We start from the raw sequence: 524,644 nt of genomic DNA on the forward strand, positions 1-524,644 counted from the left end.
GAAAACTAAAAATAGAGTTTAGCTTTCAATAGAATTTAATTGTATCTGAGTTGATTCAATTAAGTATGGCTGAAATCAATTTTTCCCAGAAAAAAATGCAGCCAGAGTTGTTTAAAAAATGACATTTGTGATGTGTTTATTATCTACAATTCAAGTTCAAATCACCTGATACAATAGTGCTCATAAAAAGATTAGCTGAAAACCTAAGACACAATTAGGAAGATTCCGTCCAATTTCCTGAAATCCAGTTTTTCCCCTAACCTGTGTGAAGCTGGCACAGTACTGCACCTGCTGAAAGTTTTCAGCTGAGTGCTATTTTTAAAAAAAAATCAATAACTGAACTGCTGATTATGAGAAAAACGTGGTCTCCTCTAATCTTTGAGCAGCCTATTTTCCTTCCAGCGCACATGCCATTATCTCAGTAGTGCTAATGGGATTTGGAACCATGTGTCTAGAGACCATGTCTGTCTCTGGGACCTCTCTGAGAGATATTGAGCATTTGCAATTCTCATTGACCTTAAACGGGGCAAGTTTGGGGTTTTAAACACAGCAATTTTTTTTAGGTTACATATAGCAGTGTGTTGTGGCAGAAAATCTGGACTGTGAAAAAGAAAGTGGAAACTTTTTTTAAAAGATATCTGAGTTAGATCTTTTGAACCTTTATGCAAGCATGGTCTGTACGTATACAAGTAAGTCACACTGACATAAAGATTGCACTATCAGGCAGTGTTAGAGAGAAAAAAACCAAAAATAAATTACAGTAAAGAAGAAATAATCACAACCCTCTGAAAAATCATCAGTAACATGTTTAATGATTTTTTAAAAAATATTTATTTCTTCACATTTTTGTTTGATCCATCTTTATTTGCATCCCATCCAGTAAGGTCTCCCTCCCACTCCCCACCGCCTGGAATATGAATCTAATTCTTTATGTACTTTCTCTTCAACTTACTTTTCAACTCTGTCCCCAAAGCTCCTGAGATTTCAGTGATTAATTGAACAGAAACTGGAATACTTCCAAGCCTACCTTGCCCTCATTGGTTTGACGATGTTCCTGTGCTCTGGTCATTAGTACAGCTTGACCCTGCAGAACTAACTCAGCCATGAAGCAAGTTAATCAGTAAAAGAATAGAGTTCTTGAACAGAGAAGTTTTATCCTGAGTTCACCAAAGCAATTACGTGTTCATTAATTCTCTGCCAGACACAAAGTAAGACAAATATAGGAAGTATGATCTTCGGAGAAATCATTTTCTGGAGAGAAGGTCAAAACCTAAACTGATGTAAATTGTCAGAGCTTACTTTACTTACATTGAGCTGTTGTGATTTATAGCTTCTGAGGATCTGGCCCTATTATAAGAGGATTCACTATTTTAATTTTACTCTTAATCCTAATAACCAATAGCAAATCCATGCCAGCTGAGCCTTTCTTCAGATCATTAATGAGTTTCCTCTGAAAAAGTGCTTCATAGGACTTAAATTATAAATAACAAATCTGGTGTATCTCAGTTTTCTAGATATATATAGATGCATCTCGTATTAGACAACATGTAAATACATGTCTAGATCCTGAGGTTTTTATGTTGAGTTCCTTACAAATGTATACATTAACTTACTAAAAAGAGATAGCATTAAAATCCCTAGTAATATGCAGACTAAGATTTGAAAGAAAGCTTTGGACTGTATATTTTCTTATATTTGAAAAATAGCTCCTATGAGCATAACTCAACTATGTTGTTCCTGTTTCTGTAAGATATTTATCATTGATTTAAATGGGAACCAAAGCAGGTTTTAAGCCATGTGACCTCTTCATTATTTAGAACGCATTTTTTAAAAAATGGACACTGACTGGGGTTTCCCAGTTTTCAGATGCCCCTTTTGTAACCCTTTGAAGGGGTTTAACATTCAGCAGACTACAAAGTTCAGCCAATAAAAATCTCAAGGCACTATTATCTCCTGTCACTTTGGAAAGAAGAGACCATCTAATCTACCAGCAGAACGCTGACTGTACACATCTTATTAATCCTATGGCTAAGAGTCTAAATAGGAATTGATCTTTATCAGATATTTTTTTGAAATTAAAGCATTTCATATGCTGACCACACCAAAGGTGCTGCTCAGTGTGGTTGTCCAGGCATTGCACTTTCTCAAGAAGAAAAATGTCAAGTCTTTGTGCTCTGTTTCCATCAACGCCCCATTTCACTGTCCTCAGTTGTGCTTTCAGTTCTATAAACATACTTATGTGAGAGAGAGATGAGAAAAGCATTTCACGCTGGACTCAGCTGAAATGCACAGGTGTAGCTGAAAGCATACTGCTTCATGCCGAACCTTCATATCAGATGTGCTCAAGGGTTTACTGTTAATATGAGCTTCTCAGAAGTGTAACACTGAAATGTCTTCACTGAAAAATTGATTATAATTCCTCTAAGCTAAGCCAAGTCAGACACTATATATCTCATCTATAATCATCCTATAAAATATCTTATTATCTTTCAATATTTTTTGCATTCCAGATAGTCAAACGTGAACAAAATAGTGGTGATAGATGTGTCTTCTCAGAAGCTGTTATTATTTCCAAGCTCACCAAAGTGCCCACAAAGAGGTACTTCTCAGATTCTTATCTCTTCAGGACAACGGCATTCATATTGTTTGCAGACACAACAGAGTGAACAGCTGAAGGTGACACAGAAGGGTGTAATATATGCCTGTAGGCAATCACAATTAACTATTACTAACAGTCCTAACAATATGCCTGTTGCAATTCCTTGGATTGCATGTGACCAGCTGGGTTATCTGGTTATCTCCCGGTGATATTCAACATGTAATATTTATCAGTTACTATGCTTCATCCTTCATTTGTGATTAACCTCTTGCAACAGTGTTTGTTAAGGAAAACAGTGTGTTCTGAATTTTAAAGAATGTTTTTAAAAAATCAAGTGCCCAGATGCCCTAGTGCTTATCTAGGTACCACAGTTCTTTGTGCAGACATGAAACTGCATCTCCCAGACAGGTGCATGACTGATCTACAAATCCACGTTACACGCTGAAACAAAGTGCCAGCAGAGAGGAAGTTCACCAGTAGACACAAGCAGTTCTACATATGGCTTTTTGTAGAAGTGTGGGTCTGGATCATCTAATAAAGGGTTCTGCAGACTCTCCTCTATCCATCATACTACATATTTTCACAAAACTTGTAATAATTTTTTCTCTCTCTTCCTCTCTCTCACACAAACAAAATACGACGGCGTGTTTCCTTCATAAAGAAGGATAAAAAGAAAAGTTGGGATTCAATTTTTTAAAGGAACATAAGAGTAAAAGGCGTGAGGAAGTACCCAAAGAGGGTTTGGGAAGAAAGACATTGTAGAATAAAATAATGAAATTATAATAATAGTTTACATATAACCCAAACAAAATCCAAAACTAAAGTTGCACGCTGAATTAATATTTCTACATACATACTGCATCTCTTCTCCCTGCCTTTTCTGTCACTGTCCCTAAAGAAAACAGAGTAAGATCTTCAGGGAGGAAAAGCATTTTTCTATTTATCCTTGCAGAATTTAGCACAATGTGGGCCTAATCCCTTTATGGCTTTTGAGAGTTAAAATAACACATAACTCCTAGCTGTCACAGTAGTAAAGTGAACTGAAGCCAAAGAAAAGCCAAGAATATCTACAGGGACCACTGCAAATAGGAATCAACAAGTTTCTTGGAGTTCTACCTGCTAATACGTGCCAAAAGTTCATGTTCCTGCTTGTTTATAGTTTGCTTAATGCAAAATTACTTCCATTGGGTTTTTCCCCCATAATATTCTAAAATGACATATCCCTTTCATGCACAGACTAGCCTGCTTTTGTGATAACAAACTGCCATGGTAAAGAAATGAAAGGCCAGGAAGACTGTCTTCCAACTGCAATGTTTGTCTAAGGAAAGGTAGTAGATTACTGAAATTCATTGTTACTCCTCTATAACCCTGTTACATTATCAAAACAACTATTTTAGCTACTTGCCTATAAAGAGTAGGTTAAAATATTTTTTATGTTCCTTTTGCCCCTTGACCATGCCATAAGCAGTCTTTCACAATATTTTTTCAGAAGAAAATATGCATGTTTCTTCCAAAAAATATGTCAAGTTTTTCCCTTTAACAGATGGTGAAAGTAGTTCTTACCATATTTCCTCATCCTCTTAGATTTCTAGCAAAACATTTTGGCAAATCAAGAGGTATAAATAAAGATTCAGATGTTTATTGAACAGCACATAATTTAAATAAATCATATTTATGAATGTCTGGTGGAGCAGAATTGATTGCCAACTTATACCCTTTGGGCTTCAGTTTGTTAACTGACGTTTATCTCGGACTGGAAAACAGAGTGTGTGAATCATTTATCCATTTCTGTACTCTCTCCTTATTTTTTTAAATGTTCCAAATCACTATTTAAAGTAAAAAGCTCCATTACTTTGTAATGTCCTAGCATGTCCAATAAGTTTGGCATCTGGGAATCCAAAATAATTACAGAATAGTAATTCACAAATAAATTAACCAAGTAAACCCTAACTATTCACCCCATTCCCTCTCCAAATAATCAGATACAAAGAAATTCTTACATTGCAACATTGGACTTTCAAAAATTTGGCATCCCACCCTGTCAGAAGCAGGCTGCAGAAGTACAGACCCTCTACTGAACAAGCTCTGAATTCTTGAGGGGTGCAACACTGGCAACATGCTGGACCACCAAACCAAACAGGCATGATTGCTGTGAAAGAACACAAGATGAGCAGTGAGTGATCTTTCAGATGGCCAGACCCGGGGCAATTCAAACTCTGCAAACCATGCTGGCAAATCCAGTAGCTGTTTTCATGTTGTCACCATCACTGCTATTTTTTTCAGACTGACCCTGATGACTTTACTCCCATCCGTACTGTCAGCAACCGATGTAATACAGCATTTGGAGTGTCTGGAAGAAACAGAGAAAAAAACATTTTCAACACATCGGGACTGCCACTGACGTGGCACTTATCCTTGTAGGATAAGCAATCTATAGACCTGAGAAGGAACTGCAAATACACCTCAGTTTTCTCATGTTCTCTCAAAGAGCAGAAAAAGAATCCAAGACTGTATAACTATCCCCACAAGATATCAGAAATAAATCTTAAAACCACATAGTGAATGGATTTTTATACCTTATTTTTATAACTGCGTTTGTAATGGAACTTAGTAGGAAAACCTAGCAGTCTTCTAAGATGCCTATGCAAATAAGGTACAGCTAGGTATTTTAGCATTGAATGATATGTTCATAGATGGCAAACTCATACCTCCTGATGTACAGGTGTTAGTATCCATAGCAAGACTTGATTTCCTTCTCATTTACATTTTGATATACGTACTGAAGTGGATGGAGTACACATGCAGCAATGTCTCAGCCTATTTAAAAATTTATGTGCTGTTTCTGCCTCTGGTATGTGCCAAGTCTGAAGTCCTTCTCTCTTACAAAGCTTTCATAACAGCAGTTAGGTATGTCTCCTTTCTCACCTCCTCCTAACATTCTCCTTCATCAACTCCTGCAATCTCTTATTACATTATCATTTTTATATGAACACTGTTACTAAAGGCTTCACTCTTCCCACAACAGAATTTCATCTTTTTTCACCTGCTTTGTTTCTGGAATACTTTTTAAAAAATATCTTAGATAAGACCATTTAAAAGAAGATCCACCTCAAAATTAATGTATTGCCATTGGTTGAAGTTGTTTTAAAACTAGATGAGAAGCAATTTTCTCCAATATTTGAATCTCCAACCAGCAAAATTAAATCACATTGTTCGCAGCTTCGCATTGCCAAGCTAAATAGGAGCTGAAAAATAAAATGGTGACTATGCCCTGGGTAGTAACAAATAGAAGCAACTACTAAAAGACATCTTTTTGAAAGTATTTTTAAAGAGTTTAGAACATCATGAGAATCTGATTACCTTGGTTAGCAAACTAGTCCTAGAGTGACCATCTGCACAGATGAAGAGGTCAACACTGATCTTTGTCAAAGAGATCGGAGGAGCACAAGCGCCTGGTGCTTATGGTAAATACTTCATCTAGCAAAGATGCTATTGACGCCCCTTCTCAACAGATTTGAGTTACATGATGAATTGTAATAACATAATCTCAGGTACTGGTTTTGGCTGGGATGAAGTTAATTTTCTTCATAGCAGCCCATAGGATGCTCTTCAGATTTGTGGCCAAAACAGTGTTAACACAGGGATGCTTTAGCAATCACTGAGCAGTGTTTACACAGCAGCACAGCCTTCTCTGCTCCTCATGCTGCCCCACCAGCAAGGAGGCTGGGGGTGCACAAGGAGCTGGGAGGGGTCACAGCCAGGACAGCTGACCCCACCTGATCAAAGGGATATCCCACACCATACGGCATCGTGCTCAGCAATGACAGCTGGGAGAGGAAGGAGGAAAGGGGACACTTGGAGTTATGGCATTTGTCATCCCAAGTCCCTGTTACATGTGACGGAGCCCGGCTTTCCTGGAGATGGCTGAACATCTGCCTGACAATGGGAAGTGGTGAATGAATTTCTTACTTTGCTTTATTTGAGTGTGCAACTTTGGCTTTACCTATTAAGTCATCTTTATCTTAACCCACGAGTTTTCTCACTTTCACTCACCTGATTCTCCCCTCCTTTCCAGTGGGGTAGTGAGCAAGGGAGCGGCTGTGTGGGGCTGAGCTGCCTGATGGTGTTAACCCACAACATCTCAAAATGACAAAATCACTCATTATGATAGAAAAGCATGCCGCCATTCACAGACAGTATAATCAGGTCAGCTTTCTATTTTCAGTGCCTCATCAGTACATAGCATACAGTTCTTTCAAATGAAGACCTGGCTATAGCTATTCATACTTAGGAGCTGGCCCACGAGAATGATACCTTAGACAGTGCACACTAGAAGCACCAGTGCTTTAAGGCCCATAGCTATGGCAGTGAGCTTGAGCTGCCCTTTTTCTCTAAGATGCTCCTTCTTATTTTGCTGTTAGCTGTTCTTGTTTGAAAGTCTCGTGATCTTCCCATCAAACTCAAGCAAAGGGGTTAAGAGAATCATATTTCTGTGCAATGAAGTAGAAAGCGATGGTTTGAAAGCAATCACCAGTTTACTGTGGCAGTACGTACTCTACATTTGCCTGCCAGGCATCTATTTTACATTTTGCACAAATATACAGGGCTGAGTGTTTTGTGCAAAGGCTTAACACCGCCCCCCCCAACCCCCCCCCCAAAAAAACCAAACCAAAAACAAAAAACAAAACCACAAACTGATAGCTTACAAAATATTTTGAAGGAAATATCTTAGAAAATAGAATACTGACCCAGGTGCACACATATGTTTCTAGTATTGGAAATTATAGATTCAGTCAAGGCCACACCAGCATAATGCTGATCCCCTCCTGAGCAATGCACACTCAGATGTAAAGGTTTGTGCCTCCACTGCCTGCCTTCCTCCTTTGAAGTTCACGTAAGTTAAGTCCTTCTCTGCGATGGAAGATTCAATCAGTGAAGTTAAGGGAGCAATATGAAAAGCAGTAAGGAAAAGAGATAAAATGAGAAAAAAATAAGCAAGACAACAAGGTTGGTGAAAAAAAAATTACTCTCCCGTCCTCTCTTTTCTCTGGTGCGTCTCTGTTGACTCTGCAGTTGCTGACCTCTCCAGCGGAGCAGGGTCTCAGGTGCTTCCTCGCTTTCCGGACTGTCACCAATGCTACTCCATGACAGACAGAAAATGAATATGACTATCCCCAAGTACATGGGCATATGCTTGTTTCTGCTTTAAGAATCAGTCTCCTGTCAGGTACAGCATGAGTTGTGTAAGTGATGTGTAAGTGTGATCTGTTACCTCTTCCCTGTTGTGTAAGGCAGAGGACTCTCTCCACACAGTTTCACTGGAATCCAGATTAGGCTGTTACTGTATCATAGAGTTTTATTTCTTCTCACATTCATTTAAGCATTTACAAAAACTTCCCATGGTAAGAAGCAGGCCCTGGCTCATCTACAACTCAGAACTTCAGCAGGCTTTGAAACTCAGTGGAACATGACAGATTTATTGAGTTTACTAGAAAGACAGAATGGAGTTTCCTCTTCTGCCTGGCTAAATCACTGTTGTAAAGTATCAAAAGTGGGCTCCTATTTCTCTTTTGTATGCATGCCTGTAAAAACAACCTCAAAAACTATGAGATTACTTTGCTAGATTTCAATGTAAACAGAAGAACTGGACAACACTAAAGGCCTCACTCAAGCTAAATGTTCTTGACTTCTAAGGGGCTTTAAATTCCCTCTGAACTCGGAGGTGTAGAGTGTGGTTTAACAGAGGGTCCAACAGCACAGATGCAATGGAAATATGAAAGCATAAGGAATCATTCCTGATCATGTTTTTTTGGCTCTCAGAGTTACACTTACAAATTTTGGCATTGCAGGGACTCTTACTATATTTTACAAAGAACATTCAAAAGTCTAAGTATTTACAAATGGTTCTCAGCGGGTAACAGAAAGTATTTTAAAATGGCATCATAACTGGAATTTTCTCAGTGTCTCTTTGCCTGTGTATCATGTTTAAAGATTTAACATTTTTTTGTGGCCAAAAAAAAATGCTATGTGATTTTTTTAAATGTATACTGTTATACCTCTGATCAGATACCTAACTACTACACTCTTCATGGCCTTAATAAATGAGAGTTGGATGCACTATTACTTGATCTGTTCAGAACAAGGTGCTGGGGATCAGAACACTTTTCTTCCCATTTCCCCTTCCCTGAATTCCAGTGATGTTAACTTACAACTTGTTGTGCCTTCTAAATAGTAGCACAAGGAATACGTAGACTGTCTGAAAATAAGCATTATTTACCAATAATAAACTGCAGAATAGGAAGAGATCAGCAATAACTCTGTGTAACAGAAATAATCAGTATGATGTGTCTTCTGCTGTTGAATTAGAAGATTCACACATATGCTCCTGTAAACCACAGGCATACTGAGCAAGTCTTTTGGAGTTCAGACAGCTTCTATGGTTCTAGTAAGACAAACAGCAGTGGAGTTCCACTATCCCCTCTCTACTTCATAGTACCACAGGAGGAATATTATTTAATAATGCCAAGATTTTTCATTATAAGCCTCAATTTAAAAAATAAGTAATTTGTTGGATGAAATCTGTCATAGCTGCTTCCTTTCCAGGGCAGGTCTAAGGAAAAGTTTAATCAATTCTGTTTAGCCATTTCAATATCCAAGAGAGACAAAAATGAATATGTGACAGCTGTTGCTATTACTACAGGCCCTACTTTTTCAGCTTCTAACTTTTATTGTTTTCTTGTGAAAACTAGGACATAAGAAGCTTAAGGTTGTCTTAACTTTTCTGACTTACAAAACTGATTTTTATACATTTATGTTCAACATTTCTAATGTTGTTAGTTATGATAGCATGTACATGTATGTTTAAATAAATTATTCAGTTATTATTGTGCTTGCTAACTCAAACATGTCTTGACAAGTTGAAAAAGCTGTTTAAGAAGTTCCTAAATGCTTGAAAATCATGGGCCTTCAATACACAGCACCTATGTGTTTCTATTTTTTGAATATATGTTGAGAACTAAATAGTAAACAATCAAATTAATGTCTTTCACATACAAATAGGCACTAGACATAATGTACCTAAATCTAGTAATTGTAAACTGTATTTCCATAAATGCACATTCAAATCCATCTCTCATTGCTTGCTAGGCTTGTTGCTTTGCAAACAGTTTGCTCACGTTAATAGTAACAAAATTATTTGTCTAGGGCAACGGTTATGGGAATTTTGTTTTGATTTCAGGGTTGTCTGAAGATGATTTTTTTTTAAGCATACTGGATTCACATATTTTTCTATAAATTGCAGTATGCAGGTAGTATAAATGAAGAAGTGATGTCTGTATGATAAAATAAGCAGTTCTATGGCCTAAGCATAGGCACTGGCACTAGGTCACCAATTTTGTTAAATGGTTGACATCGTTTCTGGAGAAGAAAAAAAAAAAGGTTAAGCACGACTTAAGGGGCAGTACAAGCCACACACTATTCCCAATAGGCTGTTAAATGAGAACATTGTATTTCAGAGGTAACAGAATTAAGCCACCTGAATGTAAGCCATGTTGTACAGGCTAGTGTCAGGGCTAGACAACAGGCAGGAACATGTTTTATTTACTAATCAGTGTTGCTGCTTATGATCAAAATAGTAATCCAAGCTTCTATTGAAAAATTTTACAGAGGGCATTTTATTCTGGCATTTTATTCTTTACTACCTCTTTTTGAAGCCTCAGCTATGACAAATTCATTTAACTTCTCAATGGTGTTCACATACATGATTTTAATCTTAAGTCATTGGCATAACAACTTTCCTGTAGACTTCCTGGTGTAGAAATAGAGCAAAGGCTTTTTATTTTTAATTTGGTCTTCAACTCTTTATTCCTCCTCTAATCCATTCTACTTTACCTTACTTATTGCAACAATATCCTCCTTTCATTAACTACACAAGTTCAGGTTCAACTAATTACCTGGCATGACCATCAGCTCCTTTCAGAGTTACTAAACTACCGAGTCATGTCATATGTTCTCTAGCCTTATACCACTGGTCTATATTCTTCATTTCTGGAAGGAAGAATGATTTTTATTCTGTTTAAGAGAAGGGCTCACCTTTGAGAATGGTTGGAAACATCTCTTTGTAACACTTTTGGCAGCTCATGAGCTTCCCAATTTTTAAAGTCTTCTTTTATATATTTTTCAGTATCATATTTGATCGGGTATTCCCATAAAGATACTGTAATTAAATTGCTGTCACATATAATGAGTTCAGATTTGACTTTTACACTTCCAGGAACAGTAAGCTAGAACTCAAGTGCAGATTTTTGTAGGTCTGTATTGTGCCATGTAAACTTAGTAACTGAGACAAAAAACATCGAGACTCCAATACTCCAAAGGTATGTCTCCTTATCACACTTTGTTCTCATGAAGGCATTCAAACGAACTGCCGCCATTACTTTGTGGCAAGTTAATTGCTTACAAAATAGCTCATACTTGCCCACGTTCCCTGAGCCTGGGAGTTCTGCAGGACTGAGTGAAAATTCTTGCAAATAGCACAATTTAACAATTCAATTAATGTTCCACAAGGGGGTTGTAGATTATATTTTTTTCCTTATGGACATCATGTTATAAAACACTGTGCATAAATCTGTTTTGGTTTATCTTTTTTACCATCAGGGGGACTTGAGTTCATTTACTGTGGTAATGAAAAGGTAAGAGAAGTACACTGCTAGCATTATTGTCACCTGTCATCTAGGTGGCCATACTAACCAGTAAAACACAAATGTGGATACAAATTTGGGACACTTGACTCCAGAAGTCACATACGTTAAGGTGGAGAGAAGCCAATCTGCTACCACAAATATACTTTGAGTTTATTCTCCAGTCACTAAATTCCTGGGGGAGGAAAGATTTTACTTTTATAATCCTTGCTTCAACATGATATTCTTACTCATTGGACAGTACTTCCAACCTGACAGAAAGGGTTAATTTGTCTCTTCATGTATGCTTACATGTATATAAAATATTTTGAAACGGTTCAGTCTGTCTTCTGGCTGTTCGCAACAAAAAAATATTTTTGTCTTGGTCTTAAAGGGGTTTGGGGTTGGGGTTTTTTGCCTCTTCTAATTTTTTGAACATCTGTTGGAATAATCTTGAGTCCTATGATTTCCAGAAGACACATACTATCTTTTTTATTGCTCATATGTACAGTGTGCACTACCACCTTATATGCTCACAGTTCAGTACTAGGAGGCAAATACAACTTCATAAGTAAATTCTCATGTTCTCAGGAAACTAATTGATACAATGTTTTGTATAAAACCTCTGCAAAGTTTTCTTATGGACAAAATGAGTCCAGGAAAATAATTCAACCACAGGTTTTTCTGTGAGTCAATTTTTCCTGTTTTCATATAATCAAGTTAAGAGTTTGATTCTGAAATGAAGCATATTAAATAAGAGAATTGGAAGGAACTCTGCCCCCTTTTCAAATCAAGAATCCATTTGGCAATTCATATCACTTTTCCAATAATAATATAATAAATGATTACAATGCTTTGCTGCTTGATGTTTATTACAGGATCCCCTTTGAAAATTTTTGTAAACTTCTTGCAATTTCCTGAGTTTTTATTGGCAGAACTGTGTTACTGTGTTGGTCTCTACCAGGTGTACACCTACCATTTTGCAACTTTTCTGAATAGCATTGGAAAAATAGTGTTAAATGTAAGCGTAGTGTGATTGTATAACATCAGTTCTATTGATTCATTTTCTAAATACAATTCTTTCTATTTCTGATATTTTGCAATTTTTCTACTTACTTCACCCACAGATTTCAGAATTAACACTCTGCTTTATTTTTGTTTAAAAAGTCACACAGAAACTGCTTAGACTTTAAAAAGGTACCAACACTTCATGTTTACCTTGATCTTACATAATGCAGAATACTTCTACTAGTCCAAAACCAGCGTCGCTGCATCTTTTTGAGGAGTTGAGCTAAAGCATAAAATGTCTTAAGTCCTGTGCAACTGCATCTCACAGAATGGAGACAGGAAGGAATCAGAAGAATAAATATTTGGCATTCCAATGATTTGGAAATCCTGCTTGGTCCAGAATAAAGAAAGTTACCTATGTTCTGAACCCAGGGTTACCAAAGTCAATGGGAATCTTTCCAGAGACTTCAGTGACCTTCATAGGCTCTGCCCAGCCTCTGCTCCTCTATTTGCAGTTTTGCATACAACAGGCTTCAGAGCTCAAATAAAGGAAACAGGAGCATTTTATTCACATGAAGCTTAATAGTTTTAACAACAGTTTTTACACTGCAAGCATGAAAGAGTGCTTGCAGTATTGTTGGCTGCATCCTACTCCCTTCAAATGTCTGTATTTGCTGAGGGACATACTAAATGGCTGACATGGTCCAAGGAAACTTAAATATATGGACCTGCTTTTGAGTCACAAACAGTCTTTAGAGAAGAAATTTGCATAATCCCCAACTAAAGGCAGTGCTTTTTTTTTTAAAAAAAAAAAAAAAAGAGAGAGAGAGAGAGAAAAGAAACACAACATTTATTTAACTGGCACTTGAGCAGGACTCCCTAGATCTCTAGAGACTTATGGGAGAGTTAAAATGTGACTCACTCTGTCCCAACACTTTGGTGCTGTGTTAAACCATTCAAAGGCAACACTATTTCCAAAGTGAATGCAATAAAGTTGTCATCTAAAAGGGAAAATGTTCACATAAATAACTGAGATGAAAAGTAGCATGACCTACAGATAAGAACTGAAATATGGGTATGATAAATCTTCCTTTCTATGTTAACAAATGAACAAAATTAGCACCAGTTCAGCATGAAGAAGAGGCTATAAACCATGCAAATACTAGAAATAAAATATGTGGATTTATTTCTCAGTGTAAAAAATTTAGTAAGTGCAGGTATCAAACACAAAACATATTATCAAGATTGCCCTAAGTGATGCGTGGATACAGTTCAGCATGTTATAATGTGATTTTTTTCTTTTTGTGTTCAGGACTGAGGAAATTCGGTGGAACTTTTTCAGTTCAGCAGTTTGGGATGTTCAAAGTTACTGTTTCAATGGTAACCGTATTTTAGTTATTCTGCTAATAGCTATCCATGACTTTTGAATAGTATGCCTGCTAAATTTAGGAAATATGTCAAAACCCCAAATTATTCTTATTAAAGTTAATAGGGTGTTTATAATTTTTTTTTAATGAGAAATCTTTTAAGTGATTGCATTGCCATCCACTGAACATAATGCAGCTATTAGATAAGATAAATAGACATATAAATAATATCTATTGCTTGTGAATTATACATAATACATATCCTACATGACATATACATGACAATATACAATCTATTTGTCCCAGCACTCTTTTCAAATCCCATCATTTCAAATAGTGCCAGTGCATAAGTTCCACTTTGCTTAGCTTCTCATGGCATTCTCTTCCAATGTTGTCAGTGTAAGAAGGTTGTTAGTGGTAGGACAATTACACTTGAATATTACAATTAGTTTTGAGCAGATGATTCCTTACAGAATGCAACGAAAATTAAATTGGTGATGCTGGATCAAAACTAATTTATCTTACCCAACATGTTATCTTCAGCTCTGGATAATAGAAGATGCTTTAAATAAGGGGTCAGAACCACAGAATGGCAGATGTGGGGTTTATTTTTTTCCTAGATTAGCTTTCATCTTGGCCATAATAGTTCAAAACTGACACAAATGTTGCTGTTGTTTACACCTATCCTGTACAGCCAATTGGTGACATCTCTAGGAGGTTTATTCAAGCTGCAGATGACATCAGAAGACAACAAAGCTGCAAGCACATCAAAATGGCTTCATGCCAGCCCAGCTTCAGTCTGGTGGGGATTCATAGCTCTGGCAATGTGTTAGATTTGAGAGCAACTCTGTTCCAGAAACAATTTTGTGTAACATCACAACTGGCATAATAATCTGTGTAAGACTGGATCTAATGCCATGCAAAACACTGTGTTCCTGGAAACTGGAGCCTGGGAAAAAGCTGTGCAGAGCCACAGCTGGGTAGCTCTGCATATAACCAACTCAGGTCCACCAAGGCTTAGTAGCTTCAGGTAAGTACTAGGGATAACGCATTAACTCTTTCAGAAACATTTGGATGTCTCTGCTCTACACATGACAGAAGTCTGTTTACTGGAAAGACTTGTTAATCCCAGACAAGTGCCACATGAATGCACGGAACAAGCCTGGGTCCAGCATTACATCAGAGCTAACGAGCAAACTTTGACCACAGGAGGCTTTGAAGCACAGGGCAGAGACAGAGTATTTCTGCAATAATTAGCTCAGAGCCAGTGCTGGACCAAAGCTGGTCAAGCCTGGCTTGTCACGAACCGACTCAGAGCAAAAGCACTTGGACATCTCTGCATGCTCCTAGTGCATGCTGTGATACCTCCGTTACCCATATATTTCCACTGTCCTGGGATGATGGGCTCCACTTACTTTAAATATAGGGGTTTTTTTCTTATTATTGGCTATATGGCGTTTAATATGATGTACTATTTAATTAGTATTTCCCTGCAATTATGACATTCATAATGTCTCTGTAGAAGGATGAAGCTGGGTTAATTAGCATTGATAATATACAACTGTGGGCTGGCTTCAGGGGTGTCAGGTTGGCCAATGTAGATAAGGTGCCGGTGTGGCTGGTTCTGTTAAGTGGTTGAGAGCCAATGAAGAGAGAGCAGCTGAGGAAGAAAGAGCATGAGCAAGAAGCAAGAGAAGAAAGAGCATGCCCTGGATGAGGTGAGACGAGGAGAAGACAGCAGAGGGACTGACATGAAGAGTGTGCTGGTACGTGATAGTAAAAGACCTTGTTGCAGCTTATTAGTTTGGAGAGTGCTGCGACAATGTCTCCTTAAGTAAAAACTCTAGTTTTATAATTATTTTAATAACAAAAAGGTACTACTTGTTTTCTCATAATCCTGGTAAACTATGTATCTCCAGTCACTGCATCGTCATAAAATAACAACAGATCCTATGTCAGTCTAAATGCAAATTTAAGGTTTGTGGATTTATTGTGCATAGATTTAAATTATTTTAGGTATTACATCAAGACTGGACAAACCTGCGTGCGGCAAATTCGGTGTATACTTGAAAGCAGATGTTAAAACTTTTTTTCATGTTACAGCATCTCCTCTTGTATTGAAAATATAGTAGCCAATGACACAACACAAAGTCTGAAACCGGTACAAGCTCATTCTGTTGTTTTGAATTAGATAAAAAAATATGGAGCTCAGTTTCCTTTGACAGACTCTGTGCTGAATCAGGCATACAGTTTTCATGAAGCATAATGCTGGCGTAAACACATGTCATATGTCACAAACATATGTCAGTTTACTCACAGGTAAACTTTTTAGGATAAACCTCTATTCCCAGTTGTGCATGAAAATGTAAAGAGAGAACACAGTGAGAAAAAGATGTGTTTTGTATCTTAGCCTACATTTATATTTGACAGGCTTTTCTGGTTTCATTACTGCCAGTTATTACACCCACATGTGAGTACTGGCCATAGAGGGTCAGACCAAAGACCCACCTCCTCACGATGTACTGTTTTCAAGGAACATCTTTAGAAATTCTGCCTGTACTTTTCCTTCTACCTTTTTATTTACACCCTTACTTTCTCAAGCCCCACCACGTCACAGAACTCCTCATCAAGCTCCTCAGAGCATCAGAGCATTGTGGCTAACCAGCACTGGACGGCCAGTCTGCATGGCCAGGGCCATAGTGGGAAGGAAGCAAACCTGACTGCTGCAGGGTCTGCTTCAGTCCTCATCAGATCAAGCCTGCAAGGACAGCACCTCTGGGTGGCATGAACTTGTTCCTTAGCTTCATAGAGCAGCAAACATTACTGGGAGTTCTCTGCTCTGTGTCCCCCTCTTAAGTTTGGTATTTTCTGTTCAGTGCCTGAGGGGGGAAAAAAGGAACGGCATAAGTTTCTCCCTAAGACTCTCCCCTCCTCCAACTGTTTTCAGCTCCGTGGATTTCCTGAGCCTGTTGCTATTAAGGCTTTGTTCCCTTCCCCCCAGCTTCCTAAATTAAATGCATTGCTGAGATTTTTACTGCAAAGAAAACTATGTTGATAAAATTTGCTTCTGATGAAAAATTTACACTAATTTTCTGCATTAATACTTCTATGATCACAACACAGCAGACCTGCCTCTCAGGAAACGCATCCAAATTATTTTTGTTTCAGTGAGGCTGGGAGCAGAGCACACAGTAAAGTGGGTTGGCACTAACAACAAGAGACAGCTATGTTACAAAGCCAGATAAAGACTTGAGCACTTAGTGGGTGGGTTTGGTTCAGCCAGGAAGACGGTAGAAAGTCCTGGAGAAGAAGGCTGGGCTGTGCATTCATTAGCCTAACACAAGTCCCACCATGGAGAGGACACAATGCTCCTAGCTCTGCTAAGGGCAGCATTCAACTGATACTTTCACAGTCCTGAGTCTGGTCCCTACAACCTGCCAGCAATGATGTACTTCTTCATCTGCACGTTTGACGGTTGTACCACTGAACCAAGAGAATGAAAAGATCATGGCAAGAATAGAAGGGCATATCCGCACAGGACTGTGCTATTCAGCATTGGAATTAAAATTATCTTTTGTAAAGGAGGAGGGGAAGAGTATCATTTAAATGTGAAATGGAGGTGTATTTACCAGCCTGCATGTTAACAGGCAGGCAGTCTTCTCACACACACAAAAAAAAAAAAGTATAGTGGACATAGTACTCTCCATACCTTGGGAAACGCGGTAACAGTGAGGCACTTGGGGTATTTGTGTCCCAGCCTCCGACTGCTTTCAGCTCAGGGATTCCCTGAGTCATGGTTTGTGTGTCTCCAACCTGCAAGGGGATTTCCTTCCTGTGAACCCACCTGATAGCCCCTTTAATTCATGGCAGTAGATTATGTTCTTAGTTTGGATGCCACTTATTCTGGCAGAACTGTGCTTCTGCTTGTGCAGCTTCTTCTCCTGCCCTCCCAGCCCCTTTCCCAGGCAATCAAACGGCACCGACAAACCTACTGCTTACACGCCCGTGCAGCAACGCTGGCAAAAGCATATAGCACACACGCAGCCTGATGTATTCCTAGGGCAAGTACTTTCTGCTCCAAAGGAAGTAACTTTATCACGTTTTCTTACTAATGCTGCATTAGTGGTGCGGTTTCTTTCCCCACAACCACGTAAGGAAGCAGATGGCCGGACCCCTCGCCATTACCCCCACCCCCCGAGCTACCGGCTGCAGCTCTACAGGCGTCTTTGCCAAGCAAACTCGTTGTTCCCCCCTCCCGGCAGCGCTACTCCAGGCCGAGGTGCCCGTCCTACGCCAGGCACCCGGCTCCCCGCCCGACCTTCCCGGGACCTTCCCGGCCGGGCAGGGGAGGAATGCCGGAGTGCACCCCCCGCACCGCCCCCAGCCCTCGCCCGGGGAAGGGACGGCCCTGAGCCCGCTTTTTGTTTTAACAAACATTTCCCCCTGCCTATAAGGAAACCCGCGGCTGCCCAGGGCCGGGGGAGGGTGGGATTTCCTTCCCATTGTCTGCCGGGCTCGGCCCTCCCGGTTAACTGTTTAGCGCTCCCAGCGCCAGCTCCATGAGGAAGTTAATGGCCAAAAGGGATCCGCGAAGGGCCCCCGTTCGGTGTCAAACTGAACAGACAAATGCAGGGATCGGGGCTCCCCAAGACCTGCTAGCAGGGCTGCAAACCTGTATATTGACGAGCGTTCAAAAGTCTTTCCAATGCAGATAAAAATAAGTCAAAACGACAAAAAAAATATGCATCTTTTTTATTCTTAAATGTGTACCCTGAAGGCTACATAATGCGAACTGTTACCCAGGGGCCCTAATGAGGGTAACAAAATGTATTCCAACAAAGCCCACAAACACCCATATATAAACTATATGCCTGTCTTTCTACACTTAACTTGATTTACTGCCCACCAGCTCAGACAAGGTAACGTGGCAGACACTCCCTACATGTTTGCTTTAGGATACCTTGTTCTTGCCAAAATCAAATATTTGTATCCTGAAACAAATATTTGGAGATGGTGCAGACTAGCCTTTACAAATATGTTAAGTACAGCAAATTGTCGGCAAGCAGTAGACACCAGGTAAAAACCTGTAAGGTAGGCAAACCATAAAGCTTCAACCCTGAATATGCTTCCGCATTGGTGAAACTGTGGCCTAAATATTTATTTGACAGCTCTCTACGAGACCTAAAGAGATAAAGAGCTAAAACCTTTTTATACTGAAGATAGCTGAACTTCTGCCTTAAATAAATATTTACAAAGGTAAGGAGAAGGCACTGTGGCAGAGCAGTAAATCTTTGTGCTAAAGAACTTGGGACTGGAATTGGAGCTTTGTTTTGGAGTTATGGCAAATTCCCCCAGCTGACCTATTTGTAGGGGGTACCTGGCTGTTCCAGCTGAAGAATTAAAGATGGTTATGTGTGCTGCCAGCTATGCTTCTCCTCCGTTTGCTTCTGGATGCAAAAAGCGGCGTGCCTTCACCACGCCAGCCTGAGCAGAATTGATAGCTTGACTTCATGGCAGAAACAGTAGAAACCATAGGGACTTTTTTTTCTTACATAAATATAGCTCAGATGCAATTTGTACAGAGAAGGTTTCAAAGAAACCTAAGACAGCCAAGCCAGTAATATCCCATGGAAACTTGGCATATATTTCTATCAAACTTCTTTTGAAAATTACATGCCTTAACGAAACCAGAGCCAAACATCACAACTAAATGCTCAACATAAGGTAGCCTTTCTGTAATTATACTGATGGTAAATCCCTTCTTCCTTAAGGAATTGCTTGTAAATTACATTTGCTTTTTATTAATACAAGAAATATAATGCAGTTAATAAATGATAGTACCACTGCTTGGTATCTGCCCAACTCCTCAAGCACCTTTTGAAAGCAGATTACCAGCACTTTCTTTCCTATCTATTTATTTTAGATCATGTAAGATGTTCTTTCATGCAACTATGTTACTTGCATTTTATTTGTTAAAAGAGGACATAAAGTCCTCATGCAGCAGTCTCAAACAAAATGTGGTTTTAGACACTACTAGAAATCTTATTTACTGAAGACACTGGAGAAACTTTCGCTGTTCAGTGCACAAACTCTGTTAAATCTTTCACTGACCGGGCACAATGGATGCATCTTTTTCAGCATTAGCAGTCCAAAACTATTTTAGCAATACTAACGATTCCTCACATGACTAAAACTATTTGCATGCATAAATGTTTATAGAACTAAGCTTACAGTGTATTTTAATAAAGTATGTCACATTTCTATTCAAGATTAATTAATTGTGAAGTATGTTACTTTTTTATTAAATAATTCCTGAAGAACTTCAGAAACTTCAGAATGTATTTGCCTAGACATTTATTAGTAATAATATTTATCTCACATTCCATATAAAAACAGGATAAAATGTACATGTTTTCTTGCTGCTTACATATATATGTGCCTGTAAAGTTATGTATTTCACATTACCGTGTATTTCCCAATCCTGCAGTGAAAGGATGGTTAATGGTTGGACTTGATGATCTTAAAGGTCTTTTCCAACCTAAATGATTCTATGTTTCTGTGATCTACAGGTTGCAACACATAGCCAACTCTGAAACAGATCACTGATTCTGTATGTTTCAGTTTGTTGCTCAGTGTGACTATCTACTTTCAAAGACGTTAACCAGAATGTCTCCAAGTTGACTTCATGGTAGGAGGAATTTGCATGTATGAGGGCCAAAGCAGCAGCACGTTTTTCCTCTGCAATAAGATAGGGTCCAGACCTAAAAGTATGATAAAATACCTATATAAGAAATAGTTAAAGATCCGTTTCAAATGTATTATTAAGAAAAAAAAAAAGAAAGAAAAAAAAAAAAGAAACAAACAGCAACTCCAGCAGACACCACTAGAGTTCTCCTTCTCCCAAATATCCCTAGCACCATCCTAAACCCTGTTTACCCCAGAAACCTGAACTGTGGACAGACAGAAGAGGAGAGAGAGAGAGAAAATTCAGACACAATAAAACTCTGAGGGGAAAAATATGTGGAAGGAGGAGGCAGCAGCGGCCTGGGGAAGGGATTGAAAAGTTTCCCCTGGCTTAACTTCTCCCCCCCTGCAGCAGCAGAAGCAGCGCCTGCAGCACAAGGTGAGAGAGACTTTTAAGTCTGGGGAGGAGGGGTGTGTGTGCGGGAGGGGGGTGGGGTGGGGGTGAATTTACAGCCCTGTGGATATTTCTGTGTCTGCCTCCGTGGCTTTGGGGTGCGAGAGACGCCGTGTCTCATGCTGGGTGGATTTTTTTTTAATATGATGGAGGATTATAAACATGGCGCCTTAAAAAAACTACAAAATCATGTACACACTGTTCCAAGGAGATGGGGGAGAGGGGACAGGGGAAGGGCTGGGCACCAGAGGAGGGGGCAATCCTGCCCCGCGGGGTGCCATATGGGGAGGGGGGAGCAATTATACTTGATAATAAAATGTGTGGGGCTGCGGGGAAGGGGGGGGATGGAAGGCGGGATTTTATTATTATTATTATTATTATTATTATTTCATTTTTCGGAGTGGGCAGGATTATCTGGCAGCCCGCTTGGAAACCGAGGAGGAGAAGGGGACGGCGGCAGAGCGCGTGTGATTATTAACGGCGATTATTTTTGTCCCCACATCTTCCCCGGTCGGATTTCGGCTGGGAGGCGGCGGCGGGCCCCCCGCGCCGAGTTGCAGCCAGCCCCGGGGCCGGGGCGGGGGGCGGTGGGGTGGGCAGAGGGGCGCACAAGGGAATCGCTGCCTCCAGCGCTCCGCGCGGGCCTGCAGGGAGCGGGGGAGCCGGGGACTCGCGTGAGAGGCGAGGCCGCGCGGGGTGTGGCGCAGCCTGGCTTCGGCCCCGTCGCCCCCCCGCCCGGCCCCGCTCTTTCCCCACACGCGGGGCGACCGCTTTGCTCCCCACTCCCCCCCTCCCCTCCTTTCTGTCACGCACACCCCCGCCGCCCCCGCATTTCCTCGCAGGGCTGGGGGATGTCTGCTTGGAGGACGGGTCTTGGCCCGAGTAATGGCAGCTGCTCGACAGCGCCGAGTCTCCACAGGAGAGAGACGTCGGGCCCCCGCAGGCCGGCCGCGGCGGGAGAGGGGCCATGGCCCCGCTTCCCCGCGGGGGGGCAGAGGAGGGGACGGGGAAAGGGGTAAACTTAGAGCCCCATCCCTCCTCCCCCCGGGCGGCTGCAGGCGGGCTGCGCCACCCCCGCGGCGGGGACGGCCTTACCGCCCGGCGCTGCCGAGAGGGCCGGCGGGGGACGGGGCCCCCTGGCTTCCCGGATCGCCCTGCTGGCGGAGCGCCTCGGCCCCCGGCACAGCCCCGGGGGCTTCCTCGCCTTCCCTATCTGCACCGGGGTAGGGCGCGGGGCGGGGGCGGGTTGGGGAGGGAAGGGGCCAATTTCTCCGCCGTCCTTCCCCGCTCCCCCACCCCGCTGCGGGTGCGGGGAGCCCCGCGGGCCGGGGCCCTCCCGGCACTGCTCACCCGACGTCCGCGGCCCCGCAGGGCCTGCCCGCAGCCCCGCCGCACTCGCGGTCGGGTGTGAATGTGAACTGTGGAGGGGCTTGCTTGTGGTGTTCCGGGAGGGGTGTGTGTGTGTGTGTGTGTGTGCGCCCGTCCCCCAAACCGCGTCTCCAGATAACTCCCCCGGCTCACTTCGTGAGGTGTTTTCCTTGCCTCCGCCTCAGGGGTTGTCCAGAGGCCTGTCTGCCTCCTCTCCTCTCCATCACGGGCAGGGATGCACGCGTGGGTGTGGGGTTTCCTATGGCGAGGATGGTAGGGAGCTGCTGCGCGCTGTCCTGGCCTGCCGTGCGTTTCAGAAACCATCCCCCCTGTAAAATCCTGATGTTAAGGACTTGGGAAACTTTGTGTGTCCTTTGGGGCTCATCCTGAATATGGCAGACTTCGGGAGTTATTTGTCTTCTGCGAATATGGCAAACAACTTTACATAAGCTAGAGCTGGGGTGGCTTGAGAAGAGGAAAAGGGATGAAAAACTGTTTTAATTTGGTGTTGGTTGGTCTTATAATTGTATAATTTGACATTTTAACACCCTGGAATCATCTGCCATGGTCACTGTATTGTAGGAGTAATAATATTTGTTGTAGTTTTGAGAAGATCCTATTCAGTGGAAAGGATGAAAAGCAGAGAATGCTTTCTTCTCCTAGAAATGCTGAATATTTTTTTTTATTTTATTTTATTTCCACTTCTGTTGCTATCCTTTGTAGGAAATTGTTTATTTCTTTAGGGGTTATCACTGAGACAGGTGTCGGGAGGTGGGAAGAGTGGGAGTGGAAATGCCAGTTTGTGGTTCAGGTTGCAGTCCCTTGGGTTTTTCTAGTCCCTCATCCTTCAGCGTGAAGGACCTGGCATCTCTCCACATTTTTTTTACTTTTTTTTATTATTATTTTATTATCAACCCTTCTTAGTGCACTACGGAAAGTCTTTAGGGAAGTAGACCATTTGTTGACTGCTGTTTTGTATGAAACTGGAAGTACTCACAAAATAGTTACAAGTACAGATTTATGTTTAATGCCAGCTTTTCCATGCCTAAACAAACCCTCTTTGCTTTTGACCAGATATTTGTATTAGGAAGGGAATGGTTCATGGGCTAGGTAGTGTAACAAAGTACTTTATCTTTCTGATAGTGAGTTTGGTTTTAACGAGTGGGGGAAAAAAAGTTATTGTGTTGGTGACTCTTTGATAGTGCTATGGATGGTGGTCTCTGCCCTCAAGAAGTGGCATCTGCAACCGATCCTTGGTATCGGGTTCAGCACCAAAGGACTGAGTGAGAAAAATCACTCCTCATGAGCTGGGCACTGTGATGGAAGTTACTAGTGATGAAGTCAGCTATGTAAGGGGAGTTGTGAGTGCGCGGATGTTGGGTAGGGGTCTTAAAACTTTGACGATTTGCTAGAAGATACTCTTCTTCCACAGTTTGGAGCTTTATAGCACTTAATTTAACATGGAAGTGCCCTCCATACCAGTTAAACTAGTGTATTTTTTTTTTTTTAATCTAAGCAAGCACCTGCAGCTATTATTTTTAAACGCAAACATAAAACCAAATTGAGTTTGTTCACCATGAACTAAAATTCTTAGTAGTTTGTCTTAATCCATATGCATTGTGAGCCAGAGCAGTACTTCTTAACTTTTCAGGAAAGATTGAACACTGCAGAAGCAACAAGAATTTCATGACTGTAATTGCTGTGCATGCAGTATGTGCCTGCTAGGTTGTTTGCTGTGATTTGATGCTGTGTGTCCGTACTATTTGTAGGTAATAGGCCGTCTGTATGCAGCTAGTGTTCAGATTGCCTGGGAGTCCTGCCTGCCCTCGTAGCACAGAGTAGAAGGGATTATTTAGGAAAGACATGAGGCTTCTGCTGGGGAAGAGCCTGCATCACCTTTTCAGCCTAATATCATCTCAAGAACAAATGAGATGGTGAAAGGCTAGGAAGTGTGCTCAGCATTTCCACGTCACAGGTGAATATAACCCACTGGGTGCTCATAGTGATGTGGTGCTCCTGGAGAAGACAACTATGTGGATGGGCAATAAATTTCGCCTGAAGCTGACCTTGAAGTGGCTTAGGCTACATCTAGACTGTTGTGCATTTCTACCAGTGAACCACAGCTTGGGGACTGCTGAATTGTGCTATCTGCAATCTCTGAATTAGGATGAAATACTTCAAAAAGAAATAAAGCAACATTTGAAGATGTTTTCTTAATTTTAGACATCTAAAACTCTCCATAAATGTCTGCATTGTCTAATCTGTTAGAAAGTTGTCTCATTGCACGCAAATTGAGAGTCAGGGCAAATTTTGGAATTAAGAGACTTGTTTTGGGATTGAGTACCCAACTTCAGTCGACTAAAGTTCACAAATTTTGGACATACCTGTAACAAGCTTTCATAGTTACTGCCTTCCACAGCCTTTCAGAGCATTTAAGTATAGAAGTGTGTAAGGACTGCAGGCAGTGAATCTGTCCAGTATAAAAGTTATGAAAGAGGGAAGGGTGATGATGATGTCTTCAGTAAACTTCTGAATTTTCTTCTTAAATGGCTTTTTAGCTAGCTCCAGTGTGGCATAAGTGTTGGTAAAATAAGTCTTTTACCCATAGTGTAGGTTGTTAAAAATGCTAAGTAAGACTATAATTTATGCAAGGTATAGGTGTCTCACACCAGTGATGAACTTGGTTCATAAAAGGCTTAGTTGTTCAAAATTACTGGCCAGAGGCATACAAGAGTTTGCCTTCCTTAATAAGGTAAAGTTTTGGTTTTTTGCAAGAGTTACGTCAGAATTGTTGGAGCAATTTTTTTCCCCTGTCTATCCAGTAAATACATGTATATTTCTTTCAAATCCTGACCCGTGATTTTATTAATTGGGATGGGTTTCCTTCCATGTAGTAGGGCTTTCTTTAGCCATTCTTCTTGTACTGATTGTTTAGGAGTTAATCTCAGATCATGTTCTTTATCTGTATGTTTTTTTGTGTGTTGGGTTTTTTTGGGTGTTTTTAGTCTCAGGATGTGAACACTCCCATAGTACTTGCGTTGTACTTGGAGCATGGTGCCCTTGGTAGCTGGGCAGTGCAACGTATGTCATCTTTTACATAGCTCATACATTTTAGTCTGTCAGTGTTGCTTGCGCTAAATGTTGTGAACAAAGATTGTTCTTGTCAGGTTCTGGATGATTTTTGATCAGTTGCATGTAAATTTAGCTCATAATTGGGTTATTGTTCTAGGGTTTAATCTGCCAGTCGGGAGAATATAGCTGCAAAATAGGTAGTTTATAAGATGAGGTAATGATTCAGTTTTGCAGGAATTTCTTAATAAGTTAACTCTTAAATTCCTAAAAAAGTTTTCAGTGATTTTCAGTGCAGTGTAAAGTTGCAAGTTCAGTAGTGGTGAAGGAGTACCTCGTCATCTATACAAAATGCAAAACAAGTGTGGAAAACTTTTTCTTGACATAAAGCTCAAATTTGCCATTAAATGGTGGAAAATAACATTTCTGCAAAAAAATCTTCATTCCTGAGTGTAGTGGAGGTGGCTGGAAGTAGATTGATAGACACCAGAGTGGCTGTGTACAGTATAATAAAAACTGTGGCCTCTAACCTGAATGGGTGAACTCCTGTGGCACACAGAGCTGTCTGATTTCAGAGGCCTCTCTACATCATCTCCCTGCGACACCAGGGCTGAGTCAAGCTGATATTTTTTCCCATATTTTAAATTTTAGTCTTTAAACATAGTTTTATCATCTGTTTAAACCAATGTCTGCCATCAAGTTAATTGAGGAAGCCTGAACTCTTGTCTTACTCTTTATTTTTAACTACGCTGTGAATATTGAATTATATGAAGAATTTATTTTAAGGGGTAAAACTAGACAAATAACTATATAATGGATTTTTAACATAATTTTTATTTCAAAAGGAGTAAATAAGCTGCTTGTTCCAACTATACTGTTTCACTGATTGTCTGAAGTCATGCTAATGCTCACAGTTGGCTTGAGATGCTTTTTGATGTAAGATGGCTGCAATCAATTTCTTTAAATACACGTTATTAAAGGGTGAACTAACTTGAATCATAAGCTGTGCTAGAGGCTTATTTTTTCCTTATGTTTCACTAAGATTTCATTCATATTTTTTATGTCTCCTTTTTTTTTTCTCCCTGAGACAAACAGTCTTTTAGTCTTGTGGGCAGGCAACAGCAGGCACAGTGGTGATACTCTGTGACATGTCCATGAACCCAAGGTAAAGCTCATGGTGTCTAATTTTAGGTCAGCCAGCTTTGGTAATATCCTGTCAGAGCCTGATCCTATAGCTGTACCATGTAGATAAATCCAAAGTGTAGTTACTGAGAGTTTTGTGTATGAAGAGACTGGTTTTGATTTTCTTCCAGTCTCTCGTTTTTGCACTTCACTGAAGTGCCCAAGTTTCTGCCATGAAAGTATAGAGATATGTAATTTGAGTTTAAAGTATGTTGTTATTGGTTAAAACAGCAGGATCCTAATATTTGTAATTTCAAAATTACAAAAAATATTTTAAAAATGTAAATAAAATACTGTTACCGGTGTACCAACAGTCAGAGTATCTTTGCATATACCTGTACATTGTATTCAGTGTTGAATTCCAAGATTAAATAATTGCAAAATAAAACATTGTGAATTAATGATTATGATTTTTTGTACAACTCTCCATTGCAATATTTGTTAAGAATTAGTTTCATATCATAATTCTAGCACCAGAGACAGTGAAATCTGAAGTGCTAAAATCCACTTACTGGTTAGAAAATGAAGTTGAACGTACCTACAGAACCACCAGTAACATCCCATTCACCCTTTCTGTGGAAATAGCATTTTTTACATGCAAAGAACTGGTCACGCTGTGTTAATTCATTTTTGTCCATAATAGGATACTATGGATTTGAGATCTAGTGATTTTAAAAAAGAAGTTAAACATTTTGCTGTTTACCTCTCATTTCTCCTATGCTTCATTTTCTTTCACTTTGTTAGTAAGTTAAACATGAAACCAGCTTGCCTTATATTCAAAAATATGATTTTAATGCGGCTAACTAAACTATAATGTTTTGGTTACAGACCGTAGGAGTCTGCTAGTAGGTGTAGTACTCAAAAGCCGCATTTTGGAAAGTGGATATTTGTGCTTTGATCTCACGCACTTACAGCATGGCATTATTATCTGGTCTTTTAAAGATAGGTGGATGGGAGTCGCATGCAGTGACTCACGGGATATGGTACTTAGTTCACTAATTTTAGCAGAGCGATTCTTATCTTTCAGCATTAGATTTTATTGGATCCTTTTGGAAAAGCGATGAAGTGAAACAAAATGGAGTTGAGAGATGATTAGCAGAATCCCAAAGTAGATAGAAATATTATACAGCAAAAAATAAATTAAAAGGATGTGAGGTATGTTTATTGCTCAACAAATCTTTGACAAGATCTGAGAAAGAAGAGAGCTTTATCTTTCTTAGCACGCTATCATCCTTTTCTATTAAGTCTCGCACAACATTTATGCATTCAGTAAGACGGGATCTCACACTACAGATACCTGCTTACAATTACAGATGCCTCTCAGGTCAGAAACCAAGTAACAGGTCAGAAACCAGTCTGCACTGGCTGTGTGTGCCTTCTTACTATTTTCTTGGTGTCTTTGCCAGTAAAAGAAAACTTCCAAAGAGGAGATAGTCTGTGTCTTGCATAACATTGCAGTGCATGTGATCACACACACAAATTAAAGAAGTTTTACCCCAAAATAGTGGGGGTTTCGTTTCTTCAGTTTTCCTTTTGGTCAGTAGTTAATTTTGTTATCAGTATCATCTGAGCTGTCATTGACTTCAGAGACAAGTTTAACCCAGTGTTTATGCATAATCCCCTCTCCCCAGCCAATTACTTAAGATTCAGGTTCAAAATTCTAGAAAATCAAAACAAAAGAATTGCTATTTCATAAATGTAATCACAGGCCACTGATTGTTCACTGATGAAAATTGATGATGTTCACTGCAGAAAATCCATTGTTACCAATAGATTAATATTAATATAATGATAGAGACCTTGATCATATAAGCACTTGTTTCCCATAGGCACAAAAATGCATAGGCCTTGGAGCATACTGATGAATCAAGTTTATTTAGAAAAAGTATTTTTTAAAACTAGAACTTTACATTCAACTCTAACACTCAAGAACACAGTTACAATTTGTTTTGTCTGTATAATTTTATGTAATGTTCTATTTTTGATTCTTCTACTGGAGTATGCAGTGTTACATAGGCATTTTCCATGCCTTTTGAATATCAACAGTATGACTTGTTATTTTTGCACATACTAAATTTTATGTTGAGGATTGTTCCCATTGAAGTGAAGGCACTTTTCCTACATGTACATTCATTTTTAAAGGAATTTACAGTGTATATGAAAAGAACAGAGGAAACACAGATAACATTTTTCTATTTGTGACTTTTAACATTTTTTATGTATCTTAAGTCCTTTATGTTATAGAAAGCCTCAATTATAAATAAAGGGAACTGGTAAAAGAAGAAATACAAAGAATCTTATGGGAAAAGCCAATACCATTATGAGAAGAAAGGTTTATTTTTACATTAGGAAACCTAGGAGACAGATACATCAGAAAACTGAGGATTTTTAACGTAACTTCAAAATTACAGAAATGATGTATGTGAAAGCAAGTTTAACAATCACAGGATTTTAGTTTAGTTTTTTTAATCACTGAATATAAATTGAAAATCTGTGAATTCTGAAAATGACCTTGACTCACCCTCATCCTTGACTCTAGCATTTACCTGCAAAACCCAGGCAATCTTTTTTTGCTCCATGCAACAAAGAGTTTAGAAAAAGTAATGTTCTCCTCACCTTGTGCTTCTGTTCTTTCTTTGTTTTGCAGTTCAGAAATCTCAGAAAACTTTTTTCCTTTCTATATTAAATAAAAGCAAAGCATTAAGCATTGTTGTTAGTTGTTTTCATAGGCACCATGCTGGCACCGGTTTTAGCTTCATATAACTATATTTGAGACTTTAGGATCTTCCCAAGAACCTACTACGTGAACCTTTTCTCAGGAAGCTGGGTGTTTCAGTGTCAGTCATCACATGCATGCTGACATGTGAAGACAGTATGGCACACAGTATTGGCATTGACACTAACATTTTCTTAATAAAAAAGGAGAATTTACAATTTTTTTCACCAATCAAAATAGCTTGCTAAAAACTTTTCTTTGTCTTGGTAAAATGTGAGGAAGAGAGAGAAGGCATGTACAATTTGCTCATCAGTAACTCATGGTGTCTGATCTCTTTATCAGTCTGACTAGAATGTGTTGTCAGGTTTAAAAGTTGCTATATTAAAATCTCGTTTGTTTGCTTGCTTGTTAAAAAAAAAAAAAAAAAAAGATTGTTTTATTTCACTGACATATCTTTTTGAAACAAGAGTGCTGATGCATACCTGGAAGCATTTCAGACTGACAGTGTTGGAAGGCAAGAAGCATGGACCCTCTCAATCTGTAATGGCATCTTTCAGTTGTGTAGCTTTGTCATCTTCTTCCACTGACCTGAAGTAAACAGACTTATAGGAAATACTTGTTGTAATGAGGAGATTCTTCCTTTTCCTGCACACTTCCCACTTACTGGCTCCCAGAAGGCTTCTTTATAAAAACCTCATTGGCATACTCCTAACTTCTCGCTGATTCCAGACATGAGATCTCTTGTTATTCACCTTGTTCCTTTTAGGAAATAGGGATTATCAGTGTCTCTTGGTGCCAGTTTTATTAGGTTTTCTAATCCATGCTGACATTTCTTTTTCTCAATAGTTTTTAAAAGTTTTATAAAAATTACCCATTTACAGGTTATCCAAGCGTAAGCTTAATTGGTAGCACTAATTTCTGAAGGCGTGTAGCTTTTGATAAAATTGAATGATTTTTTTTCTCCTATAGTGGTACAGGAAATATTGATAAATATCAGTGAAAGCTGATTGATGGCTCAGATGCTTTGAGTACAGGTGTGCCAAGGAGCCTAGAAGGAGAAAGTGGTTTGCTCTGCCAAGTTATTGGGTAAGCAGTTACAGTGTTTCCTGGGCCAGTGGGAAGGAATGGTATCCAAATTGCTGCTTGGCTCTTCTTTCACGAGAATTGCCTTTCTTGGTAAAACTAGCATGTCACGTAATCCAGAGTCTTGTCGCCAGCCACTGCTAATCTCAAATGTCTCCTAAAAAGGTGTCAAAAATCAGCCAATAGTATGGCTGTTTGTAGAAAGCTATAGAATACTGATGTAGAAAGTATTCTGATGTAGAAAGCTATAGAACACATTTCCCCATACTAGTGCCCTAACTAATAATTTACATTATGGTTTCAGCTTTTACATATACAGAATTTTTATTTGCTCGATTTTGGAATGTTTTAAATTCCATTTACTGTAATAACTGAACATTTTAGCGAATAATGTTAAAACCTACTCCTTTTTAGGTCAAGCCTGTTCTGTCCTCTCTGAATGCCTTGCAGCCTCCCACTGCAGTACGCTTCTGGCATTTACCGAGAGCGCCTTCCTCAGCTGCAGAAAAGAACCATGTATACCTGCCTGTCTGCACAGTATTTGATGGAGATAAGAGACCTTGAGGGGAGAGTTAATGAAAGGCCATAGCAGTTGTCGGTTGAGTACAAATAAGAGCCGGGAAACACACATATGAAAAGAAGAAAGGGAGAGTTTGGCATGAAATGCGCATTAAGAGAAAGTCAAGGTACACATGTCACAGTGTATGTGCGAGAGGATCAGTGTCTTTGCTAACCAAATTTGGTGCAGCACTGTTGACTTTAGTGGAGCAATATTAGTTTACACCTGCGGAAGATTTTTTTCCTCAATATCTGGGAGTGAGAATATATAATGAAGTGTTTATGGATGAGTGACAGGGAGAGAGAGTGTGCGAGAGTGAGAGCGCATGCACACATTTTCAGGCCTGATTGATTATATGAAAAAAAAAACCCTGGAGTTGAAAGAACATTATTTTAAATTAACATTCATTATCTTCACGCGTGAGATAACAGTTCGCTTTGGACCAGATCCTAACACCATTATGTTTCTTGAGCAGAGAGTGCTTTTTCCTTGAATGAGGGTAGTCAGTATGAGAATGGCAAAATGTAGTCAGATCTTTGACATTAAAAATATATGGTTTAGTCACCATATATTAGAATAATACTGTATTATTTCTGTCAGGGAAACATGGATTTTTTACTTTTTTTAATAAATGGTTACATTTTCTTTGAAATGTAAAATAAAAAGTAAGAGAAACCTTTTTTTGGATCTCTAATCTTATGCTTGGAGAAGCTTGCAGCCATTTTAATTCATGCTGCATTCGTTGATCTAGCAGTTAGATTATTTAATCACACTGCAGCTAGGTCATCTACCTATCGGACACTGTTAAGGAGTTCAGTAATATACTTTGGGTTATTGGCTTCTAAATGTCACTTTTGAAAAACAAACAAACAAACAACAAAGCCAAACAAGCTACACACATCCCAGTTAACTTATAAACAGTATAAAGAAAAACAATGTGAATTCACGGTCTTATCATTCAACTCTTGGTTTTTGGTTTTTTTTTTTCTGTACATAATATAAGTAGAAAAAAATGCACATCATAGCAAACAAAGGAAAAAAATCTGCTTTTGATCTTCTTTGGCAGTTGTTTTGCTTTTAAATTCAGAATTTTGCAACATGAAGTCATCTAATTAGGCAGCAGCTTGCTATTAAATATTTTCATATAAGAGACGTAGTTTGTGAGCATAAAAAAGAAAGCCACATTTTAAAATTATAACCCCAAATAACTTTCTGAAATTAAAAAATACTCTAAAAAATTGCTTATTCTTTAAGTATAATCATGTAAAAATGTGGGAAAAGTGTGTATTTTAGGTATCCAGCAGTAGTGGGAAGCTAATTTCCTAGGCTGTAAGTGCTGCAATAGTAGAAGCCCAGTGATCTAGATATATAAAAAGGGAAATAAATGTGGTAGCAGCTAATGTGTGGCAGTGAAAAGCAGAGGAAAAGATTGCTGTGATGCTCTTAAATGTCCTGTATTTTTGGAGAGGGAGCTACTCACAGTGAAATAAACCACTTATTGGTATGCAATTAGGATAGTATTTTGTAAATTATTTGGTGATGATGCAGTTGGCAGCAGAGTTTTTTAAAGGGTCACCCACGTGCTTTTCAGTTATATTCCCTATAGAGATGAAAAGGAACGTTTATGCTCTTCTGAGATATTATTTTAGTCTGTCTGAATGCAGGTAGAACGAGAAAGTCATGTTTCATACAAGATGGGAATTGTATTACCCTCTTGTTAAATGAAAACTAAGAATCCAGAGATTCCTTCTGTCTGCGCCTGGATCCCTTGGCTTATTTCCTTGTGCTTTCCTGATGTACATGAAAGCTTTGTCAAATGAGCGGTTATGATCGTTTTAAGTATCTCTCAGTTTACCTTCAGCAGAGAGACTAAACAGGGGAAGGGGCCAGTTGTTCATCTTAATTGCAGTGTTTTCTTAATAAGCAAATTATTCAATGGTTTCACACTCAGACTATTGAATAGCCCCTTTGCTTTATTGTATTAGTCTGTGACAATTTTTGTACAACTTCTTGTTATACTTTAATCTGGGCACTGTAGGATGTGATTACTTTCCTCAGGTAACACTCATATATATATATATATGAGGAGTCCGACTGTAGAGGAGGGACTTGACTAAAGGTTTTATGACTGCCATCCCATTGCTGAGTAAACCTCAGGGCAGCAAGGCAGGTTAAATAGGGATCTGATACTTTTGCTCTCTTTCTTTTGGAAGAGTGTTGAAACTAGACCACCGTGCTGTGTCCACAGTGTGTATTTCTTTACTGGTAAATAGGGTTATGGAAGGCAGCTCAGCAAGGTTAAAAAAAGATGGTGCTGAAACCCAGTTGCAGGGCAAAGGTGAATGAGAATTGAGCGATAATAAAAGGAAAAAGTCAGTGTTAACGCAACATACATGCAGGTTTTTTTCAGGAGCTGAAGATGCATATTGAAAAAGGTTTTGGGTGGCTGAATTACTGTTTTAGGAGTTGTCAAGGGGAAGGGTGTTTAGCTACATGGGTGAAGCAGGCTGAAGCCCTCCTGCACAGGGGAGTTAACAGCTGCCCATTGAGTTCAGTCCATTCTGGCGGGTATGGTGGGCAGATGATTATCAAACAAATAAGTGAAGTACGGTATTACAATTCATTGCAGACCTTTTCATGTCTATATTATGAAGCTTAAGAAACAACCAAGCTCTTGACAGGTTTGAAATTACAACCCTGTTTTTGAGCATTTCTTCCAAGTTCCACTGAATTAATGAAATTAACTGAACTGCCAAACTTGATGGAGAGCTGCCGATTAGCCATTGTTGCAAGAACCCCACATCTCAGGCAGAATGTGCTGCTTTACAATCACTTTGTCAGGAATTTAAATGATGACCTTTACTTCCTGCATCTCAGGCTACAGCAAGTTGCAATGGGAGGTAGCCTTGAGAAGGTGTTTGCTAATGAGGCCCTATCACCCTTGACAGGTATGCTAGATAATTAAAAAGCGATAGATGATGGTGTAGTACTGCATGTGTAAATTTCATTTAAAGTATGTATTTATGTAGTGATTTTGACTCATCCAAGCCATTTGTATGACACGTTGGCACTTTCCATAAGAGTAAGGATGCTTGACCTCTTGTCCTGGCCAAGTTGCAGTTTGGGTTATTACATTCTGACTACCTACATTTCTGTAAAGTTTCATCTGGATTTTGTTACTGTTGTTTATTTACATAGTAATGCATATGTACTTGGCAGTTTACAAAGTAACAGCACAGGATAAGAAAGTTAGAAAAATCCCTGCTCCAAATTACATTTAGTATTTGTGCAAGAATAAATATTGCGTGGCATGATACAGTACACAAAAAATACAAAGTGGCACATTCGGTAATAGCATTCGTAGCAGAGGTAGGTTTCCAGAGTTTATTAAATAGAAGACAAAGTGCAATCCATGACGTGCAAGTGTAAAAGAAGACAGCAAAGGGGTGATGTAGACAAAGCAGAGAGGGGAGAAAACTAGGTAGATCTAAGAAGGATGAGAAAAGGGAGGAGGTGTAATTCAAGAATGCTTTGTAGAAGATACTCCTGCAAAAGCTGGTACACCATGGGTTAAGTTACTGAGTAGTGTGCACTGTTAAACATATGATATATTGTGCAGCAGGAATGTATATAATTCACTGGTAGGAGGAATAATACCTGTTTGTATTGTAGTTAAAACTATATATATATAGTTTTACAGGGTTATTTGGCATGGATTTTACATGTGTATCAACAAGGGAGGGGGAGTCAGTTTATGTGGTGGTGTGTATACATGTCAGCAGGACTTAGGCAATCACAAATCTGCATGTGGCCGTCACGTGGCAATCATCTGCTGGTGTAGAAATGTTCCTCTTCAACATACAAAGGCACATTTTATCCTTTACCACTCAGTCACTCAGGATCCTGCTTAATTTATGGTAGGAAGAGTTTGCTGTGTGTTACTGTAGAGTAACAGGTAGGTGAAAAAAAGAACCCAAGCCACATCCTGTTGTGGAGAGGTGTTCTGTAGAAATATGAACTTCAAAGCTGCAGGCTTACTCTTAAAACTGATTGATATTAATAATCAATGTTAACCTTGAATAGATTTCCAAACGAGTTCAAAATAATCCAGTATTAGACTATATTGCATAACCATAGCGGTCTAATATTTACAAGAACTGTCCCATTGTTCTTCCAAAAATACATAAGCCTGCTTAGGGACACTTCTTCCACAGCCCAGATGTACCCATTTCACACAGATTTTAGAAGTACATGGGAAAAAGTTCTAAACAGTTTTCATTTTCAAAATGCTTTCAAGAAAAATGTTTTTGAATAGTACTTGTGAGTGAAATCATACTTGTCTCAAATAGATTGTTCACAAAAAGAGAATTTGGTGGGGGTTTGTTTGTTTTATTTTTCTAGAAATGGAAAAAAATGGTTTTGAAAATATCTTGGAGTTTGCCTATTAACATTGATGTTTCTTATTGTTAGTTGTTTTTACATGACTTCATTTGCTAATGAAAGTAGTACATAATGTACTATGTACTTACGCAAAAGATCTAGGACAATGCATGTTCTTTTGAAAGTTGTGGTTCTTTCTAATTTTATTTTGGTCTATTTAACTTTTTTTGGAATATCTGTCTTGGCATTGTTTTTGGAAAGAATTTAAACAAAAATATTTTTCACTTTAGGTCACAGATATGTTAAGCTCTTCTCTAGCAGAACTACACCGATCACTTATTCTGACCTCTTCCAGCTCCCGTGTAACCCAGCTTAAATAAGGTTACCTTTCTCCTGGATCATGCCCACTGAAAATGCCATATCAAGTCTTTGTGGTAGCAGTCAGCCTGTCGTGTGTGAGTGAAAGCACTGAAAATACATCCTTCAGCGCCGTGGGGCCGAAGGGCATCTTACCCATTTAGTGGTGTCTGTCTAGTTGGCTCTGTTTTTTTGTCATCTGTCGGCTTTTTTTATGGAAAGAAGCAGGAATACTTCAACGAGGAAAACCATCCAGCACCCACGTGCTGCGCATTCTGGGAACGAGATCCATGTGGCTTCTTACCATTGGTTTTTTGGGTTTTTTTCTTCTGTATCATTTATTAAAGCTGTTATGGAATATCTGCTTAAGGCTAAACGAGTTTGAACTCTCACTTAGCCTCATTAAGGTCTTGGGCTTTGTGTTTACTACTTCTGCTTTCATCAAAGCCACTTCCTCAGAGGCTTTTGCAGGAGATGCATATGTTCTTCTTCATTTTCTGCCTCACATCATGGTAGAATTATACTTTTTAATCAGCAGGTTTTATTTAATCTCCAAATTTTATTTCTGGTGTTCTGCCTTTAAAGCAGAAATTGTTTTTTATACTTTTATGCTGGGGGTTGTCTACTTCTATATTCACACATTTAAACGCTTCAGGCTATTCATGTGTGTTTTCTGAAGGGTTTAACAGTGCAGCCATTCCCACACAGCCTGTCAAAGTCAATTGGAGACTGTGTCAAAATTTGCTATCAGACTGCTACGATGAATCTCCTGCTGTTACTACAGAATACTCCAGTGCACACAACATTGTTAAGAAATAGTGGAGATGCTGGGGATGATGCTACCTGGAGCTCCATCCCTACCTTCACCATGTGCTGTAACATTACTCAAACATATATATTGGTAAAGAAGTGTTAGAGTGGTTTGTACAAAAGACTCCAGAACCTCTGGTACTTAGTGACCAGGTGTAGTTGTTTAAGTTGCTGTGATAAACTGTACTTGTGCACTGTCACTTCAAAAGAGACAAAGGTGATTTACCAATAGGATATATATTTTTTTTTTTACTTTTATGTAAAGTAAAGTTCACATTTATGTTTTCTTTTTGATTACTTTGTTCCCTCTCAGAATTTTTGGAAGTTCCCTGAGTTTTATTTGTATGATTTGGGGGAAACTGAAGTGGCACAGTCTGTATCTCATGTACTTACTCACTGCAAAGATATAAGACTAGTCTTAAGTGAAGGGACATGTAGATAGCTCATTAGTTTGAATATACATGAAGAACTCATGTCTGAAAGAATTCCGGTTACTGGTAAGCGACCTCTCTTTCTATTTGAACTATAAATTTAAACTTTGAACAATGAATGTGCTTAGACTAGTGATGTACTTATTAAGTTAAAAAAAGAACAAGCTTTTAATAGGAAAAAATTATCACAGGGCAGACAGCATGGGATTTCATTAGCATTTATGAATTGCTAAACTGCAATTTAAAAGTCACATTTCTGTCTAAAAAAATTTTCCACAATTGTCATACAAGTAACATTAAACAATGTCTTAGTTTGTTTACTTGGGGTCAGATTTTCAATGGTTAAGGTGATTAAAGTTGCAGGGACTGTCTGCAAAGGCTGCAGTACTTAGCTGCCATTGATCTTAGTGGGACTTTGAATAAACATTAGTTCTGAAAATCCCACCACGTATGGACCTCATCTCTTGTCTTCAGACATCTTTGAAAATCTGGCCCTTAGAACAGTTAACAGCATTCCCTGTGTTGTTTCAGTGGTTTTCCCTTAGCATTTCCCCATTTTACTCTGTGCAGGAAGGTCCATCAATTATAAACAGCATTTTGTAGTAATTTCTGAACTTGGCATTCATACTTGTCAGGAGGGATAGACTAACAGAAGAGACGTGGCCCTGGCTTTCCACATAGTATTGTGGTGCTGTGCTGTAGTAACATAAATAGTTCTTAGGATAATTATTTTCATCCATAGATGTTTAAGTGCTACACAAAGGGGATTAGTGTAATTAGTTTTGCATTTGGAAATGGTAATACAGAGATATGCAGTGACTTGCCTGAAGTTAACCAGCACAGGAGGAGGCTGTACCAAGTTTGGAGCCCTGGCGCTCAGTCTACTTTCTTCAGCAAATGTAGTTTCAGAGTGCTTGATCTATCCATACAAAATCTCCAGACGAGAATCTTCTAAGTGTAATGATTTGGTACTTAAGCAGTGTGAGTCATGTTCTGGGATGCTGGCGGTGTTTTTTTGTGATATTTCCGTTTCACATTCAGCTTAGGGGGCTCAGCGGGGGCTTTTGGTCTGGTTGCCATATGAAGTTCATCAGGGGTGACAAGCGAAAGCAGCTTAATGTGCTCATGCTATTTTTGCCTGTAGTAGAAATTTGTGATGGGGACTATTTCTGTTTTGCATGAAGTCACCAAAATAATGCATTGAGCTGTAAGCTAACTGGAGATGCCCAGGACTATTCACAGCAGAATAGCCTGGATATTGTTAGTTGTTGGATGTAATTATTTTGATTTCACTGGGGGCAGAGGCTAAAACCCACTTGTCAGACTTCTGAAATTGCACACCCTGGCAATTGTGGTGCTGAAGTTGGGTACCTCCGCTGGGCCTTCCAAACACAGCTTTTTGTGTATTGGTTCCCCAGCTATAAAATGAAAACATTTCAAAAATGAATCTTACAGAGTGCTGTGAGCATAAAAGCATTCAAGGCCGCAGGATCTTTAGTCAAGATGCTTTGCAGAAAAAACACTAGTAGCCTTATCCAGCTGCTACTCACCACAGAGACACCACTTTTCTCTCCTTGCTTTTTCAAAAATGTTGAGGAGGGACACTGGACCATGTTGGATGTGTGTGCTGTAGGTACGAGAGGAGCTCTTGGCCCAGCTTGTTGGCTTTTCTCTGCCCCATCACTTAGAGTGGATTACAGTAAATTTTTCAGGCAGGAGAACAGTCATGTGGTCTGTTTCCTTTAAATTAATTCCTGTAACTTCCTCAGTTGAAGTTTGTTCCTGATCCCACAGGCTAGAGACCATTCCCTCCAAGGATTCAATTAGCTGACACCAACCTTGAGAGCCTCCAAGCTTAGGACACATTTCTCCTTAGGATTCCTTCTCTTAGGCACAACAAAAAGGCTCCCCAGGGAAGACCCAGGATACTTCATGTTGTCTTCAAAGTAAAAGATTCTCAAGTTTCCTCTTAATGTACCCGATCCTAGTCAGAGTTTGATTTAGAGAAAGAACCTGCTTGAAACATGGAGGTCTGTTTGCTGAGTCAGTAAAAATGTCTAATCTTTATAACTTATTTACAGTCTGCTTATATTAATAAGATACAATTGAGATTTGTTGTGAATTAGATGTTGACATTTCTCTAGCATTCTAGGCTGAAACTATGCTGTTACCTCTTGTTGCTTTCTCCATTTTTAGCCTACGAATATCCCATGTATTTGAGTAGCTTCATGTGATACTCAAAGAATCAGTGGATGTGTCTTTGATCAGTCCCTATGGTTCTTATGATCTCTATAAATGTGTCTAGAAGGAGATGGCTATGGAAGAGAGTAAAAAGCCACTTAAGGCACAGACCAATATTGGTGTATACAGCCAGGCTGAGTAAATGCAGATCGGAAGCTACGCTGTAGTTTCTAATCATTAGCATTTGCAGGTGGAAGAACCTGTCATGATGTCTATATTAGATGCGTGTCATGTCATGGCTGCTTTTCAGTGTTTACTGTATAGGGCAAGTATGACCAAACTTGCTCACCCTATGGATTACAGACTAAAATTCCTATATGAATAAAAGCTAACCCCCCCCATATCGTATGCTTGGGAGAGTTGAGGGTTCCCGAAAGTGGGTCAGGACTTGTCTCAGTGTTGAGTGCTAGGGTGATGTTTGCTTCAGCAACCCTTGTTAACTTGTTTCTTCCAAATCCAATAATTTGAATTTATTCAGCCACGGCTGCATCAGCATGGCCTTGTTGCCAGATAAATGACTGGCAGCCTCATGGGAACCACAGGTGAAATATTTTGAGCCAGGAGTGGTTCAGGAGCTGTGCACTGGCCACCACTGGCTTCAGCAGCTCTGTATGGAGCAGGTGAGAATAACTCATCAGGTTTCTGAAATGATTTACCAGTCATGCTGTCTCACTTTCGTGCTTGTAACAGATTTTGAATATACTTCTCTATGGCATGATTTCCTCCCTGTAAAACAGCAGTATCAGCACTTTGCTATATTAGGCATTTGGAGTATAAATTAGCGGGGAACAGTTGCTAAGGCAAATACTTCCATTTTACTCTGAGGACAGGTCTGCTAAGACCAGAAGCAGATGGAGGTAATATGCCAATACTTCTAGCACTAGAAGAATAAAAAATTAGAAGTAAGAAATTGTGCATATTATTTTTGTGGGAGCAACAGACGGAGAGAAAGTGGTTTTGATAAAAATGAAGGTAAGTGCAAAACTGAAAGGCAAGCAGATTTAATGCACTAAATTGTTTGATGGCTCTGTAAAAATGGCTGGAATTTCAAGTTGATGATACCTCTTTACTAGCAGGAAATGAAACTGTGCCTAAGCCATATAAATCATGAAAACCACTATGATTTCAAATTAGTTTTAAAGAAAGTACTACATTAAAGGTAGCAAATGTTGTACTTGATAACTAAATTAGTGTGATTGTGAAATTGAGGAACTGCTAATAAGTTGTGAAAGAATGTCACGATAAATAGTATTGTCTTCCTCAATGAAATAATCTTCCTTAAAATCTACACCAAGAGACAACAAATCTTGCTAGCAATTCTCTTACTAGTATTCTACTACTATTGCTTTGTTCAAAGGGAATGTCTCCTCTCTGGGAAGACTGGAATGTATTTCAATTTAAATTTCCTCATAGCCCAGTCTTTACTTTTCGCCGTGGCATCAGTAGTTCTGTTGTCATCACTGACTGAGGCATCCGCTGCGACAAAACCTGGACCTCCCCTCATAGTTTTTTAGAGAACTGAATATTGTTGTTCTTACAGACACTGTCAGGTTTCAGACTTCAGCGCAGAGGGTGCTTGTGCTACAGAACATGAGCCCTACACTTGGAAACACCCTCTTGGATTTCTTTCTTGAGTGTAATTAAACAGGAGTGGCTTCTTCAGTGTTCTCTCATTGAATCTGAATACCCATCTTTCAAGAATCCCTGGAGAGTACTATAATCAAAATATACATGTTGAGGTTTTTTCCATTTTACAAAGGTGAAGGCAATTTATGAACTGCTAAAGAATACAGCTATGATACCTTTTTTTAACTGAGGTTAAGAAACTTCTCCTGGTGTCACAGCACGTCTGTACACTGCCAGGAATTTACCTTGGACATACCTGCAGGAGAGACCTTCTTAAACAAATTTATTTGCTATACCGTTGAAGCTGGCTGTCAGCAGCTGGCCGTGCATTGTCATTTCTGCTTAAAACAGATAGGGGTGGCACATGAGACAGGAGACTTGTTACCAAAATAGTGCAGTCTTCCCGCAGCTCAGCTTTTCTATTTCTTAGACTTTTAGTGGATTCTTCTAGAGTGCTTATCAGGCCAGGCAGTCTTTTTTCTTTCTCAAAAAAAAGTTGCACAGATTTTACGCAAGATTTTCCTTTTCTGAAGAAAAACAACAAGAAAAAGACTGAGAAGAAAACTTTGTATAAGATTTTAAATTATTAAAAATAGTATTTTTATAAATTAATAAATGGAGACATACAATTATTCTTCATATTTTCTCATGAAGCATCTTGAAATGGCAGCTAAAACATTCCCAGTAAAAAGTAAAAAAAATATTTTAAAATATTCAAATTTGCTTTCCAATATGTACTTCTCTTGCTTGCTTTCTTCTAGCTGTTGCCAATTAAAAACAGAAGTGAGTTTATTTTTTATTCCTCATATTTAGCATTTTCATGTTCCCTATACGCACTAAACTTTCAAAGCGATTTTGGGGTGATTTGTAATTTATTCATTGGTACTGCTTTTTAGAAATTCTTTGGGCATTTTGAGATGCTGGAAAATGGGAAATAAAAGGAAGTAAGGACCACCAAGAAAATCAGGCAGAGACAGATGAAATGTCCTGTATCCCTTTCCCACGACTGCAGGAAACAAGATATAACAAGCAATAGGGAGGATGTCAGGGAGGTGGCCTATAATCCATGAAAATTTATAGCAAATCAGCTGGACAACTGAAGAGTCTCTTGTTGTGGGAAAATCACTAAAATAACTGAAGTCAACAGAGAAGTACTCAGACACTGTGGCGAAGTAGAACAGCAGCAAGCAGGTCATGAATGTTGGAGTCGTCATAGAATTAAGGGTACAAAAATTGTATCAGTGTGGTAGATTACTTGAAGGAAATTAATTGCCCCTGATGTTTCCCTTGTTCTTTTTTTGAAAAGAAAGATTTGCAGAAAAATACCTAATTGAGAAGAAGAGAAATCTGACTTTTTTTTTTAATTACAAGTGAAAAAAATTATGTAGTCCACTACTCCTTCTGGATGAGATCCAGGAAGGACAAAGCTGAATTTCGTTGGCAAATTTTTGTAGTGATAATGTGCCTGTTGTGTAGGATTCTGAGTATCTTTACCCTATTTACAATTAAAGCAGATCTGCACCTTCTAACATTCCAAAATTGAAAAGGCATTTCATAGTATGAGATACATTTTAGCTGTTACTGTCTACTTCGGTCCCTTTTGTGATTACTAAAAAATCCATGTGTCTTCCAGCTAGTTACCCTATATCAACAGATTTTTTCCCTTCAAGAGAAAAAATCAAGTATCTCAATTTTTTTTGTACACTTGTCTGTTTATCGTATAAATGATAAGTCCAATACAAAATGCATATAATTCTTCATGCCATTATGTTATTTCTTGTTTCACCGTCTGCTACCTCCTTTGCTATAAAAGTGCAGTCTCTTTGTAATACACTTTGGATTTTATTTGGAGATTTTTTTTTCAGATTGAGTGATTCAAAGATACTACGTGAGGGAGATGCAATTTATGTGATGTAGCTATATTATTAAGCTGTAACAATGATAAAGTAGGAACATTGCTTTAGGAGTTTGCAGTCATTTTGCTTTTGATATGATTTGAAGAACTGCATTGCTTAAACTTGTTTTGTTCTTCACATACCATAGAAATTTAATAGTATGGTTCTATACAGATTCTTGACTGAATTATGACTAGATTTGTTTCTTAGTCTGCTTTACTGGAATACATTAATGTATAGATATCAAATATAATTTAATTCCTTGGCAGTGCTGTACATTTGTATTTGATTTATATTTACAAAGACAAAATCTTATAAAAAATAATAGACCCAAACTGCTTGCATACTTTGGTTTTTGATCTTTCTTCTTATCTGCAGAAACATTACTGCAAGCTCCTAGGCTGATACCTGTGGTAAATAGCTGTTGGATGTTTTGTATTTCTCTTTTGTATTTCTCTACCATGTTATCTGCCTGTTTATCCAGCCACGTAGTCCAGCATCTCTTCCAGAACATGCTTATTCATAAAAACTATTGACTGTTGTCAGGATTGAGACTGGAGGGCTGTAGACAGTGATGAGATGTTAAACTTTGAACAGGTATCTTTGAGACAGCCATCTACCTGATTCGCTGCTCTACTGGAGAGAGTGTTTATTCATCATGGTTATTTTGAAATTAGTTTCTTGATTTTTAGGAGAGAGAATATAACTGGAGCTGAGAATTTAAATGAAACCCTATTTTTCTTAAAACCAAATTATTTGGATGTCATGCCAGAACTTTTGATTTATGTATGTTTCCCATATGCAGTCTTTTACAATAATTTCTGTAATTCCTGAAGTAAAGCTTTGGGGCAGGATTGTATCTGATTCATGACAGTGGAGTAAGGGAAGAACAGGAGGAGAGATGTAGCTTGGGGGTTTGTCTTTGCTATTTACAGATCCTGGGCAAGCTGTGTAACCTCGCAAAGACACAACCACCCCCACTTTAGATTGGGGGCAGGTTTTTGAAGTGCTTCAGAAGAATTAATAGAAGAAGTCCCAACTTCTTTAGGGCACTTAGAACTACACCATAGAAAATGAGTTATCCAGTCAGTATCTTTTCTTGAAAGGTTATCGATGAGCTTTGGAAATTAAATATTTTCCTGGGTTTTGGGTAAAGCTTAGTAACTTAGAGCTAGCTCTGTACCATATGGCAGGTCCAGTACTGAACGTATTGGCCAAATACATCCATTTATGGTTTGAACTGTGGGATTTTGCAGTGGAACCGGCTTGTGGCCATGGGCTGCCTGGTGCAGCAGTGGAGGATAACATTTTCTTTTGGGATTAGCCTCAGTCATCCCACGGAATATTTATTCTGCCAGTTTCTACCTGTGCGCAGCTCCTTTTACCATCCCTATCATCATGCTGCTTTTTGAGGACAGTGGTGCCCTGTTGTCTCCTGTTAAAGCATTTGGCACTCCCCTGCTTGTGGGGACCTGCCCAAGGAGTGCTCTTCATCTTCTTTGGCCCTGTCCTTGTGAGGCCCCTTCTTCGCCAGGCCTGTCCTTGCATGTTTGCCTTTATGCTCTTGAGTGGTGGTGGTGGGCATCTCAAAACCTCCTCCTTCCCTCTCAGACTGCTTTGGACATGCCAGCTTCTGTCCTGGTGTAATTCAAAACCACCATATGCAATTTCCACTGCTTTCTTAACAGTGCCACCGTGAGAATTGTCACCTTTTGCATTTAAAATGTTGTGAGTACCTAAAGTCTTGAAGAGTTGATAAGCTCTTTAACTAATCCAGAGCTTTGTGTTAGTAATTAAAAATATGAGTTGTGCCATTTTTCCTCAGAGCTGAAGGTCACAGTAGGCATAATGTATTAAGAAAATGTAGTTCATGATTTCCCTTTTCAGGATTCTTTTGCAAAAATTGAAATGTGTATGTTTGTTATTAATATTTGTTTTTATAAGAGTTTCACTTTCTTTACTCAATAAAAATAAAATGTAAAAACCACAGTAATTTTAATTTTTCCTTACTTAGAAGTGAGGAAAAATGAAATTCCAGGTGGAAACCAATGGACAGTATCACAGTGATGAATGTATTTTCACTGGAGGTTTTTATAATTTATGGGAGAGTTAGTTTCTCTTGTCTGGTATGATCTTCAGCTTTTGCATTTAGTGGATAAGCAAGGCATGCAGACACCAGATTTCTAACCTTAGGGAGTGTGCAGCTATCTGGGATGTGAAGGTTTGAACCATGTTGGAATAAATACTTAATTATTTATGCAAGTGGCAGCACTCCAGCAGAGCAGCTGAGCCCTCCTTAGCCTGGGCTCCATCAGCTGCTCCGCTGTTGGTGGGGAACACCTCCTTGCCATGAAGGGTGCTGCTGAGGGTTCTGCGAATCCCAGGTAAACCATGTAGTCGAGTGCTTTGGTGAATCACACCTTTATTAGCCAATTTTAACTCAGGTAAATGATTGCAAATAATAACCCAGAGGCTTTACAAATATTTGTTTTGAGTTGTACATCTGTTGGTTATCCTACAGCGATCCATAATGCTTGTACAGAACCCAGGTGCACACTCACAATTGTTAATCGCTTTGCGTTGGGTATTTGGCAATAGGGTAATTCAGTTACTAAAATTAAAATTACTTGAGTTTTTTTTAAAAAGACATGATCTCAGCCTGTTTAGCAGAATTGGTACATACTTACATACCCCTGAAATGCAGCCCCAGCTCCCACTGTACGAGGATCCACCTCAAGTAGTGGGCAACTATCAAAACTCCACCTACCTTTCCGTCATTTTAGTGAGTCTTCAAAATACGCTTTGTCCTCACTGAAGACAAACCTTGATTATAAAGCATTCCCTTGTTAAGTGACTTCTGCCATTCTGTCATATTTTTTTTAATGTAGGGTCAATAATGTTGGTCCAAATTCACCACCTGTAAAGAAAATCTGTCCTGGTGGTATGTTTAGCTTAGCATTGCTTATACAGAATACTTGTGTGCAAACACAGCAGATATGTTTTTTAATTTTTTGTTAGTGTGCAGTACTTCAGAGAGTTCCCTTGTATCGTTTCAGGTATCACTTAGTCATAAAAAACCTCTTTGAATATACATTGTGGGAGCCTTAGGAGAGTGTTAATTGTGTTCTGCTGCAGTGGTAGCCAGAAGGTCAGGATCTAAAATTAATATATTTCTGAATAATTCCAATTTTGTTGCAAGGTTGATTTTTCATGGTTACTACTCCAAGTATCATGCTAATTTATGGCTAATATATTACATATTTTTCCTGTAAAAAGAAGGATGGCCGTTCCCTTCTCCTCACAGATACAGGCATGCTATCAAAACATTTCTACATTAGAAATAATTAAATGCATTGGTAGAATCTTGGACTTACCTCAGATGTGTGCAGAAACGCCATAAAATTAAGAAAAACTTTCTTTTGAAAGGAATCTATGAGGGATTTTTAGGTAAGATTCATTAATTTTTATTGATAATATATGCATCTGAAATCATTCTGAAAGAATGTTTTCTAAATAATATATTTATTTAAGGAAGATGTGTATTAGCTGAGTTCCAGTCCATTTTTATTCCTTTTTGGAGAACAGTTGAGTATAATTATCTTTAGATTAATCAGTTTTTGAAGTCTTTTCCAGTGACAAGTATAGAGAGGATTAAGAGAGAGATTACCAAAGCATTAAGATTTTTTTTCTGGTTGTTTTTAAGAAGGAATCCTTGCCTTAAGTCATTTACAAAATGATTTCCTTGTAAGAAACTGTTGAACAAACAAAAAAAAATTAAATCACCTGTAGCAGGGGTTTTGTGTCCTAGGGCTTGGGAGAGATGTACAAGTAGTGAGGATCTATTTTGGTCACGCATCTTCTTTTCTAACTCTTTCATTCCTTGTTACATGGTAAGGCAGAGTTGTCTTTTTCTTTTCCAATTACAAATGTTGAAATTCTTTTCCTCTGGCTTTTCTTCTGTGAGATGAGCAGCAATAAAGGAGAGGAATAACATCCCTTCTCACATCCTCTGCTACCATTTTTTACTGGGGAATAGTTTTGGGTTTGTTGTGCTCATTTTTCATGGGTATTAACTTGCTCCATACTGTTTTCTAGTTTGACCTTTATTTTATGTTTTGCTTTGGGTTTCATCAGAGTGATGATACAATCTAAATGCAGTTCTGTAAGGTAATTTTAATTGAATGTTTGAGTAACTCTATGTGCCTCTGTAATGAATGAAATTAACTTGATCTGGAGCTTGGAAAGGCTGTCCCATGTATGATTTCATAATTAAAAAAAATAAATGAATGTAATGTTTTATTGAATAGATCTCAGATCGTTTGCTTTTGGCTTTAGGGAACCTAAGTGCAGCCACAGCCTGATTCCTGCTCCTGGAGGGTTTCTTCCAAGCATCCTGTTATGTCAAAAAATTATATGTGACATAGTTCCAGCTCTGGGAGTTACAAGCTAACCTTCTATAGGAATATGCTTTTGAGTAATGATTACTTCTTTTTGTTGCCTGCCTACAGTAGTCCTGGTTTAGTGCTGGACTGTATCGCATCAGACAAGTTTATGTGGGTATCGTTAAGTAGCTCTGTAATAGTATCTCCATTACTTTCATGCCTTCAGGGTTTCTTGTCTGGGTTGTTGGGTTTTTTCCTTTTTTCAAATTTTTTGGAGAGGCCGAAGAATGAAAGAGTTGAGAATGGCTTAGACCATGCTCTAGGTTGAGAAGAGTTACACTAACTTAATAACACAGTGTACAGGTGTGATCTGTTCACTGCTGTTCTCCTTGTTCTTCTGGTACCTCTGTATTGGTACATGTTCCAGTATGGAGGCTGTTCAGTGGGACTGGTTTTAATTTGTCTTTATTTCCTTAACAGAAGTAAGTTCTGCTTATCTAAGCCAATTCTGCTGGCATGCTTGCATCCATAGTTGCATGTGTATAAGAAGGCACAAGCTTGCCATTTTCATTCTACTTCCAAAGTGGCAAAAGTTTCTATTACAGACCAGTTTTTATTATAGCTATCCAACAGTCATACCCTTCTTATATCAGCAAAATACCACCCACTAAATGAAACGGCATATTCAAGCATACCTATGTACATGTGCTTCCTAAAACCCATAAAGGCAGAAACAAAGAGCAATCAGTCATTTGAGACATCAGCCAAAGCTGATTTTTTTCAAACGTCCACTGGACTTTGTTTTGGGACGTAGCTGATCGTAAGTGCGAGCCTTAGCTCTTGTCTATAACTCATTGCTCGTGACAAGTGGAAGAGGAAGGGAACGGCTTTAGGTGAGGTTTGCCCATGGGTCTGGCCAAAACCTAGATAGAGCCAGCCGAGATGGTTAGTGAAAGGCTATATTTGAGCAGGATCATAAACCTTGAAAAGGCAGTCATAAATCATAATTAAGGTTTTTTGTTTCCTCAGAGATGGAGACTGAAGCTGTTTACCAAAGGCCATTTTTTTGTCTTTGGAAAGATGTTTAGGAAACTTGAACCGGGGTTTATTAAGCATATCTGTGGGAGACAAAAGAGGGAATTGTTGGTCTCCAGGCAGCAAGTGGCATTGACGAGCTGACTGGTGTGGTCAGAAAGGATATTTAATTTCAAAGGATAAACTACAGGATTCATTTTTTCTTTTTTATCTGAAGTCAAGCTTATCTGGTTTATGCCTTATCTAATTTAACTTGTGAGAACTGTAAATTCAGCTATGTTAAGCAAACTATTTTGTTTAAATTCCATTTTCTCTTTGTTTTAATAAATCTTGGTTTCATTAGGATTACTGTTGTGTGGGTAATCCAATACAGATGTCTTGAAAGAGTAAAGAAAAACCTGTAACTCTTAAGGAGAGTCGCTGAAGGGGGAAGAAAACAACTCTGGAACTCTCCTTTTCATTCCTCTGTGGTCCTACCGGAGGGGTTTGGATTAAAGTGTTGTATCAGAAAGTCATCTTGCTGCAGTTGAAAACCATAAGAGAGAGCCCAAAACCTGAAGAAGAGCTAAAGAGTCAGTGGTTTCAGCCTATGAAATTTAAATTTTAAATATTTCTAAGTCCTGTAGAGTGTTGGACTACTAAATACTGTAGAGAGGACTAACAGGTCCTGTCTGTGAGATTGCAGGGAGTAGGCTGGGGGTGTATTCTGTATTGGAAATGACATAGAAAAAAAAATAGTTTTGAGATATATAGTATATGTACTATATATGTTTGAGATATACAATAATATGATCAGGTTGTGTTGTTTTGCTCAGCTTTTCCAGCTTCATAAAAAAAGATCAAGAAATCAGATGTTTAAGAGGAGCTTGTAGTTTTGTAAGGTATAAATAGTGTTTTCAGATAGCGAGGATTTAACCTGTAGAATTCACCATGCAGGTCATATAGTTTAATATAGTGGTCCAATTTTCAAACAGGGCTTGATGATATAAAAGCTAATAACAGTGACAGCAAAGCATGCTTAGAGAGGGGTAATCAAATCTTATGATTTAAGACATAAGCGCATTACATGTGAGCATCTAGAAACATCTCATTCCTCCCTGTCACCTGCAAAGCCTTCTGCAATTAGCAAGGTTCATTGTAACTATTTCTAGCATCTAATTTTTTTGAAGTGTTGCTATTAGCAATCGTTAGGGATAGGATACAGTCTTCTGTATGTTGTCGTATCGCATCAGACCTTGCACGGAATGTTGCCCTGCTTTTTTGTGCTGCTGTGTTGAATGACACTAGCATGGTCTGAAACAAAAGAACCTGGTGATGTGGTGGTGCTGCTAGCTGCAAAAGCACAAAATTGCCTGATCCACCATCAAATAGAAGTGAACTTGAATGGGTTTTACATGTTACTTTGGGATTTAATTCAATTCTTTTTTAAATCAGGTGTTACAGTTCATGCAAAAAAACCCACAAAACCCTGCATGCATAAGCAGTAGTAAGGTACAAACTGAATATATGGGAATAGGTGATTTCCTCTGAAATAAAAATAAATGGAAATGTATTTTATATCTGATTTTTACTTTTTTTTAAAAAAATTTCTGAAGTCTGTTCTAAATAACAACTGCTGAAGTTAAAATATTTTATTTAAAATGCAAAATGAGGGGTATTTACAGAGTTGAATTGTGAGTTCCCCCTTTCTAAATAAAACCTATAGGAAGTGACTTTGGTACTGTTTATTTAGCAAATTAGGGAAGAGTAACATATTTTAACAGGTAGAAGAACATGCTATTAATCCTTAATAAATCACAGAAAGAGATAAAGATGGCTTCCGAGGCTGATGGTTTGAATTCTAGTGTCAGATGAATCCTAAATGTTTTGAACTGCTTTTCCAGCACCCTCTGTAGAGAGGAATCCTTGAAGGGACTGGGGTATCGCCTGTGAGCAGGGTGGCTCCTCGGTGGGCTGCTTACTGGCCCATGGGATGTAGCTGCACATACAGCTTTTCCGGGAAGGGAAGTTGTACCTGTGGTTCCAACATTTTTCTTATTCTACATTCTATTTTATAACTTTGTGTGAAGTTCATAAAAGTCAAGGTCCAATTGAAGGAACCCTCGTGAATAAAGGGAAGTGTTTATTTTAAATTGTTGTAGACAGAGACATCAGGATTGAGAATTTCCACTACTTAGATGTTTGCAGCTTCTTTTTACAGCTGTTTGGAGGTAGTTGCAGGCAGCACATATAGAAATCAAACTCAGACGAACAAAATACATTTGCTTAGCTGCATCCTGATAATATCAGGAGGGTGAGATAATGGTTCCGGTAGGGATATCATATAGAGGACAAAGGCCACAAAGTTATAAAAAGGGATGAGAAATTTGTACTTTACCTTAAATGAAGGTACTACTGATTTGAAATAAACAGCCTTGTGACCTAGGAGTCAAAGTTAGTGAAAGTTAGCCTCCTGAAATTACTAAGGATATTAATTTTCTTAGCTCAGTTTCTACTTGATCAAGGTGTTGTTGTGAAACACAAGAAAATTCTATGGTTACGCTTTTGCAATTTCATTTTGTCTGGCTAGATAGCCACATTTATAAAAATTACACTTCTTGTAAGAAAAATGAAAAAACGTCTTACACTGCAATTTTTTCCTTAATTAAAAACTCAATCTGTCAAGAAAAAAATAATTGAAAATATACATTATTCACATTGAAAATTAGAATGTATATAAGGCAGTTCCATTAATCAGCCAATTTTTAGAATTGCAATGATGTAACTAGGGTTATAATTGAAATTTATCTGATTATTTTTTATTTTTGAGGGAAAAATGCAGTTATTTAAGCCTTTCTCAATGAAAAACACAACTACATTTATTTTTTTTTACTTTAAACAGATGGGATAAATAAGATATCTTCAGTTATTCAAAGAGGTCCATATGGAAACTGAAAACATATTGATGACATTTTTCATCCAAAAAAGGCAAAGTAGCAGAAAAAGTCAATAATATGGTGGCTAGAGCCCTCAGCTGAGATCTAAGAAAGTCATTTTCAAGCAGGACTTTAGACTGGGTAAGTGTAGGCGTTAGTTAAAAAAGACGGCCTGAGTAGGGGGGTGTGATTTAAGTCCAGCCACATGAACCAGTCATCCTGTTCTCACTTTATCTTCCGTGGAGAGAAATGGTTAATTTTAGGCCTTAATTCATCTGACCTATTTGCGATGTCTGCGTCACAACAAGATGAATTGTTGCACTGAGTAGATCATGTCAAGTGTGAAGGGAGCGTAGAGTGATTAGCTCAGAAATAGATGTCTGCATTTAATCCGTTTTTTCCAATCTCTCTGTGATGTTGGAGGTTACATTAACAAAATAACACTCACTGTAGGACACTGGCTATATGGCTGGAACTTCTACAGGGTTCACCTATGGTGCCAGATACTCCAGATGAGGTGAAGGGATCTAAGATGCATTCCCACACACATCACTTAGAACTGGTGTGTTTCCACAAACCATCTTGGTACCAATAGAACAACATTTTTTGAAGTAGAGAGCTTTTATTAAAAAGATTTTCAGCTCTATATTCATTTTTACTCTAGTGTGACTACTTCACTAAAAGGATCATAAAACAGTTGGACTAGGAGGAGAGTAACCAAGCATGCAGCAGCCTTGCCAAAAGTAGAATAAACATTTCTTGATTTGGGGAGATGAAGTTTCATATGTCCTCCTCTGAGCAACCATGCTATGGAAAGAATATCAGTTTGTTTGTCAGCGTTATTTCCTGTTCTCGAGTTGCTTAATATGCTCTCATTTTTGCAACACAGCACATAGGGAAAAGAGTTCTTGGTCTAGTGGGTCTACTCTTTCTTTACACCAGAAATCCACTCTTTTGAGAAAAGTAAAACCCCAACAAACACGCAGTTACAGGTTGAAAACGCCTAGCTAAACGTTGCAGCAGGTTGAGGTAAAAAATGGTTTCTGTCTGTGAAGGAGGTTTGCGTGTTTCCTTGTTTCCTGCTCTAGCAGGAGACATTGCTCTGCAAAAGGGGGTTTTAATGAAGCTTGTGCTTTTTCCTTTGAAAACCAGATTTTCAGCCTTCCCAGCACATTTTGGGGGTAAATAGCTGCTTTCTTCTCCGAACAGGTTAGGTAACTTTTGTCAGCCACATTTTTTTTCCCAAGTAATTATACTTTAGGGGCCCTGTGTTACAACTTCTGCCTTGAATTGTTTTTATAGAGCAATGGGCAGCGCTGCTGAATGTGGTTTCTTGGTGCTTTCCATTCTCCGTTCTCTTCTCAAGTGCTTATGCTTTTGTTAAATGCTGCCTGTTTGGCAGTTACCTACTGTAAACAAATGTTATACGTTGTCATGTGTTGGACTTTTTTTGCCTAATATTGAATATATTTTCCTGTGTGAAACTGCTAGGAAGAAAATACTGCGGTTGTTTAACCTGTATGAAATAGTTGAAAGACTATTTGTAACGTGATCATTAAGTATATTCAAACCAGGCAGCACAAAGAAGAGGAAGAGAAATGGAAGTGCAAATGTAACTGCCTTTTTTTTTTTTTTCCCCCTTTTCATTCTCTCATGGTATTATGTAGATCCCCAGCCAGATGGCTACTGGCTATAAGCTTTGTGTGGACTCACAGGATTTTAACTCCTCTGTTGGTTTCCCATCTGTCATAAACCTTGAAGCTGCAATCCAGAGACTGACATGAATGTCAGTGTCTTCTTTAGCACACTGAAACAGTTGTGCTTGAAGGCTGGGGAAGGAGCACAAATCCTAACCAAGGCAGGACAGTGTCTGGTTTAACAGCCATGCTGCTAGACTGAGGAGTAAAATTTCTTGTGGTCACTTTAAATTAGAGCTTTGAACCATGGGTGACCACTGTGGTGGCAGCAGCAGCAGACAAACACTGCCTGGAAGACTCCCCAAAAGGAGGTTTTTTTTTCTGTTTTTGGAGCTCAGCGGAGACTGTAAACCTAAAATTGGGTTTGGTAGGAAATCTCACATCTAAAAATAAAATAGCAGACTATCTTCAACAGAAAGAAGGTGGTAAAAGTCAGAATCTCTCAACACTGGAAGAATAGATGTGAAAGCTAAAAACAATACTGTGGTCTTTCATCACTTTAAAAATGACCAATTCGGGATTCCCGGCGTTTTTTGTTCAGCATATGTCATCACTTGGACAGACACATTCTATTTCTGGTAATGGAGGTGAAAACAGTGAAAAACATCTCGGATTTCATGGTATAGGGTAGAACAAAGAGATGATCACTTCAACTGTGGGCACCCACCGAGGCCTCAGCATCACTGAAACAAAGAAACCTAGGTCCTCAAAGTGAAAGAAGCTCTTACAGTCTTGCTTTATGTCATGTCATATGCAAGAAAGCAAAAAGAAAAATGAAATTAAACCTTTATGAAACAGGCATGAACAAGTAAAATAGAAATAGAGGCTGAGCACATTCTAAACAGTTTTAGAATTAATTTTAGCATGTAAGTGTATCAAAAACTTCTGTGTGTAAGCCTTTAAGGAAGTCACTACTATGATGATCAAGTCTTCCCAAATTTAGACATAGTTTTCTTTACTAATGGATTTGACTATGTGAGAATAAAAGTACACCTCTGTGAGAAAATAACCACTTTCCTAAGAAGCAGCTGTCTGAAATCAAGCAGTCTGGTAATCCAGCTTCAAAAACTCTGTCATGAACAAATTAACCTCTCCGTTCCCACTTTGGGTTTGGTTCTGTAGGACAGGGAGCAGCTTAAGAGGATGATGAAGTGTCAGGTTGTGTTTCAGATGTTTTCTATAGTGCTTGGTGAAGTAGCCTGGAGTTAAAATGCCCCATTTAGCATCAGGCGTCACAACTGGAGTTGTTGCAGGCAGGTGCTTCAGCAGCACAGTCGACTGCAGGTCTTCTGCCTTCAGCCACATGACAAAATAAAATACTGATTGGAAAGACTGCCAGAACTCTAGCATTTCATTTTGTCTATTTCCTGCAGAATATTATATTTTAAATCCAAGCTTCAAGTCACATGCCCTTTCTTGTAACACCATAATGTTATGATACTCTTGCAGTTCATTTTCTTTGGGTTAGGCAGAAAGTTTTTCGCAGAAATCACAACAGGAGGCTATATTTTGTGAATGACATTTTCTGAAATTTATGTTAGATTCATGGTAGGATTAGTTAATTTTCCTGGGCTTTAACTTCTGTTGGTAGCCACAGCGATGGCATACTATTCACTTATGTCCTGCATTTTCGTGAATTTCCTTCACCCTGTAGGGCTAAGTCTCTGTGTCAGAGCTTTGGCTTATTCATCCGCACTCAGGTTGAAGGAGTAAAACAAAAACCCCGCCAAACATTGGCAGTAGAAAACTGAAATAATCTGTAAAACGAAGTCCTACTTCTGCTGACAGAATTATTAATCCTGTGTTTCTGTGTCTGAAGGAAATGTCTGAGAAGAGAACAGTATGGTCCTGTTGCCTTTAATAAACCTCAGCCCTAGATAATGATACAGCAGGAAGAGCTCTTGAGTGTTCAGGAAGTAATTTCCTCCCTAAAGGGCCTTTGCATTCTTCTCCATGTCATCACCATCATCATCAGTGCTTGAAGAAATAGGTTTCAGATGCACCTGCGAGAGGAGAAGCAGAACATCATTTTGCAAGTGAGAAGTATCATAGTCTCGCAGAGCAGCAGAGGGCCCTTTTGTCTCTCTGACCTGTAGTTCTAGCATATGCCATGGACATGCATATAACAGCAAACTGTTGGTTGAAGAGCAGATATAAAATGCAAGTACCATCCTGATGTCAGGTGGATTTCGGTATCAAAAAGGTGTGTAATTCAGTTGACCCACAACTGGTCCTGGAAAAGCCTTGAGAAGAATTCTCTACGTTAAAAAGTAAGACATGTTGTAAGTTGGCTTCAGGTAAGAGATGAGAAGTAAGAGTTGGAAGCACCTGAAAGTAGTAGAAAGTGTATCAAAAGAGATCACGCTAGAGTTCCCACCAAGATACCGGAAAGAAACAGCTCAACAAATTTGAGACTGCAGTCTGAGGTAGCATGCATGGTATTGGGAAAAATTCTATGTCAGAAAAGCTCATTTGCCAACCTTCTCCACACCATTAGCCACACCAAAAGCTGGTTAGAAAAATAAGTGGTATATTCCTCCTGTTCTTGCTCCCATCTATTTTAAACAACTTCTAGGAAGGAAATGCTACTCTGCAATGATAAGGCAAAAGTTTTCTTGATGTCAGTTGTTACGGGGTTTGCTGCAAAACAGGTGTTATCTGAAGTAATGGCAACATATTGTCATTACCCGACCAGTTTCTTTGGAAGATCTTTATTTCTTTGAATATTTTTTTTTTTTGCTTTTAAAGTTTCTCTTTATAAAGTTTGTCATTTTGAAACTTAGTTTTTATCATTTTTCCACATTTCATTTATCAATTTTTGCAGCAAAGATAAAAAGAAAAGGATCATGATTATACACAGCTGTTTTCCACGTAAGGATTTGTTTAGTTATGAATGCAGTTGTTTATCACTGTGCATTGGTTTTCATGAAAAATGCTGTTCTCACATGTCTCTAAATTGTCCTGTAGGCAAGCTTTGTCCTTGTCCAGGCATGAACATTCTGGGGGGAGATCTGAGGGCACTCTGAAGTAAGAAAGTGCAAACAAAATAAACTACCTGCTTTTTCACATAAAAAAAATGTGAAATGTCAATGCAAAAAAAAAAAATAATCAGAATTGACTTTTGAAGTGGATAGAGATTAAAGCTTCACTAAGGAGTGATGATAGACTTGGTTTGGGGCAGGAGGAGAGGAAAGCTTTATTGGAATGTGTATAATTGGTGAGTTTGGGTACTGCCGATGAAGAGAGAGAGCATATGCTCCAAATACACTTCAGAGTGTACTTTTAAGCCAGATGTGTGTGCCCAACCTAGGAAATACATTCTCTAAGAAAAAGAGAGCAGAAAACCAAGCAAGGTGAGGACCTGGGGAAAGGCTTCCAGTTCTACAGTATAGTATTTTTTTTGTTGCTCTTGTTTTGATGAACTGTCTCAGTTCTGAGATGAACAGCTGGGGGATGTTGCATGAAACTTTCAGGTCCATTATTTCTGATATTAGCCTTGAATTTCAGAAGCAGCATCTAAAGCTCAGATTTTACAATTTGATCCTCTCCCTGCCTTAATGTTTCTTTTGATTTAATGCTGTAAAAGCCTGTAAGCTTTGGCAGTGTTTATCTTTGGCTCGTCTTACCTGCATTACAGATCAATGCATTTTAACTTGTAAATTCTGAGCATACTTCAGGAGGTTTCCAAGGGTAAGCCCAGACATTTTGGACTTGAAGGAGCTTCAGTTTGGAAACTTTAGTTGGTTCAGAATCGCACTTGCTTTCTGTATATAGTATCAGCTTTCCCCGAGATAACTGTTGACAAGGGAAAGTCTCCTCTGGGCTAACACTGATCATGGCCTGACTTCTGGAGAAAAGTGGTCGTGCCTGCATAACACACTGACTGTCAAATAATTCAGTATCTGAGCTGTTTCCGAAGTTGTGTAGTTGTACTTTTATTATAGAGAGGGAGAGGCCGACAAATGGCTTTGAAAGAAACAAGTTCAGGCAGCCTTTGTTTTTGTTAAGGAGCAACAAAAATTGATTCAGCTGCCTTTTGTCAATAAAAATGCAGCCTGGTGGAGGAATATTTTTTACCAACATGTAAGGTTTAAGTCCTGTGGCTCACAGCAGAATCACAGTTTGCACTTTAAAGATACTGTCAATTGTGTGCAGTTCAGAGAAAGAGAAGAACCAGCAACTTGGAATCTCACGTTACACTGCAAAAAGTCAACATCAACTTATTTTACCATATAGCTTACATAATCTCCAGTGAATTTACATTTTTTCATGATTTAGTGCTTTTCCATACATTCCTAATTCTTTGACCTGGAAAATATCTCTCTCTCTCTCATTGTTTAGTGTGAAACTGACTTTATGCGGAATTACATTCCCTGCTAATATACCATGAAAAATCATTTATTTATGTCATCATACCTTATTTATTATACCTTACTTACAGATGAGGAAATGTGTTGCATCAGTTCAGTTGGAGCTTACAGAATAACCAAGCTCCTTCAATTTCAGAAAGGAAGATGATCAAAAGCTTGCTTTTGTAGAAAAAGCTACTCTTCTCATTGACATTTCTTAGTGTTTTCTAAGATGTCTTCTACCTCTCACTTTTATTAGAGAGAGCTGCAGAATCGAAGTGGCATCTATTTATCATACAAACCGAATTTCCAGCCCTTACCGTCAGCCTTTTTTGGCCATGATTTTTACCCTTTTACGACTGAGTGAGCATTGGAGCCTGTCAGGATGCATAGCTGCATTAATCATCTCTGCTCCCTACAGCCAAGCAAGTGGACAGGAAGCATCTATTTACTAAGGGCTTGTCTACATGGGAAATAGCTCAGACTGCTCATTAGGCATTAACTCCTTCCATGAATTCTCCTCGAGCATCTTCCTGAGGTTTAGGTTTAGACTGCTTTGGAAAATACAGAATTTGGTAGTGGGATGTAGTTAAACCACAGAAAGCCTGTATAAGTGTTCAGCATGGGTTCAGAACATGATCCTGTCTCCACGTGTCACTTGATCTTCTGTAACTGACCCTCTTCATGCTCTTGGTGTATGGCAAATAGAAGGTAAAATGTGTTAGTTCAAGCCTCTTACATCAAAGCATGTGTGTGTAACTTTCTTGTGTGTCTGTGTATCTGTGCATTCATACAGGGGAGCCAGAGCATCGCTGATGGCAATTTGGGTGCTAGTATTATTTGTGCTAACTCCTCAAGTAAACAAATCTGGTGAGAACTTACTATTTTTCAGTGATGACAGGGGACAAGAAGTGTGTAGGATGATCTTTTACACCTCATATGAGCCATCTATTATTTAGTGATGTTGAAATTAGTTATGTTGGACTGTCTTTTGTATAGAAGATTTTTTGAACAAAGATGAGTAGTCTTCTAGAGATGAACTTAAAGGCTGTTTAATACTAGTGTATCATCATCCTGGAAATAAGGGGCTTTGTTACTATGGCAGCTAAAGCTTATCTTCATGAGAAACTTGCATCACTCTACAAGAACTGTATTTGTTAAAGCAGTTCATACTAGTGCAAGCTCCATTGTGGAAACCTCTTCAGTGTAGCTTAATTTCATTAACTAAGCCTTAGCCAAACCACACTAAATTGTTTTTTAATTGAAATTCCATTCATTTAGAAGTCTGCTAAATACATTAATGGTTTATGCATTTTCAGTGGTGCTATAGAATAGAATAGAATTAGAAATGTAATAGAATACAATATTTTAGTTGGAAGGACCTACAACAATGATCTAGTCCAACTGCCTGACCAATGCAGGCCTAACCAAAAGTTAATGTGTGTTCTTAAGGGCATTGTCCAAATATCTCTTAAACACTGACAGGCTCAGGGCATCAACCACCCCTTTAGGAAGCCTGTTCCAGTGTTTGACCACCCCCTCGGTAAAGAAATGCTTCCTAATGTCCAGCCTAAACCTCCCCGGTGCAGCTTTGAACCATTTTTTTCGTCTGTAAACAAAAACTTGTGTGGGTGTTTATGTTCCTATGTAACTTAATTTTGTTACTAGCTATAAAAATATATATATTCTCCATGTATTTAATAGCTATTAAAGGCTGAAATATTAAGGAACATACTGCTTATTTTAAAAGATTAACGTGGAACCTGTACACATGAAAAACTGTATTGAGACAAATCTTTAGCAGAAAATACATTACGTGGTTCAGCTTATCTAGGCCTATTACCTGAAGTAAAACATGATGGCCATTACCAAAAAAATACAGTCAACTGAAAGAAGGTGGTGTAGCTACATTGCTACATAACAGATTTGGCTCTTTGCTTTCAGCCCTTTCACCTATATTACATTCTTTGGCAGCTGTGTTCTCTTCTCCAAACTTACTTTGCTAGATACAGTTCTATTCAGGGATTTCTGCCAGATGGGAAGAGAGGATAGTTTCCTTCCAATTTTTAGGATGGCACTTGCTATTGTCTGTGAAGTTTCAGGCTGGGGTTGGCTGAAGGGGCAGCAGAATATAGGATTACATTGTAGCCGTGTACATATGTCTGTATCAGATAGCAAACAAAACCACTTTGAACGGCCTTGTTTGTGGTGTATGGCGATTATTCTGTCTTTCTCAGCATCTGTTGTTGGTGCTTCATCTTAGGTTTTGTTATATTCCATTTACACTGACTTATGCTTCCTTAGAAATTCTCATTTGGGGTGATGCCTCAACATTTGTGTCAACTTCTTTCTAGCAGGGTGAGTTAATTAAACAAGAAAGTCCAGGTTTGGTTCCAAAAGAAAAAGAGTTTGTTCTACTATTTGTGTACTGATGGTTCAGAATGTCTGCACTTAAAATTCAAGTATCATATGCCTTAGCCTCAGTGAAGGACACTTACTTAATCATTTTGAATGAAATACAATACAAATGAAGTAAATGCAATATAAGGGATTAAAATAGAACTTACACATATGTGTAGTAAAAGTATTCTTGGGGCCTTTAGTTCTGTACTGTCCTTGGCTCTGGTTTCAACAGTGGCTCACTGCCATCTTGGAATGGCACAAGGTAATAGCAAGAGCTTTCTTGTATTCTGTGTACTGAAGTTGGAAAAAAATTAAATTGCAGAGTGAAAGAAGCAGAACACTACAGTTTTGTATTCACATAGTCCTGTTTTCTGTCTGTACTGCACTTTATGGAGCTATGCAAAACCTCACCAAAAAGTTGTATGACATGAAGGTTGTAAACCTAGCAATCAGGAAATGCAAAAGGTGGCGTTGTGAGTAACAGCACGATTATGTCAGTTGCACATGTGAAATATTTAGGATAATTATGCTAATAAACATCTCTTTTGAATAGACTGTGTACACCTTAATCTAACAGTGAAATGAAAAGATTTTCATTAGGAATGACACACATTCAACATCCAGAAGTCTCCTGTAGCTTAATAACTTCCAAAATGACAGCATTACAGCATGAACTAATCTCTTCATACAAAGAGGCACACTGAAGAATTTGGTGACTTTTATTAATTTATAGTCTAATTTTCTGAGTTTAGTTTAATTAGCAAAGAAGTTTTTCTTTTTTCATCCACAAGCCTTCGTTATATTTTTCAGCTTCACGAACATCATTGGACACCTCCCTAAGATTTTCCTTGTGAGGATGTGGAAGAGCAGTCAGCAGTTGAAAGTTTACTGCAAAACCCTGGAAAGTCAGCAGAAAGGCATTTGTTGATTTTAATGGATTTGGATTAAGTCCAGAATAAATATCTAATGATACCAAAACCACTTGCTTTTTCTTAAACATTTGAAAATGACTTTGTATGCAAAATCTTTATTTCTAATAACCTATGCTCTTGCAAAAGAGGGTCTCCTGCTACCAGGTGCCCAGCTAATCCTGAATTATGCTCTTAGTATTGCACACTCAGGAAGACAAGTGAATGGTGAGCAAAATGTGGAATTACTCTTGCCAAAAGCTTTGTCCTCATCCTGGCAGCTACTCCCCACACTTTTGGATCACTAGATCTAGAAAGCAGATCTGAAGTTAAACTTTCTCTTGTTTTTCTCCCCACACATGACCTCCGCTGCTGCTCAGTCAAAACATGTTAATGTGCACCTTCCATGTGTAAAAATAGGATAGTTACCACTTCTGCTCTCAGTTGTCCTAGAAGGAAATAGTTTACCTTTCCACTAAACTGGTGATGAAAGATATGTTTTAACAGCAGTTTAAATTGTAAACTATAAACTTGCAGAATTTCAGAGTACAACAAAGACTGTGTATAAAGTCCAGGGACCCAAACTCTACGTTAACTTGCAAACCTGTAATCTGGATTTTAATAGGAGACTCCTATTTAATACAAGAACAAAGCATTAAACATTTGGAACTACTTGTACTTCTGATACATACAGTTTTTATGCTTACTATAAAAAGTTACACTTTTAAGAAGTACTAGACCCCATATTATAATGTGCATATAAATATGAAGTTCAGTCTGTGTCCAGGCTTCCTAGCTGCCCAAACTCAGCCAGTCCCACAGCATGAAAGCCACAAAAACTAGGACTGAGCCTGGCTTCTTCCTCCTGTTGAGCCTGAATTCTCTTCACTGTGTGGTGTGGAAGAAATAACAGCAAGCCCCCATACTGCTGAAAGTCAGAAAGTAGCTGCTGAGCAGTGGCAAGGATCAACTCCTTAAACTGTCTTTCTATTGCAATTAACTGCATACCAAATCTCAGCCAAATGGTGGCTAATAGCAGGGATGAAGTTTAACCTGTTTGACTTTGCACTGAAAGGGACGAGCGCCACAGGTAACTTCACTTACAGCAAAGTACAAACAGAAGATTTAACAAGCTACTACTTGTCAGCTCTTAATTAGCAGCTCCCATCAGAGCAGCAGCACCCAACTGTAATACCGTCTGCTGCAGTGCAAAGTCCAATTCATTAGTTAAATTTTCAGAAGCATCATATTTTGCTTGGACGATGGTATTCAACAGCTAAAGTATGGCAAGATTTGACTACCTTTCAGTTGTTTCTGTCTGTAGGGAGAGTTTCTAGCTAAACTTGGTACCTGACAGTATCTGCTAGATTGGATGCAAGCAGGAGGTCAGGAGGTTCATTGGGCTAAATCCCTAGACATGCTTCAAGGTGATTTTTGTTTATTTTGACTTGCAGGGCAAATTTCCACTTCCATTTCAACTACTGTTGCAACAGACAGCTGTACAGCATTTGATTTGGCCAAGCCCATGTCTAACAACTACTAGCCTTGCTGTTTTGACAGTGAGTCTGGTTTGCCACTGCTGTAACGTCGCCACCGCATGGCAATGCACACTTTGCTGTGGGCTTTGAGAAGATAAGCCATGCTGTGTGTATTCACAAGATAAAGCACAGTTTGTTGAGCTTGGTTGTAAGAAATGTGGGTGACATTTAGCTCTTAAGGAAAGTTGTGTACAAGAGAGTGGTATACTTCTCAGAATGTTGTACGTAGGACAGTCGAGAGGGATTTAAAATACGAAATCTTGTAAAACCTCACTCAGATTGCACTGAGGAACAGTTAGAGTTGAAAATTGAGAAGGTAAATTATTTGCTTTGGCCCCTGCACGAGTGAGCGTGTGATGGAAGTGTGTGAGCTGGCATGTCAGCCACACAAAACTTCCTTTGTTAGGAGAATCCTTGTAAACTCTAGGTCCCGTGGATGTCTACAAAACCTAAGACATATCCTGATGATATAAATTCTTAGATTTTTAGCCATCTTTTGTTTGCCAGCCTTTCTCCAAGAAGCTGTATCCTGCCATAAACTTGCTAGCAGTGACAGAAATGGCATGAAGCAAATAATTTTGAATGGACAGGGGATACCATAGTTAAACAAGCATGATGGCCAGCACATCATGTGCAGGAAATTAATGTTTACTTCAGTTTTCAGTTTTTCTTTCCAGGATATTGAAATGAATGCTATAATGGAAGAGGGGAGTGAAAAACATCTTCAAGTGCTTATATGTAAATGTACATTTCAGTGTTGTGGTTTTAAAGAGTCTCTGGAGTTCAAACTTCTTTAAAATGCTGCATGGATGAATCAGCCTCTTTTGGTATTTAACCTCTCAGCCATAGATTCTTACACATGCTGACTCGCACTGGATGTTTATGCTTGTTCTCTTGTGTGCGCACGCACCCACACATAAGCAAATAATCAGGAGTGATAAATACAGATAAATATGTCTCCCATTAAATTTTGAACTGTTACTTTCATTAAAAAGTTGTGCATGTTGAAGCACTGGGAACATTTCCTGTTGCTTGGAAGTAGCACTCCAAAGCATTTTATGAACGATTAACAGTCTGATACAAGTTATCTTTAAGATTTCGTAATAATACAGAAAAATGCTTATATTTTTGCAGGAATGCAGGGAGTAGACGTTTGTGGTTAGTTTTATCATGGAGGAAGAGTGACTGCAATGAACAGCAAGAAATATGCCACAACCTTTTAATCTTTTTTTTTTAATGTGAAAAGGCTCTATATTTCATTTACAGTACACAATTAAAAGGTGAAAATAATGCTAAAGTGGTCCAGGCTTTGGGTGGAGTGGGGGGAGTATTTTTATATTTTTGGATGTGTGGTATATAAGAACTGCTGTTTCAGTAGTGGAGTGCCAACTCTGTAGTTTAACAAAAGTGCCCTTAAATAGTAAACAAGCAATGAAAATGTATATTCTTTGAAGGCAGAACACCTAATAAAACTGTTTTATCTGACAAAAAAAAAAAAAAGAACAGAACATGTATGATTGGCATGTCCCACGTGTGCGAATTCTCCCTGTTTTTATTTCCAGACAAACGAGGAGGAGGCTCAGGCCAGCCTGGTCCCCCAGAGTGACCTCGCAATAGCGGAAGGGCACCTGGGAGGCATGTGCCTGTACTGTGGGTTGGAGTTAGGCCTGGCACAGGGCATAGCAGTGCTGCTGTGCTCCAAGCCCACAAAGTGCCATAAAGATGGGGCAAAGTGGTGGTGGGGAGGTTTGTTCCAAAAGCACACTCCAAAGGAAAGGGGGAGCCCACAAGGTCTTTGCAGGGAGAGGCCTTCTTCTGTCCGCTGGCAGCCATCTTGGGTGCAGCTCTGCAACCACAGGGCTTCAGGAACTCCTAACTACAGTGATCTTTCACTCTCCCGCTCCTTGTCTCAGACGTGGGCTTTTTCTCGCGCCCTTGAGACAGAAGAGGGAATTCCTTAGACCCAGAGGTCCGCCTTTCCTCAGCTGCGCTGCGGGGCCAAGCTGAGGTGGCAGATGGGTTCCCAGGGGCCCTGCCCTGTGCTGGCCCTGGCACCCAGGCGTCGCAGGGGTGTGAGAGAAAACCACCTCCTCCCCCCTCCGCCAGGCGCCCTGAGCGCGGCTCTCACATGAGCAGCCATTTTCCAGGCTGCCAAAAAGACCAGTTATTTTTAAAGTAGTTGGGATAACAGGACCTGCTTCATTTATTACAAAATAAACTGGTCTGTTGTTTCACACTGATATCAGGGTCGAGAAGGATGAGTGTTTGTTTCCTCCTTGATCCTCACATGTGGATGTGATACTGCATAAGAGGCTCCATGTCCAGCCTGTCGACTGTCACATCAGCTAACAATTTTAAAGCAGATAGTGTGTAGAAAGCTATAATAAAAAGAATAATTTCCCTTTTAGTCAGTTCTGTGTTGGGAAAGGAATTTTATGCTGAGGTAGCAGTGCTGTAAAGATTGTCCTTTCTCATGTTAGTGTCTAACCTTTGTGTTTTACAGGTCTATTTTTCTTAACTAAATTCTACAAATAATCATATGTTTGTCTTACAATCAGCAATCAGGAGGTTGGTTTTTTTTGGGTTTGGTTTTTTTTTTTTTTTTTTCTAACTTGTAAAGGCTTCATGGTCTGTGAAACGAATGCAGAGGGGCTCACAGGGATGCAGTGTCTTTTTTCCCACTAATCCCAACAGAGACTTTCTCTGAATCATTCTTGGGTGATGCTATCTACTGGCTGCCACTCTTAGCTGTATGTCTGTCATAGTCCCTCTTATCCTTTCCTCAAAAATGCATTCTTGGCCTTTCTTTTCTGTGAGATCCATCCAGTTGTCCTTGCTTCAAAATCCAGTGGTAAGAGATTTCTGAAGCAGAAACGTGGGGTCAATGTGTGACCACACCATGTCTCTGCGAGCACTGCTCTGTTCTGCCCTTCCCTGCTATCTCCAGCAGCCAGAGGTGCCTCATGTGCCTGGATGTGCACATATCACTTCACATAATCTCTTTTATTCTCCCTCCTTTTTTAAAAAAGACGGGCTACATAGTGTTAAGTATAATGCTGTTAAATTGTTTCTTCTCCTTAATAACAGAACATTGCACTTCATTTCATTACACCTGTAGAGTGAGAGAAATACTGGATCTGAAACATGACAGTCCTCCTTGACAAGTACCTGTACATCCCATGGACTTGAAAATTACATTGCTGCAACTGCTACTTGAATCTGGTTTAATTTTTCTGAATTTGAGAGGAGGAACACTTTTAATACTTAAATTTCCATCTTTAACATGGCACAGATGGTGTAATGTTTTTGCATTTTTTATATTATTTTGGGTTACTGAAGTTAATATTCTGCTAGCTACAAATATCTGCGTGCATACCACAGAGTTCATTTTGAGGACAGAGCTCTAAAATAAATTATAGACCTTGGTAGCAGTCATAAATCAGTCATTTTTTTTTTCATTGAGAAAGTGGTGGCACTGGAAGAAAGTTATTTAGTGATCAAAATGCATCGTTAAGCTTTTAAAAAGAGATTCTGTGCCTGTAGTAGAGCTGTAGGCGATTTATGGCTTATCTGTACTCATTGCCTCGAGCTTTTGGAAAATTTGTAAACAAAGCCAGATGCTCATTATGTTCCCGTTCAGGGTTGGTTAGATGGGTAAATGCCATCAGAATCACTTTGGTCCTGTTGGGTTTTAGCATGTTACAGGAAATGGAGTTGCTCCAAAATATTTATTTAAATATTTATTGTCCATGAAAATCTACTTATAGTTTCTTCTCATAGAGTGAATTTGGTTTTAATAGTTGTAAATTATAAAAATAGGAAAGTTACACTCTGAGGACTGTGTTGTATACTAAATGGTGGGTCCATCTTTTCCTCTGTGTTGGAGTTCATGCTTACACCATGTGATGCAGTAAAGCATCACTCGCTGTTTTTAAAGGGTTTTGGGCAATGCAGGAGCCTGTGGAAACATCAGGCTTGGGTAGCTTTTGCTTTTACCAAGTTTTAGGGAACTGAGATGTGAACTATTTGACTTTTCATAACCAGTTTGATAAGTTCAGTCATTTGGTATTGATTTGATAATTTTTACTGGTAGCCTTTTGTCTTCTGTATAGATAATGTGATGTGAAAGGTGTTCTCGTAAACTAGTTTTTGCTTTTTACTGCTCTTTAAGCACAAGAGAACATGCTGCGTACAAATTTAATTGCTGTAGGTTAACAGAATATTCCTTGTAATCATATTTATTGCAACATGACCATCATGCAATCCATTTCATAATTCATTATTAACTTTTTTGGTGTGTTTTTTCTTTTTTTTATCGACTGCAGCTGACCAAGTAAACAGGTCATGGCACGCTTAACGAAGAGGCGACAGGCAGATACAAAGGCTATCCAGCATCTTTGGGCAGCTATAGAAATAATCCGGAACCAGAAGCAAATTGCTAACATTGACCGTATTACAAAGTAAGTGATCCATTCCAAAAAAAGTCTTGATGAGGGGGGAAGGTTGATGTTGTTAAAAGCCGTGGGAAACAGAGACAGTAAACATTGTGAGAGACTGTTAAACAGTTACATGCACTTCTGTGTTACTAATTATCTAATTATAAAAGAAAACCAACTTCGAAACTGGGCACCTAAAGATCCTCTAGTGAGGTTTAATCCATTGAGTCTGAGATCTTACTGACCCTGTATTTGTTTTGTATAAGCAGCTTTAGGAAATATGCAATATTTATAGTACTTGAACTAAGTTAAGCATGCAAGAGTTGTACTCCATAGCTTGGTCAAAATACAAGTAGATTAACGTTTAAGGAGAAGAGGGCAATAAAATCTGTACATAATCTATTTCTTTAGGAAAATGTGATAGGCCAATGGAGAACTCTTTTCTAGAAGGAAAAAATAAACCTGAAATTGGGTTGTTCAAACAAATAAGAAGCCATATTTGCTAAGATTAGCATAGGACACTATTAAAGAAAACATGAGATGTGGAGTTTGCAATGTGTAAAGTTCTATCTTGAAATACCTTCTAAGATAACTTGGAGTAGCCATTGTAATAACAATTGAGGGAGGTTTTGTGCCTCTCTCTGCTTTGTTTGCATTTCTAGGCCAACATGTAGGTCGCATTTGTCAAAGTAATCAATATGAATAATTTAAAAGAGCAAAAGTAACCACTTGGCATCTCTTCAGTTGCCAGAACCAATGTGAACTGATAATGAGGCCAGAGACCACTAAAAGGAGAGTTATAAACAGTGCAGGTAACTAAAAGAAAATCATTATAACTTGGTCCACTGGCAGAGTTTGGAAGCTCTGAGGTGGAAGTGACAGGCAAAACTGGCTTCGTAAGTGGAAGAAGTAACAGTTCAGGTTCTCCAAACACAGTGAACAGTAAACAGGAGAAAGAAAAAAGATGATGTCCCAAATGAATTAGTGTGTACCTGGCTCCTACAACAAATAAAGATACACCATTAAACTGAAAAGTACCTTCCCAGAGATAAGAGTTCCAAGTGGGCTTGAGAGGGAGATTGTATTTTAGGGAATTTAGGTTGCACTTGAGTTTCAGAATGCTTTAAAGCATACGTATTTGCATCATGTCTCCAAGGAGACAAGTGCATAAACTAATGCTATACACTTTCCATTTTAACATTTCAAATTACTTGCTCCAGGCCATATATTAGCTGCGTTTTTTTAGCTGTTTATGCTCGTTTTATACGTAATAAAGGGAGACAGGCCCATCTAGCTGGGGATTCATCCCACTCTTGTGAGAGATGCCTATTTTAAGGAAGTTTGAATAACATTTAGCTAGGTAAAGTTAGGTAAGACAAATACTATTGTTACAAACAAGGTTGAGAAAACGAGTAATTAGATGGTAGAAAAAGAAGTACTGCTCTTGGTAACTGAAGGGTAGTTTGATTTTTTTAAAAATAGGCTAGATCCAGATTCTATGACTCATCACTAATCAGAAGAAAAATAAGTGACTAAACAGAGATGCAAGCAGCCCCAGTACTCTGAGAAAGATGTGCAAGGTGTTAGCAGTGAAGAGCAATCTAAAAAGTGCCTGGACATTGTAAATGTTCTACATGCACATCAGTGATGAATGATGAGCAGTGATCTAGTTTCTATTATATGATATTTTTAAGAAGATAACTTTTGACAAGGAAAACATAAAGACATTTGAGTTGCTTTACGGTACTAGTCATTGATGAAGAAACACAGATGACAGTAAATGGGTATGCATGTTACATAACATTCAAAATAAAGCTCTGAAATCATTAGGGCATCAGAATATCTCTTCTTACGAAAACTGAGCAGCTCAGAGATCATTTGGCCAAGTACAAAGATCAATCAGTTTCTGGGCACATGGGCAAATGTATGAATAATAAGAAAGACCAAAACGAAACAGTGGTTCAAAAGTGAAAATTATGAGCCTATGTACATAGTTGGAGCTGTAGGGAGAATTCTCATACTTGGATTAGTAACATTTTTTTAGAACTGTTTATACCTCTTGGGATTGACTGAAAGAATGGCTTTGCATGTTACAAGTGTTCACAAGTAATGATGACAATGAAATGTATGGAAGCATGTCTTACTCCTGAGTAAGGATACAGAAAAACAGAAAGATAATCTTTTTTTATAAATACATGTTTAAGGTAAGTGACAGTCATGTAGTGGATGACAAATGTGTACTTTCAGAAAACCTCACAAGTTGAAAAGATGATTCATGATTTGATTTTTTATTTTGTTTTCTCTTTGATGTAGTTTGAGGATTCATTTGTTGCTAGAGACAAGATGTCCTTTATATTTTGTGACCTGTTAATCCAAACACCTTCATAGCAGAATCTCTGTTGCTGCGTTCTTTGTCAGGTGGTTTGGTACTTTTAGGCAAATCTATTTAGTTGGCTTTTCTTGTAACTGACAGCTCGTCATGGTTGTCTCCCTCTTCCTAACGTATTTTATTTCATTTACTTCTTGCTTTGCTTAGTCTTCTGGTGCCCAGTAGAAGCCATTATACATATCAAGGAGCATTTACTTCCTATGACTAGGGAGGAAATGTTTGTAATATAAAAAGAAGATTCGTTGCTTATAGAATATGCAGTGTTTCAGCTCGGTACGTTAAAAAGACAGATATATATAACACATTAAAATATGTAAAATGTAACCTGTGCATTTTATGTGTAATTGTTAAAAAATATCTGGGGTAAAGAAAGACTTCCAGAAGATGCTGGCAATGGAAAGTATGCAAGAAAAATCTATAGAACTAGCCACGCATTTTCTGTAGAGAACATAAGAGTAGGAGGATAGTGTAGAAGGAGCCAAGAGCACTAGAAGGTACTTCTAATATTATCAGGAAAAACCTATAAGGAAATAGGCTCTTTAATTAAAAGTATGCTTTGCTTTTTAAATTGATGAAGAGGAAAATCAAGAATAGAAAAATGAGTGATTAGAAGTGATTGAAAACTGTCTTACATTGAGGAGAGAGTTGAATACGCAAGTTGGAGCCTTTAAGAACATAGTAAGCTTACTGAACTTCTGGCAAATATTTTAGAAAAGTCATTGCATGCAGAGAAGTATTAAGAAACACAAGAAAGTTATCTATTTTTGAAGGAATTAAAAATGTGTGTGTGGAAAAACAGCAAGTATATGACACTGTTAATTGGAGTATTATATAAATACTTAGATAAAAGCATTGGTAGGGAAGAGACCACACTGCACAGACTTAATGTCTCAAAAAATAGTAATCAACAAATCGTTATATGAAAGGGATTCTGCAATTTTAGTGATATATGTTGGGGGTACATTACAGTTGGAAAGGTATTTTCCATTGGTTGGAGATAAGCATGTTTCAGTAGCTTGAAAACTAAACAAAGGACTGAAAACCAATGCTAACAGGAAGTAACAGTGTAGTGAATTTTAAGGAATCAGTACTAAAAGTGCAAACTGCCTTTTCAAGAGAACTTTAAAATATATATGTAACTTCCTATATTTGTACATAGGCTTAAGCGTATTCAGTGCATTTTTATTTTATGGTAAAGCTCATTTGAAGGCAGTGGTAACATTTCTGTAAAAGTATGCAAAATAAATATTCTCACCTGGCTTATATTGTCATAGTGTATCTCAAGTCAATGAATTATAATAATCTAAAATCCAGCTACTAGAAGTATCTAACATTTTTAAACTACCAAGTTACTTCATAACAAAATGATATTTCTAAGAGTTATTTATAAAGAAATATGACTTATTTTTCTGTCCAGATGATATTGGGATAATTTGACCCTAATATGTCAATTATTTAGATGAGTATTATTGGCATTAGTTATGCTATAAACACTAGCAGAGAAATGGCTTCCCGTATCTTGTGAATTCTCTGTCAAGAGTGCAGCTTGACAAATTGTTCATCCCTAAAAGTGTGTTAAAAATTATAATTATGCTTTGACTTTCTGTTTTTTCCTCATTATTTTCCATCTGTTTTAGATTTCGGGTAACCTCAAAAATTGATTCTATGGAATGAAATGCCTGAAAAAACACTGGAAAAAAGGCATGCATATTTAAATGAGTAGGATAAATTATTGACACTCACTTACGTAGCAGATTGATAAGTATTTCTGTACAGCCTGTTTTTAAAGTTCTTTCTTTGGCTACTCCAGTCTTTCAGTTTCTTTTATAGTGTTTTCTTTATAATTCCCTACAGGTAATTGGATTCCTAAGATTTAATTAACTATTAATTAAATATTTACCCTTTTTATCACAAAGTATTGGGTTTTCTCAGTAGCAATTTATGAACATTTCATGATCTTTATGAATAGCTCAGAGTTCATTATCTATTAAGTTAATGTTATTAAAATACCCAATTGGCAAATACGGTTCTAGAACAATTATTGGCCACTTTCAGGATTTTGTCATTGTAAACAGGTATTCTGATTTCTAAACTATTTCATGAAGACTAATGTGAAGAACCAAAATATAGTTATTTTCTTCCGTACTTCCTTCCTCATATTTTTTTCTCTCTCCCTTTGATGTTTTTCATGATTTATTTAGTTGATTAGCTTCTCTCCCTGTTCCTTATAAAGGCAGTGTCTATACTGTCTTTGTGTACTGTGACAGGAAGAGCCCTGGCACTGTCTGGAGCAGATCTGCTGTGACCACATCACATTGCCTTTGGCTCATGGAATTGTTTCTTTGGCCTTGACATATTTTTTGTTTGTTTTGTATGTGTGTGTGGTTCTTCAGTTCTAAGTGCCAAAAATAATACAGCCCACAGCAATGCTGTTCTTGAACATGAAGCTAAAGGCATGATCGTTTGCCATAGGGCATGATGTGAAGGCATCTGAGGACACACAGCATGCTGGAGCAGTGTTGGAGTGCCTTTGGCAGAAGAGGCCAGTCTTGGCATGGTTTACATCTATGTTCTCTATCAGGAGCAAACTAACCTCTTGGCCATGCTTTGCCTTTTTCACAGGAGGAGCAATTTGGCTTTCTCTAGAATGGAGCCTGAGAATGAGTTAGTTTGGGAATGAAACCAAAAGTGACTCTAGTCCACAGGATAAAGGTATCCCAACTTTGGGGGGAATGAAGCTGATGGAAAGACTGTTAGCTAGGATAAAACTGTCATGCTGTAATTGGAGAATTTGTGTTAGTTTCAAATTGAGCGAAACTGAAACTATCAGTTTCATCACTCAGCTGGTTTACAACATTGGTGATACAAGAAAATGCCTTGTTTTCATGAATAGGTACAAAGACTCATCTTTTTTAATTGGCTTTCAAATGGGATGGTCTAGCACTTGGATCCTAAATGGTCATAACCATTTTTTGTGTATTTGTTCTGTCGACTCATTTTTGTTATATTCTAATATAGTGTAAGTGCAGCTAAGTCAGAACATCTAAAAGAAATGAACAGATCCCAAGCCTATACAGAGCAGACTCTGTCAGTCCCTTGTTAGCTTTGTGTGGACTGACATTAATCAGCATTGATGGGATAGCATGCCAGAAAAGAATTCCTCAGTATGAAAGATTACTGTAAAATGATGAAATTTTCTGGCCCCACATTTGAGATGAAGTCACTAGCAGTTGTACATTGAGTATGTGACCCTCTCAGTTTGACATTTAGTACTAGGAGGAGGATTTCTTCTTCGTATACCACTCTGTGAAATTTCTCCAGCCAGTCTCTGAGAACAGTTAAAGTAAGGGCCTTTCAAATCCATAAATCGTTGTTTTTTTGTTTTGGTTTTTTTTTTGCCTTAGTTCTTCTGCTGTTCTTTTTCTAGGCTGTCTAACAGAAAACAATTTCTAGAAGCAATGATTAAAGCAAAGATGAGAATGAGCAATTTGAACAGGTAGAGAATCATCACAAGAGAGTATAAATAAGAAAATCCTCAATTTGAACAGATAGGAAATAATCACATAAGTCTATAAATAAGAATATGCAATGCAGTAGCAAGAAAAAATAATGAAAGAATAAGATTCTTACGGTATTGCGTATTCAAAGCTCAGAAACTTGTTAGAAAAAATCTGTCACTATTTATAGTACCTTTGATGAAAATTTAAATCTTCCTACTATTTTGCATGTTGCAACTAAATAGCTGTGCATAAACAAAAATAGTAAGCTGTAAGAATGATTAGGAGAGCAGATGACTGTGGATTTATAACTAGATAATCCTGTTGTTTAACTTTACATGAGCAGACATCTTGTAGCACCTGATATATCTTTGACTGAAATGAAAGCTTAGAAATGTTTTTCTGCTCTGTTGGTTTCTTACCCTTTGTCAAGCCATTCCCCTAAAATATCTGTCCTTTTTAACTGGAGAGTAGGTTTATCTGAAAACAATTTTCTGAAGTAAAATATCCTTCTGTTACACAGACAAATGCATTGGTTGCTTGAGTTCACTTTTAACCAGTGGTGCTGACTCCTTTTTCACATCTTTACATCATCCTCATGTATGTTTTAAATGTGACCATGTGAAGCAAATGGTATTATTCAAACCAGCCCTTCAGAATCTGGTACATATTAATCAAACCCTGGTCAGTTGTACTGTGGTGGAACAGGTCAGTATTGAAGGAGGTGCTCAGGAAAGCTCACATTTAGCAATTAGGAAAGGATGAGGAAGAACAGTACTGTGAAATTTTTGTCCATGCCATGCGTAATTATGCAAGGGTAAGCAAAGCAAAAGTGTGGAGTATAAGGTCCTACAATGAGATGCATGATACTACTTCCTCTGCAGGCCACATAGCTGCTTTTAGTGGCAGCCTGTTATTGAGTGTTCACCCTTGAGAAAACTGAATTCAGTTTGTATTGGGTTGGCTTAATTATAGATATATGCGCTACATTAAACAAAACATAGAAACATCTAACTAGGTATGACAGGCTAGAAAAATCTTAAATACCTCTTCACTTGTTTTCTGTTACTAGTCAAGGACAAGACATTTCTTTCTGACTCCCCTAAATCAATCTCCTGCTCCAGTTCTTTTACTTTCCTTCTCTCTTTTCCATGATAAGTTTCAGTTGCTTCTTTTAGCCCCAAACCAATGTGGGTTTTTTTCTGTTTTCATAACACTATTTATGTTAAACCAAGAGAATGAACTAAGTCTAGACTTCTAAGGCATGGAAACCCTTAGGCATAGATAGATCATCTGGGGTGTGTGGGGTGTGTGTGTGGGGGGGAAGTCCTCTGTGCATTTTCAGCAACTTATCAATTGATTTGTTTAAAAATCATTGTATTAATAAAACAAAAGCAGTATAAAACTGATCATTTGACTCCCTAATAGAAAAAAATTTAGTAAAAGTGCTATTTTGGTCATACATAAAACCTCTGCATTATGTGTGCATGACTATCAGTTACAAGCATAGTGATACATTGCATAGAAATAGGATGGACACCAAAACATTTAATTTGTTTGATATGTTAATTTTTTATACTGATGGCTTTGCACTGAGGTTAAGTGATGCATTCAGATTGAAATTTTCAGACATTTTCAAAGGTTTAGATATATGCTATAAAGTAATAAAAAGGACACTGAAAACTGCATGTATGCAGGAAAGTACAGGGAATCTCACCAGCTTTTGCATCATAACTGATACACAATTTTGGTTCTAAATTTGTACAGAGACTGACCAGTGAGAAAATACTGAGCGAGCTAATAAGGATTTTTAACATCCAGATTCACAAAAATCTTGAAAAGAAATTAATTAAGCTAAACACTGATAGTTTATAAGGTCCTTCAGAAGAAATGACAGATTGTCATTGCACAAGGAATTTTCGTAATGGTGTACGTTCATTAAATATCACCTGTGTTAACTCTAGGTAGCTACGCTTGTCATAAAGGATTTATCTATTTTTAATATGGTGTTTAATCTTAATTTTGTTTGTGAGTTCATGATTTTCTGTTTTGTATATTATGTAACTTTAATATTGCTGGTATTTATTAATGGTCCATTTTAAGAGCTGCTTTTAGATATTCTTGACTAAGGAGGATGGAAGCAGGGATGACAGGAAAATATGTAAACTTTTCTTGTAAAAAGACTATAAAGAACCTGGCTGCATTTGCTCTGAGAAGTAGAATTAAAATTTCTGAATTAGTAGATTTGGTGAAGGTGTGTCATCTTGAGTATTAATAATTACTTTTTTCCCATCGAGCTGTTTTGTTTAATATAGGTAATGTCTTCAATTTGTGTAATGATTCTGTTTAATCAAATTAATTAAACCAGTTAAAGGAATACATAAAAAGAAGTCCTGATATATTAAGCAGTGTTGTTTGTCATTTGTTAGGGATAACTGTTCCTCCAACTTGGTACTGAGCCACTGTCCCACCATGTGATAAATTTTAGATACTTTGCTACCTTTTTTTTGCTACTTTGCTAGCCAAAACATTGCTACCTGACTTGCTGGGTTTGCTTCTCAGTGATGGCTGTTGTAAGGCTGATTCAGTGCCTGGTGTAGAAAACTCTTCACCATGGGACTGACAGAGAGATTCCTCCAGCCTTGCCACCTGCTTTACACTAACTACATGGAATGGAGTGGATGCTGTAGCTGGCTGTGCAACCGTTAACACCTGTAGGGGTTTAGGATAAATGGCTATTTTATTGAGGACTAGATCTTGAGGTGAGGCTAAACTTTTTGTGGATTTGCTTAGATCAGAAATATTAATGCATGCAAGTCTAGTTCCTACAGTTCATCCTGCAAAATTAAATAAATAGGTGCTCAGGTGTTCTAAAGAATGTTGCTCGTTCAGTTTTCCTTATCTAATAATTTTTCTCTTAATAATGCTCTTACTTGGTATTGCTACTAAGGCAGTTTTCTTTTTTCATCTCAAAGCTCAAATGTTCTTCATTGATTTAGTAGGTGAATGCTCTGGGCTGAGCGTGAGTATGAGTAGTAAATAAAGTGATTCACACAAACAGCACAAACACATGGTTATTAATAACAGCCATACTCCTTGTTTGGTGTTTGCTAATGAGTGCAAACTCATTTGAACTGTCCTTACTGTGTGTTACTATAAAAACTGTAATGTTCAATGTTTAATACTTTTCTTAGAGAATACATGCAAAATATGAACTCCAGTATAAATACTTAGAAGGAAAGTGGTGGAAGTATAACTGACTTGACAATCACTATCCCCCTTTTTGTTTTAATGAACAGTCTCATGTATTCCATATTTGTGTGGAAGCTGTGTAAGTTTACATGGAAAAAAATACATAACAGGTTACCTTTATTTCTGATTACTAAAAGCAAACCAGTTTACTTTTTATGTCACAAGCAGTAATGATTTTTGCTTCAATCATAGCATCTTTATAATGTTTGAAAGTAACACTTCTAGCTTATGTTTAATTTCTTTGCTGTAAATAAATGAGACTTCCTATTAGAAGTAAAAGATAAAAATGAGTGTGACATGGCCATTTAACAGGTTGTTACCTAGCCTGAAGTGCTCATCAAGGCTTTTCTGTAATCAGTAGAGAGAGAATGATCTCCAAAGCACTACTCATACTGTCTATTTTAGGCTGCGGTTTCATATTCCCATTCATTTAAACAGTATCATCACCAAAAGCAGCAGCCCTGCCCTGATGGCTTTTCCAATTGGTAATTAGGTGAACATTTGTGTGACAGTGTGATGATTTTGAAACTCAGCCAAGGTAAAACTAATCTGACCGAAAAAAACCCAAAAAGTTTTTGTTACTTTTAACCCAGGTAAGAATGGAAAAATTGGATGGAAGACTAAAAACCTGAATCATGAAAGCACTGGAATGTGTGTTTTTTAAGCATGTTTTGAACTGAGACTCTCGATGTGAGCTGACTGAATATTTCATTTGCAAGGTATTATTTAGGATGTTACATTCTGAGTCATGTGTTACGTGTTTGTCTCCAGTACATCCACAGAAAAGTGCTGGATGGAACAGTGGCTCTGCATATACATAGGCAATTGTACATATGTGTGCAGTGCCCCTAAATGGTTAGTGCTCCTGTTTGCCAATAGTCCTCAGTGCACATAGGTGTACATTACCAGCAGCATCCCATACAACTTTTTAGGTTGGAAAAATGGGAGTATCTAAAAAAGCCCTTTTTTAGATAAGTTCCTCCTTAAGAAGATGGTAGTAGTTCTGAAAGAGATTTTATGGATAAGGACTGCATTGCTTGGTGCCTTGATTACCTGCTTTTCATGATCTTATTGGTGGGTTACACAATCTTAAGGGCACAGTGAAGTTGTGAGTGAGAATTTACATTACTGAAATAAGAAATTACTTGAGTTAAAACTACCATGGTTTTGACATAAATGACCCAGGTGATTAAAGTTATAAAAAAACTGTGTAGTGCCTGGGGTATCTAAAGGACACACAGACAAGATTACTCTTTAGCTTTGTTTTAGCAGCAGCAGAAGGAACATTAGGAAGACCTGAGTTCCATTGAACTGCTGGATCTCACTGTTTCACTATCAAGTGTGTGCGTCCTTCTTGTTTTATAAAAATACTGCACAAAATCAGATTCAGTATTCATGCAAAAGCTGGATTTCTACACTATGAAGGAGAAACAAATTTTAGAAATATTTCCTACTTAGATAGTGTGTGTGTCTTCAAAATGAATGTTGCAGATGTCAGAGAAAAAAGAAAATTCATCATTTCTCTGTAATTCAGTTTCTCTGTGTCCCACACTTGGAATTTCGGACTGCACAAAATACAGAGTGTATAATCAGTGTTACATAGCATAAACAGCAGCTCTGTCAATGCTTGCATGGTCTGTGCTGATGGTATGTGGATTGCTGTGGAGATCAACTGCAGCCTGTTCATATACATGCATCTCTGTTTGTGAAGTATAAGGACAGAGGGAGAACGTTACGCTTTGGTTGCATATCAAAAAGTATCCTAGAAAACAAGTGTGCTAGTACGTCCCCACTGTAAAAAGTTCTACTTAGTCTCTGTGTGTCTACATTGTTTTCAGCTCTCAGACCAGCTCTCAGTTTCTGGCAAGTAGGGAATATATATTTCAAATATATTGCTTTGAAATACAAATACACATAATGTTTAGCCCATATTTTGTGAAAGTTGATTTGTACCACAGTGCTGTATCTGGTGAGAACAGGCAACCTGCGCTTTGGAATTGAGACCTTGAGATACGACTGTGACTACAAATCTTCACCTGGCTCTCCACAAGGATAATTATTGGATTCCCAAGATTTGAGCCTGTGTATTTTAAGTTCTTACGCTATGTAGCTGTATTTGTTAAAAAAAAAATAAAATATATATATATATATAAAAAAAAAAATTCATAGCCATCTCTTCCATTTATACTTTCAGTATGACCAAGTGACCTATTCCTTGCAAATTAGAAAGTCTTAAAAGTGTGTCGGCCTTCTATAAAACTGCTGTCATACCCTGAATCTAAAGCAAAAGGCATTCCTCACCAGAGGTAGGAACACAATATAAAACTCAGAATAGATTTTTGGCTGCTTTCCTTCCATTTTATGTATTATTCCTTAAGGTCTGTCCCTGAATCTAGGACATTTTTATATACCTGTAGGTAACATTTAAAATTAATGGCAGCCTTTCAGTTGAGTTAAATGGGATGTGCTATATTTTATCAGATCTCAACTGTGAGATGGGCTCTGCATATAAGGAAATCTTAAGACCTCTGTTTCTCCCTGGACGAGCTGCTGTTGCCAGCAGATTGCTACTTCCCTTCATATCGTGGAGGGCGGAGACATCCAGCATAGACAGAGATAATTGATCAGACCATGACTGCAGTGTTTGTCACTAAAATTAGCATCTACCTACAGTTGTCACACTATGTGAGGCAGGTATTTCCTATATGTATTTTACTTTAGTCTTTTACAGAGATGCTTGCTGTGTATTTTTTTCAGTATTTTCCTTCTGATGAGTTCAGGTAGCTGAAAATGCCATTCCTTATAAGTCCAGAAAAACTGAGATTTTATTTTTGTTTTTGTAAATACCTGTGTCAGCTTTCCACCTTAAGTAATCTTATTCACTTCCTTCCTCGGCCAGCTTTGTTTTTTGGGCCACAACACAGCTGCGCCCATGTAAACCACTTGCTGCATCTCAGTAGACCACAGTTGACTTTGAGGACTCTCTAGGAGCAGAGTTAGTTATTTATGTACATTATTTTGTGGCCATATATACTAAGAGCTTTGGGACAGGGTTTGGCTTTGTGTTGTCTTGGTACAGCACCAAGCAGGAGTTGTCAGCTGTGTGACAGCTGTAGGCGAAAAGTTCATCATCTGATCCCTGCAAGTGCCAGCTACTTTTGTATCTGTTTTGCTCCCATGGTGATCGCAGCTTTAGAGTCTGCTTCCTTCACACCCCTTAGATCAAAACAAACCCTTTTCTTGAGTTTCAAGGTATGTTGTGAAGCACATTTATTAGATGTAGGTTTTAAATAGAAAGATATGCTGAACACTGGCTAGTTTGAGAAAATGTTTTTGAAGTTTTAGGTGTAAACAGACTGACTATGTGAACTGACAGACTATAGTGCTTCTATAATGTCTCCTGTATATAGGGCAGGCAAATGGTTTAGATGTGGATTCTGGTACTCCTGTGGTCCAGTTTTGTTTAGCAAAGGGAGGTGGCAAGATCCAGTTGTCACTTGGTGCTGACATAAGTTACAGGAGCTTCTGCACTTTGTTGCTGTGAAGGAGAGAGACTCTGGAAGGCCATGTACCAGGTTTCCCTGCATATCATTCCTCCCCTGTCATTGCAACATGACTCAGGTGGGGTGTGCAGCAGGTGGCTGTGTGGCTCCTGGATGCCATGAGGCCTGTGAAAACTGCTCAAGTCCTCACCTCCAGCAGTGCTGACCCGTTGGGCTGTCCCCATGGTGTCTGAAAGGTGGTCAGGGTTTTAGGATATGTAACAAGAGTAAGGTATATAAACAGAAGAATATAGAGGTATTTTATCACTGCTAAATTTGAAAAGATCTGACTACTTCTCATCTGAAGTGCCAAATAAGTTTAACATTGTTGTTTTGCATTTTTCTGGTTGGTATTTTGTGTACTAAATACAGATGAGTATGCACACACATACACAATCTACAGATCTATTCATGGTTATCCTCTATTGTTCTCATTTAAATTTTTTCTTTTGTTTTCAGACAGGTGTGCACATATATTAGCTATATGCACATTTGTATTTATTTACCTGATTCTATTGGCAGGATCTTGTTTCTGAAGGTCAGAACATTTACATATACTTTGGTGGTGTGACAATCCTGAGATTTGTTTTAAGGGTAGGAACGAGCAACCTAGATGCTAAAGATTCTTATCCTTTGCTTTCAAAGTGGTGTGGCAATAATTGAAAACATGCTTTAGTAGGCTCTTAGAAGTTGATTACAAAAAGTGTAATTTTGCTAGATTTGCTAGATTCTTCTATGCTAATGTCAAGGAGGTTTGCGCTGCCAGTTTCTAAATGGAGAAAATACTGACCTATAAATGCTCTAATACTGAGAAGCAGTTCAGTTGCTTCTGTATCCTGCAGACAGGCAGCCTCATTTGGTGAGATTTGGAATTTAACGTGCAGATTATCAAGCCAAACCTCCTCTTTTCATCAGACAGACACTTATTTTATGTAGAAGGGATTAGCACAGTTAAATTGTATTTTGAAATGGTTGTTTCAACCCCCTATCTGATACAGACGGGTTTGCTGATTTAGGGGATTTTACTTTGTCTCCATGTCTTATTCTCACCATCTGAGTGTATTTGCTTTACTGCTCGTGGCTGGCTACATAATAGCAGTATAGGGATTGTATTACACTTCCCAGTCTGTCGATAGGAAGGACTGGGCAAAGGTATAACAAACCCATATTGCTTCAGCTCCTTGTCTCCAAGGTAAGGCTAATCAGCTTTTGTTGAAAACAGCAATCAGGGATTGCTTTAGCTCTCTTACTTGTTTTTTAACTTCTTGGTGCCAGATGCTTCAGTCCATGCAGTGCCAGGAAAAGGCTTGCACTCCCTGGATTACTCGCGTCACGTCTGCACAAAGACATTTCAATATTGTTTTTCCCCAGTCCAGTAATGAGTCTGATGAGGTAGTTAAGAATCCAAACATCATGCTTTCTGTCTGTAGGGTGGAGTTTAACTTATTTTGTGCTTCTGACATCTTTTGCATGTTGTGACAGTTTTTCATATTTCATTATTAAAGAACTTTAACTATCTTTTCTGGTTCTAATCCTGTGCCTTAATTGCTTCTTAGTTTAGCTGCCATCCTTCTGGCTGAAAAGAAACAAGATCGGATTTCATCCAGACCCTGCCAGTGTTGTTCTATAGTCTTTGCGAATATCTAGCCACCTACACTTTACAGGTTTTAATATAATTAAAAATTTTGGGGGAGGGGGCACTTTTCTAGAGCAATTCTACTCTTTGAAGTAAAAACATTCTCTCTACATTTGTGTGCTTTCCTATGAAAGCTGATAGCATCTTATTTTAAAAATGGAAAACATAGCCCTTGTGCATCTCCAGACTGCACAGTCTGAACATTAACTAAAGTATTTTTCAAAAAGCCACTGGGGAGTTATTACTCCCAGTTTACAGCTGGAGGAAATGAGGAGATAGTTTAGATGGTAGCAGTACTTTCACTCTGGTTGAGAACACAGATTGGATTTGAGAAATGGGCGATTCTGAGCTGTGTGCTCCTTTTCACTAGTGCACACCCTGCCACAGTTGAAATAGGCAGGTTAAATCTCTTAGCTGATTAGAGTTGGTTTAAGGCTTTTTGGTTTGTATTATATATCTGTTCTGTTCAGAGATGTGAGTGAGAAATAATCACAAAATGTGTAGCTTACAGTCAGGACTTGGATTGTAACTATGGGTGATGCAATGCAAAATACATGGTTTCTTCAGCAGGGTGTACTGAAGATTATGGCACTGGGTTAATACTTGGTTCTTAGACCTACAGCAGTTTAGTGTATAACTGCAGGGAAATCACTTCCTTGCTCAGTGCCTGATTTGTTCCATCAGTAGAATGGGAAGGATGATAGTACCTGTGCTGTGTGTTTTGAGACCTATTAAAGACTGGAAGAAACTGCAGAAGACATGAGTGCTGTGGCTCTTGATAGGGAGGTTGTTAGTACAGAGTTAAAATGGAAATCTGCTGAAACACCAGTAAAGTTAGGATGTGTTGACAAAGATAATGTACTTTAAAAAGCTAGTTTTGTTTGCATGAATATATACATATGTGCACACACACATGAAATACACGTAACAAGAGTATATAAACATATAAGTTGTTTTCTCTATTTCAGGCAGTTTAAAAGCTTCAGCACTTTATGCCTCAGCAAACTAATGGTGTTCATTTGCACTCTGTTTGAAAGTGAAGTAATAGATCTGAGTCTCTGCCTGTTCAAGACCACCTTGGAATTTGGAGAACTCAGAAAACTCAATTAAGTGTTTAATGCCACTTGAACATGCCCGCACGTTGGATTTTGGTTCTGCAGAAGCCAGAAAGGATCAGGTTGGGAACATGAGCATCCACCCAGTGTGGCAGAGAACTGAAGTAATGTGCTTGGCCTTCAATCCTTTTTTCTAGCCAGTATAAGATTCATATGAGCTTGGATCACAGAATTCCACATAATTTTGTTCTTTCTCTATTAATTCAATTATCACTTACTTTTTGTGCAGTGGTAGCATGCAGAAATCAACCAGACTTGGACTGTGTTGTGGTAGACATTGTAAAACATAGTGAATGGCAGCATCTGTCTCTAGGAGATTTTACCCTAACCTCCACCCCCCAGCCCCCAAGGATCCTGCAAACATGCTGCATTTATGTAAACGCCTCTGATACCAGGCAGAAATTTATAAATGTCCTGTGTTGCTCTCATTATTGTATAATTTTCTACACAAATACATACTTCTACTCAATCAGAAATTTGCTGTATGATTATATGCATTTAGTTTCCTTTAGAGCAAAACAAAAAGATTAGATTAGCACGAACCAGTTCCAGCAAAAGCTTGAGAGTAGACACAATTGGGAAAGACCTTTATGCATCCAAAACAATAAGTTTGAAAGGCGTATGCCTTCAAAGAGGAGGGTTGATTGGAGGGTTGGCCACTAGAGTGGTCTTCATCCCTTATTGCAAGTTTATAACTTCTAAGGCATTAAAATTTCCTGTCAGCCATGTTACCAAAAAAACCCCAAAACCCAGAAAATACGAACTGATATAGCTTTTTTCTTTCATGTAATGCTACTGCTTTAAAAAAACTTTCCCTCAAGTTTGCTCCTGATAATAATTATAATTTTTGTGAAGACACTTTTGATGACAGTCACAAAAGAATCATGGTTGCTGGAATTCATTATGAAGCATGAAAAAGAGGATACTATAGCTGACAGCTTTGTCTTAAAGCAGGTAAAATACATATTTCTCTCCTAGGAGACAGGTAGAACAGAGTACCTTGAGAAACCAAAAGGGAGAGAAATTCTGCTAGCCTTCTAACTGTAAGAGAGCTGTAACTAGAAAAATATGTCCACAAAAAAATTGGTTCCAGGTCAGTTCACTTATCTGATGATTGCATGTGATTGCAGCTCTCGTCACTTCTCCATGTGCAGTGGCTCATAGATACGTTCTTGGAATTCTGCTAAAAAAGATCTGAAGTGTAATGATCTTAAAACAGGGAGGTCATCTTTATTTGAGGGAAGATCATTTTATATTGTTTACTGCAAGTTAATATGTGATGTTGGTCTAGAAGTAAATTATACTGGGTAAAAGTCAATATTACACAACTGATTCTCATGTATATACACAGTGTAGATTGTATATGTTTTGTTCACACCAGTGCACTTCATCATAGTGGGGTCATTGTGGTTATCTCAAGAAAAGGAGAAAAAACACTTAGTCTATAACTAGCTGTTGAGTTTTCGTATGTGATGCATAAACTTCTGTTTTTTATACATGTGTTGTACTCCAGAGCATCACATAGATGCATTGGTACATCTCCAGAATCATTCTATAGTATATATGCTATACGAGATACTACGGAAATGCAAGTTTTAATTAAATTAAAGAAGTCTCTTTAGGGGCACAAACGGATGTGGAAGTTTAGCAGAGACAAGCCCAGCGTGTCTGTTAGTTTTGGAGTGTAATAATTTTTTCTGGTAGAAAATTACTGTGCTACTGCTTGTCTAGGTATGTACATGATAACTTCAAGGGGAAGAAAAGATGATTTGTAGCAAAGGAGTAAATTGTATAAATTTTGAGGGTTTAAAAACAACCTAAAATATAGGCTGCGTATTATTTTAAATCATTTGAAAAAGAGTATTTTTTTTTTGCTGTCACTTTTTATAGTTTAACACTAACACTTAAAGACTTCTGTGCTTTGTGTGCAGGTATATGTCTCGAGTCCATGGTATGCATCCAAAAGAAACCACACGTCAGCTGAGTTTAGCAGTCAAGGATGGTCTTATTGTTGAAACCCTGACGGTGGGGTGTAAAGGGTCAAAAGCTGGTATTGAACAAGAAGGATATTGGTTGCCAGGAGATGAGATTGTGAGTATAAAGTCCTTGAGAAAATAAATCGCAATTTCTGGTATCTTAGCATGAAACTTGTTTTAATTTCTATTTGAACTTATTTATAGATGCTGTGTTGGTGCTTATGAACAGGGAAGTAATGCACTCTTAAACTTTTTTAACCTTTTCCATTCCATAAAGGTTCTCTCTCCTTGAATTCTGTGTTTTCTGCTATGAAACACTGTCAAAGTCCTTTGCTCACTCATCCCTCACTTGTATGTAGTATTCTCTTTTACAGCTGTACAGGAAGACAGTAAATATTGGTATTACTTGAAATCCTCAGATGTCCTCAAATCCCAAAGACGGTATCTTTAAAAAAAAAAAAAAAAAAAAAAAAGACAACAAGAATTGTTGATTGATCTTGCTTTAATCTGAATCTGAGGAGCAAAGAACTCCTCCCTTTCAAAAGTGCAACAAGAAGTTGTACAAACAGACATGAAAAGATGTGTTTTACAGCTACTTGTGAACACCAGGGCATTCAGTTGGGGATGATTTTCCTAGTAAATTAGTTAGAGGCATCCAGACATTGTTCCACTGGACTTATAAAATAAATATTTAAATTGAGTTAAACAGGTTGAAAGTTATGTAAAGGGAAGAAAAGTATGTTTTCTCTGTCTCTCCATAGCTGAGATGGAATGCACTCATGAAGTTAACTGAGAATAGTCCCATAGACAGGAAAAAGCTTGCACAATTCCTTTGCCTTGCTCAGAAGCCTGGTCTCTATATTTACAAGACCACGTTCTTGCAATTAAAAAAAAAAAAAAAAAAAAAAAAAAAGAGGTTAGCAAAGCTTTAAAATACTTGAACTAGGAACTGTTGCTTTGGTATATAAATTACGTTAAATACTGGTAAAAAGGACAGCATTGTCATAGGCATAGGTAATAATTGAAATTTTGAGGAAACCCAGAAAATACAGGAAAATAAATTCTAAGACCTACCAGGATAATCATTGCATTGTTTCAGCCATCAATAAGATCCTGAAAGTGAAGCAACAAATAATTTTTTTATTTGAAGTGAGAGAAATAGGAAGTGGAAACAAGCAGTATCCATAACAGAAAACATTACGGTTAAAATTATCCCAGTTACACTCATTTAAAGTATTGAAACATGTATTTAATGTACATTGTTTCACTATTAAGATTCTCATTATAATTTCATTAGAAACCCTCAAGGGAGCCTTTTAAGGGTATTTAGCTTTGTTTTTACTATTCTACCTGAGAGTAAACATTTCAAAATTACAGCTTAGCTCTTTTGGGTATTTCTTGTGTCAGTTCTGTCTGTTTAGAGGTCATGTTAACTGTGTAGACTCCGTATGACATAAAGTCTGAGATCTGTAGTTACCTAAGTATTCAGTATGTTTGTTTCCTCTACTGAGAAAGGGCCGGGGGGGTGGGGGGGAGGTAAGATTAAAAATGCCTCATAATAGCCATTTCTTAAGTGGTCATTCAAAAACTGTTCCTGCTACTTATTAGCAACATTTGTCTATAAGATAACCAGCATGTACATTCCCAGTGAGTCATTGGAATTACATTAATTATTTTATCTCTGAATGAAAAGAGTTGCCTTTGACTTGATGGAAAATGCTGCTTAAGTCACATTGTGAATAGCCCTTTGGTTGGAAGTATTGACTGTATTTTCAGCATGACTGCTAATCACTGATGCATTGTGCTGTGACCATACGGCTGATGGCTATCTTAGTTGTTCAGAACACCAGTGTGCACTTGACTGAACAGTTTTATGCAAAAATAGGAATCAGCTTCTGATCCAGGCCATGTTTCAACATTCCCCAGCCTCCAACTTCTTGATCCTTGAATCAAAATGCTGCAGACAGATGAAGGAAAACACACTGACTTGCTATAAAGTCATTCTCTTTGTTCTTTTATTCAAAATTTTTTAATGAGTAACAAAGTGTCATTGTCATCACTCCACATCAGATCGAGTATTCTCCATTCTTCCACAATTGGTGCAAAACCATGAAGTTTGGCATGTTCTCTACATTGGACACACTGGGTAGTTCTACAGATGCTTTGTCTGCACTTGATTGAGATGCAATTTGTAGTTCTTTGTAATTCAGTACTGCTGAGATCTAGTACTAATGACTGTTGAACCATCAGCTCGAGTTACACTTGAGTAAGGACAAACACACAGCCGTCTTTTTGGAGATCCACTTGTAGGAGATAGAACTCTCTGAAACAGGGCTGTTGATGTTGGAACAGGGATTTCAGGCTTATCAAACTTTAGCCCTTACAGACAGACCCTTGATCCAATTGCCAAACTCTCTTTGGCTGGTACTACAGGAACTTGGAAAGCTCATAATGTGAAGCAGAAAGACCTGAGAACTGATCCACCACCTATTGACAGCAGATCAAGAATGCCCTTGGATTTGGCTTGTTTACTGGCACCACAGTGGAAGTCAGTAAGGACCAGCTGTTTCAAAGAGTTAGGAAAGGGACACATTCTTGTCATCCCTCCCTCCATTATTTGAGTATTTGCTTGATGTTTCTTACATTTTCGAAGTTTTAGATCTAAATCTTAGCATTTTAAATCCATATTCAAGTAAATAAATTACTGGCCTGGGCCACGGAACTGCTGAGCACCTGTATCTGTTACTTACATAGATGCCTGACTAGACACTGCCACAAGTCCTGGAAGTACTGGTTTGAACGATGACTGTGGACTGATTGATAAATAGTAACAATAATTGAAAGTATACAGATTATGAAAACACAGCTCTATTTGGAAAAGATTCATTAGATAATCTATGGTGCTTGCTTACGTGTTTCCAAACATTTCCCCTATCCAATAGATTGACATGATGATAGATCTATGCAGTAAGGACACCATCTCTGATAGGGTTACTCTTAGCCTTCAGAGGAATGTGTTAAAAAAATTATGCTACTTAGCTGTCATTGTTCTACCAGGATGTTGAAGCTGTGGTAAAAAAATGAAGCAAAATCTCATATTTAGAGATATACAAAAGAACAATCTGAGGTGCAAAGACAAAACAGTTTGAGGGTATCAGGAGGTCCTTCCAAAATGAATATGAAAGTTAATATTCTGAAAAACTGGGGAAAAGAATGATCAGATTTAAAAAGTATGAAATTGTTCACTTTTTCTCTCAGATATATGTGGGAGAAATATTTTTATATAAGTTACTAAGTTTAAAAATTTGGAGTCTGTTGCCAAATATACTGTGTTCCAAGTGATATGTAAGGGTTGTTACCGATACAAGAACTTCACTGCAGATATTATACCTCTGGTTCTTGTGCAGGTATTCACTTTGTTTGCTTATTTGCCGTCTGTACAGATGTATTGCACATTTTCAGAATGTGTTCTCATCTTACAGACTTCCTTATCATGAGAGAAGAAATTATTTTCAATTGGTATCTAGGATTTTAGTTAGGAATTTTGCATTTTCACAGTTTGTCGATGCCATTATTATGCAATTCAACAAATTCTCTGCAGCTTCTTCCCTTGCAAGGGAAATATCAGTCCTGAAATCTGGTAATGGAAGTTTACTTTCTCTTTCTAAAAGCCTTATTTCTATTTCTCACAGAACTTGCGGAATTTGGAGGCGTTATTTATTATCAACATGAAAGAAAATATCTCCTTGCTTTTCAGGTTTAGGAAAAAAATTGCAAATCAGTGTTGTTAACTATGTTTTCAATGCATTTGATAAAGTAGAAGGGAAATGTATTTCTTGAGGAAAAGAATCATGACTCTCCTTACCTATTTGTTTCTATTTTCAGTTATGTCATGATTTTTACGTATTTTTATCTGTGTAAAATAGTGCTCAGTCTAATCCCAGTGAAAGAAATCAAATTAAAGCACCAATGTAATGTAGTTTTATGGGGGGGTAAGGTACAGTTCTTAGAGTTAGTCTTACTCATTTACATATTTTGTGATTTTTCTACAGTGTGCATGGAGCTATTTTGAGCATTTAACATACTAATTCTTCTCCTCATGATTAAAATCATGAAACTGCACTGACCCAGAGAGAGGCATTATGAATGTATAATTTCAATGTGCATGTATTCATAAAGCCAAACAATATTGTGCTCTTCTGAGATGGAGATGTGTTAGTAACACGGGTTCATTGTTTGCATCTGAATCCAACATATCTCATAATACTGCTGTGGTTTAAAGTTGGTTCACAGTGGCCAAATTCTCTAATGAGGTACAAAGAGTGAGGCTTCATACTTAAGGCACTTTGAACTATTTCTTCACTAACAAAATACATACAAAGTTATGATGCTTTCAAGAAGTTACTCTTTTACAGATTTCTATTTTCTGATCATTTAATTGATTATGTAAAGAGCCAGTAACTCTCCTGGCTAGTTAAGTTTGACTTTGAGGTTTAATTAGTCATTTTCCTGTGCATTTGGTCCTCTCCATGTCTAAATGAATTCTTTCCAATTCTTTCCAATTTCCAATCCTCTCCAATTCTTTCCTCTAATTCTTTAGTTTAGTGGAGCAGGTGCTATTTGGAAGGGTAGTTTGCTTGCTTTCCTGTTTTCAGAAAACATTCAAAATAGAATCTGCTTTTTCCCAACACACCCATGTATTCATAACTTGCGAACTGATTACTGGGGATTTTCTGATATTTTATATCTAGAAAGTACTGGTGCATGCTCAAAGTGATTCCGGATACTTTCAAGTTGCAAGGCTGCCTGAATAATCCATCTCTTCACTCTGTCTGCTTTCCCATCATTTTAACCTTTGTTATAACCCACTGCCAGCACTGTGAGTTTTGAAGGTGATTTTGTTAACCCTAGTGACCTTAGGCTCACACCCAGTAATTATTGTGATTTGATGTATTGCAGGTTCAATTTTGCTAGGATCAATCTATGAGAAGGGAGTATTTTGGCTGTTACATTTCTGTTAATCTAAATTGCTTTAGATTGAACAAAGGCTGGGTTCCTTACTTGCCATGCTTTATTGCTTTTGTAATTATATTGATTTTTCCATGCTAGGTCAGTGTTGGTAGCCAGGAGCTGTTTTTTGAACTGGCTATGTCATCTTGAGTCTCCATAAATATGAAGATAATGGTAAAAAGCTTAAGAATGGTCATTGTGAGGGTTTGTATCTTTTCTGAACATAAAACACACTTTAAATAAAAAAAAACAAAACCAAACCACAAACCAAAAACAATCTGCATAGCTACCAGTTACTGCTAGCAAGCTAGCGGCTTCTAACTAACTAGGTTGAGGAATGGTTTTAATGTGCATCCCATTCATTTCTGTTAGGAGCAGAAGGATAATATGAAACAGTAATAGTGACAGCCAGTGCCTTCATCTTGAAAGCTCACACAACTAGAGTGCACAAAGAGGAAGAACATGTCACACCAAATGAAGAAAAATCTCCTTCAGTGTTTAAAAAATTCTCCATTTGTCTTACCCATCCGTATTGCCTTTAATCTGAAGTCCTGTGTGAATTCACTGATCCAAAGCCAAGCATAGCCCAAACCATGCTATTTACTATTTCTAACGTATTGTAACAAATCGAGGATTTTCCAGCTGCAGCATTCCAGGTAGATTCCTAATTACTGTGAAAGTACCAGTGTTCTTTACATTTGGTGATTCACTGATGCAAAGAGTTAATGAATGGTCCTGTGGGAGAGAAAAGTTCAGACTGATTCCATCTCTTATTCCACACCTCAGGGAGAGTATGAGGAGGCTCTGAGGGTCAGGCCACGTAACAGTCTGGTCATGTGCGAGCACTCAAGGGAAATGAGCTTCTGGAACTCTTTGAATCTTTCTTTTCTACCTTTCCATCCTCTAAAGTCCCATCATTCAGAGCTTGTTTTGCCAAGAGGCTGCCACCACGTTAACCCACAGTGTGCTAATAGCAATGATTTTTCTTGCAAGTTACTATCACAACAGTGCACTAGTGTAAAATTATTGTAATTAATATTTAAATATTTAAATACAATTATTTGAATAAATGCTTATATAAACAAAAAATTAGCGTGCACTGGTGTAATATCCTGCTGTGGATTTGTGAAAGTTCAGAAAGCAAATATTTTCAAATTGCCAAATCAAAGCATAGGCTATTTTGTCCTTGAGAAACAAATCAGAATTCTGAACTCCTACCTTGTGGATGAGAAATTCTTGCTGTATTGAAGCCAAGACCCTCCTTTGTCTTTGCATTAAGGCAATTAGCATGCAGCTTATGAGAATGGCTTCACTGCTGTTTCAGTGGATTTTCCTGTCTCCAGATGGGTTGAGAGTCATGAACAATTCTCTGCATTCCTTTTCTCATCTTGTTTTTTCTCTTTGGGAGTATTTCTTCCCTCTCCTCTGCTCATCCTTATTTTTCATCCCCTAAAAAAAGGAGCTCACACTGTTTGGAGGATCTTCATATTGCTGAGGATGACACTAGTAAAATGCATCTTATTGCATACATCTAAGTGATGATGCTTCTTTTAAACTGGTAAAACAACCTCATCAGCATCTTCATTTGGCTCTTTCAGATTTGCCAACTTGACTTTTAAAAATTCAGTCAAGGTAATGCTGTATTCTTGTTTGAGGCTTTCAGTCACTGTTCTGGAGTTGAGATACTGATGATGTTCACAGATTTTACAAAATTTTTCTTCTGATTGAAAGCATGTTTTGAGGAATGATAATTTACTTACAGGTTTGAAGTAAAATAGTCAATAAAGCTTCCATCTTGGGACTTAAGTTATGCTAATAGACTAGATGACATATTTCAGTCCATCTTGAGTTTGTTCCAAAAACATGCATCTTGGGTTTTTTCCACCTCTTTTGTGCCAACCCTGACCTAGTAGTGTAGTTTTTATTAACTTTTTGGGTTCAAAATGCTCTGCAACTCTGGCAACTGTTTTGAATCTTCCATTATTATGTCATGCTGGTCACTGAATGAGACTTCACTGATGATGATAGGCTTATTGATATTCATGTTCTATTCACAATAAATGTAGCCCTCATGCCACTGACAGCTGAAACAATACCAGCCACACATGCAGCACAGGGAACATGGACAAGAAGTTGAAAATTTAAAGTGTGTAGGAGGTTCAACTGTTGGTTCAGATAAAATGTTTCTGTGTGGAGAAGCATTAACCTAGAAAAATACTACAAAATCCCATGAAGAAAATAAGGCCAGAGAAGCAATATAAACATTTTAAGAAAGAAAAGGGGAGGGAGACCCCCTTTGGGCACAAGTCTTGGAAGGACATTTGGAACTACAAGCAAAGACATGGTTTCTTTCTGGTGTGGATTCATCCTCTTTCTAGGGGAACGAAACCTTCATGCATGTAATGTGGAAATAAAAGGCATTGCACTGAATAAATACTTCACTGCGTCACTGATTTATCTCCCTCATCAAAATAGCCTACAAACCTCCACTTGGCTCAATCTATGTAAAAAATGGTGATGTTGACAGCAGAAGCGAATCCAGTTTCTGAGGAGATCAAGTTGAAAGTTCCTATTAAGCTTGAACTCACTTGGAATGCGAAGAAACAAAAAAGAATATGTTCATTGGAAACTATTTGCTATTTCTGATATCCTGGAGGAGAATACTTGTATTGTCTCACCTCAAATAGTGTAAACTACTGCTACCCAAACGTGATCTTCTTGGGAGGGAAACTGAGATTTATTCATTACTTCACGAACACAGCTTGTAGGCTGAGGAGATAAGCATGACAGGGGGTTTAGCAGTCATTTTGGCTGCTGGCATGCTACTACACTTATTGAAAAATTTTACTTCTCCTTTAGCTCTGGGAGCTAGAGACTGGCTCTGTATTTTGGGTTCTATCACCCTGAATTGTCCAGAACACAACTGCAGGGTAGGAGAGGGAATAAAAGTCTACCTGTCTTGGCAGGGATCCAGAGAAAACTTTGGTGGTTTCTGCCAGAAACAGACAACTTCTAAGATAAACTGGCAATAAATTAATTAGACAACCTTAGGCTTGCAGACTAAACTCAATGAAAGAAGGACAAAAGTGTGCTGAGAGGCTGTGGAATTCACTGCAGAACCTGAGTCTTCTTGCATCAGTGCATCAGAAGAGGAAGCTTTTATCAGTGAAGAAAATTGAAATGGATTATCATGAGCCTATAAATAGGTCTGTTTGATATGCACTACAGAGAAGGTGAATTTGGTCTGTCTCCTGACTGATGATCTTGTGTTGGTTCTTTATAGAATAAAACTGATTTCTGAGATGAGAGAAATCAGAAACAATGTAAAAAACCAATTGTGAAAATCTTGGCAATAATAAATAAACAAACCTGAAATTAAGCAGATGTCTAGGTAGTTGTAAGGACATATGAACTCCTAATTGCTTTGGATTTCTTTGTGATAAAATATGAGTAATGAATACCTGCTAAGTGTCCTACAGTCAGTTTATGGAAATCCATTTTTTTCAGGTCATCAAAGGAAAGGATCTATAAAGGCAACTGATTTACAATGGATAGATTTTCCTGTCTGTAAGAGCACACATCGTTGTAGCTACCTGCTGTGGTAGTTTTCTAGAAAAGGAAGGAAAAAATGAAGTGAAACAATTTTCATAAAGGATTTCTAGCTGCTGAAATCTTTTTGGCTTTGAAGGAGAGATGGATGCTTGTTTATTTGCTGAGCACTTTTGATGAGCAAAAGCAGTAGGAAAAAAATAAATGCAAAACAGGAGGCAGTGTATCTAGTAAATACATACATGCAAGGAAACTACAGGGGAGAAAATAAGCTTCTTTTGATGCTGGATTTACTCTAATGCATTGCTCTAACATTAAATGTAAAACATGGGCTGATCTAAGAAACTTTTATCATTGTAAAGCAATCATCCTGATCAAGTATGGATCCTGTACAGCAATGACAAAAGGGAAAGAAACAGCTAGTTCACATTTACGTGCTTCAAAGATGGAGTAAGTTCTCTGAGCCATCAAGGAATTAATTACGCCTTCCTCAGTTCGGAGCCTAACCTGTCATTCTGATGAAAAGATAAAAGCGGATTCAGTGGGCTACTGAGAGCAAGTTTACAAGAGGATTCATGCTTGCTAAGGAACAGGTGGAGCCAGGGATGTTGTGGCATGAAGAGAAGGCTGACCCAAAGGGCAGGAGGAGGACTGCCCTCACAGCAGGCACAGAACTCTGGCAAAAAAACATACACAGTATCCCCACTGTGTTTGAAAAAATACTGGGAATGGTGTTCCGTGACACATTATGTTTGTTTGACCCAGGTAGTATTTGATGCATGCTAGTGTCTGAGTGAAAACCAATACTTCTGCCAGAGATCCATGATAAGCTGAAGATTTCTTATTAGCTACTGTACCCGACAAGACATAGTCTGTTTAAAAAAGGCCAGTGTGCACGTACAAGGTGCACGCTAGTCTTCCTCTGAAAAAGCCGTACTCCAATCTGTCCAGCTCTACAGATAAACAGCCACAGTTTGTAAATCTCTTATTACAGAGTAGTTACTTGGAAGTTCAGCAGGATTGCAAAAGCAGTGGATAGGTGGGCAAGGAGAGACTTTTCAAAGCTGAGCACAGTTTAGCATTTCCGTGGTTCTTAAGGACTCTTACAACTGCTCTTGTCTGAGCCTGTTTAAGACTGTGTTTTGGATGGGGCACAGATTCTGGTATTTACACTTTGAGAGAAGTGTTGGTGAACAGACAAGTAATTTCAGTGTGCAGTAGCTATTTACAGCAAACGTGTAAGTAAGAAGCATTTCCTTCAGGTTTTGTGCTGGAGAACGGGAGTGCACATAGGTAGTGCATACCCACAGCAGTTCGTTATATTCGGGAGTCATAAAGACTGCAAAATGCACTGCAAAGTTTTAACAGTTAGCAATAGTAAAGCTTGTGTCTCATCCAGAAAGCTTTGATAGGAACATGCTGCCTGAAAAAGACAGAAAGGAACTGATTGATTAGGAATGGAGAATGTGTTTAGAAAGAAATAGATGCTGCTTTGTTTAATGCGAATGGGGGCATAGGTTCCTGTGACATATTCTGAGACCTCTTAAGGAGACGGCTCGGATATGGGACAAAAGTGATAGTATGGTTGATACACCCATGCTAGAATGCACTGCCACCACTTGTTGTTACAATAAAGGCTTCTCATTTAAAGCAGAAAGTTTGAAATACGGAAGATTAAGTACAGAAGATAGCAATTACTTCCCAACAGCAGGTGATGATAGATGCAGGTTGGAAAACCCAAAGCAAAATTAAAGATGTGAAAAAAGTAATGTGTAATTTTTGTGGGAGGCATTTCTTTCAATGTATCTGTCTACTTGATATGGACCAGTAGTCAACTTTGTTGGGTTTCAGTGAAGAGTTACTGAAAGCCAGCAAAGAAACCTTAACAGCAGGATCCAAGATTTTAAAAGTTTCCCTCTTAGGTGAAGGTGGGAAAATTGGAAGAACTCTGATATTAAAACTGATGAAGGTGGGGAGAGGAGGAAGAAGTGCTCCTTATGGCTGTTCCCAAATCCTAAAATACAGAATCCAGAACATTTGCCTCAGAAATGGTATCTTCAAATTGGGCATGGCCTATCTTATGAGATGTCAAAGAAATGAGAATCTGAGAAATGGCAGGAACTCATTCTTTCAGATCCTTTTCAGTTTCCTAAGAGGTTATGAAATAGTCAGGAAAGGATTACACTCAAATTTTGGGTTGGTGATCTGAAAATGTCTTGAAATAAATGTGGCATGCAAATACTACTATAAATACTACTATTAATACTACTATTAAATAGTTTATATTTAGTAAATGTATTTTTCTGCCAGCATGGACCTTGCTGCCATTCTGGATTCCACCACTGTGTCAGACCAAAAGTGTTGTTATGATACAAAGTAGGTGAAATACACTCTGTATCTGCTAATACTCTTCCCTTTAGACTAAATGTGAAAAACTGTTCTTTATCTGCTAGACAGCTAGAGCTCTAGGATCTGTTAAAGCATAGACACTACACAGGGCTGACCATGAGTTGCGCACAGGTGTGTCTGAATGAAAAGCCGGTGATCTGGAAGGAGCCGTGTGTGGGTGAGTGTGGATGAGAGATACAGAGAAACACCACAGCAGCATGTATGTAAGAAGCAAAGAAACTCTGCAGAAGGACTTGAAACAGAACACCTGGGGGAAAAAAAAAAAAAAAAAAGTCTAAAGAGTGCTATGGAACAAGTGCCACACAGGAAATGCTGGGAACCATGAGCTCCATGGAACATGCTTTCCTTCATTTGCGTCATGTTGAATTTAGGACAACAGAACTGTATGTATACTGTTCATAAATAAACATGATTGTGCCAAAGAGATAACTGACTTACAATTGTTTTTCCCATCTATGTGATCCTTTTCTTTTTTTTAGCTTACTGGTTGGGTCCAAAGGATATCCATAATTTGGATGGTTTGGGAAATCTAATTCAACAGTATGAAACCAGCAAATCCCCGTAAAGGGGAGTTTCATGAATAGAGTTTTGCCTTTTTCCCCCCCTCCCTTTTCCTCTCTCCGCCTGATAGTAGAGTGACTTAATACCGAGTATCTGGGCTACCATTAAGGGACTTGGAGAAAACAGATTAACAGGTAAGAAATGAGCTATGTTAATGGAATGTGCATTATGAAAAGGCAAAGTGGTCCTTCTAGACAGAGTCTGAGAAGGGAGGTTATAATGTTTTCATGTGCAATGCCTACATGTAATTTATAGGTAAACAAAAATTTACTAATTGTTTTTACATCTTTTTTTTTTTTTTTTAATAATGATTATGGACTTCTGAGGTATGGAAGTGACTTAATACTTAAAATTGTGACCTCTAAGTTATTGTTAATTTTACTCCTAGTATGTACTTCACATCTCCTACTTAATGGTATGCTAATTGTACAGCAGGATGTCACATTCTCCAACATACAGATTCCCTATTTCAATTACAGCTAAGTAAATCTCCATTACTAATGAGTAAGCATTTCTTTTCCATGTACATTTGCATTATAATGGACATTTTCTTTATGCAGTAAAATTATTCTTTCCTTGACAACAACTATATATTTTATTCTACAGTAAAGGCTACGACATGATGATTCATTCCTTTCTGTTGGGTTTATCTGTATTTAAATTGTCAAATGTTCTTTCTGGATAGCCTGACGTTTTCTGTCCCATATTATTTTTCTGTACTTTCAGAATAAATTTAGGTATTTGCTTTAAGACAACCTACTTAAGCCAAATCACAAAAAAGTAAGCTTATGTGTTGGTCATAAATTAAGCTGTATTTTTGAAATTATTGCATTGTTTCATTCATGTTGCTGAAAAATGTCAACTATTTATGTCAGTGCAAAGTGACCTTTGTGATAAAATGTTTGACTGATTTGAATATAAAGAGCAAGTGACCACAAGTGACCCATATCACTGCAAGATCCCACTCTGCTTAACAGAGCATAGCTCTTTGGCTATTAAATCCAATCCCCCAAACAGGCATTTGCTGCCCTGCTGATGCATCTATCTACGAATGCAACGGGCAGCTGAGTAAAACGAAGGGGAAGGCCTCCTGTTACATCTGAGCTGTGCAGCTTTGCTGCCAAATCCACTCCCTCCTGGGGCTTGTGGCCAGTCGCTGGGTGCCGCTGAACTGCTGAACTTGGGCCACCGGGTGCTGCTGGCGGAGGATTCCCTGTCACCTGCCAGCACGGTGATCCAAGAGGCTTTCCCTGCCCAGCATCAGGAAATAAGGATATTGACAAATCGAGGCGCTGTGGGGGAGATCTTTCCTTCATTCCACATGGCCCCAGGAAAATACATCACCTGTTATACACAATTAAGGAGCGTGAGTTTTATTGATAAAGTGATAGCTTAATCTTTGATAATATGCAGCGAAGTGTACCTTTGCTTTTGGTGGGGCCACTCCCTAAGCAGTAAATTATGTTACAGGGATCTTTTTTAGATGCCCAAAGAAGGTTTATGTATCGAAAAGAGTGCATTAATTAACAATCATTAATATTCTTGACAGTTTTTAAGGTGGCCTGGTGGTGGGTGTGTGTATGGGGAAGAAGATGGGTGTTGGGTTCTTGTAATGATACAAGTACATGGGATACTTTAAAGAAACAAAATGTGGTTGAAAGTGTTAGGTAGCATTCCAGAAACGCAGGAGGAAATGTATGCAACCAGATGTTAGAAGTAACAGATTTCCTGGTCACTGTGCATGAATTCTTTCTAGCCTTGTGTATATCCTGATAATCGGATGGCTTACAGTATAGATACAAAGTTTGTTTTGTTTTTATTTTGAAAGGCCTACGGTATGCAGCCTTTTTCCCAGACAGCAGCAAAAAACAAGGTGAACAATTTTTGCACTATGTGGTTTTGAATTCTGTCATATTTTCTATTCCGTTTCTGTCTTCCATTAGGATAGCTTAGTTTACTATATTAACCACCACCATCATCCATATCACTTCCAGTTCTGAGTTTAGTCTACATTATGTATGTATGTAGTTGGATGATTTTTTCTCTCTCCCGGGGGCTGGAAGTGGTTACTCACATGTTACAGTTCAAGCTGTTACAATGGTCGCCCTTTAATCAGTCCTTTTCGGAGTGGCTGGTGACACCTGGTGGTGTGTTCTGTAATTGCAGACTTAACCGTGTTTGCAGCTGGCGGAGAATTTTGACCTGTCCAACCCCGAGCACTGACAGGCAGTTTGAGCTATTTAAATGAATCTGATCTCCTGCATGAAAGAAATGTGTCGGGAGCACGTTATGCTCCCATCCAAACTTATGTAAATCAAGAGAAGCAATAACATTTCATTGCTGTTGGAGCAAAATTAATGCTTCTGACCTTGCTATTGAAGTCAATAGGGTAGTTGTTCACAAGGGCTATGTACCTTTTTTATTGTCTTTATTAACTTTTCAAATATATTGCACAAATGAATGTTTTGTATATACGTATGCACTAAATATACTGCATTCAACTAAAAATCTTTTCTGTGAAAAACCCGGGTGATTACATTTAGAAATAATGATGTTTTCAAAACTTTACAGTGTGAATACTGAAGGAAGCTTCTTCTGGTGTTTTATTTAATGTCATGGTTTCTGGCTTGAGTGTATGATTTTTCTTGCCAGCAAGTATATTTCTGTATGTTTATGAAATTCCACATATCTTTGCCAGCATATTTCCTAACAATGGAATATCTGGGATATACCAATAAGTAACCAGTATGAGTAAAAATTAAGAATCCTGGAATCCTGATTCTGTGGTGAAATTCCTCCATAGCCAGGACCTATTGGGGTCTTCTTTGATTTTTATCTGGATAGATCTTTAATCAAAACTGATTCTTTTTCTTGCTTAATTGGCCCTTAACTGCCATCCGATCTTTTTTTGTTGTTTGTTTGTTTCATAAAGAAGATAACTATTACAGTTAATATGAAAGAAATATAAAGCAATACTTTATTCTGATTTTTCTCAGTCTACAGGAAAATCAAGTACATTGACAATGCAGTATCTTTAGTTGTTTCTAAAATATCATAAAGAAAGGGGTCCCAAAGTGTACTGCCACTGGACTTTGTGGAAGGGGAGAGATTTTGGTGAAATGAGGATGTGTTCTTTATAGCCGGATTTGGTGGTATTATTATGCTATTCTGACATATACAGAATTGGCAAGTAAAATTAAATGAGGAGACATGATAGAAGAGTCAAGCTACACTACTAATCTGAACAACAAAGGAGGGCAGAGTTCTGTGTTCAAAAATCATTGCTTAAGGGTTGTTTGTTTTTGGTTTTTTTTTTCCCTAAACTTACTGCTCCTGCGGTCCAGCATTCATGGTATATAAAAGCGTAGGCGATCTGGATTGAGGCTGTCCCTAAATCTCTTATATTCATGGGAGCTCTGGTCAGTTGAATTATGTACACAACACAGCTGCTCTTCAGCGTAAGGGGCTAGAAGTGCCACTTCTGTGTAGCACTTCTTACACTGCTCTGTTGGAGGAGACCTCTCACACAAGGACTTGAATGACCCCAGTTCCCAGGCACGGGAAAATGAGAATCAGATAAATGCCAGTTCTGGCAGTTGGTAGGAATTACTAAGGCCACCTTTACAACATGATGTTAAAAGTAGCTTGATCAGATTTTTATCAAGATAATTTATTGAAGAATAGGAGTAATTTTTTTCAGAGATCTGAACCCATTGAAAATTAACATGTGACATGAAAAGGCATTGGGAGTTTTATCTGAGATATGACAGCTGGTTTGTCTTCTAAGTGTAGGGAAAAGTGTGGCATTTCAGGCAACAAACATGTATTGGTGGCCACTGGCAATTCTGCTTGGATTTAGTACTATAGATTCCTAGAGCAAAATTCTGCCTCCAAATTATATGCATGCTGCTCTCATTTACTTCAGCAAAGCTTGTGCACATGTTTCAAAGGTCAGAATTCGGCCGTTGGGGCTGAATTTTCAAGGAAGAGTGTATTAAAGACATCTGTGCATCAGCAGAACCATATCCTTTGTCTTCTGTAGAACATTTCAGAAATAAGCCTAGTGCTGTTGGGCACTGCAAGTGAAACATTTTCTAATTTTTTTGAATTGCATTGGGATTGCTTCACAGAAACATTTCTTGCAGTAATAGGTTCACTATTTCATTTATTTCTTGTAACTCAACACTTTGATGCTGAAAAGTTGTCAGTTTTAAAAGAGTAAAGATTGGAAGGGACCGCCCTTCAGAAAATTACAGTTGAAAATATACTGTAACAATCAAAACAAGGGGATAGTCCTAGGAAATAGGTATGGTCTGTTGAGGTGCACAAACTTCTGTTTGTAGTCTAATACAGAGAAGTCAGAAGTATTTTCACAAAGCTAGAAAGCAAACCCACTTTTCATTGTGGACAGAGCTCATATTTGAAATTGTTACAAATCAGACACTTGAAAAAACTAAAACTTGGCATTCACTTCTATTGGAGTTAGTATGTATTAAATTGATAAAGAACTTGAAGCATGTAGGTTTTCCCCTGTTTTTTAAACATTATACACTCTTAAAATGTTTATAATGTCTAATTGCTGCTGGATTTCAAGACGTATCAATTTTGTTCTTAGTTCCTGCAGATTTTGACAGAATGTCATACCAAAATATTTTGTATTTTTTGTAGGACTGGGAAACAGAAAATCATGACTGGTATTGTTTTGAATGCCATTTGCCTGGAGAGGTGTTGATATGTGACCTGTGTTTTCGTGTGTATCATTCCAAGTGTTTGTCTGATGAGTTCAGGCTTAGAGACAGCAGTAGTCACTGGCAGTGCCCAGTTTGCAGGGTGAGTACCTATGAGATTTCATGTGCTGATTAGAGGATTGATATTCATTAATAGATTCATTAAGGTGTCCAGATGGTCTGGCCAGGTTAATGGATAAAGAACTGAATATTGAAACCATGGTACATACTTAGAGCATCTATACAGAGATACCAAAATACGGTGCATGTAGCAGATGGTCATTTTTGAAGACTTCAGCAAAGTTTACTTATGCATTTGAACACACACAGCATACTGTGTGGGAAATGTGTGTACGTATGTATGCTACGTGTGAATGCAGTATATTGTGAATATCTTCAACATGAGTAAACAAATTGCTGTATAAGATGCTACTGGTTTTACTTAACATCATTTTAATGAATCATAATGTAACTTTTTTGTATTTTGATGACTGCATTCTTAATATTTTGTTGGAATAATAATTTACATTATAGAGCCACAGTCATGTTACTGATGAGGGCAGTATCAAAAAATACAGGGTGAAATCCTGCTTCCCATTTACTTCTGTGGATTCTATTGCTGCAGAAAGGCTAATCTGGATTTCACCCATAGCATCCATATCTGTATTGTTTTTTCTTTAAAACTGCTATTTTTATGAGTATGGTAGGGAGACAGCAAAGAATATTTTTTCTATACTTCCCAAGAATCAGCAGGTATGTTGTCTACATGTTATTAGAAGACTTAAACATTCTAGCCAAAATGGTGTTTACTGGTACCTGGCCTGGAATCAGCCAGATACTTCTCCTTACTGTTGTCATCTCCACGTCACCTCCCCCTGTGCAGCACATTCTTAGGCTTCTTTAAATGGAGGGAGTAAGGCATATGAATGTTTAAGAGAAAATTATTGCTATAGAGTGGCATAAAACTGCCAGTTGGATTGCTGAAGGGAGAAGAAATCCCATGCTAAAAGCTCAGATCTAGCTTTAGAGCTGCAGACTGACCTTCAGATGATCTGTGCTGCCAGGAGTGTAAGGGTTCAGGTGCTTCATTAGTGTGGAGAAGTGGTTTTTGAAAACTTGTGGATTGTTTTGTTTCAAAGCAGTGCTTTCTGACTGCTGTTACCTTAGAACCGGTTGTAAAAAACCTGTTGCCTGTTGCCTCAGACTGGGAGCTCTCAGGGTTTAGGGAAGTAGCAAGGAAATAGAGCCTGCCTCAAGGAAGTGGAAAGGAATGGGGAAAAAAAAAAAAGCAGTGGCAGGGAAAAAGCAGTTAAGGACATGTACTGTATGTCTCCGTATTGAGTTACTAGTATTTAATTTAGCTACTCAATATCGCCTCTGTTAAAAACAAAAAATGACCATATATAGGTGAATTGCTTTCAGATTTTTAAATAAATCTCTTTAATAGTTGCTGGTTCTTGTAATAAGTTTTGATAGTTCTTAGAAATATTTAAATTTGGGTAAACTGGATCCAGTCTTTTGTTTACCAATAATTTTAGATGACACCTGGTGAAAGTAGGGAATGTAAATGGTTTAAGCCACCTTGAATATGAGGTGGCTTATAACATCTAGCTTGTAACATGGAAGTAGTCAGAGAAATGCTGAGTAATCGCATGAAATACGCAAAGGTATGTAGGGTGGTCAGCTTTGAGAACAGTTTGACTTCCATCCTAGAGCCCTGAAATTCTTTATGGCAATGATATTAAACAAATACTTACTTCGGAAAAAAATTCCGTGAAACTCAGACCATGTGCACTGTGTCTGTCTTTCTGCCTATTTGTTCCCTTTTTGTTTTACAAAGGCTAAGGAGAGGTTTTGGGGGGCTCTTAAATGCCTCCTGCCCCAGAGATCTTTGGCTTGCTCAGTGCCTCAGGTGATGATCAGCCTATTTTGGTGAATATTGCCATTTTAAATGCCATGGCATCCTTTTTCCCCCTGTGCTGGCAGCTCCTATTTTCCTTGTAATTAATCCAAATCAGTTCAACCCCTAATTCTGCAAACTTGGACTAAGGAGGCTTGCACAGTCTCTGTAAGCAAAGGAGGACTAGTTTGGCCTGGGAGTTAGTATCCTTTCTTCCGTTACTTTCACCCCACCTTCCTAGGAAATGACTTCTCTAATTTAATTTTAAAAGAAAGAGAGGGGCCTATATTAAAAAAACTATGGTAATTTGGAGAGCCTTGGCTGATGTCCAGAGGACATAACAGAGCTTAACTATCTTGCATAAGGGCAATGGGATTTACTTTGCATTATCAGCAGTAAATATGTACGTGCAAGGAAAGTAATGGTTGGGACAGAAAGATGCATATATTTTCATACTTCATTCTTGTAACTGGACATAGCACTTTTTACCTGGGGATTTCAAAGCTCTTTACAAAGGTTAAGTAAAAGTATGTTTGAAACCTAATATACTGGGAGAAATAATCTAAGAACACTTCATTCTTACGTAAAGATTGCTTCTGTAACGCTGCCAAGGTCAGCAAGCCTTTGGATTACTCATTTCACAATTGCTGCTTGTACTAGTTCAATCAACCTGTGCAGCTTTATCTTGCACACTTGACTACTCAGAAACATTTCATAAAGGACATTGCCAAGGATTTGTTCATAACTTTAAAATATTTTTCCTCCCTAATATTTATAACAGTCCCTTGCAAACCCCTGCAAACCTGAACTCTTGTTTCCCTGCTGGTGTTTTTCTGCCCTGCATCCATAAGCGAGAATGTTCAGTTCCTGGCTATTTTTTTTTAATTTGATGGTACCAATCTGAGTATTTTTTACATGGCATAATTCACAGCAGGAGTCAAACAAAGTTCAATTCAAACCACATTGCAGTGACTGAAAATTTTCCCTGATGACTGATGGACTAATCATTGTCCTAAGTGAAATAAATTGGTATTATCAGCAAAATTCCTGGTAGACAGGTCACAAGAGAAAGACTCGAATGAACTTAGAGATTACATTCCCAACTACTGGAATGGTCCATTCAAGACAGGGTTAATCAACTCGATCTCTGAAGGATGCAGGAGACTTGGACATTTATGGCTGCTTTTTGGTTAGATACAAGGAGAATATTTTCTCCAGCTGTTAATTTAGCACCTAAAGACTACAGAAAGTACAGCAAAAATACTAGTGGGTTTTTTGGGGGGGGAAATAGTTATATACAAAATTCTGAATAGGAGAATGTTGATCACGTGTCAAGGTAACTGACTATTATTATTTCTTTTTTAAAAGAATTTTAGAGAAAGGCAGAATTATGTAGTATATATATATAGTATATAGTTTATATAGTTTGAATATAGTTTGTCCCAGAGGAACAGGTTTTGATTTGTGACAAAAAAAAAAAAAAAAAGAATTATTCATATGGTTTCACTTGACTCCTTAATTTTTTACAGTCATTTGATCAGAGATCGATCTTTCATGCATGTGTTCTGCAAGGAGTTATGTCCAATTTACCTATCATAGTGGGTGTTTCTGTATTTCTGGGTTTTATATATATGAAAGTGAAGTAAACTGTAGAGCTCAAGATATTTAATGCTGTGCTGATAAATATTCTACAAATAGGCCATTTCTGAGTTCTGGTACTGTACTAAGCATTTCATGGAGTACATAAAAATACACCGTCATGCAGTTCACAATCATCTTTAGACATAATTTGACAAGTGAGAGTGATAAAAAGTAGACAGAAGCACAGAAAGATGAAGGTTACTTAAGTAACTCAGGTACTTAGATAAGGAGGTTTTAGGTACTAGCTGTCAGTCAAGATAGTAATGTAAAATGCAAGGAAGGAAGGAAGAGTATGGCTCTATTGACTTACTTTATGGGGTGTTACGGTAGGAGTTTGTTAGACAACTGTATGATGGAACATGTTCTATAAACAGAATTTGGCATAATCACACAAATAATAGCCATGGATTTGTGGGTGAAGGGAAGTCATGGTATGGGACTGATATTAGCACCACATGGTTCAGTGTGCAAAGCCCACACCTGGGGAAGTGTTAGTCCTCTGCAGGTCCCTGCCATTCACCTTGCAGCCACACGCACCCCTGAGTAAATCAGGAAGCTGGCAGAACTGGGCACTGCATAGGGTCTATTTAGTAAAGTATAAAGGAATGTGTCAACAGCAGTGAGAAAACTGGGAAACCTCCACTTAGAGCCTCCTTCCACCTTCTTTGTGCATGTAAAAGCATATTTAATTCATGTGATGCTTCATATTCAGAAGGTGCTTAATGCACCATACAAGTACAAACCAATTTGTGGTTTCAGCTGTAACATTTTCAAAAGCGCCTAATGTTTTGAAAAGTCTCATTGAACTGCATGTGGTTTTGAAAGAGGCAGGCCTTATGCCATATTCTGCTCATGCAGGTGCTTTTCTGTATGCTGCTTTGCACATACAGCGCACTAGTTGCTCTGAGAGCCGTCCTGTGTGCCTGCGTACCTTTCTTAATGGTGCAGAAAACCTGAGGACTGGAGGGTTTGAAGAGGGCATCAGAACAGTCCAGCTTTCGATATGCAGCACCAAATTCCTCTGGAAGTTTTAAGACCTTCAAAAATCCGAGAGCCAGTGGGTAAAGTAAGGAGTTTCTAAACAGCAGCGGTGAACGTATGTTAGACTCACGCACATAGTTCCCCTCTGCAGATATACCCCTGGAAACCTGTATTGCCTCTGAAAATGGAACTGGTGCCTTAGAAGCATGTATCTGTCATTGAGCAGCCTTCACCTAATCCGTCACTGAACTGAAATGCTGAAATGAAGCTCTTTGATGTACGTATACACATGGCAGTTGAGAGAGGAAGGAGGGGGGGGAAATACTAGTTAATGGGAGATTGTAGGGAAATGGAAACCTCTTTACATGGAGAACTTGTAATTTAAATGCTTATAGACAGAATGCTGGCACTAACACCTTGCATTTCTTAGAGTTTCACTATTTTTTTTCTCTTCAAATGAAAGATTGCAGCAACTGCAGCACAGTATCGCTGTCCCCCTGGGAGCCGAGAACTGCATGCCAACTTGGGGTGCAGAGGATAGTCACTTCCATCATAAATGGTGCTCCTGCAGGATGGAGTGTTTCTTGGCAGTACCCCTAGCTGCTGCTAACCTCGTGTGGTTCATAAAGTCTTGTAGTGAATTTCTGTGCAGTAAGCGTGTCAGAATTGCTAAATAAGTCACACTTGCACAGTGCGATATTTTGCTACCCTCTTTAGCAGCTAGGCGGTATTATTAATCTGGAATATTGAATATAAACAGCAATGTAAATCCAACCTTCAGGTACCAGCCTCTGAGAAATAGATGTGCTGCAGAGAGTAAGGCATTATGTATAAAGTATTTCCTGCACCCATAAGCGAAGAGTTAGGTTGCAGCCTTGGCCTTCCACCTACCAGATCTCATTAATCTTCTACATGAGGATCACTGTTGTGAAGGTTATTACTTCACTCCTACATCCTCTGTGTAAGCACATATGGCTGACCAAGCCTTTGAGTTTACTTTGATTCAAAGTAGAAGGTTTGCAGGTTCTCTAAAAAATAGTGTGACTCTAGGAATTGTTCTTGTTGTGGGTTAACACCAGTAGGCAGCTAAGCACCACGGGGCTGCTCTCTTACTTCTCCCCAACTGCCAGTGAGACAGAGGAAGAGAAAAGCAAAAGCCGGAAAACTTTTAGATAGAGATAAAAATTGTTTAATAAGTGAAGAACTGGAAGAAGAGAGAAAGAAAACATAACAAAAGAAGTGACGCAAAGGCCATCACTCAACACCCATCATGGATAGACTGATGCCCAGCCTATTCTGGAGCAAAAGATGGCTAACGCCCTTAAGCCTCCTCCTCTCCCTTTCTATTGCTGAGAGTGATGGTATAAGGCATGGAATATCTTTTTAGTTAGTTCAGGTCATCTGGCTAATTGTGTCTCCTCTCAATCTCTTGCATACCCCCCAATCTATTCACTGTGGGGGCAGAGCGAGAAACAGCAAAAGTCTTGGCACTGTTCAGCAAGAGCTAAAACATTATTGTGTTATCAACACTGTTTTGGTCACAGATCTGAACCACAAAACCATATGAGCTGCTATGAAGACAATTAACGTCCCAGTACAATCCTATGTAAAGTTAATTTATCCTACAAATGGGATATCTGCATATATAAAGATCCTGATAACCTTTTGGGGCTGGATTGAATCTTAGCAGTCTCTTTGAAAGAAACTTGCACTTTAGCAAGTTTTGCAGTAGCGTATCTTAGTAGATCTGACTGTGGGAAAAGATGCACAGTGGATCTTGCCACTTTTACAGATTAACAAGCCACCATCATTGTTTTCATTTCCTAAAAGTAGGAAATTAAAACACCTAATTTTCATTTATGCTTGCTTCTATATCACTCTGGCTATAAAGGGACCTGAAAGTGGGAATATTTTCTTGTGTCAGAGCAATATAAATAGATTTTATGCAAATCATATCCCCTACCTAGTATCTTATTTTCTTGCTTTAAGTGGCTCTAGGTTGACTTCTCTGAGAACACTATAAGTCTTCAAAATACAAACTAGAGTGTTTTTTTATTTAAAAAATTACACATTTTCCATTATAGCTTCCAAAGAACATGTGAGTGGTACCTCCTAAAGCACTAATCTTGTTGAAAAGTGAATGAAGCAGTTGGATTATAACTTGCTTTCTACAAAGGGTGAGCAACTTTGCCATAAAAAGACATTTTGCTGGCTCATAGGCTCCAATTCCCTAAATTTATTACCTTTCAACATTTAGTAGAGGAACCTAGAGATCAAATTTTTCTTAAAATAAATCAGGGTAGGGAATTGAAGGAAAAGTGGAGAAATTCAAGTTTGCCTGAATTGGCAAGTTAATTATATAATTTTCATTGATGCTTAAGATGATATTAATTGCTGACATCAATAACGATACAAAGCCAGCTATCTATCTTTTCTTATGATCTGAAGGATGACTGTAAACCATCTATCTCAACACAGTCTCTTACAAACTGTCTTGCCCAGCAGGGCATGAAAAATGGTTTGCGTGAATTCTGAAATACTTTCAAAGGATGATAAATTCAGAACCATGTCAGAAAAAGACATATAGAAGGACTAGTAAGTGCAAGTGAGTTTTATTGTGTCCTAGGAAGTTTCAGGCTTTTAAAATGCTGTGTCATTAGCAAGCATACAGCACTCCAGTGCCTAAAATGACAGCAGCGTTTCATAATGCAGATAATTTAATGCACATACGGGTTTGCATCTGCAGTAGCAATGTTGGTTTATGCAAAACTGAATGGGTGAATTGAATTCCAGCAGAATGCACGTTCTCACGGCAGACAAAGTAAAACATGAATATACAGAAGGTGATTCACACATACAGCGCAGGGTCAAATTCTGTGTCATTCCAGAGTTCGGAAAGAAGGTCAAGGAGCCATTAATATTATGAAAATAATGCTTAAATGCACTGTAAGTGTTAGAAATGTTAGAAAGACTTGGTGCTGGCCCTTTCCACAATCGTGAGTCTTAGGTACCTAACAGTGGTAGTGTCCTGTCAGTTATGCATACGGTGGCATCTATAAAGGTTTGTGACTGAGCTGGTATTTCAGCACAGTTTGTAATGATTCTGTGCATACTGTTCAGCAGTCAAATGAACAGCTTCATTGGTTGTGCTGTGTACAATTCTGATTTAAGAAGGAGGTAGCAAGTACAATCCTGAGATGTATAGGTTGCACACTTGCTGTAGCGCGAGGTCCAACCTGTGATTTTCAGGGTCTTCAGGGTCTTGCAGGAGGAACATAAGCAGAGGAGACACAGTCAAATCCTATCAATTTTTTTTGCGCTAATGTGTCATTTTTTCTCTTGCCAAGTAAATATGTAAAAGTATTTGCTCTGTACTCAATGTGTCTGCTCCCTCTATATGTTCAGAGTCATATATAAGTAATTCAGTAGAAACCAGCACACTTCTGGTGATTAATAATTCATAAGCCTCATACCTCTTTAATCTACCAGTTATGATATGGATTCTGTTTTTTCTTGCGTTTGCTGAGCAACAGTCATCTGCACAACTATGTGGATCTTGCTAAAGACCATCAAAACTTGAGGGTGCAGGTGTAACTTAGTCCATACAGTTTGCATACAGGTGGTGATGTGAGGCATGAGAAGGGCAGAACTCACCTTGGCACTTGGTGCATTTGGAGGTATGAAGAGTAAACATTTTTGCAAGAGACGTGAGCAGTTAGTGATCACTTTGGGATAATAAACTTGGAACCCATGCTGTTGTTTCACTGTGCTTCTGTTTTGGGGAACTACTGTAGGCCAGAGCAAGGAAGAGATAGCACTTTGCAGCCAGCTGTCGTAAGGCCATGTGGAACTGTGCACAGCTGCTGTGACCTGGAATTGGAAAGGCTGGTTTGTAAGAGCACACCAGGCATTGGCAAAGAACCGCCTTCTCCTTAGCAGCGTGTTTTCTGTATGCAGTGCTTCCCACTAGCCTGGATTGACTTTGAAGCATGGGGATAAGTCTCTGGACTAGGCTAAGATGAAGGGAAAAGCTCTGGATACTGAACTGCTAAAAAGAAGCAGTCTGTGTTCTAGAATCTAGGTTAGATTTTGTGAAGGAAGAACCACAAAAATCAACAACTTCTATGTTTCTTGAGCAGTAAAAATTGCTCTGCGTTTTTACTGGCTAGAGCCTATTTGACTTCCTCCTAGACAGTATCATTTTGCCTAGTAAGCACATAATATGTAGATAGTACAGGATATTCTTTTAAAATAATTTCTTATTTTACTGGAAATATTAATGGCTTGCTATAAAGAAGAACATCAAATAAATTTTAAACTGCTCCCTAAAATGCCTTTCTTCATTACTTTATTCTAATTAGATACTTTTTTACATGAGAGGTTTTGACAAAGTATTATGGATACAAGTGGAAATAAAACCTGTAGCTGAAGTCCTTAGCCCAGACATAATTCAAAGCAACATATATAGTTGTTGTGATGTGTTAGTGTTGCTAATTTCCCAGAAAAGATTATAGGTAAAAAATTGTGTGGTATATGATTCAAAGTTACCTTTCTTAAATAATGTCATGATGCAGAGAAAATTTGTATTGGATGACCTTTGAAGTCAAGTTTAAAATAATAATATGATCCTGTTTTTCTTTTGACAGAGTATCAAGAAGAAAAACACGAGTAAACAAGAGATGAGCACATACCTGCGATTCATAGTCTCTCGTATGAAGGAGCGGGTGAGTCTGAAACAGGGCAGTTGATCGAAGTGTTGGGTTGCACTATAGAGGATGCATTACTAGTGGCCATGTGTGACTGTGCAGGGAGGAGGGCTACAAGAGGGTGTCATTTTATTTACGCTGTCATATTTCAACGTACACTTATCAGGTCTTATTGCTCGAATTAGTATCATTCTGGCAGGAGTGGTTTATGTCATGGGCCTGTGACTCCTCTGAAATGGATATTTTTGAGGTTTGAGACACATGTAGCCTGTCAGACCGGATCCAGTTTTGCCCTGTGTATTCCCCACCTGAAATATTCCAAACTATTGTATTTTTTAAATCTTTTATTTATGTTTTAAGCAGATTCTAAATACAATAACTTATGCTGTCTCGTGGTCCTTTCAGGCTATAGATCTAAACAAGAAAGGGAAGGACAACAAACACCCAATGTATAGAAGGCTGGTGCACTCAGCTGTTGATGTTCCTACTATACAGGAGGTAGAGTGACTTGCTTTCTAACTTCCACACTGTTTATGGTGTCTTTTAACAATGAAGATAAAGCTTAAGGACTAAAGCACTAATCCTGTTTAATTCTTCTTGTGATCGGTATTTCAGAATTGTATCCAGCATTGGATAGGGGAGCTTCCTCATAAATAGATAACCGAGTAAAACCATTTTGAGTGGTGCCTAGTTTTTAAACACAGAGTATCCTCAATTTGTTTTGTACTGGGGTTTTACTAGGAGCTGTAGGTAGCTGAAATCTTTAGAGAAGGTACTCTTTATCTAAGTCACTGAATATGGACTTGAGTGCCTATGTTGGTATATCTGGCCCAATGGTTTTGACCGTATTCCAGTTTTAGTCATTATGCCCTTGCGTAGGTGTCAACTTTATAAACATCTAAATGATTCATAAAGAACCAATCATTTTGTTGATCATGAAAAAACAAGACTCACTCAAAACATGTTTTGCATTAATTGTTCCAAAAATTAAGTATTAGTAAATACGTTGTCCTTTTTTTCTGAACCAAAAGTCTGCCCATGACTCACGTAAACCAACTGCACATGATCAAAATGAACAGCATATTCATCCTTATTCGTTGCTGCAACTGGATTACTATGCAGTGCCATAGTATATCTTGCCCTTTACAACCCAGAAGTGAAAAGCCTTTGCTTTATTATTGCTATTGAAACACGTGGATAAACGATAGCTTCGCTGACAGTTCTGGAGACCAACACTGCTGGCTGGCTTGAAGTACTGATGACACTGTTTGAGCCTGAAAAGAGGTCAAGAAGCTTTCCTTTCACTGTCACCTTCACCTGCTTCCACAGAAGGTCTTTTGACCCTGATGACATCCTAGAAACTGATGATGTTTTGTTAGATGATCGGAATTCTCATAGGTGTTCTTCACAGGGCACAACTGAAAATGCTGCATCCCTTAGCAGACAAAAGACCATACTAGGAAAACGAACTGCAAGTCAAGTTTGTTACGAGTTTGGAAGACTAAGACAATCAACCTCCATCAGAAAACACTGACTGTCAAGTGAAGATCCTGGAAGTATAAAGGCAGTCAACACTGATTTGAAACTAGCTGGTATTTTAAGGCACAAAATCTTCACCTCAGGGAATATATTTTAATTTGAACAAGTGTTCTGAGCCATACCTTTATGACAAAGCTACTCCAGATTCACCCTGTTATAACCAAGAGAATATTTTTTTGTAACTTGGTCACATATCTAAGCACCTGTTTTACTTCTGGGCGTTGCATAGAGGGACCAGTGCAACCAATGTTCAGGTACTAGCAAACCATGTCAAAGAGTTGTAAGTATTCCTTCTGTGTGCAGGAAAGGCAGTGTCTGATCTGTGTTGCATAATGCAGATTTCTGTGAAAGCTTCTCTGCATTAAACAGGTGCAGCACTTTCAAAGTTTTTTTCACAGTCCTGTGTTTTCTTTTGTGTAGAAAGTAAATGAAGGGAAGTACAGGAGTTACGAGGAGTTCAAAGCAGATGCTCAGCTGCTTCTACACAACACAGTGATTTTCTATGGAGGTAAGATACTACGCTTATCACTTGCTTTCTTTGATTTATCTTTATCTGTAGGAAACTCACAAGTTCAGGATTGAATTTGGTATCAGGTAATCTTAAATGTGGGTGAGGTCATTTGAGAGCCCTTAAAAATCAAAGTAAGCTGCAAGAGGACTTTGTAGGGTCTTTTTTGCCCCACCTACTACACAACTATTTCCATCCTCTCTGACTAAACCTGTCAGTAGAAATTTACTCCTTTGCCATGTCTGCTTCTGCAGCCTAAGTCATAAGTCAGTCTATACTGCAGATTTCTGCCAGTATATATATGTTGTTTTACAGTGGAAAGAGATCTGATCTCTGATGGGCTGTGTCAGCAGAAACATGTACTATAGACACGTATTTTTCACTTGTGGGCAATATCTGCTATATTACGACAGCAAATATAGCTACATCCAGACTAGAAATGTCCTGGTGGTGCAGTGTGTGGAGGCACAGCCATCAGAGAAGCTGCCAGCCACTGGGAAGGTAATAGGTGACTGATACGGTGGGATAGTCTGATGGCAAGTGGAGAAATACCACCACTGTGTCCAGAAGCTATAGCCAGGTCCTGTAACAAGGTTCTCCAGAGCCATCACTTCAGGAAGGATGTGAATCTCCCCTGCAAACACAGCCCACATCAGGGAAACTGGGAGGAGGGTGGGATCAGTCTATTTGCAGCAACAGGAGATCCACACTGTCCTTGGTAGGAAGAGAAGAGAATGTGCTAATAGAGAAATGCACGGGTGTAAAGGGAAGCACATAGTGATAAATAGTCTGTGAAGCATTGCTCTGAGAAGAAATACTTCTGTGATTGTACCTGTGTTCCTGTCAAGTGGTGATAGCAGAGAGCCGTGTTTTAGGACAATCAGGGTGTGTCATTAAGACAGTAGCGAAGAAAGAAACTGGATCCATGCTAAGAGCAATTCTGTCTCTCTGCTGCTGCTCCTCAGATGCGTACTTGTAGTGTTCAGTTTAAAAGCTCCCAACGGTATTTTTGCATATAAATATGAAACAGAAAACAAATATAGAACTGATCATTAGAAAATTTTAAGTGGAAGGGTTACCCAAGTGACTAAATTATGTTTTGTGTTCTCAAGAAAGACAAATATAGCATGAAAGTCATAGCATTGACAGCTGCAAATCTTTGTGAGCACTGTGATCATACTGTGATTGTTCATACCATTTATTTTTAATTTATAGCGGACAGTGAACAAGCTGATATAGCAAGGATGCTTTACAAAGACACGTGTCATGAAGTAAGTAGTACCAAGTAACCAAGTTACGGATATTTGATTTTCATTTCAGAATCTAAGAAAATTTATTCTTCATATTACAACAATAGCAGGGGTGTGAAGTTTGTTACATTTTTTCCCCTAACTTTCTAACAGCAGCTTCAGAATTCCTTTTTTTTTTTTTTTCTTTTTGCAACTAGACTATCATTTCAAAAATACCAGTATTCGAATTTTAGTTTTGAAAATACTCTAATAATACATAGTTGGCCTAGAAATAATTGTACTTACTAGTAAATATATTGAACCTGAGGTGAGATTCCTACCAAATTCTGTAATTGGCATTGAAACATTTCTAAACATTCAGAGGAGACCAAAAAATAAAACTAGGGGAGCTGTCACGCTTTGTCCATTTGTATAGTTGAATTACTTCTTTCAGAATGTAAATATCATTAAATATTTGATGAATTTAAAGAGCTATTCTTTGCACTTTAGCTATAATAAATCATTAAGGTGTATATTAGTCTCTTCCCACTGCCTGTTTTTTTTAGAATATGAATTATATTTCTGCAGCTTGTCTTTCATCCACTCTCAGCTCACCTCAGTTTCACACCTAGTTTTTACAGACGGAAGTAACTCCACCAAATTAGCAAGCAGGGCTGAAAAATTTTACTATTTAAGAGATAGGGATACTACTGAAGTCACACAAATAGGATTTTTTGGGCTTATTTACCTTTTTTTGTTTTTCAGCTGGATGAACTGCAGCTTTGCAAGAACTGTTTCTATTTGTCAAATGCGCGACCTGACAATTGGTTCTGCTATCCTTGTGTATGTTGCTGACACAGACTTTTATTTGTTTGCTTTTCTGTATGAAAGCCTGCAGTTTTGGTGTCATTAATGCATTGAATATTCCATTTCAGAAGGCTTGTTTCAAAAGCTTGGTTAAGACTCTGTAAGCCTAGATATTTTACACAAGTGAAATGTTGATTGAAGTTCAAAGCTGTAACAATATAGGTTGTAAAACTTGGTTATCAGCCAGTTACAATGGTTTCACAAGAAAATAAGGAGCTTACAGAACTAAAACTTTGCTCCTGGATGAAGCTATAAAGACAAGTTTAATTTTTGGGCTGCTTAAGATCTGTTTTCAATAGACAGTTACACCCTTTGCAGACTTCGTATTTTTTCTACTTTGATCCAAGCAATACGTCTAACAGGGAAATGCATATTGTAGGAAGATAAAAATGAAAATAGCACTACATAAACAGCAACCATGTTCTTAAGATACTAGTGTAGTATTACAGCAAAATATTTGTGGGAGATATCAGTATAATACTTCATATCCAATAATAAATGCAACATTTTTTCCAGATACCTAATCATGAGTTGGTTTGGGCCAAAATGAAAGGCTTTGGGTTTTGGCCAGCTAAAGTCATGCAGAAAGAGGACAATCAAGTTGATGTTCGCTTTTTTGGCCATCATCACCAAAGGTAATTTATTAATTCCATGTGCTGCTTTTTACAAGTGATACTTAAAAGAATTTATCTCATCTATCATGTTGTAAATCCTGGCTCAGCTAGTTGCCAACATTAGAAAGACTGAGTACTTTGCCATAATTGTTTCAGAAAATGTAAAGCGCAGTCTAACACATCCAAAGTTGCCAAATGGCTCAGAGATTCCCTTTCCACAGTTGCCATAGGGATGTTACTTAATGCCATTTTAATTAAAGAAAGGAAGTGAACTTCCAACTGTTTCTTCAAATCAGTAGCAGCCTGCTAATCCAGGCCAAGGTAAAAATTGGACAAAAATGTACTCTTACTACCAGTAGTATTGACTTTGTGCAATTTTCTCTTCTGAGCAGGCACATTGCAATTTTGTGTTTTGGTAACATAATATACATCACAAATGTTTCTGTCTTACTGCTAGAACACAGAGAGCTCCTGCTGTGAGCCAGTTGGCAATTTCAGAGAATAACTCTTTACTTTGGAAACTTCACTTTTAGAGATCAGCTTTTACTTCTGTCTCCAGTTGTTTGTTCAGCGTTTGGGGAGGCACATGGTTGTTACTACAGTGGATTTTTTTCTCTGTTGGACTTATATGCCTATAATGTGAGCAGAGGAGACATTTGCAAAGTAATTCATGATTGTTGGGAAGGGGGTCTATTTTGGTGCATCCCAAAAGGGCCTAGACAGTTCAGTAACAGTGTTGTATAAGGCTGTTTATTTAAGTTGCTTTTAGTGTAACTGGTGCAGTATATAACATGGTTTTATTTGTTATATGAACTACCAAGATTTTCTAATAGGCATAAAGTGGGTGAAGGATTTTTATTTGTGTCTCAATCACAGAATCTATTTGCAAATACAGTTTGTCTTATGAGTAGTTTTGACATTAAGTTCGCACAGCTTCATACTGTTTAATAAAGTAACATGGCACTTGCGGGATAAGGTGCTTGCAACTTCTTAAACATGCTGATCGAAAAGGCAAAGTACATTTTACTGGAGTGCCATTGCTTAGTTACTGTGCTGGATTTGGACAAAAGGCCAAATTCCTGGTTGATGTAAATTAGCGTTGTTTCTTTGACTTCACTGAAATGCAATTTGTATTGCAAGATCTGAGAATCTGTCCACAGACATTTAATTTGTTAGTATTTAATCTGCTATGTAGATGTGCATGGCAGTGACTCTTTTTCTTTAATGTCCGATGTTGCTTGGTATAACCTTTTAAAATGTCAAGCGCTGCCCATGGAAGTCTATGAGGATTCTGAAAATATTTAAGAGGACAAAGTACCTCTGGAACCAAGTCACTGGCATGAATTCGGTCCAAAAGAGCATGACAGTCCCCATGTGAGTTCAGTCCTGATAGAGGTCCAAACTACAAAATGTCGCTCTTCAAGGTCGTCATTTGGTACGTTCCTTGACAGCTTTAGCAAAGAGGTCGAAGGCTAAATTGGATTAGCATATGAGCCTTCAGTACAGATGTGTCTGACGCGGAGCGTTTAGCGAGGAAGCAGGCGGAAGGTGTGACTGCTGGTGGTGCTGGGGGGAGGTTTGTGGCTCACCAAAAATGAAACAGACTTGCAGCTGTAGCATCCACAGCTAACAAGTGCTTATAGTAACACAAATGTCTAGTGGTTTGCAGTCTTATTTTATTAAAAATGTGTTGAATATACAAAAATTCTGAGTAAAAAGGAATTGTCAGTGATTGGCCACTGTGAGAAACTGCTTCTGAAGTCAGTTTCTCACATCACGATCCTTCATCTGTATTTAATGTTTCCGAACCTGTCTGTGCTGTGTATTCAAAAGGGCCTGGATCCCCTCTGAAAACATTCAAGATATCACAGTTAACATCCATCGGCTGCACGTGAAACGCAGTATGGGGTGGAAGAAGGCCTGTGACGAGCTGGAGCTGCACCAGCGTTTTCTTCGTGAGGGGAGATTCTGGAAATCAAAGAATGAGGATAAAGGGGAAGAGGAGGCAGAGTCGAGTATCTCTTCCACCAGCAATGAGCAGGTGAGTGCTGCCACAATGTTAGCAATCAGAGCAATTTATAAACGTTAGAAAGATTACATATTTTTGATTGGTCTGCTATTAAATTAGCCTTGTGCTCTGTCTACAGTTTTGTGGTGACAAGAAGAGGGTTCAAAGACTTGTTTTCCCTATGTTTTGTAGCTCAGTAAAAGCAAGAATATAGGGGTTTCCTCTTTCCTCGGTTTATGGGATGACCTCTGGGAAGTTTCAAAATGTTTGTCACCTATAGCACCTTGATGAGACAGACCAAGATTTCTAAAGTTAAATAGGAATGTTCAAGTTAAATGTCATGGATATCAGATAGACTGCAACACTGCCTTCTTGGACTCCCATCAAGGGACAGCCCTGTAGCTGTTCAGCCTTGTCACAGCTGGAGTATGTTCGCTTTGGACAGTATTCTACATTACAGATCCCTGAGTGACACCAACCATGACATTTTCAGCAAGTCCAACTGAAGTTAGGTTGAAATGTTGCGCTTGAGAATCATGTGACCAGCAACTGATTAAAGTAATGAAAAATAATTGTGCGAAACAAGAAAAATTATATTGCTTTAACAAAAGTGAAAAGCACAAAGGGCCAAGATAAAAAACTTTGCATTGCCATATGGAAATTCCCTTATCACAACTGAACCTTGCTAGTCATTCATTGTCCAAGAGGGTGTTATATATTCACTGTTACTGACTTGGCCATAAGATTTTCATAGGTTGCAGGATGCTTCTCTGTAGTTTTGGCAGCCTTTTCCCTGACAACATCTTTCTTCATTTAAAACCACTGTGCTCTTTCTAAGCCTGTGTTTTTAAAAACCAGTGTGTTTTGACCCTCTTCCTTTGCCCTTCTGTCAAACAGGTCTGCCATCTAATTTGTAGCTAAGAATTCAAGCTTATAAAACTGGATGTTGCATTAAGGAGATGCTGCTTATTAAAGTGGTGTTAGGTGTTTTTAGCCTGGTTTGCTCAGCTAACCCCTTGTAGTCCTTTATTTAATGTTGTGTGTGCAGTCTTGCAACAGTGTATGCTGAAGCAGGAAAACAGTCACACATAGCGTTTATGAAAGATAACAGTGGTATTTTCCCAGTTTTTCAGAAGTATCAGTCATAGGGTTTGAAGTGTTCATTTGCAGATTTTCTGTTCCACCCCAATTGCTCATCCTTCACCTGGTTAGTGCTTATACCTGCTTCACTGGTTTCCCAGATGCAGGAACCTAAGAGCAGCTGTCAAACTTCATGCTCTGCAGTAATCTGCAAAACCCTGTCACTAACACAAGCTAGTGCTGGATGCTTCAAAGACAGGAGTAAGAACTTTTCAGTAAGCCATATACCATCCACTTTGATCTCACCCTTGTTTCTGTTGGTGGAGATTGACTTTTAGTCTAAAGCATGAAGTTTTGTACCCCTCCAAGCATACAGTTATAATGAATTATAGCAAGTCTATAATGTTACCATCTATATATATATGTACATTTTCTTTATAATTATTGCTGTTTTCTGGCTTCCAGCAAGATCTGTTGCCTTTTTATGGCTCACTGATATCTGAATATTCCAGAATACAAGTGTTTGAACTTGTTTGTGAAATGAAGAAAAGAATGGTTAAGAGTATTTTAGCAAATACATATTGAACGTTAGAACTTGTTTGTGAATTTTATTTCTTCATGCAATCATAGTTACCAGTAATATGGAAAGTTTATTGTATGCACTCTTCATTTAAGACAGTATTTAACTTTATATTTGCTAAATTAAATAATTGCAGATAATCGTAAATAAAAGGTACATCAGAGATGTTACAATTAATGCTACTTATATGACATGGGGTTTGGACTGATTCAATACACTTTTCTTAATGTTCACAGCTGAAGGTTACTCAGGAACCAAGAGCAAAGAAAGGACGACGTAACCAGAGTATGGAACTGAAGAAAGAAGTAAGTTACCTCAATTACCATGTTTGTAGAGATAGCAGAGTACAAGAAGGCTGAAATTTTAATAGACACCCCTTCAATGTCTTGTCACCTTTCACTGATTTTACAGTATTAATTAGGGCAGTTCCAGCCCCATAGCTTGGTCTTCCTTGCTAACAAACATAGTTATACCTCCCACATGCAAGGCACTGGTGTCATCATGGTAATATTCTGTATCATGAATAAGTCAACAGTCAGCTTACAACTTTTGCTTTGGCAGGAACGAGAAAGTATTTTGCACCATCAAGAAAATTCAGTTTATGAAGTGTCATATCCACCTTTTTCCATGGAATTTCCTTGTTTATCCAGCTTGCACACTGAATGATCATGTAACCGAAGGACTGTATTATGATGCTTGTACACAAGGGGGCAGTTACTAAGACAGCCATAAATCTCCTAACTTTTGAGTACTTCTTCCTGGCTTTGTTTCAGCTGCATCTTGAACACTAGGAAAAGTTGCATGTATGCAGTCCTCTGAAGAGGACTTGTGACTCCATTATGGAGGAGGGTTCAGGTGTGTGGGATGGCCTTGGTGCCTGAAATACAGGCAATTGCCAGTCCACATATCTGGACACCTGCCTGCCCATTGTATCTGATGCTGCAGGAGGCACCTTCATCGACGGAGACATTGACACGCAGTTTGTGCTCCCTGAGGCACAAACTGTATTTGAGTGCAGGATAGGGAGACTGCAGTTGAGAATGTCTCATCATTTTTACCATGTTTTCTGTCAAGCAAATGCTTTAATTTGCTTCATACGTATGTCTTAATGTTTGCCATCTTAGGTCTGCTTATATTTGATCCAGAAGTCAATCACAGTGACCTATTAGAGAGTAACTGCAAAAGGGAATACACGGTCAGACTTTCGGTTGCTGTGAGCAGTGCCCCATCACACAGACAGGCACAAAGTCCACTCCTGAGCAAGTCTGGTGTTACAAGGACACTGTACGCTGTCAAATGGGCTTTAAAAAATTTAAGTTAAAAAACCCCAAATAATGTCCATCTGTGTCTTCAGACACTTCAGATGTCAGTAAGAGCTTGCAGGGATATTATTTCTCTGTTCTAAAGAGCAGGAGCAATTGGTGTTACAGTGTAATAACATAGGCAGCTAAATTCAGAACAGTACACTGCAGCACCTATGATTTCTTTCTTGATAATTATGTAATTACGGAAAGCTTCTGTGGTCATCCAAGACTAGTTCCATATTAGTGGAAACAAAACTTAGATGCTCATTAGCCTTTCATCTTCAAAGCACCTTTGAAGTACTAATCAATCTTTGCAGCAGTTCTATGAAATCAGTGGAGTAGTACAGATTCCAGTGGAGTCTTTTGGGCCAGAGTAAGCCCAGAGTTTGCCAAAAAAATTCAGGCACCTTGGCCACACAGCTACAGTCTCTTCAGGGAGAATGGTAGGGGGGAAACTCTACAGCAGACTTCAGTAATTCCAAGGGATCTGCAGTAATTCTGCACAGCCTCTTCTATGTAGTACTTTTTGGGAAGCGAGGCTGGTGAGTGTGGCATATGTGCGTATTGATGCCATGTGTGTGCTTCCTTCTGGAGAGCTCCTAGCTGAAGTCAGAAAATCTCGACCAAAGACCCTACCCACTGTCATGCTCGTTCTCCTCAGGGATCCCACATCCCATCGTCACTGAAGGTCTTCAACAGACACCTTTTACATTAATTGCACTGGCATTAGTCATGTAACACTTCCTCCAGGGGGAACTGAGAGTTCACTTGTTCTATTTTGATATCTGGGTTTACGAGTTTGTTCTTCTCTGTAGGAGCCAGAACCTGAAACTGAAGCAGTAAGTTCAAGCCAGGAAATTCCCACAATGCCTCAGCCCATTGAAAAAGTTTCAGTCTCAACTCAGACCAAGAAGTTAAGTGCCTCTTCTCCAAAAATGCTGCATCGGAGCACCCAGACAAGTAATGATGGAGTGTGTCAGAACATGTGCCATGACAAATACACCAAAATCTTTAATGATTTCAAGGACAGGATGAAAGCTGATCACAAAAGAGAAACTGAGAGAGTTGTGCGAGAGGCAGTAGAAAAGGTAACACTTGTCAAACACCACCTACACTCTGGTTTGAGGAGAGGAGGAGTGTGGATTTTTTTTTCAAATTCATTTCTATTTTTGTAACATCCATCCTTAAGAAAATGAATAAAAAGCATTTTCTAAAGAGACCACCTAAAAAATAGTCTTTATTATTGCTTTTTAGACCATTTATATACTGACAGACCTTAATTTAAACAGAAGGCTCCTGCTTTTGTGATTCTTGTCCAGTGAAATTGGTTTGTGATCCAAAAACGAAAGTAATTGTTCATTCATGAGTATCCCTTTCCAAAGCCTTTTTCTCCATTGTCAGTGTGATTGTAAACAATGGCATTGTTTAAATGCTATTCATAAAGAATTCTTCTTTTGTCAGTCTTCTGACCTAAACATTGAATAGATTCACTGACATTTGTCTGATATCTAATTAAAATTCACTATCGAAGCCTGACCTGGTCACCTTTCACTGGAGAGGGCAGGACAATTTAGAGGGTGATTTCTCTGACCTCTTTTAAATACTTGTCTTAAAATGAGTTCCCTTCTGAATGAAGGACTATGGAATGAGCCTAGAGAGTTTAAATGTTAATTCTGTAGGATTAGGATACCAAACTTTCAGATACCTGAGCAAGGACAAAGGAATCCCACTGACAATGAATACTAAAAGGTATCTCTCACTGAACTGAGGGATGTCCTCTCTTGTATTTTCCATCGTGCCCTTGCAGTAGATTTATATGCAGTTGTAGATTCAGAAAAGAAAAACTTTGTCTAAGATGAATTCATAAATTTGTAAACTGATCGTTGACATAATATACATGGAAGCTTTTCAGCTGGTTTTGTAGATGCCTAGCAGAATAGAAATACAGTGACATTTTTATTTTGAACATTTCTTATGAGATGGAAGTTTTGTTATAACTCTAAAGGAGATAACTTCTTGTTTTCTAAACTGGAGAAATTTCTATGTGACCTCCACCCACATCAGTAATAGAGGTTTAAAGAGTGGAGGTCTAAAGAAGACACTTTTATTCCAATAGCTGTCCGTTGACTTGTTTTGCTGACTTTCTTATGGCAGCTGCGTACAGAGATGGAAGAAGAGAAAAGGCAGGCTGTAAATAAAGCTGTGGCCAACGCACAAGGAGAGATGGACAGAAAATGTAAGCAGGTAAAGGAGAAGTGCAAAGAAGAATTTTTAGAAGAAATTAAGAAGCTAGCAGGCCAGCACAAGCAGCTGATTTCCCAGACCAAGAAGAAGCAGTGGGTAAGTGTCAAAAATGTATTACTAAGCAGAAACGTATAGTGCATTCTGTGGGCCAATTGAAGGTTCGTTCTTCCTTACTTCTAACTGCACTGCTCTTTCACTGGTCTTTCAGCTTTAAGGTTTCCCCCTTCATATTATTGCTTTCAAATTTTCTGAACCGCCAAATTTCAATTGGACGTTCTGATTACTTTCCCTCTTAATTATGTAGTGTTAACATCGTCGTCTTCTTGAGTCCAATCAGATGTTAGCATCGACATATTTTTTTTCTAAATGCAGTTTTACCCCATATAAGACATGTTTTGCATTGTGTTCATAGCCCTTTGATCTCAAGGCCCCAGAGGGTACTACACCTGGCTGCATCAATTTGGATTCCCCTGCTAATAATGCTGGTAGTGATACCCTTTTGGCCTTTTCCTCTCCTAGCTTTTTCTGCAGCTCTTTCATGTTCTTTTGTATGTTAAGACGTGACTTTTTGAAATACATTTCTCTCCCTTGTTCAGTCCTTAAGCCCAAATCTGCAGCATTGCCTACAGAAAACACGTTTGCATGCCCTTTAGAAAAGTGAAAACAGACCTCTAATTTGCCATCCTATTACAGGCTGCAAACTTTTCCCTGGTTTTGTTTGTGTCTTGCGTTTTCTTCTCAAGTCAGAAGCGTGTGCTTCCACATGGCTGTACAGCATCTGCTCAGACATTGCAAGGACTGTAGTACTGTGCTGCTAGCCTGTAACACAGTACAGGTGGAAACCGTTAGGCTGAGGGGCAGTGCGCCTGGCACACACACACGCTTTGCTATTTCTTTGCTAATTTTCATAGAACATGGAAATTAAAGCCGTCGTTCAGGAAATCACACTGCACTGTAGTAGTAGCTGTCTATGACATGCAGGAGGGTGGCTACGAGATTTGCTGCTCTCCTGAGCTCTGACATTGCCAGATGTGGCTGAGAAGCCTGCGGTGCCTTGCCACAAGATGGCACGCTGGCCTGAGCCACGGGGGACCTGTCCCACGGCCACGATGCCGCCTGCCTGGGGAAGGCCAGCCCTGGCTCCCTGCCGCAGCTCCTGTTCGTCTTCCAGGCCAAAGGGCTGTTTGTTTATGTTCAGCCTCATTAGTCCTTGTTCTTACAGATGAAACGGTGGTCCCTGCAGAGAAAACTGCTCTGTGGGAGAGTGCAATAAATACGAAGGCGAGACAATCGGTTGCTGACTACCACAGTTAGGAGTTTGGGTATGCTTAAAGAGAAGAATGATCTCAAATGCTAGAGCTCCTGTATAGTCTTAATTTCTGTTCCGGGTAGAGATTTTAGTGTGGGTGTTACGATACTGCAGTGCTTGGGTCTCTGTCAAGTAGAAAATTCCTCCCTGTCTACCTGTCTCTGCAGACCAGAGAAGTTATTTAGGTCTCCGACTTGATCAGGTTACTGTGTTTAATGCATCACCACCTGCTGGTGCCTGCATGCGTGCTTTTGCCTGTGGCACTTGAGAGGGAAATTGAATCGCCTTTGCCCGCTATAGGACAGCACCAAATGAGCTCTCTTCTGTCAAAACTTAAGAGTGGCGCATGTCAGCTGTTGCCACCATTCAGCTGATAGGCAGTAATCAATCACTGTAACTTGATTGTGAGTCAGGACTCTTAGCCATAGCTACTTTTTGGTGTTTTTGAAGGCAGAATTTATGAAAGAGGCTCCTGAGACTTACTTTCATCTGCCTCAATGTGCCTTTGCCACATCCTTTAGCCTGATCAGAGAGCGCCCCGGTACCACATCACTGCATCTTAAGATCATGTGCATAAAGCCTCTTTTCAAGCAAAACAGTTACAAATATAAAGAGTATTTGACAGTCTTGCCTCTTTCTGTGGCCCTAGAACTATCTGTCAATCACCACCTTAAATGAAGGCATCATACAGGCAGCTGATTTGCGTGTGGTAAGGGAGGGAGGGTAAGGATAAACACCTTTGCATTCGAGCTGATGGATCTACCTGCCAACACACAGCCTCAGGCAGCTAGAGTTGGTCCAATTACAGAGCTCCCCAGTGATTTTTCCTTGGGTGGTACTAATGACAGTCCCTGGTGTGTAGTACCGCTCTTGCATGCTGCTATTATGATGATACCTCTTTACCAAAATCTCATGTAATTAACAAACATACTAAATGAGTTTTGGTGGCTTTGCTTTTTAATTAGAAGCAGAGACCTCTGGTTTTGCATAATGCAGATGTCTAGGCTTGGAGAATACAGCTGCTGTTATTCACACTGTATTTGTCGTCTTCTCCAACCTAAAAAAGAAAAATAATCCAGTGAGGGTGAAGAGATTGTTTTACTGGTGGTGTACAGGCATACGCGAAGATGCGCTCCCAGCCCTTCAGGAGCCTAAGACATAGTTAAAGAATGTTTTCATTTGCTCTAACCGGTCACAGTCCCCTTGGCTTAATCAAGTTTTACTTTTATACCCCCCAAGAAACTGGATTTAATACAGATACCTCAAGTGAATAGCAAACAAAAGGAAGAAATGGGAAGGCAGGGATAACAATCATGAGATTATGCAGTTTGATGGCCTCCAGAATACAGGCTGGAGTGCTAGTCTTGACAATGTTTCTTTTTTTAATTTCTCCCAGTTCTTTTATTTGCATATAAGCCTCATTTAAATTGGTGCATAGTTCACTTTAACAGATAATTTTAATTTCTGTCTCTTTCAATTATATTTACAAGTATATTTATTCTAACTTGCAGCAGCTTGATTTTAAGTGAATGACCGTTGTTGGTGATGCGTAGTGTCTGAAGCAGAAACCCAAGTGATTGATAATGTTTAGAAAGAGGAAAACACAAAGAAGAGACGAGGCCTGAGGCCAGCTGGCATTTTGCCTTCTCTGCCACATGTGCTGGTACCAGCTTAGATGACACTATTTTCCTTTTGTAAGTGGAGATTTGCATCCCACACTTATGGCCAGCGTATGCAAAGGGAAGTGCAGCACCCACAGATCAGTTATTCCTGTCTTAGCTTTTTTTGAGCTCTCCAAGCAAGCAGATGTGAAGCTGGTCTCTGGGCTGAGGCCCATGCTGTATGTAATGGAGAGACACAGCTGTTCCCTGCACCTTTCCAGCGGATGATCCTAATGGTTCCCACAGGCTTACGGGCAGCCAGCAACATGAAAAACCAGGAAAACAGCTCTCGAGAGGACACTTGTTTGCAGACATTTCTACAAATAAACTTCCCTGGAGCTAAGTTATAAAAGTAAAATGGAGAGGTTCCCTTCCCATGCAGCTAAGGCAGTCTCTTTATCGCTGATGAAAATAAAGGTACCAGTTTAGCCAATGTAAATGTGGGCTTTCTTGGATCTGTCTTTTAGTAGTGTGTAGGGTTGTTGTTTTTTTTGTTTTGTTTTAAGGCAGTTTGTTTTGTTTTCTCTGTAATTCTCTGTTTTATTAACAATGCTGTAGCTAGGCAGGAACATAAAAACTAAATTGTGTGTTATTCTGTGGTTTGATAGCAGCCTGCACAGACTGTGTCATATCCCTCCCTCTGTTCCCCATCATGCAATAAGCATTTCAGACTGGATTTGTAAAGATATTCTCTGATTTTGAGCAGTCCAAGTTCAGAAAGACAAATCTGAGATCATTAGAACCTGGCTCTCAAGGGCACTGAGTGTTAAGTGGTTCCTTTAGCAGCAATGCTACCTTACTTCACAGGATTTTGTCGGAATGATAGTTAATGCTTTTGCAGCAGTCTCTTAAGGGGTATAAAACCACCTGGAGAGAAGGCACATTGCCCATCTGGGTGCCGTACCTCCTTGTTGACCACGTGTGGTGTTGACCAGCATGTAGATTCCTTTTTTTTAGTTCCTTGGAAGCCATGGGGTTATTGTTGAGGTAGCTCTTCCAGCTACCAGGGAACTGGGGGCATTGTGTGTGTTCCAGGATAGAAATCCTTTTTGCTGCAGCATTCCCCAGAACCAAGTTTTTCTGCAGAAATCACAGTCTGTACAACATCTCTTCCTTCCAGGAGTTTTGTGCTGTCCTGGCAGGCATGACAAGGGGCAAAAGCCTGTGTAGCCATCCTGTGTACGACAGGTCTTCTCTGATTTCTGGAAGACTTGAAGGAAAAGGCACTTTCTTGATCTTCTCAGTAGCAGTGATGTAGCACGAGGTTTTCTTTTCGTGAGATTGCAGTGCTGTCTGGCAGCAGACCCCAATGACTGGAGTCTCCTTGCTGATCTACCCTAAATGAGCTATAACAAACCACTTGGTAACAAATTATTCGTTTCTCCAGTGATGTTCTTGTTGTGACTTTTGAGATCTTCCTAGCCCAAAAGGACCTTCCCCAGCAACCTCTGGACAGGTCAGGCTTGTAAAGAAACCTCAGTAACACCAGTTTTCAAGCTTGCACAGAACCTGTTCACACCAAAAGCGCCTGTTGATTTATCGTGTCTTCTAAGAGATAGATCAAGGTGCTATTATACAAATGCAGGGTAAAAGATGGTTCCAGCAATGTGTAGCTGAAAAATGTCATTCCGCTGCCCTGAGAGATGAGTTTTCTTAAACGAGCGATGATTTTTTCAAAAGCAATAATCCAGACTCCTGAAAATAGGAAAGCATTGTGCAGATCTGCTAAAGATTGCGGCTTTACTCAGCATGTGTGAAAAATGCCCTCCTGCCTCGGGATGCCCCAAGCATAAATAAGAGAGAAGTATTGCTCTGCGTGTGCTGGTGCATCCGTGAGCAGGTGAGAACACTTGCGCGTTGGTAAGGAGGGATCCTGCGGGGGTGGTAATCTCGTCTCGTTTGTTCTCTCCAGTGCTACAACTGTGAAGAGGAGGCCATGTACCACTGCTGCTGGAACACTTCCTACTGCTCCATCAAGTGTCAGCAGGAGCACTGGCATGCTGAACACAAACGTACCTGCCGCAGAAAAAGATGAAAGAGTTATTCCTCCCCTAGAAAACCACCCCGATGATTGCTATTCTCAGACACAGCGGTTTTTGTTTCCAAGAAGCCAAAATTGTTTAGAATTTGCTTCCCATTTTGCACCAGCCTTTAAACACTTTTCGTAAAAGAAATTTTGCACAGTAATTTCAATCTTCTGTTTAATGCTCCTCCAAAATTTTGTCAGCAAAATGAATTTAACATCTGTGGGAGCAGGTTACTTTAAGTAATTTTAAACTAGAGGATTTGTTGCATTTTCAGCAAATTTTAAAACATTTTTAGGTTTTACAGAGATTTTAATCTTTAAAAACAGCAGATCTAAAAATAAAAAATCATGCAAGTTTAACAAAAGGAACATTTAAAAACTAGATCTGAATGTAAGAAGTATAGAACTGTTTCAGAAAAACAAAGCATACTACCTTGATGTAACATTTATTTCTTAACCTTGTTGAGCTGGTTTTGTTCAGCTTAATTTTACTGTTTAAAGGCATTATCTATTGGTTATACCAGTGGGTACATGATTGAATTTAGGGAACAGGGTTGACACAGCAGGTGCTTGTCCTGCGTATTTTTTCTTAAATATTTCCCAACTGTGTTTTATTTTCATTATTTCTTTTCAATATATAACTTTTATAACAAAATATTAGCTTTGATCTTGTAGTTAAAAATCACAGGGAACTGGGGTAATCTTTTACTGAGCTGGATCTTAGAGAAAAATGAATATTTAAATTTTGAAGTTTGCACATTTAATCTTTGTCCTAACATGAGTGCTTGTAACAAGAATAAGAAAAGCCAAAAACCAAGAAGAAGCAACTACCTTTATACATACACGGAATTATGAGGCATACAAATTTCTTTATTGTGCCCCTCTTCAGCCTCCCCAATCCAACGTCATTTGACTGCGATCTGGTGTCACCTGGTCCATTGTAACTTGATAATGAAAGGAGAAAAAGCACTTAAGTTTCACAGAAGCCGTTATGTTTGTAGTAATGGGTCATTGCCTAATAATGAGCTCCATCACTGTACTCAGAATGAAGAATAATGCATGTTAATTTTCTTGTATTAAAGATGCCGTGATTTGTAAAAAGTCTGTATTTTGCGGAATGTCTGGATTAAGAAGCATTACCAATAGGAATGGATCGATAGTTGAAAAATTATTTTCTTTTTGTTTGTTTTATATATAGATATATGAATTGCATCCATGTTCAGAGACAATTTTTTAAATAGATGTAAAGCTTACTTAAATAGCTTTTCTTTTAAAGTGTCTCCGCATTTTAGTTTCTTTCAAAGATTGGTCTTAGACTGAGTCACATGCCCATTAATCATCCAGCTATTTTTTGAGAAGTTAGAGGAATAATTTGTAAATATTTATTTAGATCTTTGATATTTATTGAAAGCAATTACATGATGGAACGATGGAAGCTGAAGAATCAGGAGGAAAGCCTTTAAAAAAGTTTTCTCTAGGATTTGTCAGGGTCATTGTAAAGATGAAAATATAACTAAGACTTCTGTGAACTACCACTGAAATCCTGATCTTTTTTACTTACAGTGGTGATATAAGTTAATTGACTAGATACTGCCAAATAATGCCCAATATGTTGCAGAAATTAAGCGGTAAGTTGATTGGAAAAAATAGTAAGTAGATGGTAACTTGTATTACCACAGCTGCATTATTGCCTGATAAATGTGTAATTAACTTTTGTCGCCTCTGTGTTGTGACTGTAAAAGACTTCACAACTAAAAATCAATCTTGTTCGATTACTTTTACAAGTTCCAAAACTTCGATCCACCCCTATGAAAGCAAGTTATTGTGGAAATATTTTTGGTGTAAAATCATTCCAGAATATGTAATATTTAACTGATAGCTGCATGAAAGTAAGATTCGTGTTACTTTGGCTTTTTTGTCTCTGTTGACACGGTTGCACATTTCCAAGTTACTACAGCGTGAAAACTGTGTGTTTTAAAGAAAAAAACAAAACAAACAAAAAAAAAAAGATTGTGGCCTGGTTTTGTATAAGTTTTAGGTAAAATTACAATTGATTGTTTTAGGATTCATGATTTAAAATTAATTTTTCTGCAAATCATAAAGCTATATTAAAGTGTTGAGCTTAGCCACTATGCACATTGTAATTATTCATTGTGGCTGTCCAGTTTATGATGCATTCTGGCATTTTGTAAGCTGCTCTGACTAGCAATATATAGAGTCATTTAATGTGTTAACATTGGTTAATAAATGTATTTAAAAAAAAAAACAAAACACCTTACTGAAAGTGTCTGTGTTGATCATGGCCAGTCGTCCTCACGTCCTTGGGCGGGCACGAGGCTGCTCTTGTACTTGTTGTCACCTTGGAGGAGCGGGGCTGTGGATGGGGAGCTGCGCCTGAGCTCGCGGGGACCTTGCCTCTGACTCGAGGTGAGCCGGTGTGTCCATGCAAGGGCTTGAGCATTTAACGCAGCTCTCGGCACCAGAAGTGAAGCTTTCCAGCCCGCTCAGGGCCAGCAGCCTCCCAGGGTCACATCCCTCCAGTTCTGGTTTCAACGGCAGGTCCTGCGCGGCCGGCAGCCTGCCTGGGGCTCGCAGACCCCTTCCCCTGTGCTCCTCTGGCCTGAGGCCCTGCTCTGCCTCCTCGCTAGCCCAGGCGCCAACCCTCGCCTGCACCCGTTACATGCTTTATTGATAAAATAATTTTATCTGGAGGGGCTGAGAGGACTACAAATCCAGCTCCAGCCTGAACTGCGGCAGTGTTTCTCTTCGGAACACAGCCCTGGGAAGCAGTCTCCCACACTTAAGTTAAAAGTCAGGACTTGCCGCCAGCAAGGTGCCCGAGGGAGCAGAGGGCCCATGCTGGTGCTGCTGCCCACGGGGCATGTCCCACAGCTGCCTCCAAGAGAAAGGCACATTTGGGGACGAGTAGCAGGCAGGGCGGGTTGTCCTGGAGCCCCACCGTGACTTCAGGGCTGCAAGAAGGACACTCTAGGAATTGCTTTTCTCTGTGGCAGTTAATAATTTCCCTGTGGGAATTAAGACCTGGCAAGACCTGCTGGTCCCAGGGGGAAAAAAAAAAAGTTAGAACCCCATATTGTAAATATTTAGAGATCCCTCAAAAGTATCTAATATATTACTTTGCTATCCAAACTTTTCCGTTCTTACACGAGTCATAGCATTTTATGCAAAAGTGCAAATTTTATTCATTCACCTCAATGAAACTCGGTTAAATACAAATAACCAGCATAGCACATGTATTTTAAATGAATCGTTTACGCTGAATCAAGCCAGCAAGGCAGGATCAGGAGGCAGCGGCGGCCCCTCGAGCTCCCCTTCCCAGGCTTCCTCCCCTTGCGATGAGTGCGGTCAGCGCCGCGCACAGCACTGCTCACCAGCACCCCGCTGGCAGCGATCCCGGCTGGAAGCACTCCCCCCACTCCCCTCCCTACCTGCATTTGCCAGTTCAGGTGTCACCAGTGGGGCCAGTATTAGGACCAAACCAGTTAAAAGCTTTAGAAGTGCCACGGCAGCTTCCCACCCCCACTGCTCAACACAGACCCTCCGTGACCTGCCGTATCCCATCACGTGTCCCACGCTGGACCCTGTCACTTCCACCCCTGCAAAGCCAAGGAATTGTCCTTGCAGTGCCCCAAATCTGCAAATTTCCTTCCACCAGCAGCCTTGGGATGAGCAGGGGTTTCTCTGAGCTGCTTCATCTTCACCGCTGCAGGCAGGGGATGTATCTTGGTGCTTTTAGAGCATCGGTCTTGAAGGCATTATTCGGCTTTTTATTGTTGGCTTTCCCTGGCTGTTATTATTATTGTTGTTGTTATTGTTAACGTTGTTGTTGTTATTATTACTTAATCGTTTTAACTCTGGCTTAACTGGAGGAGCAGTGGTTTCTGCCTCCTGCTTCCTTTAGGTGGAGTGAGCTGCCCAGCTCAGGGCTTGTTTGCCTTCCCAGATCTTAAGTGACGAGTATGTGAAATATGTTTGGGATTTGTTACCGGTAGTTAGGGGCTACCCTGCCAATTGTAGCCTCACTGAGCGAGAGCACATACGCAGCCGGTGCACATGCTTTCCGAATGCTTTCTGAATGCTTTCATAAATCAAATTGGCGTGGGGTATCTAAGGCAGAGAGGCCCTTCTTGCATTGTTTTACGTTAAGGAAATTCAAATGCAAGAGGAAAGGTCTATCCGTTTATGAGAATAATAGGTATTTTTGATTTTAAGTGGAAGATGTTTATACCTAATGTAAAAGGAAAAAAGCATCTGTCTTGGACCTTCCAAAACCCAGAAAAAACTGTTATATTTTATCTTAATAAAACCCATTTCCAGATGTCAAAAGGCTCCAAGGTACGTTTAGACTCAGAGTAATGGTCTTTAAAAAAAGAAATGCTGGGTTGCTAAAGGTTCAAAATTATAAAATCAGAAAGAGAACCCAGAGAAAATTAACTTTAAATTGCCCTTCCTGCTCCCCCTGGCCATGCCTGCCCTGGGACCTCTCCAGCCCCACAGCCCTGGAGCTGGTGGTGAAGTGCAGAAAGATGCCCACCGGCATGGCAAACAGCAACGGAGGGGCTGAGATTAAATACAGCATCTGCTTTGCAGATAATTTTTACGTAGAAGGGGGCTGATAATTTTTACATAGAAGGGGACTAATAATTGAAGATAACACAGCAGAAAGGGCGAGAGGGTGAGAACGGGCCATGCTAAAAGGCAGAGGGATGTGTTTGTTTATGAAGCCATGGGCTGGTTTCTGTTTAACTCCCTGGAAGTGAAAACTAAGCTGGTGTAAAGCTTCAACAGAAGCAGGGTTTGCCCCAGAGGTGTACCTAAAAATAAACTGGAGTTCTGCATAGATAAGACACTGTGAAGCTGGTTATACAAAATGCTTTACTAGTGTTTGGAAAACGGCTTCTGCAGCAGAAAACAATGTTTATTTATAAAGCCAGAGTACTATTTTATTTTTAATCACTTTGTTAACATGCAAAGAATCTTTTGCAGGTGGCTGAGGACCCGGCTTGCTGCCACGTGAGGTCTCTGCCTCTCCTCGGCCCGTGCTCCCGAGGGATGAGCGTGTGGGAGCCAGCTCTGCGCCGGGGTGGTGCTGAGCACGATCCCACCGCGCTCGGCCACAGCAATGCGCTTTTGTCCCCTGTAACAGGGCCTTCAGGGTGAAAAATGGCTTCATTAAAAGGAAAACGGGAATCGGTGCCTTGCAGACAAAGCTGCTGTCATCAGGAAAGAGGGGTTTACATGGTGTGGGCCACCCACGCACGCCTGGGCTGATCAGGGCACCCCGTTACCTGCCCTCATGAGGGGCTGCAAGAGCTGTTCCCATGGGAGAGCGGCGCGGCTCTGCCGTGCTCTCCGGAGGGAGCGCAGCCAGTGCCCAAATGCCAGCAGCACGGGCAGCACGGCCTGGGCAGGGAGCTCTGCTGCTGCCAGCCCCCGGCTCAGCCCCACCAGGAGCTGTGCTGGCTCTTTCGCCAGAAACTCTGCCATGCGTGGCGTATGCGCGAGAAAGAGAATTTCTTTGGCTCTCACAACACTTGACTAAGCAAAATAGCCTTTCCCTGTCTTTTCACAAGTTTGTAAAGACCGTGAGTGCTGGAAAGGCTTTTCTTTTCCCCCTGAAGATACAAAAGATGTGCAGCTCAGTAATGCAATCGCTTGTTATTTTTTTCCTGAGGATGCTGGAGCCAGCAGCATTTTAACTCTGGGCTCCCTAATGTCGGTGGCGGCCGCGGCAGCAAGCAAGCTGCTCCATGCTAAGCCAGCTGGCGGGGAGTCGGTGCTGGATGTGGAGCTGGAGCCCAGGACCACTCGCCCCTTCCCACAGCAGCGTGGCCGCTGCGTCTCTGTGCAGTATTCGATGGGTGCGATGCTGTGCTTGCAAAAAAAGACTCCAAGCCTTGGAATTGGTATTTCACTGCAGTCGGTGGGGTTTTGGTGCCCAAAGAGGGAGCACGAGCCAGCTCACACAGCGGGTCTCTGCCACCGGGTGCTGGATCTGTCCTGCAGTGCCACACCAATGCGACAGCACTGCCACCAGCTCCAGCTGAGAAAGCTCTGAGCCACCTCACGCTTGGCCTGGTGCAGGAGCCTCCACTCCAAACCTATTGACAATAATAAGCATCAACTGCTGCAGGAAAAACCCACGCAGGGAAAAAGCAGCCAGGAATTCAAGCTTAAAAGCTCCAGGCCTCCCCTGCACCTCTCTGCACAGGGGTGAGCTGCACCTCGCGGCAGGGCTTGCTCCCAGGCAGGACCCCCAACCCCAAAGCCTTCCTTTTTAGCAGGAGTCTCCCAGGGACTCTAGCCTCTGTACAGAATTAGCTGCAGAGATGTAACCTATTTACAGGCTTTCCTGGTAACAGCTTTTTCAGAATTTGCTGATTCTTCATCTAATCTTCATCTCTGGTCAGGACCTCCCTGGGCAGGGGGAACGTTTCCATCTCTCCCGCCTGCTGCAATCACCCCTTGGTGCAGCAAAGTGGTGTCCAAAGCCCCCTGTCCCACAACAACCCTTGGTTTTTTTTATTAAAAAAAAAGAGGTTGAATTTTGATTTAGGTAGAGGAATTATAGAGGAATGAAGGCAGGTTAATTAACAGCTGGGGGCTGGCTTCAGGGGCGGTGGGTTGGCTGACGTGGACAATGTGCAGCTGTGGCTGGTTCCTGCTGAGTAGTTAAACAGCTCTAAGGGGGGTGGAAGAGGAGCCCTGGAGGAAGAGAGACCCAGAAGAAGGAGAGGGAGGAGAGACAAGAAGAGGCCCCAGGAGAAGCAGGGTGGACTGGCCTGAAAAGGATGGAGAAACTGTGCAGATGGTAGGTGAACTTTTGAAACCTTGTGGGGCATTGGTGGCTGTGCTGGGACAAGGTGCAGGAGCTACTTATTGAAGTTAACCTGGTATGGGTGGTAAAAGCCTTGTTGCAGCCAGCTAGTTTGGATAGTGCTGTGACAGATTTAGAAAGCTGTTTCTGTACATTAGCATTCGGTGCTTGGAAGCAGAAATTGTTGTGACATTTTTATGGTGGTTTGAGCTCCTCCAGCTTGTTGAATGATTGAGTCACCAAGCCTTGAGGGCTCCTGGAGCTTGGAGGGTCTTTGCTAAATGGTGACTGCTATGGCTGGAATTCAAAGCAATGTGTCAGTAGCATTTGGAAGACAAGGCAGCAGAGGAGGAGGAAGAAGAGGAAAGCCATTCTCACTTGCCCATCCGGAAGCTGCAGTAGGAAAATGGGGTGGCAGTTTGGTATATGGGTAAAATGTGTCCTTTTGCATGTTGGTACCATAGGGCTTTTTAAAAAAGTCACTTTACGACATGGTGGCAGTCACTGGGGACTCAGTGTGTGCAGGACATGTAGCTCAGCTGTAGGATTAGAGACACCCCTTGGGACACTCCTGAGCATCCTTTATGTGGGCCGCTCTATATTCCTATGAACATGGCTTCACAAGGGCTGACTGGATAAAAGACATGCAGAACTGTTTCCAAAGGAGTAACCATGGTGTCACACGGAAGGGCAGGGAGAGATTTGCTCAGTCCTGGGTGACTGATCTGTCTGGCAGCACCCCAGGAGAGCAGAGAACCTTGTGCCCAACCAGTTCATCAGCATCCCATTACAGGGACCCCTCACTGAATGGCCCTGCTGGATCGGAGGGCAATGTGGCTGCCTTGTCCAGGGAAACACACCAACAGCATCAGGGGGAGCCCTTGGCGGGTCCTCACACTTTATTCCAACGTGTTACCCGCTGTCAGCAGCTGCTAACGTCCACGAAGGACTAACACTAACAGTCCACAGGATAACACTCTTTATTAATATAAAATCGTGACGGAGTAAGGTTCAGAGATTGCTGGTGATGATACGGTGACTGCAAAGCAAGCATAAAACAATATATGTAATAGCAGCGAGCATAAGTTAGTCACAGGAAAAATTCCTACCCAATAGGCATCCCTAGGGAGGGGAAGACGGGTTGAGCCTGCTGACTGATCCCAGAAGTTACCATGGGGTCTTCCCTGCCTTCTCCCCTCATTTGGCTGCTTTTTATACCTCCCAGTACATGGCATATTCATTCCTCACACCCCGGACTGGTCACCAGCCCCTCGTGTCTCACGTGGAGCACACGCACCCTCAGACAGCGCTGCTGCCAGTCCCCGCTGACTATGCGTGTCCCCCCAGTGGGGTTTTTCTTATTTGAGGGGGGGGAATTATCTCTGTCTTATTTTTTGACTAATTTGCTGATGATGTCAGTGGACTGCAGCACCTTCCCAGCCTGTCTCCTCTTACAGCCAGAACTTTCCTCACTTGAAGGCTTCTTTCTGCGTAAGGTAGATAACGATGTTCTTCTCACTATCTGTTCGTGGTGTCTCGCCCTTCCCAGGGCTGACTGCCTTGATTAGAAGTCCCTTCATTCATAGCAACTTAGAGAGTCTGTCAGGTTGTCCTAAATTAGTGAGCACTGCATCAGAGATGGGATTGGGGCAGGGGATTTTTTTTTTTTTTTGGCTTGGATTTTCTTTTATCCTCTACTTTTTTTTTAGCAACCTTTTAATCCATGGTTCAGTTGGCTTGGCTCTGTGTTCAGAGCAGAAATGCTCCTGTAACAAAGGACAGAGGAAGTTTTCCAAAGGCTTTTTGTGGAGTGAACTGTGCCCTGAAGGCAATTCTAGACAGCTTTCTTACCATTTACTGAACTAAACTTCACTGCATGGTCACATTCCTCCAGCCTCGGATGCCGTGTGTGAGCTCACTGGTGCGGCAAAGGGGGCTCCTTGCCTCGCCCATCCCCCATGGGGCACCCTGGGATCAGGGTGCTCCTCCAGCCCAGCATTCCCCCATGGAGCGGGGCGCAGGGTACCAGCTCTGCGTCAGCGAGCAGAACTGATCATGCCGAACTTCAGAAGAGCCCTCCAAGATGCTCGTGTACTTCCTAATGGGAACCATTTGAGCACTGCGAGGAAGCCGTGTAATTCCTGCTGCTCTTTAAGGACCCTAATGAAAAGGCTCTCCCTTGGGGGTAAAGTCAATTCATATTCAAACCCGAAGTCAGATGTGGTCTCGGGGATTTTTGTTTTGTTTTAAAGGGTGTGACTGGAAGTGCAGGTCTGCACCGAGGAAGTGCTCTCGATGTCCCCTAAATGCTATCCTTCCTGTGGCTCAGCATTTCCAAATCAAAACTGGGTAAATAGAGCAAATATATTTTACTTTAAAATTGAGTCAAACTGCCAATAAGTCCAAGTGTAACCTGCACTCCTGGTTGCTTTCTCTGGCACTTACGCTTTGTCCCTTGCACTGACACATTGCATCCTGACTTCATTTTTCTCCTGCAGGTGCTCTGGCTTCGTCGTTCTGGAGATATAAATATTGCTGTTAGTTGTAAGCAAAGTGCAATGAAAGTGCACGTGTCTGCCTGCATGCACAGCAAAAATGCAGTCGCGCTGTTTTCTCAGGGAGGCTACGGGCCTATTATGTGAGCCCCTGGAAAAGGGGGCATTTTAACAAAAGCTTTCATTTAAGCAAATCTGGGTTTTCTTGGAAAATTTTCAAAACCGAGTGATCTCTAATAGGCATTTTATTATGACTTAAACCAGCAGTTTAAAGCCTCTTGTTCTGTCAAAAGGCTTTGCCCCAAGATGGAAAAATACTTCCATCCTTTTGCATGAAAAAAAGTTACAGCTGAGACTACACTTCATTTGCTTTTCTCTTTCTCTTTGCTAACCAAAGAGCTGTAGGCAGAGGGAAGGGAAGAGATTAAACATCACCCACTCAGTTTTTGCTGGCTCCACACCCTGGACTGGCAGTGTGGGCTGTGGGTTTGTCAGTGCCCCACTGCGGGCAGCCGCCCCCTGCACGGCCAGGCAGGATGGGCGCCCGGCTGTGGGACCCTGCAGGTGCACAGGGGTGTGTGTCCTCACCCCATTGTGTGGTATGGAGAGAAGGGAGCATGAAAAAAAAAAAATCCTTCTGTGGACTTCAGGACAGTATCTGAAACCAAATGTTTGTGAAAGGCATCCTGGAAATGTTAAGGCGCATGTGTGTCTGCAATGGAAAATTTAATTCCTTTGTATCTCCTTGGCCACTGACTTCCTTTGGGCAGTTGTCAGCTCAAATTCTCATCTTCCTCTGCTCTGTGAATACTGGCCGTGCCATACTCCCTCCCAACCTTGCTTCATGGAAACGTTATGTTCTCCTTGCATGCAGCTGCTTTTCTTGCCCCAGCCTTCTCTCAGCACTCCCTGCCTTTCCCCCGATACAGACCTGGGGTTTCTTTTAGTTTCCCGAACCTTTTGGGTTGGGAGAACCTCTGTCCTCATCTTGCACCACATCTGTCCTCCTATCTCCATCCATTTCCTCTCTTGGGTCTTACCCTAAAGCCCCTTGGCTGAATTCAGCAGGTGGTGCTTCATCTGAGCCTCCAGACTGAGCTGTGTCCCAGCACCTGCAGCTGCCTGATCTGAAACGGGCTCACCTGGGTGAGAAAACTAGTGTGCAGGTGCCCGATACCACGGGGTTAGGCAGTCTCAATTGCTTCACCCTTACCTCCACATGCACAACATGCTCTTTTCTGGCCCTTCTACACCAAATGCTCTTTCCAGACCTGCCCTTGGTTCATGGCTTCCTCCACTGGTGTCCTTCCTCTTCAGCCGGGATGCTCAGCACAGCCCTCTTAGCGCCTCTCCCAGCATCTCCAAACCTTTCCCATGTGCTGCCACTCATACCTGGGACCCTGTCGTGGTGCTTCCACTGGCTTTGTCCCCTCCTTCAGACCGCTCCACCAGATGCTCCCTCGTGTGAAGCCTGCCAACGTCAATCCACCAAAGAACAAAATTAAACAAAACGCCCTTGTGCCTTTAGGAACAGCCATTAACTGGCTATAGCTGCACAATATTTTGCGATTTTTTTTTTTATTAGATATGTTGTGGGATCCCTGCGGCAAAGATTTTGGTGTGTGGTGTTTTTGTTCCCCCCCCCCATGTGGAACATACAGAATGCAGTAGTGCCTTGGCTTTGAAGAAATCTTGTCCACGCAGAGCAGAATGACAAGCACTCACGGTGCAGATCTGGAGTGGCACGATGCAGCAGGGTGTGCTTAGGGATCTTATGGCTGGTCTTAAATGCCATGTGGTCTCTAGCATCAGGGTGCATGCTAAAAATGTATAGAAATGGGCTGGTGCTGGTTTGCTGGGTAAAAAAGGGAGAGCTGCTGTTCCGGAGGTGGTGACATCGATGAAGCAGAGCACAGAGTCTTGGGAGTATTTTTGGAGTGGTTTTAAGGTGATACTCCCCAAAGGAGAGCAGACACACCCCCCCCCCCCCCCCCCCCGCCCCCCCAGAAAGGAAAGCCTGTTTATCTAATTTCTGGTAAGCTGCGTGAGAGCTTTTGGGAAGGTGGGCTGCCAAATGAAGCACTCCAGATACCAAAAAATAGCTCCGGTTGAACTTTTACATTTTAACCCCAAATTAAATGATTCATGACTACTTTCAGAATGTAGATCCAGGTTACGGTGTTCTTCCTCTTCAAACCTCATCCAGCTTTAAGCAAAAGGCTCTTCTACTAAAACAAAAAATTCAAAGCTGGGGCTGGCTCATACCCTGGGGCCAGAGGGGTCCGCCCTCTGTGGGATGATCTTTCTGGGCTTTACTTCTCGCTGTGCTGCCCACGCCAGCGTCTAGCCCGGACCCCCAGACCCACCTGTGTGCCCAGTGTGGGAGCCGTGCTGGGATCTGTATCCCCAGGGCTGCAGGGGGCAGCTGGTGACGGCTCAGGCTGGCTGCAAAAAGCTGTGCTGGAGAAAGTTAGAAGTTCCCCCAAACGCAGCTCTCCTGTGAGTTTGTTCATCAGGTGACTGGTGAGAATTTGTTGTCCATCTCTGTGCATGTGTCCCATTCCCCCCTGGCTTAGATGATAATGGCACATAAAGCAAATTTTTCTGTTGAAAAGCACACGAAAAAGGCTGCATGGCCTTTTATCAAGCTTTTTTCCTGTTCTTACCTTGTTAGTATCAACCTGATAATGAACGATACTGTTCCTATGTGCATGAAATCATGCTTCTAACCCCCCTGCAATTTTTTTGGTTGAGATTCCCCACTAGCTTGTCAGTGTTATAGCCACTGTTTGCCAAAATGATTTTTAAAATGTGTACTTGAAATATTTTGACCGTTTAAAAATCCCTACCACATTAGTATAAAACACCAAACCCCTTTCTTTTTTAGTAAGACTATTTGTTAAAATTGAATGGGGAACCAATCACTGTTCTGCCATTGTCTTGGTTCTGCAACCCCTGACTTGCCCTCTCCCTTCCACTATTTTTGGGTTGCACTCTAAATTGTGGGTCTGCTACCCTGCACCCACCTCTTGTGATCAGCAACCTGAAAGTGGACATGGGATTTTATACCCTGAACTTCTCAGACAGGCTACCAAAGACACGAAGACTGAGAGGTTCACCCTTTGAAATCACATTTGGAAAATCAGAGCTAGGGCCGAACCTCTCCTCTGGGGATGCTGCTACTCTGCAGCTGGCAGCCAGGTCTGAACTCAAGGAACTTTTGGAAAAGGCCAGTGGAAGAAGGCACACAACATTTCCTAGAGGTTTTACCTGGTCGTCCAAGGCTTCTGAATCGATACGGAGGTTCTAGCCCCATGTGTGTGACCAAGCAGTTACTCATGGATTTCCACTGGCAGAAAGCTCCAGCAGAGATGTAACACCTGGATCAGTAACTTGCTTAAGCGACTGATTAGCAATATGTTGGCAGCAAGACCTTGCAACAAAAGTGATAAGTGACAAATTTAAGGAGTTTTACAGTACTAATGCTTGTTATTGCTTCTCACAAAATGTTACCAAGCTTACAATAATCTTTACACTTTCAGCAAAAATGTGAACAGTATATTTGAATATATTAAAAAGAATTAAAAAAACATTTCACAAAAAACATTTGTTGCCATATGAAAGTCTTTCAGCAATAAATGCCCACACCAGTATTTAAACATTGTTAAAAGTATAATGATTTGTACTAATAAATTATGCAACAAGAGAGGTAAACAAAATAAAATTACAGTATAGCTCTCCATGTTCCTCCACTGAGCATCCGCAGCTCTCGGAAGATCCATTTTAGATGACTAATTAAGAAACCGATATTTTCAGAGCAACAAAAATAAAAGCTTTTATTTGTTCATTTGAATATAAAACAGGCGTTATCACAGATGTACAAAGCGTACTGGTGGTTTAACATACAAGGTTGCTGTCCTTTGCACATAAAAATTTTTGTTTGAAACTGTGATTGGCTGAGTTACATGAATTTCTCTAACCAGTCACCACACTCTATGAAATAACGCTGCTAACATTCAACTGATAAAAGGGACAGTCTTCCCTTGGGTAAAGTGTCAAGCAGGATTAAATATATATAATAAACAAGCACCATGAGGAATCTGCTCCTGTTTGATTAGTTTTGTGTTTAAATGTTCATTGTGTACCCTCTTTTTTTTGTGCATGTGCATCAAGTTGATTACATGGTTTTGTCTGACTCCAAAAGCACAAGGTCACAAGACAAACATTTTATACATTCTCATGAATGGTTTATCTACAGTACAGTTTCTAATACAGAACAATCCTTCTTTATTGCTCAGTCTGATGGTGCTTAAATGTTTCCTTCCTTTTGCTTGCACAACAAAACCAGAAACTCAGTTTATCATTTCTCTTAACTCAGAATTTAACAACCATGGATGACAGGTTGCAGAAGAGAGCTGTTATTAACTGCGTTTCACAACTGCATTGCAGTTCTTTTATTCTCTACAAATGCAAAGTTGACTTCGTGAAGGTTAAAGTGATGCTTTGAACGACGAGGTTTGTTTTGCAGTACTGAGATCAGCGATAGCAGGAATTCACAAGTTAGTTCACACACTGCAATTATGTTTGTAATCAATCAACATCTTGTCTGAAACCTTACAACAACTTGCCATAAAGAACAGATTTTATTCTTTTCAGGGAGCAGAAAATGAATTTGACAAAATATAGGATCGGTCTGCAGAGCATGAATAGGGCTATTCACAGGACAGTGAAGGCGGAAAGGATGGGCTGAAAGAAAACGCGTCTGACATGGCAAGATGCTCTGTACTGTACATGCAGACTAAAACGTCCCTACCCTTTAAAAAGATTTTAAACACCCAGCATTGAGACTTCCTTATACGTGATATAAACATGATTACATTTGCCCTGCAACAATCTTAGTCATGCATATCCGGTAATGAGAGCCAGCACATGAACGTCATTTGGGACAATAAGAAAAGCATTCTTGGACTGCGGCTGGTAAATCCCACTCTGGATCACGAACAGGTCAATTCAGTTACAACCACATGGAGGAAGGGGAAGGTTTTAAAAAAAGGGGCATGGGCTGCAGGGAAGACAACAGAATGGGGGAATCAAACCTCTCTTTTATCCAAAGGTAGTAAAATGAAGGCAGCTGTGATGCATGTTCTCGGACTCTTCTCCCGCGATGGCCTCGTATCGGAGACCGCGGGACTCCTCCGTTCTTTCAACAGGCAGATCGGTTCCTCTGATGTTTTAATGCGTTTAGGGACTAGTTAGCAGGTGCACGATTCGTGCCAAATCCGTTGTAGTGACTGTATGCTCCTCTCTGTTAAGGAATAAATTAAAGACCATCGAAACAATCGTTTCCTGTAAATGTAAACTGGATGCATTGGCCACCGAGCTATATGTCCTAGCTGAGAGGCAAATTGATAACTCTGTGCAAATAACCCCAAAACTTTTCCTTATAGCAATAAAAACACCAACTAAAACAATGAAAAGAATTGTGCAACAAAGTTTTGCAGCTAGACAACAGTGCTATTCCTCAACCTGCCTTTTCTAAGTCTAACAAGTGTATGCACATGCCAGCACGAATATTTATTGTTGCCTCCATGGCAAAGAAAAGAAAATCATTGTAGTGCATTTTTAGTCTTAAATTCATTCACTGCCTTAAAGGCAGCAATAATTCCACTTGCTGGTATCTAGAGGATTCTTTTTGACAGGGATACTTAGCAATCCAGGATTGCTTTTTTTTTTTTTTTCCAAAAAATTTGTGAGTAACATTTGATTATCTACAGTGGGAGACACCATGCAAGTGACAAGTACTGCATTTTAAACTTTAAAATCTTTTGTCATTAGTGAATTTATATTTCATATATATATATTTGATGTGATACTATCCACTCAAGATAATACAACACTTTGTTTTTATATTAGCAAACATTTCAAGAGTTTAATATTCTTGAATGTTTTTTCTCTTTTATACTTCTAAAGAGATCAAAATAAATTAAACGTTTTGTACATAATTACAGAAGAAGTAGTTAACTTATTTTATCTTTTTAGTTTAGTACAAAGATATTTGCAAGTTCATTGCCGAAATACACCTTATTTATAAATTTCTTCCATTCTAATGCTAACAGCAAAGGCTCTCTGGCCTTTGGGCTTTCAGCATCTCTGACAGAAAGCTGCAAGATTTCTAATTGAAAGGTGCTACTTTGGGTATTCTCCTCGTACCACTACATAGTTTCCTAAGGTGTGGGATCTAAAATGGCTTAAGTTAGTAACGGATCTGTATTCGTCAGCTTTTTATGACATATCAAAACAAATGAAGAAAACAATTATTTGTATTAGTTGTTTTAAAAGAATCCATTTGGAGGGCAGAATAATAATAAAAAAAACCATCTACTTCAGCTTACTTAATGTAAAATACAAAGCCACATTTACTCAAAAAGCAGTATTGTCCAATAAGCAAAAAAAAAAAAAAAAAAAAAGTTTAAAATGGGCTTTTCCAACACACTGAAGGGCCTTACCCCATAGTCCTTCTTTTCTAAAATTTAGTGGTAAAAGAAAACATTTCACATTTTATTTCCCGCCAATCGTGACTGCTTTTAAAAGTTGTAATAGAAACAGTTCCATTCTGATGAGTGTCAGCATCTTATCTGCACACTTTTTTAGTGGACACCAAAAAATTTTATACATCTATAGTAAAGTCCATGGAAGCTTTAAGGTACAAGACTACATGTTGTAGGCCACATAGATAGGATCTAGCTGGTCTGCCAAAAATCCATCTCGTAGGTGCATACGTTGTTTCTCTCCACGGGAGTTGATAGGAATTACACCAATGTCCACAACCACCACCACCCCTACAATCAGATAGTGTTCCTCCAGGACCACATTGGTGACCAGAGGAACCAGGTCCAAAGCTTCTTGCTCCGATCCATCCAGCTCAACTACAACGACCAATAAATTTGTCCAGGTAAACACCGCACTGGAAGGAAAGAAAAAATAATATTAGCGGTGGGGTTTTTTCGGGGTTTTTTTTCCCATTTCCTTTTTTATCCTTTTCATTTCACCTTGGTTACTTTTTGTTTCAACTCCTAGGGCTCCTTCTGTATGTTCACCGTAAAGCATAAGTAGCAAGAGAGAACATGTCTGCAGGCAGGGGCAGGAAAACAGCCGCCGCTAACTCTCACTTGTAATATTGCTGCAATAGTAAGTAGTGGGCTAATCGTCACAGAAACTCAAATCTAATCCTCGCCTGTCACGTACGGAGGTAGTAAGCCAACGTGTGCTTGCCTCTGCAGCCAGAGAACTGTCACAGCACCGCTGTGTTCACAAAGGCATGCGTGAGCAATGTGTGGGTGGAGGTGTCTTCTCGGGGGTTTTTTGAAGAGCAGCCAAGAAGAGCAATGGAGGTTAAGAGGAGGCACCAAAAGCAACAGCAGGCACACAATCTGAGCTGAAAGCTCTTTGGGATAAACTCTGCCTACCGAAGGGGTGCGGAGCCCTGGGAACATTTATATGGCACACTGCAGGCTGCACAGAGGTCCCCGGCTGCCCGGGGAGGGGGCTTCCTTGCTTGGATGGTGCTAGGTGAGCATGGCTATGTGCCCTCTGGACTGGGCTGGCTGCTGTCCAGGCAGGTTAGAGCTCAGCACAAAAGAGCTGCAATTCTTCTGGACCAATTGGTTTACACAGAAATAAGCAATGTCTCCATCTGTTTTATCTCAGCTGTGTTTTATTTCTGTTGAATTTAAGGAGACAGGAGTTTTTACATTCCTTAGTAACAGGTGAGATGGTCAAGGGAACATCATTATTACCAGTATCTCCTCTTTACTAAAATAACTTTGTAAGACCCCAGATTTTTGGTTAAGCCTTTGAGCTGAAGCAGACAAATTTTGGTTTTTGCTACTGGGCATCTTTTCTGGCTAAGGATAATGTATTTATCCTTCCAAATGTGGAGGCTGGGAGGGTATGAACGTCTGGTGTATGCTTCCCTCCATCCTCTTCTCCACGTCTCAAATGTCTCCAAAGCCTGTGAAATCTCACAGGAGGTCAGCAGGGCTGAGCCTCCACAAAGAGCAATCTCATTCTGCCTTGCAGGTGCTTAAGACACAGACCATGGTTAATTCTCCCTCTAACTTATTCCATAGCATAAATAATAATATTCTACACATGCAGCTCTTATATCAAGCCCTCTATTTTATCTTCTGTTACCTTAATAAAGAGAGGGCTAATTTCTCAGAACTGTCTTGAGCATAAGCATCTGAAAGTTAGAATATATTAAGTATACAAGCCAACTTCAAAAAGAGGTACCTACTCTAAAGTTAACACTTGATTGAGACAGAAGGGCACTGTTTTAGTCTACTAAGACATGCTGAAGTCCCTGTACTTTGGAAACATATCTTACTTTGCCCAAAAGTTAGCTATGAAAATGTGATCTATGTTGATGCTTAACAGAATGGATTTTAGGAGAAAAGTACTTACTATTTAAAAAAAAAATGCATTTTCAGATCCTGCCAAATCACTATTTGATGGAACTTTTATGTGCTTATTGATCTGGAAAACTAATGGGCAGCCAAAGCAAGGCTGTGCAGGCTCATTTTGACTTTGCACTGCTAGGAAATGAATTTTAATTCGTAATTATGTTTTCACAGACCTTTTAGTAAGTTTTGATTGATGCTGGATATTAAAAAAGTTAAGTATCAGTCTGCACAGGGACCATCTCCAGAGAAGTCCTAGAATTTTGATGGATTACTGTACAAACATCTAAATTAGTATTATATATATTTTAACAAAAAATCCTGGGGAGGTTTTATTAAAATATAAGTTAGCACTTGAAACCATGCCTTAAACCTGCTGTTAGCTTGTTACTTGGGAAAGCAATTAATGGCAAGATTCAGGAGCAGGTCCCGAGAACATGGCTTAGCAGTAGTTAGTTTGAGTTCAGAAGACTGATTCCCAGAACTTTCCTGAAGCTTCTATATTATGTCCTAGAGCGACTGACATGCCTAAGAGAGTTTCCATTTAATTTAAAACTCACTTCATATGTCATGATTCTAACTCAACAATGACCACTGTAAGTAAAAGGAAATATTGCCCTTTATGTTCTCACCGGTTGAGATGAAGATGTATTAGCCAGCATGTATCACTTATGAATACAGTAGCTTTACAGTCCTGATGAAAAAAAAAACCTTAAAACCAAAACCCCAAACCAAAAAACTAGGGATGCAGGAAGGCTGCACTTTCTCAAGAAATTCACACCCAACAGGAGGCACAGGAGGTCCAGAGTCAGAGGTTGTTGATTTTGCGCTAAATTTTTTCAAAGACAAAAATACTTCTAAATAACTTTTTAGAGCTGATCCTCAAAGACAGAAGTTGTACAGCAGGATCACATGTCAGTCAACAAGTCACCGCTATCCTCAGTAGTGTTAAAGGTTACAAAAATGAGCATGTGTGCCTTGGACACAGAGGCTATTTCTATAATCTAGCAACTGCACGTACCCACTGTCTTTTGTTTGCAACAGGTACTGATGCAGTTAAATCCTTAATGGGTTATTGTAACTGAAACAGCAGCAGCCTCCAACAACAGAGGCTCATGGCCCCGTCCAAAGAAAGGCATATACAAAGTATATATAAAAAGTAAGATTTAACTGGCTATTATTTTGTGTTTCACAAAGAGAAGAGGAGCACCTCTAAGAGAAGCTGAAAGAGAAGTTGAGATAAATCAAGGACAGTCAGGACTAGGACTAAGAATGAAAACTCCACGCTGGTGGCTTGAGAGAGCTCTTAGGCAGAGCACTGGTTAGGAAGAGGCTGGGAACTGTGAACAAACCAGATGTTGTTGCTCTGAACTACTGTGTGTCCATTTTCTGCAGGGACCACATCAGAGCAACGTCTAACTCATCGGCATTCTCTCTTCTTTGAGAAAAAAAACAACCCTGAAGACTTTCAATTTTGGCCTTTGGGCAAAGGGTAGTAATAGTATAGTGTGTCTTCTGAAATCTTGCTCACGTGCCTTGCACATTATCACCCAACTGCTGGGAAGAGTTAAGGCACCAAGAATTACTCTCATGTACTTCTACCTCCTTGCAGAAATACACTGGCCTTTTTCTTCAGTCTTCCCAGCTTACCCCAACGCTTTTTTAGTTGCCACTATCCCACTCAGGATTTCAATGATAATGGAAGGAAAAGGATCCTCAAAGTGCTCTCAGTGGTCTTGGAAAAAGGAATATAATTTAAGCATTTTTGGCCAAAGAAACTCACGATGACCATTTCTGCAGGGTGAGAGGGCTACTTCATTTACTGCCCATGAGTTCACACCTTGAGGACACACACATCTCTGACAAACAGGTACTGCTGAACACATCGATTTATGAATCTGTGGCCATCTTCTAACAGAGCTAAATACCTTAATCTGAAAACTCTCCATCCACTGCTGATACTGATCTGACACATTTAGGAGAATTTCACAGCATCCTTAAAGCGTTCACACTGGTCTATATCAGGACACAGAATCCACCGCCCTGTGTAACGGCTAGCTGGCACAAGACCATACAGCAGGGATAACACTCTATGGAAGAGGGAGTAAGGCAAACCCTCAGTTATATAGTCAGCCAAGCAATTAACTGCCTTAATTTTAACAGATATTAAAGAAAAAAGCAAGGTGTTTTGACTAAAGAAACCAGTCCAGTCGCTGTGCTTCATTATTAAGTTCACTGCTCCAGGTTACACCTTTGCAGGCAGTATTGAAAAGAAAAATGGAGAGTCACGTCTTATCCCCACTAAATTGCTCTGGCTGTTGCGACAAGTTCACTGTGGATGAAAGGAGAACAGCCGAGCTGAGGTTATATCAAAACAAACTACCTAACTCAATCTTCTGATGCAAGAATAATGAAAAGCAATTTGTTCTCATGTCGGCCTCAAGAAATGATTACCTGCTGTATTCATTTGATGATGTGATACATCGATTAAGACAACATCATTATTAAGTCATTGATTTACTGCTTCAATTTCCATTGTAACCTGGATTTGATCACTGTTTGATTTATTAATAACCAATTCAAAACTAACAGTGTGTTCACTAATAAAATTTATTAGTGTGTTCATTTATTTGAAATGTTTGCTTGCTTACTCCTTCTAATAACAACTCCTAAAGCTTGAACTCATGCCACTTTGCTTTTCCTGGTTAGAATATAAATCTCTAACTCCAAGAAACAGCTACTGACCTACCTGAGAGCTGCTTGGGTCTGTCAAATTACAAGTTTAATCCTTCACTTGTGAATGACCTTACCAGAAAACAGTTCCTCCTTATTAGACCTGTTTGTAGAAAAGTTTCATCCTAAGGACATATTTACAGCTGAGTTATAAATCCTGTGACCATCCTGACAGGCCAGTTCCTGGATCAATTGCAATATCCAAGAAAAAACTCCAGACGTTATAGATATTTCAGCTTTATATAAGGGCCATGGTGTTATATAATCCTTACCATTCTGTGATGCTCTTGTGTGCTCTGATTACAGAGGTTTCAATATCGATCGGATGGTACCTCATCCCTCGTAACTCCATGGCTTCATCTAATGCACCCACAACATAAAGTGCATCATGGCGTTCTGGTTGTGAGGAAAAAAAAAAAATATATTCTGTTCTCCAGTACATTAAAATAAAAAAATGTTCACATTAATAATTAAGTAAAATAAGTATAGCATTTACAAGTTATCCTTGAATTTCTGAAACCCCAAATTCCAGACTGGTAAGATTTTTCCATTACTAAAGTGGGATGCAGAGCAGAACGCAGAAGGAAGGCAGAAGCACTATTCCCATTTGAAGAAGAGAAAGGTGGAAATCTTTATCCAAAGACAGTGGCAGAAATTCCTGTTTTTCTCCCAGGTGGATGCAAAACAGACTCTTTTTATTTTATTTTTTTTTAAGGTGCCCTAAATAGACAATAGGCTCCTTTTTTCTCTCTTGTTTCTTTTGAAAGAAAAAGGATGGATTTGACCCTAACAGTATAGATGATGTTTTTTCAGTAGTTTAGAGATGGTCAGTACTGATGCTTAAAGTGTCTTACAAAGGTGTTTATCAATAAATTAGAAATATGAGCTATATGCCAGATAGCAAATTGCTCATTCAGGCAAATGGCAAGCTCTTTACATTAATGTAGATAGTTGCATGGTGGCAATGCAATGGCAATATAACCTCTACTGGTAATTAAGCGCAGAGACCTTTCTGCACTGGGAGCTAAAAGTGGGAGGAGAACAGGGACTCGGCAAATCTTTGCCAGAAGATTTAAGCCATTTAGATGCTTAAGTTGCAATATCCTCAGAGAATCCCAAATTTTCTCAAGGCTGGGCTATCATGAAATGAAAAAAGCCTGTGCAACAGAAAGTAAATCTCTTCTGGAAGATGCTAACATAAGGACACCGGCAGCAGTCATAATCCACAGTGATTACTAGGATGCTTTCAAATTTGATGAATTGACTGGTTGGCCGAATAGCAGCTATTCTAACCGCCCTGCCACCGGGGCCCTGGGATCACTCCTGGAGGCACTTGCAGCATTGCTGGAAACCATCCTGTGCCAAGAGCCTCGCCTGCCGCCTCAGCCAGCCGGCGGCGGCGCACTGTGCTCCGCATAAGCCGCAGGAACGCAACGTCTGCCCAAGCAGAGCCACTGTGTGCCTGGCAGGGCTGGCTGGCTTACGGGTGTACACGAGACAAGGGATGTCATAAAAACAATTAACAAAATCCTGTACCTTCCCGACAGAAACCCAGACACCCTGTAGCTTCTGCTGCAGGCTACTGCTTGTATTACATTTCTGTAACTATCCCCGCAGGTTTAAAGACAGGGACATTGGAGAAATGGACAGCTTCTGTAAATAAGTTTATAACACAATAATTATCAAAGAAGGTGGCTGTCATCGGAGGGATGGCGATCACACTCACAACAAGGCTTTTCCTATTTCCACAGATGTGTTTCTTCAGGTACAATTGCGAGAGCAAATGATGGCATTTTAAGCTGCATTTCCTATTTTTCAAGCTGAAGCACTTGGAACATTAACAGTGCCAAAATGTCACTGGTGGAGGGCATTTGTGGCACCTGAGGTACAGCAAAGGAAAAGCAACTGTCTCAGCAGGGAAATCTTGCCCTCTGTTTTACTTTCCAACTATTTTAACTAAGACTTTTTTGCAGTTCTACAGATTTCATACACGGCAGGCAGCGCAGACCAAGAGACACAGTGTCAGTCTCAAAATATATGCACAGACCCAGATGACGAGAAACCTCTTACCTCCGTTTGCATCTGTGAGTTCCGTTCTTCTCAGGAACCCCAGATAGCCAGTTCGAGCCCAGATAGTCTGTGTGTCTCCGAAGCTGAGTCGTGAATTAAAATGATCTGATTGCAAAGATTCATCTCCGTAGATGGTAAAATACCCACTGGCATTGTGAGTGCTGTGAACCCATATCTAAGTTAAAAGCAATTATACTGGTATTAATTAAAGCAGCTTTCCAGAACGAAGCATTGTTGAAAATTTTTGATGTGAATGTTTTTAGTCATAGCTAGATAATACTATAACGCTTTTTAACACTTGCTGAATTTGTAGCTGACCCAGGTTTAGGCACGGAGACCCCAGTGTGACCTTGCTGCTGTCGGAGTGCAGAGTGGAGCCGTGCCTCAGGAGAGACATGCCGGACTCATGTCTGCGGGGACACCTGCCTCGCAGCCCTCTGGCTCCTGGAATCGCTCAGCTAGTTTGGAGGTCCGCTTGGTTATGGCAATTTTCAGAAAAGCCCAGAGACCACAGTGCTCTTTCCATAGCCTCCCCGCCCCGTTTCAGTGTATTTACACCAGCAGCGCATCCTCCGTAAACACCAGACAGATTATTTTAAAGGGTGCAGCCAGGGCCCTTCACTTCTGGAGGATTCATCTCTTCTAACTCAAGGCATCATGGAAAATTTTACAGTTTCACGGTAATGAAATCTTACAGATGAATCTCACATATTAGATTGTCGTTTTAATTATGACTAAGCAAATTCTTCACGTTGTTAATTAGATCCTTAATTTCTCATTGAAAATAATATTTTTTTTCTCTCCCTAGAAACATAAAATAAATTGGAGAAACATACAGCCTTGCTCAACTCAGCTAATGGGAGTACATCTTTGTGTTTAAGCACAATGATTATAAAGAGAATAGCACTAGAAAACCATCTAGGTGAAATTGGACTAATCAATAAACTGATTTTTTCATGTAAGATTCCAATAGAATTAGTGAAGCACCAAGTAGAAAATAATTAGGAAAAGCAGATTTTTTTTTTTAATTTTTTTAACAAACTTCAGCTATTATTAGCATTTATCAGGTTATATTATTAACAATTTTAACAATTATACAAATACCATGCTGCACAGCTTATATACTATAAAGATCTGTAGAATTCACAACTTTCTTAACTGGGCTTTTGATAAGACATACTATAGGAAGAAACCATTGGCCCATTGGCATACACAACAATAGCTTTATCTCTGCAATTTAGTTCAGAGCATATAAAGGTTAAGTTTTCATGACTCACCTCACCAAGATGAGAATCTCCTAAGGGTCCCTTTGTTTCTGGATTAGCAATAATGATACGTACTCCTGGGAGGATCTATTGAAAGAAAACATGAGGCAGTAAGAAAGCAGATACCAGTTTATGCAATCATATGCTGGCTCTTCGTCCCCCAAAAGACTTCATTAGAAATAAGAAGAAATCCTTAAAAAGTTAAAGTAGACTTATAACATGAAAAATTAAAATATTCTGTAGATGTAATAAATTCTGAGATATCTGGGAAATGCTACAAACCCTCTTCTCTTTGTGAAAGCTGTTCCATCATGAAAAACTCTTCAGAAATCAAATGTTCACCTACAATATAAAGATCCTACCAAGTGGCCCTGTCTTTCTGAGAGTATATACTAGAAGAGAGAAAAAAAAATGCTAGTCACATGGCACTTTGTCCTGAAACAAAAAGAAAGCCAGCGGCATCATGCAACCTCCCCAGAACAACGGCCTGCAAATGACTTCATGGAAGGGACACTCAACTACTACAGAGGTGGGCAGGTGTTGAACTCCAAAACAGAAAAGGGAACATCTTATGACCATGAGTCTCTGCAAAATGATGGTTACTGAGAGCTTTGGATGAGCACCCACAGCACCGAGGGTGGTCAGTGAGCAGGCAGTGCCCTGGTGGCTCGGTGCAGCGGGGATGGTACCCCTCCTTTTGCCTGGAGGCAGAGCGCACTTAGACCTCGGCCACGGGCAATCGGCCAGACAGCGCAGCCAGGGACAGAGCTGAGAGCAGCATCCCCATCCCTGTGAGCCAGTCCTGTGTCCTCACCCTGCCCCAACCGCGATGCCGTGATCAGTAGATAGCATCAGTAATCTCAGACCAGTTCTCAGTGGAGGTGGGTCTCCATCGATAAAAAGTGCCTTCACGAGTGGCACATTGGGTGGCTGTTTCAAGAGTGAGACGCGGAGGATGAAATACCTTCTTTTTGCAGGAAAGTAGGAAATGCCTCTTGTGTACAAGAGGGAGGCACAGCCCCTGAGGGAGCAGTAACACACCAGTTACTGCCATCGTGCTGTAAACTCAACAGCAAAGAAAGGTCTTCAGCCTACACAGTTGATAAAGCCCTTCTCGACACTACATGTCAAAATAAACCGAAATGGAAATTTACTGAAAAGATGTTCCACAGAAGGTATCTTTAAATCTTCTTTCAGTACTTACTTTTCCTGACTCCATGAGGGGCAAACTATGTGGAGATCCTCTCTCAACTAAACGAACTCTGTAAAATACACGTAAAAATAATATGCATAATACACAGTTGCATTTATTTGGTTTTCATTAATGTTTATTTCTAAAAGGAAAGGTTAATGGTCACAGAGATTAATGTTATTTTTGGAACGGATGAAGCTTATATCTTGTAGGTCATAATCAGGCCCAATATTTAATCTTAATCAAGACTTAGGGCTGGGAAAATAATGAAAAAATGCTGTGTATGAACATTTCCTTAAATATTAAATTCTTCAGATGTAGTTGGTGCCTTTTATTTGTTTTTGATAGACTTTTGTAAATGGAATTCCATGCACAAATTTATTCACAGGAAGAAGGATCTAAAATAATTGATTTCCCACAAGACCATTATAAATGCCAGGGCACAGACAGAAAAGCATGTGAGCTGAGTGAGCAACCACATTCCACGAGTAGTTAACAGTTAAAATCAAAGTCATATCGAAATAACTAATAACCTGGCCTCGGCTTTGAATCCGCATTTGCAATCTTTTAATTATTTTCAATGGACAGTGGTTGATTAACATTTTAATATAAAAAAATAGTTTTAACGAAAAACATTATTACTGCTGAGGTCAGGCCCTTTCTCTGAGTGTGGCTCTCTGGTCCTTTCTCTTCCTTTCCTAGATAATTTATTTTCCCACTAAAGGAACATGAATGGCAGCTATCCTTCAGTGGTATGGTGGTCTGGAAGGAAATTCCTCATTTAACCTTAGAAAATGCAGCAGGTTAGAACGAAAGAGTCTTTAAAGTCCTAAAATAGCTGACGATCTCAGCCAGTAGATGAAGAAAATTTTGGTAACGCCTAGACATTCCTGTATCCTAAGTGAGATAACTTAAAAGTTCTAACAGGCCATGAAACCCTCAAACTTCCCACTCCTGAACATTTTTCATAATCCACTTCACCAAGCTAAATCTGGACTTCTGTCAAAAGAGCTGCTCTTACCTCTTTCCTCCCCTCAGCTGTGATCAGAAAGAAAAAAAGCGAGACAAGATGCCCTGTAAAAGGTAAAGATGAAACATTGCAAGAGAGGAAGACATAGCTAGGAGCAGGTGGGTGGAGAACTAGATCTGGTTAAACTGATCATAAACCTGCAGCCTGTTAGAGGCAGTCACAATAGATCTTGTTCAGCCTGTTTTGAGGTCTTTTATAGGCAGAGTACTACAGTGCTCAGTTTGGGGAAGGAGCGATGAGACACAGACACCTCAGCTAGAGATCCCTTTGGAGAAGAACAAAGCCTTGGGAAGTTCAGCCCCTAACCATAAAGGAGACAGAAAAAGATTATTTTTTTTTTCCTATTTCTTTGCTCCAAAAGTCTTCTATATAAAAGCTGGGACTGTCGAGGTCAAGGCAGGAATAATGAAGTGTTTTATCTGCAGTTCTGGGAAGTTTCTCAACCTTGATGGATGGGGCAGGGCTAAGCCCTGAGGCACTGCACATCACTGTGAACAGCTCCTTACGCTAACAGAAAGAGATACCCAAATACCCAGCAATTTCAGACTGCTTTTCCAAGTTATTTTGAGAAGGAAAGTATGTAAAGTGCCTGCAAGGGGCACTGCCTGGAGCAGGCATGGTTAGGCAGCTGCAGCCTGACCTGCTCTCTTGCAAGGTGTGAACAGCAACCACCTTCCAATGTTTGTTCAACTGCCACAGAACTCCCAGACAGAGCCCGAAGCACTAATTACCACTTCTGTGTGTAACCTGTAACGGTATACTGTCCTTTTTCTACACCGTACTGATCTCTCAAACCTCTGTTTTGTTACAGGAGTGCACACACACCTGTGTGTTCTACAACGTTCTCTGCTGAAAAGCAGTAGGGCCACCACTGGATTCAACTAGAGACACAGAAACGGGGCAGCAGAAACCCAGGCAACAGAGGCTTCACTATAAGGTGTATGCGCAAGGTTAAATGATTGCTACTTTATAAAGGGTATGTCGATATAAGCCATGTTTGCCTTGCTGTTCAAATGGCAAGCTAAATCATAGGTACTTAGGAATATGCAGCAAAGGCTTTAAAAATAATCCTGTGCATATGGAAACAAAAAAATATTGCAAACCCCAGTTGTAATAATGCCTGTATATCTGGCTTTATATATGTATCTTTGTTCTGTAAAATCCATATTAGTGTAGAAATAGAAAATGCCTTAAACTGAGTTCTTCCAAACAGCTGACATCTCCAATCTTTAGATCTGTATTTGCAGACAGGTAGCTGCTCTTAGAAGAACCAGTCATCATCTCCACCACTTGGTATCTCCTTTAACAGACACAGTTATCTTGTTTATTACTTACCAACATTTGTCAAATACAGAAAATCTTAAAAAGGAGACAATTTAAAAAACCTCAGCCATAAGCACTGCTAAGAGTGATGGTGTAACAAAGGTCAGGAAGTACTTTATTTAAATTTAAGACTGGTTTAAAAAGAATCCGATTTGCGTAACAGTAGCAAAAAACCTCTGGGGCAGGAGAAGTGTTTGTCAGTGTTGTCCAGCTGCCCAGGGTCACTGCTGGCCTTTGCTCCCTTCCCATTGTTAAGACATGCCTTGGTGAAGTGTTGCTGAACTCCAGGCCTAGCAGAAATCACATATAATAAAGCCATACTACTGGAAATGAATCAACATTCATAAATCTGACAATCTCTTTCTTCTTTGCTTTCAGCATCTGTGCTTCCCACCTTGTTCTTATTATCACTAGCATATTCTTCTGGTTCCCTTCACCTGTTTCCTCCAACCTTGTCTGGTTTTTTAGCACATGACGATCCAGAAGGCGTAATTTCTCAGCTTCCAGTTCTGTTAAACCTCTCCCACTCAGTGCTTTCTGCCTCAATCCCTACAGATTTATCCCAGCAGCGCACTAAACACAGAAATGGCATTTCCTGGAGGCTTTCTGCGAGGGCCCCGTTAGCACTCAAAAACTTCGACTCCTTTTTAAAAAGTTTCTGCTAAGCTCACAATGCAGTTGGGAACACGCTGTTAAATCTCTTAACAACTCTGAAATAATAAAAGATATTTTGCCCCAAAGAGATTTCAAAAAAATAGAAGTAAACCATTACACTCTGATGTTACCAACTCCTATGTGTATACTTAATTTTAAGTGTGTAATAGTCTTATTAATTCGACTGGGACTAGTACTGTGAATAAATTATGGACATCAGGCAATAATTTTTAAAATTAGTTTTACTGTGCCTCAGCATAAAATAATTCAATTGTTCCCACTCTTCCCTAAGAGATATCCATCCTTCCACTGACAAACACAGACAGCAGACACAACTGAAAACTTCTTTGCTTCCCTCTCGGGTGAGCAGCATCACTCTCGAGGCTGGTCTGGCAGGCAAGGTAAAAAGGCAGAGCACAGGGTCCCCCAGACCCCAGAACACCTCTGAATTACCCAGGTGCTGCTGGCAAAGAAACCCAGGGCTCCTCATAGCCTTCTCAGGACAATGTTAGTGAGCCTTCTCCAACTTCACAGCTATAATGTGCTCCCAGACAGCAGGGGTCCGGCATGGGCAAGTCCTGTTTCTCTGCAGTGCTCCAGCCACTCCTTGTTGGGAGCAAACCCGATCTCTTCCGAAGTGAGTACAGAGCCTTCCCGCTGCCTTCTGCTGCCTTCCAGCCTTGCTGGGAAGGGCAGAGGCGAACGTGGCTGTAGAGCCAGCCTGGGCAAAGAGCCTGAAAATCAAGTGGATGGGATAAAAATGCTGCCCTTGGGCGTGAAAACTACTTTTGCACCTTCTGGTGGTTTGCAGCCAAGCTGAGAGGGAAAACATAAAATGAGTGACCCACTGTAGAGCAGACACAGGGTTTCTCTCACACCAAAATGTCACACTGGAGCAGAAAACATTCAAGAATCGTTGCACTGTTACAAAGCTCTAAGCAGTGATGATACACGGTGAATCTGTAGCATTTATATAGTATAGTATAGGCAAGTACGATTTTTATATTTTTTCCCACTGGTTCCTAAAAATTAGTCTTTTTTCTTAAAAAAAAATCTCTAACTGGAGTTGTACAGTTGAGAAAGCTGCCTGTGCTTCCAAATCTGGCTGCTGGGATTTCACAGGGAATGAAGCTACAACACCAGTATGTGCTGAACTTTTTTTTTTTTTTGGTTACGATTTAATACATTGGACAGATTTCATCTCCTTTAAATCAAACATTTACTATAGAAAAGCAGGATTGAAATGACTTCAGAATGAAAACTGGCAAGCTGTAACTAACTGGGCACTGTAATCGCTGTGCAGCAAAGGGGATATCGAAATACTGTAACAATGTCTTTCTGCCTAACTATCTCACATGAAACTGCAAGTTTTGTTTATGCTTCTTTTCAGATCTGGTCCATTTGGTGATGAAAACTCTCCAAAATACGTTCTGCAGCCTGCTAGTATTTTGCACTAATCAGAGAGTTTGTCAGCTGAGCTATTAACTATTGCTTTGGGAATCCGCAGGGGCTGAAGCGTGCAGAGTGGTACTAACTGGTGTTACAATGCCAAAACTGGGCAAACCTTCAAAGCTGGCTGTGCTGTGGCTCTGAGAAAGACTTTGGATTCTGTGATTCTAATAGAGATGGAAAGAAGCTGTGAGGTTATCCAAGTCTCGCTCCCTGCCAAAAAAAGACTTCCCTGCAGTGCACTTTCGAGTGCTTTGTCTACTCCTGTTACAGTATCTCAGATGATGGGGCTTCTTCCACTTCCCTTCAGAGTTTATTTCTCAGCTGAATGTATTTTATATTCAGGAATCTTTTTTCCTCTGTGGTGCTTGGCACAAACCGTTCTTAGCTTTCCATTGTTATTTCTAACTAGCTGTCCACGTCCAATTCAAAGGAGTTATTCCGACTGTCCCCTTTCTTTTAAAATATAACTCAGCTAAAGAGTTTATCTTTTCCCCTAACACTTGGTCAAACCCCATATCTTGAACTTTTTCCTTTCCTTTATAGCCATTTACAGAAGCTGAGCCATGGTAACTGCCCTCCTCCTCCTTGCCAGTGTGCCAGCATCTTCTGCTGTTAGCCAGGTTTGGGCACTGAAGCGTGGCACCGTCCATCATCTCAAGCTCCTATTTGTCTGTTTACCCTCCTGTCCCTTCCTCCTGCCCTAAGCGGTCTGTTCTTACACCATGTCACTTTGCAGCCATGCCAGCTTGGAAGTCCAGCTTTTTGGTTTCTTTAATACTAGCTATTTTGCACACTGATTTCTTTCGGTAGCTATTTTGAGATGCTGCCACTCTTGAAAACCTTCAGCAACAAAACCTAGAGGAAACCAGATAGGATGTGATGCACACACAACCTAATATATATTGAAAATTCACTGTATGTAAGTCCCCTCCTTGCCTATAGCCTTTCCATGGCAGAAAGAAACAGCTGATGCTCTTTTTGGTTTCATTCCAGTTCTATTTCTTAAATTTTCCTGCTGATTGTCATCTTATGTTAGCAGTTGAGCTTTCGGGGAAGAAGGTGGGTGTTTTCTTATCCTGCAAAGAACTGATGCTTTGAAAATTTTTGCATATTACACTGGAATAAAAAAGTGTAATATAGAAAGAAGCTGTAAACAGAATCTGAAAAAAATAATATCACAGGTCAGAAAGAGATTATTTATGTTTACTGTTTCAGTTTTTTGGTTTTGTTTTGAAATGTAAGTTAATTAATTCTCCAAACTGAAAATGCTTTTACTACCACCACCATAAACAAAAATTAAAAGTTCAAGTAGGGTGTTTTGACCACTTTGAGAATTCCATCTTTTTCATTAAGCTGAAAAAGATCTGTCAAAACTGACTTCTGATCTCAATACAATGGTGTTTTCTGGTGAAAAAAGACAACCACCTAACTAGGAATTTTAACTAACATCTATTTGTAAGGCATTTAATGCCAGAGAGCACATATGCTTTCGTGTTGCTATATCCAGAGCGCAGTGACTTCCCAGTTCCAACTCAAATGGCCAGGAACTATTGTCATGACCTATTGCCATCATCAACACCTTTCAGATATATATATATATATATATATATATATATATATATTGCTGTCTAATGTTGAGATGGTGCCTGGGTAAGACTGATGGTGGGAAAGGGCTGATGCAGCCTGTTCTGATTTTCTATAGCAAGAGGAAAGATGGGCACTGTAGGTAACAGTGGGAGCCTGGACTAGTGTCAGGGCTCTTTGACACTCAAGACTTGCAGTGCATCGTCTCTTTACTCAAATACTAAAATATTTATACATAAACTATTCCAGAATTTACAAGTCAATGAGCTAATTCTACCAAAAATGGAAAAACAGAAAACATAAGCTCTGCCTTCCAAAATGACATACACAGATCAAATAGCCAGATCTGAAAAGGAGGAAAATGGCATTGCTGAACACTTAGGCTGAAGGGAAAATCTAGCTAATGAAGAAGAGTTTCCCTGCATCATCCTGGTTTCCTCAGAGCAATTTTCCACCCATCACATGACCAATTCAGATAATGGATAAATTCACTGAGACTGAAAAGGGGAGTTTTGGATTGAGGCAAACTTTATAGCCAACAAAATGAACAACCATTAAATGTTCTATATGTCTTGGACGTATTTCAGTCCTGTTAATTCGATAATCAACAAGTTCAGTTAAAGAATCAGCACTAAATCACTTCCTTTAATGTAAAGACTTTTCTTCACTATAAACCTAAATTACACTTCATGTGGCAAATTCCCTGAGGTCAAAAGCAAACAGCTTCCAATCCTTCAGACAGCTGAACAAAGCAGCAGAAAAGGTTACACAAGGATTTAAGATGCTTTGGAAAAACTGGAAAGGGATTGAAATGGGGCAGAAACTCTGGTTCAGGAAAGGGATATTCAAAACTTCATAGAATAAAAAAGTAACAGCAATTTTATCATATAAGACTATGGGAATATGTAAAAAAACTAAGCTATGTTTATGTCTGTTTTCAACCTTGGAGTACTTTAAAATATTCAGCTCTCATCATATGTGAACCACATTGAACTTGCTTGAATTAACTTTTGCACATTGTGTATAGCACAATACGCAACCATGTCAAGTGAACGCTGTGGACTGGGACTCTGGAGAATTTGCTGTCCCTCCTGGCCCCACCTGACACCTACTGTGCCCCATCAGGCACAGCATCACCCTGCTCTGTGCCTCAGGTTCGTATTTGCAAGAACAGGCATAATGCTGCTCTCAGCTGGTATCTTTTTATTTACATGACAAACCTCCCAGGACATGGTGTTTATCACTAATTGTCTTAACAGCACTTTTCATAATCACAGTTGTGATCTGATGATTCTGTTTAATTCAACATGCTTTTTCTACTTCATAATCATCTTTATCTTCCCAGTTCTAATCGAGAAAAAAAGAGACTCCACACACAGGGAAAACTTTCATGACAACAGACTTGGGATCTGAAAACATCTGCATCTAATTGAATTAGTTTATATGGTGTTAAAAAATGATGGAAACAATTTTATCTTCCTTGACACAATATTCATATTCTACATTCACACAATGTAATCAAAGGTGGAATTTCTGAAATCAACTCATCCTCTTTCACTTGCCCTCCTGTCTTGCTGCAACCTTCAGAATTCACCCTGCATTTCTTGGGAAGAACTGGCAGAAAGTTTCCTCTCCTTAACAAGCACCAGAGACACTTCCTTTGCATGGCAAACTTCAACACACAGAGCTGTTTTTTTAGTTGAAATAAAACTGCAGATTACCACTCTGAAGAAAAGGTCAGTGGTGCCAGGAGCAGCAGTGCCTGGTACACCTGAAGGGACTGAAAAGGAACTGTCCTTTTCCCAGGGGACTTACTGGGAACCCTGGCTGAGCTTCAGACTCTTCACATAGGTAAGCTCATCTTCTGCAAACAGACACTTAGTATATGCAATATTAAGGATATGTGAAGCTTGAAGCAACATATTAAGAGCTACTGAAGAGAGCTATTTAAGAGCGTATTACACCTCTAACCAATTTAGTGTTGGATCCTTATATAAATATAGGATGCTTTTACTGTTTTTCAGGGCCCTCCTTCCCAGCCATAACCATTTAGTATTCCTACAGCCAGAGACTCCACTGCCAACAGGAGCCAAACAAGTGCCTGAGGCTAGCAAAGCTGGAGTGGGTCTCCAAGGTGGCAGAGCCCTTTTCCCAGGGGTAACCGCCAGCACAGCACCCTCTGCTGAATTATTTGTTGCAAGAAACTGTCAGCGTGTGGGACAGCAAAGGTCCTGTCCTTCTGCAGAGGCTGGCAAGAGAAAAGGGGAAAGGAAAGAGGGATGGAAAGCACTTAGGAAGCTCCATCTCCTACACCACACCACAGCCTGCGGCTGGGTCTGGCAGAAGCTACAAAAGCTCACTCCAAATTTTACATGTATTCGTTCAACATTTTCCTTCCAGAGCAGATGTCTCCATTGTGAAATGCACTCTAAGGTAGCAATATGGGAAAGCAGCACTGTTTCCTCCACTACTGAAACAGTAAACGTACTCTATGTTGATCACTGTCCGCATTTTAAAGAATCACTGTTTAGTGCTCCATTAGTGGTATCTACCAAAATGAGGGAAACAAAGCAAATTATGCTTCAGCATACACTACCTGCAAAAATCAATTACATAAGACATTTTAACTGTAAAGAAAATGAAATAATGAAAATTCCGTTTTTTTAAGACATTCCTGTATGGTTAGACTCATGGCAGACTCTGGGAAGAGAAAGAAAGAAGAATGGGAATAACTTTTATATATATATATATATATGGGGAAAAAAAAGGAAGATTTTCTAATACATCTTCTCAGAAATGTAAGCAGCCAGCTTGCTTTATCAATTCCCAGCTTCTGTAAGGAGCATGACTGAAAGAGAAGAAACTATAACACCAAAGAAACACAGTATATTCTGATATGGGAAATCCCTTTTTTAAGAAACAGCATCAGACGTTCTTCAGGAATAAAAATGTTGGTGTATTTTAATAAGCTGAAATATTACTGGGAAATTTCAAACTGGTTTGTCAAAACAAACAAAAATTGAATGATCTTCCATTTAGTTCTTCTACTCATGGCTGAAGAGTAACATGCACATGAATGACAATTGCAAACAATCAAACAAATGTCCAACTGCAGTCCGCTGTCTTTCCTGGAAAGCTAGGGCTTTTTATTTTGCCTTTGTTTTTGTCTTACTTGGTACACATGACAGTATCCTCTTTCCCCTAAGCCCTCCAGGGAAATATAACTGGAATTTCTTGATTTGTAGTTAAAAGTATGCTAAACCACATCCTCTCTCAAAACCTGCACTCAGAGCCAACTCTCATTGTCCTGTTCCACTGAAATCATAATATTGTAATCCCTTGAAGATGACTTTATCAAGGAAGAAACAGACTTGTTTCAAGGGAGGAAATATTTCAGGAGCTAGTAGTCTTGCCTTAGCAAGCACAGAAATTTGCTTTGTAGGGCTCCCACCCCCCTAGTTTAATTTCACAGCTCAGACTGACTGGGACAAGAGGGGGTGACTTACTGTCTGAAAGTCATTGGATGTTCATCCCTTTCTCCTGCCCTGGAATAAAAGTTGCTTTATGCCTGGAAACATGAAGCATCCTCACAAGCTCTTAAAACAGGTATATTTACAAATTTTGCTGTAACTCCGGATCCTCATACGTAAACAGTGCAATCCCTTAGATGTTATTTGCTCCTCTTCGGTTTCCCAGGTCATCAGCTTTGTCCCTAACCACTGACTATCCAGCGCACAGAGGTTCAACAAGTCTCTTGGTTTGTCCCCTGACACAGGCAGGAACAGCAAGAGGGAATCTTTCCTCTAGACAGACTGGGACTTCTCCTCTAAGCCAGAACTGGAAGTGCTGACATGATGCTTATCAGCCCAAATTAACATTTTTTTCCTGGGAGATTTGTTTCCCATAGATCAGGAACAGCACCAAGGGGATTTCTGAGACAGCAGGATCTGCATGGCAGAAACAAAACAACGTTGCTACAAGGCCAAGGCTGTATCTCCTCCTGAGCAAAACCATGAAGAACGAGGAGGATTTTGCCAGTACCATGACAGCTTAAACTCACTAATGAGATTCTGCAAGTTAACGGGCAAAATGCCTGAAAGCCAGACGTTTCTACAGAGACACCTCAACATGAAGCTGCATCGTTACGTATCATACTTAAAACTCTGACGGATTTCGGTTTTATTTTAAAGACCTCAACCCTTCCTCCTCCCAACTGAGCTACCTCTTCTACTGACTTCACAGCAGTGAAAGTCTTCTCATTTTTCCATGGGAAACCTGTTTCTGTGATAAAAGAAAAAAAACCCCAAACCGCTAAAGCAACAGATAGTCTAAAAAAGAAAAAAAAGCATGGGTGATGTCTGAAACTTGGAATTGGAGGCACCCAGATGAGAAGATCCTCAAAGCTGGGGATGACCAGAATGGCACTGCTGGAGGTAGCACTTGACAATTCAATTTGTAAACAAGCTTACTACATATAAAGCACTCACCGGTGGCTTTCTGAGGCCAGTGACTTGTGAGGTTTATGTTTTGACCAGTTTCCCAGGCGTATAGCACTTCAAACCTCAAAATACTCTACACACTTTGCCTACTGAATCTTACCACAAGGGAGAAGATGGCTGGTTGTCAAAGGGGGCAACAGTAGATTTAAACTACCCTTCTGGATCCCACACAGAGTGAATAATTGAGGCCTGGTATTTTCTTTAACCTGCAGCTGGGCTCTGTATGCTGTAACTCATTACAAGAGCTGGAAAAAGCACTGCTCCCCAGAGCATCAGGGAGCACTCTTCGAAGCTCCTCTTTTGCTACCGTTGGAAAACGGCTTTCAAGTATGATTAAGCAAATGAAGTTTCACAAAAGGTAACTATTTCACTGTCACTTGCCGTTAGCATGTCTCCTTCAGACGTATCTCCCCCCAGTTTCTTTTCCCTACTACGTGACTATAAAATGGTTATCCTCCATGCTGTGACTGTACTACAGAGCACTGCTACGGCTATAGCTTAGATAATAATTTACCTAAATAGCTTTTCTTTGCCTAGTAACCCAGTAATAAGAGTATTTTTCAAACTAGATGGAGTAGAAGTGTTTGACAATTAGGAAAAAACCTCCCACGGCTTTGTTGCTTGGTATTACCCAAAACAAAAAAATATATACAACATCAACGTTTCAGTAAAATATGGAGAAGGATAAACATTTGACAGCCAGAATAAAAGGCTATTTTTCTTTTCCTGCATGAAGTCTGAAATGCTGAAATATATTAAAATGAAGCCAAAGCCTTAACTCATTCCTTTTGATAGAGTCTGCATTTGAGACTGGGCTCAGAGTATAAGCAATCTATATAAATAAATCCGAAGTAACTGTTTTCACATATGTTTGAAATGCTGCAAGTGTGCCCTTCTTTTCTTGGGGAATGTGATTCAGAATTTCCAACCTCTGAAATCACCTTTGTCAAGGAGACAATGTCTCAGCAAGTCTGATGAAGTTCAAAGATCTCTGAATACCCCCGAAGATCAAAACAAAAAAGAAGATTTAGCACAACATACAAGTGACTGCCTAAGAAATCAAGTCTGCTAATGACATAAATATATACAAGGGGTACATTTTTGTAAGAGAGACACTAATCTGCATCACTCCAAGAAGATGCCAGTGATCGCATAAGAAGAGAAGACACCTATTTGTACAGCTCCACAAACTGTTTCTTTAATAAATACAGGAGGTAATCAGGTTAAAATAACTGTTCTAATGATGGAGTGGGAGTATTTCAATGAGAGACTATGGATACCACAAGCCACCCACTGAATGACAGCCAGACTAAAAAAATTAGTAACTTAAACCCAAATACATCTTGGTGCTTCTAGTCTCTTTGGCAATATCCCACACCTGGATCTGGCTCCCTGTCTGGTGCCAGCTGCCTCACCATGCCTGTGACCAAGAACCATCCAAGCAGCTCACCATTACATGTGGCTCAAAAGGAAATCTAGTAAACCACAGCAGGGTTTAATAAATTAAACTCTCAAGTTTTCTAACCCTATGGAAAAAACACAGGCTCAACTAGATGAAATTGAATAATTTAAATGACCATTTAATGCACCAATTATTTCACCAAAAGGAATACTGGAATTTAAAGACAGGATAGGAAGGATATGAGAGGTAAGGGTGCCTGCATATATGAAACTACAGATGGCATCAAATAAAATTGAGAACATTGTTTACTAGCACAGGTTGAAAGTCTTCATCCTTCCCTAGTTTGGTACAGAATGTGGGTGTAGTTCAACAATCAGCTTAATCACAATTTGTAATCAAAATAAGGGGAAACTTTCTACTACAAATGCATGCAAAATGCTATCAAAATCTCCATCAATACATACCTGACTTGATTAGTAGCTCTCTCCCCCTGGAAGTCTAAGCCTCCACTCCACCAGAGCTCCCAAGCTGTCACTCCCTGCTACTGAACAAGAGGACTGGTGCCATTCTTCCCTGCTTTTGGGGGTGGATATAGATTGACTTTGTTCCTTTTTACTTCTTTGTAATTTTAAAATAAATTCCAATATCAAAGCAGATCTTTCCTTACCCAACTTAGGGCAGGACAATGATTTTCGTAATTATTTTTTTTCTTTATGGATAAGATTTTGTAATAGAAGAGAATATTAGAATGCAGGAGGATGTTTATCTTTACAAGATTTGCAGGAACTTTCAACTTTAGGGGATCAATGATCTTTCTCAGCCATCACCAGATGGATCCTTCAGCTCACTAATTAAAACTTCTGAGGAAATCCTCTATACAACATCTTAAATGTGAAAGATACAGAAATGCAGAAAAAAATGCCTATGTTAAAATTTTGAGCAAAAATTCAAAGTCAAAATATTGTAACATTTTAAATGACATTTTATTTCTTATTCATACCAGCTTAGTTTCAAATTTAAGGTAATTGCAGAATTTAAACTAGCAGGTTAAAACAGTAACATTTTGAAAAAAAAATTGAATTATTCTTAAAAAATATGTTTTAGAGTATTTGCAAATATATTGAGACATTTGAAATTCAAGCCTGACCTGCTGAAGAACACTTAAAAAATATTTTTGCCTGTCTATGTGAAAGGAAGATTTATTTTGGAATACATGAGGTCTATTCTCAGTTTGATGAAGTGGTTTGTTTTGCCAATAAATAATTTTTCTACCGAGAACTAACCTGCTGTTAAGAATGAGGAGGCTGTGGCATTTGTATGCTATTATCAGATGTATTTTTTGTTGGGACATTTTTAATTTTATAAGCACATGTGCATATTGTTTTATAACACCCTGGATAAATGGGATGCTTGGGTTTTAGATTTACATCTTTACTGCTACAAAAGCATGTAAGTGTTATAAAAGCCAACATCTTTCAAGTATATGGTGTTTTGGTATGATGAGAAAAGAGGCTCACTCTCTCTCCTTTTTATCTTCCAAGCACTTCTCAGCTTTTAGCATATTTAGGTGCCTTGTGTTTAACCACCTGAAAAGCTCTCTGAGGAGAACATCACTGATCTAAAATGATGATGGATCTGAAAACCAGCAGTTTAGGCAGCAGGACAAGAATATGAATATATTCATTCTATTTCTTTTTCCTTTTTAGGGGGAGGAGATAAAGTTCTTTTCCCAAAGGCAGCAGCAGAGAAATGCAGCCAACAACCTGACAGGGTGCTCATGCCTGGAGTTTTGTTGCATTTGTTCTCCCTGCAGATGCACCCAGGCACATCTACATGACCTGAGTTGCACGGTGAGTCAGCAACTGGGACCAGCCATGCTGTGCCAGCACAGCCTGCTGTGCGCCAGCTCACGTGTGGTGAAGCATTAATCCACCTGTTTTGCCTTTTGGGTCTGAGCTAAACTCTCTAAACAGCATGTCAGCCACTTGGTGCCAACTCAGGAGTCTCCTGTTTTTTTTATTCAACAGCCCAGGTGAGACTTGAGTGTCTTTGCTCACTCTTTCTCGGCCATCCTGGGGATACTCTTGATTTTTTAGAATATCAATGAGATGCCGAGTACAATACTGATGTACTGTCACCAAGAGCAAGCCAGAGTTGTATACTCCTGCTATTAGGATGTTACTCAGTTTCCAAAAAGAGGTGTCTAACACCCCATGAGATAGCACAGGGTGCCTGGACATCTCATTAGTGCTAGCAAACACAACACGAGCTCTATGGGAGACCCTGCTGCAGTAGGTATAGCATCTAAAACGGCACTGATGCTTGCGGTTAGGCAATCACATCTCTTCCTGGTATCGTAACTGATGCCAGCCACTGATGGAGTGGTTGCATCCCTGGCACAAGTTTCCTAAATCTCCAGGTGAGCCCGGCCCCAGCCATTTCCCTCAGCTGACAACTACAGCCAGAGCTGCAGAGTCCCAGCGGCTAAACCAGTGGGCTGGTGGCTCAAAACCACACAGAGGCACACAAAAAAGGTGTTTGAGAACCTTCAACCTGACCTAAGAAGCAAACCATCCAAATAATGTGAAAGCTGGGAGGACATGTCTAGTTTGGTTGATGGACCACCCCTAGATCTCTACCCAAATCATACATCACACAGGCATTTTGATCTAAACTCCTACCAAGCAACATTTCTGTAAGCTGTGAATTGTGCACACATAATGTCCAGATGAGCTTGAAATAGTTGTATTCAAACTAATTATTAATTTTTACAGATGTGAACAGGATTTGAATAATCTCAGAAAGATGAACTACAGCTGCTTTTGCAGCAACTAGAAAGTCTTATCATGGCAACTAAAAAAAAAAAAAATAATGTTCAGTCTTTTCCAAATTCTGTAAAATATCTTCTAAAATACAAAATCTGAAAAAAAAATTTCTCACACTTTTTATGTTGTTGGGGGACTGGCTGACCTGCAAAGACTCGGTGGGTTGTTACTATACAGTCTCACAGCTATGTACAGCAGTCTTTCAGTTACTGTTAAGCAATAGTGACATTCAGTTCCATAAAAATGGTTAGAAACAGCAAGTGTGATGACACTATGTCAAATAAAATTGTTTTCTCACCTAATTTATGACCCATGAATCTAATACCAAATTCCACAGGACTGAGTAAATGAGGCATGGCTTTAATCCATAAAACTAAAATCTACATTACCACAATCTGAGAAACCAACTCTAAAGATCATCTTCCGTGCTCTGTAGAATTAGTCAGTAAATATAACTAATATACTACCAAGTCTGATCCTGATAACAATGTCTACTTCTTAATGACATGACAAAGGCAGAGAAATAGTATGCCCATGATTTATGCAGCTTTTATTAACAGTAAATATTATTTCCTCTATATAAATATAAATGATTTTATTGTTTATAATTTTTATTAACTGTGAATGTTATGTTCTCTTTCTATATATGTTTCTAAATACTTACCTTCCAATGAATAGTCTATAAGTGTCTTTCTCCTCTCAGAAAAAATAATTTCAAATAAGGAATTAATCTACATTTGCTTTTTTCTTTCCTCTCTATAGCTACAGCTTTATTTTTAATAATTCATTAGCTCTTTCTCCTGCACTTGAATGATGCTTACATCTATCTATGTACATCGTGCTCAACTTAAACTATTTCAGAGCTCTTAGATTAGAGCAAACACTATGGGTAAATATGTCTTACCTTACTGTGTCCATTAAAAAATAAACATTTGATTTCTAAAGTTAGAAATAAACATTTGATTTCCAAAGTTAGTCATGTAAGCTTCCTTCCTCACCAATAAAGAAATAAAACTACCTTAAAGGTCAATTCCTCCCATGCTGGTGCATGTCTGAGATAGCTGCAATACACTGGTGGGGTGTGTGCCTCTCCCGTGACTGCCGAAGGAGCCTGGCAGACCACTTCAGGCTGGATGAGATCTGTTCTGGTCACAGGGTTTGCTCCGCTCTTAGGTAATGATATGTTCCATTTCTCATTTCTTTTTTACAACATAAATCTTTCAACTTCTCAAGTAAATCTCCTTTTGAAAGTGCAATGCAGAGATGGTAGGCTTACATAACGATAACACCTTTTTACAAAAAAAAGGCCTTTATTTTGCTTGGTTGAGTATGAGCATGGACTGTGCTGTACACAGCAGCCCTTGCAGTTGCTTGGCCAGGAAGACCAAGTTTTCTATGGCTGGGTTATGCAGACAGTAGCATCCCAAAGGATGGATCAGACATAAGCATTATTGTTGGTAACATTGTGTGCAAAGGAATAAAGAAATGGTGAAAGTCAAGTATCTTGCAGTTCCTTTCCTCCATCTGCCAAACTCCACGTGCTAGAAGAAAATAACTGTATGTGAAAACTATCCAGAGGATAATTTGGGCCTGCAGTGCCCTGAGGTCTGCACCCTGCAAGCTGAGCCGGTCACTTTGATATAGCTAAAGTTCGTATTCACCTAAGGGGGACAAATTCTCTGTTAAGCTTTTAAGAAGGATGAAAGAAAAAGAACAAAAAAAAAAAAGAAAAAGAAAAAAAAAAGGAAAAAAACACCCCTATCTGAATAATGTTTTTTTAAAAGAACCAGGACTGTTGAACACTGTCAATTAATGTTCATCTTTCCCAGAGTTAATAGAAAATGTTTTGTTTTGTTAAAATTTTGTAAAGAGACTACTTGCTGGCCTTTTGACCAGAGTACTGGAAAACTGAACTGTATGTGAATGGGTATTTTCTAAAATAACACCTAAAATCAGAAGTTTCCCTCCAACTTTAAGATTTCAGACATCTCCTTAATGTTCTCGCTTCTTGTATATTTATCTAACATTAAAGACAGAACTCGAAAATACCCACAGTTACAGAATGTGGTTGCTCACAACGGCTGAAGCTGACAGTCTATTCCCTCATAGTCTTGCAGCATTAAGAATTGCAGCAAAATTCCCCCATGGTATCCCCACTGGCTAACAACCGCTAGCCCAGGGGAAACACCTCTGTGCAGCTAAAAGGCCCAACGGGACTCCATTTCTTAGGGACCAGCTGGGCTGCACCCCCAGAATACCAGCATCATGAAATCCTGAAGGCAAGAAAAGCAAGGCATCTTCTTAGTCACTGCAGCGCTGATGTCAGATGCTTCAGTTTTATCAATGGTAAAATTAATTAAGCAACTAATAAAAATGTCTACGTCTGCTGGCTGGTAGGAGTTAGCACAAATTATTAATGAGGATTACAAAGGTTTTCAGGGACCGCGAAGTGTGCTGAAGTAGCTTTCTTGCTAGTAACTCTGATAATTGTGTGTATTAGAGAAAAAGAAAAAGGTGGTTCCGACCTGTCATGCCTCAGTGCCCTCATATCAACATACACTGTGGTGGGATCTGGTCCAGATGTTCCCTGTAAACAACAACATCAGCTAATGAGAACCTGAAGTCTGGGAAGAGGAAAGAATTTTACCCCCCCAAATAACTGAATGTTCATTTCACTGCTAATTATGCTAATCAAATGACAAGTTATATTTAAGCTCTTCATCAAACAAAGCTCAGCTTTTACAGAATCGGAAAGAGCACTGGAAAACATACCTACCGTCAGGTACTTGTTACCTCGGGGATCGGAAAAACATCAAGCGGTCATACTACTTAATCAAACACATGTCAACATAGGTTTCATTTGCTACAGAAGGCCAAGTAATCAGGACGTGGATACATACAAAAAATGTTAAACACGTTTTGCCATATAAAGGAATGCTGAAATTGCTGAGGAGACACAGTTTAATGGCAGAAGCACATGGACAGGAATGTGAAGCATGGTTTACTGAGAGTCTTCCATACATGCAACAGAGAATATACTCGAAGCTAAAGATAGTAAAGGTAGCACGCATGACACGAATCAATGTGGACTGAAAGTCTGTAAGCAATTATTCTGATCCTTTCCAGTCTTCCACTGCATAACTTACATCCTTGCTTTATGTCACAATATTTAGTTACTTGAGAAGCAGTAGACTAATTTTAGTTTCCTTTCATGCAGAGATGATAAGAGTCTTCTAGGCCTTTCCACCCACAGCTTTGCTGCAGTTTTGTAACCTGCTATGATCTTCCCTTATCCAAAACCTCAAATTCATCACCACTGAACATCATGTGAATTCCCAATGCTCTAGTCTAGGGCTCTTCTCTCGGCTGCGTACCTCACGTCACTGCTAAGCAGAAAGCTAGAAGAAAAGCATAGCTTCATTTTCAAACACTGGAACTTTGGAAATTTTATTTTCAGCAGATAAATTCACCTAACCTTTGTAACCTACAGGTGCAGGAACTCCTTTATCAGTTATTTAGATGTTTACTACTTGAAACAGCAGGCAACATCAACTCCCAATGAGTTCTGTCCCATTTGCCATATATTATAGAGTATAATTCTTCATATTAGGAAGGTCTAGGGCTAAACTTTGCATTTCTGCAACGCTGGCTCCTAGTTCCACTGTTTTTTGGAGCACTAAAAATTGTGATGGAGTTCCACAAATGGATAATTTTTGTATCTAAAGGGGAAAAGAATTAGCATTACCAATTGATACTTACTGTACAGATACTGATAGTGACCCACCACCAGAGGAGAAAAAGAGTAATAGAGCTGCACATGCATGTTAGCCTCTTTAGCTTGTTATACACAATACAAGATACAATATCCTCTCTAACTATTAACGACACAATTTTCAGTCTACTAGTAAACTCAGCAGTGTAACAGACTAGTGCTGAGTGGAGAACTTATTTGAAATATATGCAACATTAAAAAAAACCACCAAAATCAAGAAAAGATTGGTTATCTTCAAAAATAAAACTAAACCTGAATTGATTAATAAAATAATGAAAACAGTCACGTTTGAAAATCAAAGACAATCACTATAGCATTTGTTATTTTCAGTGTGAATGAAATAGTTACAACAGACAGCTAATATCTGATGAAACCTGCATCCAGATACAGCTATACCGGACTTGTTTACAATTTCATAGAAGGATCTGAAAATCCCCAAATCTCCAGACTCAATTTCTAGTCTGTCCCACTGTTGGAAGCTGATAGGTGGGTATTGAGGGAACATGAAAATCCCCTACCTGCTCAGCCAGCTTCCCCAGCCTGTGAGGCTATAGCAGCAGGAATAGCAGGGATGAGGAAGAGAAGGAAAGAAGGTAACACAAGACAAAAATAATAATAAAAAAATGGGAATGAAGGGTGGGAGAAAAAAAAAAAAAGAGGAGAATGCAAAAAGCAGGGAGTAAAATAAAAAGAAAAACAATGTCAAATACAGGAATCTTACAAATTAACCATTATACCATTAAAGGTTAAAAAAAGTAAAAAATGAGGTGTCAACATTTTAGTAGAGCAACAGAAGAGACAGCTGTAGACTGCTAACCTTGGACAGACTTAAATGGTTTTAGGACACTACAGACAATGTTGTTAGTGGAAAACATGTGTCTAGCATACTGATATATTATTTTTTTGTTTGTTTTGGTGAAGAAGTCAGTAAACATTATGGCCCTGTTATTTTAATGAACATCCACTGAGGCAGGGGTTCCAGGTATGCCATTTCACTACTAAAAGAAATTTGTAAGCAATGTCCTCTGGAAATGAAAAGTAAGCTTTCCTTTTGGAAAAACAAAATATTAGTATACAATGAAGAAAGATACTTACACCTTGCTTCATACAGATTAACCTGCTCCTAAAGTGAAATAAAATCAAGGCTTCATGCACAACCTACTAGAAGACCCTAAGTAAATAGAGTAACTTCATAGTTCATAGTTCAGTAACTCTTCATTCTTAGCCTATTTGTGTTGATAAACGGTGTAATGCATGTAAAGAACAGTAAAATTAAAAGCTGATGAAACCCCATCAGTTCTGCACCATGATCGATAACACAGCAAAGAGACAAAATACAGTGGTGACTAATCCTAACCTGTTACTGTCACATGGAGCATCTAACACCAGATGGCTGCAGTGGGGCTTGCCCTACAACTTGTGAAAATACACAGCTCCGAGACTACTGCTATCCCACATCCCTCTTACCGAACTTCTGAATTCCAGCGAAGTTAAAGACTACAGGAAGCTGCCAGAGCAGCATCTTAAAATAGGTTTATTTTTGATGTGGGGGAAGATGAAGCATTTAAGAAAATAGGATGGATCTACTTATTAAAATTGATGCCCCAAAATAGAAATATTACTAATAATCCAGGCAGAACGCTGCAGTGTAACTGCAAGAAAGCAGAATTGCTGAAATCCGTGAGTGATATAATCATTGCCTGTGACCATACTGCAGGTCTGGAGAGGACTTTGAGAGCACCAGAGCCTCATACAGCTTTTCCCTAAGGAAGGACTTGAGAAACAGCAGTTGAAGCCTCAGCACCGTCCTTCTGCAGCCAGCTGCAGCTGAGATGCTCTGAAAGTGTTTCAAAAGAAGCTGTTGTAGCCAAGCCCAGACTGACTGACTCTATCTGCCTGTGCACATTTATTTTGCGAGACAGAGATAGAGAGCATCTGGAAAGCTGCTAATAGTTAAAAAACGACACAACTTCTGTTCTATCTGAAACTTACTAAGGACATGCCAGGTAGTGTTCAAGGAAATAAAATGGGCCAAACATAATTTTCTGTCTGCAAACAGGTGCATCATAAAGTCACATCCCTTGGACTAAATAAATAAATCTCCTGCCCATGCATAGGCTGCCACCACTGAACCAGCCCTGGTCTGTGCAGACCTCTGTAACACGCCAGGCTTTTATTTTCTGGGAAAACCCTGCAGGTCAACACTGCATGGAGAACCACCCCAACAAGTCAGCAGTACGGATGACTGTGCCAGCACTCAGCCTGTACCTAATTTCCACTGAAGTCAAAGGCCAAGCTGCATGCTCTCCCCTGCTTCCCTCCCCATGGTTAAAAAACAGGAACTAGGCAATCAGAAGTCCTAAGAATTTAAAAAACCTGTTGTTTGGGGTTTTGTTTTGCTATCTAAGGATGTGGCCTCAGTGTTTACCCTGAGTGTGCTTCTGCTCCAGTGATGCCCAGAAATGGAATTTTTGATGCACACTTAACGATCTCATGTACGCAAGCACAGCAGCTGGAGCTGTGAAAAGAACTTCATGGCATGACTCATAGTAAAGGTGGGAAAACACAGAATGTGAGGGAACTCATCCAGAGCTGTACTGTATTGCGAAGTGTGAATCATACTGCTGATAAAGTGCATGGTCTCCTGCTGCACTCTTCACAGAGCGATCCCTTATTACTTTTAATATGGAAGATCCTCAAAAAGTGTGATCTATCACTCAGTAAAAAGAAACATTAACTGTATGCTTTGGTAGACAGTGAGGAAAGGATTTATTTCATATAACTTCAGCCATCAAAGAAGTAAGTGTGCAGTACAAGGTAGGAAGTATCTCCTGATGGTGATGGGACAAGATGGACACCTGAGACAGGCTGGAAGAAGCTCTCTCTTGAAGTACTTCGATTCTACTGACTATAGATGGATATTGGATAACTCACTTAGCCTTGCTGTCTCACGTAAAAAAAGGTGACATAAAAGAAGCAAGATGAAGCCTGCCCTCCTGCCATAGCTTGGGCAGATTTGTTAGTATATTTTCAGGGTTAACTAAGGAAAATGAACAACTTCTAGAATTCCTCCTCAACTGGAATTGAGTAGCAGGTTGAATAAAATAAAAATATTTATTTCAAGTGTTTAAATGGAAATTAGATAAAATCCTAGAGAACCATCTGTGCTGTTGCTGTTGTAAGAAACAGGCTACTTTTCATATCTACTTTTCTCTCTCTCTTGAGAATACTAAGATGCTAGTTAATGAGAATTAAAATATGCTGGATGCAATCTTTTCATCTCAGAAATCCCTGGATCATTATCTGGGACTATACAGCCATAAAAGGTCAGATATTAATGGTATTTAAGTACCTAAAGATGGAGAAAATTATTTATTTTCAGAAGCACACCTCTAAAAACCTAGTCCAAAATGACTACATCAAAAGAAACATAGGAAATTTGCTCTGAATTTCAGACGAAATGAATAGAAATGGCAATGCATTAGGCTGTCAGTGACCTTAACGCTGAAATTAAGATCATTTGGTAGACTAACGCTGTTTTGTACTAAAGGAATTATCACAATTATTTCCTTTTAAAAGTAATCTTCAATGAAACATCAAATTCTGCTAGAAAGTTTTTAGACACACACACTCAGACACACAGACACATACATCTCCCTCCATCCCCCCTTCTTCTTGGAAGGAGGAACAACAGTAAAAGCTTTTTGGAAAAATCAGGATACCTTCCCCTTGTAAACACTTGAGTCTTAAGTTTGTCCAAAAAACTGGAAATCAAGTGAAGAAGTTATCAAAGATCACATCAAAGTTGCATTAGAGGCAGTCCATAAAGAAAAAAGCCTGGGTAGGTTTTTTGCTGGTGTCAATAGCTGAATACTGAGATATGTCTAGAAAGGTGATTAGTAGGATATGTATTTTAGAAAGACCGTAGAATAGACTGGATCACAGTTATCCCTATAGAAGATGCTGTTCCAGGAACCACATGCTGATCTCATGGATGACAAAACTTGTAAGAAAAAAAGCAAAGGCAGATGTTGTTGACTCAAACATCTTCATAAGTATTTTATTGCAGTGTGAAGAATCTAGAAATCATGACCCATTTCTGGAACATATTGGAGACAATGCTAATTTCAAGAACATTGTTGATCAAGGATTAAAATTCATTCTGTTCCTCAGCCCACAAGCTATTCTGGAATATCACTAGCCATAAACTTCCAGACAGTCTGGAAAGAGCTTTCAGTCTAATTCAGTATCCAGTCTTTGGCAGTGTCTAATACCAGATGCTTCAAAGGATGCAATCCTGTATCTTTATATTCTCTATCAAAATGACGTATTTTGTGGTGATGCTTGTAAGTAACATCTTTAGTAATTTTTCAAACCTCTTTAAAATTGCCAAACTACCCTCGGCTTAAATGCTTCAAAAATCATTCTGCTTGGAAGGGTAATGTTACTAAATATAGCGTGTTCTGAAATGGCTTTTCTTCATTCCAGCCACACCATTCTTTAGACAGTGTATGGCTTTTAGTTTGTCTAAGTTTTACTAAGATGCAACATATTAGTAGATCTCAATGAAGCCCAATACAAAGAGAGATGATCAGCCAGGCTGTTAACCACCCCACTCAAGGCTTTCATCCTGTCCTGTTCTGAAATTCATAGTCAGTATCATTAATAATATTCTTTCAGAGTTATCCACTTTAACAGTTTGATTCAATAACTCCAGAATTTCTGTAAAGAACCATCTAAGAAGCAAACGTCAGCTAAGTAGTTAACACAATCAAAAGGCAGATATACCTAGTCAAGCAAAAATCCAGCCTAACTCCATGCTGACTACAACTTCCAGTTTCTCTGAGTGTACTCAGCTCTCCTGCATGTTTGTAGTGGGCTGACCAAGACAGCAGCTAAGTACCCACCCAGATGCTCACTCCCTCCCCTCCCAGCAGGAGAGGGGAGAGCAAAAGCGAGAAAACCCATGGGTCAAGATGAAGACAGTTTAATGAGTGAAGGAAAGAGAAAAAAACCCTAGGTGATGCAAAAGCAATTACTCACCACCTCCCACAAGCAGAACAGTGCCCAGCCAGTCTCTGAGCAATGGCTACTTTGGAAGACCAATCCCCCCTGTTTAATGCTGAGCATGACATTATATAGTATGGGTATCTCAGGTCAGCTTGGAACAGTTTTCCTGGCTGTGTCCTCTCCCAACCTCTTGCTCTCCCCCAGCCTACTTGCTAGGGGCAGTGGGGTGGTGGTGCGGTGGGCAGAGTGAGAAATGGGAAAAGCCTTGATGCTGTGCAGCACTGTTCAGCAATAGCTAAACCACTGGTGTGCTATCAACATTGTTTCAGTCACAAATCCAAAACACAGCTCCTACAGGCTGCTATCAAAAAAGTTAACTCCATCCCAGGCAGACCCAGTACAGTACTACTTCCAAGGCCACATGCTCGAGCACTGAACTGGCTTACTGCTGCTTAGTGTCATTCCCTGGTTTTATTATTTGTCCTGAATAAATGACTTGATCTCGTAAATGAAGCAACCACCACAAACAGTCCAGAGATCACTGCAACCCTGAAATGGAGATTTTCATTAGTGGCAAGCAAACTTTTGCGGCTAATTTTTCCTTTTTGTCTACAGCATCCTTCATGTCTGGTCTCCCCAAAGACCAGAAGCCAGAGAAGTTCCGTTATATGTCAGTAGCTCCACCACAGCTGCAGGGGTGGGCTGGTGGGCCCCATCCTGATCTGTCAGCGAAGTCAGAGCAGTGGATGTATGCTATTACTTCCCTCCTTCCCCTCCTCTGTAAGAGACATCCCATCATCCCATGGGCACTTCACAGTGTCTAAAGATACAGGAGCAAATTAGATAAGGATTGTTACCAAGTAACCAGCTCATCTCTTTCTCCTCTGTTTTCTACTTGAGGGAAAGTGGTGTCCTTGTTGCCTGCTGTGCCCCTCCCAGCCAAGGTTTTAAGCTTGGTTAGGTTGCTGACTGGGTAAGCAGACCAACCTGCACCTGCTAACTGGCACCATCCAAACTGTGCTGTCTCATGGGGGGGTGCCTAAAGATTTCCTAGATGTTTTCCAAGTTGTCCTCTCTGCCTTGTCATCACTCAGGACTCTAGATATGGAAAAAGAAATAAAGAGGCCTGTATTCTTGCAAAGAAATTCAGCAGGAGAGATTTCAAAGCCTCAGTCAGTACTTTTTGTATCAAATCCATGACAGAAATACAGGGGAAGATACTGCTTGGGTTCATACATGTTTAAACTACAAGATGCATTTTTCTCTCATAACTATAAAATTTCATTAGGGTAAAACTGTTTTGAAGGATTCAAGTGCCATTTTTTAGACTACAGGAGACTTTCTTAAATTTTTATTATTGGAGAATGTTTATGACAGCAATTACAGAATGTCAAACTAAAGAACTCTACCTCTGGGACACAGAATGACTTTTAACCCTGCTCAGCTTTGCCTTGTCATATGTTTGATAATAATAATTAAAGTCACCCTGGGCTGAAGGGATACTCTGCTGGTAGTCAGAGAGAAAGCAAGCAGTCCTGGAGACGTGTCATACCTCCTGTATTCATATTCTGGTAACACGCTGAACTACAAGGTCACTTTTAGACAAGGTCTGATGAAAGCCAGGATTCTTTAGTGATGTCGAACAGGGCAAGAGGCTAAGACAAGCATAACATACAGACATATTGGTCTGTGCTGAACCCATAAGCTGTATTTGTCACATTTTTTTGATAAAATAAAAAATCTTCACATTTACAATCAGGAAAAAAAAAATAGCAAGTCCCTTATTTGCAAAGTCACTGAGAAGATCTGTTCTGGCTTCCACACCTAAGCAATTATGCAGGTTACATGCATGAGAAATCCTTTAATGTGAACTAGGGGTAACTGCCAGATTTGAAGTGTGAGATGCACCATATAGAGTGGAGGCAAGTTCTGCTGAGGAGACAGTGACTTTGAAGAGACATGGTAGGTGACCAAATGGATATGGAACTTTACAGTCGATGTGGCTGCCAACGCAGAAGATGATCCTTGTGTTATTTAAAAAGATTATTAAGTCCAAAATCATATTGCATCTAAGCAGGACACCTGTGGCATTATTGCAGGAATAGTACATGAATTCCTGATACCAGATTTAGACAGAAAGAGATCAGGAGTCATTAAAAGCAGACACAGATCAGGAAAGGCTGTCTTAAGATTCTTTATCTATTTATCAAAGACTAAGATGTGTATTAGAGTCATGATATGAGATCCTTTATTCTAGATTAGAAAAATGTAATAAAATAAAAAGTGATTGAATCTAATGTCAGATAAATTTAAACTAGAAATAAGGCAAAATTAATTAAAAATTGAACACCTTATAAAAAGGCAAATTAACGTTCAGCACTTGAAGTTCTGAAAGATAAAATAATATACTGTAGATCAGCCTAAAACTATTTGCTTGGTGTAATCATCATTGGATGAAAACCTAGAGGGTATTCAGAAATTTGGACCAGAGAGCTACAGTGCTCCATCTGTCCTTAAAATCACGACTCAATAAAGATTCCTGGAGAATGCAAGTTAAATCCTGCATTATTCCTGGGTACTTTCTTCCGATTAGTGGATTAAAACAGAATGGAAGTGATGTAGCAAAACAATTTTCCACTGTAAAAGATAAACTGTGTGCAGAAAATATCTAGTTAATTAAATAATGGTTGGAATTATTTTACAAACAGAAGAAATCCATTTTGTAACATGCTAAATTAGCACTTGGAAACTGGATTTTACATTACATGACTAAATACTATTTTTGGAGTACAGAGTATGCATTCTGTCACTACCATGCACTTCTCTGAATTACTGTATTCACGGGCAGAATAAATGCTATGAGTGCAACATGAGAGGGATGAATAGTTGACAAAGTAACAGAAATTTACTACCTGTATATGCAAGAACATGAAGTACCACATGCATTTTTTTTATTATGTCTGTAACCAAGCAGCCAAAGGAAATACAATGAATGCTTTTTTCTGAAAACTGTTTTCTTAAAATAATTTTGAGCTTAAGGAGTGAAAAATCTTACCTGCAAACATATTGCCAGGTTAACTCTACAGCCAAGTGATGTGCTGACAGCCCGTGGATGGAGACCAAGGTCTTTAAATAATTTTGAAAATGACTGAGTAAGAGCTATCCGAGGTCGTTCTTCAGCCACTACTACACATGTCCGTACACGTGAAAGGTCCAGTCCCCTTGCCTAAAAAGAAGTTAAAATGTAACAAAAGCCACAAATGGACAGATTTAATGAAAAAGTTAGTAGTACTTAAGTGTATTGTGATTCAAGAGGAATAGCAGAATACAGGCCAAGGTGCCAGTATAATTTACAACTTTCCTGGACGCCGGATGGCCAGATGACAGCCTAATAGCTGTAGAAGAGCAGACATACCTGCTTGTCATCTCAGTGTTAGCACATAGGAAGAGATGGGTATGCTAATTCTGAAGGGAGGCAATGCTATTTCCTAATATTAATTCAGAAAGCCAGTGAATAACAGCAAACAGGAAGCAGTGTCTAGCCTTAGAAAAGCTGATTAGGAAATTATTAAACGAGGATGGTTAAGGGCTGGAGACATTGTAAATATCAGTATCCTAAGATATAATTTATTTCAGTAGCATACTGGAAATTCTAGATCATTTCATCAATGTAACTGGCCACGTGGCTTTTAATTTTGGGGGGGGGAAAAAATGCCCACCCCATACAATGACAACCCACTTAAAACAATACAGTACTTTTAATAAGTGATTATTGAACTACAGGGGCCAAAACCAAACTAGTACTTCATACAATCAAGGAATTCATAAAACATAATATTCAACATAATATTCTTCGGGTCTCTTGCACGTTTACAACTTTGTTTTCCAACACTTGCCTATCAACATAGGCTGCAACACAGAACAGAAAGCTTAGGTAAATAAAAGCCTTCCCTTGATGTTTAAAAGCCTCGGGATCTGAAAGAGACTGACTGATATTCGAGTATAGACTTTGGCACGGAATAACACAGGTTCTGCAGAAGCTGCCCTCGCCCTCCGATGCCTTTCTCTCGCTGCAGACATTTAGCACAGCCCTTCAGGGCAGGAAGGGCTCTCAAACCCCACCCTGCAGACGCCAGTTTGTGCAGGACAGCAGAATTACTCACCTTCAGTGACTCTGTTTGCGAACCGAGTCCCTTAGTACAAAGCTCCATGACTGAATAGGAACAAAAAGTGTCTCTCACTTTGTACTGACTCACGGCAAGAAGCCACAGAGCAGGATTTGTCTCCAGTTCTGAGGGGGGAATCAAAATAGACTGGTGTCCTGAATAAACGCTGTAAAGACACAAGATTCGTTAATGCATGCTAAATGCCTGCCCCCGCAGATGTTAATACAAGCTATGGGGTACTAGAATACAAAGTTTATCACAGTGCTGGATGAACCATGTAAAGTCTCACAGTGCTCTACAGGTCCAGCAGTTTAACGTGAAGTTTAACTGGTTTTTGCTTCAGAGTCTACGAGGAATCATGAGGAATGCAGACAGAACATGCTCCTAAAATACTAATTTATTCAAAATGCCTGTAGACTTTGCTGTTAGAACTGTACTGAAGAGAGCAAAATAGCTTGGTTATTAATGGTGCTAATAAACAGTATTATAATATCAACAAAAATTATGTGTTGCTGACAAATAATTAAGATTGGGCAATTACCATTTTAAGATACCTTGATTAGAAGAGTACTTGATTACTTAATATGGAAATAACCTCTCTCCTGCTGAGGCAAGCAAGAGGTTTGCAATCACTTTCAAGGAGTAAACTTGGCCCCAATTTAACAATCCTTGTGGCTTCAGATTTCTTCTGTGGAAGTTTTATGAACTTTTAAAACCCAAATATACTACCTCTCTTGTTTACTGGATACCCTGTGAGTATAAGTGTTAAGAAAAGACACTTATCAGGGTCCCTGAAGGAAACAATTCTGTCCGAGCTAATTTCCCTGGTACCAAAGATTGTCCCCAAGGGAAAAAAGTATTCCCAATTTGATTTTATTTCCCATGGGTCCTATGTTGTTCATTCATCTCAGACAGGCAGATTTACCATCAATTTTACAGTTCCTTCACATCTTAATTTGTGATTTGTAGCTATATCAAATCAGAATGGTCATAGCATAAAACCCCCAACACAGAAGTTCTGAGAAAGGACCATAAAGCCCCAGAGATTTATGACGCACATGGGAGAAATTAATTTGTGACTTGAAAACTTGAAATGCCGGCTTGGTAAAGTACAGCTGACGTTTTCAAATCCAAGTGCCCGAGGTAAGACACGAAATGGAACTTTAATTTCAGGAGTACGAACATCTCTCTATAACTAACACACTTTTGCAGTTCTTGAAGATATGTTGCTCACTAGCTTCCCTCTTTGGTGAGTGCTCCCACTCCTCCCCCAAACCCAGGTGAGAATGCTTTCAAAAGCTGTGCAATTTAGAAGAAGGTTTGTGTGACCTGGATGCCTTTACTCGGTACAATAAAGGCATAAAAGGTGTACAAGCCCAGCCACAATGGCAGTTAATGATCCAAACAGTTTAGGTCTCTGCTGGAGTATGAGCCAGAGGTTGTCATGGAATATGTATGAACTACAGTTAAAATAATTTCATTTATCATACAATAAAAAAATTATCTTTGACTGCCTGTCCACATTTACACCACTCCTGGTGATTTATGACCAGTGACTTACTACAAATTGATCTGTTCTCAATATGGCTGACATAACGACTATAGCGCAGGATGGTCAAATGAAGCATTATGCTTTTATGTTGCTTTTACAGAATCAGAATAAAGGATGACTGAACCCTGAGCATGTGCTTTATAAACATTTGAAAAAATATGTTGGCAAAGTTACCTACGCCTGCAAGGAGTATGCCCTGAGCTCAAGTGACAGATCAAACCCAGCTAGGGAGTAGCAACAGTTTATACTATAAATACTACTACACTCTTTCTTTCTCAGCCAATTCTATTAAGTTTTTCAGAGAAGGCCGAAAGGTCTTAGTTCTTTGCAAATTTAAGGTTAGGGTCCCACAAACAATCAAGGTGTGTGGTATGTCTGGTAAATATCTAATTCTTACAAACAGGTAGCTGTAACCACTCGAGTAAGAACCTGGGATGGGCTGCAAACTGCATGAATATGGTACACAGAGATTCAGCATCAAAGCCTTCCCCCTGTCCCTAAACTCCTCTTGTTGATGCAACCAATAGCAGAAGAAAAAAAAAAAAAAGAAACAACAACTACAGAATAATAAACAAGCTGCCAGGGGATCAAATGTGGGAGAATTATTACTCAGAACCATATAAAGACCCCTTAAGTGCCACTTATTCAACATCCCAAAATAAAAACAAAATCAAAAGAACAAACTTTATCCCTGTACTGAAAAGTGCACACAAAAACTCCACAGTAATAAGGGAGGAAAAAGCTGTATTGCTTTTAGTGGAAAAAAACACAGATTTGATTCCAAGGAAATAGTCCAAAATGGTGGAATCTGAGAATATGGATTTATATCAAAGACAAATCTTTTCCCCCTCAGTAACACTAATGAGTGGGAGTGAACTGTCTACCTTTCTTGATCAGCTTGGGCTGGACAAGTAAGCAAGACGTTTGTATTTGCTTTTAACCTCCCACCAGCAGCCATGCAGCAAAGCATGAGGATCTGGGCAAAATAACCCCGTCTTCTCCAGACTGAGGGAAACAAAAACCCTTACGATCAGACTTTGACTGAAAAATCACTCTGATTAGGCAGAAATAAATCAGATGTTGCTAGTACCTTTTCTGATCTTTATGATCCCTAAGAAATACTAAAGAGTCCAGAATTAAACTGTAGAGCAGCAGAAAATATCTAGCAGGAAGGAAACTTTCTGTGGTGCAGAACCTCAGATGTGTGTTGCTCTCGTCCATAGTACATACATCTACAGAAAGATACCACGCCTGGAAACTTGATGACCAACACAGGCTTTGGCTACCAAGCTACGGTTTAATAAACCACGCTTATCAACTGATTTGCTAGAGCAGCTGGTGGAGCTAGAAGACCTACAAAGACATATGTCTGGGGTGAACGTGCCAGTTCCAGAGCTGAAGTGGTTTGCAGCACCCAGCTGCCACTATGTCAGTCATAACTTGGCTCACCTCCTTGAATCAACTCAGAAGCATTATGCAGGTTTTGTGAATCACTCCAAGCAACAAAATGTTCCTGGTAGCTGCACATCCTTGCAAATCCGCATATTTTATACTTCCATGTTGACCCCTGCGAAGCTGTATGTCACCAATGTTTTGGTGGAGAGAAGCTGAGGAAAAACAGCTACTCCCTTGTATAGCTGGTTGAAACATTTCTACAACTCTGGTGGTTTCGAATCACTGTTAGATGTTAGAGGGTGTTTGCTTAGTTTTAATGCCACCAGTCAAGCAGAGGACCACACACTTGAACAGACTGCAGCTGTGGAAGGCTGCTTTGGAGACGCTGGATATAGCTAGATGTGGTCCCAAACCTACTGGAAATTCTGTCAGTGCTGCCTCTGTGTAATTCTAGGTATGGTAGAGATGTTTGGTAGGCACATCTAGGTACGGTACATTCTAGATATGGTAGAGTTAATCCCGAAACTGAGGCGCTAAACAAATAGACAGTTACATCTCACCTTGAAACGTGATAGTCATCAAGAGATGATTAAGCTGTCAGCTTTGCTACTCTCATACTGGAAGCAACAAAACCATGGTGAACACTGTGGCATCAGGGGGATCAGATGGGATATTAGGAAAAGTTGGGGGTTTAAATATAAATTGTAGAAGCTAAAATTACCATTCTGAAATTGCAGCTATGTATGATATATTGGAGTAGGTGCAAGAATTCAGTTATATAAATATTGGGAAGGAACTGAAGCAAGATAGTTTCTTCCATCACTGTAGAAACCTACTGTCACAAAAGTAACTCTGTCTCCTGACGGAAGTCTTGTAACGGGAGTAGACACAGTGCAGAACTGCAGAGACTAGCTGACAGACCTGGACATCTGTTTATCAGTCTCCACCATTTTTAGGAAATACAAAAGGAGCAGACAAAAAAGACGACAAAAAAGGAGAGTGACTACAGAGCACCCCTGCATCATCTTGTCACGATGACATTTAGGATGCAGATGCAGAGTGAAATGCTGCGGTAGTTGAGGTGGGAGATCACCTTTTAGAAATGCTCTCTTCCTTTAGAGGACTGCAAAGCAATCGGGGGGAAAAAAGGGTATTCACATGGTGGACGAGTCTTGGATTTTGGCAGTAAGTGAAGAGCCTTGTCTGCCTGCACTAAGCAAGGGCTGCCCAAGGACAGGAACACTCCAGTTAAATGCACCAGGATGTATTTTGGTATGACGGCACCATCTGATCACAACACCGGTACCACCGCCTGCCAGGCTGTTTTGGCAGTGTACCTGGAAGGACATCTTGGCACTTAACTGTTCCACTGAATCAAAGATTTACCCCATGCTGTGCTGATGCAGATTAACAGTCAAGTCTGAGGTTTTATTATAGTTCCAGAAATTTCAGCAGGGCAATAAATGCTGACAAATGGCAACTGCAATTTGCAATTGCATTCTGGCAGGCTGCTGACCTGCCACTGCCCTTACTTTTGGAGTCCTTCTCAGGTGGTATCAGCTGAATTCCCACTTAACTGCAGGAGGCAGGTAGGTACTGCTGAGTCTTGTAAGTAGATGTATTTAGTTTCTGCATTTCTAGAGATAATACTTGGGATTTGGTGATGAGGGAGAGGTACGGGAACTGAGCAATTGCCAGAGCCCAAAATAGCTGAGTTGCCATGCCTATAATTCAAAGTCTGTGAAAAGAGTCTGCGTGTCGAGGAAACCCAAATGGGACTGAACAAAAGCCTTCACAATTAGCTGGACCAGACCTTGTATGAAGGACAGTAGAGGTCACAGAGCAGAGTATTTGTGCATATGTCTGCCCTAGGCTTCACAGGACTTGGGCCAAAATTAAATCTTCAGTTCTGCTGCAGACCCACTACACACACCGAAAAGGGGCTTTTGGAGAACAAGTAAAGGACTTCGCACTACCTGCAGAATCCAAGATGTGCAGCTGGCATACAGTGCACTAGCAGCAAGACTGAACATGGTAAGCAGATAAGCAACCAGTACTGAAGAGACACAGGTATCTCACAAAGAAGTTTAACTAATGCACAGTGAAAGACATTATTGCATCAGGCACACAGATTTTCCCCAAAAGGAAAAGATCTCACCCATAAATCTTGATAGGCTTCCGGTGCTGAGAATAGGTCCAGTCTTTACAATTTCCACATCAGAGTACTGGGAGCCGGCGAAAGTGGTGCTCCAACCCAGCACTTTGCTGTAACTCAAGCTCTGGTGCTGGTACTCCAATCAGATACCCCCAAGTCACTGGTTCCCACTGAAATGGCAGTATTTTGTCCCTGTAGTGCCTGCACCACCTGCTGGGACAGTGTTGTCTGCCCAGAATGACAGCCAGAGGTTAACTCCAACTTCTCATCACTGGCACGTCTTCAAAAGGCCTTAGCCTCCCCCTTCCAGAGACATGTTTCAGCAATCTCTGAGCCTGACAAGGGAAGCTTTCTTAACACGGGTCCAGGTTGCTCCAGGGCACTTCTGAACTGTTATGTAGCTTTTTATTGGAAAGTGTGTTGCTGACTGCTCCTGAGCACAAACACATCACCTGGCAGCACCAGGAGTGGGAATCATACACTCTGTGGAACTGGAGTGCTCAGGGCCACTTCAACACAAAGTCCCTTTATCTAAATACGTAAAGCAGGTGAGCAAGTGCTAAAAATTTGGCCACTGTTTCTATTTCGTATTGAAGAAAAAAGAGAGATGTCTTGCCCTGCATGGAGGACAGCCTGAGGTAAACTGGAGGATGCAGATGGCAGTGCCATTTCTGTTGTCACTGGCATTAGAGACATCCTAAGGCTGAATGCATCCAGCTCAGTTCATTATAGCACAGTTTGTAAGCCCCTGCTCAGACCTGAGGACCACTCAAGTGGTGTCTTAGCAACACTCCCCCCCTTGTCCCAGCTACTGCCCCACGTACTGGCAGGTCTACAGAGAGGTGGAGTTAGTCAGTCTGTCAGCGCACCTCAGAACTTGCATATCAAGGTAACTCAGGGCTTTCAGCTGCCCTTGAACCTTCTAGACTTGAGGCAGGTTTAACAGACCTATAGTAATGTGGAAGAAACGCAGATTGCCTCTTTCACAGATTGCCACTGGCTAAAGACTCCACTGGAAACAGGCACATGGCATTGTGTGGACAGATGCACCTTTACATTCCCCTGCCCCGCTTACACACTTCACAAAACAGGAGAGAGATGGTTATGTTCATGTCCTTCACTTCCCATGTCAGAATTACCCTTTTCCGGTGTGGCATTTAGGCTTCTTTATGCAGTCTTACCTTTAATTTGCTATAAATAGGCTGAAATTGTGTGAAATGCTCATGCCTACCAGATATCTTCAAGTTTGCCTGAAACCCCTAACAATAATTAGTTAGTTGTAGCACACTAAAGTTTTCTAAAATTCAGTTCTCATGTTAATGCGGCAATTCCTTGCTTACTTCTTGCACAGTTCCACCTGTTCGGTTAATAAGAAACCTTGCAGTCTCTTGCTCCAGAAGCTCTCTGGCAGCAAGGCTGGGGACTTAAGCTTGTGGCTACAGAACAGAGACAGCAGGAGCAGGACAGGAGAAAGCCACTTTGCTGCACCTTACCTGGAAAGCCTTCCCAAGATCACTTTATAGCATTCATGCCATTTTTTATGTAGCTACTGTGGACTTGAAAATTCAGTTATTTTAAATCCAGACTGAGTCTTACTGACTTGCACTATTACAATCTCACTTTGTGAGAATATGTATAAAATTCATTATAAATTATGAATGTACTTCATTTTAATTTGAGCAAGGACAATTCTATCTTCCAGTAGTAAAAGCGGAACTGCAATATGGGTTGGCTTAGCTGGCCTAAAATGGAGGGAAAATTCTTATTCTATTGCACCATTCAGCAACTATCGATGAAATAAATCCTCACTAACAAAATGCAGAATGCTCTATTCTGCCCCACAGTGAGCACCACTAAGATAGGGACATCTTAATTTCAGGAAACATTTTTGAACAATGAGATTTAGTATTGATTTTTTTACATTGGAGGACACTTTTATTTTTTTTCTTTTAAAGAATGTAATAAATTTTAAAATGTAATGCAACCCAGGTCAGAATACCAGGATCACCCTCTTAGAATGGAGAAATGACATCATTAAAGAGAAAAACACAAAAATAAGGTATTCTTTTATTGAGCCATTAGTAAGAACCTGTTAAAATTAGTAAGTTTGGAGTTTGTGAACTCACAACAGGGCTGATGACTGCTGCCGCACCCAGGACGTGCTGTTCAATGACAAAGGTTCCAAGGAAACCCTGCTGGAGCATGCAGCCAGTTTAGAGGCAACATGGTAAATTCCATTTTTTAAAAAATGTATTGCTCTGCTTTGCAAGGTTTCTTTTCTTTATTATTTCATGCCCTTTAGGTCATAAAATAATAAATTTTTTTAAAAATAAAAACTTTGCAAAACTATGCAATATATTCTAAACTTACCAAAGGGCTCCATGCTCCAGCAGCTTTCCTAAGTAGCTTTGACCTCACAGAATGGGGCATTCTGGGGCACCGCAGTGGAGCAGCCCAGCACAACGTCTAAGCACCTACAATGGGGGATAAAAGGTTAGTTTTTCTTTTATTCCTTAGTCAATGCCTCCTTTGGTCTAGTTAATAAAGGGTTTAAAATGTACTTGTCATTTTAGCTGCACCCAGCACAGGAGGTTGCTTTCTCTTCCTGCTGGGCTCCTAAAATGTTAGTTCCTATTTAACGCTCAAAACCCCCTAGCTGATCAAAAATTGAAGATCTAACTTCATTTGCATATGCCATTAGAAGTATTAATTTAGTTAGTGGGAGTGGTGACACAGAATCATACTTTACAGTAGAATCCTCTGAGGTAGAAATCTGGGCTGTGAAATGTTGGGGAGGATTTATGTTAAGCTACAAAGAGTAAAATGCAAACTTGCAAAGCTTTAAGTTACAAAGAGTCCAATAACATCCACAATGTATTTTTTGCTATCACATCCAATAATACTAATTTCTAAAATAGTAATGGAAATTAAGTTTGTAAGTGGAATTAAGGGAGCTGTATCTGATGTCAGATTTCTCTAAAAGACAGTCACAATTCAAGCAACCTGCAATTTTTCTGGTTTTATAGGAAGAGGACATCAGTGGCAAGGAAGAGATTGACATGATGGTTCATGTTGCTGGCCTGATCTCAGTTCCTTCAACTCCCTCACTTCTTTTCTCTTCTTTGAAAATGGTATAAAATTTTCTATTCCTACTACAAGCTACAGACAAGCACAGACCTTGATTGATTGCTTTCTCCCAAAGGCTTGCTGCCTTAATTCACCTGCCAGACATAAAAAATCTTCTTCTCCTAAAAGGCTGAATATTAGCAGTATTGGTAAGGACCTAAGGGCAGCAAATGCTTATTTGTTGCAAATACGGTTCTGGAAGAACCAAAAATTCCTGTATTCACAAGAGTCATGAGCACCACAAATTACTTGGATTTTGGACAGGTCAATATTTATCTGTATTTTATGGCTCTATCGTGATGGTGCATGGAAGTTATTCTTGGATGCTCCATGTATCAACATTATTCCATACAATAATACACTCCTCAGCTGAACTCTCCTGTGGTGCTCTCAGCCCTTCCCTAGTCTCACTGAATGCACCATTGCAGATGTGGCTTAGTTCCCAGCCTAAACAGTGTTGACATCAGGACATGCTGGAACTCATATGCCTATATAAAAAATTTTCTTAAAATTTTAAAAATCCTAAAAAAAATCAGCACTTAAAAGAATTAACTTAAAAAGAGTGATTTGTTTAAAATTTCAAAATTTCTGAAAGGTGTCTTGACATTTTTTTTGTAGCCTCAATATTTTTATTTATTTTTGTGTTGGGGAAATAAGACATTGGAAAGAAATGATTTTTCAAAATGAAGAAACCTCTAATCCCTACATAAAATCTGAAACAATATCAAGACAAGTATAGTTTAAATCAAGAAAGGCTGATCAAGAATGAGTAAGATAATACTGTTAATCTTAGGCCCATTTAATATTTAATAAGAAGTATTTTAAAGGGGCAAAAAACCAGACCAATAGCCTTCCTTCAAATAAACAATAATCACTGAAAACAAATTGTTGCAGTTGCTTCCTTCAGGTATTTAATAAATTGGTAAAATTTTATCCAGGGTGTGTATATAATATATATAAAAATATATATAATTACATAAATATATATATAATTATAATTATTTTTTATATATATATATATCTATAGATAGATAGATAGATAGATAGATAGATAGATAGATAGATAGATAGATATGTAATCCAAAGTATTTCCCTGGATGATCTTCATTTTTGTAACTAAAACCAGCAGCACTGCTAGTGCCAAAGAATTTCCTATGGAAGGAGCAAAGATGTCAGACTTCTGTGACGCTGAGATGTCTTCATAAAAATGTGTTCCATTAACATTCCAATAGCTCTTTCCCCTTGCCTCTGCATCAACCCAGAAGACTTAAAAAAAAATAATCGACAGAACTGTTTTCAGTGCTGAACTGTAACTTCCCTGGAGTATAGAGACTGACAGAACTGTTAAATTCCTAAACTCCTTGTTAAAGAAAAAAGCTGATTCACATTTCACTAGAAATGCCTTTTTCTGACAGCTTTGGTACTGCCATAGAAGTATCCTGCAAGAAAACATACTTCCATGTCTCTGCAAAAATCACATCCATAAGTCCCACAAATGAGGAAGTCCCCAATATCTACTTGTGCTTTCGGATTAGAGAATAAAAAAAGAGTACATCACGAAACCACTTCCTTGAGGTAGTATTGGTAGAGCTCTGTCTTCATCAAACAAAACTAGCCAGACTCTGCAGAGACAGCAGTAAAACAGCAGGAGGTCAATGAGCAGCCTTTTTGATGCTCTGCACTTGTAAGTCTAAATACCTACGGCCATGCCCCGCTCAAAGAAAGCATATTCTCCGTACAGCACTCTCCATACAGCTTCCAGCAATTCCAATTGCCTATGTGAGTCCCAGAGGAACTGTCTGTTCTTCCTGTCCTTTTATGATTCACATCATCCAGTTTGTTGTGTTATAGTACAACAGAAACAGTATTTTAAAAGGTTGAGAAGAAATCTCACCTGCAGAGGCACCAGAGGACAAACCCAAGTCCACAGTAGGGGTCCAAGCAGATAGCAACTTCTCTGGAGGGATAAAGCTCACACTGCAGCTTAATAGAACGACAAAAGGCACTAGTGGCTGCATGAGACATCTGAAAGACAACAGCAAAGTAATTAAAATGATCGACTATGTCATTCAGAAGGCTCATTCCCAAACTGCGCCAAGTGCTTAAATCAGTTACAGGATAAAGAAAACAAATAAATATTGATGTTGTGCTCTATGTAAACACACGTGTAATTTATATCTAAGGAAGCATAATTCTCCTTCAAGAGGGCATCCAAATAACTGTGAAAGGGGAGGGGAGACAGAATGAATAAGTTTGAAGTGATTTAGGGAGAAAGCTGTGAGTGGTTTAAGTATGTGCTCCGAGCTTTATGCAAAGCTAATGATAACAAGCTAAATTTTCTGCAAGAATAAAGGAATAAATGACTGCAGGATCTCAGTGAAGTATTTTGCTGATCATCAGTAATATATTTCTAAGTACACGTTTCATAGTACAATAAATAAAAAATGCCAATGCACTTCTTAAACTGAAGAGGATTTTGCATGTGAAAAGGTACTAAGGACCTCATAATTCATTGATAAAGACCCTTGGTAAAGTTAGTAAAGTTTCTGTAAAATGTCTTCATGTTATCCAGCTTCTAACTGAGAAACAAGCTCTTAAAATCTTGGTAGGAAAGCTCTCAGAGATAAAACATGCAGAAAATAGAAACAACAACAACAAAAAAAAGATCAAAGGGAAATTCTGAATATTTTTCTATGTTAGGGTGTTTCCCACACTCACCCATCTTGGCTTAGAAGTTCTAACTACAGCGGGGACAGAATTACATCGTTCAATCTTTGTCCTCTTTGTTAATAACAAAAAAGAGACCTATGTTAGAAATACAGCCTGGATAGGATTTAACTCATCTAACCTTTGATCTCTGCCACATACTGAGCTACCTGCTTTATATACTGTTAGAGTCAATGGAGTGGAACAGGCACTTGGGAGGTAAAATTTATTTGATCTTAAGGTAAATGGGAATAAAGCTCCAGAAGTGACTTTGTCTCCACTGCCAACGCGAGCCATAACTGAGGCTGGACATGTTCCAAGTGATGAAAAAGGACAGGCTCAAAACAGGTGCCCATACGCTGTTAACTCTAACTCAATCAAGACTACTTTTTCACACAGGACCAAACTGAACTCTACAAGTCCAGAACTAGTTTCATACTGTGAATTTTTGCACCACACTGGGTGCAAACTATTGAAAAAGTTCAGAGTAAATGTAACTGGAATCTACTACTTCCAGTGATTACAAAACAACAGCTTTTCAGAAGCCACATAAATTGTTTAGCCATCTTTATAATTTAGCATCACTGTGTTATCAATATAAGCCTTGTGACTCTTACGATCCTTCTATCAAAAATTAATCACTAGTGATGATCTAGTAGATGGTAACTGTTTACACAAACCTGCTGAGTCAGTGATCAAGAGGCTTTTTGACCCAGATATCAGAAGTTAATTAATTCCTTGACAGATTTATCTGCATTTCCCTTTAGCCACATTAAGAAAAAGTTTGTCGACTTGCCCTGCCTTTGACCATCTTTGAAACTCTCCAGAAATGGACTCTGCATAGCTAGTAGTCATTTCTGCAAGTCTGATAAGGTGGGATTCAGACCTGATTTAATATTGATGACTGCATCTGAAACAATCATTTAAGGCCCCCTTTAGAAGAAATGAAGACTTATGTGACATTCACCCCACTCAAAAATAGATGTTTCAGGCAACTCAGATAAATTACACCCTAAAAGTCCCTGCTTCTCTCTGTTGTCTATTGAGGAGTCAAATGACCAGTCCACATATGTAGGCATTGTAGCTATTTGAAGTTAGATGAAAAGAATCTTCCAGATGAAATGAATCCTCCAGGAGTGTCCAGTATGTGACCATCAGCCAGCTCAGCCATTTAACTGTCAGTTGACTTTGAGCTGGCCACTTCACCACTCTGTGCTTCAAATTCTCCATCTGAAAACTGAGAAAATGATGCTTTCTTTGTTTATAAAGTATGCTGACAGCTTCTGAAAATAGATGGATGATGCCAAAGAGTATGAGGAATTCAATATAGGACATAAGTCTGATATGTCAGCAGAGATTGCTGAAGGAATCATAATCCTTGGATATAAACCAGACAGGCCTAAGGAAGTAAAAGGTAAGAATAAAAGAGTGATTTTGCCTCTGCCTGCGAGTAATATGTAAGTTAGCAGCTAGGTAAAACACTTTTGATGAATAGTGGCTAGGGGGTTGGAAAAAATGGTAGAACAGAGATTTAAAGAGCTCAACATGCCTGAGCTTATCAAACAAATGCATCAATTAATGTTTTACTGCTTAATCTAGTATTGTACCAAGTGAATATATCAGAGACATCAGCAGTTACCTCAATTGCATGAAGAAGAGAATACTGAAAACCAATAGCCAGTAACTGAGTTGTGATAAGGAGGAAACAATGAATGGGCACTGGAACAAGTAGAAAAAGGGTGACTAATTCTCATTTCCTTCATTAAATGGAACCAGTGGATGCATCAGTTGAAGAATGCTTCAGGCAGACAAGCTAGTAGTCTATCCACAGGGGTACTGGAATGAAATTTTTAGTCTGAGGAGGAGGAAAGGGGCTCAGTTCGCCACACACAGTACCATAGTGAGTACAGAAGAACTAATTTAATGTTAACGGAATCAAATAATGACAGCAAGGTAGGAAGCAATTCAATGTCTACTACCAAAAATCAGGAGGAGTTATAAATCAGGAGCAATGTACCACCTGCCAGCCAGGAGTGACAGCAGGAATGCCAGCTTTAACAGCAAGTCCCTACCTTTACCCCTGCTAGCATGCCAGTTGTGGAGACACTGAAGTCAAGGTAAGCAAGCATTTCAGGGTTAGAAGGTTTGTAGATCTGTGCAGGCCGCTTCTTTGGCAAATCGTCTAGTGAAAAGAGAGAAAGAAAATGTGTGTATCTTACTCCCACGACAGATAGACCTCTGAGTGCTTGACAAATACAATGATAAAAGAAGACACAGAGGTCCCCTAGCCTTAGTACTCACCTGTATCTAGTACTGGAGGCCATGTTCTGACATCCACTGCTGCTGCTGCCTCTCGCGACCGTAACAATTTACATATTAATTGTGTAGTCATTAAGCAGGCAGAGCGGCTCACCTAGGAATTTAAGAAATAAATAATAACGCAATGGGATACTGATTAATTCTCCCATGAAAATGAGCCAGATCATGATTTATTTTCTGCCAGAACAGGACACAGGTATATTAGCCTTATGTTTTCCAATCAGGAGGTAGAAAGATGCACAAAAAATGCAGCTCACAAAGCAGACAAAGTCATGTGAGTTTTACAAATTACATGAAAATAGCACTTTCAGAAGAGCATTGTAATGAAACTGAAGGCACCTTAATAGTGAGAATGTGCTTTTCCAACACATTATATCAGTTATGAACCCAGAATGCCAGTGCACAAGACTATGACCAAAACACGTCCTATGTGATGGTAATATATCTTGGTTGATAAACAATATTTTCACATAAACCAAAACCTAGCCTGACATTTATATGAATAATTTTACTATCTTAAGTCAATTTTATGTTAGCCATATATTTCCAGTTCTTGTGCTAGTGATAAACCACTGGGAACTCTTCTGATATCAGCATGAGTAGCTCTAAACCAGAAATTGTGCAAATGGCACTAAGAAATGAAATGGTGAGTTTACTGCAAATACCATCTGCCCTGAATTTTAGATGACACATGCTGAAGGTATTCTCCTTCTAGATTTGCTATTTTAAAAAAATCATAAGTAGCAACTATAATAATATTTCTCACTGATTACAAAAATTAATATATTTAAGGAAATATTCAGACAAACATAAACATGAACACTATTAATCACTGAAGGTGGTACAGAGGACAAACTGAAAGGCAGCATCATTATTCTTTTCCCTGAACTTTGAGAATCTGTGCAAAAATTGTTAAGAGTATTTTTTTCTTTAAGGACTCTGAAACATTTCATTGCACACTGAATTGCCAGTGTTCAACCTAAGGAAATCAATAACCATATGTACACTAAATTTTACCATGGAGCAGAAAAGATCAGCTTCTGTTGACAGTAATCTCATGAAGGTCAACTTTATAGAGCACGTGAGGAAATCAGGAGCATAGAAATACTGACCCAAGCTCTATTTACTTCCTCTAACCCCATGATTTTCCTGAATGGACAAACTAAATACTTCAAGCTAAAAATGAAAACAAATGAAGCCATTGCAGCATCCCTCAATGCAGTCATGTCACTGTCATGGCAAGGAAAGGCAGTTCTTATGTAGTTAATCTTAATCTATGAAAATCTTGATTTGGGACATATGAAGCAATAAAACAAAAGGAATTTCAAGAGCTGGTGGTTACCAGATGTCTCAGGAATTACATTATGTGGTATATCAGGAGGTTCACTAAAATACAGAATGTCTGTGCCTGGATAATAGCAATTCAGAGGTAAACATGTAGGGATGGTAGGGCTGATGGAAAGGAGAAAGAAGTTATCCTAGCTACAGGGTAGTAGCTGCTCTAGATGGGGCTCAATAATGCTCAGTTGTGTTTTACTACTACCAGTTCATCACCAGGACACAATTATGTAGGCCAAATTTTACTCAGAAGTCATTCTTACTGACTTCAAAAGATGCTGTGTAGATATATAGCATGTCAGAGCAGGCTTTTGACTCCATCACATCAGGAAACTTGTATGGCTGAATTGGCAATGAAGGAAATGCCTCAATACTTTGATTTCTACAAGGTCATCCCTCTCCAAAATGAAAGAAAATCTTGTGTAAAACAGAGCTGAGAGGATTTTAAGTCAAACTGGCATTAGTCAACATTTCATTTAGTCTATCGAAGGGACAATGATTACAAGGCAGATTAGACCTGTCCTAGTTTTTCATCATGAAACCAAACAGTTATAGTTTGGCTATTAAACATCAAAGGAAAAATGAAACAACACATTTTACATAATTTCTATAATTTCAACAACTGATACTTAAAAACTGTGAAGGCCAAAACACTAAAAAATGAGAAACCAGGGGACAATAGGACTATTTCTCATACCTCTACTGATCCTCTGTGGCATCCGATGCCATAAGGAAAGTCACAAATTATAACTACCTCTAGTAGTTATTACTTGAAAATATCAGCATTAATTAGAAATGTTAGTATCATGTTTGTTTCAACTTGTTTTTTCAGAGGCTCAGAATTCCATTCAATAGATTAGAGACTGCCAGATATAAAAGGTTATCTCTTGGCAATCATTTTATTTCCCTCAGCAACAAGCACAGCGAACTTATTATGTGCAACAAAGTCTAAACTTCAACAGATAAAACCAAAATATCAAAAGAAAGCACTGAATGAAAAACTCCCAGTAACACTTCTCTGGATGAAACAAAGTACCATCTTCACAAGAGAACTTTGAAATTGCTTCAAACTGTGAAACAATTAGATGTACAGAGCTGAGCACAAATCACCATCGGGTCAACTAAGCTTTCCACTGGGATTTTTCTCAATGGTCAGTGTAGTGTTGCCAGGTGAGGAATCCTACCATTACTGGCATACAGCTAAATACAAGAAAGTACTTCAAATGTATTTCTTGAAAGGAGTAGCATAACTGTGGCAAAAAGTGACAGTGGAAGTCAGAAGGCTGTGTGCTGCCAAGCAGTGTTGACTCTGCAACACACTGAAGTCCTGAATCTTTGGAAGGAATACAACTCTTCAACCTGCATCCCCACTCAGATCAGTTACCATTTCTAAAGAATACACAAATCCATTGTTCATCTAATCTGCTTGTGCACTTTCAGGTGTCTGCTCACCTCCACAATCATCTTCACTGTAGGTAACGTGGTAGCTATGTTCTGGGGATGCGGAGGTCGAACCGTTATTGGCACACAGCCTGCATACAGGCATCCATAAAATGCGGCAATCAGGTCTATTCCTGCATGAAGAACAAAACAAAAATCCTCCCCTGAAAATCAAATCATTTAATCACAGACACCCATGTCAGCATAAATATTACTTGAAACTCAACTCAGAAGGTTAAATGAGCGACTAAGCCCTTTAACAGACTTCTTTTTTAGCCCCTTGTCAGTATTTGTTCAGCTTCACTGATTCCTTTCAATCGTACTGTTCTTCTGAGCATGAAAAACCAAAGGCAACACACAAAGCTGCCAGCAGATATCATCATTTAGGCGAATTCCACTTTATGAACTGGAAGTAACCTGTTAAAATGACTGATTTCTACAGATTAATTATCTTCCTAAATTTACATTTATAGACAAATGAGAGTCTGCAAGAAGAGGGATGCCCCAGAAAAAGGATGAGGTAGAATGATGCCTGTTCCTATAAGCTGCAGAAAGAACATCTGGAGGTTTCATTAAATACTCTCTTTCTCATGTCATTTTAAACCTCAGATATGCAGCTTTGACTTATCTACCTGAAATTTTACAGTAAAAAAAGGAGTAATGATTTTGAAATCCTGCTTCTAATATAAAATTAGGTGTTGTTCTATATAAATGTTGACTGCAGGTGACAGATTGTGGACAGCACACTCTCTAAGGAGGCTGAACAGACAACAGCACAAAGATCTGTTGAATACTGTTGTTTGATAGCTCCCTGGTGCTGTACACAGGCTGTGATAAGATGACAATGGGCACCATTTTATTCTTTCAGTGGAAAAGGATCTGCAGTACTGGTAGGTTATTGTTCCGTCAATAAAATGTTTTATTCATGGGAACTGAAATACAGAAAAATACCGAAAATACAAACTTACGTTTAAAATATTAGTCTTCTTTTGTGAAGACTTTTTCATGTTAACCATTGAGAAATTACTCCTATAAAGATTTTAACCCGTAGCTTGCAGCTCTTACAAACCAAATGTCACAAAACAGAGCTTAAATCAGACTGTTTATTTCACCAACACACATGAAAAGCTAAACACAACCAACCAGCACTGGATCAGAAATAAGTTCAAGCAAATGTCAAACATGGTACTGTTAACACGAGCTTAACGTTTTTACGTCAAAGGATGAAAATCCAAGCCACAGAGAGCCATCTAGGGTAAAGATCTATAGAGAAAAGAGTGATTATAATTTGGATTTTCTTGATAATCTGTTATTTATTCTTCATACTTCTACTCTAAAAAATCATGGGTTACTTCTTAGGTATTGCTGCTTTATCTTTATGAAATGCAGCACTTCCAAGAGGAAATTCAACAGGTGAATCTAAGAACAATCAGCAGATGGAATATTTTAGCAGAAAGTGTGTGCTCATAAAATAGCGTATTTCCAGCAAATTAAAAGAAAAGCAGCAATTAAATTTGACTGCTTATAAAAGACAGGTTTTAAAACCACAAGTTATTCTTAAACTGAACACAAAGAAATAATATCTATGTGCACATGCTAAAAGAAATTCTTTTAAATACGTTTGACTAAGTTCAAAGAAATGCAAGCAAGGAAAATATTTTGTGTTTTACCAATTAACATCATTTACAGGTTGCTACCATCACCAGTGTAGCACTGTCTAAAGGATCTTGATAAACTTTTGGGACTACCAAGGTACAGGACATGTCAGTTCTTTACCTGGTGGGTAAACCAAAGCCACATGGTCTCCATCTTGTAAATGTCCCCGTTCCATTAACATGACAGCTATCTTCTCAGCTCGTTTATGTAGCTGGACACATGTTAGTGAGTTGGCTATTGTTCCCTGCACAGGAAGAAAGATAAATATCACAGAAGACAATACAATGTGCTGAAACTCTTTTCCTCTGCACCTCAGAAGTTAACTAGATGAGGTGCAGCCACAATATGCCATACAATCAACTCAAATATGGAAACCTCCAGCCTTATTCCAAACTGTAGTTGGAAGGAAAAAAGATGTTTGTAAAGCAGAGGAACATTCTCTATTCCTTTCTCTGTCCCTTCTGCCCCCACCAGTGTGGTTGCTCTAATCAAGGGAGTACAGTAGTATGCTAATAGCCTGCCCATGTAACCTATACTTCCCTTGCTGCACAGGCAGCATTCCTGCTACAGCCAGGAACGTGCCTTTATGGTCTCAGCAGCAAACTGGAGAATCTGTGGAGAGCAATCCTGAAAATTGCACTTTGTTGTCTACACGCTGGAGTAAAGCCAAATGGCACAGCAGAAATAAAAGACAAGAGACAAAAGACACAGGAGAAAACAATACTTTGTGATGGGGAAAAGAATTAGCCTGGAACAAAAGCTAAGCAGATGCATATAAAAGAAATAGAGAAGAAAGGCATTCCTTGAATTTGAGCATGAAAAAAAAGGGGAAGAGACAACATACTACAGTTTGGCTTTTGGTACCACTTCAAAAAATGCTAACCCAAAAATATCAAACAGATACAGTGTTTTAAATTGGATGAGCATTACAGCTCTCACGCTTCCTAAATATATATACGTGTCTATGTATGCACACACACAAATACACATTTAGAGAAATATATACATCTCTATCAAAATATTCCCTATCACAGCTGACACCGCAGAAGAGAACTCTAAAAATGAACGTGCAGGACAGACTGACTGTGCCTAGAGCTGAGCTGGCCAGGTCTGGGCTGAGATAAAGGGACAGGGCAGTATGGGAAGGGCTACACCTCTGCTTGTGCGCCCGTTCTGTGGAAAGAGAGGATTTCAGACTCCGGAACTGTTGTGATACACCTGGCACCTATCACAAGCACTAAGTTCACTTAAAAATAGGGAGTCTGAAAAAACTGGTGTGTGTGCGTGTGTGTGTGTGTAAATATATATACACACGCTTAAAAAGAATAATGTATCAAAAATGCAGTGCAATGCAATCAAAAATATTGTATTGCTATCCTTATTAAGGGAGAAAGCAAGAAGGTCTACCGTTTTAAACAAATATTCTTTACACTCTATTTTAACAAGGCAAGGAATAATATTTGGCCTGGTTGCTGGCTTCTATCTACCATCCCCATCCCCATCCCCCCACTGCAGTATTGTTGACCACAAATTTCAGAGAGGAGAGAGCAGTTTGACAAAGGTCTAGTACTGGAAGTAGTGGCATGTTACCAGCATCACTTGGCATTCGCTAACTTAATTATAAACTGTCAACAAAGAGGACAATCCAACTGAAGATAAAAAGGACAAAGTCAGGGCTTAGCTTTCTTCTTCAGCATCTTCAGCAACCATACTTACTGAAAAGCAATTTTAATCAGTCTTCTGAACAATGCGGAGATCATTTCACTAAGAAAGCTTCCTCTAAAGACACATTAGACTATATGGATGCTGGACTGGAGATGGCTTCCATCTGTCCAGCCCTAAATATGGCCAAGGTCTGGGTGTCCTTGTCACTGTAGATCTGCCAGTAGGAATGTGCTTAAACTCTTCATTCCTTCTTTCAAGAAATTGCCTGTTTGCATAGTTATGGGAAGAAGGACCCTTTATATCCCCACATACATTAGAAGCACAGCCCTCACTGACAAAGAAAGGGAATTGCTGCAAATCACGTAAACTTAAGAAATCATTTAAGACTCCTGGCACTTTACATATGAACCAGTGGAAAGACAGTGTTTCTATGAAGTGCAGGGAAGGAGAATCCTGCTGTTGGACAAGAATCATTGGCAAGCACCAGGCAACTATTCCCTTTAGGTCTTTTATATGAGCTGTCCTGCACTGTAAAGGTGTTGCAATCCTTTGTGACACACACTAAAAACAATGTCCTGCGCTGATTTTGAAATATTCCAAATTCTCAGAAAGCTTGGGTTACAGGAAAACACTAATCTCAGTGGATTTCTATTAGTCATCCACTGCAAGATGCCTGGATGTTTTAGAACAAAGTGTACAGACAATGTGCACAGAAGAGAAAGAGCGAAAAGTCACAAACCAGAACTAAAATTCAAGATGGGTAATAAAACTTGTCTAGGTTAAGCCCCATCAAACTTGCCACTCCTTTCCATAAAATATTAAATCTCTCCTCTCCATGAAGCATTATATATCTCAAACAAATTTCACATGTTAAGATGCTCCACACCGAGAGTAGTGGTGAAACTGAATTTCAAAATTCAACTATTTCTCAATTCCATGTAATAATAAATTATTTTGTTAATCCTTGTTTTGCACGTTTTGTCTGTCCCTCCTACTGTCTGAACCCTTCTGCCAGCAGGGGAAGTCTGACTTTATGTAAAGCTCAAAAGCAACAGCCTGTGTGGAGGAGATGGGACATTACGTATCACTGACTCTCACAGCATCTTTGCTCCTAACTTACAGGCCAGAACAATGCACTAATTTAATGGTGTAATATAGAATATATAAACAGCATTACCTCTCAGGTTTTCTACTTTGCCACAGACAACTACATTAGTACTTTACCATTATCTGTCAAGTTGCACATGTTCACATAATGTGAGCTATTAATCTGGATTTAAAAAAGGTTATTTAATGACTTATTGGTAGCCTCAAACTGAACTTTGGTACCAGCACTGTAATCTGGGCTGGCAAAGCATACTCTGTAAACACAGTAGTGGTCATTTTGAAGAGGTTCACAAATTACTGGAGGTTTAAGAACCCACCCAAGTTGCGTAGGGACTACATGGGCTGAGACAACACCAGCTACTCCAGGGGGCCCAGGGGAGTAGCACTGTTCCAGGCCCCTCCTCTCCTGGAGACCCTCATACATTATGAATGTTTCCCAGTTTAGACAGATGTGCCTAGATGTATTGTGGTGGGATGGTTTCAAATCAGACTTTCATTCTCTACAGCAGTCTTGGGAATTACTGGTTTGTCATCTACAATCCTCTAGAAAGTCTGTATCACCTGCTCTTAGTAAAGACAAGTTCTGTACCACATGACATGCATTAATTCCTTTTTGATAAGCAATGAAATGCTGTGCCAGGTTGGCACCTCAGGTAATCTATGCACAGAGATTTATTAGTAAACCTCTGCAGCCCTGGATGGATTCTGGACATACTTCTCTTTACCTCCTTTCCCCATTCTCACACCCCTCCCAGATGGTTCAGTCTCAAAAGCAACAATCACTTTTTTACTTTGGGAAATGCTTTGATTTTGCCAAGGTTGTGCTTTTCAAATTGGAAATCAGGATGGTGAGCAGTATTAAATACTATACTACTCTTTGGTTTAGGAATGAACAGCATTAAGATAGATTTGCAGTGTCAGCTCACCCACAACACATATGTGGTGGAAAAAGAAATGAGAAATGTGTAAGGCATGCTGTCTGATACAAAAGCAATCTATATTTTGACAACTGGCAATGATTATTCTCTTTTTCTTTCTGCCTCAGTGAACATTAAATATAACAGCTGAGTATTAATGGGAAAAAGAAACAGAAAGGTCACGCTCAGCCATAGCACAAGGAGGTACAGCTGAAATACCAGTGCGCCACTTTCCATACCACAGCCTGTCAGAGTAATGGTCTGAGCTTATTACCCTGCAGTTGAGTAGAGTGTAAAGCACATGGTCAGGAGTGGTCTGAGCTCTCCACTGCAACACTTCTGAGAGGAAGAGGAACTAAAATAAAGCAGAGTGATAGTCATGACACTAAATGACACTTTTTGGCTTTAAAAACCAGGTAACTATTTTTGCTAATTTAGCTATGTCTTTCTTGTTTATATGCTACCTTTTACATCATTACCCAGAAGCACTAAACATGAATTAATTCTCTTGTCATCACACATTTAAAGCAAGGCGCTTTTGCATGGTAGCAGTGCCCTCTCTGGAAGTAAAGCCACTGCTGTTATTATGATATATTGCTACATACAGTTTCAAAGCAATAAAACATTTCTTACAGATCTCTCTGAATTTAAGCATGATTTCTTTAGCTTCCTCTCTTTTTCTTACTATAAATATACAAATATTTATACAGTTTAGAACTTACTAATTTAATTACTCACATAAGCCCCCAAAAGAGCTGAATTTCAACTTAATTTTACAGGATCAAAATAACAACAAAAAAGGTCAGGACCATATATGCAAAGAAAATTCCCTGGACTACACTTGAACTAGTAAAAAAGATGTAATAGAGGGTGATTTGCGGTAGAAGCCCCATTAACACTTTCCACCATGTTTGCTCTGTTGTCCCATGCAAATTTGTAAAAAAAAATCCATACAAATGAAATGCAGTGATCCACCCTCACATCTATTTTATATATATCTCTAAAGGGGGGTCTCAAATATTTTAGCGTGAATTAAAAAACCCCCACCAACAAATTCTGCAATAGTAGTAATACAACCTATGTATTGCTAAGCGTCTGAAGCTAACTAGCTAAATATAACCCATATCAGGAAAGTTTAGCTTACCTTTCTGGCTTGGTCATTATCTTCTATTTGCCCCAAGTCTCTACCACTGGCTTGTGCGATTCTTTTTCCAGAGACCAAGTTCCCCACCATCACAGAGGCAGGGCCAATTTCTAGAATGAAGCAGAAATGTGCTAAGTGCAATAAAAATCCTTTGCCTGTGGATGAAAATTCTTTTTATTTCTTTTGCATTCCATGATATTTTCCTCATTGCTAGCCACAACATCAAACCTTGAGCACATCTCTGTTGATACAAACTTTGGTTGAAGTAGCTGGAAGATACGTAGGCTTGGATTCATCCTCTCTAAAGGTATCTAACTGAGGAGCCCATTTAGCATGGGCTTTCTACAGCCAGAGACACATCTTGTCTGCCTTGCTATTAGCAATCTTTAGAAAATTCAGCTCCTAATTTAGGCATGCCCATTCCAGTGCCTAAAACCATGAGACTTATTCAGGCTGCAAGGGACAATGTTCCTATTTCTCTCTTCTGTTCCCTGGGCTAAGTTGCATCTGTACTAGCAACTCCGTAATGCTATAGACATGAAACGACAAGGACTAGGAAGGCAGATGGTGCATATAATAAAATATATTATAGCACAATTATTTAGCACAAGGTAGAGATAGAAGAAAAATAACTTAACTTTAGAAGAAAGGAAGATGCCACAGGTGACACTTCTCCATGAGGTTGATTTCACTATGTTTTGTGGCTGCCATTAGGGAAAAATACCCATCTCACAGATAGCATTTATGCTTATGTTAACATTTGTTTTCTGCTTCTCCAGCATGGATTGCTGACCAACTGATACCAGGCTTTACTTCTATTCTGTGATGTCCAAGCTTTGTCACAGTGATGGTATGTGGTATAAGTGTCAAAATACAAGATGTGAAACTAACCAGATAATGCACAATTAACAATATCTGCAGACTACTCGACTTTAAAAATAGGAAAGAAATGTCCTCTGGGTATGTCACAACTAAGCAAAATGGGAGAATGTGATGCTATCAGTTTGGTCTCTGTGTTCCTGGCACTAGTTTTAACATAGTGATACAAAACGTGTACATAATGTATCTATAAGTATCTCCACTGCACTGATCCAAATTAATTGATCACTTTGTGAAGCAGCAACAAGGAAATACTGAAGTGAGCACTGCAGTTAAAGGCTTCATTGCTTTCATTAAGTTAGTGGAAGTCACTGTTAACCTCTGGCACCCAGTATCCACAAATTGAGATTATGGTTTTGACTTCTGAGACATTTGTCTAAAGGTTTTAAATAAAGAAACAAGCTGATGGTTTTGGCAAACTTGCACTGAAGTCATGATGGATAGCCCCCATATTTGAGATCCAGAGGATAAAAGCACTTCATATTCCAAGCTGTTTTTCAAAGTGGAAAGTAATCAACACTTGGTCTAATATAGCTGAATTCAGGTCTTAAACTTGAGGCTATAGATCCAGAAAACTTTGAAATTAATTTGAGCACTAAAATCTGCTTTTTTCAAAGTAAAAAAATTGCTGAAATTAGCTTGTTCATTGGGCATGAGTAACCAGTGACCGGACTACAGTAGGCGACAAGGGCTTTCTCAGTCTCTTGAGTCAGTGCCTTGCTGTACCATTTCATCCAATATTCTTCATAAAGTGTGGCAGAACCATCTCAAAACTAGTTAGGGTTTTCCCTCAAATATACCTGCTGTAAGAATAATCCAGAACCTCCCTACTCGGGTAAAAACTTTTATCCTCATTCCTGGGTTTAATTTATTCATGACCAGTTTTTAAGTATCTGGTCTTCTTCCAACACTGTTATTTAGAGTCAACAGTCCTCTTCCTCTCTATTTTTACTTCACAAATTCAGCCTTCAAATAAGCCAAGGTTTTATCTTCCTCTGTTTTGATCTCAGTCCATCCTCTTTAAATAAAATTGACTCGGATTTTGCGAAACCTCCAGGTGTGGTCTCAGCAGTGCCTTGTAGAGTGACAAAAATGTCGTCATTTTTACTGAACTTAGATATGTGAGGCATTTTTCCTTGCACTCTTTGTGAAAGTCCTACCCTCTGCCAAAACCAATGATGTCCTTAACACACCTGGAATATTTAACAGGAACAGCTGATTGAGTCGATTCTCACCTACATTAACAGTTACTTGATTTTGCTCCATACAGTACCATGAACACATACCATTAAGTCATGGTCCCTTTGCCTTCACTTGTCTTACCTGGTTGTTTTTGCCTTGGTTTAGGCAGGTTTGTTACACATGTGTGGGGACACATCAGAACATTACAAGGATGCAGCGATCCTTCCAAGAAGAGCTGTTTGGTTTCTGACAGGTGTATTCCTCCCAGTGGTGTCTTGGGAAGTGTGTTTGCTGGTACGAGCGCTAAGCAGTAGACTCCCACTTGATGAATACTGTCAATAGCCTAAAAAAAAGCAGGAAGCAATTTTAATGAAAGGCTAATTTTTCATCATTCTAATAAGCACATGCTGTACTGAATTACTGCATAAAACAACCCTAATAATTAACTGGCAATGGAAAGACACTTCAGTAATGTCAGTGATAAGGAGGTTCTTTTCAGTGGGAACAGGTGGACGGAAATGTAACACTGATGTTATTATACTCATTCCAAAAGATAAAAAAGCAAACAAAAACCTGGTCATAAATACACAGAAATCTATTAAGAAATGCTACCTAGGCATTCCTCCTAGGCACACATTAGTGGCACATATCCTGGAGATTTATTACTAAGATGGGCTGGCAGCCCATGTGAAACTGATTTTAACCTGTGCACTTCTTGGAATTAAAGTTCAAAGGATTCCTATCAACTTAACATCTACTCTGTCTTGCAGAGCAAAGAAAAATTTCAGAGGCTGCACATCTATCATCATACACCTACTGATGTATGTAACTTACAAATTTTTATTTTTTTTTCTAAGATAGTAACTGTTCCACTCCCTGATTAAGGTGTAAACCATTGTCAGGCAGGAATGGGAAATAACAACAATATAAGGGAAAACTATGAAACTATCCATTTGAAAAAAAAATCTGTTGAATGAAAACCTGAAAAAATAAGTATCTTTGAATCTTATAGTAATCATGTTCATTGTCTGACAAGTGGAGTAAACTCCATCACTTTCAAAAAATCTGTAACGTACAGTATCTATGTAATTTATTCAGGTAAACATGAATATCCATGCACTTAGATTTTATTTGCATACACATTTTAACTGGTTATTTTCCTTACATCAGTAATAAAAAGAAGTGCAGCAAGTGAGTCAGAAAAACAACTTCAGACATCCATGCAGACTGAGAAACAAATTACAGATAGCATCTCTAATGAGCAGTTAAATGTTCAAAAATATAATTTACTTAACTTGCATTTTAATTTTTAACTGTGAGAGAAGTTAATGCATATGTCTATTGCCTTGAAGATACAATCTGTGTTCTGAGAATCAAATAATCATTTATAGTTATGTACTTAAATGTAGACCAATAAATTACTGATTACTTCTACAGACACTCTAAGTAATGCTTTGCTTTTGGCTTCTGTTTGCTTCATTTTTTATTGATTTGATTGCAAAATTTCATCAGAAAGAATAATAAAGCAGTTACTCCTTTTACAAACATTGCAGTTGTAGTAGTGGTAGATCTCACGGTAGTATCGGAAGACCTCTCTGCTGGTCTACAGACACCTTACCTGAAAGATCAGCAATAGCAAGATATATATGACAGACAACACACAATGCCTCATGTTTCTGGCAGACACCAGCATAACCTCCTAATCATAATGTTATTTGTAGGTTCTGAAAAGCAGTGATAAATCATAGGATCCTCACCTGACATCAGCTTGAAGGAAAAACGTTACAAGGCAACTGACCACTCTTACTCAAATGTAAAACAGTGTGGCTCCTAGAGCTGGTGAACGGAAAGCAATACCCAGCTGGGGTGGGATGAGGGTCGTTGTATATAATGATTACCCAGTGACTTCCAAACTGTCTCCTTTGATAGCTGTATCTGCAGCGCAATGCCTGATAAAATGTCATGGGTCATTCAAAATTGTCACCTTTCATATTGGCCTATTTCTGAGGCAGGGAATGACTTTGTTTCACAAGGATGAGCACTGATGAACCGAGACTTAAAATTTTGAGACAGAAGAGTACTTTAATACTGCTGGCATTTATGCCTCTTGATGAGATGGCTTGGTTTTTTGAAATTTCTTTGTCCAGCTGGAAGTAAAGAGTACCTGAAATCTCTGTCTCTCTGTTTCATTCAGAAAATGGACTAGAGATACCAGAACTTGCAGAAAGTCCAGACTGCTATGTTGTTCAAGCTGAGAAAACATCTCATTCTGACATAATTCTCTGGGCAGACACTCTCCATTTCTGCAGTAGATCTCCTAGCTTTGCCTAGTCCTGTCGAGTCCTGCCACTGCACTGGCACTGGTAAAACTAACATCCAGCCTGCCAGGTACAGGAACCACAAGGGTCAGAATAGTTTGCAGCAGCCTGGGAGATGAATAGAGTATCTAGATCCATCTGACTGGATTCCTGGGTGGCCTGGGATCTTCACTCACACTGTCACTAAAACACCCTCCTCCTCCTCCAGTACTCTCAAGAAACTCTATACCCAGCCTGATCACTCCCTCCCAACCATGCCTCTCCTAAAACACACAGATGCAGTTCAACATAGTCCTGTACGTACAGCAGCTCTACCATCCTTCAGCATTCTACTGAGGTGCAGGAAGGGTCAGGGAAAGTCAGAATATGTGCAACCCACTGGAAAGAAGTTCTGCAAATAGTTGCAGCTCAACTCTAGAGAAGAAACGCCGGAGACACATCAAGGAACAGCAGAAGCAGGCAGTGCAGGGCTGGGCTGGCACAGGGCAGCACACGCAAGGTGCCAGACAAGTCTCACAAATATCAGAAATGAGTAGCAACTTGGTCAAGTTTGTTATCATCGTCGTCACTGAGAGTCATGACACAAGGGTAGTATCACTATGTTGCCCATCACTAGCAGACGATTCAGATACAACTGGTTACCACTTCCTGACATAAGTCATTAAAACTGTGATAGGGAAGGAGCCACAAAGCATCCCACATGTTCCTGGCTTCTGTTTTCCATCTCTGCTCTCAGCTGAAGTGGAACCAGAAACTTCTTGTTCACATAGTGAAGCATGCCAGAATTGCAGACTTCACACATGGGTGATGAAAGCAGCCACACATGTGTATACTTTGATATATGACCTACCATTCACAGACACTGCTGTGACTTGATCATCTCAGAATAACAGAACTGTCTTTTGGCAGGAGTAACTTGACACAGGGCTCCCACAGCGTTCAGTACTGAATTCTACTGGCTATGATGTTGTAAGACATGATTTCTGTAAAAGTCACAAAAACGCTCAGCTGACCAAACAGGAGAAGTCCAGAGTTTCAACCTTTTCCTTAGGAGCTTGCTACCTGATAAAAATTACTGAAACGGGCAATCCAAAAGCCTTTCCTTCTACAGCCATTGCCCTAGGTGCTACTAGGTGCTTCAAAGGCTTTCTTGTGTGATGGACAAGCTAGACATTCTAGCTTTTCTTGGTAATAATTTAGATGTACTGTGAATATGAAATGCCTCTAGCTGTATGAAATGTAGCTATCTTTTAAATCAAGAGAGCAGATAAAGCTGTCTTGAGATGGATAAAAACTTATTTTTCAGTTTCTTCAGAGACACGGTAGACAGATCCCCTTTCTTATCCAGAAAAAAGCAATAATGAATTAAAACATTTTCTCTGAAATGTGTGGGATCTTCTTCTTTGGCTTTGGGTAAAACAAAAAGGATGTTTGCAATATATTTACCTGAGAAGAGTCCTTGAAGAATGACAGAAAGGCAGGTAGGAAAGGGAAATGGAAGTAACAGGTGACCAGCTGCAGACAGAGGTGGGACCATTTCACAAGGTAGCAACAGACAGATTTAATTTGACTACATCTCCATTAAACCTATCACTTTTGAGTAAGAATTGGCTTAACTGTGGAGATGGAGGAGATGGAAGATGACTGCTATCTAAAGTATCTAAGTTTTTGTGTGTGGACATTAGAGTTGAAAAAACTTTGATTATGGTAATGATACTGCCTTAACTTGGATTGCTGTATGTAAGGAGAAGATCAGAACTTTTTAGCATTCAGTAGCTTCTGTCTTCTGGTCAAACTGTCAAACACCACCACCAAGGTGGGTTTCAGCACAGTGGTATGTACCTTACACGAACCACCAGACAGCTGGAATGGGATTCCTTGCAATAGGTGTCCTCTCTGCAGTTAACCACATTGTAGATACTTAGATCTGAGCTAAGCAATCACTACCCTTCATTTCAGTGGAGAGAAATCAGCATTTTTAGGCTGTGTTTCATACCATTTATTTCAGCTATCAACACGGTGCACTAGAAACATATACTTCTGTCCCACTGATTAAGAAAAAGTAACTGGAGATCTGGCTTAGATACATATATCTACTTTTGATGAGGTCAGCTCCATGTCAGTGCTGATAATTAGTAAGAGACTGTGGTAGCTTTTGACAGTAAGAGTATATAATATATTTATTCATTACCCTTCTGAAGTAATGAATTACTATATCCTTATAAACCATATGCTACTCCTTCCTTGCTACTGCTTACTTCAATTCATCCCTGTTTTCTTATAGCATTTTGATTAGGAAAAGGATCGCTTTCTGGATTGTGCATCCCAGATAGGAACTGTCACTCAGAAGAATCTAATTTTGTGCTCATTAGGTGCAAGTGCAACTGAAGGTGGACTTACAATTACTCAAAGACAAATGTCAGTGACCTTGGGGGCCTGAAAGATCAATACAAAGAATATAAAGCAGGAAAAAAATAGCATCCAAACATACATAAAGAAACTTACCTGGAGAACTCTACTCATCCATTGAAAACTGTCTTCCTCAGTGGAATCTGGCCTTTGCTCAGCAACAATAACTATTCTTTCATCGTGCAGCACGCTCACTGAAAACACTGCTATTCTATAGAAGAGAAGGAGAGAAAAGTATTTAGTGCCAGGACAGATGGAAAAAACTTTCTTCTAAGTTAATCCTTCATAACTGACTTTTTTATTTATTAGTCAGACAACTAGTGCATCAATTAGTATTTTATTAATGGGGAAAAAGCAACAAGAACAGTTCTAGGTAATTTCTGGAGGACAAACAGGGGGCTTTGTTCTAGAATCATGTAAATACAGGCATAATGTCACAGTAGGGTTGCAGAAGTGAACCTTCTTGGGATACGAAAAGCACTAAATTTGGGTCACACCAAGGTTAAGCCGTTATATAACAGCCAACACAGGCACCTTCCATCTTAGAACTGCAACATCATTTTGTGAGAGGTCTGCTGTGTGATAAAGTAGGAGCGCATGTTACTGCATTAGGCTCTTCAGAAGCTTTAGATGTTTCCTGCTCAATTTCAGCACGTTAGGAAAGTCACACAAGGAACTGCTGTCATATTCAAGAACTTCAGTGTTATGTGTATTGGAAATGTTCAACTCGGACAGAAAGGGTTCTGTTGAGTCAACACCTTTAGAATTAGCCAGCTGTTCAACTGGAAATTTTTTTAATCACAGTTTCAGATCTTGGTATCTAAAATCTGCCTCAACACTGTCTTAGGCTCCCACCTGTTGTCTCCTCGTTCTAGCAAAATGAATAGCAATGGAGGGAAACCACAGTGCAGATTAGGCACTGCCCTCTGAGAGCATTTTGGCTCGCTTACACCTGGTCTAAGCAAATTAAGGATTTCTAGATAATGTAAGAAAAGAAAGGATCAAACCTTCCCCTGTAGACAAATTTCATTGGTTCCACAGCCAGTGCTGTTGCTACAATGTCATCAGCGTTATGTCTTCTTCCACTGACAACCATCAAACCATCCATTTTGCCAATAACAAAGACAAGTCCACCTGGTCCTATAAAGCCTAGCAGTCCAGTCCTTATAAAAGGATACTCAGTGATCGGGCCACCAGAACTGGTCATAGGAAACACCTGTAAGACAAAGAAACACATCCTGAATTCTATACACAGAGATCATGCTGGGAAATATTTCAGGCATACTCTCTCAGATGGCTCTTCTGGAATGAAGTAAATAGGTCGCTAGTGATGCTCTTTACTCTTCACTGACTGTAAAGGGAGTGTCAGGAAACTCCTAGACTAGTGTGTGTAATTTTCAGTACCTGAGTTCCAGCAAGTTCAATCACACTTTGTTTACCATACACGTTTTCCCTAATCATGGCTCTGTAAATCATTTATGACCTTAAAAAATATATAAATCAACATAAACAGTACTGAAGAATAATTAAAAAAAGTTGTGCAGAGTGCAGCTAACCTGAAGTGCTATGCATATGTTACTGAGAGATTAAATCATAAACAGTAAATCATAAACAATCTACAGTACAGCAGAGCTTCTTTTCAGTACCTCATCCTCGTTTCCAGTACAGTATAGAAAAATAAGCAGGCTAGAAATGCAGCTATATTAAGGTACTGTACATTAATGACTCTTGCAGCTCACTACATTTTTATCTAAGGTCAATTAGGTCCTCACAATACCAGTGATAAAACCTTCTGTAGCATGTCTAGAACTGAAAATACAGCCCTATACAGAACCTCTCTGGATGTCTGAACACCAGACGCATACATGACTTGCGCAGGACAGGTTCCTACAGCTTTTGCTATTCTAAATAGCACAGTGTTACCCTTCTGGCATGCGAGGTACTTTGAGCTGCATTCTGACACAACCACAGTTTCTGCTGTTGCTTCTTTAAACTGAAATAGTCTAAAGGCAAGTTATTTAAGAAAATGGCAAGTGGAAGACCACGGCTATATAGTGTCCTTCAAGGTTCATCTAAAAAGGAAGGCCAAATTCTGCTGCCAGATGCCCATGGGTGACTCTTACTGAACAGAGTTAATATTTATACATCCTCAGCAATAATTCATTTCAGGAACACAAAATCTTTTGACTCTCTAAGACCTGCAAAATGAATTACACAGTAGAACAGAAAAGAGGCCCACTTGGAGAGGGCTCCTAAGAACATACTTAACTTTAAAAACAAGTCATCCTGTTCACTTAATGGCAATTTATTTGCTTACCATCAGGAATAAGTCTAAATCAGTTTAAATATGCTGTTAAACTGCAGACCCTGTTATGAATTATGAATGATTTTATAATTACAGCAACTGCAACAAAATGAATGTAAGAACTTTTCTTTCCTGAAATATGTCAAATGTGGGATTATCATTCACACTGAGTATTGCCAATTGTACTTGTAGCACAGTAATCAGCTACCAACAAATTTCAGATCAAATAGCATAGTAGGATTCCTGGCTTCAATAGTGGGATGGAGAATTGTATCCACTAATCTCCATTAATTATTTAATGTATAGTGTTTACAACATTCAGATCTGCATTTTGCAGGAGATATTAGTCATGTTTGGTCTATTAAAAGTGGAAATAGCAGAGCATTGGTTAAGGGAAATGTAAATGTATTTTTCTTAACTTTCTTCTCCAATATTAAAAGAGGAAGGGTTCAGAACTTAATAAAAATCTCAGTTCAAATTTTTTCAGTATTTCTCTGATTTGTTCAGCCTGTCATATTGGCTTCAGCAGATGTTAATGATAACAAGTGAGCAGGTACAACAGAGCTATCAATACAGCTGTCTGCACTGGAGCTGAAACCTACTGGAAAACAGATTCCACAAAGTAAAAAGGCTTTTACATAAGGCAATTCAAACAAAAGCAGGTAGGGACTAATTAGGAAAAGGTATCTTTCCTATTCAGATACCTCTTGGAGAGTACATCTGTCAGGATTCTGTATAAATGCAAGCCTTTAATGCTGGCTGCATTGTGGAAATGTTAGAAACTGTTTTTTAAAGACACCCAGCAGCCTTCCTACTGTTTGCAACAATCAAATTCTGCATGTAGCTAGCTCATAGACTTGTACAGTATTACCTTTTAACTTTATCTTTCTTGCTGCTTTCCTTCTGATTGTTTCAGTCCGTGGTATCTTCTTTCAAAATTAAAGTAAAAGCTCTTCAGAGCCTAAACTAAACCCACATAAAGATCTACTATCGCACTTAATGAAATGGGCTTCAGTGCAGATTATCTGGCGAGAGTACAGGTCCCAAGCCACGAGCATTGATTATTACTGCTACACTGATATTATTACTATGAATATTTAATGTCAAATACTATCTTGAAATAGAAAAAGTAAAAAAGGAAGGATTTTATGTAGCATTTTTTGGTCAGCTTACCTCAAAAGTATTTTTGGTCATGCCCGAGAGTCCATAATATGATGTACCCGTTGCAATAGCGCATACACAAAGTTCTCCTATTTCATCTGTTTTACAGAGCTGAGGAATTCCATCTGGCTTCACTGAACACATTATAGCTAGAGGGAGAGAAAAGGACTTTAAAAAGTATTATAAAATGAACTACAGAATAACATAAATGCTGTGGGAAAGACATCGCTGTGGAGCTGACATAAACAAATAAATTATATGCAGACTAATGTCTAACAACTGGTTTCTCAAACATTGTGTTCAACATTATCAAATATTATTTATATTATAAATAATATTTATACAAAGAATGTAAAGATCTTTATGTAGACTCAGTTTTTACACTGATAACAAACCCTAATTTGCCTTGCTTTCTACAATTTCAGTTGATCTGTAATATCGCTGTGAAATGTGATTGTGTTCCCAGGTTTGCATACTGAAGACCAGATTTGCCGCAGTCAGTGCAAAATGAAATATCCTAATGGAGTTCTTGATAATAATTGTACTGCCAAGGAGGCAGGCAACCAGGAAATCCACCTCTCTCAAAGTAGTAAGTAACAGCATATGAAAGATCAAGATATTCTAGCAGACTAGTACAGTTGGTTTACTGAAGAATTTATCAGAGCTCAGACTCCCTTTCACCATTCTTACAGGACTGCAGAGACAGCAGGAGCTAAACAGGAGGGATTAGAAAGCACTGGTCTGAGGAACAAGCACTATTTTATGTGTCAGCCATGTGAATAAGAAACAGGTATGCTGCTTTAGCTATAATTCCTGGACTGGACTACAGCATGTGTAGATTTTGGAGTTGGAAAGAGGATACAATGAACAAGGCAGACCAAAAATGAATCAGCACGTCTTTTACGTACAAGGATAAAGAATCTTGAATGACCCTTCTCTCACTCTGAAGATAAACAGGGGTGTGTACTTTTATTAAAATGATCAGAATGTAGTATGAAGTGCAAGATGGCACATCTATAATATCTTACACGCAACCAATCTTATCTCCCTTTATTTTCAGTTGTTCAACTTAAATTTTATAAGATGCATCATTATGTTTTATTCCTTTGAAGCATAACAGCATTCTCTTATGAAAAATTACAGTATTATCCTTTTCTAGTGTCTGTAACATCTCATTTAAAATCTAGCTCTCTTATGAAAAATCTCATCTTCATCTTTAGAAACAATGGTTTCAGCTTGAATTTATCAACAAGAACTGTCCAGTCATACCTCCTTTTTTTAATAACTAGGTGATAGCACAAGATCTTCGGAAAAACATTCTGCAAGCCTTCAGATAGCAATTTTGTTGATTGTTAGCATAGGTTATGAAAATATGCACTACCGAGTCTCATCTGGGTCAGGCTTACGAGTATTTATAGCTTCCAGACACCACACTCCAACTTTCTTATTTTCTCTACCAGTATCTCACAGTTAGGGAACGGATGTTCTGATGTAGTGGCAGGTTGTTCAAAACACGCTACTAACATCAGCATGGACAGGCACTGGGGTAACCAGAGAGAAGAAACCTTGGGATTTCCAAACCATTAAGTTTTACAAGGTAATGGTTTTGGACTAAAATGTTTTCAAAACACAAGTTTGTTTGACAGCAAAGTACATCCACCTATGATGTTCTACAGATAATTACTTAAACTGAGGAATCATAGTAAGTTTCAAAGAAAGTTCCTTACCTCCTGGCATCACTAAGCCAACATCCTGGACAGTCAGAACGGAAAGCTTTTCTTCAGAGTCCACTCGAATTACTCCGTAAGTGAGACCATGCATGGACAGAACTCCTCTTCCTGGTGGTTGATTGCTGTCATCTGTTGGCCTGCAACCATGGGTTATAACACCAGTGCACCATCAGGCAGATGTAAGCGTTTATTTATTCTTAATGGACTACTATTGCAAATACTCCTCTGTTTGAAAGGTCAAAATTTCACCTTCTATTTTCCCCTACTAGACCTGACAGAATGCTGGTTTTCAGTAATTTCTGAGTACTTAGGTCTGTCAACTCTCCCATTCAGTGGCCACCCACATATACTGGGGCTGCAGAGATGAAATCAACACTAACATTTACCTAAACCAGCTTGTATCTGATTTTTAGATAGATTTACAAGGATTGCTTGATTATGCAAGTAAAGGCCTTTTGCCTTATTTTAAAAACACTAAAGGCAGTGCAGATGATGTGGAGTGAAACTGCACTCTAAATATTTGGAACCAATCAGTAAACAACTTGATAAACTCTCTACGTTACCTATTTTGAGGCAATCTAGAACTAGGAAACCAAACTCACCTGCCAGAATAAAAGTCTACCTCTAGCGCACTGGTATAAAAGCCAAGATGAGAATACAAGCATGCTGTGTTTAAACCACGAGATACAATTTTCCACTCCCAATACTTAAGCATTTAAAATTACTAAACAGAAGAAATTAGATTGTAATAGGTTCACCGCCAAGTATCTGTGGAAGCTACAAGGACTTTACCATCTTTAATTTAGTGCACATAATTGAATTCTTCCCATTCTAATCTACCACGTGAAAATTAAAACAAATTACACCTTCATCAGTCATGGTCAAAATGTTGTGGATGCAGCCTCTTTGTAACGCCTCAGTTTGCTTAGATTCATTGCTGACACACTGTACAATTCCACAGCATCAGCACAAGCTGTCTGTCAAGTTGTTTCAATATAAAACTGCCTGATGTATCAGTGGATACAATTATACATATGTAGAGTGTGGCTTGAGTAAATGAATGTTGACGTATACAAGTTATTAAGTCAGGGGAATATGTCAGGGTTTTTCATGTCTGGGAAGATTCTTATACTGTCCTGCATTTTAAAATGCAAAGCTGGAAGCCAATGTGATGCTGATCTGAGTGTGGATAATGCATCCATGCAGAGCAGCCAGACTCCTGCTATTTTCAAGATGGATAAAACAGCCAATATTTAGTTCACGATTCTGCATTTTTCCTAAATACTCCATCATAACACAACTGCTTTTTAACAGATTATGTCCTTTTATACGACATTTCTCCTCTACTATGCTCAAAATACTCAATGGGCCTTAGCCAATCATGCTCACATAAAGCCTTGCAGTGATCAGCATTATAAATTTCAATTAATAGGTTTTGTGAGGCATATTTCTCAAGTGACGTTGTCAACAAAGAAAGATGTGGGCACGCTTGAAAATGCATTAGAGCATAACAAATGGTGCTAGTAAACAAGCAGCTGTGATAAACAACATTCCCATTACACAAAAGGAACTTTCAGCGACATTATTGATCAACTCCTTCTCATCCTTGCTCCCCAAAACACACATTTTACTGCTCACAAGAAGAAAGGCTTCCTGCAGGCACACAGAGCTTCTCAAAAGCATCTAGGAGCAGAGGCCATCTAGACTTTTATCACATACACTGTCTGGTATTACTTATCACATCCAAAGATTGCTAAAAAGAAGAGCAGGTGTCACTTTGAAAGACACTGGCTGCATACGGGACAGGGGTGCCAGTGAGGGAAGCTGGAGGCAGGAGACCCGCTAGGGTCACGCTGGAGAACTTGTCAACAGAGCTCCACTTGCTGTGGCTTGGGCTGAGGGAACAGCTTTGCCTGGGTTAGCAAGAAGTGCCGTGCAATGGAAGCAGGTGTGCAGAAGGAAGGAGTCGGTGCCGAGGGTGGGGGCTCCACAGGACATGCATTTCAGGGCTGCTGTTTCAGAGTACTTCTGGTATCCTGGTACTCTGAGGTGGATCCTTGAATGAGACACCAGTTAACTGTGCTCAAGGCTCTTCTTGCAGGCTTGACATCGAAAGGGAATACAGTCAGGAGACCAGGATGCAGAAGAGAGGTAGGGAGCTAAGCACCTGGCAGCACCTATATATCCTCTTAGAAAGTACCCTGTCAGCAACCACCCTGCAATATATGGTATCTTATTTTGTCCTGTGCATGTTATCCACATGAAAACAACACTAAAACAACTACCTCTGCCAAGCAGGACAGGAATCACTTGGAAAGAAGATGAGATATAAATAATCCAGTTCCAATGTATTTATAATTTATTTTAAAGTTCACATTTTTTATTTACTTTACACGTTCAGTATTTCTAATACTGGATTTGGAATTCTGTAAGGCTGCTTGCTAGACAAAGATAAATCCTTTGGTTAAGGGAGGAGCAACTAAACAAAGGTGTAATTCTACCTACTTCATATACTAAGTAAATTTAGCTTAAACTACCAGACAAACCTACCCCTTTAGTTTCCTTAACCATGAAAGAGGGACAATGAGCATCTACTTCAACGCTGATTTTTCATAGTGAGTAGCTGCAGAGCATTTTGAGAACTTACTACTACCACTTACAGATACAATCTACTTCGCCACTATTTTCTGCCAGTTGTTTAAATGGGAAAAGACCTGTTCTTAAACTTCTGCATTCATTTAAACAAGTGGGTTCAGACTAATATGCAATGAACCAAAAGGGAATACCATAAAGAATTATTTGCATGACACAGTCACTTAAATATTAGGCTTCCTGATTCAGCTCTAAGGCTAAAGTACCCATTAGTCTATTACTGACTGTCTTTTTCTAAACTATAAGGGTATTTCAACTGAGAACTGGTTTTGTTACTTTTCCTTGTAGGAAGATCAGTAAAAATACACCATAGATTTTGAAAGAGTTGGAGCATTAACAGGGAGTTCTCTGGATCTGTGCTCTGCAGGGAGTCATTTTAATGCATACTTCAGCTGTAACTCTTTGGAACTTGTATGATAATGACTTTACTGTCAGTGGAGATGGCTTGAATAAAATGAAAAATACTAAAGCTCCCAAGTTCAGCTGGTATTATCCTACCATTAAACAGACTTCAAAAAAAGGAGATATGTGTTCAGTACCATACACTGTAGTGAGAACTGCTCTGTAATTACACAGTAAGGCACTGAAGATAAAAATGCTTTTTTTTTTAATTATTCACTGTTTTATGGGCTAATTTTTAAATTTTTTTAAATGCAAGCTCTCAACACTAGTTATTTTGAAAATGAATCTCTAGTGCTTCAGATGGCTATAGGCATAGACTTTAAATCTAGAAGGGACGTGCCAGCCATGGCATGTTGAGATACTGTGAGTTCTCCCACTACATAACCTGTGATCTGGGGCAGATTTTCCAGGGCTAGCAAGGAAAGCAAAACGCTCTCCTGTTAATCAGTGCTCAGTACAAGCAATGTCCACTGCTTTTCCACCTCCTCTCTGCACTTACAAGCAACAGCTCATTCCAAGAGAGCAAAGGTCTGCACAGCCTATGGCAGGGAAACCCACTGCAAGGGAAAAACAACATACAAGGGAAAAAAACCAGTTGGTGGAGCTGAATGAAGGGCTCTGTGAGATCCTACAGAAAGACAACTAACCTGGGCAGGGTAAGTCCCTGATGGATAGCTTTCAGATGTTTTAGGCTAATAATGAGATGGCTGAAAGTCAACCACACTCTTGGCCTCATGTCTTTCTTCCTGCGATGTTTTGTTGGAAAGCTAATTGAAAGTCTAGTTAACTTTCACTTGGACAGCGTATTATAAACTTTGTGGCGGAAAGTATTTTACTTCATGCTATTACAGTGCTTTATGCTTTTATACTGCCTGTTTTAACATGTGAAAATTATAAATGGCTGCCGAAATCCGAACTTAAAACCAAAGTGCCTACTGTTCAAGGTACAACTTTTGGAACACTCTGCTAAAACAGACAACAGTTATGCCATTTACTGTATGCCACAACTGTCATGACAGGTGACTGCTGCATACTGACATTCATGTACATAAGGCTTAATAGGTTTATCAGTTTTATTTCTAGTTACAAATCCCCTAGTCTTAAAGGGCATTTCCAGATGATTACTGAGAGTCTATGAATGGTTAAAAAGCTCAAGGCAGCCAAAACAAACCTGCAGAATGTCATCATTCTCATTAACCAGGCTATTTAAAGCATGATTTTCCCTGATAGCAATGCCACTTAAATTTCCACATTTTAATTGACTTTATACTTACAGTGGCATTTTTCCACTCCTTTTTACAGAATTAGTTTTTGCATTTCAGTCCATTTAATTTAAAATTAGATAAAATGACAGAAATTGAAACTATATTATAAAGCACTCTAAAGTTAAATTATTACTCTACAAATTCTTCTTATATGTCTGCTTTGGACATAAACAAAATGAAAACAAAAATGTCATTCAGAAGTTAAGTATACAGATTCATACTTGAATAAATTTTTCATTTCTTTTTCAAATTACCACACATATTGTACAGTGGGCCTGTTTCCACTGGTGTAGCACAGTACCTTCGAATAGCCACAGTGAGAGCTTCTGGTGAACTAGCGCAGGGACAAATGACCTCCTGTCTTAGACCTTTACTTTGGAAGACGTTGAGAAATGCATCACAGGAAGAAATAGACCCTGGGGTAAAGAAAAAAAAAAATCAGAGGAGAAAAATAATCTGATTTCTGAAGTGATGCCATTCAAACTGCAAACTTACTATTGAATGTATAGGCTTTTCAGGAGAAAAAAATTACAAAGAACCATGTTCACTGGGAAAGAAGTCACAGCTGCTAGAACTATACGTATGCATATACAGTTGTGTATGCATGCATAGAATAAAGATTAATTTTTGAATCCTTTCACTTTGTTCATGTAGAAAAGCCATCACTGCTAGATCTACAATATGAATTCCATTACAGTTTTCTTTTTTAGGATGAGGCAAATCAAAGATTGAATTTAGGAACTCAAAGCAAACTACTACAAACAAGCAGAACACCTATACATTGGTATCTTAAATAATACACAGAAATGGTTCTTGCTATTTATTGCCATGAAGTGATCCAGATGTGGTTCTCTAGAGTAGTGTAAGTATTCCCCTAAAATTCAGTTACTTCTGCAACTGAGCACCATCACTTAGAAAAAATGATCTGATCCTTTCTATAGCTTACGGTTATTTACTTCTTTCTTTATACATGACTGTCACGTTAAACAAAACTGGATTTACTGCAGCTTATGTTATGTGCAACATCAAGTTTGCATCAGGACCAACTAATGAAAAATCTGTTTTAAAAACTTCCCAAACTAATTCCTGTTTCCATAAATATCACATAGTTTGCAGTAGACAAACCCTATACTTTCTAAATGTTTTAGCTAACATGACCGAAGACTGAAACTTTAAATGCAAGATGGCAAACACTTCCCGTTCTCTACTGGACTACAGAAGCATAGCTTACATGGGTTTGCACCATCAGCCACTATGAGCATACGCAGTGAGGAAAGGTTGATGTCTCTCTGATCTCGATGCGCCACTAATGCCCAGTGCATGTCTCTGGATTTTACGCAGGCAACTTTTGCTGCAATAAGAATGGGTAGATTTCTAATACACCATATAAAAGCTATACAGCTGTATTATCAATTTGTACTTTTAATGTTGACTATCAAGCATGCTTTTGTATATTCTTGTTCCTTACCTTTGTATTGACAGACTTTTTGGATCCAGGACAGTGGATTCACTTTCATTAAGGAGTATGGAATACTTATAACATGCATCATGTTCATGACACTCTGAAATCAAATCAGATAAATTTTATACAACAATGACGGTAATTATTTATATTGTATTATGGGCGGGGGCATCTATGCAAATCACTCTATGACTGTTTTATCGTCAGTGCTGGCATTTATCTTTTTGTATCTAGCTACCTACATTAAGATGAAGCAGATCCCCATTTTCTAATGCTTTAATTAAGGATTAAGGATTTAGACTAATCAGATCATAACTTTGAAGTGGTACTGGGAAAAAAGAAACTGATTTTCTTTCTATTTGTACTCCAGGTGATTCACTTTAAATAGAAGAAAAAAATACCAGATGATCAATGTCTGTACGTTTGCTATGTAGGCTAATATTATCCATATGCCTGCTAAATTTCAGTATATATGAAGACTCGTTACTCAAAAGGACAAGTAACAGCAACATATCTGTCTGAAGAAATCCCTCTCTATGAAGACTGAAAAAGTACTAAAGGTAGCAGGGCACAAATTATTTAAAAGAGAGTAGACAGAGAAATTGGAGTCATAAATTAAGCAGAGATCAACTTATTTTAACAGAAAATAAATGAAGGAGTTTTTAGTCCTTCTCCAGGTGGCCTAATTCCAGTGTTTTCAACAAGGCCTCAAAAAGTTGCAGGAAGTTTAGAAAAAGTAGTTGTGTGAAACTGATGACAGATCCAAAACCGATCTCCTAGTTTGAGGCAGTCAATTGCTTTAGTGATCTCTCAGTGTGACTATGGAACAAACAGCCTGTAAATGACCTGCTGCTTTACTTCTGTTACCATTTAGAAACATCTTCTGAGGGCGTCACATCTCCACTCATAGCAGCTCAGGTTAAATACAGGATTTGTTTCAGAAAACCTAGGCTTAAGAAAGGTTAAGTGTCCCAGTCAATTAGTCATCTAAACACTGGTAGAAATGTAAAAGATAGTTCTCCTTTCAGTCTGGCACAAGTGTAGGTATAGGAAAAGTATTTACAGGCAAGTCATGAAGAAAATGAAGTTCATATCAAGATTAATAGCAAAGGAAGGCACAGAAAACCTCCATTAGACACTTGCTTGCAACTTCAGTGATAAAGATGGTTTTTTAACACGAGCTACTTACAGGCATTAAGCCCAATAGATCGTTTCTGTTTCAGAAGTGTTATTACTGCCCTTTGATATTAAGAACAGTATTGCACTGCATGGGAAAAGTATATGGGATCCCTGTGAATCATAGCATGTAAGGCCTGTACATCCTGGGACCCCCAAACAACAGTAACCCTTCTAATCTTGATATCTGTTCTTAAAATGATCAGTAAGTATTTTGTCAGTCACTGACTGCAGCAGCACCTTTAGAAGCAGTTCTTAAAAATAAGTCAGTTGCCTCCCATGTCAATCGAGGAAGACATTCAAACAGCAAAGAGACAATTTATGCAATTTCAAGTATCAGAAATGCTTTAATGTTAGCAAAATCATCTGTTGGTGAGAGTTTTGACAGAGGAGCTAGTCAGTGGCGATATAGCAATGCCATTGGATCATATGCTTACAGAGGCAAGTACTGATTTAATTCATTCCTACTAGAAAGACTGATCTCAAAGTCGCGCATCAGTAAGATCAGAATAACTTGGGAAGAATGGGGCCAGAGTACTTGACATGATGCATTAAACCACAGTGGCATCTTTACCATGCTCATTATGGGTAAGCACACCAGCAGAAGATCATGGGTTTAAGTCACATATTTTTTGCTTTCAAAGCAGAAAAATTTGTACTAGAAGAAACTATAGGACATTCCAGTTTCTGACAGTAATAAGCATATTAGGTTAGTTTATTTTCAAATACTCACACAAAATAAAAAACAAACATACTTACTGTAAGAATCCCATGCCATAAACCAACATCCTTCTTGAAATCTAATACATTCACAATTGTTTCAGCTGTCCAACAAAAACAAAGATGAGTTTATTTTTTAGAACATGGCACTGATCCAAGGCAAACCCGCTCAAAGGAAGAAAGCTTCAGTATAACATGACTGATGACCTCAAAGCTTAACTTTCGTAGTAAGTCCCCATTGCAGGATTTCTATTGGCTAGGACGTTATTTGTACCTCTCACAAAGATATTCTAAACGTATACATATTTTCCAAAACCAATAAAAAAAAAAACCCAGGTTGTTAAATCTAGAAGCCTTTGACACAGATCTATGTAAAACATAAGACAGAAGCCTGATGAGAAACAAATTACAATTCATTCTTGATCTTAACGATAAAGCAAGGGAAGTGTACTTCCATACCTTCTGTGTATCCACATGCCTGGGTCAGAGCTTGGCAGTGCGTCAGCAGTGCAATCCTTGTCACGGTCACCCCAAGCACACTTCCATCTTTACATGTTTTGTACTAAAAAGAAATAAGCATGGAAAGTCAATGTGCAATAGTTGCCCTATTTCCATTATTTAATAGCTGCATTTGAAGCTTTTCCCAAGTAGGTGAATGATGGACACATCTAATGACTATTTTAAGGGGGCAGCAGTATTGAGGAGTTTGGGAGGCTTTTTTTTTTTGTTAAAAGACACTTTTTTCATATAGGCTCTTTTTGACTGAGGCTTCCCAGGCTTGATAACAGAAATCCGTCTGCTGTTTGAACACAGCATTATGGAAAAATAATTCTATCAATTCTGATCATGTTAATAACTAAAGGACTGGTTAGATTTAGCAGAGAAAAGCCTACTTTGGTCTGCTCAGTGTTCACATTATATTTTATAGGCCAACTCATAAACCTGAGCTGCTTCTGCCTTCTGTGTCTTATAAGGCATGGGATAAGAGCTGACCGCAGAATCCTTGCTGGGCGCTGTTATAATAATCTGTATGTACACAGTCTGAAAGACACCAGTTCTTTGATCAGAAGAATATGAAAGAGTCATGAGAAAGCAGCATAAAAAAGAGACGGGAGATCATTGCTGATGAATGCAGTAATTTCTGCAACTTTATGCAAGAGTCTGAAAACTATCAGTGGCAATTAAAGTAATTTAAACATTTATCTTTTCCATGATGAAGATAATCAGCAAGATTGAGAATGGAGGCATCTCTGCTTCTCTAGCCCAGTGTTCTGACTGCACACAGATAGGAAAAACCTTTGCTCCCTTCACTTGAACTTATTCCCTTCGCATAATCATTTAAATTCAATACAATCACTGAATTCAAGGCATTTGAGTCAGTGCAGAAATGGAAATAAAGAATGGAAAAAAATGAAAGAGAAAAATTAAACTTAACAGCATTGCTAATTTCCGCTTCCTGATGCTGGTCTTTTGGGGGGAGTGTGACTCACAAAGCAGTAAGTGACAGGCAAGCATTTGAACAAGAAGTTCCTTCTCTTTCAAAGGGTCTGAAGGTTGTGATAAGAGAACTGAAGCTTCACTGTGAAACTTGCTGCCTATCCATCTCAAGGCTAGTGGGCAAGCCTACAGTGTGGATGAGATTGAGGTTCGTCAAGGCAAATTTCATATAAAACTGTGGCAGCCACATAGATGACATAAAACCATCTATGTTAAAAAACTCCAAAATATACTTGAATATTTCATTAACTTTTCTGAAATCAAAATCCAGTATAATTTATTAGAAAGTATTACTTATTAACAGGCTAAACCAGGATGTTCTTTGCTTCTGTGACTAGTGAATGAATAATGATGCTTACCTAATACAGAAGTGCCGTATGCAATGATGCACCTTTATTAACTCACCTCAATGTAAGCTGTGTCATTGTTTGCATCCTTGATGTGTGGGAACCAGTCGCGAGGCGGTTTGGAGAGGTGTTTAGACTCTGTGACAAACCACAGCAGCTTTGGCCAGCCTGAGGTACAAAGAAAAATCAGCTTTGGTCGAGTTTCTGCCATGTAAGACAAGACAAACCCCTTCTCTGACAGAGGTTTTTTCCCAAATGCCTGTGTCACCATTACCTAAACATTGTTTCTTTTAAACCTCAGTGTAACATGGGAAAGAAGATTTTCCAGAACTACTTTCTTAACACAGGTATCGTGGCCTTCTTAGGCAATCCCTGAAGAAACGGCTGGGCAGTTTAAGCTGTTATTTGACCCAATTTTTTACCACTCTGTCAGAGGTTACTGCCCCTACCACTTAGCTATAGGACTGAAATGTACAAACTCTTCTCATCTACTGTGGTCCTAAGCCTGCTGGTCTCATTTTGCTTGTGGCCACAGATGACACCGGCAGCGCAGCAAAGCCAGCGGAGAACCAGAGCGGGAGCGCCGGTTCTGCTCGGCAGCCATGAGGCGGGAGCAGCCATCTCTGCCAGCCAGTGACACACAGCAAGGGCAACCGCGTCCCAGCGGCCTGCCTGCTCCCCCGGCCAGGGCTTCACCACAGGCCTGGTCCTTGCCCACCACAACTAAATAAGTGCAATGGCTGTTACTGTAGTAAATAAGCTGTGATATCCGCGATAAGCAAGGGTTATCTTACCTTTAAACTGTGGGATCTCCCCTGTGGGGCTTTTAGGCAGTCCTTTATGGCATGCATCGCTAGTCAAGGCCACAGTAACTCCGCAGCTTCCAAGCAAAAAGCCTATTTGTTGACTTCCTGCATCCTAAGGGATGACAAAATAAAAGCAATGCACAGAATTGATTAGAGGCGATCACAGGCTGAAAACATTATTGTCCTTTGGAACGTTATCTTGAGAGGAAAACAGTCTCTCTCCTTTAAGCAACTTAGCTCATTAGCAAAACTCATTCATACATCGACAAAGGAATTCCACAACCTAGATATCCTCTTGTTTGTAACAACATAAATCATGAAGAGAACTGAAGCCATTGGATGGCGCCTGCTCTCATGTATCTTCAGGAACGCCAAGAAGTGGCTAGCAGGAATGGCTGATAGGCCACCATCTTGTGCCACCCAGAGGGACCCCTGGAGAAATGGGCCGACAGGAATCTCACAAAGTTCAGCAAAGGCAAATGGATAGTCCTGCACCTGGGGGGGCACAACCCCCTGCACCAGCACCGGCCAGGGGCTGCCTGGCTGAAAGGAGCTTTGTACTAAAGGCCCTGGGGGTCCTGGTGGGCACCAAGTTGAATGTGAGCCAGCAGTGTGCCCTTGTGCAACAAAGGCAAATGGCATTCTGGGCTGTGTTAGCCAAAGTATTGCCAGCGGGTTGAGGGAGGTGATCCTGTCCCTCTACTCAGCACTAGTGAGGCACATCTCATGTGCTGGGTCCAGTTCTGGGCTTCCAAGTACAAGACATGGAGCTACTGGCCCATGTAGTGATAAGCTAAAGACCACTATGATAATTAAGGGACTGAAGCATCTCTCCTATAATGAAAGACTGAGAGAGCTGGGACTGCTCAGCCTCAAGGACAGGAGGCTTAGGGGGGAGCTCTTCAGTGTGTACAAACATCTGAAGGGAGAGTATAAAGAAGACCGAGCCAGGCTTGGTGACCTGGTGACAGGACCAGAGGCAGTGGGCACAAACCAAACAGAGGAGGTTCCCTCTGAACATCAGGAAACACTTTTTTACTGTGAGGGTGACTGGCACAGGTTGCCCAGAGAGGTTGTGGAGTCTCCATCCTTGGAGATACTCAAAAGCCACCTGGACACAGTCCTCGACAGCCTGCTCTATACAGCCCTGTTTGAGCATGGGCACTGGACCAGGCAACCTTGAGAGGTATCCACCAACCTCAACCATTCTGTTATTCTGTGACAATTCTAGGAAAAAATATGGGTTATAGATGCTTCCACCTAGAAAAAGCTTTCAACCCTTAAGATGTTATGATGGGCACACAGTGGTGACAGTATGACTATTTATGCTGATCTAACCTGATTTGTCAATAACCATTTCATTGAGTAGTTACAGACACATTTCAGGAGCACTACAGATAGTGAAGTGCCCATTAGAGAAAGCACATGACATTTTACTTTCATCAGGGGGATATAGGCAGTGAGGCTAAAAAGTCATGTAATGATTTTCAAGTCCAGGCCATAGCTGTTCTTTAAGAGATGCTGTGCTTCTACAGCATTATGTCTGCTTTATGTATAGTGCCTTGTCATGATTCTTTCATGAACTTTACATCTATTCACTAGGCTCTTCGAAAGAGCAAAGCCCTAAATGCAAATGCACATAAAAGTATTAACCCATTCTTCACAGAATGATTCTACAGAAAATAGCCTTCACAGTCTTTAAAAATCAAATTAAAAGGTCTCTCAAATCAACCATAAAGCACACTTAACCATGGAAGCAACCAGAAATATAGAACAGTTGCCTTAATCTATTGATTTATTCAAAGCAAAACTGTATGACAGAAAGAAAGCCCCAAAGCCTGACTAATTTTTGGTGCAATTTTTATGTAGTCAAACAAAGCCATCTAAAATGGGGAAGCAATGAGATCAGAGGGAAACCAAAAGTTTACTTGTTTTCCATACCACCTCAAAATATGTACATTACACCAATTTTAGAACTTAGCTGACCAAACAATGTGGGACAATAAACTGATCTGTCAAAACTATGCTATGTAACTCCTTCCATCCAGAATCACTGCATTTGGTTTTCCTTACCATAGCCAGAATACATATAAAAACAGGAAGAATTTACAAGGTACTTTCCCAGGAAGGATTTTTAAAGTTAAGCTTGAGCATAATTTTTTTCCAATTAAAAAAACAGACAAGGAGAATACCCTTTGAACAAATGAGAATAATATTGGTGTATCCATGAACAACATTTTGGGGAGTGTGTGGCCAACTTCACTGTACCTGCACCATGGAAGCTCCCAGGGCATAAAGGGCTTTATCAAACATTACTGTACTCACTGACTCTTAACCAGTTAAGTGTTAACTGGTCCATATCTATGTTGTCAAACCCCTGGGACAAGTAGTTAGTCAGATCAGATCCTGGTTCCACATTAGGATGAGGTCTGGCATCTCCGCTCTTGGAGCCTGCTCAGTGGAAAGAAATGGGGGTGCCTGAACAGTGCAGGACAGATGGTTCTCCTTGGAAGTCCCCCAGCAGGAATGGGAGGAAGGTGAGAACTGGAGTGCTCCGTGGAGAACGTCACTCCTTGGACAAGACATAGGCTCTGAGACCTGCTACTCTATCATAAAAGCAGACCACCACTTTTGTAAAATACCAGATCCATACTACATTACCCACAATTTGCCACTAAATTCAATCTAAACATTGGTTGCCAATGTATGTATATGTATGGATTTCTAACTACCAATTTAAAAAGATTTGCATACAAATTTCATAAATGAATGCAGCAACCGCATCACCCTCAATTTTAAATTAAAATTAAAATGCTGTTGTAACTGTATGACCTAGAGAAGACTGCCAGCAAACTGTTTCACCACTGTACCAAGAAAATGTAAATTCTCAAGCAAACAAAATCCATTTAATGCAGGACTTTGTAAGCAGAAACTAACCTAATAAATTCCATTAAGAAATCTAACATACATAAACCAGTAGAAAGTGTGGAACTTAGAGCATCAGTGTATCACAGCCCTGGAGGATGCATGAGTTAAGAAATGATCTGTCAAGCTCTTCTCATAGCAAAACAAAATAACAGGAAAAGGAAACTTGTATTAACAGTTTGAGTTTTTAGATAACACAAGAAAAAATAACTATGCTTCCATTTAGTGCCATATCAGCCAGTTTAGAGCATGTCCACGTAAGTATTATTCACTCATTTGTAGTAGTTCACACACAAGCAGAGGGAATCATGTAGAGATTACTTAATACAATCTATTTGCATGTCATTTTCTAAAAAAAGACTGTTTCACATCAGGACAACCCCATCTCAAATAGCATTAAAATCTTCACCTCATTCTTTCCTGTAGAGTTAATTCTTTATTTGAAAGGACAACATGGCTGAACAATTACACGATGCAATACTACCACAGGAGGCTGGAAGAATTTCATCATGCATGGGCAATATCCAGTGTGTTTTACAGACTTTCAGATCCTGCACCATGCCTTTGTGTCCACACTAAATCCTGCCTTGCAAGAAAAAAGCGAATCAAGACACTGAAATACAAGTACTGCGATATAGACACTGTCATCAATGGCCACAGGAGCTCCAGCTGAGGATCTTACAGTATGAACACAATGAAGCTTTCTGGCAGTCTGCTAAGCTATGTCCATCATCCCCACTTTCAGTCCCAGTCTTGCACTTCCTAAACAGTTATCACCTCCTTTTGCCTGCTTCTGGTGGCTTTATCCTGACTAGAAGCAAAAAGTACTGCAGAGAACAGAGACATGAAAAAGGGGTCAATACCCCATGCCCCATGCAGGTGCCCCTGTGATACCTGCTGCCCCTCAGAAGCAATTGTTTCTAACTACCAAAGTGGTGGATGGACAAGCAGAAGGTGGAAGGAAGATCTGAAACCATCTCAAGCTGAGCACCTTATACATCCCACAGACACACCACAACATCACATACACATTCAACAGCACTTCGCTGTTCCTCATACCTCAGCATGACAGCCTCGCAGCAGTGAGGGCCTTGGGTAAAACTTCTAGTTTGAAAAATGAAGTTTGAGTTGAAAGTACAGTCACTTGCATGAAGCAGTCAAAGCCTCCATGTGGGCCAGGAAAAAGAATACTGACTTTAAAGGCATTGATTATTTCGGATCTCAGAGACAAGCTATCGGCATCCCTTTTGAGTAATGTAAAATTAATGTCTGCAATGCTGAAAACTGCTTTGTAAGTAGAAAAAAAAAACCCCAAGATATCTACTGCTGAAAAATAAAATAATAATCCTCCCCACTTAAATAAAATCACTATCCTGCCTGTAAATGGAATAGATTTTCAGGGGACACTGTTTTGTCAGCAGTGTTACCTGCCATTTTGGTAATTTATGTTAATCTGCTACTCCGGCAACCCCCTACTTGCCACGAAGACTTTATTTTGCTACATTTTGGTGAGGTAGAAAAAACCTCTGGGAGACAGTGGAGACCAGGTGAAACAACCAGTGCAGTCCCAAGTGCAGATGGGGACAGGCTTGCCGGCAATGCTCATTGTCAAATTCTCCACAAGTCACAGTTTGAAATGACACGTAATGCACGTGGAAGGCAAAAGATAGAGATGAGGTACTATAGCATGAGGTTTGAGACCAATTGCTGACTTTGGAACTATCATTTTACATTTCTTGAAGGCACAGCACTTGCTGAGGTACGAAAAATGAGGTCTGCATAGCTTTAGACTATGTCTGCACACACCTAGAGAGATCAATCTTTCGGATGAAGCCAGTCGGAAATCCTCTCTGCTGTAGGTAGCCATTCAAGGTTCTCTAAAGACTTTTATTAAAGGTTCCCTAAAGGTTTTCACCAGTACCTAGAGGCAAATTGTCTTCTTCCCGCTGCAGAGAGTGATAATTCATTGTCAGGACAAAAAAAATCCCACGTGGGGTTGCATTTCAGCATGCTGTTAATGTCATTTCTATAATGCTTTGTGAGAGTATCCGTGTGAAAGGAAAACAATTATGTTTCTTTCTCTGTGAGTGAGAGTGCATGTCCTTATCTAATATGGAAGGAAGGAAGAGACAGCCTGTGCAAAGGTTGGCCTGATAAAGGTTACTCCTGTCCACCTGCAAATCCTAGACTGCTTTCAAAAGGAGAATTATGTGGCAAAGCATTGCAGACTGAACTAATCTTGTTTTCTGTTATGATGCTTATTTGAGCTCCACCTGCCCTTACTCTAAGAAAAAATTGCTGGTAAAGAACAAACAGGGCAACCATCCAATGTAAAGGCCAAGCATTACCAGTTCTGAACTGAAAGTGAAAAGGCATCAAGGAAACCCTCTATTTTGAAAACACAAATATCAAAGATCTTAATAAAAATTAAAAGGTAAAGCAGCTGCAATCTTCATAACCAGCTTTAAGATGTTGAGCTCTGTTCTCACACAGAGCTTTGATATCTGGCTGCAATTTGCACATAAAATCTGCAACTACGAGCAGTCTTAATGTCCAAAAGTTTTAATGAAAGCAAGACAATGGTTACTTTTGGTAGGGGACACTGCACGAAATGTGACATGCTGTCTAGGAAACTATCATTTTCTAAACTTGAAAACATAAAAAGAAAACATACACTTTAAAGGACCTGAGATATACTGTGGCCAACTGAGCAAAGACCTTTGCTCAGTGCCCAGCTGCTGAAGTGCATGAAGAGGGAAGGATGGGCACCAGGCTTACAGAGGTCCAGCGGTGTGCAACAGCGGCTCATGTGGGGCTGAGGGAACTTGTATTCTTTGGATGGACTTAAGACTATGTCACCAAAAAGAAAATTCATAACATTTTACACATAATTTAAATCCAGTGGAGAAAGAGATGCATTGCCAAAAGATGTCCAAAAGGATGCAGAGCTCCTGTGTTTCTGGCACACTACAGCCCAACAATGACTAAAGCTGAGAGAAAACAAAGCTCATGTTATCTCAGGTCCTGAAACACTAGGAAAGGCATCAGGGTGTATTTCATTTGGAATACAATTCTGCCTTCAAATGGAAGGCAAGGCTGGGACAATTTCACTGTCTTTAATGAGATACATCTCTCTGGCTACTGTTAAAGCTTTAATAACCTAACTTCTCAGGATTTCATAAAAAGAGCTTCTGCAAAAGCTGTACTTTTTACCCTGTATGAAGTATCCTTTAAAATACCCCAAGTGTCCTGGAGCGGGTATCTCCAGATTTCCTATTACAATACACAGGCACATTCCTCCAATCACACTGTCAGAGCCAGCGTATGGAATAGCACAGAAATGCCTGCTGGAAGCACACATAGCATTAAATCTAACAGGCTACAGGCTAGGAAATACAGTGTTTTGATTGAGAAATAGATTTTTACATACTTTCATGTCATACTCTGATACAAATCCTCACTGCCTATGATAAGGAGGCCAAAAAGATCTATGTGGGATTGCTTTGTTCATGTTCACAGCATGTGATTATGCATAACTATGATAATGCTTCGCGGACAAAAATGTTATTTTAAGATTAAAACTGATTAGCTCCCCTGACTGTATCAGAGCAGAATAATAATAATTTCCATGGCGCCCATCAAATGGAATAAAACATTAACCCCCCCAAAATCTAAAGAAATAAAATAAAAAAACCCCGTATTTTTCAATCTTTTTTGTAAGAGAAATAACAAATCACTATTTGAGCTAGAACTTGACATGTTGAAAATCCCTTATTATCTATTTTGATGGCACATTCTATGATATACAGTTTGAAATTCCCATCACATCACACAAACAATGAAACGATTTGTAATACTCCAACTTTAGACAAGGTTAACAAAAGTGGCAGCTCCAAAGGAAGAGAAGTTGTATAGAACATAGTATTTGCTAATGTTTGGGAAACAAAATATTTGGAGAGAAAGACACTGTTCTGAAGGAATTTAGTCCATAATCCAAGGGATGAGGATTAGTTATAAAAATCGTGTGGCGTGCTCATGATATAGGCATTTCAGTGCTATTAATGCAAGGAAAGAGGAAGAAATTAAAACATGCTGTTTGTTCTATTGCCACAATGACCATGGAACCCCTGACTGCTGCTTTGAGAATTAAAAGGTAGTTCTGATGTACTTCAGAAAAAGCCTGGGATTTCAGTTTTTAATTTTAAATCTGATTTCCAAAGTCTAAAGAGCCAAAACCATGCTGATGTGAATGCCAGCTCCCAGGACCTTGCTGAACATTAGGAGACATTCTAGGAATAAAACTAAACTGGAGAAGGCTGTGTGGTTGCTGGGTATTCAGGCAATCCATCCTAGATGCTACATCAGACAGGTCTCCTGAAGTCCTTGGGGGAAGTACAATTAATTCTAAGTATTCTGTCAACACAAAGGTGGGATATAGAAGGTAAGAGTTAGGAGAGATGGATCCTCATCTAATAATGAACCAGAAAAAAACCCCGCCAGAACCTTAAAAAAAGTAACAGTCATGCTATGAAGAAAGGGGAATGCACCCAAAATCTATGGGCTGGTAAAGCAAAAGCCTTTACTTCCACATCAATAGAGATGTCTGCATAGCAGTATATAAGCCAAAAGGTTATCTGGCTGCAAAGGTTACTGCTCAGTTTTAAGATGGCACACAAAATCTGCACAGAGCCATGAAAAACCCTTCTTTATGAAAATGCAGAACAGTATTAAAGCTGCTAATGCAAAGTTTTAATATTAAAAATGTGTTCATAATATAACTCCCTAAAATAGCTCATCCTGTACCAGCTTATTATTCTGTAAGTCTGTATTAGCCTATAATATAATTGATGGTCTATTTGTTAGTTCACACCTCTGTCTTCCAAAAAGCAAACCAAAAAATGTCCAGTGCCAGGACATACTGAAGCATGTAGAAAAGAGCACAAATAATGGGAAAGCATAAAAGAACAGTCTAGGCCATTGTGTGATGTCACAAATGACATCCTCCCACGGATGCCAGAAGCAATTCGCTGCCATTTGACCAAACAGAGGTATTCCTTCTGGGACTAGTCAGAACACAATTTTCATCTCATTGTTTCCACTCCAGATCCCATTCCATATAAACAAATGCAAAAATATTTGCAATAGTATATGCTGTGAGATTGCATAGTTTTATTTATAGATCATGTTGCTTTTTTAATTATACCACTGACATTTCTGTTATTGTTTTATTAATTTGATATTTAAACATTACAGAATGATCTTGGCAATAGTTAATCAGTCTAAGTCTATAGATATTCCTTTATATAAATATATACATATGTATGTGTAAGTGTGTATTTATATATCCATATATACACACATATTTTAAAAAAAACCAACGCCCACCCAGGAGTTTCAACCAAATTAGGGTAAGTTATTAATTTGACATAGAGTGTTTACTTGAACAGCTGGATTTTATAGTTTACTGGATGGATGTGGTATCAGATGTTCCAAAATAAATCAAATTTACACTCATCCATGTACTTTAAAATGTCATTAAACCTTGAAAAATAGTAACAGGGAAAGACATATTAGATTTTTTATCCCTCAGAGCCGTGTTGCTTCTTTTTTTTCACAGATTGAACACAGACCTACCCATGTGAGCACTCTGTACGATCTTAAAGTGTACATAGTCTGCTCACCATTTTTTGCTGATGCATTTAAAATCTGTTTTATATTGAAATAATGCACCATGTTATGCAATTGCCTCAAACTGTCTTAAGGTACTGCACTCATATGAATGCATGGCAATAGCCTGATGCAAAAGTGCTGTATTTCTACTAAAATAATTATCCTCATTCTATACTCATGTCCACCTCCCAGAGCTCTCATCATTTTACAAATAAAATAGCATAACCCTATTCCTCAAAGCAGGTAGACTAGTTGAGGTCCCATTTTCTCTCCTTGCATGGCCTTTCTAGCTTGCCTGCACCTCTCCTCCAGTCTCAGCCAGTTAAGCTGGGGCACCTCCTGTCTCCTCTTTCCCTTGGTTCCCAGTGTCCTTCCTTCTACTCAGCTACCTCACGTCTGCTCAGCTGGATCATGGCCTTTTCTTCTCTAATCCACTCGCTTTCCCCCATTCTCTCCACTCCTTCCCCAGTTCACCAAACAATCCCTTCCTCCAGCTACCACCACTTCTCTCCCTGTCAGCTTCTGGTTTCATCATGGCAAGGGCTCACCACAGATGTTGGCCAGGGCATGTGTGAACACAATGCAGAAACGATGAGATTAACTCAGCCTGTCAGAGGTGAGGAAGGTTCCAACATGTTCAGTTAGGAAGGAATCTCCAGATATTTTTAGCTGTTAAATTGTTACGTGAGATGTGCAAACTGCAGTCTTTATGTGGGCTTAGAAACTTGTTTTCATGATTTTTCATTTGAAAGGCAGGCTACCTGTTCATGAAACAAAGATCTGAGCTTCTGCTCCAGGGTGCTGTGACACCAGAGCATTTCAAAGAAAAGCCCTTGGCAACTGAAAAATTGAAACTGTGAGCAAAGCAATAAATTTCCCCAGCCCCTTCCTTGGGAACACTTCATAGCTTCAGTCAACACTATCCAAAAGAATTTAGTTTAACAAAAAAAGCTTCTAAGGATTAAAGAACACACTTTGTGTGGACAATTCCTGACCAAATAATTAAAGTAAGGTGTTATTAGTGCTAGCTAATAAAAAAGGCATTATATAAGCAGATATTTGGGAGAACCTTACTACAGGCATTGCAGCCAGCCATGGTGAAATTAAGGGGATACGACAAAAAGAACTTGTAATGAATAAATACATTTTGTTGCATTTACAGTCTTCGAGGCATACATCCTCAGAAGAAAATGCAAATTCAGCAACATCAGTGTAAGCTTCCCAGCTGTGGCTCGCCTACACCACCAAACCCCCTCCTCTCATTGCCTCCAGGCATTCTTTCTGGCTGGAACTGCTGTACCTGTCTGCTAACACTCCCCTAGGATGCTGCTGAATCTCTGATGCAATGCTGGACATGAAAAGCTTGTGATTAGCAACGGCCAGTAACCTCTATGAATGTATGCTCTGCGGCAAAAATTCCCAAGCTTTATTTGTTCAAGTGCCACCCGTGACAGAGATGACCATGGTGACAGAAGCTTCAGGATACATATGCACATACAGACACAGTAGAAGGCATTTTCATAACTGCTTTGAAGTAGCATACACAGCGCTAGTGGCATTGTAACATAGCTTGCGTTGCAGGGACAGGTGGAAAATCAGCAGTTGTTGCCAATGATTCTTTGTCAGTGGCAACACTAGAATGTTTTGAGAGGCTACAAAGATAATCCATCTAGGATTGGTAGATCTGTTCTCTTGGAAAATTTTCCTTTCCTTTTCCAGACAGACCTGCATTTACTGAAACTGCAAGCGCATCCTCAGATTTCCATCACAGAAAAGAAGGATCTATATATAACTCACCACACAGCACTGTCTTTGTATCCTCAGACACAGAGCTAGTTAACCACAAAAATGTACTCAGAAAGCTATGGTCAGTTGTGATTTGTTCTGATGTAAGTTTTAAAATGCAGTACAGAGAAGAATTTCAGTCCCTTACCTTTCTTGTAAGTGGCACTTCAATAGGGACAGGGACAACTTCTGCAAGCAAGCAGCCATAAAATGCTACCATGAAAGCAGCAGGATCATTGTTAGGAAATACGAGTGTTACCTGAAACAGAGAGACATATGTTCAACGTGTTTTATCCCAGCTTTCAACTAATGATAATTGGAGTTTCCATGCTTCCTTTTGGAGAGAGATGATTACCAAAACACTTCTATGATAAACTATTCAAATACCTAATGAAAGACAAATGAGGAATCAGACGGCATTTATTCTGATAGGTATTCCTTTTGTGAACATTTCTACTCAGGATATAATTAAAATATTTTCACACTGCATTGTTTCCTACACTGACAATACCTTTCATCTGGCTCTCAATTTACTGATTGCTTTACAGATGTTAACTAACCAAGTAAATGGAATTAATATAATTCTGCGTTCCAATTTAATAATTTGCTTGAAGTTACCAAAAACTAAGTGGATCTGTGACCAATTCAGATTACCGAGACTTACTATGCCACTATGCAAGTTTTTAACATATTACGTTTTGCCTCGCTATGCTTTGCCTCATATAACAGTTTCATTTTAGGACCGGACTGTTGTCCAAGTGTAGAAGTTTCTGTGTACTGTGTGAACACAAATACCTGATATCTAGAGAAGCAAACATCACATCCAGAGCTGGCATACAGCATGCCAATCTAGGCTTCGATTTTTTGAACCTCACAGCTTCAAGGCTAGGGCTACAGAATTACTTAGATAGAAGAATGCCAAAGAAAAGACCACGGAAAATCATCTGTATGCTTCTTAGGTGCTCTTCTTCACCTGGTGTGCTGAACTGTGCAGCTTACTTTTGTGGGCACTGCAGAGAATGTCTTAGATCCTGCAGGGGCAAAGGGGAAGGAGAAGAGAGAGCGCTCGGTCTCGCTGAAGATCCAGCGAGTTGGGCCATGACCCTCCTTGCAAAGACAGAGAATGCTACTGCTCTCACTGGTGAATGACCTCAGTGGCCAGATCCTGTCTATATTTTTGTTTTGGTTCCATCAGATGGACGTTTTCAGTTCATGTCTTAAACAGCTGTAATGCAGCTGGTAACTACCCTGCACAGTCAAATGAAGTGGCATGCAAAACGCGTGGTGAGTGATTTCAGACTTGATTCCATTGGGCTTGCATACAGCATCCCAGTGTACTATTACAGCACCTTAAAATTTGCTGAAACTATTCAATAACTCTTGAGTTTTGACTGTTTTGACACCCAAGGGCTTCTGTGTTTCAGTTTCTCAAATTAAAATCAACATGTTTTTATATATGCACCAAGGTTTAGTTATTAGAAATTATAAATGTTTCCAGAGTTTTCACATGGCTTCAAAGATAGTTGCCTTCCATTTATTTCTTCAAACTACAAGAAATCTAACCAACCTTGTTCATCTGGGTCCAAAATATCTGGTTTTAGGCTGAAGACTGTAACTTCATAACTGTTTAGAGAAACTTCAGAGAAAGTACATTGCTACTTTATCTGTTCGCTTGCACATGAAATAATCCAACTGCTGGAGATGGCTGAGTGGAGCTTACTGTATCCATCTATATGCACATACCATAAAGAGCCTCAGGGGGAAGAGAAAGAAAGGGATTTTGCTGGGTGCACTGACTAGATGGTAGAGTTTGCTAAGCCCAGCGAACATCTGAAAGATGTTGAAAGATCCCAGCACTCTGAGGATTGTTGGGTTTTGTGTTGGTCTCTGCTTACATAAAGGCAGCGAAGGTTTGGCTGGGAATCTTTGCAAAGCAGCTGATGGAGGTGAAAAAATCTGACTGAAGTCCAGTGGGAATGAGGCATTAACTTCTCCTCCAAAAAAACATTAATCACTAACAGACCTATACCAAATAAATAAATAATGTTTGTAAAAGCAAAAAGGGATAAAGCTGAAGGAAATCAAACCATACAGTGCCTACTACCAGATGAGGATCTGGTTATCTAGTAGATATTTCAGAGGGCAAGCTTGATTTCCAGTCAGCTGTCTGGGGTGACACAAGGTTAAATTTCTGAAGTTACTATAGAAGACAAATGCAGTTCGTCATGTACTATAATAATACCAGAAACAGGGAATGAAATGCAGGCACATTCATTTATTTTTTGGCTCAGATAAAGAACCAAAGAGGTGATGTAACGGTAGTCATGAAAAATAGAGACTGTATTGATAGAAAATGCTTTTAAAGGGAAAAAGGTCTTTCTGAATTCTATATAATATCAACATACGGAAACAATTACACTTGCATTTAGAAAACACCAGAAATATATGCCTGCATTTCATCTAGTATTTAAAAAACTACCTTTAACTGTTGTCACACAGATTACATTACTTAGAATAAAAAGCCATCTTCAAAGAGGTCAGAAAGCTTTTACGTTATTACAACAGGGGCATAACAGCCAGAATAAGAGCCTAGAACATCAGAAGTACAGTAACACCTCATCTTCAGCACGAAGCTGCTTCAAATGATCATGTTTCTGTTACACGGGGATGTTTTTACAACACAAAGCATATGCTTTCAGCACTCAGCTATAAACATTTTTTTCACTGTAATCTAGGTGGACTTATTTTAGAAGAGCTGCAATTTGCTCTTTATGTGTCCTGCACTAGCTAAACTTCCAGCTTTCAGCCTGAATCATCCACAAATCCTTTCTTAATGTTAGAAGATGCCAAGGACTGCTGTAGTAAATGAATACGAAGCTGGGCAGTTAGCACACAACAGATATGGAGAGACGCACACTGCCCATATGTGAACTTCATTCCTTTCGGAGCCTTCTGGGTGGATTGTTTTGATGTGTACACTTGAACAACTTGTTTCTTCTGCTGTTGCTTAGAGACAGACATGTAAGTCAAGTAAAAAGATTCTTCAGATCTCACGCCTGGCTGAAAGCCATTGTAGGAAACAACTTAGATAAAGGATCTCGAGATCCTTTAGTTAAATTCTTTATGATTTATTTGAAAAAGAAAAGTAGGAAGGACTGTCAGGTTTCACTTTTTAATTTTTTTTTTCTATTTTCTTCTGGGAAGCTTTATTGCATGCTTTCACTTTTGAAGCCCTAAAAAATGTGTAATGCAAACGGGCATGTTTCTCACTTGTGGCACAAAAGGACCGAGTGAACCAACAGTCTCAGAATTACTGTCAGACCCTGGGGGAGGAAGATTTAATTCTACCCTCACAACTTCAAGCACTACGGCAAGACTACAATTTGCATTTCTGACACATTTGTTCTGGAATATCCATTCCACAGCTTAAAGCCAACCTGGAATGGGACCTGTGGAAATTTCTGTGCACGCTTTGGCAGATAAAGGGGTAGCAGGCTTGGCCAGCCTTGAGAGATGAAGGGGTAGGTGTGTAAGTACATCATTAGCAAAATCACAGGATGTTCTTGTCATCATTTAACAACTTCAAATGTGACCTCTGTAACCCCTGCTCTCTACAGATTTCATCCACTCACCTAAATTCAGCATTTAGCAATAGCTGCATCAGAGTCAGGAACTATGAATGGAAATATCCTCCATGTTACCAGTCAGCGTAATTTATTTATTTCACTAGCTGCCAAAATGTGCTTACTTTGCTTGTCTTTGTCCTCCGCAGTGCTTCTCTTGTTTCTACCATCTCCACAATGACAAAGTCATTAGTAAGTAGGTTTTTTTACCCACATGACACCTCCAGGCTCCATAAGCAAGCTTTTGCTGAACACTGCTGTTCTATGTCCAAAAATGACTTTCCATGGGAATGTTTATTGTTGATGTTGCCACAACTTCCAAGTTACTATTCAGTGAGTACCAGTGCAGGTTAGTTATTATGCAGTTCAAAACACCTGTCTGAATGATCATTCTTTTTCTAACTAAAAGGCAGATTTCACACACACACACCAACAGTTCATTTATTAATTCCCTCTGACCACCCAAATACCTCATTCTCTCTTAGTCAACGTGGGATCTCAATTATTAGTAATTAAAAAATCATTAACATACTCACCCTGTCTCCAGGTCGTACCATTGGTTCTTGTTTTGTGCCTAATTTATGTAGTATATTGTAAGCAACCTTCATACTTCTGGTCCAAAGTTTGCCTATTAACACAAAATTTGTGAAATTAATTTTAAAATTCTTTTTATGTTTTACCAGCTTATAAAAGAGAAAGAATACCTGAGCAATGAAAAAAAAAAAAAAAAAGACTAGGAACATTTATAGTAGTTCTTCAACTAAACACAACACCACTACTGGGACTAGGGGAAATATTTAAATACTTATCAGAAGCTTTGTTTGAGCTTCTTTTTTTGAGAGAGCAGCATTAAAAAAAAAAAAAAAAAGAAAGAAAAAAAATAGTTTTCTTCATGGCAGAAATTTCTTACTTTGAAGAAAATTGGATCTTTGCTCCAAAAGTTAACTGTTAGAGAATGGCTGGGACATCACCAAGTCCAGACACTATCCTAGCACCCTTAGCTGTAGCAAGCTGGACAAGTTGCATTTCAGCCCAGACTGACCTCCGAGGGTGTTGCTCAAGGTTCTTGATGGCACTTCTCTCACCCCAAGCCACAAACAGAAAAAGGAAAAAGGTCCCAAGAAGCAGAGACAAAGAAAAAAAACCCCAGCAAACAGAAAACACGCCACAGCCAAAGGGGCACACAAGCAGCAGGGACCCTCTGATCCTTAGGACATCCATATGGCCGTGTTTCACTCTTAATTCTGGCCCTTCCTCGACTTAACCTGGCTTTTTCTTCTCACCTATTCCCATACTCTCCCTTCTTTCAGTTTCATTTCACTTGCTCCAGGTACCCTTCGTTTTTACTGTCTCTCCCTTGCTTCATCTCTCCAGCTCCACACTTAGTTAATCCTTACCAAGATTTCACCCCAATACTCACTCAGTTTATCTCACCAAGACCTCATTGGCCATGTTACACGTCTTTCATTAATCTTTCAAGCGATCAGCATCTTCCAACTATGAAAGCTCTTTCAGATGGCCTTTGTTTAGAGACCTTGTTACTTCCATTTGAACAATACCGAGTGTAACAGTCCTTGTTCCTGGCTGGCCCCTAGGTACTGTCTTTAAGCAGTATTCAATCTGACAGTAACAAATCTTTAATTCATGCCCACCAATAACTTCAACGATAATAGGTTCTGACAACAGATTACCTATGGGGTTCAGCAGTTGAGGCTCCCAAACATACGGTATTGCTATTTATAACTAAGCCAAGCAGTTGTTAGAGTAAATTCTTCCACATCCTGGTTATAAAATGCAATACTATCCAATTAGTTTCCAGTGCAAATCTGGTGTAAATACAAAGTACAAGGAGAAGGCCAGACTTTCTTTTTTTCCTCTTAAGGGAAACGGGAAGGGTCACTGCTGCTTGTTACTGAGAAAGTACTAAATGCAATTACTTCTTATGAAAATGGTAATATTGTATCATCAAACAATGTTTTGCAAAATTTTTGTTTATTTGCAATTACTCCAGTATTTGCATGCTGAACTGCCTCGGTGCTCAGAAATAAACATAACTCAATTCTGTTCCACTAGAAATTCAGCATGGATACAGGAGTATGTCTGCAGGATTAATCCTCACAGCACTATGACAGAACTACCTGCATTTGATGGAAATAAAGTCTTTAAAAGCATCCCTGCTGCACAGTCAACACTTGAATTTGACAAGTAAGCTGGAAAAAACCAAGGATGCCTTAAGAAAGCAAATATTCTTAAAGGTTTCCAACATTAAAGTTTCAGTGGCAACAAACTTCAAAGAGCAATTAGTAATGATACAGAAAATTGGAGAATGGAAATCAAAAGCCTGGCAAAAGTTCTGAATTGCAAGAAAGAACCATCTTTACACAAAACACTTTCAAGCTTGAAATGAACATTGAATGTTTAATTGCTTTTCTGAGAGACATAAGGGGCTGCTGTGAAAAGTTCTGTCTGAGCTATAGAGATTGTATCTGTTACAAGTTTTAGATTTGCATTTATGACATTCACACTAATTTTTCACCTATTAAGTGCGCCATCTTACAATATTTTCTTCAAAATCTAAGGGCTATTCATATTAAAGTATTTAGATGCATTCTTTCAGAAGTACCCAGGTATGCAGCGCAACCATCTCCACATAAGTGATCTGAGTAAATGCAGAAATTACGTTGTCTCAAAGACTAACTAAATTTAAAAGGGTACTTTCTAGTAAAGTTTTAAATAATTAAGTCTTCAAATACATTTTGTCATAATCCTCTTTTATTGCCAAAATTTTATTTCAGCTTCTGAAACATAAGAGCATATATAATGCTGCCTCCCTAATTCCTCACCTTTCCATTTAAATACCCTTTGAACTGCACAGAAAGTGCCCATAATACTTCCTAACTGTCAAAGACTTCCATTTTCTGTCACCACAGCCCTTTCCTGCTCTATTTACCTGTGCAATATCAAACTATGTTAATTAGCCGAGCTAACTGCATGTGCACATGTGTATGAAACTGTGGAAAACCAGAACAAAGAAGCTAGTTTGCATTCAGCTGGGAAGGAGCTGGAATAGACAGTCTCTCCTGAAGCCCTTAAAGCTCTATACCTTCACCCCAGCCCCTGCCTACTCCCAGCTGCTGCTGCCTCTGCTCCCGTGCAGGCAGCCCCTGTGCAGGCAGCCCCCGTGCAGGCAGCAGCAGCCACGGGCAGGCAGAGCCCACGGGGCAGCCTCGCCAGCAGGCACAGCAAAGTCCATGCGCATCTTGAACTGGATCATGTTCAACAGGAAGCCCATAATTTTTCTTCCAGGGTATATCGCTGTGTTCCAAAAAAAATAAATAAAGGGCTACAAAAGGAGCAGTAATCCAGAAGCTGGAGGCAGGAGTGTATGAATGATCAGGGCCACATCTGTGGCTGCTGCATGGGGTACCAGCTTCTGACCAGAGGTGCACTGAACCACGCATTTATTTTGCCATCTTGGCTGCCTGGCCCCCCCAACATCACTGACAAACACAAAGGACTTGATGACTGCAGGATAAAAGCCCTCGGTAACGGAGGATGTTACAAAGAAGGAAATCTTTGAAGTATTTCCTTCCTTGGTTCTGCCTAGGTTGCAATTCAGTGTAATTCTTCCTTTGCAAACTTGAGAGATTAGACATTGCTGGGAAAAAGCCGATTGCTAAAACCTCTCCCACAAATCCCAACGCTGCGACCTTGCTGTGACCTCCATACGGTGCCACATCTGTGCAGTGGGAGGGGGAGGCCTTGGCAAGGAGGCCAGATGTGCTTCGTCCAAGGCTTTCTCTCTGAGACAGGGCTTAGGGCTGCCGGGCCGATCCTTGTACGGGCTAAACCGTCCTCGTTACACGGGCTACAGCAGAAATCTGGCTGTCTGCAGCTGCTCAGGATATGCCCTGCTGTCCTCAGCCGGAGTGCAACGAGACACTGGTCCTCCGCAGATAAACACGCTGCCATTAATCTTCTAATAAGTTAGTTGGCTTGAAAACAGGACGGCAGATGTAGGAAACTCAAGCAAGAGTTTCATTTAGCAGTGAGTGGACCAGCCAATGTTTCAGCTCAGTGCCAGAGCTCCTTTCTTCCAGCCACACTGCTGCAGCAGAAAGCTGCGGGAACTGCCAGCAGTGCTGCTGCCTTGCCACCATTTCCCCGGGGATAGACCGGACCCCATCAGCCCTCCTCTTCCTCACCTTCCTGCCTGCATCCCCACTGTAGCACCATCCTTTACAACTGCCCTACCTGCCTCACCGGGGACAGGATTTGTCCCTGCTGGTCTCTGATCTGCTTACCAGCCATACATGAGCAGCTACTTTCTTGTATTTAAAAATGAACAAGTGGTAAAAGATCTACAGAGATAAGTCATTAGTGAGAGATCTGAGTCTCTAGTGGTGGTCCAGGCACAAGAGTACCCTCCAGAAGGGGCCTGGGCTCTGCAGACCCTGTGCTGTGTCTGCCAGTCACACACACGTTGTGGATAACACGGGGCACTAGGTGTTTACTAGTACCTAGATGTTTAAGTACTTGAATTACCACTCAGTTTTCAGGTCACAAAACTATCTCCTAAACAAAGCAGATTGGTAGGTGCTCACAGAAGAGCTTCCCAAGTTGATTTGGGAAACAAAACCCCAGCAACATCCAGTTAACACATAACTTGCTGCTACTACAATTTACAACCTTGTTCCTACCTCCCATCAAGCCGCTAATTGTGGTGCTGCTTTCCAAGATCTTGTATAACGCTGTAAGATGGTAAGAAATTAAGCTTTTCTCCACATCTATCATTGCCTAACTTATAATTGCTTAAGCATTTACTGAAATAAATCTTCTTTTTCTAAAGATGACTGCATCTTCCTCAGCCACTTCTGTCACTTGCCCGGAGTGCTGCTGCCAGGCTTGCACGCCCTAGGCGCAGTGTTTATACAGGGAGGCCTTTAATGCTCTTCACATAGTTGCAAACTAAACTGAGTGCTCCCACTGCCCAGCAAGTATCAGCAAGTACTGCTATGCCTCTGAACCCCAGCCATATCCAGCAGCCATCGTGTACACAAATATTCTCAGTAGGACAGGATGGAAAACAGCATCTCTCTGGCAGCTGTGACAAACTCTGTTAACACCTGTGTGGGGCATGTCCCTGTTCCTTTGCCGCCGGAATCTTGATTTAGTTGAACAGTAGCAACTCTACTATAGTAGCAACCACATATTTTACATTTAATTTGTATTCGGTCTTGTTCTTTTTTTAACAGTCTATTCGGAGAGCAGTATCTTTTACCAACTGAAATTTAGCAAGCTAGAGTTAAAAGCCAGTTCCATCTGGACAAGCAACACATTATGAGAGTAAAGGAAACCACCAGGTCTTAAAATCCACATAAAAAGGGATCAGTTAACAAAAATCAGATGTTTTCCACGTGACACCAAAGTAAATGCCCTTCCTCTTCATTTGCCAATCTGTAAAGGGACTATACATTTGTGTTGAATGTAAAGAAGGTTATAAGAGAAAAGCTGTATCAGGGAGAAAACTTGAGAGAGAAAACAAACCACAGTCAAGTTCCTTATCATCTTCAGGATGCTTTTCAGAACCACACAGCACTAACTCAACAAAGCCAAACCAGTGGTTGCTTACCAATCTCCGTGCACAGCAATTGCGAGACTGCCAAAGTTTAACTGCAAATAATTTTGTCAAATATTCATTTTCTCAGTATCACAGTAGGACATTTCTTATATTAAATAGAAACAAGAGTATTTATTAAAACTGGTATAAATGGCAAACTTCCTAATGCTATGCAGGTAAAGCAGGGTTTTTTCTGCTTTGCAAAATAACAGTCACAGTTATGCTGCTCTGTTAGCTCTTTTTTTCACAAACCTTTTTTAGATCCATCCAAAGCAGCAAATGAAGTTGCTGCTTTTTGGGAGAAAAAAATCCAAAGAAAAAGAACAAAAATATTCTGTTGCAGAGAATAAAAGGCTCCAGACATACTCAGAATTGAGGTAACCTTGCTACTACAGTGCTTGATATCCCAATCTTAATCATAGATTGTAATACAGATTTTTTAAAGTCATTTTCTGTCTTTTTATTAAAGAAATAAAGGTTTAAAGTACAAAATAATCACAAGATTGATATCTTTGTACGGACTTGAACCATGACTATCCATACCTCTGCAAGCACTGAGTTATTTCAGATATAAGGACAATCTGGTTATGTAGCTACTTGGTTAGGAGACACTCAGTTCCCCCTCTCCTCCTGACAATCGTGAATTCCTGGCTGAGTTGATTCTCACAGCCAGAGGACATGGGAGGAGCTGGGTCGTACACCTTGTGTAGTGTGGGTTGGGGTTGGCTATTTTCAATCTGTTATTAAGTTTCAGCCACCTCAAGGTATCTCCAGTATAAGCTAAATCACCTCTTCTAAGGCAGTATGACTTTGGCCACAAAATGTTTCCAGTTGTGTCAGAGTATTATTTTTTATTGGCAATTAATTTGAAAAAAAAAAATAGCTTTTTTCAGGCATTTATTTCTCCACAGAATCCAAATGGATAAAGAAAAAATACTTCTCTATCCACAGCACCTCTTCTTTTTTGCTAGCCTTGCTGTCTCCAACAGGCTTCTAACATGTGAAACAATACATCAGAGCTACTGAAAATGGTTTTTAAAAAAACATGACTACAGACAGTGTTAGATAAAGAAAATGAGACTCTTTGAAGCACATGTAGTTAAGTGGTACTCATTTTGTTGTTTTTAATAATGGTTAAAATAAGAAAGCTCAGAACTTGCTCATCCCAAATTACTTTCAGCTTTTTACTTTTTCCCCAGTCTTTCTGATTATTCTTAGAATAATCATTTTAAGCAAGAAAAGTAACTGTGATAGTGTAAGTACTATATAGGATTTAACTGTCCTTTATTCACATTTTTCCTCTAAGAAATAACTAAGCACTTCATTATTAATACCGACAATACCAAAACCAGATGCCTGACTACTCTGATTAACTTTGTCTGAGCCAGAAATTGTCTTCCTCTTCCTCAGAGCACATATTAGGTTTCTAGTCAGAGTTCAGACTTACATAAAACTCAGTAAAGACATCCTTCCTTCCCATATCTCAGACATTTCAATTTATGCATATTCAGTGATTTGATTTATAAAGGGATTGTGAATAACTTAACTATGATGTTCTCCACTTAACCAAGTTCCCAGAGGAACAAAATATTTGAGAAATAAGTAATATTCAGTGTTTCATTCACCAGAAGGAGTTTAAGAGTTTTGAGTACATTAAATAAAGATTACAACTGAGGCACTGAGAAGAACTTCAAGAACTGAGGCAAACCACTTCAAAAACTTGCTTGAAAAAAAGATGAAGTCTACAAGTGCAGGTATTCGTTTCTTCTATCTACAGTAATTTGAGACACATGGAGGAAAACAGTCCTGACATGCTATGAAGACAATAAGCTCAAAAAACATGCTAAAAAAGACACAGGAGATGTAAGGCATTACAGATTAGATGAATTCCTGAAGAGGAATGGGAAGGCAGAGATGATTTTAAGCAACAGCTGAAAGAATAACTTCTTTAAACTAGTTCTCTTTATGGCACAACAGCATATCATGATCTAGAGCACTCACCACTTAAATCCACACCAACAGTATCATACCCACATCAGCCGCTGTTAGGTAGGGCAATTTATTCCAATAAATCACACAAAGTAGTCTTACCACACCAACCTACCAGTGTCTGTCATGGCATATCGTAGCTTGGCCATTCGTCTGACCACTCTCAGACATGTCTGGGCAAGACAGCAGAAGAGTTGTGAGGAAGGTTTTGGAGAAAGAGAATTTTGAAGACTCTCAGAGAGCTCCTTTTCAGCATGCAAAGCCACCAAGGGGAAGTATGAAAGCATCCTGGAGAGATGCAACAGGCCAACACTGTGTTTTTCAGGGCCAGAGAGAGCCTGCTGTAAGAATCAAGACTAAGGTGACAGATGGGATGAGACTTCACCATGTAGATGCAGCAAAAGGTCTGCATTTGAAAAGATTTGCTCCCAAAATAACCTGCGAGGTTTGGACACAGAACAGCTGTAACAAAAGTAAAATGTCCAGGTTGTGTACGATACTCAAGCTACAGCCTGAGTATCGGGCAGTATGGCAATATTGCTTACGTGATCCACAAAGGAGGAGATAAATATGCTTGAAGTTATGAGAATAAGTTACTACTACTCAAGAGGGGCTATGACCTAGCTGACAGCTGGAGACACTCCTGGAATCCAGTTTGCAAAGATGAAAGAAGTCTGGAATAAGCAGGCAAACCTGCAATTCATCCATGCAGAGACAAGAATCTGGAGAAGATGCTGTGTATGAAAAAAATAATGACCAAAAGACAACATGTAGAAACCTCCTCTTAACCAGAAAGTTGGAGGATGAATCAAGAGGATTTCCATGAAGACATAAGAGAGTGTGAGACTGAAGCTGAAAGAGTAAACAGAGGTAAGATATTCAAAAAGAGTTGTATAGTGACCATCTAGGTAACATGCCAAAGACTGAACCTCTAGAAACTTAGAATTATTCTTCAAACTCTTTAATATTTCTCAAACAGTGAACATACAAAAATTCCTGGTAATAGTGTTTACTTAAATTGGCAAAGAACCTAAAATTAACTGTGAGATACAAACTCAGAAGCTACCAAAAGACTTCAATGTTGATATTTTAAAGTTTTGGTCATCTGATCATAGCATGCACACAAGGAAATTAAGTGTCATATTAATACCATGTGGTAGGATTATGGAATAAGCTCACCTTTTCAAAAGTTTATTACCTACTGGGGCCAGTGGAAATATGCACAAGGATAAAAATTAATGAATAAAAGTGTCTTTGCTGAGTTTAAGCCTTAATGTCTATTAATATTCAAGTTTTAAAAAATGCCATGCCCACGATTGCTAGAAAATACTAGACACGAAAGATGGACTAGCCACAGCAAAATCATTCATAAAGTCACAAATAAAATGGCAGGTGGCTGTAAAGTTAATGATATTTCAAAGCAGCTGTCATTTAAGAAAACTGCCATGGCACACTGAGTGGACATTTCCCATGAGGAAGAATGTCAGCTTGAAATCTAGCTAGCAGAGAAGAATTCACTGAATCTCTTACAAATGTTTTGCTTTGTAACATCTTTTATCAATTAAAAAAAAAGAAAAGACAAAAGAACTGATTTTTTCTGAACTCAGGAAACTACAGAAAGGCCAAATGGAAGCAATGAGAACATGAGTTTTAGTCCCATTTTTCTCAGAATTTGGACAATTCACAAGAGGGGTTGGGAAAGAGTTATGTTAGGACAGAGAAGCAGGCTAGGTGGCTCCATGAGCCACATGGATGAGTTCCTCAGGTTGATTTGCTCAGCCTACAGCCCTTTGGGCAAAGCAGGACATATGCTCAGACTCTCTGGACAGAATCCCATATTCAGGAAAATGGTCTGACTCTCACTAACATCTTAATTTCTTTTCCTGTCCAATTTATTTAGGCCATTCAGTAGATGATATGAATTGCTCTTCCGCAAGCATGTAATTGCAAACTCAAAATTCTTCTCTAGTTCCGAGTAAATGTCCTTAAGGAAGAAAAAACATTGATCAATGGTGAATCATAGGTTTGCCTCCTAATTTAAGTAACTTCTTTACTCCGAGTACCTGAAGGGAAAATGTTTCATGCATGACCTTCAGTTGCAAAGGTTCTGTTATGCTTTGAAAGCCTTTAACTACATGTGCAATGCCAAACTTGCAGCAGACATCTTTCTGGCCAGGGACCATCACTCAATCTGATTGCTGAACAGAAAGGAGCATTCAGCACTGAACAAAACAGGCAAACCTCTATATCACAGCATGTGAAAACATTCTCTGCACAGAACTCTAGGCCCCTGAGAAGGTAGAAATAAATAAAAAAAACAGAATAAATTCTTACATCCATATGAAAAAACATACATAAATACTCCAACTTGCTTTCAAAGTTGGATGGTTATTCACAACAACTCCTTTGAACATTTCCCAAATGGCCCCTGAACATCTCAAAATTAGAATATATTTGTCAGAGGTATCCTTATGTTTATTTTTATTTGGTCTTTCTTGATTGCAATAGATTGTCAGGCAGTACTTGTTGAATTATATCAACATACCAAAGATCACGCTGAAATATATCCTGGCAAATCTATTTCAGGGGGTATATTTACTAGCTGTACAACTATGTATCAGGAGGAATAATTCAAAACACACTTACTAGAGTGTCAGTAGAACATAGGAAAAAGTCCTATTTTAATTTCTTCAGGAAGCTGGTGAGTTTTGTATACCAGGTTCTGCTTTTGCAGAACAAAGCCTGGGCAATATCCAAGGGCAATGGATTTAGAAATTAATCTTCAGGAAAGTCTTCTCTAGGATGTATGTAAAAAGTGGTCTTAATTTATAATCTGTGATTCCATGGGTATATGTACTCAGCTCTTTTCCTATTTGTGAAATAAATCATACTGTAACATCTTGGCAATCCATCAGACACCAAGAGCTTCAGAATCATCTTACCTTACTCAGAAATGGAACAGATGAATCCTTAGAGGGCTTTTTTCACTGTGTATTTATGCATTTACTATACCTGCAGACACTGTACACAATATATAAAAGCACAAGGAGTTTGAAGAGCACTCACCGTAAGTGAGAATATACAGTGGTTTTCCATTAGTATCCATAGTGGTTAGGCAAGGAGCTTTCGGTGAGATGGTGCCCCATCGCTGCAAAGCTGCTTCCAGAGAAGGCGGCCAATTTGTAACCACACCTAATTGTTCCCCACGCATAGCCAACATCTGAGCTCCTTCTGGCTTTGGCTGGTTTGGATCTGGCTGTTGAACTTATGATTATGAAAAGATACACAGTTACCATGTAAATTCTATACCTTGTGTACACCTGTGTAACCAAGAGAATAAGTTACCTTTGCAAAATATCCTGAAAATAATGTTAGAAGGTATTGAGAAGCAACACAGAAATACAACAGAATAATTAACTTTTAACTTTAAGAGAGATGAAGCAACTGAAACATCTCAGGAATGCACGTGCTTATCCTTACACTAGCTCTACAAGCAGGGAAAGAAACTGCTGAGGCAGCATGCATATATTTATCTCTGAAATAATCAACTATCTTTATTCCTAAATAGGGATGGAGAATACTTCTTCCTGGCAAAAACACAGTAATGAGCTGAAACTGCAGAACTACTGAAAAAATGTACTTTAACAAGTCATCAGTAACAGACTGATTTAAGTCATGCTCTGTTACCATACTTTGTTATAAACTACAATGAAGACTATTTAAATCTCCACATCCTGGCAGATCTTAATTCTCAAAGCACTGACCTCCATAAAAAAAACCAAACCAAAACAAAACAAAAAAAAACCCCAAAAAACCAGAAAAGAAAAATTTCTTCATTGACTTTATCCTTGTTTCTATCTTACATTTAGTTCATTTTTTCAATGCTTCTCTGTTACACAAAGGATGTGTAAAACATTTAACATGCTCCCTCACTAACAGTTTTTCTCATATTGGTGTTCAAAAGCAATGGCTGTAACCCACAGCTGAATGTTCATAAAGCAAAGCTTCCCTCCACTCCCTTCTGTTGTTTCTTTGCAAGCAGAACCAGGAGCTGCGCAAACAAGAGAGACTTTTGACTCTACAGCACTACATCCAAGCTCACTACGAACAGATTCAACTAAATACCGATGCTTTTTGGTACTTGCCAATACAGCGAAGGCTTACTTGGCTTTCTAGAAAGTCAATCTATGAGACAAACATTTTACAGAGTTTTAATAAGAGATCCCCAAACCTTTTGAAAAACAGTCATTTTACCTTCTAACAATTCCTCAAAGTCATCTACAAAGAACTCTCGTAATGGTGGTCGTTTGGGCCGTTTTAGTGTATTGACCAGCTGCTGAATCTTTGCTGACACTCTGCTGCTCACTGGTACTCCTGCAGGACAGGGATCAATGGAGACATCAGTCGACTGCTATGCTGAACGCCACCAGATGTTAAGTGGGGTAAGAAAAGGTCTAGGACTGCAAGGCCACCACCACTACAGTTTCATGCCATACCGTGACTCAAGTATTCAACATTAAGACATAAGATCATTTCAGCAAAAAAGAACAATGACGCCTAGAGTTTAAATAAAAAACAGTACAACAATGTCAGAGTGAGGTTGCAAAATTAAGAGGGGAAATGGCACATAGACTGAGGGAGAGAAGCACAGTGAAAAACCCCTCCCTACAGCCAATACCAGTAACCTTACAGAACTCTTCCCTAAGCATTGGCAGTGGTCAGTGAGAAGATGGGCAGTGGCACTCCCCATGATCACTGGCCATACCGATACTGTCTGACTAGACTGCAGCTCAGCGAGGAGTATGGGTAATAGGCTCTGGCCCATCATTCACTCTGGTTTGCTCTTTACACTGTAGTGGACGCCTGTCCCATATCCACATGAAACATGGTTCACATCTTTGTGTTACTTCAGCATGACTCTGTATTCTCTGAACATCCCTACAGCCAATCCCACCAGCCAGCAATCTCCAAAGGGAGGCATGCGTGCCCATACAGCATTTTGAAAAACACAATTCTGGTTAGGAGTATGGGGCAAGGGGCACTTTTATAATATAATCCCATCAATCACCTCCCCTTTCTTTTTCCCTAGTCGAGAGCAAAGCCTCTGCATCATTCATGCCAACTGTTCCTGAACTAATGGCTTTCTGTCACTGCATTGCAGGAATTTCTGCTTCCTACCCTTCCACAAGGTTGGCTCCAAAACTTTTACCAAGTGTTTTTTAGAGCTGAAGCTGCTAAGTTTGGATGTGATACACTTGGTCAACAATTCCACACCCTGCTGAAATATTGTTTAGTAAGTTTTAGAAAAGAGGAGCAGTAAATAAGAAAGGGTTTACAAATAACTGTTTTTCAAAAAAAACCAAAAAACAAAACTCAGAAAATAAAACTTCAAACACATCACTTTTCAAGATGTAGCCATCCTACCATGTCACGTTCTTTGTAATTTAAAAAACATACTAGCTGTAAACAGGCAGCATGATATAATCAGATGTAAAGAGATTCACTGCTTTCTTTTGCTGAACAATTTCTGTGGGGAGTCAGCTCTGCTGATCAAGAAATATTTCTCTGTTGGCTTTACTTATACCAGTTTGGTTTAGGACTGTAAAGATGCTGCAACTTTGTACATGTTTATAGGTGAAAAGTGCCCAGAAGAAACAAAGAACAGATGCATACAGTAACCACTAAAAATGTTACGATACTCAAAAAAACCTCCAGTTTTGCTTTGTGACATACCATCACCAGTCTCCATAAGTTCAGCATTTCCATACTTTGGTGCCACTCGTGCTGTTGATCCTTGTGGTCTTTCTACTTGTATTGAGTGTTCTGAGGTGTAAGTGGTAACATCTGGAGGGGCAGAATGATTTTCTGTGAAAAACAAGGTAAAAGGTTTAACCATGAACCTCTAGTGTTGAAGAGCTGAAAAGCAAAGGGGAAAGGATACCATTTGATTTTTTTCCCCCAACATCTGAACAGGTGTTAAAGTTAATGCACAAAATGAATGTATAAAACTATAATGTACAGCATGATTTTCATAAATAAAGCTTCCACTGATTAAACCAGGGGCTGTATATCTGCAATCATGTAAGCAACAGGCTAAAAAAATGATACAATTAGGTTGTAGGTTCTCCACTGACATTTAATTTTATACTAAGCTAAAGCTTGTGAACAGCTTCAAATAGAAAAGATGCCAACAAATATACTTCTGATATATTATTGCGTAGGTTTTCTAAATAAAAAGAACACAGCATGTTGTCAATCACTTGCAAGTGTCAATACAGATCAGTTTTATAAGCTCTGTATTCTGTATGTGCCAATTTTTGTTAAGAAAGGAATTTATTCATATATATTAGGAAAAAAATCAATCACAGCAGAGTTGAAACCCAGGAGAAAGAAATAAAATTTAAAGAAACATGAACTTTGCATTCTGCATGGACACTTGCTTGTCCACTATTTTTAGACAGAGTTATTTTAATTCTTCCGCATTACAAAGACTTGCCTTCCAGAAGGCAAACACAATTTGGTCTGACTCATGCCAGCACTGCTAAACAGTTCCACAGAGCTAATCTTTCTCTTTCATAGCCTGATAACTCAGCAAGCTACCACAGTTTGCTTTCCTGTGTTTTCAAGTCTGAGTCTGTATTACCTACGTATTTGTACTATTTTTATGGGTTGTCTCATAATTTTTTTCCAGGTTTTTATCAGCATTAGAGTAGGTGGAGATAAATACCATGAGCAAATAACAACTTCTCTTTCGATTGACATAAATGATCCCCAGCAGCCTCCGAGACACAAAAGAAGGCAGGTCTTCATTCTGCTGCCACTGAAGTGAAGAGGAATGCTCTCTGTTTTACAGTAGGGTAAGACTCTTTAAAAAGGCAACAATTCTGGGAAAACTTCATCTTGTCCTAATACTATTTTCAAGATGTGTTTTTTAATAAATATGTCCTACAAGCATTACGGTGACATAACTCTACTAAAACACCAACTTCTACAGAAAATTTCACCTCAAATGTAATTATAAAGCATTTTCATGAGTCTTGAGCTTTGGATCACTGTAATCCTTGTGCATTCAGTCCCAAATTCATGCACCATCAACACACACAACTATTTTTTATTGCTACACGTACAGTAACAGGATGCTGTATTAGATGCTTATTTTGCATACTTCTCATTTAAAGGTGGCATTTGACAATCATCATGAAAAAGTAAGACATGGCATTAATGTTTGTATTCATGAACATCATAAGGACTCAACCTTATCACTCAATCACAGTATGTGGTTGAGGAAAACACAGGATGCTTTTATCGTGCAACTCAGAAACACCTCGCATCCTGCAAATGTCCCATTGAGCCTTTTGATTTCGATCACATCCACTGTTATCATTTTACTGTAACAAACATGTTATATTGTGCTGTAAGTGATCAATGGAAGTATAATAGCTTGGACAACGAAGCTTACGCTGGTAATTGTTTGAATAATGCTGTCATTTTAGATGCCTTGTCATTATCAACCATGTTAGACTTAGCACAATTTTAGCCCTTTCTTGCTAAGTAGCAAGAGCTTTTTATAGATCATGATTGAACTATTCGATAAGTCAATTAAAAATGCTGATGTTTATCTTTTTATTTTTTACTTATAATGCAGTTTGGCTATGCAAATAGGAGAGATCATGACTAAGAAAATAATTGTACTTAGTCAGCTATTAGCTATTAGTAACATGAGAAAGTATTTTTAAAGTTAGCTATAATTGTTTACATCTTCCCAGTGAAGTATTTCCATCTTTTCAGACTTTACAAGGCAAATTAAATTTGAGTTAAAGTATCCTCTTTCAGATTTTAGCACTGAGATGGTATTTTTTTTAATGCATGGGAGAGAAGATACATGATCCAAAGCACCACAGAGCAGAGGTGCTCTCCCTTCTGATGTATACCTTTGAAGCCAAATACTTCTTTGTAACACATGGTGCTGGGTAGGGAGAAAAAACATGAGAAAGACATTTCCTGCTCTTTAGTAAAAGGGCATCCTTTTGAACAAGCAGCACTGGCAATTGAAATCACCTAGAAGAAACTCCCTTCCCTAGGTGGCCCCCACTGGCTAGCCAGAGAGTGGGGTTTTAGCCCCCTGGCTGCCCATTCGCTGTTTAAATTTCCATTAAGAACTCTTATACAGCAGAAGAGGAACATTCAGGTTTGTCTTGCCATATTCCTTTAAAGTATCTGCTTAACAGATGTCTTATCTGTTGGCAGTATCTACAGCTGCAAGTTTCAACCATCACATTCACAAATCCTCAGTTGGTTCCCTTCTCAGAGGCAGGTTTGGAGAAATGAGAGTCATACCAACAAAAATTTAGTCTGAATGACTTCTAAAGGAAAAGATGAATTGTTATGTGAAATGTACCCTTTTTTGTATAGAACAGTCATTCCAGGTTTAGACCATGGACACAATTGGTACAGAGCTGGTTGGTCTTGTCAGGTAACTTGAAGCATGGTTTGAGCTTTAGTTAAGAAGAACGATCCTGACACATCTGTTGACTAAGAAGTAGAAACTGTGACAGCTGCATGACTTCAAAGCATTTCCTCCATCAAACATACATATTTGCATCACCTCCTCTTCCCATCTCTTCCAATATTCTTGCATTAGAAGATCACAGACAGAACAGCTGCTTCCAGTTAAGGCGCTCCGCATTTCTGCCACTGCAGTGAGATAATTCACCCATTTCACGAAAATCAGAAAGAACCAACAACGCAGAGCACATTCACATAGGGATAGAGCATGTGCAATTGACAGACCCCCATGTATGAGGAGGAGCCAAGAGGTGGGGGAATATTTTCAGTGGAAGCTTGGAAGCACACGAGCACCATGTATTTGAAAAGTCTCCAGGAACTCAAAAAGCACTTCTGCAATACTATACTTGAAGAAAATGCAGCTTTTTCTCCCAAACAAGCTGGCTCTTCTCATTGTTAGGGGAGGGAAATCCAGAGTCAGGGCTGTAGCTTCTTCCATCAGTTAGGTTCCTGCCATACTGAAGTCCAGGTGACAGGATTTTAAACTAGTCCCCTGTATTAGGAGTTAATATTCCCCCTCAGAAGACAAGAATTTTAAGGTTGTCTGAGAATTCTCAGTCATGCTTTATGGCACATGTTTTTATATTTACTTAATAAGAAATCTATGTAGCCTTTAATGTGGATAAAAGCCTTTGATTTTTAAACAGAAACATATTTGAAGCATATAAAAGAAACATTAAATGCATCTACAGGATCAACATTTTGTAGTGAGATGTTTATATCAACTTACAATGATAGGTAAGTGCCATATGATTTTCATTACATGAACTTCGGGATGTGCTTCCTCTCCTTGATTTTTATATACATATACGTCCAAAACATGTAATACAGACAAACGAAAGCACAGATGCCGGAGCATCTTAAAGCTGAGAATAAACATTTAAAGGATACCTATCCTAAACTAGAACTTTGGCCATAATAAAGCAGCAGCAGCCAAATTAAATTAACAGTACAACATAAAAAGCATATAATAGCTAATGCAAATTATCTAAACGATCCACAAAGCTGAACTCTGCTTATATTATAGCCAAGGCCTTTTATCAAATCCCTTCCCAGAACTGCATTACAGTAAATTGGAAAAATCTCCCTTTGATTCTGTGATGCACTCTGGAGGTCAAATCCTAGTGGATATCAGAATGGAGGGGGTTTATTGGTTATCATTAAAGGTCTTTCTTGTTGCCCCTTAAATTTGTATTTATCAGAATTGGTATCTTCAGAGCGTGCCAATACGTCCTTACATATTTACAGATGATTTCTCTCTTGCAGGCCGATCGGTCTCTGGAGAACAACTCCTGGACCAAACAAACATCAAGCCATGGGAATACATGTTCTTTGTGATCAAGAACAAATTGTTTCCAGTAGCTGAAGAGGTTCAGAGAACAGGATTATTGTTCTCCCTTGCCTTCTCCCCTACCAAAGAGGATTATTCATCTATGATCACTGGCACACTGCCTCTAAAAGAGCAAGGCTATCTGTGGGAATACTTGAAATTTATTACCTCTTAGAAAACAATTATATGCGAAATCCACCTTCTTGGATTGAAAAAGAACACAAAAGAGCCATTTAATTTCAAATTCTAACAGAAAACAGCTCACCCATGAAGAAATACATCCTATAGTTATCATCTATGCAGCTTCTCCTACATTTCCAGTTATTTTAGCAACAATGACTGATGGTAACCTTAAGATCACAATCTCTGTTAGCAGATATCACTCATATTTTCTATCCAAATGACCTTTACACTACTATATCACAACTACTGTCCAACTAGAGATGTAATTTAAAGTATCTTATTGTCAGAACAAATACGCTGAGATAAGCTTAACTGTTTCCTTCAGAGGAGAAATCTTTCTAGTCAACAAGGCAAAATAAAACAAGTAAAACAAGTAGTATTCTTCCTCTTCTACAGAATACTGCCATCTTAATTTAGTTCTATAAATGCTGTATTATTTACTGCAAACTCAGTGATTACAAAAGGAGACTTACTGTGCCAGATTTAAAATTACTGAAATGTCACATTATAAAGAAGCTATATTTAAAGACACATTAAGACTTGGTGTGTGAGTAATGTAACCTTTCAGAGTTTGGATAAATTTAATTCTCTATGCTATAATTTCCTCTAGCATTTCAAGATGAAGTCACAGAAAATAACCAAATGCAATGATTAATGTGTTCAGAAGTGTATGTGTTTCTAAAACAAGGTTCTAAGCTATTCATTTAGCATGAATTTAAGAATACAATACAAATCCTCCCCCTGACTGCAATCCAGCAATTCCAGACCATGGTGAACGGACTACTTATCTGAAAATACAGGTGTTATATCAAGCTATACTCAAAAAAAAAAAAAAAAGGATGCAGACTACTGTTCCAGCACATAAAATCAGGAACATTTAAGAAGCTTCATGTATCTTTCTACATATACTTGAAAAGGAATGATCAGTTGAGGAACAGTCGTGCAAAACTGCATTTCGTATGTGTAGTAGAACAGTAGTGAAGTAGTGAGGTTGCTTTATCCGTTCCAATATAGATTCCAACAGATTTTCAGTGAGACAACCCAAAATACACAGCCCCAGCGAGAATGCACCCAAAGCAGATGCCTCGTATGATAAACAGTTACTGGAGAATGAAGGGAAAACAAGCCTTGCTTTCCACATGCCTAATCGAATAGCTGCCTCATTTTAATGAAGACTAATGTCAATGGCACAATATTCAGAAATAATTAATGTCTGTGAAGCTTAGCCCTAATGGAAATAAAGCTCTGACTTCCTAGGATCTTTCCAAAGGATAAAAACAAACAGCTAATAATAACAGCTCCCTTCTCTGAAGGTATATAATAGTCCTTCCCAAGGACTATAATAGCTAGATATCCCAGCCCAAGTATTTTAGATTCAATTAAGGGCAGAAAAAACATACATTTAAGAGGACCTACTGTTAACAGAATTATCAAAAATCACTCAAGCTATGTAATTAAAGTGGTGCAGCAGTTGGGGAAACTCATAGGCAAGCAACCCCTAATGCTGCATGCACTGATTTTTCTTAATGATGGATTCTACAGAGACCTTTTTAGTGCTAAATAATGGAAATCATGCAACTGCACGTTTTAAGATATTTGGCAGCCAATACCTAGACCCTGTTTGGCACAACCTAAGTCTACCTCTAAATCTAAATTGCTACTTTTTTTCTTCCCTTCCTGAAATAAGAACATAGGGCTATCTCTCCATATAACATGGGTAAACAAAAAAGGAAAGAAGAAAAAGCACGTGAAAGACTTCTGTAAGATTTCATAAGGTAATAACAGCTGAACGTGAAAGTCAAAATTCATGTTAATTGGATATGCTCAAAACATCCATATACTAACCTATATGCGTTTGAGCCATAACATCAGCTAGTCTGTGTGCAGCACCACTGCCTCCACTTTGTGTCGAGGAGGATGAAGTGGTTGACGTGGTAGAGCCATGGATCGCTTGACTGATCCAATGTTCCATGTTTATACTCCCCTGACTTGAGGTGGGAGTTCCCTGGGAGTCGCCCTGTACGGAGCCTTCATCTTCTGAACCAGAAGAAGTATCTAGTAATTAAAAACAGCCTGTTAAAGTGCAGTACTTTGGGGATTTCTTAATAGAAATAAGGCATGTTGATATTACAGGTTTAAAGATAAGTGTCATTAAGAAAAGCTCACGAAGGTACACAAACTTAGTAAGAAAAGCCTGTAATACTGAAAGCCCTGACATGAAGTCAAATGCTAACCGTGCACTGAGAGAGCTTTCCTGTTGTAGGGCCATGGCTCCTGTATTGTACAAAAATAAGATTGCAAAGGAGTCTTCCTTTATAATGTGGCTTGAGAATATTCTGAAGATCTCCAGCCGTGCATTAATAGTACAGAATATCCAAAATACTTTCCCAAGCTCATTCCACAAAGTCTGTGAAACACTTTCCCAATTGTAGAAAGTCCACCCCTCAGTGAGAAATGGAGTCCCATCTGGATTCAGTGAGAATGGAAATGCATGAGATGTGGGGCATTTTCAGTCTAGTAGGTAAAAGAGCAGGTAACTTTGAAAAGGAATGGCATGGCTAATTGTAAAGACAACGTTACATTACAGTGTTAGGGAATAAACCAGAAACTTGAAAGCTTTGACTCAAATAAAAGAAGACAAGCTGGCCATAGTTAGGTCTTCATAAGACCAGAAGGACCAATGCAACCTGAGATACCACCAAGGGCAAAAGCAATCATGCCAAGTGCCCCAGCTGACTTTCCAACCGTTCAGTTCACCTTCTCTTCAAACTTACCTCAAGGCTCAGTGTGTCTCAAATGGCATTTCCATTTCTGCCTACGCAGGCAGATTCTTAGTTCATAGCAGCATAAAGAACTGTTTCTAACATTGTCATAAACTACACAGAGATGCTCACCTGGAGGTGTATAGGCATCCATTGATGTCTGCACCACCAACGAACGTCGTTTCGAGGGCATGGGGACTGCCATTTTCCTTTCTTTATGTTTAGCGAGGGCTGCCTGAACTGCTTCTGTGTGGACATCTAGAAGGAAAGAGAGATTTCAAGATAGCGTTCAGTCAGAAATGAGCCATTTGTTTGTGCATTCAGGTACGTTGTATGCCAGCTAGGCTGACAACACATATTTAACCACGAAAGGCCAGGAACGCACAGCATCTCAGAGGAACTGCATGAGCTCTCTTCATTGTAGAAAAAACAGCTATAGTGAAAAGTGCTGTACCAACAAACAAGCCCTTTGAGCTGTATGCTATTTCCAGAACAGTGATGCACTATTTGAGGAGCAGGAACGCCGCTTCCCCAGAGCAAATCTCTGTTTAACCAAGAGCTGTTACTTCAGCAACCATTCATTACTGTTTTCAGTGGAAGTGTGGTGCATTAACATTTCCCATTTTTTCTGTGAATGAGGTTTCCAATTTACACTAAAGTCACACAGACTAAGCAAATAGGAACATTTGCTTGCAAAGTAGTAAGAGGTATGTGAAATGTCACAACAGAAACGGTAGCAGGTCCCCCATTCCCAAATCCTCCTCCTGCCTCTGTCACTTGGCATCATTCACAGAAAAATAAGTATTAGGTAGGGTTGGCCTAGGGTGGAATGAGAAGTAAAAGCACCCTGAGCACTGGCCTGGTGCTACACAGCTCACACCAGCCCACTCCAAAGCATCCAACAAATCCTGTCGCTGTGGGGACATCCCCATCCCCAGTGAAGAGCTTCTCTACCTTTCATATTATATATATATATATATATATATATATATATATATATAAAATTTGTCTGCCTCCCAAAGTTTGGAAAAGGCCATTTATCATGTCTAAAAGATGCCAGTGACATGTTTTGATAAGGACTTTGTTTTGTGCAAATTATTTAATTACTACCATAACTACACATTGAAGTAAGACTGCCTTTAGTTTACCATCTTGCACTGTTTGTCTGCATATTTCTATGGCTTTGGGACAAGACGCACATGAGGAGACTGTATGCAAAACTCATGGCAGGCAACAAAAGTCACTTGTGGTTAAAGAAGCTGCCACATATTGACCATCTGGTACACAACTGGAAGCACATTAGATGTTGCCTTTTAACCAGTCACTGCTAGTCAGCTGTAGAAACTGCAGCTAGTTGTGTGCATGATTTAGCTTTTCCCGTTTGTAAAGTAGGAGCAGAGTGAAGCAGGTTTAATCCAGAGTGATCCCACTTCTACTGCTGCTGAAACTGTTTGAAGACCACCCTTGCAGGCTGCGTCGGCAGTACGTAGCCTGTTTCCTACTCCTGTGTCAATGTGGTGGCAGCTCTGAATGGGCAATGTTCCCCAACAAAAGTAACAGGAAAGAGAAGAGTATACGTATCTTTATTTAAAGATGTGTTGGTCGGATCACATCAGCATAAACAACTTGTAAGTAACAACTGGGAAGGATGACTAGAAGCATTAGATGATACACTCTGCTGATAAGCTGCAATGTCTCATTTTTCATAATGGTGTTCCCTATCTTCTGCCAAGGTTTAAACACCTTTTAGTGGAAAGACTGCAGGGAAGAGTAAGTCTAAGAAAAAGAATGTTATCAGCTGTTCCTCCGAGTTGTTTTTTTGCTTTGTTTTAAATCATGAAGAGGATTTGCACGTCGGTGAAAGCAAAGTAAGAAAAGCAAACAGCAAAGCTGGAAAAGCATACTCAAAAGAGCCGTGTGGTTGATCGACCACAATGGAGGCAAACTGCGATGCTAACCAGAAAGCAATTTCTCTCCTGTCAAGCCACTATTTTAAAGTAGAAGAGTTAAGGTCTTTCTTATAATTAAAACCTGATGAAAAGTTTATGTAAAAAGAATCATCAGCCTAAGAAAATAATCTAAGTTCTAACAGTATGTCCCCAAGATAAATTCCTACCTGCTCACTCCACACCAATGCCAATAATGTATACAGGACCGAACATGCTCACTAATAGTTTGTGTTTCTTATCCAACAGGGTAAATTCTTGGTTTTCCTTCAAAGGATAGCAATTAGATATCAATCAGTAAAAAATGAGTTTTCCCTTTAAAAACAAATCCCAAACTCTACAGCAATTTTGGGAAGAGCATAATTTTTGCTGATCAAGAAAGGAGGAACTGTACGTATATTACTGTACTTAGGCGTGGTTTTTACCCTAAGTGTCAGGAGGGAGATGAGCTGTAACTCAAATTCTTCCGAAGTTTTTTAAAGGAGGACAGCTGACAGAAAATCATTATTAAAATGCTTAGTGACAGCTGGACACTGAATCATAACTTGTGAATTCTTTGATTTCTTTTTGGTGCTTTTTTGATGTAAGAAGGTAAACTCATCAGTTTAAAAAAAAAAAACAACAAACCACTCTGCAGGGTTTTGATTTTCAAATGAGACCACAGGAGTCCAGGAATTGAATTGTTTTCTTAATAAAGCACATTCCTGATATGTTTATTTCTAATGGGTTACTGTGGAATAAACCAAACCATAGATTCCTAAAAAAAACCAACACAACAAAACCCCACAGGAAAGCAAAAACAATGGAAAAGATAAGAAACTGAAAAAACATAGGGAAGCCGACTGGGGAGAAGGAACATGCACACCTGCTTCCAGCCCAGCCTGCAAGGTCAACTATTCTGAAGGCATTACTCAGAGTATGGAGGCTACCAAAAAACCCAGGACACATATCTGGAAAAGGCTGAGGACAGACAGTCCAGGGATGGTCCTGGGACTATGAGCAAGAGCTTATAGGCTTTTTTTTTTTTTTTTTTTTTTCTTTGGGGGGTGGTGGTGGGGTGGGGAAGGCAGCAAAAACAGTTAAGCTTGGATAAAAAATCTTTTTACAATGTTCTCTCCCAGGAATAAAACTCTTGGCTAAACCAAGTGTCTCTAAGCATAGCAAAACAGGCTAATGATGAGGTAAAGAATGAATAATAGCCAATGTAGTTTGTATGGTCTTCTTTTTGAATGAAAGCCTATTGATGGTTTCTGAAGATGCTCTTCAACCTATTTTGAATGTCTTGTACAGAGTTGGACTTGCTAAGCTTTGAATGAACAGCATTCAAGCCATTCATACCTAGAGGCTAAGTCCCAAAGTATATTGAAAAATCTGGAGAGATGAGGGAAAGCCAGATGGGTATTTACGAATTGCACTAGACAACACCACCTATCCTGTCACCACAGCAAGGTAGAAACAGTAAGTAGGTTTGTTCCCACCAAATATCAGCTTCAGGTATGCACTTGCCCTACACATCCTTTGCTTTCCTCTAGGGTCTAGCTTTGCTTTTCCGTTCTACAAGTGAACTTTGCTGATGTATCATAAGGAATGTTAACCAAAACAGAACTAAGAACCTCTTTTCCTACTTTTATGAAGTATGGATTCAAACCCACACTGAAACATCCATTCCTCACCAAAAGGTGACTGGTGATTTGCGTCTCATCAATGTGAGCAAGAGCATGGCAGCTCTTTGCCTTTATCTTGGTGAAAGATGGGCTATGGAGCCCATCAGAATGTATGTGACCCATTCTCTCCCACTGCTTGCCCACAATCTGTCCCTAGCAGCTACTGAAAAAATGCAAGGAGACTTGTAATAGGAATTTATACAACAGTAACTGGAAGCTCCTTGTTCACTAAAGGAAGGAAACCACATTTGTGATACACACTGGGACAAAGTATAATGAGGGTAAGAAGACATATCCAGGTTCCCTCAGGACAGAAAACTGCTTATCCCCCTGAATCCTATTTGTATTCTCCACATATCACACAGAGCATCAGTTTAGAACACCACATTAGAATTTCAAACTGTCTCTGGCAGGGTGATGCCCCTTGTCTTGCAGGTCTGACAAAAGTGTCTGAACTGTCTTCTCAATCTACCCTGGCACACTCAGGCTAACTGAATTCATCATATTGTGATTGAGCACTGCTTTAAAATACAGATTTCTTGTTAAATTTTCCTGAGAAAACCTGTTCAAGTATGAAGATTTTGTCCAGAAATGCCACACAGTTAGGAGCTATCATTAAAAAAAAAAAAAAGCCACAAACCCCCGATGTGTCCTCTCTTTCCTCACCGTGTGGCACGCTACAATTTCCCACCTACTATAAACTTCTGATAGAGTTTCAAACACAGATATACCTTGATGTAGTTGCACTCAAGCCTTCTGAAAAAGTCCCAGGTCTAAGTGGAAAGAATATACTTTTAGGCGAAATATTCTTTCATGTAGGAGTCTGTGACATCCTAACTACCCTGTTACAGCTGATAAAACCACTGCAGGTCCTGACCCTTCAAAGTACGCCTATAGGTAACAAAACCTTTATACTCTTCCCACCTGGCTTTTCCACAAAAGTCTCAATGGAAAATCTAGGGGATAGAGTGATGATATTTTATTATATTGGTAGCAGGAACCAATGTGCAGTTCCTTACCTGCTGTTGTCCACTGTTTTAGGTTGGCCAACTGTTCGTTGAATCCAATTTATGAGTTTGTACTCAAGGAATCCATAAATGGGGAAGAATAAAGCAAATGCTTGGGAAAGCTAATCGCTCAGCTTGTGCTACTGCAATCAACCCGGCGTTCAGTAATCAACCTGACACATATTTCTTACAGGCTGCCTGATAATACTTAGCACACTTCAGACAAAACAGCTCTGTTCCCAGTCTTTTGTCTGTTGCATTCCAGAATTTTTATTTGTTTATTCTCTCCCTTTACCTTCTATGACAGGATAGAGAGGGCGAGCATACTTCTGGGAGCAAAGCCAGTAAGTAAAATACAAAAATCTGGAACTTAAAAAAAAAAAAAGCACATGATAGAAAGGTGGTTTCCCTTCAAAGATTTAACAATGTATTAAACAAGAGATGAGGCCTCAAAACAAAGGGTAGAGAAATTAAAACTGGCATAGAGAATGATGGTACATAAGCTCAGACTCCCCGAGTGATGGCCCATGGGTTTGGCCATTGCACTCCATAATCCGAAACTCTCATCCATTGCAAACAGAGGTAAATCACTCATTCCATCAGCAGGACAAATTGCCCAGCTTTCCCAGGAGGGGCTCTGCTTAGCGCAGTCCCTCTTTTCATCTGGTTTATCTCATAACTTGGCACACTGTTGTGCTCCTTGTTTAACTGAAAAGGCTTAGGAAAAAAACCCAACCCACTAACAGACGTTACTACACAGCACCAACTCGATACGGACACCATGTTCTCCAGCGTCTTTCCCCTCTTTATCTCTCAGTGTGATCCAATGGCTGTATGATCAACACTGGTGCATTTGATTGTCCATGGAAAAGACGACGAGCCCACCTCTCTGTTTCTGTGGAACAAAGTGATGTCCTACCTGCGCTGGCATGCTGCTTCGATGTGATCTCCCCTGGCACAACAAACCGGCAAGAGACAGGAGATGGTGATCAGTACACAGCCCAGCCAGAGGGATGAGCCCCTGCTCAGAGACTGCTTTTTAAACACGTGGTGACATGTGAGGGAGCAACCTACTCTCAAGATGAAAAACTGGGTGACAGAGGTTGTTTGGGGGAGAACTGTTATTAACTGCCGATAGGTGCGCAGTGTTCAACGGTTAAATAATAATGCTCAGAAATACAGAAGCAAACACTGCTAATTACAGGTTGCTCACACTGTTGACTCCTTGTTCACAGTGTTCTTTGACCATTTATTCCCTATGCTGTTGAAGACCTGGAACCTAATCCTCTTTTCACAGGGGGACACAACAGTTTTTTATCCAGTCAGAAGTTGGGTTGGCACACAGAAAGAGAGGCTGGCCAGGAATTTTAGTCTGGTTTGTACTGGTTCTGGGATAAGAAAAGTCTTCTGAACTTTTACTGAAGTCTTTTCTGGAGAACATACTTTCTCTCCTCCTTGCACAAACACGTGTACTTAGAAAAAGTGGCGACTTTGCTCTATGACAAGCTGTCCTCTCCTAGCCCATTACTTTGGGGGAGACAGTACGTATGATCCTTCTAGGCTCCGATGAACTCCACGAGCAAATCAGCCTTCCTTTCCTGAAGCAAGAAAGCAACTGTGTGATGAACAAGGTCACCCATTTCCTGGTCCACATATGGAGCCACGCTGCAGTATCTCGTGTTTCTCTACAGCTGCCAGAAGAGCACTCTTCTGAAGTGTGCATCCTCATTTGGCATGGCGCATAACCCTGATGCGCCCTTCCCCTTATACCCCATGAACAGGGATGCCCCGTTCCTTACTTGGGCCAGATAGAGTGTCCTGGAAAGCTCTGAACTGTAACGGAGACATTTGAAATATGCTGCATATTCCTAGTCCTCCCACAGACTTCTGCAGCTTTTAGCAGCATGAGTTTGCTCCTTTTTGTTCAGCTCTTACTTTTTAAAAAACAAAAACATATTCAAAAATTACAGTTGCCTTCTTTCTCAGTGTGGAGGGGTTGTTAATTTTTTTTTCCTATATAAGTTTAACATGCCTCAGTGGCTCCCTTTATTCAGCATTAGCTGCATTTGCTCCATAGGCATGTCAAACACTCAACATATTGTAAGTAAAATGATACCTCTTTAAGGATCAGGGATCTGGGTGTTAGTTCTGCATGGATCATGAAACAGGGTGCTCCTCCCAGGAAAGCACCAGCTACATTAAAATTTCCCACATTATAAAACTGTTCTTCACACTCCTTTCATAAAATGCTGCAGTATACAAAAGAAAAACAGTGACTTCTTTTGTACTTAAATCAGGTCTTGCAGTTTTGTGTCAAGTAGTTATCTTGTATCTAATTTATCACACAGCCCTGTTCCTTTTTAAGACAAGAAATTAAGACTGCTGTAGACAGGAGTCATGCATTGCTAGAATCAGGATAGCAGAAGTCTGTTTCTACCTGTTTCTGATAAAATATATTCCTTCTGTTGGTTTTACTCACATTTTCAGTTTCCCAGTAATTATACAGCCTTGATAGCCCAATCACCAGCTGTTTAAGAAACACAAATATGGAAAAACAGGCTGTTGCCTAATTTTTGTTGTACAGATGCAGAATTATCTAACGGAGTCCTTATCATCTTCTGCAGCCTGGTTTTCTAGTTCTGAAGTAATGGTACTTCCATCCCTCTTTTCAGGGGACTGATTGACCCCTGGAAGAATAAAACTGCTCGGAGACTTACCTAGATGTGATCTGAATGCATCCATTTCATCTGTTTATTCCTTTTGTCTCATGTAATTCCTCTCCCCTGAGCTATTCTTGTCTTTTTTTGATTTAGACTTTGGAAGCAATCTTTCTTCCTTTGCTTTAGTAGCCAATTCCCAGTAACATGACGATACAGCTGGGAGCAGGACAGGCCCAAGGATTCTGAGAAGGTTTAGCATCCTTGCTTTTTGTGGGATAGTCCATAAATGCAACTGACTTGCTTGCAGAATGGCAAATTATTAAGATCAAGAAGGTTGATGCTCTGCTTTAACGAGTCGAGAATGCCAAAGGATTTTTAAAAAGAGGTTATTTACGTACATATAATATATACTTAGGTCTTATTTATATTGCGGTAAAGGATCAGCTCTGAAGTCAGACATTCAACAAATAAGCAAAACTACAAATAAATCTCTGTCTCAGAGAAGTCAGCAAATGGGGCGGCATCAAGGAAAAGAGCTGGAAGAACAGGCAGAGAGGCGGCTTGCAGGAGGACACAGGAGCGAGAGCAGTCACTGCTCCATCAACACACAGTGTAACAGCTGAACCCTTTCAGCTTCTAAGGAGGCAACTGGTACTATGGGAAAACAGCACTATCAAAGGTGAATTTTGGCTGAAAATCCTAGATAAGGTAATGCTAAGTATAGCAATAGTATGCTAAGTAATTATACAGAGGAAAGGTTGGCAGCTGCTGCCTTACAGGAAACTAGTAGTTGAAAGCACGAAAGTCTCTTATGAGTTTAATCAGACCTTTTTCTTGTAGCTACCATGGAAACAAAGGATATACTGAGAATTCATTTCCTAATACATGGCCTGTAAATACTCTGAGTAGAGATAATTTGGTAGCTACAACTATTGGGAATGCAATCAGGACGTACTAAATAGGGTGAGACACAGTAAATGTGGTATCATCAGAAGAGATTACAGTTAGGCTTTGTCTTTTGATTGTCTTGGGCTGACAACACTGACTTAGATTCAGGCAGACACAGGACAAGTGATTTCATAAAAATTGCAGTGTTCATCCAACACAGTTCAGTCCTTGGAAAATCATCTCACCCCTGGGAATGTGAAAGTAAGTGAGTCCATATAATAACAGATCTTTGCTGTGGGTGACGCTATAATGCAGCAGTGTCAGAATGCTTTTGCAATCTCTCTGGGTAGTAAGATAGGAAAGTGCAACGTCCGAACATTGTGACACCTAATTTCGCTCCAGCTGCAAGCAGGTGTGCTATTAATTCTGAAATAAGGCATTCACAACAAACACAGGGAATACTCAACTGAATGCAAGAACATCTGCTCTAAGATGACACTCATTTATACAAGGGCCGTGGATGTTACCAACAGAAATAAACTGTTCCTTACATTTCAAAGAACAAATAAGTGTGGGGTTTTTTTTCAGTTTTGGGGCTGTTTAAGCTATATATACTGGGTCTCTGGATTTACTGAGAAAGGGGACACATGGATATGCAAGGGAAAGTTCTGCTGACTTTTCATGAATTCTCAGCCAGATTTTGTTGACCTGAACAATTTTTGACAGTGAAAAGTCAGCATTTTAGAAAACATCTGCACTCCCACGAGCATGCGACTGCAAAAGGCCTGGCTCTTCTAAGATGTTGCAGCCAACAAACTCCACTGATGCAGGAGACTGCGCTCCGGGCACTCGGCACAGGGCTGTGCTGTGCCATCCTTCAGCCGCTGCCGAGTACCTCCGGGGCACCTGGTGCCCACCTCCTGGGGCACACATGAAGAAGCTAGAAGCGTTGTATGTTCTCAGGTGGCCAGAAAGCTTAACCCTAAAAAAGAAAAGCATGGCTGTCACTGCCCACTTTGGATGGCAGTGGTGATAACCCGTAATTCTGGGTGGGAGGAAGGTAAAAGCTAAGGCGCGGTTGGGAAAGTTGTAAGGGCAGGTTGTGTGTACAGAGGTTATGTGATGGAAACAGAGGACACCAAAACAGAAGATTGAACTCTTTATGACACCATGGCTAGTTTTGCTGGAAGGCATACTTTTTGCTTTACTTTGGCTTCTTCAGATATTATAATAAAGATTTTAAAATGTTTTTCTCTAAACTCTGAGATTTAAAACTATATAACTCCACTCATAAGTGAAATAATAATAAAAAAAACCCCAGCATGCAGGCCTCCCACTAATAATTTCCATCCCTCCATTTATTTATTATCTCATTTGTAATGCAATCTGGAAGTCAGCTTCACATAGTGACTTCATCTCAGGCCCCCTTATTATGTGATCTGAAGTAAATCAACTTTCTATTTGTTTCTCTCTGGAGATCCTTGAGTAATTTTCCTCAGGAGTTCTGCAATTACCCTTACAAATTTTTCTGCTGGGTCAAAAGCAAGGATGTGGTCATATAAATTACATCTCTGCAGAAGTTTTTATTCAACCTCTGTTTTGCCCTGATTGAGTTGTAGCTTGAAATTGTATTTGTAAGTCAGCTAAATCAAATATGAGATTAATTAGGTGTGTCTACAGCCAGGTTAACTAATTCAGATCAACTCTTCTAAATGACCCTTGCTCACCTGAAGGTTTAACAAGTTCTTTGGTTTATGACAAGCCACCTTAACACTTATGTGCAGTCCCATTTTGACACATAGGACATTTGTCATATTTTTTCCTTCTCCTTATTCCTTGGAGAAATGCTAAATGATAAGGGTTCAATAAAAACGATTCCTCAAATCTTCCCATTCCATTTTTCCCTCTACCACGCACTACAACTCTTACACTCTCATAGTGTAATTATTTTTTTGTCAGTTCTGGCGAGATTGCAGAATGAGATCTTGAATGTCCTTTCAAAAACGCAAAATATAAGCTACCCATATATTTTAAAATCACCATGAGGTAAGCTGTAAACACGCAAAATGTCGGCAACCTTTGTTACAGTTCATACACACCCTTACCTCATGGTAAATGAGAATAAATACATCGTAAGGCACATACCGATGCTCCTAGAGCAGAACAGCTCAGCTACTTAGGGCCTGGTGCCAACTTCTCCTCTAGGATTTGGGTCTAAAGGGAATGTTTTTTCATTGCTAGCTCCCTTATTTCACATGTCCCTCAAACCTAGCCTGGGATCATTTGTTTTGACATTTAATGACTTCACGCTCAGTATAAGCTGTTCAGTCTTTTCCCTATCGAACCACAGTGTGGGAAAGGTGGCTCAGGAATTTGAGCTGGGAGAGTTGTAGTTAGGATGCGTTTGTTTTGGCAGTATCTCCAAAACTCTCCTGTATGAAGATGTCTTCTAAAAGAAGTGCTGAGTGTGCTTGGAAAATAAGCTGCTCTCTGCAGCGGTGGGATCTCTGGGGCAGGGGTTGGCAGCCCCCCAAGAATGGTGTACTAGACTGATTTTTTCGTTCTCATCTTCAGAAGTTACATGTGAAAAAAAATCAGCAAGCGTGAGTAGAAGTGAGGTGCTCCCCGCCGAGAGTCCAGGTACCACAGCCACCTTTCCAGCAGTACCCTTTCTCTATACTACCAGCTGGGAGATGCTGATTTCACCTACGGTATTTCTAAAAACACACCATTTCTCAGCTCCCAGCTCTATGCTCATCTACTGCTATGCCTTTTAAAATCTGTCCACATAGTTCATGTAACACATGTGCTCTCATTTGCTGGGCTTTCCTCTAGGACTCTGTGAACCCTTAGCCACAGAGGCAGTGCAATTTCACTTACACTACTACTTCCCACACCATTTCTGACATCTGGAAAACTTGCTTTTAGAGCTCACCGGTCTCATTTTTCTTAAGCCTTACACTTGCTCCAGGCAGTGCAGAGCACTGGTCATCTTCAAGACCTCTTAGAGAAACAAGGGATTCAATAAACTTGGCCCAACCCATCTGTCATATCCTCATCTCATCAGAGGAGAATTCTATGGCAGAAACCATAGAGCCAAGAGTCGTTATCTCATTCCTAACACATGCATGTCCATTTGAACATATTACACCCTATGATTTAATGTTGATTTTTTTCATTTTTGCTGGTGCATACTTTTTGTGCATTTACATAACCCTTGTTATTTTTTATAGACAGGCATGGAAACAGTAAAAGCTGGGGCCTGGTATGTGAGAAGGTGCTCTGGTTTCCAGCACGGGGATGGAAAACCTAAGCTTTTTGTTTTGGTGTAATCTAAAGGCCACAGTGGCGCCCCTTCAGAAAAATGAAGTGGCTAAGGACCTGACATTTCATGTTTCCATGTGTTGAACACCCAGCTGAGGAGGATAACATACTTGTTCTCTGGAGAGTGAAAATGGGTGCTGAAGGGCTCTGAAAGGAGAGCTGCTCTCTGAACCCCGCAGGCCATGAACAGCTGAGAAACACAGATCTGGGGGAGATTTACCGTGACCAACAAAACAACTTCTGATCAGGAGGATCTGCCCAGTTCACCCATGGGGTGTTTCCTTAGAACTGCCACCGTCTCTGCGCTGCAGCCCCTCTGCCGCAGCCGAGCCCAGCAATGCCTCAGGCCCCCGCACGCCAGCCACAGTGAGGGGCCAAGCTCCCCCAGCAGTGATAGCTCAGGGCTTTGCGGTGGAGAGGTTACAGATCAGTATTTTAAGCACCAAATCAGTAAGATCATTCCTCCAAAAGCAAGACCGCCTACATGACGGTATTTTAAATAACGGTGGCAGAAGCTCCAGGTTTTCCTATGAGGGATTTCAATGTTAGCAGGAGCAGGATGTAGCCAGTGCCAACCAGCAAGCCAACAGGTCCCTAGTGACTGCATGAAGACATCAGGGTCAACATCCTCTGAAAATCTTAGGATTTGACTGGGTGAGTTCATTTAGACAGCATGATAAGACTGTGAAAGCTAAGCCATTCAGGTTACCGACCTCTTTACTCCACCACATAACTCCTGTCTCCTTATCTCAAGACACCATACCAAATCCATGGATTTGCAGCTTCCAAAACCTGAGAAACCTAGGTTCTAAACTGCACAAAGGAAACAAAGCTGTATGTCCAACTGCAGCTACATCTGCATGACCACTATTAACTTGGTACCTAAGTCTGTGCTTGATTTTGCAGTCACACCGCTGGAGCCAGGTCAAGCCAGATGCTGACATCTATTCTGCACGCAGAAGCAGAAGTGCAAGCCAGTTCTCCTTTGACTGGGTTTTCTTGCCTGGAAAGCCACTGGCCAGAAAAGCCTCTTGGCAAAAGTTACTGATTCAGCGGACAGCAACATTTGGCTTCGGTGTCATCTTGAGCCCCCAGATAATGTTTTAGTACAGGCACCGGCACAGGAACGGCAGCTGCTCAGAGAAAAACATCGCCACGATCTACATTTGGCAAACCTTTCCAAATACTAAGTGAGTAAATGCCGAGAGGATTTTTATATTCAGTAGTAAACAAATAAAAAATGCTTTGAATTAGTATCAGCTAAACTAGCTGCCACATCTGTATAAAATCGTATAGCTTAACCCTGTACTGGTTCAGTTACTACACTTATAGCACTATCTGTTTCTTTAGACACCCAACAAATGATCAAAGCAGCTGACATTTTGAAATAAATACAGTGATTTCAGGATCCCTTCCTGTATAAAAAGAAGCAGCCAGGAAATTTTTTTAAACTCTTTTTTTAAAGAGTTAGGCTAAATTCCTAATGTAGGCTGAATTCTAAAATCAAATTACCTTAACACAAAATGTATCAGGAACATTTAAGAAAAAAAATAACTTCCATAAACTCAGAGTCAATTTTATTTAGAATATAAAAATCATAGAAACCAGGTTTTGAAAATTATAGTGCTGAAAAATTCTGCTACAACATTAATGAAATAATAATAATAAAAAAGACTGAAGTGAGAAAATAGGTAGGGATTTAAAATGTCACATTCTGACATTTTCCATAATATAAGAACATAAGTTGAAGGTGATATTAGTGGCAGCAACGATTTTGAGTCTCCAAAGAGAGTTCATTAAACAATCTTCGCTGACACCTAAATTTATGTAAAAAACAAAGGCATGGAAGGAGAGCTGGATGACTTTCAGGATGTTAGACTTCCAATTAGGAAAAACTTACCAAGAAGAGACAGAAAAGGACTTTGATCAGAACTGGAATAGAGGATTTGCTTACAGATGTTAATTGAAATAAATTGTGCAAAAAAACTAAGGGAGGGAAGTATTTTCCTAGAAGTGAATTACTTACTGGTTAAAGACTGTGCATTCATCTTGTTTTGGGCCTTTTCCAAGAAGATGTGCCAAATATGATAACAAGCACTGAAAGCGGGTAACAGCTAGGATCTAATAATCACAATGTGATCAGAGCAGAGAGGCTGAGGTATTAAGCACAGCAAAACAACAAGCAAAACAAAGGCTTCCACCTGAGGCAAACCTGAACCTGAAGACGAGATAACCAAAAAGCAATCTGACTTGCAAGTTTGTAACCTGCAGTAATAGAGTATGAGCCAGGAGACCAAGAAAGAAATAGGCTTCTGATCTCACAGGGGCAACGTATAGAAGGGGAGAATATAATTCAGGATAGGAACATTGCACTGTATCTTAGCAAAGCTCCTCTGCAACTACATTTGAAGAGATGATCTGATAACTTCTCAAAATTGAAATGGAAGTTTACTTTTACCTTCACTGAATTTTCTACACACTGGTTTCTTTTGAGTGAGTGAACATGCAGTAGCTGTTCAAACCAATTTGCTGGAGAGCATGGTGACTTGGTGAGGAGTCAGGCAATACAGCAATCAGGAATCAGGAATTCAAAGCCCTGCCATAAGCCCCCAAAATACTGTGAAGCTCTCCAGTTTTAACACCAAGGACATTTTCAGAGCAGTAGAGAGATCTGAATTTATAGACCTGACTCTCCTGAGACTCCTGCACTAGGAACAAGCAACCCTTTGCACTCAATTCCTTACTTTTCCTCTCAGCGACAAAGTTTGTGTCTTTAGTATTTTTACATATCATTACAACACTTTGCCCCATTCCTAAGGCAGGACCTTATGTACCATTTCTCTGAACAAACACCTTTCTTTTAAGGCAGCAGGCGGTGACTGAAACCAAGAGGCAGCGACACCAACTGAGAGCACTCCTGGGGTATCAGGAGAGGCACACAGGGAAGATGTGCACGATGTCTCCTTTTGCCTGTCGCCTGACTGACTCAGCATCTTAGTTTACAAATGGCAAGCACAGCTCAAGCAGATGACTTTCAGCACACGGCCAAATACCCATGTTTTTAGCAGAACTGCTCTGGAGAGTCACAGCTTGGAGCTTTCAGGACCATGGGTTGCACACCCACAAACTAGACAATTTCAGGAATAGTATTTTTACCTGTTTAAAAAGACTGGTTAGAAATCAGACAAATTTTTGTGTAATGTGGGAGAAGCTTCTAGGAGCTTATATATCAGTGAATTATTATGCAGATCCCACAACCATTATTCAGTGAAAAACTGGCAGCGTCTACGGTGTGAACCCAAGGTTTCTGAGGGGAGAGGGGAGTTTTTCAAATTTATCAGAATGCTCTGGACATACGTGAACTTTTCCTGCCAACACTTATAATTTCATTTCCCTTTAAATAGGACTGGCAAGCTCTTTGACTAATGAAATGAACCAGAGGTATGTTACAAAAAGTTTAATAAGGAGTTCTCTGTCATTTTCCAGTTGTGTCAGCACAATGAGTCTGACTGCGTCCAGCAAGATGCATCACTCAAATACACCCAGAACTTCCACAGCTGGCTCCTCAGCACCCTCCACACCCATCAGTCCCTGGCTCCTGACTCAGCTTGCAAGGGTCTCCCTGCCACAACGGCTGATGGGTTCTGCTGTCTACCGCTCCCTTATTCTGCAGCTGCAAAAGAGGCAGCAGCAGATAAAGCAGCTCATGGCTTCTGGCTGTCATCTAAGAGCGTTTGTACTGCAGCTGTCCTCCTAGCAGTTGGAACAACAGCTGGGCACACCTATCCTTCATCCAGTTAAGGTGTAGTACATGCAGTTTGTGCCTTCAAAGTTGAGAGCAAAGATGTTTCAGAGCTCACTTTTCCTTCAGTTATAAACAAATCACTTAACTTTGTGTTATATCTGGAAGCATCATGAAGAAACTTGGATCCCATTCATTTGGAAATGAGATTTTACCCTTTTGTTCAGCTCAGAAATTAATTTTATCTTCCCTTAATCAGTGCTTCTATTTAGGGTATAATGATGTTCCAAACTTGCTATACTTTAAATATTTTTCTTATGATATTCACCAAACTAGAATTGGTACAATAAAATCCATCTGTGCCACGGAACCAGAGATTGGTGGAGGTCAGCAGGAACCTCTAGAAATCATCCAGTCCAACTCCCTGCTCAAAGCAGGGTCACCTACAGCAGATTGCTTGGGGCCATGTCCAGTGGGGTTTTGAATATCTCCAAGCCCGGTTACACCACAACCTCTCTGGACAACCTGCGCCAGTGCTTAACTGCTCTTAAGGGTGAAAAGAGTTTTTTCTTATGCTTAAATGGAATTTTCCATACTTCAGTTTGTGCCTACTGTCTCTTGTCATGTCACTGAGCACTGCTGAGAAGAGTCTGGCTCCATCTTCTTTACTTCCCCCCATCAGGCACTTACACACTTTGATGAGACCCCCCTAAGCCTTCTCTTCAGGCTGCACAACCCCAGCTCTTGCAGCCTCTCCTCACGTATCAGAGGCTCCAGTCCTTCATCTTTGTGGTCTTTTGTTGAACTCACTCCAGTACGTCCATTTCTCTCTTGTACTGGAGAGCCCAGCACTGGACCCAGCACTCCAGGGGTGCATCACAGTGCTGAGCAGAGAGGAAGGATCACCTCCCTCGACCCGCTGTCAGCATTCCTCCTAGTGCAGCACAGGGGGCTGTGGCCTTCCTTGCCATAAGAGCACCTTGCTAGCTCACATTACAAACATGACCACCAGGACTTTTTCCAGCCGGTGGGCCCGCTGCCTGTCCGAGCGGAGGCGGTTATGCTTCCCCAGGCGCAGGCCTTTGCATTTCCCTTTGTCAAACTTCACTAGGTTCTTGTTTGCCCACTCTTCCAGCCTGTCCAGATACCTCTGAGTGGCAACCACTTCTCCCAGTTTGGTATCATCTGCAGATGTGTGGAGGGTGCACTTTTTCTCACCAGCAAGGTCACTGACGAAGCTGTTAGGTCAGTATTTACCCCTAGAGTACACCACTGGAGACTGTTACCCAGCTGGACTTTGTATGGCTGATCCTAACTCTGAGCTCAACACTTCAGCCAATTTTCAGTCCACCTCACTATCCACTTATCTAAAAAGTATTTCACCAGTTTGTCAATGAGGATGTTATGAGAGATGCTGTCAAAAGCCTTACTAAAGTCAAGGCATACAACATCCACTGCTCTTCCCTCAACCTTCAAGGTAGTCATCTCATTATAGAAAGCTATTAAGTTGATCAAGCATGGATTGACCAACCTAAAAAGAGGACTTCATAAATCTATGCTGACTACTCCCAATCACCTCTTTGTCCTTCATGTATTTAAAAAATACATGAAAATTTAATGGGAAAAAAAAAAAAAAGGATTATTTGCTCTACTACTTTCTCAGAGACTGAGGTGAGACTGACTGGCCTGTAGTCTCCCACATCCTACTTTGCCATTCTTGAAGACAGGAATGAATCTTGCTCTCTTCCAGTCCTCAGAAATCTCCCCTGATTGCCACAGCCTTTCAAAGAATTGAGAGTGGCCAGACAATGATGGTGGCCAATGCTGTATTCCATCATGTCCCATCGACCTCTACATGTTCAGTTTGTTCAAATGTTCCCTGTCCTGATCCTCCCTCATGAAGGGTAGGTTTTCATAGCTCAAGACTTTCCCACTGGTCTCAGGGGCCTTCAGTCCCTAACACAGATCTCACCACTAAAGACAAAAGGAAAGAAGACATTAAGTATCTTGTCACCAGGTCCCCTGCCCCATTCAGCAGTGGGCCCACATTTCCCCTAGTCTTCCTTTTGCAGCTGCTGTGCCTGCAGAAGCCCTTCTTGCTGCCCTTCACATTTGTTGCCAGATTCAATTCCAGATGTACCTCGGCTTTGTAACTCCACCCTTGCATGCTTGGACAGTGTCTCTGTATTTGTACAATGAATATTTCCCATGTGTAGCTACTACATTGAGTATACAACAACATTCTTTTTAAAAAAGCAATGAACAGAACTAACCATTTCAAATTTTCATTCCAGTTCCGTGGCCTTCAGTTTTACTTACCTGATCTATAGCGCTCATCCCGTGACCCTGAGGACCTGCGACGGTGATATCGAGAGGAAGAGGACGGAGTAACAGGAGTTCGACGTTCTTGTGGTAATGCCTGGTCCACCCCTGCATTAATCAAAAAAAACAACAAACAAACCAGCTCATTCTGATTGAATTCCAGAAGCTTATTAGTGAGGAGGAGCTCAGCCTACATTAGAAGTAGAAAATTAACATTCAGTGGCTAAACCATGTCATGTCCATAGTTACATGGTACGTGCCTCTGGTCAGCTTTTCTGGTGTGGTTATTTTCCTAGTTCTCTCTAAGACATTCGTTTTCCAGGATCATGGACTACATAAGAACAGGATACAGACAGTAAGCTTGGTGATGGATTTTTTTGTCCTAGACTGGTGACCTTTCATAAAGGAGTATTCTGGAAATATTTTAATGTGCTAATAATGGCAGACACCATTGCAATGGCTCTTGAAGCTTTCCTGCAAATTGGTTAAAAACAGTTCCTAAAAAGACTTAGCCCACGCATATTATCTAAATCCTTACGCGGTTGGGTGGTATCAGCTGGTGACAACACAATACTAACTTATGGAAACTAGACACCCTGTGGGAACTACCTTAATATCTATAGAAATTTTCAGCTACCAAGGGCCAGAAATTAAACAATAACTGCACCAAACCAGGCTGAAAACAGTAATCTGTTCCAGCAAAACAACTAAAGTAACTCAGCCTTATAATATATATATACCTGCAGCATCTCAGAATGCTGGGTCTAAACATCCAGTATTTAGGAGTCAAACCTTGTATGCATCCCTTTCTCATAGTGAATTTCCTGTTTTAAAAAAATAGGTATTTTCTTGAAGGCTCCTTAAATGACACTGTTAAAATGACTTAATTAAATGATTAATAATTAAGTATTCAAATGGATGACTAATAAATTGAAATTGGATTCAACAAAACAGAGGTTGGAAACATGTTCATATCTTTTTATTAAGACACAATGTAAAAACTCTCCACTACTATTTCTGAACTATTCAATGCCTGCTTATTGGAGAGGCACAAGACTATACATTCGTGGAAACAAGAATTTCCATGTAGAATACAGACCAAACAAAAATGCTACCTCTCAATTACGTTTCAATGGACTCTTTCAAAAGCAACTTTAAAAAATAATTAGCATTGTACACTTACTTCTTTGTGAAAACAAACTGAACTCACAATAGAGCTTCTCTCTTAAATCTCTGGACTATCAGCTATGTCCACTCTGCTTTGATTTTGTGGAGAAGTGGCTAGTCGGCTAAAAAACATACTTGGAGTAAAATCTCATTGGTGCATAAAAGACTGAATCCATAAATTTTCTTCTACTCAGACTGTGATTAATAATTCATACTCTTAAATCAAATAAAATGTCTTCATTTAACTGCTCTGTCTCCACACTATAGTACTGTGTAATTTCACTTGCCCTCAAGCCTTTATATTCTTTAAGGCAGGAGAACCTAACTGCTGAATCATTGATATCATCAGAAGAAATACGTTCTCCTCATTTGTATATTTAGAGTTTTTCTTTCTTTATTGGGTCACTCTGAGAACCAGCAATGCAAAGTTAAAAATAAAATTAATTTTGACCAAAAATTTTCAAAGAACGTTTCGGTCTGTACGAGATGCTAATTCATCTCAGTCCCTATCCATATTGTCAGGAAGTAAATACTTTCTGGAAATGACATGCATTTTCAAAAATCCTAAAAAAAAACACCACCCCAAAATCATGCACCTAAAATTGCTGCCGTGTGACAGAGGTTTTGTGAAGAAAGCAGTGTCACAACTTCCCATGGCAAATGACTTGTGCAGAGCAACGGCGTGTGGAGAACAAACAAAAATAATTGAGGTGCTGCTGCTGAAGTACAACATCATGACGATACAGGAAAAGGGGATTAAAAGCATCTTTCCAACAACAAAACCACATGCAATAGGCTTTAGAAATACTAACGGGAAATGGAATTGTGAGGAAAATCATCAGTTTCAGAGGTGCACAGCTGCGGTGGGAGACCTTTCAGGTAGACCTGAAAGCCGTTGGGCAACATGCATTCCAGTCTGTGGTGTCCTTCTGCTGGCCATGTGGCTAGGAGACACCTCAGGTGTCTCAGTCTCTTCTGCAGCTGCGGGGGCACCGCACAAAGCTCCTTTTCAAAATGTAAAAAAGGCAGTGCTTGTAAGGTAACCTCAAACACTGACCCCATCGTTGCAGAGGACAGCAGGACAGCCAGCTGGCCAGGCAGTGCTGCTGCCCAGGATGGTCCCCAACACTGCAAAGGGCTCGTCCCTCCTCTGCTTCACTACAGAGATTATGCTGCTACTTGCTCTTACTGCAGGTAACAGGAATCTCTCATCTAATCTTAAAACTGAGACACTTCAACTAGTTTACCTCCCTCCTACTTTGTATCTGTGTGTTTGTTCTTTTTAAGGAAGCCTGTTCTGACACAACAGCTAACACGGAGTTCCTGCATACAGTTCGGAAAGACACAGCCCCAGCACCCTGCACTAGCAGTCATTTAAGGCTATAGCAAACTCAAGGACAGTATCAAACACTCTGCTTTTATGAGGCCTGGGGATCATTTGATGGCTTTACTTCACACTTTCCCGTAAATATGAAAACAGCGAATAAACCTCTACCCAGGTATGAAGCAGGAGATGTGAACTTGGCTGCTGACAGCACTTGATCTACACGAGGAAGTCAGTTCGGCACTAAAACACAGAGGAAAAGCTCTCCATCAGCAATGTGTGGGGAGAGCTCTCTTTGCACTAAGTTCCTTCAAAGTGAGAAAACACAAGGCATCGCCCCGCTTCGGAGAGACAGTAAGAAACCTGGTGATAGTTCCTCACTGAAGGGGCCAAGGCAGGAATTAGCTGGCACCGCCTGGACTCAAGCCTTCGCTTCCCGTGCACCTGCTCCCTCGCACAGCACCGACAACGGTGTGAGACAAAGTACACAATAGCGAGAACCTACACCCTGCCATTCCTAAGCGATAGGTAGGAGTAAAAGCCATACAGACTAATGAATACCATGAAATCAGTGAAGTGGTGCCATAAATAGCAAAGTGGTGTTAACAGCAGAATTGTTCACCTCCATGAAGGCTCTAGCAATATAGTGCAGTAACAAGCATCCCTTTTAACAAGCATCCTTTTTTTTTTTTTTTTTTCACTTCTACTTCTGAACATAACTAAACCCAAAAAATTGATAGCTTTCACAGCCAGCACATGGGGTCCATGAGTTAAGTGCTAATGCTTGTTCAAGTGCAGCTTCGCCCAGATGCATTTGTGAATCAGTGAAAGTGGTGGCATAATGGGCTTTGAGAATTCATACTTCGATCAATTCCTAAATTTAAGGAGGCAGCAGAGCAATGAAATGAATGGCTTTCATAAAAGAAAGGACAGTGTTACGCCAGTGCCCTGTCCACAGACACAATCACAGTCACTGTCAAACCGGCATCATTCTTAGTAACGCCACAGCCTACCCCAGTCTTGCAGCTAAAGCAGGACTTTAAAAAGTAAGCATAATTAGCACTAAAGATTGACTCCTACAAGTCATGAAGAATTTTAGCAAAATATATACACCTGGAACACAGTTATTTTATACGAAAGGCTGAGAAATAGGTGCTTTATGCTCATCACGTTACACAAGCACTACCAGGTGCACTGGAGCAAACAGCCACGTTCTTAATACAAGCATTAGTTCATTTATCTAATGCTGCTAATGTGGGATTCAGCCTGCAGATCAAGACACCTATATTTAGGTGTCTACAAGAAGGTGCTTAAGCTAAGCTCCTGCTATGAAAAACAGAGACCTAGGCCAGGGCTCAGGAGTCTAAACAGAGGTGTCCAGTGTCTTTTGAGATGCTGTGCGCTAGGATACCTGGCTTGAGCAGAATGGCATATGTCCCCTTTAAGACCTCTTTTATATACGCTCGCTCTGTCCAGATGTCTCCAGTACCATAGTAAATCCTGAACAGTATTAGATACCCATCTTCAGGTAACTCCATGAGCCCAGTGAAGCCTTGAAAGCCACGCAGGTGGTCAGTGGTGGTATCTGCTTTGGAATAAGCTGAAAAGCTGTCTGGGTTTCATCAACTGAATTAACTGTGTCTCTTACCAGGTTCACAGACGGACAACTTAATGCAGATACATGAATCTACAAATCCCAATCGGCAAACTGGATTCTGCCTTGACTGTATTTAGCTAAAAATGTAAAAGCCTCCGTAAAGCTATTTAAGCAATACCACAGCAAGCTCTATGGTTGTATTTTTAAGTGCATGGAAAGCACAAAACTGTCAGCTGGAAGCAGGCTCCACCTCCTTTTTTTCTTTCTTTTTTTTTTTTTTTCCCTTCACCTCTTTGTTCCCCCTTTATTACTTCTTCTTGTAGCTAAATTGCAGTGCTCTGTGCTGATAACTGGCAATAGCTGCATTGCCCTCTCCAACAGAGGACAATCGTTCCCTTAATGACAGCTGACAAGTTGCTTTTGATGTGTCTCTTATTCCTATGTTTGTGTCAAATTTTTCAATCTAAAAATACTTAAAAGCTGAAACGTCTAATTGACGAGAAATAGAAGACATTCTTAGACACTGGTTACATCTATTGTTCTAAAACTATCTTATGAAGTGTGTGCCCCCAGGAGAGAGCTGTAGGGTAAATCCAGCAGCTCCAGGACTAGTGGGAAGGAAGGCAAACAGTGTTTGAGTGCACTTTTAAGAAACAGTATTTACCTTCCTTTCGAAGTTATTTCCTGAGCTTCTATGCAATGGCTGGTGGCTCAGCTTTTAAAAGCAAAGTCAGGTGATAACATACTGTATTTTGTAAACAGGATAAATGTCACACCATCCCCATGGAACTTTCATTTCACTCTTCCCATCAAATGTGTATCTAAGTAATGAATTTAATGGATAAGCCAAAGGAGATTTAAAATGTGATACTCCTACCCAAAGATATCCAGGAAAGTAGAGCCACTTTATGCCAGACAAATCTGAGGAAAATGGAATTTCTGATTAGATATGTTTAATTAACCACCTTTTCTTCACAGGTGTGCTTTCACACTTCCTCCTGCACTTGGGTCTGATTTCAAACAATGCACATACTTCAAACCGATCTTCTTCTTTGCTGATTACAATCTCGATCTTGCCTTCCAGCATTTCCTTACAAGCTTTAGCTATCTTGGGCTTCTTTTTTCTCTCCATTATCTCAGTGATGGCGGAGATCACATTACAGCTCCAGTTCACATGCAATGTTTGATTTCCATTTTTATCTAGATAGTCCCACAGCTTCAGTGTACCATTTGAAGATTCTTTTAAAAGAGTATGTAGGAAAAGGCTACCTACCCCCATAGCACATTCACCAATGTGTTGGTCAACTTACACTGCAGAGAAATTTGGGCAGTACTGTGAATTCCAGCAGTTTCTCATTTTGACAGCAGGACCCAGTTCTTCACATGCCTCCACTGGCTTCACCTCCTCTGCTCCATCACAGGCAAGCTTTATTCCAAGGCATATTTCCTTTCTACCCTCTACCACTCACCTCTGACTGAGCCATCTTTTCTCACCCCTTTGCCAGATTTTTAGAATGACATCTTCATGTTTCCTCCTATGCCCTTATGTTTCACAGATGGTCTCCATGAACATCAACAGATATTTCATAGAAATTCTTCAAATCCTTTGAAAAACACCCCGACTCCAATGTGTGTTAAAAATATCCTCTCCCAAAAAAAAAAATCACGCTGAGTGCTGAAACCACTACCTACATTACAAACTGATTTCATTGTGTACTCATTTCTTTCTTTACACCTGTTTTTTTGCCTTACTGTTAGGGTGTAAAGTCTTTGAGGGAAGGTATTTTTTGCTGTGTTTGAACAAGATTTAATATTTTGAGGTTTTACAGCAGGATAGGAAACAGAGGTGCCATCATAAAACAAAGAATGCATAAAACTGGGCTCTCAGTCAGCATGGCAAAAGCAAAGATGTAACCATCATACTTTAAGTGATGGCATCAAGGGGTAGTTTCTCAGATGCTTTCAGAACCTAGGCTCTGCAAGGCATCCACCAATTCAAACCAAAACTCTTTTTTTAAAAATAAGACTTACTAAGCATTCGTCCATGTGCCATAGTTTCTCATCTGCGAAACATCTGTCACACTGTCTTCAGAAATGTGTCCATGAGTTGTGCGATGCATATGCCTTCCACAGAGACCCATGTTCTCAACAACACATATATGCTTTGAAATGCCCCATCGTGGTTATCCCTTGATAAGATCTTTAAGAATTAGGAAACCAGATGTGATAGGAATACTCAGTATTATTAATAAAGTGAATACATGAGGGGTTTTTTTCAATTCCAGAATCAAGCTTTGTTTAAACATTTCCTTGCAAACTTTGCAATCCAAATAATGTTGCAATCCAAATGATGTCTGTGGAAGAGAAAATGAAATTGTAATCACCAGGTTTACTTTGACTGCCCAAAGGGCTAGCAGCAGGAACAGCTGAAAGCAAATGTATGCACGCATACACACAGAAAAGTATGCAAATGTATGCACACATTACATATATATAAATATATGTGTCTTGTTAATAACAGAGGTTATGAAAATCGGCTCCTGCAATTCTACAGAAAATTACTTCTTCATACGGTAAAGGGATCTTCTGTGCAAATGTATTATCTTCTCTGCACTGCATAGCCTGAAATCTCCCCGTGCTTGTGCTGTCGGGGCTCCAGCAGCAGGAGATGCAGTGATCTGTCTCTAGGCCTGTGAAAGCAGCAGCAGGTGCCTTTTAAACACTGCGTCTCACAGGTTTATTAGCCATAATAAATAAAGCACTGGTGACTGGTCTACATGGTTACACTACAAATAGAGCTACACTGGTGGTACCAATGATGGGAAATTACAGAAAGTAATCTAGTGTAGACACAGCACTTGATTAAGAGAGAATGAACCTCCCATGTCTAAGCTGTTAGAAGCAAAGCTTAATTGATAACAACATTGTCTCTGTTCTGTGATTATTCAATCACATTTCCTGGCAAAAGTCTGGAAGCAAACTGGGCAAAAACACAGCTTATGGGGGATGCAGGTAATTTAGTTATTTTTTCATCTAGGGAGGGTTTCTCTTAACAGTGTGCATGCAGCTGTCCACATGTTATCTTACCCAGAGCTGACTGATCTAATCAAGACAATCTTCAGAAAGATATTTGCAAATAAAAGCCCGTTTAAGTGGTTATTCTTGCAGCTCTTGGCTGTCATGGCTCCTCTACAGAGGCAGTAAGAGAAAGGTCACAGCACAAGAGAGAGTGGGATACATGTGCAGATATAAAGTCCAGAATCACTATTATTTTTAGATATCTGACATACGAGCAAACTGAGAAAAGAAAACCTACTCGGCACACAGAACATCTCCAGCTACAAACTGAGATCCTGAGAAGGCATTCTGAGGAAACAAAGCTGTACCTTTGTCTCCCTAAGTTAAAGCAGGTGGGGATTTAATGAGAAAGAAAAAGGGGGCTCCCCTTATCCTTTCTCCCATTAACACTGCCAAACACGGCATATCCGTTCCGGATTTCTGGATGTTCAACAGCCTGAACGGAACAGTACAAATGTCCTTTGCATATGTGCAGTCTGTGCAGCATCTGGATGTGACAGGCCTATTGTGCATTCACTGCAGAGTCAACCTGCAGATGTGCAGCCGATCCAGCATGTCCCCTGTGTGTCACACTTGCTGCACGTTTGCTGTACTCTCTGGGATTGTCCTGTCCAAAACAGGGAGCCTACGAGTGAACTCACATCACCTGGCAGAGTATCAGCCGCGTTGTTGCCCAGCTTCACCTTTCATTAACCCCATTACTGAAAAGTAACAGCTCTCCCTTTCTAAAATGACAGCATCCCAGTGAGCACAACAAAATGACCATGTATGTACGCACGTTTATATACATATATAGCCAACCCTTCTACTGCCTACATTTAGCACTTAAGTGATTTTATATCATTAATTCTGTTAAACCTGAAATTGCAATTTAATCATTCCCATTTTGCAAAAATCTTAGGCAGAGGAAGTTAATCATGTCAGATTGAGAGAACCTGACTTAGAGCCAGTCCCGTGTAAGAGGAGAAATACAAACACCACAGTCAGAATCCAATACAGATCTCTCCCATAGTATTACATCAAATTGGTTTGAAAATGAGTGGGGAAGGTTTCTCAAAGGGAACATCTTTTTACAGGTATGTCTTGTCCTGACAGAACTGCAGATCTTATCTTCCCTCTAGCCATTTCTTATACCATGTCTGGACTGCCTTGTGGGAGCGTGGATAAGCACACAGGCAAGAGTGTGATATCGTCCATGTGTCAACATGGCTGGCAAGAGAAAATCTGGGGTCTTGAGGGGCTGTGAATCCTCTGCAGCCTTGCTACAAACCCAGGGAGTAGGAGCAGGCTGCTGGCCACCAGCCTCTGGCCACCCCCAGCAGGCAGGACGGGTATCTGCTGAGGGGCACAGCTATGCAGGCAGGGCTGGGCTCACACCTTGCCAGTCCACACTGCAGACACGTGGCCCTGCGGAATGTTCTTGCTCCAGCCTGCTCTACCATCCTGATGCTTGTTTCTAAAAGTCAGCCTGCTTCAGAATGGTTTGGATGTGAATGGAGCTCAGGCAGGAATCTCTACTTGAAAATAGCATGGAATTAGGGGTGCTTAGTTTTATAGCTTCCTCCAGATTCTGGTAGGCTCGGATCTGTCCAGAGCCCTGTAAAAAGGCAGTGCCAAAAAGGGAATTAGAAACACATGCCTTCCTCTGTTTTGCCAGTTATTGTTTGAAACCTCCTCTGACGCATCCACTGTATGGAAGCTAGAGAGATGTTAACATTCAAATGACAGTAAGAAGGACCGTTCCTTCTCCCCTCCCATCACTGCACTCCTGGGCACACAGAATTCGGTAACGGCCTTCCAGATGTTCTCCTTGGGTTGTCCTGATTTGTCCCTGGCAGCTCCTGGTCTATCATATTGATGTAGGTGTCTACCAGAGGCTTCCAGATGAGGCACGGTTACAGACAGATATGGACTGGAAAAGATACATTCATTGTGCTCACCAAACCGAAAATAAAAGAGAGGCCGGTTTCCTGCTGTGCTGGCTGCTCTCTCTCTAGCGGCCGCTTCCCGGATGTCACAGACACCAATGTTGGCAGTGCGGAGCACTCTTCTGGCAGCTCCTTCACTGTGTTGCAGTCTACACCGTACCGCGGCAGCTCCATTCGCTGCTGTAACAAGTTGAAAAAAACTAATTAATTCAAGTTTAGTTTTTTTACATTTGTTACAGCAACGAATGGAGCTGCTGCCCCCATGCAGTAGAGCACACACGCACACGCACACACAGACACCACAGGACACTCACGGAGCCAATGCGGGTCAATGTTCCACTCTGCCAACATGGGCGTTAGTAATGTTAGCAAAGGTGCAGCGAGGGCTGGATGTCCCAACAGAGGGGAACTGCCTTTGGATTTCCTTTAGTTTGTTGAACACCATCACAGAATGCAAATCCCTGCCCTTCCCCAACGCCTCCAATCCCAGCAAAAGCACAGTGTCCATTTCCGTACCGTTTTAAAATACCTCCAAAACATCTACTCCCTTTTAACAGCAAGATCCAAGACCAGCAGAGCTTATAAATTCTTGCAGTTCCCCAGCAAAACAAATTACAACAAAAGTCCAAATGACTAATTGGTCATGTATGTGGTTGTTCAGATATCAACAGAGGCTTACAAAAGGCAGCATCTGTTTTGTTATCCTATTTGTTCTTGGAAAGGATTCACCTCCCCCAACCCCATGAGCAGGGACCTCAAGCCATTCAGATCAGTAAAGTCTTAGAAGGAGAATATCAAATTGAACTGTTTCAAGTTCTGTCCAAAAGGTAACACAACAAAACAAACAAAAAGTACAAAGACAGCAAAGACCCAAGCACAAATAATATCAGTTTCTGGAGGAAAACACTTCAATACAGAAGAAGCAGTGTCTTCCACTATAATAAAATAATTAATTTAGCCATCAGCTAAATGATTGAGCTTGATGTTTGTACAAGAAAACAGTGGACAATATTTCAGTACTTTTCCTCTTCATCCTATTATAATCTTCCTTCACTCATCCATATCCCACATTATTAGTGCAGGATTTTCTGGGAAGTGGCAGAGCAGAAAATGTTCACTTCGTCCTATCTTTAAAACAGACCTAAACCAGCTGCATCTTCAATCATGACCTCTTCAAATTACTGAATGGACCCCACTATCGGACTGAGTTACAGAGATGCCTCTGCTTCTCTTTACACCGGAGAACTTTAATATCACTACAGAGACCTTGAAAGATAAACCTCAGAGGGTTCTTCACCTTCTTCCTTTCATCATTACATGCATGATGAATCCTCAGCAGTTTCAGCCATGGAAACAGCTTGACCAGAAGACTATGAGCTTTCTGGGGAAAAAGCTGTATTTTCTTGTGTGAAGGAAAAAAAGGCACAACTGATAGTATAAACAAATACCAGCACCAACTGCACCGCTGTGTTGAGAATTACTGTGAGGCAACAGTCACTCCATAACTCAGTAAACCTAAGTAGGTCTCATGAGAACATACTGTGAAGATATTGTATGTCTGATAGTCTGGTCAGACCAAAAAACACCCAGAAATTTAATAACGGCACCTCTGGTATTCTAATTCTATTGATTTGATTTGTTTCATTCTCTAGTGGCTCCCAATGGTTAGGAAATGTCACAGACACCCTCAAATCAGGCTGTATCACTTCAGAAAACAGATGTGTCTGTAACACTGATCTCTTTTGTGGAGTTCCCACCAGCGGAGCAGACCAAGTGAAATCCAAAGGCACAAAAATACCATTCTGCTATGGAGCTAGCTAATATATGTACACCTGCAGAAGAGAGAACAAGGCAGTGCCTCCACACATGAGCAGTTTAAATAGAAAACCATCAACTCCACCCTAAAAGCATGATTTTGTAAAAGGAGGAGGAAACTGGTTCCCAGGCCTGCAACAAAAACGGGACTCAGAGGAAAACTGAGGCCAACACCAATACCTGCAAATACATATTCAACTTCACGATCCAGTACCTCAGAAGAGTGAAAGAACTCTGAAAAGTTCTTATAAATATTTATGAAAAAATTTCAATGAAGCGATACATTATTAAACTCCGTTTGAAGATATTTTTATACCTTTTGGCCGAGTGCATGCAACCCATCCCTCAACACTGAGACCAAGTACGTATAAAGGATTGGTTGCCCACATGTTACGGGACAAGCTGAACTCTAGGGATGCTGCTGGTCTCTCTAGCATCTTCAGAAGGCAGACCTGGACAGAAAACCCAGAGATGTTGGAAGGTATCAAGCTCTGAAGTTCTCTTCCACTCTTGTGTATGCCTCTGTTCAGAAAGCTTTACTTGGCTGAGGTCTTAATGAGTTAGGACATTATGTTTTCACCTGTATTTTTGGACTGCTTCGAACAAACAATGCCTCTCTAACAAGCCTTGGCTGACTTTATTATCCAGACATGACTGCCAAACCCACAGCAACGTATGTAAAAAATGTACGCACACATCAAAGCAGACATATATATATATAAATACACATAAAATGGATGGAATAAGCTTTTTCTGCATAAAATAGCTTTGTTTCTGCCACATATATTTCTTCAGAGATGCAGATTTTTATGGTGGCAACTATCAGTACACTTGACATCTTCATATATTGAAAGCATAGATACACGTACCGGGAGGCTGTGGCAGGTAGGCCCCAATTAATTTTGATCTCTTCTTTTCATATCCCTTCTGTGTGATGTCACCTGCCAAGAAAAGAAAATGAAAATCAATAAGACGTGGATAAAAACAGTATCTAGCTGTTTAATGGCAGCACCATCAGCTTAGCCACCACTGCACTGTTTGTCTGTCTTGACAATTATAATGAACAAATGAAAAGCACAATATGATAATTCCTCCCAGAAAGAACTCATCTACGCCAGAGCCATTCTGACAAGTAAATACCCAGCCTTGATTAATTCCAGCACTGGAGTCCAGTGGCACAGAGTTTTAAAACCATTTTGATATGCTGTTACACAAGCTTTCAAAAGCTACAATGACCTTCATTAGGTTAATAAACAATGGATTACACAGAGTGCGGGGGCCTGTGGTGGCTGGCAAAACACATCACTGATTAGCATTTTCTATCATTAATGGGATTTTTCTAATAAAGCATGTAAGGCACAAAAGACTTGAAACTGCTGCTATATCATTTCTGCAATATAAATGTTTTAGCTGATTTCTAAACAGTACTGAGAGGAACAAAACCAAACCAAACCAAATCTATCACAGATCTGCTAGAAAATAGTACCATACAGACTCTTTGTCTGACTTTGCAATTAGATCTCCAAAAAAATTTTGGAGACAAATGTCTGAATTTCTTAAGTTCAATAATACATTACCCTTCACTGTGTCTGCAATTTCCTCAGGTAAGTTTCTTTTAATGTAAAGATTAAAAAATACTTTTCTGTAAAAGCTTCCTAAAAAAAAAGTGGTGGATAATTAGATATGTTAAAAAAAACATATAACTTCAGTCTTATTAGAGTTCAGGAGAGGTTTAGCACCAAAACTGGGATACAGTCCTGGCTCTGGAGCTTTAGAGCTACCTTTAATAGTTCAAATAGTTCTTCAAGTATAATTCAAGTATCCAGATTCTTCTTTCCAAATACGTGAACACGTGTGCACACACATAAAAGTATGTATTAAATTCAAGACAAGCTGCTTGGGATGCTAAAAAGAGAGATGGGGTTGACAATTATAAGATCTTTGAAGTAACACTGTACTCCCTGCCCTTTCAATAAGCGTATCTGCTACTGTGAGACTCAATCACGCTGTTATCGCTCAGCTGCAACGCTGGACTTGTGTTTGTAAAACGTTGAGGGCTTAGGAGGGCAGAAACCACAAAAAGAAGGGGAGCTTTGGCAGTAATGTCCTGCTAGACACAGTAATGCATTCCACCCCTGCGTTCAACCTTCACCTAAAGAGACCATTTGCCAAGAGAATGACATCCTCATTTCAATCCCAGCCGCTTGGGTAAACGGATGCTAAATTAGCACCAACGTACAGATAGAGCTTCCTGTGGGCTTGTCTGAAATCAGTAATTACATTAAAATGTCTTCCAATGTTCCTCGATGAAAGACCTTTTCTTGGGGATGGTTCCAATAAGCAATAAGGAGGCAAAATTCTCCAAGCCTCTCTGCCAGTGTCCTGAGCCAACCCCTCACCCTTGGTTGAAAACAGTGCTTAAAATAACACCTATCCTCTTCACTACCATATCTCAAACTGCTCAACAAAAGAAGTCCACTAAAATATCTGTGTTTTTAAATGATGGAAGTGAGAGTGAAGCACTGCAAGTGATAACTGTCCCATATTTACCCAGGAAAGAAGTGGCAGACTTGGCAAGAAGACCTAAACCTTTAAAGTTCAAACCCAGTGACTCCTGCAGCACATTTATTCCCATTTTAAATACTTCTGGCATGTGTTCAAACTAGTGAAACTCTCCATTGTAATCACCACCTTCTCACAAACCAGACAGTAACTATAGATACCATTTCATTAAAATGTTTTAATGAAAAATGTGTTTACTTCTATTTGAAAATTGTAAAATATGGACAAAATGATCTTTAAAAGTTTTGCTAAAGAAATTACCACTGATTTCCTGTGTTCCTCAATACCAAATTCTTAGGTATTCCAGACGTATCTCAATTCGAGTAAAAATTTGGTTTTCTTATTTTATTATTGCTCTTTAATGAGAACAGAGATGTCCTATGGAGAACCACAGCTCCATGGTGGTACACGCAAGTTGGTAATGCCATTTTAAATAAGAAACTGTTATTAAGAACAGGTGCTTAACTACCGGCTCCTCTTCCACACACATGGTAGTACATACACATGGCAATCGGTGTCTCAAGCTATACATTCTAGACATTGTTCGTGCAGCCTGAACCCATTCGTGCAATATAAGATTTGTCCACTACTTTCTAAACCTATATTGTCCTTAATGGGAAGAAATGCAGAGAACAAGCAATTTCTTTGGCACCGAAGTGGGAAAGATAAATATCAAGTGTTCTCTCTTGTCAATACTAAGTTTTCATTCAAGTTGGTATCCAAACTTACTTTTTTGAAGTTCACCACATAAAGGAATTATTCTGAGAAGAAACAATGGTGACTTCTTCCTCAGACCACTGTCTCCACCAAAAAAATCACCAAAAAAATGATTCTTTGAGACAATTTAATATCCAATTATTTCTACTCCCAGGAGCAAGCAGCCAATTCATTTAGAATTAACACTAATCTTTCTATAATCATGTCCATCATTGCCCTGGTAACCAAATCTAAAAAAAGCCATGTAAAAGAAAAATAGAAAATCACCAGATTTTCATTGTAGTATCACTGTTACCATTCTGAGGTGGAAGGAAGACGACTGCATCATGTAGTCTGGGAAAGTACTATGTTTTATTGATCAGGATTAATGGTATTTGTACCAATTTGTATTTTTTCAGGTAGATTGACTTCAGGATACCAACAGTAACTGATTAACCATTAAAATATTAGTACAACATACCATACACAAAACTATTGCATTTCAAAGCTCTGTTGAACTCATTGTGTAAGCTCCTACTATACAATTAACACAGCTCACCAAAAGTTAACTGAGCTTAAACTCTGCCTTTATCATAAATTACCATTCACTCACTTTTCTAAACACAATATTAAGACCTTTGGTCTATGTCCTTCATTCCTTTGCAAACTAATGCAATAATTTTAGAAGTATCATCTGAGGAAAAAAAAAACCTCTTCAGCTGTCAGTGCAGCTAGATCATGTTCATCTACAGTACAATATTGAATTTGGGCTTGGCATTTTGGAGAATATCAACAGGATTACAAGAACTACACTTCCTTGCAATGAAAACAGAGGATTTATGCTACAATTCTGTTTTTCATTAACACTTCTTCTCCTAAAAAGCCAGCAGACTCTCGGGACGCTGCATGCATTCAGAGTCCACCTCTAAAGACAGGAGGGAAAAGGGTCTCATCCACAACATCCTTTGAGCAGACAGTACATGCTGGGTTTTCCATTTATTACATGAACAAAACGCTCAAAGCCCCTGCAAATTTAGACCTCCTCGTTGCATCCTTCTCTAGCTTTCCTCTGATGGCTCCTTTGCCTGCTTCTGTGTGGTATCTCTGAGCCCGGTGGTGATGCTGCACAGCCCAGGTCCGGGAGAGACGCCGCTGTGAGCAGAGGACAAGGCTGGCAGTGGGTTCAAGGGAAAAGGCCAGGCCACGGACCGGACTGAGGTGAAGAAAAGACTCCAGCACCAGGGATACGCAGGAGCAGGCGGCTGCAGGGAGCTTTGGGGATGGGTCTCCCTGGGACAAGGCACCATGACATAATGCTGGGCAGCCAAAAGGTGGCACCTCCATTCAGCAGCTCCCTGCAGCCCTCTGCTCTGCCCGCCTGGCTCCTTCCTTGGCTCTGGCCCCAGCCCCTGGCCCTGGCTCTGCTCCCAAGCACTCTGCCCTGCTCCGCTACTGCTCAGCTTCATCCCACAGCTGGTCCCCAGGCCCTCCTCCTCCTCGCTCCCCTCCTCCCAGCTGCACACTCACTTCACTGCACCCAAGGACCGCAGCCTTCCATCTGCACCAGCGCTCTCCAGTTTTGTTTTTTTTTTTTTCCTCTGGACACGTCGTTCTTCTCCGCCTCGCCTCCACTAGGGATCTGATGGGTTCCCACCCTCGGAGGGCCACAGACGTGCACTCTGGAGGGTACTGTGCCGGAGGGTCAGCGGGGAGAGCAGAGCACAAGCCCTGGACCCTGAACTCACCAACAATGAGCAAATTTCACCCTGATATTTCCCCCATCTATATTTCAACTTGACTGTCAAGGACTGCTCTGTAACAGGCAGGCAGTACAACAAGCCTCCTTCCACAAGACCAAGTTCATTTCTTATTTCTGCTCTTCCTGAGACTCTGCAGGCACAGGAGGGAAAAATGCCCCTTCTGCAAGGGAAGGGACAGGACAAACGGAAGCCCATCCAACCCTCCAAGGAAGAAGGCTGCCCAGAAGAGCAGAGTATGTAACCAGCGCTCTGTCACTCTGTAATCCTACTGCCATCTCTCTTTATTTGTGATTTGTGCCCCTGTTTCTGCAACTTGCCAAGTTGCAGATGGCAATGCTCTCCTACATCAGCACTCACAAACAAGTATTTTGTAGCTATATTTAGCAAAGCAGCTCTGTGGTGCAAGTTCATTCGACTACGCTCACCACAACTGCTACTGTTTGCATTATACCCTCCATTTGCTTTGAAAATTTACTGTATTTTTCTCTTTCCTTCAACAGTGTTGGATTTCTGCCTCTTTACAAAGACAACGGGGACAAGCAGAGGGAGGCAGGTCACAGCAATACAACCACAGCACATGCTCATCACAAGCCAGGAAGGAGAGAGAGCCCCTTGGGATACTCCATGTTGCACAAGACATTTTGAGGAGTAAGAAATGCCTGTAAATGTTGAAGTCGTTCCTATTACCCTATCCCCTTTCCTGGCCCCTCCATGAGTCAGCTCCATCCATTTGTATTTCATGTCCTAGAATGATCATGGAATCACACCTTAAAATGAAAATAGTAAAAAGGCACATTTTAAGTAATCAGCAAAATACTGACTTTTTAGCTTTTTGTTGAGGAGAAGGTTATTAAATGTGAAAATACTTCCACATGAAAAATATCTGTACATTACCACCCTCCTTTAAAGCATTTACACTTTAAAAGCTGAGCAGCTAGAAATGCTGGTACCACAGACAAGCAAGGTGCTGTGCTACTTTTGTGACAGTAAAATGCTTAGAGTCAATATAGTATAAAAGTTTCCTTTTCAATTGAAATATAAATTAGCTGATCTATTATCACTCCCTGAACACAAACATGTCCAGTCCTGATGGACTGCTACCATGATATAGGAAGTAAATTAATTCAAGCTAAAGATAATTGCATTATACCTGGGGGAAAAAAAACATAACCAAACCCAACAGAAGAAAACTTAACACCAAATTTTTCCTTTTTCCTGGAAGATGCCAGCACTTCTTAAGTGATCTCAGTCCTTTAGGACACAGCACAGGTGCAAAGCCAATGATAAAACCAGGGACTACAATCACCTTGCTTAGCGCGGTGAAAACTCAATTTCATATTCAGTGATCTCGAAGCCTGACTGATGCTGCTGGTTTTTGCTACACATGTGTGTTTTGAAATGAAAAGTCAGGCTGGGACTTTGAATTAGTTTAAGGCACTTACAGAAAAATTCACCACAGGGAATAACGCAATCAATAACTCCTCTCAAACACAGACTAACACCAAGCTCGCCGGTGAGTGCCTTTCCTTTGCCCATGATTTTCTGCCCTCTAAAGATTCAATTTTCTGTACGACTTGTTTATTGCTGATGACTCAAATTCAGTGTCAGCATCTTGGCAGGAGGGACTTGAATGAAACAAAGCTCCTCATAAGAGAACTGTGACTCATTTACTTCTCCCACTCATGATGCAGACAGTCTCCCTGTCTGGTCTTCCAAAAATATGCCAAGAGACAAAGGATTTCATTTTGGATGGTGCAAGTACAGAGATCTCAAAACCGCACAAATACATCTCATGTAACACGTACATGAACACAAAAATATCTATCAGGAGCCACCTTCTTTTCCAGTGTCTTTTAAAAAAGATGTTTAACCTCATCAGCAGCACAGAAAACTACTCAGAACTAAGACAAAGAAACAAACGGTAAACTATGGCACCGGGCAAAAAAATTAATGTTATCCCACACTTCAGTGCAAACAATACCATAAATTACAGTACTGCTCAAGTGCCTGTTAAGAGGAGAATGCTGTAGCTTGAAGGTTTCAATGATAATATTATCCACATATAGCTGAATTCTTTTTTTTTTCCCCCAAGGATACATTTTGTTCCTGTATGTCACAAGCAAAGCAGAATATGGCTGAATTTCAATGACAGATAAGGAAGAGTGCTCCATGTGTACTTTACAGCTTATAATGCTTTCTAAAGTGGCTTCTAATTCAGGAAAAAATATTTAAACAGATTATGCTGTTAACAGATAAGGTAAACTATATTGGCACTGCTAAAATAAAAGATACAATGTCTTCTGAATGTTGAAAGTATTACTGTTCAAAATCGGTACTTTCTTCCCATTCTTTTGATAGACAAATATCTGTTGCATAATCTGCGAAATTCTTAAGTTTTAATTCAAATTTTACATTTTTAAACAAGTGAGTAGTAAATCAGTTTACATAGAAGACACTTTTGAGTACCTCCACCCTGAATCCCAGAGGACCCCTTGAGTTCCCCCACTTCCTTTCTGCTCCCAGAGTCTTCAGCACATTTTTCCAATACCCAAAATACTCCCGGGTTTCAAAAGAAAGAAAGTAAAAAAACCCTCCTCCAAAGAGAACCCCAAAACTCCTAATTTAAGCTAACGAAAACAATCCTGAGGATTTTCCGACTCAGACGTTCTCCCTTTCGGCCGAGCTGGTGTGGCGGTGGGCAGGGAGCGGGTGCGCAGCCGGAGACCCCGCGCCACTGAAGCCAGTTGACCTGTGCGGTCCTCAGCCACACCGGGGCTCCCCAGGAGGGAGCATCTCTGCGGCACAACTTTTATGGCCTGAAATATTGTAAAGTAAACAGAGGCTGGCTGAACAGTAAGGGTTTCCATTCTCAGAGTCAAGAGTTTGTTTCGTTATTTAAAGCTTTAACGAACACTTTATAAGATGAAAGCAATCCTTGCCATTTTTGGAATTTTATGGTCGTTAGGACCCTTCATAATGTTGTTTTCCTTCCTTTATTGCTTTATAAGGCTTATAGGGCACCCTTGAAGTGTATATCCTTTTTGCAGCTGCTGGAAGCTCATCTTCATCTCTCCACTCGCTTTCCTGCTGCCTATGAGGCATTTGCCTGTTCCAGTTATTCTCCCTGTCTCTTAACACAGACTGTGCAGAGTCAGATCTTGCTCAAGATAAAAATAAAACACAATTCTGAAAAGTATGCCTAAGGAAACAGTCCTGATAAATGTTATTTAATAGACAGGCCTGATATTTCAAGTTATAAATGTTCCCTAAAGAAAGATAATTACAGCAATAATTCCACTTATCATTATTTAGAATTTACAGTTCACAGCAAATCAAACATTTCCATAAATGCTGCACTGTGCTGGGTACTGCAAAATTGTGTCCCGATTTTTTTCCCAGCTCTGAAAATGTCTGGAAAGAAAAAAAAAAAGAAAAAGAGGAGGAGGAGGAATCCTAAAGGAGGAACATATAATGGATGTATGAAACAAAGTCGAGAATACATTATCCGAACCAATCTGTAAGCACATTTGCTCCTTTGGACAGAAAAATACACCCAGGCTTTCCAGAAGGAAAAACCTGCAATATCGAAGTAAAATGATAAATTGATTAACAGGCCAATGTCTTATTCTGCCAATTCTCTAGGAAACAGCCTATGAAAAAACTCTCCTGCTTGTGCCTTTGTATTTTTTAACTATTTGTTTTTTCACTACTTTGGCCATTACTAAGTTTAACCAAAAAGTCCAAATGGGTTAACCTTCCTGGCAGAGAATGCAATTCTTCCAAAAAGCAACAGATTTCCAAATCTGTCATCCATCATTGTGCTTCCAGTATTTTGATACAGCACAGTATGACTGCAGCGCTCTTCCCAAATTTCATGTAAAAATAGAAACTGGAATTCCTATTTTCATATGCTGGGAGAGGGGGAAAAAAATGGCTTTTACCTCATGTATTGCAACTTTTTCACTTTTGACTGGGGTTCACATAAAGCTTTTGTGTTTGAGATTAGTTATGCTAGTCAACAATCAAAGTGTTTCAGCACTACCTAAAATAATTTTATTTTACCGTAATGTGGGTTATTATGTTGATTGAAAAAAAAACCCAGGTATTTAGAGCAGTTGTACTACAGTATTAGAGCACCAAAATGTCCAAATATCTTCCCACAGTTTTTGTAAAAATAGAACCTCTTCTGGGCAAAAAAAAACCCTTCATGCAAATGCAAATTTCCATATACTTTGACAGCTGGATGTAAATGCAGAAAAGCCCAGATTTCTTAACTACCAAGGGGAAACTGAAGCAGGAATACTTTTTTTCAAACAATTATAAGACTGCTAATGGTTGTGGAAGAATATTGAGAAGTTGTAAGTAGTTGTGAACAGGGACTTGAATTACCATAATGACTATGCTGAGTGACCATAATGTCTTTAAAAATGCATCACTTGGGAGACCATCGTGCTCAATAATCTGGTCTACCATTTTAGTACATACATGACACATACGATTTTGATTAATTAAAAAAACATAATCATCTATGAAGGGAACATAAGTGTCTTCCATAACAATATTCACATTTTTCTCTTGAAATGACAGTGGTTAATTTACTAAGTCCAGTTAGGAAGTTACTTCCTACTGCTTTAAGTCCAACCCCTCAATCACAAACTTCATCACCAGTGCTCAAGAACCATAAATGCCTTGTGCCCAGAAACACCTGATACACCTATCATCTGCTTTCATATTTCCAACAGCTGAGACACAACCCTAACACAAGCTCAGAGTGCCCAACCCTAATTTGTCAAGTGATGCTTGAGGAAGCCTCCAGATACCTACAAGTTCTGATAAGCAATCCTCCCGAGAACCTAACTCGCACCGCTGTTACCTCTCTTCCAGTCCCTAGGAACTCCGGTTCGCTTCTTAAGCTTCCAAACAAGAGTAAAATAACTTTACTTAAAAAAAAAAAAAATCTTAAGCATGGAAACATATTCATTTTAAAAGCATACAAAAGGGAATAACCCCCTCAGGCACCATGTTCAACATCCTGCTCTGCAGGAAGAGCAGATCAAAGCCAACATCCTTCGAGTGATGAGCACTCTAGCAACAATGTTCACCAGTTGCTCACATCTTCTCTGTCTCAGCAGATTTTTAACATTTCTGTGCAAAACAGGACTACTTTATTTAGAGTTTTCTTCTTAGAATGCCCTCTGCAAGATGGTTAATGATGGATTTACTTAAGAGGCAAGATGTTGCTCCAAATCTCCTCTGGAAGATAAACGTGCTCTAACATGTGCATTGAATGAAGACATCTTCCCCAGTTGTATTTTGTGAGATGGGCTGCAGATGGTCCAAATCATAAAGTAAGTCACAGAGTTTTCAAAACCCACACCTCTTTCTACAGTATTTCTTCTCAGATTTCAATTACATTCTTGCTAAGATGGCTGTGATGGTCCCTAACGCTATTTGCCTGGAAAACAAGGTTTCAGCAAGCAGAAGAGCTCTCACAACTTAGACACAGCAAGAATTAGCATTCAGGGGCATTTGACGGATCTAATCAACATTCCCTGACCCACAGCCCAACAAATCCAAAACAGGTACAAAATTGTGTTACCCTTCTCCCTCTCACGCAGTTGAAAAACAATTCTGGTGTTACTGGTAGACACAGAAAGCACTCCACTCAGGAATTTCTGAACTGTAATACCACAGCACATACATACTGGTGCTGACTTTCGAAGAAAATCCATTCATCATTTTGCATCTTGGAACTTCACTTTAGCACAAAATTACACCCCAGCTGCAGAGCAAATGCTCTGAATTACTACATCTGTCCCACTGCAGGTCAGGGGCGAACTGCCGACCGGTGAGACAGAACACGGAGGCTGCACACAGAATAAATGGAGCCACCTGCAAGTGATGCCTTCACTGAAGCCGCATTGTAGGGGGAAGGACTATACTTTTATTCACAAACCTCACTGCTCACTTTCACTTGAGGAAAACCTGACCTGCTGTTTTACTAACCTTATCCTTCAGGAGGTCTTAAAAGGTGTCATCAGACGGGTACATGGCAACTTCTGGGTCACTGAATCCAGCCCCCTGTACTGCAGCAGAGCATGTCAAACCCTTACAGAAAATAATCCACTTCCATCCGGAACTAAATTCAGCTGGACTCAACTTTTTATACCAAGATATTATAGCACCCTCTTTACCTTTTTTTGCAATTTTCCCACTGGTCTGCATCTTTTCATCTTGAAATAATTCTTTTCCACCCTCTCCTGTACGACAGGCTTTCCTGGCCTCCATGTAGAAAAACTTCGTTTGTCTAAAAAAGTGAGTTACCTTAACAAAGCAAGAGTCTTGATCACACCTGTCTTGTGCAACCTATCTTATCAAAGATAACTCAGGTTGTACTTTATCAAGTTTTCCATTTATCTCCTTGTCTTTCTCTACATTGCCTTCAAAATGCATCTGAAGTACCCCATTCCATTAAAATTATACGTGTGGCTCAGATCACCTTTTCTCCCCATTCCTAAACGTCATTCCTAGTCATGACTCGTAAGTCTCGTAATGCCACTTATTGTTTGAAAATTACAAATTCTTACCACTGGACTTCCCCCCACGAGTATTTTTGCTTTTAATATTCCAGCACTGATATTACCTAGGTGCCTACTTCAGCAAACTGAGTTTTTCTCCCATTGCTGTAAACATATAATAACCACTATCCAAACTGTTTCTAAAAAGATGAAGGCTTCCCAAACTGCACAGTTACTGGAAGTATTTATTTTCCTGCTAACATAACTAAATATTCACTGCAATTAATTTGCAATTCAAAGAAAACCCAGTTTGGATTTTTAACCAAATCTGGGGCTCAAAACTAAGGAAGATGTATGCAGAACAAACTGATCTATGTCCAACTATAAATGTTAGAATATGCCTGTCCTGGTAATGCAGAGTAAAAGAAATCTGTCTCTGGTTTCAAGAAGTAAAAAAATTAAACCTTGTTTCACAGCCTGCAGATGCAATTTAGGATGGTTTTTCAAAATACATTTTGTTGACAGCTTATTTGATCTAACAGGCAGATACAATAAAACGAAAGCTATTTAAAGGCACTCGCAATACGTGAACTGCAATGCATGTTAATAAGGTACCCAGATCACTTCATCTTTTCTATGTAAAAAACAACATTTGAAAACTGTCACTAGCGTAAGTTCTGTATGCACCTAAGTACTGAAATTCCACTCTTAAAAGAAATAACTTAAAATATATTCATGTCATTTTCCCGCTTTGTTCCAGAAAGACCTGAAACAGCAAGATGAATTAACGTCACCTGGTTGCTCAACTCGATTCAAAGTGTGTTACTAAAAGAACAGAAGAGCCCAAAAGCAACTCGCTGTTCTCTGTTACGGGGCCAGGTGTTTATGAAGTGCTGAAAATACGCATCCTCTGACTCAAGGACTTCTGTTACCCAAAGGCCGACTCAGATCCTACTCTCTTAAGCCTGCAAAACAACTCAAAAGGAAAAATAGTTGCATGCCTTCAATTACCTCAAGACACAATCTGTGTCCCTGTACTCCACAGCTTCCACAATATTTGACAATACCATTTTTTCCCTGCTATAGCACCTCTGAAGGCTCCTAAAGGTCCAGGACATTATTACAGACCCAATGTGACAGCTCATACTGATGTTAGCACACAGCAGCTGTTCTCATAGGAGGCATTATCCTCTTGTGCCTGTGAAATATGGCACTTGGAAACCTGGGACTTTCTGCTAGGTCTGAGGCACACACTTCTGTGCACTTGGAAAATCAGATCTCCCTATTCTCACCCTTCTTATTTTTCTCCACATCTAGCTTAGAACAACTCTTGATCAAGATACAGAAATTTGCTGCGGTAAGACAGATGCACAAACATTTTCTTTTCTTCCCCTGTTCTGAGTTTATGATTTATTTCATATGTTAATGAGGTTATGCCATGATTTCTGTATCTTTTTCCCTCAGATTTCAAAAATAACATAGTATTTCAAATCTGAAAGAAGGTACCGCTTTCACATCTTTGTTACCTTCTTTCATGCAGTACAGAGTTATTTTAGAAAAGAAGCTGGAATTAAACCATAGCTATACTTAGTAAAATAAAAGCAGCAAACTTTCACTGAGTAATGTTCATTTTCATCGGTACTAGAACCCAAAACTAGAAATGCCCTTCTCACAGGCGTTATCAAAGGTCATTTCCCATCATGATAAAGTTCAGCACTTCAGTTTGGCTTTCATGGAAAGGACTGATGGTTTGGAAGTAGACGCTTCTGAGAAAGCCCATGAATGCATGTTTGTATCAAGATGTCAAACCCAACACTGTTCTGTCCTTGTTTCTCAATTGTTCACAAGGTGACAGGTAGTTAATTACTATCAGAAATGTTTCTTAATTCACTGGTTTGTAGGAACTGCCATTGCGGCTTACTTCATTTTGTGCATCAGTAGGTAAACTGGCAGACACGCAATGCCTGAGGTCCAAAGGAACATGGATCACATACCTTACAAAAGCCATCGGCCCATTTGTTTTTACAGTTACAATACAGCTATACTTTAGAAGTGCCAACAAAGATTACTTAACATGCAGAAAATCAACAAGAGACTTCATTTCATACTCCGTTATGAACCCCTAGCTGGGAAATAGGACTAGCAGAGCCTGGCAAGTAGCTGTTTTTTGGTTTTTTTTAAGAAATGAACAATGCAAGAATTAAGGTAGGATTTACAGCCTCTTATGAGTCTACACAAAACACTGACTTTTCAGCATAATTCTGATGGAACATACACGTAGACTGCTTCGGACAGAAACGCCTGTGACCAACACGCACACATTGGCTGTCAGCCTTCAAACCTGTACACAGAAGTCCAGGATTCTCAGTCCTGCAGCTGTGTCTTCAAGCAGCTGCTTGGCCCCCAAATGTTGCTGATCCAAGTGCCCAGCATGAGCTGACAACTGTCCACTTAAACCTGACAAAGCCACAGATGAAGTCCCAGCTGAAGTTGTACCTCTGCTTGCTGTCCTACACAGGCAGATCCATACATCCAAACAGGTCTCCTCTGACTGCAAGTCCACATCAGATCACCTGGTGGCCTGGGTAATTACTTAGAAATAACTTGATAATCCTGAAATACAAGGCATGAGCCACGCTTTTATCTTCTTCTGCTTATTTCTTACCCAGACTTGATACTTTACCCATTCCTCTCTTCTTTCCAGTGATGCTGCAAGGCTGGGTGAGAATCACATTTGCAGTCACCTTCGTTCCTTTCTGCCTTGCAAAACAATGAGCTGCTCGGCTCTGCTTCAGGTCATGGGTGCCCACGTCCCAGTCTCCATGTGCTACTCGAGCACTGGCTGGCCACACGCAGAACTGCTGATCCTACAGCTGCACTGCAACGGTCTTTAACCACCCCTGTGCTGTGTAATACTTGCAAGGCTTATGATCTTTTTTTTTATTATTATTTATTTACCTTTATTAATCATCTACAATCTCAGATATTGCTCATCCTAACATCCTGGTGGATCAGCGGCTGTCCAGCTAAGGCTTTCCATGGCCAAGGCTAACATCAGACCTCACAATTGCTCCCTTCTGCACGCAGCCTGGGGTTCCACTATCCGGCCCCCATAGGAATGCCTCACCATTGCCATCTGATGTCACACCTACTGGATGATTTCATGTCACGGTAAGACTGCAATGCCTATCTCCCCACCTGAACATCCCAGATTTCACTACAATCTTCATTTTTAGAATTCAAACATGGACAGCACAACTAGAATCAGATGCTTTCATCAAATAAAATGTGATTCCCACCCTATTATGTAATTAAAATAGTGAGAGGCATCTGAAAACTTGTACAGGTAAGATGGAGAGGGACAGCATCTTCGTGTCTTCCAGCACACAAATAATGGCTTTTGCATCTTCTCTAATAAACTTCATGCTTTGAATGTCTGAAGAGGTAGTTACTAGTTTTTATGGCAGGAAGAGTGTAAGAAACACAGGCACGACCACACCGGATTCTGCCCAGAGTCAGAAACAGAGGAGTGGTCACACTGGATCCCTCCCAATGCTCCTTCATGTCTTTCAGCGCTTACAGGTACTTAGAAGACAAAGTAAGGCAAAAAGTTTGAAACAGAAAAAGTAAATAATCTATCCTCCTTCTCCACACAGTGTCATTTGATCAAAACTGTTAGAAACTCACCTAAACCTCAGAGCACGACACTATAGAAAAACTTCTGGGATTCACTGCTACAGAGTACCTTTTGCTGCCCAAATAAAACTGAAATCCTGTTCTGAATCTTGCTGAAGGCTTGGCTGAAGTCTTGGCCTCAGTAACTTTCAATGAGGAATTAATTCCACAACCTAATTACAGTCACTGTGAATTTGCCAACTTTTAAGTTAATTAAATATCCCCCTACCCTCTGCCATGAAAAGTTCATGACATACCTTCTCTGCAGCATTCATTATTTGACACACTTTTGTCAGTTCCTCCTCGTTTGGCTCCTTGCAAGGTAATTAATTCCAGATTTTCAACATGCTTTAGATACAGATTTTTTCCATGCCATTCATCATTCTCATTCCCCTATCACCGCTCCAGGCCAGTTCCCCCACGGGTAAGGTGAGGCAGTGGGTAGCGCAGGGAAAAGCACTCGGCACGATGCTCCAGTCCAGGGTTTCCCAGTGCTCCCAGTCCATGGCTGCCAGCCCTGTGCAGCACTGCTCACCTACCCCAAGTGCCCACACCAGTGTTCACATCTCTATTCTGACCTGACTGTTTCCATCTAAAAAACTCTAAATACAAACCTTTATCCCAGAGTGAGCTCCCAAAAGCAGAGATTAGCTACACTTAACTGAGAAAACTTGACAGATCTGATTTTATAGTGAGGTTAAGACTCAGGTGGTCCAAGGCCAGAGGTTTAAAAGAAAAATAATAATTATTCATCCTGGCACACAGATCCCACACAGAACACATCTGGAGTACCTCATACATCTGAAGAAAACCAAAACTTCTTAAAAATTTACAATATTATTATTTAATTCTACATCACATACACTTGTGTATTAATAAAAGCTTTCCTTATGATGTTTGCGACTTTAGGACCATCAATCATTATGTTGTCATTAGGACTGAGTTTTTCTGTTGGTTCGCTGTGTTTTTCTGCTTTGTACTTCCCCCTCTGTTTTCCTTGGCCGCCCAGTACTGACTTTGAAAGGCTCTGATGTAAAACCCACTTTTTCTTCAGGATGGCACAACTTCAGAGGGTTGAAGAGATTGCAAAGACGAAGACCTATTTTTGCTTCCTCAATGTTACAAAGAAGACTTTAGCTAATAAAAGAAAGTCGCTTTCCCCCTTCTTTCTTGTTAGGATTCTGTTCCAAATCTTTCAACAACAAAAAACCACATTGCATGCACCACACTTAGCAACCTCTTCCCTACAACTTCTCTCCAAAAAGTGATTAATGTAATTGGCAAACGTATAAATATTTCTAAGTATCTTAGTAGTCTGTGCTTTTAAATCAGATAAGCACATACAGTTTCCTTTCCTTTATTTGTCTGAAATGCAATACATATATATAAATATATATATATAAAATAGAGGGGACTGAAACTTGAGATACTTGAGAGCTGCAACTAGCGAGAGCAATGTAGCAGTCCAAAACAGACTAACAGCACGTCTTCTCCCCAGGGGCTATCAATTTATTTCTTATTTAAGACGCTGGAGAAAACAATCCCAGAACAGTTTCCATTTTAATTCAAAAAGCAATGCAGCCAAGCTTCTACACCCAAATATTTGCTGATTTCTTTATACATGGCTACTCCTATACAAGAGATCTGCACAAATACAGGATTACTGTGAAAAACTCGAATGCAAATGTCCTATCAATGAGCACCAATGTGAAAACAGTATCCATCTCAGTAAACTAGAGCCATAAATTCCTATAATCTCTAAAGTCCTTCAGTTTTCCACTTGCATTTACACTGGTATTTAAGTATTTGTCGCGTAAAGGTTTCTGAGACTCCTTTTGCACAAAATTATGGTACAACATAAAATCACTCTTTGGCCTTGTAAATACCGAAAGGGCTTGAGATAGGAGAGGATGCTAAAGCTGCAGCTAGGGTTGTGATTACATGTACACTGCAGGCACGTCCAGGCAAGACTGGCTGATGCTCTGAAGAACTTGGGCAAATTCAGGAGTGGCTCTATAGGTATCTTTACCTACCAGCGGGCCACCACTGGTAAATAGCTGACTACAGGAAAGTGCATGAACAAGGATATGAGTCTAATTTTTTAAAAAACAATATATTGGCTACAATGGTTTTATTAGGGTAAGTTCCTGCCTGCTGAAAGAGCTGTAAAGCTAACAGCTCCTAGGAACAAACACTGACATACCTTCCTGTTAAATTGTATTAAATTGTATTAATTTACAAAACTGAGACTCCGACTTCTTTAGACCAAGAAACCATCCTGGTTTAGTGTTGACTTATTCTGCAGTTTCAGGTGCACCGGCAGAGCCGTATTAGGTCACACAGAGCCTCGGAGAGCACTCTCCTCTGCAGCTTCTAAGTACCACTGTAAAATAAATAATGCATAATAACAAACAGCACATTTGTACCTCCACCATGAAAAAACACTTGCCCTGGGTTTTGTAAATCAGGCTGTGTATACATTTTTACTCTTTAACCTCTGCGAGCTGTATGTCAAACAGCCCCTTTAAAAAGCACAAGTTTTTGCGAAGTCAGGCACTGCATAATGGCTTATTCCAGAAGTTACACTCTGCATACATATGTATGAAGAATTTACAGGAAAAAAAAGTAGCTCAGCTTATTTGTCTTTTGGTCACCTAATCAAAAAGGTGATTGGATTCATTTTTACCGTATCAGTGAAGTCACTGGAGTGCAATTGCAATTTTTTTTTCCATCTGACAGATGAATGACCTTCGCCATGGACCTAACGTAATGAATGACAGGCCCATGTTTCTTCCAGGTACATGAAGGCCATGGTTCACTACTTCTGCTTGTATATGTAGGGAATACCAGATGTATTGCAGTAGCATTCACTCTTCTTTCCACTCTCAGCATGTATCTATCAAGAGGCTTACTTAATTTCTTTCTACTATAAGCAGAGGAGGTTGGGAGGACACTAGCCAGATAAAAAGGTGAGCCAAGAAAGATGCTTGCTGTCCATGATTAGAAGGAGATACAGGAAGGTATCCTTCATTTCCCAAGGGAAATAACTGCCCTAACGCAGCCGAAGTACTTAAAGCTACATGTGAAGATCACAGGGCGGGACACAGACCTTATTTAAAATACAACAACCCAAACATGCATCCCCAAAATCCAACTCAGTAATTCTATTGACCACAGAGTATCGCAGATCTGTCCTGAGCCTCACCACTGCCTTCCCTCCCCCCAGAAACTTGTTCGATACTTTCCTTGTAATTTTATGAATTCCCTTTCCTGTAAGAGTCATTCAATGCACTTTCTTCAAGACCCTACCAGACTCACAGCTTGAGTCCTCTCTTCTTGACCGTACCTATGTCCTACAGAAAATGGCACTGCTTGCTTTTATCTCAGAATCCGCCAAGCCACTGCTGCAGCCTGCCCTGGGCTGCAGTGATGTTATTACTACCAACTGCACAGGAGCTGGACTTCCACGTCCCAACCTGCAGGCAGGCACTGCTTGCAAGCACGAGTTTTCCACACAAAGCTGAAGCCCGGTGACCCGACTGCCGTGTCACCCTTCCTCCCCTTCTTCTGTCCTCCTAAAGCACGAACCATGGCAGTTCTCTCTCCTCACGCAGTGCCTGCAAGGCATGGCTAATCCACTGGTGGATCTTCAGAGATGGACTCACCAGGTATTGCTCCCACTGGTAAATACTAGAAAGATCCTCAGGTCAGCAGGCTACTTATTTATCTGGCTACCCCGCCAACACAGGACTAACAGAATCTGTTAAAACTTGCCACCTCCTGCAAAGCCGTGGGCTGCAATGGCTATCTGATAGGAGTGGAAACTAATATCAGAATGGAATATTATTATATTACTATATAATATTCCATTATGTATTTATTTTTATAAAAAGCAAGTATATAAATCCATCATAATAAATACATTATTGATAACAAATGGAACTAAGTAAAATAATGGAAAGTCTCTGTTACATTTGTCAGACACCAAAATACAGAGCCACAGTAAACTTTGAACAAAACTACCTTACGTTCTAGAACAGGGAGGAAAGGAGGAACACAGGGAACCCAGATGGAACATTGGGACCCAAATGGCATTTAAACCGCCTACAGCTTCTTCTTTTAACCTCAACCTGTTCTCTTTCAGCTACTGGCATATAACCCTCATTGTGCTCCTGCTGTACTCCAGGCGGTGCTGAGACGGCCAATCTGAAAGACATTAAGAGCAGAACTCTGCTGCTGCTCCCTTCTTAAACTTAAAACCAAGACATGGGATGAAATCTTTGGTTCTAGCTGAGAAATACGAGCTGTACGGGGACAATGTTCAGAAAAGTGAAGGAGATAGATTGCAGATCTGTGAACCTCAGCAAACAACACTTTTCTTTTGTTCATGAAAATTCAAGAGGTTGCAAATCTTCAGTAACAGCATTACATTGGACAACATGGAGGCTGGCTCTGTTCTCATTTATACAAACCTAATTTAGTATTACATTTCCTCTTCTTTCAGCCACAGCCTCCATTTTTTGCAAGCAGCAATCCCAGTACAGACACAAGAAAAAGCCTCTGAAAGCTCAGCTTTCTGCGTATTGTTGTATAGTTACTTGCATCTGCAATTTGCTCTCACAGAAATAAATGCTAATGTGCTTGAAAAATGTGACTTGATTTTATGATCTGAATGAGTTTTCCTATGTAAATCTCTCTCTACAATTTATATGTTATTCTTTCAAAAAAAAAAAAGAAACTACTACTGCATTCTAGTTCCAGTTCCAGAGTGAATACTGAGATTTATAATCCAAATTTTACCACAGCATGACACAAGGGAACCACTCTAACTTCCCCTCCCGATTTTACGAACAACAGAAGTCTTTTGTCCATGTCATACTCAGCATTTAAGATGGATGCAAAAAGATGGATGCACTTACTAAATGTGAAATAAAGTTAATGAAACACCAGGTACTGAAACGACATTTCCATGTATTTCACAAACCCACGTAAGAAACTCTTGGTCATAGGTGCAGAAGGCTTTGACGTGTTACTCATCACAATTTTACCTCATAAAAGGGAAAACAAGGAACATGATTTATCCCCAAACTCCTACTTCTCTGGCACCCAACCACAGGCAACCTGATGGCAAATCGCTGTTTTACATAAATCTTCCTTTAGATGCTCCAGAGAAAGAACAGGGAAATTCAGAAAAAATAATAAAAACCAAAAATAAATCATTCTTTAAAGAAAAGAACTACACTATAAATAATTATAGATATACATTCATTTCAGAAAGCAATACTACACAAGGACAGCTTTACAGAAGCAACAGTATCTGAGATTTTGCCTTCTTAAAGCAGCTAATACAGAATACTTTTTTATATTTGCACGCATACATAGGTCCTGCCAAGTGGCACAGGGATGGAGTTTTGATGAAACTGTTTCCAATACCACATGCCACCCACATATTACAAAAGCCACGGAAATGAAAAGCTCAACATATCCATCTACCCATCCATCATTTGAGGTGTCTGATATGCAGCAGCTCTTGTCTCCTTCAGTTTGAGGCCAGAATACAGGATCATTTTCATTGCTCTTCTGCATACGACAGTGGCAATATTCCATTTCAAATCTTTCCATGTAAAGCAGTGATTATTGACAGCATCATAGCATCATATCCTCTTGTTATACTTATTTTAGTACATGAGGAAATAAAATAAGTGTGACTTGCCAAAAGTCATGTAGGCAGACCACGGCAGTAAAGAGAACTGATTGCCAGCTAGCGTATTACCCATACTATTAAACTACCCCTTAAAGAAAAGTAGAAGATTCCTAAGAACATGATGTTTTCCTTCCTTTCTGATGATTAACTGGATCCTGTGTTCCCTCTTTCTTGCTTTCATAGGTCACTGGGCTATGCAAACGGCTTGTTCCGAATGAGAAAAAAAGACAGCTCAGTTGAATTTGGCTGGACTGATTATACATCTTGTTTAAGTACAGAGGCTGACAAATGCTTGGGCCCCACCGATTTTCTTTATGATTGATGTGGCCTTTTTGATTAATATTGGATAATGCTCTCCTGCAGTCCTGGCAAGGTTGGTTGCATATCATTACCAGCTCACTCATGCTTTTGTTGGGGAAAAGCTATAGGATGAAGAGCAAACCCATTAATGATAGTGATTCGCATCTCTGAAAGGAAGAAAGGACCTGTCCCAAGACATTGCATCCAAACGTGTCCCCCATAGAATCATATTAAATACTGAGCTGCGGTAAACATCACAGCCTGGCAAAAGAACATTAAAACAACATGAAAAAAATAATCTCTGCTCTTCTCTTTTATATAATAATGTACATATCCAATTCAAGACAAGAAAAATGTGTGAATTATTGGGATTAAGCCTATGAAATATGATTAGAAATAACGAGAAGCCAAAAGCAAACAGATTATGGAAATAATATGAGAGAGTGGGAAACTACATACCTAGAACACCATCTAAACTCATGGTGAGCCTCATCCTGCAGTGTATTTAGTGGTAGTCACCCCAGCTTAGAGAGGATATATCTGGGAGATAACAACAGTGAGGGCGAAGAGACCTGCAGAAACATTTCTGCATAATGAAGGTCTATGAAGATACAGTCTCTTCAGGAGATATGGTAGATTTCTATATAATCATGAATAGCAGACGCATGGCAATACAACGGTTTCCCATTTAACAAAATAGGAGAAACGGGTACCCCAAGGAAACTTATCAAGCAGCAGATTTAAAAGAAACTGAAGAAAAGTACTTTTCTACACAGCATGTAACTCCCATATGGAACTGATTGCTCCAGCATGTTGTAAAGGACAAACAGCAAGATCAGCTGCAAAAAGGGATCTACGGAAAAAGGGGGTCCAGACCTATGTTGGACCAGATATAAAATGACTTATCCTCTTACTTTCAGGAACTAGAAGGTTCTATGAGAGGCTGAGTCATATTATACCTAACTTGTGCTATATTTTTCCCTTAATTATCCATAACTGGTGGCTGATGGAGCCGACACAGGCGTCTGATGAGATGAATGATTTCAACGATGCAGTACATCTGTTGTGGTGGAGTTCTCAGATATCCTGGCTCCTCTCCTCTACTGAACCTTCTTTCATCCATGGGCATGGTGCAGAAGCTGCTGTTTGCACAGGCTCATCTTCTCCTTAATGCGGATAAAGATCAACTGCTATCAAGCAGGGAATCTCATCAAGAAGTCTCATCTGCAGCCTCCAGCAGGTACCAGATGAATCACTGCTAAGCGGATCTCAGGCACTGTTTGGAGTGCACGAGGAGGTTGTCACCTGGGGCCTCCTCCATCACCCCTCCTATCACTGTGTGTGTGAGGTCAATGGTGAAAGGAAACCAGTCACCTGGCTACATAGACACTGATGTCAAACTGCCAGGGCTCAGTTTAAGAAGCAGCAGGAATGAACAGCAGCCTGTTTTCTCCAGGTTTTCTCTAAGAAGGAATAATTTCTCCCCTTCCCTTGGAGATGACATAATTCAAGCTTTCAGTCTTCCAAGAAGTGAAGAGTTGGAGGGACGCGTGGCTATTCATGTCAGTCTGGGCACAGTTGTTTCATTAGGCAAGAAGACAAATCATATGAATTAGGCACAGGAATTCCTGCTACATTTGTATGATTTGTGTTTATGCATGTAAAGCACTAGCATGGGTATTTCTGGCAAATGAAGGAGAACATAAATTAAAGATCGTATTAATCACACACTGTATCTGCAATCTAAACTAACAGGTATGTTCATTTTATATATGAACATGTTCTTGAAGCTGCAGGATACTAATTTAAAAGACAAGCAATTCAAAGCTTCTTTGGTTGACAGTACAGGTAATGAGATTTTTTTCCCCTGACATCTTGTGTTTCATCTTACCTCATAACTAAATAATTTAGTGTATTTTTAAATATATATATATATATATATAAAAGCATTTTAAACAGTAAGCTGTGTATGACCTACTTATTTTGAGTTTCCAATTTAAAAATAGATATTCCAGGAAAAAAGTATTTCCTAAGCAGTTGTCAACAGAAGGAAGTTGATTTAATCTACGAAACAAAGACTTGTGAAGGTGAGACACACGCACCACTAATCATGAGAAATCTTTTGAACTGCAGTACTAATTCTAAGAAATGAGTTTTCAATTAAAAACCCAACATTTCCCATGTGACCATCAGCCGCTAAAGCACATGACAGCTTCAGCTGGTATCAGTGTGCTGGGTGTGACAGGTCACCCTGCAAAGGATGTTGAATGTGCAACTCGATATGTGATTGTAGGTATTTGCATATATATAAAACATGGGCTGATGTGAAGACTTCATCAGCATGAAATGGAGGTGGTTGCGTTCTCCATGCATGACCAAAGCTGGGAGGACACTCAAAGACTTCAATGTCTTGAGTATCTTTAACTCTTTCGCCACCTTTACTGAGTACACAAATACATTAATGGGACAATAATGGAAGCTGGATCATCTGCAGGTTTTATTATTGCTACATATTTACTCTGCCCATGCCCTTCTTCCTTCCTACTGGAGAAAAAAAAAAATAATCAGCTGAGTCAATTGTAAGGGATTTAAAGGCTGTTGGAAAATGGTCCAAGTGCTTAAATTTCAAAGGGCTTCTAAAAGACCCTTTGAAGTCTGGGGAGGAAGTCTGTGGAGCCACCACGGCAGCACCTCTGAAAGCGCACCTGCAGGGCAGGGAGCATGACCACTCTGGAGGGAAAACCACCCAAGGAAATTCTCAGAGGGTTGGAAGAAAAAGAAGAAAAAGCAAGTAGCTAAATACAGTGGGTAGCCAGTCTGGAAGTCCCCCTCTCCCTCACTGCTGAGCTACCAGATGGCTCAGGATAAATACCACTCTACCTCTGAAATGCTCACAAGTCCCATGTCTGATGAAGGCATCCCCTAAGAAAACCTCCTTGCTGTTTCCAAAAACAAGGGAGAGCTGGGAAAGCCTCTTTCTGCTGTACAATTTCAGCTTAAACCACAAAATTGAGCAAACAGGTAAGAATTTATATGAGTATTTTAGCAGGCAACATTAAAGAAGGTATAATTATCTTCAGCAGGTGTACAGAGCCCTGCAATGTGTGCAGAAGGGGCTTCATGGGTACCACAGATTTAGAATAAAGCTCTGACAAGGAGAAGAAATTCTTCCCTTGTTGCTTTATACAACCCAGTGACATGGCTTTTTAATTTTCTGGAGATCCACAAGCCTCCACGCCCACATGCAAACACACTATTCCTGCATATGAAGCACAAGTTCAAGCATCTCTGCACCTGGCTGCCTGTGCCAGTGTCCACACGAATAGTGTGTGAGTTATTGAGGGCAGAACTATTCAAAAAAGGGAAATAACTGCATATAAACTGACAGCATTGAATAGTGTAGAGCTAAGGGTGAGAATGTTTAAAAAGCATAGATGTGTGCTCAGAACTACCTGAGACTGGAAACATTAGAACTAGAAAGAGTTAATAATGGAGTTGGTTTCACTAATATTATAGTACTTTAAGAAAAACCCTACATCTCCTTCCTGCATGTAGGATAGATGGTGTTAAATCAGGATGAAATTTTCCTGCATTACAGAACTTAAAAATGGTGCACCTCACAAACTTAAAATCCATGGGATTTGGAATATTTCTAGAATATACAGCTTTGTTTGATATTATTTGCCAACCCCTTTACCATTTTACTTGAAAACATAAAATACAAGCCACAGAGGGGTGGGCAACTAAAGTAAAGTAAAATGAAAATTACAACTACTGCCAAGTTCAAGAGAGTTTGATTTTGAAAAATAAAAGGCAGGAACCTAAAAGCCCATTCCTGGGTTTTCTTGTTAAGAAAATTGAGTGATTTTCCAGGCTGCACTGGATTTAAGATTTTAACAAAAATATTCCAGAGAGCAATTACAAGGTCACAGTCAGGAACATTAAAGTTTTTAAGCAGGCAAAAGAAAGTTATAAAGTTTTACAAAAATATTTGTCTAGAAAGTTTAAAATGGACAGCATGCATTTATCAGACACTGAAGCATAATTTCCAGCCTACACTTCCGAAACAAAATGGTAAAGCATTTCCAAAATGTCTCACAGCTGACACCTACCAAGAAACAAAAGGTGAAACCATGCAAAGGGATACCACCCTATCTTTCTGCATCTCTGAATCAAAAAGCATGGGGAGTTATTCTAAGACAGACATTTGGATAAGAAAGCAATTAAAATAAATGTTTTAAATAAACTTTTTGGAGCCAATCATTTCAGAAACATAAGTTAAATGACACTTCAGAAGTTGTCTGACCTCCCCCATTCCTGTGCAAGACTGAAAGAGAAGCTTATGGTTTCAGAGTTGTCTCAGAAACATTCTTTTGCCTACACAATTTTTGCCTTTTCATTGCAATGCAATAAAAATAACCCCTTATCTAACGCAGAAAAGGGTGCAAAGGTATTTCAGATAGTCACTAACCCTTCTCACAAGTGGTTCACTGCCATAAAATGTTAAAATGGGAATACATGCTGCAATTTTACGTGGTGAAGAACCATATACCTGCCAGCACCTTCTGCAGACAGGGAGGACCATGGAGTCAAAACGATGCCCAGGAATTTTGCAGGGGGGGAAATCAACTAGTACAGACTGAAATTAAAAAATGAGTATGTGTGGCAGCCATGTGTATCCACAACGTCTCAAGCTCTAAGATTCCTTCAATGAACGTTCAAAAGTGCAATTTCACTCTCCCTCTTCAGGCAGTGAGCTGGGAGCAGCTCTGGGTTCCCTTCTCCACCGTGATAACCGGGGTCTCACAAACACACACCAGAGCCTGACACAAAGGCTTTGGGCGAACCAGGCAAACACCAACGCGGGCCTTTGCTGTATGCTTGTGCATGCACATGCTGTTTTTCTGCTGGGAATTTAAATTCAGTAAGAAGTTGAGCGCGTTCTGCCTGTGAAGCCTCCAGCAAACCCAGCAGTGGCTGCAGACCAGCAGTCTCCAGCGGCATTTGCAGCGCTGAGCGTACAGGGTGAGGGCATGAGCTCCAGCACAGGGCTGCTGACGGTGCCAGCTGGCAGGTTCTGGCACAGGGGCAGGGATGGGTGGCATGACAGCATGCAACAGGGCTCACTTCCACCAGGCGCCAGGGAGAAGCAGAAGGTTTTGCTCCTTCAGCGCTACCCAGCACCCTCACCTGCCCCGTGCCTTGTGCCAGGGTATCAAACGCACGCAAAATTCCTTCCTTACCCGTCAATGCAGCCCTCATGTTCCACCGCTTCGGACTGGGGAAGACCAGCAACACAGAGCCGCACAGAAATAGCCCTGCGTCGGGACGGGAGTGCTGGAGGAGGCCAAGCGCTATGCACAGGAGATGGCCAGCCAGCTCCAGGAGCACAGCCCCTGCTCCTGCCCTCATTCTCCAAGCAGGCAGCAGCCAGAAAGGATCGGGTAGGAATTTACAGTTGTTATCATGGAAATTTCCCACTGTAGCTTTCACCACAGGGTAACAATAGGGTCCTATGAGAAATTAAAGCTTATTCGAGCTGGGTGATTTGCCAGCTCAGAACACAATGGACCTCTTTAGCAAAGGCGAGGTGTAATTTGCAGCTTTCTGCAACCAGGAAGGATGGTCCTTTCTCCACAGCCCATGTGTAACTAAGGGCACGATAGCTAGGGGATGCAAACAGCCCTGGCAGGAACACAAAGCTCCCTCCATCACTCACGAGGAGCGACCTCAAGCCATAGGCTGGAGAAACACCAGCTTCTGCTTGGAAACAATGCTGCCTTCATGGCGCCAAAACTGACGGCTGCCTGTGACCCAGCGCAGGTTTCCCCCTCCCTGTCACATGAGACAGAGCCCCAGTGTGCCCGTTGTTAGCACGACCTTTCCCAAACAGAAGACCAGTCAACTTGCGGAGTCCCTGGGTCAGCTGCCTTTGCTGAGGGCACGGGGAAAACAGGGAAAACACCAGCTCCGGGCCCCACTGCGAGCGCCTGATGTCACTGGTGGGATCTGGCCAGTGCCCGTCCCTCCTGGCTGCAGATCTGGGGTGTCACACCATGGAATAGAAGCGCACACATGGGCACGGAGGTGTTGCATACTGAAGCTAGCGAGGACTGGAGCTGCTTCCCTGCAGTACTGTAAAAGCCCAGGTGAGGAGAAGAATAGGAAAAACTCTCAACATCTTCCCCTCCAAAATCCTCCTCAGAAAAAAAGTCCCAAACTGTCAGAAATGTCCAATGGAAATGAGATGATGGAGAATTATGCGGGCATTTAAACCCAACAAATCCAAACCCAGCAGTACTCAGTTGTGTTAGAAGAGTCCCATCTTCTGCAGGAGCCGAGATAGGCACGGGGAAATTATCACAGACTTTTAACGAGTTTTCTGCCCTTTGGTTTTTCCCTGTCCTTTCAACTAGTAAGAACACTCCAAGACCAATATTTGTATACCAAATAGGTACGCAAATATAATTTATATTTGCTTTTATTTCTCCTGGGTAGGTGGCCTTTGCTTTCCCCACCTGACAGGTGCCAGAGGCAGGGACTGCTCACTGACCTAAGGGGCAAGTCCAGCAAAGAAGGGGCAACGCAGTGACGACAGGCGATTGCCCCAATTCTGCTCCCACGTACAACAGACAGTAATTCAGTAGAATTAAACTCATCAGAATCCCTACCAACAACATCCAAAACCTGTCTCACATCACTTGGATTGATAGTGATGAACCCAAAATTGAGGCAAGGCCAACCAAAGGTTTGCAGTCTTTCCTGCCAAATCTGAACCCCATACATTCCAACTGTGCTGTGTTTGGGTTCTCTACCAAAACCACACAAAAGCTGCAAGTTTGGGAGAATTTAGATTTGTGTTCATTTAATTCCACAGCGAAAGAGCAGATAAGCATACATGCAGTGGAAATTATTCACTTCCAAGCATCCCATAAGGGCCGCTCGCCCCTCCAGCTGGCTCTGCTCAGAAACCCCTGGGAACTACCAGGACAGAAGTCCCGACAGGTGACACAGCCTGCATCAGCCACAGTCTCCCTAAAACAGTGCCTCCAGCTCACTTCCAGACAAAAGGTACTTTCAGTACAGCTCTTGCCCACCAAGTAAACTGGTAGAAACCAAATAAACTTGCAGGAAACTGATTTGGAGAGAATATAAACCCGTTTGTCAAAGTCGCGTGGCAGTGCCAGCAGCGCCACCAAAGAGTGACCCTGACATCCATTACGCGCTCACATTTGCAGTTTAACATGCATGGCTTCCACAGAGGTCAATTACTCAAAGGCAAAATGTACAGTGCCTCTGTTCTTCAGTTATTGTTTTGTTTTAAAGCATTTACATATAGTACACCATCAACCCCATCCCAGAAAAAATCCATTCTCTATTAGCAAGAAGATGCATGGAAAAGAATCGCAGGCTTTGGTTCTCTCTTCTGCCTGGGTTTACCTGCTATCTTCGCAATTTTACACCTTCATTTGTGTAAGCCTGACTGAACTAAGTATTATTTTGGAAGTCACGGCTGAAGATTTCTGCTTTTGATTTTAAATGCCAGTGCTTTGATTTACTGGGCATTGCTATGAACAACAGTTAATTGTCATGCTGCTACTTACTTTGTGTGCGGTACTTGAACTATTTTAACGACTTCAATGTAATATACATTCAAATAGCCAGCGATAAGCCAAACACCTATAAGACTGGTGCCAAACCGAACAACTTTTGGCCTTAAGCCAAAAATCTACTTGGTCTCCATAACTTACTGCAGTGTTTATTTAAGTTCAGTATTCTCCCATCAACTTACAATTGGGATGTTTGGGTTTGGGGGGGGGGTTTATTATTATTATTATTTTTAAATCATTCTTTCAGATCAAAAGGTTTCATCAAATTCAACAATGGCTGAAAAGATATGGAATTAACATCTCTTGAATTTCCAAGTGCTAAAAAGTGGAATTACGTGTATTATTTGAGTATCTGCCTGCTTTTTCACATTAGTGTATCTGGTTTTTATCAACTTTTGTATTTTGCTCATTTTGCAAACATTCTACGCTTGCTTAATAGTTTTTAAACAGAGGCAATTAGTTGACAACAAACGTGACTGAGGTTAAGCATGCGTGAAATTATTTTCAAGATTGGGGCCCAAATTGGTTAAGCTTAATTCAGGCCATTGTTAATAAAATTTTAAACCCCCACTATTTTTATGGCTGTCTTTGAAGTAAACTCTCTTACTTCTCTTTGATCTTCTTTGTTCTCTTCACCCTACTGCTTTGCTGGTGACACTCAAAAGCAGAAGTCTGCATTTTTTAGGTAGTAAGACTGTAAAATTTATCCACAGTTTTCTATACTGAAAAATAAAATTATTAAAATCATGACTTGGAACTTACTGCCCTCCTTTCCCCGTACTGCAATAAAAAGCTTTTCCTTAGAGTAACAATATAAAAGCAATACAATTCCTTATTTTATCAAGCCGGCAGCTGCATATATGTCTTTAGACTGGTTAAGAAAGAAGATTCTTGGGGAAGTGGTAGCAATATAAGAATAAGAATAGCTATATTCATAGCACACAAATGTCTATGTGACAATACTTCACTACAGCAGGACAATGATTTTGTATTTCTATATGTATCACTTCTTTCAAATTTCTACCCCTCTTTTCAGACCACATTTTTGTGTGCACGTTTATTACATTTATGTTGGGTGTTGCATAGCATTGCTCAATTTACGTCTGTCTAGGTCTGTACATATGGCAAGCAAGTGTATTATTGAAAGTTGTATTTACAGTTAAGATGAATATTGAATTTATTCTTCCTACTACCGAGCACAGCTTGTGAAATCTAACATTTCTCCTCCCACTAACTGCTAAGACATTTGTGCTCCAAATCTTCTGTCCATTTAAAAATAAATGAATGACAGGAAATTGCAATGTAATTATTACATGAAGTCTTCTGTTTTAGTAGGAGGGAAACAACATGGGCATGCCAGGGCCGAAAGAACACCACAGGCAACTGTGTGTAGTACCCCACAGCCCAAAGTATCTATACCGCAGATGTTTAATGAGAACGGTCTACAAAACACTTACCCCACTCCCTGCCCTGGTCCATCAGTCTCATCCATGCTTTTTAACCTTTTTGGCTTGTTTAGAAACATCCCCTTCAAATGTAATTCCAAAAAGGTCCTACAAGAGCTTCAGGAATGAATAACACTAAGCCAAAACAGATCCTTTCCTCATGACCTCTGTAAGCACTGCCATGTCTCCTCTTACACCTCATGCAGTTTGAACATGAAGAAACCATTCAAAACACTTTTTTTAGAGGAAATGACCTCTTAGGAAGGAAGCCAGATGACCATGTGGGTTTGAGGACTCTTCAGACCCATTTCCCTGTGCTATTCTAGCACCTGTACCCATTTTTGTCCTGTCCCTTCTGCAACAGCACTGGCAGAGGACAGTAGCTATTCTCCATCACAGAAAAGACAGAGCTTACACAACAGTAGAAAATCCATATAAACACAGTTCCTCAAGCTATTAAAAAGTAGATGTTATTACTAAAGGCATTAGAGTGAACATAAAAAAAAATAGAGTATGTATACTTAATTAAAAGGCTGCCCCTCATTCATGAGGTTTGAAAGCAAGAAAAAGCACCTTCCTCAAGGCTAGGAAACATGTTTTATGGAACAGACACATTAATTGTGTACAGAAGCACCACGTGTTCCTCGCTGAAAGCTGGTAGTGATAACTGAGTGTAGATCCAGACGCTCCGACAACTCGCCACAGCCAAAGCAAACACTTTCAAGTTGAGGATTTCTGATACAGCCTATACGCAGGCTGTGCATACAGCCTTCTGGCCCAATCCCCCCCCCCGGCCCCGTCATTCCCACTTCAAAGCACATACAAAGCATTGTTCAAAACTCTTTGCATATTTGCAAAAAATACAAGTTCATTATGCATCAAAGATTGCTTCCACCATGCAATTTCCAACCAAATGTTAAAAGAAAAATAAATTTTCATGTAGCTAGACATTTGACCCGTGAACCGATATTTTAAATTGTAGCCGCTCTTCTTTTTAAGTAGCTTTACAAGCAGCAAACTTAATCAGAAAACTCTTTAAATACAGTACAGGTGTCACTGAAGAAACCTTTACATTTACCCTTGCGCTTCAAAGCCACACCAAGCAGTGGTTCAGAGCCAGCCACTGTTGTTTTGGTCCAGCTGAGCAGGACTGATGTTACTCGACCCAGTGCAAACTGTACAGCTGGACAGAGAGTGCTCTGTCTGCTGGGAAAAGCAAAAACAAACCCCTTCATTTTTAGTTGAAAACACAACACCCAAGAAATGTTTATTTGGCAAAAAAATAAAAATAAAAAACCAACCTTCGGGTTTTTTTTTCATCTTGTACGTCTTGCCATCTCAGCTGGGAAGCATTTTGCCCTACGCAGGGTGTGAGGCTGCTGCGCTCCCCTGTGCAGAGGCAAGCCAAGCTGGTCCCCAGTCATTGCAGTGCTGCTCCATGGAAGCATGAGGTACGCAATGACAACCTTAGACAACTCCAAAGAAGAGATCTCCATGTTTAAGACCCAAAGGCAGCCATCAGGCTGCCTTTCCTCCTAAGCCGTGCCAGGAAGGGAAGCCTGCAGAGGAGTTCAGCTGGAGATTTGCTTCTCCTCCCTCACCCTTTGGCTGGGGCGAACATACTCCAACTGAGAGCCAGACCCTCTGCAATGTCCACCTGGCCACTGGACTTCTCCCAGGCAATGGAGGGAGGCTCCGGGAGCAGGGCCAGACCCTGCTGCTACGGGAGAAGGCAGGACCGATACAAGGCATCGCCCCGGCTGCTCAAGCACACTGCCCCCACCTTTCCACCACACGCCTCAATTTAAAGCTTAATGCTTAAATTTAAACCCATTTTTCTCCCCCTGCACACATCATTTTGAAAAGCACAAACCCATTTGCAAGTCCTTCTGCGTTTTTCTTTCCATTGTCACAATTTAAAAGGATGGAGGGGAGCAGGAGTGCCTGTGTGTGGGAGGGGAGCAGGAGCGGATGCTTTGCCAAGTGCTCCCCAATTTTGTCTACCCCACACTGGGATGTCAAAGCCAGTGATATATATATCTATGTAGCAGGACAGGTTTCTCCAGGGGCTCAGCCTTGCATGCATTTTATGAGACAAAATCAGTAAGAGCTCTCCCTTGGCTCTCCGCTCCCCTGTATGCCAGCCTTGCCCTCTAAAGCATATATACTTATGCAAAAAGCACAGCCCTTTGTATGATTATCCCCCCATGAAAGCCATTACAGTATCTGAACAGTGGAAGGTGACATCGATAACTAAAGCTACAGAAATAGCTTTCATAGCTTGGTGAAAGAAATATAGGCAAACTAAATATTTCAGCTAAGCCCCATTTTATCATTCCTGATGCAGAACAGCGCCTGGGCTCTTCTGATTATAGAAGACTGCATGCACTTCTACATTTTCATGTTGCTAAATTATCAGATGTGATGTCTAAACCAGAAAACACCCTTTCCAGCGGCAGAAACCCAGTAGTCATCAGAGAGCTACCCTGTCACACTGTAGCCTTTAGATAGTGGACTCTGAAATGCCAACACCCCTCCCTCTTATTCTTTCCACTGATATTTCCCATAGGGTGCCTTTATCTGCTGGGACAGCTCGGTATTTTTTCCTGAAGAAGCTAATATTGTTTATTTTGTCATTTATCTTTATCCTTTTGAAAACAATTTCTTTCCATTACGCGTTTTCTATTGACATTATTCTCTATTATAGCCATCATACGGTCAATAATAGTATTTTTCTTAGTCTTTTTAGTAATCCTATGTCACTTCAGTTTCCACATTCATTAGGCCTTTCCTATTTTTCAGTAAGTTCTAGCATCGGTATCTCTGCATATTCCTTGTAACATATCTGGTGCAAAATGACACAATTCCAAACAAAACTTGTTCAGAGAGATACTCCTGTTATTTTTTTCTTTGTCCGTTTCTAATGAAAAAGCAGGTAGAAGTAGGAGCCACCATGGCTGGGCTGATGTGATGAGACAAGCGCTGGCCAGCCAGTTGGCTACCAGACAGTCACAGAGGCAGACAAGGGACAAGCAGCCTGCACATCCCCGTAGCCTTTTTATTTTGGACATTCAAATAAGACCCTTCCTTCCAGTCAGTTTCTTTCCTGAAGTGCAAAACTAATTGAGAGGAAGAGGACCAAGCATATGGAGGAGATAGCCTGGGCTCCAGCCCCACAGAGGATGGGATAGCTTGGAAAACAGTGGATGAAACCCAGAACAAATCCTATTCCTTGGGCCAGTGGCCCTGCAAACCCAATGGGGGAGACAGGCTGCTCACAAAGCCTGAGGTTCGGCAAGGCAGGCTGGCTGTACAGCCTCTTCGATGTATTGATTCTATACTCTCTGAAGGGAGGATGCATGTGCTTGCAGAGGGAAGAGAATCTGTGCACCAGGAGGAGGCAGGCCCCGGACAGTGCTGTATTTTATTTGCTGGATTTCTTTAGTTCAATCCAACCATATTCTTGTAGGTCTGCACATTTAAAGACAGCTGCCTGCTGATCTGTAGCAATTATAGCTCAATTATTTGTGAAGTCTAATAGAAAAACCTGGTAAAATGTAAGCTTCTTACAAAAAAAGTTCAGCAAGAAGAGTAACTTGGCAAATATCTAATGACTCCAAGGGGTGACGAAAAAAGAAGTTATCAGTTGGAAGGTAAAAGCATTAAGCAGTGAAAACAAATTGTAAACTTACTTCAGTATTGTGGACACACAGACAAAAGCCAGATGTTGGTACAATAAACACCACAATCACTGGAATTAGGAGCAGAAACATTCGGACTTCAATCGAAATGCTAATGTTTTACTTCACCATGCAGGTGTTTAACCTTCCAGGCTTCACCCCGTTTTCATTTTGTCTTTGGAAGGACAGAAATGCTAAGGGAGAAAGCTTTTCTGCATAGCCAGCTTCAAAATGTACTTGTTCAACAGTCCCGTTATGCAAAAGTTTGGAAAACTCATTTCCTTGCCAGCAGATTGCTGGTAGCCGGCTGAAAGGATTTAACCTCTCTGCTGCCAGATATGTGATCCCAGTATTTCCAGGCAGAACTGGTATGCCAAGGGACTGCTCCCAGCCACCACCGTACTTGTTCTTACTACATCTCCAACTGCAGCACAGTGACAAAGATCGATGCATTCTGACTTACCCTGGGTTTATTCCAAAATTACAAAATTTAAAATGTGGCTCAAACTCTTCATAGATCTGTTACTAAAATCATTCACAGTCCATCAGGAGAAGAAATCACATATTTTACTTCTAAGGCTGTGAATCAACGTATTTTATGCACGTTCAAACACTTCATTCCCACCTCAGAGAGATTTCAGCTTTACTTGAGTAACTCTGGTACCCAGTTGGGTTCCTGCAAGCACCCACTGCCTCTAACCACCGCAGTGAGTTCTTCACATCAAAAGAGATGCTGGGGGGGGTCATTTCTGAGTGCTTGGTACAGGGGCAGCAGCCACCCCCCAGCCCTGCCTGCTCACTGCCAGACTCCCAGCTGAGGAAGCCAGCAGGTACTTAGAAAATATAAGTAATAATTTTAATTCAACCCAGACGTTGCTTTGCCACATCACTTCCTTGAACAGTATGTCCTAGTGTGGTGCTTTGTTCTTCTCTCTTGTTCTTTATCCCGTAAAGAAATCTGTTGCAGGAGACTCAGAAACCCAAAGCATAGTCAAATCAGTGTATTTCTCAGCTGGAAGGCATACTAGGTGCATCAGAGATGCAATTTTAACAAGTCTAGATCATTTTTCAGATTATATTTTTTTCACTCAAGACAATCTCGTACATCGGTTAACATCACTAGAAAATTAGAAGATATTAATTTGGTTTCAGGTGAAAGGGCTGTTGACATGTTTTCTTTATAGAGATTTCATTTAATGGTTTTATAATTTGTAATCAGAGAGTAAAATTGTGTTTTATATACTCAGGGCCTCAAATTACGATGCATTGTCTCGACAGCAGAAAGATTTGAAGGAGATGCTGTCACCTATCACTGGTTATTTAATGCAATATGGCCACAGGGACCAAAGAAAAGGCATTTTCCCACTGGTAGTAAATGGTAGAGGTTGAACTTTAAAGTTTGCTAGGATAATCCTCTCTGGTAGCTCTGGTAGCAATCCACTGCAGGTGTGTACACCTTTGCTGCCTCACAGAAAAAGCAATACCTGCGTGGGAAATGAAAAGCAGCCAACAGGGAAAAAGAAATAGACAGTGTTTACAAAACTATTAAAGGCATTTAAAAAGCCATCTAACAAAAAAGTGGGAAAATCTGCGCTAGCTAACAGTCATAGCAACTTGTTTCAAGTGGCCCTTTCAGTTCTATACAATATCAAAAATTAGGTGCCACGGTACCATAAAAATTAATATCTCACCAAAATAAATACCTTGGGAAAGAAGCAAGTAGATCTATTAAATGGTAGTGAACTAAGCGAGTTCTCTTCTGCAACTCTGGAAGGCAAAGGTTGCCTGTAAACATGAAAGCGACACAGATCACCAGCGAGTGGCAATGCCATGTTATTTGCCAGTTTAGAGTTACGTGGACCATAAACACATTACAGAAGAAGTACAAATGCCTGGTGAGATGGTATTCAGTCAGAAAGGCAGAGCTCCACCGCTGAAGGAAGGCTGAGAGGTACCTTGGGCAGTGGGACTGAAGCCACCTCGCCTCGGGGAGGCTTCATACCCATGGCCATTGTGACACCTAGGTGGGTAGATGGGATTTTACAGATTGTACTTTTCAAGTAACCCTAAATTTACCCTCTGTTGCATTTCAGAAATGAAGATGTGATTTTTTTTTTAATTTGGTCCTGAGATCAGATTCATTTTAGCCATATATATGCTTGACATTTGTTCTGCAGCGATGACTGATACTTCCTCTAGAATGAGCAGTAAAAGACAGGCACTTTCAGCTAGTGATTCACTGGATCCTAAAATAGGTTTATAAAACAGGAATCTCCAAGGATGATTCAATCCACATCCACTGACTAGGACTGAACTTAGCAGCTAAAGTTAAATGAAATTAATTTACCAGCCGCAGCACAAAAATATCTGCCAACTGGAGAATAAGAAATAAAGCTGAGGAAAGGAGGTATAGTAAAAAAAGCCTCATTTCTGGGCATGCTTCATCTGCTAATATTTAGGATTTTTTGATTCATGCAGCTACACTCCATGTAGAACAACCATGTGATTTCTTTTCTTTCTGATAAACTGTCTATGAATCTAGTTTTCTTCCTCAAAATAACCACCAGTTCCTAAAGAAGGTGTTATATTATGTACTACTTCCTCTTCTGAAACCTAGTTTTAACTGGCAAGTGTGTGTTTTGCTCCTGACCGTAGAAGAAACTACATTGGCAGCAGATGACCCTTTCCTTGGGAAACCTTAAGAAGAAAACCCACGTGCACTCACTCAGCCTAATGTCTACCAATGCACAAATGCAAAGATGTCTGTTTAAGTCTAGTACTCCAACTTCTGATAAATTAGTGGCAAAATAAATAGATCTCAAAATAAATAACAAAAATATGAAAATTTATTACTAAAAGTAGACTATATTCAACTACAGATACCTAACTCAACAATGAAATTACTCTCTTTATGTAACAGGGTAGAACATTTCATTAGGAAGGTTTGTTACACAGAAGTAGCATTCATTTCCTCTTGAAAAGCTAACTCTTTAATCACACAATATATGTAAAAGGCCATAGGAAAGATAGGAAAATAAATAACACACTCACATCGCTCATAACACAGCATGTATTTTAAATTTCTAGGGATACGGTACTATAAATGAAGCCAGAAAGCTTGTACAAACGCGTAACTGACTTCTATGCAACCAAAATGAATATACTGAAGTATGTAACAGACTATGTAATTTCAGGGGGCTGCTTCTCTACGGATGTCCATGGAAAAGTCAGGCAGACATGCAAAGCAACACAAAGCTCTCCATTTTTCCAAAGCTCTCCATTTTTCTTCCTTTATGTAAATTTAGGCCAGACAGATTTTGCGCATTTTCTTCCTTTCTTAAAAAAAAGAAAAAGCTTTGCACGTAAACAAACTCAGTAATAAGTCTGAGATTAACAGATTAAGCAAAATAAAAGGAAGCATTAAGTGCCATCAAAAGACAAGAAACTGTCAACAACAATATTGTGAAGTGAGAGATTGTTCCACCCGATACTGGCAATGGTAAATATCCACCATCGATAAAAGAACTCCTGGGACCTACACTAATGGAAAATTAATGGGCCTTGCACAGACGTCTCAGCTGCAAAGGCAGAGCATCACAGCAAAGAATCTTCATTCCACAAATGAGACACATCATGCAAACTCAAAGGTCTCATTGTATAAACTCTGGCAGACAAGACCTTTACGGATTATTTTTTAACATGCATAAAATGTTTCACAGAGAACACTGTAGGGATATTTCCTCAAAATGCCACAAAACAAACCATTTGAAAATGTGCTAAAAATTTCCCATCTCCAAAAAGAAAGCCAGATATACATAAGAAAAGAAAAAAAAGCTCCGATAAAAAGATTACAAGGCAGTAAAATATGTATATAAACCGAAGCCAGTTACACACTTATAAGGAAAAGCTGTATCCTGCAGTAGGGAAGCATCCATCCCCCCTGAGCCCCCCAGGAGCACCCCCAGCCAGAGCAGCCTGGCATGGGGACCTAGTTAAACATGCCCAGCAGCATTCTTCGAATGCAATGAGATGTGGCCAGATGGCTTGAAGGCATGTGTAGGATCCAACAATTCTGCTTGCTAGAACCAGAAAATAACCTCTTCTGAGAGGTACATAGCAATCGCAACTGATCCAGAGAGAAGCGGTGCTGCCGGAGTATAGAAAAAGCATTTCCCACCCTTTATTACCCTGTAATGCCATGTATTTTTTTCCACACTTTGGAAAGTACACCCTATTCAGGGAAGTAACATGGCAGCTGTTATTACAATTTGACCGCTGTGATATTAAGATAATAGTTTTTGACATAGCCACACTAAATGCCATTCCTCATTCTTCCATGTCACTACCAGTAAATCAATACCAGAAACTAATTTATTGCTGGCAGAAAAGTCCTCCTGTCTTTTGACTGACATAAAATAACGAGCTAAATAACATCAAATTATCTGAAGTCAACTGCTATTTGCATTAGTCCTACAGAGGTCACCAAGCAGATGGTATGCATACCTGGCAAAGCCCCATATCAACGGCAAAGTTTAGTTTACATGTAAAATATAAAACAGGCTATTTTTATTACCAGGAGTTTCACATTCCTCCTCTGCTTCAACAGGCTGGTGCTGTTCTGGCTTCACTGGGGCTACAGTGACACCATTGCAGTCAACAGCGTGATGTGTGAGATACAAATCATACCAGGAGGAAAAAAAAAAAAGAAAAAAAAAAAAAGTCATAAAATGCATAGCTAAGGGCTGAGTCTTGCGGAGGGGTGGAGGGGATCATAAGGCTGCAAAGGATTGGCAGTATTCCGCTGAATTAAAGCTGCAGCTCGCACTTGCAGTTTGGCTATCCATAAATAGCAGAGCAGCCGCGCCAGGCAGCCACGGGAGACTTTCTCAGACAGCAACCGTACACTGTCCAGGCTGAATAAATTAAAACCCTTTTGCCATTTCCAGCTCACCAGAGCTCCTTCTCCCCTCCCGCAGCTTTGCTGACCACCACTAAGGTCTGGCCAGCCAACTGTCAAGTACAATCCTTCCCCATGGTGGGATAATAAACACCATAACCCTCCCGCAGCCTTAAATATCCACTTTTATATAAAAAAAAGAGGAGATGTTTTGTAGCAGGTGACTAGTTGATTTGTTGGGAGGAGTGTATGACAATCTTGAAGCTACAAAAGCAGCCTTCACACCCACCGCCTGTCCCTAATTAAAGGAGAAATAAGACCTGTCACATCGCCCTAGCCGCACAAAGCACTCCTGTGTGACGCAGAAGACAGCACACTCTGGTGAAAGGGAAATTCAAAAGGCAGCACAGCCCTGTTTTCTTACTGGCACCATTAAAAAGGAAGGAAGAAAGAGCGTCAGAGAGCAATGGCATTTAGAGGCAGAGATCACCAAAAGTATAGCTTTCACAAAAAACTTGCGGGTCCAAAACCTTCTTGGTTCCTTGCAAGTATTTTGGTTTAGTGCAAGTTGTTACACCACCCCACAAAACATCTCCCAACCTTAATTTTTTCTATGCGATTTAAAAACAACTGACAGAAAATCCAACTAATAGTCTTTTTTTTTTTTATTACTAAACCTCAAACTGAAGGATTTTAGCATATTAATGCACATTAAAACAGAAGTATTGCAAGTAAAACTGAAACTCATGCTTTAAAGTCAGCATGAAGCAGGTCTACCTAAAATAAAAGATGATACCACCTTGATTTAGCAAGCACTTGCCTCTGGGTTATTAAATTACAGGGTTGTCTACGCAGAAATACTTCCGTAACCTGAAGAACTGCTTGTTATATCTAACTACACCAGCTGACCAAACCTTGACGTCCTTGGCAATTACACGGCCTTTGTTAGAATCTATTATAATCTCAGTTACGTATTTTGGCAAAACACCCCAGAAGTCAATGCAGAGAGGAGATCTGTATACTTCCACAAATCAATCCATTTTCTGTAGCTGCTCGCTTTGCTGACGCGTTATTTGCCTGGTTTTGCTGTGTGGCACCTTGCTGTTGCCCTTGCAAGAGCTCACTCTGCCCAGCACATCCATTTGCTGCTGCCTGTGCAAACAGAGTTTCCCAGTTTCCTTCACAAGCTGTAGGTTGCATTCCGGGGCTGGTTTCTGCTTTAAATAATGCAGTTTTCAGTTGTTTCATTAAAAGAGAACTGTTAAAAAAAGTTAAAGTTAAAGGTTTTCTCCTCCACTTGGAAGCTCAGAGAAATCAATGTATATAAATCTAGAGGCTCACCACAAGTGTCATGTCTGCAGAAAAATGGGTGGAGGATACTATGTCCCGCACACAAACCTACAAAAATTATGCAGTCCTTCAGCAGCTTCGTATGAGCAGGAAAAAAAGTACAGAAGAGAAGAGAAAATTAAGAAAAGCATGAGTCTGTGTCAGGAAAGGCAGAAACAGGAGAGACGGGTCCCAGAAATGACAGCCAGCACCACACAGTGACAGAACGGAAGCTGAGGGAGAAGGTGGCAGCCGCTGGGGTGCTGCCGGGGGTGAACTAGAACGGTTAAAAAAAGAATTTTCTCTCTTAAATTAAAGCTGGAACGCATGGAAGGCCCCACAACAGAAAGCATCAGTTCTCACCCTGGTGCAGGTCCCATGGACCATCGTCTCTAAAACCCTTCCCAGACAAGTCTCTAACCAGTAGTGGTGATTTTCTTCGGAGCAAATTAAAAACAGAGCCTGAAGCACTGCTGCCTGCAAGCTCTGAGTATAGGAAACATGCCTGATACTGGTCATGGCTTTTTCACCAGCAAAAAAAATCCTACAGATATTTAATGGAGTAATCATGTGTAAGCAAAACTTGAAAAAGGTCTAGATGGTCTAGTTAATTTTAACTCAGAAGAGTCAACCTCCACCAAAAGAATCACGTGCTTCTCAACGGCTCTTCCCCTCCCAGTAGTCACATCTTTTCCCAGCTCCCTCTGCATGGAAGTAGCCTTAAGCCCTCATGCTTCCTGAATGCCTCATCGAATATGAGTTATTCTAGGACCTTTACGCATCATATAGCTTAAAATGTCATCAAACTCTAAGAGTGAGCTTTGCCAACCGTAGGTTTCTCAGACGTGCTGTGTTCAGTACCAATGCTGAGCAGGTAGCGCTGAGCAGGGCTGTGTACTAATAAATTTGTTCAGCAAGTGTTCAGTTTAAGATCCAAGTACCAGACGCATCATTCATTACTCCAAATGAAATTGCTTACAGAACTTAAAAATACGTGCAAGACTTCTGCAAGAGACAGCAGAATATAGCCCGTCATTTGCTCTGCATGCTAAATTAATAATCTGCACAATTAAATGCTTGCAATTAACAGGCGTTTATTATTTTTGCAGTGTTATTTCTGTAATTGCTAATGTAGTACAAAAATCCTGAAAACTGTCTGGGGGTTCATTTGAGGGATTTATTAAAATTCCACAGAGCCTTATAACAAGTACCACCAAAATGGAACAACAGCTACAGGAGAAAAACTACAGACATTTAATTACCGAGCAAGGTTTTAATCAAACCTTTCTATTTTCCTTCACGATGACAAAAGAGACGTTTCGGCACTGGGCCAGGAAAATAACTGTAAATTTACGTGTTCTTTGCTTCTGAAGAAAAGAGGTTAAAAATTCATTTTTAGCTCAATGTAGTAATTATTTAAAATCTCTGACATAAACTGTTGAAATGTTAAAATGCATTTAAAATTTAAATGGGAAACAAGAGGGGAAAATGGGATAACAATGAAAAAAAAGACCATTTCTCTTCCCCACCGACTCTTCATGGATTACTATTTTTTGTAACATCAGGTAAACTGATTCCTAAAGTACAGTCAAAATGCGGTATGGTTTTCAAATCCGCACAGCTGGATCTCTCCGGGTTATGGATACCACAGCCATCCCAGCCCGGCGCAGAAAGCCTTGGCACAAACACTGCACTCCGCTGCCTTCCAGTCAAGGACTTTTCAAGTGAAACGTAAAACTTTTTGTATTTCTTCTGTTGCGGAGCAATTTAACTCACTGGCTAAGTTAAAGCAATCTTTCCGATAGTGGGAATGGCCTGAACCCTACCACCCAATTACACGATATACTGCAATCCATGACCACGTTATCTGTTGGCCATTTAAGTACACGTAGTCGTACATATTCAGCCACATCTGGCTGACGATGTTGTACTCTTCCATCTGCAGCCTCTGTTTAAAAAATGTATGCGCTACGCCAAGTAATGCAGAGCTCTTTTCTGCAGGCACTGTCAGCACTCCAGACCTCCCCCCCACCCCGCAGACACGGCTGATGGTTGCAACTGGTACAGAGCACAAAAGCTTCCCCAGATACCAACTTGCTCAAAAAATTTTGCAGTGCTGTTCCATTCTTTTTAAAGGATACAGATTCAGTATAAGTACCATTCTATTCTTCCATTCTTGAATCACCAAGGTAACATTAGGCTTTTATTTATTTGTTCATTCATTTTTCTTTAGGAATAAAGTGAACTTTTTTCTAAGTAGGGTAACGAAGAAGAAACTTTTAAGAAAAATGAAGGGAAACATTTGACTTCATAATAACCTGAGTTTACACAATTTTTGACGATCACCTTGTACACATCTGAAGGATTTTAAACAATTCAAACAAAAATGATGCTACTCCGAATGTAACACGTACCAAGAATGCAATGCTTGGCCAAAGGTTTTAAGAAGAAAGCTCTAAGCTGTTATCTGAGTTGTGAAAGCAAGAAAATCAGGCAAAGTAATATTACAGTGATTACCTTTACTACACTACTGCCTCCCAGAAACCTCCAGCAGTTACACCTTGTGCATTCAAGGGAGTTATCTCCACTCTCATGACTAATTTGCAAAAAATGACTGAGGCTCTCTTGGGTGAGGAGAGACTCAGTCGCACAGATCATTTTTCCTCTGCTACTGCGCATTAACGGTTTTGTACACTTAAATGCAGAAAATAGTGTAATCTTTAGGAAAGGCAACCTATGGGAATAAATCTCTAAATAGGACGCCTGAAGTAAACTGAGTCAATCACCTCTGTGAGCATGACTGGCAGGACAGCACTCTGCGGAGCCCGACACCGCAGGCTGTGCATGTCCTTCTCTCCCAGGAGATGCCGGTCTTTCTTCAGAGCAATTTTCCACTTCCAGTCTTAACTCTCCATTTCTTTGCAGAAACGCCATCATTTGGTTGTTCCCATGACCTACTTACTCAATAGCACATCTTTTCCTTCTGGAAGCAACTTAACCATATCCACTGATAAAAAAGCTAGAGGTAGGCAAAGAACGCTCTGTACAGACTGCAGGTGAAAAGATGTTCGGATATAAAAATAAGACAGGTTTTATGAATCTTCTAATACACCTGCAGCAAAATGGCGTATGCCTACATTCAGCTAACAGGAAACCAGCTGCAATTTATTTTAAAATAACAATATTGGGAAAAGATTAAGAGATGAAGAAGCAGAAGGCCAAGTGAAAAGAGTTACATTTGCAGTGTTTTAAAAAAAGCATACATGAACTGCACGACAGCCATCCTGACAGAGGCCATAATGCTCCAGGGCAGTATTCCCACTCCACGCTGGCACCAGCAGAGAAAGATGCTCAAGCTCATGCTTAACTTTCAGCCCTCAGCTGACCCTAGTGGCTACGGTTTATCAGTTTGACAGTCTGCCATACCAACTCAGCTGACAACAGCCAAGTACAAGCACAATATTCACATGCTTAAAATTAATCGTGCTCAAGTGCTTCAAGGTATTGATTCCATAGCCCGTCTCATCATTTAATTAAACCACCACGTTGCTCAGGTCATAGGTATTTCTGAGCACCAAGATAGGTGTAAATGACTGTCATCGCTCGTTCTTCTGTTCCTCAAAATATAGCAGGAAGATGCTTTAAAATGCCAAAATGTTACAAACAGTTTTGATCCATTTACCAGTTCTCACTATTTCAGCTAGTTGCTGTCAACCCGAGCCTGAGTGTATCTGCCAGCCAAAGCGATAGCAGGTATCAAGGCACCATGGAAAATCTTCTTGCACGCTGCTATGGATGGTATGTATTGTGCGGCACTGTTACATCTCACGTGGTTAGATAGGACACGTCAGTACATTTCAAGGTGTTAAAAGTTAATAGATTTGTCAAATATCACATGGTGGTCTCACTGGCTGGCTTAGCTGTTGTAAAGCCATCCTGCCTGCAAAGTGACTTGGTTTAATGTTCTGCTTTTTACATTGGCATGGTCTGAACTCCTACAAGTTACTGTTCGTGCCTGTGTAAATTTATTCCTGCAAGTCCAGAAGACACAGATGCATGTTGTGGGGAGGGGAGAGATAAGCATAGTCTAAATTAGAGCTTATGATCGCTGCTAGCACTGGATCAGGAATGAAACTCCATCAGTCACATGATTTGAGTTTAACATCCTGCAGGACCTGGTCCTTTCTTTCCTGAAGGGGCAACAAATCAAAAATTACTGTGTCTTCCCTGATTAAAACGTATTTCATCAAAACACACTGAATCTAAACTAAAAAAAAGTATTTAAGGGTGCTAGCAACAGTTCATTGCTGTTGGAATAGGGGTGAAAGTGGGCCAGAGCATGCTGGTGAGCTGGTTGTGTTAGGGCTGCACACTACTTGGCTGTGCATAGCTATATTCAGGTCATTTTATGTGCTTTCTACACCTCATAAAAGATTTTTTTTCTGTTTTTTCTAACTTAAAGCATATTAATACAAGGTTTTTTGCAATTCAGGAGAAAGTGTAATAGTCAAGTATGTGCTCACTTTATAAGAAAGTAGTTTTGTTTCTGCTACTATGTATTTTAATTTCATCAATTCTACTAGAAAAAAAGTTTTTTTCCAGTGAAAATTTTTATTTAAGTGAAAAACTGTATTTAGAGTTGTTTATTAAAATTTAATTTTGCTGTAATATTATCACACACTACACCAATAAAATATAATAACACCTTGGTCCAGCACTAATTTTTGTTTCTAAAGCAATCCTTGTGCGGACCTTTGATTTGTAACTCGTGATTGCTTTTTGCCTGGAATAAATATAGAAACCGCTTAAGAGCTCAGAGTTGCTAACACTTCGCGCACTTCTACCAAGACCATTTGAAGATGAAGGCAGGCTGGCTGAGTCCGCTGCCCTGAGCTGGCCAGCGGTCAGGCAACTCTACCTGAAGACGGGGTAGCCACGTTAGCGCTGTGCATCACAGAACACCTCCAGCTGCCTGGCAGCAGGGTGTACAGTCAGCAGAGAGTCTGATCCTGCACCCCCAACACACCCCCTGACGCAGCTCTCAGCTAATATCTATTACTAATAGTTATTGCGCTGGAAATGCATTCCTTGGCTTACACCTCCTACTCTGAAATGAAAACCAAATTTCTTCTCTTCCACAAAGCAAAGTTTTAGCAGAAAACCCCCTAACAGAACCATATGGAGAGCATAAAAACTGACCACAAACATTTTTTCTTAATTCAGGATACCACCTAAAAGATCAATGGGATATAAATTATTTGTGAGCCTAGCTATTTCTGTAAACACTACTGAATGTTACATCAAAGGCAAAGCAAAAAGCCCATGACAAACAGTACAAAATAATTTCCCCTGACCTACTTCAGTCACTGACTTCTTAGGTGTTTCTCCTAATGGAAATAAAGATATTTCTATGTGCACCATTTCAAAACTGATGTTGACGATTTAAACTCATCGTTCCTTATGTAGTCAAGATAACTCCAAAAGCGTCACAATATTTTCTATATATACTATAGCACACCAGCAAAGTGTGGTATATTAAAACTAGTAAGTATGCTTCCCTTTATTACATCTTTACTTCATTTTGGTTTAAAATTACTTTCTTTTTTTTTTAATAGGATGCTGTTCACAGATATATCCAGTGCTACGTAATTTTCAAACACAAACTCCAGGGAGAAGCTCTCAAAATGCAAAGCAAAGAGTCAGCCACTAGGCTGATGTTTATAAAAACACACCAATTTTATGGAAAACAATCAAAATGGGTGGAAAAATCACTGTTCTGTGTACAACAGATTTGACACAGCAGAAATAAACATTCCTTACTCTTCCTCAGGCAATTCCTTCGCCTGCCCAGAATCTCGCCATTAGAGGCATTTCCAAAGATGAATGGAAAACTCGGTTCATGCAGACCGTATGACTCTTTCTCCACAGGGCACATGATGCGCAGTCCAGGGCTCTCAAATGTTAAGTAAGGATGGTGACCAGCATCTCTGCTGTGGCAGAGGGAAATGACGCATTGAGTATTACACTGTTCCCCTTACAAGCCATTTTTTGCTAAAACAACTTTAAAAATAACTGGACACTTATAATTTGAATGTAAAGCAAGCCAATGACCCTGGAAAAAGCACACAGGCCAGTAATCTGATACACTAAAATATGTTCTCTCTTTCCATGCAAGTGCTCAACACACTTTTGCTAAAAATATGAGTTTTGCTGCTTATCTAGTTCAGACACAATAAGATTATATTAAGATAATATTTTTTTTTAATGATCAATAAGAAGTGAGATATAGTTACATTTGATTTGTTCACTTGTAGCTGAAAAGGAAAGGACATTTGTTTTTAATTAGATTATTGGCCTTTGTCAAAACTGGCTAAACCAATTCTGAATCCCCTCCTGCTCCCGAATGCCTGAAGGCTCTCTGTAATTAGTGTACTGCTGGCATGCCGAGGGGCAAAAGGGAAATTGCTGGGTTAGAGCACCCGCACCCTTAGCCAAGGTCCCTTTTCGTGACCGTGTACAGAAAATGCATCATCTTACTTTGTCATCCACATTTCGAGGGAATAATATTTGCAGAAATGTGTGCAAAAGTCCAAAATTGATTAACTTAGAAGAGATACAAATTTAGTTCTGTTGCGCTATAAACTGGGATTCCCAACTGCAGATGGACCTGGACATCCCGTCTGCATCCCAAAGTGCTGCGGTACCTGTCCGCGTTTCTCCAGCAAACAATATATTACAATTCTGGCCGTTGCCATCTGGCAAAACTGAGTCTCAGTTTCATAAATCACCATCACTCTTATTTATTTGGGGCATATTCCATAAGCATACAACTTATCACAGCTAATAATATGATTTACTATATCTACATCAGATTTGTTTGGCTGAGAAGTTTTCTGTACTGTTGGCAGTTATTTTCCCTTTAGCTTCTTTCAAAGTTTTACAGGAACAGAAAAGTTGGAGCTCAGCTTTGCCTCTCACCACTCAAGAGCTACCTCTCCAGCACACAGCTGCTTCCACACATTCTATGTCTATATTTGCAGTTATATTTGTGTATATCTATTTACACTATATTTAATAGAAAATTTAATACTAACATGAAACAATAAACACCATCTTGAAGATGTGGACATTCTCGACTTAGGGAAATTTGACTTCTTGTGATGTCTGCACACTTTTTAAGTGTGTATGACCACCTAACTATCGTTTTCAATTTTAATAAAAGCATGTATATTAGGATTAGGCTGTTACGAACACTGCAGTGCAGATCTAAATAACTCGGTCTGCCAAACTAGTGTTACTATGGAAACAAAACTAATGTACTGTGACCACAGCTCTGACTGCATTACTTAAGACCATCTGGTTAAAACAAATATTTCTGTGGCACAGTATTTGTTCTTAATTGTGCCCTGAAATTATTTTTTTTTTTACCATACCCAAATCTATTTTAGGTATGTTTGGTTTTTTGTAGTATTATACTCTGTTCAAATTTTCGCAGCACTGTGTGTGATTTTAGTTATATTTAATATGCTTAATGACTAAATCTGTAAGTCTCTAAGTTAATCGAGGATGGATGAAAGTAAATGGTCTGAAGTTCCCTGTTCTCTTGCACCGTGTTTTAGATGAGGTACCCTTCCATATTTCTGCACCACAGTACTGCTGTATAAACGCTTTACACCATTTCTTTTCCACTGGGAATGCAAGCCCGTCGGAAAGGGAAGCCTGACAGCAGGCGGCACAGCTCCCACCTGCCCAGTGCCAGCCTCTTGGCTGCCCTGGAGGTGAAACAAGCACCTTCCAGGTCCCTTGGCAGCTCCTCCAGCAGCTTCTTGCTAGAAAGGGGCAAAGCGCTTCCAAACTGCTTTCTTGCTCTGAAGCATTTTTTTTTCAGACTAATAACTCCTTCCCTGTCTCTAGCCCGGAGAAGTTTAATATTCTGAATTGAGATGTGTCATCACAGATAACTGTTCTGATAAGAAATGAAGTATTTTCAGAGCTAGATGCTGATTGACCACATCGTCAGCAATTACCAATACAGAAAGGTGAGGAGCACCTTTCCAAACAGTTTCAAAAACTCGAAATCTATTTTATTCCAGGGAAAACATGAAATTAACGAACACCTGAACTAGGAAACAAAAAGATCCGTTTACTACTTCAGTGCTTCTACAGAACTGCAATATTCAGTTTCTACTTAACAGGGGCAGGGAATATATTATTATTATAATTATTATTATCATTATTATCATCATCATTATTATTATTGGGGGGGAGAAAAATTCAGCAAAAGGCTCACAGATTGTGATAAGGAAGATAAGGACAGGGAGAGATCACTCACAAAGTACCATCATGTGCAAAATTGACTCGACTTGGGAAAATGAATTTAATTTATTGCCAATCAAATCAGAGTAGGAAAATGAGAAAAAAGAAATCTTAAAACACCTTCCCCCCACCCCTCCCTTCTTCCCGGGCTCAACTTCATTCCCGATTTCTCTCCCTCCTTGGCACTGGCCAGCAGCGAGTCCCTCTCGGAGCCGGCTGGCATCGGATCTGTCAGACATGGGGGACACTTCTAGCAGCTTCTCACAGAAGCCGCCCCCGTAGCCTCCCCACTACTGAAACCTTGCCATACACACCCAATACAATCTTTTTTCACATGTATTGTACTTTTTAATTCAGATCTATTAAAATAATCGGGTGTCCACAAAAAAAACGAGGAAGCCCCACAACACAAATTTGTCTGGGTTTTGCAGGCTCTGCAGAGTAAACCACATTTTGCAAAAGACAGGCTTCCCGGCTGCATTCGTGAACTGCATTATTAGTTTGAGGACATACGACTTGAGAAAAATTGAACACAGTTGGTTTTCGAATGATGAAAGGAACTAAATGTTGTCCATTATGACAACTAAATATTAACAGCAGAATGATTTTCTCCCCGCCACAGTCCCTGGCCCTAGAGGTACATTCATTTTCCTGGGCTCAGTTTGAGTGCTCCTTAAAAAGATGACTTGAAGAAGCAAATTTATTGTGGCATGAATTTTACACGCTGCCAGAGGTGTGAAAAGTGCACAGGTTAATACCGGCCAAGTGACCTGCAATCTTCTTTAGGTGGCTTTGTTGCATAAAGCCTGTGAGACCTGCGGTCAGGGAGGGAAAGGGGCTTTGCCCAGTGGCAGCAGCAAGCCCCAGAACTGACACCAAGTGCTCCATCAACGCCGCTGGAGAGCACTGCTGGCCAGAGCTGGGCTAAACGCACAGCAGCTTTAAGGAATTGTGGATATTTTAAAGAAAACACAGAGCAATTAATCTACTACATTTGCTTGCACGTCTATCTACACGTTCTATCTAGACATACTATCGTGCTCTGTGGGAACGCGTAAGGTTTCAAATTCTATGAGGTGTTGTATATACATCCTAAAACTACCGCAGGAAGTTAAGAATTCAGCTAGAGCCTCCACCGTTTTATGAAATATGTATCTATGGAAAATACTAATGTCCTAAATTATGTGCTTCTGAATGCCACCACTGCAGACAGAAGAAGAAACGCAGTTCTCAGTACAGAGCTCCTCCAGATCCCCCAGGGCAATACTTTTTGGAACAACCTTTACTCAGTCCTGCCACTATTCCACTTTTTTTCTCTAACTGAGAAGACGACTGGGAGAAGATAATTTTTTTAAAGCTCATGAATGTTAAGGAAGCATAATCTTGCTAGTTCGTAATTACAAACGAGTATCAGATTGCCAGCCACTTATCAGTCAAGCATTTCCCATCATGAAGAAATCAGTAACTGCAGCAGGAGATGATTAAAGGAAATCAGCCAATGTCTCTAACAAAAAAATTATGTCACCATTTATCAGATGGATACAGGAAAGTGAACATCAAATTCTGGCTAAAGGCTCCAAGAAAACATGTTGGGAACTAAATTCAATATAATTAAGAGGTGATTACACAAGAACTTTACCTACAGCGCAGCGCGCAAAACGCCGCACCTCCCCATGCCACACGCAGATCATCCTTCTGCCAGGAGCTATTCATTCGGCTGCTGGGAAGGTATTCTCCAGGGGACATTCCCAAAGGGATCTGCTAGCGAGGTGGGAGCTGCCAGCCTCCCTTCTGCAGCCAAGAGCTAAGCAAGCATCACACCGTGTGCAGGGAGCTGGCTCGGGACATCGGGGCAGCAAGTGCCACCTGTGGAGCTGCCCCCGCCTTCACTCCATGCCTCTTGGGTGAGCTTCAAAGAAGACATTAAAATAAACTTGCACCCCCATCACTGATAATTAACGATGGAGTTGCTGCCATCTGATGGCTTAGTAAAGAGAAAGAAAATAGGAGAGAGCAGCTACTCGGACTGCAAGACAGTGTTAAATGCTGAATTATGTTTGGCTGACAGAACAAGAAAAAGTAAAGTAAGTTCTGTGATACAGGTGGTCTGAGGGTAGGCAACCAACAGAGCCTTCCTTCACAGCGTGGGGAAATGTCCAGCAGCCCTTACGGTCTTTGCAAGGCCACATAAATACGCAATATACTTAACAAAAGAAATCTTGTTACACTTAACTATGTTTCCATTAATGACAACACAGTTCATGCAAAACAATAGTGACCTAATCACATCACCTCTTTGAATGAGCTTTGCAAAATTAAACTATGATCAGCATATTTTCCACTACTTGTCCAGTCTCAGTTCCTAGCAGAAACCTCCTTACAAGCTCTATTGAAATGAAGGAAGTGGGGAATAGCTGGTGCCTGGACCTCACAGTGGCTGAAAAATCATCCAGGGGCGTAGGTTACTTTGGGGTACAGCACCTCGATGTCCAACGTGGTAGAAGAAAGGTAGGCAGGTGGAAAAGCCTCCATCTCCCCACTCACAGCAAAGCCACAAGGTGACAGACTCACCTTCAAACTAAATATATAAGATCAAATTTCTTTAGACTTATAATATCCTTCAGATTCCTCAAGTCCATTAAAAGTGTATCTATCTGCTTTTAGCATATCGGAACGTGAATGTGACTGTATTTATGGTCCATTTTGGCATGCATCCCACTATGGGTGCGATGACAAAATCAGATCAGCTCTGATTCCTGCTTCTGACACTCTGCTTTGATGTGATGAGCATCCATACAAGTCCCATATTTCATTCTATTCAGTATTTCAGGTGACCTCCCCTGTCACGAGGATGGCAAAAATAAGGAAGCCTGTGGGCAGAGTGTGGGGCAGGCACAGGGACCCCCCTGGCCTGCCCAGGTCTCCTGTCCCTCCCATGAAGGGGGGTGGCAGGGCAAGCCGGACCCCCCAGCTCTGCCCACTGCCCAGCCCTCCAGCCACATCTGCAGGTGGCCTCTCCGGCAGGGAGCTTCGGCTTCCCTGGAGACAACAGAGACAACCATTCCCCCATCAGCTCTACCACCTCCAACCCTTGGACCTGCCACCTTCCTTCCCCTTACTCTGGCTCTAAAACTCACTCCAAATTCCTTGTATTTAAGGGAAAATATTGCCAAAAGCATCACGACCGCAACTCGGCGTTCACACCTTCATACCGGATGGAGGTGTGAGCATACACTTACATGGATGAACACACTGCATGACTTCAGCATCATTGCCCTCTCCTTCCCTCTTGCCTGCTGCTTCTCATTACCTAAATTTAGATTGCAAATCCTTCAATCCAGATAGCATGTCTTGTCATGTCTGGGACACAAACTTACTTCTGTCCCACTTCCCATTTTCATGTACCTTTCTTCCTCTTTGCATACTCTTGACGTGCACACCAGTGCCGACACCTCGATTAACTCCATTCCTGACTGCATTTTTTTTTTCCAAGGGATAAAGACAAACAACCCAGTGTAAGTAACGAGTATCTGCACTAAAAAACTGCTTTGTAAGATTAGCATTATTGGATTTGTATTTGAAGGATTTCAGACACTACCATATTACGGTTGCTTCCTTTGCAAAATAAAAAGTGTTTTCACCCAACAGCCAGAACCCAGCCCTCCGCCTGGACTGAAACTCAACTTCTTCCTCTCCATCTTATGTCAAGAACAGTACTACCTGCACAGAATATCCCTCCAGTTGCACTGGGACATATACGCAGCCCTAAGGGTTTTTAATAGGATTACTATGGTGTTCCTGGGGTTTAAAGAGAATAGCTGAGAACTCAAATCTACTTACAGATAAATAAATAAATAAATACATCAGAATTCATAAATATCAATTTTATAAAGAGTAAAACTTCTTCATAAACAGAAGACGTGTTTAGAAATTACATACACATACATTAAATTACATATGCATACTCCTCTATTTCCACTTTTTCAGGTATATGCAAATATCTGCAGATTCCTAACTGAAAATCACTCACAATTTCACAGACCAGCATATGGAACTCTTCCTTGTTTTAATAATAAAATGGGAACACCAAATTTCTAGTAACTTCTATTACCTGTAAGTAAATATGGTAAGTACAGTCAGTGCCTGTTTAAGCAAAAAACTCTAGATACCCTAACTCAGAAGCCTATACTTGGACCACTTATTATTTAATAACATGCCTTTGGTACACACTGTTGAGTCTTGTTCAGAATACTTTCTTTACAATAGAAAAGGATTTTTAAAAGTCCAATCTTCAGTGCCTGACGTGAAGATCACCAAGGAAACTGTAATTATTTGACTCAAAGAGAAAAGTGCTTAAATCTAAGGACAAAGCATGCACGGGATTCTTTGGGAACTTTGTTGTGTTCACATGGAAATGCAGCATGTCCAAATCCATCTCTCCAATTTCTAAAACCTATTTATTAAATAGTTAATATACTTGGGCCCTTCAGTACATATAAAGACGACCCAAACATGTAGATCCTAATGAAAACTATTTATGACAGTCTTCCCAAAACACAGCTTCTTTCTCCCTAAATCACATATTTGGGCCACCACTTGTATGCTCCTACTGGGAAACTCTACCCTCAGCAGCCTGGACCAGTGCTCCAGCTCCACCTGAGGGAAAAGCAGCCACATTAGTCTAATTAGTCTATATTTCTCTATATGCCACTGCATTCAAATATGTTGTCTTTCAAAACACACTTTTTTTTTCTCTTTTTTTCTTTCCTTTCAAACAAAACACTTTCCGAATGAGTTGTGAATCTAAAAGTTCATCAGGCCTACCCAAATTTAATCTTCATGTAAATTCTCTGCTGTTAGGTAGACAATGTAAATGTCTTTTTAAAAGCAATTTCACTATTTCAGCATTTGATGCTTAAATTGTACACACTGCACTTTATATTTAAAAAAAAAAAAAAGATGCCTCTTCTCGAACCTCTCCGTTAAATCCTGAAGTGACACACCCAGGGAGTTACTTTCTTGAAGGATGAAACACAATTTGGGTAATTACAGGCATGTCCAAGTGTCCAGAGGTATCTATTTCTGACTGTTAACATTCCAGAGAGCTTTTGCTCTATTATAAACCTGAGCTCTGCCACTTAGTTACCAAGTTACTATAGTAAGCAAGAACTATTTGATATCATAAAATGCAACAGCATTTTCATTTTGCAAGAATCATCCAAAATGGCTCCAGCAAGCCCTGATCTGCAGTCTCTTATGATTCAACTAAAGTTTTCATATTATTCTAAATTAGGTTTTGAGTAGATCATTAACAAGAAAAGTAGATACCTGCCCTCAGACTATCTCCATGGTTCGAATACCTAAACAGCGAACAGCTGCAACCCTTCCACTCATAACATTAACAGAATAATCTGTACTTGAAAACACACTCTGTTCCTAACAGGAGTACAACCCAGTGGCAGAAGTAATGGAAAGAATAATGGAAAGAAAGTGGAGATAGGGAGTCAAAATGACCAGAAGGAATAAAATGTATGCAGATAAAGGTAATCATCAGCAATACATTTAAAACAGACTGAAATAAAACACATTACTTGTTTTTTCTGAACCCTCCTCGGCCAAAAATTTCTTACTCGGTACATGTAATTCACATATGCTGCATAAAATAGTCATATAATCATCATCCTATCATACAGTGTTCAAGGTGTCCATGTGGGTATTGGTCTCAAAGCTTTTCCCTCCAGTGCTGGGCAATCACACCTACTTTTAGACAAAATCCTGGCCACTTATTTTGGCAAAGGAGATTAGTGATGAGCCTCAGCCCTGGGAACAGCTGCTAAAGGGAAGAAGTGACAGCAACAGGAGCCCTGTTCCTGTAATCAACAGGATAGACACATGAACTCCGGGGTCATGTTAGTGATGAACCAGATCTACTGATTAATGACTGCCAAAATAACCTCCATTTGCTAGATGACACATAAATTAGTATTCACCCAAGAAGAGGGAGATCAAACTGGGGTGGGTGCATCCTCACACCTGAGCTTCGGAGTTGGGCCCTCTGATGAAGATCTTGGACCTCTCAACCAGAGAGTACGGTGACCACAGTGTACACGCTGTATTTGGAGCATCCCACCATCAAGCATGTGACATGACTACAAAAGGAATCATTTCTCTAGAGTTATCTTTCTCATGAAATTGAACTAGGACTTTTTCTTACTGTTTGGAGGAGGTTTTGGGAGTGGGAGGAGAAAGGCAGGGGATTAAAACCCTCTTCTTTGAGACAAAGATTTTTTCTTTAAGATGAGTGAGACTTTAAACTGGTAAGACAAGGACTAGAAAAGTGGGCACGGCAGGTGGAAAATGTATCCTTGACTCAAAGGATGGTCACCAGTGGTCCAAAATCCAACTAGTGGCCAGTTTCTAGTGGTATCTCTGACGGACTGATGTTGGGGCCAATACTGCTGAATGTCTTCATGCCTAGCCTGGGCAGTGGGACGGAGCACGCCCTCAGCAAGTTAGTGGGTGGTACCAAGCTAGCGGTCAATATGCTGGAAGCCAGGCTGTTATTCAGAGGGACCCCAGGAGGCTGGAGGAATGGTCCGACAGGAGCCTCCTGATGTTCAGCAATGAAAAGCGTGAAGTCCTGCGCCCCGTGTGGTATAACCCTATGCAAATATATGGAGTGGGGACCAACTGGCAAGGAAGCAGCTTCACTCAAGAAGACCTGAGGGCTCTGGTGAATCAAAGTGGCAAACACGAGTCAGCTGTATGCCCTTGTGGCAAGGAAGGATGACTGCATGCAGGCTGTATTAGCAAGTGTAGCCAGCAGGCTTACAGAAATTATTATTTCCCCCTATCTGGCATTTCTGACAACATTTCTAGAATACTGCGTCCAGTCTCAAACAAGACTGTAAGAGGAGTGCCACCGAAGGCTAGATTGAGTCTGATGTTTTAATATGATCGGCTTCACTGCATCAATTAATGATATTCAGCCGACAGACCCACATAAGGAAAGAAGGCTGCTCTATGGAACATTCAGAAAAGAGTGCGTTTGGTACTGATTGCTCAAGATAATATTAAGGAAAATCTTTTCAAGAATTTAGTAATTTTTGTTTTGATTTCTGCAACACTTCAATTTACTTCTTCAGTCTGTTTGTACTGAAAAGTATTCTATTCAGCTGTTTGCGCAAAGCAAAAGTGAGCGGATGGCTATGGTTTGTCCAGTCACAGACCATAAAGTGTTGCAGAACAACCATCTGATCAAAAGAAATAACATGCTATTTATATTATCACCCATATAGCCAGCCTCTCTGAACCACAAAGATTAACCATCCTATGGAACAGGTGTAATGAATTATTCCTGAGTTATTCCCAGGATTTAAACTGTGTACAAAAATGTGTGAAAAACAATTACATGTGGCAGGCAGGAAGGGAAAAGGTTGAAAATATTTGGCTCCTATACTAATTCTGAACACAAAAATGGCCTGAATTCTATTAATTAGATGTTCATGGTAATTCCTTCATGCAAATTGATTCATAACACTGTTGCCAATTCTTTTAGCCACAAACGGGTCATTCACATAACAGCACAGCTCTATTTATCTTGGCCACCCCACCAGGATCAGAAGCACAGGCAGTATAGCCAAAGCTGAATGAGGATTTACACATTTTTTATTGAGAAACTTAATTTTTAAAATTTCCTTCACATCAGTAATAAGAAAGCAATTACTTTATTTTATGTGCTGCAATACCACTACTGTCAGCATTAAAAAATAATCTTGGCTTCAACTTCCAAATTATGAGATTGACATATAACGGGCTCAAGTTCCTCCTCCCTTGCTTCTTAACTTATAGCGTATGCCCAAGTCCCATTTTCAACATTTTCTCCACATCTTGAGGATTACTGATTTACTTAAAGGGGGATGGGGGGGGAGAGGTGAGATTGTCACATAACCACCAAGCACAAAGAAATAAACCCAAGAGGAAAAGGCACAGGGTCAACCCCCCCCTACTGAAGTCACTGGGCATTTGCCACAAGGATTGCCCTCTAAGCAAGATCAGGAAGGTTGCCAATGTGACATTAAATACAGAAGCAGCCGTCATCAAGGATGATCCTCCATTACCTACCTAGTGCTTACATACACACTCAATCCTTCTGTTACCCACTGATCTACAGTAGCTGTTCAATGGCAGTGAGCATCAGTACATAATACTCCAGAAGAGGAAATAATTAATTTGCTGTGGCTCACTAAGAGTTTTGCCAAAACAGTGGTCAATACTCTGTTACAGTCACTGCTGTGTAAAAAAAACAAATGGTCCTCAGAAAAGACAAAAAAGCAAAACCATCTTCCATAAAAACCATAAATAACATACTCTAAAAATTACTTTTTCTGCTCCAGTTTAAAAATGTGATTAAAACTGTATTTCTGTGTACAAGTGAAGAGTGAATGCACATACATCAGTACAGGATTTGTTGCGTTGAATTCATGAGTTCTGCAACACTTCAGTATACTGCATGGTGTGGCAGAAACCAGAACACAGGCAAAAGAAAACTCACATTTTTCACAGGGCAGAGCATGTTCTCAGGCAGCTCATTCACACGTCGGCTGTCTACACCCTAGCTTACCTCTCAACAGCATATGCCTAAACCTTAGCTGTAATAAATACAACTGAACTGAATTAAGACCATTCCTAGTGCATCCTGAAATGGATGGTGAGCTTTCCTTGACAGTGGATAGGATTAAGCCTTCCTCTCACAACTGATCTAGAAAAGGCTGATACAAAATTATCAAAGCTAGTTCAAACCCCTTTTCTTGCATGAACATCCTGTGCAATCTTTAGAAATCACATCACCTCTCCTTTGGACTGTGTGAATAACAGCGTTTTTTCCATTACCTGAGCTCCATTACAACAGCAATTACATTATCATTTGCAAGATGCTCACATGCTACAGAGACCTGGGCCAGAAGAGCAGTACATCTAGGGAGACAGCTGAAATGTTTACAAAGGAACATGCCCTCTCTTCCCACAAGAAATAAACAGCGGTTGTCACAGATAAATTGAGGAGTCATTCCAATTTCTGTTCATTTGCCACTGTTTTAACAGTAATAAAGAGATGCTGTGTGAGGCAAATGAGTTTGATATTTATTTGCTCTGATTTGGGGGAGGGGGGGGAAAGAGTTACACAAACTGGTGATTGATATTGGGAAAAGGCATTGAAACAATTCCTGGTAGACATCAGGAGACTCTGCCCATCTGGCCCTGGCTCCTCCAGTGCATTCAATGCTGCCAGGAATCCAAAACCGTAATTACAGCTACCCAGTGCATGAAACACCCATGCTCCTTTACATTCTATTTTCTGTATTCACAAACTAAAGCTTGTCCTGCAGCTGGCTGTTTCCTCCAGAGCCCACAAAGCCCGAGCCACGTGCCATGTACGTGATGGAGCCCCCAGAGCCTTGGGGCACCAGCGCTGAGATGTCCCACTCTGGCACCTGTCTCCTTGCCCGGTGCCTGGCTGATCCCCGCACGCCTGCCACAGCCTCCCCCAAAAGCTACAGGGGCAGCACAGGGCCGGCCCCCCACAGAGACCGTGCTCCTGAAAATCTAGCACTGTGCAAGGCAAGATGATGGCCTGTTATTTCAAGTGATCCAGCAACAAATCATTCGTTATTATGGGGCAGCCCAATGCCAACAGTGTACTGCAGGCACAGCGATCTCGTGCCAGATGGGCCTAGAGCAAACAAGGAGCATGAAAGCATTCTGACCAGACATCTGAGATGTAGCAATGATGGACCGCAGCTCTTCCACTTAGATTAACTGCCAGCAGCATTAATGAAATGCAAGTATGTGTGTAATTTATGGTACAAAACACAGCAAGTATTGAACTGACAAAGGGAAACATTTACTCGGTCATTAAGGGCTAGAAATACAACTGGGTGTGGAGGGTTGACCTTGGCTGGACACCAGGTACCCACCAAGCCACTCTACCGCTCCCCTCCTCAGCAGGGCAGATGGGGAGAAAAATAAAATGGAAAAAACCCTCATGGGTCAAGACAAAGTCAGTTTAATAAAGCAGTATCAAAGGACACGTACGGAAGCAAAGAAAAACAAAAGATGCTACTCTCTACTTCCCATCAGCAGGTGATGTTCAGCCACCTACCAGGAAGCAGGGCTTCAGTGCATGTAGTGGTTGCTCCAGAAGACAAACATAAAAAATGAATGCCCCACCTTCCTCCTCCTTTCTCTGAGCTTTTATTGCTGAGCATGATGGCATATCCCTCTGGTCACTTTGGGTCAGCTGTCCTGGCTGTGTCCCCTCACAGGTTCTTGCTCACCACCAGCCTACTAGTGAGGGGGGTGGAGATTGGAGAGACAGGCCTGACGCTGTGCCAGCACTACTCAGCAGTAACCAGAACACGGCTGAGTTACACCTTCTAGCCTCCAGTACAAGCACAGCACTATGAGGGCTGCTGCGGGGAAAATTAACTCCACCTCAGCCAGCCCCAGTACACCGGGTTCTGTAACACAGAGTACCTAGCGCTGAAGCGTGGCTCCTTGGTGACACTTCAACTTGAAGAGCAATGATTTAAGTTACCTATCAGGTACCTGCAGACCATGCAACAGCCTGTCCTCCTCTTCTGCAACTCCTGGCTCTGCAGCTGGCCCCTTTGCTTTTCTGGTACAGCTTCCAAAACATTGGGAGGAATCCCCTTCCCAAATACAAAGCTCGCAGCTCAGGCCTAAACTCACCTGGAAATCTGCTCTGACTACACTCAGTAGAGTATCTGCTAAATGCCATAATTACAGAAGGCAATTTTTTGTATTTCTCTGAGCTTATCTGTGCAAATACCCATTTTGTTAAGATGCATTCATTGTTGGAACCTATGCAACTGCAGCAAGGGTCACAGAAGCAGTCTGATACCTAAACATAATCTTAGACGTTCCTGATAAGTAAGTGTATCTGCTGCTCCTCAAGCCTACATTCCTCTCCTGAAAAAGGGTATATGAGATGGAAAAGCCAGGAACACATGAACTACAAGTTCTATTGCTAATAGCTCTGAGAAATGCTCCTGGGAGGAACAGCAATGGATGTTTGCACTATCTCAAGCACACATAAGTGCTTTCTGTTGGTCAGATTCTATAGGGAAAATATGTTTTACAGGGGAAGTTTCTTCAAAAGAATGCAGCAATTTGTGGATCAGGAAAAAGAAAATCCCAGCAAAAGTAAATTTCCTACCTTTGCCAGTAGAAAAACCTGGCTGTTGCATTACATTGCAACACTGTCTGCGGAGTTTGTGGTATTATATTCTGAAATTCTATTTTAAGTCTTTGCGTTGCCACAGACGCCTCAGCTGGTATCAAGGCCCCACTCCACAGGATGTTCAAATACAAAGAGACATGAAGTTGGGTTGGGGAAAAAAAAATATAGAAGTTACGAGTAGGAGAACAAATATATTGGTGACAGGACATAAACTACAAGGACTACTGTAGAACTGCCTTGGTGCATCAAGATACTCATCTTCACATACTTCATTGGCATATAACTGTGTGATGTATGTTACAATATGATATCCTGTAACTCTAAGGTTAGAGAATTCCTGGCTTCAGCATCTCATCACATAAAATAACAATGCCCTAAAATAAAAATCTATTCCTGATGTTTGTAAGCGTGGCCATAAGCGTGTGTTTATTTCCTTCACTTCAAACTTTGCAGAACAATTGCTGCAATTTTCTCTGTGAAGTAGTAGAAAACAAAGAATTAGTATCCAATGTTGGGAGATCAATTTTCACAGAACCCATCGCTTGATAATTTAAATGCTAAGTACTGCAGCCAATTAGTCTAGACTGAAGTATCTGATGGGGGCAAAATTTAGGCTAACAAATACAGCATAATATTATCTAAATAATATGGAGCAGACTTCCTACAAAGATAGATTTTGAATTTGCCCATTAAATGAAACAGGTGCAAAGAGTGTGTGGGAGAGGTGAAATCATCTCTCCCCTACATGGCAGTATAAAATAAAATTAGGATATAAAATTTGGGGGTGTCTCACAGGGCAGTTTTTAATTATATACTTAGCAGCATCTTTGCATATAATCATTACCTCAGCCTCCTCGTTTGCATGTATATATTCTTTTGTGCCATGATCAAAGAACAAAGGTTAAATCCTTCTGAAACTCTATTCAAGCAGTGAAAATTGAAAACAGCTATTTTGAGGCTTTGGGCTTTTTTGTATTTTTCAACTGTCTGTATAATCTGCTTAAAATTCTGGTTCCTTATGAAATCATGTATTTGTAACGTGACACTCAGACAATTGCAGAACACAGGTGAACTAGCAGAGTTTTAAGGAAGACCATTTCAACAGTACCTCCCATGAAAGAGGGAGAAAAAAAATGGGGTCTCCAGCTGGGACCCCAGCTGGCTGCCAGAGGACTTCCACCAGACCTTCACTCCTCCCATTCTACCCCCACACCCAGTTTTGGTTTGCAAGGAAAGGTTTGGTATGGAAAAAACAGAGTCCTTGCCTAGTCCTCTGTTGCCATACTCATGGCACACAGAGTCCCTTCTCTGTCCTGACAGCAGTGGACAAACACCCAGCCTTGGTGCCTGGGGTGGATGAGAACTGACGGCGGGGAACAGCTCTCCACGTGGCAGCGAGGAATGAGGAGACTGTGTCTGCCAGGGTGATGGGGCTGCCTTGAATCAGTGCCTCTCTGCTCCAGAAAATGTCTGTTTGTGAGTTTTTCTTCTTCCTCTGTTGCTACTAGCTGACCTGTATGTACATCAAGCTGCATGTTACGGCCATTCAGTATTCCTGGCTACCTCTGTGGAAGTCCTCCATGCACTCTTAGCATTCCTGTTTTGTGTTTGGGCTTAGGAACAATGGTGAAAACAACCCACATACTAAAAACGCCCTCCTTTTTTCTAAATAGAAGCTGGCAGGACCTGACCAAGGGTTTAAAACTCTGGAGTAAGACATGGGGAGATGAACTACTGAGTAAATGAAGCCCTGCCAAGGTACATGGTATGGAAACAGCTCAGCAATTCCTCATACTGATAAAACCCACCCGGATGTATTTCTGTAGCACATCCAGCTGATCCTTGTGACACATCACCAAAGACAAGAGAATATTGAGATCTAGGATGCTGGCACTCAAATACCACATTCACACAGGCCACAGCACCAGGAAGTATTTTGGGGTTCGTCTAGACACCAGATACCTAAATTAACCTGCCATATCAATCTCCCAAACTGACTCAAATGCCAACTGCTGGAGAAAACCTCTTCCTTCTTCTAAACACAGGTTCCTGAAGTGATACCCACTGAAGGCTAGGGAATATTTTGTTCCTGGGCTAGTAACCACTCTCCAGTAAAGGAATTTATTAACAGCTTAAACTGCGCTACTTTGCAGCCCTGCAGAAATTCTGTCACTGAAAAGTTACCAGGTCAACTCTTCCCTCCAACCTCCTGATAAACTGAAATCATGGAATGAAAATACTCCCTTTCTATCCCAGACACACAATCCTTAATATCTGTTATAAACACCTAGACAAACCCTAGTTGTCTTCAAAGAAAGAAAATGAGACTTAAACACCGCATACTCACTTCTAAACCTATGAAAATATTGTAAGCAAGCTGTAAGGGTTGCCCTTACTGTGTGACAGCAAAAGTCCAGGTTGGCACTTCTGGAGACTGGTACTGTGTAGTTTATAAATACACTCAGAAGGGATCAAAGGGATATTTTTTTTTAAGTTTAATGTTTTGCAACTCCTCGCTAAAGCTACTGTAAAGCTCTGTGTCCCCTCACAGTGGCTATTAGCACTATGCAAATTAGGCCAAATCCTTCACCATACTGTAAATGTATTCAAAATCTTTACATTTTCTTTTTACCTCTGTTTATTACTAATTGATATCACTAATGTTCAAAGTAACACCTGATAATGACAGAGAAATTACAAGCGTAATGAAATCTTTCAGGGAGGTTTTGCCAACAGTCCATTTTAGAAACTGTTCCTTCTCCTTCCCTCAGCTTGTAATTTTCACGTCCTGCTAGCTATAAAACGAAGATAGGCTTAATTCCCAAAGGTTTTCAATCTTTCCACTCACTAGAATTGAAAACTTCAAAAGAAAGAAGCTTTATCCTAAGTTACAGTTTTCTGAAGCCTAGGCTCACACTGATCAATGATATATGGTAGAGGGGGCAGGGGAACTGAGTTTGAGCCAGATCGGGAGTTAAAGTAATGAACATTTAACATCAGGAGTATTTGACCATTTTGCTGACATATATATATATATATATATATTTTAAATACATAAATGCTGATTTATCTTTATACTGTCTTTTCAAACAGATGAATTTGCTAACCATTGCTTATATTCAGCTAGTTTTATAAAACAATCCACAAGAAAGATTTGTTCGCCTGCACACACTGAGGATTTTTATGATCACGACTTTAAAGTAGATTTAGAGCCCTCAGCACCCCAAGTAGTACTGCAGTCATGCAAACATGTTTTTAAACCGGAGAAGACACAGAAGCAACCCAACAGCACAGCACGTTTGGAACAGACCCCGGCAAAAGCAAGGGCACCCGGACGCTCTCAGGGTGACCCCAGCAAACCACGCTTTGAGCTACATCAGGAGGAGCACAGCCAGGATCACAGGGCCATCCCACTGACTCACCCCACCTGGGCCACACTGTGACCATTTTCAGGCATCAATCAGTTCAAGAAGCACAAGGAAGAAGGGAAGAGGGCCCAGGAGATAACTGGGGCCTGAGGCACATCATCAGCAAATGGAGAGGGGAAGATGAAGCTGGGGTAGCAGCCTGCAACTATTCCAAAGGACCTTATCATGCACACACATATGAAGAGATGCATAGAAATTGTATTAGCCCTTTATAAGTTAGAGAAGGAAAATGAAGTTCTAAACCTGTCAGGAGGCTGCAAGGGCTAAGAGGAATCCTTGCTTCATAAAATCATTGCATTAATAATTACATGGCATTAATATTAATTCCATCCTAAGCACAGGAACAGTGTGCCAGTGGTGTGTGCTCCAGGACTGGAAAGCTGCAGCAGCTACTTCTGCTGCACCACAGGCCATTACAAAGAAGATGCCAAAGTTCAGCCTTTCTCAACAGACCCATGGCTTAGGTTTGCCATGAGACGTATCTGAAATTCCAGTTACCAAAGGAGCTATTGGGATTTTCACTGATAGTTAACTGTTTCCCATTATGCACACATAAAAAGCTGCATAATGGGTGAACTGACTGGAAAATACTGTAATACAAGAAAAAAAAATGTTTTTTGACTAGTAATATGCTCGAGAGCTCTTCACTGGACATGTGCTGTATCCTTTTACAATGGAAGTCTTCTGGCTAGATTAATTCAGTTCAGGTTTAGCCTGCATCAGATTTGCTGGGGATAAAGTGAGGATGATTCAGGAGTGACACTGTGAGATACGTCGTTCAGCTTCAGCCTCTTCCACAATCTTCCATTAGAACAGTTGGCGAGCAGGAAGAAGCAGCAGAGAAGGAAGCCCAGCAGGGTGTAAACACCAGGTAAAGGCTCTCCATGTACAATGCCCAACATTAATAGTTTCTTGGAAAGAAAAAAGAATTTGAACATCCTCCTCTTTCTGTCATGCTCTGCCAAGGTACTACTTTGGATGGGGATGTTGGAGCACTTCTTTTTACTCCACCAACTCTGTCCTCCTTTCAAAAAAATGTTTCTACCATATGGTAGAAGTAGTCACTTTAAAAATCACAGAAAAAGACATCTGGATATTCAGTCAACTGCTGTTTCCAGAAATGATGGCATCCTCAGTCATATAGGAAAAAGGTAGGAAAAAGTAGGGCTTCACCTGCAAGTCCAAAGCTGCCCTGGCATCCTGGCCTCTTCAAGAGTGGCTGAAACTAGGTTAAAACCTTTAATTACAAAATGGCAATTCACTGAATATATGGTCTATGAGGTTAAAGAACGCACCGTTGCTGTATTTGCCCCTTCCCATCGCAAACCAAAGGTCTGATTTTTACAGTTATTGTGTCCACACACAGACAGAACCCTCCACCTGAAAGGGGACTGCAGATGCTTAGTGACATCTGAAAGACTAAACTATTTATCAAAGGAACAGCATCTAAAACAATAAGAAAAAAGTTATCCAAAGGGCAGCACACCATGCTGTTCTACACTACTGCAATACTACTGTCACCATGAATCCTCTTCCCCTCTTTCTTCCCCTTAACCATTATCAGTATGCCTTTCCCTTGATGATGGCAAAGGCATACAGGCATGCATCTCCTGTCTTCCAACACCATGTCAATAGTTCAGGTTTCTTATGCAGCACCTGTCTGAGTTCACTGCATTGCTCCTGCTTCCTTCAGCGCTTGCCTCCTACGGTCAGAGGAAGAGCAGCTCAACTACAGTGCACCACAGCACACAAATTCTATACAACTGACAAATTTACTTTACATGGAATAACCAAGCCCTGACACATCCCCCCCAAAAATGGAGAGAATAAAGCCAAAGCAGCTGACATTCTAAGAAAGCAGAAGTTTACAAAATACACTCTCACTTAGATACAATTTAAACCCCTTCATAAAACAAACAAACCAATCCCTTCATAAAACAAACAAAACAACCCTTTCATAAAACAAACCAACCAACCCGTTTATAAAACAAACAAACAAACCCCTTCATAAAACAAACAAAAACTTTCAAAGTGATACAATGCACTATAATTCAAGCCTAATGCTGCAAACACTGAAAGATCAGCAATGAAATGGATGCCTCATGTGGCTGTTTCCCTATCCTGTGCATAGAAAGTGACTTAGAAAAATATGCTCAAAACTTGCACTTTTTCCTCCTTACAGTGGCAAAATTTTATTCTGATGATCTTTCATCATTTCAGAAAAAAGCAAGTGTCAAAAAACGCATAGGAAAAGAAAACTAATTTGAGCTTGTACCTATGTAGAAAAGAGATCTCTTAAATAATTAAAGGTATTTTTGAAAGGCAGCTTTTCTTATCATTATCCAAAAATCAGATTATATTGCAGCTGAGATTAATATTTTTAGTATCTGAATGGAACCGAACGTCTATTAAAACTGTGTGATGGCCTAAGGCTTTATAAATAACTACGTTCCCTCTTTGCCAGTTGCAGCGATGACTACCAATGCAGCATGCTAAGTTATTCCATCCCCAGTCACACGCTCGCGGGAGCACTGCAAAGTGAAGATCAAGGTTAAATAGTTAGCAGGAATTTCTAAGTGGGAAGATGGCCATGTGACCTTGCAGCTCTGTCAGGCTCTAATTGAGGAAAATACAGTATATAAGTCATTGGATGTTACCGATGTTCTTCATGGGAGAATTGTTTAAATTAGATACAAAGCATTTCACATGTAAGAAGCCAGCTAGAAAAGCCAAGAGTTCACATCAAAAGGTGTGCTGTTTCTAAACACACACACCCCCCCTTAAAGGTGAGGGGATACTGTACCCCCAAATCCCTTGCTTGTCTCCATCTGCTATGGAAATCTTTCCTGCATTGAAACCCGAATTCAGGCAGCTTTTAAAAAGACTCGATACAAGTATTTTCATGAGAAGGTGTGCAGCTGCTTTGCAGTCTTTCCCTAAAAATACAGCACCGTTCTCACAAATGGTTTCCTGATGTGAGTCGATTAATACTGCCACTAACGGTACCGTCCCAAACTTCGCCTGGCATTTCCTCCCACGGAGAGTCACACTGAAAATGCATTTCCATAATCCAGGCACGAAGGTGACTTCTGCCAAGCAAAGGAAGCGAGACCGGAGCCTGATGGGGTGCCAGTTCCCCTTGGCTCCATTCAGGGGCAAGAAAAGCAACTCAGCGAGGCCACGTCTTACAGAGAGCTGAAGGGAAGTGGCCAGGACACTTCATACTGGGATTTTTCCCAGGTTTAACTCCATATATTCAGCTGCAGCTTCCCACAAGTCAAGGTAAAGCCCAGACTGCCTGGCATGGCTGCAAACCTGGTAGGAGGCACAGGTTTGTGTTCTGTCCGGGGGTTTTCCTCCAGGCTGACTCCATCTGTCCGCCCCGCCCCGCCCCCCCCCATCTCCCACCTTATCCAAACAGTCCCACTATCTGCTCTGAGCAGCCTGTGTACTCCCTCCCAGAAAGGTACCTCTTCAGAGGTTTAAAAAATTGGCAAACATTGGGCTAGACTTTCACAGGAAAAGAGGCGGGGGAGAGGGGGGGGGGGAAGGTAAAACACTGTTATGGGTTACCGATATGTCAAAAAAAAGCACGGTTTTAATGGGGGGGAAAAAATTACAAAAATCTTTCTTGCTCTTTATTTCAGAAGTAGTTCGAACAGTTTTGGAAGCAGTTTTCACACTGGAAGTTGTTACTGATGGAAATTTTGGGGTAGCCAAAATTAAAGGAAGCTCTATTACAGCTTCCAATGGTACTCCCATTAGTTTTATTACCCCTATCTCTCTACCTTAATGCCCTTAAAAATTACTAAATACATTAAAATGCCTCTAATTTTCCATCTGTGTCTAAGGAAGCACACAACATTACCCAAAAATAATTTCTTTAACCAAAATGACACTTCGGACATCTCATTATAATTTGACAACCACTTAGTTTGTCTTCAAATCAACACCCTCTACATTTCTAACTACACATAACACAACACAGCTGGGGATGACCAATGTTTACATTTTCCAAGCCTAATTTACTCTGCTTTCTGGACTGCTAGAAATAAGAGCTTCTAAGGACCTAAAAAAAGAAGTTATTATTCCTTTCTAAATGATTATCAGATCAAGACAAGCCTCAGATCACTCCAACGTTAATAACTGCTGCCAGACTTGTTTCCACCTATTAGCAGTTGTGAACAGATTGGTTTTACTTAACTGGCAGCCTCACTCAGCTTCACTGAACAGCATCTCCCTGGAAAAGAAACGTCGAGTTTGCAAACCTTCATGTGAAGAACATTAACGCGATGACTGCAGTAATACGCATTTCAAAAATGAAAAGTAAACTGCGCACAGAACTTCAGGATACATCTTTGGTCTCCTGCTTTTTTAGCAATTCCTGTCATCTAGCCATGTATTCGAATTGGCAAGAACAATACAACCAACATCCTGAGACAGCAGAATTTTGCATTAAATATCTAAATAAAATTAGAATGTTGAAAAATAACTTGAGTTGGGTTTTTTTTCCTAAGTATAGCTCCAACTCCAACTCATTTTCTAAGCAGATCAAGAGTAATTTAACACTAGAGAATGTAATAAGACATGGAGGAAAACACCTTTTCAAAAAGAAAAAGAAATCAAAGCATCCCAGACCTCTCTCTTACCTGCTCAGGTATTTATTTAATAACTAGAGCAGAGCAAAGGGTTAAGGAGTCAGGAGCGCCAAGCTACACTTGTGATTTTGCTCATTGCTCTCGCTGTGACAGAAAGCAACTGGAAAATCTATGGCAATTTCTTTTACCCCCTAATTAATTCCAAAAATAGATTAAATTGAAATTAAAGGAGGAGAAAGATTAAATGAGCTATAGCAGAGGTATCCCTGCCCTTTACACATCCTGCGGCCTGGGATGCCTTGCAAGCAGAAGTCTGCCCAGGCTTTTGCACAGCAATACGGATGCCTGGCACCAGGCTGGAGACTGATGCTCTAGTTAGGTACCCAGGGTGGGGGGTGGGCATGGAGCCTCTCCCTCTGCCTGGGGATGCCCGGTAGTCAGAGAGGAGACAGAGGTACCCATCATGGCACAGCTGTGCACAGGTTTCTCTCAGTAGCCTGAGCAATTGCTGTTTTCCCCTTCTATTTTTAATCATTTTTATTTTTGGCTTCTGTTATAAACAGTGTTTTTAGCCTCACGAACAAAGCCTGGCATGAAGAAAAGGGAAAGGTCTGGCAGAGGAGGATGCTTCTGGGGTAAAGGCATTTGATAGCTGGACCACCGTGTGTCTGCTATTAGTACACACTATCATTTATATTAAAAGAGGAAATACAACCAAGCCAGTAACACAGCAATTAGTGGCTACAAGGAGCACTGTGCCCAGGCAGATGGAGACACCTGTCCTGCTTCACGCAGCATCTGCGGCTGGGCTCAGAAGCTTGCTCAGAAGGAAAATAGCCTTAGTTCCCTCCTCTTGCTCCACGTACGCCATTTCTTTACAGAAACAGTGTCTGCAGATGAACATTGGCTGCCAAAAATGTGATAAATTCACACAGACAGGCTCTTATAATTACCAGAGAAATCCATATACAAAGGAGGAACATGAACTGTGTTCCATGAAAAAACCAGCCCCAACAACATACATGAAAACAAGACAAAGGAAACTGTTGTTGAAACAAGACTTGCCAGCTCCCAAAACATTTGATTTTTTCTCTTCCCTTAGGCTTCAGGAGTGTAAATGAATACCATTTTCTGTAAAAGTGAAATCATTCTGTCATTCTGGGAGAGAAAAATAAAAAATAAACTACCCTCTCCTCCAACCCCCTCCCACCCCAAGCAGCACACATGAAAAAAAAGGGAATCACCCATCTGAAAATACCTGCATTCAGAAAAAAAAAGTACTGCACAACTACTAGAGGCATGTAGTTGTCCTACTGCACAGCATCTATGCACCAGCAGTAAAAATTAATAACCGAAAAGCTGTTACAACCTGCTGCCTCAGAGTCACTGTACAGAACTTGTTGTTGCAGGCACGGAGCAGCAGGGCAGCAGGGCGGCCTGACAGGCCACATTCCAACTCCAGCTACCATGGAGGAGTTATCTTTAAATGAACAACACCAGAGCATTTTTATCATGTTCCTTAACCCTCTCTCTTTTGAAGGATTGTGCACTTCGGAGCCGGCGGTGCTGCCCTGCCCTGCCCCAGCATCCTGTGGCAAACTGCGGTCCCAAACACGAAGGCAGCAGCATCCCATTCCCATGCTGCCGGACACACTCTCCCATCATCTTGGCAACAGTCATCATATCACACGCTTATTGTTTGCCGTTATCTCTCCATTGAAAGCTGATCTGAGTAAAATTGCTTTTTTACCTCTTGGTTCCTTCCAGTGTAAATCACCAACAGTAACTTGTTATCTTGTGACCTTATCCAACTTTATTTTTTATAAACAATTCCTTCTTTTTAAAATTATACCTTGAAGTAACTCAGAATCTAATAGCTGCCATTTAGCACCTCTGTGAACAGCAGAAAATAATTATATTGCCATTTCTCTCTCATGAAGTTTTCCGTTTTATTTCAGACTTGTAGTTAGGATTTTCACGAGAATCCCCGCCCACTCCATAGATACGTGTACAGGTTTTACAGGCGTTTTTGTTATGAATAATGTACCTAACATACCACTTCAAAATGATGCCAGTATGCCAAAAATGCAGTGCTATGGAACTTGGAAACTATTCCATAATGCATTCATGAAAGAAACTGGATCACAAAAAATGTTATTGCTATTACCTGTGAAAGTCATTACTTCGAGGCCTAACGACTGCATTAAAGCAGCATCACACGCTAACGGAAAACCTTTCAAATACATTGGCTGCTAATAACAAGTCAGCCTATGCCAGCACATACCACATAGTAACTACAATGATTTCCTTTTCTCGACAGAGATCTCTCCACAGAAATTTGCCCTACACTAATGCCTAAAACTGATTTTTATTGGTACAAATCAGACATAAACGAAATGAGCTTATCTTTTCAGAAAAAAACATTTTAAGGCAAATCCAGTGGTTTCAAGATGCATTAGAAAAGAGCTAGTTCTGCAGATGCAATTCCTTTTACTCTGCTGAGTTTCAGAGGAATGCTTTGCTGACATTTCTAACTTTCCTGCTTGTTCTTCGACTTGCTTCAAAAACAGTCAGTCAATCACAAAAATCACTCTGTTTGGAACCTGTAATCTTGTGATGCTCAAGACACAGGCAGGTTTGCATGCTCCCAATTAAAAGACTGGCGCATTAATTTGCCAGGTCTACAAAATCTGGAAATCTTCTGACTGACACATATTGCACAATAACAGAAATTTTCTTTAAACTGATTACATCATATATTGCTCAGGCTCTGTAACTTGCCCTCAAAATGACAAATTTCATGACTTGGTAGGAATTATTTCTATCACATTTGTAGATAAAACAAAAGTAGTGCCGTTTTCTCAGAGCATAAATTGGTTAATAGCACTAAATAGGATGTTTGGGTACATTCACACAAGAGCATCAAAGGTTGACTTCACTTTTTTAATATTGGAAGGGCATGTTTATTAAGTTGCTTTGTTAAAATATTTTGGCACATATCTGGCAGAAAACTGAGATGAAATGCAAAACATTGATATAATGACATTTTCTGTGAAACATAAAATAATCTGGCACACTCTTCTCTCCACCATACGACAAGAAATTCAACTAAAATATCTCTACTAGATATATAATGCTCTCTGAATTAAACATAAGTTTAATTCAGTTTGAAATCTTTTTCCTTTTCTGGTTTAAAAAAAAAAAAGAAACTAAACCAAGAAATCTAATTTATGTTGCCAGCTTTATAATGTTGTTTGGATCTATTACCAATTTCTCTTCCTAGACCAACAGTCACATATTTTAAATCTTTAGGAAAAACAGCAAAGGAGTAGTGCAAGAAATCCACAACTGCAGAAAGCTAAGAAAGTATCCTCCAAGGCAGGAAACTTAACTTCCAGGGCTTGTCTGGTTCTGACGGTTTTCAGCTCTGCAGAGCTTCCCATTTTTCTGTTCTCTCATTTAGCCTTTGGAAGCTGGTGTGGGAGGTGTTATCTATTTGAAGGAGAATTCATTTTCTCCAGATTGTAGCCAAAAAAAGAGAGTGAGATGGAAAAAAAGAAAAATCTCATGTAAATAGCCTCAGAAGATGTGATTTACAAAAGAAGAGACCTGCTCGCCACAAATTAAACCACACCATGTTTATTCTGAAACAGAATTAAAATGAATAGCATCACCGACTGCATCTGCTAAGAAGTTAGCCAGCTTCCGTATAGAGTAAGTTTCTGCTAAGGAAGATTCCTTGCCTCCTGCATCTTGTCCATGGGGTCTGTGTGACAAAAACACACACTGACTGGTTTCTCATTTCAGACAACTGAAGAAGTCAAAGACAGAAACATACTAAAATGGGTTCACCACAAGAAAAGGATTACACAACCTTAAATATAATTTATACACTCCATGAAGAAGGAGAAAAAGAGGAATGAAGGCATTCAACAAATAACTCATATATATATATATGTGTGTGTGTGTGTGTGTGTGTGTGTGGAAAAGCTCACCACTTCAAAACCCAGTAATAAACAATTTACTCCCATTATATTATATTGTCAGGACTGCCAAGCAAGTCCACAGAAATTAATAAAACTATGTAACTGTTTAGACTGAAATGAAACACAGCAATACGTAAAATACTTCACAGATGGGATCCAAGACTATTAAGTCTGCTCTTGATTCTAAAGTCTGTTCTCAGACACTCTGACCAGGTGTCTAAAATCAAACAGAACAGGCTTTTTATTTAACTCATTCTTAAAATCTGTTACTATAAAGCCCAAGTAAAGCAAAAGGAATACAAACCTACTCCCAAATTGCTGGGTAGAGAGGGAGGGCAGAGCTTGTCTCTATCTTTACATGATTCCTGAGTAATTGAAAAACAGCCCTTAACAGGTTTTTTGTTTTCAGAGCTGTATATGACAACTTCAGTGTTGGAGAAAAATCGACGCATCTTTGTCTACACAGCAATGAAACTTCAACAGTGTCCTGTACCTACCCTACGTCTGTGCGATAATAAAGTAAACCCAATTTTTTTTAAAAAGTGCATCTTTGACAGAAAAGGAAGAATTATTTTAAAATTAACATTTGAAATTTCAGTTGAAAAAATATGGTCAGCAAGAAGGACAAAGTGCATTTCTTCCCAGACAACAGAGAACCAACCGAACTACTGAACATCTGCTTCACAGGCAGCAGAACAGCAACTGCGTGTCCCAGCGATGAATGACCAATGCAAAATTTTCCGTCATGTCACTTAGCAATAGCTTATTCAATCTCCTCTTTGAATAAAGAATGCTTGTCAGCAATCAAGGGGTTAAATTCCTCTTCTCATCTTCCTCCTCTCCTCGACTTCCCACACAAGACTGAACCTACTTCATAAAATGAGAGCTGTCCTCCTACGTAAGATTTATATTAATAAAATCACTCTTTGAGGATTGCAGGCTCCATCTATCCCAGCACATTAAGCAGTGCCAGGGAATGTTCCCTGGAGAAGGAACCTGATCGTCTACACTCTCACAGTGGGAGATGGTCCCTGACAGTGCCTGGCCCCAAACCAAGCAGTGGTCTTCCAAGCCAACGTCTGGCCCAGCTCCGGAATGAGCTCTGCCCATCCATGAGTTGGGATGTGACCAACCTGTTCTGGAGCGTAACGGATTCAGTGGTACTGGCCGGGGCTCCTCTGTGCCAGCTGGCCCCACTGCCAGAGCAGCCGCAGCGTTTTCGTGCACCGACAAATCCCAACAGCAGGCCACCAGCATCACACAGGGCACACCAGCCTTGGATCTCCAACTGTTTTACATTTCATTGTCTTTAACAGTCTAATGTACAGCCACTGAAGAGCAGAACCAGCTCCAATGGTATGTGGTCCACACAAGTTAGCTTCTGCCCCAACTGTGGACCCAAATCCCCGCCAGTGTTTCCAGCAGACAACACACCGTAACACTGGGAAGTGATCTCCTGTGGTCCAGGGAAAAGTATCTGTAACCAACTTGGTAGCATTAAAAACCCAGTGAGTTTAACTCTGGGAAACATGTTCTATTTCTGTTAGTATACAAGTCTGAGTGATATAAAAGTAAACCATTATTTAAAAGGGACTTTATGGTTGCAGAACACAGGCTGTAAGTACAGTTCCCTTCTACAGCTGCACTGAGGTTTCAGCACAGGCACTCCAAAATGCCTAGAATATAACTCTTTAAAATGACAAATTAAGCTCCTTTCTCTACCTTCTTGCAGCCCAAAAATATTTTGCTGTACATAGGAAAGGTCAGACGTGCCTTTAAACGTGCCAATGGATTTTATGTTATTGTTTCAGTTAAATACAAGGGTTAAGAGAGTAAGCGGTCCAAGGGCATTACTCCCCTCCCCAGCCAATGCTCCATGTCATGGAGCTCCCAGGACTCAGACCCGTATCACTCCTAGGTCCCTCATCCATCTCCTGCGGTCAGAGGTGTCTACAAAAGCTAATTCCAATGAAGCTTCCAGCAAGTCTGGTTTCAGCACTAACTCTGCCAGCATTTTGCTTAGCACCTGAAGTGAGGTACGGGGGGGAAGCCACATACACAGGGTCCTCTAATACAGTAGAGGATGGTGCACAGTACACATTCCATCTGTGTTTCCCTCCCTTTGGACCCAACGAGCTGAGCACCAGTGGTACTACAGACAGTCAGGAAAAGACCAGCATTTCAGCTGACTAGCTCAAGTAGTGCTGGTGGTTTAACTTTGCAAACTCAGGCCACAGGACAAGCACCGGCATATTCTGGGTTATGACAGATGAGATGCAAAAGTTGAAGGTGTTACCACTAAGTCTTACCATTGTTTCCCAAAGCCTTCGTTTAGCCCTTCTGCTGGAGGTGGTGAAAACACGGTGTGCACCCAAATGCACCAGTATCTCAAACTGTCCCTGTGAATTTTACCGGAGCTCGGCTGCCACTAGCCTTTCTTAGCTCTGCAGAGCGTCCGACACTGGCCTCCCACCTCCTGGGCTGCAGTGCTGGCAGTGCCTGGTCGGGCTGGTTTCAAGGAGAGCTGGGTATCTCCTACCCAAACCCACCCTCTGTGATCAGCCAGTGATGAAGATGCAGCTCTCAAGATAGAGAGGGTAGTTAATGACCAAAATCTATCACACCCAGCATGTATTCACAAACACCTTTTCTTTAACACCACACCATGTAAAAGGCAGCACGATATTATATACTTTTGGATCAGAATGCTCAATCAATACAAGTAGAATACAAGAACATTAAGTAAAAGCAAAGATAATCTGAAAAACATGATCTAAAAATCACACTCAGAGTGAAATGGAGTTTTCATCTTCCAGATGACCGGTATAACACGAAGCGACTTAACTCATCTGACAAGATGGATTACAGCTGGCCCCTTATCTCTTGGCCTGCTTAGTAACATGAAAGGAAAAGAAAAACAATGCATTAATTGATGGTGGAGAACGGTTTTCTTCCTAATGGTTTCCAGCCAGAATTTTTGAGCTCGAGCCATTTCCCAAATAATGGCTAGCATTTGTGTACACATTACTTTCTTTCATGTGACAAGGAAATGTAATTTTCCTTTGAAAACATACTCATTAAGGAAGCAAACCCCTTCCCCCCACAGAAGCCTTTGCACCCCATTCATAAGTGTGACACAGTATAATCACTTTAAAAGTCTGGAGGAACCGCAGATCCTTTGAAAACTCCCACAGCAGAGACACAGCCTAGCGCCTGCTCTCCAATGCCCTCTATTAGATCAGGTCTACCCAGTATTTTAAGGTTATTTGCAATGCAACAACCATCAGAGATCTCAATTAGGTTGAGAGTTATTCTAGGAAAGCACACACACAAAAAAAAAATCAAAGAAACTAATGATTATTGCAAATAATTGAAAGAAGCAGGCATCATTAATACAGTCATAATATTACATAGGTTGATTATACGTTCAGAAGTCACTTGGAAGTATTTATTTTCTCTGATAGAAGCTTTTCAGTTTCACAGAGCTCTTTCAAGAAAAGGAAATGCACAAAGGGAGTTGCAAATGACTGTGCAGTACTTTTTACCAGCCTCTGTGCTTGGGGAGATGTGAACTGCAGGGATGATGGTGGATTAGACTCAGTAGTGGGGGTAAGCAGCAATGCACCCTGGCTGAGGCACCCGGAATTCTCCTGTCTACTGCTAATGTGTAGATCCTCAGGAGACAAACTCAACTGCAAAAGGGCTCAGTGCAAGTCTCCAGCCACTGCATGCTATGCCTATTAGAAACAGAAAACAAATACCTAGCAAAAAGATAAAACCAAGATAGTGTGTCCTGTAAGTTTGTGCCACACTGCCTGTGATGCCTTGGGTTACATGTATCTGCTTGAGCCTCATTTTTCTCGCCCTCTGTTGAGATATGGCTCAAAGCACAGAGGTCCAGCAGGGAGCACGGTATCTATCTGACACAGGGGCCTGAGCTGCGGCCAGAACAGAAACCACTTAGCACAAGACTAGAAGAAATTACAGGGTTTTTTTCTGTTACAGCAGAAACTGCCCAGTCTCCCTGCTTGGGCTGCACCCCAGGAGAGGCTTAGTTAAAACAAACAACTACAGCGGAGTTCCCTGCCTGACATAAAGCTGGAGTTCAGTTTTACGAGTAAACAGACTGATATGTTATGAATGCGCAGGCATACATACGTCATTTTAAACACACCCTGAAAACAGGGAGCTGAAAGATGCTCCATCATGGAAACACTCCCAGCACTGCTGCTGTGACAAGCACTGCCTACCTGACCGGGCACAACAAGACGTTGAATGCCCATCATTTAAAGCGAAGACAAGCCTGATGCTATACATCAAGCCCTGTTTATAACCCTGGTACCGAGATGCACACTAGCTACGCGTGGCAAGGTACACTTCCCTACTCCCTTTCTTGTGATGTATCGATGGAAAGCTGGTGCTGCAGATTGCAGCGATCATCCACAACTATCACCTAAGGCTGGAGGCAACCCATGAGAAGAAGCAGCCAAGCAGACACACACTCTTCCATCATGTATGATCAAAAACTGGGGATCCCAAAAAAATCCAGTTGTTTGCTGCGGTGGATCCCAGGATCCCACAAGACATTTAAGTTGGGAAGGCCTCGGAGAGTGCCATATTTTCCGGGTGATGGCAAGGTATCTAAAAAACGCACTTACTCCTGTCAGCAAGTCTCTGAAATATTTAGAAGTTCATTTTCAAGAGTAATAAATATATTTCATAACCATCCCAAAGGAGTGTTTTCTCTTCACTGAAGCTACCCTACTTGGCAAGAAAGCAGTGTGACATTTTTTCCCCAAAGGCTTTGGAATGATAAATGATAGCTAAAATGAAATTTCTATTAGACTTAAAGCCTCTGCAGTGCAGGCTTTAGGAAGCAAGGTTTGGATTAAAAAGTCCAAAATTTAAAAATCCTGAAATGTAAAATGTTTGATTATTTGAAACAAAGCCATGACTGATTAACAAAGAATAAACTATTTTAAAACAAACTCCCAGACGACTCTTTGGTATGAAAGAACAGAGGGATAAGAAACATCCTCTTACTGTCTTTCACATATTAAACGTCCCTATGAAGATGCACCATAAAATAAACAAAGATAATCTTATTAAAATGTTAAGATATTTCATAGATATCGATTTATACGCAGATACTGATACCAAGTTCAAATGCCTTTCAGTCCACGCTAGAAACATGCTTGTTCTTGAATGAGTTCCCTTGAGGTATACACAGAAAGTAAAATTATCAGTTTGAGGGGTTTGCCATTTTGAGAATCAAGTTGACCCACAAAATCATAAGTTTAGGTAACCAAATTATAAAGGTTTGGGGTTTTTTTGATTCAATTACTTCTCTTGTGGTTTTGAACTGTTAGCTATATACTTCAGTCATGTTTTTATTAAAAGCTTTAATGTAAAACTATTTTGGTTTGGTTTTAATGGAAACAGATGTAATTTCATGATTTACCGGGCTGGCTACATGCTGAGAAAAATGTTCCAAAGCGTCACAATTAACTTCTTGACAGCTTGGTGTGGAATTTAACTATATTGAAAAACTGCATTGACCCATGACAACCTTATTGAAACGGCACTACCTAAGTCTCCCAAGTTCCTGTGAAAAAAGTCTGACCTACATGTGCTCTGAGCCGCATTACGGTCACTCAGACTAAATTTAGTTCTGGATCTGGAGTCTCACATTTTCTTAGAGTGAAGCCCTGGCTGCAAACTGGATGCTGGTCAGTCATTCCAAAGGGCGACAGCAGCTTGTGATAGCGCCCAGCGTGAGGAAATTTGTGAGATTTACCTCCAGGTCTGAAGCTGAGGATCACGACTACAGAGCAACATGGGAATTCATCTCTTCAATACCCTCTAAGTAAAATAACAGGATAGACAATGGTTGATTACACTGGGAAAATGTACCTTTAAAAACATTTCAGCAAATGTCTCAATATATAGTCATTTTTAAGCGTACACAACAAATTTGTGAGTGGCAAAATCTTCAGCTTTGACTACCGTAGTCACCAATATCCTGAGCTGCAAATGGGGAATCAAACAATTAGCAAAAGAAAATTACTTTTTAAAAAATCCACCAAGCTAAACAGAGCCTTACACCATTACATACAGAAAAACAAGTACTAACACATTCTTTTGTTCCCATTTGAGTAATGCTAGAATAAAAAGTCAGTGCCTCTACTATCCATTTGGATTCATTTCATGGGTATCCCTTCCACTCCCATTCCTAGCAAAACTCATGGGTATCCCTTCCACTCCCATTCCTAGCAAAACACAGCAGCTATGAAAATAACTCAAATGTTTTCTGTTTTTTAACCTGTAAACATCTGTTAAACCAAGAGACATTTTCACAGGTGATTGAATGGCCCAGGGGAGCAGTTAATCAGAGCATTTCACAACTTGGTCACCGGTTCCAATCCAGACCCAAACTGACAGTGCATGTTTAAAACAAAACTAACAAAACAAAAACAAACAAACAAAAAAAAAAAAGCGACCCAAAAAGCCCAAAGTTTCCAGCAGCTGTTCAGCAGTATTTATTATCCACCCTGGTAACAAGCAACTATTTGTACAATCTCCCTGTACAAAATGTGGCATTAAAATAAAACCTCAGCCAAAATTACTAACATTTCAGTCCAGACAAGATTATTCACGTTTAAAGTCTCCTGTCTTGGAGAATGAAGACCAAGACGTGTTTCTTTCCAAATGGCCACAATTTCATACCAGAAGCTGCTGAACTTCAGCAGCATTCAGGCTGTGGCTCTGGGCTGCACCCTTCTATTAGTTATAATCTGTATTTTCACATGATACACATCATGAGGGTCTAATGCACACAGCCAACAACAGATTGCGTTCATCTACAGTCAGACTTACGTGCTGAGTCCTACGGTCTCTGTTCAGTGGAAAGTCCTCCTACAACTTAATGCCGAATGTAAGGCTGCTACTCACCTGGCTCTCCAGGGGCTCCACTCAGCTGCTGCCTGTCCCAGTCCCTGGCTCCCGTCCCCTGTGCCTGCCTTCACCAGTACAGTAGTGATAATGGTTCCCAGCAGTTCCACCAGAGCCCAATTATGAATGCACGTTCCTAAGTGCTGCATCATCTTGTACAAAGCACAGAACAGGAAACACACCTTAGTCACTGTCTGGTATTTCTAAGTGGTGAAGAGCACCTGAACTCACCCAGGTAAGCATCAGGAGAGCTCATGAATTTCTGTCAGTGCTGTGCTTATAAGAAAAGGCAGGAGTCTTATTCTAGGGCAGCATTCCCATTACCTTCAGAAGTAGGTGGAGGTACCACGTACAGAAAACACCTGATACTTGACAATGAATTACTGCGGTAACTGCATGGCATATGCAAGTCAAGCAACTTCAAAAATTGTGCCTGAGCACTGGTATCCCGCAGAACCACCGCGCACCGTACCTGGGGACACGACCGGCAGCAGCACTCACATGCACAGCCCCAGCACCCCTCAGCAGCTATTTATTTGTTTGCTTGGATGGTTGGTTTTCCAGAAGCTCAGAATGACTAGCTCAGCAGTCCCTGTTTGCAAGTCAGTGTTATAACAGGGCTTGGAAGCGTGAACTGCCCATTTAGGTCAATTTTTAATTTTTTTTTTACCTGGGACTTCAAGTAACGTTTACATGCCCTAAATATGAATTCCTTAGTATACTTTAGCACAATTAGGTGACCAAGCAAAGCTACAGCCATATATTTCAGCTAACCAGCCATTAACTGCTGGGAGCAGCAGCATTAGCAGCTGGGAATTTATTTTAAGGAAGAATGCTAACACCTTTCTCGTGACGCAAACAATCCCATTGGAGAGTATATATGAAAGCAGAGATAAATTAATATTAAATGAGAAATCACAATGAAACAAAAAAAGATGTGACATAAATAAGCAAAAATTTTAACCAGAAGATAAACTTACTGAATGTGAGAGAGAAGAAAGAAAGAAAAAGGGAAGCAGAAAGATATCTAGAACTCTTTAAAAAAGACCAGAGGCATTTTGAATTGTTACATTTTAATGAAGTTAGAAATAACTGGATGAAATTCTATGACTTGTGATACAAGAGAGCAGGCTAGAGGATCTAAAGTTGCTTTCCAGCTTTAAAATCTAAAAGCCTATGAACAGAAAAGGAAAGAAACTGGAGAGGTAGAAATGGAGAGGGGCTATACAAAACTTGTTATTTCAGGCAGAGAAAACATACTGCCAAAAATAGTAAGAAAACATGTCTAACATATGCATATACATGCTCTGTACTCCACTACCCACACCAGTACTTATGTACTTGATGTATAATTTGGCAGGGAAAAAAACAACACAAAAAAGGATACACTGGATCCCAAGGGAATGGCTTCACAGGTGCCAACAAACTTACACCATGTGGAACAGGAGAATCCTCAGCCGAGGTGCGTCTTCAGCCCTGCAGACAGCAAACAGCGAGGGCACAGCCCACCAGCCCCTTGGACTGACGGAGGTACCTTCCTCAGCAGCCTCAGCCTCGCTCCACCCCGCGCAGGGTGTGCAAGAGCTGGGCAACACCAAGACCAAGAAGCCATCCCCAAGTTGGGCCCAAGACCAAGTTGTTCCAGCTACTCACAGCTGCTGGATACGCCCTTGGCATCCAGGGACAGCTGGCACAGGCTGGGCTGCCAGCGTTTCTCAGTAAACAAAGAAAAATATAAGGGGGAAGATAAATACCCAAGATTTCTAATAAAATCATGGCCAGCTTCACTGCTCACAGCAGCAACTGGCTCTGTCGTGTCACATCAACCAGAGAGGAGCACCAGGCGCTCCTCTGCAGAGTTTGGACATGAAAACTGCTACACAAGTATGAACTGTCACTGCTGAGTACCTTCAACTCACTATTTTTATCACATATTATGAGCAAATTTATCTCTCAAGTTGAAAAGAAATACTGCATGCAAAGCAACACTCGCAAAGCTCTTTTGCTGCCGGCTTTGGTGGCAACCACAGCAGACATACTGATATAATAAAGAACGAGGCATTTTGAGGCGTGTGCTCCAACCCTCATAGCAGATGCTCCTATAGGGCCAAGACGGAAGAAGGTCCAACATCAAGCAGAAGTGTACACCAAGGGCTGTGCCCAAGTAAATTGCCACGGTACAACTACAGTGATAACACCTCACTGCTTACACCAAAGAGCTCTGATATTCCCTCTGGGTAACCCATCTCACTAAGAAATCTCTAGCACCAAGTCTTCCTCTGTGAGGCTCCTGCTGATCTCCTACACCACCCACCACAGTACATGTCTCCAGCTGTAAGGTTTGCCATAGCCTAGTTCTAAATAAAGTAGCGAATGTAATACCTCAGAAATCACCCAAAATACACAATTAAATCATCACAGCATTTTATTAAATCACATCTTAAGATTATTATTGTGCTGTTCATTGCACAGCAATTAAAAGCAAGTGCCACGGAAGCCACTGCTTATGCTTGTGCCTACATAGACCAATCTATGCAAAAGCCTGCGACTCATGAAGGTACAGTGATAGGAAAAAAAGAAAACAGAACAGAACCAAGAACCAAACTCCCACATATTTGCATTTTTCAGCTACTTGTGCCAATAATAGCTCAATTGTTTCCTTATAGAAAACTGCAGGGAAAGTTAATTATCAAAGTAGAACTTAACGCTTCTAAGACTGAGGAAAAAAAAAACCGCCTTCCTTTATTTCCTGGGCTTTAGCACAAAGGTTTTACTTAGAGATCTCAAATTAAACCTCTGGTGTCACTGGAGATTTTAAAGCTATCACTCTTCTTTTTATTTTTTTCCCAGATCGCCCACCACCACCACAACACACCAGCTCCCAAGAAAAGAAAGCAGTTAACTTCTAAATCATGAATGTAACTTTTTCTTACAGTAAGAGGGTGCCATTAAAATCCAGGAAGAAGCCTTGACTCTCCAGTGCCTGTACTGAAATTAAAGTGCCATTCACAGACAACTGGTCTTCCTATACCTTGGTCTCCATTCCTGGAGTTCCTCAGGCACTCACCAGCAGAATGCATAAGCCATCTTGCATTCAAGTTATTTATCTGAGTACTTCAGATGGTGGAACTAAGATGTGGCAACCATAACTTCAGTTTCACATTCAGAGTGTCACGGCCAAAGCTGCAAGACACTCAGTACAGTCAGCTGGTACAGTACTGTTAGTCTGTAATAACGACAGTAAGACCAGGATCACATTAACCTTCAGACAACTCTAAAATAAAATATAAAAAAAAAACCCCAACCCCAAAAAAAAAACAACCACGAAGGAGTTTTTCCCCTTTGGTTCTAGATTTAAAACCATTAAGCCACAAAATCTATAGAGGTGGGAAAATAACTTGCTATTATACACTTGGAAAGTCAAGAATTTAGATGGGGTTCTGAGGCTGAGCTGTATTTAATTTCCACCCACATGTCACTAGCTCTGGTGTTGTATGTCAATACTGACAAAAAGAAGGCAGCAGATTTCTACTTTCTATTGAAAAAGAAAGAAATTTTTCCCATGTTCTTGAGCACCCCATCTATGGAAATGCACAAGTAAACAGTAAAATAATTATAACTAACAGTAGTAGTCTTAAAATGACTCATTTATTTGTGATGAATAAAACATGATGGAGAGCTGTCATAAAAAAAACACAGAGATCTAATCTCCTCAGACACACAAGTGCATTTCCTGTTCATGTCGGGAAGAATAAACAGCCCTGTGCAAAACCCAATGAATTTACTGCGGCTTAAGTGTCTCTTGCAAGAAAAAAATTACTTATGATTCCATGTTTCACATACAAAATGAAGGAAAGGCGGAGAAGAATGAGCAATGGCGGAAAATACGAGGAACAGTCACAAAACTGAATTCTAATTCAGAATTACACTCCATTGTTTTCATGTAAGTTTTCATGGATAAATGAAAAAAATTAATATTCCTGATCCCACAGGAAAACTGCATAGAGCAGGGTCTTTCTGTTGAAAAAAACTGATTCTGGAAAAGATCTCCATGTGCTTTCAGCAAAGAGGAAATTCAATGGATATAAGGGGTTGCTTATATCCTAAATTTTGTGGTACTTGATCCATTCTTAGCCTGTTATTTGTTTTCTCGAGTTCAGAGAAAAGAAAATTTCACACACAAAACTATAGAAGGGGCAACAACTGGTTTTCTGCAGAACACATATTACTAATTCCACGCACTTGGACAGCAGCTAAATCACCTCATTTTGGACATACAAACAGGTGTTTCGCCTACACAGTACCCCAACAATCCTGCCACAGTGTTCAGCTTTGCTAGACCTCACGTGAAACCAAGTCATCAGCTCTGGGCACTATATGTTAACACAGCACCTATAAAAACAGTCTGGAGTTACTCAACAAGGAATGGCAGAGGTCTAGAAAGCTTCCTCTGTGCCCTGTTTAGTGTCCAGGTGAAGCTTTGTTATTTTGTTACACACACACACACACAGAGACACACGCGTGTGTCTCTGTGTATATATATATACATATATGAAAAGCAAATATATGCAGCTGATTCCAGGCAAGAGAAGGCACAGGCTGGACAATCTCTCCAGGTCAATCCAAACCATATTTCCTAAGAACGTTATCAGTAAAGTCCCTTTCTGCAATCCCAAGTGAATTGGTTTTGACCTAAGGCCTTTAAATCTCAACAAAACCCATTTTCTATTACTGCTATAAATTCAATGTCTGTTGCACTGTACCTGCCCAAGGATCTCAGCAATACAGCTGTACACCAAGCAGTTGCTAAAGCCCAACTTCCTGAAATGAGGAATTACCACACAGTGTATGAGATAAAATACAGAACTGCAAAGACAAATAGTGATGGCTCCAGTAACATCTTAGAGCCATGCAAGGAGCGAGATGATTGCTGACATCTGAACATCTTTTGACAAGCAGCTCCATGTAAGAAAACTGAAGAAGGAATTATTTTAATATATTCTAGGGAAAAAAAACCCAACCAAACTATTTCTTAAATTCACAGTTAGCAAAGTCCCTCTTTATTTGTGAAGGTTTTCTCCTAGCACAGCAAAACCAGTCTCGTGGTCTTAAAAGTGTGCTCATGTTCAGAAAAGCAGCTATGAGAAAACCACCCTTTCTTAATAGACATGCTCTGCATGTGACATCCATATTAGCTCTAGTTGCTTTAGAGAATAAAATTACTTTTCTACTCATTTGCAGCTCTTTGCAATGCAAAATCAAGCACAAACTGAAAGCAGGAACTAGACTGTTTCTGGCTCATACATCATTGGACCCGTTAAACTCCAGCTGCAGAGCTGCTATTCCTGGTTGGAATGTGTTGAGCCATGAAAAACATGGCCCAGCATTCAGTTTATAGGGTTGGCACTTTGGTGTCTGGAGACAGAGAAAAATGTTCATAGATGATCATATTTCAGCTAGAAGTCATTAAACAGTCTTGAATAAGGAATGCCATTTCCAATGAACCACTATTCAGAATTTTATCGCATATTAAGCATTTCTTTAACCTACAAAATTTCCCCAAAAGTGTTTTTGGTTTGTTTGCTTTTTTTTTTTTTACAATCTTATGTTCAATTTATAGAAAGGGGCAACCAAGAAAGCACGCTGGCCAAAATGCTCTGTTTTGACAATAAACCAATAGCTGTTAAAATAGAAACTGAATGCACAGGTCTCTAGACACTGTTCTATGAATCTTAAAGCGATCTATTATATGAAAGAAATACTTTAACAGATAATTAAACTTCTTACTCTGAACTAGTAAAAAGAGACGCAGTAAAAAATCAAATGTGGACTCATGTCTGCAGGGATGTTTTCAAATACATAGTTTCTGTAGAAAATTTACGTACTTACTACACTTACACAGGCTCATGACTTCCTTAAGGAAATTGAAATATTAAATCGTTTCCCCAACCGGTTCTAGTTTCCATTATTTTTGACTGCTCCAAGAGAATAAACAGGTGACTTTGCTCATTGCTCCAGCCACGTGACACCATTAGACTGACCAAAATTAATAAATAACGAATGATTAAATGAGGAAGAAAGAACACAGGAACTGGCTTTAATTGGGATCACTATGTTCTGCAGAACTGAAGGAAGGCTATAATGTAAGAAATGGGTTGAGAGGAAAGTACAAAGGAGTCAGGATCTGGCAGGCAAATGTGATGCACATGTGGTGAGGCAGCCTGTCATCCATCTTCCTAAACGGAGATCTCTCTGTTGCTCTGCTGGGGCGGTTTGTAGATGTCCAGCTTGTAGAGTGCACATGACGAAACTGGCGCGCATGTAACAAAAACAGTTGTGTTCATAAAATTTAAAGTGATGCAGGGACGAGCCCTGAAAACAGGGATGTTCTTGGTTGTCAAGGTAACATGATCACCCCAGACAACACAGCAGGAATCTGCAGCACACACTGGGTACCCAAGCACATGAGCCTTCCTGCTTCCCTCTTGTAGTTAAGCCACGGAGGGATGTAGGTAACTGTTGCTACGGTGTGGCCCGGTGTTTTACTGTATGTTAGAGGAGTCCAAGAAAACCAAGAATCTGGCTGATGCTTAGAAAACTCTCTTACTGGTGTTACCCATGCAACTTCCCAACATAAATGAAACAAATCAACAGACAGCAGAAAAACAAAGTAAAACTATAAGGAACAATCCTTTTGTTAATTATAGCAGTGTCCAGCAAATGTGATCAGATCCAATGATACACAAAAGACTACTATTACTTTATTTTTCTTTCGGGTACCACTCATGTAGCTTTGCTTTCATGGAATCAGATGCCCACTGCGTACATTCTCCTCAGAAGTTAATGCACAGTTTTCCAGGTTTCCAAGATGTTGGAATAAAGTAAGAACACTGCCTTCTCCGTCAAACCAACAGACTTTAAATCACCACTCCACTGTACATATGCAAAGATTCAGATATAAAATAGAATAAATGACCAGACAAACAAGTTTTGCTTCTGTGCCTTGCCAATGGTCCCATAAACCAAATAAAGTGAAGTTATATGACTAACTAAAGCAAAAATGTGCCGTTTTTGAGGAATTTTTACTAATGAAAGTAGTTACATTTTCAAACAGTCACTGATCCCCACAGCATTATCAATGTGTGTTTATAGATCACTCTTCTATTGCGGTCTACTCTGTGTTTTGGATAGACCATCGTGGTTTAACCAGCAGGTAGCTACACACCACACAGCTGCTTGCTCACTCCCCTCCTGCAGGGCAATGAGGGAGAGAATTGCAGGGAAAAATTCTAAAATTTGTGGGCTGAGATAAAGACAATTCAATAGAAGAGAAACGGAAGGGAAAATAATAATAGTAACAACAACAATAATGTGATGATGATGATGATGATAAAATAATCAGAATATACAAAACAAGTTGTGCACAATGCAATTGCTCACCACCTGCTGACTGATAGCCACCCAGTTCCCAACCAGCAGCTCCTGGCCAGCTTTCCCACTAGTTTATATACCGAGCATAATGTCACATGGTATGGAATATCCCTTTGGTCAGCTGGGGTCAGCTGTCCCAGCTGTGTCCCCTCCCAACCTCTTGTGCCCCCTAGCCTGCTCGCTGGTGAGGTGCTATGAGAAGCTGAAAAGTTCTTGACTTAGCATAAACACTGCTTAGCAACAACTAAAACATCAGTGTGTTACCAACATTATTCTCACCCCAAATCCAAAAAACAGCATTACACTAGGAAGAAAATTAACTCTATCCCAGCTGAAATCAGGACACTCTGAAAACATTTTCAGGAAGCTATCAAGATGAAAAGAATTCCCATGGAGTAGAAAACATTAAATATTCTGAATTTTGAATATTAAAGTTGACAAGAACAACCTCATGGTTTTTTAATCTTACTCTGTGTCACCACTGTTGTTTTCTTTAAAGAATACCTTCCTAAAAAAAAATTATTTAAACCACTTTGTTTAAATCTCTCTAGAGGTTAGACCACTCTAGCACTATTCAGCTATTAAAAACATTCAGTCACCAAATGAGATACACATTAGTGGTTGTGCAGGAGAAGGAAATAATACGATTTAAAAAAACATTCAAGTAGAACTAAGTTTATTTTTTCATTGTTCTGATATTAGAGAACAATTTATACTCAGCAAGGATTAATGCGAGATAGAATTAAAAAAAGTATATGGAGCAAAGATGAAGGAAAAAAGGTGGAAAACATCACTCAATTTTCAGAGTAGCAAACTGTACCATCAGTGTAGGATAAAATCTATTCTTTTACTCCCAGCTATGACTGGGACCTATTTGTAGCCAACTTTGCAATGCAGCCTTTCCCCAGCTGGCAAAAGATTCTGATTTTTCACTCCTGAAGCCCAAGAAACTTAACTGTGCTTGCCTTTCCCTCTTTCCGCCCTTGACACATCATAATCTGGCTGGTTTGCATTTAGGGCTAATAAGGCACATACAGCACATGAAAAGTCTTTCCACAGTAATTTCATAGTCAATAGTAAGACACCAGTGAACTTTCTCTGGTTTACTTGAAACTGAGTTGGTGTTGCTAGCATAAATATTTACTTTATATCCATAAACACACATACACTTTCCTCACACACACCCTTGTGACCATTATGTAGCTACACAGCCCGTATTGCCCATCTACATATAAAGAGATTTTTCGAGTTATAACTTGAAATCTATTAGCAGATGTAGGAAACCAACAACATGAAACATCAGCGAGCACTGAAACTACCTAGAAAACAGCCATACCCTCAGCTAATATCTTGCTTCACATAATTTACAGATCGTTAGCAATCTCAGGTTCGCTTCACCAATACCAGAACGCCACTTCCCACATTTAGGCAGAAAACATCCCTTGTTCTCCCAGTGGTGTGTACATCCCTCCCTGCATCAGCTCTGCGGGTCCCCCCTCTCCGAGCCACGTGCCCCCAAGCTGCTGCTGAAGAAATCCCCTGGGTTTCATTAGCGTTGCTGCAGAATTAAGCACAGAATACTCACAATAGCCACAAAACATCGACGGAGTTAACACAGCAGTCAGGTAGCAAAAGTAAGTTAGAAATAATAACAGTCAGTTTGTGGTTTATATCAATCATCATATGCATTAAAAACAAACAATAAAAGAAATAGTTTTAATATATCTTTTTGTGCTTCATATTAAAAAGCTTTTAAAATCTCTTGCAATTACTGCTCTACCCCGGGATCTAAAATACAAACCAAAATCAGGCAAGGCCAAGCATCATCTTAAATTAAGTTTAAAATCTATATTAAATACCTCTCTGGTGATGTTTAAGGTAAAAACAGATTATAGTCTTTTTTTAAAGCATCATATTATTTTCAATACCACTTGATCAGACAGGAAAAGTGGTTCAGCACCTTCCTTAGGGGAGCTTTGCCATCACCCGGCCCAGGGCACGTGGGGATCAGCCCAGGGCACGTGGGGATCACTGACGGTTCGAGCCAGAGCTCAAGATGCCCCTAAAATAACACAAAAGCAGAGCTGGATCTCAAAAGCCCACTGTATTCCTGCCTGCCCTCATGACTTTGTATCTCAAGTAAAAGTAGACCTTTGTCTCCATGCTCGGCTACACAAAATGAAGTTACTAGACAATACTAAGACGTTACAGTTCATTCAGTTCTTCATAGGAGAAAAAAAAAAAAAAAAGTGAGAATGAAATTACTTCCTTAACTGGGAGTTTTGGTGAGCTTCCCTGAAATTGTTTTTTTTCCTTTCTTTTCTGTGGCAGAATAGCATTTGAGGAAGCTGAAGTTTACCTATAGGATGTAAACATGTAGGCAACTAGCTCAGAAAACTCTATAGGTGATCTCAATATTCATTTGTCAGCAAGGTCAGCTATGACTGTCATTTCTTCCTGAATTCTTAGATACCTACTGAATTCCTAAATAAGAATGCACAAGCTATAACAGCAATTTATTGAAGTCAAAGAACTTGAAGCTAGACGTATTTGAAGGAATCAGATGGTTATGAAGCTTATACACAGAGTCAGTGATACAATGACTTTTGTGACTCTTATCGTAAAATCCCCAGGCTTCAGTTGAAGGACATATGCTAAATAGCTCACTGCAGAAAGACCCAGAAGAAAAGAGTAAGTCTGATAAACTTGCACAGACATAACTCGGGCCAGGATTAGGCTAAATATATCTAATATTGATTTAACAAGTATCTACCATCAAATCTTGATTTGCATCAGTCTTCACTAATTGGCTTACATGAATCCAGATTCCTCTACGTGTTGTAAGTAACTGTCCTCAACTGTTGAATTTATTGTTTTCCATTAAAAAAATTACTCCTGGCACAAGTGGCGGCAGTGACCCGTCATATTTTTGTTACTGGTTGCAGAAGGGTACTAGTTGGGAGAGCTGCAAGGAAAGCAGGGTCTGGCCATTGCACTGGCTCGGGGTTCTAGTGTTTTCCATCGCCAATCCCTCCTCCTTCTACCCACCAGGTCTGTCCTCCTCTCTCTGCTATGGACTTCACACCCTCCTGGTTCTGCCGATTCTTGACTGCTCAAGGCTTCCCCTTTTCCTACTAAAACCTCAAGAGCTGAAAGTTAATTATCAACCATTTATCTCTGCGACATTTTTACGTATGCATCCAAGTATGTCTGTATGACACTCCAGGATCAAGGATGATCTCTGTGCCACTCCCCCCTCCCCACCCTTTCAAACACAAAAATAATCAATGCAAATACTTTAATAGTAATGCCATGGCCATTCATCCTTCCTGATCTTAAAACTAAGATTTCTGCTTTGAAGTGAGGATAGGTTAAATGACACTACCAGCCCCCTCAGTAATTATGTCCCTTTTCTGGCACGTTTTCTGGTATACAACAGCTGGTTTTATTATTATTAATGCTGCACATTGACTACAAAAGATCTGACCTGAATGGGATAAAACCAAACCAGCTGTTTCATCTCCTTTCATCTATCCACATCTCAAAGGGGGCTTTGCGCACTATCAGTTTCCACCAAAGAGCTGAAAAATCACGTCACAACAGGGGCCCGATGTATGTGGGTCATCTAATAACCAGCAACCCAGAGCCCCGCCGACAGAAATCTCTGCCCAGCCCATCCTCCCCCACTTAATCTCACCAGGCTGGATTGGCATGGAGGAAAACAACAAGCACGCGCTCGACTTAATTTCTCCAGTGAATAAATAAATAAACCAGACAACCAGCCTGTGCAGTTGTAGAACCTGCCCTGGAAGTCCAGAGGAGCAGGAGATCTTGGGAGGGAGTTTTAGTCCACAAAATTGGAAAAACAAAACCCAAATGCTATCTTAGATCCATTATGTTGCTTCTGCAAACAATAGAGAAATCACTTTTTACACTGCAGAAAATTATTTCTCCCAGCCCTCTCCCGCACAGCCTCCTTAGCTACCCTGGTTTTGCATACCATACTTCTGTCACCAAAGGAGATACATCAGTACTGCCCACCAACTCCAGATGATAAAAGCTCAAAAAGAGAACATTTTAATTACAAATCTCTTTTAATTTCACTTGCCAAGAATACTTAGAGAGCAAAAGAAGCCCACGCAAAACCCAAAAACTTCCCACAGCCACTCCGTGGACTTCACTGAAGTTCACTCCTAGCTCCCATCTAACGATCCCAGATATGACTCCGGGTAAAGCCTGGAAACAGAACAATTTTACAGAAAGACGTTAAGTACAAACTTAGCTCACTAAGAAACTGCAACAGTTAATTAGCGCAGCTTTGACTTGAGATGACATTGCTAGTACCAGAAGATTACACATGTAAAGTATGTTTTAAGGTATTACTTAGCCATGGCTCTGACATGGCTGACTCTTTTCAGGAGTCTTCTCAAACAGCAGTAATTACATTTTAACAAAAAGTCATTCAATGCATCACTTTTTGTAGTCTGAAAAAAATGAGTCACTCAAATAGATGTTTATTTCCAGTGGCAATAATTACTGAAACAGGATGCAAAGAACACGCATGAGCAGTTATTATACACACTGCTGTGTTTCCTATATTTTAAGTTGTTGCTGTAACAATTAACGATACAGTACCTCATATGTCCTTTAGCGAGTTAAGGAATCTGTCAACTTTACAATGAATCCCAGCTATTAATTGAATATATTTGGTGTGCCAGTAGTTGCACGACGCACGGAGGGCAACCCTGACTTCAGGACTACACTGAGAACCCCACAGCCCACCCCAGCCTGGGGCTGCCGGGGCCAATCCAGAGCACAGTGTCACCAGGTGGATCTCCGCTCCTACACCAGCTCCAGTGGGACTGGCCAGATCTCAGTAGCCTTTGCCCATGGGAGCTTCTGGAGCATGGGAGTGCCACAGAGCCTGGCAGAAATGAGGTGCCTTTAATCAGGGAGCACCCTGGCGCAGGTTCCATAGCCCCCAAAACTAGGTGAAAGTGAAGAGCCTGGAGGGAAACAGTGGGATACTGAAGCACAAACACCCTGAAGAAGGTGAGGAGTTAGCCTCAAGAGCAAATCGTGAACCGAAAGCCTCCCTGCTCTTCAGCCCAAGACACACAACACCAGGGAACCATTCCAATGCTGCAACGCAGCACTTCCCTCTGCACGGAAAAGTGCCTGATCAAAAATATTCCTGTAAAACTTCTACTGTGCTGGTCCAAGGCTCAACACCACAGGTGCTCCAAGTTTTATTTGGATCAGAGGGCAGGATTTTCCTCCCTCCTCTCTATACCAAAGTGCCACAGCACAGAAGCTTTCCTCAGAGTAACAACGGGACATGCTTGCCCGTAAATGAAGAAAACTGCATTCACACCATTATACCCATGAGAGAACCACATGTCTTTGTTAATTAGCATTATTGACGTAAAATGCGATTTCAGTAGCAAGTCAGCTTCCCACAACTGGCCTTAAATTAACAGGCCTGCCACAGCGCAAGGCAGAACTTCACACTGTTCAAGATCTCTACATCTCTGCATTTCAGCACAGAAACTATCAGGCGGCCAGCTCACACTGCACGTGGCATCAGCATCAGAAGCGTCCTTAACGGGACAGAGCTGGAGCACAACAGCATTCAGACTTTCAATTAAAATATTTAACGTGCAAGTTATTGTGCATTTTTATCAGTTGAAGCACTTCTACACAGTCTCTCATCTCAAGTTTGTTGTTAATAGTTCAAACAATAATTACAAAAAATAACTGATCTGGGAAAAGACATGATAAGAAATGATGAATAACTTCTTTGGGGTACTTCTAATGCAATAATAGCTACAATAATAGCAAAGATTAATCCCCAAGCAGGGAAAAAACAAAGCAAAGCAAACCACTTGCACAGCCCCGCTGGGGTAATTCCTCTGCAGTAACCATTCTTTGCAGCATCAAGGATTTAGTGTTATATCTCATGATGTTCTATTAAAAGCCTTGGAGACAGCAGAAACTCTCTAAAATACAGTCTATTATAAAAATTTCAATACTACAACTAAAAAAACCAAACAAAAAATACTTGTGAGGAACTAGCCATAAATTTGCATCTGACTATTCAAAACCCCCTTGTTTTTAGCATTACATAGACAACGAAGGTGCATGATAAACTGCAATGATATCAGAATACGCAATTAGAAACAAAAATATTTAAAAGTATCATGAAGAGCCACTGAAGTTTTGATGATGGATATAAAGATAACAGTAAACGATTTCCAACTTGGCAGAACAACTCAACTCAATCTGTTAAGGAGTTTAAACACTTGGAAGCATATCTGCACATACCTGTATTGCCACATAACAAAAATAAAAACAGAGATGAAAACTTCTAACATCCAAAGTTTTCACTAGCTGCTTTTATCTTACATGCTGTGTCATATGTGAAAGCATTAAGGATAAAATACACAGTCCCTCTTCTGAAGGCATTACCATTCAAAAGTCAGATTTTCATAGCTCTAATACAGTCTTAAAGGGGTATATAACCGCACCAGCTATGTGCGCATTTCCCTCTCTAACCTTCTCAAGTCCAAGCTACAGCCGTAGGAAATGGGGATTAAAGAGCAAGGCAGGCGCCAGCTCCTGCTGCCAAGAGGTTGGTGGAGGCAATGGGTGAACCCCAGGCTCCAGCTCAAGGTAGCCCCTGAGAATGTGCAGCTGCCACTTTCTTCCCCAATCCTCTATGCAAATGTAACGAGTCAGGGAAAAGTGAGCCTCAGCACGTCTGCACGGTCAGAAGCACACTTGCGGTGGCTACTGCTGGCCATCTATGCTGGAGCTGTACACCCTGCTGCAACGGGGCCACCATGGAAGAGCCAGGTCTGCTCCCAGTGCCACCCCAGCCCCACGGCGCAGGCTGAGGCAGAGGTGAGTCACCCTTGGCAGGCGCCTGCTTCCCTCCAGTGACCATAAATAGAGCCAGAAGGACCGCTTCAGTCAGGGGCATCTCAAAGCTGGACATCTGAGTGAAGGTAGATGCATCCTACTCATCACCTCTGAGCCATGGTTCCTCCCCAGTTTTCCACCTGAGGCTGCACAACGATGCAATGCCCACAGGCAGGACTTAATATCACATCCTGGCCACGAGCGATCTGTAAAACGGAGGACACAAAATTTGACAGTTCTATCATAAACAGCCCTTAGGCCTTCTAAAAGGAAGTCATGCAGGGAAAACAATTACTGCCTGATAACTGATGTTTTAATGGGAGTGCAGACCTCCTCTGAAAATTAACTTCAAAATGGTATTGTAGGGATATGTTTATTGCTCCTCAATGATAAAAATAAAACTATCATTTAATTTGACCGCCAGGGCTGAAACCTCCATCAAAGCACCAAAGCTGCAATCTCCCTGGTTTGCACAGCACCATCAGACCCACCACTAACACCATGTTAGCTTCACAATCCTGAGAGAAGTAAAACTCATGCTACAAATTGCTTTGGTGATCAAAATAAGTAGACGATACTTGAAGCTGCAGAGAGAAAGCATTTCTGTTGTAGCAATTTTATGCTGTCATTTTAACAGGCTATAAATAGATTTAAAAATATTTACCGAAGGCCAAATTCTGCAGAGCTGAATTTATCCAGCGGCATTACATAAGAAAGGAGCGCGGAACAGAGCACTAAATGGGGCTGATAATACAGGCCTAGAAACAATGTATTCCATTTTCCTGCCTTCTACCTTTTTTTTTCAGTTTCTTCAACTGATAAATTTGCGCTGATATTTTTCTCTTCAGATGGCATTCACAGATCTCTAGTATTTGATCATATAAACTCAACCAAAAATTACAGAAGGGCAGATTTAACTGAAATATTCCTCAAAGATGATGAATTAAAACCTCTCTGAAATACTTATATCATTGTCATTTAATTTCACTGAAAAGATTTAAAGTACTTGCAATATTTTGGTAAGTATAATGGATTAGCGATCTGCCAACACGAAACGGAGACGATCTGGGTCAGGCATTTCTGCCAGCTGCCTGTCCTGCCTGCCTGCCTGGGGTCCCGCACTCCCAGCTCCCCAGGCTGCAAAAAAACCCCAAATTCTTGAATTTATCCTGTGCATTCGGGTGCAGTCAAGTCAGTAGCACTGACAATGTAACAGCAGGTTGCCCTTGTATACCGCATTTTATTTTTAAATCAAGACAGCCCTTGCTTTTAGGCCTACAAGCAAGCATACCGTAACTTCTTTAAGAAGTTAGCAATAGGAACTCCATGACACAGTTCATTTTTCTCAGGGCACAGGGAAGTTTATCCTCACCCACACAGTTTCCCACCAGTACAGAAAACATGTTCAATGGCACAGGTGGAGAGAGTCTCCAAAGCCAGAGGAAAACAGAAACAAGACCCCTCACCATTAACTCCCCCTTTACTTCTTCTACCTCCATCAGTTACAGTAAGGGAGCAGGGCAAGCAGCCAGGCAAGGGCTTACAGCAGCAAAACTTCCCTAAGGTGCAGGATCCAAGACCCTGTCCTGGGAGCTCCACAGGGACCCACACGGTTTGCTGGCCACATCCACCGCCCCCTGAAAAGCCACAGATGCTCCCAACAGAGGAGGGGGGATGCTCCCATCCTCAACTCTAAGGGTAGTTCTAATTCTCATCCAAAAAAATCCCTTTTAAACCTCAGTGGTGGTATTAAACCACCATGATTTCCTTGCCTACAAGACAGAACTTCCAGGCTACTCTCCATGACCCACCATAAATGACAATGTGTATTTTTACATTGTCATTTATGGTTTATGCCTTCTGGTTTATGCCTTCAGGTGAAACAGCGTTTGACTGAGAAGGATCGAACACCCATCCTACCCTCAGCACTGAAATGCTGAAGTGCAAATGCCCATCCTCAGACACTCCAGTTTGGGGGTTTTGCCTTGAACAGATGAACATCTAGCTTTTGGTATGGTGTTTCAGCTAGTGGTGTTATCACGGTCAGATGATGCCAGGGAATATAATAAAAACCAGAACATATTTCTAAATCACCATTTCACACAACAGCCTATTGAAAGAGGATATAAAGTCTGACTCACTGTAATCTTCATATATTTAATGGATTTTTCCACACTCCAGTTGGGCTCCATACCAACAGGAAGAAGGTTATTTTCCTCAGTGAAGATCATTAACAATTCATATACCGCATATTCTACCATATGTGGCTCATCAGCTGACTGCCTTGATCTGTTCACCAGTCTGGTGGTGGGGTTCTTGTAGCTTATATAAGGATCACATTATTTTATACTTTTAATAGTATTACAGAGAATGATACTAAAGTCATTTGCTGTGAAAGAAATGTTGCTTTTATTCAGAAACATGGTTGTTTAATCACCCTTTAGCTAAACATGTTACTCACTTTTTTCCCTTTCTCCTGTATGCTTGCGGGGGAAGAAAGAGATGTGGGAGGACATTTGCAAGACATAAAAAGCTTCAGAAGTTTCCAATTGGTACCATGCACTGATAAAACCTTGTTTCAATTGGCTAGAAAACAAGACAAGAGAGAAAAGGGGGAAAATTCATAGTAAAGAACAGTTTTTTCACTTCCTTCCAATCACTGCTTAGTTCACCGAGAAAGGGGTGAAAATGTCTCTTTCCATCAACCGAGAAATGGCTGGGATTTCATCAAATACTTTAGAACATTTACAGATTTCAAAGCATTTTTCTACAAATCTCAGCACTACCTCTACTGCACTTCCTTCCCTGTACTGAATCACCATTTTTTAAGTATCCAATTTTTGGTTAAATATGAGCAATTAGAGGAAACACAGCAAAAGAGGAAATCACGATTCCACATCAGCCTTATGCAAAGTTAGTTACCAAAATCAATGGAATTATTATTGTGTGGAATGAGAAAAAAAAAAAAGTGTGATACATTTCTTCAAGATACTTACATTCTGTGCCCAATATGAGACAAAAGATACTCTCACCAGTACACAAGACTCTGGTCAACTGTCCAGCAAATTTATCAATTAATGATGGTACTCCTACTCCCACAGTCAAACACAACATGCTAAAGTATCTGCTGCATTCTGGCCATTTTGTTGCTACAGTACTGACTTAATACCTTTCCATAAATATAAATTATGGTCATTCACTCAATGAAATTATATTTTAAATGTGCACTTCAAATCTGTTCAGAGTCCCAGAGCAGTCTGTATATATCACACAAGCAAAATCTACCTTGTCAAGGAAATACAAATCTCTGCAAAAGAAAGCACCAAGAGCAACGAGAGCATTCATGCATCAGATGGTTTAGCCCAGAACAGATCCGTTTTCAGAAAACAGTGACGGATCAAACATGACTTTCGATTATTACTTTTACCATCCAGATTCCTAATCCTACTCTATGAAACCTACATCTACTTCACAAAGAAGGTAAGCTGTATTATTCCAAACCTGGTATTTAATGGTCTCTGCACTAACAGGAAAACACAGGAGTTCTTAAGCTATATAAAGATACTGCCAGAAAATAAGTAAAGGAATTTTGGCCATTTTACTATAACATTCGTACAGCCAGAAACACATATTTTACAAACACAGCAAAGGGCCATGAAGAACCATTCCAGTTGTGTTTGGTATGAAAAGAAAGTTGTTTTAAAATAAAACTTAATCTTGCACTCACAACCAGAAAGACAGGGGAAGGTCTAGCACAGGCAGCTCACCTCTCCTGCAGTTTGGGGCAAACTATTAACCTCCACAGCATGCTTACCACCCCTCACTTTTCATCTGCCTATGGGGATCTGAAATGCAGCTGCAGAGCTGAGATGTAATAGACAGCATTTTTGGTTCAGTGCTCCTCTAAAAGAAGTCAAACCTGAGATTAAGATATTAGAATTCTATCGAGATTCTTCCTTACAGTGTTCAAGGGATTGGTCCACACATTAGTATAAAGTATTTTTTCTGCCTTAGATACCAATAGATTTGGGTATACCAAAAATCTGTGTGGTGTTGTTCTAACACTTCATTGGCATAGACAGCTGAATTAAGTACCTGCATTTTTCAGGTTTTGTTCTTAGATGGCACCAACAATAAGCTTCCTGTATTACCAAAGGCCTGTCTTCAAAATAAAGAAATAAATTCTGACAATCTGGGGAAGCGGCATATCGCTATTATAGCAAGACTTAAGGAATTTGTTTTATGGTACAGTAATAACATGGCAAATTGTTAGTAAGCAATCAGCTTAGTGGACACAGGAACAGAGGTGAAATCAATTAAGATTCTTTCTGTGAAAGGAAAAGATGACTTGACAAAGACAGTAATCAAGAGTTATTTTGTGAATTGATTGGGTGATGCTTCCAAAGGCATCAAAATGCCTTAAGTTATTTAAGATAAAAGATCCTGGTTAAATAAAAATTATACTGTTTCATTTATAAATCCTTTCTCAATTTCATTTCTAACTAAATTGGATATTATAATACACACATAACATACAAGAAAATATCTTCTGGTCTTATTTCTGGGAAAATTAAAACCTGTTCCTCTTTCTGACAAATGAAAGGAAGATTTCTGTCCCAATAAAACATGATCGATTTGTAAAAAGGGTAGAAGATTTTTGTGGTTTGTTTGTTGTTGTGTTTTTTTAATCTCTTAGCACTGAGATTTATTTTCACTTTGACTGAATATTCAGGAAACACCAAAGAAATTATTTCAGTGGGACTGAGGGAAGGAAATTAACCAAGAACTGGGGACCAATTTCTACAATGGTTTCATGGATTTGAGTTTTCTTCTCTGATGGATGGATGCTGATACACTTTGAACCCACTTAGAACCCAGTCTTCTTTTGTCCTTCCGCAGCTGAGCAGCTTCAGCTACAGTAGCTATCAGCTTCTGAGCTGGAATCAGTAGCAGGCGAAGGCAGAAGACTATCCTGCTCATGCAAACAGCAGCATGTTTAAATCAGGTATGATCAGTACTGTAAATATAGAAAAAACGTGAGCTAGTGGCAGCGGTATTTTTACAGGTAGCCAACCTCCAGAAGGGAAATGCCATCCTGAGATCTCATATTAGACAATGTGCTTGATAACAAAACGGTGCTTACGAGTTGCCAAAAATCACAAAGCCTCCGAACCTTTACGCGATATTGTTGCAGTATTTGCAAGATGTGATTCACTGATGCCAAGTGCAACCCCCTTCTGCTTCAGCTCACCAGCTGAAAACATATCCCCATGACAACCCGGGAGGCGCGGAGGAGAGCACAACACCCAACCCACTGCGAAGCAAGGCTGAAGCCCTCCAAAGTAAGAATGCACCAACACACAAGAGCATGTTTTATCTCACTGCTATGGGGCTCATATACATGTGTGTCACCCTGGCTTAGAAAATTAAAATGAGAATGGCATTAGGTGCATGCCAACAACCTTAACACTCAGCTAACTTTTTAAGACATTCAACAGTGACAATACTATTTCTGCAATCTAATATATTGCTCATGCGTGCGCAGGCTTAGCAGCACAAATGTCTGCTGCTTGAGCAGGACCGATGACCAAGCCAAACTTGCAGTATAAATCCATTACATCTCAGACCAGGGAAGCTGGTTTTCCTTCTTAACAACATGTAAAAGAAGTCTGCTAAGGTTTTGGTTGTGTAAGGTTTTGGTTGAACAAAACATTAGTTCTACAACTGCATTTGTCTCGATCAACACTGCAGACAGATTATATTAATTTCACCACTAAAAGCAAAATAATTAGCTACATTTATCACAAATGACATCAAGCGCTGTGTATCTCAGCAGTTGTACTGCTGGTTCAATCATTCCGCCTCTGTTACATAAGCTCCACTTTGCAGCTCCAGGTGATACAGGGAAAACCCATATTCATGCCACTTTTGTAGTCTACATTATAGCACAGAGACAGAAAAAAGTATGCTGGGAAAAATCAGGAGAATCACCTGCTACGATATTTTGCAATAGTTCCCCTTCAGTCATTTCACAAACGTAGGTCTGATGAGCTACTTCGAGCAAGGAATAAATGGGTTTGGCAATCAGAGTTACCCAAACATTGAAATGATCCCCAGTTAAAATGAAGTATGATTGTAACAAGCTCAAGGTAGTTGGTACTTGTGTGCACTATTTCATCCTCATCAAATACAATTAACTCCCATGGTGAGATCCCAGCTGAAAAGAAACCAAGAGCAATACCTCATTACCTTGAGGCCACGGTGACCTTTAATTCTCCTAAAAAGACTCCACAAATCCTGTTAAAACAGAGTCCCTTTATTACAAAATTATGATGAGCACATACGACGTGCCACATTTTTTTCCTGACTATTGTTTCCAGAAATTGGTTCTGGAAAACAAATCCGACCAACATAGCCTTCAGGGGCTGGCAGGCTCACAGCGCAGCTCTTCCCAGAGAGCATAAAATCACAATCAACAGTGTTCAGCTGGCATTTAGTGTCAGCTACGCAAAGACAAAGCTGTTGTTCAAGGATTGCATAGCTATCGCTGCTTAGCGCTTAAAAAATTCTTGTGTTTATAACTAAAATACAAGATTGAAACCTGGTATTTTTTAATCATCTGTCCTGGCAATTTGTTCCGGTTTGCGTGTATCGTACTTCTTATTTCTTAATTTGGTAATCTGTTGCTGAGTAAGTTCACAGCATTCATAAATTCGTTGCAATTACACAATGGCAACAATAGCTCTCACTAGGAAATCGGGCTCTAGCTCTTCAGATTCTTCCATATCCCTTATCCTTTCCTTGTCCGTATCCATATTCATCACCTGCCGCATGAGCCAAGCAAGGAACGAGGATGCTTGGTGGGCCAACGCCACTTGCAAGAACAATCTGCCAAAGCTGGTTACTGCAATTTAGACTGACATTGCTATACATGTGCTCTTCACAGGTCTTATAGGACACACCAGCTTAAAAGTCGACAGGCACCTCAAGGCACCTGGCAGGAACAGCACGGGGCCAGCACCCACAGCATACCTGCCACCTTCTGGGAGCGTCCCCGCTCAGGGAGAGCCCACGTGCTACCTGCGCCCAGCAGCCTGCGAATCCCATCTGTCTCCTTCACAGGCGATTTCACATTCTTTCTAGGAAGGATTTTAGGACAACTGCCAAAACACACTTCTTCCAGTGTTTCTGCCTCGTGCTGTCACCACAAGGACACGTGGGATGGCTTAAGATGGGGACCTACCACAGAGGAAATGCACGTACCTGGCATATCCCGGCGGACATACAACTGGTGCTGTTTGACATGGCAGTACACGCAGGGAAAACAGGCCATGAAGCCAAGAAGGGAAAAACAAGACCAAGAAGCCGCCCAGGGACCAGCACTGCTCCACACCACAGCAGGGAGTCGGTGCTGCCATCTCACATGGCGCATTCATCCCGCCCCGTCCAGTGCCGCAGCCTGCATGGGCTGCCTTGAGTGTGGCACCAAGTGCATTCTGGGGTGAAAGTCTAATTTTTCAAGGCAGATTAGACACACAAGGACTCACATTAATTACAGGTTCTGGGCAGTAATCCATGAAGACAGGTGCAGAAACCACAAGTTTACTGCTGCTTCAAGAGTTTTGTGACAGCAAGCCAGAATCAGTACACACTCCCGTCCCAAGGATACAAGCTCTTCTGTGTCTAAACAAAAAGAAGGAAGCAGCACAGAATAGCAAACATTCGCATGTGAGTGCTGCTCAGAACTCAACTCCGACAGAAATGCTGCTGGTCCCCTTACAAAGCCCTCTTTTGGCCTTCTTCGTACTTTGTGTTACTTCATATAGTCATTCTATCACAGAAATAAGAAATAAGCTTTCCCGTTGAAATGACCAGTCTAAATAAACACAAGCTTTTTTCGGAGAAACTTTCTATTAACTCCTTTTAAAGAGCCAGAACGGGCTAAAATGGCATTCCTACTGATGAGATGTGCTGACGTGCTGCTTACCACTTTGCTCTACCAGATAAAGCCAATACCTGGCACGACCCTTGTTCTGGTTGAGGAAACACAACTCCCTCTGAGGCCAAAAACTCTAATTTGGATCCTTAGGCATAGGTATTGTTACCGAAGAAAGTAAAATGTTTCTCTCCTCCAGCAGCTGAGCTCAACGCCACGTTCCCAGCCTCTCCCAGCTCAGAAAATACCACCCGTTTCAGGTCTCCAACTGACTGGCAAGACAGACACACAACGCAGCCTTTATTTTGAAGGTAAGGCATGCATGAAGGTCCCACTCCCCCAGCACCCATTCCTGCTGCTTAAACACATCCAAGATGGAGAACAACAGGCACCTCCAAGGAAACGTATGTAGCTAAGGTTGAATAATACCTATGTTTACACTACACCAAAGCAACAAATACCAAACTCGCCAATGTATCTTCAGAGTAAACCTCTCTCTTCCTCCACGATAATACTTTTGTGAATCCTAGACACGTACATCCTAGAATCCTATTTTACAACTCAATGTTCCTCACCAGACCTTTATGGGTACCATTAACCAATTACTAGGCACTTGAATGAATTCCCACAGGTTTCTGAAGGTAAAAAAAAAACAGTTACCAGTGGGAGAACATATTTCAGAATCACTGAATCCCTTTTCTCGCCCTCCTGACCCGCAAGCAAGACCTTGGAAGTATCTTCAAAACAAAACAGTATCAGCGCAAAACCTAAAATGAATGATTTTTCAACATTATAACTTCCCATACACCCTTCCCTCAACCAGCCCCTTAACATGTTTTCAATTATGTAAGTAATTTACATAATTAAGTTAATTCAGTACAGCTTTTTCAACTGGACAGAATTAGCATTAACTTAAGAAGTTCTGCTGTCACGATGATTTCATTTCTGTACTAGCAATTAAGGCAACCCCCTAAGCCTCTCTGGTTTCAATAGCTTAGTTTGATCCATCTAGGGCAAATCTAGGGCAAATTTTATTGTAATTTGGAACCTAAAAGGCATTCTGAACCCACCATTTTTGCCAGTATTTCAACAGCATGGTTGGAAAGTGCAAACATACAAGACATACACAAGGTCAAGTCCAAAAAGTCTAAACTATATACAACCACTACAATTCAGGCATAAACAATCCACTGTGCTGCAGCATCTCTGATTCCAACCTTTCCTTGGCAGGGAATTATATAACATTTCTTCATCCAAAATGTATTCTTCTACTCCTTTTCCACCTGACCATGCCCAGCCCACTGCAGCTACAGAGTTTGCACAAACCTCATAAGTGCTCATAAAGTGTAACTTGGTCTTTTTGACTTCCCCTGTTCCAGTCCTCCCCATCTCACTTTTTAGGATATGGGCCAGAAGCTCTTAAAAAGGATCTAGTTACTTTACAACAGTTCTGTTCAAGTCAGGAAGAGATACAGATGGCTTTCAGTGATTTCTTGTGTTCAGGGGATGCCAGCCCAGGGAACAATTGTGAATGGTCAAAAGACTGACTTAAAAACATCTTGATAAACAATACACCCATAACCCTTAAATGATTTTGTTTGCCAATAAGTAAATGCTTTTAGCTTTCCAAAGCTGAAACACCAAAGATAAAAATGTTCATTAAAATCTAAAGGCACTATAATCAATACAATACACAACACTCATTAAATTAGCATATTCTAGAGCTCAAAAGGACAAATGGATCTAAGATTCCGCATTTTTGTTTAAATTGCATAGCATCTTGAATTCAGCTGCTTACAAGCCAAAAACTGTGTGCCTCATTGATACGATATTGTCCCAATGAAGTCAATAAAAATATTTCTGTAATAAAATAAAAATAATTTAGCTCTATGTTAACAGATAACTTCTCTGCATCTAGGGGAAAATATTTTTTTAAATATCACATCAAAATGTAAATTAAGCAGTGGGTTGGTGCCTGCCATGTACTTTAAATGAAGACAGCTAAGGGAGATTTCATTTTGAATGCAAAGAAGCCAGGATGCCTTTTGTAGATTTGAGAAAATACAATACCAAAGCACCACTACAACTTACCCAGTGAGTAACTGGGTAGATACTGTAGGCAGTGCTGATGCTACAGAAGTGTTCGGGAACATCCTTACAAGCACCTATCCAAAACAGTACCTTTTCTTTCAATGGTAGCAGCAGCATCAAGGTCTCACATGTTCTCTGGTTCTTCTCCATCCCCCTAAGGAGTTTTGGAAGGTGAAATGTGTGTGACCCTCCCTCAGCTCCACAATACACGCTGCTGTGACAGTGGGGGTCTCCGAAAGGCTGCAACAGATGCCAGCTCTCAGAGTAAACAAACAGGGTCTGTGGGAAGTACAGCTACTGCAGTGCAAGTAGCCATCTTTTTTTTTCCCTTCCAGTGCCCGTCAGCATGTTTCACCCCTGCAGCGACAGGCCAACGGTACCCTTTAGGATGACAGGGATAAAGAGTTTCTGCTCTCCCAAATTAGTCATTGAAATCAGCAGCTAAGAGCAGGGCAGCATGCTGGACAAAGGTCAGTGGGCTCCCACTATATTGGTGCTTTACAAATCTGTGATCCTGTGCCAATACTGAAGCAGACAAAGAATACTGTTTGCACCATGATGAAAACAACCTTGATGTTCAGTGGGAAAGCTGTTCATTCGGTCAGTGGCACTCTGTTACACTTTTCAGTATCTTTTGTGTTGAGATCTCAACTGACTACAGCTGAAAGCAGCGATGGTACAGTATGGTCCATATAGTAAAATGAAGTAAAATCTTGGCTATGTCCAGGAATTCCTTTATTTTCTGAGGGACAAGTGTGCCCCCATAAAGTAGAGAGGCAGGCCAATTAACTTGTACACGGCAATGAACTCTAGTCATATCTCAGACCTTATCCCCGTATAGGGATGTTTAACTCAGTGCCTGAAGTTTCATACATTTCTGGGCGCCACGTGAAACCATTAAAGAGCAGGTCTTTTGAGTTCCAGGGCAAGTGCACCGAGGTCCAGGCAAGGATGGTCTCTCTGACCAGCACATAAATACGTAAATAACTTGTAAGAAACTTCCATTCCTACAAAAACAAAACACAACCCCACAAGCTGAAAGGGTTGTGAAATGGAACTTTAATTGCAAAGGCTGCCCTCTTAACTTCAATAAGCAAAGACCTTTGGATGTGGGACTGGAATGGACATCAGATGGAAGCCCCTCTGGGTGGAGGAAGAGTTCCCCAGATGTCCTCAGTGTGGGCCCAGAGGTGGTGGCCCACGGAGCCCTCCCTGCCCATGGCACTCATGTTGACAATGTTGCCAGCATGTGGGTGGCATCCCAACCTGGTGCACCTTGGGTAGCATCCCAGATGTTTTCTAGCTGTACGCTGACCAAAACAGCTCCCAGCAAGTTTGGAAGTGGTAATATGCTGGTTCTTTTCTTTTCCTTTCAGGACATATTAAGGAACCTAGGAATAGAAGAACATACCTGGCAATGTCCCCAGATGCAAGTCAGCCATGAACAAAAATACTCCTTTTTTTGTTATTTTCCCTTCTAATAAGCAAATCTTGTAAGAGAATCAGCTGTAATGCATCCCTGCATTGTAACTGCCTGTGATACATCTATCCACAGACTATCAGTCTGAAGTTGGACAGCTGTAAAATCTGTAAAGCAGCTTTGGGAATTAAAAGGCCCCTGAAGTCTGAAGTAAAAGGACTTTTTCTCTATAACAAACAAATCTTATTCCTGCTGCAACAAAAGAATTCATTCTTTCTTACATGAAAAGGCATATATATTAAAAAAAAAACCTTCTTTTCTACTTTTCTGGTTATATATACAGTACTTAAAATAACTTTTACTAATACACGCTTATCAAGTTACTTGGATTTCTAGAATACATAAAAGTTCCAGTCAGAATTCACGTCCCATTTTTCCATTGTTTGGCAATAGAAAGAATCACTGAGTCGATCCATCTGGGGCATGATCAGAAACCTTATTAAAATCACTAGTGCGATTCTCTGGTTAGGATGTCTCAGGTTTGTCAAACGAATCCATGTCATTAATCTGGTTTCTACTCCTAGACAATGGATAGAGACAGGCACTCCTAGCCTACAATTCACTTGACCCTCAGATGTCTAAAAGAGGGATCAGAGGAACTGTGTCCAAGAAAAAAACCTATACTTCTCCCTTGATTACATATGGATCCTAGTACAATTTGATCAGAGGCAGACACTTAAACTGCTATCTGATGTTATACAAGATAATTCACAGCTTCAGTAGCTTTGACAGAATTTACATCAAAACCTCCGTGCAGCCATTAGCCAAAATATACCAATACCTTCAAGTGCCAGGACCCAGCATGGCTGATCACACTGCTGGCTGATAAAATAAGAAGTAAATATACTCTTACAGTTCTACTGCTACCTTGGGGCTGAGTTATCACAGCCAGATAGGAATCACAGCCCTTCGTCCTAAGGTAAGTCTCTTGTGTTCTATATTAAAATAACATTTCCAAATGTTACACAAAAGAGAAATGCCAAAACAGAAACATTTTGTTTCAGATACCATTTTTTGACATTAAATTCTACATGGAATCCAAGCTCTAATGCCCTGGAGTGAAAATTTCTGGCTGAGTAGCAGGAACACATGGAAATCCCAGCTCGTTACAAAACACACTGTGGTCCCTTCATTTGTGTGATCTGGGTGATCCTATAGCATAGCAGCACACAGGCAGGCTGCCTTCAACAAGACAGGCCAATAGGTACCTCCCAACTTAAAGCAGCCTGCCTGCATCTTGCTCGGAGACTCACCAGAGCCTACGCAACAAGGTCTCCTGGTTAGATCTGGGGGGTTTCTACCTTTACGAAAAAGTCACCCTTCTGTTTGGTTGGTAAGAGTCCTACGGCTAAGTACTCTCGTCTCATTCTGAAATAAAAGTGCACTTGGGCAAAACCATGCAGGATTAAACCCAACACACAGCACTAGCAGAGCAGGCAGGAATACTCGAAGAGTGGCTGAGGGAACTTTTAGCCTGGAGGAAAGGTGGTTGAGGGGAGACCTTATCACTCCCTGACAGGAGGCTGTAGCGAGGTGGGGGTCTGTCTCTTCTCCCAAGTAACAAGCAATTGGACAAGAGTAACTGGCCACAAGTTGAGCCAGGGGAGGTTTAGATTGGATATTAGGAAACATTTCTTCACAAGAAAGGGTGGTCAAGCACTGGAACAGGCTGCCCTGGGAAGTGGTTGAGTCACCGTCCCTGGAGGCGTTTAAAAGACTGTAGATGTGGTGCTTAGGGACATGGTTTAGTGATGGACTTGGTAGTGCCTAGGTTAATGGTTGGACTCAATTATCTTAAAGGTCTTTTCCCACCTAAATTATTCGATGATTCTAAGAGACAGGAGACACAGAGACAGCGAAATAAATACAGGATACAGTGACAAACTTCGATCAAGTTTGGCGTGATACTGATTAATGGGACCAACCTGGGGCTAGCAGAATGCTAAATACTGGGTTCATTTCAACAGCAGCATTAATAAACATATTTCACTTTTCTTATCAATTCTTTATACAGTGTTACCATGAGCTTTTACCAACTTTCAAAGTCTAAATGCGAAATGATTTCATAATTGATGCAGTTTGCTTTCACACAGATAACTTCATACAGAAGCACTAGCTATTCTTATCAGGCCGTGCTTCTAGACACATCTGTATGGAGAACAGTCCCGTCAGAAGCTTCGGCAATTATGCTTCTGCAATGTCACAACAGCCAATAGGATAGTCAGTATACGGCATACACGTACTTTTTAAGGAACAGGTGAAAGGATGCACACAGGTTAGATAAACTAAACAGTTCAACAAAAATCATAGGCATAAATCTCCGTTTCATTCTTTCTGAATACTTGAAAGATGCTAAGCATCTGCATTTCTTATCAACAGCAGCAGAGCTAGAGTGCACTCGAAAGACATTTATCACCTGGTGGAATAAGGAGTATATTCTTTGCATGAGGACCTGAAGAGGCCTTATCTTGCAAGATGCCAAGAGCTTCCTGTGGTTTGAAAGTTACTTTTGCATAGCCATGAGGTCTGTCAGCACCGTGATACACACACCTTCTCTTCCCTGCTTCCCCCTCTTGCAACATCTGCTTGCTAGGACTTCCTCTGAAGCTGGAATGTAACGTCTTTGGGGTAAAAATTGTTTCTTTTTATACATTTGTATAGTAAACTGGAGAAACTGAGCCTGATGCTGACTGTATTAAGCATATATATCAGCACTACACATTTATATGGCTCCTCCAGGAGACATTAATTAGAACAATTGATATTATGACAGGGCTCTGATGTCTCCTGTCTCACCTCAAATGTCACTAAGGTGGTTCAAACTAGATAGATCATTTTACTTTTTACCCTGTGAGTTCATACCTGGGGGAGATAATAATGCATCTCATGTACCAGCTTTCATTTCTCATGTCTATTTATATTGTCAACTCCTATGACAGCTTTGCCTCTTACTTTCCACAACACACAACAGCAATGGTTTGAACTACACACTACTGTAATTAATTAAGAATCTACACCATTTATTATCTCCATACCAGAAAAATGCCCCAAAACAGCTCAGCAGGACTAGATGTCTTACACAACTATGGCAGCATACTCCAACAGAGTACAGAGCCTAGATAACACCATAAAAGATAGACCAAAAAGGCGGGGTGGGGCGCAGAGAAAGAGTATGATAATGTAATAGCCAGTCAACCTGAAAGTCCCCTGAAGAACTGTTGACACTGGCGATGACAAATGTCACTTTGCTCCAGAAGTCCTGGCAGAGGTCAAAGGAAGCAAACACATTTTTTTTCATTTAAATTCTCAGATTGCACATAAAAGTTCAGGACATTGGAAGATTTCTCCTGTTGGCTAGGAACACATCCATCACCATGCACCAGGATTTGATAGCATTAAAACAACGGGTCTTGCACTGGCTTGAATACATTATAAAAGTAACAGCTCCACTTAAATAATGAAGTGTCATAATACCCCTGGCGAAACACTAATCTATGCAGTGAAAGCCAGGCAAGAAGAAAAATGTGTCTTACCGCATAGTAAATAAATTTTAAGTGTTTAGTAAACTTTTATAAACAACAGAATCTGAATGCCAGGACAAACCCATAACAATGAATTGGCACCAAGGAATGGCAGGCTGAGGAAGCACATCCCACCTGGGTGCCTGAGGGCTCACCCTGCGCAGGGACACCACCCTCCGGGAAGCCAGGACCGATGACTGGGATGCAAATAGCACAGGAGGAACCGATGACAGCCCTAGGCCCTTGGCCTGACGTAAAGAGAAGTGGATGGCGCTGCGGCCACGTTCTCCTGCATGGGTATAAAGTCCTGAATGGTTGGGGTGGGGTGGGGTGGGGTAGGGTAGGGTGGGATGGGGTGGGGTAGGGTAGGCAAGGCAAGTAAAGCTTTCTGGGTGGCCCAAAGCAAAGGAAAAGAGGCCGGGTCACTTGCATCAAGGCCTACTGCCCAGCAACCCTTAAATTTAAAAGACATTTAAATTTCATGACAAGGGCACAGTCAAACAAACTAGCTACAAACACAAGGGCCCTTGCAACTATCAACATAATACAGATAGTAAAAACTGCACAGTTAACTATACATAATTTTAAAATTGGGGATCTAATTGCCAAAATGACCAAAAAGGTAAAAATTACTCTTTATGAAACATGTTTCAAGTTCCGTTACCTGAATCCAGACAGCTTTTACCTTGGGAAAACCTGTAACATCTCAATTACGAATGCCACAGAGACCAGACCAGCTTCTCAGCTGTAAAGTCTGGCCCAAGACCGTACCCGTGGTGCCAATATGAAAATCGCCTGTCCCATCGCTAATGCTATCTAAATGCTAAAAGGCAAGTTAACAAAGATAATTTGAACGATATATGTTCACACACTGGCACAGTATGCATTGTAACCCCACAGGCACACTGGCAACTGTATGTTAGATTTTTGAGATACTCCTTTTTGCATGGTTGAAAGGTCTGAAAAAATACACTGGGACACAAGCTATGATCTGTCTTACATGAAAATGAGGTTATTTGGACTCCTCCAATACAGTTCTTATTAAAATAGATTTTCATAGAAACATACATACTAACAATTCTTGGTTGTATTTAAATAAAATCCAGCTACAACCAAACTGTACAGTGGAGGTTCTGTGAAGAGCTTTTACCACCATTTATGGTATTGTTTCTGCATCTCACAACTACAACATCCATGAGAAAAAAGAAAGACATATCTAGGTCCTACTACTAAACTTATCTATCAGGATAAAGCAGCTCTGATCTCAGGGTGTATTTTCTGATTTGTTGATCATTTGAATGCTTTCTGACTTGACTTTAGCTAAAATATTCTCTCTCGAGCTACAGAAACTCGACCTAAAACTGCATGTGAAGTTGTGAGCTGTGCTGCACCATCTGTTTCCTTCAGACATTAATCGGGAAAAGGAGCAGCCACCCGCACCACATTTCCATTCAGTTTGACTCAATTGCTGTAATACAAATTTTCATGCCTGTGCTTGAGGAGCTCTGACCATTCTGGCCTTTCTTAATTACCACATATTTTCCAGGCCACTGATTAGGTTTTGCAACACTCAATTCTTAGAAAAAGCATTGCCAAGATCAATAACTTTACAGATCTCCTGCTCCTTTCATATTTGAGCTTTACTTAATCAAGGTTTTCCAAGCTTTCTTTTGAAACCATTTCCCTGAGAATGCATCCAGAATGTTATTACTAAATTCTGGATTCCTCCTATAGTTTAGCAAAATACAGTACACCAATTCTCTTTCTTTAAATAGTGTGAAATCAAAAGAGGACAAGCATACCTCCTAATACACAGAGTCCAAAACATTTAATTTATGCCCAGCATAAATTAAAAAATGGGAGATTAAAGTATACGCACTTCTAGATTAAATATATATACATACAACCAGAAATTTCATGACTATTTAAAACAAAGGGCTCCAAATAATTATCAAATGCCCCGTTCTAAAAATGCAGCTTTTAATCTGATGTGTGCAATGGTTACAGTTTGTGTCATAAATTGTTGCTATCAACTTAAACATACAGTATTGCTTGATCAAGGTGGTTTATGTTCACCCTACAATTAAATAAACTGCAGTTGTTAGTGCACTGGTTACATTTTTGAGAGACCATACTCCCCTTTTTAGCGTAAAACAATAAATGCAAGAGGGCATTTTCCATTGTATTCCAGCCCTGCAAACTCCAATGCCTACGTTTCATTTAGGCATGGGCAGTCTCATTTCAGCCAGCGGGAACAGTCACATGTTTAAATTTGAGCAGGCTCATGGCTTAGCTGTTCACATGTAATAGTCAGAACATAACTCAGATCACACTAAAAAACGCCTGTTAAATTTCTTCCTTTTGCCAAAATTGGCTATCATTGCAGCCTGCTGACCGCAGCCTTGAACTTAACCCAGACTAGATACCATCGCCTTTAGGCCCAAGACTTGCTTCAGAGACACATAATGATTCAAACGTGTCGAAAGGCAATGTTTGCCTTCCAAACATTGTTATATAAACCCTATGGTGAACATATTCTTCAGGTTTATTACATGGACCCACTCTGTCAACAAATGTAATTAGAGAAAGAAAACAGAAGTCAACTAGCCAAGGAATTTAAGAAGTGTTTAAAAATTGGCATAGAAAAGATGGAGCGTAACACACCACCCCATTGGGAACACACTAGCACTTGTGACTGAATGGATGCCTCAGTTTCTAGCCCAGCTACCACCGCACTGATTAACAGCAGATACCCAACACATGTAAGGAATGACTTGCTCAAGCCCTGATCCGCTGCCATGGAATGTGCAAAAAAATCCCTGTCCCTTGAAGAAGCACCTGAGAGCCCCTTGTTCTGGAGAATCACCTGTCCTGAGGAAAGCAGAACCATAGAGAACCCCCCAGAGAACACCGAGTGAGCAGCAGTTATAAACTGAAATAAGGGGAAATACATTTTTCCTTCAATACTGGACCGCTAGGGAAGCGCCCCTGTGAACACACATGGGCATCCCGTTCTTGAGATAGCTTGTATGAAACAAAAATGCTAGACGCATTTGAATCAGACTTGTCTTTTACATTCTCACGATAAACTGTTCTCGTTTTGTTTTTAAATAAAATAACTCTTCAGTGCATAGTGACACAGTAATACCTAATACCCAGATAAGATTTTGAGCTGGAATACATTATCGCTCAATAAGAACGACACTAATCACTGTAATTAAGACTGTATTTAAACAATTATTTTGGTATTAAAACTATTTTCCACAGCCTTAGTTTCAATGCTATTAATCCACCATGAAGTTCTTTATACTGAGCAAGAACAAAAGTTTTGTTGAGAAACTTCTAAATCTCACAGTAAATATTTTAGTTCTAATGTTGATGTTTAAGTACTTAACAAGAAAATCTGTTTCATTTACTCTGGATAACAAGGAGACTTTTGACACCGTTACATTGCACCACGCCAACTATTCTGCTTTGCAAAATACAGAGAATTCAATTCTCATTACAGCCAGCTACACTTGAATCCCAAGTAAATGTGTGGTCCTGTACATAAGTAAATACGGAAAGAATGGCCACAGTTTTTAATTTCTCCACAGAAAAGACTGCATGGCTCTGCTTTGGCCACAATGATGCATCACAATCAAGGCAGTTCTGAAAACATAAGATCGAGTTTGCCCATCAGTCTGCCATCAGCAGTATGTGAGGTCTAGTTAAAATCATCACCATAAATCTTTCCTTGTTTTCCTGTCATTAATCTAAATTAAAACCAATACTGTAATTTCCAAAGTGTAAATAATACCAAAAAGGAGGCAGGAATCAGAAAGCATTTTGCTGTCTGAGTTACCGACTGTTGCTTTCCAACCCACTCTCATTTTTTCAATGCATTTCAGTGCATTAAAAGAGTATATTCCTTAAGTACTGATGGGTTCTGTCTGTGGTTATGTTCCTACTAAAAGATTACTGCAATAAGCTTTTCCACATTGAATTTTGCCTCCACTGAAAAAAAACTAATTAGTCACACACTAAACAGCATCCAAAATTCAGAGGTTATGAAGATTCAAATGCTGTATAAATACCTCTACCACTTTTTAGAACCCACTGAAGTCTTCTAGTTAACTAATTCCTTTCTTTTGCAGTGCATGCCACATGCTTTAGACACATTATCTTCAGTAAATTTTTCCATTTCCAGTGAGCAGTAGTAGAGGCTATATTCAAAAGATTAAAATGTTTATGCCTCCGTAAATTATGACCTTAAAATGCAAGATCTACTAAGTTACATTATCTTTGGTTGCAGCTTCTGATTGTTGTCTTGATACTTCTATTATGAGCAACAAGTAAGAAGGCAGCAATATTCTTAATATAGCACTCATACACAATTCTTTACATCCCCAACCTACTGAAAATGTCTTTATTAAGTGTGAAACGCCATTCAGAAAAAATCACAAAATAATTACTAGTGGGAGTGCAATATGTGCAAGGGTAATGAAAAACAGAACGAACATTTGCTTTATTACAGCTGCCATTAACATTCAGATGTAGTTGCAACCTACTTCATTGTGTGTTGTGAGTAAACTAACCCCTGAGGGGTCCTATTACAGTCAGGCTTACAGAGAGCAAAGCAGAGGGCTCAAAGAATTTTAGACATCAGGCAAAAGTGAGTTTGACAGACACGCAGCACTTCAACAAAATCCAAGATGGAAAAAGAAGAGACAATCCTCCTTTGGGAACACTATACAGAATTTGCTTGCATGTACAGACTGCATTTGAAACACTTGGGAAAAAATAAATAATTAAACTATGGCAACCCAGTACTAATTTAAAATCTAAGTTCAATGTAAAAACTGATTAGCAACAACTTTCACTATAGTTACAGAAGAGGAAAATAGAATAGAGCAGAGCAGAACCGAGTAGAGAGTGGAGAGTAGAGAGTGGAGAGTAAAGTAGAGCAGAGCAGAGTAGAATAGAACAGCAGTTCATTTGGAAGGGACCTACAATGATCACCTAGGCCAACTGCAATGTGCCAGTTTTTCCAGCAGACCTGGAAACTGAAGGTGTTTGGTAGATGATGCATCAGTCATTAAACCTTGCACACCACTAAAGAGACACCGCTGCTTTCCTTTAATGAAAATTCTTATTCATCACGGTGAGTAATTTTAGGCTTCAGCAACCTGCATCCTCACTCTCAACACATCTAGTAAGTAGTATGTCCAATTTTACTTTCAAAAAGCAGTACAATGTGATGAACCTCCACAGAAAAGTTATTTGAAACAGAAATCTTGAGTTGCATTAGTACCATCACCACTGCCATAAAGGAATGATCCTCTCAGACAGACACACAGTAGGGGCTGGTGCTCTCACGCCGCGCAGGAGCCTAGAACAGCAACTGCCAAGCTTTAGACTGCTCCTGTTGTATTGGCAGTATTTAATTCATAAAGCTTTAACACCTCTAATGAGAAGCGTTAATAAGGGGTAGGAAGAGAGAGAGAGAAAACTTTGAGAAAATGGTATTGTTCAGGTGTTACTGAGTGGGAAAGCAATCACATGTATGACGTCTGAAGTCCTGGCGGGGGGGGGGGGGTGGGGGGGGGTGGGGGGTGACAGCAAAACCGTTACTCCTATATTCAGATGTTTACAATGCTACCAAACCCAGATCTGTAAATCCCAAAATAGAGTCACAGATCTACTGAGTTTTGCCTTGCCAACACGAGGAATGACATCAGCGTGACTCACAGCGCACAAGCTCAAGCGGCAGTGAGACAGCTCAGAAAGGCAGAGAGCAGCCACTCAGCTACCCTCCAGCTCCACATCACAGAAATCATTTACACATTCATGTTCCTGAGCCCTCATTTTCAAATGAAGAGGACATGCTATATTTAGCTCAAATCTTTCTTGTGACACGTTTTAAAGTCTTGGTGGCAAGCTGTGTGGAAAAGCAGTGCAATTAGATGTTAAAACTCTAAATGTAAAAGGTCTGTGCATACACACAAGCCTGAAATTGCATGTTATGGATAAATAAATCTGTTTTAGAAAACCCAGTTGGCTCATGTTAACCTTGTGAACTGATTATTTTATACAGAATTAATCTAGCTGCTTAATCCCATGCTTCAAAACACTCTTGAAAACCTAACAGTTCATTTTCTAGATACCGTATTCCCATACTAAATGGAAGCTGTAACATCATCATGATCAAACTTTTCTCACACTGTTTTTACCCTAACAATAACAGTGTAATTCCATCTCTGGCAATCACCTTATGAAGCACGCTTTTCCTTTTAGTCTTCTGTTGTGCCATTTAGATTCTCTGGAGTCAATACAAAAACCTTACAATTAATTATACAGGAAAAAGCTGCAGCATAAACATTGGTTATTCTTTTGGAGAAAGCAGCAGCAGCGTTAAAGAAAAAAAAAAGGAAGATCCATTGACCACAGGGATGACATACCTGTTAAAATGTACACATCACTAAAAATGTGTACCTTGCAACAGCTGAGCCATATGAAGTCCCGCACCAGCTTTAGGAGAATGCTATTTTAAACATCCATCTGTATCACAGCTGTAAATAACTTCACATGTAGTCTTCATGAAAAAAACGGCTAGCTGAATGAAATTACAAAGTATAATTGAATTTGAAAAGGCAACAGATACAGTTTAAATACTCTGTATTTCTTTCTCCTACCATTCGAGAGGAAGGTAAACGCAAGTACTACACAAACCAATAGACTCAGCTAACCCTGACAAGAGCATACTTGCGGGGGAGGCTCTGGGTGGGAGGATGATGAGAGGCTGGAAGAGGAGAGCTGTGTTTCCTCTCCCAGACTTTCACCAGTTTTTCCATCTGCAAGTCAAAACCAAAAACTAGGACAGTTCTATTTGTTTATGATCAGATAACCATAAACTAAGACTCTTTTGTTATAACAGAGATATTCCATCAAATGTGAAGTTTGTTTTTCCAAGACTGTGAATAGATTTTCAACTTTTTCAAACCCTTACCACCAAACTACCCTTCTCCAAATAAGCCTAGGTATTTTTTAGTAAGAAACAAAATCACCTGCTTCAAAACAGGTTGCAGTAAGACCCAGACGAATTCCCTTCCTGCTGTCACTGCTGCTGAACTCCACCTGGTATCTGGTTAGTATAGCTTGTTCTGAGTGTGACACTCTAAAAAATCTCATCAGTTTTTACACAACATTTTCATTCTTAAATCTGTAAGACCTCTGTAAAAGGTAAGTAATAAAATACCTGTTAAAACTATGGAGAAGAGGAATGCATATGCTAAAACACATCCCAAAGAAAAGAAAGCAAACTGCAAAATTTGCAGCTCCCCTTTTCGGATGAGTCTGCTCTTAAATGCCTTTTCCTGATCTCCTGTTCTCATTTTATTCAGCCATTCTCAAGTTCGAACAGAAAGAGATGAAGAGCATGTATCTCGATTTTTTTTAACCTTTGAGATATCTTATAACTGTATTAATTTCTCACTCCACCTCTTCACATCTCAAAGTCGCTGTAGAAAGCTAACGAGAGAAACAATACAGAGAAAAATGAAGCATTTTAATTCTCTGTTTTTCAAATGAAGCTTGAATACTTCAGGTATCTGTACCCCATTTCTCAAAACATAGAGCTCTCCTGGCTATGTGCTGATTTTTCCATACTCCTAGATACTGTTGCCTACTGAGATACTTCAGTGCTGAAGAGTAGCTAAGGCAAAAACCAGTGAACATGAACATACTCTCAGAAGAATAAAAAGTCAACGCGAAGGCTGGAGCTGCCCAGTTGTCTGGAGTTATCACTTTCCTTAAGAATTACTTACAGGACTTTACAGGAATTTTACCTAATCACTTACAGGAACACATGAATTGTCATACTGGATGAAGCCAAAGGTCCATCTGATTGAGAATATTTTCTCTAGCAGCTTCGTTTTTTATCTAACTTTCGGAATTATTATTCCTTCTCTTGTAAACACAGAAAGCTCATGGGGACTCACAGAAATTATCATTCAGCAGGTTTAAAAAAAAAAATTTCTAAAACAAAAGGATGGATGTTTCCACACAAACAAAATCATTAGATTGTGAAACTCTATGCTGCAGAGGCCAGAAGTATAAATGGTTTTATGGAAAAAATTCAGGGGAAGTAAATTCATCGCTGACTATTGAACAATGTGACCAAGCTAACAGTGTAGCTCGGAAAGTCTCCGGCTGGCCAACTGCAGGAAATTCAAGGGATTCACCAGGGAAAGAACTGCCCTGTGCTGGCCCCTTCCTGATACTGTCTCTTACTGGCCAGGAACACGCTGGGATTGTCTGATCCCGTATAGCTGTTCATGTGACTGAAAACAGCAGCAAGGAGTCTGCTTCTCAAAGGACTGAAAATCGATTTCATTTTACACAGTCCCGGGCCATGGGTTTTTTTCCCTCATGTTCTTAATAGATAACGTTAGCCTGTGTGGTAATGTGTGGGCAACCAAAAGGGTTAGAAAGGCCTAATGAGTCTTTCACAAGGCTCTTCAATCAACCCATTTGTCCAAGTACAAACCCACCTAATGGATATATATCCAAAAGTATTTCTATGGGTGCAGCATCTCCCTAACTTTGGGCAGTGAAAAACAATTCACATCCTGAAACACATGAAAGAATTTTCCCATACCTGCTTAAGCTGACTTTATACTACGGACACCTCTCAAAGTAATGGACAATAAGTAAAATGCTTTTAGGGGTGTCCATACAAATAGTCTGTATCAACCTAAGCTGCCAACACACTTACTGATATCCTTGCAGCCGTTTTGGTCAGACAACATCTAAGTGAATGCTACAGTCACATGCACAGCGTCTAGTACCCTCCACATCAGCTCTCACCAATTCACAGAATCACCAAGTAGTTGGGGTCAGCAGGCACCTCCCAGGACCATCCCAGCCCATGCCCAAAGCTGAGTCACCCTGCTCAGTGCCATGAACAGGTGGGTTTTGAACACCCCTAAGGATGGAGAGTTCTCAGCCTTGTTTGTTGTGTTTTAGCAGAGTTTTCTGTATGTCAGTTTGGGCGCATTGTCTCTTGTCCTGTGACTGGACACTCTGAGAAGAGCCTGGCTCCAGCTTCTCTACTCCCCCCACCAGGTATTAGTACATACTGACTAGACCCCCCCTGAACCCCAGCTCTCTCCACCCCTCCTTATATGGCAGATGCTCCAAATTACTTAATCGTCGCCATGGTCCTTCATGCATGCCTATGTCCTTTACAAAACTGGGGAGTCCAGCCCTCAACCTGCTCGTGATGCTCTTCCTCAGGCAGCCCAGGATGCTGTGGGCACACTCTTCCTAATACAGCCCCACCTTCCTCGTTTCACAGACAGAAGCCAAAATTCAGGAAACCTAAAAGAATGTAAAAATACAGCTACACTGCCTGATCCCGGGCCAAAAAGACAGTGGTCTTAGGTGCCTGCCTCAGGCATCTTACCACCGCAGTTTGTATGGCCGTCTCATTCAACAGCAAATACTACAGAGGCTGACCAGCTGCAAAGCAGTGCAGTTGTACAGGAGGAAGGGAGCAGAAAAGTCCTTCTCAAGCAGAAAGCATACAGCAAATCTTATAAGATAGTTAAAACTCCAGGCAATCTATTAAGGTACAAAAATTAAACATCAGCAAGAACTTTTAACATCCCCAGAAGACAGACCATTCAACACAGAAAGACGAAATTACTGCTGTATGATATTTTACTCCTCCCATAAACTATTTATAATGTAGTCCTACAATACCACACGATATAAAAATACACCCGCTCTTTCACAAATGCAATTAAATAAATAAAATATAAAGCAACTCAGTACCCTCCGGGCGCTCACAACAGAAGGCCCAGATTCTCCCCATCACGGTCCTTTACCGTAGCATGCTCACACAACCACAAGCACACCACCCTTCCGTGCTCATGGAGACCCTCTCTCAGCCATCTGCCTCTTGGACGGACACTTAACCAAGACCCATTTGTGTCCCAGTGCTTTCCTGAGCCTTTTTTGCTTTATTTCTAATCATGAATGGCAACTGGTAGCGAAATACTAATGCTGTCAAACAGATCTATCACTTTCTTGAAGCTGGACTGGGCAAGATGTTTTCCAGCTGTTTCAGTGCAGGTAAGTTTTTTAAAACTGAGTTCCCTTAACCAGCCAGCTCAGCCGTCAAACATACCTGTTCTGTACCAAAGAGCAACGCTGCATCTCAGAGGTACAAACGGTGGCTGAAAGAAGCCAGGTGGCAAAAACACCTAATCCAAACCCACTAAAGAACCCACTTCAAACTAAGAAGTTGGCCCAGAAACACAGGGTATAAACCAACCTGGAGGAAAAACTCTAGAATTTGAAGTTTTTCATTTGTGCTCCCTCTTCCAACCATAAAAACAAGAATTCATACTGAAAATAGGAAACTGAATACAGAGAAAGGATGGTGCAAAAATTAAAGAGGAACATGCCTGCAAATTAGCACACTGACAAACTTATGTAGCTAAGACAAAGTAAAAAGAAAATGTGGAGGCTCCAGTGCACTCCTCTGTACCATTAGACAGCCTCCACTGTAAATTGTCATGTGGTGTCAAAAATCGTTGTAACTTCTGAGCAATGAGTTATGCTAGCATAAGCTTTTTTATTCAGAAATAACCTTCCACTGGACAACTTCAAATCTATAAAATTCTTTTTCCTCTTTGATCACAGGATACTGACCTATAAATTGAACAAACTAGATTAGAAAGGGGTTTTTTTCTACAAACCCAAATTTCTGCATTGCATTCAAGGCAACTCTTCAGGGCATTCCCAGTTCTCCATCCTCCCTGGCAGACAGGACAAGCCTCTGCCTGTGTGGGAAGGAGTGGGTGCTCGGTTTTGCTGCTCCCCTGTCATCAGAATAGCTCCCACATGCAAAGAGCTTGTCAATCAATGACCAATTATAAAAAAGAAGTGAAATGTCACATTCCCGCAAACACGTGGGGACAAGGAGCTTACCTAGAAAGCTGGCATAAGCACAGCTACTGGCATGTGAAGCCAACGAGGTCAGAAAAAGCCCAAGTCCCTTTGCCTACAGGCAGACTTTGAACAGTTTCATGCTTCCCCTTGGCATTTCCAGGAATGGCCCCCTGAGTAACATGTCGATGAGAGGGATACAGAAGAGGGCGATTTATTCTCAGACAACCCTGACCCTCTCCTTCAGAGTAAATGAAGTCCCTGTATCATGCAATGCAGTGCTAGACTTGGGTGGGACACAGGAAGGACCCTAGCCAAATCCCTTACAAAGAATTTTAAAGCATTATTTTTGAAAACCACAAATTTTCAAATAGGACTCTGGCCGTCAGCAACTGGAATGTGAATGGAAGGTATGGAAGCAGCTGAGGTAACCCAAGTTGCCAAGTAATCTGACTTGGACAGGATTCAAGGCACCTAAAATTGGTCTCACTGATTTTACATTCTTGGCAGGAGAAACTTGATTAAGAAAACCATTTTTCACTAGCTACTGCTTTTAATAAATAGCCTACCACTTGTAGCCTACAGAAACTGGTATAGTGACTAAGAGTGGGTGAAGCAGAAGACAGCAGATGACTTGCTAGGGAGTTATTATTAGATATCTGATGTCAGAGCACTGACGGATACCTCTGTGCAATCGCTGCTCCCAAATGCTACAAGGTTCTTCAGAAAGTTCATCTCTCAGTCACTCCAGGGAGGGAAAGAGCAGGTGGAGACATCAGCAGATCCCCCTGCTGTCCCCTGGGGAATATTAATCCCTCCTCCCGCTTTTAAAACAATATTCAAATAATACACGGCATTGTACCCCTCTATGGTACCTACAAAACCATACAAGTAGGATACAGCCCAAAACTGCTGTGATCGTCTGCTCTGACATGGCTGCAGGTGATCCAAGCCACTGTTGCAGGGCAGCCTGGACATATCCTCCTATTTGCAAAAAAACTTCATTTTTGACAAGGGATCTTCTTGTGAATGCATCTTCTCACATTTGACATTATCTGCTGACATTTGCCAAATTACAAAAAACCCACCAAACAAACAAAAAAATACCAACCTGACTACAGGACAGAACTGTGGCTCTAGGAAGAGCTTGATCCTCTCAGACACTTGAAAAGCATACTGAAAATCCAAGAGCAGCAGGATGGAGGGTTTGTTAGACAGCCATTACGCTGATAGAGACCACCTGAATTTCAAGAACAGCACATAAAGCCTAAACTCAGGTACTCTATTAGAAATGAGAAACCTTCTGAAAATGGAACCCAGACGGATCACAACATATTCATTTTTCTTCCACACAGAGCACAGAAAAAGTAAATCTTGGCAATCATTACCTCTGTACAGAATCTATACTTTTCAGGGGAAAAAATACAATGTAGTCAAAGAACTGAAGGCAGTAATACCCCAGGCTTTAGCCAGACAGACGCCCACCTCTCGAGCACCATCCTGGTCCACGCACCTCAGCCACCCATCAGGCACAGCCTGCAGTGCCCACATCCCCTAGAGCCGCCTGGCTGCACAACTGCCAACAGTTTCCCTCTTCCTATCACTTCTCCAGCTTCCCCCCACTCCCCTCCTCCCCCAAATTACAAACAAGGTCCATCTGTCAGCATGTACTGAATTAAGCAGTCAGTTTGGTATCTCATCCACACATAATCACGCATTTGTCTTCAGCTGGAGACATGGGGTGAAGTCAAAGTCAGGAGACTGGTCTCCACGGTCAAGTAATCAGATAATTTTAGCTCATAAACTGATGTTCAGCTCTACTCCAGCCGACTGAAGAAAATTTTTAAGCTTTTGCATCAGTCGGAAGGCTGGGGACTGTCCGTGTCCTCATTTCTGCACTGGAAAGTCACTCCCGGACCAAGTAGCTGGGACTGGCTGTGGCAACACAGGGACGTCAGCAGCCAGCCAGCATGCCCTCTACATCAGGGAGTTTCTTAACTGTCCCTTGACACTTTAAGCAGAGTCAGGTCACTGGCTGGCTTTGACAAGTTACTCAATACTTCAATAGCTTAAATTCTACTGATCTGCTGGAGTCATTTTTGGCAAGTAGCAGAAACATTGAATCATCCTACATTATCCCAGAGCGACTTCATAAATACATCCTCCTATCCGAGGAGAACTTGCTGAAGGCTTTTTATATGAAGGAAACTATTTTGGTCCTGTAAATAAGTAACAATGATTCAGTCCAATAAATGAGCCATTTGCTTTTTCATGTTGATCTTTACTAGAGAATGACAGAGCTGGTATACTGCTGTACACCTCCAGATTTCATTCATTTCCCTCCAGCAACCTATCAAAAGAGAGAGAAAAACGGATATAAATTCTCCTCCTACATGTTTTTAACCCAGTCCTATGTATCCCTCATTTTTATTTTAAAAGCCTCCCAAAGCAGAGGTGACTCAGCAGTCATTACCTCAGACTTCAACATAAAATTAGAGATGTTATAACAATTATGTCAATTAAATTAGCCAGACATCTTTAGCAATTCTGATTATAACCAGATATTAAATTTCAGACTAATTTGAATTGCAATCATAGCCCATATTTACATCTTAGATGAATGCCAGATAGCAATGTCAATTAATTTGTATATATTGTCTGAAAAAACAATTATGATCGTCAGACACAGTCCTAGACAGTATCGGTACAAGTGGTAAACAATCTGATTTCTTCTCAAAGGATGAATTTGCCAATTTCCCTCTTTCTGATAGATTTTGAATTATTATTGCTTATTATTCTGGAGGCGGAAAAAAGGAAAATATACCTATTTCAATAAATGGTCTTGGCTTTGTTAAGAATGTTAAAGAAACTCTCAAATCCAGTAAGCCTATAATGTGCATTGCTGACAGCATACAACTCTAATAATTAGTCTTTATTAGCAAAGTAAGCTGTATGAATTTTGCTGAAGTATAAAAGTCATTAAACAATGAGCATCTGTCATACAACGGTACAATACATCATGTGCAAAATCTCCAGTCTGTTCAGCCAACGGTAAAGATCTTCTCTGTCTATGATAGGATTTCTGAGTAATGAATGGGGCTTTCTTTTCAGCATAATCCTTTCCTAATTTAGTGTCAGGATTTTATTATGTAATTCTTCCTATTCTGGAACCGAAACAACTTCCAGTCTCTCTTAGCAAAAATTAAACATTAATAACTGTCTCATTGACATGCGAGTTTTGTAAACACTGAATTGCTTTTCTTTCCAGAAGACAATACCAGCACTTTCTCTTTGCCATCTAATGTCCTTATATACTTAAAGCAGTAAAGAGTATCTATAAAATTGCAGCTGACATACGAATACCACGTTGGAAGAGCTCACACTCACTCGGAGCTTATGGAGAACTAAACAGGCTGTCAAGCTGTTTAGCAGCAAATTGGATATCTTATTGTTCTGAACAGGATTGAAACAGGACCTGTATTGTTGTACAGAATTAGGAGCGACAATGCACATTACTCAACTGAAAAAAGAAGAGAAAGAAATAACTGGACCTGAAACAAAAAAGAGGGGTTACAGTCTCTCACCTAAAAACCTTCCATGAGCAGAGAGGCATTTTTTTTCCTTATAAATACATCCTTTCTTTTCATATATACAGGTAGATTTCCTTTACACAGGTAAGGACAAAATTATGTCTGCGATATTTTTGTAAGAAATTCATTGTTGGAGAATAACTGGATGGGAATATTCTCTCTCTGGTCAGAATTCACTGGCATAAAAGCTCACTCCTACAAACTCACAACATGTCACTGATCTCTCCAGTGTGCACAACACCTCGGTCACTGGTCAGGAAAATCAAGGATTTACACACAGGGCTGCAGTTCTGCACTGAATGGGAGGATGGAGGACAACCAACCTTCCACATACGCACTCCAAACCACTGCCATCGGCAACACCATGGAAGTTTTCAAAACTTCCAAGTATGAAATGACTGTAAAACAAAAAAAAAAAAAAAAACACACACTCTAAAATATCACTAGTTCTATATTTGCCAACTTTATTCCCATTTCTGTCCCTAGCATTATGCAGATAACCACTGCTCAGAGTGCAACATCACCTCACAAGGTAGCAGCCCTTACTAACTGGCAAAGCAGGTGACCAGAGCTAAGCAATGCCCTGCATATAGATTTCACTGTACAAACCTATTTTTCATGGTTTTTTACATAATTTCAAGTGCATAGCTTTATGTGCATAACTACACACGAAGATAGTTTTGGATAGTGAAAATACTGCTTTGTTACATGCAGTTTTAAAGGGAAAGAGATCTATTTTCACAACAGGACTCAAGAGTGATATTTTTAGAATTCACATACGCTACAGCATCTCAGCAAAAAAAGAAAGCAGCAAAATATTTCAAAGCTGAAATATCAGTGTATTTCTACTCTGTATTCCTGACTCATTAAAATCTCAAATCACTTAACTTCAATCTTCCACACAGTTAAACAATGCTTTTTTTGCTTTATGCATTTTCTTATCTGCAATAAAAATGCTTCATTCCATGTTCTTCCTGTATGAGCCCTAAATAAGTTTTTCATTAAAAGCAATTTTCTGCTATCACAATTTACACTGCAGTACCTTTCTGCTCAGCCCTTTTTTTTTAAGTAGATCTGGAATATCAGATCAGAGCAGTCAGCTATTTGGTTCAATATCCTATCCCTGACAATGGGGACTTATAAATACTGTAATGAAGGTTCAGGAAACCACTACACAATAATCTGCTCTTGTGGAAATTTCTCCATACGACTCATTCATTTACAACTGCTCTTAGCCCCTGGGCATGACAGTTTATATCCATAATCTCCACCACTTACTTTACTTGCTATAATTGAAGCCTCTTTTTGCTCACTTCACCTGAGTGTTATTTCCACCATGTTCAGTATGTATATTTTCTTGGACTAACTTCACAAAACTCACAATGTCACTTCAGTGCAGTTTTTCCTGCTTTTTTGTTGAGGTTATACACACCTCGGTGATCCCCGTGTGATGCTCCCACCGGTCACAACCATCACCTCTATGAGCATGTTCTCAGGACTTGCATGCTCAGGCAGATCTAAGGGATGCCTTTGAATGAAAGTCTGGAAGGGTCCTAGACTGTACACAAGCAGATGGCACATTTGCCACCAGATTTAACCAACGGCTGAACTACGCACTGCTAATGAGGTCTTGTCACAGATGAACTGCAAAACCGCCCATCAGCCCTCGGCTGGATTAGCTGGCCTGCCCACATTTCTTAGATGCACACAACACAACTGCTGCTTGTAACATTTCAAACACAACAGTAAGAAATCCAATGACTCCTAGCTCTTGGCCCTTCCCAAAATCATTTTAAACACTCACTGTCCAACCATGTATAAAATGGCCTTGAGGCCGCAAAACAATTGATGACATGTAAGTCATATGAGTGAACAATATTGAACATGATCCTTTTACTGCACAGGGTTTTCTGGATAAGATACACCACTCTTCCAATCAGGTGGAAAGCATACCTCTAAGTTCGGAAATGTCCAAAACACATTATTCTAACTTCTACCCAGTAGTGTAAACAGTACACTATAAAAAGATTTTCACACACCAACTATGAAAGGCAGATATGCTGGAGATTCTTTCATTAAACAAAACAAGATAATAACTAAAATACCTAGAGAGTGTGACTCTACTTTCCTTACTTGTGAACTGAGCCTCTAAAAGCAAGAGAAAATAAATCAGAATACTATCAGAAATTATAATAAGGTATTTTACAAACTATTAAAAATGTCAATCCATGATCCATGCTGTGGCATTAGATAAGAAAGATAATCTGAAAGACCTCCATGTAAGGGGAGAATTCAGCGTTTAAGTAAATTTCACCTCACCACTGAAGGCATGCACATGGAAGTAATTAACCAGATCTCATTATCAAGGTTCACTCTAATTTATGGTCTTTGCTTTCACTTTTTACCTGAACCTGTTGAAGATAAGGATTATAAAAGGAGGTCAAAGATTCTAGCCTTTTATCCACAATCCATTTTTCAGTAAAATTAAAATGGGACAAAAGTGCCATAGCTGATGACAGCCATTCCAAGACAGCCCAAGACTCCACCAACTCAGTTTAAAGCCATTTTCTAACCCCAGTTCCTCCCTGAATACAGTATAATCCATCACCAGTTCATTTTCCAAAACAGAGTGTGATTCCCCCTCAACAAAATGCCTGAATGTTTTCATTTCAGCTTTCACTTTTTCTATTAGGACCAGTAACCAATGTAACTGAGGGAAAAAACTCTCAAGTGCTTTAAAATGTAACAGTTTTATTCAGGCTTTGATGACAAAGCTCTTGAGAACATGATGTATTGTGTTCTTTTTTGCTTTATAAAGTTATACATCAAGTGTAAATGGATTATAAAAATTTCACTGTAATTCTGAACCACTTGAGCAGATCCTTTCTATGAAATTGCTTCAACAGATCCTACTTCCCCACACAATGGCCAGGACTAAGAACAACACGTTGGGCATTTCACGGGAAAGCAACCGGCATGACGCACTAGACTTTAAGTACTCACAACAGATTAACCAGCTCCTTCTCTCTATGACACTGTTAATTATTCAGTACAAAGAGACGGTATCTCTGCAGTCTCTGCACTACCATTTATCTCTTCTCACCTCATTACTGTTTTCCAACTAAATACACTGAAAGTTTTGCAAGTCTACATCTAACTTATTTTGCTGTTTCCAAAGGCAATGTCTCACTATGACACCTGCTACAGAAAGTGAGCACACACAGCTGCTGCTTGGCAAAGCCTGGGACGGACACCAGAGTATATGCATTGGCCACGCTTTCACATTTCAATTTTCCTTCCACTCTGCTGTACCTTTCCTGCCAAAAAAAGGCCAAAACCAAAATCACAACCTCAGAGCCTTTTAATCGGGGGAGAAATACAAGCCTAGTTCATTAACTTGATTAAACTCAGTATGATTCTCCATTTATGATCTTGAAGGTGATACTAGGAATGATTTTTTTTTTTTCTGAATTTGGTTCAAATCCACAGAAAACCTAAAGCAGATCTCTAGGAATCATCCAAGACTGGTTGCTGAAACCACCATTTTCCATTAGGAATACATGTTGACAAGGGGCTTTTGCTGGTCGATTCTTGCTCTTTGCGTTACTTGATTCTATCCATTACTTCTGCAGTACAGAAGGGCACAAAATTTATCAGAGAGAAATGCTGTGGTCTTTATAATCCAATGGTAATGTCAATGAACATCAAGCAAGGAGAGATTCTGCACACAGCAATCTGTGTGTTTGAAGCTCAAATGTTCCAGTTCTTATTTGGAATCATTACAGGCTTGTTCCTTATACAATTATTTGCTCTGTTAGGCCCAGATTTTCCGATGGCTTTCTCAGCCATTACAGCCAGCATTCGCTCGAAATAAATGGCAACATTGCCTAAGTAATGAACACAGAAATTCCCTCAAAGTAGGTGGCATCGGCACACATTATACACTCAAAACCTGTTTGATGTTTTCAGTGATCCAGAAACAGCCAGTGTGAATGTCTGGACCCAACCTTCTCCTTTCAAGCAGGGAAGTGCCACCGTGACATTTTAGACCTTTCAACCTTTGCCAAAGGCTTGCCATCCCCTTGACCTCAGTCCACTTTTCCTATGTTTGGCCAGTTCAGTCATGCTCCAGACAGCTGATCCCAGTACACAGTGAGCTTGGTTTACACCTTTCCTTTCTCCAAAACACAGGCATGTAACTTTCTTCCTCACAACTGAACTTCTTCATGCTTCCCTGATACGCTCCACTATTCCCTACACTTTTAACGCTCGTTCTTCAGCTAGTCTCTGCTGTGTGACCATGGAGCTCATCCAGTGGTCCCTACCCCATGCAGACAAGTGACAGCTCTCAACCTCACTCCGCCAGCCAGCACGTCCGACACAGACAGCCTGCCTGTGCTGAGAAAGAATAGCCATGACCCCAAAGTGCCTCTCCTAGGAGAGCTTTACACGGGGAGACCGAGCCCTTTAGCAGTAACACTGAGTCAAGGATCCTTTCACCGTGACCTGTCCCAGCATGACAGAGCATAACCTCACGACCTGGAGTCTCTCAAATCAGTCTGCTGAATTCTGAGCATCCAGCTCTCAGGTTTGGCGTGACTTGTGGGAGGAAGCATCCCTCATTCCCTTCTCCTTTAATTCTGGTTCTGTGTTCAAAACGTGAAAGGCCAGAGCCAGTCATGCTATTGAGAAGCCCTGAATTCAATCCCAGGGTTGTAAAAGAAAGCCTTTATACCATTATGTAGGAAAACAAAAGAAAAAACACTTGAAAGTATTCCTCCACTTTCCTTGGGCAGAAAAAAGTAACTCTCTTTGTCCCCAGGCTCCATTGAATTCTGTCAGATAGGCGCTTTCTGAAAACACTGCCGCCCCATACTGCACATGAACTACTGACAGAACAGGCTGCAATTAAGAAAGGAAAAACAAAGAAAAAACTTACTCCTGTTTTTTAGTGGGTTTTGAAATCACAGTCAGGCATTTTAGCTTGCAGACTCAGGTTTAAACCTGGATATCCAAACAGAAATACAGCCCTAAAATTGGAGAGACACTCGTGCAGCTGGCCGCTGGATGAATGTGAAGAAAGGAAAACATGCGAACCCAAAGTCTGCTTCTCTGAAAACAAATCCTGTATTATTTCTTTGCAAACTAACCTCCAATTGGGTTCTGGCTAGCACGTTAAGCAGCACACCCTGCATCTGCCAGCTCCAGTCAAATTAACACAGAGCCTCATGACAGTGACTAAGAGCAAGCATGGAAACTGGCCCGAATACAGAAGTGCTCACAGTTTTTAAAGAAAGGGATAATGGGTAATTTGTAGGAGTTGGTTGTCAAATTATATATTTAATTTTACATATTTTTTTTGCAAGCTAATAATAGGCTTAAGCTTGTAACTTGCACTTGGAATTATGATTAAAGCAGCAAGCTTCAGCAGTTTTTGTCTGTAGGACTCTCTCAGCTGAACTTCTATAGTCACAGCAAATCCAAAGAGATAACTTAGGAGTGGATAATATGAATCACTGCTTTTTTAAAGCAAGAAGGATAATACAGATTGGCAACATTTTTTTTATTTTTTTTTAAGAGCTAAAACTTGTCATGATATAAAATCACTACTGACCCACAGGAAGTCACCAGCACAGCCACTAATTAAAAAGATCTCATAAAACACATCAGTAATGTGACATCTTTAACTCTGAATGATTTTTTTACCATTTTAAATGATAAACTGTGCTACAGGTTAAATTCCCTAACTTCTCCAAATAATTTTTGAAAGTGTTTGAAAACATAAAGATCTACTTAATCCTTTTAGTGATCAATACCACTATATTACACAAAAGAAAATGCAGCAGATTTACTGAAGTTAATACAGAGCTATTTGTGAGTCTGAAATGGTGACTTGCCTGGATGTATCTAAAAAGGAAATTAATATTAAGAGGTGATGTGGCAAGCTGAGGACTGGTCAGGTAGAAAAAATTAGCACCCTTATAGAAAACAATTTTCACTTTCATAAAACCTTGATTGATAAAGCACTGTCTGAACATCTAAACCATGGGGTGAGAGAGGCAAAAATTCAGTCCTGCACCTAATTTGAGCCTTGTCCACACATCAAAGTTGCATTATGGTAATAGGATTGGTTTAGAAAGAACAACCAACAGTGAACATGCTGAAATTATTTCAAGAGATCTTTATAGCAAATTACCTTCACTGTATTTTTCCAGCAATTCAGTGGTCATGCAAGAGCTTTTTTCCCTGTTTTAAAGATACTGGGGTTTAACATCATTAAAGGCTCATGTTCTGTCAGAGCTGTGTAGAATCAGAATGCTGTGTACCGCGGCTCCCCAGTAACCTCCATCTGTCTTTTACCCATTTCCAGTACAGTGGACAGTCACAGGGACTAGCTGATTTTTTCCCACCGGTTTTTCCGTAAGCGCAGTATTCAAAGCACACGAGAAAAGGAATCTCAAGAGAAACAACCACAGTGGATAAAAACAGTTTTTTCTAAAAGGAATCCTCTTCCAAAGGCAACAACCAGGCTTTAGACAAATGTTATCATCAGATTAAGCTTTGGTTACTTCACATAAACGAATCTATTCATCACAAAAAATCCGAACCGTAATACTTAGCATCGGAAACAAAGTGTGAATCTTAGTGTGGAACTAAGCCATTATCTCTTTCAAAACACTTTCTCCATTCAGTAAAATACCTGCTGCCATTTTAAGTTGCTAAAGTGGAAAAAGGAGTCAGAAATGAATGCACACAATTTTTACAGTTTTTCATTTCGTTGCCGTTAAGTACAAACATCTTCAGCCTACAACCAAAAAAATAACTTACGTCAGGGAAAGAAAACAGTAAGAAAAAACCAAATTAGGCCTCTGTTCTTTAAAGAATATAACTTTCATAACTTTGATATTTAATTCTTATATATAATAAAACATTTCAGACCATTGCAATAATATCCCTACTTAAGTGATCTATTTCAACTAAATTAAAAGGTTAATTATAAGGTTTGAATAATTATGCAAAATGAAAAAATATATAAAATCCCATCATTAATCTTTAAGATGACGTCTTCATTGCGGACTAAGAAATGAACCTTGTTGTTTACATCTTACAAACAGTTACGTGTTTACTTCATGAGATTGCTCCAAAAAGTTCATGGTTATAGCAGTAAGGAACCACTAACAGTAGTTAGATTCTACTTCATTCACATCAGAAAGAAAAAATGAGTGTAAACTAACTTCATCCTTCAAGCATAGAGGTTACTTCAAGGACATTATCATGAAAGAAGTGCATGTTTTCATCAGAAACTTGCTGAGTAAAATGCACTCGGTCTGTCACATGCAGAATCAAACTTACAGCTGCTTGACACCATTATGAATCAAGTAGCTAGCTTATTCCCCCGTGCAACATTTTTCATCTCAAACTGAAAATCAAAAGGAAGCAAACCAGGAAGGTAACTCAGATCCTTCATTTAAATGGGTACTTGTCTTTACTTATTCATAAGCTTGCTTTTGTTTACCTTGCCATGCATATCTTTTGTCCCAAATAGGGGCAGTCCCAAATGTCCCAAACACAGCTAGTCCAGCCATACCGATTCCAGTGGGTTTTCTTCCCATTTGCTAAAAGCACAGGGCTCAGATTCTGTGGGGTCAGAGAAAAGTAGCTCAGGACTCAAAAAAGGGCAACGTTGCTTAAGCCTTACACTTCAGGAACGCTACCTGTTCACTTGCTACAGTGGATGCTCAGTCGAAGAACACCCGTAAGAAATTCCAGTCTCCAAGTCTGGAACCACAGTAAGCCAAATGGTTACAACTGGCCTATGAAGGAGGACTGGCTTATGCAGGAAACAAAGCAGGATGAGTAAGTATTGGAAGTTTCACTGCTTTGACACTTGGCTACAAAAGCCCCAGCCATGTGCAGCAAGGAGCCCTCCGCAAGGATCACGGCAGTTTAACACAAGCAGCCCTCCGAGATGCAGGGATTGTGTTCCTTAGAACATACCTACAGCTGTCATCGTTAACACAATTTCACACTGCCTCTAATCACATTTTAATTTTAAAATAACACATTTTCAATGGTGAATTTCTACTCCTTCCCATCTTACATGGAATTTGCATTTCTTAGAAGCAACTGCCTTCTCTGGGCTCACACACTTCATTTGAGTCATACATTAAAACCTGTTCTGCCGTTAAACAGCCGTTCCCTTTTAATAAGATCCAACAAGAACCAGAAATGCGGACGCACCAAAATAAAAAGAGTAGGTTTGCATCTAATTTGATGCAGACATAAAATAAAGAGCAAATATAAATGCATCAAAAAGTACTATTGAAAGCCACTTCTCTTCCAAGTCCAAGCTCTCATTCCACCACACTTAATTGCCTAGAAACTATGATAAATGAAGCTCTATGAATACAATACCTAGAAAAATAATTGCAGCACAGAACAGGTAATTTGCATTCTATATTTAGCATGTATGCATTATTGTTAATGCTGACAAGAAAAGCTATTAGAAATGCCTGAAAACACCTCAATCTCAGTTTTTGCAAAGAGTTTTTCATGGTAAACGCAAGATGAAATACTCAGCTCTTGAATTTTGTATTTCGAAGAGGCTTACATCTCAGACTGTTCATCATAGCTTATCACAAGTGTGCTACGGGTTTTACCTTAGCCAGTGGATGGAAACATCTTGAAGCGACAGCTTTAGAGAAATGCATAAATAATTGTTTGTATTTGAGAAATGCATAAATAATTGTTTGTATTTAAGGAACAAATTGAGATATATTCCTAGACTGGTAGATTAAAGATACTAGATTAGAACTTCCCTTTCCTCCCTCTGGAGTGGGGAACACAAGACAACTTGCCAAGGGACAGATAAATCAATATTACTTTTAGGAGAAAAGCACCAAGCTTATACTAGTAAGGAAGAAGCTAGAAAATAAATGTAATTAAGTGATCTAGCATGCAGCTAAGATGGAAAGGTACTGGATTTCCATAAACTTGGAAAGATGCTTGCTTTCTGTGGCAGGAGAGGGAGCCCTGCCACATTTCTTCTCCTTGCCACATCTCAGACAAAGTGGGGAGTAGGACAGCCTGCAAATCCAAGCCTGGACTGGGCTTCCCAAGAACTTGCACTGAAGACATGGAGGTGAGGACACTGATCTTGGCAGCAGTCATCCCATGAGACAAGTGCTCTTCCCTAAGAAACATATAGCTGGGTTGAAACTGCCTCACTGCAAAATAGCATGGTCTCTTAACACAGGAAAAAAATCCAATGATATATTAAGAATCACTTTAAAAGCAGTCCTGAAAGATCAACAGATGAGTCTTCTCAGCTCAGAGAAATACCAAGACATGAGCCTACATAATTATCATTGTACTAATTCCTTCAACTGTGTTCCGGGCATTTAAGGAGAAAGCAGAGAAGCGGCACAGCACTGTTTGGAGGGCAGAATCCAGCCGAGCGAGCTGCCAACGCTGAAGCCTGGTCCCCTGCCATGCCTTGGAGAGCATGAATCAAAGCAGCATCTCACCAGTAAGACCCCCTGCCGCAAAGCCCCCCGCCGTGGGAAGCCCCCCTGCAGGGGCAGGGCACCGGCTCACTGTGCTGGGCAAGCGCCACAGATGTCCCACCAACGGGGAAGATTTCCAGAAGGGCCTAATGTTTTATGAGCTCAATCACCACAGCAAATCAATGAGCCTTGTCTTTCCAAGCCATTCGAACAATTAAACATAATATGGTGTCAAGTACATCAAGAGAACAAGCAGGAGAGGAAAAACAAAAACTGAACCATTTTCTCCCAATCTCTTGAACCAAAATAACCTAAGATACTGCCTAGAACACACGTGCTGTAGGCTGAATTTAGGCAGACCTTGCCGAGATTTAGAATGATGCTATTCTTCCAATAGGACCTTCAACAAAATTTTTCTGATGTCTTTTTCTCGTTAGGTAACCAATTTGCATTGCTATTAGCTAGCCACACAGTTCAGAAAACTTCACGTCACATTTCAAATTCATGCATCCTGCCAAAGTGTATTTGAAGTGTAGGCGTGAGGAGAGAAAAATACAGCCTTTTTGAATTTTTAAAAGAATGAAAAGAAGAAACAGGAAAAATATGACTTTAAACTGTGGAACATAATCAGGTTCATAAAAAAGGTGAAAAGATACAATATAAACAATTCTCCACATATATCCATTTTACTTTATATAAAATCACTTCCAGATATGCCCTTCCCATTTGCCTTCAGATTTACTACCAGCTATGGCTCCTAAAACTAATGAAATGAGGAGGAGAAGGAGATATTGTCACCGTACTACTTTTTACGGAGGAACTAATACACAACATCAATTAATGACCTCTCAAAGAAGCCTCAAGGAGCTTCCAACCTTTTATCAGCCTGGTTTGAGTGTCCCATTGACACAGCAAGAAGTGTCTCTTCCGAGTGCACATGAGCCTGTACCGGAACCACAACAGTCCTTTGAACACCGGAGGTGACCGTGCCTCTGTCAGGGCAGTTTTGCTACGATGCGGTGATCTGGCATTCCTCTTGTGCTACCAAGCAGAGAGCACAGCTGCTGTCAACTTGAAGACTCTTCCTGGACTACTACAGACAGCTTTCTAAGGGCAGTAAGTGGAAATACTTAAATGTGACTGGTGTCTGATTTAGAGTAACTGAAACTATCTTACTGCATCCACAGAAGAGGCAGAGCAACAACTGAATCACCTTGGTTCCACCCAATCCAACCACTTGGATTATATGATTCACAAACGGTGCTTTTTCAGGCTTTTGATTTCTGCTGACTAGAAAGGTTTGTAACAGTAACATCATGATACAGAACCTAACAACAAAGAAATAAGCAATTGACATTGCCCACCTCTTACTTCAATCACTTTGCTTTCACTTAGAACATCTGGATGTGAATATATGAGAACCTACAAAATACGGACAAGATTCTTCCCATTCTGACAGGCAAAGCATCCATTTAAAACTTCCATAAGGAGTTTCCTACTGCACCGTGATCCTGAATATACATCTCTTAGAGCATTCTGCTGCTAACTTCAGAAGTATCATAAATACTTCACCAATGAACTAGTTACCAAATCTTCACCACCACGGTATCAGAGAAGAGTAGTCATTAGTGGAATTTCTACTTGAAAGATTATACTGAGCTAGAAACTGGAAAAAAACACCACAAATAAAACAAGTCCTGCTCGTGAAGGATGTCTATGGCTCAGGCAAGAATTGAGAACACGTTTATGAAGACTCTCTATCCAGGTACCTTTCCAGGAATGTAATCTTTTTTATGAAATATGTGATTCCCATTTATGCTCTACATTCAATGAAGATGCCATCTTCAGAAAGAAATGGTAGCTTTGGTAAGGTACAGAAAGAGAAATCCAAGAGCTCATCCTGACTACCTGTTTTGATCTGCCTAGAGTTCCTAAGATGCAGGGCATTTTGTCGTCCTGACGGTATTTTTAAGCAGAAGCTGTATGCATTTTCCATAGGAAAAAAAGAAAAATAGAGAAAAAAATGTATCATGTATTTAATGACTAATTAAGGTAAAAATTTGAAAGAATTTTCACACCTCATTGGGTTAAGGACCTTTTACAGAGTAATCCCTGGAAGTTTTATTTGGAACAATTACAGAATTGTATTACCCTTCTAGAAAGTCTATAACTGGGAATCTGCATGTAATTGGTAATGGTTTCAATGCCTATTCATAAATAACAGATTACTAAATACTACACCTCGTGCTGTAAGGAAACACCCTGTTCATTTCTGAATGATTTGAGTAGTCATTGAACATCCACCCTTTGGTAGCATTTGTACCAATAAAAATGGTATGTAACAGCATATGCAACAGTTCCTTGCTGATGTTAGGGGGGAGAAAAAAAATATTACAGACCCAAGTTATTATTACAGTCTCCTATTTACAGGAAAGGAAAGCTAACTATTTCAGAGTTGCAGCCTGGTGAAACAGCCTAATCAGCCTTATTATTAGCTACACACACAGATTTGGCTTGGAGTATTTCCATTTTCTCCAGTAATGCTCAGACCTGCCAGCGAGTGAACCCACATTAGCACAGTTGGTGTTGCTAGGATCTACCAGGATCATACCACTTCTTAGCAGTACTATTCAAATGGCATTAAGACTGTACATATTTCTCCTGGTTTAATATTTGCTGGCAGGTGACAAGAGAATGGATTGAATTTTCAAATAAAAAATTAGTAAAGACAGCACCATTGAGCTGCAGACACTTAAATTCTACATACATACTAACAGCACTGTATATAGCTGGAAAAAAGACCCTGTGTTCTCAAGCTTTCTCCTCCTGTTCTGCATAAAAAGTAAAATATCTATGGAATCTAAAACTGCATAGTTAACTTATTTTAGGACAACTGAATTCAAGGTCTAATCTTATGTTTCAAGTAATATATTTTGGAGGGAGAAAACCAGAATTGCATAGTAAGCTAACTCATCACTGCACAATGCACAGAAGAAGATAATAAAAGGAGGCAAACTGCTCTGCAAGCTATTCTCTGCACTCTTTGTTCTAGCATGCCTACCTTGTCTGTATAGCCCATTACAGAGTGGTTTACTCCCATATACACTAGGGTGGATTGGGAATTCATCAAGCCACAGACCAGAACTCCAAAGCTATCAAGGCAGTGGAAACCAGCAGTGCCAACTGTGGATAGTAGAGGAAAGCGAATACAAAAGGTATGGAGGATCACCACCTGCTACTTTTAGTGTACACCTTCAGAGAGCATGACCAAACACCTCTTGGAAGTAAGAGCTGCAGACAACTCAAGAAGGAAATTAAGATGTTGATCCAGTAGGAGTGAGGCATCTTTGTATCCCCAGCAGAAAAAGCACTACAGAAGAGCTGGAATTCCAGATATACTGTTTTGTTTAGTCAGTAACAAACAGTATTTATTGTTTAGTCAATAAAGGACACTATCTGCAGGGTAAGATAAAACCCAAGTAAGCAGTATATAGGATTTCTGCATTTCTTTTTAGGTAACATGTAAAGGCAACTTCGTCTCATGCAGGACCTGGTTGCATGTGGAGGGAGATAGCTCTGGTTCTGCACTCAGCTACGGGGGTCAAGCACCCAAAAATGACGTGCTGTCATGCCCACAGACCTCCAGAGGTTTCTCTCTTGATTTGTTCATAAGGCTACGTCCCCCAGTGAAGCAAAGACACCAGCATTTCCCTACAAGAAAGAGCACTACAAGGGCGCACACACAGGTAACAATGCTATGGGAACTGGGCCAGGTCAATGAATTGTTTAATTTTTAACAGGACAGAACAGTATTTTGCAGAAGATACTCTACAGGTTATCAGGTTTTTGTTATGTTCAAATTGAAGTATCTGTTACACTCTTTGTAATCACACACTAGAGTCATTTGTTTGCTTGACTGCACAAACAGCAAAGCTGTTAACTAAATTAAGAAGTTGCAAAACCAGTATAAAACGCAATGGGAAGAGTATGAAAGTAGTTTTACCATCTCTGAATTATAGATGCATCCTGTGGTTTTTCTACCATAAACAAAAATTAAATTCAGCCTAGAATCTACCCTTTATTTATTGACTGATTTCTTGATTTATTTACAAAAGGTACTATGCTTAAATAAAGTATGCTTTCACAGTCAACACAGATAACCAAACTAGCTATAAGGCAGTGGCTTCAAGGCACTAGTAGTCTCTGTAAATTACATATAAATGCTGCTGAAGGAGTTAAATTTCATTAATAATTCACACTAACATCACACACAAATCCAAGGCCACAAAAATGAAGCAAAAAAGAACTGCAATGTATTTCCTAAACACAAGGCAGAGGATTCTTATAGTAAACTTAAAAGCAACTGAAATAGCACCAATCTCACTCATCTCAGTAGAGAGCAGCCTCTTGGGAAAAGAAATCACCATAGAAACATACAGTCGTAGAATCATAGAATGTTTTGGGTTGGAAGGGACAGTAAAGATCATCTAGTTGCAACCTCCCTGCCATTCGCCCAGGTTGCCCCAAGCCCCATCCAGCCTGGCCTTGGGCACTGCCAGGGATGGGGCACCCACAGCTGCTCTGGGCAGCCTGCGCCAGTGTCTGAGTGAAGAACTTATTCCTAATATCTAATCATGTTACATTCTTTGCTCTTTTATGAAAGCACCAAGGTGGGAAAAGGAGCTCAAACCTGAAGAAGGCTTCACAAGTAGTAATACTTTTAAGCATTAAAGTGCAACTCCCAGATCTTTCATTCTGTCGGCTAAGAAGTCAATATTAAGTATTACCAGTTACCTCTGTAGGAAATGCTAGAGAGTAAACTAGTAACTCATGCTCAGTCTGGCAATAAGAAAAGGAATTGGAGAGCAGTAATTCTAATGCCTGATTTCTCCTTCCAGTCTAAACAGATATCAAAGCCGAGATTTGTGAAGAGTTAGGAGGAAAATTAAGCTCCACAATAAAGATAAGATACTCCCATGCATTCAATCAGCAACTGACCCATTTATTATCCAAGATCCTCATATTCTGAGGTGTTCCTCTCTGCTCAATGCACAAGTCACACCATTACTGCAAACACCTGGCAACACTGCTAAGGCCAGAGAGGAACCCTCATTTCTGTTCTGCACACGAGGAACTCATGTCAGAGCTGTCTGCAAGAGAAGCCCTGCCTGAGGCTTTCTACAGCCTCAGCTAACTTACCGTGCACAGAAAATCCCTCCTTGCTAAGGAGACCTGTTACACCACCACACACGGTTTCTGGCATCACATTATCTGAGGGTTAAAGATCTCTAGGTAATACAGATCGCTTCAGTCTGCGATCCAACACCTTTGCCAGGACAGATTTATTTTCTAGCTAACACCAATTAACCCAGTTAAACAGAATGAATCCATTGGGAGGCATTGGGGGGGCGGGGTTAGGGGGTGGAATGTAAAAAGAAAACAAAATACCCTCAAGTGTTTTCTTCTGGGATGAAGTCTTTCAAGGCAAAAACATAGGATGCACCAGAGCATGACAGCATCACAGGAACAGAGGCCAAAACATTAGCCATGGCATACTGATTTAGAAAGACAGGCTATGATAATTGCTTTTATACAGACACTTTGGCATATAACTATTTAAGATTAATGAATAGAGGTAAGATTTGACAATATCAGTTCCACCTGTTGCCCTACCGTGGCTGAAACACACATTTAGAAGAAGCTGCCTCCAAACGTAGTGAGCACTGAGGGGAAAAAGGACCCCTGCAGTCCTAAACCTGCCAGAAACTAGATGCAGATGGAAAATTGATCTTCTGTCCCTCATCCATTTGACTGAAGGTAGAAACTGACTTCCTGCAAGTTATTAATCAAACTTACCAAGCAAAAATTAATCCTTTGTGTGTGGCTATCACATTATCTTTCATTATTCAGAAGACTGAAATCATACTGTTCTAACTCACTTCACCTTCATTTCCTCAGCCCTGGAAGGAGTACTGAAGCACTACCCACATCAGGCTAAGTCATTAACGGTGGCATCAATTATTGCTACTATTCTTGCTTCTGGGTTAATTCCTCTCAGACCTAAGATCCAGCTTTCTTAAAAGCAGCCATTCATTACAGAAGTTCAGACAAAGCAAAAGAGACTTCATTCACGAAGTAAATACAAATGAAGCATAGACCAGCATGTGGGCCATGTCATCTGTAGTGAATTAAATACAGAAGGAGCTTCAAAAATAGGAGTGCTTTAGATAACTACTAAGGACTTGCCCTGGAAGCAGTTGTTGACTGTGTTGGAAAATGCCAAGTGCACCTTGCTGCCTCCCCCTTGGATGCAGCTGGGGCAGCTGCCATTGCAGAGGAAACAGCGTGTGGCCAAGCACTGGTCCCACGCTTGGGTTGGAGGGGAAGGCTTGGACTGGAGCTGCTGCTCCAAAAGCTCTTCCCCAGCAAGAGGTGTTCACAGCCCGCGACATCCGTACAGTGTAGAAGGATGGGAAAGTCACCACCACAGACTCCAAGAGATGCCTAGAAAATAAATGCCCAAATTTTTCAGAGATGAAAATCATGACAACCAGTCAGTCTATCGTACACTACCTATGAAGATGTCCTCAAGTACCATGAGAAACACTAGTTTAAAACTACAACAGACACAGGCACATGCACATTATAACTGCTTTATACACCCTCGCTGGTGGAAAAGGTTGTTGTTACCATCCCACTTTTCAAGGAGATAATTACACTCATTACTACCAGCCACCGGAAATGACTCACTTGGGCAGAGGGAAGAGAAATTTGTAATAACAATTTCACTAAAAAGAATCCTCTCCCTGGACATTTCCAAGTGACCAAAGACTCTAGAGGCTCAGTTCTGCTCCGTATTTCATGAGGAGCGAAATATCTGAGAGGACAGTTTTCACATGTTCCCCATTTGTCCATACACAGCTTCACACATGCACCCTACAAATGATGGCATGCCAATCACTCACGCTTGCAAACACATTTCTTTTCGGCTGGCCCAAGCAGGTGACATGCAGCTGCCTTTTCTGTGCATTGGTGAGTGTACAGAAAATTTAACACCATAAAAACATATCCCTCACATTAGAAAACAGACTGCAATAAAGTAAGGATTGAATTGGCCGATTATCTAAGTATGTGGTTTTAATTACCTCTAACCCATGGCAGTCTGTTCATTTGCATATTTCAGATGAGACCTTAAATATCCATAACCTGTGGGCCTGTCTTGGACAAAGAAGATACCTTGGGGCTTTTTGGAAAAAAAACAGATTCCTGCCTCCTTGTTCTTGGCTGCTACAGTCCTTCGAGGTGACTGCAATTCAGCAAAGAAATAGGCTTGCAGGCTGGGAATTAGGATGGAAAGTGTTATATGAATACAAACATTGTTCTAGGTGTTTTCTTAAAATATTGGTTAAAAAAATCATAGAATCTTACCAAAAAGCATCTGTCTATTCACCACCCCTTAAAAATGAAACAAGGTTCTAATAAAGCACCAATAAGCCACCAAGAAAAGACTCGACAAGAGTATCCAAAAAGATCTAATTTAAGATTAAATATATCAAATGACTAAGTTATCATTTAAAACAAAATTAATTAAAAAGAACCAAAGGAATAAAGGGAAGATGGTATAATTTAAAATGGGTTTAGGGTGAATCAAGAGAAAAGCAGAGAAAATGGAAGACAAGGTATAAGACTCTAGCCACAGGAGCTGATTAGAGTTTATTATTGTCTGAAATCCCACTTTGTTTTAACAAAAATGCATAGTTACAGTCTGAATGTGCCTGACTCTTTCTAGGGCATCCAGAGAGGATTGATCTTCTGCCCCCACCTCCTTTTACACAGTAGCCACAATCTGGCCCTTCAAGTCTGACTACAGCAAAAGGCCAATCAATTTTTACGGGAAGTGTCAACTTCCAAATTATATTTCACGGCATCTTCTTACTTTAAATACAACAATCAGTTCATTTAAATACTAAAAATCAGACATACTACACAGCTGTTTTTAAGCACATGAATTAAATGTTTGAAGTTACTGGTAAGACACTGCTGCAGCTTACAGCCAAAGCATGGTAAGGAACCAAACACTGTATCTGAAATCCTGTGATTTTAACCAAGTTGTCATTTCATCCTACAGCTAATCAGCTTCCTTAAATATATCTCAGCTGTCTATCACATCTGCAGAAGTCTGAATCCTTTGCCTTTACTTGTTCTTACAAGAACCCACTCCCAAGCCACAAGCCTGAGGATGAGGACAGGTAAAAAGTAAGCCAAATACTTAAGAAAGGAAAATCACTTTTAATTACCAGGCCTGTAATTTTGATCTTTGCCTGAAGATATGCTTGGCACTAGCGCAGTCTTTAGTGACACCGGGCTGTTTTAGACTGCAGGGTGGCAGGAGGTTGACAACTGCAGGGTTGTGCAAGTGGGGAGCACAGGAGGAGGCTCCAGCCCCCAGCTGGGTCAGCCAGCAGCCCTGACAAGACAGCAGCGCTGCCCATCCTTATAGGAGACTGCGCCTCTGAAAAAGTTTAAATCACCTGAAGATCTGCCCAATAAAATCATCTCCAACTCAGAAGAAATAAATCTTAAATTCAATACTAAAAGCCAACTCTATTTCCTTCTTGATGGGAGGAGGATTTTTTGCGCTATTTCATTTGAACTGGTTAGTCACGCAGCAGGAGGTAACACCAGAGACAGTTAAAAAAATAAATAAATGTATACAAGCAACAATTAATAGTTTTAAATAAATCAGGGTGATTCCATAAAATGCTAGCAGGCAGTGAGAGAATTCAGAGAGTAAAAGCAGCAGGTGAAGTCATGGGCTCCAGGCTCAGCTCTACCCTAAGCAAAAAGTTTGTTTAGAAACAAAGCAGCAAATACCTTTGCCATCACATGTTTATTATGTTTTGACTAAAAGGTTGTTTTCAAAGGATGAGCAATTTTCAGCACAACCTCGTTCAATCCTCTGCTACTGTTCTCATGAAAAAAGCGCACAAATGATACATCCTACAAATTCCATTTCTTTGTAGTAATTATATTACAGAAACAGCGTCTTCATACTAAATATTGGCAGGGCAGTTCTAACAGAATCAATAGCCAAACACTGTACTTAACATCTGCCATTTTAATATCTATATTCTACTGAACAGGCTTTTTGATCTAATAGACAGTTGTAAAATTCTAATAAATCTTGAGACTGGCATCCATCCCTCTCTATTCTTTCTCACGTTAGGTTTCTTGTTTACTATAATTTTGCAGAAATGGTAGCTTTAGTTTTCCAAAAAACAAATGAGCGTTTGAACTTGAAAAAAATAACGATACACACCCCACAGTTTCAAGACAAGATAACAAGCACCTCCATTCACAACTGTAACGACTGTTCCTACTCTGAAGGACACTTTCACAGCGTAACACCCACCCTCTCCTCTTCTTAAATAAGGCCGCAGTTGGTCTCCAAGAGGTTCTAAATTAATGCAGGAATGCAATACAAAGTGCACGTGCATGAATTCAGATCTCTCCACACCCACTGAAATGCATCTTCAGAGAAACAAAAGGACAGTACAGCAAGGGATGGAGAAATCTGCGCTTGCACTATGTGATACTAACCTTACAAAACAACTGCTAAGTGTGTTTCAGGAGTTAACTAGTTTACCTTGGTAACTCTTAATCATCTTTGATTGGTAAGAAACTTAGAATATTAAATAATATGTATTTTATTACAGCTTGTGTTCTTTCATAGAGCAATAAGGTATCATAAAAATTCAAGAGAATACAAAGCTGGAGATTGCAAATGATGTTGATAAATTTGTAAGTAACATGAAATAAAAATAAAATAAGATTAGAAAATAAAATAGTCTTTTAAAAGACTGTGGTCTCAAAGTAAAGAAGAGCAGAACAATGTTCAGAAATAGATAATATTTATCTCAGAACACCTTCACACGTTGGAAGTTAAAAGGTCAGATTAATGCCATGTGCACTCCATAGAAGTCCAAACCCAGCAACCAACACCCAGTTTCTCTACTACCTGTGTGTTCTGTTTTTGACTTCTTATTCCAGGAGTAAAACAACAGCCTCCTGAAAGTGAAGTGAAAAGGCTTTGCACCTCCTGTGTATACTTTCATATATACAGTAGCTGTCTCTGTGTTTCTCACACTTCCAGTCCAACCAGACATAGAACACGGACAAGTACCTGAGGAAAGATGGAGCAAGGTATTTCACTAGCCATTTGCCAACTGACCATGTATATTAACTTCACAGTCTGAGCCTATGATCCCATTTACCTCCCCAGGTGTTAACCTCCCTTTTCACTTCTGTCCTGCATACACCATAGGCTTCCATTTCTCCTCTCCTCTTCTTGCTGCTATCGTGTCCCCTATTTCACCAGTAACTTGTGGGTTTGCATTTGCTGCCAGCCATGGTTCACCAGGGACCTCCCACCTCGGCCATCACTAAGGCTCACCCTCTGCCTTCCTGCATTTGGTACCCTCTGTGGAGTTGTGCCGCTAACTGCACCAAGAACGGGATCCAGCTACAAAATACCTCTGCAAAGTTTTCAAGCCTGACCAATACCCTGGTATGGAGAGCTCTGCAGGGATGGCACAACAGTGAGTGCTTGGGAAAAGAGAACAGCAGGAATCGCTGCAGAAAGCAAGCCTAACATCCCACTGCGGCCTTAGGCTGGCCTCTCCCTACACCCACCCTCCTAGTGTTCTTGCTGTGACCATCACCCCCACCTGGCAGCACTGGCAGCTCTTACCAGGAATTCCTCATCCTCCATGGTCTAAACAAGTTTCGCTCAGCACTTTCCCAGCAGCGACATGTGCAGGCCAGCCCAGCTTAAATCTCTTGTCCCAAGAACTTCCACTGAAATGCTGTGGCTCAAATACCAGATTTTAAAGCTTTTTAACTCATACTTTATGTTCATTAAAGAGATCGAAGTGAAAATACACTTCGATGAAATCCGGAGGCATACTCTCATGTTACTCATACCAGCACGTGTCTAAATCATCATTTATTTCTGTACATATATAAAGTGATGAAAGATGAGAAGAATGTGGTGTTTTTTAAAAAAAACTTCCTATTAAAAATGAACTAGTGAAAAATTTCCAACTTACTAAGCCATTATACAGTCTGACTCAATAATTTTGAGCTATATTGATTTAATGATATTACTTGGAGTTAAAACTAACTTATATGTTATTATGTATTTATAGAAAATAAACGAACTAGAAATCTAGTAGTACAGGTTAATCAAACTGTCAACAAACATTCATTTGCTGCATAGCATAAACCACACAGCAATCTCAGAATACACTAAAGAGAATTTTATAAACCAAACAAACTTTGCAGGTTTTGTTTTATAAAATAAACACTGTCACCTCTAAGGAACTACAATGAGGACAAATGAAAAAAGCTTCAATAACACCAGAGTTGGAATTCTGACTTGGGATGCTGCTGTACATGTTCCAATCTGGGCAGAGTTCAGAGAGATGCCAGACATTAACAGCAAAGCCCCTTTTGTGAGACGAGATGACCAGGAGCTCAGCTAAAACTTCACTGTTGGACCCACATCCTCAGTGCAAAGCTGCTACCGATCATTGCTGTGCCACAACGTACAGGCCACGGGACCAATCCGACACGACTGGAGATTTCAAAAGCTCATTTTACTTGCAATTTCCTGATGAAGTTATCTAGAAAAAATCCAATTCCATTCAAAGCAAGAGGTAGCAGGAACTCCACCAGATTAAACATGGCCTCAGTCATACCACTGCCCTAACACTTACACTGGCCCAACAGGTCTTACACCAGAATTTACAGCTGAAGAGTAAGAAAACAAGAAATAGAGCGATCCTGGTGTCAAAAGCTACCAAAACCACCTCAGCCTGCTCCAAGGCATTTCAAAGATGTACAAATCCTTGCAACCGTTACTACATTATTTATTTACACACACAAATTCAACTGAAATGGGGTCTGAACCCAGCAAGGCCTCTTCCAGAGGGGGGAAGCTGACAGTCTCTAAATAGGTGGTTTCAAACACCTTGTTGCAGCCTATGGAGGCTGTTTTTATAACCTCCCCAGACTCGTTCACACTGCCTAATGACAAAACTACCATGCTAAGCATTGCATGGGCCATGAATCATAGTGTGGCAGCGGTTACTCACACAGAAAATGCATGACATACTGATTCAACATGCTGAACAGAGTAGATCCCTGTACTATAAGGTAATTTGAATTATTCATTTAAATTAAACTTCGTCCTCAAGGCAGTGGGCTAGTATTCAAATTTCAGGCAATAACATAGACACCGGTTTCAAGTGCCACTGAAATCAGTGGAAAGATTCAGGAACGCTTCCAAAGGCTTTGGATTGAGTTCATGGAATGCAGGAGGTCCCATTTGAGCCTACTCATCACCCACCAGCAATCCCGGGGGAAGAAAAGCAGAAAAAAGGGACTATAAAGGACTCAAATTACATAGCATGGCTTCAGGCCCCAGCAGCTAGTCATCCAGGCTACATAACACTGAGTGTTTGACCATTTCTGCAATCCTTACTTGGAATTCCTAAGACTGGAAAGGGTACTGGATCTAACTTCAATCACTTCGGCCCACAGTATCAAAACACTTAGACACATTCATACTTCCCAAGTTCTTCCAAAGTTCACCTCCACAGAAGCTGTGCAACTCTTACATCTCCCAGAAGTCAGTGATGCCTGGCAACATCAGATCATAGGAAATCTTTTCCCAAAACCACTAAATATGCATAAAATTCTGCTGATATTCTACACAAATTGGAATTTCTCCTATGGGATAAAGTGCAATATCTTAAGATTTAATATTTGTAACATTGTCGCACTCTCACTTTAAAGAAGCCTAAACATCAAAGTGGAAGGTACCATCCTAGCTACATATTTTGTAGTTAAAATTATCTAATCCTCCTACAATAGTATCACCCAGAGACCTCAACTGACATGCTGCATTCTGTACCTTCTGCAGCAAAAGGAAGGCAGAACGGAAAATAACAAAACATGAAAATGTGTTGCTAGGATAAGACGCCATGGAAACCAAATGCAGTCCACTTAAATAGTGTGCCATTCTGTATGTGCTCTAACACAGAAATACTTAATTTTCTCCAAAGTTTAATCTTTTCCCTTTGATAGCTTTAGATTCTATTTTTCTTTTTTTGTTATAGCTCACCTGAGTTTAAATCTGAAATGTGTTAACCAAATATTGTCTCAGATCTTAATCTGTAACACTCAATAAGGATGATGGGATAGAATGGATCCAATTCAGGCAGATTTTCTCTGCTAAAATCTTGCAGAACTGTATTGCTAAACGTCATGGAATTATCGCTTTATATCAGATGCATCTCTCTTCCCTCATCCTGTAAGTTTGCAAAGCCCCAAGGACACTCTGAAGGAAAACAAATGGAAATGAAAAATTAGTTGCTGTGCAGAGCCTCAGGGGGGGTTCTATTGATGTCTCCGGAGAGCAGTGAGCTAAGGTGGGAAAAAGTTTTCAAGAAATAGAATTTTTCAGCAACGTACTTCAGGCACAGCCTATGGTTTTCTTGCTGCTGTAAAAAAATCCATTAAAGGTTCAAAAAAACTTCCAGTCTTTCAAAGACTCTCTCTGCACACTTGAAATTACAGTATCATGGGTTTCTAAACAGTAAGCCGCTGTTTGCTAGCTACATCGACAGAATATAAAAAAGGCACACTGCCACTTTGTAGAAGTACATCTCACTATGAAGCCACATACGCGGTATACAGTATTTTCAGGGTGCTTGCCCATTTTGAGAGCAACCCACGACATGGGTTATATGACCTCAGAATACCTGAGCACAGTCTCCAGAATGTCACGCTGTCACTTTACCAGCTAGGGTACTGTATTTTTATCATTAACTAAATACATTTCATCACTGCAAAAGTGCAAAGACAACAGTTACAGCATTTTCCTATAGTGTGATCAGTATAATAGTTTCCTCTTGTCATAATAATAACAATAATAATAATAATAGTAGTAGTACAAGTGATTGCGCTTGTTAGAATTTGGATGGCAGGCACTTCATAATGTCAGAAAGATCACTATTCCTTCGCCTGCTGCTCTCTGATGAAGAGCAAATGTGTCACTACGATGCAACCTAAAGTCTTCCTCTAAGAATTCAGGCTTTGATTAGGAAAAAAATGTTGGGCTGTGTTAAAAAAATATCTAGATGGTTCCATTCCATGCATTTCAAAACAGGCTTTTTACTTTGCCAGAATACTGGGCAAAACTGTCCTTGTGCAGAACGCGTATCTTTTGAAAAACAAACAGATCTTCCAGACAGGACAAGATATTATTTCACAGAAGTATACCATAGGAATCAACAGATTTGCATGTGACTTTGGGAACAGCATAAGGTCTCACAGTCACAGGCTTGCAGCTTGCAGAATTAAATGCACTAGGCCAGACATGAGACTGAAAAGGATTTCATGACAAGTCCTTCATTAGTCCTGGCAGTACCCTAGAATTAGTTTAAACATTTAGCAAGTTTTGTAATATATTAATATGCATCTATATGACTTAAATATATCCAAGAGTGGCATTTTCATGACCTCTTCTAATCCAGCTCATTTTGGGAAACATTCAAAACAGGCGTGGAAACAAATGAACTGGAGTTAAAGCATACCGTAAGACAACTACAGTCTACCCCAGAATGCAAAAACTCCGTGGAAGTTTAAGAGATTTTCCTTTGGAATAATTTTCAGATATTACCACCTTTCTAAATGGAAAGATGACTGCAAGTCTGACTATTTGCTATCAGAATTTCAGCATTTCTGCAGCATCCAAGAGCTAGGAAGGGCATTCCTTGATCCCTTGATTAATAGGGAAATAAGGGCACAGAGAGTGCTTTCTTCAAAGAAAAACAGCTGTATCAATAAAAACTATTTGTGAAAGAGCTGAACGATTTTCTCAACAGAATTATATTTAAGCTCTTTAAGCTGAAAAGGGAGAAAACCCTCTAGTTTAACAGATACTGCCGAATCCTCCTTATGATGAGCAATCACTTACAGATATGGAAGTAGTTTGCCCACACTTTCAATCTACTACCCTCACACAGAGCCCTGCTAGATCTCCTGGGGGAGGTCTCTGACTAACATCTTATGACAGCAGAATAGCTTATGTGGCATCTAACTTCACTGTGGAAGGTCAGTGAGGAAAAAAAGGGATAAATACCCTTATGGGCACAAACTGGGAAAAAGAACCCTTCAGGATAAAGTCCGGCAGTAAGTGTGAAGCAGCATTTGCTTTCTTACCAGTGATGTCCAGGGAGATTTCTAAGCAGTTCTTTCATTCTCCACAGCTGTATCCTGGGTCTGTTGCTATGTGCCTTCTCAACACCTAACCCATGGTGTTTGCATGCAGGCTGCCAGATGAACACAAGAGGAATGTGGGAAGAGGAGGGATGTTAGCTCACTACCAGCACTAGCTGAATCCCAGGTAGGATGTGCATTACAAATGTGCGATTCCTGCAAGAGAGCCTCTGAGCTGTGACAACGGATCAGCAGAGAAAATGGCAACCAACAAGCGCTTCCAAGGCACGAAGGTCAACAAGGAAATCAGTCTTTGATTTTGGTTTCTGCTACCCACCGCAGCACCCCTCTGCTGTCTGCCCATCCATTTGCTCTGGAGCCCTTCAAAGCAGGGGTTATGTACTTGTGCAATCCTTGCACAACAGCACCCTGATCGTAGCTCCTCTCCGCACCTTACTGTAGCAATGACAAATCAGTCTTTGTCAAGTTCAATGACGATAATGAAGCAGAGAGTGAGAATGCTCTGACGCTAGATTTAATTTGTTAAGTGGCTATAGCAAGGCCCTTGTTACTAGCAAGGATCTTGAGTACTTCTTAAACAGCTTTGCTTTGTTTAAAGTTCTGTTTCCTGGATGTGAATAACTAACAAATAAAAAAAGGCCATAAATAACTGTTCAAGACATTAACTCTTTTCTCCCCTGCTGTTTTTAAAAGCACTGCAAGCTATAAACTACCCTGTAAATGTATCTTGAGCTTCCTGTGACAATGCAATAGTATGTTTCCCATTCCCATTCTGCCTACAGATACACTTTTAGTCTCAAGTAGAGCCTATTTTACAAGCCTGCTCTTTTATTAGGTCTCTGCTCCGATTATCTTAATATGATTCATTTTATACTGCTTATATTTATTGTACAATATTGTGTTGTACTGTTCACATACTTTCACGGCACACAGGGTGTGAAATACTGCTCTATGCAACACAGCATTTCCACTTGCTTTTGCAATTTTACATAGAGAACACTACCAGGCTACAACACTATTCTGAAGCAGCGTACTTCCTTGCATAGACAGTGTAACAGATACAAGTTTATGACATGTTAATTATAATTTTACCTTTTATTTTACTTAATGTTTCCCTTCTCTACAAAAGATTCTTCACTCATGATTAATTGACTATATATATTTATGCAGCACATACACGCATTATACCCACCACCACTTCAAAGACTACTGCTAAAAAACCACAGTATTAAAAAAAGTAGTCACACAACATGAAAAAGAGCTATGTATTACTTAACAAACACTAAGCTCACAAACCTCCATCTGGCCAAAAGGCATGTCATAACAAAAAATTAACAGCTGGAACTTCTGCTGTAAAGTTCTGCTTTGCCTTTTTTTTGTTGTTTTTCCATATATATGTAATTTAGCACTTTCCAAAATCATCTTAGCAAGAATTTTTAAGATGAATAACAACGTCATCACTATCAAACACACATTGTTTAACTACTTTCATTGTATATTTCAAGTGCTTTTATTATACCTTTCAGCATTGTTTTATTCACATCAGTCAATCTGCCTACAAAAAGCCACTCATCAGGAATCCTTAAACTACTGATCAGCCAAGGCACAAGCTACCAGCTGATACCATTCCAGTCCTCTCTTACAGAGAAGGCCACACCAGCAACCAGGCATCCAATCCGGATAGGAAGATTTTTATAGATCTGGTAATTTTAAGTAAAGAAAAAACAGAAAAACAGATTTGCAAGCCATGGTCTTCAACCAAGCTTGTTTAGTGGCAGACGTTTACTGTAACTGGTGTTTAGAGACTGAGATCTACAAAATGCTCACAATGATATTGCCTTAAATCTCCCCTGCAGTCCAAACCCTGGAGTAAAAATACAGAATGAGCAAGCAGAGAGAGACATACCGATGGTGTTAATGTATTCATCTTCAAAAACAAATGCATTATAATTCTGCCTGTTTGACAAGGCAGCAAGAAAAACATCTCTAGAATAATAGCCCATTCAGTGATATTCTTACATTTATATGCTTCTGTGATTTTGACTATTTTTTAGTAGATTAAAAAATTGATACTAAAACAAGTAACTATTTGCTTTCAGTGTCCAAGTGTCAAAAAAAAAGTGAATTTTGTTAAATGAACATTCACTTCTCTAGACTATTCAGTTAAGATTTAGTAATACACACATTGAAGCATGAGAAAACACTTTTGCATTTGAACCACACTTCTGCTATATACATTACGGTGCATATGGTACCCTGCATGGCTCCCAGGCTGCTGGCAAGAAACGCCTGTGCAAGCAGCAGTAATCCTGACGAGGTTCGCACCAATTCCTCTCTGCTGTTACCCACCAAACCACTGGGATTAAACCCCGGCTCCACAGGAATGGATGAAAGCTTTGCATTGGCTTTGTCTGGGCTAAGACTCACTCAGAACTTTTTGCTGGGGAAAAATGTGGTCTATAAATCTTGTCTGGAAGGGAGACAGGGTGTTTACATAATTCTGTAATACCACTGACTGATCCTTGCACTCACCAAAAGCAAGGATGCTCCCAAAAAGAATAGCCAAAGAAAAATACTTCAGTCTCCATTTCACAAATTTTGAAAGCTTCACACGCTATCACCCAAAGAATGAGCAAGGAGCATCCACACCATCTCCCCATGCATCCAGAGGTAATACCTAGGAATATGACATGTCTGCCTCTTGTTTCACACTGGACAAAACCAGTATCTTCTTCAGCTTCCTGTTGATACAAGCTATTTACAATATTGGACACATTCACCTTTAAGTCTCCGTTTCTCAAGTCATCAGACCATAACATTTTTGCAAGAAGATTGAAAACAGACATTGACGTTCAATCTGCTTTGAAGTAGTTTGCATAAGAAGTACATCACTGCTATACAGTATGCAGTAAGTTACCATTTTTCTACAATACTACTTTGTTAGTCCAACAGACCTGAACTAAAAATAGAAATATAATTTAAAAATACAATTAAAATTTCCCCATACTACTCTATTGTTATAGCAAAAGCCACAAATGTGAACTAGATACAATATCTGAAGGTCAAACACATTTTTACACTACATTTTAAGCCAACAGTCACAGAAGGCTTATAAAATCAATAAGCCATATAAAGCTGATTGCAACCTTATAAAAAGCCTCAAATCTTTATCTTGGGTGACACAAATATAGCATTTCACACTGTAAGCATTTCTCAGCAATGTAGGCCAGTTTACCTTTACACTATGAAGGGGCTTTCACATCTCTAGACAGGAGTAACTGCAGTGGTTATTTTGGATGCAGACAACTCCTCCATAAGGCACCATAAGAGTAACAGCTCATTGCTGCTAATGGGTAATGTCGAAAATGGGTCCTCCCACACCTTGTGCAGAAAACTGCCTGGCTTTGCTTTGAGGATGGGATTAAATGATTTTAGCGTTGTCACATAAAGCATCTATGAAGCCAGTTAAGAGACATACTAAAAATAAATAAATAAATCAGCTAGCAACAGAACATATGACTAGGAAAAGTAAGAGCGTACATGAAATATTCTCCAAGAAACACAGTAAGAGTCAGAATTTTCCAGTTAACAGCTCCTCAGTATTTCTTGGTATTTCTCTCCTAGGTAAAAGCAAGTAAAATGAAAATGAAAGATTTGTCTATTGGGGAAAAGGATGCAGGGAACAATAACTTAACAGAAGCTTTTGGTTTTATATCTAGTATCTGATGTAAATATTCAATCTCAAACCCTTGTTTCCCCAGTCAACCATTTCTGAAGACCTTCCCAATACTCCAGATAAGATGGCAAACAAGTAGAGGTGTTCCAATTTCTCTATACCTAACTGCCCTCCATGTATGGCCAAGGTGTACTTCTACAGCAGCAGGCTTCCACAAGGACAGTCTAGTAAGATCCACGACAAATGGTATAGAGTTGATGTCAGAACACTCTCATGCCTCCAGCAAACCGCTGCTCACGCTCAGAGGTGCAATCATGCACCCAGGGTATCACTCTTCTCACTGGTCTCAGCCAGGTGACTCCAAAACCCTTAGGGACCTCTTATATTCAGTTTGCGGAGTCTACGCTACATCCAAAATGTTCAAATCACATAAAGGTTCTCGATTGTTTTTAGAGATTAAACTGATAAAATGGGCATGTATGCTGTTAAAAATTTTAATAACTTTTTTTTTTCTATAAACAGGCAGATTAACACTTTCCACAAGACTATCATCTTTGACTAATAAAGATTTAGAGGAAATTCCAATGAATGCCAGCTAATCCTAAATCTTTAAGGACCGTTCCTTTAAAACTTGCAGTTAAAACATGAGCAAGCAGATGCAGCTGGTAAGGAAATTCTCACATTGGTGCTGGGGGTGCAGGCAGCAGAATGCTCTTTCAAAGAATTCAAGAATATCTTTGATACTTTCTGCATCAGAACACCAAAGTTAGAACACAGACATTTAATCTTGTGGCTGTCAGCGGAGCTAGGACACAGCTAAATTTGCTTTGTGGATATGCCCCAAGCAGTAATCTGTATAGGAAGGGAAAATAGTAACATAGAAGGTATATATATAACACCATTAAGATTTTGAAGATGTACTGAAATAGGAAGGAGACGATATGAAATCTTGTCACATCAGATCTTTATATAGCTAACCCAACAGAAGATAATGTTGCCCAGAACAAGTACGGAAAACGTGAAAGTTGTTAAGAATTTCTTTCCATCTATAGTTCTGCCTGATACTGTATGGCACTGTTTTCTGCAACACAATGCACTATTTCATACACAAAAAGAAACACTGTCCACTGAAAAATTAACATGTGGTAGGAACATTCCTCTGCAAGACGTACATGATGTAACAATGAGATTTGGGATTATGTCATCTGACCATACTGTTTCTATGGTCTTTAAGACAAATTAACTAACTTGCATTTCCAGCACCACAGTCAGGCCTACAGTTTTTATTGCAGGTTGATATGCACACACAGATGCACTAAGAATTAATGAGATCCACTAAACAAATATCGCTGTTGTTAAAGGTGCTACTGCTTCAAAAGATATTTTGCGATGTCGCATTTTTGTACACCTGGAATAAATTTTTGCAAGTTCATGCAAACAGATGTGGCATAAGGATGTTCACAGGTGTGGTGGCATGATACCACTGAAATGCATGAGAGGCAACCTCACCCATCTAGGGCTAAGAACATTAAAAGAAAATTCAGCTATATACTTATGGGTTGCTTAGTCTGTCACTCAACCAAAATCAAAAAACAAATGGAATTCTTGGCAGAACATGATTAACTATTAACTTTATTTATCATTTTACAAAGCAAACTGTAATAGTTCATAACAACAAATATCCAGAATATCTGAAACCACACATTAATAATAATAAAACCCCGAAACTGCAGATCACAGAATTAGATTCCATTAGGCACATTGTTGCGGTAAGTGGAACCCAATTAGAAGACGCAAAAGAGCCAAAAAGTCTTCTATGCAGAGATCCAACACAAACAAATGGAGCTAGATTAATACAGCAAATTCATATAAATCTGGGATAAGAATGGAAACCAGGCATGTTTTTCCATTGTTATTTTTTTCCTTTTGCTAAGACTGAAAATATTTTGTTTGCAAAAACAGAGAAGATTTATGAATCTAAACACAAACAAGTAAGTAACAACACTGAACGATTCCGTGCTGTTACCCGCGCTCCCCGAAACAAACACACTGGCATATACCCTGACAATCACTGTCCTTCAGTGGACAGAGCCCAACCTGTGTTTAACGGACAGAAATTATTTTAAATAAGAAAAAGCATCGATATACGGGGTAACTTTTAAATATGCTTAAATAGTGTCCTTCTTATGGCTTAATGTAAGCTTATAATGGAGTATTTTTTTGAATCATGTCACAGTCAAGGGACCGAAGAAATGATGTGTGGTAATATGAACACCCTCTTTCACAGGAGATCTCCTGACCTATCTTGCCTTTGTTACCTCCTTTATTTGGTCTTACTGAAAATAGAGCAAAAATCAAAATGCTAGCCCCAGATAGTTTCAGATATTACAAATTCTCTTTGCTACCAACAGCTGGGCTCCAGTTATTCTGAGTGGCAGTCAACCTCACTTCTTTTAATTTAAAGATGGGACACAAACCAAAACAGGAGAACGTATCAGTGTTATGATGCAAGAGAAATATTTTCAATATCCACAGATGTAAACATTATTACTTTTTAGACTGAAAGATTATGATAAATAATTTCTCAAATCTGAATGCTGCACCTTCTTATGACAGTCATTACTGTCATTTACTGGTAACTCTCTTCATCATTATTTCATTTAAAACAGTAGGAAATTAAGACTTCACACTTTCTTGATGGCAACCCTACACGGTTAGGCACATATCTGAGAGAATCCCTTCCCTCTGAGCATAATTGCACCCTCTTAGAAAAAAGTATAGAAGCAGTCTAATATCCAGCTGGTGAAGGGTCTAGAGAGCAAGTCTTACAAGAAGCAACTCAGGGAACTGGGGGGATTTAGTCTGGAGAAGAGGAGGCTGAGGGGAGACCTCATCACTCTCTAAAACTACTTGAAAGGAGGTTGCAGTGAGGTGGGGGTCGGTCTCCCAAGTAACAAGCGACCGGACAAGAGTAAACAGCCTCAAGTTGTACCCGGGGAGGTTTAGACTGGATATTAGGAAAATTTTCTTCACCAAATGGGTTATCAAGCATTGCAACAGGCTGCCCAGGGAAGTGGTTGAGTCACCCTCCCCGGAGATATTTGAAAGACAGTGTAGGTGCAGTGCTTAGGGACATGGTTTAGTGGTGGACTTGGCAGTGCTGTGTTAATGGTTGGACTCAATGATCTTAAAGTTCTTTTCCAACCCAAACAATTCTATGATTCTATGACAGTTTCAAACTACCTACAAGCATGTGGCTGGCTCTTCATTTTTACTATAAGCTATCCTTGTTTTTAATAATACATTCTAAACCCTAATCAAATTGAAAAATACATCAATAACATGCAACAATATGGACTGAAGGGTCATCTTGTGTGTATTTTCAGAGATGTGACAAGGGGGCAGAAGGAAATGGGTGATAAAAAACAAGAGGAGGCGACAGCATTTTTTAATCAATGTTCTTCCATACCCACCTATTTCCCGCCATATTCCCAAACCTTTGGAAACGCTCACACTAAATACAAGCATAAAATTGCAGTTTCCAAAAAAAGTACCCACTGAAGTCACAAACAGCTTGATTCCAGCTTGCTTTTGTTTCTACAGTTTGCATTGCTTAAAACTGATGTGATTTGGTTAAAATGGCATATCTGCTTACCGTACTAAAACAGGCATTCTGGGTTAAAACTGGAAAGTTTTAACACTGTGATGCAATCTAAAGCAGTATTTCTGAAACTGCATGGTGGATCCAGTAATGACATCAGCTCATGGAAAAAAAAAAGGGGGGGGGGGAATATATTTGACCAATATACAGGATGTCAAAACTTAGAATAAGTATTTATTAGCATCTCTGATTAAAAGCAAATGCTTTCAGTTCAGAAACTATTTTTCTGTCAGTTCTATTTTCTTCTTCCTGCTTCTCACTAACAACCTCTCCTCATAAGGAAGCCAAGTAGCCACCTTCATGCCAAGTCACCAACTACAGGCTCATAAATTCTGAATCGACACCACACAGTGCTCAGCCCAGACTGCAGTAATCCTTTGTGTGATGTTCCCTCTTATTGCTTTCAACAAAAGGTGTGCATGCCAATACTCGAAATCTCCATGTCTCAAGGCAAGGCTATTTCATCCCTCTTATCCTTCTGTTAAATAGATAATTTCTAGGAAATGTAAGTTCTCTGCTGTTCTCTACTTACCCCCTTAAGGAAGAAGCAAGGCAAATACGATGGCAAAAGCCCCACACAGGGCTGCCACGGCACAGTATTCAGGCTGGCTTGCAATCTTCCACTGACTTTCTTTTCTTTGGGAAGAGCTTCAGTTTTGAGGTTGTTTTCATGTTATCTTCTTAAAAACAAAGGTTTTCATTCACAGTTGAGAAACCCAGGAAATACAACCGGGCCAGGGCACAGGGTCAAGCACAGACCCACACTTCTTTTTAGTAGTTAGTGTTCTCACTGACACAGTTTTGGCCCATGACAGCCAGCACTGTCCCAGATAACGCCCAGCCACAGTTCAGGGAATATCACAGACTGTTCACAGTAGGCAGTTTGGATATGACCATACGCTGCAAAAAGATTTAGACAGTTACATGGGAGCCAGGCTGAGCCACTCGGTCACAGGACCAGGTTCCTCTCCCTGCAAGATTTTCTATGCTGGCATTGTCGATCAGGGCTTAGGCTTTCAGGTGTTACTTTTACAACACACACACCCCCCAAAATAATATTCTGTGTAGGAAAGACAACAGATTGATTGAACTCTTATGTTACATATCAAATCTTAACTATGAGAAATTGTGCAGCAAGTGGTCTACGGAATTATTTAATCAAGTATATATTGCACTTACAAAGCTCATACAAACCTGAACTCTGGAACAGAAACCAAATGCTGTTTGGGTAAACTGTTGCCTGATTTTCAGATCCTAATCTTTCACAGCTGAATGATGTGGATATCTCATTTAAAAGACGACAAGCGGGCGCTCTGAGACTCTACCTAAACTAGCTGCCTCTGGAGGTCTGACCTATCATCCTTCATCCTCTTCAGTATGCTCCAAACTCCCTACATTTTTTTTATTAACTGAAGAAATTCTAAAAGCTTCAAGAACACTAAATGGTTTTGAGCCATGATAAAAGCTTGTGATAAACTACCATGATTAAGTCTGAAAAATCGAACTTTTTTTTTTTCAGTACTATACCCAGCATGAAAACTAACACCCATAAGTATATTTAAACTAGAGATGGGCTTTAAAATCCATGAAGAACAGAGTGTGAGAGTCAAATAAGTCTCTTGGAACACCAACCTAAACATTTCCAATCCTGCTGCATCTTTTGGGGTAAAGTTAACTGCAGAGACATGCTCTCATTCTTGCTGGGATTCAGCTGCCACCATTTCCCTCTGAATGCAGCCACAAAAGCCAGGGTATATGTGGCAGAAGTGAACGTGTGCCACCAGGTCCTTCAATCCACAGTTCAGTACATTAATCATGATATTAGTGAATGTACAGAACTAAGCAGTGGCACAGCTGGGTACCACAACACATCTGGTACCTGCCTCAAGCTTCACCCACAAGCAAAGGGACAGTGCAGACTCCAGGGGCAATGCCACCCTAAGGGATTCCCACCTCAACAACAGAACGTGTCTGAAGGTAAATTAAGTCTTGGTGCTGAAGAACAGATGCTTGTTGTTTCATTGCTAGAATGTTCCAAATTTGTATTTTTCCTGTTGTCCACTGGACACTACTACTGTTTCTCCTTCGCTGCCTGTGCCAGATATAAAAAAGGGCAAGAGAGAATAAGAACCATGTGTTTCCAGGACTACAGTTCCTGCCTATTAAAAGAACATTTTTTAAAAATTACAGCTACATCCAGAATACTATTTATCCAGCCTTAAAAGTGGAAGCATCTAGTCCAGTAAAAGACAAAATTTAAAGGGCCTTCAGGCTTACTCCTTCTTTAAGACTTCTCTTGCAGCGTACAGTATTACAGTATTATAATCAAATATTGTTTAGATTATTAAAAAAAAGTGAATAAAACTATTCCAGATGTGAAAGTCTTTGAGGCTGAAGAACTCCACATCACATCAATACTGGAAATATCATGGGGCAGAAGCAGGTTTTGCAGTCACTACAGTACTACTGGAACTAAAAATGCTGGACCAGCTTAGTCTCCCAAAATGGCTGACATGCCTCATATAGTCTTGGGTCTTCCTCGTACTGAATCCCTTACATCACCAGTTGAACTCTTTCAGGATTTTCCAGGTATCCTTTCTTTTTACATGCCCTTGTGGAAGAATTCTTCTTCTAGCTCCAGGTCTGTAATCCATCCCAAAACAGCAGAGTCCTTAACCATCCATGCCCTAAGTATATGCCCACTTTTAACCATGTGTCGCAGTTCTTCAACATGACTTAAGCCCGTAATAAAAACAGTATGTCCCACACAACTATGTTTGGACCTACACACTTCCATAAACAAATAAAATAATCCATAGTTGCACAACTTCACAACACTATTCCCATATAAATTTCTTCTATGTGAATGTCATACTGCAATTTCCAATCCAGTCAGTTTTTCACAGGACAGTCCACAATAAAATGCCCCACAGCCTTTTACAATACACTGTAAAGAAAGATGTAAGTACTTGCTCTTGGCTTTAAGCGGTAGCACAGTGCTCCCACAGCAGCAATTCCATTTCTTAAAAGTATAATAGAGTCCAACTTCAATATAATAAGTTATATCAGCCTCAAGTTTGTCAATAATACATAACTTCACCACCAAAACTAATACTTTTTTTAAGAAGCCATAAACAGTACTGGTTTCCTAAACATAAGAGCCTTTTCTAAGACCTGAGGATGAATCACTGCTGGAGAACTTCAAGTTGGAAACAAACCACAGTTTTTTCCCCCAGCACAGGAAAGGATGTTCATCTAACAAGAACTGTAGTTCATCCACAGGATATTAGACCCAAGGTATGAATTAGTGGCATAACCTTTTCATGTGTGTGTGGTGTGATCTGCAGACATACTAATTTCTTCTGACCTGAAAGAAAAACTCAAACAAAACAGCTATCAACTTACAAATCCCTGAAATATCACAGGAAAAAAAAAAATAAAAAAAGAGAGAAAAGATAAATTTAAAAATCCCTGCTCATGCCTTGAGCTACTGATACGTCATTATTTATATGCTGGAGCAATATGCTGGAGCACTTACTGACGCGTTGGCTGGAGACATAAATTGAAGGGCACATGTTCATCCAGAGACATTTCAGAAGAACTAGTCCTGGACATTGGCAAATTAAGCTGCTGTCGGTGCAGCCACTGCTTCACAATGTGAAACCACTGAAGCTTTGCTGCCTATTCTGCCTATGCAAACACTGCTTCTGTCGCTGACAGGGACATTTGAGCGCCTACGTTCAGCCACCACCCCAAGGACAGAGGAAGGGCTCCTGCTCAGAAGCTGCATTCACCTCTCCTATGGTTCAATTCTGCCTAACGCTGCTGAGAAGTCTTTGAGCCAGCTTTGGATTTCAAAGCTCTTTTGCTTCCATCCAAAGACTTTCTGTACGTCTGTGTCCCCGTCTGCCAAATTGATCTTTCCTCTCTCATTATTTTCGCAACCAATTATAAGGGTCTGAATTTGCTCCAGTTTTAAATCTGGTTCAGTGGGAGCCAAAGTATTTTGTAACAAAATGCTCCTACAGAGATCACCAGATACAGCAAGTGGAAAGGCGCAATGTGTTAAAATAAGCCTCAAGATATATACAATAGGGTTTTACTTTATTCACTCTGTATCTCGAGGTACCAAGGGTTATTATGGTTAACTGTTCTGAGCCAAAAGACATTGCTGTAAATTCAGCAACAGCAGCGTGTAATTCATTTCATGTGACCGAGTATAAATATACACATCACAAAACTAACTGGAATAAAGATATTTCTTAAGTCAGTTTAACAACAAAACCATCGGTGACTCATTAGAAAGGGTGTGAGTCAGTATAAAACCCAAAACACTACTGTGAAGTGATAAATAAAATAGGATTAAAATTATCTTCTTGTACCAGACAGTTGAGACTGAGCATCAAGAAACCCCACATACCCTGGTGTGATTTAGAAGGCCTCCCAGTGACAGTGATCTGTCCCTTGCCCTTCCTGACCTCAGCAGTTACTTAAGGAACTGGGAGTGTGGTGGGGAAGGGGCTTGCACATTTGAGCCACAAAGCTGAGGAAAAATCCATGACTCAGAAGGGGGTAACTTGTACATGCCTATGCCTAAGGGAGTTGCTGCTTCCCATAACATTCCCTGAAGTGGGAAGATTTGTTCATCTGGGGAGTCAGTGCGTGAGGTTTTTCCTTCCCCATCTTCTCTGCACATATATTCTTTTACATCTTTAAATATGCCTGCACACACACACAGCGCATGTAAAAATAATGACATCTGTGTACAGATTTTTACAATTTCAGAAACTACTTCCTTAAATATCACTGAAAATAAATCATTGCCTCAAGAGACGTTTCCACAGCTAAATTCTTAGGTTCTCTAATGTGTCACATTTAACCTTTAACAGAATACACAGTCCTTGTCTAAGTAAGTTTTTATGCCTAAATTTTAGTTATTCCATCACGGTGACAGAGTAACTCACCTTCCTCACCCCATAGCAGTGGGTACAAACAAGAATTTTGTACTGGACTTTGCAAACCATTTCTTTTACTGCACGATCAAAAGCTTCTTTCATTACTCAGACCTTACAAAACACTGTTAACAGAGGACTAAACCACCATAAACGCAGGATGTTGCAAGAGGACCAAGCACCTTGCAGCCCCTTTGTTTTCATACAGCTTAATGAAGAAAAACAAACTCAGTGCGAAACAATGATCCCTCAGACCAAGTTCAGTAGATCCCAGGTACACTGAGGAAAACACCATGATGGATGGTAAAAGGAAGGTGAATATAAAAATGCAAAACAAGTCATAACCGTATTCTGTGATCCTGAACGGAATCTTTTCTTTCATGCCCTGATCATAGTAATACGCTATCAAATTCCTAAAACTTACACAATTTATGCTGCCTTTACCATAAAATGTCAAAGGATGGAGATACCTATCACTTGGTCTCTCCCATTCTTTCTTTGACCTTTTGAAAATCCAGAAAATGAAAGAAAAAATATCTTCTCACTCATCCCTCAACTGCCCCTTTCCCATAGGGAAAGTCCAGGGCTTGAGTATAGTCTTCGGGAAAGCTACCTGCTTGGATCTATCTCTTCCATATGCCTGAGCTGCAAACTCAGCCCTGGAAAACAGAAGATAGGCATTTTTGTCTTTGGCTGGCGACGACAGTAATTGACCTATGAACCACTCTTGTTAAGGCAGTACTAGAAGAAAAGTAACAGCTCCAGCCTCACTCTTTCTTCCTTGTTTCCTCCCTCTTCCTGCCTTGCAGCAGAAGCTAAAGAGAAACACACTCAGAAGATGGGTTCCAGAAAATGGGTGCCTAGATCTCCTTGCATTTAGGAAGAAAGGCAATTGCTGTAAGCCCTCATTCGCTCACTGTCACTCAAAGGCACCAGGTTTACTGAATGCAAGGACCTGCCTTGGGCTCTGAAGATGACTGCACTCCTCCGGCTGCAGACAGAAAGCCCCTCTCCGTGACACATGGCTCCTGACAACGCACTGCACGCATATGGAATGTATTCTTCACCAAAACATTTATTATATTATATTCCTCTGCTGACGTGCACCATCTCATGGAAATAAAAGTAGATTTTCTCCTTGTTATCTGCTTAGTCTGATTTTTAAAGCAGGTTCTCAAATATCACAAGACTTCACACTTTCCTCTCCTGCCCGTCTCAGAACTGGGGCTACTACCGTAGCCTGCAGTGCAGGGTTTTGACTTACTTTCATCAACCTGATTTCAGGTCTTGAAATCCAGTACTGCCACACTGACACCTGCAATCACTGTCTTTACCCTGAAGGCAACCAAAGACACTTCTTGAGACAGAACATGGGTGATACAATTCTGTTTCAGAGGCTGTGGCACAGAAGCAAGCTAAGTTTGAGGACCTCCAGCCTCATACTGTAGAAATGCAGAATGTCATCACCCAAAATCTTTTAAATCTATGAATTCAATAAAGCATGGAGAAAGCAAACAAAATGAGAACCAGATATAGGAAGTTCTGTTGTTCTTCATCTAACAACCTGACAATGTTAAATATATAGTGGAGCGTCATTTAAAAAAAAATGTTTTTAAGACCCCTAACTTTTCACACAGTAATCCCACAGAAAGATTGCTGATCCTTTAATTAACACTGAGTCTCCTTTTTAGGCAAGCAATGAAGATGCAAAGATTTGGAAAAAAACAAGATTTGTTTTTTCTGTGCAGGAATCAGATATGCTCGCTCTGTTTGTGACAATTTGGTTTAAGTTAAACTGGCAGTATCAATGGGACTGAAGCACATGCTTAAAATGCTTTGCTGAATTGGGACCATACTCTACATAACTTTCTCTTGCAAAAGCTATGTCCAGCTGCTCACTGAATAGTCAGGAGACGATGTGGATATGAAGATCTTGCATATTTAAAACCTGTGTTCATACCCCAAAAAATACAGTCCAGCTTCCCTTTTTATAGACAGGAAAAGCAAGCCTGGCGGCTGGGAAAGAATTAACAGCGTGAGGCCAAACTTTCAGGAGGGGACCACAGCCACCAAAGCAAGATCTTACTGTGGGTGGTTCTACAACACCAAGTTATCTGGTGACTGCTTTCCAGCTCAGTCAGGAGGATTCATTATTGCATTACTGACATAAAACTCTGAAAAAAATATGTGATATTTAAATGCATTATTACAGCTGCATGCAACTCTCAAAACAGTTTTCAATAAAAGATCTCATCAACATTCTAGATATTGTCATCTCTAAAATTGGCATTAGTAAGTAATCAAACTGATTTTCAAAGCCTTTCAGTTCTGTTCATTTCCCTGCTCCTGACAGAACCAAAGAAATTACTTTTTCACAGATATAAACAGGCATATACTTCTAGTGTACAGAAAAAAACCCTAGGAATTATTTAATTGGCAGTCATATACCTGAGCAATGATCATAATGACAGTATTAAAATCATCACAAGCAACCTTACCCACACTTGAATTCTAGATCATTTACATAAGATGTAAATTTTTCGCCATTATGAAGTTTTGCATATAAAAAACAGTAACATTATTTTAAGTGAAACTGTTTCAAAATGAAGTATCTGTTCAGTTCATTATGCTTCACCTCCCATGTTGCGTATTTTTCTTGCCTATCACTAATGTGCACATGACATAATTACAACCGAAATTTAAAAATGCAGTGTTACAGAAGGTGTCAGCTAGGGAGCCACTGATGTAGCAGGTATGAACATACTGCAGGAGAAGCTCAGCACGTCATTCCAAGAACCACATACACTGTGAAATCCAGGAGAAATGTACTGGGACACACAGAATTATTTATCAGTGAAAGGGTGGAAATTTAAGGGTTTATGACAGAACGGTTGAGGCTGGAAGGAGTCTCTAGAGGACATCTTGTCCAACCCCCCCTCTCAAGCAGGGCCACCTAGAACAAGTTGCCCAGAACCATGTCTGGAAAGCTTCTGAGTATCTCCAAGGATAAAGAGTCCACAACCTCCACGGGCAACCTGTCCTAGTACCTCACAGTAAGAAAAAATTTCCTAGTTATCAAAAACATTTTATTCAGCAGCAAAACTGGATTAACATGTTTCTATACACACATCCCTCCCCAATGCATTCATCTTTGCCTCCACCCATGCTGCTGAGATTGCTGTTCTCAGTAGAATGCAGTTATTTACGAAGCTGCACTATAGAGCAGATTGCTGAATTGACACAACTTCTAAAAGCTGCAAAAGGAAATTTCCTTGGGGTGGGGAGAACAACCCACAAGACCTTCTTCCTCTTCTTGTTTTCTTGTTTCTTTTGGTTTTGCTTTTTTCTTTGTAAACCCAAGCATCACTGAAATCATGACCCACCTGCAAAGAGCAGCGCGGCAGCAGCAACCCCGGGTAGGACTTTCAACAGGCAGCTTCACCCCACATCATGCAGCACCCTCAGCATTGCTGTTGCAAGTTGAGCTCCCCAGGGGAGTATTTTGTGGGTACTCAAATTAACACCAAAGTCTAAACTGAGCATAACACTTGCACTGAGCAGGGAAGAGGCGCAGGATATAGCAATCACACACTCCCCAACTCTTCCCCTGAATACAGGCTGTGCTTGAAAATACATGCAAGTAACAAGACTCGGGAACGGAGCTAGGAAGTTAATACAAGCCAAGAAGATGGTTCTTAATTTGTTTCTTCTTTTCCATATACAAGTGCAAAAGGAGACACACTTGATTATTTCAGGGATGTTTTATAGCTGTACTGCATGCTGAGCATTGTGCTAAATGACAGTGCCGGGGAGGGGCAGGGTGGGAGCAGGAATCTTTATATAGAACAGAGAGCAGTAATCCAGCCACTGGCAGTCACATGAATACAACCCTGCTGAACACAAAGAGTATCTTGCTCTGGTATTAGGCTATTGGGCAGATAAGGCTTCACTTTGGATTTAAAAGACTAAAACTGACAAACGATCTTGTTTTTCTTCACCCTGCTCACCATGGCACAGGGCAGGGAGAATCTCAGCATTTCCCACTCCCTATGTAACAGGTGTACTCATACATATGCAAAGATGGTTTGAAGATACGGTCTCTAATCCATGATATATGCCTGAACAATTTAAATGAATTTTATGTCTTCATCATGTAGACAGTATTGTCGGCTCTTGCAAGTAGTTCCTTTATAATTTCGGGCTCTCTAAGTTGTATAGTTTTGTTCAGTGTGGGTTTCATGTGAATTAAAAAAAAAAAAAAAAAAAACAAACAAAAAAACACAAACCACACTGGGGGTATTATTAAGAGAAATGCATTTTTAGATGGAAAATAAATGTCATGACTTATCTGCAGACCAGACTGCAAGACTTTTAAAATGCACGTTTCTCCATAAATGCCTCACACTGCATGGAGAAAAGCCTAATCTAGCTCTAAGCAAACATAACAAAGTAGAAGTAGACAGCAAAAACCAAAAAAGCAAACATCAAGCATGATTAGCAGAACACATATACTTCACCTAGTATCTCTACAGTCTTTGAGCTTCGGTAGTTAACAAGTTTGTTACTCCAAGACAAAAACCTGTTTTAAATCAGCTTAAGAATAAAAGATTTCAGTTTTCAGCATGTTGGTCCTGACATATCTCATGGGCACTCTCTCATGTGAAAAAAAGCAGCTATTGCAAAAGGAGCTATCACATGAATTATCTACTTCATGATCCTGCACACAAGTCTGCTGTTTAATAGGACTGGTGGAAAGACAGACGACCAAGGAATGGGAAATACATGGGGCAGGACAGAGGACTAACCCTGACCAGCCATACAAGGTTCAGATGCTAATGGTGAGAGTCCTCAAAGGTCAGTTTATGAGGGGAAAAGAGAGGTGAGAAGAAGGAAAAACTGAAAACAAAAGGAACATATGCTGGCTTTCTCTGTCTGTCACATATGAAGAGGTAAATAACGACCTTTCACGAAGGACCAGAAATGCTACAGAGCTTTTGTGACAACTGGTTGCATCCTGCAAACTGGTAACAACTTCTCTAAATATGGACTGGTTTTCCAGTCCTGAGTAGGGTCCCTATCTTTCCACCAGGAGTACATCCTGGCCTGTTGTTCCATATATGTAAATGCTCTGTCTGAAATGCAAAATGTTCTCCTAGTACCAGCAATGACTGGACACAAAGAGAGGAGAAGAAAAAGTATCTGTTTCTTCCTACCATACTCCCCGGCACAGATCCTTAAGTACCACAGATTGTTTCTGACTATTCACAGACATAGCTTTAAGTGGAAGTACACCCAGTAGTGCAGTCCTGATGCCAACATAGTTTTTGCCATTTATTTTTAGGTGACCTGGACTTGATTCTGAGTGAAAAAATAAATACAAGAATATATTTTGGCAAACCTTAGACTCCCACCTTCTTTAAGCCCCTGGAAATGAAGCTTCAGCTTTTAAACTGAGAGCATTCCCATGCTTCTAGTTTGGGGAGACTTCAATCACCCCTTTGACCGCCATTCCTATTGTAATTTTATTGTAATTCCTATTGTGCACTCAAAGGAGCCCAGCTCCAGGAGGCACGGCTACTTTATCGTCCTTGCTGGGCTCAGGGGTGGAATGCAGAAACCAGTGAGGGGGGTGACCCAGTCCATGACAACAGTCATGCAGTATGTTCAAAAGGAGCCTGGAGTAAAACAGATGCCACGGTATTTCAGAAGGATATGGTTACTTAGATGCTCTCCCTCTTAACCCTAACATACCCATGTGAGCAATTTTTGATGAAGAAGCATACATCACATGTTTTATCATTACTTAAATAAGACATTTAGACAGCATCTATCAGCTGCCATTTTCAAACTATTACTTTTCACAAGGCCTCTACCAGCAAAACAACCTTGTATCTAGGGAGAAGTCAGGGAAGACTTCTCTGGGCAGCTGAGTTAGACCAGATTTATGACAGAAGTAAAAAGACTGTGTAAAATTCAGATCACTAAGCTGTTCATGCTGAAAAAAACCAACTCTTCTTTAGAGTTGGCTTCTTTCTTCTTAATTCCAGCCTACCATAGTCCTAGACACTCAATTTGCTTCAGTCCTAAAAAAGTACAGAAGAACAAGCTAGCAGATGAGGACTGGAGTTATTTCTAGTATATCCTGAAGCAGAATGTCTCATAAAGGAAGTTAAATCTGAAACTACATTTATTATTTACCAGAATTAACCAATTACAGTCACCAACAGGCAAAGTGCATCTGAAGCAACATACATATGCAATTTGACATTTTGAATGATGTGCAACAGACCCAACACTGCAGGTAGTATTTTCCTACCAAAATACACAGAAAAGCATTGTGCAGGTCAGCCAAAGTCAGACCACCATCTAGGAATGACAAACAGCATTATACAATACCGGGACCTCAGACTGAAATTCTTCAAGCTTCAGAGATGCTGTGGTCTTTGCATGATCTTCGGGACAGAAGAAAGCCCAGCCCATTTCTTGAATGGTACAAAAAGCTGGTGCATGAACCAGCCTAGATTCCTCCCAGGAGGACAGAGAAACTGGCACTGATGAGAAAAGAGCCCAGGCTTCACATACTTGTTCTAAAAGTATACTATGGAGGGAAAACTGTTACAGACTAGGTTACCAGCAGTTACCAAATGTCTCTAAAAGGTCCAGCAGTCAAAGATGACATTTAACACCACTGTGCCTATTTCTGCTTCAAGGCATCCCACACACAGCTTCTTCACTCTTCCACAAGGTGACCCTCATCATCTCGCTCGGCCACACAGCATCCATTGTGGAACAAAAAACAGATAGGAGGCTGACCTTCAAAGCTGAAGAAGAAATATCAGACTCGCCAGGAGCCCTCATCATCCTCAGAATTACCATCAGCAGGTGATATCAGCCAAGGCATCATTGTGCTCAAGAAGAAAAACGATGTCTGGGCTAAGCCAAAAGGAAATACATTACTTCTCCCACTGCAGACAAAGGAATATGTTCTCTCCATGTTGAACTGTGCTCCAGAAGTAGTTGCCTCTGGAGGTCAAAGTTACCAGCTTTGTGAAACTCCCAGTAAACAAAACAGTTTTCACAGACCTTCCAATGGCAGCACAAAAGCACAAAGACATTTTCACTGCTCCTATACCTTTCACCTCTCACCAAGACATCGAAGTTACCGTGACTGGTCAGTGAGGCATAGGCAAAGATACCAGAGCAAAGAGCAGCTATCCTGATGAAATCCTCCAGTGACATCTGAGTTTGCCTTCAAAGTAGGAAGGGGCTTCTCATTAGCTGCAACTTAGCATGCTGGAAAAGCATGGATTCAAGGTGCGTTAAAATAAAATACAGAATTACAAATAATTATAAAAAATTCAAGAAAAACTGAAGGGGAATGAAAGAAACAATATTCATAAATCTATTAACTGAAAATATATACCCCGACATATATCTACTTTAAGAAAGCTAAAAGGAAATATACAACTAAAGCAGGAAAATAATACACTGTCTTACTGCGACTCATTCCATTGTTAAGTACGGACCTCACCTCCCTGAAGTATTGGGGTACAGGATGAAGGAAGGATTAATCTTCAGAGGAAGCAAGTTCTTTCTCACTCTTTATCCAAATGATTAAAAAGGACAATACCTTCACGTAAAATCCAACGATCAAGCTACATCTAAGAAATTGTAATGGAGCTTTTAAAAATGTTACTGTTCTGCCACTTCGTGCTTATACAGAAGTCCCCTGAGCTACAGGTCAGTATTTAAGCAAGTATTATCAAAGCAACTGCATTTGATATCCTCTCAAACTGTAGTGTATGCACATCCTTACAGTGTTCAACATTGATTTAAAACAAATTACTACTGCAAGTAAATGTCAAGCCATTGTAAAATACCAAAAACATACTAAAACTGAAATTTTCAACTGTTGCAGTGTTTTTCGAAGTTACCAGGAAAATATATATATCATAATATTGAACTAAAACATTTATAAAATGCCACTACAAAAGCACTTAATCATACTTAAAGCGGTATATTTCTGATCAAGGATGGATTCAGTGGTTTAGATATCTACATATACAAACTTCTTACATTCAGTATTTCTTAGAAAGGACCCTTCTATCAAGTCTAGTAGAGGGTAATTTTTTTTAGAAAGCTGTTGAGTCTTCTTCCCTATGCAAGTGTTTTAGTGTTTATCTAGCCTTATCAATATTTTCTGTCTTACCTCCAATCTGAATTTGTCTAATTTCCATTCCCAGAAGTTGGATCTTCTCATGGTTTGTAACACTAACATTGCACTAACTTAGCGCTATGAGAAGCAAAGCATTCCTCCTGCCCCAACACAAGGTTTGTCAAATAATCAAAATTAACTTCCTATCTTTCTCCTGGTTAACAATGTTTATTAGGACTGATTTAATCCCCAATATCCATGACTCTACTCTTGGTCACTCTTCAAGACCTCTTTTAAACTGTTTCGTCAAATCCTCCTCAGTCTACGGTATGGATATTTGTACAATTAAAGTCTGAGTTTGTAAGAGACACAGATAAAATGTTATGACCGGAATATGTCAAATGCTTTAGCAGAATAAAACTCATAAACATAAATGCAATACTTTTGTTTCATCATCATAAAAAAAAAAATCATTAAATTTAATTCCTGCTAATCCACTGTTGCTGCTCAACACAGTAAACCAACTTTCTCCATTACAACATAAAGCTGATTAAAAGTAGAGCCAACTAAAAATATTGTCAATCTGTTATTTTCCCTCTAAGAAGTAAAACTCACTCCACAATCCAACAGTATTTTTTCGTTTTTTCCTTAAAAAAAGTTAAATCCTCACTTCACAACACATAGAAAAACTTATGCCATCTTCTAAACAATGTATTATTTTTTTTTTTTAGACTTAAAAACATGCCAAATGAAACTGGGCTGTTCCAGCGAATTCAGCAGAGGGGTTTGCCGTTGTCATCATTCAGGAAAGAATAGGGAGGTTTCTGCATTTTACTGTTTTGCTAGATAACTGTTGTTTGTTCATCCTCAGGCATCTGTCAAAGAAGTCTAGCATTTCAAATGCAATTTCCATTTTAAGATTCCTTACCAAAGTTGAACTGTTTGCATGTCACCGCAATGCCATCATTTTATTTGTTCAGGCATTCATCAAAAATATTATCCCATTATTTGAATAACATTTATTTCAACAAGGATAAGAGAGGCATGGCATGCAAAATCCTAGGTTTTGCTCATCCTCCTTGCAATTATAACAATGAAAAATATGAGTTAATATAACGAAGGGTATACCCTCCAAAAAAAAAAAAAAGTGAATTTTCATTATTTGTTATGAACTTTAGGCATCTAGCTGTATGAGACTGTAGTTATAGAGTATATGGATGCTAGAAGGAAACTTTCCGTACAGTTTCAGAAGCATTCCGTAACAAGAGACTAGAATCCCAAAGACCAATTCGGCCAGTTTTCTCATTAAATGGTAATAGATGCAATTGCCTTGTAATCATTCTGCTAATACCATGTAACTCTATCTGGAGAGGCCACACAGAGGGGATAATACAGGCCTGCTTTCTGCAAAGAGTTTGTTGCTAGGGCCTTTATTTTGCCAGGCTGTTTATGGACATCCACACACTAGGAAAAAAGAGCACCAGCAAACTTGGTTTAGGTGCCTAAGCCAACCAAAAGTCTCTAAACTTATGCTAGTCTAGGCAGACTCAACCACCAGTCTACCAGCATTACTTACATTTCAGTATTTCTCCCAGATTTCATTAAGAAACCTTTTCCTGGCTTCTGAACAGCACCTACCAGACCAGACTTACAAGATCTTTTTTTGATATTTTAATCTTACATATAGATCAAGCCAAGAGTTGAATGAAGAAACTGCAGATGTCATGGTTAGTGTGGTGGTACAGTTTCTGGATGCAGAGAGAAATGGGAACACACACAGGTCCTAACATCCATTCTTACTTCCATATAGCAGACAACATCTGAAGAATCCCTTCTTCCCCTCAACTGCCACCATTCTGCAGACCCAGCTGCACACATAAAAGCAAACACCACCTCAAGCATCCTAAAAGATGGCCTATCCATGGTCCAGTTCACTCTGGAAATCAAACGGCCCCTCTCAAAGTCATCGGAAACACCTTCCCTTCCAAGTTATCAAGATACTTTACAAGAATTCTTTCTGTCTCTAGTCACTCAACCATTTAACACCATACTCTTTTTAAGAGGTCATCAAGACCAGACATCATACACTTTTCAATGTTAACTTCTGCTGTAAAATAACATGACAACTATCCACACCCCAGCACTTCATGCTGCTCTAAGCACTGCAGGTTATGTGTCACGTAGACTATGCCCATCAAACTGCCAAGAATGAGCAACCGCATCAGCTCCCAGAAAAGGGACTACAAGAAGCACCATGGATGTCTTTGTCCATCCTGCAAGAGCCATGCGCTGGCTGCCCTGGTAGGACTCCATAAGGCTTCAGGGCAAAAGCCTCCTCTTCTGCGGCCAGAGGCTCCAGCCAAAGCCACAATTTTCCCAGCATCTATCTCCAGCAGAACTGCTTTGAGTATTTCTATTCCTGTATGTGCTTTTTTATTGCAGAAGAGCATGATGTCCCCCGGATGTTTTATACATGTTTCAAAGTTATACTTAATCCTAGTGTTAAATAATACTGGCTAGCAATTAGAAGCCCTAGCTAATATTACTTGGGGGGGGGGGGGGGGGGGGGGCGGAGGAAATTGATTGATTTACACAGGCCTCAAATGAGCAATTCTCTGATGCATTCTACCCAGCTGAGTTAAATGAAACCAGTTCCAGTTCTTTAGTGTATGTTTACCCTAGTAATACAAGAAAAGACCAGAAATAACCCTACAGAGCAATCATGTTTTGGAAATAGCCCCCCCCACCACCACCACCACAGTCAAGAAGAGAATCAGGGGCCGTTAACAATCTGGAAAGGCTCTGAACAAGTCAGGGAGAGACTGCTGCACCCAGACCCTGCGGCTGGGGCTACTGGCAGCAAGGAGGTTCTCAAGAAGAAAGGGGCAAAAAAAAAAAGGAGGCGAGGGAGGAGAGCAGGCAGAATGGGATTGTCAGGATTTTGGCAAAAATGAAGCTCACCCACCAGGAAAGTAGGGGAATATACATACATAATTTTACACAGATTAAGAGTGTGTGTCAAATCTGTGATGTGCTGTGGTGAATTCTTACACTGCAGTGAGTCATCTTGTCTGACAGTTGCCGGGGAATTAAAGCAGTTATTTTTAAAAAATTATATGTCCTGCTTGACGCGTTATACAAATAGCCTCTTAAAAAATTAAAATGCAGTCAATGCATTTTTAAGCATAGAAGAGCTATGGTACATTTAGGATTCTCTGTACCACACCACAAACATCCATTCTGAGCTATGAAAACCTAAAGGAGCCTATTGATGTCCCTTCAGAGAAACATTGATCTTTCTGCTGCTCCCAATCCAAACCCTGCATCAAAAATTAGTTTATTACATCTGCCTTTTATACAGCATGGAAGTATTTTTCCCTGAGAAAAATTAAACACAAAGGGAAGAGGTGTGCTAAATCTGTATTTCTTCGATACCAAAGGATATTTAGTTTGCTAGAATAAAGACTATTCAAATCAAAATGACAGCACTCCCCTTATAATGGAGTAACGAAGGCAGGTCAATACCCTTCTAGAGAAAAGCCGCACGTTGACTCGCAGCCATAGGTGTACATCGCGCTGCTGGCTTCTGCTCCATGCAAAGTGCAGCCGAATCACCCAGACGTACCCTGAAGCTGCAAAAGGCAGCTCCTTACAGTGCATGTTCTCGTTATAAATACGTTGCTTACTGCCTGTTTTGCCTATAAAACTGACACCCCGTCGGCAATTTTCACACATCCTTGGGAAAAGTTTTTCCACGTATGTCTGTTGTGTAATACAGCAAAGATCATCTGAACGATCTATTAAGTGTAACCCTTGGGCATCAATGCTGCTCAACATCAGCTGGCAATAAAGGTATATTTACAGTATGCCTTCAGGACAGCAGGAGCATCCTGGAGATTTGCATACTCTATTTCACAAGGCATTACAATGTACTTCAAGTGAATGAGTGACAGAGAATGCTTTCAACACACCACCACCCATTAAAAGTCTTTAAGTCCAAATAGCACAGCAAAGTGAAGTAGGCAGATAATAATAAAATAAATAAAAAAACCCCAGAACAACAAAACCTTCAAATTCCAGTGCTTTAAAATGCAAATGGTTAGCAACTCATGAATGAATTTAACCTGTTTTTAAAATAAGTACTGTCCCTCTCCCACTTGAGCACCAATCCAGAGACAAAACAGCTGATGAGAGGAGCTCATCTTACAAAGAAAGAAAAGTTGCTGCTGCCAGCACTCTCAATTTCATCATAATTCCCGTGGTATTTGGGAAATTTTCTTGAAGTCTTAGATCTTGTACGCAATTTACATGTAAATTTCAGCTTCATGTATTTTGAGTAAATTAGTCCTCTCATTGCCAGAAAAAGAACTTAAAACTTGAGCCAACTGCACCCTAACAGCTCAAAAAAACAAGAAGCAAATGTGACTACATAATTTCTTAGTCTATTTCTCACCTAAACTCAGAAAGTCTTAACACTTTGTCATTGCACAGGTAATATCCACTTGCTAAGCAGAGCACTATCTCTCAAGGAGTGAATTAAAAGGATGATTTTGTGTCCCAAATCACAGAGGTGTGCTAGTTACTGAAATTTTCACACCTTAAAACCTCTCCACAAGTGAAGAGTCAGCTGGCAAATGTTACGGAGAAATAGTAACTAGCGGAGCTAACTCCCATTCTCTGGCCCCAACCCAGTAACTCCATGCAGACAACAGAAGACAGAACTTATACCCAATAAAATAATAAACCTGGCTAGACAATGACCCAATCAACGCAAATACTATTACGGAATATAATCGAGCCACTCAATACAACAAAAGCTGAGGACAAAATTAATTAGCTGAGTGGACGTCCAGTGCCTTTGGGAATAAGTAACCACTCATTAATGATCTGCTGATACTTTTTTTTAAAGTGCTCTTTGGAGAAAAGTCCAGACTTCCGAAAAAAAAACCCAAAACCTGTTATGCCTCATATGTTTAAAATGGAAGAGGACTGGAAGTACAGTATGGAATATAAGGAGAATAGTTTCTCAACAGGACAGTTTTCACATTTTCCATGTGGCCTCTGTGGATCTTTAAGTGTTTCTGCTATGTTATCTGACTCTTGCATAAAACACTGGAAGAACTATACAAAGAGCATCTTTTCCCAAATAATTTTGGTTCAGGAAGTAATTGGAAGGCCAATATAACCCTGTATACCCTTAAATTGAGGGGAAAATGAGAAAAGTATTTAGGGGGCTTTTTTTTTTTTTTTTAATTCTTAAGTGCTTTTAAGAATGAAGGGGTTAGAATTAGATTTTTTTTTCATAAGACAGCACATTTCAGGACTCCTGGTTTTATTAAATCCGTTCGTCAGTTAACAACCCCCAAGCTATTCTAAAAAACAAGATGATTCATCTATTTCCACCCAGTACAATTTTATACATCGTTAGAAAACTAAAGCCTCGTAAAATTCTAAGCAGCCCTAAAGAACAACTACTGCAGAGTGACACGTTGATTGCATCAGCCTAGAAGGGTTATAGTTTTGAACAATGCAAGCTTTAGTATGCTCAATGGAAACTTACTAGAGCGTCAAAGAACACACATGTAACATACCAGCATCACGCACGTTCACTCAAACACAGCAAAACAAATGTCTTCAGAAGATTTGGTGGGATAGGGAGATAGGGATGATTTCACAACTTCTAATATTCATAAAATTTAAACTGCTGCTTGCACGCCTGTGTTCTGAGAAACACAGAAGCAATTTCCCCCTCCCAAAATTAAGTCAAAACACTGTCAAGAAGTGTGCTATTGATGCCTTAAGCTAAACATAACATGCCAACACATCAACGTGAAAGTCACTCTCAGCACTCATCAGAGCACTAGGCTACCTCCGCCACTCACTCCTTGCGTGAGGCTGGCTCCCAGCACGCAAGCACGGAGGACGCTGGTAAACATTTCTGATTCTGACTGATCTTCACCTTCTAAATCATCATAATGAAACTAACGAAATCTAAAATGGTTTTTCTCATTTGCATCCATAGTACCTTTTAAATAGCTTTGCCTAAAACAAAAAAGCCTATTCAGACCACAACAAAGGGGAGGTAGAAGGCATGTGGCTTGCCCACAATAACCAAGGGGTTAGGATTGCCACAGAGGCAATCTTAGCAGAAAACCAAGTAAACACCTTCCTGATGAACTGCTCCTCCCTCTCAACCAACAAGCAGCGCAGAACTGCCTAAACACTCCCTCCCCCCAAAAAAAAAATAAGCACTTTGCTCTATCGTCTAAAAAGCACAAGCTACCTGTCCGGCAGCCACTTCCTGAGGTTCTCCTGCCAGCATCCCTGCCGTGAGTGAGGCTATGCCTAGCGCACAGCTGAACAAGGAACTCTGAATTTGGCTATAAGGTGGGGGGGAAATGCCACGGCCAAATGTAAATGTATGCTGACTTACCAGTGAAGACTGTAATTACAACATCTGCACAGTGCCCGCTGTGCTAGTGACACAGTAACTAGCGGTCTGATCACGCAGACACCAGTTATTTTATGTTCAGTTTCGAGATGCTTCGCGTGGGCAGGACCCACGCTCTTACACAAGACACTTCCAAGAGCTAGGAAGGAGACGGCTTTAGGTCACAGCCAAGAAATGATCATGCTGGTGGCTCCTCTCTTTGCCACAAAGCAGCAGCTTCTTTCAGAAGCTGTTCCTAAAGCTGCACTGTCTGTAACAGGTTTTGGCACCAGAGAACTGGGTTGCTTGGGTACCAGCCATAGCTGTAAGACCCACAGCATTCAGCGGCACCAGAACTGAAAATCTCATGCTCACAAACCAGATAAACCGACCCAGGCATCCAGCATTTGAAAAACATTTTCCCAGCAAGTCTGGCTCAGGGGAGCACTTTACAAAGGGATAGAATCTGCAGCAGTCACTCAGTTCCCAATGTTATCAATGATACCCAAACACATGTTTAAGCATGCAGTTGCCAGTCTACTGCCTTCAACAGTTTCCTGCTTCACGAAGGCAGCAGAGACACCCTGACACACCACAAGCATAACACATGGTAAAACCTCAGTCTTCTGAACTTTTATGTACATGCCTAACTGTACCTCAGTGAATGCACTCAGCTGAAGCCAATGGACTGGCGTAAGTTAAGCACATACGCAAGGTGCTGCATGTTCAGGGTGTAAAGACGCACAGCTGCCTTGAAACCCATTTAGCCCAGAGTCAGCATGGCCACAGTATGCCCAGTCTTCTATGGCGCAACAAAACTCTACAACTTACTGATCCCGCTATTTGCAGGGATTAGTTTTGAGAACAGGCCAGGAGTTGCAACATGGGTGCCTAAAGGTAGGAGCTTTAAGCGGTGAATTATTTCATTTTCTTAGGCACTGCGCACTGTCATGTGCTTGACTAAGAGCACATCAAGAGCAGCTTGGAGGAAGACACTGAAACCAGGATGCTGACCCTTCCTCCACTGCTTCCCAATTCCAACTGATCTTCATTCAGGCTGCCACAGTCAGAAAACACGAGCCATCCCATCTGCTGGGTGTAACGTCAGTGGCACAGAAGGAAAGATATTGTCAGTGGGCTAAATTCATTCCAGCTCTAGCTGCAGGGAAGTTACAGCAGTGCAGATACAGATGTCCAATTGCAAACCACATCCCGCTTCCTCAGAGCCTTCTTGGATGATGCTTACAGCAACAGAAACTACACCGTAAAACTGTATCACAACTTCAGTGCACTGAATTAGCGTATTTCTTATGGAAGGTCTATGCCACTTTGATTTTGGTCTGCTGCAAGCATTTACTAACAGCTGGTTTAAATAGTATCTCGTTGGTGTGTAGACAACGATGCAAGACAGACCAAGAAGCATTTTCTGCATAAAGCAAGACCGTTATGTATACCGTGATATAAACAGTCCTTCCTCCCACCCTCACTACCACAGAGAAGCGCCAATCGACTGGCAGTGCATCACAGAAAAGCAGTATTGCATTTAACTCCTCTTATTTCAGGTTTTCAGGGCACCCTTAGGGAGGGGGAGGCACAGAAATGAGAGCCACAAGCCATCCGACCAGCTCCTTCTCCTCTTCACCCTCAAAGCGTTAAAAGGAAAATACAATGTCAACATCAGCTCCTCCCTGCTGATGAAACCGACTGGAGCGCATTTTACTTTCTGGCTCGGAGCCCTTACAAACCGTTACAAAAAGACAGAAAGACAGACAGACAGCTCAATGTATCGACCATTTCCAATCACTAATTTGGGACACGCTGGGTCATTTGCCCCTCTGTTAAGTGCTGTAGCCTCTTGGTGGTGACCGTACCCTGATATTTGGGGGGGTTTATTTCCAGAAAGGGGAAGCTAACAGCAGATTTGCATTTCAGGCAAGAGCTAACCCTAGCATCGGTATATATAAATATTCCCCAGTCTCTTCCGCTGGGAGGAACAGATTACATCTGATACACTAAAATTGTCTCCAAGACTGATGGACGCTCAATCCCCATCAGCGAGGGATCCTGACAGGCACTAATCGCCGCCTGCCTCTCGTTCCTTAACCGGAGCTGACACACATGGAAACGGGGAGCTGGAGCCAGGCTGTGGGGAGGGCGGGCTGGAGCTCCTGCTCATCCTCCCAGCCACGGCAACAGCAGCATGGGGGCTGCAGGAGAGCCCTCCCAGCCCCGGCACCGGCCGAGCATCTAAACCCACCACGCCAAGAAAACCACCGCAAGCTTTCAGTTAGACATGGAAACAAATAAATAAATAAAAGCCCGCAATTGGGGGCGCGGGGAAGGGGGCGCGGGGATGTTTCCTCTAGGCGACCTAACTTGTATTGTCCAAAACGACCTTATCGCGGGGTGCTCCGCTGCAGCCCACACACACGGCGTGGACCCGGCGGCGAGTCTCCCGGTACGGTCAAGGAGGGGCGTCTGCACGCAGGTACCGGCGGTTCCCCGCCGCGCCGCGTTCCCCCGGCAGGGCAGGAGCCCCTCCGGGCCAGCCCTACGGATTTTTCCACCTCCCGCACGGCAGCGTGCGAGGCTGGGGCGGCCGCGGAGCCCCCATCCCGCCCCCGCCGGCGCCGCGGCGGAGCGGAGCGCGCAGCGGCAACGCACCGGCAGAACAAAACCCCCGCGCCGGTACCCTCCGCCGGGGAGGCGGCGCGGGGGCCGCGGGCAGGGCAGCCCGCCGGGGCCGGGCGAGCAGCGCGGCAGGGCCGCAGGGCGGAGGGGTGCGAGGGGAGGGGGCCGGGGGCTGCCGCTCCGCTGCCGCGCGCCCGCCGCCGCCCGCGCGAGGGCCGGGCCCGCCCCGCCGCCCCTTTACCTTCGGAGAGCTCCAGCTCCAGCTCGGCCAGCCGGGCCCGCACCTCCAGGGGCAGGGACACGCTCTCCAGGCTGCGGTCCGCCATGCTCGCGCGGCGGGGACGGGCTCTCCCCTCCTCTGGCTGCCCCGCTCTCCCCCTTTGTCCGCGGCGGAGCGGGGCGAGGGAAGGCGGCGGGGCCGCGGCGGGTGGCTGGGTCCTCCCCGCGGTCTCAGCCGGGCATGCAGGGCGGGGGGGGGCGGGCGGTCCGCGCGGGGGACGGGACGCGGGGGGAGGGAATGCGGAGGTTTCTCCTCTCCTCTCCTCCCCTCTCCTCCTCCTCCTCCTCCTTCGCCGCCTCCTTCAGCGGGGCCCCGCCATGGCCGCTCCCGCCGCCCGCCCGCGATCGCTCCGCATCGGCGCCGCGCCCGGCCCGGCCCGCCCCCCACCCCCCGGCACCGCGGCGGCGGCTTGCGCCTCGCCTCGCCTTGCCGCGCCCCGGCCCGGCCCGCTCCTCCCGCCCGGCTCGGGCTGGCGGCGGCGCCTGGCGCTGCGGTGCCGCTGCCGCGACTGCTGCCGGCCAGGCACAGCGCCGCTGTCACATCCACGTGACCGCGCCGCGCCGCGCCCCCGCCGCCGGCCCCTAGGGGGCGCCCCAGCGCCGGCCGCGCTCCGCGGGGCGCTCCGCGGCCGCGCACCGGGGCCGCCCCACCGCGCGCTCCCGGCGCCGCGGCGGCCTCCGCCGGCCTCCCCGCACCGCCGGCCCGGGGCCGCCCGCTCCCAGCGCTCCGCCGGCGTGCGGCGGCTTGGGGCCGAGGCGGCGGAGCGCTGCCGTTCCCCTGCCGGCTCCCGGCCGGCCGCTCTTCGGGTGCCCGTGTTCCCGAGGGAGCGGGGCGGGGGGCGCGCCCCCGGGGCGGGCAGCGGCCCGGCACCGACCGGCGAGCGGCTCCGCACCCCCTCCCGAAGTGGTGTCAGCGACACCGCTCCAACGGGAGAAGGGCCCGCTTTGAAAACATTCGGTAAAAGCCCTTTCCAGATCAACAAACGAATTTCTCAGGGAACACCTGCCCTCCCCGCTTGTTCTCCCTGTCCATGTTCTCTCCCTTTGTTTTCCCCTTTGGGTCGGGTTTGGGTGAGTTTTTCTTCACGTCCCTCATCCCTCACAAGACGGAAGGACGAGACACCACAGCACCTGTCGGCTCAAAATCCCCTGGGAGCCCCCATGGTAGAGCGGGTCCTGGTGGGACACAGCGCCAGCAGCAGAAAGGCGTGATCCTCCCCAGGCCGGCCGCGGCCCACCGCCGCACGCCTCAGTCGGTGCAAGAAAAGCGGGGACGCAGGAATTTCTTCAAAAGGTAACTCTTAGGCCGTGACTATACCACAAAATATAATTTTTTGATACATTGTGGAATGAAAACAAATGATGTCATATTACCAGCTGTGCGTCAACGCTGGAGCAGTTCCTGCAGCGTGTGCAGGGCTGGTGGTTTTTCCTGGTTTCGCTGGTTACTAGCCCCAGACCCAGGAGAGCTGTTTACACCCAGATCGTGGCCAATGCCAGCATCGCTTCAGCCAGACCAGTGGCAGAACTGGTTGGGATACTTTGGTGAGCTTGCCTGCCGTAAAAAAAGCTTGAGCAAAGTCCCTTGGTTTTATTGTGCTACTATTTTTTTTTTATTGTCATGTATGTGGATTTCTAGCAACCGTTCCTGGGCCACCCTTTCATGCACTGCAAGATGAGAGCCACGTGTCTCGCTTCTCTCTAGAGGGCCATCCCTCGTAGCAGCACGGTGACACGCCGTCTAGGACTGTGCAAACACCTCTCCCCAGCTCTGTGCTACGAAAGATTGTTTTACCTTTTGTTGAGCACTGCATGTTTCAAATACAGACATTAAAAAAAATTATCCAAGTCTTTCTTGTTCATTACATCAAGACCTAAACAATGAAAAGCAATTAAATCCAAATATGCTTCAGGGTTCCTACCTGAGAATCAGAGCTTTGTTTGTTTGTTGTGATGTGTGGGATGAAATAGGCTGAAACTATCAGCCTTCTGCAGGAGTGGCTTGTTCAGGAATGATGGAGGCAGCCAGAAGGGAGGCAAGGGAAGGCTTTGCGGTGATCCAGCTTCCTTTGCTTACATGTATCTCTGAGTTGCACCTTCAGTCCCCCAGTCCTGATAGGAGCTGATTATTGTACTCGTTATCTATCATTACAGAATCTGTACTGGTGGTGTTCACCCTGCTTTCCAACCTTTTCCTTTTGTGAAGTTGCATAAAGGAACCTAAAGGGAAATATTTGAACATTCACATCATTGCACCTGAAATTTTCTTGGCGCTTCCACAACAAGCCCCGCGTTTCAAGCGTCAGGTCCTTCTCAAGGAAGAGCAGTCACTTGGGGTTGGAACTCATCTGGCAGAAATGGAAATGGCTGAATTCAGCAAACTCTCTGCCAGGGCAATGTGCTGGGTGGTGGCTCCAGTGGAGGGCGTTTGGGGGGGCTGTGGGGGCCCCCTGGGCAGTCAGGGCCATCCCACCACCTGGGGCTGGGTGCAGACAGGAGCAAGAACTGTGGCAACCTTGACCTGGGGCTCTGGATGGAGCCGGCATGGGGATGCACGCGGGGCCATGGCAGCCTCCCTTGGAAAGCCCATTGGTTCCCCTAGGGTGATCTCAAAAGGAGAGATTTCTTACTTAGTCAAAGCATCAGGGCCTAAGCTCCAGGAATGAAACCTCAAGCTTATAAATTTGCACAATGATTTTGATGAAACACTGAAATTCCAGCGAAAAAGAAGCAAGTCAGGAGATTTGACTTAGCTGGTCTGAATTCATGGATCCTTTCAGATTTATAGGTAAGAGGCTGCATCCTAATTATTGAGGGGTAGGAACGTGACTCCAAGAAAAGCAAGATATTATTTGTATTTTAGATGGAGTGACTAATTAGCATGGTCAGGATCTGTAGAACACCTTTCTATCAAGACATGCTTTTTGATAGGCGTGGTGATAGTTGCATGGTGTATGGTGTCATCTGCTTTCAAGAAGAAGAAATGATCAGTGATGCCTTTCCAACCCTGGCCCTGGTCAACACAGCTTACAAGTGACTGTACGCAAATGCTTTTGTTAAAATTATTTGTGTTATTTGTGTGCAATGATCCATTTGAACACGTGTATCTTCATGAAAAAAAAAAAAAAAAGTGTACTTTTACTGAACAATATTTACTGTAGTGGTCAAATCCTATTGGAGACTATGCTCCATACAGGTCACCTTATGGTGTTGGTAGCCGAGCGAAACCTCTGAAGGACCACACAGAATTGTCCTTGACTAGATAAATCCAATGTATCCAATTTTGCAGATATTTAGCCCAAAGCCAGGTCTATACTAGAAAATGTTTCCAGCATCATAACTTTAGGAAGGGAGAAAGGCACTAAAGACATTTAGAAAAAAGAAAAAGTTCTCATGTAGGCATTGTTACCTTGACCTAAAGATCCTAAAATAATGTGTGTGTCTTCTGGACACCGAGTTACAAGGAGAGATTACAGGAGTGCTTGCTCAACTTGCAACAGCAAGGGATGGCCCAGATAGCTGCCCACGATTATTTGAAAAGTAGAAGCACCGAGGAAGTTGAAGAGGGAGAAAAAGCAGGGAGAAGAGGATACAACTTTGAATAATCGGATGGAAATAAGAAAGGGAGCTGAAACATATCAGGGAAAGCTTCCAAGGGATGAACAGCATTAGACTGCAGAAGAAGCTCTCAAAGGAAATGGTGGAATCCCCATAATTTGAAACATTAAAACCAGAGCAGACAAAGCAATCATGAATGTGCTAAGGGAAATAATCCTACTGTGGGATGGGATGAACATGCTTGTCTGGCATTGCTTATGCAAAGATGTAATGCTGGTGGTGGTTTTTTTCCCTGTCGAACTCAATCTGTTTTTTCCCTTCACCTCTCCACTCCCACTCCCTCTATCTGCATCTGACTGCTTCTGTCTCATACGCAGGTTGTGAACTGTATTATTCTTTTACAGTGTCTACCACAAATGTGGCTGGATGGCTACCTGCTGCCGTGCCTCAAATAGCAAAATATAATTGATTAGATGCATTAATCAAATTACCTCCGAATGGCATGCAAATGGTTCTTTAATTAATTCCAAACTGGATTCTAATTTCTTTTAACATGTAAAAATTAAAGCCAATCTCATCTTCTAATTCCTCTCCTGGGGAAGGGGAAGGGAAAGGGAAAGGGAGAGGGAAAGGGAAAGGGGGGGCAGCCGCTCAGCACTTCTCACCTATGATTTTCACTCTGTGTTGTGCTGCCTGGGCAAAAGCCCAGTGCCATTTCTCCAAGCTGTTTAGACACCCTAGATCCCTTTAATTACTGTGGCTGTGTGACAGATGTAAATCATTGCATATCTTGGCGTTTATTTCTCTGCCTTAATACTTTAAAATAATGTAGATGATCCTGTCTTAATTCACTATGGTTTATGAAAGTGAATGCAAGGGAAGCCAAATGAGTACTGCAGATAGACTGATCTACCTCAGTGTACAGAAAAGTGTGCAAGCAAATCCCAGACAGCTGAGAGGGACTATGATCTTCAGTTGTTTTCTTCCTTCGTGTTGTTGCAGGTGAGCTCTGATAGTGGGGGAACTGAGAAGTTCCTTTTTCTGCCTGTCCCTGTGCCAGAGCTTACTGGCCTGGTAGCACAGCTGGCAGCAGGGAACATAAATTCATGCCTGAGCTCCTTCTGCACATAGTTTGGCATATTAGTTCACATGCTGATGAAACTGGATTTGAGCTAAGATGCATGAAAGGGAACTTTCTTGGCTAGAAGTGAGGTACTGCACAGGAAAAGGAAGGAAAAGGAAACCTTGGGAAATATCTTTTTCCCTTAATATATTCTTATGATTCTCCACTTTGCCTTTCCCTTGTTCTTAGAGGAACAATCTGATTACTATCAATTTAAAAGTATTTTTTACAATGGTATTTTGTGCATTTTAATAATTCTCCTACATCTTTCTTTTTATTAAAAGAAAACAAATATAATAAAAAGCCTTTACTGGCACAGTTTAAATTAACTTTGGTTTGACAGTTAGCCTTGCATACAAAGTGTTTATTAGGCTCCTGCAGTCTGGCGAAGTCTGCTTACACAAAAGATCCTCTCCACTGCTGCATTTGAGGTAGGAGTTGAGAACACATTTCAAAAGTTCAGAGAAATCGAGGGAACTGGCATCTGGAGATAGGAAATGTCCCAATATTCTACTACAAGATCCCAACACATGCATACACACAGCTGGTCTCACTGCACTGTGCATCTTACAGGAATAATAATTGTACACCCCTTCATCTAGGTTTGAAACTTCAGTGATGCTGACAGTTTTCTGAAAAGTCAGCAGTTTTTCTTCAACAAAATTTCTTAAACTGGATTTAGTGAATTTTGCAATCTACTGAAACTAAAATGTGAAATTGAGTATTTGAGAACAATTTTCCTGCAGTAAATTCCCTGAACTAAATTATTTTCCATTTTCCTGTTTTCCTATCTTTTTTTCAAGTAGACTATACATGTATGGAAAAGAAACTAATAATTTTTTTATAGCTTGTCCTCCAGTAAATGCATATTTTTTAGCACAAAAAATCAGATTGTTGCTTTAAGATGTTGTCACACAAAACTGTTGGCATACTGTAAAGGCAATATAAGTAATATTCTGTCACTTAATAGACCTCTCTGTGATGCCCATCTTCACCTTTTCTGAAGAACATTAAATTTACAGCAGGTCAATGCTCAATTAATGTACAAAAATAACTGTTAATACCTGGAAAACATTTTAAGATTCTTTCTACTCTGTGGACTACTCAAGCTCCTCGTTGGACATGACTTAATATTTTTTGGTTTCACAGCAGACAATGTAAAATGTCCTTTACAAATGTGAAATTATTTGGGAAACAAGGAAAAAATACTGGGGTTTTTTTTATTACAAACAAAAGGTTATTTTAACTTGAGCATTTTGCCTGGTTTGCACTATCTGAGATAGGTTAAATCCATTTCAGCTGGATTGTTGTCACCCAAAGTTAGGATTAAGTTTTGCATCTGCAATGAAGATGCATTATAAAAATTCAAAACGTTCCACTTTTGAATACTTTTGATGGTTTGAGATAGTTCTAGCAGAATTCCATGCTTTCTTGAAGATAATCAAGGAGATGACAGCTTGCTCTTTGTTAATGCAGAGTAACAGATATATATCCAAAATATTTGAATAACTCTCTGACTTGAGATATCAGTGGTTACAGAAAAAAATACACTCTTCTTAATCTTCTCTTGTTTTCCTACCTGACATGGAAGCTAGTTTACTACTGATAAGACTTGGAGCATTTATGCCACCAAGGTGTAGCATTTGAATTACCAGTGAATCTTGGAAGCAAAAATAGTTTCTTGTTGTTGCATCCAAATGACCCTCTGAGCAATAGTGGAAACATTCTGAAACGCTTTCACAATGTCTATGGCACCTCCTTTACATTTTCATTTTTTTTCTTACTTAGCAACCAAAAAAAAAAAAAAAAAAAAGTTTGATTTCTTTTCTGAGAAGCTGTGTTATAATTATCTTTACAATCTGCTCCAATTGCATACTATCTTACGTCTGACATCTACCATTAGCAATTTGGCACAATAGGCAGTAAATGTATGACAATTACTGATCTTACTATTTAACTGTATAAAGTACTTTATCTTTCTGGAAGCTAGAAAGCCCTTTCTTTTCTGAGACAGTAAGTTGTCTTTTGAGAAGATGCTGCTATCATCATCGCTTTCACCGTCACGATCCATGTAAGAATGTAATTCAGCTGGATAGAAATAAATAGCACTTAGACTCAGTCTTAGCTCTCACATTTTAGTCTGTGCACCTTGGTGCTGGCTCAACAGTGTCCAGATACTTGTTCCAAAAAGCAAGTACATGCTTTGCTCAGCCTTCAGCAAAGGTAGTCCAGATGCAGGGATGCCCTCTGGCAAGTCAACACTTGTGATATTCCTCCTAGTTGTCCTGAGATTCTTGCCTCAATTCTGGCCAGACTCATCATCTCTGAGCTCTTTCTGTAGGAAAGCTGATTTTTTAGGTTGGTTTTTTTTTGAGAAAATCTTGTAATCCTGAAACTCCCATCCTTATTTTTGTCTCAGAGCCATTTCTACCTTCCAATCTTACCATGAACCTCTGAAGGATGTCTTCTAACATTTCTCTGTATTCAAGTTTGCAGTACCAGCTTCTCTATGGGCTGATGTCCTTTAGGGCTCTCTAAGTCCAGGAGAAAACTTGCAGAGAACTGTACAAAACTTCTTTGTAGAAATACTGTAGAAAGAGTTGGCCTGCTACTGTCTTTTAAAACTTTACCCTGCAAAAACTCTTCTCACAGATTTTTTTGCAAAAATAAGTCCTGCCAGAGCTTAAGTGGCAAGCATTTGCTGTTTACATAACCATTAATGAAATGGCCCAGTTGTTTTCTTCTTCGTGTGCCATTTCCTTACTTGGTCTATGAGTGGAAAATCCAGGGCAATGTACTTGCATGGTTTTGCATGAAGCCACAGTCACAGTTTTTATTTAAGGTGCGTGATTTAGCACTACCTCAGGGCACCCTGGAAGAGGAACTTATTTGTGATTTTGTGTCACTTTTCTTTTTTTTTGTTTGTTAAATAATTACATGGAAGTTAATTTCAGTGCTGAAAAGATTAACCAGCAGTTGTTTTGTTTTCTGTCTACTCTCTGCAAAGGCTTACTTAAGTCATTGATTTAGTCTTCACCTCACTTATGCAGCCAATTAATGAATTAAAGTATACCCTTCAAATGAGAAACCGTTGCTCGCTGTTCCTGACATATGGACAAACGCCTGCTGCGGTGAGCAGCGCTGTGAGCACCCACATCTGGCAGCAGAGGGGTACCGAACAGCTGGGCAGCACCACTCGGAGCCGCAGGCAGAGGATGGCTCACCGCCTTACTGCTTTTCATTGTGCGTGGAGGTTTTCTTTTCCTTTCTAAGCTACAAAGGTTAATGTTTGACTATTTATTCATCCAAGCCTCCTCAAAGGCATGAGATCAGCAGACCATTTTAATAACAGCAGACACTGCTTCCCACCCCCTCTCCTCTCTGGCCATGGGAGCTATTCTTACCAGAAAAGACTGAAACTCCACAAACGCAATATCATTGGCCTACAACCCCATGTCAGGGGCTCAAATTAATCATCCCTATACTGTTTAACTTCCAATGACAAGCTCTTACATTTATGTTTTGAATAGTCCAGGAAATTCAGGTCAGGATTGGCAGCTAGGAGCTTAAGTTCCCAAGTTTAAGATTACTTTTTTCTTCATCTTCTTAATGCTTTTAAGTACACACACCCATCTAAATTCTGTTGGCTTCTGGGGCCATTGGAGCTGACAACGAATTCACTTAATTTCTCTGGGTCATCATCATCCAGAGAATGGGGTAACATCTAGCACTGTAGAAATAGGATAATATTTACTTACCTCATCAGGTGTTGTGAGGACCAGTTATTTAATAGTACTTGTGTGTTTCTCTAGGAAATGCCATGAATGCCACAGATACCATGTTAATCTAATGCTAAACATTTCTTCAGCAATATAAGAAAGCAATATTACTTAATAACAAAGACAACTCTATGCATTAAAATACCTCCAGTATTTCCTTCTGGTTTTGAGAAGAATGTCCTTGAGATTTTACAAAAGTGTCCTTTAACCATAATTAAGAGGAACAGCACTTCGCTTTCTGGGATTTAGACCTTTCAGAGAAAACAGGATTGGTTAGTATTCTCTGAACAGGGCAACACTGCACCCCAGGAACTGGTGATCTTTCAGTTACGTGCTTTGATCTTGCTTCATTCTCTTTTCTTGCTCTGAGTCTACTGTTTCTTGGTCTGTTTTTTAGCTGATCTGTTTACTGACCTTTAAAAAGCTCTCCTGCATCACTTCAAAAGGACTCTTGCCTCGACTCGCAATGTTATCGAAGGTATGTAGTGCTGAACCACTGAGAGTTGCTGAGTACACAACCACAGGTTTGTCTGGGCAATAATGAGAAGGAAAATGACGAGATGGGCCGAAATTCAAACCTTTGGATAGTTTTGGTGCAAGTCTGTATATGAACACGTTTATTTTGATGTGAGGTCTCCAGGTCACATGGGACTAACTTTCAGACTGCTTCTAAGCAGAATCACGGAGCAGTCAGGGTTGGAAGGGAGCTCTGGAGACCATCTAGCCCAACCCCCTGCTAAAGCAGGGTCTCCTAGAGCAGATTGCACAGAGCCATGTCCAGGCGGGTTTTGAATGTCCCCAGAGGAGACCCCACAGCCTCTCTGGGCAGCCTGTGCCAGGGCTCTGGCACCCTCAAGGTAAAGATGTTTTTCCTCATATTCAGATGGAACTTCCTGCATTGCAGTTTGTCCCTGTTGCCCCTTGTCCTGTCACTGGGCACCACTGAGAAGAGCCTGGCCCCAGCAGCTTGCCACTCACCCTGAAGATAGTTGCAGACATTGCTAAGATCCCCTCTGAGTCTTCTCTTCTCCAGGCTAAGCAGGCCCAGCTCTCTCAGCCTTTCCTTGTAAGAGAGATGCTCCAGTCCCCTCATCATCTTATAGCCCTCTGCTGGACCCTCTCCAGCAGCTTCCTGTCTCTCTTGAACTGGGAAGCCCAGAACTGGACCCAGCACTCCAGATGTGGCCTCACCAGGGCAGAGCAGAGGGGGAGGATCACCTCCCTTGACCTGCTGGCCACTCTTCCCCAAGGCACCCCAGGATCCCATTGGCCTTCTTGGCCACAAGGGCACACTGCTGGCCCATGGCACCTTGCTGTCCACCAGACCTCCCAGGTCCTTCCCCACAGAGCTGCCTTCCAGCAGGTCAGCCCCAGCCTGTACTGGTGCATGGGGTTGTTCCTCCCCAGGTGCAGGACCCTGCACTTGCCTTTGATGAACTTCATGAGGTTCCTCTCCACCCAGCTCTCCAGTCTGTCCAAGTCTCGCTGAACAGCAGCACAGCCTTCTGGTGTATCACTAGTTAAAACCTATATAAAACATTTTTTAATTCAAATTAAACTGGAGTTGTATCAGTTAGCTTGCATCAGTTCAGAACAAATCAAAACTAAGATGAAGTAGAAGTGCCCTTAATCCAAAAAAATGGTTGCACCAGTTTAATTGGTGTGACTGTCTGTAATAGAGAAGACTTAGTACTGTGCACTGTTGAAATAATTTATTCAGATGAAATTCTGCCCAGGGGAATTTTTCAAGTATCTTCATTTTTTCTAACCTTCTTTGCACAGTTTATTAAATGTCCCAATGCTTTCTTGCTTTTTTCTTATTGTTAAGAAAAATATCTTCCCATTGGAGTTAAGTTGTGTCCTCAGGTTTCTTACATGTAATTCCTCTGGAACAAAAGAAAAAAAAAAAACCAACCAACAAACAAACCAGTTTGTATTGCGTGAAATAATTTGATTCACAGTTTTTCCAAGGTGTCACCTTTCTCCAAGATGTGATGTTATGTCAGCACAGGTGAGGTAAGTCCAGATTTCTTATAATGCTTTCCGGGACTTTATCTGAAAGAAATCCTGATGCGACAATTTCGCACATATAAAGGAAGAGGATATTATTGCCTTTTTAGCCGGAGTAGTCAGTTAATACCTTGCTTGAGTGCATTTGCAGGATGAAAATACAGATTATACAAATTTGGTATACTCTTTCATGTATTGTTTTCATTTAGCAATGTTTTCTGAACACACTAGAGAGAATTCACAGGCAATTTTGTTTCTCTGAGATGCCCAACTTAATTTTTCAGTTAGTCGTTTAGCCAGAAATCTTCGTCTTCGCTGCCACTCATAATCCTCGCTTCTCACAGCCCTCTTGTGCACTGGGGCCCTGGCCACCGGGTTGGGGACCCTGTGGTCCTTGTGACTTGGCTTCTGAAGAGCCTCTGCTGTTTGACCCAAAGCCTGGTGCTGGGCACATCTCTAGCCCCAGGGGCTTTTTTGTACCTTCTGCTGATCCTGAATGAGGGATCAGCCTGGGCTGGGACAGCTAAATAATCTAGGACCTTCAAACAGCAATCAGGAGATAGCCCTGAGTGGGCTGGTTCCTCAGGGCTGGTGTTGAAGGAGCTGCTGCTGGTGGGTGAGGAGGGCTGCGCTGGGAGGCTGCACTCCAGCTCAGACCAAGCAAGACGTGTCAAATGCTCCTGCTCCTAGGAACTGCAGCTTACCCACCTTTCCGGATAAGATTAATGTCAAGACCTGGTAGCATCTGCGTACCCGTTGCCAGTGACACCTGAATGGCTCACCACCTGCTCCGTTATCTGAGCTGTCATTTTTCCAGGCACATAAAAGGATGACAAACTTCTGTCCCTCCAGGTTTCTTTCTGTTACAGAACGGGGAGTAAAACAACTTGTCTGTGTTGTCTTATTTTAATTACTCTGGGACAAGAGTGCTTTTTATATAGCTTGAAGCGTAAAATAGATGTTGCAAAACAAATCACTGTTATTGTATGTAATGGGTACTCTTCAGTGAAATAGCTTTTTTTGTACATTACAGTGTATCCTGTCATGGACACTTCTTTTTTTTTATTTTTTTTTTAATAGACTACTTCAAAAATGGTGCAATTTAGAGAAAGAGGTAGTAACTGGAGCACAATTACGATGGATAAATTAATGGGAAGGCATACATCAGAAAAAAAGATCTGTGCAATGCAGATATGATTGATTATTATAGGGATATCACATGAAAGGTAAATTACCACTGTGAACAAAGTGGCATTTAAAAACTCTTGAATTACCGTGCTAACAGTCCTATGATCAACTCCGAATTTCATATACTTTTAGGATCATGTCTTGTTATGTGGCTCTATCATGGAAATGACGTATAGACAGTTTTTCCTTTTCTTCAAAAATTCAGATTATTATTGTTATTAGGAGTGAAATTCTATAATGTTTTCTAATACAGACTTAAATGATGCTAATAAAACAAGGTACTTAGTTCACTAGCATGTCAATAAACCATTAAAATAATCCATATATAATTCTAACTGTAATTGGTAGTATATTAAGGGCCTGAGTTTTTCTTAGTGATACAGAGTAAATACGTACTGTTTTCAACTGGAGTTATATATATTGTGGGATGGTGAACTAGGTGGCTACTGGGATTTTTTCTTGGCTTGGATTTATATCCTTTTTGTTTATATATAAGATAAAAAGTGTACGATGTCTTTTCGTCTGATTGTTTTTATATGGTGTATGAGAATTGTTACATTCAGCTTTCCCTGCGAGAGGGCTTGAGAGAGAGACACCCTTTCACTGCCTCCCTGCCCTAATAAAGGAGTGGGAATTCCAGCCTCAGCTCCTCCTTGGTTCCCAGTCCCCATGACAGGGCACGATGCCTCAGCACACCTGGGCTTGACCCACAGCCCTTCTCTCTGCGACAAACAGGGATTTGTATCCCTTCCTCTGCCCACTATCCATTTCCGTGAAGTCTGTAGAACTTCAGTGTCTTTCCCTCCTCTGCCAAATTCAGCAGAAAGGGATAAAAGCAAGAAGGCAGGTTTATTTAAAAAAACTGAACAGAAACAAACGGGAGCTTAAGGTTTTTTTACTCTTTGTGGGTCATTTACTTACTGTCAAAAAGCTAAAAGATGATATCCAATGCCAAAAAGGTTGACACATGAGTAGAAGCTATTGGTCTGTGGAACAATCGTCATCAGCTTAAAATATTCCCAAACTATAACTATTAAATAGCCTTTTAAAGTACACTGAATATTCAAAGTTTCTGTCTTCAATGAGAGTAAATGGAATCAGAGCCGGTGCAGTTCATGTTGGGAGCTAGCAGAGGAGGTGCAGGGCCAGGAAACAGAGATGAGATAACAGTTAAAATGAGAACACGAAATGGACCTCATCACAAACATTAACAGAGTTTAATATGTAGATTACCTGATATTTGGCCATGTCTCTTATAAAAGTAGGTGTAGACTATTATTTAATATGACTTTTTTCATACAAAAATCAAGCCATGCTTGGTAACATGCAAAAGGTCAGGGAGGGAGCCCTGAAACCTGAGCACTCTTCAGCAGCTGGGGTTGCTGGTACTCCAGGCTTTTCCAAATCCACAGGAGCATCCAGCTAGCAAGTTACACATCTGTCTTCAGAGAACAAAAATCATGGTATTGTCCAGTGAAAAGGTAACAACAACTCATGAGATACCCAGTGCAGTATGTGTAAGCTAGCAGCAGTGCTATCAGCGTAACCTGACTGTGATGATCCTTTGCCCTAATCACATCTTGTAAAGGGTGTCTGGTTCAGTGCAGACAGGGGTAGAACTGCTTTCAGAACATTGTCTACTATCCCCGAAACTAAGATGCTGACTCAGCATTTTAAGTAACTAGTACAAGAAAAAAACCCTTGAATATATTTAACATCAATAGATTCAAGCAGACTATTTTCCAGGAGTGCTGAGCTTTTCTGGATCCCATTAAATTCACAGCAAGATGTTGTATTCAGCACCACTAGGGATCAAAGTAACCTTTAAAGACCTTTGGAGATCCATGTCTCAAACACACAACTGAGCTACCAGCACAGGGTCTGGCAGCCCTTTCGTGAACAGTGCCAGGCACTCCTTTCTTTCCCAGACTGGAGCTTGAGGATGGTGGTAGCAGCTTATTTGCACTGAGTGCAGAGCAGAATGTGACTCCTGGTTGGACATGCTACTGAGCATTAGCTGGGCCACTGTTGTGGAGGACCTGCAACCTCCTGCCAGCTTTGCCACAGGTGAAGGGCATGTCCATGGTTAGCTGCAGCAGCTCAGGTGGTCTGTGGTGACTCGTTAAACTGAGGAAACTCAACCCTGTGTCTTAATCTATACTCTCTCCCACTCTGGTAGATACATCTCTTGCTGTCTTTGTGAAATCTGGATTCTGATTTGTGTTCTTGATGCACAGAAATAACAACAACTTCTGAACACATTTTGATATGTGGCCAGGGTATAGTTTAGTCAACATGTGAAACAATTTTCCAGCTCTCTTTCAGCAAGCAGGCTATATTTGCATCAGTACCATCTTGCATTAATCCTACCCACACAGCAAGAGGTTTCTGAGTATTATCAGTAATGCTGCACAAAATTATCATGCAAACCCCAGTAAAATCAGCACCGTGTTTCCTGGGAAGTGGGAAAACACCTCAACAACCATTATGCTCCATCAGATTTCCTTCAGGTACTTCAAGCAATTAGTTCTGAGGACACTGGAACTACATTCAGATGATGTGCATATTTCCTTCTTATTTTTGGTTACATGGATGATTTTTTTGTATGGGATTCTTGAAAATTACAGGTGATCATAGATTTTCCAGAGTGCTCTGTCTCTATCAGACATTCTGGGAGGTATATGAGGACAGCAAACCCTTGGTTTCCCTCATCATCCTCAGTAAAGGTCAATAGTTATGGAAAGCAGGCACTGGAAAGCTATGAGCTTTGCAATTGTAGTTTCAAGCTAGCATGGTGGAGAAAATGAATATTCAGCCAGAAAAATGGGGGAGAGGGAGGGAGGGGACAACACACCTAATGTGGAAAGCCTGTCAAAGCAAGCTTGTGAATTTGCTTCATCATAAGGTCAGGGAAAATACTGTAATGGAGCCTCTTCTGTACTTAAGCTTGGCTTTCAGCACTCATTTCCCCAAGATCAAAGCTTGGTATTTCCATCTGCCCCTAGACCAATATGAAACATTGGGAAAGAGGTCCTGAGTGCTCACTTTCAGAAATCAAACCACATAACTGGTGTTTTAAGCCTAATTGAGAATTCATACCTAAGGATGCAAGATTTATTGAAGTGCTTTTAAATTCAGGCTAAGGTGTCTTTATGGACTTGCCCATAATGGAGTTTGAATTGCATCCGCACCAGCACACTCCAGCAGGTTGCACACTTTACACGTCGGTTATATTTAAACTGTTTGCTGGTGAAGCAGGTCTGCACAGATCACAAATGTAAGTACTCACCTCAGTACTTGAATCCAAGATTTGTTTTGTCTGACCAAAAGGTCTGGAAGTGCTCTCTCTGGTGGGGACTTGGTGCTCCAAGCGGTGCGGTGCGTGGGGGAGCTCCTGGCAGTCCTGCTGCTGCTGTCTGACCTGAGGCACCGAGCACGCTTGGTCCTTTCTCCTGCTGCTGGAACATCACCTCAGCAAGAGGGCCAGCACTCTCCTTCTTAGCCAAGCTGACAGCAAAAAAAAATGATTGCCCTATATCTGCATAACTCAGAGATCCCCAGCAAGAGATATGACCATTATATAAATATGAATATAGCCAGTCTATAGTATGGCCCATTTTGGTTCCTTTTTCTCCTCTGCCTTTCCTCTCCTCTCTTGTTATGGACACTCTTTCATAGCTGTTCTGTCTGCATCTCTGCTGCTTTTCATTTCTGTCTCTGGCCACATTTCCATTACCTCTTCTGGAAATGAACTCACGGCCGCGTACTATCAGCAGTGGAAAATTTCAAGATGATATTTTAGAAGGGAGTAACTAAACTGAATATATGACCCATTAATATCAATTATGAGTGTCAGATCAATACCAGTACCAGTGATGTTGTTTAGAAGCTTGAATTAATACCATTATGCTACCCACTCAGCTATGGGCATTTTCAGAGACAGTGTGCTATTTGCATTTTATTATAATGTATCTTTTCTGAAAATTCCCATCATTGTGGGGACATCAGGGAAACGAATATTGATGGCATAAGGCAACCATTCAGATAGGTGATACACAGTGCTGGGCTGACAGGAGCACCCTCTGGTTGCACCACTGGGACAAGGAGCATCCTCAGGACGGACGTCTCTGTGCCAGCCTCCTCTCTCCCCTGCCAGGCTTCCCATGTCCATTCATGCCCCAGCCTCCTCCTTGCCTTGCACAGTTCCCGGTTTTCCTTACTGGTTTCTGTTATGAAGCAGGGAGTGTCAAGCACCAAGGCAGGGAAAAGGAATATGAGAAGAGCATTTGGGCTTTAAAAAAATATATGTATTACAAAAACAATTACTTAAGAAATAAGAAGTAATGCTGCTTGTTTCCCTTTTTCTTTCCAGACTGTGTGTGGGCTGAGATGCCTGGGGACCTCAGCCTCAGCAGTGCTGTCTCGGCAATCGAAAGGGTTGCCACTCCATCAGCCAGGTGCCCATAGGCGTATTTTAAACAGCCTCGTCAGTCTGGGTAGTTTTTATAGGTTTCTTATTCTCAGACCTGCCAGAATTAAGAAAAGAAAGACTCTCAGGAGGCTTTCCCCAAGCAAAACTAAGAAAATATTATTGCTACTTACACAATGTACTGGTGAATGTTCATTGGAAATAGTCTGTACGTTTCTAGCAGGATCAGGGAATGGGAGGGGGGGGGGGGGGGGAGGTGTGTCAGCATCAAGGAGACTCGTAGAGTATTGCTTGTTTAGTCCAGCAAATGAAGGCTGAGAGGGGTGCAATTACTGTTACATTGTGGGGTTAACATCAAGAAAGCAGGAGAGCTATTTACACCAAAGAGTGGTACTGGCACACAATCAAATGCATAAAAACTGGTCGTGAATACATTCAGCTTTGGTTTTAGAAGAAAGTACCTGCTACCCTGGGGCAGTGAAGCCTTTAATCAGAACAGTGGGTGCCAAAAACTAGAGTTAGATTTTTAAAAAATAGTGCTATATATTTATGGGGAGAGTTGTATGTTGCAGTGCTGCCATGGGAGGGGAGTCAATTTGGTGACCCCGAAGGACCTCTCAGTCCTGTTTCCATGTTCCTCACAGCCTTTTGTCAGAAAAATAAATTGATAACAACACTGACACTAAAATCAGCCTTCAGAGACAATCTTCAGCATCTTCAGCCTACTGAGATGAAAGGTGGGAGATGGGGAGGGAGTCATCTTCCTTACCTCTATTGATTTACTATCTCAGCTCATTGCAGAGAATAGCACCAGTTTGCACTCGCTTCACACTTGAAAGTTGTGGGTTTTTTCTCTTCAAAAACAGAGACTATAAATGATTTTTTTAAAAATCAAAGCCCATATCCTGCAGATGTTCAGGAATCTTTGATGGGAGAATGGGAGGGACTCCTGATTGAACTGAAGTGTGTTTGAGTAGGATATCATTCTTTCATTATAAAAGATAATAGAAGAAGCAGGAACACCAACAGTAGCTTTTCTTCTTCATTTCATAGTACTCAGAAAGCAATGATGTGTCCCATTCAGGTCTTAGATTTGTCAAGTAGCAGTATCAGCTTTGCATAAAGTCTTTTCCTCTGAACGACTCTTGATGAGAATTGGATATATAATTCTAGAGCGCCAGTCTAAGAGAATATTGTGTCACTCTTCAGACAATTTCTAGTTAGGAAATTGAGAAGATTGTTTTCCTGGCAACCCAATTTTCCCTTTCCTCCTATTTTTTTCTTAAACTGTTTCATGCTTTTAAGAATCAATTTAGGGTAATAGACTCTTTTCCTTTTTATTTCCTCCTTTCATGCTACTTTAAGGGAGTCCGTCATTCAGTATTAAAAGGAAAATATTCTAGCGAAACTTGTGATTGCAATTCCTTGATAATTTTATCCAGTCTGCAGGAATGTTGAGGCCTTTCATGAGATGTTCCCCATAAATTTGTTCTTTTTAATATAGCATCCCTTGTGCCAGGCCTTTATGTAAACCTATTTACCAATGGCTGCAGAATCACTTACACAGTAAGGAATGTAGTAAGTGCTCTCATTTGTCATCAAAATATTGCATTCCACATGTGGGTAGTGTAGCAGACTACATGGTTGAACTAAAGACACCCTTTGAAGTTGTGTCATCCCATGCTAATTATTTATTTCCCTATTTCTACATAGAAGACTGGAAGAAATAATTTCTGTTGTGTTGTAATTCAAGGCAGATGATTATAAATTGGCTTATACCAGAAAGGCTGATTTTTCATCGAAGGAAACAAGTATTGTTTGCCTCATCAGCTCATTTTTGTCAAAACATTAATTTTTAAACTTTGTCAGTTATATTTATAAGAGGATATCTGAATCTTCCCTCATACAGTTGCAAATAATGAATTAGAAACACCAGCCTTCCTCCATTCAGTCTCATCTGGATGAGCATCGGTTAATTAAGGTGCCGGCTAATTAGATGTAACTGGCAATCAGCTGAAGGTACAGCAGAACCAAGACTTCTGACCAAGGCAAATCCTGAGCAGCCTTGTTTGCTGCTGCTTCACACATCATGCAAGAGCTCTTGTCCCTGCCGAGGCCCATAAGGCTCTTTACATAGGTGAAATGTTTACAAAAGTGGTGAACCTGTGGAAGGGTGCGAGTGCCTCACCTGCAGTGATCCTGCGCCCTTTGCTGCAGGTACCCCGCAGCCGTCTGTCAGGCATGTGAATCTGGCCCGCTGAAAATTTAGACATGAATGCATAGCAAACACACCTTCAGCTGTGTGCCGTTACTTTTATTGCGAAAAGCCTTCCTGCATCCGTACCTCCAAAGCCATCCCTTAAACTCTGCACCTACCGCTTCCCCGTGGCACACGCACTGCAGCCAGGCACTCGCCGCTCTGCTGGGCCCTGGGTGGCCGCTCTGCTGGGCCCTGGGTGGCCGCTCTGCTGGGCAGTGGGTGGCCGCTCTGCTGGGCCCTGGGTGGCCGCTCTGCTGGGCAGTGGGTGGCCGTCACACCTGCTGCGCCTGCAGCACAGCCTGGCGGGAAAACTCTCCCACACTGCTCGACAGTGACACTGCGTCCCTTCACAGCAAAGTGCACGCCTGCATTGCAATCGATAGAACATCAGCCACAGGCCCTGCCTTTCCTCTCTGCAAGCAGCTGTCATGGGAATTTCTCTCTCCTGTCTCTGATGCTGTTCAGTGACCAGTTACTCTTGCCTGTAACAGGAAAGGCACTGGGAAACAAACCTCAGGGACTTACATTGTGCTGGAGCATTACTCACAGGCCCATGAATATAAAGTTTCATGCAGAGCGACAGACGTGTGAAAGATGGCTTATTTAAATTATAAAACAGAAAATGAAACAAGCCATTGTCTAAATGAATTCTGGCAAGATTTCTGTTCGGGACCACTGCTGGTTCCCAGCATTGAGGTAATGGCAAAGACACTATTAATACTTCCAGAGAAGATGAGGCATGATGCAAAGGCTACATGGGAAGAAGGAGGTAAAGCCACAAACACAGACAGTTTGCAAGGACCACGCCAAATTTGATCTCCAGGCACATTCACTGGATCAAAGAAGAACTGAGAGTGTATGTGGAATTAATGGGACATTTCCACAGTAAAAGAAAGGAATTTAACCTGTCGCCTACATCCTGGGCGAATGCTCCATACGCTGCGTTACTGGCTATAATGAGAACTGCCTCCTTTCTGGGGAAAGAAAAGCATATGTAACAATCTGCTTTTTGCAGCGCTTAGTCCTTACTGTTTATTTTGAGGTGACTCAGGACTAGAAGGCACAATAATCTGAGGGAGGTGGAAAAAATGTAAATGACACCTTTCTCTCACCTTAGTGTTGGTACCTCCTGCTCTGGGTACCCAGGTGTTACCCAGCTCCTACCTGTAGGTAGGAAACATCTTCAGTCCTTTAGTTGTCTAGAAATCAGGCACCACCACACCCAGTGTGCTCACACCTCCTCTTTTGGATATAGACCTCAGATAGTATTGTGGTGAATGTAATAGACTAATGAGGAAATTTCCTATCTAATCATCTTTTTCTCTGGAGCAGAGTATAAACAGTTTGCAGTACACAATGCATAGGACCGTTCTTGCAATACAGATAGTGAATCGTGAAATGCCTGCACATTGTGTGAGCACGCTCCTCAGCAAGCCTTCAGGACAAATCCATCAGCTGCTTAAGCTGATTGGAATATCTCCATGATATCTGGGGCCACAGAACAAACGACACACAAGTGCTGCATCAGTTCTATGCAGACAAGGCCGTTGCCACACAAAACACAGGTGCAGGTTTGGCTCCTCCTGGAGGGAGTAAGGTCTTAAATGGACTTTGCAACCTTCATGACAAGCAATTATGTCCAGGTCCATGACATTAAATGCACAGACGTGGCAGCACAGATCTTGGAGACTGTCACAAATTGACACTAAATAAATTGTCCAGGACCCTGGCTTGGTAACAGCAGCTGCTTTCTGTGAAAATAGTACAGCATTTTTTCTCTGCAGACTAGATTGGAACAGCAATGCAATTACTTCCTGTTATGAGGATTAATTGACCCACTCTGTTACTTCGAGCCAGTGAAAGTTAAATAGGGACATAAAATCTGAGCATTAGTCAGTTATTTAGAGCCTAACCAAGGACGCTTTGTTTTTATCGCATCTCATGTGCTGTATCACCCTGCTGCCAAAATATATCTGTACTTAAAATGATGACATGTGAATATGTGCTCTGTATACAAACTGTATTAAAATAAAGTTATTCCAAGTTACTTGAACATAGAAAAGAGAGGGAGTGTCACACTTAACATGAAGTGCATTAAGGCTAAAGTCTGCACACTTTCCAGCTGAGTTCCTAGAGCAAATTTATTTAGCACCCCTCACTAATAACTCTGAATGGGACATACGTGCTGGTACAATATGTAAATCTCACAGCTAGCAAAATGTGCTTTGAAAAGAAGTGCCATATTTTTAAGGACTGAAACAATCCTTTAAAGAAGTTTTAGTTTAGTTTCTTGTGTCCTTAAAATCAAAACAAGAAGCTCAGAACTACAAGCTACGCTCCTCTTGCAAACTACCTGAGGTCATAAACTAAGATCAATATTAAATACAGAGTGTTACTGACTTGTTCCTCAGCCCTATGGATCCATAGCCGTCATCTATACTGCGAAAAATAGATTTCTTTAGTCATCGCTTTGCTGTGTGTAGTTCCAGCATGAGTCACAGCTGTTGGTTGCCTGGTTATGGAGCAGGGATGTTTTATAGACCACTTGAGGTAGACGGGCAGGTCTGCTTGGGCTACTGAATTCGGCTGAGTTTCCTGCTCTTACGGGTAACATATCCCATCTTTGAAACTAGTTGAGCACTATTTTAAATCTTGAGATATTTTTTTTTTAACTCTAAGATGATGCTTCTTAGCTTCTTAAATCTCTAGAATCATTTTGAATTAATTAGAGAAATAGAGTTCATTGTAAGTAATGTCTCTTCAGATGGTCAACCCCCACCATATTCCTAGTACAATACCTGCCAAGTTATTTTCCCAAATTACGTTATGTTTCCCAAGTTATGTTTCCCAAGCTGCAGTTACTTCTGCATGAGCAAGAGCAAATTCCAGAAAGTGAAGAGGAGATGGGACTGATGCAGCTGGAATTAAAACATATTCCTATCTGGGAATATAAGATGAATATAAGATGAATATAAGATGCTGGAAGAATAATTCCCATAGAAAAATCTAATTTAATTCAAGGACAGAGCAACATTTGCAGAAATGGTAAGAAACATTACACTGGGAATGAGTCTTCCCTGGAATACATAGATTACTTTGATCTTCCACAGAAGTATGAGACTGCAAGTTAGCCATAATTGCTTTGCCCCCTGTTTTTAACCTTATAGTTATTCTAAGCTTTCTCAGACTTTGAGAAAGTCCTAAGAAAAGATTATGCCCTCTCTTCAAATTAGATTCATACAGCATAAATTTTGCTCCACATGGTACTCAGAAGTGGTAAGCAGTTATGGTTAAATCCATCCCATAGTTGACGTGATGGACAAATTTTGCCCAACAACCTACCACGTTCCCTTTTTCTTTATGTGTGTACTGGCAAGATTGCACAAGAGATTGTGCCTCAGTGCTGAGCTCCTTGCCTGCATTTCTGCATGCCTCCAGCCTGTCTCAGGAAGACTCACTGGTAGATGTGACTTTCTGGGAGTCTTGGAAGAATAAGGAACGGGTAAAACCAAAATTAGAGCTGGATCTGCCTCCTAACAGCATACTTGAGGGGTCATACTATTTTTATTCATTCAATGGGCGTAGAAGCACACCCATAACATAAGGAAGCTTATTTGTATGAGTAAATGCTCACCTTTGTGAGTAAAGCTTTCAAAATCTGTTCTGACATTTTAACATGTAATGGGTTGGTGATTTAGGAATGAAATAATGGGAAGAGTGAAACCACCTGGATCTCACAGTTGAGGCGGATGTACGATGGCACACCCAGCAGTCACTCCTATGAGCCAGTCACAAATACAGACTGTAAGGTGGGAAGACATTTAAATCCAGGGAGAAAATAAAACATTAAACATGCCTGGGATAACCTGCAGTGAGAACTGGATCTTGTAAGCCATGGTAAGAAGAAACCCCTCCGATGGTGCATACCCAGGAGATTGCAGGGAGCACTCGTGACACCATGCTTACTTTCTTGGAAGCAGTTTGGGTCTGATGAAGTTGGGTGTAGTTTAGATAACATGGAAATGTCACCACACCCTTAAGGCGGGCCCAAGAGACAGGCCACAAGACTAAGCTGTGCTCCAGCAGCTATTTTTTCACACATGCACACCACAAAGGTCCTTGCCATGGGAGTTACACAAAAAACCCCAGAAGGTTGTGCCTACAGGGCAGAATGACCAGAAGGGGGAAGCCCCGTGCCTCAGGATACCCCTTCCAAACTTCGGCCTCCAACCTCCAAACTCCGACCCAGGCACTGCATTATAAATCCCAAGAAGATTTAGTCCAAGGGTTGGATTCAGCCCTAGGATGAGGGCACAGATGCTCTTGGGTTGGTATCGGAGATAGAGCATCGCTGGTCACCTGGGTAAGCATAAGTGCAAGTGATGGGTTTCCAGCCCAGGGCTGTGCTAGTGCCCTGCTGCAGTTGGTGTGGGACACTGTTGCAGAAGCCAAATACAGTGAGCTGGTTTGGTCAGGAATTAATTTTGTCTGTGTCACAGGCTGTACTACATCCTTGGAGAGACTGTAGCCCAACTCAGACACCCTGCTGCTAGGGAAAGAAAGTTGGTGAAGAAACAGTCCAGAGAGATGTGTCAACGTTTCTTTTTAACAAATGTGATTCCTTTGTAGCTTGTAGCTTTGCTTACTCTGTCATGGTATTTGTACTATTTTAGCATCTGTTTCATTGAAAACTAACTTTTTTTAATTCCGCAGTTTTTTCTATTTTTACAGTGCACAGTGTCTCTCCATGCTGCAGTCCTGTAGCTAGGCTATCACATCCAAGGTAATTAACTGCTCATTAATTATGTTATAAACTGGCTGGAATTTGTCACTGATTTCCACATATTCCCAGGAGTCTGTGACCAAACTGTCCAGCTTTCATTTGGTCATGAAAAGGTGGCAATGTAAAAGGCTCAAGGCAGCTCTGCAGTGCCTTTACTACTGCTTTAGCATGGAGACGTCTGGACATACATCTGCAGTGTCAAACAGAGATAGCTGAAACCGACATCTTCCTCGTGTCCGAGGCGGGTGACACGTCGCTTGGGTCCAGAGAGTCATCCATCCCAACGGGAGCCATGCTGGGGTGAGTGAGCCCAGCCTCGTGTTCTGGGTGTGAGCACACAGCTGGTCCTCACCGTGCGCCTGAGCCCTTGGCTCCCCTCAGGGTAAGCTGCAAAAGAAAAGCCTGAATTAGGCTGTTGTCAGTATTGGTAACTTCAAAACTCTGTGTTGGGTCCCACCGTGGGTTGCATGGACCTTCTAAGCCATTGCCTGTCACGGAGAAAAGGCCATGGTCAGGACCTCACTGAAAGGGAGACACAGCAGCTCCAGAAGTAAATAAAAGGGTTGATCCTCCTTCACTGCCAAGCATCCCAGCCACTTCAGTGAGCTTGTACTGAGCTCCAGGAAAACCCCTGTGCCACAGCAGAGATCTTCACAACTGCCCAGCTTCCCTCACTCCTCATTTACCCCGCAGTACTGAGCAGGGTCTCCAGCTTTCTGCAGAGTTACTCCTCTGTGCATGTAAAGGAAATATAGCTGCGTCCTTGAGGAGGCCAAGCAAGAGAGGGGTTACCTGGAAAGACTGGGAAAGATGGATTTTTTCTGCAGAAGGGGACACAAAGCAGCTCACAGTTTCCAAGGTGGTTGTGTGGGATGGAAGCTGCAAAGTGATCTCAAGGCATTGGAGTAGCATTTCCCTTCCATTTCTGGCTGTGCCATAAATCCCTCATAGTAAATAAAGGCTTTTGTGTGTACCAGGTGTCCCGATGGCAGAACTGAGGCACGCAGAAAATAAAAGCACTGGTTAAGCAGCACTTTCAGAGCATGGGGATGGTTTCATTCAGAGTTCAGGCTAAGGGGAGGATGATCTTGTACCTAAAGTATTCTGACAGATTCAGTCAAGCCCTGGCTTTTTTGCAGGGAGCTGTGGGGATATGTTTGTAATCTGGTGGGAGGCAGAGCTGAAGGCCATATATGTAGATAAAGAGAGGCTGAAGAGACAGGATTTTTTTGATTTATCTCTTCTGGCTCAGGCATACATCTTAACCCTTCTAGCATTAGCCCTGGTGAGCACAGCATAGTGTCTCTGCCCAGGCACCAGGAACCTCTGCATCTGCCATCAGCTGTGCTTCCCTGCTGTTTGCACAAAGCACAAAGCTAACGGCAGGACAAATCTGTGCAAACAAGCAGAGGCTGCGTAACTGTATCCTGGGATGGAACAAAATCCCCAAAGCTCACAGCCGTTTCCTAGAGAAAGCTGGGAGGAAGGGCAGAGCTGCGGTCCCGGAGGAGTTTGGATTTAATGGCAGGGAGGTTTCTGTTGCTTGAGGGGGTCCCCGCAGTGCTGCCCTGCCCTGGCTCCCAGCTGCCTGCCCCAGGGGTCTCACTGCTGGAGGGGGCACACGTATGTGGTGCCTATAGGGGCAGGGATAGTCAGGTGCTGGTGTACATGAGCAGGTCCGGGCTGGGCACTCGGCAGAAGGGGGGAAGGAGAAGAAGCTGCTGAACTCCGAGGGCTGCAGAGAAAAGCAGTTATGCTCCCTCTGCGGGCTGGGAACACGGGGTGGGGTGAAAGCGGTGGGAGCAATACGCCTCTGGTGTCCCCTCCGACACTGGCTGAGGGGAAAGCCTCGTTTCGTTGGCCCTCCTACCCTGCCCTTCCCCAGGGGCTGCAGGCACTGTGTGGGCCACAGGGTGCATGGATGGGGCATTTTGGAAATAAGCAGGAAAAGGACCAAAGGAGGATGTAGCCACAACGATGTTTCTGCTGAAGCTGCTGAGACCCCACCATTGAGTCTTCTCCCAGGCTTCACGCTCAGTGGTCAGAGCAGCTTCACAGCAGCCTCATCAAGGTGTCAGTGAGGACACCCAGCACACCACAAAATCCTTTTTCTACTGAGCAGGACTTTTGAGATAACCAGCCTTCACAACACAGCTTTCCAGACATACTTGTTTTGTTGGTCATGTCCATCCCTACCAGCCAGGGGGACCAGTGGGGTCTTGGTACAGGCTGTAAGTAGCTGAATTGTAGCGCTTTGTTCTTCACCAAATGCAGTTTATGCCTGTCAGGCTCTCCTTCTTTGTGTGAACACGTGCAAAGATGGAAAACTAATGAGCAATTACTTTTCCTGGAAAATGGTGCTGAGCATCACTTACCAGAAGTGCAGAAAGCCTTCCACATCACACAGGGCCCCCACAATCAAGAGGGCGATGTGGAGGAACGGGTGGCCTGCAGGAAAGGCATGTCCCAGTGCCATCATTTTCTTACTCATCTTTCAGCAAAGAAAATAAATGCAAGCAAAATCCTGGATGTGCAATAAACGGAAAATATAGAAAGGATTTTCCTATATTAATCTCACCATCATTACATATGAATTAGGACATGGGATTTTTTTTCTTTTAAAGTATAGGAGAAACTGAAAATGACGGTCCAACACTCTGTAAAAATACAGGCATTGTAGATGAAAGTTGTTGATAAAAGTCACCTTAATTTAAACAGTTGAACAGAAGTATTTCACTATGGATCAGCTTCCTGTGATCAAAAACTCTACTGGGAAACTAGTTTCAGTTCCCTCTTCACTGTCATTTGTTTTTGTGTGATGCTGAACAGGTTCCTTAATTGCTGCACATCTCAGTTACCCATTCATAAACAATTGTATATTCTTTTCTGCAGATTTTTTTTGCTTTGTCTTATAAATTATATTTTAAAAAAAAGCTGCTCAGGATGCAAAAATGTGTACTGCAAAGTTGGGAAATTAATGCTGCATTAAAATTGTCTTGATTCTGCCTCTTGAACTTCCATTTTGGACTCTCCCTGAGGCACAAATGATTCAACAATTAAATTCTGTAACATAATGCAGATAGGGGACAGAATTAAGGTTGCACACTAATCACTCCTTTCCTTCATCTCCAATGCTTGACTTTGAAGCCTAAATGGAATTCTTTTAATGTATTGCTAAATACCGCTTTCTATGTAATTTCAAATGAAGAGGAAAAAACTCAATTATTTTATGTCTGTTATGTCTTTTTTTGTCTGCATTCATTATGCAGTATTACTGGGAAGGGCACACTGACTACTCGGCATTGCGACCACCTCTCCCACCTTGCTGATGCCTGGTCACACCAGGAGGTGCTTGTGCAAAGCTGCCGTGTAGGTTGCTGCTGACAGGGTGCGGGGTGGCCCGCCAGGAGACAGGAGGAGAGGGGAGGGCTGAAGAATCCTTGTCTCTTTCTTTCCGTTTCCGTGAACCAAGCCAGAGCTGGCTGTCAGACCTGTAAGGGCCTCACAGGGCAGCTGAGGCCACTCCAACCCACCCTTGCTCTGCTAATGGGAGGCCCCAGCAATGCTCTTGCTGGAGGAGCCTGTCCTGTTGGTGGCTCTCGAGCCGGCCCTCCTACACAGCCCCCCTCTGCAGGCATAGATGTGCTTCGGGGCACAGGAAGAGTCATGAGCAATTAGTTTGAAAAGCTACTAATAACTTTTTCTAGGGGAAATGTGAAAGGACAGAAGAGAAATCAATGTTTTCAGAATTCATAACTCAGCAAAACCTAGATTAATTTTTACTGGGAAAAAAATGCATTTCCATAGCTCCAGGGATTCCTTCCACAACATTTCAGAGGCCAGCTGCAAACATCAGCAATGCAGAACCTCTCAGGAACACAAAGTATTAAATGATCAAAATAGATGAGCTTGTATTGACAGCAGTGGTGATAACACAGTCCTGCACCAGTCCATTTGGATGTTGCTGTCATCAGTCCTTAGGTTAGTGTGAGACTGCTGGGGTTCCTTGTGCTTTGTGTGTGTGTGGGGGGGTGTCACTGGGAACCTGTGTGCTGGTCTGTGTGTGTGTGTCCCTTCTGCATCAGCCTGGTCTGCTGTGGGAACCAGAATGTGGTGAGCTATGTCGGTCTGATGCTCTTCCCTAGGGAATGCTGGCAGCTCTTGCTGCAGGGGGAAAGAAAATTTTCATTGACTGTAAAATGTGGGTCAGTGTAGCATTACGGGCATTTTTTGTGATTTATTTTGTTTCCATTTGCTATTAAACAATAGTATAAGAAAGGCCTTGTACAGCAAATGCTTGCCCTGCCTGTGTTGTTCGGATTGCTTGGCAACAGGCAGAGATGTCGTATTGGTATCAAAACGTAAATGATCTAGGGGACTGAAAACCTGCTGGTAACATCACCCGGTGACAAGAGCATCACAGCCTGCCTGCCCTGCCCAGGACATTGTGGCAGTCACACAGTGACCAAACTCCTGGCAAATGGACTGAATCTGGTCCTCCTACCAAGAAAGTCAAAGACCTGAGTGGGAACCGATATGGAGGGTGCAGCTGGGGTGGCTCCTGTTTATTCACAATCAAACTGAAAGCAATAACCATTTCTGAAGAGCTGATCAGAGAAAGGAAATAAGTAAAGAAATACACAGAATGAGCAGGATGGGCCATTTAGTCTTATTCAGATCTCAGGTTCAGGAAATGCAGAACAAGTGTTTTCCATCTTACACCAGTCAACTTGTACAGATCCAAGTGCCGCAGCCTTTTTTCTAGGTGCCAAGCCTCCTTATTCTTTTTTTCAGATGTTTTCTGAAGATACTTGGAATTAAGTGTGCTGGTTTTGGCTGGGATAGAGTTAATTTTCTTCATAGTAGCTGGTATGGGGCTGTGTTTTGGATTAGTGCTGGAAATAGTGTTGATAATTTGGGGATGCTTTAGCTAGCGCTGAGCAGTGCTTACACAGCGTCACGGCCCCCTCTGCTCCTCACCCCTCCCCACCAGCGAGGAGGCTGGAGGGGGACAGGGACTTGGAGGGGGATAGCCAGGACAGCTGACCCCAACCGACCAAAGGGATATCCCACATCATATGATGTTATGCTCAGCATATAAAGTTGGGGGAAGAAGAAGGAAAGGGGGGGACATTTGGAGTGATGATGGCGTTTGTCTTCCCAAGTCACCGTTACGCATGAAGGAGCCCGGCTGTCCTGGGGATGGCTGAGCACCTGCCTGCCCATGGGAAGCGGTGAATGAATTCCTTGTTTTGTTTTGCTTGTGCACATGGCTTCTGCTTTAACCATTGAACTGTTTTTATCTCAACCCACAAGTTGTTTTCTCACTTTTACCCTTCTGATTCTCTGTCCCCTCGCACCGTGGCGGGGGAGTGAGCGAGCAGCTGCGTGGTGCTTAGTTGCCGGCTGGGGTCAAACCACAGTCATTCCAAGATCATTTTATTCTCTGATGTAGCTTTGACAATAACCGTTTCATGTAGAAACATGGCCTTCCATGTTTCACCAGTTAGTAAAATCCAAATCTGAGTTTATTAACCCTTGGAGGGGGAGGGCAAAGTGGTGGCAGTGGCTTATGGCTCTGACCTCAAACATTCACAGACCTCATCATGTAAGAAACAAAGGAGGAGAAAAAAGAGGGGAATCAAACCTCTTAATCTGGGAACTCATATATTCAGAGTTATTTCAGTAGTACTTCTGAGCCCTGTCTCAGCTTGGTGTCCAATGACAGAGTTCACCGCATTTATTGGTGACACCATGCTCGCCTCCTTCAGAGCAGGACTTTCTGCTGGGGGTGAGTCACTGCAATATTTTGGCTGTGCACTGACCGGGCTGTTCACAGCCCCAGGCCAGCAGCAGCATGAAGCCCCAGGCCACGTGGGTGCAGGTGGCTTGCAGGGTAGGTCCCCATAGGCCCTGGCCATGGCAGAGCTCTGCATGGTGGCAGAGACAAGCAAACCACAAAAGCGTGAACCACATGCCTGCCCAGAAGTTCAAGGTGAGACTGTGCTTCCCTTGAGTCACGTGCAACACCAATGGCTCCAAACTCCCATCAAGAAAGGCTTAAAAACCTGCAGAAAAAGACAGAAGGTGAGTGGGAGCAAGCTTTCCTCCCTGCCCCCTGACTGAAGAGACTGGGAGTTACTGTAAAAATAAATGGTTGGTGAAACTTCGTATTTTGCCAGTGACTTCACTAGGACCGAGATCCACTCTATCGATTTCTTCCTCCCGAAAGGTAAGCGTAAGCCCGTATCAGTGGGTAAACATACTGTACCCAGGGCTTTGTTGAACAAGGTCATAGCAAAAGATGTAGTAAACTCAGATATTGGATTATTTGCAAATTGCAGCAGTGAAACTAATCTAACCTTTCAGTGGCTCTTTTAAGTGATATTATTATTAGCCCTTGTTCAGAGGATGGCAGGCAGGCAGCCAGTAAAGCACTTAGAGTTTACCATCATCCATCTGCTCCTCTATAGATTTGAAGACTGTAGAAATTTTCCTTTTCGGGACATACTTGGAACATGATTAGTGGGCCACTTGCCACGTTGCTATACAAGTGCGCCTGTGTGCTTTAGGCAGAGGTATGTGACAGGTATTTTATCAATGAGGGACTCCTGACTGAACAGTATTTCCATTCATTCCTCTGCTTGTTTATTTGTATAGCAGAACTACCCCTGGTGTTCTCAAAACACATATTAGGATAACAAACATTTTGCACTGCAGTAAGAGGGTTATACAAGCATATATACATAACCTTCCAGCTCTCAAGGAAGTTAAAGTTAAAATTAAAATGCCTTATTTTTAAATACCTGAATGATGTGGGTTTCTCTTGATTTTTATAGCTGTAATTACAAGAATAGCTAGTAGGGCCGTATCTGGGATCCTAGGTAGATGGTAGTCAGGGGTAAGTATCCTGACACCGTAGGGTGGTGAGACAGGAAAAATGTAGCCCACGTCTCCAAATTTGTGCAGTCTAAGCAGTCATTTTATGCTGCTTTTCCTGTGATTTTTCAAAACGTAGCCTGGCCAGCAGTGGCCTGGCAGAGCTCATTGCAGAGCTGACATTAACAGGGCTGGGAGCACTGGGGGCAAGCTCAGCCCTTCTGTTGAGGTTCTGGCAGCTGAGAAACGTGATTTACAATGGGCCTTGATTTATGGAGAGGGTTCATATAAAGTCAGTTCTTCCTTGAATCCCTTCAGGGTTCCACATTTGCTATTTCGTAAATGTGGACAAGATCAAAGGTGTAATTATGTTAAATTATGTTAATTTACAAGAGCCTTCTGTTTCAGGCGATCTTGTGCTATCGTGGCTTTTACCTAGGTTCTTGCAAGCCTCTGCAAAGCTCCTGCATTTTACCTACGCTGCTCCACTGCTTCCCAGTCCCAGAAGGTGCCTTTCCAGAAGCTGTTGTTTTTCATTTGCTCACCGATGAGCTTTGGAAGGCCCTGGAGGATAGTATCTCCTGGTAAGCCTGCAATATTCCTAGCAATGTCTCTGAAATTGCCTGTGTGCCAGAAAGCTGGAGCTTCTCCTTCCAAGAGGGAATTTGACCCGTGGGGAGGTAAGTGGTGTAAATATACCTCATATTCACTGTGCAGCCTAGTTCATCCACATTATGCTCCGATGACCGTAGCACCGTACATGCTGCTTGGTTTCTAAATGCAGCTGCTCATAGAGAGGCAGCCAGTTCCATTAAGACACAGCTCCTGCTCCAAACAGATACAATTCCCTAACCCGGACTAGGACACGGCAAGACTCATCCAGCACATCTCCTATCAAAGAGACTGGACAGATAATTTCCAAGAGACCCAAAACTTTAGGCTGTAGATGAGCCAGTTCTACCGTGAAATGCATAGATGGACAGAGGGACAAAATGATGCTTCCTTAAAACTTTTGCCTTGGAGATGGGGAAAGTTCCTGGAGAGTAGTTAGTACTTGTGAGAAGGGCTGACAAGATCAGCATTTGGAGGTGGCACCAGGTCACACGCAGGGTGACTGCTCCCAGCAGCCCCATGCAGGGTTATCCCGACGGGGCACCGCAGCCCGCGCGCCGGCCCCTGCCGCACTCCTGCCCGCATCTCCCAGCCTGCCACCTTCCCCAGCCACATTCTGAGCGAGTGTCTGCTGACTTAACCCACCACCAAACCTTTGAAGACCCGTTTTGTGTGTCTTTCACAAGTAAAGCATGTCACACACTATTTCCTCGCGACTTTTGGTGAGATTTGAGTTGGCACAGACCACAGGTTTCAAACGAGCCAGGGATGAAACTCTGTGATCTGCGGGCAGCTTTACTGACTTGTTTGTATTGCTTTGGCACATGCACGGACCAGTGTGTGAGGAACACAGAAATAGGGGGAAAAAAAATAATACTATGGCTTTGAAAGCACTGAAGCATGTGTTCAACTCCTATGGACTTCAATGGGCTGTAAGGACCCGCTGAATAGGGCTTCTGACTGGAGTAAATACACTCGGATTAAACTTGGACAGGGAAATAACAAGCTCTTTCAGATTCAAAAAATACATCTTGTGGCTCATTAAAAATGGTCTTCCACAAGGCTCCTCTGAACATCTGCAGTCGGTGCTGCCCCCTTCTCCCACACAAACTCCGATTACAGTCTGTCTGAATCCTTTCCTTGAATATAAATGTGTTTTTATCTAGGAGACCATCCACTTTACCACAGAGGGCCCCTCACGGCAGGACTTCACATCCCTCCTTGGCAGCAACCTCCCCCCCAGAGACCGGAGCCTCTGGCTTCCAGGATGACCAGCCTCACACCTCACACCTCTTGGCAGGCCCTAAACATCAGGCACCCCATCACCAGTTCCCACAAGCCAGACACCATTGTCACAGGTAGAGCAGAAATTTATGAGTATTTAAAAGCAGCAGTCACATTACTTTTTTCTTTGTATCCTTTGTGTCTGGAGAAGACATAAGGGAAATGGATAAAAGCTTTCAGAAAGACTGGTGGCAATAGATTCCCTGCTTGAAATACCTTGGCAGTGGCATGTCTTTTGTTTTCTGGGTTTCAGGGTTGGTTTTTTTTCCAGAAAGTACTGAGCACCCCCAGTTTTCCAATCAGGTTTCTCTGAAGACTTCTCAAATTGGCTGTCCAGACATACCAATCATTTTTTTGAGCATTTAGGATGTGAAACTCAGGCAGCCTGTTCCTTCTCTATATAAAACTGAAAGAACATGAGGAATAGGGGTAAAAAAGAAACTGTTTTGCATAGAAAAATGGCAGTTAGCAACTACACTTAAGAAAATTGCAGAATATAAAAAGAAATAAGAATTTCTTCACAAAGAAAAGCACTTTTACTGTACCTACTAAGACATCCAAATTGCTGCACAGGCAATTAACAAAGACAAGGCTATTAAAACAGGTGTAATTCTGGTTTTAATATTATATAGGTTTGGCATTAATAAAGAACAGTGACCAATGGTCAGAAAATGTTAACTCTAAAAATATTTGGGGTTTGGTCTATTTTGAGAAAACATTACTTTGAGACACTTCTATTTTCAAGAGGGCTTTGGGCAAGCCATGTCAGATATAGGAAGGGAGCACTGAACATGTAAAGACTTTCTTTACTAAATTATTTAGTGCTCATGAAAGGTGCCAGATGGAGCGCCTTGGGGACTTAAGTCTTCCTCTTATCTGCAAAACTTCCATAGAATAAAAAGTGACAAATTCACCTAGCTCCTCTTATGGGCAGCTTCTGTGGCTGCCTGAGCCCTGACCCGGAGCTCCTGCCCACAGGGGGACGGGTTTGCTTTGCCCCCCTGCCTGTGCAGCCCCGGGTGTTGCTGCTGCAACATGTGCGGCGAGAGGCAAGGCACAGCCCCACTCCGGCAGAAGGGCTGGTGCTGGCTCACCCTTCCCGTCTTCTGCTGGCAGGTTGCTGATGAACCCGGCGGTGGATCAGCTTTGGGTTTGAATTGGTTCAAGAAGATGAAATGTCGTGTCGTGAGTAAAAAAAAGAGATTGCCTTTTCCCAGTGGTGGGGCTGGATGATTTAATGGGCTATTTATTATCTGTCCCCCAGCTTTTATCATACTGTAAGTAATGAGCCATCCATTCTTCTGCAACACTTCAGATTTGTAAAGCCCAGTCAGTGTGTATGTATAGTGCTTTGCAGCTAAAAAAGCTGATGAATCTCTGTCCATATGGTCAGAGTCAAGCATGTAACAAAAAATGATGCAGTAAACAAGAGAAGGGCTAAGGAAATCCATGGCTGCCATATGCCAAGGCACAAACTGGTACAAATTTTCTTTATGTGTTTTTGTTACACAGGACCAAGACAGAAAGTAAGCCTGTTCAATTTGAGGCGAGCTCCTTAGCGTAAGTGCAGCAGAAGTCTGAACTGTGACTGTGTTATCCTTAGTCCAGGGATAACCTATCACTGCTGCTTAATCCAGCGATGCAAAATGCAAAAATCTGAAATCTCAAAAGTGACCCGAGTCCACCTGAAAGAAAGATTGCTTTCTTCAAGCCAGAGTGGGATCACACCACCCATTAAACAACTGGCCGTACAAATCGCAAAAAAAAGACAAAAGGTAGAAGTGCTGACAAAGCTCTCATCACAGCCTAGTAGTGTGTGAATTAGAGATAAGGAGCCTCCAGCTCACAAAACAGGTGTGCCCATGACTGATATATGGGATTATGCTCTCGGGGCTTGAGAGGAATGTTTCCTTCTCCAGCAGAAGAAACCTGACTGCAGAAACAAGCTTCAGGTGCTGAGAGGTCCTTGTAGGAAACCACATCAGCTGTCCAGTGATGTCTGACTGTAGACCTGTCAGATGGAGACAAAAGCATTGCCAGTTGCCTCAGAGCCCACAGAAGAGGAGGGAGGTTGTGTGTGCCAGCAGGTTCCATGCCAGACTGCAAGCAATAAAAGGAGTTTCGTCAGCCCCTGGAGAGGGAATGTGTATAGGATCTGGCTTTGATGCTGTCCAGACCTTGTCCGTTTTCTTCCAGTAGGAGTCTCAGGACACCAGCAAAGGCAAATAGTCTTGCTGAACTGTAACTCCAGGCCATACCTCTGGAGATGGCTAGTGTACCTGGGGCTGGCTTTTAGCACTGAACCAGTGCCAGAACATGGATGAATGTGACCAGCTCTATTCTCAAAGATGAGGTGAAGGAGAGGCAAGAGGTATGGCTGTCCTGCCTCCAAGCATGGGAAGAGCTAGTTGTAAAGTAAACACCAAGAGAAGACGGTATGAGGGACAGGGTGCCAGCTTCCAGATGTTGACACACCTGATCTTGTGGAAACACCAGCTGGCTCTAAGGAGGCAAGCCCCAGAGGGGTCTTTTCTCAGAGCCTCTCTGAATCAATGGTCTCAAAGTGACCCAGGCAGCTGGATACATTATTTTGTGGATCTGAGCCATGGTGTCCTACATAATCAAATCACACACTGAGGCCTGCAAATTTAAAAACAACAAGTCTCCTTGAGTGTCTTGGTAGCTTTCTATTCCAGTCTCCCACTGTCTCATCCTGGGGAGCCACAGATTGGACACTGGGGCAATTTTACAAGTCCTGCATGTGAAAACTTGTGAAAACCACCTCCCTCGACCTGCAAGCTGCACTCTCAGGAACGCAACCCAAACACAACTCAGTGATACCAGCCTGTCCCTGTTTCCACCTTCTTTGCAGTCCCTTGCTGCTTTGGGGCTCAGTCAGGCATTCCTTCCCAAACCAGCAGCTCTTCCTTTCACAAAGATCATGTGGTGCAGGAGATGCCAGGACTGGTACCACTTCATTATAAGGCAGGTGGGAAATAAAGGCTGTTTTCATTTACAGAAGAATTACATTCATAGCTACAGAAAATTCTGAGTTTTCTGAGGAGTGGCTGGAGTCAGAAAACCCCAGCACCCATCAGCCATCGGAGACAAAGCTGTGTCAGCCTGCAAGTGGGTCTCAGAGATCCCTGTCTCTGCTGTGTGACATCTTGCCTTGACCAAAACTTGGGTAGTGGAAACTCTGTACAAAGAAGAAAAAGCATCAATCCAACAGAACCAGGATGATGAAGAGGTTAGGGGGTGTTGCACTGCCGTGAAGAGCGCTGCAGAAGCTCAGATGCCGTTTCAGGAGTCTAGGAAGCATTTCCCATGGGAAGCTGGAAGGCATGAGAGAAAAAGCACCTCTGCTGTAGAAACAGCCCAGCTACGGTGCTCAGAGTCCAACAGCACAGGCAGGCAATCACGTACCACAGCGAGAGGCATGCTGCCAGAGCACAACTTTGACGGAGTATCAAAATCTTCGTCACAAAGATTCCTAGCAAATACAAAGGAACAGGGTAGGTAATCTATCACAGAAACATCTGAGATTTGAATTAACTACCCTAGGCCTCAAATTTCATTGCTTCACATGGGGCTAGTGTGTCTCAGGTTAATTGTGTGGACCCCTGGTAATTGGCCCAAATATAGCACAAGGAGATTTTCATGCTAAGCCAACATCAATACTGTGCATCAAAGGCTGCCCTGAATTCTCCCCCTCAGTTGCTCAGTCATCTTTGATCTAAAAAATGAAAAGAGTAATGGATTTTGTTGTTATTTTTATTCCTTCTCCCCCACCCCAAGATTGAGGTTACTGAAAATGCAAACAGGGAAAAGGTGGCAAAACATTAAAAAAAAAAAATTGTAAAGAGAAGCGGGGATGATGGAGTGAAGTAGATAGGAAGAAATAGGCTTAGGAAAGAAAAAAAGAGTTGCTGATGCGAGAAAGAAAGATGCTTTCTCTCTCTTTCACGGGAAGAGACATGGGATATGACACTGAATGGGGCAGTGAAAAAAAACCAGGTGTAGTATTATGAATGAGGAAAAGGGATCAGCCCATGCCTTCTGTAGGGTATGAGAATGAGGTCCTGTCTTCTTCAGCCATCTGCATGCTGGCCACCTGACCTCGCAGTGGTCTGCTTCAGAAGCCACCGGGAAGCCACTAAGACCTGCAGCACATACGCAAAAAAGCCTTACACATTTGAGCCTCATTGGGAATAACAATCTGGGAAACAGATGTTCCCTATGTGACCCTCGTACTATTCATATGAAAAGCAAAGGGGGCCCAAGCCACCCCCCGTTGCTGCCTGCGGAGGAGGGAAGGAGCTGCTCCATCCACACCAAGCTTGAGGGAATAAATCAAGACTCTCATGGGCAAAAGAAGGAAACGAGAAAAGCCAGAGAGAGGAACGTGTAGAGGGAGATAGGAAGCAGAAAGGAAAGGACACGTGGAATTTAGGGGAACTGGGGATTCAGAGTCTTTGTTCTAAGACTGCACTGGGGACTCAGTTCTCCCAGTGGTCCTGAGTGCTTCGTCTTGGCAGCTCCACAAAAAGAATAACTTGCTTTTAGCAACACTGAGACCAAGTAGAGTCGAGCCCCAGCGTTATGAAAGTTTGGCTTCACGAAGGGTTGTTCACAAGCTTCCCATTCAGACCTGAGGTTCAAGCCCATCAATTACAGAAGGACAGGTCCCCAACATGGATATTTGGATGAACTCATAAAAAGCATGAGGACACTCGGACCTGAATCCTTCAGTCTGGCCTCACTCCTAATTTACAGCCCCAGGAAGCTGTTTCCAAGAAAGCGTCTTCTTCCTTATCCTGTGCTGTTATCATCTCTCCTCCAGGGTTCACCTCCACAGAGCTCAGTTCTGGGGAACAAAGCCCAGCAAAGCGTTGCAGACAACAAAAAACAGCCAGGAGAGATGGATTCATGACCTTGCAAAATGAAATGTTTGCTCTCGTTTGATGCCAAGCTGATTTCTTAAAGGGGGTAAAAATTAGCTCCTGATGAAATACTGCATTTCAAATCAGCTCCAAATGCATGTAGTTCACTGACCCTTCATTTTCCAGCTTGGCCACTACACTGGAAAACTTGCTGTTTGCACAGCTCGGATTGTGAGTCATTTGTGTTCTTGGCTATAAAAATGATTTAAAAAATAAGCAAAAAAAGAACAAAAAGAAATAAAAAATCAGGAAAATGCAACAAACAAAGAACCAAGAAAAGAGAGAAAGAGGAAATTAATTCCTGAAGCTGCTTGAGCTAGTTTGATAAAAATGTCACCAGATTTTTTTGCTGTATTCAAATAAAACCTCCCCAAAAATTCTTCCTGTTCTGTAACTAAATTAAATACTGATCAGAAATACCTTTCAAAAAGTTGCCAGTGTGAATCAAAACCAAAAGAGACTCCATGCTTTCTATCAAAAATTAAAGTTATAAAGCAAAAGGACAAAATCTTCTTAGGAGCGAAAATGTGTTTGTCTGGGCATCTGATGCGAGGGAGCGCCAGGCACCATCACCAAGGTAAACAGCTGAAAGACGAAGCCCCCTTCTACATTCCTGCCAGAAAAACAGTAGGCATGTTTGACATGCTAAACATGTGCCTACCGCTATGTTGACTTTTAATTGGAATCCATAGAAAAAAAATTACCTCAGCAAACGTGGCTTTACCTCCCCACCTTTTGTTGCTGTATTTTTTCCAGGCTCATCCATGTGCTCCTGCACTGCAGGCTGACACCTGAGCCTTGCCTTTGCTGGGTGTTAGGGCTCTCACCAGCGTGCCATCTGGTATGAGCAGCACGCTCATACGGAAACCACTATCAATTCCCCTGCAAAGCCAGGTAACGGGATCTACTCTCCCTTCTTCCCGTTACAGGCTTCTAAGGGCCAAATCCTCCCTCCACTTACAGTCCAGAAAGCCCCACCCACCCAGTGATGCTATGCTGCGTTTACACTAATGCAACTGAAGGCTAATTTTGGCCCCAAGTTATTTGTATACTCAGATATTAACTTAATGTAGGCCATTTTCCGAGCTTAGTTCCTCTCTGCATCGTATATCAATTTACTGAAAGCGAGAGCATCCCTCTTAGCTTCCCATATCACAGGTATACATTCAGGGCATAGGCAGGGAGAGACTTTTCATTTTGCCAATTATGGCTGTGGTGGCAGTAGGATGAGATTGACTTGCATTTACATCCATTACTGTGTTGCAAGTTTTGTTCGGAGCAGAATATTTTATATGATGGGTTCCTTCTGTATCATTTGGCAATCAATCCTTCATAATTTGAAGTTCCCTTTCCTCATTGAACTGCTCTCCTCCCAGTGGAGCTGGTTTGCATGTTGATTTGGAATAGAATAAAAACTCAGTGAACTACAAAAGCCTGTTGCAGAGATTTTTGGCGATGTATGACCAACGTCCTCTTTATTCCCAGCCCATTCTTTCCTTCAGCATCTGCTCAGCTGATTAGTTTTAATGAGCGGTAGCTCCACTGGTGCATAAGGGAATTCACAGCTCAGTAGGTAGGGGAAAAGAAAATGAGCAGTGGAAAACGGCTGCGTGCAGGTGGTGTCCCCAGAACACGTACCTTCATAGGCACATCAGATGGGCAGTGAGAGGAAACATCCTGCTTGTATGCGGCAGCCACCGAGGAACTGTCCTGTACCGAGCAGTGGTTCCCACTGGAAGAGGCTCTTTGAGATCCAAACCCGCAAATAGATACTACAGATACACAGGGAAAAGCAAAGTTAAGTCTTGGAACTGTTGTGTCTCAAGGTACAAGTAAGCCATGATGGGTTTTTTCCCCTAAAATGTCCCATGTCGTGCTATGCATGATTGGAGGAGGAAGCCTCCATGCCTGGGTTTTAAATTTTGCAATTTCCCACTGCCTCGCATGTTTTTCCTGTGTTTTTCCCTGGGACCAGGTTTCCCCCTCCTGCCCTGGGCCCGCCAACACAGAAGAGCAGCTCTGTGCTGAGCAATGGGTGCAGCAAGCAAACCAAACAGCGGCGGTGGGAGAACCAGGCCTGCAAGGCTGCATGCTTCAGCTCCAGCATTTGCTCCAGTTTCCATGCCTAGAACATGCAAAAACCTTCAGGGCATTGGGTTCCCGGTCATTAACAGGACTCGGAAGCTGGTGAGCACCTTTCCCTAGGTCTGCTTGCTGGTTGCATATCTGAGGTAGAGAAATGTCAAGGTAAAACAAGTCAAAACAGAAGCAAAGCTGCCTCACTCCTGGCGTGGTGTCTGTCATTCCCTGGAACCACCTTCCTCTCTCCATCACTGCGGAAATCACTTCAGCAGGAAACTGAAGATGCTGAAGACTGTTGAAAAAAATTGCAGTGGAAATGATAACAGTCAGGTGGGAATTGTTTTATTTTCTGTAATCAGACAGTACTAATGTCACAAGCCCTGCTAACAGAACCACGTCCGCGAAAACACATGAAAGTGATCTCTTTGTTTTCCTTTTGGCTTTTCAAACTGGGATGAGAGCTACTCGGCAATCCCCATGTCCACATCCCCACAGAGGGAGCCCTGCAATACCATCACATGGTGACTGGGTGGTTTTGGGTGAGCGATCCCCAAAATGGGCAAGGCAGGGGCTGTGGCTGATGGACACGAGCCACCCCACTGGATATTGCAGCCCTCGGCAGCAGCGTGGTCCCGCTCCCATGCAGGGATGCTGTGAGCTGCAAGTTTCCAGCGCACAGATCTGGGAGGCTGTGCTTGCATGTGCAGCTGTGGCATGGTGCTGCAGGAGAGGCAGGGCAGTGGTGCTGAGCACCGCTGTCACCTTCTCATATCTCCCCCATGTTGGGCTAACTGCGATCAGACCTTAGGGTCCCCTTGCCCACCCATGAACCCCATACCTCCTTCAGCTTTGGCTGTCTTCTCCTGAATAATAACAATAACAATAACAATAATTTCTATATTAGCAGCAGCAGCAGCAACAACAATAATAACAATAATAATAATAATATAAAGAAGAAGAGGAAGATGAGGAAAAGGGAAAAGAGGAAGAGGAAGAAGATGAAGAAGAGGAAGAGAAAGAAGGGGGAGAAGAGGAAGAAGAGAAAAGGAGCTGGTTGTGTTGCTGCGTTGTGCAAGAGGCTGGGGCTGTCTGAGTGAGCCCAGCCACATCCTGCTGGGTAGCTGGACTGGTTTTGACATCCTTCCCTGCATCCATCCCAAGTGCTGTGGGAAACAAACCCTTCCTGCTTTCCCTTCCTGTGTGCATCTCTCCTCCCTAGACTGGTGACAATTTGCAGCATCAGGTCATATTTGTAAGGTATAGTTGACAAAATGAAAGTTTATCTATTGTCATGACCTGAGTGAAAGCCATCTGATGCGCTCATTGTCAAGGCTGTTGGAGGAGTAGGTCCACCACTGGGATACCTCTCACCGTAGGTCTACTGCTGCCTGAAAAAAGGGCGAGAGAAAAGATCCATGTCATGTATGGTCAGACTGCACTGCGCACAGCCCATATGGAGTCTATCTTTAGCCTTAAAAAAAAAAAAAAAAAAAAGAAACAGCAATGGTTGCTCAGAGATACAGATTTTCTCCCCTTGGCATCTTACACAGAAGGAGCCCCCAACATAATGGTGCTGAGCTACATCACGTAGAGGAACTGCTTTGGCCCAGCAGCACCCAGCTGCTCCGCCGACAGCCATGCCAGTCTCTGAAGCACATGAAGGTGGTGAACACCTGGAAAGGTTTTTTAGGGTCTCCTGAAGCCTGTGTGACTGAGCTGTCAGCTGCGGTGGGGACGGGCTGGGTCAGGCTTCTGAGATCCATGTCTCCACTCTGGGGAATACCACCACCGGCACTGCCAGTACGCGGGGATTGCAGCTGACCCCTAAGTCTCATCAGTCCATTTAAGCACTTTCTTCACTTGAACATTTCCAGAAGAGGCTTTAACAGGTGGGCTTTGGGAGCAGAACGGGCAGGGGAAGTGGTGGCATGTACATCTGTAGAGGTGGACCATGTGGAGGCGACCATCTGCCACAATGGTGTGAGGCAGGTGGTGGGACAGGGGGTGGGCACCCTGTGCCCTGGGGTAGCTGCTGCCAGGCCAATAACCCCTCTGTGCCCTCAGGTGCCATTGTGACTGACACTGGAAATGTTCCTCTCACTTCCTAAAAACTGGTCAGAACAACAGAGCTGCAGTATCACACCCCACACGAAGGAAACTCACAGAAATCCTCTTTGCTCTCCTTTTTTCCTTTTTCCCCAGCAAACAGAATCACAGAAGCATGGAATGGTTTGGGTTGGAAGGGACCTTAAAGATCACCTAGTTCCAACCCCCCTGCCATGGGCAGGGACACCTGCCACTACACCAGGTTGCTCCCAGCCCCGTCCAGCCTGGCCTTGAGCACTGCCAGGGATGGGGCACCCACAGCTGCTCTGGGCAACCTGGGCCAGTGCCTCACCACCCTCACAGTGAAGAATTTCTTCCTAATATCTAACCTAAATCTCCCCTCTTTCAGTTTGAAGCCATTCCCCTTGTCCTATCACTACATGCTCTTGTAAAACGTCCCTCTCCAGCTTTCTCACATGCCCTGTTTAGGTACTGGAAGGTCTCCCTGAGGCCTTCTCTCCTCCAGCCTGAACAACCCCAACTCTCTCAACCTGTCTCCATAGGAGAGATGCTCCAGCCCTCTGGTCATCTTTGTGCCCCTGCTCTGGACTTACTCCAACAGGTCCATGTCCTTCTTATGTTGGAGGCTCCAGAGCTGAACGTAGCACTCCCGGTGGGGTCTCACAAGAATAGCGTAGAGGGGGAGAATCATCTCCCTCAGCCTATTGGTCATACTTCTTTTGATGCAGCCCAGGATTCAGTTGGCTTTCTGGGCTGCAAATGCACATTGTCAGGCCACGTCGAGCTTTTCATCCAGCAGCACCCCCAAGCCCTTCTCCTCAGGGCTGTTCTCAATCCATCCTCTGCCCAGCTTCTTGATACTGGAGGTTGCCCCAACCCATGCGTAGGACGTTGCACTTGGCCATGTTGAACTTCATGAGGTTTGGAGGGGCCCACCTCTCAAGCCTGTCAAGGTCCCTCTGGAAGGCATCCCTTCCCTCCAGCAAGTTGACCACACCACACAGCCTGGGGCCATCAGCAAACTTGCTGAGGGTGCACTCGATCCCACTGTCCATGTTGCTGACAAAGATGTTGAACCGCACTGGTCCCAGTATGGACCCCTGAGGAAAACCACTTGTCACTGGTCTCCACTTGGGCATTGGCCACATCTCTTTGAGTGTGACCATCCAGCTGATTCCTTATCCACCAAGTGGTCCACCCATCAAATTCAAGTCTCTCCAGTTTAGAGACAAGGGTGTTATATGGGGCAGTATCAAAAACTTTGCGCAAGCCCCAGTAGATGATGTCAGTTGCTCTTCCCTGATCCATCAATGCTGTAACCCTGTTGCAGAAGGCCACCAAATTTGTCAGGCATGATTTGCCTTTAGTGAAGCCATGCTGGCTGTCACCAATCACCTCCTTCATTTCCATGTGCTTTAGCATAGTTTCCAGGAGGATCTGCTCCATGATCTTGCCGGGCACCAAGGTGAGACTGACCAGCCTGTAGTTTCCCAGGTCTTCCTTATCTCCCTTTTTAAAACATGGGGGTCATGTTTCCCCTTTTCCAGTCAGTGGGAATTTCACCATACTGCCACAACTTCTCAGATATGGACAGTGGCTTAGCAACTTATCTGCCTGTTCCCTCAGGACCACAGACTCGCTAACCATACACTGGCTAATATACACCGGCCATTTCTCTAGCTGTCTTGAGCACACTGTTGTGCTACAAACCACACCGATGGCTTTTCTGTGCTAGAGACACCGCGGCTGGGTTAGACAGAGCCCTAGGCTAACATCTACAGCTGGAGGAAATCCTGGCTGGCAAGAGCTATGCTCATTCTTTGGCATGGTTCCTGTGAAACACTTGCATTGCTCCACAAAATCATTTGGGGAGCCACCAGTTCCATAGGCAATACAAACCAAAGCAGCCTGTGCCATCCTCTTTCATGTTTCCACCTTATTAGGATGAAGGTGAGCTGAGGATGAAGGAGTAAATAAATAATATCTCTGTCCTAAAGAGCATCCAGCTGAAGGAAAAAGGACAGAAATGTGCAAATGTTCTATTAACCAAAATATTTCCTGGAGCAGTTTATGGCCAGCCAAGCACTGGTTTATTCTGACAAACAGTAAGAGGTCCTGCTGGCTCTCGGAATCCAGAAATTTTCGGAAGGATGTGCACCTGTCCCAGAGGGTGATCTCAGTTAGCTTTTTCCCTGCAGTGATTTTGAGTTAGTTGGTACTTTTTGTGCTATATAAAAATATTATCAGAGGTAAAATTAAATATCAACAGAGGTAAAAGTTTCTTCTCCATGGGCCCCATAGGTCTAATGTATTTGCTAAGGAACAGAGCAAATGAAAATGCTCAGTAGCAGTTTAAGGCCAACAGGACTGAACACAAACACCTCCTGCCTGAAACTGGTTATTTCCACTGGAGAAAGAATAAGTCTTATTCCGTGTGAGTGAGGATAATTTCCTATGCCTGTCCCACATCTCTTTGTTTATGTTCACGTATTCCTGAAATCTTCCAAATGTTACCCTGGGTGAAACACTTCACGACTTATTCCACCTCCTGAACGTTTGGTGGTGGAACAGAAGCCCCAGCCTGGATGCCCCTTGCACACATTATGCTTTGGATTGTTGAATTACTCTTTATTCATGACTTATGGCAAGCATGTTTTCTTTTTACGTGTTATTTGAGAAATAATCCTACTTGCCACCAAGGTATGAGTTATTTGCTGAATAACTCCTATAAACCCATTTCAGACAATGGATTACTCGGTCACCTGAAAACCTGTGTATGAGTGTGTATCATTTGTTAACCGCTTTCGGAGGATTTCTTTCAGAAAGACAATAGTCTTCGAGTTAAGCAAAGGCTAATTCAACAATCAAGCCTCGCTACAGAAGTGTCGGCTGTCCAAACAAAGAGGAGTTCAGGTACGACACATATTTCTTCCTTGACAATGTCCTTCTGCTCATCTCCCCTAGGGCCAGGAGAAGGAGCTGGACATCGCAGCGGCTCCTGAGGGCCAGCAGCATGGACCCTTCCGTCCCAGGGACAGAGCACTATGCGTCAGACCATGAACAAAACCAAGCTGCTAAATTAGCTTCAGGATGCAATTATCAGCATACTGACCTTGCAAGACAGTTCAGGGAAAGAGCACCGTTGTGGTCGGTCTGTGCAGAGCTTTAGCACAGCTGGGACCTAGGACATCGCTCCTTCCCAGGTGCTGCTGCAGCGCGTGGTGCGACGAGGGAGCGCTGGATTCGGTCCCAGCTTCCCTCAGCATTCAGCGCTCCTTTGGTAGGATGTGGTCAGGAGTTCTGACAGTCCTTTTGTCCAGGCAGGAAATGCTGATCAGTTGAAACCAAAATTTTTGCTTTAAAAAAATAGGGCTTTTGAAAACCCGTGTGTAAGAGGTCAAAATGACTAGACGACAAACCCAGTATCAGCTCTTCCACAAATTAAGTGTCCTGACCAGGGGACTACTTATTAGCTCTTTTGGTGTCCTTTATACTGTCAGCATATGAAATATTCCTTTTCCTCTGTGGAAAACAGAATAAAACTCATAATCTCAAAAAGTGTGGCAGACTGTGAAAACCCTTTTCAGCACAGTTTCATTTGAATTTAAGAAATTTAGTTTCTCTCCACTACCCACAACTGTCAGATCATTTCATCCTAGTAAGTGGTACATGGAAGAGATGAACCAAATGAAAAATAAAACAGAAGAATATCTTTAGTTGTATTTGTTGATTAAATAGCTGATTATATCATGCATGTTAATTACAGACGTTACAAAAATCAGAAGAAAAATGAAATTAACTAGTTCAACAGGGGCGTAAAACCAGTGAGTTGCTATCGGCTGCCATCTGCCCCTTGCACTTCAGCCATCAAATAGCGGCAGCTGGACATGCAGAAGGAGCTGGTTCAGTTAATTTCTGCTTCTCCTCATCCCAGAGGAGAACCAGTGTTAAACCCGCCGTGGCTTTCCCGTGGCGACCCCTCCTTATCTACAGAAGGCAACAAACATCTCAGCAGCTGGGGACCTCCTGACCAGGACACGCGGTGCTCAGCCCCCGGGGCTCACATGCTCTTTTCTCCTCCTGACAAAGGCAGTCTGGGAACCGGGGCATCACGGCGGGGTTTAATCCTCTGTGCCACAGCCTTGGTGGCTCCCAGACAGCGTTTCTCTGGCAAAGAGAAGAAACATGTGATGAGGCACCCAGCTGTGCACACCATGAAAATGCCCCATCTTCACCGATTTTAATGAGAAATCCCTCGAGCCTGTGAAGAGCTGGTATTTCCTGGCTCCTAACCTGGCTCCATCAGTGCCACTGGACAAATCGCACCCTGCACATCCCACTTCCCTCCCCCCTGCCCTGCAGTGGAGCTGCGAAATACCCTCTCGCAGGCGCTGGGCTGGCCGGACAAGGCTTTCAAAGTAAAAGGACGCTAAGGGCAGGCAAGGCAAGCAGCCTTGCTGCAGGGGAGAAAGCAAGTTCTCCATGACACAAAGTCATTTCCCAAATTGCAGAAACCACAAACACTCACTTTACATCCAGAGCAAACTGGGGCGCCGCTTCGGCATGGTGCCTGCCAAGGAGCACGTCGGGTTGCTTTGCATTGTGTTACCTCTGAAATGCAACATTGAACTATTAAACTTTAATAGCACTAAAGAGGCTGGGGCATGAAACCCTTGATGCACATTTGTAATGGGCAAAGGGAGGAGCCTTTCAAGCCAGATTTATTTCTGCACCTTTGGCTAGCCGCTGAGAAGAGACAAGTCTGGGTTGCAAGGCTTCACCGTCCTTCCTTCTGCCCTCTAGTGCCAGATAGAAAAATTAAATGTAAAGAAAAAAGACTGCGATATTTTTTCTCACAGTGCACTAGGTAAATAGAAGAGGAGGGAGAAAACAGTATTTGTGGCTGCATACTTTGATACCGGTTAAGGTAAAACATTGCCGAAAAAGCAATGTCACAGGGGCCACCATCAGGGAGGGTTTATGGTGTGGTTTTGGAGCCAGCCGCGCTGCTGTGAGGGGCGTGCTGGGGACAGAACATGGTGCTATTGCTTCTGTTGTTGAACCAGACCCAAACCTGCCAAAGGCGACGGAGACTCCCAAGCAAGGCAGGTGCTCCCCACGGGGTGCCGCAGGTCGGGATGAGTGTGTCTCCATAAGCGCCCAAAGTTATGTCTGTTCCCGTCTCACTGCTTCCTTTAGATTAAAACCCTGACAAAGCTTTGTGCCAAAATATTTACACTAGGGAAGTGCCTCCTGTTTAACACTTTGAACCTCATTTAATTCACACTTGTTCTTAATCTCTGCCTCTGAACACCACCTCATGGGGCTGAGTCAGACCTGTTACCCTGACTGCTCTCTTCCAAAAATGTGGTGGGAAAGGCAGCTGCGCCGGGGGAGCACTCTCGGTGCCGGCGTTTGCTTTTGCATGCTTCTAGACTTGACATCTTTTTGCTCACCAAAGGCGTAAGGGAAAAGCCACGCAGCTACAATTTCAGCAGCCTCTGTGAAAGAGGGGAGCTGTCACCTGCATGTTCGGCTGCCAGAAGTAGATGAGAGCTCCAGGACATCCCAGGTACAAACAGCAACAGGAGAAAATGCAAAAGGGAGGTAAAGGACTGGCTCAGTCCGAGCAGCGGGGCTGACCGATGCCACCCAAGGGTGATGCTGAGGACCTGGTAAGCCAGCGCGTGGGCGTGGAAATCAGTTGCCCCAAGGTGACTGATGGCAAGCAAGCCTAGTGAGGGCTAATGTGGCTAAGTACGCTTGCCTACCAAACAGAGAAGGGGCCCACGGGAGGACAGGCAGTGCTCCCCAGGCCATGGAGCAGTGCCGCACCTGCCTCAACTCCCATCAGGCTGCGGTTCCGAAGCTCTAACGTCCTTCTGATGCTTAGGGCATCACATCAGATGCAGGTTTCTGACCAACTGTTTGTCCCTCTGAAGGGGCACTGCCCTGGGATACGGGAACTTTTCCTCCTTGCATTTCTTCTAAACCCTGCGATTTTTCTGCCGCCTTCCTCACCTGCTGCTTTGCCTTTCACCTGGGCCAGTGAGGTGAGACCCTGACCCACCCTGTCCAGCCCCAGGGCCCGGCTGCCACTGATGGCTCTCTTGGAGCTGCCCTGGGCACCAACGACATCCCAAAAATGCTGTGTTCCCCCAGTCTTTCCCATCCTTTCCTTTTTCATCCTCTGTGCACATCTTGCAGTCACAGAAGAAGCAATTAGGAATGACCAGAACAAAGTCTTCCCTCTTGTCTTTGTTGCTTGACAAAATAAGAGCTTTAAGCCACATCCTCCCTTTGAAACACCCAGTTGTGATTATGTACATTTTGCCCAACTACTAAATGTCAGTTTCAAAATGCTTAGCCTTGATTTTGATCTATTTCTCTTGTGTATCCTAATCAAAATGTTTTAAAACTCTGGCGTGAACTTTCCAGTGTGTTACCCTCTCGACTCCAAGTGCTGCAAGGTGACGAGCTGCTCAGGGTCACACAATGACAAGTTGAGGTCTGAATTTCTGCTTCTTTCAGTCTGTTTATTTGCTCAGTTAGTTCCTCGTACCCTCCTACGCACAGAACTCCTGCCTGCACAGGGCACGGGAAGAGCAAGGTGCCCAGGAAGTTCTCCAGGGAAGTCCCTGCCAAACCCAGGGTCTACAGGGTTCTGCAACTGAGGAGATGAGGGGAGGGCACAGCAGTGCAGCTTCAGCTAAGATACAAGGAGTCAGCTATGACGATGCTAGTGGAGGCAAGATAACAGGACAAACCCCCTAGTTTAGTCAGGGGTGGGCTGAGGTCTTTCCTCCAACATCAAAATTGGAGTTTCAGGAGGATGCTCGTTTTCTGTCCTTTTTCTTCCGCTCCCTACTGTTCTCAGGGACTTACAATCTGATACACACTCTGTGGGAAGAAACGATGAAATATGGGAACTTCTTATGGCAACTGCTTCTGCAGGCTGGTACAGGAGGACATTTCAGGTAAGTTAGTGATGTCTCCAAATGCCAGCCCCCACAAACCATGCTGTAGAGCACAGTACATGCTCATTGCTTTTTTTTCCAGCTGGCTGTGGGAAGCCCCAGTCTTCTCTTACAGTATCAGATTGTGGCAACAGTCACAATTCCACAGCAAAATGCCAAGACCTGAACTCCCCTGAAAACACAGCCCAGGCAAGGTACAGGGGGTTCTCTGAAGGTTGTGAAACGTGGGGGAACAGAAAAGCATCTTGTACAGGCAAGCCTGGATGGAAAAGCTGAGGAAGGGCACTTCTGAGGTTCATCTTTGCCCATGAGAGGTTGAAGCTTACCTTCACTTCAGTTAACTCCTGTGATGCAGGAAAACAGTACGTGCTCTTTGTGAATAAACAAAGGGTAGCACCACAGGAAAAGAGCTTTCCGACATAATTTGCTTCTGTTTATGGTAACCGTACTCAGGATGGTTGGACAAATCTCAGGTCACATAAAGAATAAGACATGTACACGCACGCGTGTGCTCCTTAGGCTCACACCTGCACAAGAACATTTTCAGATGCAACTGGGCAGCACGCAGGGCAATGCTGCGGGTTGGGTCAGCAGCCTGTTCCCTGGCCCATGAGATGGAGTCCCGGCTCCACCAGCGCTAAGCCAGGTCCAGAGGCACGGCAGCCTGCCCACACTGGCCGTAGCCCAGCAGTGCCAGCTCCCACCCACCGTCAGCCTGCCCAGCCAGACGAGTGCCACAGCAGCCAGGGGTGTTTCCTACCTGACACTGATGCCTTCTTCCTCAGCAAGCTGGTATATGCTACTGCCCAATTATCTCAGCCTGAAATTATGTTAAAAACTCTGACCTGTTACCAGTTAAAGCCTTTTAAATTTTATTAAAAAAAACCCCTAAACAATCTAAGCCTTTTCTAGTTATCTTTTTAGGGACAAACTCTGAGACAGGGCAGCTCAGTGAGAGCAGTGCTGGAAGTCACAAGCATTGCCTTCATGTCACACAGGCAATTAAAGAGAAGTTCTTTTCTCCCTCACCTACCACTGAATCTCCCTCAGTCCAAAGAAAACGTACCACTTTATTGCACCCCAGGGAAGGTGAGGCATCCATCTCACCTGACACCGCTCACCAAGGGGAAGACCCATGGGCTTCACGGGGAAAAAGACTATACCAGAAACAGCTTGTTGAAAGCTATGCATGGCTGTGCCAGCAGGTCAAAAGTCCAGCAGGAGCTGGTGGAAGGATAAAAGAGCGTGACCGTACAACCACACGTTGGCTAAGAACATCAGGGATCCCTCGAGATCATCCAGTCGAACCCCAGCTCAGGCAGGGTCAGCCAGAGCAGGTTGCTCAGGGCTGCAACCAGTCAGGTTTGAATATCTCCAAGGTTGGAGGTTCCACAACCTCTCTGGGCAACCTGCTCCAGTGCTTGACCATCTTCATCAAAAAAAAAAGAAAAAGCTCTTTTTTTCTTTTTTTTTTTTTTAATGTTCCCATGTAATTTTCTTTGTTTCAGTTTCTGCCCATTTTGTGTCATCCATTCCTTGGATAGCCTGAAGAGATCCTGGCTCTCTCTTCTCGACTCCCCTCAGCAAGTATCTAATACAGACACACAAGAACGCCCTTCAGTTTCTTTTCTCCAGGCGGAACAGTCCCAGCTCAGGACTGGAAAAAAGAGGCAGTAGGAACCGTGTAGGTGATGGATAAAGAACCAGTGACAAGGTAATGAGGATCTCAGCAGCAGCAGGTCCCACTGAACAGCTGCTACTCCCACTGATGGCATGAGCACCATAGCCCAGATGCAGCTCTCCCCAGCCCAGCCCAACCCAGCGGGGCTGGAGCACCCTGTGTGGCTGACACGCTGGGCCTGTCATCGAAATGCAAGGAAAACAAGGGAGAAAGAGAGATGATGTGGCACGTGCTTTTCTTATAGCAGCGACACACGTGTTTTTCCTACAGCAACATTGTCCTCCTGGGTTTTGTCTTCTGCTTTGTTCTCTTTCCCTTCTCATGTTTGCATTTGCAGAATCCATCCTACACCCTGTGTCAACCATCCATGCTATGAGTAAATGAGTCGCCTAACACAAAGTGTTGCCTCTCCAGATAAGCCTTCTCAGCCCACGCTGAATGTGTCCGATTGCCCAGGTTGTGCCCTCTGCTGCTGCACCCAGCGGAAGGTGTTGAAGCAGCTGCACAGCAGGAGCCGCGCTGCCCCAGCCCACATCTGGACATGCTGGGAGCACCCAGTGGCCAGCACAGCAGGGACCTGGCAGCCCATGGGGGCAGCTGCCTTCCCCTGCTTCCGCCACCTCTGGTACCGTCCTTGGTCAGGCCCTGCCTGGGATCTCCTCCTACCCAAGCTACCTCAGCTGCTCACATGCCTGCAAAGATGCTCCCGGCACCCAGTGTGGTTTTGCTCCCTGTGCCAGATGTGATGGAATGAGCTCACTCTACAGTTCGTCACCACCGATGCCGACCTGGATGAGACCAAACCTCTGCTTCCCAGCTGGGCACCCAGAGGAGCTGCTGGCCGCAGGTGCCCTGGTCCCTGAAATTTCAGCAGCGGGGCCCAGTGACGGCTCCGTGGCTGCTCTCTGTCCTCTGCCGTGCAAAAACATCCCATTCCCCATAGCCTGGTCCCGGGTGACTCAGACGCTTCAGAGGCAGCGCAGCGCATCAGCTGCTGCAGAGCAGCACTGACAGACACGCCGGGGAGAGGAACAGCCGAGGCACAGCCAGAGGCTCCCGACATGAGATGGCGTTTATTTTTAGTGCTGTAGCAGTAAGGATATGGCATGAGCTGCTTCCCTCTCGTCACTCTGACGCCATCACCAGCCGCCCACGCGCCCGCTAAGTGGGTTATCACAGCCCATCAGGCTCCCAGGGAGAGAGGAAGAAAGCAAAAAGGTCACTTCTCATGCCAATAAACAGCAGAATACAGTCAGAGCTGTGGTATTTATTAATGGACTTTGGTTTAAAGTGCTGAAGGTGTCTTGGGCAAGACGTCACCTTTCTCAGCTCAGAGCTCCAGGACCAGCTATAAGTCACCTTCCTCCTAAATCCATGAAAAATCCCAGAGCACTTACAGAGGGCTTTCCTCTATCTCAGCTGAGAAACCACTTTCTGTATCCTTGGTTTTTCCCTGACCTGTCAGCATCCTTTCCTCTCTGCTAGACATTGCTAAAATCACTGTGATCTCAGCTACCCATCCCACTTCCCAGCTGCTTTCTCTGTCATTTTAATTTTCCCACCTGACATAGCAAAATTCACACTTGCCTGAGATGTTTGCATGCCCTTTGCACCACAGTATTTAAAGGGACTCTCGGCCGGTGTCGTTATGCTCATCTAACGCAGGGAAGCTGTGCAAACTCCCCATGCCACTGAGAGATAAGCAACACGCTCAAGGCAGCGGAGATCATCCTAGCTCTTCACACCTCAGGGTCACACTGTTCCCTCCTTTCCTATTTTCCCTTCAGAGTCAATTCACCGATCCGCCACAGACCTCACTCCTCCCCAGGCGCCATCCTGCATGTCCTTCCAGCACATAGCTCCTCGCCGGGAAGTTTCAGCCCATTCTGTTGCACTTTTCTTGCACATTTTCCTTCCTCCAACTTGCTTTTTAAAATTTCTGGCACCAACAAAGCGCTTGCTGAAGTAGCACATCTCTGGTCTTCATCTGCCTAACCATCTGCTTGAGAAAGCGCAGGGCAGGGGGTGTTTCTGCAGAGATTTGTAGACTCAAGTCCAGAAGGAACCAGCGTGATCTAGATCAGCTGCATGATAAATGCCATAGACAACCAGGCAGCAAGTCCTTGATCTCTCAGTGCACTATCCCTAACCAGCGAAGACTCAGCTTTCCTGTCTTTTTTTTTTTTTAATAGCATTAATTAAAATATTTTTTTTTCTGCTATGAAAATATGTAAATTTACAGGGAGAGGAGAACTAAGGTTCAGAAATCTTAAAGACTAGACTTGGGAAGACTGTGAAGTCTCAGGAGATCATCAGTTATTCAGGTGCACGTACACACAGACCTAGCTTTTTAAGCTTTCACAGTTTAATTAGAAAATAATTCTATCCCATAAAACATGTTGAAATTCCTAAATGTTTTGTTCCAGAGAATAATGATACCTGTTTCCTCAGGGAGAGCTACAACAGCCAGGAGCTGGTGCTGTGCTGGAGCTAGTCCCCTGCATAAACCCAAAGGAGCATAATGGGAACCTCCTACCCACGCCAGCCCAAACGCTGCTGGGAGAAGCCCTAACAGAGCCCACCACAGCCAGGGTGCCTGTCACCTTGCCATCCAGCCCCAGGCTCACAAGCCCTTCAGGCCCCATGGCTAAGGTGATCCCGAGGAGCTCTCTGCAGCTGTACCCACCCTGAGTAGCTGTACCCCCACACGCACAGACCTAGCTTTGCTCCCCGCCACCAAAAAGCTGCCACTTCAGCTCACCTACCTGGGAAACACGATCACCGTTCCTCGGCCTCAGGAGACTGAAGAACCTAAAAACCTTCACCTAGGTGGAAATCTGCTATGCTCCGTTCCCAGCCAAGGGGCACACGACAACACAGGGGTATCTGCCCAATCCCAGCTCTACAAGGTGTCCTGTGTATCTCGATTTTCATCTTGCCTTCCCCTAACGCTGCCAGGCACAGGAAAGACTAAAACCCCCTCACCCCACAGCCACAACCAGCGGACTCTCATTTGGCCCCAGCAATAAGCTAGCTCTTACTAGCTCAAGTCAAATCTGGCAGCAAGTCTTCTCAAAAGCCTCATTCTAGCCCAGATGACCAAAAATAACATGAGTCTGGAGATGTCTGGGAATTCCCTCCTCGGTATCAGAAAACATCCAAAGCTGAAGCCCAGCAGCACGGGTCTAGCCCCTACTCCAGGGCCTGAGGTGGACTTGGGGGGGATGATTTAATCAGCCAGTTGTTTCCCTAAATAAAGGGCAAGAGAAGCCAAAAGACTCATTGAAAATGTGCATGAAAGCATTGATTTTCTTTGTATTTATAAAAAAAACCCCACCAGTCTTTTAGTCAAAGAATCCGTGCTTCCTCCCTAAGATATCACTAAAGCTTCCCCAGTACAGGCTCAGTCTCTTTAACAAAGGACATGATACATGGTGTTCGTTTAGGTATCTACACATGAGAACATGCTGCAGGCATCCCTGTGAAGTACTTCGTAAAATGACTTTTTGCATCACTAATGAAAACCAGCTTCGGCATCTCTCTGGGTAGAAGCTGACATCTTGTGGATAGTTCACTTGGGCCTCCCACGGAGAAGAACATGGAGCAGCAACACACTGCTCTCCACTGCTGAGAGAAGGCTGGTGAGCCAGGCTGCAGTTCATGTCCAAGAACATTTGTGTAATTGGACAATCTCTTAGATGCTATAAAATATATAAAGGATCCTACAACTCTTTATCTGCAGATTTCTTGCTTACTAAAAACCACGTCGCCCATGGTGACAGACAATTGACACTGGTAATTCGGTATTTAATGCCACGTTTTAGTAATTTTGAAAATCAATATACTCTAAATCGCAAGGCAACTTGCTAGCTCTGGCAAATCCCTTTTATTAAGGATGGACTCAAGTAAAAGTAAAGCGAATGAGAGAGTTGATTTAGCAATACTGGTGGCTATTTCTTTTGAAGGACACTCTTAAAGGAGTACTTTCTCCCCAGACCTTTGGGGTTTGACTCCTGGTTACCACCAGGGAACAGGCAATACGCAGTAATCGACCCCATGCGTGCTCTTTCTCTCTATCAAATACAAGCTGATTTGAGTTCGCTCAGCCCTCTCCCGTACAGTCCTAGGCTGGTGCTAAGAGCAAGAAACAGCAGATGCATCCAGATGATTTCCTTTGAACAGAGCAGCTGAGCTACATCCAAATGACTAAGTTCAGATAAATTGAGTCATCAGATGCCCACTTAAGACAAATTAGTTTAGAATGGCTACGCTGCATTTGTCAATGGTTTAATGCACTAGAAGTGTATTTATAAGACAGGGCTAATTTCCTGGTCCTTGAAGGAGAACACTCTTGAGAAAGCAACTGCTCCATCTAGCAAAGTATTCTCAGATGCAGTCAGAAAGGCATTCGTGGCATTAGTTTACTACAATACATCTTTGGCCAAGCGTCACTCTTAAGGTTGAAGAGATACGGTCTTTGGTTTTTATAATATGCACAGCTGAAGTGCCAAAACACTGAAGACATCATAAATCATGTCGCACAAGCTCTCTGCTTCTTCTCTTTGACCAGATCAAACAGCAGCCGAAATGCAGATCAGCACGCCTACTACATTATTTTTTATAAACTGGATTTTTAAATTCCAACAAGGAATATCCTCTTACTTCAGTATCAGCAAGACACCTCACTTGAGCCAGCTCTGTCTGGGAGAGGCGTTCAAATAAACGCACCCATTTTTGCCCATGGTGAGGCTAGCGGGGCCAGGCAGGGCAGCACGACCAGCCAGCCTGGGCAACCTGCCATCATCGCCGGCTGGCACACAGGGCCGCACGGGGTGCTGGAACCCTCCTCACAGCAAGAGGAGCAAAAAGCCTGGTTCTTCAGGATTGTGATTTTCTTCAGCTTTTCCCTGTCTTTCCTTCGCTTCTGCCTGGTTCACATTCCTTCCCTGCGTCTAACAGCAAATCCAAAAACACGCCGTGAGCTGCAGCCCTCTCCAAACAAAGGCTATCAGTTAGGCCACTAAAAGTGCGCTATGTATTTCTCTATTAACGAAGAATTGTAGCACTTGGTCATTTTCATGTATGAAATTGAGTTCACAGATCAAACGCCAAGCTACAGGTGTCTATACCAGCTGTGTATATGCGTGTCCTCATGTTTCAGGGGAGCCTGAAGAGCCACTCAAGCTGATCGAGATGCAGATGAGCTGCCCTCCAGGCTCCATTGCCTATTGATCCCAGCTCCACAGACTAAGCAGACAATTCAATTTATCTGCATCTGCAAGCTGAGTCCCAACCACTGCCTAGTAGTTTATAACTTAATTTCTGCATATTATATACACATTCCTTGCTCTTTTATGCTGTATTAGCAGACAACAGCCTAACACGATTTCCCATTTAACTGCTTACAAGGCAATTCTAGTGTCATTTGTTTGGGAGATTTTAACCATGCTGAGCTCACCCACAGCTGCCAAGTCAGGCTAAGGGATGGGAAGACATTGTAAGAAGTAGAGTCCAACAAAACTTCTTATACACCCCAACAGAGAAGTATCTTGCAGTCATGATGCTCACGTCTCCACAGAGCACGAGAAGCCCCTACAGTCACCTGGCTAAGCCTGCCATTCTCTTCCTGGTGCAAAGTACATCGTTCCCTCTGCACTCTTTCTTTCTCTTTACTGGACAGTACCTTTTATTTATTTTTAACCCACCAGTTTGTACAGAAGTAGAATCAAGCTAGAAAACATTTAGATGTCCCTGGAAACGCTGCCAAACACCTAAAGGTGGCTGCGGAGCACACCATTACTGCTGCTGAATCACCAGGATTGCCCACAGCCTGAGGGCCCACAAACAAACGTGTTCCAACTCAGGACATGCTTGGAGAACTTGGAAGGCACAGGGAGATCCCCATCTGCATCCAAGCATCACATCACACTAGCAAGACTCTGTGACTGTTTATTTGGTAGTGACAGGGGCAGGTCCCATGTGCTGCCATGAAACACCAGCATCCTGTGTCAGTCCTCAGACCTACCTATGCAGGGCATCACTTTGTGTTACCTTTCTTCCTAAAAGGGTAACAAAGGCAAATGTGAAATGGTCAAGTCAGAATTTGGACTAGTTACCCAAGTAACCTGGCTTCCATTTTGACATGCAGCTGGAATAGCTAGATGGAATTTGTTGGAATATAGGAAAATAAATCTCTACAGAAAGTGGTACTAAGTTCTTACTCTGATTTGGTCATTCAGTTTAGATGTTTAGAACAAAGTTATTTAAATAATATGTTCTGTAGAAGATTTCACCTTTACCATACACTTGTTGATGGCTTTGAGGCAGTTAGTAAAATGCATCAAATACGAACTGTTAATGCACAACATGGCAGAACCTCCCCCACAACCCACACTGAAAACTGCCTGCTGCTAAGCCAGAGCAAAGGAACCAAACTCCGTCTCTGAAGGTCTCTGTGCGAAGAACTAACAGTGGCTCTCAGTTGGAATTAAATTACTCAATGATCAGTACGATTTGAATTTTTCTATCAATAACTAAGCCACAGTAAGACTATCTCCCTTCCCAGCTAGCAGCTGGGAATCCCAAAATCCCAGAACAGTGAAGGTTGCCAGGGGTCTCTGGAGATCATCCAGTGCAAACCCCTGCTCAAAGCAGAGGCAGGCAGAGCAGGTGGATCAGGGCTGTGTCTGGTGAGAATTTGAGTATCTCCATGGATGGAGACCCTACAACTTCCCTGGGCAACCCGCACCATCACCCTTACAGCAAAAAAAGGTGTTCCTTCTGCCTGAACAGAATTCCATTTCAGTTTGTGCCCATTACCTCTTGTCACAGAGCACCACTGGGAAGAGCCTTTACTCCCCCCATCAGATATTTGTACACGTGGGTAAGATCTCACTGAGCTGTCTCTTCTTCAGGTTGACCAGTCCCAGCTTTCACAGGCTCTCTCGTATGACAGATGCCCCAAATCCCTTAATCACCTTTACAGCCCATCACCGGACTCTCTCTAGTTATGCCCACTTGTTGCCCACCTGGACCTCCCAGGTCCTTCTCTGCGGAGCTGTCACCCCCTGGGTGCATGGGGTTGTTCCCTCACCAGGTGCAGGACTTCCCATGTCCCTTTGTTGAACCTCCTAAGATTTCTGTTGGCACATTTCTCCAGCTTGTCAAGATCACCAAGTCTGCAACATTCAGGTCAACAAAATAAATGTTTGATGTATCATGGCCAGCGATACAATAGATAAACATCAGCAACTCACCCTCTCACAGTTAAAGAGCAGCCCTCAACAGAAACTACAGCTTGAAGTTACAGGAAAAAGGGCTGGTACCTCTGGTTTCAGACAACTCTGCATCATTTGATGCAGAAACAAAGTAGAGGCTTTTCACACCAAAACAATAGTAACATCTTCTGGGTCCTGGGGTGTCAGAACCACTGCAACAGCAGCACCTGCTACAGCTGAACAGTGAGGCATGCAGTGAGCTGTTTGCATGACTTGCTAAGTCCACCTCCATTGCGCTTCCCTACCTTCCCATTCTGGAACCACTTGTGGTAGCCATATCCTCTTTTCCACGTCAGAACTAAAACCCAGTTCCAAAGAACATCTCTTGTTTTCCTGATTTTCAAGCTCAATGCACATTAAACCTGGCACCGTACTTCCATGTATCCAGCCGTGTGGCTGCCTTCAGATTTTCTAGGCGAGGATGAAAGTGTGCAGCAGCGTGCGGGATGGCAGCCAGCATGGCTGAGCTTTAGTCACCATGGGAAGAGCAATTCAAAGGGAAAGTGAAATTCAAAGGTTGATCTGAAACAGGATTTGCTACCAAGGAAGCATTTGGTTGCCAGTCCAAGCTATCAAAATCCCCTGAGAAAATCACTCTAGCAAATTCATCACTTTGGTATCTGGCTGAATCGTCAGGTCTCTTCCAGCACCTTTTTGCCATAGCTTCAAGGCAGGCATCTTCCCCGAGTACCACCACGAGTCATACCAGAGAGGAGGAGCTAGCAATTGCCAGTACGTAGGAAGGAGACAAGATTCCAGCCAACAGAAATGGAGAACTTAGCATCAGACAAACACCACAAACCCAGCAACAGCTATAAATATTCAAAGACAGAACACACTTTTTAAAAATTTATTGTACACATTACACTTTGGGAACCTAGAGCCCAAGATTTAACACATATCAGGATAACTGACCTTTGAGTATCAGATCTGCTTTAACCAGTGGGACAAAAAAAAGTTCCAACTGAGACGTTTCAAAATGCTGAGCCTATTGTATATCTGGAAGTAGGTGTAATTCTTAGGAGCAGGGATCAACAGCTGCCATCTTCCACAAGTGATGCAGCTCGAGAATGAGAGCACTGAATCACTAGAAAGGAGAAGGAGGAAAACACACCAAGAGAGAGAAAGTGACTAAAAATCTTACACATCCTATTTCTAAAGGGAAACAAGACAGAAATCACATTCCTCCTTGCAGAGGAGTAAGAGACTGTGTAGGCAAGGCCAGCCGCAGACACCGTGGATCCCCAAGAAATTTCATTTAGGAAAGAGTCCTTCTCCCCCAGAGAGCCTATTTAACCGCCCGTCTCCAAACTTCTGCTCCCACCCCAGAGCGTGTCCTGGGGCCCTTCCATCCCAGCAAGGCCCCCAGCTGCCTCCCACACCGCGCAGGGCTGGCTGGTGGGAGCTGCGAGCCACTGCAGCGCACAGAGCCGCTGCGCTGCACGAGCTGCACGCTGGCAGCCTCAGCCCAAGCTACGTAAGTTGAAGTCAGAGACAAAAAGTAAAGAGTGACGAAAGTTTCTCATGTGTGCTACAGCCTCTGAACTGTAGTTCCTGGGAAACACTCCCAGCCTTGGCGTAAGAGCTGGATAGGCTAGACCTGCTGTCTGGGCTCACATCAAGCTGCACAGAGAGCACACATATGACTTTGGCTCCAGTTTTGGAAGGTATTAGACACATTTCATTAGGTATCAATTCCATCCATGTAGATTTCATAGATCTGTCCAGCTTCAGTATGTTTTACAACTCTTAAATTCATCCCTTTATCCCTCCTGCCTCAGAGCATCCTTAGCCACGGTAGATTTACTACTCTGCAAACACTGCCTACAGTAAATGGGATGTAAAGCCATCAGACTGCAGGATGGTTTCCATACCGTACGTGCGTAACAAGCACACAAAGCAATTTGCCTTTCAAACTGATGAGAATTTAAGAGAGATTAGGGGGCAATTTTATCTTAAGGCTCCCTTCCCCCAGTACATACAGTGAACTGCTCCCAAACCAGTTGTGACAAGATGATGCATAAAGTCTTCCAATAGCCTGCCAATGCGAGACAGATTTAAGATTTAGCACATTTACAGCTCGTACATAAGAATAACCAAAAAGGCTAGAGCAAATCTGCGACCTTTTCTCCTCCCCGTTGTGAAAATAAGGCTCAAAACCGGCCACGCTTGATGAGCTGAGCCATGCTCACCGAGCAAGCAAAGCTACGTTTAAGCCAGGACCTTTTATTTTCCATTCACCTTAAGTTAATCATACAAACACCCCGTTTAATTCAGCTGATATAAGGCACTGTCCCTGCCAGGACCGTTACCACATCAGTCTCCTCTGGGCACCGACTGCGTAGTCCTGACTCGTCCTACGTTCTGCTTATGGTGCAACAACAGCTTCTGACCTGTTTAAAAAAAAAAAAAAAAAAAACAAACCAAAACACAACACACAAAACCCAAACTTGTTTCTTGGTTGCTTTTCAGACAGGCCAGCGTGCTGCTGTGGGGGAGCCGACAGGAGGGACATAGCACAGCCCAGGCAGGGCAGCCTCTTCACAGCGTTTTCGTGCTTATTTGGCACACGAGTTCAGAACAGTATTCCACACACCACTTCAAAAGGAGCAAACTACTTGGTCAGCTTAGGTTGAACATTGAATTACGAGGTGTATACCCATTCTGAGAGTCGATGCTGCAGTAACTGAGCTACTGTAACCAGATGGCACCAAGGCTCTATACTGCTACGCAGTTTATTCTCCCAGAAGCAGAGATGAAGTGGGTAACGTTACATCCATCTATAAACCAGCAAAATCTGAAATTCAGTCGCTCCCCTGCCTTAAGTGGTTGCACTCATAAAAGCCCAGACGTGATAATCAACAGAAAAGGAGCTTTTAACTTCCAGAGGTTTCTGAAGTAAAAACCTATTAACAGACTTAATATTTCATGAACTTTTTTCTAAAGAAGCCTTAGGATCCAAATTCAATGAGTCACAGTTTCTGCGACAGTAAGTAATCTCTGGATACTCAATTGCATGTGATCTTCCATATTCACTTTTTCTCCTCATGCCCAAGAGGAAACAAAATTTTTTTCAACATGAACATTGGTGCAGCCGTCACTGAACATCTCTTTGTACTAGGGAAAACTAGCACAAGGGGACAGTGCCCTATCTGGTTGTGTGAACAAACAGCTACCCGACTGCTGCCACAGCTGGGCTGGTCCTGAAAAGCCACACTGGGACTACGGCAACACTGCCGACCAATTCCATGTTTTCACACGTTAAGTAATAGAAAACTGATTTCCAAGGGCAAAACCGGATATTCCACGCTGAAGTGAAAACTGGTTGTCTGCAACTACTTGTAGTCCATGACACCACCAAAGCCTAATGTTTAACTGACTATTGTAACATGCAGTGCCCGGTGTACATGGGTATTTCTGCATTGCCCTAATTCTGTTGTGCACACGCTAGTGAGGAAATAAAGCAGCAAGCAGCCTAACCTGTCCAGAAGCTTACAGAGTATCCAGCCTGAAGAATAATACTGCAATACTTCCCAAGATACTTATAGAACACAGTAATTGTTAATACTTCCATGCTCATGTCCTCTGTTAAACTTGTCATATACAGCTAAGAAACCTAAAAAAAAAATAATTTAAAAGGGTTTCAAGTATTTCCAATATAGAACTTTTACTTACAGGGAGGATATCCCAGCAGCAGTTCTTTCCTAGCAGCATGACCAGGATAAGCAGCGAAACCAGCCAAAGCCAAAAGTAATCCCAGGACTTCTCTGGATTCAAGAGCCAAACAAGCAAAGCACTAACCTAAATGTTAAAATCCATGTTTAAGACCAAGCCAACACCTTATCTAATAATTTGTGGAAAGCACTAATGAAGATTATATCCCCTAGTAAACAAAACATCACATCAGCTTTTTTTTTTTTGTTTTAAGAAGTTAACCACAGTTACCTAGAGA

At 40.8% G+C, this 524,644-nt stretch overlaps 2 protein-coding genes across 10 annotated transcripts; one reads left to right on the plus strand and one right to left on the minus strand.

The window, feature by feature from the left end:
- The first annotated feature begins 20,545 nt into the window (after positions 1-20,545).
- Positions 20,546-128,308, plus strand: ZMYND11 (zinc finger MYND-type containing 11). Of its 7 annotated transcripts, none has more exons than XM_037382965.1 (16): positions 20,547-20,775; positions 66,060-66,194; positions 83,533-83,692; positions 96,935-96,979; positions 99,775-99,936; positions 109,002-109,079; positions 109,467-109,559; positions 111,021-111,108; positions 112,324-112,379; positions 113,103-113,180; positions 113,721-113,839; positions 115,652-115,859; positions 117,723-117,791; positions 119,606-119,878; positions 120,945-121,130; positions 125,917-128,308. In XM_037382965.1, exons 2-16 carry the CDS (start codon positions 66,079-66,081, stop codon positions 126,037-126,039), a joined length of 1,854 nt encoding a protein of 617 aa, XP_037238862.1. In that variant the 5' UTR covers positions 20,547-20,775; positions 66,060-66,078; the 3' UTR covers positions 126,040-128,308. The 7 variants fall into 7 exon arrangements, with proteins under 7 accessions (XP_037238866.1, XP_037238862.1, XP_037238868.1 ...); XM_037382967.1 differs by lacking the exon at positions 20,547-20,775 and adding an exon at positions 21,881-22,013; XM_037382969.1 differs by lacking the exon at positions 113,103-113,180 and having other exon boundaries at positions 20,546-20,775.
- Positions 128,309-139,172: 10,864 nt separating this feature from the next.
- On the minus strand, positions 139,173-464,115 carry DIP2C (disco interacting protein 2 homolog C). Of its 3 annotated transcripts, XM_037385753.1 has the most exons (39): positions 463,723-464,115; positions 287,414-287,485; positions 284,742-284,909; positions 275,633-275,743; positions 258,215-258,340; positions 257,166-257,375; positions 250,976-251,107; positions 249,497-249,616; positions 248,309-248,506; positions 238,170-238,261; positions 234,159-234,269; positions 223,619-223,742; positions 222,883-222,992; positions 221,440-221,542; positions 221,020-221,084; positions 219,091-219,184; positions 218,854-218,973; positions 217,924-218,038; positions 213,301-213,440; positions 211,586-211,722; positions 209,115-209,323; positions 208,204-208,318; positions 203,522-203,723; positions 201,320-201,429; positions 200,450-200,530; positions 196,607-196,730; positions 194,843-194,964; positions 192,035-192,146; positions 191,806-191,915; positions 188,922-189,052; positions 178,797-178,965; positions 177,689-177,859; positions 170,142-170,171; positions 168,377-168,438; positions 151,095-151,152; positions 149,903-149,977; positions 148,626-148,800; positions 146,828-146,951; positions 139,173-142,327 (listed from the first exon to the last, which is right to left on the minus strand). In XM_037385753.1, the coding sequence occupies exons 1-39, from the start codon at positions 463,805-463,807 to the stop codon at positions 142,075-142,077; spliced, it is 4,866 nt and encodes a 1,621-aa protein (XP_037241650.1). In that variant the 5' UTR covers positions 463,808-464,115; the 3' UTR covers positions 139,173-142,074. The 3 variants fall into 3 exon arrangements, with proteins under 3 accessions (XP_037241650.1, XP_037241647.1, XP_037241648.1); XM_037385750.1 differs by lacking the exon at positions 284,742-284,909; XM_037385751.1 differs by lacking the exons at positions 170,142-170,171; positions 284,742-284,909.
- Positions 464,116-524,644: the final 60,529 nt, after the last annotated feature.

This window comes from Falco rusticolus, chromosome 4, assembly GCF_015220075.1.
Source record: "Falco rusticolus isolate bFalRus1 chromosome 4, bFalRus1.pri, whole genome shotgun sequence".
Taxonomy (NCBI): domain Eukaryota; kingdom Metazoa; phylum Chordata; class Aves; order Falconiformes; family Falconidae; genus Falco; species Falco rusticolus.

Coding starts and splice junctions, on each gene's coding strand:
- ZMYND11 (XM_037382965.1), top strand. CDS start 66,079: ATGGCACGCTTAACGAAGAGGCGACAGGCAGATACAAAGGCTATCCAG. Junction 83,693..96,934: donor GGTTGCCAGGAGATGAGATT/GTGAGTATAAAG, acceptor TTATTTTGAAAG/GCCTACGGTATGCAGCCTTT. Junction 109,560..111,020: donor ATGTTCCTACTATACAGGAG/GTAGAGTGACTT, acceptor TCTTTTGTGTAG/AAAGTAAATGAAGGGAAGTA.
- DIP2C (XM_037385753.1), bottom strand. CDS start 463,807: ATGGCGGACCGCAGCCTGGAGAGCGTGTCCCTGCCCCTGGAGGTGCGG. Junction 192,147..194,842: donor CAGTGAAGATGATTGTGGAG/GTGAGCAGACAC, acceptor TTAAATTCCTAG/GTGAGCCGCTCTGCCTGCTT. Junction 168,439..170,141: donor TGGGGAAGCTGGCTGAGCAG/GTAGGGGATTTT, acceptor TGTTGTTTACAG/GGAACATCTGGACCAGATCC.